The sequence below is a fragment of the Ziziphus jujuba genome, chromosome 7 (assembly GCF_031755915.1).
Source record: "Ziziphus jujuba cultivar Dongzao chromosome 7, ASM3175591v1".
Taxonomy (NCBI): Eukaryota; Viridiplantae; Streptophyta; class Magnoliopsida; order Rosales; family Rhamnaceae; genus Ziziphus; species Ziziphus jujuba.
In genome coordinates this window covers 1401958-1863258 of record NC_083385.1, presented here as the reverse complement: position 1 = coordinate 1863258, position 461301 = coordinate 1401958, and the positions used below count along the sequence as shown (strand labels likewise).

The 461301-nt window shown below is 34.4% G+C and overlaps 76 protein-coding genes, 3 long non-coding RNA genes, 1 other non-coding gene and 4 pseudogenes across 120 annotated transcripts; 41 read left to right on the top strand and 43 right to left on the bottom strand.

The window, feature by feature from the left end:
* Window positions 1-9042: 9042 nt before the first annotated feature.
* Window positions 9043-10011, top strand: LOC107407301 (pectinesterase inhibitor 3). Its single transcript, XM_016014562.4, has one exon. The coding sequence runs from the start codon at window positions 9156-9158 to the stop codon at window positions 9786-9788; it is 633 nt and encodes a 210-aa protein (XP_015870048.1). The 5' UTR covers window positions 9043-9155; the 3' UTR covers window positions 9789-10011.
* A 1253-nt stretch (window positions 10012-11264) lies between these two features.
* Window positions 11265-18935, top strand: LOC125423790 (uncharacterized). Its single transcript, XM_048478957.2, has 18 exons — window positions 11265-11862; window positions 12005-12521; window positions 12610-12870; window positions 13012-13103; window positions 13233-13442; window positions 13523-13936; window positions 14382-14560; window positions 14739-14832; window positions 14947-15003; window positions 15348-15482; window positions 15625-15696; window positions 16152-16265; window positions 16391-16552; window positions 16702-16830; window positions 16968-17069; window positions 17145-17224; window positions 17689-17838; window positions 18180-18935. The coding sequence occupies exons 1-18, from the start codon at window positions 11353-11355 to the stop codon at window positions 18742-18744; spliced, it is 3843 nt and encodes a 1280-aa protein (XP_048334914.2). The 5' UTR covers window positions 11265-11352; the 3' UTR covers window positions 18745-18935.
* A 524-nt stretch (window positions 18936-19459) lies between these two features.
* On the bottom strand, window positions 19460-25605 carry LOC125423791 (3-oxoacyl-[acyl-carrier-protein] synthase II, chloroplastic). Its single transcript, XM_048478959.2, has 14 exons — window positions 24787-25605; window positions 23289-23494; window positions 23007-23210; window positions 22472-22582; window positions 22276-22371; window positions 22075-22120; window positions 21885-21964; window positions 21452-21520; window positions 21168-21252; window positions 20638-20792; window positions 20483-20563; window positions 20306-20365; window positions 20011-20173; window positions 19460-19880 (listed from the first exon to the last, which is right to left on the bottom strand). Exons 1-13 carry the CDS (start codon window positions 25166-25168, stop codon window positions 20057-20059), a joined length of 1692 nt encoding a protein of 563 aa, XP_048334916.1. The 5' UTR covers window positions 25169-25605; the 3' UTR covers window positions 19460-19880; window positions 20011-20056.
* Window positions 25606-29606: 4001 nt separating this feature from the next.
* LOC107404984 (uncharacterized) lies at window positions 29607-33067 on the bottom strand. 4 transcript variants are annotated; one of them, XM_048478961.2, is made up of 8 exons: window positions 32805-33067; window positions 32133-32452; window positions 31713-31806; window positions 31211-31347; window positions 31044-31127; window positions 30859-30960; window positions 30678-30757; window positions 29607-30041 (listed from the first exon to the last, which is right to left on the bottom strand). In XM_048478961.2, the coding sequence occupies exons 2-7, from the start codon at window positions 32436-32438 to the stop codon at window positions 30701-30703; spliced, it is 780 nt and encodes a 259-aa protein (XP_048334918.2). In that variant the 5' UTR covers window positions 32439-32452; window positions 32805-33067; the 3' UTR covers window positions 29607-30041; window positions 30678-30700. The 4 variants fall into 4 exon arrangements, with proteins under 4 accessions (XP_048334918.2, XP_048334919.2, XP_048334917.2 ...); XM_048478962.2 differs by having other exon boundaries at window positions 32133-32447; window positions 32854-33066; XM_048478960.2 differs by having other exon boundaries at window positions 32854-33063.
* Window positions 33068-33350: 283 nt separating this feature from the next.
* Window positions 33351-38240, top strand: LOC107404982 (DEAD-box ATP-dependent RNA helicase 17). Its single transcript, XM_016011995.4, has 10 exons — window positions 33351-33559; window positions 33804-33876; window positions 34015-34124; window positions 34623-34766; window positions 34975-35083; window positions 35195-35550; window positions 35631-35704; window positions 35898-36193; window positions 36614-36860; window positions 37634-38240. Exons 1-10 carry the CDS (start codon window positions 33424-33426, stop codon window positions 37880-37882), a joined length of 1794 nt encoding a protein of 597 aa, XP_015867481.3. The 5' UTR covers window positions 33351-33423; the 3' UTR covers window positions 37883-38240.
* Window positions 38241-47615: 9375 nt separating this feature from the next.
* LOC107404980 (auxin response factor 19) lies at window positions 47616-56872 on the top strand. Of its 5 annotated transcripts, none has more exons than XM_048479894.2 (14): window positions 47816-48997; window positions 50501-50613; window positions 50702-50797; window positions 50939-50995; window positions 51107-51262; window positions 51364-51448; window positions 51737-51827; window positions 51913-52077; window positions 52178-52373; window positions 52756-52894; window positions 53045-54550; window positions 54698-54966; window positions 55066-55256; window positions 55343-56872. In XM_048479894.2, exons 1-14 carry the CDS (start codon window positions 48955-48957, stop codon window positions 55521-55523), a joined length of 3288 nt encoding a protein of 1095 aa, XP_048335851.2. In that variant the 5' UTR covers window positions 47816-48954; the 3' UTR covers window positions 55524-56872. The 5 variants fall into 5 exon arrangements, with proteins under 5 accessions (XP_015867479.3, XP_048335851.2, XP_015867478.3 ...); XM_025068896.3 differs by adding an exon at window positions 49733-49861 and having other exon boundaries at window positions 47817-48997; window positions 53045-54966; XM_016011993.4 differs by lacking the exon at window positions 47816-48997 and adding an exon at window positions 47616-47738 and having other exon boundaries at window positions 53045-54966.
* LOC107404974 (20 kDa chaperonin, chloroplastic) lies at window positions 56646-59030 on the bottom strand. The gene is made up of 6 exons (XM_016011984.4): window positions 58872-59030; window positions 58436-58621; window positions 57609-57788; window positions 57367-57522; window positions 57146-57223; window positions 56646-57057 (listed from the first exon to the last, which is right to left on the bottom strand). Exons 2-6 carry the CDS (start codon window positions 58610-58612, stop codon window positions 56887-56889), a joined length of 762 nt encoding a protein of 253 aa, XP_015867470.1. The 5' UTR covers window positions 58613-58621; window positions 58872-59030; the 3' UTR covers window positions 56646-56886.
* A 5862-nt stretch (window positions 59031-64892) lies between these two features.
* On the top strand, window positions 64893-66041 carry LOC107404975 (ethylene-responsive transcription factor ERF017). The gene has a single exon (XM_016011986.4). It carries the CDS (start codon window positions 65017-65019, stop codon window positions 65629-65631), a length of 615 nt encoding a protein of 204 aa, XP_015867472.3. The 5' UTR covers window positions 64893-65016; the 3' UTR covers window positions 65632-66041.
* Window positions 66042-67735: 1694 nt separating this feature from the next.
* Window positions 67736-68397, top strand: LOC107404986 (ethylene-responsive transcription factor ERF018-like). The gene has a single exon (XM_016012000.4). It carries the CDS (start codon window positions 67840-67842, stop codon window positions 68239-68241), a length of 402 nt encoding a protein of 133 aa, XP_015867486.1. The 5' UTR covers window positions 67736-67839; the 3' UTR covers window positions 68242-68397.
* A 495-nt stretch (window positions 68398-68892) lies between these two features.
* Window positions 68893-73417, bottom strand: LOC107404985 (beta-galactosidase 15). Of its 2 annotated transcripts, XM_048478587.2 has the most exons (17): window positions 73267-73417; window positions 73049-73173; window positions 72722-72930; window positions 72557-72623; window positions 72332-72424; window positions 72098-72241; window positions 71898-71986; window positions 71698-71803; window positions 71504-71591; window positions 71303-71421; window positions 71048-71209; window positions 70744-70937; window positions 70536-70639; window positions 70337-70446; window positions 69777-70216; window positions 69359-69635; window positions 68893-69250 (listed from the first exon to the last, which is right to left on the bottom strand). In XM_048478587.2, exons 1-17 carry the CDS (start codon window positions 73274-73276, stop codon window positions 69140-69142), a joined length of 2448 nt encoding a protein of 815 aa, XP_048334544.2. In that variant the 5' UTR covers window positions 73277-73417; the 3' UTR covers window positions 68893-69139. The 2 variants fall into 2 exon arrangements, with proteins under 2 accessions (XP_048334544.2, XP_048334543.2); XM_048478586.2 differs by lacking the exon at window positions 73267-73417 and having other exon boundaries at window positions 73049-73235.
* A 3987-nt stretch (window positions 73418-77404) lies between these two features.
* Window positions 77405-78636, top strand: LOC107404979 (FCS-Like Zinc finger 13). The gene is made up of 2 exons (XM_016011991.4): window positions 77405-78129; window positions 78249-78636. Exons 1-2 carry the CDS (start codon window positions 77507-77509, stop codon window positions 78406-78408), a joined length of 783 nt encoding a protein of 260 aa, XP_015867477.3. The 5' UTR covers window positions 77405-77506; the 3' UTR covers window positions 78409-78636.
* Window positions 78637-79253: 617 nt separating this feature from the next.
* Window positions 79254-84677, bottom strand: LOC107404978 (oligouridylate-binding protein 1). Of its 2 annotated transcripts, none has more exons than XM_025068898.3 (12): window positions 84264-84677; window positions 83300-83361; window positions 82820-82922; window positions 82504-82580; window positions 82325-82386; window positions 82059-82146; window positions 81814-81889; window positions 81685-81715; window positions 81095-81214; window positions 80498-80619; window positions 80026-80199; window positions 79254-79711 (listed from the first exon to the last, which is right to left on the bottom strand). In XM_025068898.3, the coding sequence occupies exons 1-12, from the start codon at window positions 84342-84344 to the stop codon at window positions 79439-79441; spliced, it is 1269 nt and encodes a 422-aa protein (XP_024924666.1). In that variant the 5' UTR covers window positions 84345-84677; the 3' UTR covers window positions 79254-79438. The 2 variants fall into 2 exon arrangements, with proteins under 2 accessions (XP_024924666.1, XP_015867476.1); XM_016011990.4 differs by having other exon boundaries at window positions 80498-80583; window positions 84264-84676.
* Window positions 84678-87561: 2884 nt separating this feature from the next.
* LOC107423911 (protein TIFY 10A) lies at window positions 87562-90623 on the bottom strand. Its single transcript, XM_016033562.3, has 5 exons — window positions 90106-90623; window positions 88944-89118; window positions 88450-88772; window positions 88283-88340; window positions 87562-87905 (listed from the first exon to the last, which is right to left on the bottom strand). Exons 1-5 carry the CDS (start codon window positions 90272-90274, stop codon window positions 87800-87802), a joined length of 831 nt encoding a protein of 276 aa, XP_015889048.2. The 5' UTR covers window positions 90275-90623; the 3' UTR covers window positions 87562-87799.
* Window positions 90624-97053: 6430 nt separating this feature from the next.
* On the bottom strand, window positions 97054-101153 carry LOC107404971 (probable polygalacturonase). Its single transcript, XM_016011983.4, has 5 exons — window positions 100209-101153; window positions 99559-99679; window positions 98582-98830; window positions 97991-98144; window positions 97054-97821 (listed from the first exon to the last, which is right to left on the bottom strand). Exons 1-5 carry the CDS (start codon window positions 100635-100637, stop codon window positions 97296-97298), a joined length of 1479 nt encoding a protein of 492 aa, XP_015867469.2. The 5' UTR covers window positions 100638-101153; the 3' UTR covers window positions 97054-97295.
* A 1346-nt stretch (window positions 101154-102499) lies between these two features.
* LOC107404976 (photosystem I chlorophyll a/b-binding protein 6, chloroplastic) lies at window positions 102500-104005 on the top strand. Its single transcript, XM_016011987.4, has 5 exons — window positions 102500-102659; window positions 102778-102945; window positions 103036-103073; window positions 103164-103678; window positions 103841-104005. The coding sequence occupies exons 1-5, from the start codon at window positions 102613-102615 to the stop codon at window positions 103859-103861; spliced, it is 789 nt and encodes a 262-aa protein (XP_015867473.1). The 5' UTR covers window positions 102500-102612; the 3' UTR covers window positions 103862-104005.
* Window positions 104006-104141: 136 nt separating this feature from the next.
* Window positions 104142-107258, top strand: LOC107404977 (pollen receptor-like kinase 3). Its single transcript, XM_016011989.4, has 2 exons — window positions 104142-106058; window positions 106448-107258. The coding sequence occupies exons 1-2, from the start codon at window positions 104717-104719 to the stop codon at window positions 107023-107025; spliced, it is 1920 nt and encodes a 639-aa protein (XP_015867475.2). The 5' UTR covers window positions 104142-104716; the 3' UTR covers window positions 107026-107258.
* An 8390-nt stretch (window positions 107259-115648) lies between these two features.
* On the top strand, window positions 115649-117860 carry LOC107423926 (uncharacterized). The gene is made up of 6 exons (XM_016033580.4): window positions 115649-116022; window positions 116177-116284; window positions 116816-116977; window positions 117070-117241; window positions 117332-117405; window positions 117528-117860. Exons 1-6 carry the CDS (start codon window positions 115726-115728, stop codon window positions 117606-117608), a joined length of 894 nt encoding a protein of 297 aa, XP_015889066.3. The 5' UTR covers window positions 115649-115725; the 3' UTR covers window positions 117609-117860.
* Window positions 117861-118536: 676 nt separating this feature from the next.
* Window positions 118537-120451, top strand: LOC107423927 (uncharacterized). Its single transcript, XM_016033581.4, has 3 exons — window positions 118537-118774; window positions 119573-119694; window positions 119975-120451. Exons 1-3 carry the CDS (start codon window positions 118651-118653, stop codon window positions 120293-120295), a joined length of 567 nt encoding a protein of 188 aa, XP_015889067.1. The 5' UTR covers window positions 118537-118650; the 3' UTR covers window positions 120296-120451.
* A 127-nt stretch (window positions 120452-120578) lies between these two features.
* Window positions 120579-123762, bottom strand: LOC107423893 (sm-like protein LSM1B). Its single transcript, XM_048479064.2, has 5 exons — window positions 123187-123762; window positions 122137-122205; window positions 121900-122015; window positions 121740-121802; window positions 120579-121120 (listed from the first exon to the last, which is right to left on the bottom strand). The coding sequence occupies exons 1-5, from the start codon at window positions 123245-123247 to the stop codon at window positions 121043-121045; spliced, it is 387 nt and encodes a 128-aa protein (XP_048335021.1). The 5' UTR covers window positions 123248-123762; the 3' UTR covers window positions 120579-121042.
* Window positions 123763-124668: 906 nt separating this feature from the next.
* On the bottom strand, window positions 124669-126558 carry LOC125423673 (protein NEGATIVE GRAVITROPIC RESPONSE OF ROOTS). Its single transcript, XM_048478494.2, has 6 exons — window positions 126553-126558; window positions 126368-126440; window positions 125654-126219; window positions 125350-125515; window positions 125152-125217; window positions 124669-125021 (listed from the first exon to the last, which is right to left on the bottom strand). Exons 1-5 carry the CDS (start codon window positions 126556-126558, stop codon window positions 125198-125200), a joined length of 831 nt encoding a protein of 276 aa, XP_048334451.2. The 3' UTR covers window positions 124669-125021; window positions 125152-125197.
* Window positions 126559-129650: 3092 nt separating this feature from the next.
* On the top strand, window positions 129651-132368 carry LOC107423880 (protein LAZ1 homolog 2). Of its 3 annotated transcripts, none has more exons than XM_048479682.1 (8): window positions 129651-129936; window positions 130215-130271; window positions 130416-130524; window positions 130643-130836; window positions 130935-131023; window positions 131266-131515; window positions 131710-131929; window positions 132016-132368. In XM_048479682.1, the coding sequence occupies exons 1-8, from the start codon at window positions 129784-129786 to the stop codon at window positions 132102-132104; spliced, it is 1161 nt and encodes a 386-aa protein (XP_048335639.1). In that variant the 5' UTR covers window positions 129651-129783; the 3' UTR covers window positions 132105-132368. The 3 variants fall into 3 exon arrangements, with proteins under 3 accessions (XP_048335639.1, XP_048335637.1, XP_015889013.1); XM_048479680.2 differs by having other exon boundaries at window positions 129654-129936; window positions 130466-130524; window positions 131710-131940; XM_016033527.4 differs by having other exon boundaries at window positions 129654-129936; window positions 131710-131940.
* A 162-nt stretch (window positions 132369-132530) lies between these two features.
* On the bottom strand, window positions 132531-138276 carry LOC107423928 (uncharacterized). Of its 3 annotated transcripts, none has more exons than XM_016033582.4 (13): window positions 137605-138276; window positions 136590-136736; window positions 136271-136483; window positions 136081-136170; window positions 135838-135954; window positions 135467-135736; window positions 135154-135310; window positions 134823-134900; window positions 134492-134592; window positions 133760-133930; window positions 133519-133593; window positions 133195-133272; window positions 132531-133057 (listed from the first exon to the last, which is right to left on the bottom strand). In XM_016033582.4, exons 1-13 carry the CDS (start codon window positions 137995-137997, stop codon window positions 132710-132712), a joined length of 2238 nt encoding a protein of 745 aa, XP_015889068.2. In that variant the 5' UTR covers window positions 137998-138276; the 3' UTR covers window positions 132531-132709. The 3 variants fall into 3 exon arrangements, with proteins under 3 accessions (XP_015889068.2, XP_060674930.1, XP_060674931.1); XM_060818947.1 differs by lacking the exon at window positions 137605-138276 and adding an exon at window positions 136822-136894 and having other exon boundaries at window positions 136590-136723; XM_060818948.1 differs by lacking the exon at window positions 137605-138276 and adding an exon at window positions 136822-136869.
* Window positions 138277-139725: 1449 nt separating this feature from the next.
* LOC107423882 (protein trichome birefringence-like 16) lies at window positions 139726-144066 on the bottom strand. 2 transcript variants are annotated; one of them, XM_016033530.4, is made up of 6 exons: window positions 143762-144066; window positions 142937-143088; window positions 142424-142630; window positions 142248-142346; window positions 141672-141867; window positions 139726-141205 (listed from the first exon to the last, which is right to left on the bottom strand). In XM_016033530.4, the coding sequence occupies exons 2-6, from the start codon at window positions 143085-143087 to the stop codon at window positions 140377-140379; spliced, it is 1482 nt and encodes a 493-aa protein (XP_015889016.2). In that variant the 5' UTR covers window position 143088; window positions 143762-144066; the 3' UTR covers window positions 139726-140376. The 2 variants fall into 2 exon arrangements, with proteins under 2 accessions (XP_015889016.2, XP_015889015.2); XM_016033529.4 differs by having other exon boundaries at window positions 142248-142352; window positions 143762-144064.
* A 1641-nt stretch (window positions 144067-145707) lies between these two features.
* On the top strand, window positions 145708-149236 carry LOC107423916 (methylthioribose-1-phosphate isomerase). 2 transcript variants are annotated; one of them, XM_016033568.4, is made up of 10 exons: window positions 145708-145856; window positions 145979-146093; window positions 146394-146449; window positions 146679-146837; window positions 147069-147168; window positions 147334-147476; window positions 147696-147801; window positions 148341-148479; window positions 148578-148846; window positions 148940-149236. In XM_016033568.4, exons 2-10 carry the CDS (start codon window positions 146022-146024, stop codon window positions 149009-149011), a joined length of 1116 nt encoding a protein of 371 aa, XP_015889054.1. In that variant the 5' UTR covers window positions 145708-145856; window positions 145979-146021; the 3' UTR covers window positions 149012-149236. The 2 variants fall into 2 exon arrangements, with proteins under 2 accessions (XP_015889054.1, XP_015889055.1); XM_016033569.4 differs by having other exon boundaries at window positions 145720-145856; window positions 146012-146093.
* Window positions 149237-149475: 239 nt separating this feature from the next.
* LOC107423917 (small ribosomal subunit protein uS14z/uS14y/uS14x) lies at window positions 149476-150855 on the bottom strand. The gene is made up of 3 exons (XM_016033570.4): window positions 150671-150855; window positions 150010-150109; window positions 149476-149656 (listed from the first exon to the last, which is right to left on the bottom strand). Exons 1-3 carry the CDS (start codon window positions 150838-150840, stop codon window positions 149648-149650), a joined length of 279 nt encoding a protein of 92 aa, XP_015889056.1. The 5' UTR covers window positions 150841-150855; the 3' UTR covers window positions 149476-149647.
* A 150-nt stretch (window positions 150856-151005) lies between these two features.
* LOC107423914 (ATP-dependent DNA helicase Q-like 3) lies at window positions 151006-156530 on the top strand. Its single transcript, XM_060818832.1, has 18 exons — window positions 151006-151323; window positions 151650-151760; window positions 151875-151882; window positions 151976-152059; window positions 152186-152326; window positions 152419-152453; window positions 152810-152893; window positions 153018-153106; window positions 153353-153505; window positions 153575-153675; window positions 153928-154077; window positions 154170-154262; window positions 154349-154414; window positions 154506-154639; window positions 154841-154935; window positions 155089-155216; window positions 155482-155588; window positions 155891-156530. The coding sequence occupies exons 1-18, from the start codon at window positions 151170-151172 to the stop codon at window positions 156351-156353; spliced, it is 2196 nt and encodes a 731-aa protein (XP_060674815.1). The 5' UTR covers window positions 151006-151169; the 3' UTR covers window positions 156354-156530.
* Window positions 156531-157176: 646 nt separating this feature from the next.
* Window positions 157177-159840, bottom strand: LOC107423907 (protein STRICTOSIDINE SYNTHASE-LIKE 4). Its single transcript, XM_016033557.4, has 6 exons — window positions 159515-159840; window positions 159215-159427; window positions 159022-159089; window positions 157921-158157; window positions 157687-157819; window positions 157177-157567 (listed from the first exon to the last, which is right to left on the bottom strand). The coding sequence occupies exons 1-6, from the start codon at window positions 159689-159691 to the stop codon at window positions 157298-157300; spliced, it is 1098 nt and encodes a 365-aa protein (XP_015889043.2). The 5' UTR covers window positions 159692-159840; the 3' UTR covers window positions 157177-157297.
* Window positions 159841-160651: 811 nt separating this feature from the next.
* LOC107423879 (uncharacterized) lies at window positions 160652-161535 on the top strand. Its single transcript, XM_025076344.3, has one exon. The coding sequence runs from the start codon at window positions 160815-160817 to the stop codon at window positions 161262-161264; it is 450 nt and encodes a 149-aa protein (XP_024932112.1). The 5' UTR covers window positions 160652-160814; the 3' UTR covers window positions 161265-161535.
* Window positions 161536-163161: 1626 nt separating this feature from the next.
* On the bottom strand, window positions 163162-168005 carry LOC107423905 (aldehyde dehydrogenase family 7 member A1). Its single transcript, XM_016033556.4, has 15 exons — window positions 167847-168005; window positions 167557-167693; window positions 167135-167221; window positions 166898-167029; window positions 166736-166808; window positions 166444-166466; window positions 166266-166329; window positions 165616-165661; window positions 165307-165487; window positions 164598-164774; window positions 164327-164491; window positions 164045-164185; window positions 163851-163948; window positions 163570-163719; window positions 163162-163451 (listed from the first exon to the last, which is right to left on the bottom strand). The coding sequence occupies exons 2-15, from the start codon at window positions 167689-167691 to the stop codon at window positions 163397-163399; spliced, it is 1527 nt and encodes a 508-aa protein (XP_015889042.2). The 5' UTR covers window positions 167692-167693; window positions 167847-168005; the 3' UTR covers window positions 163162-163396.
* Window positions 168006-169751: 1746 nt separating this feature from the next.
* LOC107423908 (cation/calcium exchanger 4) lies at window positions 169752-172662 on the top strand. The gene is made up of 2 exons (XM_016033558.4): window positions 169752-170087; window positions 170382-172662. The coding sequence occupies exon 2, from the start codon at window positions 170417-170419 to the stop codon at window positions 172391-172393; it is 1977 nt and encodes a 658-aa protein (XP_015889044.3). The 5' UTR covers window positions 169752-170087; window positions 170382-170416; the 3' UTR covers window positions 172394-172662.
* A 697-nt stretch (window positions 172663-173359) lies between these two features.
* On the top strand, window positions 173360-173806 carry LOC125423672 (copper transporter 5.1). Its single transcript, XM_048478493.2, has one exon. The coding sequence runs from the start codon at window positions 173360-173362 to the stop codon at window positions 173804-173806; it is 447 nt and encodes a 148-aa protein (XP_048334450.2).
* Window positions 173807-174894: 1088 nt separating this feature from the next.
* LOC107423910 (protein LURP-one-related 6) lies at window positions 174895-176175 on the bottom strand. The gene is made up of 3 exons (XM_016033561.4): window positions 175781-176175; window positions 175423-175671; window positions 174895-175274 (listed from the first exon to the last, which is right to left on the bottom strand). The coding sequence occupies exons 1-3, from the start codon at window positions 176015-176017 to the stop codon at window positions 175131-175133; spliced, it is 630 nt and encodes a 209-aa protein (XP_015889047.1). The 5' UTR covers window positions 176018-176175; the 3' UTR covers window positions 174895-175130.
* A 2514-nt stretch (window positions 176176-178689) lies between these two features.
* On the top strand, window positions 178690-182132 carry LOC107423909 (guanine nucleotide-binding protein subunit gamma 3). Its single transcript, XM_016033559.4, has 5 exons — window positions 178690-179928; window positions 180700-180752; window positions 180883-180927; window positions 181005-181049; window positions 181614-182132. The coding sequence occupies exons 1-5, from the start codon at window positions 179782-179784 to the stop codon at window positions 182053-182055; spliced, it is 732 nt and encodes a 243-aa protein (XP_015889045.2). The 5' UTR covers window positions 178690-179781; the 3' UTR covers window positions 182056-182132.
* A 603-nt stretch (window positions 182133-182735) lies between these two features.
* Window positions 182736-185696, bottom strand: LOC107423922 (subtilisin-like protease SBT1.8). Its single transcript, XM_016033576.4, has 2 exons — window positions 183905-185696; window positions 182736-183682 (listed from the first exon to the last, which is right to left on the bottom strand). Exons 1-2 carry the CDS (start codon window positions 185538-185540, stop codon window positions 183027-183029), a joined length of 2292 nt encoding a protein of 763 aa, XP_015889062.2. The 5' UTR covers window positions 185541-185696; the 3' UTR covers window positions 182736-183026.
* Window positions 185697-185858: 162 nt separating this feature from the next.
* Window positions 185859-188877, top strand: LOC132799241 (uncharacterized). 4 transcript variants are annotated; one of them, XM_060818929.1, is made up of 6 exons: window positions 185859-186161; window positions 186270-186399; window positions 186863-186948; window positions 187047-187174; window positions 187708-188067; window positions 188169-188322. In XM_060818929.1, the coding sequence occupies exons 1-6, from the start codon at window positions 185933-185935 to the stop codon at window positions 188181-188183; spliced, it is 948 nt and encodes a 315-aa protein (XP_060674912.1). In that variant the 5' UTR covers window positions 185859-185932; the 3' UTR covers window positions 188184-188322. The 4 variants fall into 4 exon arrangements, with proteins under 4 accessions (XP_060674912.1, XP_060674911.1, XP_060674910.1 ...); XM_060818928.1 differs by having other exon boundaries at window positions 185859-186110; window positions 186289-186341; window positions 186870-186948; window positions 187708-188877; XM_060818927.1 differs by having other exon boundaries at window positions 185859-186110; window positions 187708-188877.
* A 6331-nt stretch (window positions 188878-195208) lies between these two features.
* TRNAS-GCU (transfer RNA serine (anticodon GCU)) lies at window positions 195209-195290 on the top strand. Its single transcript has one exon. It is a non-coding gene; the product is annotated as a tRNA-Ser (tRNA).
* A 1259-nt stretch (window positions 195291-196549) lies between these two features.
* Window positions 196550-198303, bottom strand: LOC107423885 (RING-box protein 1a). The gene is made up of 5 exons (XM_016033533.4): window positions 198089-198303; window positions 197894-197944; window positions 197729-197788; window positions 196899-196970; window positions 196550-196768 (listed from the first exon to the last, which is right to left on the bottom strand). Exons 1-5 carry the CDS (start codon window positions 198219-198221, stop codon window positions 196731-196733), a joined length of 354 nt encoding a protein of 117 aa, XP_015889019.1. The 5' UTR covers window positions 198222-198303; the 3' UTR covers window positions 196550-196730.
* An 8525-nt stretch (window positions 198304-206828) lies between these two features.
* Window positions 206829-209239, top strand: LOC107423892 (trimethyltridecatetraene synthase). The gene is made up of 2 exons (XM_016033543.4): window positions 206829-208014; window positions 208381-209239. Exons 1-2 carry the CDS (start codon window positions 206992-206994, stop codon window positions 209008-209010), a joined length of 1653 nt encoding a protein of 550 aa, XP_015889029.3. The 5' UTR covers window positions 206829-206991; the 3' UTR covers window positions 209011-209239.
* A 5741-nt stretch (window positions 209240-214980) lies between these two features.
* Window positions 214981-222331, top strand: LOC107423884 (flavonoid 3'-monooxygenase-like). Its single transcript, XM_060819146.1, has 3 exons — window positions 214981-215426; window positions 220750-221367; window positions 221528-222331. The coding sequence occupies exons 1-3, from the start codon at window positions 215037-215039 to the stop codon at window positions 222161-222163; spliced, it is 1644 nt and encodes a 547-aa protein (XP_060675129.1). The 5' UTR covers window positions 214981-215036; the 3' UTR covers window positions 222164-222331.
* Window positions 222332-235152: 12821 nt separating this feature from the next.
* On the top strand, window positions 235153-236067 carry LOC132804562 (uncharacterized). Its single transcript, XM_060819224.1, has one exon. It carries the CDS (start codon window positions 235153-235155, stop codon window positions 236065-236067), a length of 915 nt encoding a protein of 304 aa, XP_060675207.1.
* Window positions 236068-237122: 1055 nt separating this feature from the next.
* On the top strand, window positions 237123-238347 carry LOC125423670 (flavonoid 3'-monooxygenase-like; annotated as a pseudogene).
* Window positions 238348-240174: 1827 nt separating this feature from the next.
* On the top strand, window positions 240175-242969 carry LOC107423891 (trimethyltridecatetraene synthase). Its single transcript, XM_016033542.4, has 2 exons — window positions 240175-241225; window positions 242271-242969. The coding sequence occupies exons 1-2, from the start codon at window positions 240320-240322 to the stop codon at window positions 242898-242900; spliced, it is 1536 nt and encodes a 511-aa protein (XP_015889028.2). The 5' UTR covers window positions 240175-240319; the 3' UTR covers window positions 242901-242969.
* Window positions 242970-244686: 1717 nt separating this feature from the next.
* Window positions 244687-247383, bottom strand: LOC107423923 (serine/threonine-protein kinase RIPK). 2 transcript variants are annotated; one of them, XR_009639747.1, is made up of 6 exons: window positions 246646-247383; window positions 246360-246495; window positions 246092-246228; window positions 245874-245997; window positions 245120-245765; window positions 244687-244889 (listed from the first exon to the last, which is right to left on the bottom strand). XR_009639747.1 is itself a non-coding variant. In XM_016033577.4 (5 exons), exons 1-5 carry the CDS (start codon window positions 247027-247029, stop codon window positions 245230-245232), a joined length of 1317 nt encoding a protein of 438 aa, XP_015889063.2. In that variant the 5' UTR covers window positions 247030-247382; the 3' UTR covers window positions 245074-245229. The 2 variants fall into 2 exon arrangements, 1 of the variants encoding a protein (XP_015889063.2); XM_016033577.4 differs by lacking the exon at window positions 244687-244889 and having other exon boundaries at window positions 245074-245765; window positions 246646-247382.
* An 8330-nt stretch (window positions 247384-255713) lies between these two features.
* Window positions 255714-258798, top strand: LOC107423924 (pro-cathepsin H). Its single transcript, XM_016033578.4, has 8 exons — window positions 255714-256001; window positions 256154-256275; window positions 256733-256848; window positions 257120-257193; window positions 257298-257562; window positions 257754-257885; window positions 258169-258304; window positions 258438-258798. Exons 1-8 carry the CDS (start codon window positions 255808-255810, stop codon window positions 258473-258475), a joined length of 1077 nt encoding a protein of 358 aa, XP_015889064.3. The 5' UTR covers window positions 255714-255807; the 3' UTR covers window positions 258476-258798.
* Window positions 258799-259350: 552 nt separating this feature from the next.
* Window positions 259351-262206, bottom strand: LOC107423883 (pentatricopeptide repeat-containing protein At2g06000). Its single transcript, XM_016033531.4, has 2 exons — window positions 260018-262206; window positions 259351-259782 (listed from the first exon to the last, which is right to left on the bottom strand). Exon 1 carries the CDS (start codon window positions 261928-261930, stop codon window positions 260143-260145), a length of 1788 nt encoding a protein of 595 aa, XP_015889017.3. The 5' UTR covers window positions 261931-262206; the 3' UTR covers window positions 259351-259782; window positions 260018-260142.
* A 332-nt stretch (window positions 262207-262538) lies between these two features.
* On the top strand, window positions 262539-266330 carry LOC107423919 (protein FIP1). Its single transcript, XM_060818802.1, has 14 exons — window positions 262539-262719; window positions 263000-263091; window positions 263251-263355; window positions 263798-263847; window positions 264033-264099; window positions 264258-264330; window positions 264498-264553; window positions 264662-264758; window positions 264967-265051; window positions 265196-265258; window positions 265474-265533; window positions 265719-265811; window positions 265905-265967; window positions 266098-266330. Exons 1-14 carry the CDS (start codon window positions 262664-262666, stop codon window positions 266212-266214), a joined length of 1077 nt encoding a protein of 358 aa, XP_060674785.1. The 5' UTR covers window positions 262539-262663; the 3' UTR covers window positions 266215-266330.
* Window positions 266331-266542: 212 nt separating this feature from the next.
* On the bottom strand, window positions 266543-271635 carry LOC107423918 (uncharacterized). The gene is made up of 15 exons (XM_016033571.4): window positions 271244-271635; window positions 270886-271140; window positions 270672-270796; window positions 270352-270577; window positions 270027-270152; window positions 269605-269861; window positions 269222-269329; window positions 268914-269055; window positions 268660-268822; window positions 268315-268472; window positions 267704-268027; window positions 267466-267540; window positions 267261-267330; window positions 266980-267137; window positions 266543-266856 (listed from the first exon to the last, which is right to left on the bottom strand). The coding sequence occupies exons 1-15, from the start codon at window positions 271523-271525 to the stop codon at window positions 266707-266709; spliced, it is 2619 nt and encodes an 872-aa protein (XP_015889057.3). The 5' UTR covers window positions 271526-271635; the 3' UTR covers window positions 266543-266706.
* Window positions 271636-274226: 2591 nt separating this feature from the next.
* Window positions 274227-276842, top strand: LOC107407182 (protein OXIDATIVE STRESS 3 LIKE 1). Of its 4 annotated transcripts, none has more exons than XM_060819113.1 (3): window positions 274799-274933; window positions 275865-275949; window positions 276064-276842. In XM_060819113.1, exons 1-3 carry the CDS (start codon window positions 274861-274863, stop codon window positions 276557-276559), a joined length of 654 nt encoding a protein of 217 aa, XP_060675096.1. In that variant the 5' UTR covers window positions 274799-274860; the 3' UTR covers window positions 276560-276842. The 4 variants fall into 4 exon arrangements, with proteins under 4 accessions (XP_015869908.3, XP_015869910.3, XP_060675096.1 ...); XM_060819112.1 differs by having other exon boundaries at window positions 275865-275973; XM_016014422.4 differs by lacking the exon at window positions 275865-275949 and having other exon boundaries at window positions 274227-274945.
* A 1688-nt stretch (window positions 276843-278530) lies between these two features.
* LOC107423877 (uncharacterized) lies at window positions 278531-279700 on the top strand. The gene is made up of 2 exons (XM_016033523.3): window positions 278531-278553; window positions 278650-279700. The coding sequence occupies exons 1-2, from the start codon at window positions 278531-278533 to the stop codon at window positions 279698-279700; spliced, it is 1074 nt and encodes a 357-aa protein (XP_015889009.3).
* A 793-nt stretch (window positions 279701-280493) lies between these two features.
* On the top strand, window positions 280494-283466 carry LOC107423889 (uncharacterized). The gene is made up of 6 exons (XM_016033540.4): window positions 280494-280669; window positions 280867-281014; window positions 281823-281975; window positions 282192-282367; window positions 282541-282661; window positions 282931-283466. The coding sequence occupies exons 2-5, from the start codon at window positions 280883-280885 to the stop codon at window positions 282644-282646; spliced, it is 567 nt and encodes a 188-aa protein (XP_015889026.1). The 5' UTR covers window positions 280494-280669; window positions 280867-280882; the 3' UTR covers window positions 282647-282661; window positions 282931-283466.
* Window positions 283467-283623: 157 nt separating this feature from the next.
* On the top strand, window positions 283624-284801 carry LOC107407437 (uncharacterized). The gene has a single exon (XM_016014720.4). The coding sequence runs from the start codon at window positions 283924-283926 to the stop codon at window positions 284554-284556; it is 633 nt and encodes a 210-aa protein (XP_015870206.3). The 5' UTR covers window positions 283624-283923; the 3' UTR covers window positions 284557-284801.
* Window positions 284802-285017: 216 nt separating this feature from the next.
* On the top strand, window positions 285018-288590 carry LOC107423887 (GCN5-related N-acetyltransferase 6, chloroplastic). 5 transcript variants are annotated; one of them, XM_025076588.3, is made up of 10 exons: window positions 285022-285356; window positions 285535-285749; window positions 286134-286350; window positions 286479-286689; window positions 286805-286857; window positions 287251-287287; window positions 287380-287445; window positions 287668-287772; window positions 287880-288033; window positions 288157-288590. In XM_025076588.3, exons 3-10 carry the CDS (start codon window positions 286247-286249, stop codon window positions 288303-288305), a joined length of 879 nt encoding a protein of 292 aa, XP_024932356.3. In that variant the 5' UTR covers window positions 285022-285356; window positions 285535-285749; window positions 286134-286246; the 3' UTR covers window positions 288306-288590. The 5 variants fall into 5 exon arrangements, with proteins under 5 accessions (XP_048335769.2, XP_024932356.3, XP_024932355.3 ...); XM_025076587.3 differs by having other exon boundaries at window positions 285535-285755; XM_016033536.4 differs by lacking the exon at window positions 285535-285749 and having other exon boundaries at window positions 285026-285356; window positions 288157-288233; window positions 288333-288590.
* Window positions 288591-290016: 1426 nt separating this feature from the next.
* Window positions 290017-295163, bottom strand: LOC107423875 (uncharacterized). 2 transcript variants are annotated; one of them, XM_016033522.4, is made up of 6 exons: window positions 292973-295162; window positions 292183-292616; window positions 291861-292022; window positions 291108-291183; window positions 290653-290808; window positions 290017-290496 (listed from the first exon to the last, which is right to left on the bottom strand). In XM_016033522.4, exons 1-6 carry the CDS (start codon window positions 294947-294949, stop codon window positions 290356-290358), a joined length of 2946 nt encoding a protein of 981 aa, XP_015889008.1. In that variant the 5' UTR covers window positions 294950-295162; the 3' UTR covers window positions 290017-290355. The 2 variants fall into 2 exon arrangements, with proteins under 2 accessions (XP_015889008.1, XP_048335768.1); XM_048479811.2 differs by lacking the exons at window positions 290017-290496; window positions 290653-290808 and having other exon boundaries at window positions 291121-291238; window positions 292973-295163.
* Window positions 295164-298404: 3241 nt separating this feature from the next.
* On the top strand, window positions 298405-302852 carry LOC107423920 (O-fucosyltransferase 35). The gene is made up of 9 exons (XM_016033574.4): window positions 298405-299180; window positions 299720-299863; window positions 299946-300018; window positions 300139-300209; window positions 300301-300389; window positions 300627-300759; window positions 301104-301336; window positions 301542-302018; window positions 302151-302852. The coding sequence occupies exons 1-9, from the start codon at window positions 298653-298655 to the stop codon at window positions 302350-302352; spliced, it is 1950 nt and encodes a 649-aa protein (XP_015889060.3). The 5' UTR covers window positions 298405-298652; the 3' UTR covers window positions 302353-302852.
* Window positions 302853-303281: 429 nt separating this feature from the next.
* Window positions 303282-305944, bottom strand: LOC107423921 (MOB kinase activator-like 1A). Its single transcript, XM_016033575.4, has 7 exons — window positions 305650-305944; window positions 305245-305293; window positions 305038-305146; window positions 304760-304853; window positions 304247-304380; window positions 303990-304153; window positions 303282-303612 (listed from the first exon to the last, which is right to left on the bottom strand). The coding sequence occupies exons 1-7, from the start codon at window positions 305673-305675 to the stop codon at window positions 303541-303543; spliced, it is 648 nt and encodes a 215-aa protein (XP_015889061.1). The 5' UTR covers window positions 305676-305944; the 3' UTR covers window positions 303282-303540.
* Window positions 305945-307240: 1296 nt separating this feature from the next.
* LOC107423874 (pentatricopeptide repeat-containing protein At5g66520) lies at window positions 307241-309133 on the top strand. Its single transcript, XM_025076500.3, has one exon. It carries the CDS (start codon window positions 307241-307243, stop codon window positions 309131-309133), a length of 1893 nt encoding a protein of 630 aa, XP_024932268.3.
* A 791-nt stretch (window positions 309134-309924) lies between these two features.
* Window positions 309925-310939, bottom strand: LOC107423925 (auxin-binding protein ABP19a-like). Its single transcript, XM_016033579.4, has one exon. It carries the CDS (start codon window positions 310863-310865, stop codon window positions 310209-310211), a length of 657 nt encoding a protein of 218 aa, XP_015889065.3. The 5' UTR covers window positions 310866-310939; the 3' UTR covers window positions 309925-310208.
* Window positions 310940-312663: 1724 nt separating this feature from the next.
* On the bottom strand, window positions 312664-313653 carry LOC107423888 (germin-like protein). The gene has a single exon (XM_016033539.3). It carries the CDS (start codon window positions 313575-313577, stop codon window positions 312933-312935), a length of 645 nt encoding a protein of 214 aa, XP_015889025.1. The 5' UTR covers window positions 313578-313653; the 3' UTR covers window positions 312664-312932.
* Window positions 313654-315622: 1969 nt separating this feature from the next.
* LOC107423898 (auxin-binding protein ABP19a) lies at window positions 315623-316618 on the bottom strand. Its single transcript, XM_016033548.4, has one exon. It carries the CDS (start codon window positions 316568-316570, stop codon window positions 315917-315919), a length of 654 nt encoding a protein of 217 aa, XP_015889034.3. The 5' UTR covers window positions 316571-316618; the 3' UTR covers window positions 315623-315916.
* A 411-nt stretch (window positions 316619-317029) lies between these two features.
* Window positions 317030-318882, bottom strand: LOC107423896 (auxin-binding protein ABP19a). The gene is made up of 2 exons (XM_025076130.3): window positions 318656-318882; window positions 317030-318153 (listed from the first exon to the last, which is right to left on the bottom strand). The coding sequence occupies exon 2, from the start codon at window positions 317956-317958 to the stop codon at window positions 317254-317256; it is 705 nt and encodes a 234-aa protein (XP_024931898.1). The 5' UTR covers window positions 317959-318153; window positions 318656-318882; the 3' UTR covers window positions 317030-317253.
* Window positions 318883-320668: 1786 nt separating this feature from the next.
* On the bottom strand, window positions 320669-321626 carry LOC107423900 (auxin-binding protein ABP19a). The gene has a single exon (XM_016033552.4). The coding sequence runs from the start codon at window positions 321592-321594 to the stop codon at window positions 320962-320964; it is 633 nt and encodes a 210-aa protein (XP_015889038.3). The 5' UTR covers window positions 321595-321626; the 3' UTR covers window positions 320669-320961.
* Window positions 321627-327068: 5442 nt separating this feature from the next.
* On the bottom strand, window positions 327069-328090 carry LOC132804553 (auxin-binding protein ABP19a-like; annotated as a pseudogene).
* A 1987-nt stretch (window positions 328091-330077) lies between these two features.
* Window positions 330078-331192, bottom strand: LOC107423901 (germin-like protein). The gene has a single exon (XM_016033553.4). The coding sequence runs from the start codon at window positions 331108-331110 to the stop codon at window positions 330463-330465; it is 648 nt and encodes a 215-aa protein (XP_015889039.3). The 5' UTR covers window positions 331111-331192; the 3' UTR covers window positions 330078-330462.
* A 945-nt stretch (window positions 331193-332137) lies between these two features.
* Window positions 332138-333112, bottom strand: LOC107423902 (germin-like protein). Its single transcript, XM_016033554.4, has one exon. The coding sequence runs from the start codon at window positions 333067-333069 to the stop codon at window positions 332410-332412; it is 660 nt and encodes a 219-aa protein (XP_015889040.1). The 5' UTR covers window positions 333070-333112; the 3' UTR covers window positions 332138-332409.
* A 2634-nt stretch (window positions 333113-335746) lies between these two features.
* Window positions 335747-336916, top strand: LOC132804538 (uncharacterized). The gene is made up of 2 exons (XR_009639731.1): window positions 335747-336008; window positions 336579-336916. It is a non-coding gene; the product is annotated as an uncharacterized LOC132804538 (long non-coding RNA).
* A 4389-nt stretch (window positions 336917-341305) lies between these two features.
* Window positions 341306-342242, bottom strand: LOC107423890 (germin-like protein). Its single transcript, XM_016033541.4, has one exon. The coding sequence runs from the start codon at window positions 342181-342183 to the stop codon at window positions 341509-341511; it is 675 nt and encodes a 224-aa protein (XP_015889027.3). The 5' UTR covers window positions 342184-342242; the 3' UTR covers window positions 341306-341508.
* Window positions 342243-343588: 1346 nt separating this feature from the next.
* LOC107423903 (auxin-binding protein ABP19a-like) lies at window positions 343589-344522 on the bottom strand. The gene has a single exon (XM_060819203.1). The coding sequence runs from the start codon at window positions 344493-344495 to the stop codon at window positions 343845-343847; it is 651 nt and encodes a 216-aa protein (XP_060675186.1). The 5' UTR covers window positions 344496-344522; the 3' UTR covers window positions 343589-343844.
* Window positions 344523-347706: 3184 nt separating this feature from the next.
* LOC107423873 (probable glucan endo-1,3-beta-glucosidase BG4) lies at window positions 347707-349229 on the top strand. The gene has a single exon (XM_016033520.4). The coding sequence runs from the start codon at window positions 347817-347819 to the stop codon at window positions 348831-348833; it is 1017 nt and encodes a 338-aa protein (XP_015889006.1). The 5' UTR covers window positions 347707-347816; the 3' UTR covers window positions 348834-349229.
* A 137-nt stretch (window positions 349230-349366) lies between these two features.
* On the bottom strand, window positions 349367-351260 carry LOC107423912 (12-oxophytodienoate reductase 3). The gene is made up of 4 exons (XM_016033564.4): window positions 351083-351260; window positions 350690-350961; window positions 350357-350545; window positions 349367-350254 (listed from the first exon to the last, which is right to left on the bottom strand). The coding sequence occupies exons 1-4, from the start codon at window positions 351163-351165 to the stop codon at window positions 349611-349613; spliced, it is 1188 nt and encodes a 395-aa protein (XP_015889050.3). The 5' UTR covers window positions 351166-351260; the 3' UTR covers window positions 349367-349610.
* Window positions 351261-357335: 6075 nt separating this feature from the next.
* On the bottom strand, window positions 357336-359843 carry LOC112492468 (protein IQ-DOMAIN 11-like; annotated as a pseudogene).
* Window positions 359844-361574: 1731 nt separating this feature from the next.
* On the bottom strand, window positions 361575-364274 carry LOC107423913 (12-oxophytodienoate reductase 3). The gene is made up of 5 exons (XM_048478475.2): window positions 363908-364274; window positions 363664-363804; window positions 363297-363427; window positions 362989-363171; window positions 361575-362379 (listed from the first exon to the last, which is right to left on the bottom strand). Exons 1-5 carry the CDS (start codon window positions 363988-363990, stop codon window positions 361739-361741), a joined length of 1179 nt encoding a protein of 392 aa, XP_048334432.2. The 5' UTR covers window positions 363991-364274; the 3' UTR covers window positions 361575-361738.
* A 1533-nt stretch (window positions 364275-365807) lies between these two features.
* LOC107424087 (12-oxophytodienoate reductase 3) lies at window positions 365808-367739 on the bottom strand. Of its 2 annotated transcripts, none has more exons than XM_025076266.3 (4): window positions 367512-367739; window positions 367113-367381; window positions 366776-366958; window positions 365808-366676 (listed from the first exon to the last, which is right to left on the bottom strand). In XM_025076266.3, exons 1-4 carry the CDS (start codon window positions 367592-367594, stop codon window positions 366036-366038), a joined length of 1176 nt encoding a protein of 391 aa, XP_024932034.3. In that variant the 5' UTR covers window positions 367595-367739; the 3' UTR covers window positions 365808-366035. The 2 variants fall into 2 exon arrangements, with proteins under 2 accessions (XP_024932034.3, XP_015889272.3); XM_016033786.4 differs by having other exon boundaries at window positions 367113-367384; window positions 367512-367738.
* A 1154-nt stretch (window positions 367740-368893) lies between these two features.
* Window positions 368894-384993, bottom strand: LOC132804541 (12-oxophytodienoate reductase 3-like; annotated as a pseudogene).
* A 464-nt stretch (window positions 384994-385457) lies between these two features.
* LOC112491625 (uncharacterized) lies at window positions 385458-388197 on the top strand. Its single transcript, XR_009639711.1, has 4 exons — window positions 385458-385886; window positions 386412-386542; window positions 386965-387116; window positions 387584-388197. It is a non-coding gene; the product is annotated as an uncharacterized LOC112491625 (long non-coding RNA).
* Window positions 388198-390440: 2243 nt separating this feature from the next.
* Window positions 390441-392100, bottom strand: LOC125422458 (uncharacterized). Its single transcript, XR_009639752.1, has 2 exons — window positions 391299-392100; window positions 390441-390770 (listed from the first exon to the last, which is right to left on the bottom strand). It is a non-coding gene; the product is annotated as an uncharacterized LOC125422458 (long non-coding RNA).
* Window positions 392101-398695: 6595 nt separating this feature from the next.
* LOC107424121 (12-oxophytodienoate reductase 3) lies at window positions 398696-402628 on the bottom strand. Its single transcript, XM_016033843.4, has 5 exons — window positions 402333-402628; window positions 401985-402125; window positions 401297-401427; window positions 400748-400930; window positions 398696-399595 (listed from the first exon to the last, which is right to left on the bottom strand). The coding sequence occupies exons 1-5, from the start codon at window positions 402404-402406 to the stop codon at window positions 398940-398942; spliced, it is 1185 nt and encodes a 394-aa protein (XP_015889329.1). The 5' UTR covers window positions 402407-402628; the 3' UTR covers window positions 398696-398939.
* Window positions 402629-405016: 2388 nt separating this feature from the next.
* LOC107424124 (uncharacterized) lies at window positions 405017-412916 on the top strand. 2 transcript variants are annotated; one of them, XM_048478802.2, is made up of 20 exons: window positions 405017-405467; window positions 405807-405956; window positions 406415-406737; window positions 406975-407157; window positions 407257-407340; window positions 407438-407497; window positions 407866-407910; window positions 408206-408405; window positions 408610-409089; window positions 409164-409290; window positions 409416-409613; window positions 409768-409857; window positions 410331-410393; window positions 410927-411001; window positions 411093-411143; window positions 411282-411359; window positions 411613-411747; window positions 411927-412034; window positions 412107-412172; window positions 412633-412916. In XM_048478802.2, exons 3-20 carry the CDS (start codon window positions 406429-406431, stop codon window positions 412699-412701), a joined length of 2421 nt encoding a protein of 806 aa, XP_048334759.2. In that variant the 5' UTR covers window positions 405017-405467; window positions 405807-405956; window positions 406415-406428; the 3' UTR covers window positions 412702-412916. The 2 variants fall into 2 exon arrangements, with proteins under 2 accessions (XP_048334759.2, XP_048334758.2); XM_048478801.2 differs by lacking the exon at window positions 405807-405956 and having other exon boundaries at window positions 405018-405467.
* Window positions 412917-413753: 837 nt separating this feature from the next.
* On the top strand, window positions 413754-417124 carry LOC107424086 (growth-regulating factor 5). 8 transcript variants are annotated; one of them, XM_025076419.3, is made up of 6 exons: window positions 413754-415102; window positions 415250-415416; window positions 415540-416065; window positions 416204-416282; window positions 416382-416706; window positions 416807-417124. In XM_025076419.3, the coding sequence occupies exons 1-6, from the start codon at window positions 414960-414962 to the stop codon at window positions 416812-416814; spliced, it is 1248 nt and encodes a 415-aa protein (XP_024932187.3). In that variant the 5' UTR covers window positions 413754-414959; the 3' UTR covers window positions 416815-417124. The 8 variants fall into 8 exon arrangements, with proteins under 8 accessions (XP_024932187.3, XP_048334760.2, XP_024932188.3 ...); XM_048478803.2 differs by having other exon boundaries at window positions 413755-415102; window positions 416213-416282; XM_025076420.3 differs by having other exon boundaries at window positions 413759-415102; window positions 416207-416282.
* A 2735-nt stretch (window positions 417125-419859) lies between these two features.
* LOC107424131 (protein CTR9 homolog) lies at window positions 419860-430029 on the bottom strand. Its single transcript, XM_016033866.4, has 24 exons — window positions 429724-430029; window positions 429026-429092; window positions 428627-428821; window positions 428072-428172; window positions 427491-427544; window positions 426955-427071; window positions 426800-426863; window positions 426414-426628; window positions 426025-426109; window positions 425513-425613; window positions 425335-425427; window positions 424695-424763; window positions 424437-424529; window positions 423957-424223; window positions 423687-423767; window positions 423438-423596; window positions 423120-423215; window positions 422372-422473; window positions 422157-422264; window positions 421836-422060; window positions 421443-421709; window positions 421275-421346; window positions 420431-420736; window positions 419860-420122 (listed from the first exon to the last, which is right to left on the bottom strand). The coding sequence occupies exons 1-24, from the start codon at window positions 429862-429864 to the stop codon at window positions 419928-419930; spliced, it is 3273 nt and encodes a 1090-aa protein (XP_015889352.2). The 5' UTR covers window positions 429865-430029; the 3' UTR covers window positions 419860-419927.
* A 185-nt stretch (window positions 430030-430214) lies between these two features.
* On the top strand, window positions 430215-432629 carry LOC107424081 (mediator of RNA polymerase II transcription subunit 20a). 2 transcript variants are annotated; one of them, XM_016033775.4, is made up of 5 exons: window positions 430215-430373; window positions 430482-430624; window positions 430811-430984; window positions 431124-431213; window positions 432278-432629. In XM_016033775.4, the coding sequence occupies exons 2-5, from the start codon at window positions 430565-430567 to the stop codon at window positions 432518-432520; spliced, it is 567 nt and encodes a 188-aa protein (XP_015889261.2). In that variant the 5' UTR covers window positions 430215-430373; window positions 430482-430564; the 3' UTR covers window positions 432521-432629. The 2 variants fall into 2 exon arrangements, with proteins under 2 accessions (XP_015889261.2, XP_015889260.2); XM_016033774.4 differs by having other exon boundaries at window positions 430806-430984.
* Window positions 432630-433315: 686 nt separating this feature from the next.
* LOC107424091 (DNA-directed RNA polymerase III subunit rpc4) lies at window positions 433316-436077 on the top strand. Of its 4 annotated transcripts, XM_060818778.1 has the most exons (11): window positions 433346-433526; window positions 434019-434107; window positions 434193-434248; window positions 434343-434403; window positions 434517-434556; window positions 434661-434777; window positions 434862-434914; window positions 435017-435077; window positions 435270-435361; window positions 435437-435673; window positions 435906-436077. In XM_060818778.1, exons 2-11 carry the CDS (start codon window positions 434063-434065, stop codon window positions 436053-436055), a joined length of 912 nt encoding a protein of 303 aa, XP_060674761.1. In that variant the 5' UTR covers window positions 433346-433526; window positions 434019-434062; the 3' UTR covers window positions 436056-436077. The 4 variants fall into 4 exon arrangements, with proteins under 4 accessions (XP_060674760.1, XP_048335744.1, XP_060674761.1 ...); XM_060818777.1 differs by having other exon boundaries at window positions 433316-433526; window positions 434036-434107; window positions 435270-435673; XM_048479787.2 differs by having other exon boundaries at window positions 433329-433526; window positions 435270-435673.
* Window positions 436078-436320: 243 nt separating this feature from the next.
* LOC107424090 (cytochrome P450 CYP72A616) lies at window positions 436321-438490 on the bottom strand. The gene is made up of 5 exons (XM_025076781.3): window positions 438084-438490; window positions 437750-437970; window positions 437365-437609; window positions 436869-437262; window positions 436321-436755 (listed from the first exon to the last, which is right to left on the bottom strand). The coding sequence occupies exons 1-5, from the start codon at window positions 438358-438360 to the stop codon at window positions 436330-436332; spliced, it is 1563 nt and encodes a 520-aa protein (XP_024932549.3). The 5' UTR covers window positions 438361-438490; the 3' UTR covers window positions 436321-436329.
* A 6621-nt stretch (window positions 438491-445111) lies between these two features.
* On the bottom strand, window positions 445112-447138 carry LOC112492469 (transcription factor MYB1). The gene is made up of 3 exons (XM_048478684.2): window positions 446710-447138; window positions 446419-446548; window positions 445112-446066 (listed from the first exon to the last, which is right to left on the bottom strand). Exons 1-3 carry the CDS (start codon window positions 446843-446845, stop codon window positions 445394-445396), a joined length of 939 nt encoding a protein of 312 aa, XP_048334641.2. The 5' UTR covers window positions 446846-447138; the 3' UTR covers window positions 445112-445393.
* A 10301-nt stretch (window positions 447139-457439) lies between these two features.
* On the bottom strand, window positions 457440-460095 carry LOC112492470 (transcription factor MYB1-like). The gene is made up of 3 exons (XM_048478738.2): window positions 459801-460095; window positions 458905-459034; window positions 457440-458249 (listed from the first exon to the last, which is right to left on the bottom strand). The coding sequence occupies exons 1-3, from the start codon at window positions 459931-459933 to the stop codon at window positions 457577-457579; spliced, it is 936 nt and encodes a 311-aa protein (XP_048334695.2). The 5' UTR covers window positions 459934-460095; the 3' UTR covers window positions 457440-457576.
* Between the last annotated feature and the right edge of the window lie 1206 nt (window positions 460096-461301).

Here is a 461301-nt window from a genome sequence, read left to right as displayed (position 1 = left end):
GTATTTTGTTTATGAAAGATACATTCCAATGGCTAATCTTTTAACTTCTATGCCTAAGAAGTAGTGCAAGTCCCTAAGATCTTTCAGAGAGAAATCCTTATTCAAACTACAAACAAGCTCAGTTATATATTTTGCACTTGATCCTGTGATAATTATATCATCAACATAAACCAGCAACATAATATGTACACTTGAATTCTTTAAAATGAAAAGGGATGAGTCAGCAACTGAAACAGTGAAACCTCTCTGTAGTAAGGCAGTTTTTAGTTTATCAAACCAAGCTCTAGGAGCCTGTTTCAATCCATAAAGGGCTTTGTTCAACTTGCACACATGTGTAGGAAGCGGAGGATTAATATAACCTTCAAATTGACTCATATATACATTTTCAAGAAAATCTCCATTTAAAAATGCATTGTTGAAGTCAATTTGCTTAACTGGCCAGTGATAAGCCAAAGCTAAAGTGAGAATTACCCGAATAGTTATAGGTTTTACCACGAAACTAAATGTCTCAAAGAAATCGAAACCAGGTTGTTGGTGAAAACCTTTTGCAACAAGTCTGGTCTTGTGCCTTTGTATAGACCCATCTGCATTATACTTTACTCTAAAAACCCATTTGTTTCCAACAATGTTCATTTCAGGTGTTGCATGTACCAGACTCCAAGTATTATTCTTTTGCAGTGCTTCATACTCACTATCCATAGTTGCTTTCCATTTAAGAATTCTTAAAGCTTGTTTAACTGACTGTGGTAATTCCTGTGTAGAACAATTCTATGTATCTGACCTTTTTGAAACATCATGACATTAAGTGAAAAAAATTTTGGTTTTACCAATACCACTCTTGGATCGTGTCTACATAGGATGTGTATTTTGTGCAGCAACAGACAAGTTTGAATGTAGTGTAGGTGCAGATATAGTAATATATGAGTTTTGTAAGTTGTTCATTGCAGAAGTAGGTATTGCTGTGTAACATCCCACATCGGTTGGAGAGGGGCACGAAGCGGTCTTTATAAGGCTGTGGATACCTCTCCCTTCAGGACGCGTTTTGACAAAACCTTGAGGCCAGGGGGGAGAGAGGGTGTGAACCCTGGGCCAAAGAGGACAATATCCTGATGCGGGTGGTCTGGGCTGTTACAGTGGTATCAGAGCCAGTATCCGGATCGGTGTGCCAGCGAGGACGCTGGGCCCCAAAGGGGGAGGATTGTAACATCCCACATCGGTTGGAGAGGGGCACGAAGCGGTCTTTATAAGGCTGTGGATAACTCTCCCTTCAGGACGCGTTTTGACAAAACCTTGAGGCCAGGGGGGAGAGAGGGTGTGAACCCTGGGTCAAAGAGGACAATATCCTGATGCGGGTGGTCTGGGCTGTTACAGCTGACCTGTTATCATTTAGATCAGCCAAGGCTGCTGTATCTGTTTTATGAGAGATGATATCAGGATCTGTAGATAGTTCTACTACAGTGTCCATACAGGGAGTGTGTGAGACAGGTTCTGTAGAAACTTCTTCAGTAGATTCTTGAGCAGATTGAGTATTATCAACTGCAATACCATTGTTTTCATTTTGTGCTGGTTTATCAAGAACAACATAAAAAAGTGCAGTAGACCACTTTGGATTTTGAGCAGTAGTAATTGTAGACGAAACACCATTCTAAGTCAATGAAGAAAAACCATGAGCAAAAGGAAACTCTTTTTCATTGAATTCAACACTTTTGGCAATATACACTCTTCTTTTTGAATATAAACATTTATACCCTTTATGTTATAGACTATATCCAATAAACACACATTTGGTTGTGTGAAATTAGAATTTTTGAGAGAAGTATGGTCTAAGATAAGGGTAACAAGCACAACCAAACACCTTGAGAAAAGTGTAATCTGGAACTTTACCATATAATCTTTGGAAAGGACTATTGAAGTTGAGTACTGCTGTTGGCAAATGGTTGATGAGAAATACTACTATCTTAAAGGCTTCCCACCAAAATTGTACTGACATGTGTGCTTGAGCAATCAAACATAGCCCAACTTCAACAATGTGACGATGCTTCCTTTCTGCTCTTCCATTTTGAGCATGCATAAAAGGACAAGAGTGCCTTATACTAATTCCATGTTGCTTCAAGTAAGGAAGAAACTTCTGTATTCATCTCCCTAGTCTGTTTACAGACATTTAAGTAGAGAACCTGTACTCCTTTAAATCATTTTATGAAAATTGATAAAAACAGTAAAAGCTTCACTTTTAGTCTTCAATGGATAAATCCAAGTGAATTAAGTGAAATCATCAACAAAATGAATATAGTAACAATACCCTTCCTTTGACAGAGTTGGAGTTGGTCCCCAAAGACCTGAATGAATCAATTCAAGAGGCTATCTTGTTTTGTTGACTGAAACAGGAAAACTTTGTAAATGTTGTTTGCCAAATTTGCAGGCTTCACAAAACAAGAGACTATCTTTATTAACGTTTTGAGACTGTTTACATAATTGCAAGACCTTATGTAAAATAGGAAAATATACATGTCCGAGTCTTTGATGTAACAAGTTTACATAAGTTCCTATGTTCTACTTAGAAGAAGAAAACTTTGTGATACTAACAACAAGATCATCTTCAGTATTCACACTATCTGAAATATTAGAAGTTTCAGTATTGACAGATGCTAAACCAGTCGAGACTGCAGGATTTACATCAGAGACAACACCAGATAGTACAAAAGCATTATAAAATTGCTGTGGTACATTATTAACAAAAGCAGGCTTGTGAGAAGATTCCAATGAACTAGCTTCACTTGTTATAGCTCCACTTTCAGCAATGGTTGATATATTTGGGTGAAATTGTGAGATGTCACCTTCAACTATTGTAATTCCTTGCATCTGCTGTAGTATATCCAGCTTGTAAAGTCCATCTTCAAGTGTTCCTCTCAGTAAAACTACTCCCAGCTGTTTATCCTTAATGAGGCAGTAGTTAGAATAAAACTCAATGACAACTGAATTATCCTGAGTTAATCTTGAAACACTAACCAATTTCTTAGAAATATGAGGAACTACCAAAACATCCTTTAGTATCAATTAAGAAGAAGTATAGCAAGATATTGCAGTATATCCAATACCAACAATCATTAACCCTTGACCATTTCCAACAAGTAACTGACTCTTACCATTATAGTCTATGTATTGCATCAAGCTGTAGCCATCATTGACCACATGGTTTGTAGCTCCACTGTCGAGATACCAGTTTGGATCTCCAATAATTATAGGAGCAGTCACATTTGCAGCAATAGAATTATGAGGTAAGGATGGCATACCAGCAACTGGAGCTTGATGTTCAGGGAACTGATTCACTGGTAGAGTAGAATTAGCATTTAAGCTTTGTCCAGGTTGATAAAATTGTTGAAAATGAGGTGAGGCTATGAGATTATTAGTAGATGCACTTCCAGGAGCAAAGGCAGATACACCAGGAGATGAGTTATACAAAAACTGACTTGAAGCAAAATGTGGGATTCCAAATAATGAAGCTGAGGTGTTAACTTATGGAAAACCAAGGGTTGCTGGAAAGTAAGTCACATTTGCAACAGATGACTGAGTTTGATGTTGATGACCAAAAAATGGAGTCACTAGTCTTCCAAAGGAATTTCCTGTGTTATAGTAGCAAGTTGTTGCTATATGACCCAACATTCCACAAATTTGATACTGAGATCTATTTCTTCCTCCTTGTCCTCTTCCTCAAAAGATCTGAGGTCTAAAATTGTGTGTATAACCAGTGTTTCTGTTAAAAACAGGCTTGCCTTGATCAACCATGTTGGCATTTCTGAAGTTTCTGCCTCTTCCAGAGTTGCTATATCCTTCATTTCTAAAATTTCCACCTCTTCCATAACCTTTGTACCCTTCATAATTCTTATCACCAGTTAAATTTCTCCCAATTTCAACTTTCTCAAGTTTTTCACCAATTGAGGACACATTTGCAGCAATATTATTATAAGAAAATGGCATTAAATTTCCACCATAAGAAGCCAATGCCTCATTTTCAAAACCAACATTATTATGCATCACAGTATCAACAGTATGACCAATATTAACATAAAGTTTAGCATGTATGTAATTTACAGACATATCACCTAGATTAAATGAGGCTGTTGAGTGTATTTGTTCAAGTTTGGATTCAAAAGCAAGTAGATGACTCTGTACCTCTTCAACTGTGTATTGCTCTGGCCTAATTCCAAGTATTGTCTATATAGGTTCATAATCAGTGCCTAAAGCTCCAAGAATATATGTTACTAGATCAGTTTTAGAGGCATTATCTCCAGCAGCAATCAGGTTGTTCATTAGATCTTTCATTTTCAACACCAAAGCATCAATTGACAGATTTCCTTTCTTGGTATTCTGCAGTAATTTTCTATAATGTAGAATACGACTCTGTGATTTAGCTGCATACCTGTTCTCAATTGCATTCCAAAGCTTATAGGCAGAATCTTTATCAATAAAATGACCAGAAATCTCAGGAGAAATTGTTCCTTTAAGCCATCCGACTAGGAATTGATCTTGAATATACCAATTCTCTCTAGCTTGCATGAAATCCCTAAGATTTGAGTTTGAATTTTCAACATTTGCTTCTGATTTAATACCTCGTCTTTCTTTCCTAATTGAGTCTTCAAAGGAAGAAAATTCCAGGAACTTGATGAATTTATGTCCTTTGATAACTGGCAAGACTTGCAATTTCCATACGAAGTAATTGCTGTCATCCAGTTTGATCTGATTACTGGGAAAAGGAGACACCATGAGAACTGAATTGTGCTCTGCCATAGATCGTAGCTCTGATACCAAGATAGAAATCTAAGAAATGTATTTTATGTGATAACAGTACTAAATTGTGTAACTCTAAGAGTTTGCTTGGTTAGCAAGAAAGTTTAAGAAACTGTTTGATTAACAAGAAAAATCAAAAAGAAAAACAAAGGCTCGAGAGTATTTCATTTCGTAAGAAGTGAAGATTACAAGAAGGATATCTAATACAATAGTATTTTTATATATATGTAATCTAACTAATATAAAAAACAAGTTACTGTAATATCATTGGCTGGAAATTGAGATACACGGATTGATGAGCTGGCAAAACTATTAGCTGACAACTTCTAACAGCAAGATTATGAGCTGTCATTACCGTTTGCAGGATTTAGTTAAATCACTTGCACCACTTGTAAAAGATACTGCCAACCCATCCTCCTGCAACCGACAGTCCAATGGGTCCAATGGCCACCGTATGACTTCGATTGAGCGCGCTTAGCCTCAGACCCAACTCGCCCACGCACATATTATTAATTGTATCCCGGAAACTCATATTTTCTTGGAAAGATGGTGAGACCCACATCTTCTCACTTCAAATTCTCAGTTTCCACTTTCCAGTGCTGCTTCACATGCATATATATATATATATATATATATGTATATAGATATATATGGTTCATTCCGTGTCGCAGCAGCTAAAAACTACAGTGTTTGAGAGAAGATTTCAAAACCTTTCATTTGTGGAAAATAGAAACCCATTTGGAATCCTATCAATATATTACAAATTTATCATTGAGATAGTAATAGGACGCCTTTCTTAATCATGTTTTATTCAAAGGTTACAGATGGGATTGCTGTCTCTGCTATCCATTGCAAACTGATCAATAACAGTATCCTCTTTTTTACCTGGCCCAATATTAATTAATTTTGGGATTTCCCTGAGAGATTACTTTAAGTTGGAGGAATCTATAATCACAAAAAGTGGGTGCAAAAGTACTTTATTTAACTGTAGCCACGTATGGTATGGTCGTGTATTATTGTCAGGACCTACTATTTATAATTTATGCAATCTATAAATATTAAATCATATATGTCCCTCGTTTTTAGATTGCAATTGCTATGGTGGGGGTTGGGCTATGGGAGTGGAGCCCATGCTAGGGTGTATTTCACATGCATTGCTACAAAAGTTTTCTGAGAACTGCATACTATTTTCGTGGAGAAGCCTATCTAAGCACGTAAAGTGCTTTTGGCTACTATGTTTTAAGAATAACCCATGGAAAAGGGCCCCCTTGGTTAAAAGGTAACTATTCTCTTTATATCTATTACCAAAAAAGATAATAATAAAAAATATTTTATTTATTTCATATATATTGACCTTTTTTTTTCTTTTTTTTTTTTTTTTTGTGGAGACCAAATTAAATAATTTACTACTAATAATAAATAATAGAAATATATTAATTGGTGTGCATGCAATCAACCCTCTCTGTCCATCGGTCTGTGAAGTACTATAAACTTCTGACACGAGTATTAATACTGCATATGTCTGGTAATTGCATTAAATATCTTTCAAATGATTAATATAAAATCTTTTTTATGCATTTGGAAATTAACCTGAAAATAATAAAGGGTTGCGGATCTTCTCCTTAGGTATATATATATATATATATATATATATGATCAAATCTATTTTTTGGTGCCAATATTCAAACCCAGTTTAAAGGAACCTTTTATAAAACTTGACCACAAGGCTACAAGAAGTTGGCATATATGATCAATCTATGAGAAGCCTAGCTATATATCTATATATATGCTCCATAAAATAAGTTGACCGCTTCATCAAAAAAATAAAATAAGTTGACCACACATTGCTCTTTAGCCATTCCAATCCAACCAACTAGAGTATAACTCTGTTTGATATGTTTTATGGAAAGCTATTCTTTGTTCTTAAGGTCCAAAAGCTAGTTTGAAAATATTTTATCGTTTTTTGGAAATATTCTTTTATTTTTAAAAGAGTTTTAATTGAAATTAATAAGTATTAATTTTTTAATAAGCTTTTATGAAGAATCAGAGTTAAAAGTTATCTTGAAAAAAATTTACAAGTTTTATAAATTAGTATGCAAATTTAAATAAAGGTGTTGTGGACTTTATACTCAAACATAAGAGAAGTCACTTTTGCAATGGTTGATACTCGTATCATTTATTACACGATACACATGGAACCATGGAACGCGTGAAAATGAAACTGGTAGAAATTAATATTGGAATTAATGGGATGTAAGTGAATTTCATTATTTATTTTCTAGTTAAGGTATAGCTAGATGGTGAGGACCCAATTTTGATCGTGATCCTTTGGGGAAATTGATCATCAAAATATGTGTTAAGAACCATATACAGTGCAAAGTAGTTTATCTTTTAAGGAAAATCAGATGGTGGACAGTATACCTGGCAATTCGTCGTGTTCGTATCAATCCGTTTAATAATTATATAAAAAATGTCTAATCTGAACATTACCTATTTATTAATCGTGTTAGATACCTAAAACTAGAGGTGACAATCTAGATCATGACACGACGATACGACTCGAAAATAATACGGAATAAATGGGTTTGGTTTAATCATAAATGGATTTGGGTTTATCATAAATGGATTTGGGTCATAATCGAGTCAACCCGTTTAACAAGATTATTAATCGTGTCATTTTCGGGTTGACCCATTTAACTCGAAATTGACCCGTTATGACCCATTATTAAACATGTCAATTTCAACCGACACGATTATATACCTATTACAACCCATTTAAATTATAAATTTATCCATAATATAAATTAAAAACTTTATAAAAATAATTTTCTATTATTAATTTTTTAAAGAAAAAAATAAATTTTTAATAAAACAAAAATAAATAGGTTAATTTTTAGGTTAATAGGTTAATTTTTGGGTTAACGGGTCAATTTCAGATCAATAGGTTAATAGGTCTACACGACCCATTAAAATAATCGTATTAAATGGGTCGTGTCGTGTTGACCTATTTATAAACAGGTCGGCTTAGTGTTTTAGGTACCTGACACGATTAATAAATGGGTCATGTTCGGGTTAGACATTTTTGACACAATTATTAAACGGATTGACACAAACACGACCCATGAACACGAATTGCCAGGTCTACCTAAAACACTAATCCAACCTATTTCTAAATAGGTCAACACGACATGACCCGTTTAACACTATTACTTTAACGAATCATGTTGACCTATTAACCTGAAATTGATCTGTTAACCCGAAAACTAACATATTAACCAGAAAATTAACCTATTAACCCGAAAATTAATCTATTTTTTTATGTTTTTATTTTTGTTTTGTTAAAGATTTATTTTTTTGTCTTTAAAAAATTAATAATAGAAAATTATTTTTATAAAGTTTTTAATTTATAATATTTTTTAGTTATTAAATATTATATTATGAATAAAATTATAATTTAAAATTAAAATTTAAATGGGTTGTAATAGGTATATAATCGTGTCGGATTGAAATTGACAAGTTTAATAAATATGTCATAATGGATCAATTTCGAGTTAAATTGGTTAATATGAAAATGACACGATTAATAATCATGTTAAACAGATTGATCCAATTATGATTCGAATCCATTTATCATAAATTCAAATTCCATTTATTTTGTATTGTTTTCAAATCGTATTATCATATTATGATCCAAATTATCATATCTAGTTGACCGTGCATGTATGATGGGCTCTTCAGAGGATGAGTAGGACCTTTGGTTGGGAGTTTTTGATAATTGGTAAATAATAATTGTAACAAGTTACGGTACCGCCCCATTATTGTTGGCATTTGGTAACTTGCGGTGCATTTGTAGCCATATGTTATCGTCCTCACCTTCCAAAATATTATAACTCCCGGGTACATGCAGAATGACAAAAGTGACATTTCAAAATCATATCATCAAAAATAATAATAATAATAATAATAATAAAACAAAAAAAATGAGAAAAACGAGACAAATTTTCATTTTTGGCAGGCAATAAATTTAACACATCGTCACTTTAAAAAGCAAACACCTACTTTTCCAATTAAAGATATATAAAAAAAAAATCTTTGATAATTATTTTGGGGTACTTAGAAATAAAATGTCGTTAATATTTTCAATGTGCTCTATCCATTGTCGACAAGGCAATCTAGTAAATAAGACCAAGTTATAGGACGATTTTGAGATTATAGTTGGCCGTGTGAAAAACACATAGCCCTATAAAACCAGCTCAATCACTGCTCTTTGCACACCTTTCAACTAACCCAACTACTCTCCACACTCCACTCCTTCACTTTGTCTCAGATCTTTGAGCCACTCCCAGCGTTACAAACATACTAAAAAAATAATGCCACTCTTCCATACTTCCACATTCTCTCTGATATTTCCACTCCTCTTCCTCTTCTTTGTACTCTTCACTAGTTCACCCTACTCCGCCGCCGCACGAAGCCACCGTGCAGACGCCTCCACACCCTCAGATCTCGTCCGGTCATCATGTGTCCACGCCAGTTACCCAAGCATCTGCATCAGAACGCTGTCGTCTTACTCTGGCCCAGCCGTGACCCCTCGCGACCTAGCCCAAGCCTCCGTCAAGGTTAGCCTGGCTCGCGCCAGCAGAGTGTCCAAGTACCTGAACCGACTCTCCACCTCCCAACAAGGAGGATCGAAACGGCAGCGAGCGGCGCTGAGAGACTGCGTGGAGCAGATATCTGACTCGGTGGATGAGTTGAGCAGGACTCTGTCCGAGTTGAAACACCTCCGCGGCGAAACGTTTAGGTGGCAGATGAGTAACGCTGAGACTTGGGTGAGTGCGGCCATGACCAATGAAGACACTTGCCTTGATGGATTTCAGGACGTTGATGGGAAACGCAAGTCTGATGTGAGGCGTAAGATCACTAATGTGGCTCGAGTCACTAGTAACGCTCTGTACATGATCAATCGCCTTGATGAAAGTCGTGGTAGGTCCGGATCCATTCCTTGATCATGGATTGGACGGTCCGGATTCTCTGTTGCCACATCCTCATCCTACTCCACTTCGCGCTGCTACTGTCCTCTCCATCGTGTTCGTGTGTTTCTACTCTTTTTGTAGTTTTCTTTTTTTCTTTTTTAATTGTCTTTCCAATTTTCCTTCAAGCTGTATGTTTGTATGTATTATATATAACATTAATATATATATATATATATATCGTAAATTCTATGCAATATATATCCAGATTCTCGAATTGATATAGGTAGTTATTTATAAAAAAAAAAGGTTGAAATTAACAAAGATAAATGAAATTTCATCGACATGTCACATTATTATTATTTTTTAAGAGAAGAACATGACTTTTCGGGAAGAAACTGAAAAACCAGATTTTCATCTTTTTATTTCCCTTTTTTTTCTTTTTTTCATTGACATGTCACACATAATTGGTAACAACAAATAATATTATATGTGATAAGTCTTTAAATTCTCTATGTGGTTTTAATTGGCGTTTTAAATTAATTTAAAAAAGAATACAAATCTCAGATAAATATTGAAAATGAAAAATTTGTAGGTCTACCAGAAGGTTCATAATACACCTAACATGCCGCCAAAATTACTCAAAGGGGCCGACAAACTTCGTTCGTTGTCGGTTACTTGGCGATTTGATATACATATACTAAATGGTACAATTTCAAACATAACTGTTTGCCGTGGCCAAAATATCTATAGCCTATTATTAAGAAGTGGCTACCGACGGAGAAGAAATTTAAGAAAGAAAATAAAATAAGAAAAGTACGAAAACTTGGAGTATTTTTTTTATTTTTATTATTATTATTTTTCTCTTCTAGGACCTGTAAGGAACACGTGTTTAGTAATTTTTAAAAAAATATATATATATTTAAAAATGAGAGGCTTTCGAAACTATTTAAATTGTTTTAGGTTTTTTCTACCCAAATAAAAGATTTTTTCAGTTTTTGATATATATATATTTTTTTTGAAAAGGTTTTTAATTTAGTAGGAGTTCAATAAAGTTTGAATGGGATCCCAATTGCAGCTCAAGTGGCAGAGCAAGCCACAACTATGCTGTGGTACGGTTCGACTATGGGGAAGGAGGGGTGCCAGGGGCAGCCACACTAGAAAAAAATAAATAAATAAATAGAGTTTGAATAAATGATCATTTTTAAATCTCACAATTTGTATGGTAAGAATATAGATCTTGTTATTTTATAAAGCAAAAAGGGTTACAAAATACAGTTATTATTATTATTTTAATATTTTATATAAAAAATTAAAATTAGGTAAAAGAAAAATAAAAAGTTACGACGGAAGATTCAAACTTTTCGAGCCAATTATTACTGATGGGCTGGCCTAACAGGTCTTACAGTCCAACAGCAACTACATCAAGAGGCCCAATTTCACCGACCCAAAGCCGGTTTAGTCCAGACCCAAAATAAAACGAAAAATGGCAAAAGACCCGCTAGATCAACTGTGTTTCTAATGTTGCATAAACCCTAGTGCCAAAGCGAGTATAGGGGGTGGGGTTTCTCTGCAACTAGGGAACTCGCTCACAGTCACCATGGAAGGCATTGGAATGGAGGAAGGGCTTGCAGAGCCCATATATAACCCCACCGATGACGGAGATTTATGCAATTCAATCTTCACGCGTTTTAGCAACTCTACGAGCGAGGACCACCAGCACCTTTGTGCCGTCATCGGAGCCATGTCCCAGGAACTCAAGGACCAGAACCTCCCAACTACCCCTATCACCTACTTCGGCGCCACTTGCTCGTCTCTCGACCGCCTTTCCTCGGAGTCTGGACCGCCATACCACGTCATCGAGGCCCTACTCACCATCCTGTCAATGCTTCTTCCTAGAATGTCAGTCGCAATTCTCAGCAAAAAGCGAGAATTTGTATCGGGTCTCGTCGTCCGTGTTCTCCGATTGAAATCGTTGACGATTGGTGCCGCCACGTCGGGATTGAAGTGTATCTCTCATTTGTTGGTCATCAAAGACAACGTGAACTGGTCGGAAATTTCTCAGCTGTACTCGCTTTTGTTAGGTTTCGTCACCGATTTGCGCCCTAAGGTAATTCCTTTTTCCTTGACATAAAATTTCTTAAATTTATATACCCATATATATATATATATATATTGTTTTTGTTTTTTTGGTTTCTCTTATTATGTTATGTTTTTTAAATTAAATTTATGCCGAAGTGGTGTCTGAACAGGTTAGGAGGCAGTCAATTATATGTCTTCGTTACGTTTTAGAAAATTTTCAAGGCAAATCTTTAGTGGCACCTGCAAGCGAAGGGATTACGAATATATTCGAAAGGTTTCTTCTTCTTGCTGGTGGATCAAATCCAGATAGCGATGAAGGACCAAAAGGCGCCCAGGAGGTCCTATATATTCTTGATGCTATGAAAGACTGTCTTCCACTTATGTCAACGAAGTACACAACCATTGTAATAAAATACTTCAAAACACTCTTGGAACTCCACCAACCCCTTGTCACAAGGCGTATAACTGATAGTTTGTCTTTGTTCTGCCTCAACCCGAACTCTGGGGTTTCTGTTGAAGTACTACTCGATCTCTTATGCTCCTTCGCTCTCTCTGTAGCAAGTGAAACTTCCGTTGACAGCATGGCAATCACTGCTCGCTTGCTTGATGTTGGGACGTCCAAAATTTTTTCAGAGAATAGACAAATATGTGTTGTTAAACTCCCTGTTGTGTTCAATGCTCTCAGAGGTCTGTTATTTGTTCATATCATAGTTTGCTTCCAATTTGATATGGTTCTGTTGGTAAGCGATTCTGAAGAAAGCAGTGTAATTTGCAGATATATTGGCATCTGAACATGAAGAGGCCATTCGTGCAGCTGTGAACACACTGAAGAGTCTGATACATACTTGCATTGATGAAAATTTGATGAAACAGGGAGTGGATCAAATAACCAAGAGTATAAACATGGATGCTAGGAAGTCTGGTCCAACTATTATTGAAAAACTGTGCGCTACTACAGAAAGCTTACTTGGCTATCATTACATTGCTGTTTGGGACCTTGCATTTGAAGTCGTTTCATCAATGTTTGATAAACTAGGTGTTAATTATTATTGGTTTATAGAATAATTTTGTCGGTTTTGATTTCTTTATACTTGCATTATGTACTTCAGGTTAATGTTTCCTCCATTTGTTATTTTTATGCATAAAGAAACATTTTCTGATATATTCTTTCATGCAGGGATTTATTCTTCTTATTTCATGAGAGGAACAATGAAGAGCTTGGCAGATATGCAGAATTTGCCAGATGAAAGTTTCCCTTTCAGGAAACAGGTATTTTTTTTTTTTTTTAATTTTTGTGTTATCTTCCATAAAGAATAATTTTGGTTCAGTGTCCCATTTATTTTTTTGGTTCTTTAACTTTGCAATTGTTGGTAACACAAAGACTTTGTCAAAATGCAGTTGCATGAGTGCCTTGGATCAGCTGTTCGTGCAATGGGACCTGAAACTTTCTTAGGCTTTCTACCTCTAAATTTGGAGGCTGAAGACCTAAGCGAGGTAAATGTTTGGGTCTTTCCTATTCTGAAGCAGTACATTATTGGTGCTCGTTTGAGCTTCTTTGTGGAGGCTATTTTGGGTTCAGTTGGACAGATGAAGCAGAAATCTCAGCAGGTATGTACTTTAATCCAGAGAGAAGCCTGGTTTATTTTCTTTTAAATGGAATTTGCTATATGCTTCATATTTATTTCCAGCTTGAGCTGCAAGGACGGACTTATGCATCAAGGAGTCTGGATGCACTGGTATACTCTTTATGGTCCTTGCTGCCTTCATTTTGCAACTATCCTTTGGACACTGCTGAAAGTATCAAGGATCTGGAGAAAGCTCTATGTAGTGCCCTCCATGAAGAGCCCGATGCTCGTGGAACAATATGCTCCAGTTTGCAGATCTTAATAAGACAGAATAAGAAAATTCTGGAAAATAAGAATGATCCATATGATCTGTCGGATTCTGAGTTCAATCCTGTGAGGGACCGACTTGTAGCTTACTATACGGCACAGGTTGCTGCAGATAACTTAAGTGCACTTAGGTCATCCGCTCATGCATTACTGTCTGTTTTGTCTTCGGTCTTCCTCAAATCAAAAAAAGATGATGGAGGTTGCTTGCAGGTACTTAATCTATGTCAAGGAAGAACTTGATTATATTACATTCCCGAGTATATGTAGTATATACTTGTTCTCATTGTTCTGTTTAGATTTGTGTGATGCCGTTTTCTTATCATAAGCAACTGTTTAGGTTGCTTTTGGGATATTCTGGTGTATCTGAATCACTCAGAACATGTATCTGTTTTTAGTATACTCTTTACTTATATGTTCTTTGGTAGTACACCTGACAGAAGCTCCAAATGAATGGTGATTTGTTTTCTCAATTGATTATGATATTGTTTTATCCTTATTCATGAATGGTAAGATTTTTCCTTTTGATCATGTTTATTGGATTGCTTAAGATTGAATCAACAATCATTTTTTACAAAGTGAATCTTGTAGTTGCATTGCATTTCATTAACTTGTATTTAGAGGTTTATAGAAAGTTAAAGTAATTACGGTTTTACAGGCGACAATTAGTGAGTTTGCTTCAATAGCAGATAAAGAAGTTGTGTCAAAAATTTTCAAAAGAACGATGAAGAGACTTTTAAATGTCACTCTAGTTGCGGGTAAAGCAGAACATTCAAGGAATTCTAGTTCTATGCAGGTTGATGATTCATCAGATCAGAATTCAGCATCGTTCATGAGGTTGTTTTTTATTCTCTTTATATTGCTGATGTGGTTCACTTAATGGTAGCCCTTTGGTGTGCTTTGCATGCTTTCATTGATGATTTTTACAGGTTCCTGTTTCAAATGCATTCATTATCAAATTGGGTTGAACTTTTGCACTATGTAACGGTCTAGTCACTCCTTTTTTTATTGGCAGAGCACAACTTTTTGACTTAGCTGTTTCACTTTCGCCTGGTTTGAACACTGAAGAGATTGAAGTTTTATTTGTCCCAATAAAGGCTGCATTACAGGTTTGAATCTATGTCTATCTGGTGATTGATTTGATTTTGATGTCTATGGAGGGAACTTCTGATTGGTTTCTGAAAGCGGAAAGTGAGTACTAATTAAAGGATTTCTAAGTGCAGGATGGTGAAGGTCTGATCCAAAAGAAGGCATACAAAGTCCTCTCAGTTATGCTCAGGGTAAGTGAACCTGTTTTAAGTTTTATGCTATGCATGTTTTTGACAATTTGTACCCATGCTTTCATATGATAATGTCATTTAAATTATGGGACAATCAAGTGGAGGAAAACTGTTTACTGGTCTGAGTGGTTATGCCTTGGCCAAATTCTTAAAAGTGATGAATTCATGACCAACTCGCATTGGCAAAATTTTTATTACCAGTTATAACTCTTTAACAAAGAGGCATACTGTCAAAATGCAGACATTTGTTATGTGGCCATTTTGAGCTATGTAGAGAAATATTTTACTTTGATGCCATTTTGTCTTATAATCAATTGAAACCTTTGTTTTATTTTGGCTGTCAGAACTGTCATGGGTTCCTTTCATCAAAGCTTGAGGAATTGCTTCAACTTATGATTGATGTGCTGCCTTCATGTCATTTTTCGGCCAAGCGGCACAGACTGGATTGTCTGTACTTCCTAATAGTCCAGGTTTCCAAGGTAATTATAGATTGGATGGTTCTCTCTTATCAACTTAAGATGGACCAGCTTCACTGTGAATTTATTGCGTAGCACGCTTGTATTTTAGTTCATGTTTAATAAGCATGCATGTTAATTTCTGAATGTATTTTTCTGTCTGCAGGATAACATCGAGCAGAGATGGCATGACATCATAAGTTCTTTCCTAACTGAAATTATACTTGCCCTGAAGGAGGTAATATGTCATATCAGCTGGAACTGTGTACTGTCCAGTTATTGATGCTATTGGTGATTGCTTTTTCCTGGACCCTTTATCTTGATTAACTCGTAACCTTGTTGTCTTTAGCTTTTTTCATTATTTTTTTTCTTAATGGTCATTTTCCTATGATAATTTTGCATAATAGATGTGCATCTGATGTGCAAAGTCTTGTAAATGAAAGTAGCAATGTTATTCTGTAAAACAGGTTTCTATCTTCTCTCTAGTTGACTGAATGTGTTTGTGGTCTGGTGGCTGATATAGTCTATAGCCCATCCCTATCATGGTCATCTGTTTTAGGATCAAAATAGACTATTTCTTGGAAATATTTAGAGCAGTGACGATAAGCACTTGGAATTTAGATAATTCCTTGAGCTTCTAGCTTTGTATAATTGCTGATTTGTTGTAAAAATTTTGATTTTTTGTTCTTTCAGGCTAACAAAAAAACAAGAAACAGAGCCTATGATATTCTTGTTGAAATTGGCCATGCTTGTGGGGATGAAGAGAAAGGCGGGAAAAGAGAAAACTTGTATCAATTTTTCAACATGGTATTGCATTTCATCTTGTTCCAGAAATTCAATTATAAACTATTCAAGTCATTGACTTTGACACTTGTGTATACTCTTGACCTTGTAATCCTTGTAGCAAGTTTTCATCGACGTCATGATTTCAGGTAGCTGGACGCTTGGCTGGTGGAACTCCTCATATGATCAGTGCTGCAGTGAAAGGCTTAGCTCGCTTGGTTTATGAGTTCTCTGACCTTGTTTCAACTACTTCAAATTTGCTTCCTGCAACATTTTTACTTCTTCAAAGAAAGAACAGAGAAATAAACAAAGTTTGTTTGCTCTCCCTTTATGAGAACATTTTAGAGTTAATATTTAGTTTTGATAAAATTATAAATGAATTTATGCTCACACTCCTTACACTTTGTTAATTCTTTACGATGGCTTATATGAATTTTTCCTTCATGGCTTTTTAATGCAGGCTAATTTAGGTCTATTAAAGGTTCTAGTGGCCAAATCAAAGGCCGAGGGTCTGCAATCACACTTGAAAAGTATGGTGGAGGGTTTGCTGAAGTGGCAAGATGACACCAAGACGCACTTCAAAGCTAAGGTTTAGTTTAATAAGCATGTTGTTTCTATTATTTTTGCTTTCTTTTTCTTGGTTGACAATGGCAGTGATTTCATACACTTACCAATTGCCCATATCCTAAATCGTAATCATGCCGATTGATTTGGAATTGTTATCAGGTTAAACAACTATTGGAAATGCTTGTCAAGAAATGTGGGCTGGACGCTGTCAAGGCTGTGATGCCTGAGGAACACATGAAACTCCTTACCAACATACGGAAGGTCTGTTTAAATGCATGATGCTAGGATGTAAATCTGTTAGGGCGTTAATTCTGATGTTATTCTTGCTGAACATAGATCAAGGAACGAAAAGAGAGGAAACAAACTTCTAAATCCGAGGAAGTTCGATCGCATGTCTCGAAAGCAACTACATCCAGGTGTTATTCATAGTTCAATATTGATGCATGTATACGGATTCCATATGTATTATATGTGCATAACTATGTAGTAACCTTTGTTTTCTCACCAGAAAGATAAAATGAATTTATGCTCATTAAAAATGTATGAAACATTCTGGTTTCTTCTTTGTTCATAAAATCTCTATAGCCAAATCAGATTTTGGTGCACAATAGGAGGTTTTAACACACATAGAGGAAGGTTTTTGAGGGGAAGAATTGCCCCTTAACGTTACTTTCCAATTCTAGATCAGGGAGCTATTCAAGAGAGGTTTTTTTTTTTTTGTTTTTACCCTTTTGGCAAGATTTTCCATGTGAAATTATACTTTGGCCAATACAATCTAGTGTCATTTGGAAATTATTTACTTCCACAAAGTCTATTTATTTCTGTAGCTTTTTTCTTGATGTTATTTATTTATCTTCTTTGGGGTAAATTCTCTTTTCAGGCTAAGCAGATGGAACCATACGAAAATATTTTCCGATTTTAGTGATGAAGAAACAGAGAACAGTGATGCAGAGTATACAGGTTCCAAAACAGTTTCTGGTAGACGGGGCAAGGCTTCTTCACAACTGAAGTCCAAAGCATCTTTATCCCGGTCAGTTGTAATTTTCAATTTTTCATATTCATTACTCATTAGGGTGTGTGTTCAATGATTTGTAGGGCATACTTCTTATATAGTCTTGGTGGCTAGAAGTTCCATCTCTAGTAGATGTAACTGAGATGTCAGTGATCTCTCATCTCAAATTTATTAATGCTGATGAGAAATTTAAGAAGTCTCTTGATTTTACCGAGACAATGACGTGGTCCTATTTTTCCAATTTGCTGTTTCCTGTTACTAAATATGGCAGGGGATGACTTCATCATCGATTATTTAGGACCTGTGATTGCAATTGGTTTTCCTTTTGACCTAATGCAAATTATTAACTTATTGTCCAGGTCGAGGAGTAGAGTAGATAAAAACTTGCCAGAACACTTTGTTGACCAAATAGAAGAAGAGCCACTAGACTTGCTTGATCGACAGAGAACTAGGTCAGCTCTTCAAACAATGGAAAACTTAAAACGGAAAAAAGCTGATGATGAGCCAGAGATAGATTCTGATGGGCGCTTGATAATTCATGAACTGAAGCCAAAGATGGAGAAGGCATTCCAGCCTGAGTCAGATGGTTGGAGTGAAGCAGGTAGTTACATGTCTGTAAACTCAAAGCGAAATCAGAAGCGCCAGAAAACATCCGACTCTGGATGGGCCTATACGGGGAATGAGTATGTGAGCAAGAAGGCAGCTGGAGATGTGAGTAGGAAGGACAAGCTTGAACCATATGCATATTGGCCGCTAGATCGCAAGATGATGAGCCGTAGACCACAACATCGGGCAGCTGCAAGGAGAGGGATGGCCAGTGTGGTAAAGATGACAAAGAAGCTTGAAGGCAAGAGTGCCTCTAGTATACTGGGAGTTAAAAAGGGCCATAAGAAAAACAGCAAGAAAAAAAGATCAGCTAAATAAGCAATAAAATTGGTTTGTATTGTTTATTTACCCTATAAGCTATTATTAATAGAAGCATCCCTGTGTTGAGAAATTTCTCTAGGCAGTACTGGGTAGACAGGGTCGCCCTCATTTTTGGGACAGTCATACATGTGTATGTAATTACAATCTAAAATTTTGATTTCACAAAATGAAAATTCTTTTGTTTTTTAGCTTTTATGTTTTTTGTTAAAACTTTTGTTTTTTAGGTCGGTCTTTTAACAGAGTTTATGTGAGAATGGGTCGGATGGTGAAATTTATATTCGAGCAAAAGAATGGAAAACAAAGATGAGGAACTTAATGGGAGCAGCCCCTTCACAGCATGTTATTCAACACCTCGGTGCTATTCGACAGAAAAATTCGATTTCCTTTGTCCGTGCAGAATTGTTGGGGTTGGTTTCAAAATTTTCCTTATGAAACAAATCGTACATCTGAGCATCGTACGGTGGATATAGTGCATCGTCTGAAAGAGGTCAGACAGAACAACACACAGAACAAAGACAGCAAACTAAAACAAAATCAAAAACAAAATTAAATGAAATTTTTATCTTTTGGGTTTTTATTTTTATTATTATTATTTTTTTAATGATTCGGACTTCATATTTGATAGTATAATAGGTTAATACAGGTAATCTTACCCCGGTTTCCTTTTGTAAAAGACAGACAAGGAATGGGGTGTTAGAAAGTGAACAAGAGATTAGACAAACGTAGCACCACAGCCCGCAGCTGTCAAAAGTTATAACCTATGCAACCGCCTGATCAAAATTCATTACAACTTGGATATCAAATCAATCTGATCAACCATCTACTTGTACATGAAAATAAAAATACCAAACAAGGCCAGTATTGATTAAAAGGGGTTAAGTGGCTAATATAGTAAATAAAGCCCTTGTATGGCAATTTATGCAAAGAGGAAAATTTCTAACATTAGGAAGCAAAAGTAATTCCATGATAAACATTGGCTGAATTCTGAATGTTGTTCCCCATCCCAAGGGCCATTTCAATTGTCTCTTCCCTAGTGATCAGCTGTCCAACCAATTTGATCTGCATGCCCATGTGCATTCCCCAAATCAAAAAGACATGCAGAAACAAAGGAAATTTCTCGCTTCTCTCAGTAGCTGCAAGACATAGCAAGCCTCGTCAGTACAACCACTTTTAATATAGGAAAATAACTAGAACATGACCATTGAGTTCTCTCATATTTCAAATCCCTCGCCAAAGGAAAGGACCTCGTTAATAGATATATACCTTCACCATCATCATAACAAGGTTGAAGTAGCCCACTGAATCTGTTCTACTCATAAGGGGCAAGTATGATTGATGAGTTGTGGCCACCAAACCCAAATGAATTAGATAATGCCACTTTAACATTAAGTCTCTCTTTCTTTGGCCCCACAAGAAATTTTCTGTCCTGTTATATTGTGCTAGAAAAGTTAGATCACCCAATGCCACAGATTGCAAAAACGTCGACTCTTCTATCAACATGGAAATGAAAACATCATCAGACAAAAACTATTTTCAAAATAGGCATACGTTTACATACCACGCCTTTATCCGGGTTTTCCAGGTTGACGTTTGGATGAACCCACCCTGTTCGTATTGCCTGTGCAAATATACATGATAACTAGAGTTATGGAAGGCAATGATAACATATGTGCTATGTAATTGACCTAAATTAGAATTCTTCCAGTTGAAACCACCATAGTAAAATATAATTTACTTGTACTGTTGCTACAGCTTCTACACCACCAGCTGCTCCTAGGAGATGACCAATCATGGATTTCGTAGAGTTTAACCTTAACTGCAAAAAGTAGAGTTCTTAGCATGGTTGTATATAAAAGATGGACAAGTCGCTTATATCACTAATTAAGTTACCTCAGGATTCTGGCCAAAGCAATGCATGAGAGCTTGATACTCTTTAAGGTCTCCAGCTGGTGTGGATGTAGCATGTGCATTGATGTAATTTACATCTTCCCTGGATACCCCAGAGTGAGCTAATGCCTTCTCTATGCAGAGAATAACACCAGCACCTGATGCAGACAGGGAAATAGAAAACATTACTAGAAGATCTCATGAGATTATCAACACCCAAAAAAGTGGATATCCAAAATGCAAAAGCATGAACAATATTGTTCTTGAAAGCACCTTCCAAATTCTCAAATGAGAAATATATATATATATATATATATTTTAAAGAACCATTTTAGCAACAAATTTTCGCTTAATTTCAATAGTAAAAATGTAGTATCTCCAGTGGACTATTCCTATTGCCCAACCATGAAAGTAGAGTAACAACAATAGCGATAGAGGAAAATATGGAAGATGGCTTAGGGTCTTTCTGCTTGAGAACATAATACTGAATTTCAGCTTGCAGAGTCGTAATTGTTGAAGGAAATGCAAATTACCATCAGGATGAGGCTCAGTCATGTGATAAGCATCACATGTGAAGCTTCCACCTAGAAATTCTGCATAGATATTTGCGCCTCTTCTCTGCAAAATCAGAAAAAAGTGATTAAATGCATTATTGACTAGAACATCTCTGCAAGAATGGTTATGACAACACAGAGCATAGCAATCAATGCAATATGAAATTAGAGAAAACAATTTCAAGAGACAAGATGAAACAGAGAAAGAGAAATAAATGCAGATACCAAGTATATTATATACTATTGAGTAGATTTAAAAGTACCTTGGCATGCTCTAATTCTTCTAAAAGCAAAACTCCAGCTCCTTCTCCCATAACAAATCCATCACGGTTCTGTTCAGTAACAAACACAGAAGAGCAGTCAATTACCTCCAATATCAAGCTTAATAATTATCAGTTTATATCCCGCAAATGAAGACATAATGAGACATCATGATTTGTTGTCTTATTTCCTTGTAATGAAAAACAAAAAATAAAATAAAATAACATGAGGTAGAATGCTGGCTTGATCACTCTTCATGAAATTACTGGAATTAACTGAGTAAAAAAACTTCATAATATAGATTTTTGTGAATTTCATTTATCAATAATCTCACTGCTTCATGTGCTGATCAGAATTTTACAACATTTATCAGTCACAACCAACGGAAAAAGGAAAAAGAAAGCATGAAAGAAAAAGGGTTAGTGACAATATTACAATGTCCCAAGGACGTGAAGCTTTCGCCGGGTCATTATTATGTTGTGAAAGAGCTCTGCATGCCACAAATCCACCCAAGCCTGCACCAATGACCGAAAATTAGAAGTCGAACAATAATAACATTAACAAGTTCATGGTTATACAATAATGCCAAGAGGAGCTAGTCCAAATGACATGTTGGAAAACATACCAATGGGTATAATTGCTGCATCTGAGCCACCAGAAAGCATCACATCCTGCATAAGCAGTAGTTGAAAAAATTATAATAAAATTTTAGCACCATCTTTTCATAATATTTTATTCTCTCATGTGAACTAGTTCAGCAAATTTCTTCAGAGTTGAAAGACAACCATGCTGACTGCTGAGATAGCAGCTAAAGCCAAACACTTACCGCTTCACCTCTAATGATGTGGTTTGCCGCATTCAAAATACAAAAGTTGCTAGTTGCACAAGCAGTAGAAATTGAATAATTTGGGCCCATCCATCCCTGCGATCCATTGTCCAAACAACTATTAGGACAAGTACATTATTCAAACAGCTGTCAGAAGACATCCTAGTAATACAGTAATATCAACATTTGAACAAACCAGATCCATCGCAAGCATGGCAGAGCCCATATTTGTAGTTGCAAAGGGTACACAGAAAGGATTCATCTTCTTATATGAAACCCGTAAAGCTTCAATAGCATCATTAAAAACCTGTTCAGCACATAAAACAACAAAAAGTAGTCAGTTAATACATTATTTTGACAAGATGACACTGACAAAACTGCTTCATTGTCCCATCTGCAGGTCATGTTGCTCTACATGGTTCTCTATAGCTTGAAATTTTACTTTCTGCATATAATTTTACTAGATGATACCATTTGATTAAGGTCAGTAAAGTTGTAACAGTCAAGACAAGTAGAATACTGAAGCAAATAATTTTGGGCTTGGGAAGGCAAATCTTCCTACGCTTGGAAACCACAGGCAGCAGATGTGATATAATTTTGCAGATTTCATAATGAATTTGTTATGTATCATGAGATTGACTACTAGTTAGTACAAGCTTTTCATTAAGTCAAATTTTCATCCTCTTTCATTTGCCTTGTGTACTTTGGTAAACTACAGAGCACTTAGTTACCTTCATGCCACCCATTGCTGAGCCAATCAAAACTCCACATTTAGCTTTATCAAACTCATCCATTATTTCTTCTGTAATTCCTCCATCAGCCAAGGCCTTTTTGCCAGCAATAAGCATGTAAAGCATAAATTTATCCATCCTCTTGGCTAGTTTTGGTGCAACCCATCCATCAGTCGAGAATGACTTGATCTCTCCTGCAATTCTCTGAGAAATAAAAAAAAAGCACTAAGAACAACATGCAGAGGGAGTAACACTTGAAAACAGATCTAGAAGACAACTTACAGTTGGAAATTGGGCACAATCAAAAGTCTCTATCTGACTTATGCCACTAACACCCTCGAGCAAATTATCATAAAAGATATCTGGATCATGACCTAAAGGGGTCACCACACCCATCCCAGTCACAACAACTCGCCTCTGCTTTGTCATAGGTTTCTTCTTCGTACTCACCCCCTCAGCAGGTCGCACAGCTATTGCCATGGTTTCCCCTAAATTTTGAAGAGCAATAAAGTAGAAAGAAAAAAAGGAAATAGACAGACATGTCAGCATGGACAATATAGTTATTTAGTTATGTAATTGTATTAATGGGCAAGCTTCCTTCTACACCATTGCCACAGAGCAAAGCCAACAAACCACATCCATATTCTTTCATGCATAAGATGAGTATCAAAATTGTGAAAGCCTAATAACTGAGTGGGTAAAGTTCAACTATACCATAAAAGAAAAAATGTAATTATAAAGTAACAGAATACTAACTAGTTCTCTCGATTATTTTGCTTCTTCATAACACAAATCCTGGCTTAGTACAATATGTTTTCGCTCTCCAAGACATCTTTCAATGGTTAGCACAGAGGGAAAACAAGAAAATTGACTTGGATTAGGTGACAAGGTTGATAAAAGGCAGACGTAGAACAAGGTGTTTGCTTTTCAATATTTTTTTACCGTAAAATGGTCATATATTTTTAACTTTTGTCCTCTTTAACATTGCGTGAAACTTTATTATTAGCAAAATCATTGCGTGAAAGTTAACTTCCCCATCACCACCAGTTAAAAAAGCAAAAACAAACAGCATGATTTCCCATGAGACATCATCCTCAAAGAAGATCAGACCTGTATGGCTGATCAATTTCAGGACAATCTTAGTAATGGAAAAAAAACATATCCACGATGCAAAACTTGCAGAAAGTAAAGCCTGTGACTTCCACTAGTATCTAGTATTTACCATACGCTATTGCAAGCAAGCCACAGTAACCATTAATGGGTTTCCAGACATTTTTTTCGTTTCTATTAGCAGAATAGAAAACAAACAGAACACAGAAATTTATTTTTCATTCCAATTACCTCGGTATCCAAATATATGGGAAAACAGGGTGTTAATGTGTCAAACAGTTCAATTTACATAACTGGATCTCAGGTCCCCAACAATAATGAATGTAACACTCAATTAAAGTTACAATAAAATCGTGTTTCAGAATACATAAAAAAGAGAATAAAAGTAATAAAATAAAATGAAATAAAACTAGTAACCAATTGCGCTCCAATAGAAATGAGTCCAAAGAAAGTTGGCCAAATAAGAATGTCGATAAAACCGAGGATAAATAATAAATAAACAGCCTAAAATATGTACTAAATTTTCTGAAAAACAAAAACCAGATACCCAAGTTATTAAGGGGAATAAAAAAGAGTATAATATGCATCTAAAAAGTAGAATCACAAACAAACTTGGGTTTAAGAGCTCAAATTAAGTATAACAGTATTAATATCTGAAAAACACAAATACCCGAAAGAGAGGCTCGATTGATACGCCTTTGCCTGCGGTTGGTAGAAGCACTTTTGGATCCGAACAGAGAGGGGAAGCCATTGTAGCCCGAAGAAGAAAGCCCCTTGGAGCTATGGTACTCATTGCAGGGCTCGAAAGCGAGGCACGAGCTCATCAGACCCTGAATGCTGGATCCGCAGAAGGACGAAATTAAGCCCCTATTGAATTCGGCACTCTCACTACTACATTTCGCCCAGACCTTCCTCCTCCGAGCCCACCTGCTCAATCTCTTGGACGACTGAAGCAAGGACGAGCTCGAGGAATAGTCTCTGTCGCACGTGACCGACATGCAGGCTGCCACGAGCCACGTGCAGAGAGGAGATGCAAGTGAGGAGGCCGCCATGGAAGGACCCAGATGGCAAAATCGAAAACCCAGATAAAAAAAAACCGATTTTGAAGCAAATCCCACCAATGAAAATGGCAACCTAAGCGAACAGGGAGAAGAAGAAGAAGAAAAAATAGAAGAGGAACGAAAGGTGGAGGGAAGTGGAGGTCGGGTTTGAGAGACGGCGAATATAGTGGTGGTAATGGTGGAGCAGAAGAAGAAGGGGAAGGCTAAGGAAGGAAATGGAAGGTCGCATTCGATCTCTTCCTCTTTGGAAGTTTTTATTTGAAACCGTTCAAGATGCCAAGTTTTGGGCAATCTGAGTCGTCCTCAGAAGAGAACGCCAAGTGCTCTCTCTCTCTCTCACTCACTCATTCACTGTATTTTTTTTTTTTTTTTTTTTTTGGGAGACTAAAATACAAGATGTGTAACAAATTTACAAAACATCGATTTCCAGAATAATTAATTAATTCTTTTTTAATAATATTTATGTGTATAATTTATTTCACATTGAAAATTCTGAAAACTTGGATGTAATGCATTGCTGGCTATAACCTATATTGCAATGGAGAAAATTAGTCCTAGGCACTTCTATCACCTGAAAAGACTACAATACCCATCTTTTTCTTTTTCTTTATATATATATATATATATAAATACTTTTTTGGTAACTAATGGAAATGATTGATTGGTTCAAATTTTAGAATCGATGAACTTTATCAACATTGTGCTTTCAATTTAAACCACATACAGTTCATATTATGCATTATAATTGATTTATATAGTCGAATTTTTCAATTATATAGTTACCAAAATGAAAATTGGAGGTCCTATATTTATTTATATAGGTTTAGCCTTTGAAGAAAGTCAACGAGTGGAATTTATAACCAAATCAAAATCTGAATTTCCTCGAGAAATTAACGATGAATGAATGTAGAGACAGTATTTTTGTTGTTGGTTGTTGAAACCTGAAAGGTTTAATGAGGTCTACATATAAATATATATATATATATATATAAGTTTAATTAATTATTATATTTTTTTGCAAAAATTAATAAATAAAAAAACAGTGCATATGATATTGAGACGCAAGAGGAAGTTGTCTGAGTCTCAACGAACTTCACATTGCAGGTTACAGAAGCAGCACGTAATGTATAAAAAAATGCATGGCGGTAGTTGTGGTAGGATGTAATTGCATGCAATCCAACATTTGTAATTAGAAATCAGAATGTTTTTGTCACGCAATCTGTGACTGGTAACTCAATTGGGTCCGATCCAAATTCAACCTCTTCACCGTCACGCTGCTTCAATGACACCCATTTTATTGCGTCTACGCACGTACTTTGTTGATTTCTACAACTAACACAAAGTCCAAAATCTTATCTTCTGTTCCTTTAACCATTTTCTCTTCTTCTTTCTTTTTCACACTTTTTAACACGGCAGAGCTTTCCACCGGATTTCGCTGAAAATAAATACCATAATCTCCAAATATACCCAACTAAATATGATGAATCAACCGGGATATTTTTATTTTCACCAAAAATAAAAATAAAAAATAACTGGGATTTTTTATTTTTTTTATGAGGATTTATTAATAATTTACCCACCACGCGATTGTGCACCATAGGGCTGGATTTTTATCACTGAAACATCAATTGTGATGGAGTAGAGACTGCAGTATTTAAATTTATTTTTTTAATTAATATGGAAATCTGGACTTTAAATCAAAACACCAGATTCAATCGTGAGGGATGACATAAACAAAAGAAGCTTAAAGAGATTTTAAAAGAATGATATATATATATATATATATAATATGTGCGTTTTATTTCAGCAAAAAAAAAAAATATATATATATATATATATATATATGTGTGTGTGTGTGTGTTTTAAAACCATAAAATATATTAAATAGCATAATGATCTACACGTCTCATTGATAAGCTTTGCCAACCATATTAAATAGGAAAATTTTCATTTATATTTTTTTAAATTTTTATCAGTATTTCACATTGATCACATATAATTGAAAAATAATTGTTTACTTCCATTTAGTTTTCTTAGAATTATTTAAAACATTATTTTGTTAGCTTTTATAAGTTTTTACCTATTAATTTTAGTAATTAAAGATTAAAATTATATTTTCATAATGTTATTTAATTGTAAAATAAAAAAATTAAAATTTTTTTAATTGGTAAAAATTAATTAATAGATATGTTTTGATGTGTAAAAAACCAAAAAGAGATTTAATTATGAGTTTTTAACATAAAATTAAATGAAATAATGGCAAAATTAAAATGATGTAAATGAAAATTTACGTTATTTAATATCAAGTTATCAACTATATTTCTGCCTAATGTATACATAAACTGTATTTAATTTTAAGAGTCCAAAAAGGTTCATGGGAAACTGAGCGGACTAATAATTCATTTAATCACAACCATACAAAATTTAACCAGAACATTCAAAAATATGAAAAAGGACCTAAAAAGACGATCAGATATTATTTTTAGACGACAAAACCAACACTGAGAAAATCATCTTACTTACATCATGGTATATACCAATTTCCCATCATAAATAAGTAAGCAAAAAGTGGTTTGTTTTCAATAAATTTGAAAACAATACTCGAAGCGCACAGCCAAATTTCCGATGTGCAGACACAAAACAATGCCTCTACTTAATGTGAGCCAACCATCTAACTTATTTAGCAATCAATTCTTTATGATAAAATTCAATATTATATAAACATGTTTATTTTTCGGGCGATAAAAGAATTTAATAAAATAAAAACATGTTTATTCAGAAAAACCATTTTCAATGACGAAAAATCAATGTTTCGAAATAAAAAGAAAGAAAAATCAAATGGAATAGCATAATTACGATGGTTCTGCATTCTCTACCGTACGTTGACTCAGGCGGTGGTTGAGAAGGTGGTGAATGGGAGGTTATCAGAACGGATATATACGATACCATGGCCTATATCATATATGCATTATTTTTTAATAAAATTTTTCACACTAATTTGATTATAACTTTAAATAAAATTAATTTTAATATCTCGACATATATATATTTATTTATATATAGTATATAGTTTTTTTTGTTTAGAAAAACAGAATTTAATGAGAAGTCAAAATTGGTAAGCTAAAATCCATCTTCCCAACCAAATTCCTAAATTTGCTTTCTTCGTACTAACAACATTTGCTCATGTAAATATAAAAAATAATCCACCAAAAAATATTTATCATAAAATATTATTTACATACTTAAACAAAGAGAAAGGACAGCCAACTACCTCTCTTATTCACACAACTTTATTCTAACTATTGTTTAGAATTTTACGCTCAATTACAGTTCTTGCAATTAAACTTCCCAACAGAACTGTACGACAATGAATAAACATCCCATAAAATTGAACTAATATTATACAAGAAAAAAATGTCACCTATAGTTCCTGTATGCGTATATATGCAAATATATTACCATCTTCATTCACCAAAAAAATGCAAATATATTTAAGAAAAAAAAATGTATATATATATATATATATATAGAAATATAAAAAATGTATATATATAGAAATCTATACACACTTGAATGAAGCACTTTATCATAGAGACTCGTTACTTATTTCACGTGGTTGACAAACAAATTCAACTTTGTCCTCACCAATGGGCCTGCTACGTGACACGTGATACTCATTGGATGGTTATGCTGGTGACTAGGAAAAATTAGGCCCCTTGGGACCATTTCATTCCTTTCGTCACAATATTTAGGGACCAACATTTATTTATTTTTTTTCTTTCTTTCTGGTCCAGAAATATGTTACTAGTTTTCCTTCTACACCATGAAAAGGATACATATCCCACAAACTGCTTCGAGTACATGCCTCGTGGATTGTTTCATTCCTAAAAAGTGTGCCGCCACGTTTTATTGTTCATCGTTTAACTAAGAGGAATGGAATTATGATTTTTATTTTCTTTTTCAATTTTTTTTTTTTTTTTTTTTTTTTGAAAAAAAGAAAACAAAGAAGAAGAAGAAGCACGAGGGACGGACTTAAATGCGACCGAAATTCACATGCTATGTTTTGTACATCGATTCAATTCACTAATACTTAAAAAAGTCTTCACGTTCAACAGCATCAATTAAATTTAGAAACCATATAGAGAACGTTGAAAATATTATTACAGGAAGAGAGGAGATTTACAAGAAAGTAAGCAAGGCAAACGGAAAAGACCTTAACGAAGACAATAAAAAAATTGGATTTTTGGCACCAATACCCCCATATAATTTATGATTTTTCCATTTTACCTTATATGGTATCAAATTAGCATCAACACCCTAACGTTTGCAATTGGTACTACTGTATCCAAAACATCCACATTGTGACTTTTTAACACAATTAAAGTGCATATGCACTGCGCATGAGGAGAATCCCCTTCCCAGATAAGGGGAATGAAAATTCTTTTTCTAGTATATAATTTAGCAGTTAAAAAGTCACAGATTTTGGACGATGTCGCACCGTTTACAAGCTCCAAATGGTGTTAGTGCTGCATGGGCCATTGGTGCCAAAAGCCACAAAACAAAAAATAAAAATAAAAAAATAAAAAAAAGAGAAGAAATTTACACGGATTACTCTTTTCTATACTTGTAAATGGTCAAATTCAATCGAGTAAATCAAAATGACCACCAATTGGAATTGGGGGAATCAGTCTTGGCACCACCCAGCAGCCAAAAAGCGGGAACAAATTTCACTCATTAGGACCCAACAATGAATCGTTTTTGGGATTGTCAACTCCTGAATTGCTCATAATGTGCAGATATAGTGTATCGATTTGAGAGTGCTACATCAATAAGTATGAAAGAACACTATGCCATATCTTGTATCCTGTATCACATACCAAAATCAGGGTAACTCAAATCAGCAGCATCTCTTGTTTGTGAAAAACTTGAACAGTATTAAACAGAAATCACACAGAAGCACAAAACAAATGAACTATGAGGTTATATTTGAGAAAAGCTGATTTATATTTTCCAATGCACATTATGACTTGCTTGCATGTTTAACCAAGTCTAACCCAGTACAAACCTGTCGAAGCAGCTTGTCTTGGATTTATTTTACCATATAAACAAACGAAACCAGATCCTTAAACCTGAAAACTTTCTCAATGTTCATCTGAGTATCTTATGCTGTGTATCATCTATATACTACCAGAAGTGTGAATATGTGATAATATATCTAAAATATTTGAGTCTGTTGCTAAATCTGTTACCAAGTTCTAGACTGTTTAGTAGAAGAAAATTCCTCTTTCAAGACGCCAGGATACATAGCAGGCAGACAGCTAATACATGCACAGACTTGTTAAAAATCCAAATAAGCATGAATAGAAAAATTTATGACTTTCAACAAACCAATGGATTACAGCATTTAGAAATCTGTGACCAATTTCCTTAAACTAGTAAGAAAATCATGTTACCAAGTTCTTAAAAGCACACACAATAGGCCAAGAAAGTTGAAACTTACTGTGCATTTTTCAATTTACGTGCTCATTCTATCAGCTCTGATGTTTGAGGTCGTTGCTTCTCAATTAAGGTCTGAACTCTCTGTAGTAAACATCAAAGACATGTCTATGGTTAAAAACAAAAGCATACATACCTAAGAAATTAAATAACAAACAAATAAAGAAATTTATAGTTAACTTTACCTTGACAGAATTGCCAACCTCCTCTAGCTTTTGCAGTAAAAATAGCTCTCCTGAACGAGATAAAGGATCCTGCCTCAAAGATTTTGATGGTGACATATGCAGCTGGGAAAAGTAAGACAATTTGAGTGAGAGAGAGAAGCAGAAGTTCCAAAGACACAAATCCTAGTTGAACAACATAAACCTACCGCCAAACTTGGGACATCTTCAGTTGTGGAAACTTGTCTGGAGAAAGCCTCATTCCTCAGAGTTGACAGGCGCATCAAAACAGCCTGAAGGGGCATGAAGGAAGATGAAGTAAAGTATATCTTTTAGTTAAAAGTCACTAAACGGTTATGATTTGACTCAATAGTACCTTTCTGAAAGCACTTGGATTTGCAATTCCCTGGATTTGAACATCATCACTCGGTGGCCTTCTTATACCAACATTCTCTATTCTAAGTGAGTAGACGCCAAAAAGAGACTGTAGGTATCCTGAGATCACATTCAAGGCTACTAATATATTAGCAGTAGGATTAATTAACATCAGAGTCAAAATGATACTTCATAAAGATAAAGGACAAGCAAATTTCCAAAGACTGGAAGATCTTTATAATGTGTCTAACTGCAGTTGGATTATATTTGAATTGCAGTTGGATTATATTTGAATTGCAGTTAAGCCACAACTTTCAAATTTGAATTTAATTTGGACTCTTGAATTCTCAAGCGGCTTGTTTATAGCAGCAATATGTAACAGCCGCAAGCTAGCAACTGCATAATACCACCACGCCAATTGTTTTAATTTCAAGTTAACACGAAGATTTTACACTACATTGCAAATTCGGCACACTATTAAAGAGAATATACAAACATTTTACCTTGTTCAATAACAATATCAGCTACTGAAGGTAACAGAATATGCTTCTCTTTCTTCAATACCCCAAAACATGGAAATGGGACGGGCCTTGTAACCTGAACTAAAGAGACAACACATCAGCGAATTGATGAAAATGTTAACCAACGAATAACTACCATAAGAAAATATGTTCAAAACTATAATTAAAAATACGATAACCCATCAAGAGAGCTTAATTTAAAACCAGAAAACCCATAACTCAACAAAATAAAGTTGAAAGTTGAGAACTACAACTACTTCATAAAAGAACCGTTAGTCCCTGCTGATCCTGAATTTGGGAAAGAAAACCAGCAAACTTGACAAAATCAACTAATGAACCCAGAAAAGTTTTTCATTTAAAGAAAAAATAAGAAAGAAACTTGAATGGGAATTGAAAATTTACCTTGTACACAATGGAGTCTGGCGTAAGATAAAGCTTTCGTGATTTAATATCCTTGCGCAGTATGTATCTCCTAACTGGTAAATAAAGCAACATAAACAAGCCCAATCCCCAAGCCAATATCAAAAGCAAAGAGTAAAGAACCCATTGAGCTGTTTGGTACTTGACAAATTTCTCTTCCATCGCATCAAACGATGCCGTATAGAGCACTGATTCATCTTCAGCTCCATTGTCCTGACGAGAACCAGTATCTGACAACAGACCTTTCTCCAAGCTATCAATTTCAGCAGCCTCATCTTCGTGACCCATCTCAAATTGCTACACTAACACAGAATCCAAATTTTCGCAAACAAATCAAACTCAAAATTTCACCAAATTTTTACATAAATGCTGCTGCTTCAAGCAAATTGGTAAATAGAAGCACCTAGAATACATATAATCCAATTTCATTAACCTAATTGTTCTTGGGTTAAAAAAAAAAAAAAAAAAAATTGCAAATTTCGGGAAAACGAAGATGGTAAAATCAACCAAGCTGTAAAATTCATGATATCGAATTTATCTATAACATCTAATTTTCCCAACAAAATGAGGCGCTGGATCAGTTGCTCACAAATCCAAATCCAAATGCAAAAGCCCTACCACAACCCCCAAAAAAATACAAAACAAGGAAAATACCTGTAAAATAAGAGAGCTGAAAGAAGCGAAGTGGGGTAGCAAAGCTTACAAATTGATTAATAAGATCTGCTTCAGAGGAAATTCGCAGACGTCGTTCCACGGCCAACGAAGGGAAGCGGAAGCAGCTCAGGCAAGCCGGAAGCGCTTCTCGATAATAATGATTATCTGGGAACGAGGACACACTTGATATCTGCTCTTGGAAATCAAGACCGTTGGTGCTATCGTATAATATTGCCGCTTGTTTTTATGGTGGACTTTAAGCTGGGTCAACTTTACAGTGGATGCAAGGTGGTCCAGATGACTATGCCAATTGTGGGAAATCTCAATCATGATGGGATTACAACCGTTGGATCAATTTTTACCTTTATTATTATTATTTTTGTCGTCGATAAAATTCAATCTGCTTTGAATCTTTGTGAAATTGGCCACTGAGACAAGCCCAAATCGAAACAAATAAAGCCCACGAGAATAACCACCCAAAAACAAAAAAAATTTCATAGATATGAAAACGACATCGTTTTTATTTGGAGAACCCTGACCTGACCTTGTGTTGTCTGAGAATTAAGAAGCAGCAGCAGTAGGTTGAAAGAAGTAGTGGAAGAGCAAATATTTGAAGGGCATGGCGGTGAAGACGCGCGAGAATCCCATGGACACAGGCAAAGATATTATTACCAACAAAAGTAAAAACGAGATCTTTGCTTCTTGTTCTTTCTCCAGTATTGGCCTTCACCCTACCTTATGCGAACAGCTCCGAGGTCTTCTCTCTCTCTCTCTCTCTGCCTTTGAACTCAGTTTGGGCATTATGGTTTATATAAATTTAATCTTTAGTTGAACGAGAATAACAAAAAGTTTCCACTTTTCTCATAAAAGAGCTTTTTTTGTTCTTGTTTTTGTTTTTGTTTTTGTTTGGAGCTTAAATAAGTTAAAAGCTTAATTAATTAGCTTTCAATTCACAGACTTTGTGGTTTGTAACTTCTGTAAACTTTGTTTTTAAAACAGAAAGGCTGGGTTTTGAAGTCCCTACACAAGTGCAGGCTCAAGCAATTCCGACCATTCTATCCGGCCGTCATGTGTATCCTTCTCTTTCATTATTCTTCATTTTTTATTTATTTCAAAAAACAAAACAAAAGAAAAGAAAAAAAATCTGAGTCTTGTATTTGTTTGGAGCTTATTATTTTATTGTCTGTGTTCTTTAATGGGAAAATTTCAGACTTGTTAATGCCGCAACAGGCACTGGCAAAACGGTTGCTTATTTGGCTCCAGTTATTCACCACTTGCAGAACTACAATCCTCGAATTCAGCGGTCTGATGGAACTTTTGGTACTAGTTTTGTTTTTCTGTACGAATGTGTCAATTCTTTTTTCATGCATTTATTATCTGGAATTCCAGTCAATGCCTGTTTGAACTGTATACTTTGCTTTATTAAAGAACGATTTATTTTTTTAAGCAAATGCAATAAATTGCTGAAATAGTAAAGACAATTATAAATCTATGGGTGGTTTTGATTCGTGAAAGTGATACCGTGATTTGTATTCACAAAATGCGTAGACGTATTTTTTTATGTCGTAAATTACCTCGAGGAGATTCTTGAAACAAGTATTTAACTTGGGAGTGTCAATTTCTTTTCTTATTTTATTTTATGGATAACTATTTTGGTTTAGAGCAAGGAAGCTGTGACTCCCATAATATAGGGAAATAATTGTTGAAGGACCTAAGAAAACATGATTTCTTTGTTTATGGTGCTGGAAATTGTGACTGTTTTGTGTGGTTTTTCCTTCCTTTTTAATCACAAAATATTGAAAGCTGTGTTGGTTATAGCGTTGGTTCTTGTACCAACGCGTGAGTTATGCATGCAGGTGTATGAAATTCTGCAGAAGATATTGCACCGATTTCATTGGATTGTTCCAGGTTACATAATGGGTGGTGAAAACAGATCAAAAGAGAAAGCCAGGTTGCGCAAAGGTAGGATACTTGTATAGTTATTTAGAATCTTTTTTTTTTTTTTTTTTTTTAGATTTTCAAATACGTCTCTCTAAATATGTTGAGACTTTAATGGGTGGTCTCTAGTTATATAGAAAATTTGTATGTTATTAGGTTTTTTAGCAAATATTTTCTCTTCATTAAGTTCCTTATCAAATGTATGTTTTCTCTCACACTTTATCATCTTCAGGCATATCTATTCTTGTTGCAACTCCTGGACGACTCTTGGATCACCTAAAGAACACAACATCATTCTTGCACACAAATTTGCGATGGATAATTTTTGATGAAGCAGATATGTACGATATACAATCAACTATAATTTCTAACTTTACCCAGAACATGTACAATAATGTATCCTGACCATTTTTTGCACTTTGCCTTCCTTTGCACTGTGTACTCCTTGACAGGATTCTGGAATTAGGATTTGGCAAAGAAATAGAAGAAATTCTAGATATTTTGGGTTCTAGGCAACATGACTCCACTAGCATGAATAATTCAGCCTCAAGTGTGTCTGAATTTCCGAGGCAGAATTTGCTTTTATCAGCTACACTAAATGAAAAAGTAAATCATCTTGCTAAAATTAGTTTAGAGAATCCTGTTATGGTTGGTCTTGAAGACAAAAGGATGCAGCCTATATCATCACCAGAGGATTTAGGATCTGCAGGATCTGATATGCATGACATGGGACAGCCATTAAAAATAACAAGCCCTTCTGCTGGAGATTATATACTTCCAGCGCAATTAATTCAGAGATATGTAAAAGGTTTGTGCTAACTAGGTTTTTGTTTAATTATAATTTCAATGATATCTTGATGTAAGCATTCGAAGCAAACTTCATTGCAGTACCATGTAATTTACGGCTCGCTGTACTTCTTTCCATTCTAAAGCATCTTTTGGAGAGAGAAGCATCCTCAAAGGTATGTATCATCTGATTTCCTTCTTTCTTATTTAAAAATAGAAACATTTCATATAATGAATGGATTATACAAGGTGCAAATCTAAACGATTAATTGGAGAGCACCCCCTTTCCCAAAGTTACAGGAACATTTTTCTGAGTTCTATCTTATTGTTATTCAACTTTCTAAGTTCACTCACATACTCATTCTACAGATTGTGGTATTCTTTTCAACATGTGATGCAGTGGATTTTCACTACTCATTGTTGAGTAAATTCCAATATTCACAACCAGAGGCAGAAGTAAAACAGATGTTTCTTAAATGCAAAACTTTCCGGTTACATGGTAATATGAAGCAGGAGGATCGAAGAATCACGTTTCAGGCTTTCAAGGCGGAGAAGTTTGCTCTTCTTTTTTCCACAGATGTTGCTGCTAGAGGGTTAGATTTTCCAAAAGTTAAATGTATCATACAGTACGATTCTCCAGGCGAGGCTACTGAATATGTGCACAGGTAGTGCTTCACTTTACTCATTTACTGGTCCTATTTCTTAATACATGTTTTTTTGTGTGCGTCTGGCAACAAACTGGCAGCAGTTCTGACTTCCAATTTTTCCACTTTAGTACCGTCTGTATTATTATTTTGCATGTATAACATCACATATTTTAATGCCGACTCTATATATTCTTATTTTTCCCGAGACTTAATAAGCTGCTTAGATTCAATGGTTTCTGAAATTTTCATATCTCATAACCTTTGTTTTGTCAACGGAATGAATTCTTTTCTGGATTGCTTAATATTTTATCTAATTTATTGATGTGAACCCTAGTTTCTGAGCATGGAAAACTGCCCTAGGTTGGGCCTAGCAAGTAAGTTATCTTGCCTTTGCAGAGTTTTTTAGGAGCTTGATGGTTGCATTCGATCACAATGCAGGGTTGGTAGAACTGCTCGGTTGGGCCAAAAAGGAGTCGCATTGTTATTTTTACAGCCTGTTGAAATGGATTATTTACAGCACTTGGAGAAGCATGGTGTGCCGCTAACAGACTACCCTCTCCTCAAAGTGTTGGATGGTTTCTCATCCTATGTTCAGAAGCACCATAGAAAGAAATTTATTTTCATAGAGTCGCATCCTTGGGTTCTATCTTTGCAGAAGGCACTTGAAGCATTTATCTTAGCTGAGGTATACCATGTGCATTTTGATCTTGTGTATTCTTTGAATATTGTTCGAAGCTTGCAGTTTATGCATGATTGTATGACTTTTTCTTATCTAATAGACTGTAAATGATCTAACCTTAGTGATTATTGATAATGTTGTAACCTTTATACAATTCATAATGTTTTACTGTTTTGAAAGAGCACCTTTTAAATTTTGACATTAATTGATGATACAAAAATATAATGTATTAGATATCATAACTTTGGCACAAATCTGGGCATGCACCCACAGAAATTGATAAGATTATGGAACTGTTTAAAAAGATTTGGTTCTAGCAACGTGGTGCGCATCTTGAATACTGAAACTCTGATTTCAAATGTCTTGTGTGGGTCTTGCAATCCTGACCATCTTCTTATTCAGTTATAGAACAAATAAGCAGATTCTGCAAAACCATTTGAAAAACTTTTTAGTGAGATTAAGAGGTTTTTTTTTTTTTTTTTTTTTTGGGGTAAATTAGTGAGATGAAGAGTTAATTATGCATATGGTTAGTAATTGAGAACATTGGCATTTTCTTCACTGACTTTTATATAGTTGGAACTGAGCTTGTTATTTTGAGCCTATCTAGGACTGGTCCTAGCTTCTGCATAATGTGTCATTCTAATTTAGAAGAATATTCCCTGTCTTTTTAACTCACTTGTTTTACTTATGCTAGATTCTCAATCAATAAAGACTGCAACTTGCTTATACAAGTAAGTTTGATGAAAGAAAGTTTAAACTATTTTCTTGTATTTTTGCAGTCAAATATGAAGGAGCTGGCAAAGAATGCATTTTGCTCTTGGGTTCGAGCATATACTGCCCATCGTGGTGAGCTAAAAACAATCTTTATGGTAAAGAAGCTTCACTTAGGGCATGTTGCAAAAAGCTTTGCACTCAAAGAACAACCCTCCTTGGTTGGAAAATCATTCCAGAAGGAAACAAAAAAGAGGAAGAGAAACGAAAAGCAAAAGGGGTTATCAAAAAAGAGGAAGGTAATTAGTAAAACTTGATTCCAGAGCCCACACGAAGGGTTTATTGAGGTGAGAGAAGCACAATTGGAGAAGCTTTATTCTGGTGGGTCATTGTCTTGTAAGCTATAGTAAAAGTTCACAAAGATGCTTTCTTTACTTTTGTTTTTTTTTGGTGTAATCTGGTGGTAATGAGCTAACTTTAACTAGATGGAAGCTGAGTGTGAAGCACAACATATGTGGATTACGATGTTGTGGCTGTCTATTGTTGCATTTGCTTAGATTAGAAATGGTACGAGGTTAATTACCCTAGTCCTTTGAGAGTTGGTATTCAGATTCGGCTGTAAAAAATTTGACTTTAAGCAATAGTTTTGAAATGAAACAGTACTTTGCAAGCGAATCTAACCCAAAATCACATGGATTTATTTATATATTTTTAGTGAGGGTCGGCCGCAAGTTTTGTCTCTTGTAAAACTTGCTGTTTTACCTAATCAAAGTTGAAGGATGTGATTCTCTGACAATTATAACACATCCACAGGATTTCGGGAAGCTGAAATCCATGACCCATATTAAAGCAACGAACTTGATTGACATTTAGGGTTCGAGGTTTTTTTCCATTATTACCTAACGAACAAATTCACATCACATGTTTTCTGGACGATGGAAACAACTAAATGTCCCATACCAGACACCAAAAACTTTGTTGTCTCCGCTCAATTGCTTTTGGGTATGAATATGGTATATTTACTACATAAGGGATTAAAAAATGAAAATTATTAAAGTGTCATTGTGTAGCATAGATGCTGTTTTTTATTTTTATTTTTTTTGTCAAATGTTATTAATGATAATTATAGTTTGTTACAATATCTTAAACAAATATAAACATGAAAAAAAAAAAAAAACAATTTGAACTTGTATTCAACTTGATGTTTATGTTTTTTTTTTTTCTTTTTCCTTTTTTTTTTCTTTTTTTCTCCCCTTACTTACATGCCTAACCAAATTTAATTATTGTTAATTAATATTTGTCATAAACAAATTATGGAAAACATAAAAAATAAAAAAAATAAAACCAAAACTAAAAACCATGTTACTAAATAGCATCTAAAAACACGAACAAGAAGGGCTTATGAGGTAAAATATAAATTTTTTAAGCAGAAATTTGGAAGAAGATTATTATTATTATTATTAATTGAGTGAGAGAGAAATATTAGAGTCAAAAGTAGAAGAAGAAAACGAAGCACATGGTTGGGAATGGGAGGGGGACCCAGAAGAAGAGAAGAACTCGAAGAGCACCGCATTGCATCATCCGCGTTGACGAGTGGACGACCATACACCACTTCAGAGTTTAGACACCATGATGCTGAGGTGTCCATCCCCCCACGTCAGGTGAATTTAGCATCCTTTGGTTGGGTTTTCTTTCGGGCCCACTTGCACCACCATATTCAATTACAAACTTGGCCCTATCTGTCTTAATTCACCTCCTGGCCCACCACTCGTCCCTTGGCCCACTTCTTGTCCCTGTTGTCGGGGATTCCCTCGTTCCCTGCACTTCCTTCGCTTCGTTCTTTGATTGTGACTCACTTTTGTAAACTTCAGGAATCAGGATATGAAATTTAATCCAACTCCAAAGCCATTAGTAATGCGTACAGGCTTTCGAATTAACCCAAAATTACACAAGCTTTTCTTTTAATTGACATTATTGAAGATTTAAAATAGCCTTAGCTCAATCGGTGGTGCTCAATAAAAACCATTAATTTATGTTGTCCAAGTCAATTGAGTGCATGCATTAACAGAATAAGAAATTATAGTTTTGTATCAAGTATATGTTGTTTTCAGGAACTACCAAACTTTTTGGTCACAGAATTCTTGGCGGAAAATCCTCCTGAAAGTTGTGATACATGGATCTTTGCTTATCATGGCCAATGATTTAAAGTTATGGCACTGTAAACCACTCATACATACAAGGTTTGGTATGACGTTATTATGCCCATGACCACCTTCGGTTCAACCATTATTATTACCACATATACATATACTTCCAAGTCCACCATATATTTATAATAACCCACTTTTATATCACCATTTCATATGTATATATATGGCCACTGTTCTTTTAGAAGTCAAATTGCTTAGCATTCTTTTCAGAGCAATAATATGCATGTTATATATGCTACTATTAGCACATATAGATTTATCCATTTTTTTTAAAATGTACGACATGCAATCCTAAGTGATGAAATTAGGTTTAGTAGGCTAATTATATATAATTATATTGCTTAATTACTTATGTTTCTAAAATTAATGATATGTAGGAGCAGTGATCTCATTGGAAACTTTGATTAATTATGAGAAACTTTGTGTTAATTAGCTAGGTTGCAGATGCTCCAACCAAGAGAAGAAGATTATATGATTTATATCTATCTCCATAATTAAGTATCCTCATTGTTTTCACCAATATATAGTACTATATGTGAAACCCACCAACGAGAGATGCAGAAATCTTATTGTTCGCATAGGTCGATGGATATTATTAATTCCATATTTATATATGTGACAATATTCTTAGATGTTGATATAATCCATTAAATGCAGTGGTTTGTTTTTGATTTTTCAACCTACCCTTTTAATGGTTAGAAAGAAACTTAACAACGAAACGAGATTGAGATTGACTTTGAGAAGCAATCAAAAGTATACGGCTGCAAAAGTTGATATTAATAATGCATGTAGCAGAATTATTGAAAATCAAAATGCCACCACCGATACTTGTCCATCATATATAAACATATATTGATCGATATGTTATAATAAACACGACGAAACTTGTACAATTCTATCACTTAAGATAAGACATTTGATATGACAGCACCTTAAAAGGGAAAACATCTTGGTTTTTATCAAAATTTAGATCGAGTACGAAATATATTCACTTTCAATTCATCCAAGTATATAATTAAGGAGGAAACAGAAAATTCTCTGCTAAAAATATACTTATCAATAATTGTTGATTAACTTAGCCTGACCTTGATACATTACAGGAGGCAACTGCAAGATCAAAGTGATAGCATTATTCAGCAACAAAAACACAAATAATATTAATAGTAATAGGTGATAACTATTTCTCTTTTGCCAGTTTAAAATCAAATTTTCATTGATTAATTGGTCAGCTAATTAATGTAATGATGTCCTAGGCCTGCTATGTGTCAGAGGAATACGAACAATAATTCAATAAAGTATTCTGAGGGTGGGAAAACAGAAAAAAAGAAAAAAAGAGAAAGAAGCTAAATATTAAAACCCTGTAATAATCACCCCCCACGTGACTGACAATAATAGGCTTTTATAGTACATGTAATATATATAGTGCTGCAGAGAGTAGAGGAAATTGAGAAACATTTCTTAAATAATTTTGTATAGAGGCAGATAGATATAGATAATGGAGTAGTAGTGCATTATTTATATGGGGTTGTCGGCGTTATTGTAATAAAAATATAAGCCTACCTGTTTTTATTTGTATTTATTATTTGTTGCTTATTGAATAGCTAAGTGAATGAAAATGGAAATAGTTTGAAATGTTGGGTGTTTGAGAATAAATATGAAAGGGCCTAATGAAGCGTGGAGGTGTGGCAACAATTAGCAGACAATTGCAATGATCATATATTATTTACGGCCCTTCCCTTTTATATTTACAACCTTTTTCCGACACTTTGAACGGAAGCTTCACCTTCAAACAGTCATTTTCATGCCGTGAATATCGCTCCTTGCTTGCCTTTTAGGGTTTTCTCTATCGGTTTCCACTCAATATATATATATATATATATTCACTATTCCTAATATATTAATATATGTGTAATTATTTTGCTTTCTCAAGCTGTGGTGTTCGTATATATATTGTACTATGAGGGAAAAAAAAAAAAAAAATCACATGGTTCAGGACTAAGGACCTATATATGATGTGATCGGATTTGTGAGATGAGAGATTAGTTAGTTGTGGGATCATCGAATTTTTACTCGTAAATTGAGGCCAACTAATTAAACTCAAACTCTTCAAAACAAAAGTAGATTATTTTTTATGCAACAAATTAACTGATCTGGGATTTTCTCAAGATAGCTTGCTTTCTGCTGTCCCTTTTCTTTTTCCATGGGGAAGAATATAAAATTGGTAACATTGTTAATGATTTTGGATTAATTGCTTAATTAGTTGTAAAGGAAAATGGATCTGTATTAAAAAAAAAAAAAAAAAACGATTTTCTTTCGTTTTGAGAGTCGAGTTGGATATAATTTTAAGTATTTTACTAAGAGATATGGCTGGTAAATATACTAGCAGTATTATTTACCCCAACACTTGGATTAAATATGCTGTAAGTTTGTGCCATCCAAAAGTGGTAGTCTTTTTTTTTTTTTTTGGGGGGGGCTTAAATCCAGAAGTCGTAGTCATGCATTCTTTTACTTGTTCTTTTTAACAAATTGGATAACGAATATATTAATGCAAAAGAATGATTTGGTATTGAGAATTGGATTGCTTGTGATGGCAATGTAGCCAGTTTAGAATGAATAGCTCCAAAAAAGGAACTGTTTGGAGTGAAAGTGGAATCAAATTAAGAAGATATACCAGATTAAATGGTGATCTATGGGACGTTGCACATATATAATAATATCAGTCCCAATCTTTATTTTAATTTTTTTATTTGTATCGTCAAGTTGGAAAGGAAGGAATGGAAGTTGATTGATTCAACCCCACCTTTTAATAGTATTAGTACAGCAATTAATATGCCTCGTTGAAATTGGTCCCACCGAGGAGAGAAAATTTTGTGGCTACTCTTTTCTGAGTGGATAGTCCAAACAACTTTCAGACCCCTTCTTTTGGGATATTGTTGAATCACCTGGATGGTGACCTTAGTGGCTCAATTATCAACATCAACAATTCCTCTTTCTCTCTCCTCTCTCTCTCTCTCTATCCCATCTTTCTGATAAGTTCTTAATTTCTTCCTTGGCTGCCTTTTCTTCAATTCCTTGATTCACAAAGCAAAAAGACAAATGTTGCGTGAAGTAGCTACCACCACCATTCGTAGTACTGTACTGGGTTGTGAATAAAATACCAAAACCACCATTTCTGTAGTTATGGAGGAAGCTGAATTAATTTACCAACCAATTAAGAAAAAAAAAAAAAAGTACTAAAAGTTTAAAAAAAAAATGAAAGAAAAAAAAAAAACCATAAAAGCCAGAGCTATGCAGCGATACATCCCCACCATTTGCAAAGTTTTACTATACCCTCCCTTTTGATATGGATGCCAAATATAGCAGAGTAGGGACCATGACTCGTGTTTAACGGTGGGTGGATCCATCAAAGAGATATGTATGTCTTGTCATTGTCTTTAGATATACTGACATCTCATGCCTAAAAATTCCATTGGGACTCTTAAAATAAAGAAATAAATAAATAAAATCAAGGGAATAATCCTTATGATTAGCTTAATCAAAGTTGCTTTTTATTATTAAATTCAATATTAATTAAAAAAACAGATTAGTTTGTTAACTTCTTTCATCACCAACTTGTATGTCTCTCTTTTCTTTTGCCGGATCATCATTATCTTTAGCCATGTGCGTAGAACTAATGATATATAAAGATATCATTCTTTTGGCATGTAAATAAAGCTAGCTTTAGCTTAGCTAGCTCCACGGCCAAACCAAATATTAAGAAATGGGAATCATTCTGTTTGCCTCCGCATATATGTACTTAAATTGATAAACCTATATTCCATTACTAGATTTACTTGAACAACAAGGACTCCATATTCCAGATCATCGCATTATGCAAAATATATGTATAAGTTGATCATGATCCGGGAGTGGATAGCTGCAGGGCAATTGGGATTCTTCTTTAGTAATGGCAGACACTTTTTTTTTTTTCTTTTTTTTTCCATACGTTTTAGCGTTGAGAAGCAAAAGTTGTATCTGTTTGTTTGAAATGAGAAAATTTGCTGACGATAAGAAATATTGGGGTTTTTAAAGATATAGATCATATATAGAATTTCATGAGCGTTAGTTATGTCTTGTCTTCTTTTCTTGTCTCTCTGCAATTATACTTTTCATAGACTTCGCTTGGTATATATTTTTCTTTGAGATTCTCAAATCAACTTCTATTTGTCATCTTATTGATTTATATAGATAGCCAATCAAAAATCTGTTCATGAACTTTGCATTAAACCACCGAAACCCCAATTGGGAATACTAACAAAGGGCCTATACAATATAGACACGTAAATATAACACAAATTGACTTTTGTGTGTGTCTGTGTGTATGTGTGTATATATATATATATCTATATAGATGAAGGCCTACAATTATTATCGTCCATATTCATTAACTGAATTTGTACACACATACGGGTGAGGATTTCTTTCTTTCAGTCCCATGTTCCAAAGAATCCGCAAGTCCTTCACACCCACATGCCAATTTTGGTGTATTCTCATTCCAAATCCTATCTAACTTCAACAGCATATCAGAACCATCCATGTGATCCTAATAATTATGAATTTTTCCCCATTAGATTCTTACACTCATATATATTGAGATAAATAAAAGCCTTCCACAAAAGGAGATATATAGATTTAATTGAATCTGGTCTTCATTTACATCAAAAATAACTCTCTAAAAGAACTCAGATATACATATATATATATATATATATATATATATATATATATATATATATATATATTATTTTTTGCCCTTTTCAACATAAATATGATGAGTTAATGATCATTTATTTAGGGCAGCATCTAAATTCCAATACACTGGGTCAATGCAGCTGAAACAGTGGTTCTAGGAGGGACCAGCATAATTATTATAATATCTTGGCTTTTGCAATCAGAAGTTGTTGTGGCAGTCAACTTGTGACGGTCATAGTAATAAAAATTTAAAAAAAAAATGAATTTTTTTTTAAAAAAATAAAAAAATGAAAAAAAAGGGTCCGTAGACCGTACAAAAGGGTGGGGCAGAGCTGCTAAGCAGGGAATCCATGAAAACCACAAAAGTAGATTAAGGCCTTACATATATATATATATATATTCTGGTCGGACATGGAGGTCGTTGCCCCGACAAAAGCTGCACCGTTTCACATGCCTGGCTGGGGTTAATTTATTTTCAACACCTTTCTCTGCCTCATTGGCTGCTACTTAGCCTCCCTCCCTTCAGTTTCAGACCACTGCCAATTATTAATGGATATAACTTGTTTAATAATTATTTGTGCTTATGAAATATAGAAAATAATAATAATTATTATAATAATAAAAGAATGGTAGTCACAAAAATTATATCATTCAACTTTTTATACGTTCTAATTTTATTCAAGTTTTATTGGAAATATTTTCTTTTCATTTGTTATTGGCCTTAATTTGAAAAGTCTATTACTTGAGGGATCTTTGTTCTCCTTCTTGGTTTTTTTTTCCCATAAATTACACCCTTGCAGATATGTTTCATATGGAAAACGTACCCCACTATTTTTTTCTCCTGCTTTAGGAAAACAACAAAGCTGCATGAAGATGATCAATAATTACTAGTATGTACTTTGCACGGTGATGCTTTGAAATATGGATAACAAAATTCTTAGCAATATGTTTCAGTTTTTCTTTCCTTCTTTCTTTCTTTTCCTTTTTAACTTTGGAACTTTTTAGAAACTACATAGAGCGAATTTTCCAAAAGTGGTGGAATGAAAATATGCATCTTGTTTTCACACCCTCTTTCACACCATAATACTATGTTATCTAGCATAAGAGTAGCAGAAAAATTAGCATCCATATATGTATGTATATTCAGTAATTTAATGCTTATAATTAGATAGTTACCAAACTTTGCACTAATATTGTTGTTTGTCTGAGTAAAAGGAGATATCTTTACATGAACACAGAAAGTAAAATCGTTTTGGCAATATTACTTGATTTGGCCTATACAAAAAAAGGATGGTACGAACTGCTGCATGTGTAAATTATAAACTATCTTTCATTTACCACGTGATGCAGGATAGTAAAAAGCACCTATTTCCGCTTCTCTAGGTTGTCCATTTTGCTAATTATAATTAAAAACCAAATATGAAATAGAATTAAGTATAACATGCAAAGGTTGGCTATGGCCATGACTGTTTAACATGCAAAGGTTGGCTATGGCCATGACTGTTTCTTTCTTTCTACTAATTAAGCATATAGCTCTTTCTTTTTCTTTCTTTTTAAAAAAGGGATAAACTTGTTGAGCATTTGCAACTTGTAAATGGGGGTGGGGGAAAAAAGGGATTGCTGTTTGTTTGGAGAAAAAAGGAATATAAGGTAAAGCTAAGAGGTCCTACAATCTTTTTAGACGCTATCAAATTCAGGATCTTCATATTTGTCCAGATTAATTGTTCCACACCACCCCTAAGATAAGCTGTATAAAATATATATATATATTTATATATAAATACTATTAAAAAAGTGGGTATCACTGATTATTTCAAAATTTTGTGCCAAAAATTAGTAAAATATATTTTGGTATAAAGGCTTTTTGTTGAAGCATAATGATGTCCCAAGTTGGAATCATCCCAATTGATGACATGTGAAGGTCTCCTCCTTTTGCGGCTTCACTCTGTTTATTTTATTCTATTTTTTTAAAACTTTTTTTAAGGTCAATAATCAAATATTATTATTTAGCCAAAAGAAAATTTAGCCATCATAAAAAGGCAGGTATTGATAATTGCTTGGATTTGAGTAGGTGCTTCTCTTTTTATTCAAAAATAAAACTGCTTTTTTTTAAAAAAAAAAAAGAAAAAAGAAAAAAGACAAACAACAAATAACAGCATGCTTTCATCAAAAACTTTAAGGTTAGTGCATTGATTGCTTCACTCCCAATTTTTCATCTTAGTTTTCCTCGCACTGATGCCAAATTTGTGAAATAATTTATTTATTTGTTTGAACTCTTAGAGTATACATTAATCTTGTTAAAATTAATGTTGTTTTCATAATGATTACTAAATAAATACGATGTCACCTGAAGACTAACATAATGTAAAAATATGTCGTTATTTTAATTAACAGTCTGTCTTGGATAGTCTTGTTTGCAAAATACAAAATATATTGATTTTTATAATTGAAAATATGATTTATATATTTTTTTTATATAGAAATTATGGAAAAATAGACATGATCTCTATCTGTAGTTTATCTTATAAAATTGAGTTCTAAGATTGAAAATAGTATGTTCAACTCAAATTTAAAATAAATATAATTACAAGAGGATTAAAATAGGGAGGGATTTCCTCAACCTAGCTAATACCTAACACTACTATATTTAATATTACAAATGTAAAAGTTATAAGAGAATCATTTATGATAATTATTTAGTTATTTTAATCATGTTTGCATGGTAGGGTCCAAAAACCTCACTCATAAAAAGAATAAAATAAAAAATAAAATACAAAATTTCAACTGAGAATACCAATTTATCAGAAAGAAAGAAAAAAAAAAAGGGGGGAAAAAGTCCCAACAGTGAAAAATCAAGTGGGTTGCCACGTAAGCAAGCATTAAAAAACAAATTATTCTTATTATTAAATAATAATATTATTTTATTTAATAATATTATTAAAAAAGTCTCAAATTGAGATGATTGATCATTATTCATATGGCTTGTTTTTACCCGCAAAAAATTTACCAGAAAAAGGAAGTTGATTTCACACGTCCAACGGTTACTTTCGTTGTATTTTCCGGGAGACAAAACACACACACACACACACACACACATATATGTATATAATAATATGGGAAAAAAAAAAAAAAAAAAAGACAACGTAGGCGTAGCTCATACACCACCACTGCCGGGACTGCCTACCAAACATTATTTGGCGCTTGGAAAATGTGAATTTCAGAGGAATCTGAGGTGAATTTAGGCAGCATTTAATTCATTTCAATTATTTTCTTAAAAAATAAATAAATAAAATTGAGAGGTGGGAATATTGTCTGCGTATAACATAACACAAGCATTATATATCAATAATCACCGTATTGGATTAAGATAATCTTCTTCTTCGTATTTAAAAAAAAAAAAATACAAAATAAATTTAAGCTAAAGAGTGATTTGCTTTGCTTGAGACTATTGCATGTCGGCTTTGTACATTTCGCATATAATAGAAAAACCTATCTGTCTTGAGTTTTGCAAGTCGGACTCTGATTCCTCGGCGACAAGTTAGTTTCTTCCACCTTGATCCCGTCGACAATACCCTGTTCATATACTCACCCGGTCTCTAACAACTCGAAACAATCAATTATTTTTATAATTTTTTTTTGGGTCCTCGTTCCACGATTTTCCATTTTTGGGTTTCATTGGTATTTCTGGGTTTCTCCTATTTTTGATCATCTCCCTCGCTGACACTGCTTTCTGGTGGTTCCTTTTTTTTTTTTTTTTTTTTTTGGGTTCTGACAGCGAGTGGCTTGCTTTTTGTTTTTATTTTTTTATTTTTTTGTCAAAGTGGGTTTTTGATGTGGTGAATTTCCGGAAGTTGGATTCCGGCGTCGAAATGGAATCTGTGGTGCGAGAGATTCTAATTCACTTTGCTGATTCGAATGTTTTGAACACAAAGTTGTAAATTTTGTTCCTTTCCTTTCCTTCCCATCCCTTTATGTTTTCTGGGTCGACGGAAAGAGGTTTCATTGCATCAATTTGTTATAGTTGAGATCGTAACTAAGTATTCAGCTTTGGTTGTGAATTCTCAAAATCATTGAGCTGTCATACCAGTAAAATAGCTGGAATGGAAAGCTAAAGTTGGGATTTTTAGCAATTTGTAAAGCTTGGAGAAAAGTAATGTTTAGAGAAAACGTCACTGATTTTTTGAAGCTTGGGAAGCAGGCCGAGGTTTATCACCCGGGTTCAATGTGAATTCAGAGATCTTGTTTATAGGCATTGAAGGGTGGCTCATAAAAACCCGTGCTGATTACTTGAACAAGTGGTACTGCAGTTTTTGGTTGTTGGGTCGCAGCTGCTAATTTTAAAAAAAAGAAAAAAAGAAGAAGGAAAAACTGTCTTTATGATAAGACTTTGGTGGTGTACAAAGCAGGTGATTGAGTTTCTTTGAGAGTTATTATCCATATCTATAAGCATGAAGGCTCCCTCTAATGGGTTTTTGGCTACTTCTGGAGAAGGTGAGGATTTCTTAGTTTACTGTTTCATTTCTTTGCCCATTTCGTCACCTTGTTGCTTGCTTTTCATCCCCTTAGTGGTGGTTCTTGTGAAGATTAGCTATGTATATGCTCTAATTGCCCTTTAGAGTTTAATTTATTTTTGCAACTTCGTGAGTTATGCGTTTGTTTCTGTTTCCTGTTTTTCTCTCCAACTCTTTTTTTTTCCCCCCTGTACTCAGTCCTTAAAATTAATACGTACGCTCAGGAAGTTTACATTTGAATCTAAACTTGTTGGGTAGTTTGATTGTGTCTCACGGAGTTTTGATGAATGATATCATGTTGTAGATTGTTCACTTCCAAAATGAATTTATTAGGTCGATGGAATTTGTAGAAATCATGTCTAGAAACCATTCCGTTGTTCAGATTCGAAATATTGTATCATAAAGGCAAGAAAAAAATCCTTCTTCTTTTTTTGTGTTGATTTGTTTTCTGGTCGGCGTTAGAGCTGGATTCAGATTTTCTAATATTGTGGAAATCAGGAGATATTAAATGTCGTAACTTTTTCATTATCTTAGTTTTTTCTGTCTTTGTAAGTGAAACATCAACTTGGTGTTCTGCTAGCTTATTTACAATTTGATATGGGCACTCTGTTCTAAATTCCCTTTTCACCAAATTAGTGAATGTATACTAAATTTTTATTTATGGGCATGGACTGCCAACGAATGAATAATGGCAAAGTGTTCCCTTTCTTTGCAGCACTGGTTTTGATTGTTTGACGTTGCTCAAACCAATGACAGATTTTGATTGGCGTAATAAAAGCAATATTTTAGTAATCTACTGTAGGTTCACCTTCACATCAGTAGTAAAGATAAAAACAAAAGAAAGGTACTACTAAGCTATATGAATTCACTGACATCTATCTGCAGAAAGTTTATTTTTCAGTACACTACACGTCAGCTGCTATTTGAGGCCTGAGGTCTGCCTAAAGAAATATTAGCAATTTAGCACTATGAAATTTGTCGATTCCTACATTTGAGCACCATAATACATCTGATGGTAGACCAGTTACTCTACGAAATTTTCAGCCACTTGGACTGTCTGCCATTAGCCTAAATTATAGTTTAACATAGTGGCTGCATTTTTCTTCTTCACTTTAAGTTCTTTAGCTTTGTAAGTGCCACAAAGCAAAAATCCTTTTCTTTGTAGCTTAACATTGATTTAGCTTCCCTGTATAACTTTATTGCAAAGTTTGAAAGATGATAGACTGTTATTACACTACTTGTTTAACTTTGATGAAAAATTATGAGGTAATGAACTTTGTATTTTGACAGCCTTGTACTCCTGAAAGTTTCATAACTTAAAGGATGTGCAATAATGCATCTGCAGCCGATTTGCTAATTCGTTAAGTTTAAAATACGGATTGCCAAATTACCATGAGAAGTTAGGATTTAAATTTGTTATCCGGTCATGAGTTTCTGAGGTTTTGGTTGAATGTGATAGCATTCTGTTTGGTTTTCTGAGCAGGAGAGAGGAAGAGTATTAATTCAGAGTTATGGCATGCATGTGCTGGGCCACTGGTTTCTTTGCCTCCAGTTGGAAGTCTCGTGGTTTACTTCCCTCAAGGTCACAGTGAACAAGTATGTCTGTTTTTCATCTCAGACCTAAAAGGCAAAATATCTTGATAATGATTTCTAAATGAATTTCTTCAACCATTAAACCTTGCAGGTTGCAGCTTCAATGCAGAAGGAGACCGATTTCATACCTAACTACCCCAACCTTCCATCAAAGTTGATTTGCATGCTTCATAATGTCACATTGCATGTATGGGAGCAGTGCATAGCCTTTTCTAAATGAAATCTTAAAAGAGATGTGTTTTATTTTTTAAAAACATGATTGTATATTTATATTTATATATATATATATATATCACTGCAAAATGTTTATAATTTTTTTGTTAATTAGGCTGATCTAGAGACAGATGAGGTCTATGCACAGATGACACTCCAGCCGGTAAACAAAGTAGGTCAGCTATTCATTTTAAGAATTAAGCGACTCGAAATCCTGCACAGCTTGTTTTTCCTTTGTAGTAATGTACTATATGTAAAATGGTTTGGAAAATCTGTCTTACAGTATGACAAAGAAGCATTACTGGCATCAGACATTGGCCTCAAGCATAGTAGGCAACCTGCTGAGTTCTTCTGTAAAACTCTTACAGCTAGCGATACAAGTACTCATGGTGGATTTTCTGTACCTCGTCGGGCAGCTGAGAAGATCTTCCCAGCTTTAGTGTGTACCATATCATAAAATTTTGTGCTCTAATTTCAAAATTAGATGTTACATTATATTTAGTATAAATTGGAGCTAATTAAAATAAAAATGTTTATTAGGACTATTCAATGCAACCCCCGGCTCAGGAACTAGTTGCTCGAGATTTGCATGATAATGCATGGACATTCAGACATATTTATCGCGGTATAGTTCCATAGTAAATGTTCTCCTCTATCTCCTCTTTCATTTATCCCTGTCGAATATCCCATTTGTCTCTTTGACATATTCTAATGATTTATTACTGATATTCAATGTTTACACCAAAAATTAACTGGTTAGTCTTTCTAGACCAAATGCTGATTAACTTACTGTGTTAATGAGAGTACTTTATTGAAATATTTCATACTATTTCTCGTAAATTTTTGCATCCATACCATTTTTAAGGTTAAAACATAGTGTAATATGTTAAATTTGTATAGTAATCTATTTCAGGCCAACCGAAGAGGCACCTGCTGACTACAGGTTGGAGTGTCTTTGTTAGCACAAAAAGACTCTTTGCTGGAGATTCTGTTCTTTTTATAAGGTATGAAGTACTGTTATGAAATGGAAATTCCATGCTAAATTTTGTTCGTTCTGCTGTTTTGCTTAATCAATCTTCTTTTTGTCAGAGATGAAAAATCACAGCTTCTATTGGGTATTAGGCGTGCTAACAGACAGCAGCCAGCTCTCTCTTCATCAGTCATATCCAGTGACAGTATGCATATTGGAATTCTTGCTGCTGCCGCACATGCAGCTGCAAATAACAGCCCGTTTACAATATTTTACAACCCAAGGTACTACCAAAGGATGTTTTAATTGTTATTACTGTTGGTTGGATGATGCCATCTGGTTATTATTTTGATAGTCCTGATGCAGTTTGTTCAATTCTCATAGGGCAAGTCCTTCTGAGTTTGTGATTCCCTTAGCCAAGTATAATAAAGCAATGTATACACAAGTCTCACTTGGCATGCGATTCAGAATGATGTTTGAGACTGAGGAGTCAGGAGTACGCAGATACATGGGCACAATTACTGGTATAAGTGATTTAGACCCAGTAAGATGGAAAAATTCGCAGTGGCGCAATCTTCAGGTATGTTAGCCATTTGCAGGGTTCATACAAATAATTTTGGATTTGTAACCTCAATTGACAATTTGATTGCTTACAGTTTCCACTGTCAGTGACACTTTTACTGGTCTAAAATACAGAATCTATAACGTGCAAGTTAGAAGTTAATATCCTATGATATTTTTGGAGTGTATTTATGCAATGGTTTTTACTTAGTGTGGTATTAGTAGTCGTTATACCTAGTTCGTTTTGGTCTTAATATCGTAAGGGCCCTTTAAGTGCATACCTGTTGGGATTCAACATGGCTCTTACTTGATATGAGTTTATGTTTAAATTCTATGAACACTATTAGACATTGTTAAGTTATATTTTATCATATTGGTTTTTGACAATTGGCTTTTGATAGGTTGGATGGGATGAATCAACTGCTGGTGAACGGCCAAGTCGAGTTTCAATTTGGGAAGTTGAACCTGTTGTAACTCCTTTCTACATATGTCCGCCTCCATTTTTCAGACCCAAGTTTCTCAAACAACCAGGGATGCCAGGTAAACCAGGTCTAAGACTTAGGTAGATGTCTCAATTCTAGCGTCTCCAAAGAATAACAAATACTAAGGCCAACTTTTTTTAATGATTGAGCGTCAAGGATACCATTTTTGCTTAGTCTAAGTTGTTGATATATGGGATTGGTTTTGCAGATGATGAATCTGACATAGAGAATGCTTTCAAGAGAGCCATGCCTTGGCTTGGAGATGATTTGGGCATGAAGGATGCTTCGAACTCAATTTTCCCAGGTTTGAGTTTAATGCAGTGGATGAGCATGCAGCAAAATAATCAATTTTCAGCTGCTCAGTCGGGATTTTTCCCATCTATGGTTTCTCCAACTACACTGCAAAGTAATGTTAGTACTGATGACCCATCCAAATTATTGAGCTTTTCAAACCCAGTCCCATCGGGGCCAAGTGTCCAGTTCAATAAAGCTACTCCACAAAACCAAGTCAATCAAGTGCAACAGCCACCTGTGACATGGCCTCAACAACAGCAGCTGCATCAGCTATTACAGAATCCTGCAAACCAACAACAGCATAATTACTCCCAGCATCAACTGCAGCAATTGTTACAGAGTCAGCCAAATCAACCCCCGCAGAATCACTCACAACAGCAACAGCAACAGCAACAGCGGCAGCAACATCAGCATCAGCAGCAACTACAGCATCAGCAGCAACAGCAGACACAACAGCAACCACAGCAGCAACAGCAGCAGATATGCCAACCTCCGCTTGTAAATAATGCTGTGGTTGCTCCTAACCAGATCCCAAACCAAAGTTTGAAACAGCCAGCTGTATACTCTCAGCTTCAACAACAGCAATTACTTACAGGCAGTACTCAATCCCAGCAAAATGTGCAGCCTAGTAAGAATTCAGTTCAGCTGACATCATTGCCACAAGACTCCCACTTTCAGCAACAGATGGAACTGCAAACAAGCCTTTCGGCAAAACAGCAGCCGACACAAATGCAGCAGAATCCACTACAGTTTCTGCAGCAAAGCCTGTCTCAGAGAGCACAACAGCAGCCACAAGTACAACAATTATCACAACAGGGCCTCTCAGAACAACAGCTTCAATTGTTACAGAAATTACAGCAGCAACAACAGCAACAACAGCAACAACAGCAACAACAGCAACAACAGCAACAGCAGCAACAGCAGCAGCAGTTACTCTCCCCACAAAGCTCACTTTTGCAGCCCCAAATGCTACAGCAACATCAGGCACATCAACAACACCCACTACAATCATTGCCATTGTCTCAACATCACCAGCAACACCAGCAACAGCTTAGCAGCAATAGCTTCTCAGCAGAAAAGCTTCTCAACGTTCACTTCTCAAATTCAACATTAACACCATCTCAACAGATTCCAGTCAGCCAACCACAGAGCCACCACAAGTCACCTACAGCAATGAGAGCCAATTCTGGGCTTACAGATGGAGATGCTCCATCATGTTCAACCTCCCCTTCTACAAATAATTGCCAGGTTTCTCCATCAAACCTTCTGAACAGAAACCAACAAGGACAACCCATACTAATGTCGGACTCGGTGGTGGAACCTGCAGTTAATTTGGTTCAAGAGCTTCAAAGCAAGTCTGATATTCGAATCAAACATGAAATGCCCTGTTCAAAGGGACCAGACCAGCTTAAATATAAAGGTACTATCACTGATCAGTTGGAAGCTTCCTCTTCTGGAACATCATATTGTCTGGATGCTGGCGCAATCCAACAGAGCTTCCCACTCCCAACCTTCTGTTTGGATGGTGATGTCCAATCACATCCTCGAAATAATATTCCTTTTTCAGCTAACATTGATGGATTGCCACCAGACACTTTGTTGTCTAGAGAATACGACTCTCAGAAAGATCTTCAAAACTTACTTTCAAATTATGGGGGTACTCCGAGAGATATTGAGACAGAGTTGTCCACTGCTGCGATCAGCTCTCAGTCATTTGGCGTTCCTAACTTGCCTTTCAAGCCTGGGTGCTCAAATGAGGTTGCAATCAACGAAGCTGGGGTCTTGAGCAATGGATTGTGGGCTAATCAGACTCAACGAATGAGAACATATACAAAGGTTAGTGATTTTACAAAAGTTCTTTGACTGCAGGAGGAAGATATTTGTCATTCATCCTTATGACAATTCTTACTTCTAATACCACTTCAAATACAATAGGTGCAAAAGCGTGGCTCCGTTGGGAGGTGTATTGATGTGACCCGTTATAAAGGGTATGATGAACTCAGGCACGATTTGGCCCGCATGTTTGGGATTGAAGGGCAACTAGAAGATCCGCAGAGGACTGACTGGAAGCTTGTGTATGTAGACCATGAAAACGACATACTTCTTGTTGGTGATGATCCATGGGAGTAAGTGAAGAACCCCTACATTCGCTGTAGTAACTACGTTTCACCTTTCGAATATGGTTGTTCTTAACTTTCTTTATTTTTCTCAGGGAGTTTGTAAACTGCGTTCAGAGCATAAAAATACTTTCATCTGCTGAAGTGCAGCAGATGAGTTTGGATGGAGATCTGGGTAACATCCCAGTTCCCAATCAAGCTTGTAGTGGAACTGACAGTGGAAATGCATGGAGGGGACAGTATGATGATAACTCAGCAGCTTCCTTTAACCGGTAAAAATTTTCTAAGATGAAAATAAAAACACGACTAGTTTAAAGCCTTTAATATGTGTTTCCCATTGAGGATGAAAAAGAAGTCTTACGGCATGTGGGACAAAGTTTTTCTACAAGGATGTGTTGAAGGAATGAGGGACAGTTTTTCTACAAGGATGTGTTGAAGGAATTGTGTTGAAGGAATGAGCTCCTGTTTTTCCAAAATGTGTAGGTAATCCTTTTTCAGTTTGATATAGTTGGCAGAAAATACAGATTCCAGCTTCTACTCTTTGGTTGCCAAGCCAGGCCTTAAAAACAGTTGGAAGTTTTTGCAGAGGTACGGCAGCAAAAATGGCAAATGATGTACAACAAGATCTTTTTTATTATTATTATTATTATTATTATTTTGGTTTAATATATATATATATATATATATATATTTGAGACTGATTTAACAATCCCGTTATTAGTTTGTAAATTCTGTGATAGAGAACAAATCATTGTGAGGAAATATTTTACTAGCTGTAGCAACGAACTGTTTGGACAATATACAATGGCATTCTAACTGTTCCACGATGATTATTATTGAAAATCATTGTGCCACAGGCGGGCATTAATTTCCAGTGTATTTCTTTGTAGACTCTCTAGTTGTATATATATGTATTTGAGGTTGGCTACAAAAATTTCAAGTGCCTTGCTTGCTACTCAGCATCACATTTCTTCCTCACTCTGCAAAATCTTCTGAAGCAGTTTATAATTTATTACTAAAAGAACATAAGGAAGCAAATAGAGAGATGGTGAAATTATTAATATTAAGAAATCCATTGAGTGACCTAAAAGAGATGACCATTAGACTTAGGATAAAATTAGTATAGAACAAAAAAATACTTGGAATAAAATTCATAAATGGATGCTTAAAAACTATCACATTTTTTTTTTTTCTTTTTTCGGGTGAATGATTAAAAACTATCAGCTAGTTCCGTCAACTAAATGCCTAAACACGGCTCTTTTTTTAAGAAAAAAAAAATTTTCTAATAACAAATCGATTTTCCTGTTTTGTTAACAAATGCGCAATGCTTTACCGCGACGAAGCACGTATGTTTTGGGACTAAAATTTATTATTTGAAACCCCAAAGAAAATTAAAAATACTTGCAACATTCAAATCATATTATTTGTCAGTTAATTTGAAACAAATGTTACGTTCATTTAGATTTCTTTTTCGCTGACTCACAAACTTTCACTTCTCTTTTTTTTTTTTTTTTCAACTTAGTTAAACCCAATTTTTACGAAAGAACCTTTGTATTATCCAAAACGCAAATATAGATTCATCTCATCACAACCGAAGGTCCAGATTTAGATCCGGAAAAATTCAACACTAATCAGACGACTACGAGAGTACAGCTATAACATCCGAAACCCTTAGAGCAATGTAGTCACCATCTTTGCCCTTGAAGTCATTCCCAGCGTACTTGGAGTACAAAACTGTATTTCCTGGGGCGATGGACAAAGGTTTCCTGTTTCCTTCCTCATCAACAGGACCAGGACCCACCGCAATTACCTGTTTCATAAGGAGGAAAGTCAGAAATTACCATCATTTAAATGAACCGGTGCATGCTTGTTGGTATAATAAAACATCTAATTCTCACCGTCCCGATGGAGGGCTTCTCCTTGGTTGCCTCAGTCAGCAACAGACCTCCTGCTGTCTTTTCCTCAGCCTCAGCAACCTGCAAAAAAAGGTTTAAACTTACAATACAATCAGGAATCCCATTTCAAATCCATCAAAGGATCAGAAGCTTTATGACAATCTGGTCAAGCACTCATTACATGAATAAGTGCTTAAACAGTAAAATTAGGCAAGGTAAGAAACCTTAATTAAGACTCGGTCGTTCAGGGGCTTGAGATCCTTGACATCATCTGTTTCAAGAATACCAACTATGTCATCATCCTTTAGTATGAGATGCTTTGCACCATTGTACTCCAGTTCAGTCCCTGCGTACTTGGAATACACAATTTGGGTGCCAGTCTATGTATAGAGAGACATCCAGTAAGCAAGACATTTATATAATAGAACACCATGACAAAACATAAAACCATGAGCAAACTCATCACCTTCACACTAATATCCACTTTTGCCTTCCCAATTGTCTTGCCCTCTCCAACAGCAACCACCTCACCACCTTGAGGCTTTGTTTGAGCTGTGGTTGGAAGTAATATCCCACCATCAGTTTTATCTTCAGCAGTTTTGATCTTCACAAGCACTCTGTCACCCAAAGGCTTAATTGAAGTATACTGTAGATTGGAATAAAAAATATTAGTGTCAGAAAAGCTGAAAACAACATTTAACGAGTGTTATGCAGACGAAATTTACAAACTTCATGGATCCAAGCAATTAATTTCAGCAGAAGAGAAGCTAATCTTAGAACGCTTAGTACAGCCAGAAAACAAAATTCAACAAACACAATCAATGTTTAGTTAGATAGCAGACAGCCAATTCAGATACTAATACCACCAGCATAAATAAATATTAGTGACAGAAAAAACTCAAAGATTAAGACCAGGTTTTAAGTTCGCGCGACAGATGGAACATACGTTGACTAGATGTATAAATTATACATACAGCCAAAGAAAATTCAAGCCCAAATTAACTACAAAGCAATGGGATAATGATTTTTTAAAAAAATAAATAAATAAATAAAAACACCGAGCTTTAACAATAACCATAATTACAGAAGATTCCCAATGCGGATACTAATCACAATTCTGGATTAAGTGTAAAAAGCCAACCATATTATCGAATTGAATGTATACTACAAAACGACATATTTATAGTAATTAATACAAGAAATGGACAATCAGAATTAGTCTTCGTTAGGAAATCCAAACGCGGGATTAACAACAAACAGTAATGGAAGGCGCAATTCGGAAGGAAAAGTTACCTTTGGCGCGACCACAGTGGCAGCTTTCACTACCAGACCCCTGAAAGACCTCTGATTGACACCCGGTAACGTCACATGTCCTGCCGGACCAAACTTAACCGACGCAGGTCTAAGCCCTTCGAATGCTGGCAAGCTCCTTCCCGAAATTGAGGATGCGGTAAGCTGAGCTGTTGCCATTTCTACAATCTAAAAAAAAAAGAAAAAAGAAAAATCTATGAATCAAAAACTCAAACTCTACTATGAGTCCGTTTTGGTGGACGAGAAAACAACAAACAAGCAAACCAAACCAAAAAAAAAAAAAGAAAGGAAAAATTGAGAAAACCAGAGCAAGAGAAAAAGACTCAACTGGATTGTTAACGTATTAAAAGTAACATAGCAAATCAAACAAAAAGCTCAGCTTCACTAGGTAGAAATGAAAACGAAGAAGATAAAATACCTGCTCAATGGACGAGACTAACAAAGATAACAGAAAGATGAGCTTCTGAAATACGGTGGGGCTGTCAAGTCTCTAGAGCAAAGCGGATAAAACCCTAGAACACTTAGCCGAACGAAAGCAAAAGGTTTTATCAAGACGGTAAAAAGACCTTTCTAGAATCTAAGCCCAATTGCAAATCACCCTCCCCATCCTCACCCACGCGCTCCGTGCCCCCAACTAACCGGGTGGGTAACTCATACCCGTTTGCGACTTTTTCGGTTATTCCTTCTTTTTTTTTTTTTTTTTTTCAACTATTCTATTTTATTTCCCATAATTAGCAGAATATAGAAGCGCATCTATTACAAAAATTATCCATATGTTCTTCATTTTAATTATTAAACGAAGTGAAGAAAAATTACCAAATTTTGGGTTATATTTACCAATACTTAATAATTATTTATTCTCATAAGATTTGCGTGTAATAAAAATATATTAAAAAAATTTCAAATCTATAATTATGTTTTACAAAGAACAGTAAAATTGTAGCACACTAGACTGCAACAACCATGCGGGAGCCGGAGCACCCAGTGAAGTGAGACCGTTGTAACCCGCCCCATCACAAGGTCCAGTCATTCACTTGAAAAAAATAATAATAATAAAAAAAGGAAAAAAAAAAAAAAAAAAAAAAAGAAGAAGAAGAAAACTACGAAAAATGAACCACGCGCTTCTTCTTTAAGTAACAACCGTAGTATAGCATGGATGATTCTGGAAACTAAGACCTTGCCTAAGCCTCAAACTAGACTGGGCTTTGTTGATGGACTGGAAAGTTGGAATGGGGCCCAATTTTGGGCTAATCTCTCGTTTTTTTTATGTCCTGCGATTCTGATTTTACAATTTTTATTTTTTGGTTCAATTTTTCAATTACATTAACATTTTTAATCAATCTTATAATAGCCAAATTTTATCCCAAATGATTATGAAATGTTTTCAAAATTTGTAATCAAAAAGGGAAAAAAAAAATACTAGATTAGTTGAATGCTATTGCATACAATATATACGAATTTGAATATTAAATTATAATTGTATAAGTACTATTTTACACCTAATTAATCATTCCAACAAAATGTTAGAAGTAATCCATCCACTTCTTGTTTTTTAAGCAAAAAGAAGATCCAGTAGACCTTTAGTAATGGACAGGGAAACTTAAATCATTCAGTAAGCAAGCTGTATTTCAATTTTCAAACAAGGCAGCTTGCATATGCATTGGGACAGAATACATACATGTAGACACACAACACACACACACCCCGATCAGTAATAATAATAATAATAATGAAAAATTAAATTTATATTAGTTTTCATTTTTGAATGGAAATTATAAAATGTTCTTTCACAGTTTAAAAGTTGTATTTTTTCACATAAACTACCAACTTTAGAAGATATTTAATTATAATGAATGTTATCATGTAAAAAGATATAAGTTTATTATTTGAAGATATTTTTATACAAAAGGTACAATTATGAATGGATATATCTTTCGTTTACATAGCCTTACAAACTCTATACATATTTATTTCTGTTTAGTTTGTATTCAATAATTTTGATTTTATTCAACTCAATTCATATATCCACAACATTAGAAAGTGGTGCAAAATTGTGGGAAGTCAAGTTTGGTGTGATAATCTTGTTGATTTTGAATGTTATTATTATTATAAGAGAGATCACTGTATCATGAAAAACAATTGACATAAAACTATAAATAACTGAGTGGTGCAAAATTTATCTTTAACGACATAGAATCTAACTATAGTCTTGATCTATTTTCTGATTTTTTTTTTTTATGTATATAAGGGGAGGGTTTCCTATACAAAGGTTTTTAATAAAAGTATATAACAAATAATTTAATCCTTTCAATTTATATAATCTAAGAGTTTATATTTGTAATTTAAAAATCCTTAAATATCTTAAATTCATGTCCAAACAACATTTTTTTTTACCTAAATTATTTATTATTTCAAAAATAATATTTTTCTTTCCTCAATCTCAAACATCTTTCTCTCTCCTTAATCCTTGTCCCTTTTTTCCCCTTTTTTCTCTCTATTATTATTATTATTATTATTATTTTTGAAATAGATCATTGTGTTCCTGAAACGTTTCTACAATGTATTACTTAAATAATTAAATAATAAAGTTGAAGAATCCTTTATTAGATCAAGAAAAAAACATTATAATATTTTTTCTATATATATATATATTAGACTCTCTTTTTTTTAGAACAGAAAAACAGATTTCATGCCAAAAATCATAAACTCTTCCTCGTGTATATATATATATATATATATAGATATAAATAATATTAGAGATACCAAATAAATGTATCAAGCTGTATCACAAATGTTATATATCAATATTTGATTAAAAATCTAATAAAAGGGAGAATGTGATTTTAAACTTAATTAGGGGTGAGAAAATTTGATTTTGAAGAGAAACTTTTACAGTAACAAATAATTTAAGTAAATAATAAATAATATTTAAAGATTTTAAAAAGATAAATATTAACTTTTAAAATAAAATAATTAAAAAAATAGATTATTTATCAAAAAAACTTTATACAGAGAATCATTCCTTTTATATAATACTTAATTTTAATACACACTAATTTTTCTAATAAGTAATAATAATAACAACCTTGAAGAGGATGCAAATGCTGACGAAGTGGGCCACATGCGGAAACCCCTTAGTCGAAGTGGGCGAGGCATGAGAGTGAGGAGAGCTTAACTCAGATTGGTCATTTATAATAAATAATTATCAACCAAAAAGTTCCGCCAAAAGTACCATATGTACATGGGAAGAAATTTCTCGTACTCCCGTTGCACGTAACTGTGAGTACTCCTTCACATGATTTTATTATATGTGGACAGTTTTTCCACATCAGAACAACTATGAAACGGCAAAAATAAACTCTTTTCTCTTCTTCTTCAAGCCCTTATAACCCAAAAAAACAGAGCTCAATATTAATCTTTGTTGCCGACTAAATTATTTTTGTCAAAAATTAAGTTTAAGATGAAAATGAACTTTCAATTAAACATATAAAGTAAAGGGTGTGCGGAGGAGTAGCTGTAGATTGGAAGTGAAAAGAAGAAAAAAAAATATATATTGAAGAAGACGAAGAGAAAAATAGGTTACTGGATTTCTAACATGATGATAAATAAGCTTTAAGATTCAAGTTAATGGCCTCCCAGTACTCAAATTTGATGGTAGCTCTTCCTTCAGTTCTCTCTTCAAAGAAACCAATACTCTAAATCTTCTCCAATTGAAATAAAATAAAAATAATAAAACCCAATAAAATAATTCAAATTTCAAAACCCATATGCATTAGTCGATTTTGTTCTTGCTCTCTACTTAAATAGCTAGCAATGAAGATTTGGTAAAGAATGAAAAGGCGCATAAACTCTAATGTAGAACCAGAAGGCATATAATGCCGTTAAACAAAAGTTGTTAAAGACCTTTGTTTTTTGATACATCCCACATGTATAGAAATCATGTGGAGGAGTGCTCATCGCACCTTGCGAAGGGGGCATCAGGAATTTTTTTATCTGCATAGCTACTAGCTAGTGTACCCGGACCTTGTTAATCGCTTTAAATTATGCCCAAAAATTTCTTTCACATTAAATATATAATTAATTATTTTTATATTATACCGTAGAATCTTTTAGTACATAATTTTTTATATGACTGGGAATATATATATATATATATATTCAACTAAATGACGCATGCTTGTTTGAGATTATATATATATATATAAATATAATTAAATGTTTGTACCAACAAAAGATATGTAAAATTAAATCCTATGCGGAAACATGTTTTTGTACTGTTTATTAATTTAATAATTTCCTCCTAAATCTCTATCTTATAATATATATTTTAAAAGGAACATAACATGCATGGCTACATAAGATTGAGAGATCAAACAAGAATAATACTATAGAACCCATTCAACTTGCCCTTCTTGGAACTTGCGTAGTAGCAAACTGAGACAAGAATGAAAATGAAGTATATAATATGAATCCAAGCGATGAAGACAGCTATTAGACAAATTTATATTATATTTATTGTCTATCAGTAGTATTACACAAAGTTTATATATACATCAGTTATGTTTCAATCGGACTTCAGAATACACATCCTAAGAGTCAGAGAAGTCAGCCTCTTTGTTTTGTTTTTAGTGGAAGTTTCTTTGAAAATGCCTAAATATATAACGATTACCAAAAAAAAAAAAAAAAAAAAAAAAAAAAAGCCTATATAATATATATACATACATATATAGCATATCAATTGAATACTACGCAAATTCTACATATCAATTGAATAGTATGCAAAGTCTAAGACCTAAATATATATTTTTCTTGACTGCTTTTATTGAAAAGTAATTAATACTGATGGAAATTAGATACGTACACATTAATCTCGTTTTCTCAATCTTCTATAAACTGATTTCAGCACGACCAAATCTTTATGTCATGAGTACTGTTGATTGCCTCGCCCTTCAAATAGATGTGCTTCTTGGTAAATGTATCTGAAGTATAAAAAAATGATAGCTGTTTCTGAAATACCACTTGTTGCAGGTAGTCACACCCTCATTTTTGGACCGGTAAGTAAATATAAAAGTCAAAGAAAAATTAAATCAAGGTGCCAATTAGAATTTAGTCACAGACACAACAAAAATAATAATAATAATAAATAAATGAATAAATGTAAACTAAAAGTGAAGAGTCCAGTCAAAAACACGGAAAAAAGGGCAAAAAATGGCAAAAGTTGAATTCATAGAACAATCTAAATTAAGGGGGAAAAAAACAAAAAAATCATCACCTGGAAAATCTTCAGTACAAATTATGAAGTCCAACAAATCAATCGATCCGAATCAAAATTGTGCACCAGACAGATGGCAAAAGCAAACTTATGCGTCAACTATTTGTGCTACTCCATTAATCTTGGATCATGAGAAAACACGATAAAATTAAAAGAAAAAAAATTATTTTTACTATTTGATGAATGATAAAATTAAAAACTCTATGGTTCAGGCCCGTATATGAAAAAAAAAAAGAAAGAAAAAAGAAAAGAAAAACTGAGTAAATTACTTGATAAAAATTTCATCATCCTGCATACGTAGCCATGCATTCGTCAGTAATTTTGTGTGTCTGCGTACGTGTGGTGGATTTGAGTTAAAAAATTGCAAAAGGAATTTCATTCCGCAGGGGGTTCTTCACCGCGTCGTTTGAATTCTTGTTTGAAATTGGTTGGTGGTGTCAAGCACTCCTACTTAACTTTGCTGAGCTAACCGTGCTTTGAAAAGCCCTTGACGCTTGCCTTTGATGCTCACGTGTATGATGACGTTGCATGCCAGTGACTGTGCAAAATTCCTATGGGAACACCACGTATGAACCTTCCCTCCTGATGACCGTATTTCGTTGGGTCCACTTTCCTCTACGACTTTTCCTCACTTTTTTCTTTTTTTTTACTTCCTTTTTGGTCTACACTTGCACAGTTGGAATTTCCACAAAAATATTTTTGTTCTTAAGAATATATAATATATAGAATCTGCGATTAACTAAAAACATATACTATTAATCAATGGAAGAAATTAGCATTTTATATCATTAATAAGCATATTAAATAGTAGTTAAGCTTAAAAATATAATCTAGTAGTATAAAATTAAATAAAAAGCCGAGAAAGATCAAGGTAACCGTGTTTAGCCCGTGAGATATCAAATTTGAGCACGAGATAGTAGAGGCGCATGTGCTTCAAAAGAATCCGCCACGTGTCCGCCCTAGGAAGAAAGATAAAAAAATTTTATAAATAAAAAGTTTATTTTAATTTGGCCTTTTGCGGCATTCGGAGTGATGACATTAAATTAAACGCGCCTATTATTCAGTGTTGACCCCACCGTCAAATGCAAAAGCAACGTTCAGTCTACCCACAGCGTACACGCCCCACACCAGACACTCACATATATAATGCAACCGAGCCGCAAATTCCTTCACATATCCAACAAACGCAAAAACAAAGGCTAAAAGAAACATAAAATCAGAATCTCAAAAAAACAAACAAAAAAAATTCCTTTATCATCCTCTTCAGTTTTTTCGAAGGTCAATCCTATTAATGAAGCGGACTGAGACTGTGAAGCCCGCCGAGCGTAGCGATAGTCGATACAAGGGAGTGCGTAAGCGCAAGTGGGGCAAATACGTTTCCGAAATCCGATTACCGAATAGCCGCGAGAGGATATGGTTGGGTTCCTACGATACTGCCGAGAAGGCGGCGCGTGCATTCGACGCGGCCCTTTACTGTTTGCGTGGTCGTACCGCCAAGTTTAACTTCCCCGACAATCCTCCCGAGATTGACGGTGGCCGCTCGCTGACTCCGGCTGAGATCCAAGTGGCTGCGTCCAGGTTTGCGAATTCGGATCCCCAGAAGAGCAATTCGGATGTTTGCATATCCGAATCGCAGTCGCAGATGGAATCCGCATCATCACCTTCTCCGTCGGTTTCTGAAGGGAGTGGAACAGTCCAGTTGGATAGTGACACGACAACCGACGGGTCGTTTTTGGATTTGTTTAGGACAATGGGTTCGGGTAATTACGCATCGGATTACGGGTTATTTCCGGGTTTTGATGATTTTTCGAGCGATTTTTTCAATCCTCCACCTCCACCCGTCGATTATGGAGAAGACAACGTTGATGACGTTATACCCCAGGATTCATTCCTTTGGAATTTCTGAAGCAAAGGCATTACTAGAGTTTCTTTCAAAAACTGGTTTTTTTTTTTTACGGTTTTTGAAATTGAGGACTCTGTTTTTGCGAAACATTTCACAAAAAAACAATTTGGCTGTTTTCATTATTATTATTATTATTATTTTTTTTTTAAGTATGAAAACAGTTAAAACCCAAATTCTTTAAATTTAGATTTAAGAATTAGAAAAATTGTTTATCAATGCAAATCAGACGAATATTTTAATCCGTGTAATGGATGGACCAATTTTTGAACGGGCCATCTTTCGATCTGATTCTTGTTTACTACAGTTTGTCTTCAGCCGTCGATCAAAGTGTAAAGCAGTATACATATTGTACCTATTTCATTGTATTTGTTGATGGAACTGATCAATGAAAATACTGTTATTGAAATTTTCAATCCTTTTTTTTTTTTTTGCTTTACAATTAGAATAACTCTTTCATATACATTTGGCTTACCAACTAATTAATCTTATCTGATAACCTTCAATCAGTCGCATCAACTCACTTAACAATTTTCAATCAATTGCATCAGAAAAAAAAAATATATATATTATATGTATGCAAATACATGCATAAGCTGACTGAAAAAAATGGGTTCCTAGCTGATAAATACTTGGATCAAATGCATTGCATTTGGACAATGACATTTCAAACATTTACTTCACGTGGAGTTTTTAAATACATTAAAAAGATAAAATAATTATACATATGCATTTTTTATTTTTTTTATCTTCATATTTATATATGTTTTATTCTACTTTCGGAATTTTTTATTATCTTTAATGGATTAGTAGAGATTTTTTATAATCCTCAAATTTATGAAAGCATATATATATGAAATAGATATTTAAGTATTAATTAGGACATCATACAGAACCATTTTAAGTGATTCTTTTGTACATAAATAAATATATATATATATATATATATATTTTATCTCATGGGTACAAATTTTATAAAAAAACAAAAACGGTACTGGTATGATAATTTATTTGTTTCAATATTGTATTAATTTTATTATTATTTTTTCAAACTTTATATTTATGATTTTTTTTTTCCGTGAATATATATATATAAATATGATCAATTATATATTATCACAAACAATCATGTTTATTGTATTTTACCATGCACAGCAAGGAAATATAATATTTTTATCTTAATATGGTCTATTTATAAATACATACATCTTTTAATTTTACGGTTACAAATATTGATATATATACCATACATTTTTCTTGAAACATAATATTTTACCAAAAGAATATTTGGTTATATATGCTAATTAATTACATATATTTGAGCGTGGAATGATATTTATATCACCAGGTAAGATAAATAATACTATTTTCAATATCTTTCATTTCTCCTCGGACTTCTATGTAATCAATTATTTTCATGTAAACATTTATAACCACAGGTACAAACAACTAATATAAACTTTTGACAGAACAATTACAAACAAACTTCCCACATATACTTTTTCTAAGTTATAAATATGTTTTAAAATGAATGTATAATATTTTATGTAATTATATGTATTTTATCATCAAAAGATGACAAATATAAGTTTTTTTTTTTTTTTTGGTTAGATATAATTTTGATTTATTGTCGCTATTTGAACTCCTTTATATTTGTTGCTTTAGAAAAGGAATGTAATATGTAAATTGCATATACAGAAGCAGTAATTTTTGTGTCCAAATGGAATGGAAATTATTCAAATACAAACGGAATTAAAGAAATGCAGAGAACAATCTGCGTCGTTGGGGAAGCAAACGCGTGAACTTCGGGTGACCATTTTAAGAAAGTGGTCAAATATTAATTTTCAACTATTTTAGTTGAGTTTTTGGCTTTGGGTCATCGCGCACGTGTTCACCATTCCACAACAAAGTCAACCACGCGTAACTCCCTAAAGGGATCGCGTTTTCCCAAATCCAACGGTTCACAAACCATCACATATTTCTCCTGTTAATCCAAATAAACAGTGCACGATTTTAATATGTATTGTCGCTCACTACGTGGCGCGGTTTAGACGACTCCACGCACCCAAATGTTTCGTTTTTTAAGTAGGTCGGTTTCTACTTTCTTTTATAAAGGCTGGACCAAAGAGGTTGGTGCAAAGCAAACCACCGAAAATTAGAAGGAAAGTAGTTGGAGCTCTGCGCTTTAGCACACGAAGTGAAAGCCTGAAGAAAATGGTGAAATCGACATCGACGACGAGAAGAGGAAGAAGGAACGGGATTTACAAGGGCGTGAGGATGAGGAAGTGGGGAAGATGGGTTGCAGAGGTTCGGCAACCAAAGAGCCGACACAGAATATGGTTGGGTTCTTACAGCACGGCGGAAGAAGCGGCTAGAGCCTACGACGCTGCCGTGTTTTGCTTGCGTGGACCGTCGGCGCTGCTGAATTTCCCTGAAAGCCCGCCGGAGATATCGTCAGCTGGGGAACTGTCGCCGTCTCAGATTCAAGAGGCTGCTGTGAGACATGCTCACAAGGTGGGAGTGGCCCAGAAGTCTGGGATTGAGGGTGGGGGTTCGATTGCTGGGTTTACAGTGGAGGAGGATAGAAATTTGTTGTATGGCGCATATTATCAGTAACACCAACTGACTAGTGTGGGGACCTTCTAGGCTCTTTTCATTTTATTTACCTATTTATTTATTTATTTTTATTTATTGGGGTCAATTTAGTAGTGGTTGGTCTGCATTCTTTTGTTTGGTTTCTGGATCCATAATAAATAAATAATCTTACTTCAACTGTTGGTCAACTTAATTTCTTTACCGTCTTAAATGGTTTACTTTTGGGTCAATATTGTTTCTGTGCTCGAGACAGTTGTACCTTCTGGATGATTGTTTTGTTTGTAAGCTGTCAAACTGAGCGATATATTATGTTCTCACTAGTCAGTATCAAGTTATATATCGCACTTGGAGCAAACATTAGAATACCCTGAATGAAGGAACTATTTATTTACCTTTGTCCAAGCCTAAAGGCAATGGGGGACAAACTAGCTATTCTATTTTCGGTACGTGAAGAAAAGAATACGAAACTCCTCATGATTAGCGGAATAAACTAATCCTCTTGGAATTATCACTAAGTTTAGAATTGCAAAAATAATTAAGTAAAAACATTCAACTGCTTTCTTTGGAGGGAGGCAGAGCATGGATAATGGTTAACAGAGCATCATTTATTTAGACAATATCATCAAATTGAGATAGTAATATAAAAATGGGGGTAATAAACAGAGATTAATGTCCAAAAAGTTAACAGAACTCATCCTTTATTACCAAACTACTACTCCAATTCATTCATCAAAAAAAAAAAAAACACTAATCCGATTCCAATGCTATTCCCAACGTCATAATTAACAAAACTGATCTCCTAAGAAAAAATTAATAATAATAAACATTGCTTAACTAACATTAGTACTTAAATTTAAATGAATAGTATTATAAGCTTAAATCATAAAAGTTAATGTGAAGAAACTGAGATAATCCGAAACTAGCAAACGGCCTCCACGGCAACCCTCTTGGTGACATTATCGCCACAGCTAGCGGCGCCAAATTTGTCCTCTGAAACATCAAGGATACACGATTCTTTGCCAACACATTCCTACAAAATTAGAGGCATATATATAATTTTAACATTAAATTCCTCACACCACAATAAATAAACAAATATAATAAGTACGAGATCATTCAATAACAACGAAAGCCTTACAGTGTGGAGGATAGAAAGAACGTCCTTTGAACTCTCACAGCTGCCTTTCTGGAAAGATCCACATGCGCCGTCTGGGGTACCAAAACTAGCAAAATTGATGGCTGAAATTGGGTGGCCTTGGCATGACAGTTCCACTGTCTTGTTCTCATAAGCATTTGCGCATACTATTCCTGGTCTCACTGTTTGGAAATTCACAAGCGATGGATTCCCACCAAGCTCTTCAAACAAAACCAATGTATTTACACCTTCCTGAAGGAATGACCGTGGAACATGGTACCTAATTAACCAAATTTCAATTACAGTCATGGGTCAGAATTATTTTTTCATTCACAAATTAATTAAAATAGAAAAATGCAAGCAATTAAAAAAAAAAAAAAAAAAAAAAGAGTGTCCAAATTAGTATCTATATAATATATACCATCTCTGAGTAGGCTGACCACAGTTTGAAACACACTTTGAGTCAGTGTAAGGACCACGATAATCACAAGCATCAGTGCTGCAGCCATCCTCAGCAAGATAACTAGGCCAATATCGACCAATATTATGGCCATTGACCCAAGCAAAACCCTTGCCCAAACCTTGAAGATCAACCACCACTGGATCAGTACCCAGAGGAGCTTTGAAAGTGGTCTTGTACCATGTCATCATTCTGTTCGTGGGCAAGTCATTTGCAACCCATTTTGTAGCAAACTTGGAATCCAAGCTGTAGAATTTATGTTCAATACCCCTCAACCCAACCTTGTACGTCCATTTGTGTGCAGACAAATCTTTGATGATTTGCTCATCACCTTTCGTTCCAACAATTGCTACCTGGTCGGCTATTCCATTTTGTACCATATCAAAATGGGGACCATAGTTCTGATTATTCCAAAACAAACATATATATACCATATTAATAACAATAAATTATTGTATTAAAATTTTCTTTAACAGAGTATCATCATTATTATGTAATTACAATTTGGGTATGTAACATACCTGGAATCCAACAGTAGCACTGAGCAATGAAATCAGATTGTTGCCAGGGTTAAGCTTCACACTTTGTTCATACACATAGTTGGCAACGCCATATTTAGCCCATTGAGAACCTATATATAGGATTTGGACCAGATTAGAAGAGATTAATTACACGCGAAGAGGAATTCAATATGATCTATTAGGAATTAATATTACGTACCAAGATATTTTCCATTAACATAGGCATGGAGAACTTGACCAGTGGCATTAACCCGGATAGTCATATTATCACTCCAAATTGGATCATCCTCCTTGAGTTCTAGACTGCAAACACAAAGATTAAACAAATCAAAATTCCATAAAACTAACTGCACGATGCACATCTCAATGGAATAATCAATAAATATATTTAGGTCTTGGTAGTTTACCTTGTCATGTACCAGAGGTAATCACTGGCATCATTCACTACTTTTTGATCAATAATTTTATTTACAGACACATGTCCTTTCCCATGAACAGCGGTGGCATCAATATTCTCAGGCTTCCATACCCAGCTAAGAGCAACAGGTTCATTTTCGGCCTTATTTGGTTTCTTTTCCATAACAGATGTTTGAGTGTTCACCTAATTAATAGTCACCGTATACACGATTAAAAGAATAAGCATTCCATATTTCTGATTAAATTTCAGATAATTAAGCATAAATATAACATACAGAATTAATTTTATACTACCTTCGCAGAGTTATATACTTCGGTTTTGCAGTCAGGAAGAAGGCTGACAGACCAAGCAGGCACTGTGTATTGATTCCCTTGGAATTTGATTGTAGCATCTGTTGTTTGGTTTGTGTTGCTCAAAAAGCAGCTCGATGATTGATTTGTTGCATAAACAGTGGCCTATAAAAACATGTGTTTAAAGTTGCATCAGTACATTATAATTTGTTTGTAATTATTTAGATTAATTAAAGAAATTAATTAGTAGTTGCTTACCGTAACAGAGTTGCCAAAGTCTGTGTTGTTAACATCTCCATGTGTAAGAGTAAACTCAATGGATTTCAACACCTCGTGAAGTTGTTTCAAATGCCCCCATTTTGGTTGATTCAAATTACCTTTCAAAAAATGCCAAAAAATTAAGAGATTTATGAAGAGATTGAAAAGGTTAAAGTATATATGAATAGATATTTTGTTTACCATATTCATCAAGAGGAGCATCATAATCATAGGTGGTGGTAATATATGGACCACCCGCTGTTCGACCGAAATTAGTCCCACCATGATACTGTATCAAATTAATATAAAAAAAGAAGAAGAAGGATAAATTAGCAATAGATTATTTGAAGTCCATTTTTATATAAAACAAAAACTTTAATTTTTAAGAGTATAACCATGTAGTAATTCTGAAAAGTGCCTCCAGTCTGGAAAAACCGTGCAACTGCATAAGCAACATCTTCAGCAGTCCTGTGAGGGTCTTTGCTACCCCAGCTCTTAAACCTATATCAAGAAAATATATATATATATACACATATTTATAATTAAACAAATATACTGTCAGATAACATAAACCAATTACTGAAATAATACGCACCAGCCGGTCCAGTTCTCGGTCCACATCTTAGGACTGTTGGGATTGTTCGGGGTGAATTGGTCACAGTACCAACCATTGCATGTGTTAATCTAATCAAAAAATTAGTTTGGATTATAATTAATTTAAAATATGATTTGTTATTATAAAAATAAAAATAAAAATGATAAAAGAATTGGTGAGTAGCTAGTAGTAGCAAGTACCATTGGTTGTGGGGCATCGGTTTCTTGACACATAATCCATGGGACACCAACGTTAAGGGATTCAGCCATATTTGCACACCAGTCAATATATGCTTTTCCAGCGTCTCCATAAGAGGATATGACATTCCCAAATTCATTCTCAATCTGTTCAATTCGTTTTTAACGTTTATTCAATTACCAAAAATATAACATTGATTTTGTAACTTTATATAACACATTATAATTGTAATATACCTGAGTAATAATGATAGGACCTCCTTGGCTTGCAAAAAGCTTCTCATTCTTCATCATATTCACAATCAAGGTTGTAAAATTTTGCATCTCGTTCTGGAAAAATAAAAGTGTAAAAATAATGTTAAAATATACCCCAAAACAAAAGTATTTAATATTAATTAACCCCAAAAAAAAAAGAAAAAAAAAAGAAAAAAAGAAAAAAAGAAAAAAAGGCCTTGCAATTACCATAAACACAGAGTTGGCAGTCCTCAGCTCAATTCCAGGCAGGTTGTGCAACCAAACAGGAAATCCTCTATCATAAATTGAATATAAAAGTAATAATTAATTAATAATAAATCTTAAAAGTAATTAATAAGTAATAATAATATATAATAAAAAGAAAAAAGTTACCCATAGTTCCACTCAGCACAAACATAAGGACCAATTCGAAGAACTGCATAAAGTCCTGCATCTTGGACGGTCTTGATGAACCTGACCAGATCGTTATTACCAGTAAAATCATACTGGCGTCTGACAGGTTCATGCAAATTCCAAAACACATAAGTTTCAATTGAATTCAATCCTCCTTCCTTTGCTTTTTTTATCAAATCCGGCCACATCTGTTTTAATCATTAATTCAACATATGAGTTACAATCATATTATACTGGTTAAATAAAATATAATGTACATATATATATATATATATATATCGAAAATAAATAAATAAAACATTATACCTCGGCAGTGCTACGAGGATAGTGAATAGAACCAGAAAGCAAAACTCGACGTTGGCCATCAATGGTGATAGCTCTTCCATCATACGAAACAGTTGTTGCAGAGACGCAGAAAATCAAAGCAGACACTATAAGGCAGAAAGCAAATATCCGATTACCCATTGTTCCTACCATTGCAACTAATCGATCAAATTAATTCCGGGAGATTAAATAAAACTCACACATGAACATGCATATATATAGCTTTTAGAATATGTGAAAATCCTAACAGATTAGATCGAGTGAATCAGCAGTTAAAAGTCTGCTATAATTAGGATTGTATGAATCATTAGAAAGTTAAAACTGAGTACAATTCAAATACTCATTTTTCATAGTTATCTGGAATTAATTATGTATTATAATTATAGTCATACTATATTAATATCGATTATGTGTTGTTTTGATAGAGATTTTATTGGTTAATACTATACTTTTTCTGCATTATTAGGCAAATTATTAATATTCTTTCTAATTAATTAGAAAACTGATTGACCGATTTAGCTATTTTCTAGTGAGAATCAATTTATTACTTGTGCGGTAGAATTTCGTCCGTCTTATTCAATTTACTAGTCAACATAGACAGTGAGTCTGTTCTGGTTTGGACTTTGGATAATGTCAATTACTAATAAATAAATCCGAATATAAAATATAATAATGCTTTTCTATTTGTATTTGGAAACAAATACTATTTATCCTCCTAAGGAAGAAATTCTTAACATGTTTGTTGTCATATTTCATAAGGTAATTTTATTTTATTTTTTTTGAAGAAAAGAAGATTATTGTTAAAAAAAAAAAAAAACAAAAAAAAAAAAGAGGAATTGTAAGAACAAGATATTTATTAGTCATGAGCGTAAAAAAAAAAAAATTATATATATATAACAAGACGGGGAAATCAGATAAATAAAGTAGTAGCGAGACCACAACTTGCCGTGTTGATGGTAAGTTGGCATACCCCTTTTTTCTTTTCTTTTTTTGGTTGTTAGCAGCAATTAAGTAATACAATTTTACTAATTTAGTCATTATTACAACACTTGGTCTACAATTGATGTATCCATACCGTAACCTTGTTTGGACCAAATTAATAAATTACGAACCTTGCACGAAGAAATTTTTAATTTTGTTACTTTTGTTGTCATTGCACTTCCTCAATTTGTTCCACGACCCTATGGAAAACTTTGGAAGTGTTGGGCGTGTGGGGATGGACAAGTATGGAGGATATTATCCAAATCAGATCGATATTACTTCAGCTCAATGGGTCATTAATTTGGAATGCCAGGTCCATTGCTGATCTGGTGGCTACGAAAACTCTGTTTTTTAATTATGAATTCTGTTGTCGTTCTGATAATTCTGGTTCAATTCCCTCTTATATCAGCTTAGCCATTATGGCTGAGGCTTTTAAGGTAGTTTTGTAATCCTTCTTTTGGGGCTTTTTTGGGTGCTTAATAGCAATTTTCATTCAAAAAAAAAAAGCATTGGGCCTGATTTACCCAAAAAAATAAAATAAAATAAAAGAGAGAGAGAAGTGTTAGGACTGCATTATTGTAATAGAATAATATGTATATCTTATAATAAAACAGCAGATGGCTCCCAGTTTCTGAAGAAAACTTCACCAGGCTCATTTTCTAGGAATATATTGGTCCTTAAAAAAATTTATCTTTCCTCCAGCAAATATGAAATCATTACCATGGATTTCTGATTCGATATGTAATCATGAAACTTCATTTTTTTATTCTTTATTTTTTATCTTTCCAAAATCCAATTTATAATTGTTAATATATATTTGTGAAATGTAATTAATTTGGATGAGAAAACGCCACAGTTGCATGTAGAATATTTGCAATGATGTTGCTAGATTGTATATATGCTAGGCACTTTAGGATGTTAAAAGTGATTCTACAAACTTGACACTCAATTTTTTATTCTAATAAATACTCATGCGTACAACTACGCATGTTGCAAAAGTGCTTCTTCTTTCTGTTACGATTTCAGTTTATTTGTTTCATGCAATTGTTTTAATTAAATCTGGCACCCTAACATAATTTTTTATGATGCTTTTTTTAGTGGGGGTTTTATCTTATGGATGTTATCGTTGCCGCTAAATAACAGGCTTTGTAATTATATTTACACCCATGTCAGTACCCCTCGTAACCTAACAATAATAATAATAATAATATAATGATGATAAGGATAACGAAAAAAAGAAACAAAGGCTAAACAGGAGCATTAGACTTCATTCAATGGCCAACATTGGTCTCATCAAAGTGATGATTCTTAGTTCAAGTTAGAATTGGTCCCTTCAAATCTTTCATGGATAATAATTATAAATAATTCTCATTAATCACATAAAAATAAGCGAATTTTTTTTTCCTCTGAACAGCTAGAGTGAAAAATTAATAGCAATAAAGCCATAAAAATACTACTTATTGTGCTTTTTATTTTAAGGGAGCATAATGGAGATCCCAAGAAATAAACTATATGTGTTACTTTCACTGTGGATTTCACTGGATTTGTTTGCTTAAAATATTAGATAAAGAAGATGTCAATTGCGTATTGAAAACAACACTTGCTTCGAGATAGTAGTTGAACTCGGACCAAACAAAAAGCTACTTCATAAAGTATTAGTATTAACTAATATATACACAAATTTTATATATTTCAATTATTTTTATAAAAATAATTTAAAAAACTAATTTCAGAACAAAGTAGGTCTGCTTATTACATTATTATTATTATTATTATTATATTTGTTCCGTTGATAGATACTTATTGCATTTGTTATGTCTGTTGTTTGTTGACTCATAACTCATAAGATTTTATAAATTATGTATTCGGCAATTAAGAAAAATTAAATAATCATTTTTATGACTTATATAAAAAATAGCAATCATGCAAATATTTCTTTCTTAAAAAAGATATAGAACAAATAATTAAAATTGAATATACCAAATTAACCTTGTTGGTTTAGGAGTGGTTTTACAAGGTAAACCTTAACTTTGTGAAAAATGAACAATACTTGTACAGCATGCATTACCCCTACTTAATTTGTTTTCCATTTTATACCTCTATAAATAAATACAATCTTTCATGGATTTTTTTTTTTTTTTTTTTGGGGTAATATACAATCTGTCATGGATTAGAACCATATAGTAAAGAGAATATGATGGTTAATATTGCCATTTTGATTTCATGAATGCCCAACTCGAATAATTCGTAAGAAACAAAGGCCCACAAAATTTTACTATTTTAATTAAGAGAAAAATCTTCTTGTATTAATAGGGAATAATTTGCTTATTGGGGGATGGGTGGGACCTACAATGCATTATTATAGAATAAAGGGCCAAAAAAAAAAAAAAAGAGAGAGAGAGAATTTCTCACTAAGCATTGCAATCTACACCTCATTCTCCCCAAAGACAAACTTGGAATCACTTTCAAACACGAAAAGTAAAAGGAAATTTGAGAGCTTGTCAACATCTTGCCACCTCAAAATTGTGATAAAAACTTGGTGGTCATTTTCACCGAGTAGACTCGCCCTACGGGCTCAACTCAGTTCGTATGGCACTAATGGGCCTTTACGAATGAGAGTTTCAAACATGTCTTTCACACGTGAATTGGGTCCCGCATTTTCTCGTCTTTATTTCGTAACTTGGGCACCCGGTATCGAAGCTAACTTTTTAATAAGTGAAAATAATACCATGGGCCACCAGTTGTTTGGACATCCAAATGACAGAAATACCCCCCAACAGTTCTATCTTAGTACCGTCCCAAAAATCTCTCTAAATCAGCCATCTCACAGAAAAGCCAGAGAAAATAAAAGAAAAAGAGACAGAGAGAGAGAAAAAAAAAAAAAAAAAAAGAGGATCGCAAAAAAAATCAAAAGGGCATATAAGGCGAGGGGTAATTTGGTCATTTAAGCTCAGGACCGTCCAGCGACCCACACTTGGCGCAGGACACGTCGCTTTCGAAGACGAGAGTGGGGCCCCCCCAATTCCAGTGGGCTCGGCTAGCTCCACGATTGGTTTAGTAATAATTGCAAAACCACTTCACTTAGATGTTCGACACGTGCCCCTTCGTCCAACGGTGGTAAAGGTATTGCCCAAGGAATCTTTTATTGTGTATACCATTGTGGGCCATATCACCCAAGACTGGGTCCCAATCATAAGAAATGGACATTTTCTTTGAGGTTGGCCCAGTGAAAAGTGACGTTTTTATAAAATCTCCTTGGAATCCGAATTAATAGTTAAGAAATAAAAAATAAAAGCAAATCAATAATTTTGATTGGACTTTTTTCGAGCACCATATAAATCGAAACCAAACCATGGGCTAAGTCCACCCACTCCATCATTCATACTTTGGAGACCTTACATTAGCTTTTGTATAAAAAGTGTCACACATTTTCCCATTCCTCCATTATTTTCTAAATAAATGTATATATTTTTTGGTGGTAATATGTTGGGCAAGAGACCCAGACCGATGATCGGAAAACTATCAGAATTGTTGGTTTCCGGCAACCGTGCCGGGTTGTTCGACATGGCTGCTATGACAAGCCCAAGAAGTCCATTGGACCTCAAGATGCAATCCCCTAGAGGTTTAAAGAATTATGATGTTGGAGGTGTTGGTTTGGGTATAGTTGCTGCTTTGGAGAAATCCGGGCATGGTGGACGTGAAATTCTGGCAAAGTATGCGATTTGCAGCCCGAATTTGAATCGATCGGAACCAATTCCGGTGAATTCAGCTAAGAAAAGCGAGAGATTGACGAATGGTAATAATGAAGAAGCAGAGGAAGAGAGTTTGGAGAATTATACTTACGTGACTTGTAGACATGGACCCAACAAGACGTCCTTCACTAGAGTTTACTATGATGGAGTTGAACGTAGCATAGATAACAATCCAAGAAACGATCTTGGAAGAAGTAACAATTTGGGTATTTTCCATACGTCGCCGTCGAGCTGTTCAGAAGAGTTTTCAGTGTTTCCCACTTCGGATTTTCTCAGCTCTTGCCATTTGTGCCGGAAAAAGCTCCATGGCAAAGATATATACATGTACAGGTACAAAATTTTTGCCTTTTTTAGCATATTATCAATATGTTAATTTGTTATATGAAATATTGGATAACTTGATATGGATTTTATGGGATTAAAGATTAATGTATGATTTTGTTTTACAGAGGAGATAAGGCATTCTGTAGCACAGAGTGTCGATCGAGGCAGATTATGATGGATGAGCGAAAAGAACGGTGCAGATCAGAAGCATCAAGATCTGTGGATGTTTCGAGTTCATCTTATAGTAGAGACCAAATTTTCTCCACTGGTATTGTTGCAAGTTAACCATGTCAACGACAGTTCTTGCACAACAATACTATACATATTATCTTAACCAACCAGAAAACCAAAAGAAGAAAAAAAAAATATATATATATATATATATATAGGGAAAAAAAAAAATGAAACACAATAAAAGAAGTGGAAATTTTTGCTCGGATTTGATGGCTGACCTTCAATAATGTAATGAGAATTACCATCGTTTTTGCATAATGAGAAATTTTTCGTTCTAAATTTTACTTTGCAATGACGGTAAAAAAATGAGCAACCTTTTAGTCTTCACTTTCCAGCTACTCCAAAGAAAGAAACTTTATAATTTCTTTCACTTTCCCCCAGTATTCTTTACCATTTCTTATAATCATCCAATTGACATTGTGATAACAATAGAAACTCAATATTCAAAAAGAAGATGAAATTTTTTTTCAAAAAAAACAAAAGAAAGCAAGATTTTGTTATGTGCCCATATTATGTTTTATTTGTATTTACCTAAAACCTATCATATTTTGTTGTATTTATAGCAGGTTCAGATCTCAATGGTTAGCACCAAATTCACAGCTCCTATGACTTAAAATGGAAAATAATAATAAATAAAAACCGTTCACTAGGATTACACTTTCGTACGAGCTCGCTCTACGCAACGAATAGCCGTCGCATATTGACCGAAAAAAAAGAGCACAGGCTTGCAATTGTAAAGCTTAATTGCGAGCGTGGGCTGAGGAGGTATTCGAAACAGTAAGCTTAATTGCAAAAGAGGTACACAGGGACATCCTTTTGAAATCTTCTTGTTCGCAAAAGACGAGCTGTAATTAGCATCAAACCCTACTTAAATCAGATCATAAAAAACCCCACAATTGACACAGAAAAAACACACTAACCGTACACACAGTTAAGTATATGTTATTAAGATACATGTGAAAAATATAAAAAGGGGGGGAAAAAAAAAAAGGGGAAAAGTGAAAACGAAAAACAATCCTAAAGTTCTTCAATTAAACTTATTCCTCCAAGCCTTAGTATAACAGGGTTTTCCAACTTATAATTACTGATAGTACATAAGCTGCTGGGTGGTTGCAATATTCTGATAGCCGCCGTCATATAAAGCCTGACTAGCTCCAGCAGCACCCATTCCCATGGCTGCCTTCAAAGCATGGTGTCCATGTGGATGCATCAGGGCTTGTGCTCCCCCCATTTTGCTCAATGCCATCTGTCGTTCATAGGTGGCAGCCGCAAAACCTGGCATATGTACAACACTTGGTGGGGGAAGAGGGTTGGAGTTTGTCCCAGGTGGTGTAGGTTTGCTACCCCATGAACACTACAACATAAAAAGATTTCAATCCAACATAAGAATATTAGTATTTGCTACATCTATACACGTTCTATAGATGCTTCACAAATTTAATTAAGAAAATTAATCAGAGAAACAAAATATATTTTTAAGGTGCTCGACACCTTCCAGACACGAGCAATATCATGTAATAACTATCATTTAGCAATATCATGTGATTGCTAACACTTAAAATTCAACTTCCATCATAAAACTAAGATTTAAAAATAAATATAAAATAAACATAAACATAAACATAAACAGTCAATTTTATAAAATATAGAGAATCTCCAAGAGCATACCTTGATCGCTTTACCACAAAGAAGTCGAGCATTTCCCATCTGGATGGCAAGAGCTGCTTCTGCATGCGTACTGTATCTCACAAACCCAAAACCCTTATCTCGTTGCACCCGAACATCTTCAATAGTGCCGGCACCAAGGGCATGGAAATGACGATGGAGGTCAACTGAGGTAACCTGCATGTTTGTAGTGACAATGATGAAAAGAATGAAATTTGCATTGCGACAAGAAACACAAGTGTCAAAAAGAAAGGATATTGTCTTTTCAACGTGGGAAACCAAAGTGGCATCAACTTGGATCATCAGACAAATCTTGAAACATTGTAATATTTGACCTTTCATGTTTATTTATTCAATATATAATGACCATTTCATCTGACCTTTCATGTTTATTTATTCAATATCACAAGGGAATTTAATAAAAGGTCCATGCCGAGGGAAGACCAAAATGGTAGTAACAAATATCAATCCTGACCTCAGGAGCAAGATTGCCAACATAAACGGTGGTATACTGAGCATTGTTCTCAGGAGCATCTTCATTATTTTTCTCCTGACCATCTTCTGCATATGAGGAAAAAGATAATGGATAAAATCTCCCTGAGGAAGATAATAAAATGGAGAACATTAACAATTCAATTCTCAAGTTTCCATATCACATGACATCAACATCATTGAACAATGAAACTAAAGCTGCAAGGCTCTATGATGACAAGAAAATAGAATGTACATATAATATCAACCACAATACTGATCAAGCACAAACAAATTCCACAGAAATAGTAGACTTTTAAAAAAATAAAAAATAAAACAAAAACACTAAAAATTCATGATGAGCCATATGCTGATATAAGATCAAGGGCTGTGAAACTTTGCTTTAAACTATAGTTTTAACATAATTCACCAACAGGACTAGAAGTAAATCTTTGATTGCCACATCAAACCATCAAGGATCATACTCTAGAAAGTATCAATACAACCCAACCAGGAGAAAATTACTTGGCAACCTTAAGTAAACAAATCCAAATAGGATTCTACAGCCATGATAACGTGAAGTTCTAGATGATAAGCTCACCAGATGTCCCATTTGTTAGCTCCACAACACTTTTAGAATCTGAGCCCTGCTTGTCATCATTGTTAACAGAACCTTTTGCAGCCCAGTTACATCGAATCTGTCTGCTTCCAAGCCACTTGCCTGAGGTATGAACAAATCAATTACCACAATTTCTACATGTAAACATGGAAATATCACAATGATCCATACTGAATGAATATATCACTCTATAATACATCCAATCTAAAATAAGCGAGGACTAATATGTGTACATTTCCATAGAAGTGGAAAAACTCATCATGAGAATGCAGTACCAGAATTTCCTAATAATTTTTTTTTCCCCCCATAGTTCAACATCTAATTCATACAATATTCATCCAGATTTTTTTGCATTTTGTACCATCTATCCAACGTCAATTCTCAGTTCAGTTTCTAACCCACAGTTTATAGAAATCCGATAATTCCAACGATGGCAATCAAAATTCAAAAAGATGTCATACAACATCCAAGTTTTATTAGATTACAACTTTTAGACATGCTTAAATGTTAGAGATTACATGTACAACAACATTATTGAAGCAAAACAAATGAAAGAGAGCATATTGTCTTACCATTTAAGTCATTTATTGCAGTTTGGGCCTCCTGATAAAATAGACAAAAGCACAATATTAACACCCAACAAGCAGAGCTAAATCTGGAAGGGGCAAAAAAGGAAATGCTTAATATATCAACTTCAATACCTGCTGACTTCGGAAAGAAACAAAACCAAAACCCCTTGAGCGCCCAGTTTTCTGATCCCACATAACCCTTGCATCTCTGTAACCAGGGCACAAGATGTAACACTCGTGTTAACAAGTTTGAGTATCTCTTTAAACCTTATATACAAACTGAAACACTAGAATTTCCGAATCTACATTGCTAGTGCTAACTATTGGTAAAAGAATGAAAATTATAGAATAACAACAGAAATGAAAGTGGAACTTACGAACAACTAGTATAAACGGAAAAGCACGCATACAACGTAGCATCAGTAACCTCGGGACTCAGATCGCCAACAAAAATATTATGGTGACCTGTATTGCACAAGCAAAATAGCACAAGCTTTAAAAAATTGGGTTTTGGGGTGGGAGTATTTGGGAGAGGGAGAGAGGAGGAAAGAGGGGGAGAAGACGGGCGGGCCCCGCGGGGGGGGGGGGGGGGGGGGGAGAAGGAATGAATCACAAAAAAGTTGAAACCTGTCAGCACACAAACCTGATGTATCCTCTCTTTGACTGCTTGTATATGCCCAATTAACTTTAATAGGCTGCCCAAATCTGTTAAAGCAAAGCATATGGAGCATTTGGGAGATTATGACCAAGAAAACAGAGCAAAAAAATTTGAGTGATAGAACAGAGAAAGGATCAACCCATTCATTTAAGATTTGTACTTACAAATGCCTGCCATTAAGAGTCACAATAGCAAGAGCAGCTGATCTTCGATCAAAGTAGTCCACAAAACCATAAGAGGACTGTATGGAGTCAGAAATAGCAACACTGTGAATTAAAAATTTAAAGCAGCAAGAAAACCTACTGAAGCTTCTCATTTAGTCTAATTAAAGATGTTGGTAAAAACAAAAGCTGAAACTAGTGAAGCCCAAATCCAGAATAAAACAAACTTCAGGATCCCCATGGAACTCACAACAATGCCCTGTTGTTATTCAACCCAAGCAAAAAATTAAAATTGAATATTGGCATAAGGAAGCCCCACCTTTTCTTTCCTAATGAGCTTACATCCTTCAAGGGGACCAGTACTAGAAAAAACCTCCTGAAGAAGGGGTTCAGTGACCTGTGGGTGAATGTTCCCAACATACCTGCATTTATCACAAATTTATAACATAAGATACATGCACAAACCAAGCATGACTGTAAATAGAGTCAATATACATGAGGTTAAAGAAAATCAAACATACAAACAGTTACAGATTGTATGCTAACTACCGAAGTATTAAGCAAAAGATAGAAAAGGAAGAGAAGAAAAATGTTTCCAAGTGCCTAGGAGTAGAAAGCTATCACATACACACCATTTCCAACTTTTGAACCTAGAGAGAAACTAAAAATAGAAGGAAAGAGGCAGGCAAGTGCAAGACCCAGTTTCAAAACATCCTAGATGATAGAATTTATATAATAAAATATTAAAGAAAACAAAATACAAAAAGAATAAATTAAAAAATTTCTATACAACACTCACACACTGCGGCATGTACTTGAATCAAACCCAGGAGGCAGATTTCCACTCAAGATGGGCTCTATCTGCAAAATAAAAAAGTAAAAACAAAGAAAAAAAAAAAAAGGAAAAAGAAGAATTCCCTAAATAAAAATATCAACACTCCTCACAAGTACTTCTAGGGATACACGAAACAAAAATGATAAAAGACTAAAACTTGATATTCTTTCAGAGCACCCAGCCCAAACCCTCACACTCAAAAGAAAAGTAGACAGCCATATATCTTCAAGCCCAAACAAGTCCATCCTATATCAAATATCATCTCTTACAAAATTAGGATAACTACAATATATTTGTAAAAAAGAAACCAATCCACAATTTTAAATGAACACATCAATCGGTAGGGGCAGTAGTAAAGAAGGTTTATGCTTGAAGGTGAATTATTGGCAACCCATTTTCCTTATTTTCCATAAATTAGTTCTCCCTAGTTGAAACAATAGAACACGTAAAATACAAATTTAACTACTCATTCTTTAAGATGACAATACTGGCTACAAAACAGTATAAAGTTCATCACAACAGCCACGCACAAAAGGCCAAACCATTTAACTTCCAAATGTAATTATGTATATAACCTTATCATAACAAAATGTACCAAAACCAAATATGCACAGTTGGACACTCAGATAGCAGCAACAAAAAATTAGCAGCAGAAAAAATTTTCCCAATAAAAGTTTCGACCTTTGAGAAAACCCAACATACAACAGAGCCTAAGAATTCTGTAAAAAAAATTATTTTTTTCCCCTGAAAAAAGAAGCTGAGCCTTACTAAACATTTTTATCCTAAATTCCGATCGAAAACTAAGGGGAAGGGGAGAAAAAAAAAAAACATTTACCAACCCGAAAGACCCTAGGAGATGATTAAAAACAAATCAAAACATTTAAACACCACCAAAAAAGGAAAAAAGTGGGAGAAAATAGAGTGGAACCTGAGGGGCAGCCAAGAGACCAGGATGGTGGTACAGCGATTGCTGCATGATCGCCTGCTGTTTTAACCTCTGTTGCTGCATATTCTTCCAAAAACAAGCGAGCAAGGAGATACAGAAAAATTCAATCTTAAGGTACAAGATATATAAATTATCGTCCAATAGAAACGAAATCTAGGGTTAGGGTTTCAGACGAAAGAAGATTGGAGAAACAAACTTAAAAGAAAAAAAAAAAAAAAAAGAAATTTAACAAGGAAGAATACAAAAATGGAAAGCAAAAATAAACTAAAAGAAAAAAAATAAAAGAAAATAAAAAAAAAATAAAAAAAGAAGAAAAAGAAAACCCTCTGAAGGGGAGGGCGAGATAAGAACGACAAGCAAAAGAAAGAAACGAGAGATTAACCGGGTAAATGGTCGGACTGTGTCTACTTAACAGATTTTATAGTGATGGGCCAGTCCCTTTTTTTTTTTTTTTTTTTAATAAATATTTTCTGTACACGCGCGTTGTGTGTATGTGCCATGTGGAAAAGAAAATAGTTTGGCAATTAATGTGTAACAAAATGTCATGAGTAAATTTACTATTAAGGAGGAAGTTTTCCCTTTTTCTTTTCGTTTTTTTTTTTTGTTTTTTTTTTTGAATCAAAAGGACAAAGATATTCTCATAATTATTATATATATATATATATATGATCTTTTATGTATTAAATATCTCAGTATAAACATATGAAATTACTAACTAAAGAATAACCTTTAATAAATGTTAGAATTTTTTTTGAAATATAATTTTTTTTTTTGGTTAAAATACAATAAAAAGAGAAGCATTCATAAATACAAATATTAGTGTATGTAAAGAATTTTTACCCGATCAATTGGTGAAGAGCTTCGCAAAAAAAATTTTAAAAAACATGGTGAAGTTGGCCGAAAGCTAGTTATAATGACCCAATTGACTAGGCGAATTAAGGCAGAATAGGCTTAAAAACAAATCTTTTCTTTATGGGCTAAGACCCAAATCTCATTTTTGGGCCAACCCAAATCTTACACTGTTTTTCTTGTTGCAAATTTTACTGGACTTGGGATGCAAAACAGGCCGAAACAGTGTGTTACAGAGCATTTGATGTAGCCCAAATGATATCAGAACGAGTCTTTTACCGTCAAATTGATTTTTTAAACATTAGATAGCCAATTAGATTAGGTCCTTCAAATCGTAGGATAATATTGAAGTAATAGAACCGCACAACTAAAATGTTCTTTTTTTTTTTTTTTTTGGATAAAACACACAACTAAAGTGTTATAATATATAGCTTTCTTCAATTTCAATTCGTACTATCAAACCCTGCATAATATTGTCCTCCATTTTCACTATATGCGTAAAAAGGAGCTCCAACTACTAAATCTAAAAGCATGCTGTAATATCATGGAACAAAATAAGTTATGTATAACTTCGAGGAAGGTTTTTGATCATGCAGTTCTTGTTTGGTGGCAAAAAATGGGGTTTTTGGTTTTGGGGACCGCGAGAGGGACGCAGAGGGAGCTGTTGAGAAGCTGGAGAAAGACCCAGTGGTGGGTTTGAGAGCTGGCCCAGAAGAGACGAAAACCCCAAAAAAAACACTATTTGGGAAAATTTAGAATTTTGCATAAATAATATTAAGGCTAAAATGCATTTTAGTATCTTTATTTTCGTTTAAGGGCTGTAACCAAATTTTTGACAATCGTTACCCGTTATTGCCAATTCTGTCAAAACTATACCGACTCACATGATCAATTATTTGATTTTAACTTTTTTTCAATTTTTTTCTTATAATGTTTGTTTACAATATATTTTGTTTTAATTTTATTTTTCTGTTTTTGCTTTTCTTTGTAAGTGAGGATGTTTGATTTCAATAGAATAGGGCATCTTCATTGCTTTTACAATTTTTTTTTTTTTTTAAAGAATGGATAATAATCATTTTAAATGATGATATTTTTCTTTAAATACCAATATACATTAATTTTTTTATTTTATTAACAATCTACATTTTTATAAGATTGGTTGGCATAGAAGTTTTTCTTTACTGGTAAATGTATAAAAGAATGGGTCAAACCTAAAAAATGGCCAACCTCCTCAGACCCTACCACTTTTAACACCGCATGTGATGCTCAACAATTTAAAAATCCCTAAAAACTTATCTACCACTAAACTCTTTTTGTGCCTTTTATTTATTTAATAATGCAAAAGCACTTTTAGTTGTGAAAATTAAATTGCAAAAGCTCTAGATGTGAACAACGTACAACGTGACAAAAAAATCGAACTTTTTTCTTTTTTTTATTTCTCTATTTTTAAAATTAGGGTCAAAGTTTTACAATGCTCTCACCGATACATTACACCTAATGCTTCCTACTTATTGACTTATTGTGCATGTGGACCATGTAAAGGAAAAGGAGATGTATTGTCCACCATTCCTATATCTTTATTGTGTTAAACGTACATGGCTTTTTCTTTTTTTTATATTTCTTTTGGGTCTGCCTCCAGTGAATGTCCCAATCACTTGTTTCTGGCCAATTTCTTTATTAAATAGAGACCCAACCAATTCCGTGTTCTATAAAAATTCAATCCGCGTGCAGTCACCATTTAAATAGTACTTATATTATCTTATACCCAAAAAAGTAAAACTAAATAAAAACAAATTAGACTATCTAACACGATAGGAGATAGTCAAATTGTACAGTTTCTCACGTTCAAAAGAAATTCCCGACAAACTTTGCGAACAAATCATGTGAGAAAGTTACTTATCAGGAGCTCAGGACTGACTTTAGACCATTTTCGGAGGCAGATTAATCTTTGTTCTGTGGCACACAATTGGAACTGTTAGTTTTTCCTTATTTTTGGCACTCAAATTGAAGAAGAAAAATAAATTTAGTTTACAGCTGTCCTTACTAATTTTGCCTTTTTTTTTCTTTTTTTTTTTTTTCCTTTGCAAAGTTTTGTGTCAAATCAACATGTGGGTCAAAAAGTTGGTGTAAATTTAAATCCACAAGAGAAGCCTGAATAGTGTGTTTGATAATGCTATCAATGATAGCAGGCCGATGAGAAAGACGGATTTGGTTGTAGCCTGTGGTCTAAGATCTTCAGCAACTAAATCTTCTTCTTCTTTTTCCAGGCTAATTGAAGTTAATAGACAGTGCATTTTATACTCCGAAGAGCAGTAATTGTGTCCATATCACGCATATCAATGAGAAATTTAGACCATGAAGAACACAAGAAGATCAATGTCTGCTCAAAAATAGAACTTTTCAATACTCAGAATAAATACCCATTCAAAAATATTAGTAATTGAATTATTTCGATTAAAATTAATTACAGAATCTAAGATTGATCAACAGTTAGATCTAAGGCAGACTCTGTCAAGCCAACCCGGAAAACAGATTTTTTTTCTTTTTTAAGGGGAAAAAAAAAAAAAGACATTCGGAAAATTTTAGCAGGTTAAAACCCACCAAAATCAAAAAGGGGTACCAGGCTAAACAATGAAAGACTAATAATTTCATATAATTGATGCACAAATCTACTGTGTTGATTGCGCAGCCAAGCCTAGCCATGACTTGCTTTCAGCTTGCTTTGCTGGGGCAGCTGCTGGGCTGCTGATTTGGTACGGTGCCTTGGCTCCAATTCTGCAAAATTGCCATCGTAGTTAATAAAATTATTCTATGGAATTAAAAACAAAACACAGCCACCGATAACAAAAATGAACTTTGATCCAAAAATGTTTTTTTTCTTTTTTTGGGGGGCAGAAATACAATTGGTAGGCAACTGCTATACTAAGGGGGCAAAAAAAAACAAAAAGAATTTCACCTAAAGTAACAAGATTCTATGGAAATAGACCCCAAGAACAACAAATCAACTCTCATTTATTCTTTTTGAAAAAAAAATAAAAATAGAAAAACAATTATTTTAATCAAATAGTTTTCCCAATAATCACTTGGTACATCTGAACCTAAATAGTGAAGTGAAAAACAATGAAGTCCTATTTTTTGTTTCCAATGCCTACCTATCCTTCCTCTTCTCCAAGAATCTATGAAGTGAAGCCTTCCTAGCAATAGGTAGATCTGCCAATAGAAAAGAAACAATGGACTCAGTCAGGAACATGTTATTTAACATAAAAAAAAAAAAAAAAAAAAAACATCGACATCAGAGCAATCAATCACAAGAACTTACCACAAACGATTGGTCCAGAGTTTGGTTGGGAGGCAGAGTCTTTAACAGTTTGATTACCAAAATTAGGAACAACATTTGGGTTTGGAGGGATTGAACTGCCCGAATCAACTGAATTCCTGGACAATTGGGACGGAAAGGCACCGCCGTTGCTGCTAACTGGATTACAAGGATAAGTGGCGTGGCTCTGGGGGCTTTCCTTGCTTGCCAAGAGCATGACTTCCTTGGCCTTCTCAGCCGGAAAATCGTTAAAGACAATTACTTGTCCACCATAAAAGATAGTCATTTGTGCTTTCTCTGGCTGTGCTGGGGCAGACTTGTTCACGCTGGGACATTATGAAAAAGACACGTTGATCAGTCAAACAATAACAAACATCCCATCTTAATATTGTAAGCTATAAGCTATAAATAATAGGCCACTGAACCAACTACCAAAACATTGTTAATAACTTTTTTTACAAACTTTATGGAGCGTAGAAGCAATAAATTGAACTTACCAAGAATCAGACATCCCGTGCGGAACTTCTTTGGGATGAGAAGGACCAAATCCAGATTGTTGAGGGAACAAATTCATGGATTTAACGTCTCTGGGCGTTGCCGTGTTTCTTGATTTTTCCACGATTGGGAAAAAATTCATTGTTGATGCAGTCTGACGGAAAATCTCAGGGGTCTCTGTAAGAAGCATATAAACCAGACCCATTGTTAGTTGGACAGGAAATGAAATTCCAAGAAGCCTTCAAATTGAATGAAGAAGAGAAAGCACAGATGATTGATCGAGAAATAGGGTGGTTACTTTATAATGCATTTCAACGTGGTTTTCTTGTAAATTTTCTAAAACAGGATCTCTAACAGAAAACGAGAAATAATCTCAACAGACAAAGACTAATTTTCAAAACCCAAAAAACATTCCAAGTAAGGAACTAGGATAGAGCACAGAAACATACGAAACCAAACTTGGAGCGTTTCAAGGAGGGAACAAAGGGCACGTTTCTGAGACTGTTGAACCATTAAACTGGAATATGTCAATTTCAATTGAGATTTTTATGGATCTTTGATTTAGAACAAGCTGTTTAACAGATTGAAAAATACAAAATAAAAATTAAAAAATAACATAAGAAGCAGACGGTTTTGCCCAACTGATTTAGCTTATATGCAGAACTGTGTTATATTTCACTTCTTTTTTTCCACTTAATTGACAAGTTCCTCATGATATATATCTGAAGTCCAGAATATAAAATCAAAATTAGAATTTAGACTTTAGAAAGCAAAAAGTCATGCAAAAGCCCCAATTAATTTACTCTGATAACCAGAAATCCCAAACTTTCTACTGCATGAACCAGTGGAAAACGAACCTAAACACAAAACCGAGCCTATAAGGGGCTATTTCTATAATCTGTTTCATTAACACTTCTGTACAAAGCTTCATAAACTTTTTTTAATCATTTACATTAAAAAAGCAAAACCCATAAGAATTTCAAACCCAAAATTCCATTTCATTTTCCCCCAACTTTTCTGCGAAACCAAACAGAGATTCATAGGGATTCAAAGTTCCAGAAGAAGTAAAAAAATAAAATAAAAAAGGAAAGTAAAATTGAATTTCTTAAAAAAAAAAAAAAGAATAAAAAAACCGAACCAATAAATAAATAAACTAATACTTACCATTCTGTTGTTCCATGTTGCATGTCATCCCAAGGCAGAGATCTCCAAAGCTACCGTTCTCCTTCAGGTACTGACTCAACATGCTACACTTCTGAGAGAAGCTGGGCTTCTCCTGCATCTTCAAAGGTTTTTGACCGGAAAGTTCAGCAATTTCCGACGAGGTCGACATAGTCACCGTTGTTGCCAACAACAAACAGAAATTAACTATAACTAAATCCAGGGCCTTGAAAACCAAAAAGGGGAAACAAAAACAAAAAAAAAAAAGTCGGACCAAAGATTGAATTTTCCCAGGGTACTCAGCTTGAGGAAGCTCTGAATCTATTCCTCTTTCTCTCTCTCTCTCTCTATATATATATATATATATATATGGTTTGATGTTCTTCCTTCTTCCCTCGGCGTCTCTATTATCTATACATCTCTCTCCACAAGGCTTATCTTTTTTTCATTATTTTAAATTGCTTTAATTAACATTTAATACTAGAGGGTGCTTGAGTTGAAGCACGAGGAATATATGGGACTTTTCTAAGCTTTGGTTCCTTGCAGCTTCCAAGGTCCAAAAAAATAATATTTTTATTCTGTACCCTCTGTTTGGTATTTCAAACACGTGTTCTTTGCATTACTTAACGGCGAGGTTTTTTGTCGTTTGTACCGCTCCCGCTTTTTTCTGTTTATTTACGGTTATGTCCCGGATCATTGGGTTCGTGTTTTTTTGTCGGCTGTCGTTGTGCTGTTTGCTTTCACCTCCGGCTAATCAGTAGTAACCTTTAAGTAATTTAGATTAGCTTAAAATGACTTTTTTGCACACAATATCGTTTTAATTCAAATCCTCGTTTCACAATCACGTGCATCACGTTTTGAAGAGGACATTAATTAATAAAAATAGAGACGTTTTATCAATATTTCCACCCAAAAAAAAAAAATGTTAAGTCTTTTGATGATTTTATATTTATTTGTCATTTATGAATCTACAATAATTTTTTTTTTTTTTTCTTTACAAGGCTATCGATGTAGGAAGTTTTTCTCTTGATATAGATACCTTACCTATAACAAGATAATAAGGAAGTGAATGAAATTTGGAAAACATTATATTTAATGAAATTTAAGAAAAAAAATTTTAACTTTTTAAATGAATAATGTGTGACTCACATTTGAAGTTGTTGTTATATGTAATCTAATAATTTTAAATAAATAAATTTATTTATTTATAACTTTTTATGTTAAAAATATTTTTATTTAAACCAAGTTTATATTATATGAGTTTGACAACGTCTGTAACTATAAATGCATATTATCAATAACTTTATTAATAATTCATTTAAGATAAATACTATTCACTTTTTTGAAAAAATTAAGTAAAGTAAAAAATAATAAATATTCCTATCAATTAATCTGAATCAAACCCATCAATCAAAATCGAGTAATAAAATAAATATCTTATGTCCTAATTAATCTACAAAAACTGAAATTGAAATATCAAAAAATGTTCCAACCATTTAAAGTCCATGATATAATCTAGAATAGTGCTAATCTCATTCTTATCCTGATCAAAATGTTGCTTGAGCTGATGAAAGCTACTCACAATGGTTTCACATTTTTTCTGCTGCAACTTGTAAACAAAACAGTGGATGGATAAAAATAAAAAACATTGACAACTTGGTGCAACAAAGTTTGGGCTTCGAGAGATTCAATCATACATGTCCTTTACGGATGGAACGCATATCCCCTCCCAAATTTCCACTCGGCAAATTCACCCAAAAAACCTAAAAAAAAAAAAAAAAAAAAAAAAATCCAATTGCCAAAAGCAATGATGAAGCAGAGATGGGGGTAGTTTGGTCAATACAATTAAATTTAGGTGTTTCTGGGTCCTTCCAGCTTGCCAGTGGCTTAGACGGCGTTAGGCGTCCGTTTAGTTCGTTTACGTGCCGACCTGCAGGTAAACAATACGACCGAAGTGGGTTCCACTTCCACACAAACCCTTCACAATTCACATCTGCTTTTTTATTTTATATATATATATATATATATTTTTATTTTTTTTTTATGTTTTTATTCTTCTTTTTTTTTACTAAAAAGGCAAACGGCAAATGCACGTTCTCTTACCAATTGAACAACGACACGTCACGTTGCTCGCCAATGGCAATGCCGCGTGGGGAATTAAACGTTTCTATTCCCTACAGGAGAGGCAAGTTGGAAAATACTCCAAATCTGTATTTTTATATCACATTAATATTTCTATATTTAATCTAAATCTATTCATACAGTAACACGTAATATATTTAATTATATTATTATATTCCTTATAATCAGTGTTCTCGGTGTTTTACATGTAAAAGTAAGTATGGTTGAAGCAAAAAAAGAGAAGAAAAAAAAAACGTATGGAGGGAATAAAAATTTGGAAAAAAAAAAAGTGTTTTTAATGGGAAAAAAAGAAGGAAAACAAAAAAAAAAGAAAAGGGAGCGAGAGACATTAAATCCGTGTGGGAAACGCGGAGAGAGGGAGGAAAGGAGTTGGTGTAGTGCTAGTGCACATGCACCGCAAATGTGAGACAGGTGGCGGAATCCGATGGGATGGAGGAGAGAGAACATTTTCCTCGTGATAGTGACGTGGGGACCCTTGTTTATCCCAGAAATGGTTGGTTGTGCTTGTGTGTGTGTGTGTGTGGCGCTTTGAATTTTGAAACCCAAATTTGTGTTGCGTGTGGTGGGATTGCAAATGCGGACATTTGGAGGTCACGGGTGAGTAGTGAATTGTTTCCTTCTTTTTCTTATTTTTTTATTATTTATTATTAAAACTTTGTTTCCACACGTGATCGGCGTGTCTTGCTCTTGCTCTGATCCTTCTTAATGGAATTAGCCTTCGCTTTTCCCAATATCTACAATCTTGCCCCTATACCTATCCAGAGGATCCTACCCTACCCCACCTACCTTGCTGTCCTTTTTGCGGCCGCTCTGAGTCCTCAGTTTTTGTTCAATTTGCTGTTGACCTTTTTTCATTCAATTTGATTTTATCATTTTTAGTTGTTATGAAAACAATTCCATTTATCTAATACGATTGCCAAGATATAATTCACTGTTTTAAAATTCGAAACTAATTTATTTATTGAATAATTTTTACACACCAATCATTTAAGGGAGTCAAGAAAGATCTCATCATTTAAAAATAATATTATTCTTATATGCGATTAATTGTAATTGCTATCAAATTATTTGTTCAGCCATTCTACGAATCTCAAACATGAAGCAAGTTGAGATTGTATTCAAAAGCTTTACTGAAAACGTAAAGGCCGAGCCAGTTGACAGCACTTTTATTCATCAGTCGGCTTTAGGCAGTTTCAATGTTTCAATCTTTTTTTAGCTCACTTGTATAATCTTCAAAATTTCTTGAGGACCACTTGCAATTTGTTTGGACAGCAAAGGCAGGCAGTTCAATAGGATCTCCAAAATGAAAAAAAAAAAAAAAACAAAAAAACAAAAAAAGGTTGTCCAATTGCTCAGACATGTAATTTTATTAAAAAAAGAAAGAAAAAAATAAGGGATTGGTATTTGGTACCTTCAAATGGCTCATGGCTGTCCAAAAATTATATGAAGTAGGCATATAGCGTCACATGCAATGCTTTTATTGGCCAGTTTAGGGTCTATACTCTGTATCATTAGAACTAAAGAATGTAAGGACAAAACCTATGTGAAAGAGGTCAAATTATACAGTAGAGATGTTGTTTTAAGAAAGATGTGGTCTGTTTGGACAATGATTATGATTTTTTTTATTGTGAAACAGTTTGCTTGTGTGTGTCTCTGTGGGTAGTACCATATGGGAAAACCACTCTTTTGCTTGTATATATATGGTCCAAGCAAAGTTAGCCTTTTAACGGTTTAAACAAACTTTTTTGAATGGGTCGCTCGGTACCAGCGCCGCTATCTGCTAAACACTACACAGCAATGGCCTAAAGAATTTATTCCATTGTCATTGCATAGCAGATCACAGGACGAAATCAACAAAGCAATCGCAAAGAAGATATTTTGAAAAGAAAACTGACCTTGGACAAAGCTTAAATAATAGCCAATGGCAAATAATTTTCTCAGTACGATTTTATTAGGATTTGAAATGGTCCCTCCCCTCCCTCCCTCCCTCCTTAGCCAATGGCATGAAATATATATTAATCCAGCTGCCCAAACCAACCATTACCATTTACCAGAGCAAGCAATGGAGAGGATCATATAGTCTAGATTTGATCATAAATGTGTTGGTTATTTGGGCGATCATTACATGGCAACTAATTCACCAAAAAAAAAAAGTACATGACAACTTCAATGCAAAATGTCTGTGTGTGAGAAAGAACCGAGATAACGGAATCCAATTCTTCACTTTTTTCATTATTTTTGCTGTTTTTGATTAATACAATTTAACTAATCACAAAAGGGTTTATGGTTAACAATTGAAGTTTATATTTTAATTAAGATATTTAATTTATGAAATGGACAGGAATAGTGGTAATAATGGAGGCATTTTTTCAAACAGTAAATCGAATAGTAAATCGCTATAATTACTAAAACAAGGCTTAAGAAAGAAAACAAATGATTTGTTACATTGACAATTTGAAACATTTCACCACTAAATTTCAATTGAAACGTGATTTAAAGCCCGGCTGGGTTTTGAAAATTGAAATGATACCCTATCTACTCTCCCCTTTGTAATTCCAATTGAAAGGACGCCTTGAATGATTACTCCTATTTAATTAACCTTGTGGGTTATCGAAAGAGATTTTGTTTTTCGTCACCATAATTATGCACCTCTCATGCCTAAAAATCTCCTTATAATTTTTTTCTCCTCCCTTTATTTTCTTCTATTTCAAGTCATGTCTAAATTATCATGTTAAATAATATATTAATATATGATAACAGTAATTTATTATAAAAATCATATAATAGAAAAAAACCTTCAAACAATGAGAGCAGCCCCTCATCCAAGGCGACTTTGAAAGGCCTGAAAGCGAGAGCACATGGCCACAGCATTGGGTCCGAGCCTATCATGTAGGCTTTTATTTTTGGGATAATTTGAGGATTTTTTTTTTTTTCCATATCAATTTAATTTTTCAGAAGGTTGCTATTATTCTTATGAATAAAAATAATATTATTATATAAAAAGGTAATAATATTACTATTTTTATTATTTGTGGTGAGGAAATTTTCATCCGGATCAAAAATTTAAATTCTGCCCTTGAATTATATTCTCAAGCCTATAAATACAGAGGGCGTACTACTTAACTAGAAAAATTTTATAATTTTTCTGTAGGATAATAAATATATTAAGTAAAGCATCACATTATTTTCCAAAAAAAAAAAAAAAAATGTAAAGCAGCACATTTTGACTGACCAAATTCCGCCTATGTCTCTCTTATTGTTTATTTTGCAATGTCAAATTCTGGAACCTTGGAATTTTGGTCAGTCAAACATGTACACTGCAATTTTATTTGTTGTTGGCATTATGTAATTTGTCCAGTTTTGAACATGCCATGATTTTGTGTTTTCAAAGGAGAAATTGAACAAAAGATATAATTAAATCAACCCAAGTTACCTGCGACTGAAGTACATTTTTGTGAAAATAGTAAAGTGTAAATTGTAGAATATAATATATATTTTATTTTTTATAATGAATGAGAGCATATGTAAATTTTTATTTAAAAATATTCATATAATATATTGTTTGATATATATCCGTTAGTTTTAGAATACTAGCCTTGTAAAATGACCAATATAATATAACATGATTTCATAGTTTTAGCATTAGTTTTTTGTTTATTAATATTTATATTATTTTAAAGATTGAGATCTATGAATCAACTTATAAATTTAATAATATAGTAAAGCTTTTTTTAAGGAAAAAATCATAATTAAAATTTTCAATTTGAGTCATTAAAGCCATCTAATAACTAATAATTAAAATCTCAAAGCTAAAACTATCAAGTCCTATATAATATACTATTCTATATGGTCCAAAGTCATGAATGAAAATAATATATAACATATTGTCCATTTTATCAAATGTAATCTTAAAATTAGGTTGTATTTTATCCACCCAATTATCAACCAATATGGTTAAATGAAGTTAATTTAGTTGGTACGCTATTTATCCTATATTTGAGTAATCATGGATCCAAAACACAGAAATAGAAACAAATATTGTAAATTATAAAAAAAATTATTGACTAATATATACTGTAATGTTATAAATATCAAAATATTTATCAAATGCTATATGTTAAATTATTATTAATTGATATATTCATATAATTTAAATATAAAAAAATAAATTCACAAATAGATAAATAAATTTTAAAAAAAATCTATTAAATACTATCATATTATCTAACACATCTTTTAGGAACATCTTAATAAATCTACTATTATTAATATTATATTGTAGGTTGAGTCCGAACTCAAATTATTATTTTAAAAAACAGTTCATTTTACCATTAGCTCTCTCGCTGGGTCAAGTAATAATAATATTTGTATTTAGTATGGTTGCAAAATCATTACCAGATATTCTTGCTGACCAACTATCTTGCCCAATCCAATAAATATCAGATATAATTATACGGTGACGTTAAAGTTATAAGTAGGATCATAATAGCAATGAAAAATTAAATATGCGCAAAGATGGAACGTCTAATTAAATATTATTTGCCCGAAAAACACCTCTAATCAATATTTCTCCGAACAAGAGCATAATGAGATTCTCATTTTTTGTTTCCACGGCCCAAAACTTAAAAGAGTTAGAGTGGTTCATGGTCTACCAGAGAGCATTGCTGACTAATTATCAACCACCACAATTTCATTTGATTCCTTTTGGTTATTTGTTAAGAATTTAATAACCTTTTCATTTATTATCATTTTTTTTTTTGGGGAAGAATGATATACTTTTCATTGTAAGCAAAAGTTGGAAATCGTACAAAAAGAAATTTGTGGGTTTTTATGAATGTATAAACTAAAAAATTTCGTATATACAGCTCCATAAAAATTCCCAAAATAAAGGAAAAAATATAAAATGGAGTGAGAACAGTACCCAAAAAACGAACATAAAGATTAACTGCCTGCAACTACATCCCACCAGGAAGACCCATACAGATACATTTGTTGTGTTGACTTCCATATTCCATATCGATCAGTCCATGAAATGAGAACCATTCATCCTCTCAAAAATCATAATCTATGTCTGTCATGTTCTGTGAGGCAGAGCGTTTAACCAGACGTCCTTGCTCATCATACCTATCAAGATTCTCACAAGGGGCTGGGAATATGGTCCCTATTACACGACCTTGAACAAAGGCACATTGGAAAATATGTTTTTTCTTGTATGTTAATCCCACTGACATGTCCTGGAATGTCACATTTTTCACAGGAATTTCTTCACTTCCATGGATACGGACAGGTACACGAACTCCCTGTCCATGGATGCTTGTAAAGCTAATGTTCTCAATAACTGGAAGGGCTTTTGGATCGTAGCCCTCATCAGGGTGCTCGTTGTAATCTGTCTTCAAGACAACTCCTACTCGCACATTGTCAAACGTCAGATTTCGGTAGGTTATCTGACGCACATAACCACCTCTTCCAGGAGCAGTCTTGATCCGAACAGCACGTCTTGAATTCCACACAAGGACGTTCTCAATGGTGACATTTGAAACTCCACCAGACATCTCACTGCCTATTGATATGCCAGCGCTGTTTCATTGCAGTCAAGATGGATCTGAGTTGTTAAATTAATACACATGACACTAATATATGTTGAGAAACCTGTAATAAAGTAACAGTACCTACATTCTTCTGTTACTATAGTTATGATTTATCAATTATAAGATTAATAAAAACTTGGTTTGGTGGCAATGTTTACCTGACCATAGAGCGAACAACAAGATTTCGAATGAGGATGTTCATTGAAGGTTGTCCATAAGCAATTCCATACTGATCCCAGCCACTCTTTATGGCTATTGCATCATCCCCAACACTTATGTAACAATCCTCAATCACCATATCCTCACATGAATCTGCCATGCAAGATTGTAGCTGGTTAATTTTCATTGGAGAAACTTTTGAAACTCAAATCACAATAGCAAAACAACAAGCTGTGGCACAATTGGCAGATGGAGAGCACCGCAGAATGTCTTTTCTTGCAAGACTTTTAAGGGATTGAGATAGACTGGATATGATTCATGTATAATAGTAATCTAAAGATAACTTATAAGCATGTCAATATTCTTGCCCAGGGGTACGGGTGAAGGACCTGAATGACCTGAATGTAGGCAACAACACATTTTGATTTCTCTTCCACACATACAATTGCAAACGATTTTGCAATCAGTATGAGTAAAACATTTTATCTCCTTTTACCTGATATTTTCTCTGAATGTCAAATGGTTCGCATTTTATGCATTTAGCCCACCCCAAATCAAGAAAGAAGCCGAGAAACGCATAAGCCACTTACCAGGATCGATTCCATCAGTATTTGGAGCTTCAAATATGGGAGCCAAAATTGTAAGGTTTCTGATGGTTACATTCTTGCAATCATATGGATGAAGAGTCCAAAATGGAGAATCACGCAATGTTATATTAGTGATCACAATGTCACTTGACCTCATGATTTGGACAAGTGGGCCCCTTGTATTGTTGAGAAGCTTTTGGCGATACTTCTTCCACCACGATTGACCCTGCCCATTTATCGTACCATTATGCCCTGTTGACCAGTGAATACATGAACACATCAGGAGTCAGAAATTAAACATTTGCAGAGAAAACAGGTAGGCAGCTTAGAGTCAGAGCAATATTATCAATACCACTGACTAAACTCATATACAATCCTAACTGATTCATAAAACAATAAAATATTATAGCATCACTGGTATATGTTGTGGAAAAGTATCAACATGTAGTTCAGTTGTCTGATAATAAGCATGATTTTCAGCTTTGAAGAATATGCCATGAAAAATTTATAATGGTTATAAGATAAGTTACCGTCAAATGTATCAAGAGAAACGAATGATTAGAAAGTTGAGCATATCAAGTGGAAGCAATCATTTACTCAAAACACTTCACTTAGATTATGTTAGGCCATAACAGATTTTGAAATCCCAGCTCTGATACTTAAGCAAACTCACAGATTAATACTCTTATTTTCCATCTTGAGATTCCTTTTTTGTCATTGCCAAATACACTTTCTACGATTACAACAACTCAAAAGATTCTATGAAGCAGTTCTCTCACCAGTCTGGAAAACAGGTAAAAGGCTATTGCTAATAAATGGCCTATAGACTACCATAGGGCACTTGGTGTTGATAACATATTGATCATTGGTGATGTGAACTTCCAAATAATGCTAATGTATTCAGATTCCAAGTTAATACATTTGCTAGGAACTCAAAGAAATAAAGACAAAATTCCGTCAGAAAGGGTAAAACATATGACCTGTTATAACAACATCTTTAAGATTCTGACCATGAATCAAACTCCCAAACCGCGGCCCAGGATGCTCTCTCCCATACCCATATGAAGGCAATGGAGGCATCAATGGCCAATACTTCTCATCCTGTCACAGATCAAATAAGAGAACAGTTGTAACGTCAGTAATATCCAGTGCAATGAAAGAAAGAGAGAAGGAGGGCTACTTCAAATCATTAGTTTAAGAAATAAGCTCCCATGCTTATGAACCATAATCCCCTCTAACAAGCGAACTAACAAAGGTACTATGCGTGTTCTTGCTCCAACTCCTATACTCTGCCAAGATGCCTTTTTGTTCTCTTAGTCTTAGCCCTCCAATTTACAATGTTTAAGGGAAGTGCATTATTAATATTATACTGTAAATCAACAAGACTGACGAAGCCCTCCTCATGTTCCATTTCAGATTAAAATCTAATTCTAGAAGTTCTTATGCTAATTTTGGAAAACTTACCCAATTTTAACTATCACTGTGGTTACTCTTCTACTAGTCGATGAATCATATTGGTTTAAACTGTTTTTAAGCTATGCGAAAATAGACGCTACAGAAAAACAACGGAGATCATACAATAAAAAAATAATAATAATAATAAAAACCAAAAAGCCGCAAAGAGACCAACCTGAATTCCAAGTATTTCAGAATCTTCGGCAAGAAAAAGAGTCATATGACTTGTAAGATTAAACGGCGCCGTAAGCCAACGACCAGGAGGCACATTGAGCTGCCCACCACCTCTCTTGCCCAATTTGGAAATAGCCAAAATAGCCTTCTCAAACGCCTCAGTATTTAAAGTAACCCCGTCGCCCACCGCCCCAAAATCCGTCAAATTGAAAGCCACAGGTCGTAGTCTGGGCATGGGTTTAGCCACAGCTCTCCCGAATATCAAGAACCCACCCACTATATTCCTCTGCCAAATAAAAACCGATATAAACGCAGCGATCCAAAGCACTGTGAAGAGGGTCTTGTGCGACGACAAGAAAGCCGGAACCCATCGCTTAAAGTCAAGCCTCTGGTGGTGGAACCGTCCAACCTGTGAGGTTTCCACCATCATAGTTATAGCACCGATCCCCTTTCTCCAGAAACTAGTGGCGCTTCAGCCAATTTTGATTCAATCAATGAAACAGAGCACGAAAATGGAGACCAAGTGAGTGAGAGAGAGTATGCTTGAGTTTGATAGCATGGATTTGTTTGAGTCTTGGTTCTTTCGCTTCAGAGAATGAAATGGGTGAGATCTACAGATTGAATAGCGGGTTTTGGAAGAAGAGGGTGTGAAGGAGAAGGAACATGGTGATCAAAATTGGGTGAAATGTTGGTGATCAAAGTTGGGTAGATTTGGGTTTCGAAAAATTTGTGGAGTAAATTTGAAGGTAAGGCTCGTCGAGGTTTGGATTTGGCGGCATATTAAGGTTGAGACGTGGACGCAAAGAGAGAGAATGGTTCGGACTTGGGAACTTTGGAACTGGACACTGATGGAGTACCCGCATCACAGTAACAGCCGGTCTTCCATAGATTTCGTGCTACCTGCCTCTCAGGTTCTGCCATGTGTGAATATAAAAACTTGCCTTTTACCGAGATGATTCTCTTATTTTTGGCATCAGAGTACCATCAATTTTTTTTTTTTCAGACAACACCATCAATTAGTTCTTGAATATTCTGTAAGATTATAACAAATTTTAGGTGAACTTGAAAAAAAATTTATCATTTTGATTAGTTAATTATATTTTTCAAAATTCCAAATTCATAAATATAATATGGACTTCTTTATGATGATTTTTGTATTATCATTTTTTTTTTTTTTGCAGTAGATTTTATAGCAAGGTTTACCTAAAAACTTGCATGATCAGGATTATATTAATATATATGTTAAAGTTTATTTTACATGGAATATATAAGCTGAAGTTAATATTCTTGTAATATACAAATAAACAACATAAAAAAATTAGCAAAATATGTAGTAATGCAAGCACAATATTATCAATCCAAAGAATATTATAAAAGGAAAATAGATAGGTAATTTAGAACTATTGCTTTTTCAGTTTTGGTCAACAATCAATTTAGCACTCTGTTGCCTTTTGGTCTCCGTTTGATTATTTTAGGATACAAAGTAGAATATAAATTATGTCTCTATTGCGGCAAAATGAAGCAAACATGGCAAAGAATACATACATATGGGCCAGTGGTAAGGGGTTGCATTCTGTCCATTTAACGTTCCTTCTTGAAAGCCTTAGTATCTACAACCACTATCTAACTAATCACGTACATTTATGTATAAATTAATCAATCATTAGTTAGATTGATTAACTGCACTACCACCCACTTAATTAAATTGATTGATGAAGATTTATTATTTAGAAAAAAAAAAAAAAAAAACTGCACCACCACCCACTTAATTAGTTAACATTTTTGGTTCTTTTGTAAAAGACTAAATACCAGATATAGGACTCTCAAATGTAAATGTTGTTTTCAACCATTGTTATTGCTGATTGAAACTAAAGTTATATTTTTTGGGTAAAGCTAATTGGAACTAGGTTGATGAGCGAAAATGGAAGAGTTTATCTGAAAGAGAAACTTTACCATACATTTTTGTGTTTCCGAGTCAAGTAAAAATTGCGGACCTGATCGAGTAATTCCATTCTTGGTCAAAACCCCATGATGAGAGGAAAAAGTCTTACAATGGCATAATCATCTAATTTTGTATAAGACAGAAACTGAGAGAATTACTGGTTATCTTTTTGTTTTTTTTTTTTTTTTCCAGAAAAAAAGTATAAAAAAAAACTTCTGGATCTAAGCTCAACTAATAGGCCCAGTTAGTTGAAAATGATCCAGGCCCAAACCAGAAGGGCAAGATGCAAAATAGTTGCCAATTCCTTCCGTTCCTTAGTTGTGCCACGTTATATTACACCCTATCATCAACTATATCCATCTCCACACAAGTAGATAAACCGTGGAAACTTATGTGAAGAAAGCCTAGGAAATATTTAAGCCGCTGCAAAGTTTCACTTTCGCAGAAGCATTGTCCGTCAGTTATGGCCCTGGCAATGGCCTCCACTGCACTCTCAACCGTCTCAATCAGGTGATAAAATTTTCTTTAATTCTAGACCACATTCTTTCAATGTTTCAGTCTGTCTTCTACTTCTCATCTTCACAATAACTTTGAACTCCCAACAGCTAATATTTCTGTTTGGAAACAGGGAAGTTCCTTGGAAGTTTCCATCTGGAAAAAGCAGAACAATGTGCTTGGTGGGTAGAACAACCCGTGTGAATGCAGCAAAAGAGGTCTCCAGTGTTTGTGAACCTCTGCCTCCGGATAGACCATTGTGGTTCCCTGGTAGTTCACCCCCTGAGTGGCTGGATGGCAGGTTATCATTTTTCTCTTTTGTATTCTTATTTTTCTCCATGAAATTGTTTACTGTTTATCAAATTCTTTATTTTTTCCTCATTGGTTGCAGTCTTCCTGGTGATTTCGGTTTCGACCCACTTGGATTAGGTATGCATATAATTATGTAAAATGACCACTCCTTTTTCAGTAAAATTAATGCATTTATAAATAATCCTAAATCTATGTGCATGCGCGTAGGGTCTGATCCAGAGTTACTGAAATGGTTTGCACAAGCTGAATTGATACATGGGAGATGGGCAATGCTGGCAGTGGCAGGAATTCTCATACCAGAGTGGCTCGAAAGATTAGGCTTCATCGACAACTTCTCATGGTACGATGCCGGAGCTCGTGAATACTTCGCAGACCCCACAACCTTGTTCGTGGTCCAATTAGTGTTGATGGGTTGGGTTGAGGGAAGAAGATGGGCTGATATAATCAACCCAGGGAGCGTTGACATTGAGCCCACATTGCCACATAAAAAGAAGCCAACGCCGGATGTTGGTTACCCAGGTGGTCTGTGGTTCGACCCTTTAATGTGGGGCCGAGGTTCACCAGAGCCGGTGATGGTGCTGAGGACGAAGGAGATCAAGAATGGGAGGCTTGCGATGCTAGCTTTCGTGGGTTTCTGTTTCCAAGCCGTATATACTGGGGAAGGTCCCATTGAGAATTTGATGGCTCACCTTGCAGATCCCGGTCACTGCAACATATTTTCGGTAATTCTATTTATATTATACAATTCAATTTCATACATATACTCATCATTCAAATTCTAAGCCTCCCTTGGTTAGTATTGATTTCTATCCATGCCCGGCCTCTTCTGGTAAAAGATGAACAGAGCATTGAAAGTAACAATACTGTATATTTGCTTTGTGCAGGCTTTCACTTCACAGTACTAGTAACCTGAGATCAGAATATGGGGTTGCAGAAGACGGTAAAATTGTTTCACTATGTTTGCACTCTGTTTTGTTATCAAAGCAAGAGAGCAAAGAAAATTGTAAATACCAAAGAAGGCAAAAGAAAACTGAGGAATTCTTTATTGATTTGGGGTTTTAATTTTAATATGTTTCCATATATGGTTGAAACGAAATCATGAACAAAATTAAAAATGAATACCGTCCAGAATTTGCCAGTAAAAAGTTTTATCAATGATATATGAATGACTGAAGCAGAGTGGGTTGCTTTGTCTTAGTTAAATTTGGGAGTAGAGTAGAAACATAACATTGATGAGGCTTAGAAATAAATGATGACCACGCATGTATGCGACAGAGAGAGCTTTCGTCTAAGTTGTGATTTTACGCACTACGTACAAGATTCTAATAATCAAGCTAACCCATGAAATTAAAATTGGCGGTATTAAATTTACTCTTTTTTTTTTTTATGATAATTAATGAAACGACAGTCCGAAAATAAAGTAGAGGGTGCCAGCAGAAGGGAAAGAGGGAGGGACAAGGACCAAGTCAATAGAGGAGGAAAATGAATTTCCAAAATAATATGGAAAAAAAAAAAAAAAGCTTCTAGGTAATAACTATTCTTAGGAACATAGGCACGTTAATCTGGCAGCAAAAATTGTGACCCCCATTGTGTCCCCAAAGCAACACAAACATTTTCGCACCACACCATGACACACGCTCCTCCGAGGACCAAATTTGACAAAAGTGAAAAAGCCAAACAAACTCAGCCTCAGAGAACCACACAATCTCTCCGAACAGCGGTTCGTTTCTATCCGGATCTCTCCCATTTCCGGCTCAGCAATGGCCGCTGTTCGTCCTCTCTTTCTCCTCCTTTTCTCTTTTCTCTTCTCCTTCTTCCTCTTCCCTTCTCTTTCTCTCTCCGCCTCGGAAGCCCAAGCTCTTATCCAATTGAAAAACTCCTTCACCCAAGCTAACGACGCCTTGAGCTCTTGGGTTCCCAACTCCTCTCCTTGCAAATCTAAATGGGCTGGCGTTATGTGTTTCGATGGCATCATCACAGGTCTCCATCTCACCGGCATGGGTCTTTCTGGAAAGATCGATATCGTCGCATTGCTTGAGATTCGTGGCCTCAGAACCATCAGTTTCATGAACAACAACTTCACCGGTCCAATGCCGGAGTTCAACAAAATAGGCGCTTTGAAGTCTTTGTTATTGAGTGGGAATGATTTTTCCGGCGAAATCCCTAAAGATTTCTTCTCCCATTTGAACTCGCTGAAGAAAGTGTGGCTTAACGAGAATAAATTCACCGGCAATATACCAGATTCATTGGCCAAATTGACCCATCTCATAGAACTTCACCTGGAGAACAACCAATTTACAGGACCCATCCCGGATTTCAAAAAGCCCATTAATTCTTTGGACCTCTCCAATAACAAATTAAAAGGTCAAATCCCAGCGGGCCTGTCCAACTACAATGCTTCCGCATTCTCAGGAAATGATGGACTGTGTGGCAAACCATTGGGCAAGGTCTGCACAGCCGCCGAACAAGCTGATGATTCAGCAGCGTCGACCGATGATTCAGCAGGTTCTGACGAGGACAACGCCGGATCAAGCACCAACAGTAGCCAGATAGTTGTCGGAGTGGTGATTGGATTACTGGTTCTGTTCATCATGGTCGTGTTCTTGAAAACGAAGAGGGGCAGAGACGACGACTTCAGTCAACTGGAAAAGGAATACGTGGAGGAGGTGGTTGAAGTCCACGTGCCCGCTGCAACCACCCGCAACAGGGCCATAGAATCCAGCCGCGGTAAGAACAGCGAGGCTGGTTCCAGGAAGGGGTCTCATCACGGCAAGAACGCCATGACTGACCTCATCATGGTCAACGACGAAAAGGGCACCTTTGGTCTGCCCGATTTGATGAAGGCTGCGGCCGAAGTTCTAGGGAATGGTGGGCTAGGCTCCGCCTATAAGGCTGTCATGGCCAATGGCTTGTCTGTGGTGGTGAAGAGGATGAGGGAGATGAATAGGTTGGCAAGAGATGGTTTCGATGCCGAAATGAAGCGGCTAGGAAGACTCCGGCACTTGAACATCTTGACCCCGCTGGCTTACCATTATCGGAGAGAAGAGAAGCTGCTCGTTTCCGAGTACAAACCTAAAGGCAGCTTGTTGTACGTGTTGCATGGTACGACATTATCATTGTACGTTTTCACAAACGCATGCATGTATACATATAAGATTTTTAAATGCAAGCAATCTTTTTCACGTTCGAATATCCACCAAAGAGACTGCACGTAATTAATTAGTGTTTTCCAAGATTTTATTAAAATTAGGATTTCTACAAATACGATTACAGTCCTGTTACACTCGGTGTGGACAATCTTTTGATTGTGAAAGATTGCTAATTAGATGTAATACATGTGAAAAAAACTAGTCCTTTGGCATCAAAAAATTACCCACACCCATTAAACGGTAGGTGTACGTGCCCTCCCACTATAACAAATTTATTTATAAATATATATGTCAAAGTTAGATCAATTGAGTTTAATTTTAACATATAAATGATATGTTCAGGTGATCGTGGAGCTTATCATGCGGACCTGAGATGGCCGATCCGTCTGAAGATCATCCAAGGAATAGCACGTGGGTTGGGATTCCTCTATACTGAGTTTGAATCCTACGACCTCCCACACGGAAACCTAAAGTCCAGCAACGTTATTTTGGACGATAACTACGAACCCTTACTCAGTGACTATGCATTTAATCCTCTGATGCATCCCAGCAATGCACAGCAAGCCATGTTTGCTTATAAAACTCCGGACTTTACAGGGTACCAGCAAGTATCGACCAAGACCGATGTTTATTGCCTGGGGTTAATCATCCTGGAGGTGCTGACGGGCAAGTTCCCTTCTCAATATCTGAGTAATGGAAAAGGTGGGATTGATGTGGTTGAATGGGTTCAAGCGGCAATTCAGGAGAGGAAAGAAAGTGAACTGCTGGATCCGGAGATTATAGCGACTGCAACGTCAGAAAATTCAGTGGATCAGATGTTGAAGCTTCTGGAGATCGGAGGTTGCTGTACCGAGGGTGATCCGCAAAGACGGTTGGAGATGAAGGAAGCGATTAGGAGGATAGGAGAAATACAGGTTTGAAGATATATATGATGAAGACAATGTGGTATTATATTACATAGTTCCAAATGAAAAAATGGCTTTGTAGATATAAGGTGTATAAGAAAAAAGGGTAGGAAAGAGAAAGAGAGAGAGAGGTTGTCAGCAGCATCTGCTTCTTCAGCATTTATATATGGTGATCAGGGATCCCAATCGATCGGGAAAATTGGAAAACATGGATGATCATGGATTTTTTTTTTTTTTTTGGGTGGGGGGGGGGGAGCTTTATTTACCACCCAAATGAAAACAATTTTTTTTTGCATGGCATTTTCCAAACGGAACTACAGTCTCTCTTTCTTTCATGAAGGACGAATCAAAAAAGAGGGAAAGGGAAAAAAGAAAAAAAAGAAAGAAAAAAAAAAAGTAGTGCTCACCTCCTGCAAATCATGGCCTTCTTTGTTTTCTTTCCACATAGCCAAATCCAACTGCGTAATGCTGCTTGCGTATTTATCGAGTTGGATTTTTGTGCTTGTTATATGTTGTTTTTGTTATTTATTTATTTATTTTTTTCAAAATGCAATTGTACAAAGGTTGGATATCATGAATGTTAGAAATTTTATGAATCTAAATATACATAATAAATTTCATAAATCATAAATTACTAACCTCCAAACGCAGCCATTAATAAATTAGATTTTTAATCCTATAAAATAGAAACAACGTAAATTAGTGCCTATGGACACACTACTCTCAAACCACTTTCAGATTTCTGAAAACCCTAATCTCCAAATATTGTATGGTATTCTTAATGTCTGCTTGCCCTAGACCCTTTAAATAGTCTCTGCAAGTCAGACTTATCCATTAATTTTGACACACATAAAATAATAATAATTTGATAATATAATTATATTAGAAAAAATATGGATAAGTCAATGGGCTTATAAAGAGAGTTGGTTCTCCAATCCAATGGGCCAACTGGAGTCTTATAGAGAGTGTGTGACCAAGGGCCCTACTACAAAATAATAAAATAAGTCAGTCCCATTAATGGTATAAATAAGCCCTGTAAGTGAGTAATTGATTATGCTAAGTCCACAAATATTAATTTATTCAACATTCTCCCACTTGGACTGCATAATCATCATCATATAAAATCCAAACTCACTTACTATAGAATCTCCCGAACCATAATGTCATTTCATCCAAATATATAGTATACCGATAGGGCACAACAATATACTAGACTAGGCAGTAGAGATTCTCTCAGTAATCTCCCAAAACATTATACCATTTCAACTGAGTACTTTGCATGCCATAAACTCAGTCTAAGTAGTAGAGATTTACCTAATCATGTGCAATCCCTCAACGCACAAAACCATTTCATTCAAGCACATTGCGTATCGACAGGATACAACAATATACCTAAACTAGGTAGTAGGGATTCACCATGGCACCTGTGGATTAACATACACATATACATAGACTAATAGTCTCAACCGGCCTGTAAATACAAGGAGTAATAATATGTGTAATAAATCATCTCATAAATAAATAATGATCCACATACATCAATGTATTAAAATATTCAAAGAAATAAATAATACTCAACATGGACATTACTACAGAAAACATAACAAAGTCCCATTGACACACATCAGTCTCAACTGCCTAACAATCCCATACGGAACACATGCTCCTCAAATATGCCTACCGGTAAAGCCTTGGTCAGTGGATCTGCCACCATGCTATAAATTGGCGTGTGAACAACAGTAATGAGGCCCTCTTCAACTTTCTCCTTTACCACAAAATATTTCACATCAATGTACTTCGCACCAGGAGTACCTTTTAAATTATTGGAGAAAGACACCGCTGCAGTATTATCACAATACATCATAATACGCCTCTCAATGGAGTCAACTACTCCTAAATCACGGATAAAATTTCGTAGCCAAACTGCATGACAGGTAGCTTCATAACACGCCACATATTCTGCCTTCATAGTCGAGGATGCTGTCACTGACTGCTTGGCACTCCGCCAAGACACAGCACCTCCTGCCATGATAAATATATAACCAGTGGTAGATTTTTTATCATCCACACAACCTTTATAGTGTGCATCACTATAACCCACTACTTCAAGAGAGTTGGTGCGACGATATGTCAACATATGATCTTTAGTACTCTGAAGATACCTAAAGACCTTTTTAACTACTTAGTAATGAATAGGACCGGGATTGCTCATAAATCTACCAAGCACACCCACAGCAAAAGCTATATCATGCCGTGTACAAACTTGAGCATACATCAAACTACCCACTGCTGAAGAATAACGAACATTCTTCATTGCCATCCTTTCTCTATCATTCTAGGGACACTGATCCTTAGAAAACTTTTCACCTTTCGTAACCGGTACACTTCCAGGAGAACAATTATGCATATCAAATCTCTCAAGGATTCTATCAATATAAGCTCTCTGAGACAATTGCAATACATAATTAGTCCTATCTCTAACAATCTTGATGCCCAAAACAAAAGAAGCATCACCAAGATCTTTCATATCAAAATGGTTGCACAACATCTGCTTTGTCTCAGCTAATAGGTCAGTGTCATTAGTAACCAAAAGAATGTCATCAACATACAACATCAAAAATATAAAACTGCTCCCACTGACCTTCATATATATGCATCTATCAACAACATTCTCCTTAAAGCCATTTTTGGTGACAACCTCATCAAACTTAAGATACTATTGTTTTGAAGCTTGCTTAAAACCATAAATAGATTTCTTAAGCTTACAAACCAAATTACCATTCCATGTTTGTTGGAAACCAACTAGTTGAACCATATATACATCCTCATATAAATCACCATTCAGAAAAACAGTCTTGACATCCATCTGATGCAACTCCAGATCATAATGCGCCACAATCGCCATAATGATTCTAAAAGAATCCTTTGTGGATACAGGAGAGAAAGTCTTTGTATAATCAATTTATTCCTTCTGGCTAAACCCTTTAGCTACAAGTCTAGCTTTATACCTCTCCACTTGACCATTGGAGTCCTTTTTAGTCTTAAAGACCCATTTGCACCTAATAGGCTTGCTACCCTCTGGTAACTCAACCAAATCCCAAACTCCATTTGATGCCATGGATTTCATTTCATCTTCCATTGCATCCAACCAAAAATTTGAGTTTGAACTACTTATGGCCTCCTCATAAGTGACTGGATCTGAATCATCACTTATGTCAAACTTATGCTCCTGCAAGTAAATCTCATAGTCATCAGGAATAGCTGATCTCCTAGTCCTTTGTGACCTCCTCAAAGGTACATCAGCATCTGCAATAGCTGGAATATCCTGCTCTTCAACAATGAGTTCATTCTGACCAACTACTGGTTCATCAACTACTGGATCAACAATATCTCTATCAGGAACAACTATACTGGGAATAAAAACACTTTCTTCTCTAAATTGAGGCACCCTTGTTCCATTATTATTATCAAATCCAAAATCATCTTCAAAATAAATGGCCCTGTCTGATTCCACGATCCTGGTGGTGTGAGAAGGACAAAAGAATCTTGAACCCCTAGATCCTATACAATAGCCAACAAAATATCCACTAATGGTTTTAGGATCCAACTTCTTAATTTGGGAATTATAAGTCCTTACTTCAGCTTTGCAACCCCATATTCGAAAATGGTGCAAATTAGGCTTTCTTCCTGACCACAACTCAAAAGGTGTCTTAAGAACGGATTTACTTGGAACTTGATTCAAAATATAAGCCGCCGTCCTTAAAGCCTCTCCCCACAAATAATCTGGCAACCTAGAATTTGCCAACATAGACTGCACCATATCCAACAAAGTCCTATTCCTTCTCTCAGCTATGCCATTTTGCTGAGGTGTACCAGGTATCGTATATTGCGCATCAATGCCACACTCACTCAAATAAATAGTAAAAGGCCCTGGGTTCCTTCCAGTCTCATCATATCTACCATAAAACTCACCACCTCTATCAGACCTTACAGCTTTTATTTTCTTATTCTTTTGAAGTTCCATCTTTACCTTAAACTCTTTAAAAGCAACTAAAGAATTTGACTTCTCACGAATAAGCTCAACATGTCCATAACGAGAGTAATCATCAAAATATGTATAACCACCTAAAGCAGTTGGTGTAAAAGGTCCACATATGTCAGTGTGGATTAACTCCAAAACATCTCCACACCTAGCTAACTTATCCTTTCTTACTTTGGCAGTTAACTTCCTTTTCACACATTCAACACAAGTCAACAGATCAGAGAAATCAAGATTAGGAAGTATCCCATCCTTCACTAATATTTCCATTCTGTGCCTAGAAATATGTTCCAAACGTTTATGCCATAACATTGAGGAATTGTCATTAACTCTTGGGCGTTTGGAAACAAAAATAAGAGCAACAATAGAATTAACAGAGAAATTGAGACCATTATTAAATAAATCAAGCTTATATAAATTGCCACATAAAGTTCCAAAACCAACAACTTTACCATCCTTAAATAATTCAACTTTGTTATTTCCAAACAAAAAACTATAACCTTGACTATCCAAAACAGAAATAGACAACAAGTTTCTTCTTATTGAAGGTACATAAGAAACTTCTTGCAACTCCAAAGCATATCCAGTGGCAAGCTTCAACTTGATTGTTCCCACAATGTTCACCTTCACTCTTGAGCTATCTTCCATATAAACATGCTGCTCAAGATTGGTTGGGTCTCTTCGGCTTATCATCCCCTGCAACGAATTAGTAACATGAATTGTTGCTCCAGTATCTAACCAGCAAAAATTCATAGGCACATCAATAATATTGGTCTCAATCATTAAAATATTACCTTTCTTCTCTTGCTTTCCCTTTAAGGTCCACCAGTCTATCTTCTTGTGTCCAACTTTATTGCAGTATCCACACCTTCCATTGAAGTACTCTTTCCTTTCTCTAATCTGAAAAACACCATCCCTCGGCCCTTTAGGCTTCATACCAGAAAACTTCTTCCTATTGGGGTTAAAACCCTGCCCAGGCTTGAAACCTTGTCCTGGCTTGAATCCTTGTCCCTTCTTTTGGAAAAACCTCTTGGACTTATCTACCTGATGTGAAACCATAGCAACAGACCTAGACTTACTTAATTTAATATCATCCTCTTCCTTGACAAGGATATCAATCAATTCCTCCAAGCTACAACCTTCTTTCTTAGTATTCAAACTTGACCTTATATTATCAAACTGTGATGGAAGACTCCTCATTATAGAATAGGTCAAGAACTCCTCTCCAATGTCCATCTTAAGGTCCTTTAGCTTATTATAATAGGAGGAAAGTAGCATAATATGGTCCCTTACTCCTTTAATACCATCATACTTGGTATTATTCAATAGGTCCAAATAATGATGCTTCTCATTCATATCAAACTTGATAAACTTCTTTCCTATCTCCTCAAGAAATCCCTTTGCAGTATCCACTTTAGGAATACTAGCATATATGGCCTCATCCATGTAATTCTCCATCATCATCATACAGCACTTATTAGAGTGCTTCCAATCCTCATAAAGTTTCTTAGCTGCTGCAGTACTCTCAGCAATCAGTATCTCTGGTGGATCTATCTCCAAAGCCAAATCCAATTTCATGAAGGTCAAATTCATAACTAAGGTTTTCTTCCATTTCTGATAATTTGTCCCATCCAATTTCATCATGGCAGTCATGGGTAGAAGGTTTGGGGTGCTACTAGTTGTAAAAATAGTAAACAACAAGACATTCAAAAATTTAAGACAATTCAATTACTATTTTCCAGCCCTTCAACACAAAACACAAACATAAATATCGCTTAGGGTCTTTATAGCACTAAAGATACCCTTACGCGGGCTAGAGACAGTCAACCAAATAACCACAATCAAATGCATTGAACTGAATCACCGATACGGCAACTCAGAACCTGCAATATATGGCATTTAATTAACTTCCACTGCCATTCCAGGCGACATACAAAGCAACCAAAACTACCGACAGGGTAGCCTAGTTACCCGTATAAACTCTAATTAATAAGTGGGAGAAAAATAACATATTGGCAATTTCATGATATAGGTAAATAAAAGATAACTCATCCATTATGCCAACACACATTACATTGGTACACATAATGCAGACAAAATAAGTCTCATAACAGGTGAGTACCTAAAATCCCACACTACTATACCAACTAGGCACAAAGCCTCTTTGGGTAAGCTCACACAATCCAATTTTCCAATTATAAATATTTAATTTAATTTAATAAAATTGGAATGTGATAATTAAACAAATAAATAAACAATAAATAAATAAATTGAACAATTGAATCATTAAATTAATTAATAAATAAACAACAAATAAATCAATAATAAAAAAAAATAAAAATAAAAGAGAATAAAAATAAATAAGGTTTTTTTTTTTTGTTTTTTTTTTGCCTGCTGACGTCATCTGCTGACGTCAGCCCCAAAACGGCATGTCGTGAGCGCCTTCTTCCTCAGCTAGCCGGGTCGGGTCTGACCCGATTCCAACCTGTACGGGTCCCGCGACATGATTTCTTACCCGGCTCTATCTCGCCGTTCCGGACTCCGTTTCCGGAAATACGGGCGGCGATAGTTTCGTCTTCCCTTGGGCAACGTTTCCCACAAATCAATTTGATTCAAAATCAACCCAAAATAAACACCCAAGCAAGGTTTATATTCGGCCATGGAAGGTTCAAAATCAACAGATTTTTACAAGGTTTTGAACCAAATTGATTAGTCTAAACTACTACGTGCAATCCATAAACTCCAATAAAATATAGCCCAGTTTTCAAATAGCATCAATAACCATTATTCGGATTTTAAGGGTTTTTTTTTTTTTTTTTAATGAAGAAATAGAAATCGGGTTATATATAGATATGCATACATAATCGAAAGTATTATCACACAGATTCCAGCAAATATATAAACATCACAAACACAATCGGGCATGAATCTTATATATTCACAAGATATGTAATTTTGATTCTCTTAATCTACACATGTATTCGAATCGGAGAAGAAGGAAAAAATAAACAAAAAACATGTATAGATTATTCAATGGCCGAACATACAGTAATAATCTGAATAATCACATGAAATTTATTATACATATTAACCATGCTCTGATACCAATTGCTAGAAATTTTATGGATCTAAATATACATAATAAATTCCATAAATCATAAATTACTAACCTCCAAACGCAGCCATTGATAAATTAGATCTTTAATCCTGCAAAATAGAAACAACGTAAAGTAGTGCCTATGGACACACTACTCTCAAACCACTCTCAGATTTCTGAAAACCTTAATCTCCAAATACTGTATGGTATTCTTAATGTCTGCTTGCCCTAAACCTTTTAAATAGTCTCTGTAAGTCAGATTTATCCATTAATTTTGACACACATAAAATAATAATAATTTGATAATATAATTATATTAGAAAAAATATGGATAAGTCAATGGGCTTATAAAGAGAGTTGGTCCTCCAATCCAATGGGCTAACTAGAGTCTTATAGAGAGTGTGTGACCAAGGGCCCTACTACAAAATAATAAAATAAATCAATCCCATTAATGGCATAAATAGGCCTTGTAAGTGAGTAATTGATTATACCAAATTCACAAATATTAATTTATTCAACAATGAATTCAGAAAGCATTAATTCTTGCCAGGTTTGTAAAGGTACAGATTCTTAGGTGACGCTTTATAGATATAGTGGGTTGGGAAGCATGACTTCGTATATGAAATATGGATGGTCCAAGAAGACAAGTTAGTTTTCTAATTAATTATTTCTTCCTTTTGTTATCAATTTTCCTTGTAGGTTGATTTATATCCATATTAAATTAAATCTAGTTAGTAGCTAGGAGTACCCCATTTTTAGATACCATTTTTTGTAAAGTGCATGTTAAATTGTATGTTTCATAGTTATGAAAGTGTATTTAATTAAGATTTTAAAATTTTTTTATGAATTTAAAAAGTTTGGGTTTATCCAATATAAACCTTTAAAGATTCATTCTTCTTCTTCTTCTTCCTTTTTTTTAATTATTTTTTTTTTATTTTTTTTTTTAACTAAATCTGATCTTTACAAAATCTATACTAAAATCTAACATTTAAAAAATGTATGAAAGTCTTGAGATATTTAATTAAAATTTTTATAAAGGATGATATATTCAATTAAATTTTTCATAAAGTCTATCTTCTAAATCCTCTCTACTTGTGAGATTCGAACCTATCCATTCATGGATACAGAAATAATTTAAACTCAAATTGTTATTCGAGAAAACTATGAATTTTTTTTACTATATTATCTCTACATGAATTATCATATATATATATATATATTCATCAAATTTTATGTTTAGTACAAGATGAGACTTTAACGATGACAAATTTAGTGGAAACGAATTATATAATATCAAAGTAACAAAATCGAAAATGTGGCTTCCAGAAAAAGCATGGTATATTACCCAAAAAACCCAAAAAAACAAATGGTATTGCAACCCAAAAAATCAAAATAAAAATAAAAATTTGAGCGGAAGCAGATGACACGTGGAGGCACAAAATGGAGGTACGTGGAACAGCAAAAATTGCACAGATCTTGTTCAAAAAAGGCAACACAGGCTATACAGTGAGCCCTTGGCAATTAGCTGACGGCTGATTCTTTCTCCCTTCTCTAGTTTTCCAAGTAACGACTTTACGCAATGTATCGCACAGCGGCGAAGCGACTGTTCCTCGGAGTTTCGTCCGGTAGCTGTAGCAAAGCTCCTGTGCGATTCCCTAATCTCCGATGCCTTACCAAGTCCGTAAACTCTGAGTCATTCGCCAACCAGAGCTCCAATCAACACCAAAACCCACTTGCCCCTGATTATTCAGATTCCACATCGTCGTCGACTTCATCAAATTCATCAACGGCCGAAGAAGCCCGGCACCATCAGAGGCCCAGAGTGGAATACCAAGAAGAGCAAGCTCGAGTGCTTGGGGCCTCAGTGCCTCACGTGGTCCGTTCTTTAAACCCCCTCCCTGCTTTTACCCCATTTTTTCTAATTTTATGCTGTATTGCGATTCGGTCTTTAACAGTAGGAGTTCTCGCTGTGCAAAGATTCTAATTTTATTTATTTATTTATTATTTTTGGCGTTTTGAATTGATTGCAGCTAAAGTTGGGTTGGACCGAAGCTGCAATGATTGCAGGTGCGAGGGATGCTGGTGTGTCTCCGGCTATAATTGGATCATTTCCCAGGAGAGAAGCCGCATTGGTTGAGGTTTTTTACCATCTCTTTATCCAATCGTTCTTCCATTTTAACCACCCATTTTCAATATAACTTGCTAAAGTTTGGTATTTGTGCACTGATTTGGTAACTTACAAGATTATAGCTTTTGTTTTTTTTGTTCTCAAATTTCTGATTGGATCATGATTTATGTAACAATTATATATAAGAAGCTAGACTTTACAACGGGCTCTTTCTTGATTTTACATTTCTTATCCCTTTGTGTAAATTGGGTAGAAGGGAAGTGGCTTCAGTGTGATCGACAGTGTACGGGGGTTACTAAAAACACAATCATTTACATAATAAACAGTATCAGCTCTCTGCCTGAAGTTATAAAGCGTTAGATAGTTTCCAAAGAAGTATTTTCCGTATGAATTGTCTCTAACTCTTCAATTATGCCCTATTTGTTTTATTTTTATGCTTGGTCACTTTTGAGTAATTCTTTCAGTGGGTAGGACCTAACTTTCTTTCTATGTTCTTATCAATTTTGATACGCACTTATTTTTTATTCTCATTTCCCTTCAGTTTTTCATGGACGAGTGCTTACAGAGGCTTATTGATAGAATTGATTCTGGAGAAGACCTGAAAAGTTTGATTCCTAGTGAGCGTATCTCCAAGCTTATCAGATTTCGCTTAGAAACGCAAGCTCCCTTTATATCCAAATGGCCTCAAGCTCTTAGTATTCAGGTACGAGGTATCATCCTTTGTCTTTCATAGCTTGGGTGTGCAGTCAGTGAATATGAAACAGGCATAATATTTTGTATGAATTTTCCTTATAGGCACAACCGGCGAACGTTCCTACTAGTTTTAAGCAGCGGGCAGTGCTTATTGATGAGATCTGTCATGCTGCTGGTGATGAGGCCTCTGACATCGATTGGTATGTGAAGCGAACTGTTATAGGAGGAATATACTCCACAACTGAGATTTACATGCTTACTGATAATTCTCCAGGTTTGTAGTTTTTGCTTTACCCGCTAATGGAGTTTGGGATTGTAAATATTTCTGCTAATGTAACACTTGGAAATTTGTCTTTCTTGACAGATTTCCGTGATACTTGGGCATTCTTGGGTGGACGTGTGAAAGATGCTTTTGATTTGAAGAAATCAGTTCAAGAGGTAGCTCTTGAATGTGGAATTAGTTCATTTAGTTTACTGTTTCGGATTCTCGACTTCTTGAATGTTGTCCTCTTGAGGTTTTGAAAATTTAAAAGTTCCCTGGTTGTGGTGAAATTTTGTAGGCAAAATACTTGGCAGAAGCTGTTGGAGCGGGAATAGGGAGTTCTGTGCAAGGATTTGTGAAGAGAGCTTTTCAAGGATGAACTCTAAAACGAGTACCAAACGTGGGTTCTCTAGTCATTTGATGCCAGTTTCATTGTTACCACTTGCAAGAGTTGCACATCTAATTGAATATCGAGGTGATGCTGTTTATGCTGGTGATTCTTTTTGATTTTGATGATCCTTCAAATTGTAGTAAACTTTTCCGTTGTTAGTATTCTTTGTCAACTGGGACTTATAATCTAAATCTTTCGGAGCGTAGGGTTAAGACCTTGGTATTTCTTCTTACATCTTTATACTCCGTGTAAATAATGACCAGATTATTAGACTTAAAGCTGATGTTTCGAATAATGTTTTATGCAACCATCTTACAAATGGATGATGGTTGTTTTAAAATGATGCTATTGTTCTTGTAAAAAGGTATTATTTCCAATGACAAGATATGCAATGTTATTTAACATAAGTTTTGCCCCAAGAATCGGTGGTGCAACATTTCAATGAGCGCGACATATTTGGTTGTTTTTTGTCCGTTAGATCAGAGATGTCATTGATAATTTGATATCACCTCTTTTAAGTGACGAGCTTCAATAGCAGCCAGAATGAAGCGATTGATTGAAACTGCAACTCATTTTCATATGAAAGTAACTTTGAAAACGCTAGAAAATCCACCATAAGCAACCGAAAGTAATTCATGTCAAAAGCCAAAGCGACATATGGAAAAGGGAAATATTTTTTATTTTGGGGAAACGGTATTATTCTCAAGTTCCTCAACCTCACCATTCATTCATCTAGACAGCAAGATGGGCCATGATTCGCCCAGAGCATCCCATGAACCTAAAAGCCCTTGGAATGTGTGAAATAGAGGCCCAAACCTTCTAGGATTGGCTCCAAAAAACAAAGAAATCCTATTGAAAAAGTCAGAGAAAGACTGCATTATTGCTGTTAATTGTCCATTTTTTTTAATTAATTTGCTACCAATTAAAGAACAGACCAACCACCAACCAGCCGTACCAGTGGTTGAAAGAAAGAAAAGGTTGAGAGGAAGAGAAAAACGTTGGCTTGAGATTATCTGAGAGACTGCTAAAAATGGCTACTGCGTCAGAGATTGCAGCGAAATTGAATCTGAATCCGCACCCAGAAGGTGGGTTCTACTCCGAAACTTTCAGGGATACTTCCGTCTTGCTGTCCAAGTCTCAGCTTCCTCCCGAGTGTAAGCCCCTCCCATCCCACTAAACTCTTAATTCCTTCCCAAATTAAGGGTGTTTGTTTTGCTTCTTTTGCCTCCTATCTTATTCGCCGATCCCGATTTGGATATTTCTTTATCTGTGCTTTGTGTTTTATTCCGTTGTTGGACCTTTCTTTTCCTTCTTTTTGATCTCAAATGTTGACTTTTTGGACTATAATATCAAAATATGCAAGGTTCACATGGTTTTGGTTTGCAATGACTTTAGCTAGTTACATCCTAGATACGGTGTGAGATTGGAAGGGAAAGGATCAAATTCCATTTCCATATCTATGGTTTTAGATGATATGTTTACAGTTGGATACAAAACTTAGTTCTAAATTGTAGCTACAAATTGCAGGGGGCTCTAACAGCCCAGTAATAGAATTTTTTCCTGAACGAGAAAACAGAAAAATGCTTACTTTTCAATTTTTGTTAATGGAAATCGTATTATTTTATATATTTTTCTGTTATAATGGATTATGCAGTTTTAGATGAATGAATTTTACTCGTTTCAAAAATTTGATTTGGCGATTTAAGCAGGAAAATATGCTGTTTTTGCTATGTTGTTTGTTATATAGTCATCCAGTATTATATCTCCCATAAGCAATGTGATACATATAAGGATAAAAACAATGCGGCAGAGTTTTATACTGCTGCTTTTGTACGTGTAGGTTTTTTCTTTTTATCAACTAAAGTACAGATTTTATTGGAGAGAATCAAGGAATAAACTTCTATATAAGAATATCCAGTTTATGTACTAATGCAATTGAAGCTTATACGCAGACAAAGTTGATCGCCCTGTTAGTTCATGCATTTACTTTTTGCTACCATCTGGGAGTGTGTCACGTCTTCACCGTATACCATGTGCAGAAACCTGGCATTTTTACTTGGGGGAACCTATTACGGTAGGTTTTAGCAGTATTGGTTTGCGCTAATTAGATTGGAATTTTCTACATTCACAAGCCATTTCTAGTCACCATTGCAAAATATGTCATTTAATGGATAACCATCATATATCTCCTTTGTGGATATCTCCTTCGTTGATAGCTTGGATTTTGCCATCAGATTGTTATTTATACTTTACTTTCCCATGTTCAATACATGTGATTGAGCATTTGACAAGACGTGTTCATCTTTCCTGCCATGTTAGCATGTCCAAGCAATTCACGCCATGTTTACTTTCAGGTATTGGAGTTAGACGAAGATGGGAAAGTCAATTTAACCTGCCTTGGTCCAAATTTGATTGGAGAAAATCAGCAACCGCAGTACACGGTGAAACCGAATGTATGGTTCGGGGCATTTCCAACTAAGGACCTAAACATTTCTCCAGACGGAACAGTGCTGAAAGCTGCTCCAAGGGATGCCGAGACCCACTACTCTCTTGTAGGATGCACCTGTGCACCTGCATTTCACTTCCAGGACTTCGAGCTGGCAAAACGTTCTGAACTTATTTCACGTTTTCCTAAAAGCGAACCTCTCATATCTTTGCTTACTTTTCCTGATTGAACAATAGAAGCTTCGGTTTTTCCCAGTTTCTCTGGGTAATGTTGTTTCTGCTACGTTATGTATGTTAAATTTGTAAGAAATAAATGATTCTGTTCGACAAGACAAAGCGACGTTAACTCTTGTTAGTATACATAACAGTTCTATTGTCGTTGGAAATCTTTTGCTTGTTTGATATTTTTTATTTATTTCTCTTTGGAAATGTTTTTCTTCATTGGTAAGTAATGGTATGCATATTTTAAGCAAATCAAAGACCATATTGCAAGTCATGGTTAGCAGAAGTAAATGGTTACCGAAATAACATGATCTTTGTAAATTTTAATACACATCAAAACAAATGGTCATCTTACAGAACAAATTAAACCTGACTGCGCCATCAAAAAATGCGGCTCCACAGCAGTAACCCCAAACAAAGTATGTCCAGAAGAGATTAGACAGGAGGAACAAAACATCGTCCCAACCCATAGGACCCAACCAAATCAATTGCATGTAGAAAGTAAAATACACATGCACCAGCAAAACAAGGAAATTATAATAATTGCCTAGAGACCCAACACTTTTAACTTCCCTTTCCCAAGTTCAGTAAATCCAAATCCTCAAAATTGTTAAAACTTTTTACCCTTTTTCTTTTTGGCTCCTGCTCCTCTAGAGGCAAAAATCTGGTCCGGAATCATACCCTCTTTCCACCTTGGCTAACCACTGGACTAACATACGCACAGCATAAATCCATCTTGACATTGTGAGGATAACTTAATCAAAATCAAGGAACTCCATTCTTTTTCTCATAGTTCCCTTCAGATCTGTAGCATCCTTTTCTGCTTTCTGAGCCTGGAGAAAAGAGTAACGCACTTAAGTTAGAAATTTGGTCTATACTATAATATTTTAAAAGCATAAGACACTTATAAACAAGGCACTCAAATGACAATATTAAAAGGTCTCTACCACCATGTACGATTGACAATCTCAAAACAAAAGATCGAACTCCAATTTCATTTCATCAATTTGAGTCGATTTATCATTGTTCAACATATCTTCTTGAATGGAAGGATGTTCTAACATGATCGATATCAAATATAGTGTTTTTATATTACTACATTCTTTTTATGTCAGAGTGAATAGATTAATTTCCAAATAAAAGAAATTCCAAATTGGTTGTTCCACAAAGAAAAAAATCAGACATATTTTATATGCTTTTTAAAAAGAATAAGGCCAGGTCACAGGGTCCAATTCAAATATAAAATAAATCTGCATAGGGCATGAAAAGGCTCCTCATAGTTCCTGGTGGGACAAACTTACAAAGTAATGCCACACATTCGCTGATGCTACATACCCGTTTATGAAATAGAATACACTTTATAACAAACTCACAACATGACTAGATGACGAACACATGAGCATTGCAGATGTACAGTTTAAGCAAAAATAGCTTTGCAAAAGAGGCAGTTACCTTTCTTATATCCGCTTCTGACACCTGAGTCATATGTGGGGGAAGCTCCTCCTTATCCGAGTCCTATGGAAAAAGGGTATTACAATTTCAAAATAATATGGCATAGTTTGACAGAGATTAACACAGTCAATTCATATAGAACAAGAGATAATGCATATACCAGCTCGCCGATTAAGACAACATTCTCCCCACGGATCACATACAGACCTAATTGGATATCACAGTAAAGATCACCAACAATAACTCGTTCACACGCACCTTCAAGAACAACATTAGCTGAGGACAGGGGGGAAAAAAAGAAGAAGCAAAAGCTGGTATCAGTCAACAAGGTATCAAGAGAAAACGAAGAGAGGAAATGAATTAGAACTCAGCACAGTACGCAAGTTGGACATATTACCAAATTGATCAAAAGATCGTAGTAACCCCAAGAGCTTTCGACCATCTCGTAACAAGACAAGAAGTTTCTCTGAAAAAGTAAAATACAAGTTAATGACCGAATCAAATTAGAGCAATTGTAACATGTCAGTTTATAAGCATGTCCAACTAAATTGTAATCCTAGATTAGCAAAAAGGAGCCTTGAGTAATTTTAAATGTAGCTTTAGGGAGGGAGCACTAACTTATGGCCTAAATGGAGTATCTTCCATCTCCACTGCCATATGGAATACCTTCTAATTCTAATCATATAATTTGATTAAAGAAGGGTGAGTTTGAGTCTCCATAATATAGAAGTCTAAACACCAAAAATCAACGTGAAAAATATTAGTTCGGCCATTTTAACCTCTGATTATTTGGTTTTAAGCCTGTTTAATAGCTGAGTTTCAGCATTGCCTTCTTCCAGAAAAGTTTTCCCCTTTTTCCGCCTTTATTCAATTCTAAATACATTCCCTTCTAAGAAATTGAAGAAAGAATAATATCAAGACTATTTTCAATTTCCAGAACTGATACACACACTTTTGAAGTTGCTATAGTAACTAGTAGAGACTCCAAATTGAAGCTTTCCTTCACCATACATGATTAAGGTTAACAAATTGAGGCTAGGGATTCATTCCAAAGGGGGGAATATATATATATATATATATATATAATATTTTAATCAACAAAGTATATATATATATATATATATATATAATATATTTTAATCAACAAAGTAAAACTCATTACATCTCAAACATAGTTTGTGAGAAAATTAACCGAAGAACGAGAACATAGTTACTGAAGGGAACCTGTAAATCCAACAAAGATAAATGCAATTCCATTTTATATAGTAATTTTACCAGAAAAGAAATATATATTACCACGCAATTAAACATATAAAATTATAAAACTTTTCATTTAAAAGAAAACCCATTAGCATTGATATATAACAAAAGCCAAACTTGCCGCATAAAAACACATAGATGAAAAAGATGGGCAAAGAAATAGAGAATGAAAGGAAAAAGAGAGTACTGTCAAGATAGCTTGCAAGCGAAGTGGAAAGAAAAACGTCCTCTGCACCAGTCCAAGACATGGTTACTATTGGGAACTTGGAAAACCAACCAAGAGTCCTTCCAATTCTTCTGCAATGGCATTGGCTTCACCCAACTACCACCTCCAACACCACCCCTAAACGCCAAAAAGTAATAACACTCGGATTTCCTACAAACCCACACTCTTTCCCCACACCAACCCTAATTCCAAAACAAAACCCCTCTCCACCAAAAAAAATATAGAACGAAAAAAAAAAAATGAAGATTTTTTGGTAACAAAACGTAATAATAATAATAATAATAATAATAATAATAATAATAATAATAAGATTGAAGTAAGTTAGGTTTCAGACCATTTTTGGATCACCGGTTTTGCGAGGAAAAAAGATTACATCTTTATTGAAAAAGATTGCATCTTTATTTCTTCATTCATTAGTCCCATGTGTCAGCGTGTAACTGACAAACAAATTGTCAAATTTGACAAAATAAACCCCTCTCTATCGCTCTAGGCCCTTCTCTTTGGCCTTTGACCTTAACCGGGAAAAAAAAAAAAAAAAAAAAAAAACATACACACACACACACACCAAAACGTACTTTGATTTAGGATTTTAACAATTAAATGCTGTTAAACTAATTCAAATCTGTATTAGATCTGATCCAGCATATAATTATGAGTTAGGCACCGTGACTTTCAATCATTTGTTAACACGTGTCGGGTAATGTATTTTAAGACTTGAGTTCTTTTTGGTTGTAAGTAAACTAATAATATTGATTAATTGCTGGTGGTCCACCATTGGGAGCTTTTTTATACAACTTTTCCCCCTTCAAAATTCTCAATAATTTTCTTTTCAATAAAAAAAGACAAAAATTTGTCAATAATTTTTTACCAAAAAAATCTCAATAACCTGACTTTCTATGAAAAATAAATAATAATTTTAATTCCAGATAACAATTATTTAGATTTTGTTTGGAAAGTATTAAAATTAGTGGGAGTATAAAATTTTTTGGAAAAAAAAAAAATATATATATATATATATATATTGTGTGTGTTAGGATGGCTTTTGGAAGGAGGAAATTATGGATGTGAGAAGAAACTAAATATCATAATGTGTAAAAATACAATGAAAAATGAACTTTCAAAGAATAGTTATTTTAAAATCTTTCGAAAGTTTATTATATATTTTATTAAAAAATCATTTTATTCTTAAATTTTAAAATATAAATTAATTAATTATTTATAAGTTTTAAATATCCTTATATAAATCAAACATTCAGAAAAATAATTCATATAAAATTGAGTTCTCACAAACTAATCTTCAGAAATTAATTTTTTTTTTTTTAAATTTCAACACTTTTCGAACAATGCCTTAGGAGAAAATTTTTCCTCAAAACACTCATTTTATTTAAATTTTCATAAAAAAAGAAGAAGAAAGTTACAATTCTTACATAAAATCTACACATATATGCAGTAACCAAAGAAACAATAATATTGGATTATTAAATATTTAGCAACATTAATTGTTCCAACCCTTTGGCAAATTTCATGAATTCCCCGTACAAAAATAGATTCAGTGTCCGTACATAGATAGGAACATGGTATCAGTATGGTTGTTTGTTTTCTTCCAATATACTACTAACAAACTGCTGGTTCCCTCGGAGGCTGTAATTTCTGTGCTACATGAAACATTGTCATTTTGAAGCAAGAAACACACCTTTAATTGTTTCATGTCGTATCACTTCCGTGGCATTGTTTCTAAAAGGTATGACACCTCCTATAAGTAGCTCCATAATCCTCTACTGATTGACTCCAAGTACCTGGATTTGCAGCACAAACATTTTAACCACATTGTATGTTTTCCACATAAATGAATATTTATACTTGTTATATAAATTAGACTTCTTAGGTTTTCTTTTTGCTCCAAATACTAGAAATTGCAAAACTTACCTTGTGTTAATCTTCAGAAGTGGCAGAAGGGGAACCGATTGATCAATTATATCTCCAGAACTATATCTGCAATAAGCAGAAGTTCCATGATTAAATTCTGTGGTTATTTTTCTTCCAATGAAAAAAAAAAAAAAGAAAAAGGAAAATGTAATCAGTTCCTGCATGAACCAACCCAATGCATGAAAAAAGATTGCTTACATTCAGAATCTGTCTTGACCCATTTACTTCCATCGTCTGTCTTCTCAAAGATTTCATCCTCATTGGTGGACTTGGGTATATTTCTGTTGTCCAAATACTTCTTTGTAGCCAATGATGGGCTTGTACTTTGTGGGTATACCTTTTTCTTCAATATTGCCCTCAGTATCTGAAAACATTAATTATTAACAGAGAAGAAAAACTACATATATATATATATATATATATTAAAATATATGGTTTTATGAATTAATTTGTCTCATGGTTTATTTGCATTTTCATGGATATGTATGGATTTACTTATTACCTTCTCCATTCTTGATTCTGGTATTGGATCCCTTAAGCTAGAAGTAGGGGGAAACCCACTCCCACAAACAAACATCTTCTTCAGAAGAAAAGACAGTGACTTTTTCCCAATTGAATTCTTTGTGTTGTCCAAGCAAATGTTTTTCCCTTTACTAGGTACTACAATGTTGCTATGTTTGTGACCACCATTTCTACCGGTAGACTTGTCAGAATTGTCATTGTTTGTTGTTGCCTCATGAGCTTCCAAGCTTGATTGTATATTGGCAAACTCTTCCAGTGGAACAAGATTATTTTTTGTGTCCTTTTGTTCTAATTCTGGAGCTGAAGCTGCTTGTTCATTGATTTGTTCATGCAGTAAAATTAGTGAATTCAACTCCTGAAGTTCTCCTAGTACTTCCTCAGATGTAAGACTTTCTAGATGCTCTTCCGAGGAAGATTCTGTTTTTCCCCGGAAATTACTTCTTTGTAGATCTCCGTTCACATTATTAATTCCGAATGTCCCAATTGCCAGCAATCCATGAGGCCAGTCATTGAATTCTTCAATGCCAGGTCCTACCACCTTGTTTTCTATAAGAAGAACAACAAAGAAATAGTGCAAAAAGAAAATTAATTATTACACGGAGGAGCTTTATTTTATATAATATATATATATATATATATGTATGTACTTTTGAGCCAATTAAAGTTATGAAATAAGAAAATAAAGAGCACTAACTGTGAATGGACTTTGAGTCTGGTTTCTTGCTCCCATGTGCCCCATCAAGCTTGCTTTGCATCCAATTAAATATCTGCCAATCAAACAGTTCATCATCTTTTTTGTCAAAAAAGAACTAGAAGGAACCTTTTACAAAAGAAGAAGATTTGTATAAATGACCAGTTACTCTCTCCTTCTTTACGCACCTTCATTTGGTCGGATCGTGTTGGCAACTCTTCTGAGTTTAAAAGCTGTAAACTATTCAGAAGCAGCAAGACAGAAGGATATTACAAAGGTGGGCTTTTTTAGAAATCAAGTTGTGCAGTACTCTAAAGTCTACACATATCGATCTCACCAGCCAACGAGAGCTTAGCAGCATAATACTTAAATAGATAGAGCAGTAGGTTTATGAGAGTAGAAACTCTATGGTACAGCCAAAATGATGGTTGCCAAATGGTTCAAGTTCCCAAACACTGACTTTTGCCGCGCCTTTCTTCTCTTTCCCTCATCTCTTTGTCACCTTATTATTTTATTTAACTAGCTTGTCCTTTTTCGCAATAATTAATTAGCATACCACCTCACCAGTCATATATTTTACATATTGCTTTAGATCCCAAGCATTATTGATACTGTTCCTACAATGCCCTTGAACCTATCTTTGATTGTGTTTGTAAACCAAGTTCTCATGCAGAAATCACTGTCTATCAAAACAATCAGATAGCTACTAACTAAAACACCAGAGGTCAGGAATACTTGGCTTGGGACCAAGTTTCTAATGCATGACGTGTATGCAATGCAATGGAATGGAAAAGTCTACACAAATAGGTGACCTTGAATTTGAAGGGGCCACGTGTACTGTACCTGTTTGTACTACTATGTCATAGTCCAAAGGTTTTGACATGACAAGACAACATAGGACCACATCTACCACGATGCTCTTAAGTTTGCTTCTTTTATTAATGTAATAAAATAATGTAACATGGGCATTTGACAGTAACAGAGTTGGCTGCAAATAGAAAACGATAGAAGCATTTAGCAGACCGGCATTGAGCTATATATAAATATACCAAAGGGAACCTAAATATAGAAACCTTTACAAACTGTATGGGGTCAGTGGGCAAAGTAGGTAGGAGGATTATAATAGCCCATCTTCTCGTGGGCATGTTTCTCACTCACCGAACCCTCTAGGCATCTGCTCAATCTTCCAAAACTACGAACCACAAAACCACAAAATATTTGATTGACCCCCACTTTAATTTGGACCTCTACAATCTTCCCCGAGAACTCTCTCAAATGCTCTTCATCATTTACCAAGTTCTAATTATTACGTTCACATCAATGATAAAATTAAAGAACAATTTGTAGAAAGTTTAATAATCAAATTAAGGCTATTTTTTATGATTGATTTAGCAGTTCGTGACCTTGAGGATTTTCAGGGAAAACTACAGTTTAATTAATTGATATTCAAAACTAGGTATAGGATATGTAGTACACCGAGTTAATAGATATGCTACTAGTTTTCAAGACACAATCTTCAGCTTTGGAAATGTGTATATAAAATCTTATGGCAAATATTATATAGTTATACCATGCAAATCCCTCAATTGGGGGTAATGGAAACTGATACAAATTCACTAGTTATATGTACCTAAAGTCAAGGTCATCTAAAATTAATTAGCTAAATCATTGGAAATGGTACCAAGACCAGCCAAGTTGGGAGCCTGGTTGCAGCAGCCTAGCTACAACCTACAACTCACAAAATTTTCTGAATTTTTCACTTTTCACCACCAGTTTTCGTCCCACTGTCTAAAATGCTGAGAATGCTGGACAAACAATTTAAAATAGGTCTCTGACAAAGCGACAACTCGGTCATAAAAACTTTTGTAAAATAGCTCAAATCCATTTATGGATTGGCCTACACATTCTCTCTCTCTTCATGGGATTCCATACCACCCCATGCACGTGAACCTGTCCTGTCACATGAATCCAAGCCACGATTAACACAAAATTGGATTTGTACTCAATGGTCCGGCAGGGATTCACCACGTGTCAAACATCCAGTTTTGATGACTGTTCATCGGATAATATCCGACCAACATGTGTCTCTAAGAGATCGTTCAGTCTAAGACTCTAAGCCTGACATTTTTCCTTTGCCCTTTAATCTATGAGCTACAGCAACTTTCCAACCGTGAAAAATGAGATCATTGGAAAAAACAGCAATTATTTTTAATCCCACTTTTAATTAAAATAGTCAAGTTACTTTTGTTTCCTCCATGCAATTGTCGTCTTTCCCATTTTCTCATCCCACTATTTCACTCCAAAACTCTAGTCAAAATACCTCAAAGTGTGTAAGTACAAATAGCCCTAGTACTATTTTTAGCAAACCATGAAAACATAAATCACGAAACAAAAATCACGAACTTTGCCTCCATATATATATATATATATATTATATAATCACACAGAATATATGTTTCATATATACTTGATATCCTGCGGCACATATAATATGGTAGTTGGAACAGTTTGTGGTCCATAGACGCACAATGTGAAGGAAACTATTTAAGGGGTCGGTCATAATCTCCGTGCATATATATATATATATATATATGTATAAAACCTGGAATGGTATTATGATAATTTATTTGTACGGTCAAAAAAATTAGATTATAGTCAAAAACAGAACAGGGGTCGAAATTGATAGCATTTCTAAAAAATTAGATATATAAGATAGATCACGTGGCATGTTAGCGTTTCCCAGAATCAAAAATGTATAAATTAAAATGGGAGAGTCTTGGAGTTTGCCAAGCGATGGAATTAAGTCCTCGAGATGTAAAGAGTCGAAGAAAGGCAATGGGAGAGGGTCTCCACACACAACAACACCCTCCAAACCAGGAAAACCTTGTTATCACACGACAAACCATGTGACACTCATCTCTGTTTAGTCCGAAACTTCTCTTTCTGTAAATATTATTTGACTTTCCCAAAATGGAAAGTATTCCATACACGGTAACTTTCCAAAAATAAACAAAATATCGATTTGTTTTGGTTGGCCAGATAGTAGGCCCATTCACCATGATGCATTGGACCATAGGCCCAAAAAATTCATTTGCCTCCTCTGGGCTCGGGCCCTCGAAATACGCATTAGAGGATCTTTCGACGACGTTTGACCAGCTGTTTCCATTAGGCCGACACGAGCTACGTGTCATTCGGTTGACAGATGGAGTTGCAACATCTGGATACGTGTCAACCAACTAAAATTAAGGGAGTTTTATCAGAAAATTTATATTGGGAGATTCACCAATAAAACAATAAGACCAAAAAAAAAACAAAATGAAGAAGAAAATTTATGTTGGAAGATGGAAAAATTAATATTGTTGATGATGGAGGAGCTGTTTTGAATTTTGGAGTGGAGTATGAAAGGAAATCAGTGATTAATGGCAGTGAATGAAGATTCCTCCTCCTATGGAAGCTTATACCATGATCTCTACCAGCCAGCACTTGTCATTGCAGGATGCTTCGTTCTTGTGGCACTGGTCCTCTCCATATTTCTTATCCTCCAGCATCTCAAATCATACACCAATCCTCCTGTAATTACTTCCTATATATATATATATATATAATGCGATTTTCTTATATGCAACACTGTAATTTACATTTTCAGAAATACTGCCTTCATTGATAAATATGGACTACTTTGTTCGCATGGTGGTTTTTCCCTTCATGCTTTTACTACAGAATACTGTTTGCATCCAATAAGAAAAGTGCATAATTTCCTGTTCTAGGATGATAAAAATGGTAGAGTTATTATGTGATTTGGAATAGATCTGTACGTACCACAGTCCTGAATTGGCTTTTTTTTCTTCAGGAACAAAAATGGGTTGTTGCTGTTCTTTTCATGGTACCTGTCTATGCCAGTGAGTCAGTAAGGTTCTATCTCTCTGACAAGCCTTTGCCTATATAGATTCTTGCATTTTTTTCCCGTCAATAAAATTTTGGTTGGTTTACTCTCTAGTTTTGGTTAATTCTCTCTATGGCATTAATGCATTGCGTTTTGTCTGCTCCCCAGATCTTATCCTTGACTTTTCCAAAATTATCTCTTGCATGTGACATTTTAAGGAACTGCTATGAAGCTTTCGCTCTGTATTCTTTTGGAAGGTATTTGATTGCCTGCTTGGGTAAGTCACTCCCCTTTTTGTCTTCTTGTTGGTTAATGGAAACTGCATTTTCTTCTGGTTACTGTTTTCATAATTGTTGTTCTGAATTCTACTATTAAAACGATATTAACTATGCCAGGAGGCGAACAGTGTGTAATAGAACTACTTGAAGATGAATCAAGAAAAATGCTAAACAAACCTTTACTAGAAGAAGGGGAAGGTAAGAAAAAACACAGTGAAGAAGAACATGGGACACTTTGGAACTTCTTCTTTCGGCCATGTATTCTTGGGAAGGATTTGCTCACTATAGAAAAATTTGGTCTTGTACAATATGTAAGTTACTTATTTCCTCTCCGTGTTATATATATATTTTTTTTCTTTTTTGTTTTCTTTTGGGGATTTAGTGAGTAATTATCTGCTGGGTAGCCCAGATGATTCTGAAGACATTTTGTGCCTTCTTAGCATTTTTGTTGGAGATCTTTGGTGTTTATGGTGATGGGGAATTCAAGTGGCATTATGGGTAAGTACGATCCTGTTCCTGACTTATCATATAATTAGATAGTATTAGAATATTAAATAAACAAGCTCAAACTAATTAACCTCAGTATATTTCAGACAACTTTCTAATATCGCATACCATAACACCTAGTCCTGAAGAAAACCAAGTTTTCCCTCTTAATGTTGCCAATAAATTTCCTTGCAAACTGAGTTCTTTCAGATTGCAATAAATCCATGCTCATATAACCAGTTTTTTTTTTCCAGGTATCCGTACATTGCATTGGTACTGAACTTCAGCCAGATGTGGGCACTATATTGCCTGGTGCAGTTCTATAATATGACTCATGAAAGACTTCAAGCAATAAGACCACTCGCAAAATTTATAAGCTTCAAGGCAATCGTGTTTGCTACTTGGTGGCAAGGTGTAGGCATTGCCTTGTTGCGTGCATTCAGAGTTCTACCTAAAGAGGGGAAACTACAAACTGGATTGCAGGATTTCTTGATCTGTATAGAAGTAAGTTGATTGCTCCTTTATGTTGTCGTGAATTATATTGAATCCCTTTCTTAAGTAGTTAGTTATTTTCTGCTTTCATTTGGATTAGTCTTTGGCCTAGTTGCTCTCAACATCATAAGGGATTGATTGGAGAACGAGGAAGATAATTGGTTTATTCCTATAGCTATATTCACGATACAGGTTTATGTCTACAGATGGCTATTGCAGCTGTGGCGCATGTGTATGTCTTCTCAACCGAGCCATACCATTATCTCCCAGCTTTTGAGTATGGAAAAGTCACCACTGAAAGAACTAAAACAGAACTGAAGTTAGATGACGGAGAAACTACCCCAGCCGTGGTTGAAAGAAAAGAAACACAGATCGAAGCTCCCGGAACAAGTGTCACAGAGAGTGTTCAGGACATTGTTCTTGAAGGTGGTCAGCGGGTAAAGTCATTTTCGCTGTGTATTTGTTCAGATTTTATATTGGATTCAATGTTTATTTTTACGCCTTGAAAGCAGGTCGTGAAGGATGTCGTACTGACCATAAACCAAGCAATTGGGCCTGTGGAGAAGGGCATGATAAAGATCCAGGAGACCTTCCACCATAAATCAGACACAGAGGGCCATGAAGATGATGAGTCAGAATTAAAAGTTGAACCCGCTGGGCAAGATCAGAAAAGTGAGGCTGATGTCTAAGCTTATAAGGTGGTCAATTTATATGGCAATGAAATTAGAGAAAAAATGCAATACGATTTTTTACTTTTATCCAATACGAAATATAATTTGCACGTGGTAGGCAATCTTAAGCATCAATAGATAATGAGGCAATGCAATTAAACCTACATAAATACATTTTTCAGTCTTATTCTTCCTTTTTTATTTTGGACAACCCAATTCTTTTTCAACAAAAAAATTACACAGAGCAAAAAAGGACAAGGACTCTGGATCCAGGCATGGCTTGCAGTTACAGAGAAGTATGTTCCAAAACATCAAATTGTGGGGAAGCGAATAGACTAAGTTTTAATAACGACAACTTCTTGTTGAAATGTATATGTATAAAAACTTTGATAATGGAGACTGTACCAGCATCATTTCCGCACACGAAAAAAGAAAAAAATGATGTATAACTAAGCCTATATCTGTACCCGTAATCATCTTTTTTACACTATAGCAAGTAGATACAAGAGTGTTGGAAGATTTTATGACCCAGTTTCTATGATGAATCGTCACCACAGCACAACTCTGCACAACTGAAGCAGCCCAAACATGCCAGAGCGCCGCAGAACTGGGCTAATGCTATTGCACACCGATCGTTCAACTGGGAACAGCACCTGATGCAACACATGCAACAGCAGTAACCACACATACTGTTGCAACAACTAGAAGCTGCCTTCACGAAGATTTCAGCAGCTTCAGGCAACCTCAGCTCCTCGGATCCTGGAGGAATGTTGTCAGCTGTCGCTTTCAAGTTCCCAAAGCCGACGCCCAGGCTTACTAGCAATGTCACTTTTGGTTTTCCCAGATCATCTTTCGTCTTCTCGGGTTTACTTTTCTTTGATACCTGTTTTTCACTTAGCTTGTTTAATAATCCATCAAATAAATAATTCAGTTTTAAAGTTTCCGATATTTTTGTTAGTTAATTTTAACAGTAGATAAATAGAGTGCAGCAGATACAAATGGTTCTTGGCATATTAATACCTCTATATCCTCATTCTGAATAACACCCATACGGCTATACTCGCAGAGGACACCAGTCTCAACGCTAATTTTCACAACCTTCCATACAAAAAGAATACAGAATCAGTGAAGCTTTTTGTTAATATTAAAAATTGGGTCATAATACAGAACAGCAGCCCTTTAATTTGTACAGCTTTCTGGAATAGCATGATATAGTAATAGAAAAGGACCAGTTTGGAAAAAGCCGAATAATCTCCTGATGAAGTTACAAAATAAAGGTAGTATGTTCAAAATAATCTACATATCTATTCAAGCCATCGTCCGTTTTAACATAATGCTACATACCTTATCCTCCAGCTGTTTATTTTCTGACAACCATGCCTGAGCCGTAAGCAGCTCAATCTGTTCTTTTGCAAATATCTGTAACAGGAAAGACGTGTAAGTATATCTTGCAGATCTAACATAAAACAATATAAATAAGTGATACCAAAGCTACCCGTATCAACCATGCTCCACTGAATGAGAATATTAAATAGAATGACAAGCAGAAACCGAACGAAATCAATCTCAAAAGTTGACATCTCACTCTGTCAAGAGGTATGTCCTTTGCATGATGTATCTTCAAGTCTATTTCAAAATTATTCAAATCTGCCAAGACACCTCTAGCTTTTAAAGCCTCAGGAAATTTCCCTCGGTATCTCCCAAACACAGATAAAGGACCCTCAGATGAAAGGTCTGGAACCCAGGAAGGATACACCTATCATAGAAATTGCAGGTATGTCAGATATTTCAGATCGGTTTAGCATCAAGTATATATGGAAAAGTAAGCATAAACATTTTGGTAGAAATTGCTTATTCAGATGTAGGTAAGGCAAGATCGGTTTAGCATCAAGTATGTATGGAAAAGTAAGCATAAACATTTTGGTAGAAATTGCTTATTCAGATATAGATAAGGCATACAAAAGAATTCACTAACGTCATAGCACAATAGAAGACCCAAAATGTGCAAAATCTGGTGAAGAAGTAGGGAACTCTTCCACACATGATGGTATATCTTCCTATAAGGCTAGAGTTGGATATAAACCAGAAGTTATTATAAGATGCCAGAAGGCCCTAGGAGAATAATGTATAAAATACAATTAACACTAAAGACAAGCACATATATAGAGACATCACAATTATTAGCAAGTGATAAACCTAGCTATATGGTGACAAATATGAGGAAACATCTGTAGAAAGAACATAACTAATTGAAGAAAAAAAATAAAGCTAATAGTGATAAGCAGATCGTAAATGAAGGAAAATAGACCAAGCATACCTCAATTTCATCCAGATTATCCAATGTGTCAAAGGTTATATTGGAAAGAATCAAAGAAGAAGCTTTGTCAAATAATTTTTGCATCCGAACTTCCACTGAATCTGATCGATAACAAATTATAAGATGAAGTATACTACGTACAGATACCTTGTTATTAAATTAAATTAAGGAAAAAAAAGAAAGAAAAGAACTTCCTCTGAATCTGATGATTAACAAATAATAAGATGAAGTATAATAGGTACAGGAGGAAGGGAAAACTTTCCAGCATACCTTGTTATTAAATTAAAATAAAGAGAGAGAGAGAGAGAGAGAGAGAGAATACAGAACTGACCTACATCATAAGCTGCATCATACTGGCCCCGACCAATCATTGCAAGCATCCGCAAGAAATAATGGTTGCAGAATGTGCCTAGAATAATATAAGGTTACAAAGCCAACCAGAAGGCACAATATTAAATTAAAGACAGCACACCTCCTGTAAGTATTAATTGATTAGGAAGCAAAAACACATTACATTACGAAATGAGACTAAAAACATGAAAGAGGTAGCATATTGTCAAGATGCTTTTAAGATATTATAATTTAACTTTTTATGCAGTCTTCAGTATATAGTCAAAAGCCACTAGCCTAGGCTTTTATTACAAAAGTCACCATCAACTTACCTATTCCAAATGTGAATATACGTGGACTCTTTGTTCTACTATCTGTAAGATGATTTTTCATTACATCACATATGTGTCTCTCATCTTCAACGGTCCCATCAGTAACAAGGAAAATGGTAGGAACTGAACCCCGGGCATTAGATAGTATCTCAATGGCCTAAAAGAAAGATCAAGAAATAAAATAAGTGAATCCAAAATGAAGTTATAGTACATGAGGGCGAACAACACAAATAACTCAAAACTATAAGTTACACAGAAAAACAGTCTATACATTTGAAGATTTCAGATAAAGTTAGTTGGAATGAGGAAATACCTGATTCAGGGGAAGCAAAATATTTGTTCCACCACCAGCAATGAAATTTATGCTAATCCACTGAATAGCATTTTCAACTGTCTCCTTGGTAGCTAATTCCATTGATTTTGAGAACATATAAGTCTCTCCATTAAAAGCTATAATGCTAAATGAATCTTCAGAATCAAGCTTAGAGAGAGCTTTGGACAGTGCATTCTTAGTGTCATCAAGTGGCTTCCCTCGCATGCTTTCACTTATATCAACAACAAATACTATATCCTTTCTGAACACCTATAAAATCAATAAGATGGAGGATAGGTACAATTACAATAGCAAGTACATATAAGAAACTATTCAAATCATCTATAAATTCAGATTAAAGTGAGACCAACCTTCCTACTTTGCTGATTTCCTGGAGAAAGATAGATATAGAACATCTCTCGTTGATCAAAGTCATGCACAGATGGAGATTGCAAGAAAACAGCACCATATGTATCACTTGAAGGGACCTAAGATGCATAAAAATGCTAGAATTACAAGGTTCTGTTGAGTCCTTGATTAGTCATGACTCATCTACAATTAAGTGTTATTTCAATTTCAAAAGTAGTCTAGCCAGAAACAGATACGGGTCTTACAATATATGAGAAACTAAAATCCGTACTTGACCAAGAGAGAACTTCTGATTCATATAAGAATCCCAATTTTCCAACCTGGCGCCTTAGTTCCTGGAAAGTAAGGAAAGAAAATTACAGCAAGTACCGAAGGACGTAAAAACAAGTATTGTGAAACAAAAGCCATTTCGAGCTTTTTTAAACAAAGATGCACCTTCAAAGGATGACTGACTGTCTTGCATAACACTTCGGATCCAGTGCCAACATTCACGTTCAATTGGATCTTCTCCGTTTTTGTCATTTTTTTACCAGCAGGTGTGACATACTCAGGAAAAGTAAATGGTATATTTAAAATGAACTGATTGTCTCTATGTATTAATTTCTGAGACCAATTAATTTTAATAGCGAGAAGAGAACCCCCGTCCACCTTGGAAAATAACACAGAGACAAAATTTTAGAAAAAAAGTATTTAAGAAACATAACAATCCAACCAAAGAAAGGAATTTTAAGGCATATAAGACAGAAGTAGTTACCTGTGGTACTGTCAAGGTAAATATATGGGGTTTGAGAAAGCCTCCGTGTGCTGAGCCTGCTTTGTCTACATCATTGTTTTCCATGTGTATCAGTTGAGTATGATAGGATTTTCTAGAGACTTCAACCTCAACACCTAGAATTGAACCCTGTTAGCCAAATAATATAATGCTTGAGAACAGATTAAAAAAATAATAATAATAATAATAATAATTAAATTTTCTGATGCATTACATTCAAAAGAAAAACCAGTAAAGATGAACACATCGCAACAAGAACCTAAAGGCGTCATCCTAACAGGTTCAGTTGATCTTCATCAACATTCTAGGTTCTGTCTGGATATTGGGAGTAATGCTTGTCGTACATGAAAATTTTCTTACTGCGGATGGTTCAAATTTCATGTCTCAGTTAAAAGGTTTAAATTTCCAGAATAATAAAAATTGATTCTTTTTTTTCTTCGTACATTTAAATTTGCAAATATAACGTTAAAGTCTCTTGCTTTTCAATGACCCAAAAGCATATATTCCTCACTTCTGATTCTGAAAATTCAAATCGTGGGTTGGTCAGTCATTCAAAGCTATCCACTTCAACAGCGACTCTCAATTAAATCAACCAGCTGCCCTCTTGGGGCCGCTACCACAAGCGATAGTCATAAGCAAAGAATGAAACACAGTGTCGGTCCCACAGTCCAGTGGAATGGGGTCCGGAGATGAGAAATCCTGAAGGGGATACGCCTTTCTGGTCCCACCGAAAACGGTTTCTCTCTTATAGATATGATTCTAAAGTGGGAACACTCAAACACCGTCATCGGAGATACTCCGAGAGCTTTTGAGTTTTGACCCATAAAAATATAATAGCCAGGAGGAAATCAACCAGAGGCACCCGAAAAAAAAAAATTAAAAAAAAAAAAAAAAAACCCACAAATTCACCCATTGACCCCACAAAATTTAAACTTTTTTTTTTCATTCCGAGTAAACAAAATTATATTTAAAAAAAAAAAAAAAAAATAAAATTCACCTGCTCCCCCAAAGGAATGGCCACGCGGCAGCTACAGCTCCTACTGCCCATAACGCAATGAACCCTCCAGGATCCAGAAACCCGAACAAAGGCCGTGTCCAAATAGCAATCAGCTTGCAGTTCAATCCCGTTCATTTGCAAGGGAATGAGGGCAGGTGGATCGCACCTGCCGTGCACGTGGGGCTGGTAGCTAGGGATATCGGGATTGTCCACGATCGCCGGGTCACTGATCACGGCATACACCATAGGCGCCGTTGGAAGGTACAAGTGCGCCGTCGACTTATCCATAGGCGGTGGCGGCTTCGGCGGAGCCACGGCTCTGTCTTTCCCGAAGTATATCCGCTTGGATAGCTTGAGACCGTCGTCCACGGCCTTGGCAAAGTCTTCGGCCATTTTTGGACGGCCAGAGATTCGGTAAAAGAGTTTTGCCGGAGGAGGAGGAGGAGGAGGAGGAGGATGAATATATATATATATATATCGAATTTTATGAAAATTATTTAGGAGGAGAAGAAAAACTACTAGAGTTTATTAATAGAAAGACGAGAGAGAGAAAGACTTCCGACCATCCAAACGCTGCCAAATAGAATAGTCGTATTCACAATAGAAATGAGAAGAATTATGAAAAACAAAATAAAATAAAGAGAGAAAAATAAAAACATATATATATATATATATGTGTGTGTGTATATCTATATATATATATATATATTTATATATATGAAGATTGTAACGTTGGGGGGGACGTACGGGTTAAAAACTGGTATTATTTAAACTAATAAAGCTCAAAAACCCAGGCGGGGCGGTGGGGGTTCCTTCGTTGGGTTGGTTTTGTCACCCTCTTTTCTTTTCGATAGCCACGTCGACTGGTCGACATCTCCTCCTCCTCCTTCAGGCCTGGCAGATAATCATGAGCTGGCAAAAGGCCTCTCACCATTGGCCCACCACATCAACTGTCATTCCACATATGGCATATGGCCTTTTTCTACGGATCGTGATCAGCTGCAGGCCACGTGAGGATTCATGGGTTTGTCTTACACCTGATTCCTGCTTTTATCAGACGACGCCTATTTTAACGTCTTTCTTTATGCCACCAAAAATAAAAATAAACAAATAAAAAAAGGTCAAACTATTCATGGAAATTGCTTTTGCTTACGTAGATAAGGAGTTTACCGTTATGAATTCCACTGGTTGGAGACAAACTCTGCAGTTTTGTATGCGTGTATGTCTCCCTGTACATGTCAACAATTTTTTTGTTTTTTTCGGCTAAACTATTAAATAGATATTTGACGTGGAACGACCTTATCAAACGGCTATTAATTCTACCGATTTTAATAAATAATAATTTATCTTTCTCACAATAAATAAATAAATAATAATTTATTAAAATATGTATATTTTAGTTCTATTATTGGGTTATGTGATACAATCTTCTGTTCATGACGTAATCATATTATATTTATAATCAAACTTGCTTGTCCCGCCTAAAAGGAGGATCAACTTTGCCACATAAAAATTAAGTGTGCTCCACATCTTGTCCTTCGCCAACTTCAACCACATAATATATGAATTTCTTTCTTTTATAAACTGAATTACTGACTAATCAATCCACTAATCAAAAAGCAAGTCACAATTATTTCATATTTGATTGATGCTTTGAGATACTTTGAATGATTCTTCGTCATGTCTATATATATATATACATACATATATAAAATATATTATATCTTTCTTTAATAGTCATTAAATCACATCATCCCTTAGAAACTTAAAATTATAAAAAAATCAAATTTTGATCTAGTGATATATTAAAGTTTTATTTAAAAAATTAATATATAATTTTAAATCTTAAATTTTGATATTCAAAAGCTGAAAAAAAAAAAATTTTGAAGAATCTAATTTGAACCGGACCTCATATATATATATATAGATATATATGTCAAATCTCTTGGCGAAATATTTATTTAATTACCACGCGTATCCATAAATATGATACACCGAAGCCAGTTCATAAATCTATCCTGTAATGTTATCCATTTGGTCCTCCTCGATACGCCGCAACCAATCTAATATCTCATATAGTCACGTTTGCAACAATGGAATAGATTGGATATTGCTATAAAATTGTTCAAACCATAAAGCACATATAACAGACATATATAGAATACACATCATAAGTACATTATAGTTTATTTTGGATTTCATTTATGTGTTTAATCATCCACAGACAGAGCCCCAAACCGACTCCAGAACCCCCAAAACTTAAAACCTGTATTTCTGATCCTAATTCCTTCTCCTTAACAAAAATTAATAAATTAAAAAAGTTCATACCGTGGTCTCTCTTCGCTTCCCCCATTAGCACTTTTACAGTCATTTGCAGAGAAGCTCAACTTCACTTTCAATGGCCTCCTCAAGCAATTCATATCGGTGCTTCCCTCTATAACACTAAATCGATGAACCACACCACCAAAAAAGCAATAATGTGTAAGGCTAACCTACTACCATTCAAGAGACTGAATCTAGTTACGTGGTCACCATAAGAGCTCATATGGTCCATACTACATAAAAGAATCACTCTAGAACCATTTGATTGCCAATTCCTTTCACTATGGAATTCTTAGTGAGTGATTTCTATCCTGCGTATAGTCATAATGTCCTACAGCATGAACATTGCATTTAATCAGTGTGCCCTTTTTACCTGTTTGAGGCATCGTGGAAGACAATCTCATCCAGCATCGTGGAAGCCAATCTCATCCAGCATCAATTACAAGGGAACTAGATTTGTGCGAAAAGGATTTCGTTCCACGTATCTGGAACACCTGGTAAACACCAATGCAGACAATCTTGCATTCCTGGTTTTGCGGTAATGCTAAACCTAGATATGTGAGCTTCATCTCTAAGCTGCGAGAGTGCTGTTATGTCCAAGAGCTTCACCCCTGTTCCCTTCACTGCAGATGCGGCAGCCTCATCACTAGATTCATCTTGTGATACTTCCTTTCCTACCGACATTGGAATGGTATTGTCACAGCTACCCCCAGTGTTCCACTCCCCACCAACAAAATGCCTAGGTGAGATGGTTCGGTAGAAGACTTTTAAGCCAGGATACTTTGGCAGCTGCGAGTTCACCCAACTCACAATACTATGAACTGTTATATTCTTGGCCTTCCAAATCATTTGTGTTTTCTTATCCGTGTTTGGTGCACCGTGAACATACATTATCCAGCGGTTAGCCTTAAATTTGCCACGATTCCAATGATGCCCTGTGTTGAGAACCAGGACATTAAATTTGTGAATAAATTGGCGTAAGAATGTAGCCGGCCGATCAAGATGCAAGGCATAATCTGTTGCTGGGTTCGTCTTATCAAGAGGCTCTATCTCGCAGAGGCTTGCTGACCAGTAGTATAGGATGGTAGTATTGGTGATTGGGAACCGATGTGCCCATCCACTAGGACGGCTATCACCAAGAGCTGGAGCTATTCCATACTCCTTTCCCACATTGACAATTTCAAAGCTCTCATTACCACTTGTGATCATGCACATTAGAGATTGGAATTGCTGTCTGCCCAATGAATCTCCAACAAAAGCTAAAGTTTTGTCCTGCATCCTGAGTGCAAAGTAACAGTCATCACATTCAAACATCTAATTGGCTTTACTAGGTGAAGGTAGATTCCATGGGATGCACAAGTCCATATAAATTTCGCAAGTCCGTTTTCCATATCTAATGTACTACCTTTGCCCTCTCACCTCTAGTCAGAATTTTAAACTGTGACTATAGATACAGTTATTATAAATAATAATTTTGTTTTTTAAGCTTTATTTTGCATTGAATATTTTTCAAATTTCTAATACATAGGAAGAATTAGTTGACATTAAAAGTTATTGGTTTTTTGATGAGTTTGGAATTAAAATAAAATAAAAAATATCTGAGTTATCATTGCCGCTAAAGAGAAATTAATTAGTTAAAACAAAATCATGACAAAATCAACATGTGACCTTCCTAAGCAGAATATCTAGATCCGCCACTGCTAAAGCATATATGAAATAAATATTTTATTAAAATGTTGTAGTACCTTCTCAAGAACTTTAACCCTTCAAATTCTTCCATTTGACAATCTTTCGGCTGCCACCTGATACTCTCATATGCAAAATCTGTGCGCTGTGTCAACCGGCAAGCCCACATCCCTGAAAGGTGCTGCTTACAACCAAATCCGGAATATAAAGGCTGCTTATGGTCTATAACCCATTTTCCTTTTGCATAATTGCAATCTAGATGACCAGAAACAAACAATTAGAACCAATAATCAGTAATACAATCAACTAACAAAGTAAAACTTCAAGTGCAGAATGCATCATGGAAATAAGTTTGGTGCAAAAAGAATAAGCAATATAATTTTGGATACTGATCAGTTAGTTTCCAAAATTCAACAATAACAAAGTCCATATGTGCCTCATAAGGCACTATACCAGTCATTCAAGAATGCAATGTCCTTATATGGACGGTTCATAAGCGTGCAAATTCCATGAAAGGTTTAAAAACAACTAAAACAAACTAGAGTAGGTCGAGTCTCCCGGCCAAGTTTTTTGTATGTTAGATGCTGGAAAGTGAATTCATGAACATAACTTACAGGTATAAAGAAATAATCTACCTTGCTTTTCCCCATGAACGGTCAAATTTCCATCATCCTTTTCAACTAATGAACTTGTATATGACGAGGCTACTGGTTCTACTAAATTTGCACTTCGTGCTTCATCTACCAGAAACATGGATCAGCACTCTTCATCAAGTGTTAAATTGCAAGAAAACAGAAGAACAATATATTACCATTATTTTCAGTAGGTATTGATTGCATATTTCCACCAGTCTCACTGCTCTTTGGAGATGTTTTTGTATATCCTACTGGAGCAGCTACATCAAACAGTTTTTCTTCTTTTTCAGGTAGCTTTCCTGCAAATTTAGTTTCGACTTTGCCCTCGTATACCTCTGTCTCTGAAGATACCAATTCAGCTATAGGAGCAGCACGGGGAATTTCTGCATTATGTATGATAAGATTAATGACTTTACTATGAACAACAAAGAAGCAGTGATAATGAATACCCCTTCCTGAGTGTATAAGTTCCGCAGAAAGCCAATAATTTTAATGTAAAAAATAGCTATAAAGAAGTCATTTAATTAACAAGGATAAGCCATCCCTTCTGGGTATTCATCAAATAAATGTCCACTCTTTCTTAACAACTTCATGGATGGTTGGATATATTTACATTATATTAAGAACTAGCCTGAAAGAAAACTAATAATAGTAACTCCAACAGTAAAGATATATCAAGGGAGACAAACCTGTAGATAATTGCAAGCGGGTTTGGGGAGGGACAAATGAACCAAGACTTGGGGTTTTCTCCCATGTCCATATAACGATGGTCACACACATAAGAATAATAGTAATAAGAGAGAGTTCTTTCACCCTCAATCCATAGAAGCTTCCTTTCATCCTACATACACAGCAAAATAAACAAACAGATAAACATATAGGATAAATGAATTAAAACTAAAATTCTCCAAATGGTATTAAAAAAAAAAAAAAAAAAAAAAAAAAAAAAAAAAAAAAACCCAAGGCTTTTTTTTTCCTTTTTTTTTTTTTTTTAATTCTCCAAATCACGCCATATGCAACAACAGATGCATAAAAATGGATTGACAAAATAGAGAAGAAAGTGTCCAGTAGCGCAAGCAATGATAACCTCATCCAACACGCAAAATGAGTGATTGGCAAGAGAAAGCACCAAAAACACGGAAATGTTTCATACATTGTGGAAGTTGATTTTCTATTAAAGATCATAAATTAGCTTCAGAATAAAGTGGTCCTCCCACTTGATGATTGCAAAAAATAACACAAACCCAATTCACAAAAAATAATAATAATAATAATAATAATAATAAGAATAGAAAAGGAAATTGAATCAATTAGCATTCTCGGTGATACAATTTAAACCCAATTATCATATTCTGCAAAGCATGCAAAGGCAGATCGAATGCATTATCCTAAACAAACAAAAAATGCAATCGGACCCATGAAAGCCACAGTTCAGCTGATTAATTAGACACACAGAAAGAGTGAAATTGAAAGCAGATCTAATGGTTTTGGACTACATCTGGAGCGAGAAATACCTGAAGGAAAAAGAGCCCGAAATTCAAGACTCTGTAAACAGAATAGTTGCACCAGGAAAAATAAATTAGAATAATACTATCTGAAAATGAATTATTCCCCAAACAATATTCAAGAATATATGAGCCAGACGCTTTGGGAGAAATTGGCAATTCATATGTGAAGAATAGGAACGAGTTTAGAAAGGAATCAGATAATTTGTAATAAAGAAATGAAAAACTGGCATACGGCGTCGCACCGCCTCTCTACGTTGACGTAAAGTAAGAGAGACTGTACGGAGAAGAAAAACAGGCAGTGAATATTACGGTAGTAGAACCTTTCTATTTACAAATTATTAATATCTTAATTAGTAGATTAGCAGTATAACATAAATAATAAATTATATTACTTATTATATTTTTTTTTTAAATGAATGAAATTTAATTAATAATTAGGGGGACATAAAAAATAAAAAAAAATGGTTGGCGGGTAAAACATTGAAAAGGAAGTTGGTGATAAAGCCACTTCCTTGTCGAATTTATTAGGACGTTAAAATAGAAATCAAAAGTTCAAAACCACGTTTGGCGTCCAAGAATTAGATCTATATCCCATTTTTCAAATTTTGGATGCAACTTTCAATATTAAGTAATCAATAATTCATGTCAATTTCCTGAATTAATGAATAAACAAGACTGCATTTTCTTTTCTTTTCTTTTCTTTTTTGTTTTTTGAAGAACATAACAACAACTTTGAAATATTAACCATATTGTAATTTCCCTGTTGTTTTCATAATTATGTAATCTTTCTTCTTAATGAAGTTTTTGAGATATTTCTTGCAAAAATAATAATAATTAGGTCGAAGTAGCTTTTCATAATTTAATTTATTTTCGCAAAAGAAAATTGTTAAAGATTTTATCATGTTGAAGTGGTATTATTTATATCGGATATTTCAAATTCAAAAATTAAAATTTACAAATTTTCTTATAGAGGTAAGGAAAAAATTTTCTTAGTTTTTGTTTTTTTATGTAGGTTTTTGGGCTTAATTGAAGTTATGTTTAAATTTATTATTTTATTGATATTTGGCTGGATTAAATTTGTTAAAATAGTTTTTTGATTTCTAAAATTGAATTATATAATAGACACAAATAACCATGAATATTGGGATACAGATATATTATATATATGAGGAAGCAAGTACAAAATATTAATCCCATGTAAGAAAAATATCAGAATGCGTGTAGGTATAATCGAGGAAGTGAGTCGAAAATATTAACACCGTAGAGGAAAAAAGTGGTATATAAAAAACAACACAATGATATAGATTGTCACAGTGAAACATAAAAGTAACAATAAAATAAACAAAAACATTGATATCGAGTGGATAGAGTATGATATGAAGTACATACAATAAATATAAACATAATTTTCAGCAAAAATAAAAATATTAAATTTAAATGATACATTAAACATGTGTAAACAAAAAATACCAAAAATATGTCCAAGAAAAATAAAATAATAAATAAACATGTTAAAACCTCTGATATATATATATATATATATTTAAAAAAAAAAGGTTAAAACCTCTGATAATAAAGTCTTCACTTCTTTTTTTAATACAAACGTAGCGTGATGCATTTAAAAGCGCCTCTGAATACACAACGAAAGCGTGTATGAAAAAACAAAAGGTGAAACTTTTAATTATCAATGAAATGAAAGATGCTTCTTAAAAAAAAAAAAAAATAAATAAATAAATGAAATATTATATGAATTCAAAAAGTTTAGCCGTTACTATCCTAATTTAAATTCCAAAATAATATTCTATAAATTCAAAAAGTTTAGCCATTACTATCCTAATTTAAATTCCAAAATGATATGAATTATTATTATTTTTCTCTCAGGGCTTTCAACTTCGAAGTACCAATTGTTTGGGGTTTGGGCTTGACATATTTCAGAACCAAATGGGCTTACTGTGGACCGAAACCACAGTGGCATGGTAGGCATCATCATCGACATCGTTCATTGGGTTTGAGCGGTAGATATAAGACGGTGAGAGGGAAAGAAACGGAAGAAGATGGAGGAGCTCTACTAAGTAAGCAGCTCGCCTTACCTCACCTCCAGGTAATTCCTTATTCTTCTTCTTATTCTCTGCATCTTCTTCTTCTTCTTCTTTTCTTCAGCTTTTTCATTTTTTTTTATTTTTTATTTTTTTAAATATTGAGAATGATTGTCTTCGCGTTTAGAAACGTTATCCTTGAAGGTTGAGCTTGTTCCAGGTTCATACTCATGGCAACTGAAGCGAACAACACCCTCCAGTCTATATGCTACAAGCGGGGTTCTCTTCAGCTACTCGATCAGGTTTCCCTCTCTCTCTCTCTCTCTCTTAATCTTTCTTCCTTACTCAATGAAGTAGGTAGACCATTTTACAATTAATACATTTAGAAGTTCAGAACCCAATTTGCAGCCAAAATGCTCTTTTTCTTTTTCTGGTTCATTTTCGATTTCTATGTGAAATAAGGGAAAGACCATTTCAAAGAAGACATTTTTCTACAAGTGTTTTTTTCAAGTCTCAGAATGGATTTTATTTATTTATTTATCCATCAATAAAGATGTAATTGAGAACTGTAAGTGAATTTTCATCTTCTCATTGTTGAACAGAGAAAGCTGCCTCTGGAAACTAGTTACTTGGACATCCGGGATGCGACAGATGCATGGTAACACTTTTAGTTAAATATTAAAGATGGAGTCTACTCTGTTTTAATAAGCATCCATAGTTCTTGTTTTAGTTTTAAATATTTAATTGAAATTGGTTATATGCTAAGAAGCTTTCCTTTGTGGAACTGACATTGTCCCCCAGTTGGTATAATTGGTTTTCATTGAAAGAATTTCAAGCATATTTGTAAGATGATCCTAATTTTGTAGATGATCTTGAATTGCTGTCAGGCATGCAATAAAGGATATGGTGGTTCGTGGTGCACCTGCTATTGCTATTGCAGCAGCACTTTCTCTGGCAGTTGAAGTGTTTAACTTGGAGGGTTTTGATGGGACATCCAACGACGCGGTTTCTTACCTAATAATGAAACTGGAGTATCTTGTATCCAGGTATTTTGTGTTTCTGGATTACGCACTCTGCCTATGCATAGTAACTAACTTTTTGAATCTTTAGTTGATTTCAAATTTATAGTATTTCAATCATGTTTGATGTCCTCTTTAGTTGTTTAGAATGTGGGTATAGTCTCTCTCTCTCTCTCTCTATATATATAAATATATATATATATATATATATAGCATTTCCTAGCTGATTCTTAATCAATCTTTTGAATGCTACTTCAGCCGGCCAACTGCTGTCAATCTTGCAGATGCCGCAACAAAACTTAAAGAAGTTGTATCAAAGGCTGCCTCCAAGGCTTCAGAAGCTACGAGTGTTTTCCAGGTGGGATATTTGCATGGTTACTTATTACATCTGAATTATTAACTTGCTTGTAACTTGGCCCAAGAATCCACAATATGTTTATCGAAATTTGCAGCTTGTTTTAGCATAGGATTATTAGAAGCTCACTTTATTTATTTATTTATTTTTTGGATTTAACCTCCATAGGCATTTATTGACGCTGCTGAAATAATGCTTGAAGATGATGTTGCTTCCAATAAAGCTATTGGGTCTTACGGAGCTAGTTTTCTCCGCCTTCAGCTCAACAACTTTAAAAAGATTTCTGTATTAACGCATTGCAATACTGGCAGGTATATTCTTCTACCACTTTCTCTCTCTTTCCCTCTGGTATCTGTCATGGTTTTCTCATAAATTTTTTTTTTTTGTGTGCGCGCGCGCGGGGGTATGTTTTTATTTATTTATTTATTTTTTTTCTTCTTAATATATTTCTCCTGCTTGAAAGCAGAAAATGAAATTTGCATATGATTTTTTTTTTCCCTGACTTTGATCTGTCTGTTATGTACTGCCAGTCTAGCAACAGCTGGATATGGTACTGCCCTTGGTGTAATCCGCACACTCCATACCGAAAAAATGTTGGAAAGGGCCTTTTGCACAGAAACACGTCCATTCAACCAAGTGAGTATCTACTTTTTGCTGTATAGTTGTCATGACTAATGATCGAGAGATTTGACTACCAATATAGTGGTTCTGACCTCACATTAGTGTTCATGTCAACAATTTACTAATTGCAAAAGTCCACTGGACTGGACATTTGAAATTGTAAAACAAGATCAGCTGAAATTATTAGTTATGGAATATGATAAAGTTTGGTGTAAACAGGTCATTCCAATAAGCTGTTTCGAAAAGCATAAATTTTCTACCAAGATCACTGGAAATTTTTAACACAATTTTGTTGGTAACCACAATATTGATTAAAATATACGATGATAGAACTGCTATGTAATTCGACACAAAAGTTTAACTTGAAGGTGGAAATCTTTTCTAAGGTAGGTGTTAAAACTGCATGAATGCAGTAGCTTATTTGATTACTAAAATCTTTTCTTGGTCATTGTGCTGTGTTTTAAGATTAGAGGATAGAGCTTTAGGATGGTAACTAGTATTCGGATTCACCTGTGCTGCCAGTTGCTTTAATTTATTTATTTAACCAATTGCAGGGGTCTAGACTCACAGCATTTGAGTTGGTACATGATAACATACCTGCCACTCTCATAGCAGATTCTGGTGCAGCTGCATTGATGAAGGATGGGCGTGTGAATGCTGTAGTTGTTGGAGCAGATCGAGTGGCTGCAAATGGTAACAGGATAATTCTCAAATAATTGATATGCATCCGAAATTCTCTAGTGAATTGGTTTGGTGGTTGCTCATTAGAGATGAATTTAACCTTAATACAGGGGATACGGCCAACAAGATTGGAACCTATAGTCTTGCCATACTTGCAAATTATCATAACATTCCATTTGTTGTGGCTGCTCCTTTGACTTCCATCGACTTGTCCATTTCGTCTGGACAAGAAATCATAATAGAGGAAAGATCCCCAAAAGAACTATTGAACACCCGCGGAGGGCTTGGGGAACAAGTTGCTGCATCTGGAATATCTGTTTGGAACCCAGCTTTTGATGTGACCCCTGCTAATTTGATTGCCGGCATTATCACAGAGAAGGTCCTCTCTCATTCTCCTTCAGAAATCTGTAAAACATAAATTCACCGAATTGATCGATCTAGCTAGACTGACAAGTTTGTTTTCTCTAAACAGGGTGTCATAACAAAGACGGACAGTGATGCTTTTGACATTAAGGATTTTGTACACAAGGCATCAAAGAAATGATATGGAAAGCCATGATGCAGAAGGCGTTCGTCCTTGTCGCGTGTTTAATCTTTAAAAACTACTTTCCGTTTGTGGTTAGCCTTGCCCAACTCCTTGATTACAAATTTTCTATATATGTATTGGTAATATGATCAATGAAAAAGTTAAACTATATAAGAATAATTCTGCGCTAGTCGCTTTGATGACTTTGAATTCAATGATGAGAAACGAATAAATTTTCTTTCAGATTTGAGAGGCAGGTAATCAAGTTCAACAAAGCATTTTACCAGAAAAAGCATAAAACAGTGGAATCCATTATTTATATGTAACCCAAACTGATGGCAGCAAGAGGCAACTATTACTAATTCTTTCATAATATATATCCGTTTTTGATAAGGCAAATGATTTCTAGTTAGATACTGATTGTGTTCAGCCGGCCGAGCACACAAACCAACCAAGCCATCAAATAGTAGTCAAGAGAAAAATTACCAAAACAAACATCTGATATAAGTCATGTTGTTGTCCAAAGATAACACAATGTTTTACAACTAGTCAAGATCGTAAAAACAACAAAAATAAAGTCGAAAAATTAGGAAAAGTTCTCCAATTTAGCTCCATGCGGGTTGGCAGCTACTTGGCTTCAAGACCCCATCCTCTCTAACGGTACTGAGAATCATTAACAAAACATGGAAAAGAAAAAGGGGGAAAAAAAAGAAGCATCAGTTACTCGTATTCAAAAAAATAAAAGCAACAGTTACTCGTATTCACTGAAATTTCAAGAAATTCGTTGTATAGAAATAGAGCAGCTTACAAACAGAAGAATTAGCAAATCAAAAGCTCTCCAATTTGAGTTTCAAAATCATTTGGAAACAATAAACATCATAAACTGAGCGGTGGAATAAAAGCAATTTAAAATGACGCAAATAAAATTGATAAAAAGCAAGACAGCAATTCATTTTTCCACTAGTACTAATCCCAATAAAAGCAAAGATAGTTGATCTAGTGGATAAAAAACTGACCTTGATGAAACCGATTTCCTTAGCATTGCTGCGGAAACACTGTCTGCAGCACATGATACCGTACTTTCTGATCAAACCGTGCGGGTTTCCACAAACACGGCTGGCAACATTACAAGAAACAAGAATCAATACAACACATTCAACCTTAAATCGATAACAACACGGTGAAAGAACCATTTTTTACAGTTCCATGAATCACCTGTCTATATCTATAATAAACATTTTCCTCTGTAAAAAGGGAAAAACGAAAAAACTAAGAGAAAAAAAAGAATGATCTGCAACTTTATAGAAACATAACGCATTAAACAAGAGATGGGTTTGGATTGACGACACCATAAGGGTTCCTAGATTCCACCCAAACAACGCGTATGGTTTTTGTAAATATATATATATATATATAAAAATGCAAAGTCTTGTTTTACTGGTTTCATAAAGAGAGCGAAATTTATTGAATAAGTGTTGAAAAATGAAAATTTTGTAAAAGATTAAAGTTTGTAAAAGATTAAAGAAACTAACCACATATATATATATATATATATTTTTTTTTTCTACATATGCAATATCTAAGCAAAGTCTCGTTTTACTGGCTTCATAAAGAAAGCGAAATTTATTGAATAAGTGTAGAAAGATGAAAATTTTGGAAAACATTGAAGAAACTAACCAAGTGCGCGATCCAGGGCCATAGTTCTTTGGGTGCGAGTTCCAGACATTAGAGTGGCCCATCTTCCTCTGTTGCGCCTCAGATACAGAATGACAAAGCTTAAAGACTAGAGAAGTTTTATAATAAGGAAGCCAACAAAACCCTAACACCAAGAATGGAGTCAAGGCCATCAATGACGGTTTAAACGATGTCGTGCAATAGGCTCAACTGTACCACAGGCCCATACGACTAGTCTTTGACCCGAGTTATCGCCCATACAACATGTTCTGCACGTAAGGTAGTTTGGGCCCAAGCGATAACTAGTTACATCATCTGACACGTGACCCGGCCCAGAAAAATACTGAAGTGGAAATTGGAGTTGGACGTCCTGCCGAAAGCAAAAAGCAAACCGTATTCCCTTTGAACAGCTTCTGCGACACACAATTTCAGAGACCGGTTGAGACGATCGGAAAGGTCGCAAAGCTCATCGGCGGCGACCTGATCAAAGTGAGAGGAGAAGATGAAAAAATCGCTGTTGCCGTTGCAAGAGACAGGGGGAAGAACCGAGAAGAAAATATGCGGGAAGGAAGCTCTGGTGAAGCTCTTGAGGTGGCATTTCGGGCATGCCGATTTTAGAGGCAAGCAATTGGAGGCCATTGAAGCTGTCTTGTCAGGTCCATTATCTTTTCATTTCATATTTACGTCTTAAAATTAACTAATTCCTTTAGGGACGATGTCATTCTTTTGTTTGCTGAAAAAAAAAAAAAAAAAGGCGGGAAATTGTAAAACTGGTTTTTTTCTTTTTCTTTTTTTAGTATTGAAAACAAGTTCAAGGTAAATTTTCTCGTTTAAGAAGTTGTACATGCTTAATTTTATCTCTGCTTCTTAAATTTCTTTGAAAGTTATCACGTTGTTCCTGTTAAACGTGGTGATGAATTTGTTATTTTTATTATTATTATTATTACGTTTTTATTTTTTTGTTTTTGGCATTGGAGTGCAGGAAGAGATTGCTTTTGTCTCATGCCAACAGGAGGTGGAAAATCAATATGCTATCAAATCCCAGCACTGACAAAGAAAACTGGGATTGTGCTAGTTATTTGTCCTCTAATAGGTGAATGCAATTTTTTCATCTTGTCTACGTAAAAAGTTTGTTCTTTTGGCTTTTGGATTTGACAAAGGGTTAGGAGATGTCTCTAATTTCTTCCGTATTGGAATTTTCTTGCAGCATTGATGGTAGGCATACCATAACTATGAATTACTTACTGTGATTCCTGTATTATGAGGATTGAGGTTTGGGGTTATGCCCAATTTTTTTTTATAAAATAGGAAAATCAAGTGGGTGCGTTGAAGGAGAAAGGAATTGCTGCTGAGTATCTTTCGTCAACCCAGACTTCAAATGTCAAAAATAAGGTTTAAATGTAATATCAGCATTATGATATATTCTTTTCTTTAGTCTACCTTGTAAGTGTAAAAGCTTGGCATAAAGATTTTGTTATATGTTGTTATAAATAATGAACTTTCTTCCTTTTTATTTAGATCCATGAAGACCTAGGTTCTGGAAAACCATCGTTAAGGCTGCTTTATGTTACCCCAGAACTAATTGCAACATCAGGATTTATGTCAAAGCTAACAAAGATCTATGACAGAGGGCTGTTGAATCTCGTTGCCATAGATGAGGTATGAATATACTAGTGTAAACGAGCTTAGAGTGGTTCAGCTGGCACTTTCACGTCTTGTGAGTAATGTTGCCTCTTTTGGGAGAATTTCAGGCACATTGCATCTCTACATGGGGCCATGATTTCAGGTTTGTAAATTGTAATAGTTCCAAATTCTACCTACAAGCAACCATTTGATGGTTTTTCAGAGTTGAAGAACAATGCAGTAAAGGAGTGTATTGCATGTCCATCTTCCCTTCTTTTACTGTCTTCATGAGATTGAAAAATGAACCATCCCTTGTCTCAATAAACTCATTTAGCAATCAAGCCCTGACCCCTTCCCCCTCCTCTATCCCCTCCAGAAAAGAAAAAAGGGAAAAGATAAAAAAGAAAAAGAAAAAGAGAATTCTAGGCTTGATGTATGTTACTGACAAACCGTGGATAACCTTATTTCCTTTGTTTTTTTGTCATGTTTTTTTGTCTACTGATAATTTATTATTTACAGGCCTAGCTACCGTAAGCTTTCATCTTTGAGGAGCCTTCTTCCAGCTGTACCGATACTGGCTCTGACAGCTACAGCTGTTCCTAAGTAAGTCTTCTGATGTCTTCTCCAGGCAAACTATTTCTTCAATGTTTATTTGCAAAGTACAAAGCGATTCTTTTCCTTCAAGTAAGAAGTGCTGAGTGGAACTAATCATCCTTTCGTGTTTCAGAGTTCAGAAGGATGTGATAGAATCCTTATGCTTGCAAAACCCACTAGTCCTAAAGTCTTCTTTCAATCGCCCTAATATATATTATGAAGGTGTGTCCTGCTTCCTTGACATGATGCATCAGTTTATCCAAATAGACAAGTAATTCTCATTCATTACTTGTACTTGGGAGTTGGAAATTTTTAGCATGGTCTGGAGTGGAAATAAGGTTCACCACTACCCTGAACCAATTGATAGTTGGCAATGCAGATGTGTCTTTTTGTTTCATTGAAAGTTGACTTTGTATGAGGTACCATCTTATACCTGTGGAAATCTGATGAAGTTGCTCTATGGTACAGTTCGATACAAAGATCTTTTAGATGATGCCTACAATGATCTCTCTAATCTACTAAAATCCAGTGGGGATGTCTGTGCAATTGTTTATTGCCTTGAACGTACAACATGTGATGACTTGTCTGGACATCTTTCGAAAAATGGAATTTCTTGTGCTGGTAAGCTGATGCTTAGTTTTTTCAAAGGTCTCTATTTACTTACATGTTCTAATTTTTTTGCCATTTCAGCTTATCATGCAGGATTGAATGATAAATTGCGGAGCTCTGTCTTAGAAAATTGGATTTCATCTAAGATACAAGTTGTTGTGGCAACGGTAGCTTTTGGGTATGTCATTATATGATTTAACACTTAAGAACCCTTTTATTGATTTTCACTTTCTGTGTGCATGTTATCAACACTGTACTTGTTTTTGGAGCTGCCTTGATGCATAAACAGTTACTGAGTTACTGGTGTTCCTCCTTTCAGGATGGTAAGCCATTCAATTTCTTATTTATTTTATTCCTTTTTGGTTTTAAAGTGTTTGAATGATAACGTTAAGCAGATATTAAATGCCACTAATGGCTTCTGGTCAATTTTTAAGGGTATCGATAGGAAGGATGTCAGAATTGTTTGCCATTTTAATATTCCAAAGTCTATGGAGGCCTTCTATCAAGAATCAGGTAGAGCTGGCCGTGATCAATTACTCTCCAGAAGTCTGTTGTACTATGGAATTGATGATCGCAAAAGAATGGTTTGTTATGTGACATTAATGTTGCTGTTTATGTCCTTCCAATTTGCATGCTTTTCATTAGGATTTCTGTTTTCATTATTTATATGTTGCAGGAATTTATTCTAAGAAATGCTGGGAGTAAGAAGTCACAGACCTCAAACATACAGGGAGGATTGTCAAAAAAATCCCTGACTGACTTCCATCAGGTGAAATTTGATTAACTTCCACAAGATCTGAACGAACAAATCTCTGTATGGTTGCTTTTTGTGAAACTTGAGTATAATTTGCACAGATGGTTGAGTATTGTGAAGGTTCTGGATGCCGCAGGAAAAAGATTCTCGAGAGTTTTGGAGAACAGGTATCACAATCTTATATTGCTTTTGATCTATATCTGCTTTAGGGCCTGTGTTTTTGATGCTCAAGTAAAGTACTAATATTGTCTCGAAAAGGTTTCTGCATCACTGTGTAGAAAATCATGTGATGCCTGCAAACATCCAAGTCAAGTTGCAAAGTACTTGGAGGAGCTCACAGCCACTTGTGTTGTTCAGCAGAAAGCTAATTCCTCTCGAATTTTTATAAGCAGGTGGAAAATATTCAAATTATGCAGTAAATTTAGTAATTGGAGATCTTATTTGGTACTGTGCATCTATTTATATTTTCATTTTTTAAATTTTCTCTCTAGCCATCAATTCTAGGTCTGGATGATATATTTGAATTTCATTTTCTTGGAGCTTATCCCCTACTTATCATATGAAACATTTTATTAATATCTTTTCACTTTCAGCACTTTTGATACGATTGATGAAAAAACCTCATCTGAATACTGGAATCGTGAAGATGAAGAAAGTGGTTCTGAGGAAGATATATCTGATTCTGATGGTATATTGTTTTTAGAATAATTTTATTAAATATATGGATATATCAAGCACATTACTGCACACACACATAGAAATATATAGTTGGTGGGGAAGGGGGATATATATTGCTGAACGGAATGTTTATGTTCTCTTTGTTATGTTCCTCCACTGGTAGATGGTGCTGAGGCTGTTAAGAGCCTAGCCATGTCAAAGTTGCCGAAAAAATCAGGATTAAATGAAAAGATGGAGTTCTTGCAACGTGCAGAAGAAAATTATTACAAGAATAAATCTTCTGATAAACAGGTTCAATTTGACACAGTCCAACTTGTGCAACAAGCTTATATTTTTTAATGGCATCAGTACTCCTCTGTCCACTTGCCTTGTGAAAAATCATTTCATAAAATAAAAATACTACAGGTTAACTTGATACGATTTTCCATGCCACATGATTATTGACATGTTAGCTAACTGGTTAAAACTGCACTGCCATTCTCTGTGTGTTTAAATGTTTTAGCACAATTTTCATGTGTTTTCCCAGCAAAACTATTTATTTTCTAATTGCATGAAGGTCAATAAATCGGACAAGCATGCTCTATCTAATGCACTGAGAGAAGCTAGCAAGCAGAGACTACAAAATGCTTTAAAGCAGGCTCAGCAGCGTCTTGGAGAGACCAAGTATGCTCATAACATTAAATGCATATGAGATTTTTCCCTTCTTAAACCCAAGGATCTCGATGCAAGATCTTTCACCGATATTCAATGCAATATTTTATTGTCATGACTGTGAGATTTATTAATTTTTACTTTGCCAATTGATTATTTGCCCATAGATTGTTGGAACACAATAATTGAAATTCGTACAGACCTATACCGTTGATTCTTTTAAGTGGATTGTTCTCTGAGTTTTCAATTTATTCAAGTGGCTGATTTTTGGGAATAAACCCTGATAAGTAATCGGTGGTTAGGTTTTTCTGCAGGCTTGAAGTGGAAACATCAGCCATTTTTCTTGAGAACGAGTGTTACAACAAATATGGGAAAAGTGGAAAATCATTCTATTATTCACAAGTGGCGAGCGCAGTGAGGTGGCTATCAACCACAACCTCAACAGAGTTAGCTAATCGGCTGAGCACGAATGCCAGCATCTCATCAGAGAATGTTTCACTGGAAGCTGAACATCTCACTACTGCTTCATCTATGGCAGAACAGGAATCAACTGGAAACACTCCCGAAGATCTTCAGTGTAGTATTGGATCAGAAACTACTACATCTGCTTCACCAATGGAAAATGCTTCTTCACCAAGTTCAAGATTGCCTTCAATTCCATCCTTTTCAGAATTTATTAACAGCAAGAAAGTTAAAGACAATGAATCAAAGACATTACAGAAGAAATCACCTAATAGGGTTGAGAAGAATGTTGAGAAGAAGATGAGGTTGCTATAAGTTGGGTTTTCTGCCTAGCGTGCTTAAAAAAATGTGTACTAGATAATCCTATTCCATGCCCCTAAAGCATATATTTTCTAGCTTCGATGGTGGAAAAGCAAAAGATTGTGGTCGAAACATAGAAAAATGATTTGGTTGTGGATTTTTGCTTTTGTACTATTTTAAATTTGTTTAGTACTTCGCCTTTTCCTTTTTTTTTTTTTTTGGTCAACAGACACATCAAAACGAAATTAAAATACAATAAATCAACATTATATATTTTTTTAAAATAAATATATAAAAATACGATTATAATATAAGCTTCTAGCCATACGGTCCCTTTATGTGACAACAATGTTTAATACGTTTGAAACCTCCTTTACGTACCTTACCTATAAAAAAAAACAACCTCCTTTACGTTGTTTATTGTTTACTAGGTCGCCTAAATGTTTAAGGTTGTTTGTGAGATTAAAAAATTTAAAAAAAAAATGAAAAAGAAATAGTAACAAGAAAACGAAGTAAAATCTTGAGAGTTTCTCTGTTAGGCAAACACGGGTAGCTTCGATAACAAGCTTTCCTTCGTTAGATGCATTTTATATATCAATTAAATAGAACAGGTATTTAAAAGTAACAAGCAAACAGAAAGCTAAACAACGTGAACTAATGCAACTTATTATTGACCAGTCAACCAACTCATCAACAGAAGTCACAGAACTAAGTTACACGTGTCCTACCAGCTCTCTGTTTTCTAGATCTCGTTCAATGCTTTTGTAATGTTGGGTTTGTCGTTGAACATAATGAATGTTATACTTATCGAACGACAACTCAGTCGAACGCCAAATAGTAAAAGCAAATAAATACTATTATCTTGAACGTCAACTTTATTGATTCCATGCTCAGGAAAACACCATTATTTTGTACTTCGTTCGTGCTCCTATTTATTCTAAATAAATCAGCATCCAGTGCTAAGAACTTTTCAAAGGTAACTTCCCAATGAAATTGGAGTTGAGGCTTCCCAAGTAAAGATGATCCTCAAACTCTATTGCTGATGTAACGAAGGATAACACCTTTCCATTAGAATCGTCAAATTTCTTGGTTATTTTTCCATCAGCTGCCACATTCACTACCATTGCTTTTGTATATACACCATTAACTCGCTCAATCAATTTTGGAAATGCTGCTAAGAATATCTTGGAAGCCTTGGAGGTATGTATAAACTCCAATCCATTAGTTAGCTGTGGCATTTGGCATGCAAATCATCAATCTTGTTAGCTTTCATAATTCATAAGATCTATATTTCCTTTTTCCAAGTGTTTCTTTATCATACTGAACAGCTACAGAGTTTCATTTTTACCTCAAGTAGAGCGATCCAGAAAGACCCATCTGGAGCAAGATTGATATTATCAGGTCCACCGGGAAGGTTGTCGACAAAGATCTCTGTTTTCCCTTTGTTCTCTCCCTCAAGCCAATACTTCAAACACCTGAATCTGATCAACAAAAACAAAATATGATTCACTTGCTGAAAGACCAAGCATGCAATGAAAGAATCAAAATAAAATAGTGAGCTTAATTCTTGCTTTTTGCTTACTTCCACGTTTCACAGACCACCAGATATTGTTGGTCCTGAGAGAGAGCAACACCATTAGCAAAGCATAGATCATCAAGTATAATTGAAGTCTCGCCGGATGACGGATCGTACTTCAGCAACTGTCCATGAGGTTTTGCCTCAAGCACGTCTAGATACCAATTATGGAGTTCATATTTGGTGCTTGCAACACTGAAATAAAGACTACCGTCTGATGCTTCGATCACATCATCTGCAAATCTGAATCAACTCAGTAAGTTACAAATTGTTCCAAGAGAAGGATAATGTGGGCCAGTCTTGCTTTGGCACTGCGTTAGCCTTCTTGCTTTAGTCAATAACATTGCTTATTCATAAAAAGAACAAGTTTTCAGTAATTGGTATTTTTATTTGGGAAAAGAGTCATGACGAAAAGTTGCATCCTTAATAAGAAGCAACAGTTTGTCTTAAATGATAGGTGGGGCATGAGTCATTTCCTAATTATATTTGGTCCAGATTGGTTGGTCCATGAAAAACATTGTTGGAGGAATAACCATGAGGCCAATCCACTTGGACCAGTAGCAGTTTTGCATATCTCAGGTACAACCAATTGAAAGATGAAACTGAAAATAAATAAATCAATAAAAAATCTGAGATTCAATATCCAAACCGGCTAAAAAATGTAGTACACTTTGATGGGAATAGTCATGTTTGCTCCTCATATGCTACCAAATGTTGATGTACGAGGGCAGTGAATTGGTCCCCAGCTAAAGAGATTCCATTACTGTAACAAAAAGCTACAGGTCTCAATCTGGTGTGGAAAAAGCCACACCTCGAAAATGGAATGAGCCCAATTGTTGTATGTCGCATCGTAAAGAATTGGCATGGCTTGCACATGGTTCATCCTAAGGGTTCACGCGGTTTTCCTTATGTCCTTTTCTATATTGTTGTATTGCAATGCAAGGCAGCGATTGTTATTATGAAAGGATAAAATCCATACTTACCTAAGGTAAATATTATAGCAATTGGAAATGCTCTTTTTGGCACATTTTAGAAATGGAAATTTATTTGACTACGATGCATTTTTGGGAGGATAGCAATCCCAATCCTTTAAAGATATTTTCTTACCTTATTCTGGTCCCATTGACATGTGAAGTTACAACCGAGACCATATTTTCACCAACCTTAAGCAAACCCTGCAAAAGCCAATGAAAAGAGATGTAGAAACAACAATGCAGCAAGTGGGATAGGTCGTTTTCTTTAAATCTTGAAGAATATTCTTTATTTTATTTTATTTTTTTAGTTTGAGAGTTATTCTAACCTCATCTGCGTCACAGACAACAAGATCACCTTCCTTTGTCATTGTGATTCCAAGTAAATTATGAGCATTTAACTTCTTCCAGTTCTCCCACGAGCCATTTCGGTGCAACCTTTTGATCCAACTATCTCTGGTAGCTGTGTAGAGTATACCTTCTGTATCCACACAAACATCTTCAGGATTATTCAGAAATCCTTCTCCAAGTTTAATCACTTCCTGCACAGATTTTCTCATACAATTAACCCCAATCAACACCAACATAACAAGCCTTGCATGAAGTTGAAATCTAGGATCTCAAATTACCTGTAATTTGTTGTTTGGTGGAAAGAAAGCAGAAGACAGTAAAGGCAGTTCAAGTGAGTCTGGCGAGAATGGGGAGAAGAAGAAGATTTGAAGTGAAAAGGCAAGCAAACATGCTAACAGAAAGCTTGAAAAAGCTGGCACGCAATGTTTTGAAGTTAGGTAGTGCTTCAGAGCCATGGGATTGGTTGGGGACAGAGCTTCTATGAGTTTTGTGGTGGTGGAAATTATTAACTAAAAGGATAAATGAGTTTCTAAATGATAATATCCAAAATCCAATATTTTTAACAAGTGAAAAATTCTACATTTGTGGTTGCGTTTCAATTTAAATCGACAAAAGTTTATTGATTTATAGCCACACTTGGAACCCCATAAGAAAAACAAAATTGCAGATGTCATGTCAATGATTGAAACAAAAACAGAAAAAACAAATTAAGAGCAAGAAGAAACGTACCTTGTTTGGCTACCACTCTCCTATAGTTCTCAAAATAAAAATCCTTCTATTTCAACAAAATCATGACAGCTAATTTTCTGATTTGCCATGCAGGGTTTTATTTATTTATTTTTATTAGCTCGATCAAACGTGTCTAATAGCATTCTTTTTCGTTCTCTCTGCCATCAAGGATAAGGCTTGCCCCATTCAATGTTGTACACACTTGGTTCTCGGTTCAAACTGTCAAATTCAGCCTCATCGGTCATCATCTATTAGTGTATGATAAACGTACGAGCGTGTTTTACCATCCAACAGTAAATTTTTTTTTATTTTTTATTTTTAAATGCTCTCTCAAGTTATAAATTATTTTTACTGTCATTGATAGATACATGCCGAATTCTCATATCTACTATATAATGTAATCTAAACCCATAACGTTCATGGTTGAAGCTTTTAGGTGGATTACAAAAATGAGAAGGAGCTTGACATTATCACCTTGGATGTTACAAAAGTTTACAAAAAAATCCAAAGCCCATTTTCTTTTAAAAAATAACACTCTCTAAAAAGTTCCCATAATAAGGCCGTTGTCAAATAGTAAATTAGTAATAAAATCCACGACACAAATCCTTATATTTGGTAATACCAGTAAATTAGTAATAAAATCCACGACGCAAATCCTTATAAATGGTAATACCTTTATTACAAATACCACACACAAACGCGTTCCCCACATACATAAAATCTTTCTCATCGTCTATTCCCTCTCATAATAAGGAACAAAGCCAGAGAGCTTCAGAGAGATAGAGACAGAGATAAATAGAGAGAGAGAGAGAGAGAGAGAGAGATTTCAATGTTGTTCTGCTACAAGCAATGGCTATTACAGGTTCAGAATCTCAGCCCCCAACAAGCAAAGCTGTTAACCCTCCGGTGGAGGTGGAGTGCGTAAAGTGCGATTGTTGCGGGTTCACAGAGGATTGCACCCCCGCATACATTCTACGGGTTCGTGAACGATACCATGGACGATGGATTTGCGGGCTGTGCGTCGAGGCAGTGAAAGACGAGGTTTTGAGATCGGAGAGGATCATCTCCACTGAAGAAGCGCTTAACCGCCACACCAGTTTTTGCAAGAAATTCAGATCGTCGAGTGTTTCGAATGAAGAAGCAGAGCACCCCATCTCTGCCTTTGGACGGATTCTCCGGCGCAGTTTGGATTCTCCGAGAGCGGTTCGCTCAAATTCTAGTGTTTCTCTTAGAGATGTTGACAGGGTTCATGGTTCTCTGGTTAGGTCGGGTAGCTGCTTCTCTTCGCTGTCTAGCTGAGTGTGATATTGCCAAGTTTGAAGATACATATGAAACAGGGGAACTCTGTTTTGACTCTGTTTTGCTGAGACATTTGACATATGAGGTTGGCTCTTTTGTAGCGCTCTATTTTGCTTTTAGATCAAACTGGGATTTTTAGGGAGTGAAATGCTTTTATTATAAAACTGCAAAAAATTTATTGCTTTGGACTTCCAATGTATATACTAGGTTTATATGATAATTTGCTTTTCATATAATTTAGAAAAACTAAATCTAATGCTGTTTTCCTTCACTGCAATGAGTCTCTGAAACACCGTTTGAGAGTAAATTATCGTCCTTCTGTGCTTGTCTCCTTATGTTCAATGATTGAATAGTTCTAAGGAATTGTATGGAATCATTTTAATTTGGAAATGCAGAAATCTGTGGCATAGAATTGGATCTATGGTCTATGGAAAATAATGCTTTTTTTTTTTTTTAATAGAAAAAAAAAATTTAAGTATTTATTATTTTTTGCGATTGCTCGGATTAATGAAATTTCAGTGTCAATTTGCATGTCAAGTTGTACAGAAGGAAATTCAAACTATACAACTAAGCAATTTAATGATTATGGCTAAATTAGAGAATATATGGAAAGAAAGAAGGAATAAAGGAATCAAAAAACCAATTTGCGATTATGATTATCTGGTTCTGACTCAGCTTTCAGCTAGTCGCAATTATGAAAAATGGCTTTATTTGGAAATAAATAAAGAATATACCGCACTGTGCGATTAGACAGAGGAAGGTGACGGAGAATGAAGTTTCAAGGAAAATTCTCAGAAAGAAAGAAGGCGGGTCTCGTTTTTTTTTTTTCCCCTCTGTGAGTGAGTGAGGCAATTCATTAATTAGAATAGCACATTTTCAAGGTGAATTGAGTCCTTTGAAGCCAATTTAATGGGCTCAGGTTCTTCACATAACCAGCCATAAAGTTTCTGCCAAAGTCGGTGAAGTTTTGGCTCATATTAAATACGACAAAAGAAAAAGTTTTGCTTGTATTTATGTGGGACAGACAAGTTGACACCCAATCAATACATTAATGTCAGGTCCAAGGTTCCTGTTCCTGATTTAACTTTTTTTAGAGCCATCTAACCAGCTGGCCTTTTGTAACTACTTACTCAACTGGGATACTCAGTCCCCAAATTCTTTCGGTTTCTTTTTTCTTCACAAAAATATACATTATTTTCACAATCCGAATCGCCTGTGCTGCCACTGTTTTCTAACAAAGCGTTTCAATGCATTTGGACATAAATCGCTTAATCAATAAGACATATTTTAAAGTTCATTTTGTTAGAGAAATAAAAGGAAAAAAGAAAAAAAAAAAAGTGGGAAAAATATAAGAGCAGACCAAGGTGGCATCAAAATTTTCAGTAATTCCACGGGAATTAAATTTGAATATTAAATCAATATTCTACGAGTTTTATCTTTTTGGAAACATACAATTGGTCAAAGATAAGAACATATAAAATATTACTTTTTACTTTTGGTGTAATTTATATAAGCTGTTTTGACTTTAAAAACAATGGAATCCATAACGAAAAAAGCAAGTCGTATCATATTTTGCTTCACTAATGAGGTCCAGTGGTCCACGCAACATAAGATTGAATAAAAATCTTTTCCTTTTATGTTCTTTTTAATTTTTAATTTTAATTTTTTGAGTGAATACTGAATACGTCTTTCCTTTTGTTTGACCAACACACGAAGCGAGAACTCACTTTTCGCAATATCACTTTTGACAAATAGAAAAAGTGAACATGTTTCATAATTATTCATTAGCAATTTATATTCTTCTGTGTGTGGTAAATGACTGTCGTTTCTGGGTCGTTACCGCATAAAGTTTGGGAACCAGATAAGTTGACACAAACAAAACAATTTCACCCCCCAAAAAAAAAAAGTCAAAAGTGTTTTTGACTGCTTTTATTCAAAAGATTAACCATTCAACAAACATCAGAAATATCTATTTAGGAATTCCTTTTCAAGACATCCAAGGCAGTAGTAGATAGCAGGGTACGTAAAATCTCCATAGCAGATTCTTAACTGCGTTACCTTCATACCTTGACACATGTTGCCAAGAGAGATCATTACCATGCTTAATTTACCATGACTCCTTGTGACTTTCTCTAGCCGAAGTTTATGCCCTGAGCAAGTGGTAGTTCGCTCCCATAGTTGATTGTACTATTAAAAAGACAACACAGTCAGTTTTTACTCACTCATAGCATATCCAAATTATTCATTAGCAAAATCAACGAAATAAAAATATATATATATATTAAAAAAAAAAAAAAAAAAAAACCATGTTGAGCGTCGCATGTATTGCTTCCATGAGTCACTTCCTGCTTCACGGCCACCACCAGTTGCCTTTTCTCCTCCAAAGGCACCTCCTATCTCCGCTCCATTAGTTGGTATGTTTACATTCACTATGCCACAGTCACTGCCATTTGGCCTGCACGCATAAATATTCAATTGCATTAATATTCTATCAGAAAAATACATAGATGAAACCATACATATTCAAGGCTTTGCTTAGATGTATTTTCAAGAAATTTCGAAGAAAACAAATATTTAGAAACTAACCCAATCCATGTGAAAATATTCCCGGGCTTTTCTGTGAAAATTGAACTGCTCAATCCTTGTGGTACAGAGTTGTTCAATTCAATTGCTTCTTCTAGAGTCTGTGTATCAACAAACACAAAATTCTTTTAAGTTTGATCCAGGAAGTTACAAAAAATATCACAAATACAGGAAGGTAAAAGTCCAGATAGGCTAACCTGAAATTTCATAACATACAGAACCGGACCAAACAGTTCTTCTTTCACTACAGGGGCACTAGGAGAAATCTCAACAATTGTTGGTTGCACAAAGTTTCCATCTGACTCGATTGTTGATCCACCTACCAGGATCTTCCCTCCCTGATTATACAAAGTGTAAAATATATGCACAGGATAAGACTTCTATACATCATATTTGACCCACATTCTGTAAGACGATAAGAATCAAATAAACAAAAAAATGTTCCAACTTTAACTAGCTACAAAAGACACTTTACATACCTGAGATTTTATTAATGAAATCCCTTTTGCAAACTTTTCCTTTGAAACGCGACTATGTAATGGCCCAACAAGGGTTCCTTTCTCCAGGGGATCTCCAACTTTGACTTGTTTGTAAACTCCAGTTAGTTGATCTAATACGGTTTGATATATGCTTTCATGAAGAAACTGCAATTCAGATAAAAAAAAGATAAAAGAAAAAAGAGTTATCAGGACTTGTGACTTTCATTGACACATGGAAGCTACAACAGGATAGTGAAATGCATATTTTTACCAATCTGCGACAGGTTGTGCAGCGCTGACCAGCTGTACCAACAGCTGCAAACAAAATAGAACGCACAGCCAATCCAATGTCGGCATCATCCATAACAATTATGGCATTGTTCCCGCTCAGTTCCAGCAAGCATTTACCAAACCTTTCACTAACAGTTTTTTGCACCGACATGCCTACCTATAATTGGGAATATAGAAACTGAACTCAGAATTATAGTGATGGGGGAGAAGAGCAAAATTGTTCTTTTGTTGTTCTCTCTCTTTCCTTTTTTATTTTTTTAATTCCTTTGGCATACATATAAAGTTATATGTCCATTATCTGTAATTCTGTACAGCCAATTCTATTGAGAAAAGGATACAAATACAAATTCATAGTGTGTGTGTGTGTGTGTGTGTGTGTGCGTGTGTGTGTGTGCACGTGTGCATGTGTGTGTTTCACCTGGGCCATTAAGTTTCAGAAGCGAGAACTCTTTACACAAAAATCACCATGCAACTGGCATTAGTAAGAAACAAAAGCCACTAACCAATAAACAAATTCTTTCATAAAGACCAAAAGGAAGGAATAAGAATTAAGAAGAAGAAAGCTGATCTCGGCCTCACCACACATATATATGGTAGGTCTAACATACAGTGAGTGAATTTAAATATATATATATATATATATTGGTTAATATTCCTTATGAAAAGGCACATGCTTGTGACCAACTTACCTTTGAACTTCCAGTGAATGAAACCAGATGTATTCTCGAATCTTTTGCTATTGCTTGACCAATTTCTGCTCCTCCACAGAGAGAAGTGAAAATTGCACCAGGCAAATTGTTTTTCTCAAGAACCTCAGCAATTAGCTTTGTCACAGCAATAGTCACCAATGGGGTTGTAGGTGCACCCTTCCTACAAATAAATAATATTTTAAGTAGCTATTCTAGCCTAAATTTAAATCATCATTTCCAAACCAACAGAAGTACGGTTAAAAGATAGCAAAAATGTTCTAAGAAATAATGTTAGATATCAATGATTACCACACAACACAATTTCCGCAGACTAACGCAATGCACGCATTCCATCCTAAGTCACAAAAAACAGAGAACATTGTGATTAGACTAAACTTGCAGTAAACGTCTGTAAGGAATTCACTACGCTACTTCTCAATCAAGAAAGAAATTGACAAAAAATAGCAGAAAGAACAAGAAATTATCAACTGACTGTGCTTCCTAAGCAAGGAAGCAAGGTTATAAGACACCATTCTACCCAACAAAGGCTATGACACATCCATTTACCATGAAGCAAAAAATGCACATATAAAAATTTCAGGCACGCATATATTTTTCACCTGAGTCAAGTAGATATGAAACAACTAACTGCACTCAAGAACAAATCTCTAAGAAGAAAAGAACTATTACAGCATAAATTGCTAGCTCATACTACTTGCTAGCGCATGCTACAGCTATAAATCATTGTTAACACAGAGTTTCTTGTTCATGCTGCAACTGATGGTATAGAAGCTTCTATGGCTTATATAAGAATAAACAGAGAAGACAACTTTAATACTAATTCCTCCGGCATTCTCAATCTATAAATATGCCAGGCATTTAGCATGATGAAAACATTGCAAAATAAGTAAATGGTTTTATATCGCAAGCCTCTAGCCCACAAAAAATGAGGAACACACCAAGAACAGCACATGGGAAATTGAAAGCAGTGATCACACCAACTATTCCGAGCGGGTTCCACACCTGTGTTTTAAGGATTCACAACATGGTTAGGCATATAAAAAGTCTGGTTTTAATCGAAAAAGAGTCAAGTAGTAGTGGTATTTTGATGAATTTCCTGTCTAAACTATTACGCACCTCCAACATCATATGATTTGGACCTGCAAACAAGACAGCAGAAAGACAGGTTAAAGTTGGTGTCTTTGAGTTCAAGCTACAAAGAGAGAGATAATTACATGACAATCAGTTTAAAACCAACTTAAACAAACAGATGACGACAATATTAGTTAACAGTCTAGGCTTGGAACAGCAACTAAAGACTTAATATTTCGTCAACATGGAGCTTCTGAAATTCCATGAAGCTATTCACATTAGCAATCAAAAGGATAACAAACTAAAAATTGGCAAGTAGTATAAAATCCAAGCTTACGTTCTGAAGGTATTATAGATCCATTCAGTTGTCGGCTCAATCCAACAGCATAATCACACATATCAATAATTTCCTGCAAAGAGGAAGCGTTCCAGTTGCTTAAAAGCTTTGCAAAAGTCAAGTTTTAGTCGCCTAACCAGTCTCAACAATTCTGACCATTACCTGAACCTCCCCTATTCCTTCGGGTAGTATTTTTCCCATCTCAAGAGAAACAATGCTGCCAAGATCATCCAATTTGGCTCTCAGTGCATCTCCTATTTGTCTTACAATTTCACCTCTCTTTGGTGCAGGGACCTGTCCGAAATTTATTGTGAACTATGTTAAACACTTAAAAATTAAAATAAAACAAAATTCGTTTAAAGCACCAAAATTTATGCCAGACGAAAATGATGAACTGACACTCTTCCATATTTTGGCCGCTTCACTGCAGGCACTTAGTCCCTCTTCATAATCTTCCAGAGAAACTTCCGTGACTTTAGCAATTGTCTAAATCAAAATACACAAGAATCAGAAACATGGTATTAAACAACAACTAAAATAATATCCCAATGACCGACAAAACAGATGTTCACAGCCCAAACAGATGTTCACAGCCCAAAGGAGATTGAAAAATCAAATTTTTATTTTATTTTATAATTTTTTAAAACAAAAGTCTTACTGTTAATAAAACAAAATATAATTATGATTATATCTTTATCAATCATTAAAACACATCAAGAACATAACAACAAAAGTCATTGGAAATTAATTAAGTGGCGAAACAGAAAAATAAGAAAAAGAAGAAGAAGCTGCATATCCAGTGAGAGCGAAGGAGGGTCAACCTGGTTGTTAGAAGGATTGACAGTAGAGATAACTGGGCCACTCGCCTTCCACTTGCCATTTATATAACCACCAAGATTTTCAGAACCCAGACCGATCTCCTTCAGAAACCCGTACTCTATCTTGTTCGAACCCATCTCTGCTATACATTCACAAAGAAAATATACATAAATTTTGTGTTTTTTCTTCTACATATAAATTTTGTTTACATAAAAGAACGAACTGGTCGAAGGGGAACAAAGCTTAAAGATCGACTACGACAAAAACTAAATAGGAGCTGAATTCGAATTACCTTAAAACCAATTTGATTGCAGTTTTGGAATGTTTGCCACTTATTTTATCCGAAAATGGCAACAATATATTAAATGCTAACAGTGGATGCTTGGCTTGCTGGCATTGAGATGAAAAACGAAAACAGAAAAGAAGGGGTTTATATACACCAATAATTAATTGCTATTTACCATAAAAACCAGCGAGCCGGATATACACAAACGTGGATGACCAACTGCTCCTAATGATAGTTTAACACGTGTTTTAGCTTTAAGCGTATTTTTTTGGTAATCGTACTATTCATGCAGCCGTGGCAATGATCTGGGCCACACTCTTTCATTATTGGCCCACAAAAAGACAAAACCGAACCAATCGGCTAAGGTTAGCACTCTCAGGCCTAAAAGCCCATAACGTCGTGCTTTGAGTCATGACGGACAGCAACGCCAACCCCACAAAAAAACTAGGTAGCCAAATTCAGGTTGAATAAAATATTGGATGATGTATAATGTGATAATTTTACTTTTATTTTGTCATAGTTTCACTTTTTTTTCTTTTTGTTTTTTGGGGTAATAATGTCATATTTTAACATTTGACTCTTAGATAGAATGTAATTACACGTAACACCTACCCTTGCAATAGGTAATTGACATCAATTGTCCATTAGGATGCAAATAAAAGAAGTAATAAAACGAATGTATATTCAGATAATAATTTTGGATTTAGATTCTCATCCTTAAGATCTCTAAGAAAAAAAAAATTGTAATAGATTTGGTGTTACCATATATTGAATTTTAAGACATGTCTTAAAAAAAAAAAAAGAGTTAATTAACATTGTTGAATAATATTATAAAGTAACTCACCCAAAACAAAAAAAAAAAAAAAAAAAAAAAAAAAAAAGGAAGAAGAAGAAGAAGAAGAATATTATAGAGGTAATACTTTGCGGGGGGAAAAAAGATTGTCGAGTGATACTATGAATTGGTATAACTAAGTATACAACCAATCCATTTCATACATGTTACTTGAGCTCGTCATATTCCTTGACATCAAATCTTTCATTTACTTTATCAAAATAATTTAGATGATTCTTATATAGAGATTCTATTTATAGAACTAAATAGTGTGTATATATATATATATATTTTTTTCTTTTGGTGAATAGAACTATATAGCAAATCGAATATAAGTAAACTTGAATGTACACAAAAATATTATATTTTTATTAGTTTTCTGTTGATTAAAAGTAAATCATATTTTACCTATAGGGCTAATTAATATAAAAGAATCCATATTTAATATAAAAGAATCCATATTTCAAGTATTTGTTTGCTAGTTTGATAAGAAAACTCGATACTTGGAAAATGATAACAAAAATAGTGTGCTCATGTTTCTTAGAGCATCTGGAATAGGGTGTTATTGTGGCATTCCATGGCCAAATAACATAGAAGCACTTTTTTCCTATTTCAATGACAAGCAGCAAATTTTTTCAATGATATTTGTGGTATTAAATTTGTAACTTTCAAATTTTGTTAATGGAATTCATATAATAAAATTTATAGATATACCCTATTTACATGAATTACTTTTAATTTTTGAGTATTTTTTTATCTGTAAAAACAAAAATGAGTAAAATTTATTATTATTTAATATTTAAATTATTATAGTTTTATTTTTTTTTAATTAATAAAAATAAATTTCATCACCGTTTAATAATATTTACAATTTAATAATCTTATCTGTTAACATGTATCATTAAAAAAAATAAAACTTTAAAATTAATATTTACCATTGAAAATCTCGTAAGAATGCCAAAATCGCATTTACATGCTCTCATGGGGTATAGTATTTAGTAAGCTTAGTTTAAAATTAATTTGAATCTTCAAACCAACAAACAGTCTTGTTTTTCTTTTTTTTTTTTTTTTTTTTTTTTTTTTTTTTTTTTTTTTTTTTTAAACCAAACACATTGGGAAAGGTAGAAAAGCGCAGAGTTTTTGGAGCCAAATCGAAAGCTTGACAAAGTCGAGGGATCACGAAGGGCGATTGGAAGAGTACGTATCACCGTAACACAGAGGGTAGGAAGAAGCATAACCCATTTCACGGAGCTGCTTCGGCTTTTCTCTTCTGTGCCCCACGCACTCTGCGAATCATCTTCCTTGGCAGCCCAATGGAAGTAAAAACAAAATTCTAAGAAACTACCAGGAAGCTGCTCAGATAAACTAAATCTTTTTGTTTCTTCTCCCCACGCCTCTTTCTTTCTCTCTTCCAGGTACCTCCTAAAAAAACCCATATAGAATAGAATATAGATACCTTGCATAAATTTATTTGGCTGTAAATTTTAGAATCTTACATCCCCTGTTGTATTTAACCCATTTGTCTGCTTTCGTTCTTCAATTATTGGTTTGAGGAATTATGGCCTTTTGATTTGTTCCATTAATTAAGGATTAGGGCCTTAATTTTGTTACTATTTGAAACCCTAGATTCCTGGGTTAAATCCGTATTCAAAAAAGTTCCCGATTGTCGAGTGTTTTGAGTGTGTAATCATTCTCCTATTAAAACTCAGGGTTGCAGAGAGTGGCGGAGGGGAGAGAGAGTGAGATGGAACCTAAGTGGATATTCGGGGCGAGAAATCCCCAGTATCGTGGGGTTTTCAATGGTTTATGTGCTATGGCTTTGTTTTTCTTATTCTACAATCAGGATAGTTTCGTGAGAAATCCGTTGTTGGGGAATTCGCATTCGGTGCTTCCTCCTCAATGGGTTTCAAAAGCTGGTTCTTTTCACCATCAGGGTGATCGCACTGAGGTTATTCGTAGGAGAATTGCCCAAGTTAGTGCTGCTTCGTCGAATTATACTGTGGCTGGTAATGCGTCAGATACAAATGATTTGGCTCTGAGTGATCCCAAATTATGCGCTGGCTTGTTCACACACGATGGTTATCGCAGCCACTGCGAGTATTTGATTGCTCATCCGGAGTGTAACTCAGGAGGGTTTTTCAATTACATTTCATTTATGTACTGTGATTGTGAGAAATCCAGCATTTTGGGGTATGTAGTGTTGGCAATTTGGTTGGCTGCCTTGTTCTATCTGCTGGGTAATACTGCAGCAGACTACTTTTGTTGTTCGTTGGAGAAGCTTTCGAGCCTCTTGAAGTTGCCAGCAACTGTGGCGGGAGTTTCTCTGCTTCCTCTTGGTAATGGAGCTCCTGATGTGTTTGCAAGCATTGCTGCTTTCGTGGGAAAGGATGCGGGTGAAGTAGGTCTTAATAGTGTGTTGGGAGGAGCCGTCTTCGTCACTTGTATTGTCGTGGGTACTATATCTCTTTGTGTTGCAGAGAAGAGAATTCAGATTGATAAGAAGTGTTTCATCAGAGACATTTGTTTCTTCCTCTTTACTCTTATGTCACTTGTCTTAATATTGACTATTGGTAAGGTTAGTGTTGGAGGTGCAATAGCGTTTGTTTCAATTTATGTGGTTTATGCATTTGCAGTTGCTGCAAATGAGATTGTGAGGAAACATGTTCGGAAATTAAGGTTGGATTCTGTAACACCACTGCTTCCAGTCAAAGGAAGTATATTTTCTCATGGTACTGAAGAGGATGACACCATATATGCTTCACTACTTGAGTCTGACTCGAACAGTGATGTACCCCATCTCCAAAGTAAGTTGCCACAGTGGATGTGGGCTTCAAATGTGGCAATTTATTCGAATCAGAATTTGAAGGCCAGTTCAGAGAGCCCGAGGTCTTTGTGGGGTTGGAATGAGGATCAAACGGTCAATAGAAATTCCTTCTCTTTGTCTAAATTGTTATTGCTGCTGGAGGTGCCATTGATGATTCCTAGGCGGCTGACCATTCCTGTAGTTGAGGAGGAGCGATGGTCGAAAGGATATGCAGTTGCAAGTGCTGCATTAGCACCAATTCTTCTTGCTTTTTTATGGAACACCCAAGATGATCTAGGAAAATTGAGTGGAGAAATTGCATATTTTGTTGGTGTTATCACGGGTGGCATACTCAGTACTCTTGCATATCTATACACCAGAGCTGACCAGCCACCACGCAAGTTTTTATTATTATGGGTTTTGGGAGGCTTTTGTATGAGTATTGTCTGGTTCTACATAATTGCTAATGAGCTTGTTTCTTTGCTTGTAGCATTAGGTGTAATTTTTGGAATTAATCCATCAATTCTTGGATTGACTGTATTGGCATGGGGCAATTCGATGGGTGATTTAATGTCAAATACTGCACTGGCAATGAATGGAGGAGATGGTGTACAGATAGCAATGTCAGGATGCTATGCTGGGCCTATGTTCAACACCCTTGCTGGTTTGGGGATCTCAATGCTGCTTGGAGCATGGACTAAGAGACCTTCATCGTATGCAATCCCAGAAGATAGTAGCTTGTTTTATACTATGGGATTTCTAATGTTAGGGCTTGTTTGGTCGCTTATTGTGCTACCCAGGAGTGATATGCGCCCCAACAAATTGTTAGGATTTGGCCTTATTGTGATCTACTTGATATTTCTTTCCTTTAGGTTGAGCACAACAATGGGTGTTGTTTTGCTGGCAGGTCCACAGTGATTAAATGTTGATTTGATCACTTTTGTGGAAATGATAGTAGATGATTTGCGGAACTGTAAGAGCAATTGATATTGAAGATAAAATCTTCCCAATCTTTGTACAGCATTGAGTTTGAATAGAATGATGACATCATAAGGTATGTCTGTACATGCATGTATAACTAACTATTCGATTATGTTTGCCTATTATAGTTTTAATTGTCACTTAAAATGGCTCTATCTTTTATGTAAAATAGTTTGGTATAAAAATTTCATGTTATTGAGTTTGAACTGTCAATTTAAAGCGGTTCCGTCTTTTTTTATAAGACGGAGAGCTGCTTGATTGATACCAAGTTATGGAATGATAACTGGTATTTTCTATTTTTGCTGACCTTTTTCCCGTGCATACAAACGGGATATTCACTTTTTTGATAAATAAACGGGTTATTGAATTGGTACCTATGTAAATGGTTTTAAAACATAAATCAAAGTACCTTTCAGTTTTTCTGCACACATAAATGTAAATGTATATATAATTTTGCATGGGGTTAAAGTTAATATTCCAGGAGATAAAAATACCATTCGGGCACTCATATCCCATCCCGTCGTCCCAAATGTTTCAATTATGGGGGGGGCACGTGTTTTGTGGGCGAGAGAAGACTGTTCACTGTATAATCTGAACTGTGCGTTTTAGGGTGACGGCGTCCAAACAATCGATTGTGTCTGGCATAACGTCGTAAATAGAATGACTTCCCGAGGTTCATTTCTAAACAAGACTTGGAATTCTGAAAACGTTGTTGGGTAGGGTCTGAAACAGGGGATACGAAAGAAGCTTCGTTGGCTCCAAATCAAATAATTAGGAGCTATTTTACTTTCTCCAAAACCAAAAACAAAAAAGAAGCTTTTATTTATTTAATTATTTTTATTTCCCTGATCTGAGAGCGAGCGTGTGACTCTATTAAACATTGAGAAGGAAAACATAACGCACATGACGTTTAACTGGGGAAAGAAGGTGATCCTTTTGATATCCTCATGGAAGACACATTCCTGGACTGGTTATCTTCTCACATTGCTCGCCTGTTTTCTCTTCTCTGCCTTCTACCAATACATGGAAGATCGACGCCTCCGATTCAAAACCCTCTCCTCCTCCTCCTCCTCCTCCTCATCCTCTGTCAATTCCTCCTCTTTGTCCGTTGGTGCACCTCTCCTATTCAAACTGAATCGTGGACGACGAGGGCTGAGACACGCTCGAGTCGCCACCGCCGTGCTATTTGGTGTGAACTCGGCCATCGGCTACCTCCTGATGCTGGCTATCATGTCCTTCAACGGCGGCGTTTTCATTGCCATTGTTTTGGGACTTTCCGTCGGCTATTTCCTTTTTAGGACCCAGGATGAGGATGTCGTGGTTGTTGATAATCCATGTGCTTGTGCCTGATCCGCGCATTTCCTTTTCACATCCTATAATTAGAGTCTTCTTCTTTTCTTTTTTTCATTTTAATTTCCGTGATCTTTTACATCTCTCTCTATCAATTTCTCATCTATCGTTTCTACAAATTAATGCATAACGTCTTTTAAATCAATTTTGTTATTTATAATTATGTGCTTGTGCTTGGTCCACGCATTTCCTTTTCACATCCTATAATTAGAGTTTTTTTCTTCTCATTCCGTGATCTTTTACATCCCTCTGTTTCAGTTACTCTTTTTTTCTTTTTCTTTTTTTTTTTTTTTTTTGCTGGAACTGTTTCAATTACTCATCCATCCTTTCCACAATTAGTGCATAACGTCTGCAAACTTCTTCTAAATCAATATACAGACTACAGATTCCGGTATTTATTTATTTATTTTGGTTGTCGTATAAGTTTGATGGACGTAGAAATAAAAAAATAAAAAAACAAATACACGAACAAAGATGTGGACGTGGCACTTGGTTATTAGCAGCACGTTTGCCAAAATAGGAAAAAGAAAGACCCCAACAAAAAAAAAAAAAAATCATACATGGTTGGTTGTTTGTATTGGTTGGTAAGCGGCAAGCTTATCTATTAGTTTTTATTTTTTTATTTTTTTGGTTTTTGGTTTTTAGACATATCTTGGACCGGGTAGTTGAGTACGTTAGATCCCCGTCACCTGAACTTGTCTGCTCTTTTTGTTCAAGTTGGCGACAATCTCTCATATGCTATGTTCATAACATCATATAAAGATAGATACAAAAGCAATGTGATAATTACACGTTATGATTACTTGTCCACGTAGATATACTAGTTAACTTCTTCCATGCCAAAAGAAAAATAATAAAATCTGACGTGTCTATGGTCAGAATATTAATACACACTTTATCAAGTTCAAAAGGTTGATATTCAAGAAGAGAGAAGTTAAAAAAGTTCGATTAACTTTTGATGCTAAAATGATTAGTGTCTCAATATTCAAAGAGAACGAAATTAATCATATTATACGGTACTTTTTTTTCCACTGAAGGCAACAATCGCATATTTATATATATAGAGACAGTGAATTAACATAAGCAAATTACACATAATGATCATTTCATATTAGTCATTAGGTGGCACTCCCTAATTACAAATCAACAACCACAAGCAAAAAACTCTAATCATCTTAATCAGCAATTAATTTGATTCCAACCAGCTGATAGTGACAGCACAAAGTTATGATCAAAATCCAAAAAACCACGCGGCATGAATTATTCGGTATCATCTTCAACAATAAGATTAACAATGGACGCTTGAAGTTCTAGTCCCGATGGATTAGCACCTGGTGGATTCATCGTACATGTAGTCAAGAATGGCGATAACTCCAATTACAAAAGCTTGGTCTATCCCGGCTTTTACCGTTACCTGGTAAACATCCTTGCTTTCCATCATCTGCTCCACCTCCTTCTTCATCCCAACCTGTACGCATGCATGCACTTCTCCATTGTTACTATATATATATATATATATATATAACTACATTTTTTCTTTAAATCAACATAAATATAAAAATTTATTAACTATGATTGAAGGCTGAAAATTAGCCATAGCATAAAATATGAATTACCTGTGCTACGATATTGCCTCTAGAGTCGACAATGCTGCAAGACCTGTCAGGAAAATCGCCATTGACCTCAAAGTCCCAAGTTTTGGTGCTTTCTTTGGGCTTGGGCTCTGTGGAGATTCTGAGTGTATTGTTCCTTGCCAAACATGAGTTTGGCTCTTTCAACGTGAAAACCAGCTTCTGTGATCCTTTGTAGTCAAAACTGTAACCTATCCATTTCCTGTAAATGCTTAGGGCCTCTACCATCCCTCCCTGGATGCGACCATAACATAAATATATTAAAATTCCATATATATATATATATATATGTATGTATGATGCACTTATATCTTAATGATCTGAAAATGGATAACACATGTACCTTTCGACGAATAAGAAGAATGGCCTCTCCATCACGATCCCTGAGAATCAGCTCTTCTTTAGTGCCAAGAATTCCACAGCCATCAACCCTGAATGCAACCTTCTGGCTACAATTTGTGACGACAAAACCTCCTCCATTTACTACATGCGGCCTCCTCCTCACCACCAAAACTACCTGAGATGACGAACAATATAACTTGCTTATTATAGGCGTCATATCGGTTTTTCCACTTGCCATCTTATGATCAATGATAACTTCCTCTGACTCTCTCACTTAATTATATATAAAACTTGAAATCAGCAAAACCAAAATCTAAGTCCCTCAAATTCATGTACAACAGTCTCTTTATATAAAAAATAAAATACAGAAGAAAATTAAAATAAGAGAAAACTATTTATAAAAAAAAAATAAAAAAAAATAAAAAATACTTGGCTCAATATTAAGTGAAACGACACACGATTCAAAAAGCGTTTGGCAAGCTTTGACTATTAATGAAATGGTATAAGCTAGAAGCTGGAAGAATATGTGGTACTAATCCATCTCAAGCAAAGGGTTGCTTGTTCAATTAGAGGATTCCATGTTCACGCGCCCTTTTTAGCCAATGAACACAGAGCGTGGTCGCGTGAATCAATTATAGTTTCCCGATTCAGGGCATGAGTCTTTGTGTTGGTCCTAAAGTGCAAAGGTGAAGTTTCCATGAGGGCACTACACAAATTCAAAAAGCATTTGTGAACCTTTTTGAAATTTGGCAGCTCAATTGAGTTGAAACTTGAAAAAGGGAATATATATCTTTAAACTTATCAACGTTTGCTCTGATGAAATGCACCAAGTGTTTGTTTGTTTTTATATATATATTGATCATATGGGCATCTTCTGGGAGTCGTTTGGACTAACGTTTTGGTAACTTTCAAGTCTTCCATGGATATTATGCCTATGGATTGCCAACTTCATGAATTTAGAAATGCTCATTCATCACATGCCAAACAACTTAATAATTGGGTTAATGGTTTATTTTTTTCCACTGAGTGGATTCTGCATTTTTTTAATTACCCTTTATGATATAAATTCATTGATTTTTTCCTTTTCCTAAAAATATAGCCTAGTGCCTCACTAATAGGGGCTAATTCCTAATTAAGTTTTTAGCGAAAGTTTAGGGCAGTGGGAGAACATTTTGGGGAAGAGCCAACTTCTGGACAATATCCTCTACTTTTTTCATGGTTGTTCACCCATATATATATATATGTATATGAGATAAATTCCACTGTGTCGGTTGCGAATAAAGTAAAGCAAATTGGAGGCAGGCGCGGCCCAGATTGATTCATTGGGACTTTTGGTCCAAAAAAGTTTATAATGGTAACGAAATCAACTCATTTTTTGCCCTTTTTTGACCAAGCACGCGACCCAGTTCACTCTGCAACTCACTGATGATTCTAATTTAATATTCAATTTCTCTTCGGTCTTTAGTTTATAGAATGGAATGACCACCACCTAAACATTAGTAAACTATGATAATGAATGACGAAAAATATATTTGCATTAATGAAAAAGAAAACAGAAAATTGGTGTAAAGAAAAATAATTGAATAATATCTAAATGAGATAGATAAACTAGTGAAAAAGAGAGCAATTAAATTTTGAAGAGGAAACTAACTATTAAGTATTTTTCTTTTTTTTTTTTTTTTTTTTTTGGGTTAAGAAAACTAACTGTAAGTAGAAAATAGAAAGAAACCCAGTGGGATATTATATTATGGGAAATAGGTGAGTAGAGCAGTACCGCAAAATTCACAAAAACAATGATTACTGGCCTCTGATATCACCACTTGCGCACCGGCTCACATTAGCAAAAAAAAAGGCTTGAAATTGCCTCGGGCTGCTAACCCACTGGCCCAGCCCACTCGGACACGTTACCAGGCACCGCTCCTTTAGCCGTGGTACTTTGGAAAAGAGCGGCCATATATCGACTGAAACGATGTGTCGCCTCAGAGCGGGACCCATTTTAGGTACCCACACGGGTCCCACATAAACCTCGAGATCCACACTCACGCCGCTCGACTGCGCGTGGATTTCAACCTAACATTATGGACTTAAGACTGACTTGTACGGAAATCTAAGCGAGGTTGAACGAAATTGGATTTTTTTGCTTTGTGATGAAGTTTTCTCTTGTATTTTCTTATATTATTATTATTATATATATATATTTTTTGGTGAATGTATTTTCTTATATTGGTGTTTGGTACAAAGTGAGTGCATTCGTATAGAATGTCTAACTTGGGATGCCTCCCATTTGGCAATATATAGAAAATCACGAATAGCGTAGCCCTTTGTGTCTCAAAACGTTTCCAACTCATTATGCCTTTGTTTTTTTCCCCTTTATTATTGTTATTTTTATTATTAAGATCGGCTTCTTCAAGGGCCCAATAAAATTAAAAATTACTCTATAATGTTCAAAGCTCAAACCCGATCCATGCTTTTGAATTTTGTTCTGAAAATGCCAAATATGTGATTTGGTTTTAATTAATAAGGTTTTTTTTTTTTTTTTTTAAATTTTAAACTTTGTCCCCACCAAAGTTCCGAGCCTCTGGCTTCGTGTCAGTACATGCAGAAAAGACCATGCTTTTGGCTATACAAATTTGAAAAAAAAAATTATAAAGTTTGAAAAAGGTGGAGGAATGATAATTCTATTATTGCCCACTTCTCTAAAACTTTTTTTTTTAAGTTTTTACCAATTTTTCTGATAGAAAAAATATATATATATATTTTTTTAAAATTATAAAAAAGAAAACCCACAAATGAAAAATGTCGAAATTTTCGTGACTGCTATTAAGAAGGTTGTACGGAGAGTGTGTGTATATATAAACATTGAAAATGGGGGTGTGGCTGTACAAGGTAATTTCACATGGAAATTACGCAGCTCTGAGGGACGACTGAGGGTGCTGCTGGGTAGGTGTTTCTCAAAGTCAGGGCTTATTCGTCCCACACACAGCCATTGCGACCCCAACCACACGTCCATCTTTCTTTCTTTCCTTTTTCTTTTATTTTATTTCTTTTTAAAAAAAATAATAAATAAAATAAATTTAATATAATATTTTATTTTTAATAATTTGGATGGTTTTAATTTCTCTTTCCTACGCAGCTGTCACGTGCGGTCTGAGGTACTTGCCATCGTGCTTTTCGCTTCTTCTCTGCAACCTGCAACACCACCTCCAGCCAACAGTCACTCAGAAAGAAAAACAAAAATGAAAATGAAAAACAAACCAAAACTCCCACACATACCCACATTTACAGAGACACAGTTTTTCTTACTTCTTTTACTTTATAAACTTAACTCCAAAAATCTCACTCAAATTCCGATCAAATCCCTTCAATTTTGCCAGATGGGTTCGTACAGACACTCCCAGTTGCAGGCTTTTTCACAGCCGTCTTTACTATTACCATTAATTGTTTTTTTTATTATTATTAATCTCTTTCTCTGCTATAACCATGCACAAAAGATGTGCCTCTCAGAACTCTCTCAGACCAACCCCCATTTCTTCCATTCATAGCCTCTGTGACTAATAATGGCTCTCTTTTTAAGCCTCATAATTACTCTTTCGCTTAATCTTTAAACCTCCCCATTAATCCCTGCAACCTCTATATCATACATCACATTTATGCAGCCGCTGTTTTGTCCAGAAAGTTTCCATTTTTCTTTTTTTCCTTTTTATTTTTCTTGGTGGTTCTGGGGCGCAATTATCCTTGTCAGAGCGCCTAATTACTGCCTCTGCCACGGGGCCTTTCGTATAGCATTCACACCTAACATCATTTGCCGCTTCTTGTTTGTCACTTATTGCTGTACTCCTGCCTTGCTACTACTGGTAGTACTGTTACCATTACTAATACTAGTGCTGCTATTTCTTTGTTGTTTGTCCATTTAGCTACATTTCTAGTGTAAGTTTTAGAGATTCAAAACAATAAAATAAATTTGGGGTGTCGGTTGCCGCTGGCCGGAAAATATTCCGATCAATGGCTGGTCAAGTGGGTTGTTCTTCTTCCGTGCCATCATTGCCGCCGCCATGCCCCAAGTCACCTCCAGAGTATCCAGATTTGTACGGGAAGCGCCGAGAGACGGCCAAGGTCCAGATGCTCGAGAGGGAGATTGGTTTTCTTGAGGTGGGTTCAGCACTTGATTTGGTTGTCTGAATGTAATTTTCATTTCTAAATGAACCAGATTTATTAGTTAATGGATTGTTAATGCCCTATTTTAATAGTCTTTTTAAATCTGCTGGAGTTTAAAATGACGACCGTGAATTGTCTTTGATTTGGCACGGTATGGCATTTTTTATGTTTTGAAATTTCCTTCATATTTTGTAGGTTTTAAGGTAGCCAAATAGAGATATAAGAGAGTCGAAAGACTGAGATAAAAACTGCAAATATTCTGTTGTCTTCAAGTTCCTGCATTTGATACCCTTTCTTTTCTTCTTTTCTTTTATTATATAATCTGAGTGTGATATTTCACTGGCTTAAAAAAAATAACCCAATCGGTCTGAAAAGTTTCGACCTTTCATTTTTGTAAAACTTTCATCTTTAAGTATGAAGGAAACCCCACAACAGTGTTTAATAATTGAACTAAAAAGTATGTTCGTTTCAATCAGTTTAGAAAGCCCACAGCGAAGCAGTAGCAACATGGAGGATGAACTCTGTGTATTCTTGTTGCTTCTTTTGTGCAATTTGTGAATTGTAGATAGCTGTAAATCAAATTGAATTTGTTAAAGTAAGATTTATACTTACGCAACTATCAGATCTAACATGCCTAGACAACTAATTTATTTTTTGCCAACCTGTTTAGACTGACATTTTGCTTTTTATCATTCATGGAATAAAGTTTTACTTCTTTTACTGAAAAACAATAACAAACTGATTTGACAATTTGTCTGTGAGCAGGAGGAATTAAGATCTGTTGAACGCATTCAACCTTCTTCCACATGCTGCAAAGAGTATGTTGGTTTGTTAAATTGCCTTTTATAGCATTTAGTATAGCAAGCAAATTTTTTTTTTTACCCTGTGTAAGTTCCATTGATGTTGTTAGCCAACAGTTGGTACACTGAATTGTATAATTTTGTGCAGGGTTGCTGATTTTGTGGTGGCAAATCCAGATCCCTTGATACCTACGTAAGAACATTGTTAACAGAATCTTTCAAAATTCTAGATAATGATCACGGTTTCTTACATTTTTCTCTTTTAAGCAGAAATAGGAAGAACCGCCGGTCATGTCGCTTCTGGAAATGGCTCTGGTACAATAATCTTGTCTTGCTATTTTATGCACGGTGTTTGAATTTCCCATGCTCAGAATTTTGCTGCATTAAATCGTCAAGTAAATTAAACAATTTGAAATGTATAGTTATGATTAGCATAATGCCAAGCCCTTCATCTGTTGTATAAGTCTTCATATGCTGTCATTTCTGTCAATGCTTTTACTCCAAAAAAAGGTGGATTCAGAATTCTTTGATACTGGACCACTTCTACAAAAATTATGTCTTTGCATTTGTGTTCTTTTTACTCAGAAAGGAGGAACGTAAAACATGTCAGAGTAAACAACTGGTTTTCAAATTCCTTTATTCCAAATGCTTCCTTTAGCTAATTAATCCCGTGTTTCAAGAGTTTGTAAGAAGAACAGGAACCTCAATAGCTGTAGTAAAACGGTATATTTGATTAGAATCTACGAACCAAACGAAATCAGCTATTTTCTCGTTAGTTTATGTGTTTTTATCATTATCTGGAAACAAAATGCCAAAGTTAGTTTGTTCTGTCATAATGAAGAACCTTTTATTCATAGTGCAAGTGTGTTTACCGTGCAGTGAAATCCCCTGCTTCAACTTCTCATGGATTTGCTGCTGCTGTTATGGTGGGTGCTCCATTCGCCTAGAAATGCCGCGCTGCTGGGATTGCTGTTCATGCAATTGCAGTCCATGTGCTTGCCTCACCTGTCCAAATTGTCCAAGTTGTCCCACTTGTTCATGTCTAAGAATTCCAAAGTGGCAATGTTGGCAATGTTCCTCGTGTTTACCATCCCGGTGCTGTAAAAGGATATCATGCAGCAGAAATTGTTGCATATTTCCAATTTGTTCATGGCCTGAATGCTGTTGCTGCAGATGCAAATGCAAATGCAATTGCAAATGCACCCGTCCTAAATGCCCAAAGGTACACCCTTGTAATTGCTGTAGCTGTAGCTGTAGCTGTTGTAGCTGTTGCTGTTGTTGTACAAAAACCTGTTGTAACCCTTTCCAACTATGTTTCTAGTATTCATCCAATCTTTTTTGGAGGCTCGGTTTTACAGCATGGCTTTTCATTCTTAACCATAATATAAATTTTGCAAATATTGGGTATCAAACTTTCTATTTCTGAGTTATATATAAAAAGAAATATTAGAGTGTTTGCACCCTGGATTATTGCTTGTCTGTCGAGGAAGTGTCCATGAGATATATGGTGGGGATTATTATCTGCCGCCGTTTACCATTCAACTGGTTTGTGACAAATTATAAACTTTAGTATATTATCTGCCGCCATTTACCATTCAACTGGTTTGTGATAAATTATAAAACTAAAAAAAATATAGATATATTACACGAATATATTTCTATTATTTTGAGGAGTTTCAATGCTTGGTTTGGATGGTTTTAAGTTTGTTTGTCTTGCTTGATAATTTATATAAGATTTGTGGTCAAATGACCGTTACCGTAGGCTCCATAATTCAGATATAAGGTGGTCCTACAACACATAAAATTATTGATTCAAATTATTGAGTTTGGCAGGCACACTTTTTTGTTTTTTTTATTCGAGTCTCCATGTGAAACTGAATCAAACTTGGGACTCGTTTACAGCTTCTTTTTAACACAAAAGGAAACAGTGCAATAATTTAATAACTTGGGAGTTTAGGTTGATACAGGTTTATTCATAAGTCTCCATTTTGCAAGTGTTGCTGGAAATGTATTGCCATAACTTGCATAGAACACTAGTAAGTCCATTATGTTACATTAGTTTCTTTCCCTTTCGCATTAGCTTTGCTACTAAAAAGAAATGCAATTTCGTTTTTTTCCCCCTCGACCCTTGCAATTAAAACCAAACTTCGGTTTGAGTGATCAGAGATTTGGGCCACCGTATTTAAGGTGTGGATCATCCCTTTCCCTGACCAAGGCCCAATCCTCACACTTAAAAAGAAAAAACCCGAAATCAAAACAGTTAACCAAACCCATCAATGCAATATCTCACGGCTACATCCATGAAAAAGCCACTGGGCTCTTGACTTGGTGTTGGGCGTTGCTCCACTCAATCGACCCGAACCACCCAGTCAATCGATTGGCGTTCTGAATAGCCGAAAAGGTCACTGTATACCTCTGTTTGTCCCCTACATTCTTAAACAAAAGTCTTGTGGGCTTCACCAACACCTTCACCGTTGATGGTGCACTCACAGCTACTTGATAAACTGATCCCGCGGCACCTACATTGGTCAACTCCCGAGTGTAACGTACGACCCTCTTCCTCCCAAAAACGACAGAGAAGGATGGGTAGTTGAGTGCTCCAGGATCCGAATACCTCCTGGAGCATGTAACGTTGGGGCGCTTCACAATGCTTTTGACACGCTCAATGGAGTAGTCCAAGGAGCACAAGAACGCAATGTACTCTTCGGTGGAGGTGTCGTACACAAGGCCCGGAGATAGGGCCTTCTGGGGATCCACATGACCCGATCCGTGTGCCCATGGGTTGGAAAACCCACCTCCGGCTGCGTCGCGGAGAGGCGATTTGGTGTTGTCTTGTGTATAGGCAGTGGTCATGAGCGCGGATTTGATAGCACTTGGACTCCAGTCTGGGTGGGCTGATTTCAGCAATGCAGCTAGGCCGCTGATATGTGGGCAAGACATTGATGTACCTACATTATTACAAATAAAAAATCAGACTAACGGAAAAAGAAAATTAAACAAATTAATTTTTTTTTAATACACCGATTTACCATAAAAACAACAATCAGTCTAAAGACTATATAAGACAAACTTGTGAGCAAGCCAATTTCTTTGAAGAAGTTGGTCAGAAAATTGTGAAACTGACATGTCTTAATGAACCGTTGAAAATTTAGCCGTTGGAATTATATTACCTGACATGATGTTGAATTGGGTCTGCCGAGTGTCCTTCTCCAATCCAGTGGGTCCGATAGCCTCTGACCACGCGGCCAAAATGTTAACACCGGGCCCAATCACATCCGGCTTCAAGATCTGGGGAGTCACCAGATTGGGTCCCCTCGAACTGAACGCCGCCACAACAGGAGACGGCCGTACATTCAACACCGTCCCACCGAAGCTCAGTATAGCAGACGGATTTGGATCGGACAGCGCGTATTGCCTTATCAAGTCACCGAACCTCCTCCCCACGGCCACCGCCGGCAACAAATGACTGTCAGCCACCAATTCCTCACCGCTGGCGGCGGTGTTGGCTAGTATCATCCCGATCCCACCGGCGTCGCGTACCACAGCACCTTTCTCGACACGTGCATTGATCCCTCTGTCGCATATCACCACCTTCCCACGTACCTCGCCCGGTTCAAGCGACCCGGGCAGGCACATGTTGCTCGAGCTGCTATTGCGGTTCTTATAAATTAACCCGACCGGTTTGTCGCCCATTCCCGGTCCACTGTACAGTGAGACACCATTGAACCGCTTTTTATTTCCAAGCAGAGTATAGGCCGGGAAATCACGGTCCAAAGTCCCGGCTCCAACCGTCATGATCCACGGCGCCACATTGGCGAGTGAGGCCTTACTGGGTCCACTATTCCCGGCCGAGCAAGAGACGAAAATGCCCCTCTGGATGGCCGAGAAAGCTCCAATGGCGATGGTGTCACGGTAATACGGTGCGGACCCACCTCCAAGAGACAGCGAGAGGACATTGACTCCATCCAATATGGCCCTATCCAAAGCGGCCAAAATGTCGGCCCCGAAACACCCGGTGCTCCAGCAAACCTTGTAAACGGCAACCCGCGCGTGGGTGGCCATACCGCGGGCCGTGCCGCTGGCGTAGCCGAGTAGACTAGCGTTGGCCACGCTGGAACCAGCGGCCGTACTGGCGGTGTGAGTGCCGTGGCCGTCTTGGTCCCTGGGTGACACAACCTCCTTGGGCTTCCTCAGAAAGCTGCCACCGGAGGCCATGTGGAATCCCTTGGAGAAGCTTCGAGCCCCAATGAGCTTCTTGTTACAGAGAGATGGGCTAAAATCTGTGCCCTTCTCGCACTCGCCACGCCATCTAGCAGGGATTTCAGGCATTCCATAGTCATTGAAGCTCTTAGATTCGGGCCAAACCCCGGTGTCAAGAACACCAATGACAACGTCATGAGTGGCTAGGCTAAGATCCACATTATTGTGGCCTTCCCAGAGGCCAGTGTCTCTGTCCAGGCCAAGGAACTCCGGGGTGCGAGTGGTGTGGAGGGTATAGACTCTCTCTTCGTATACATCCAGAACAGAATCGGACTGACGGAGCGACTCGGCTTCCTCGGGATCCAAAGAGGCAGCGAAGCCATGGAAGGCGGTGGTGTAGGAGTAGAGGATGGAATCTGAAGTGGAGGAGGAGAGCGATTGGAGTTGGGCAGAGTACCAGTCATGGTGGGTGGCGTAGGATAAGGGCTTATCATTGTGTTTCATATGGACTATATAGGTTTGTTTGGCGATAACGGTGGGACATGGTAGAAGAAGGAGAAGAAGAGCCGCGAGGCAGAACCAAAGGCGGGCCATAGAAGAGCCCATTTACACAGAAGGAGGAGGAGATCTCAGCTCTGAGGTCTGAGGTCGAAGGATGAAAATACAAAGACGAAAGATGAAAGAAGAGTGGCTTTAATGCAAGTTGCCACTGTCAGAGGGGATAGAAGGTTGTGCGTAAGACCATTGTCGGCTTTATAAGCAAGTTGGAGTTCTTTAAACCCGCCGTTCACTGTGCTCATATTACTATCAATGCCATACTTCACTTTTTTTTTTTTTTTTGTCCTTTCCTGTAAATTTTTAATTAATAACATAAAATTGGTTCCATATAATAAAAATTGGCTTGCAACACGCATGACAACCTTTAGGGCGTGTTTGTTACGCCGGACTGGGCAGGTCAGGACAGGACCCAGTCCCAGTCCGGTGTTTGGAAAGTGAAAATGGGAGGGGGACAGGTTTGTCCCGTAGATCATTTTATCCCAAATGAGGGGGATAAATCTGACCCATCTGGAGACTGGGTCACTTTTGTCCCACCGAGCTCTCTTCGAAGCATCTCTGGCCGCCCCCTTCGAAGCATTGTCGATCTCGCATCACCATCCCCTTCGAAGCATCTGGCCGGTGAGCATGTCTTCTTCTTCTGTTTCGGCAATCTTCCATCATCATCATCTTGTATTTTTCTTTGTTTTTTACCTTAATTTTTAGCTAAAAAATTATGAAATATTTTTGGGAAATGTCATTTATTGATCTGCGAAATAAGCTTTGATCTATTTATGTTAGGGCTTGATTTGATATTCAGGAGGAAGAAGCTTGATTTTGGAGGCAAACTACCCTTCGAAGCATTTCTGGCCGGTGAGTTTATCTTCTGCTGCATCCTTCCTCTGTTTCATCGATCTGCCATCATCACCTGGTAAATATGGTGTCTCGTTTACAGTCCAAAAACCTCCATAAATCTAGATATGAGAAATAAGTTTTTTGCTTTGTCATAGGCATTTTGTTCAATTTACATCGATATTGCTGGTCTTAGTCTCTTGTTAATCTGCTGCAAAAGTTCAAAAAGAAAACTTAAAAATGATTATAAAAGATTTTAACTTAGTCTTCGAACAAATTTGTATAAAGATTGCAACTTATTCATACTAAAAATACTAAAATGACATATGAACAAATTATGAATTTTCATAATAAAGAAAAGGACAAAAGACTGTAAAAAAGCTGAGAGCATGTGGCAGCTATAATCAAGCTATATGAGGGGACATAACGATAACTATATAATTGTGTAATTTTATATATTATTATTTCTCTACAGGTTATTTAAAGCTTGCATGTGCACTGTACTTTTCATAATTAAATTATACTCCCATTTTGATTAAAAGGAAGCAGCAGTATAGCTCAAAGGATTACGCAGAGGTTGGTGTGTTGACAATTTTAAGCAGCAGTATAGTACCTTATCTGATGCCAGGTAACTGTTCAGCTGCTAACTTCTAAAACTGGTTTCAGGTACAGCATTAAAACATCTAAAGTTTATGGGTTATCTAATTTTAACATGCTCATTTGTAGTTGTAATCCCTTTCAGAGAGTTTGAGCAGCAAAGGGAGCTCAGAGAGAGAGGTCTGCAGACTACATGTGATGAATCTGCTGGTAGAAAATTATTTTCTGACGATACCATCAATGCTCAGATGGACAAGGTCTATAACTATTTTTGTTTAATTTTCCAACTTTATGATATTGCTTATGAATTGATATTGGTTTTTTTATGAACTTTGTTTGCTAACATAAATTCTAACAAAAAAATAATGAACAACCTTTTTTTTTATAATTAATGCATGAACTGTTATTGAATTAATAATTTACAGCTGTATTCTTTTTGATTGAGAATAGATATATCAAAGTCTTTTTTCTAGGCTGCACTTTTTTTTTTGTATTGAAAGATTTATGTGTATTCTGATGCAAACAATGGTTGATCCTTTGTGGTACATATGCGAATTCTGATTGGAAGTATTTGAGTAAGTTCCCCTGAAAAATTTATTGGTTTCCTTTCTCTATAGAAAAATGATGCATCACTTTCTCTTATGCCTGACATGTCTCACATGTGACCTGACTTGTCTGGACCGTATATGAAGTATAAACTATTATATTACTGTTGTTGAGCTTAAATTGGAGGTGAGCTCGTTACAGAATCATGCTGATGAAATAGCATGATTTGGATTCTCTCAACAAGGATCTTGAAAGAAGGGCCGCTACTGCAGAAGCAGCACTGAAAAGGGCACGCTTGAATTACTCCATTGCTGTAGACCAGTTGCAGAAGGACCTCGAATTACTTTCTTCCCAGGTTCTGTCCATGTATGAAACTAATGAGAACCTTATTAAGCAAGCTTTTTCAGAATGTTCCCTGCCAAGCTTTCCGGAGTATGAAGAAATGGCTCAGAATCAGAAACTGGATTCAAAGGAAAGTCATGCTGCGAGACTGTTGCAGTGTCAGAATCAATTTCATGAGGAAAAGAAACAAAATTTAGATGCGGATATATTTTTGGAGGATTTGAAAAGATCTCTCTTCTTGCAGAAGGGACTTTACCAAAAGGTTGAAGAAGAAGTCTATGAAGTGCATTTATTAAATGTATATTTGGATGTTTTCTCAAAAACTCTACAGGAAACTTTGCTTGATGCAAGTGCTGACTTCAGGTTGATGAAAGATAAAATTAATAAGCTTACACAGCAGCTGGAGCTTTCAACTGAGTCCAAGGAATTACTGATGCTGAAGCTGCAGGATGCTACAATGAGGTTCACAATCTCAAGGAATACAAAAATGCCTGTGATACAAAATGCAACAGCCTGGCTCTGCATAATCAAGCTTTAGAAGCAAATTTACAAAATGTCACTCATGAAAATTGTCTTCTGGAAACAGCAGCATTGTCACAGGAAAAGGAAGCTCAAATCATGACCATAAAGGATAAAACTGAGGAATCTGCCAAGCTATCACTGGAGCTTAATGGTTTGAAATCAAGTTTGCAATCATTGCATGATGACTTACAAGCTGAAAGAAGTGTAAGAGATATGGCTCAAGTGTCCTTAAATGCAGCACAATCAGATAATCTTGTAATTAAACAGAAATTTGAAAATGATGTACAAAACATTATGGGTAAAATAGATATGTCTAGTGTCCTCGTGCAAAAGCTTCAGTCAGAAGTTAAGACTATTGCTAACAAACTCAAGATTAGCTTTGAAGCTGAAGAACATTATGCACAGCAGCACAGAGAACTTCTATCTGATTGGACAAAATCCAATATATATATACTGATGTCATATTTGTTAAAAGTGCAACTACATGTGACATTTATTTATATATCTATATATCTATATGTATGAATTGAAGATGGATATTTTTATGCTATTAACAAGTTCTTAATTAAATATTATGTCAATTTTTTTTATTTGTATTTAATTGTTATTCATGATTAGTAATTTTATTTTAATTGGTTTTGAAAACAATATTTTAAGTAGTTTATGGATGTTAAAAAAAAAATTACAAATGTGTCATAAATATCATTAAATTATTTTTATTATTAATTAATTGAACATATAAATATCTATACAAAACATATTAAATATAAGTAATAATAAAACTTTAATTAAATATAATATTTAATTTTTTTGTAAATATAAATATAATTTTAAATATTTTCATATATAACAAAAGAAATACTATAATTATAAAATAATCTAATCCAGTCCGATCCTGCACCAAACATGGGACAACTAGTCCAACATTCAGTCCAGAACTATACCAAACACAGTACTGCACTATTCGATCCCGTCCGATCCTGTCCGATCCGAACCTATCCTGTCCGATCCCGTCCGATCCGGATCTATCCTGCGTACCAAACGCCCCCTTAGCTGAGAAATTTGTCCAACGAAGCCATAATAAAGAAATAGATAGTGAATAATGTTGATCATCGTTATAATTTGGTCCATTAAGTTGCATAATTTGCTCGATTGCATATTTGCTTTCCCGAAAGAAATATTTATTTTTAAATCAACTAATAATTATCTTTTTGTAAAAATATTTTATGGGTGGTTATTTCTTATTGATATGTGTGATTATTTTATTGGATTAGATTTAAAGTTTCATTTGTAATTTTTTTTTTAATTTCTAAAAAAATATCAAATTAGACTATAAAAAAATATATATATTTTTTTTTGGTTGTCAATTATTGTTTATTGACACATCCAGTGATTTTTTTTTTTTTATAATATTCATATTATCATATATATATATATATATATTATTGTAATCATATGTAATGCATAAAGGGCATTTCAAAAATAAAATAAAATAAAAAATGGATAAACTGTAAAAAGAAACAAAACTGTGGCAGTAGGCATATTAAATATTAGGATATGCAGTTGAATTGTAGGTGATAGTAGGCATGTTACATACTTGATGTGCAAAACACAAAGTTAATTAAGTAGTGTAATTAACTGAAGATGAAGTGTATTAGCCCAGTACATTTATTATGTACCGGATATTTGGTTGAATCAAAGTCTTAAGCCAATATCATTTATTTTTCGATAAAATGTAAATTTGACATTTAAACTAGACGGATTCGAGAAAAAATGAGATGGCAAACGGTTATTTGTTAGAGATTCGGCGAGGATTGACGATCGTAGTAGTGTGAAAGTAGCCGGAAAGGAGTAAGCATGCGTTTTAGTAACCATGTGAATCGTGATGTGAATGTGACTCAAATTTCTTTTATTTTGTTGTCTTTAGTTCACAAACAAAGCAGTCACAGCTGGATACACGCCGTATAAAAAGGCCCACCAATGTAACACGCCTTCTAATTTATGTTTGGTGATTGAATCTTCCTGAATCACTAATAAATTTTTCACTTTTTTTCTAATTCATTCCCTGTCTTCCACCCAAAATGAGTTTGTTTTCATTTCATTGGTTTTTTTCCTTGAAAAAAAAAAATTATATTAGTGCGCCAATAGACAAATCCACCGCTACTTGTGAAGGAAGAAAAAAAACGAAAACAAGAAAAAGATAAATGCCTTTGCGAGGAATTTCAGAAGGACTAAACGCGTGGCAAAGAGGTTAAAGACATTTTCTATAGCAATTGATAAACAAATGTAAAAGAATTTATTTTAGAAAGAACGGTTATTTGATGAGAGTGAAAGAAATACTAATTAGATGATTTTTTAAAAGTGTTATTTTTCTATATAAAAATTCTTTAGAAATTACTTTCAAAAAGGTGATTTTACATGACCATTTTTTTTATGGGTCCAAAACTTTGTGGTGGAAAAAATGAGATTAGAGATTAGGAGACAAAAAGAAATGCGGCACGAGAAGCGAGAAGAGAAGGGTCATGCAAATTATGAGATATAATTTTGTCTTTTATGTTAATTTAATTACATAGAGTTTATTAAAATGGGGTTGTTGCGAGTGGAAGGATATGGGATAAGACTGGTGCTCAGTTCACGCTGTTTAAGAAGGGTCATAACGGCTACTTGCAATTTTTGCGTTTTTTGCCGTTCTTTTGGAGTTTGACTGCCGTTATATAAAATTTGTTAACGACTTGACTGTCCACCCAAAAGTGGCCGGAAATACCTGCCCTTGCCGCACGTGTCAGATAAGCGTGCTTGTCTACCTCAACGGAAGGTTGTCGTTTTTCATCTTTTTTCTTATGCGACGCGCGGTCTGGAAACGGAATTGAGAAGCGAATGCAAGTTTCGATAGACATAGATGATAGATAGATGATATAACAAGGAGGAACAATTTTTTTTTCTGGTCGAAAAGTGAAGCGCGTGACGTGCAAGTGAGCATATGTGGAAGTATAAGAAAGAAAATATTGGTGAAAACTAGGTACAAGTGGGGGTGGAGATGGGTGTGGCCCACTTAAACAACCGTAGACGGTGGCGTCAATCCAGCCAATACTTTCTCTTTTCACACACACCCACTCTCAACCGTTGATCTGAAAAAATCTGAAAGCAATAAGCATCAGAGCAGAAATTGGGCACGCTCACCATACTTTTCGCACTTTTATATTTTCTTTCTCTTTTCTCCATACGAGAATGCCCCACGCGGCAATCCTAAAACCAAGAAAGGATTATTAATGTATAATTACTATTCTCTTTGTTTTCGAGGAACAGATTCAAGCACCTCATAAAAAAATCAATAAAAGAGATATTATAATAAAGAAGATCCAACAATATATATGAATAACATGATAACTTTTGGTTTAACTTTGATGTTCTACATTCATAATCAAATTTAAATATAAAGATTTTTTCAAAGATTGTTAATTATATAAAAATATAAATTAACTTCCGCGAGCATTCATTACTATTTGTTTAGAATTTCATTTGTTGAGCCATGAGCATAATCCAAAACCAAAAACGTAAAATATTACTTCCTTAGCGCATACTCTTGTCGTTGACTCATCCCTAATACTCCGCAGTGTTTGGAGTCGTTCGTTTGATTCTTAGGGTAGTCTTTGTTACGTACTTCGTGTGTTTTTTGTTTTGTACTTGGTAGCAAAGGATTATAATTGATTCAAGTAATTAAGCTTGAACTTATTTTACTTTTAATCCTCTCTGTTCTCGCATTCACACAGAGCAATAACATTTTCTCCAACAAGCCAACTACCTAGAGAGTACATGACTTTGGTGGACAACAAAACTTATTAACCACGGCTTCCCTGTCTATTAGAAGATGAAAACGACACTATTCTTACGAAGATTTTGAGTCAGTGAATATCCTTCCTTCATCCATGAACGGCCAAAAGCCAGAACGCTATTGCCTTTTTCCATAAAACGAACTAACTTTTACAGAGTTAGTAAAAGCAACTAATTTATCTTCAAGAAAAGGAATATTGGTTCAAATAATCTCATTTTCACAAAAAAGTGCTACCTACTCTACACAATTAGCAAAATTCAAATGCATCTGCTAATAATATACAAAGTCTTATGTATCAGATCCTATATCAGAAGCATTACAGAACATTGAAAAAACAAAATGATTGACAGTAGCCTTGCATAATCTCTTTACCAAACTGAACGTATATATGCTGGATGTTAAAAATAATTATTAAAAAAAATAACGAAAATCGGGGAGTATTATTCACAGATCCTGATTGAGATTTTATTTATTTATTTTTTTGGAGAATCCTGGATGAGATTGTTATTGCGTCTGTTTGTCACTCACAATCACTGACCGTTAATTCAGTACGAATTATATTATATAAAAAATCAGCCCAAAAGGGTAAGAATTCATATATTTAATTTCAATTGACTTGTGTATATGCCACCTGAGATAAATTTTTATGCATTAAACAAGCGTGTAATCTGTTAATATCTCTGATAATTATTTCTTTCCCTTGATCGAATCATTTCGTGTATTGCATACCAAAGTTGAGATCATCAATGGTTGTTAAAGTAACAGATATATATAGCTAATGGCCTACGATTTTGTTAGCAATACTGCAAAGATTTTGTATAAACCTTGGCTACCCATAACAGCTACTATGGTAATGGCAGTTCAAAGGAATAGACCTAAAATGAGGTGGTCCCATTGTTCATCATCTCGCTACCCAAGATGATATGATCCTTTTCCCACTGATTTCGTCAAATAATATATTATATATACTGAAAATTAAATAGTTTTTAGCTACAGTAAATGATGTTTTTCATAGTTTTTTTATAAATTGTTTGTCATATTATTTTTATATATAATTGACAAAGTAAAAGAGAAGATTTAATTTTATGTCTCCAAAAGCTAGAGAGCAATATATTGTATGGGGAGGTCAGGCCAGTCCCAATGTATTTGTGCAAACAGCTCTAAATCACCTTTCACCGACCACCATATGGCAAAGCTTTTTCCAGTGACTTCTTTTAATCATGGCCTTTTTGGTGTGCTTTTTTGTGATGTGAATGATGCCACAGACACTAAATTTAAAAATAAAAAAGTTTTTTCATTTTTCTCAAGCCGTACTCTTTGTGGATGGAGATGTATGTGTATATATATAAATATATACACATATGTGTTATCATCAAATCAATGATGGCCAAAAATGTTCTCAAAATTTTAAGTGCAACTTTACCAACCACTTGCGTCCACAAACAGTGGAAACCATTATTTTATAAATGGAAGAATGTAACATAATTAAATAAGGTTTTCCACACACACTTCGAGCTTCGAAAGTGGCATGCGTGTAGAAGCACCTTTGGGAGATTAAAAGATCCATTTCCATTTCCATTCCACCTCTACATGTCACAATTATTTAGTTTTTCCTTTTTTTTTTTTTTTTTTGGTTACTTCTTTTCTATTTTAGAGAATCATAATCCTATCACCAAAATCGCTATGATTGTGTTGGAATTTTGGACCCACCAATGGGTTTTTCAACCAGAGAAAGTGAGGGAAGATTTTCTATCTGGAGGATGATAAAGAAAAATCCAATTTCAGTTTTATCCAAGAACCTTAGGCTTTGATATTCATAGATTTTAACATCATATATACGCCATTGGTTTTAATGTTATTGCATATTTAATTTTCTTATCAATTTCCACCCTACTACAATTCACTTGTACGAAAAGGCAAAAAAGAAAAAGCGGTCTAAAATTTGAAAATCAAAAGTAATCTGATTCAGTAGTACCGGGATCTGTTGTATGTTGACTGGTGAGGAAAAATTTAATGATGGTTTTGCGTAACAAGAAAGCAAAACACTGGATTTATATTATGAAAGTGATATATATTAAGTAACAAAAACAAAACCTTATCATACATGCCTTACCATGAGGAGGAGAAAGTAAAAGGTGTTTAAAAGAGGATTAATTGGACAAAACAGAAAGTTCCCTCATTGTTTCCACTTTGGCTGCTAGCGAGGTGCACATGGTGAGATGCTAAAAAGCATTGGTAGTTGAATCTGTCATCAAAAATGTCTCTTTTTGAACATCTGTCTTGCATCTGATCTACATAAACTTACACAGCCTTTTTGTTATACTTAATTTATTCAAAACCCAGTAGACATTCAAGGGAGCTAGGGACAATAGAATTATCTTAAGTGCAAAGTAATAGAGGCAAACAGAACTTTAAGAAATAGGAAAAAGGATTTGCAGCTAATAAAATAAAACCTTGTTAAGACAAAGGAAAATTTTTAGTGAAAAGTTACTGGCAAAATCTGCGTTTAAAGTAATTATGCAAGAGATAAGAGATTCAAGAATGTTTTTTTGTATGGTTGATTGTCAATGGATTCATAATTAAAAGTTACTTCCCTTTATGCTTTGTTTAAAATAGCGGCAAATAATGATAGTGAAGAGGAAAACATAGTTAGAAAAAAACAGATTTTGAAGTTTACATACAATAAAATACAAGATTGCCCAAAGAGTTGTTGGAAAATTCCATCTAAATAGATAAATATTCGACAGTATAATCTAGATATTAAATGTTGTCTCTTCTATGAAAAAGAAAGTTTTCCAGCCCTGGTTAGACATACACAGTGGAAATCAAAATAAATACCCGAAAGTAGAGCTCTTGGTACTCGTACTGATTTACCGCCCAGTGGCCCAAGTGACAAAGGGCTTTGAAAGTTCAGTGGATAGACTGCTTAAGTATTTAAAATATGTTATTTCAAATTAGGTTCATAGATACTCAAAACTATGCCCAGAAAAAAAAAATTAAAAAGGTTTGGTTGTTATTAAACTTATACAAGGACCATTTAAATCCAAATGTCGCTTTGGCCGAGTGGTTAAGGCGTGTGCCTGCTAAGTACATGGGGTTTCCCCGCGAGAGTTCGAATCTCTCAGGCGACGAAATTTTTTTATTTTTTTATTTTCTAAAATCCTTGCATTTAGAATTTTTTTATTATTGCTGTTGCTAGTAGTATGGGGAATGCTTGTTCTAATCAATGAAATGGCATGAAGCTGGGAATCTCTTTGTTAAGGCAGGGTCTTTCTTAGAGAGTATTGGCAATGGTCACCATTCGCTTTTTGGGAAGATGCTTCGTTACAATGGTGACAGTTTAATAAACAAAAATCTCGAAAATCTCAATATGAATTGGAACTTGCATGTTTCGGATGTTCTTCAAAAGGGTCAGCTGCAGATTCACACTTTGAGATACCTGGTTCCTGGTTTCTACTAATCTAATCTCTGAAATCATTAGCATCCCTGTTTCTCCTTCTACTAATATTCCTGATAAGCTGATTTGGAATCACACTTCTAAGGGTGGTTCCTTTACTGTTAAAGTCTGCTTATGAGCAAGTTGAGAATCTTCAAGATAACAGGCACTATTTGGCCTTGGAAATGCAATAGGAAGCTGGAAGTCATTCCTCGGGTCAAGTGGTTTTGCTGGTTGATGGTCTACGATAGGCTGCTCACCAATGTCAATAGACGAAAAGGAGGTATGTGTAATGCCAGTGTCAGTTCGACTTGTAAAGCTTGTGATGAAATTCTTTGCATGTTCTTAGGAACTGCATAGGAGGTATGCTCACCAATGGCACTGCAAAACCATTTTTATTGAACAATTCTTTTGGCTTTGTTAATGCTTGCAAATATCATTCAACGATACAGTTGGGAGATGACCTCTGCCTTCCATAAAACTGAGGCTGGAAGATTGGTTTGCTTGAAAATGCCATGAGGATGGTTATGTCAAGTTGAACACTGATGGAAGTTGCAAGAGGAACACGAGTTGGGGTGGAGCTGGTGGTGTTTTTCGTGATGGCAGGGAAGCTTGGTTAGTTGGCTTCCCTGCAAACCTGGGAAAAACTAACAGCGTTTTGGCACAAAAGTTCAGGTTGAGCCTCAGTGCTTGACTGTAGGTTTGTTTGATGCTGAATGTAGTGGAATTTTTCCATCACCTAATCTAGTTTCCGGACTTTTGGTCCCGACCAAAAGAATAAAAAATAAAATGGGTGCAGCATATTTCGCAAAATCCCTTCTTTTTCGAACTTTTTGATCTTCCCATTCATCACCTGTGGACACAAGATGTATTTTATTTGAGGAGTTTCCTTCTTCTCAGGATGAATTTTATCTTTATATTTTTACTAATTTCATACCATACCACAAACGACAATTGAGAAAGAAAAGAGGGTTTGGCTTGATGCTTAAAACAGAACAGGGTTGAAAAGGTCAATTACAGCCAAATGCTTCTTAAAAATATAACGAATCCAGTGAAATTAACAAAGTAAACAAGATCATCCTTTAAACCAGCATACTTGAAAGCCCAACTACTACAGCTCAACTGCGTGAAGGTTCTAGTGACCATACTTCTGAAATTCCCACTCACTGTTATCTGTGGTAACAAAACAATCACAAAGCAAACAAGAGAAAAGAGATTAGTATTTTACTATGAAAGACAAGCATTAGAGAGACAGAGCATTTGAGATCTGTGCGGGGAGGCAAAGCAACATAAAACATCATACCCAAAGGACACACTTGACGGGTCTTGAGCCATCGGCTAATACAGTGGAAGTGAAATGCATGGTTGCAAACCCCTGCAAAGATAAGAGAGAGCAGGTTTGGACGAAATGATCAGAACACATATGCATCCAGGAAACAAGAGCAATAGATAACACCAGCAGACACTCAAAAGCACACATGAGGTTAATTTTCATTACCAACACCAACTTCAGCCATTAATCCATTTCAAAAAAAAAAAAAACACTCCACGAATGTAGCCAATTTCAAGAAAAAGGAGTTAAAAAGAGGTAAACTACCAAGGAATTAAATGCAGCTAAAGGGGTAACACCCAATCAACTGATATGTAGAATTTCCTATAAGCACCTTAAAATTAAAAATTAAGTGTGTTTCTCAACATATATGGCAATGAATGGAGGGTTAAAGGAAATATAAAAATGCCCAACCTAGAAGAAGTAATTTTATCTATATATATATATATATATATATAAACAATGCTGCAGCACAATGAATATAAATTCTATCAAACAAAAGTATAAACAGTTGAATGCAGTTCTCTCTCTGTACTTTACGTATATTTTGGCAGAAAAAGAAAGACGGCAATTCTAGTTTTTCTAGAATCTCTAATACAAGAATGCTATAAAAACTAAACCAGATGAACAAAAAATATGGGATACTTCATCTTCCGTTAAAATGCCTCACACTCCAGAACATGCTTTGCGATAATTCTCAACTACTCCAATATCACTAATACAAGATTAACCATTTTTCCTATCCAAGAACACAACATATAGAGAGTCTAAAACACAAGTTTATAAAAGAGTTATAAGCATACCCCAAGCGACCGTACACTCCTCGCTAGTAGCGCTAGCCTGGTTAGCTTGGCATTCAATACCTACAAATCAAATCAAACCGGCAAACATCAAATACTTAAAAAAGAACCGGATAAAGAGAACGATTTCACAAAAGAAATACAGAAAGCCGAAAACTCAAAACTCACAGAGATCCATAATATGGTTCCTGCAGATAGCGCAGTTATCAACAACAATATCTGCATCCACAAAATTCAACAGCACAAGCCAACAAATATGAATCAAAATCACCAGAATTCGAAACCCTAAATCCATACAACAGGCAGTAGAAATTTGGGGGGGAATGGATTTGGAGAAACTAAGGTTAGGGTTTAAAGAATTACCCCAGGCCCAGAGTGCGACGGCGTTCCACTTTTTGATCTCGAACCGCTTAGGCTTCTTGGTAGAGGAAGGACCTGCGCTACTGGAAGCCTCGCCAACCGGAACCATAGGCACGTCGGAATCCAAGGTAGCCATCTCTTGGTTTGGTTTAGAGGGATTTGGGTAAGTCGTCGTGAGGAAAGGCCAATATAGATTCTTGCTTTACTACGAAGTTAGAAATTAAGCCTTATATATATATACATTGAAAATATGTATAATTATACTCATTTTTCCTTTTTGGTTAATGTGCCTTTTTTTTTTGGTAATGGGCCTGTTTGTATATGGACCAACGGGCATATATGTTTCGAATCCTAACAATTTGGGCCTCTAGGATTTGTTTCGGATATTTATGTTGATACGCAGTCGTTTTAGAATGGCCGCATGTACTTAAGCTGCTTTCTCTGTCATTTTTTTCTGGACCTGTTGTCTTATATCGAACCATTTTGTATAAAAAAGCTATTTGTTTGAAGTGGGAAAAAAAAAGTTAGGATTGTCATATTGTTTTCTATAAAAAGGAAAAAATTAAAGAATATAAAAAAATAAATACTTTCTTTCTTCTAAAATTATAGTAGTTTTAAATGACATTTAACGTTTCACTTCCTTGTTATGTTTCATGTTTTACTGAAACCGATAAAAGAAATAGAAAAATTCAAAATTTTTAAGATCTGATTGACCATTTAATTTTAAAACAATTTTTTGTTCTGTAAAATAAAAAATTATTTTTAAAATAAAATATTATCTGTTTGATGATCAATTTTTTGGAATATCTTAAAGAAAAAAAAATAAAATATTATATCTTGATAAATATATTCATTTAAATTTTTTTATTCTCTTATTTTATCTTCCTATTTTTAATAGAATAACTTAAAAAATAACTATTTTTTTTAAATCCTTTATAAATTACATTAATTTTTATTATTATTATTTTTTCTTTTCTTTTCTTTCATTCTATGCCTACTAGTTTTTTATTTTTTTGGTCTTATTTCTTCTATCAGTTTTTTTTTTTTTACAGATATTTCTTATATCAATTATTTATTTTGCTATTTTGTTTTTTTTTTCCTTATTTTCTGTTTTTTCTATATCAAATATTCTATCTCTCTATATCTCTCTCTCTCTCTCTTCTATTTTGTTCTTTTTCCTAATTTTTTCATTTTTCCTTTATTCCATTTTTTTTTCTTATTTTCCATTTCCATCAAATATTTTTTTTAATTTTTTAATTTTTTACTTTTTCTTTTTCATTGTTTTTCTATTTTTCTATAAGTTATTTATTTTTTTTCCTTATCTCCAATTTTTTTTATATCCCTTTATCTCCCATTGTATTTATTTATTTATTTTATTGTTTATTTATGTTTTTTCCTTTCCAAACATGTTTAACCAAATATATTTTCTATTTTTTAGTTTTGAAAATTATTTTCAAATATTAATGACAAAATATTTTTTATTTTCATTAACCAGTAAAAAATAATTTTTTATTTTTTATTTTAAAAATAATATTTCAAAAACAGAAAATAAAAAGTGTAGCCAAACATATCCCTAGTTTCTGCCGCCTGATATTAAATGATGGATAAGAATCTAATTCATTCTAGGACTTGAAAGTATATTGTTGACTGTAATGTGCTTAACATGGGCTTTGTTTTCGCACTATAAATGGGCCTTTGCCCGTTGTTGGTCCATCCAATTTCATTCCATCAAATAGATCAGTTCAGAGTTAATTGTACTAGGGAAACTTCTAATTTTAGAACATCGTAATATAGATTTTTAATTTTAAAATTCACCATGTCGAGTCTTCTATTTTTCATTTTGGCTTATGATATGTGATCTAGTTATTATCAAATTCTTCAATATCAATAAATGAAGAATTATATTCAGAATATTCCATATAACTCAGTTGTAAAATATCTAATTTAATTTGTAGATATTTATTTATTTGGTAAAAAAAGGTCCATATAACTCAATTGTAAGACATCTAATTTAGTTTATAGATGTTTATGTCTTGGTAAAAAAGGTTAGAGGCTAAAGATTGATGTAGTTTTATAATCCTAAACGATAAATTCTTCTGTGTTAACACAACTAATTTGTGTCCATTTTAAGCTAGTTCTAAACCGCCTTAAATTTAGAGGATGGTGAGACTAGTATTTTTGTTTTTTTTTGATCAAATTTAAAATTTCTTACCGACCTATATATTCACCTGAATAATTTAGGCTGTAAATATGATAGCTTATACCTCATGATTGTATAAGGTTAAAAACCATAACTATTAATTTTATAAAAGTTTCAATGTGCATCAGATAAAAAACAAATGGCTCAATAAGTTGAATTTCAAAACTAAGGACCTTTCAATATTTTAAAAATAAAATCAAAAGGTATTAAAATGCATCTGTCCCATCAATTAATTGGTAAGTTGGTATATTAATTAGAATACGTGTAATATTTGCATCCTTTTTTTCAAATTAATTATAATACATATTAATATCGATTATATAAGATATTATTTTTATTTATAAAAAAAATACACAGAATATCTTGCGTATCTTCACAAATCTCAGTCAGTTAAATCCCACTCAAAAATGAAAAATTGATGTGGACACTGAGCATACAGCAGCCGTATATATAAAGACAGACGCGGACGTAGTGCTATGCGTTGCATGAAATAGACTGGTAAATGGATGGACCGAAGCCAAACACAGACAAAGCAGGTGTGGTTGCAATACACGAATACGTAACTAATAGTTTATCTTTTTCGAAGAGCCTCTATGGCTAAATATTTTCTTATATACAAAAAAAAAAGAAAAAAGAAAAAAAGAAAACAAAATAGAGTTAGTAAAACTTATTTAGGATTCTGATGACTTTCTAATTTTATCTCTACATAATAAACAATAACACAATACATTATTTAAATGACATCTTTTTAGGTGCATCTGTTAATTATGTAAGCTTACGTCACCTAAAATAATAATAATGATGATGTAAGCTTTATCATTTATCGGCAACTTTACTTGCGGATTATAGATGTAATCGATCTTGGCAATCGTAATCAACCGGTTGGGTTGAGTCATTAGCTAGCCGGCCCATATGAAAGAAGAACATTTGAATAATGTAATCCTTGTTCCCCATATTCTGTGTGGAAATTAGGGAGAAAGAGACATAGTACTGATCCTATAATAACTGATCTAAAAACTTTCCGCCCCACCAGATTACGCCAGTCTCACCTTCTTTTTTCAGTTCGGCCTGTAAAAGATTAATTTATCGGGTGGGCTACATTTTTTTTTGTTTTTTCAATACAGATTTATGAATTTCCTTCTAATTTCAAGTTTTTTCATGTACACCCTTCATTTTTTTTTTTTTAAAACAAATCACACATGTAGTTTCAATTTTTTATTTATTTTTTAATATACTTTCATTCCTTTTGTCAAATTTTGCGATATATAGAGTGGTCAACATTTTTACTTTTTTTTTTTTTTATAATAACCAAATTATCCACAATGTAAAGTATGAAAAGTAAAAAAATAATTATTCCATCTCTCTAAAAATTATTCTATAAATAAAATTATTTGTCAAAAAAATTGAAAAATAAAAAATAAAATGTCGCCTTTTTGCAAACAATTATATTTATTTATTTTATTTGTATATGCTAATTTAAGGCATTATTACGAACCCATTGAATATTTTACTTTTATATTTTATATTGGCAATATTTTTGCCGTTACAAAAAAATTTAAAGCTTGTTGACTACCAAATTATAAAATTTGACTAAGAGAAGGCGAGTATGTAGAAGAAAATTGAAACTATACAAAAAGTATGTGCAATTTTTAAAAAATAAGAATATATATAAAAAAAATTTGAAACCGAAAATGGGGTCTGTTATATTATTGGATGCATGATTAAGTATGGCGTGAATGGTTTTAAACATTTATAGTGAAAATGAAAATAAATTCAAATTTTAGCGGCTAGCAGAGAGTAATATTCTAGGAAAGATTACATTGATAAAAGATAAAGCTCATAAGTCAGCCAAAAAAACAAAAAAAAAGTTAAAGCTTATTATTCATTATAATTATTTTTCAATAAAAATGGACCCATGGTAATGTGTTCCCCATGCATTGCGGTTAGCATCATTGGATTTATTGGATTTTTAAAATTTTTTATTTTTAATTTTAACTTTTTTCTTTGTAAAATATTATTGAATTGTGTGAAGTGGAGGGATGAAAATATATCCTTATTCCGCATGAGATTGCTTTTCATAGGAATTAACTATAATTTTTACGATTCACATATAAAAATATATATATACATATATATATTTATATAATTTTTAAGAGTCCCATTCAAAAAATTAAGGAGAGTTTAAGCACTAAAATGCGGTGAAAATTTTTTAATTTAATAATTAAGATAACTGCATTCTAGTAATTTTAATTTTCTCGATTTTGTAATTTAAATCCTTAACTTTTAAAATCTATGATTTAAACTATCAATTTACAATTTATTTAATTTGGATCATGTTTGATTTTTGAACAATAAAAATGTATAAGTATAAAATTTTAAAACTAAAAGTTACTAAAATACATTGTTAGTGCCCTCTAAGTAGTTTGAAATTTAATATATTTTAAAATATATCATATGATCTACAGATAAAATTTGCATTAAATTCTATTAGATAGAAGATCAATAAAGTCTAAATTACAACAAATTGTAAATTAAAAGCATAAATCATAACTTTTGAAGTTAATGCCATGAATAGAAAAAATATGGAAATCAAAGGTATAATAATAACCTTTAATAATTGGAAAAAAAAAAAACCTTTAATAATTGAAAAATGAAATTTATAGTTCTACCCAGTATCCGACACATATGTAGGAATTTTTTTTTAAGTGGTACTTGCAAGAAAATGTTTATAGAAAGCAGTACATAAACATAAAATATATATGCTTTTATATAAAGAGTAAATTCTCAATGCTCTTGGAAACATGGTTCTCTCTTTTTAAGGTGGAATGCATGTGGTCTCACCTGTTTATCAAAAGGGGAACAACGCTTTAAAACTTGAAAATTTTTCCTATATCTAGCAACTGTGATGGATATCATTTGGCTTTGTTTAAACAGCTCTACTATATTATGACTCTCATATAGGACATCATTACGTGAAAGCAAAAACGTTGAGTGGTACTGCAAGAAGCCTCTTTTTTTTTTTAATCTTTTCTACAAGAAAATGTTTTTAGAAAGCAGCACATATAATATATATGTCATCTAATAACCGTGATGGATATCATTCGGTTCTGTTTGAACAACTCTACTATTATCATCAAGGTTTTACAAGTCATAAAGCATTCCAAGCTAGTGAAGTCAAGCCTAAAATCTTATGAGTTTGAGTACTAAGCGTAAAAAAACATTTTACTATTATATTATTTTTTTAGTTATCATAAAATTATCAAAAATTTTAAAAACATAAAGCATGGTAAAATGATGAAGTTAAATCTCAAACCTTACAAATTAAGACGTGCTTAAACGATCTTGAGAAGCAATAAAATGTTTCATTATTTTTATTATTATTTTAATTCTATAAAAAATAGATAAGTCTATAACATTAAAAAAAATACGCAATTGACATAAATTAATAAATATTTATTCATAATAAATTTATGAAAATTTCATACATTTTAAGTTTTCAAAAAAAAATCAGCAAACGTCTATTTCTAATATAATCATAGAAAAACTTTATATTTTTAAATTTTCAACAAAAAAAATTAGTCACATATATAAAATTAATCTACAATTACTTATAAATTTCTACAATATGAAATTTAGATATAATTATAGTCCAACTAGTTATTATCTAATTCTTTCTCAGACTCAAATTTGTTCCATTTTGTAAATGTGTAATTTAATGTTTATAATTTAACAAACTGATCTTAAAAGAAAAGTAAACATATATTAGGCAGTCAGCATAGTATTAAAGGTTTTTTTTTTCTAAATTTTATCTAAACACGTCAGGCCTAAGCGTTTAGCCTTGGCGGCATCTTCTGAAGCATTGTAGAACATTAATTAGTGGTCATCGTATATTGACTAATTTTATCAATTATTGTCATTCTATTTGACTTTCCATTGAACATAATCACATACCACTTTTAGAAACATGCGATTCTTGTTTGGATGTACTTGATTTCTGTAATAACTTTTTTTTTTCTTTTTCTTTTGATATTAACTTAAAAATAAATTTACCCGAAATCCACCCAATCTCAACACAACAGCTACTCCTCTTGGTCGCTTTCTGTAATAATTTGGTTGTGAAATTCAAAGACCTTCGATTATTTTGAAGATTTTTTTTCTTTTCTAGGTTATATATATATATTGACTGATTGATTAAATTTTGAGAAGATGGGAAGTATCTAAATTCTAAAGTTCTTAGGATATTCAAAATTTATTTTAAAAGAAACACTTATTTAATGTGTACCATTCTAATTTTCGAGTATTACAAAATTGTTGAAGGGAAATAATTTTAAGCAAACGTTATAGGGGTCAAAAATCTTCATAATTTGGGTAGTCAGAGTTCTAATATGATACATAGGTATTATCATTTCAAGGAAACCTTACTAAGATATAAGCCATTTATATACTCCCAAAATCCAACTAAAAACATTTTATCAAAAAAAAAAAAAAAGAAAAAGAAAACCTAAAAAACAAATGTTTAATTTGCTAATATATATAAGTTAGAAACCAAGAGATGAAATCGATTGTAGTTATTAATAATATATATAGAAAAATTTTATGGGACATATAATTTATATACGGATTTTAAAATATTGATAATGAATTTTTAAAAAAATTATTGTTAATATTAAATATCTACATGCGGATCATCGACATTCTATATATATACACATTTTTTCAGTTGTAATTATTGATAATATATATATATATATATATATATATATATTGTTGTTACTCAGCTTGTTCATATGCGTGGGTTTGGGACAACCAGTTCACCGAAATTATCGCCCTCCAGACCCGTGAGTATGGCAGGTTGGTATGCCCCTTCTTTTTTTTTTTTTTTTTTTTTTTTTTTTTGGCTGAGACATATATATACCTAATATACCTAATTTGTTATAAAAAGAAGCAGAAAAACTCAATATCTAGACTTGGGCTTGCTGGTCTATCTTTCTCTCTTGTCTGCATTTTATCTCTCTTCTCACCCTCTTCTCTGTCAATTATATTCTCAGATACGCATGCAATTGATTGTATTTTAGTGCATATCACCGGTTTGTGATAAGCTGATATTTATTTTAGTAACAATTGTATATCTTTTTCATGTTGATTGTTGACAGTGAATTTTACGCTGAAGAAAAAAAAGAAAAAATTAACATCATGGTATACCTAAAAAAAGGTCAGTTGTTAGATGGGTTCCTTTATTTGATGCTCTAATATTTGTCTACATCTCTTTGGAAATGTGTTTTCTTTTTTGCTCATTTCTTTGATGAATTACTGGGTATTTTCGTCACGATGTTGCTCATCAGCTATTGTTTCTTTGTTTTTTGGAAGGCTTCTCTTCCTCTTCCATTATATGATTCCATCTGATGATTCCCTCTTTTGAAAATTAATTAATAAAGTATAATATACATATACAGGGCGGAGCCAAATACAGGCTTGCAGTGGCCATGGAACCCCACCCTCTCTCAAATTAATATCCTACCAAGTTGCTTCAAAAAACTTTAAAATTAATTTAAAAAAATTAAGTATTTGGCCCCCCATAATTAAGATACCATATTGATTTTCATATACTTAATAATTATTATATTTAAAAATATAAAATAAAAAAACGGTACCACAAAAGCTTCTAATTAAAATATCAACTGTTTTTACTATAAATATAATTAATTTCCTTTATATTTTAAATATATAAAAAAACTCAACTAATAATTTGTGCTTTAAAAAAAAAAAAAACTTATGAAATTATAAACCAAGATGAATAAGTATAATTTTATTTATCATTATAGTTTCTTAAAGTTTCATTTATTTGTTTCATCATTTACATTTAAAATTTTGATTTTGATGTAATCTCACATACAATATATTTATTTAAAACTTTTATTATCTTCCTTCTACACTATGCCCCCCCTCCCAAATTAAACTTCCTGGTTGCCTCTGTATATATATATACATATATATATATATATATATACATATATATATATATATATATATGTATATTTTCTATGTTAATGTATATATACAATACACTTTCTGAGGTATAAACTAGCAAATGCCATTTTTTTATTTTTTTATTTTTTATTTTTTTGTGTTGGTAAATATCCCCTTTACTAGCTAATAAGGAAGTGTAATCCTTAAATTTTAAATGAAGTTTCTCTCTTCCCCCCCCAAAAAAAAAAGGTATATAAATATCATCCACACTATTTTTTTTTTTTTTCCTTCATTGTTTTTCCTTCCGTTTCTTGCAATAATAGCTTCATCTCTCTGTCGTCTTTTAATTTGGATTTTGTTTGCTCTCGCTGGTTATATATGTTAGCAGGGAATCATTTGATCTGTTTTCTGTAGGAAAGCAGCTTTTCATTAATCATGAAAAAGTACAAGAAACCCCAAAAAAAAAAGAACAAAAAAACTTTGACAGATTGTCCGAATCCCAAATAAGAAAAAGAAATTAAAGAAAACCGTCGGCACATATGTTGGAATAAGATTCTAATTCCAAACTTCACATGCAAACAATGTGTTAGTTACTATTTATAAAGAGAATACATCATTTTCTAGCATATGCAGTGGGTTCTCATTAATTCCAAATAAAGAATATAGACATTTAAAAAAATCATATCCGATACATTGTAGATTCTAAATAATTAAATCCCAAAGAAAAAAAAAAAATTCAATGCCAATAGGAAGTAACAAGCTACTAAATTCAATTATAAATACGTGGCCAAACTCTCACATTAATATCCCACAGAGCGCAAAAAAAATGGAAGCATTAATTCCATCTTGGGCAGTTGTAACCTTGATATGTGTAGCCACTCTTGCCTTTGTTTCCAAAACATTTTTTCAAAAAAGCCAGAATAGTTTATATCTCCCTCCAGGTCCTAAACCATGGCCAATCATTGGCAACCTAAACCTCATTGGTCCTCTTCCTCATCAATCCCTTCACAAACTCTCCCAAATATATGGACCAATTATGCAACTCAAGTTCGGTTCCTTCCCGGTTGTGATTGCTTCGTCGGCGGAAATGGCGAAGCAGTTTCTTAAAACTCACGACCACGTATTTGCCTCTAGGCCCCAAATGGCAGCTGGAAAGTACACAACCTATAACTACTCCAACATCACTTGGGCACCGTATGGGCCTTATTGGAGGCAAGGTCGGAAAATCTATCTATCCGAGCTTTTTAGCTCCAAAAGATTGGAATCCTACGAGTATATTCGCGTTGAGGAGAGGCTTGCTTTTCTCAAGCGACTTTACTTGTTGTCGGGGAAACCCATCTTGCTGAAAGACCAACTCTCTCGAGTGACTCTCAGTATTATAAGCAGAATTGTGTTGGGGAAGAAGTACTTCAGCGAGTCTAGTAAATCGGAAAAGTCCATAGTTACGCTTGAAGAATTTCAGGAGATGTTGGACGAGTTGTTCTTGCTTAATGGGGTTTTGAACATCGGGGATTGGATTCCTTGGCTCAAGTTCTTGGACTTGCAAGGATACGAGAAGCGAATGAAGGCTTTGAAGAAGAAGTTCGATCGGTTTCATGATTATGTGTTTGACGAACACAAGGCAAGGAATCTGGAAAGAGGAGAGAACAGTAATATTAAGGATTTGAAAACAAAGGACATGGTGGATTTACTGTTGCAATTGGCCGATGATCCAGATCTTGAAGTCAAGCTTACTTACAACAGCGTCAAGGGCTTCACTCAGGTACGTATGTGTTTATACATATATATATATATATATATAACATATATATATATATATATGATTTAAATTTTGTCATTAATTAATTCTCAAAACCTTTTCATGAACTATCGTCAATGTCCAATGTGCTAAAAGATAAGGCAATCATTCATTTTAGTTATGTCATTTTTCAAAAAAATAATAGTAACTAGTCACCAACTCACCCTAAAGTGAGGAAAGGTACATGCAATTACATCTCTCGCCCGTGAATTAGAAATAATATAATAATCAATTATTTATTTATAATTTGGAGAAGGAAATTTTGATATAAATATGTAATAAGTGGTCAATTTCTTAGTTTTGTTTTTTCTTTGTTATTAATTAAATCAGGACTTGGTAGCCGGGGGCACAGATACTTCTGCGACCACCGTGGAATGGGCAATGTCCGAACTCTTAAAGCAACCGAATCTCATAAAAAAGGCAAACGAAGAGCTTGATAGAGTGATCGGAAGAGAGAGATGGGTGGAAGAGAAAGACATCCCAAGACTTCCATTCATAGAAGCAATCATGAAAGAGACAATGAGGATACACCCAGTTGCAGTTATGCTGGCACCTCATCTGGCTCTCGACCACTGCAATGTTGGCGGTTATGATATTCGCAAAGGAACTAGGGTGTTTGTAAACACATGGAGTATTGGGAGAGACCCATCAGTGTGGGATTCGCCGGAAGAATTTCGGCCCGAAAGGTTCTTAGGGAAGGCTATTGACGTTAAGGGACAGAACTTTGAGCTTCTGCCATTTGGCTCTGGGAGGAGGATGTGCCCTGGTTATAGCCTTGGACTGAAGATGATTCAGTCTAGCTTGGCTAATATGTTGCATGGATTCAAATGGAAACTACCTGATGATATGAAAGAAGAGGATTTGAGTATGGACGAAGTTTATGGGTTGGCAACAATACGTAAATTTCCCCTTGTTGCAGTCACTGAGCCTCGACTCCCAGATCATCTTTATCACATGTAATTGAATGTGACTTATATATATGTTTGTGTATGATCAACTAGTGAGCTAGGCTTGTTTGCAAAAGAAAATAAAGTTTTAGTTCTATATATATACATATTATATGCATGGATGCTTGGTGGTATAGAACATTATTGGATGAAACCCTGTCGTTTTATTATGTTATGTAAAGAAGTGAAATCTAATGTTGGACAAGCCAATCAAATATTAATTAATTATTACATCATTTCCTGCTTGGGTTAATCGATAAAATTAATGTCTAGCAATATATATATCTATATATGTTTTTTAATCGTTCTATAACAATATTGCTAATAATATATACATTTTGTTAAAAGGATTTAAGATAAGGTAATACGCTTAGGAGTGGAAAGGATATATAAAACTATAAAAGCAGTTATTAATTTAATTAGGAAGTACTGTTCCATCTATATGTATATATATTTATCAAGTTATTTGACAAAATGTTTTTGATATCTTTTGAACTATTGTTATAGTGGCGAAGATTATGATGACTAATATAGCATAGAATGCAACTGTGTCAATGACCTTTCATAAATACCTTGTTACATGAACACCCATTCAATTATGGCTCAGCTTGGGTAAAATAAATAAATAAATGAAAATATAAATAGAACAGACAGTTTTTGTGGTAACGGATTGTGATTGTGTTCGTATCAACCAGTTATTTAAAATTATTAATTATATTGAAATTTTTCAATCCTAATATTCACTTATCTAATATTTGTGTTAAACATATTGAATTATATAATCTATTTTAATAAATTATTATTATTATTATTATTTCATTAATTCAAACATTATAATATATTAAATTGTATTTATTTATCATTATTTTAAATTTGTATGCATTAATTTAATTTATTAGTATCAGTTTATATCAATTTTAAATTAAACAAGTTAATCCCATTTATTATCGTACTGATATTAACAAGTTAATTAGTGAATCCTTTTCTTGTGTTGGAAGAGTTTTTCAAGCTTAATGGAATTTTCAATATAGGAAGTTGGATACTGTGGCTTGATTTTTTGGATTTGCAGGGTTAGGCAAATGAAGGCTTTAGAAAAGAAATTTGATCAGTTTTTTGATTTTGTGTATGAAGAACACAAACCAAATACGGAAGGAGAGAAGGAGATTGTCGAGCAAAAGGACAGGGGGGATTATTGTTGGAGATGATGAAAGATCCTAATCTCGATGTTGAGCTAACTTATGACAGTGTCAAGGGGTTAATTCAGATACTGTTGCCGTTATTATTATTTTTGTTTTTCCTTTCAATATTTTTCCTTCTAGTGGTCTTCGAAATTCTGAATATTAATTGCCTAACAACCATTTGGAGCATATATTAACTTGTGATGATGATGATGATCAGGATCTAATAGTTGAGGCACAGAGACCACTTCGTCTACATTGGAGTGGGCAATGTCAGAGCTGATCAAACATCCATATGTCATAGGAAAAGCCACTGAAGAACTGGATAAAGTGATAGGGAGAGAAAGATGGCCAACTTCATTTTATAGATGCTATCATGGAAGAGGCAATGATAAAACACCCTCTTGCCACCACGCTAGCACTGCACGAGGCAATTGAAGATTGCAAGGTGACGCTGAGAATATTAAAATAAATTAAAATAAAAATCAAGGAGATTTACACCGACTTTTTGACGCAATATATGATTAACCAATCAAAATTTCAGCGACAACAGATGACGCTGAGAAGAGTTCATTTTGGAAATGATGAATTATTTTTCTTATTAAAGTGACAAGAAATTTGATGACGCTGAGAAGAGTTCATTTTGGAAATGATGAATTATTTTTCTTATTAAAGTGACAAGAAATTTGTTTATCCAAATTAAAGGAGGAAAAAAATTTAAAAATTGAAGGTACTTTCCGGAATGGTTTCTCGACGTGACATTCTGGTAGGCTTGATCCAGGAGCAATAATTTTGGCCATAAATAATTTTTGATTACAAAGCAGGGCTGATTTTTTTAGCCCGATCAAGGTTCTGATAGAAGTGCTCTCTACAAGTACTAGCCAAAACTTTTATATTCAAAATGAATGCCTATTTAATGTGTACTTGAGTCTTGAATTTGATTATATATTGATTATATATAAATAGTGTCTTCGATGGTTCTATGCCATAATATCGTATGGTGTAAGATTATAGTTTCATATCTATAATACTTTCATGAGGCATATTTTTTTTCAAAGGAAAAAAAAAAAAAAAAAAAAAAAAAGGAGGCAGGCCCAGCATATTGGCCATCAAATTACCTCCAAAGCCACTTTCAATTCAATGGAAATTTCTCGTTGGGATGTTTTGGCGCCCTCATGCTTCGCTGCTTTAGCTTTTCTTTTCGCACTTATCACTCACCTGCCGTCTGGAGGCTCAAACAAGTTCCCACCAGGTCAAAAACCATGGCCAATCATTGGAAAGTTGAACCTTATAGATCCCCTGCCTGATCATCATTCCACAAATTGTTCCAAAAATACGACCGTTTCAATCACAAATATTATAAATGTTTAGCTTTTAATCTTATATTATTTAATTTAACTACTTAGTAGTGAATAGTTTAATTGTTTTATTTTTTGAATCACTCAAACTATTTGTTAAGCTACCAAAACTACTTACTTGATAACGATTATATCTAGTTTTTAGAAATAAATTTGTATATATATATTTTTTAATTTAAAGGAGCTAAATGAATGTAAAATATAGATATTATTCTGATTATGAATCATTAATTTAATCTTTAAAGGTCAGATTTTTTTTTTTTGAAAAAGTTAATAAAAAATTGGATTCCAAGAATCTAATTTTAACTTTTATCTTCTTTTTATATTTTGAGTTTGTATTTGAAGGTCTATTTTTTTTTTATTAAAAAAATACGACCCGTGATTGGCAAGATTAATTTAAGAGGCCCCCTCCCTTTGTTATGTCCTTCACAACTAGCCCATAAAATGAGGGCCCATTACGCAATCAACTTTGTTGTCCCGTTCCAGTTGATTGCCTCACTGTTTTCGTATATATCGCTATGATCCTACTCAAATTGTAATATTTTAAAAATCATAGATAAAATTTTTTTATCAACTCAATTTGGGGGGAAAAAAAAAAAAAAAAAGAACTATTGAAGAACAGGGGTATGTGCTCTTCAAGGGCAACATAATGATTCTTATCCATTCGTGAGCGCACCATTATATTAGAAAGAACAACACGTAAAGTATTTATCAGAATTTAATAAGCCTTTTTGGAACAGCATGCCATCAAGCATCACCGTATTTGTCATTGTCTCTCTTTATTGAACACATTGATTGGGAAGCCACTAGTCAATCATTCAGGAGCAATAATTTTGTTTTTGGTAAAATGATGCAGTCAGCAATAATTTTGGACCTCCTCCAGCAAAATAAGAAATAAAAATTGTACACGTCAAGATGGGAAAAAATATGAGTTTGACATACTTTTTGAAAGATGTGACATGAAAGCACCTATCAATCAGAAACAAATCTTGATAGTGGATACGCTGGACATCTCTGAATTTTCTTTGTCTGATGTAGGGGTGGGCTCGGTTCGGTTCGGTTCGGTTTTGTGATCTTTTTTAAACCGAACCGACCGGTTCGGTTTGGGTTGGGTACAAAACCGAACCGAACCGACAGTTACATTCAACCCAAACCGAACCGAACCGAATGAATATTTTTCGGTTTGGGTTGGGTTCACGGGTTGGGCTGGGTTGGGCTTTCTGATAGGCTTCGGCCCAAATTTTTTTATTTTTGGTTTAGGCCGGTTTGGGCCTTATGATGAGCTTCACTTTCAACCCAATTTTTTGTATTTTTGGTTTGGGCCAGTTTGGACCTCATGCATATTTCATGACTAAACCTTCACCTTTGGATTATTATGGGTCGGTTCGGTTTGGGTTGGGTAAATTTTCTATCCACCCGTAACCCGAACCGAAAACCACGGGTTCAATACATATGTAACCGAACCGACCCGTTTAACAGTTAAAAACCAACCCAAACCAACCCAAATAGTTCGGTTCGGGCGGGTTGGTCGGTTTGGGTCGGGTTTTGCCCAGCCCTAGTCTGATGGTACCCAATTTCCTTCTGCCCATTGTAGTGGACGAAGATATTTATATTTCACTTATATAAAATAAGGAAAATTTTCTCCTGCGACGGAGCTCACTTGAGCTCCTCAATGTCCCACGGTATTTTATGGGGTGTTAAGAATAATGTGAGGTTTTCAACGTTCCATAGCATTTGTGTTTCGTAACATGGTGTGAAGTGTCCCGAGCTCCATTTTTAAATAAAATAACTATATACAGATTGACAACAGCTTCCTCGGTCTAATTTGGCTCTTTCAATACTCCTAGTTGATCTTGCTTTTCTTACAATAGTTTTTAGTCCACACTGGGGAGGCAGAGACCCACACTGATTTCTACCCGGTCCCAACTTCATTATATAGATGCTATCATGAAAGTGGCAATGAGAAAACATCGTGTACGCTGCAATTGAAAATTGCAATGTGAATGGTTACCAAATCAAAAGGAAGTGTAGTGGTGTTTATAAACGTATGGAGCATAACTGGGAGACATGCATCCAGCTTTATGGGATGGTCCAGAAGGATATTTGATTTGAAGGGGAATAGCTTTAAGCTTCTTCCATTTGGTTCAGGGAGGAGGATTTGCCCTTGGGTATAACCTTGCAGTTAAAATGTTGATGTGTAGGTTGGCAAACTTGCAGCATAGATTCAACTGGTGATTGCCCGAGAATATGAAAATGGAAGAAGATTGTGGAATGTGGATTATCAACGCCTCGAAAAGTCCCATTTGTTGCAGTCTTGGATCGTCCACTACCAAGTCATCTTTATGGGTGGCTCAGACTGAAGTGTATAAATTGACAGGAAAAGTCCACAATTGATTAATAACCTGTCTCGGGTTTAATTATTAATCTATTTGTTAGAATTAGTGATCCGAATCCTTATTGATCCGATTCGAAAAGTTTGCGGTGCGATACATTTGGTGAAATTAATTTTGGAAAAAAATTTGGGATCTGTGGTGGAAGCGGAGGTCTCAGGCCGAAGGTGTCTTCCGTACAATATATATATTTTGATGCTTTTGGAGTTTTTCGATGGTAATTGGGGTTTTAGGATATCGCGCAATTTTACTCACCTTTATACCAATTTTTCGATATTGAATTTGCTTCTCCCTGTCCGTGATTTTTCCCGTCAAAGATTTCCACGTAAATTGTGTGTTTATTCTTTGCTTTCTTTGTTTCTGTTGCTATTTGTTTTTCTCCCAATTCCGTAACACCATTGATGAAAAAGCATCGATTCATATAATTTTTATACATCTCATTTCTCTTTTTTTTCTTTTTTTTTGGGAATAATTAATATATATAGCAATTCCATATGTATAAAGGGAGCTGGAGCTGGAGCTGAAGCCAGCCACGGTTATGAGTGAAGGATTTGAAACCAAAATATTTGTATAAGGACATAAAAAAAAGGGAAGATATATAATCATTAAGCATCTTGAATATTAAAATAAATTAAAACAAAAATCAAGGACATATAACCAACTTTTGGACGGAAATTTATGATTAAACCAATCATATTTTTTCAGCAGGAAAATCTCCATTTATGGTGATAATAGATGGCATTGAGAATAGTTTATTTTCAAAAAATGATAAATTATTGTTCTTTGTAAAACGATAAAAAAATGTGTTTATCCAAACTTAAAAAAAGGAAAAAAAAAATGAAGTCACGTCAATCTCAAAAATTGACATTTTAATATGCACGAAAAAAATAAAAGAAGTGGCTCAGCTTCCTCTACATTCTGGATAAAGGAAAAAAAGAATTTTACAGACTAATGCCAGTGATCGTTATTGGAGATCACAAATTTTTTTTCCTGAATTTTGGACTTGTAGGTATACTAAATGGTACAATTATTGGGACAAATGAATTACCTAGAGGGGGGGGGGGGGTGCCTAGGGGACAGCCTAAAACAGAAAAAATAACGTGTAGTTGAGTCATGGATTTCATATATACCGACTTTACATTTAAATACGCACCTTGGCCTGCATATTGCCTATTCAATATTACCACCAAAGCCACTTTCAATTCAATGGAAATTTCTTGTTGGGATGTTTTGGCTCTCTCGTGCTTTGCTGCTCTTGCTTTTCTTTTCAAACTTGTCACTCTCCTTCGATCTGGAGGCTCAAACAAATTCCCACCAGGACCAAAGCCATGGCCAATCATTGGGAACATGAACCTTATACGTCCCCCGCCGCATCGATCATTCCATAAACTGTCCCAAAAATATGGACCCCTTATGCAACTTAAGCTTGGTTCAGTTCCAGTTGTAATTGTAGCTTCAGCGGAAATGGCAAAGCAATTCCTAAAAGACCATGATCATATCTTTGCCACCACTACGCGAAAATTGATATCTAGCGACACTTATTTAGCGACGCTACGAAACAAACACGTCTGAAAAAACAAAACCGCGACTCTGAGGTTAATGCGTCAGTAAAAATTCAATAAATATACGACGTACTATATAGATTGTGCGTCGCCTGTTCTCTCCTCCACTTTTTTTTTTTAGTTCTTTTAATTAATCATAATTTAACAACAAATAACCCATAAAGATATTAGAGCAACATAACTGAGGTTGATTTTTTTTTCTTTTCTTTTTTGTTATACGTTTAACAGGCGACCCACAGGCGACGCACCAATAAGATTGTGCGTCGCCTGTTCTTTTTTTTTTTTTCAATTTTTTTGTTTAAACATTTAAAAAAAAATCAAAATAGGACTATAACAAGAATTGAACCCAGGACCTCTTACACTCTCAAAAAATCACCACACCACTAGGCCAAATCACTTATATGTACTAATACAGCAAAAATTGGCTAATATAGTGTTAGGCGACGCATTATTCAAACAATGCGTCGCCAAATACAAGAACAGGCGACGCATTCCTCAACAAATGCGTCGCCTGTTCTTTTTTTTTTTCAATTTTTTTGTTTAAACATTTAAAAAAAATAAAATCAAAATAAGACCAATTGAACCCAGGACCTCATTCACTCTCAGAAAATCACCACACCACTAGGCCAAATCACTTATATGTACACAACAAAAATTGGCTAATAGAGTGTTAGGCGACGCATTATTGAAACAATGCGTCGCCAAATACAAGAACAGGCGACGCATTCCTCAACAAATGCGTCGCCTGTTCTTTTTTTTTTTTTTCAATTTTTTTGTTTAAACATTTAAAAAAAATAAAATCAAAATAGAACCATAACAAGAATTGAACCAAGGACCTCATACACTCTCAGGAAATCACCACACCACTAGGCCAAATTACTTATATCTACTAATATAGCAAATATTGGCTAATATAGTGTTAGGCGACGCATTATTGAATCAATGCGTCGCCAAATACAAGAACAGGCGACGTTGTTCATTTTTTTTTTTCAATTTTTTTGTTTAAACATTTAAAAAAAAAATCAAAATAGGACCATAACAAGAATTGAACCCAGGACCTCTTACACTCTCAAGAAATCACCACACCACTAGCTCAAATCACTTATATGTACTAATACAGCAAAAATTGGCTAATATAGTATTAGGCGACACATTATTCAAACAATGCGTCGCCAAATACAAGAACAGGCGACGCATTCCTCAACAAATGCGTCGCCTGTTCTTTTTTTTTTTCAATTTTTTTGTTTAAACATTTAAAAAAAATAAAATCAAAATAAGACCATAACAAGAATTGAACCCAGGACCTCATACACTCTCAGAAAATCACCACACCACTAGGCCAAATCACTTATATGTACTAATATAGCAAATATTGGCTAATATAGTGTTAGGCGACGCATTATTGAATCAATGCGTCGCCAAATACAAGATCACGCGACGCATTCCTCAACAAATGCGTCGCCTGTTCATTTTTTTTTTTCAATTTTTTTGTTTAAACATTTAAAAAAAAAATTAAAATAGGACCATAACAAGAATTGAACCCAGGACCTCTTACACTCTCAAGAAATCACCACACCACTAGGCCAAATCACTTATATGTACTAATACAGCAAAAATTGGCTAATATAGTGTTAGGCGACGCATTATTCAAACAATGCGTCGCCTGTTCTTTTTTTTTTTTTCAATTTTTTTGTTTAAACATTTAAAAAAAATAAAATCAAAATAAGACCATAACAAGAATTGAACCCAAGAACTCATACACTCTCAGGAAATCACCACACCACTAGGCCAAATCACTTATATGTACTAATATAGCAAATATTGGCTAACATAGTGTTAGGCGACGCATTATTGAATCAATGCGTCGCCAAATACAAGAACAGGCGACGCATTCCTCAACAAATGCGTCGCCTGTTCATTTTTTTTTTTCAATTTTTTTGTTTAAACATTTAAAAAAAAAATCAAAATAGGACCATAACAAGAATTGAACCCAGGACCTCATACACTCTCAGGAAATCACCACACCACTAGGCCAAATCACTTATATGTACTAATCCAGCAAAAATTGGCTAATATAGTATTAGGCGACGCATTATTCAAACAATGCGTCGCCAAATACAAGAACAGGCGACGCATTCCTCAACAAATGCGTCGCCTGTTCATTTTTTTTTTCAATTTTTTTGTTTAAACATTTAAAAAAAAAAAAATCAAAATAGGACCATAACAAGAATTGAACCCAAAACCTCATACACTCTTAGGAAATAACCACACCACTAGGCCAAATCACTTATATGTACTAATGCAGCAAAAATTGGCTAATATAGTGTTAGGCGACGCATTATTCAAACAAATGCGTCGCCTGTTCTTTTTTTTTTTTTCAATTTTTTTGTTTAAACATTTAAAAAAAATAAAATCAAAATAAGACCATAACAAGAATTGAACCCAGAACCTCATACACTCTCAGGAAATCACCACACCACTAGGCCAAATCACTTATATGTACTAATATAGCAAATATTGGCTAATATAGTGTTAGGCGACGTATTATTGAATCAATGCGTCGCCAAATACAAGAACAGGCGACGCATTCCTCAACAAATGCGTCGCCTGTTCATTTTTTTTTTTCAATTTTTTTGTTTAAACATTTAAAAAAAAATCAAAATAGGACCATAACAAGAATTGAACCCAGGACCTCATACACTCTCAGGAAATCACCACACCACTAGGCCAAATCACTTATATGTACTAATACAGCAAAAATTGCCTAATATATTATTAGGCGACGCATTATTCAAACAATGCGTCGCCAAATACATGAACAGGCGACGCATTCCTCAACAAATGCGTCGCCTGTTCATTTTTTTTTTTCAATTTTTTTGTTTAAACATTTAAAAAAAATAAAATTAAAATAGGACCATAACAAGAATTGAACCCAAGACCTCATACACTCTCAGGAAATAACCACACCACTAGGCCAAATCACTTATATGTACTAATACAGCAAAAATTGGCTAATATAGTGTTAGGCGACGCATTATTCAAACAATGCGTCGCCAAATACAAGAACAGGCGACGCATTCCTCAACAAATGTGTTGCCTGTTCGCCTGTTCTTTTTTTTTTTTCAATTTTTTTGTTTAAACATTTAAAAAAAATAAAATCAAAATAAGACCATAACAAGAATTGAACCCAGGACCTCATACACTCTCATGGAATCACCACACCTTTAGGCCAAATCACTTATATGTACTAATATAGCAAATATTGGCTAATATAGTGTTTGGCGACGCATTATTGAATCAATGCGTCGCCAAATACAAGAACAGGCGACGCATTCCTCAACAAATGCGTCGCCTATTCCTTTTTTTTTTAAAAATTTTTTTGTTTAAACATTTAAAAAAAATAAAATCAAAATAGGACCATAACAAGAATTGAACCCAAGACCTCCTACACTCTCAAGAAATCACCACACCACAGGCAATCCTTCTTGAAGAGAATACGTTGCCTATTCTCTCAATTAACAAAAACAAAAATTTTGAAAGACATGCAAATTTTATAAAGAATAAAGGTGTACTTGAAAAACAGAAAAATAAACAGCAATCTTCGATATTTTGCTTCGCATTTTTAAGAAATATTTTCAGTTTTTATTTGTAGTTGAAAAATAAAAATATTAATCAAAGAAAAAAAATGCAATTGGGAGAAAAGGCGCGTTCTTGCCATTTTTTGAAAATTTTTGGCGCGTTTTTAAATTTTTACGGGCTCCTTTAAATCCATTTTTTCTTTTTTAAAACTACATCAAGTACACCACCTAATCGATATTAGATTTGGAAGCAATCTAAGAGAGACTTGAAGAGTGAGATATTCCAGGTTTCATTTTTCATTTGCCTACGTTGTCGTCGGCTGAGAAGCTAGATTTCTCTTTGTCGCCCTCGTGATTTTTTGGTTTTCTTCTTTCTTTATCTCCATCGTTTAGGTGAGTTTCTTTTTTCTTAACATGAGGTGGGTTGTTTTTTTTTTTTTTTTTTTCATTTTAACTGCAGCTTAGGTTCATTGGGTTTTATTAATCTTGCTTTTTTAGAAATTATGTTTGTGATATTGCTTGACATTATTTTGCTAAGTTCAACAAGTATTTTGTGTTGAAGATTAACTTGAATCAAGATGGTCTATTGTTTTAACTTCACCACAACATCGTACGGTTGTTGAAGAAGATGTTCTTGGAGATACAAAGATGGCTCACAATCCATTTGTCATATAGTTGCCAAGTGTCGATGAAAATGATAATGAGGATGAATGTGAGAGTGACTATGTTTGTAATGACTATGAGGGGAGAAATGTGATTTGTCAAATCTTAAGAACAATGGTAATATTTTTTAAATTTTCATTTATACTAAATTACAAATTTAATAATGATTAATATTTTATTTATTTTGCATAAGTGCATGCTAATAACTTTTTTAATGTTTCCATATGCAGTATGAGGATGTAATATCGTCAACAAGAGGTCAACTTGCATCTCAATGAATATGCATTCATGGAAGTTTAATTAATATTAAATTTGTTATGAAAAATACAATAGCTTACAAATTATGTAAAAATATATCAATGAGATGATATTTAATTTATTTGATAATTAATTTGTTATGACAAAATATTTATTTAAAATTTTTGTATTCTATTTATTTTGGATGAAGCTAGTTTTCATTTTTTTGTATTTTAATTATTTTTATATTTTTACTATTTTAATCACTTTTCACAAAATTTAAAAAAATTTTAAAAAAAAAAAGAAGGGGCGACGCATTAAGAAATAATGCGTCGCTAAAAGTGTCGATCCGTCGTTAAATAGGCGACTCTATTAATGCGTCTCTAAATAGGCAATTCTACTAATGCGTCGCTAAATAGTCAACTCTATTAATGCGTCACTAAATAGGCGACTCTATTAATGCGTCGCTAAATAGTCACTTTATTAATGCGTCGCTAAATAGACGACTCTACTAATGCGTCGCTAAATAGTAAAATGCGTCGCTAAATAGGCGACACTAATAATGCGTCTCTAAATAGTCAATGCGTCGCTAAATAGGCGACTCTATTAATGCGTCGCTAAAAGTAAATATGAGTCGCTAAAAAGTCAAAGATAGGCGACTCTTATAATGCGTCGCTTGTTGTCTTATAAATTTAGCGACAAGACATTAGGCGACATCGTGCGATACGTCGTTATTTATTTTGTGCGACGCATTTATTGCGTCAGTTATCAATACGATTCTAGTAGTGCACCAGACCTCAAACCGCTGCTGGCAAGTACACCGGAAGAAACTATTCCAGCTTTCTATGGGCACCCTATGGTCCACATTGGCGACTATGGCGCAAAATTTGTCAATCTGAACTATTTAGTTCGAAAAGACTCGATTCCTATGAGTACATTCGTATGGAAGAGATGAAAGCTTTGATGTCAAGTCTCTATGCTTCACTGGGGAAGCCAATTGTTCTTGAAAAAAAACTGTCCTGTTTCACTTTCAGCCTAATGAGCAGAATTGTGTTGGGTAAGAGGTACTTTAACGACTCCAGATATAATAAATCCACACTTCATGTTGAAGAGTTCAAAAAGATGGCACAAGAGTTTATGAAGCTTCATGGGGCATTCAATATTGGAGATTGGATACCATGGCTAGAATTCTTCGACTTGCAGGGCTATGTTAGGCGAATGAAGACTTTGGTGAAAAATTTTGATCAGTTTTTTGATTTTGTGTATGACGAACATAAGGTAAACAGGGAAAGAGAGAAGGATATTTTTGAGCCAAGGAACATGGCGGGGTTGTTGTTGGAGCTGATGGACGATCCCAATCTTGATGTGAAGCTAACTTATGACAGTGTCAAGGCGCTTACACAGGCAAGTAACACTACTACTTTCTACCTTAATTAATTATGACCATAAAAAAGCTGTAATTAATTAATTAATTTCCTAGCTAGTATATGTAAATGCAAATAAAGCAAATCGATTATGGTATTAATTTTGAGCTATAGCATTAATCTGGGGAAACATGAATCAGGATCTAATGGTTGGAGGCATAGAGACAACTTCATCTACTCTGGAGTGGGCAGTGTCAGAGCTCATCAAACACCCACATCTCATAGAAAAGGCTACCGAAGAACTAGATAAAGTGGTTGGGAGAGAAAGATGGGTGGAAGAAAAAGACATTCCACAACTTCCTTACATAGATGCTATAATGAAAGAGACGATGAGAAAACATCCAGCAAGCGCCATGCTTCCACCGCATGCAGCTCTTGAAGATTGTGAAATAGGTGGTTTCCATATTCAACAAGGAAGCGTAGTACTTGTAAACACATGGAGTTTAGGGAGAGATTCAAGGTTTTGGGATTGTCCAGAGGAGTTTCGTCCAGAGAGGTTTTTGGGGAAGGAAATCGATGTGAAGGGGAATAGTTTTGAGCTGATTCCATTTGGTTCTGGTAGGAGGATTTGCCCTGGCTACAATCTTGCCTTGAAAATGGTGTCGTGTGGTTTGGCAAACTTGTTGCATGGATTCAAATGGAGATTGCCTGAAAATATGAAAACTGAGGATCTAAGCATGGAAGAAGGTTGTGGAGCATCGGCACCTCGGAAGGTCCCACTTGTTGCTGTCTTGGACCGTAGACTTCCAATCAATCTTTATCAAAATGTCTGTTAGCCCAGCAAGGTACTACAATAAATCTGTGCCACAGGTAGTCGCACAACAACATAACACTTGTGGAGTAACCAAACATCGGAAGGTTCACTTGCTGCAGTCTTGGGGCCAGACTTCCTATTCATCTTTATCAGTATTAATAGTTATTTTATTTATTTTTAATTATTTTCATATTCGAAGTACTAACAACTTTGTGATGGAGACGTTTGATTTGAATATTCAACATCTAAGAAAAATAAATCAGACTAAAAATTAAGCAACTAAAAAATTTTTAAAAATAAAACAAGGTGAAATAAAAAAAGAGAGCCTACTTTTTTGGTCGCAATTTTCTCCATCCATAGGGAAAATGGTGTAGAACCTCTCGGTTAGAGAATAGGAGCTCTAACTCTCAAATTTACTAGATAAGAAGGAATAAACTAAGAGAAAATTTCACAGAAGATACTCGCCAGCTACAATCGCGTGAGCAAGCCTTCAAAATCGAAAATTCAAGAAACCGTTGCTGCAGTCACATCCTTGAGATGTAACTATACTCTCAAAACGCCACTGTTCTAAGCATTACAAAGAAAGAAAATAAATACAATTTATTTATTAACAAAATTCTAAATAAACTGAAGTTGTTTGGAGACTTTGGACCATGAAGAATGCATGATGGATTTAGACTCCAATCCAGACGTAGGCATGGCCCAAGGCCTACATCAGAAAATTAATGAAGCGGAGAAAAAGATGAATAATTTTTGGATAAGAAATTTGTGGATCAAAACTAAATGTTCGTCCTACTTCCTATTCAAAAATTGACAAATAAATTACAAACCACGTGAAAAAAAAAAAATTTAATTTAACATTAAACTATTTTTTTTATTTCGCAAATCATGTGGCAAGGAGTTTTTAACCACGATCGTGTCGTCTATATATATATATATATATATAGAGCACATGTTCCAACAAAAAGTGGCTCAAACTACTGAGTAAATATTATATGTAAAACTATTTATCATCACATGTAACATTACAAATCCGAAGTCTCCATCCTGAAATGGCAGAGCTGGCTGTTACCTTGATGGCCATACAGATTGCGCATACGTTTGGATGGAATACTGTGTATTTGAAATTGATGGCCTTCCAGTGATTCAGTCTCTAATTAATCGAGATATGAGGTCTCTCCTTTGCGCTGCAGATCACATTTTTCATTGCATCTTGTCATTTCTTTATAAATTAATATTTATAGATTTAGCATAATCAATTATTCACTTACAGGGTCTATTTATGCCATTAATGAAACTGATTTATTTTATTATTTTGTAGTAAGGCTCTTGGTCACATACTCTCTATAAGACTCCAGTTGGTCCATTGGACTGGAGGACCAACTCTCTTTATAAGCCCATTGACTTATCCATATTTTTCCTAATATAATTATATTATCAAATTATTATTATTTTATGTGTGTCAAAATTAATGGATAAGTCTGATTTGCAAAGACTATTTAAAGGGTCTAGGGCAAGCAGATAATAATAATATACTATACAGTATTTGGAAATTAGGGTTTTCAGAAATCTGAGAGTGGTTTAAGAGTAGTGTGTCCATAGGCACTACTTTACGTTGTTTCTATTTTGCAGGATTAAAGATCTAATTTATCAATGGCTGCGTTTGGAGGTTAGTAATTTATGATCTATGGAATTTATTATGTATATTTAGATTCATAAAATTTCTAACAATTAGTATCAGAGTACATGGTTAATATGCATAGTAAAGTTCTTTGTAGTTTATCGCAGTTAGCATGTAAATATTGATCTGTGTTTTGGCCATTATTATCAGTGTTCTAGATATATATATATATACGTTGCTTTACATTAATTCTTCTTTTCTTTTCTTTTCTTGAATTGTGTACATATGTAAATTTTGAGATTCAAGATTATATATTCTATTAAACATATTTACGTGTATATATATATATACTCATGGTCGATTTTTGTTTGTTCTAAAAAAAAATAAAAAATAATAATAATAATATAAATATAAATATAAATATTAAAAAAAAAAAAAAACTGGGTTTTCGGCCATTGAATTTCACATGCTAATTTTCTGGGTTTTGGACCAAATTGATTTGGGGAAAAAGTTTCCCAAGAATACACGAAACAAACGGCACCAATTTTGCCTAAAATTTGCTGGAATATCTTGTGTTTCATGGGTGTTTGTTTGTGTTTTGGCCGAATATAAACCTTGCTTGGATGTTTATTTTCGGTTGATTTTGAATCAAATTTATTTGTGGGAAACGTTGCCCAAGGGAAGACGAAACTAACGCCGCCGGTATCGTCGGAAACGGTGGCCAGAACGGTGAGATATGGCCGGGTAAGAATAGCGGGTCGTGTGACCCGTTTGGACTGGAACCGGGTCACCCGTGACCCGGTTGGGTGAAGAAGAAGAGAGAAACGACGTGTCGTTTTGGGTGACTGCTGACGTCATCTGCTGACGTCAGCAGATGACGTCAGCAGCCCAAAAAAAAAAAAAACTTATTTTTTTTATTGATTTATTTGTTGTTTATTTATTAATTAATTTTTCAATTGTTCAATTTATTATTTATTGTTTATTTATTTGTTTAATTATCACATTCCAATTTTATTAAATTAAATTAAATATTTGTGGTTGAAAAATTGGATTGTGTGAGCTTATCCAAAGAGGCTTTGTGCCTAGTTGGTATAGTAGTGTGAGATTTTAGGTATTCACCTGTCGTGAGACTTATTTTATCTGCATTATATGTACCAATGTAATGTATATTGGCATAGTGGATGGGATGTTTTATATTTGCCTATTTCATGAAATTGCCAATATGTTATTTTTCTCCCACTTATTAACCAGGGTCTATACGGGTAATTAAGGTACCCTGTCGGTAGTTCTAGTTGCTTTGTATGACGCCTGGAATGGCAGTGAAAGTTAATTAAATGCCATGTATTGCAGGTTCTGAGTTGCCCTATTGGTGATTCAGTTCAATGCATTTGATTATGGTTATTTGGTTGACTGTCCCTGGCCCGCGTAAGGGTATCTTTAGTGCTACAAAGACCCTAAGCGATATTTATGTTTGTGTTTTTGTGTTGAGGGGCTGAAAAATAGTAATTGAATCGTCTTAAATTTTTTGAATGTCTTGTTATTTACAATTTTTACAGCTAGTAGCACCCCAAACCTTCTGCCCATGACTGCCATGATGAAATTGGATGGGATAAATTATCAGAAATGGAAGAAAACCTTAGTTATGAATTTGACTTTCATGAAATTGGATTTGGCTTTGAAGATAGATCCACCAGAGATACCGACTGATGAGAGTACTGTAGCAGCTAAGAAACTTTATGAGGATTGGAAGCACTCTAATAAGTGCTGTATGATGATGATGGAGAATTACATGGATGAGGCCATATATGCTAGTATTCCTAAAGTGGATACTGCAAAGGGACTTCTTGAGGACATAGGAAAGAAGTTTATCAAGTTTGATATGAATGAGAAGCATCATTATTTGGACCTATTGAACAATACCAAGTATGATGGTATTAAAGGAGTAAGGGACCATATTATGCTACTTTCTTCCTATTATAATAAGCTGAAGGATCTTAAGATGGACATTGGAGAAGAGTTCTTGACCTATTCTATAATGAGGAGTCTTCCATCACAGTTTGATAATATAAGGTCGAGTTTGAATACTAAGAAAGAAGGTTGTAGTTTGGAGGAATTGACTAATATCCTTGTCAAGGAAGAGGATGATATTAAATTAAGTAAGTCTAGGTCTGTTGCTATGGTTTCACATAAGGTAGATAAGTCCAAGAAGTTTTTTCAAAAGAAGGGACAAGGATTCAAGCCAGGACAAGGTTTCAAGTCTGGGTAGGGTTTTAACCCCAATAGGAAGAAGTTTTCTGGTATGAAGCCTAAAGGAGGGATGGTGGTTTTCAGATTAGAGAAAGGAAAGAGTACTTCAATGGAAGGTGTGAATACTGCAATAAAGTTGGGCACAAGAAGATAGACTGTTGGACCTTAAAGGGAAAGCAAGAGAAGAAAGGGGATGATAAGCCGAAGGGGCCCAACCAATCTTGAGCAGCATGTTTATATGGGAGATAGCTCAAGAGTGAAGGTGGACATTGTGGGAACAATCAAGTTGAAGCTTGCCACTTGATATGCTTTGGAGTTGCAAGAAATTTCTTATGTACCTTCAATAAGAAGAAACTTGTTATCTATTTCTGTTTTGGATATTCAAGGTTATAGTTTTTTGTTTGGAAATAACAAAGTTGAATTATTTAAGGATGGTAAAGTTATTGGTTTTGGAACTTTATGTGGCAATTTATATAAGCTTGATTTATTTAATAATGGTCTCAATTTCTCTGTTAATTCTATTGTTGCTTCCAAACGCCCAAGAGTTAATGACAATTCCTCAATGTTATGGCATAAACGTTTGGGATATATTTCTAGGCACAGAATGGAAAGTTTAGTGAAGGATGGGATACTTCCTAATCTTGATTTCTCTGATCTTTTGACTTGTGTTGAATGTGTGAAAGGGAAGTTAACTGCCAAGGTAAGAAAGGATAAGTTAGCTAGATGTGGAGATGTTTTGGAGTTAATCCACACTGACATATGTGGACCTTTTACACCAACTGCTTTGGGTGGTTATAGATATTTTATTACCTTCATTGACGATTACTCTCGTTATGGACATGTTGAGCTTATTCGTGAGAAGTCAGATTCTTTAGTTGCCTTTAAAGAGTTTAAGGTAAAGATGGAGCTTCAAAAGAATAAGAAAATAAAAACTGTAAGGTCTGATAGAGGTGGTGAGTTTTATGGTAGATATGATGAGACTGGAAGGAATCTAGGACCTTTTGCTATTTATTTGCGTGAGTGTGGCATTGATGCGCAATATACGATGCTTGGTACACCTCAGCAAAATGGCATAGCTGAGAGAAGGAATATAACTTTGTTGGATATGGTACGGTCTATGTTGGCAAATTCTAGGTTGCCAGATTATTTGTGTGGAGAGACTTTAAGGACGGCGGCTTATATTTTGAATCAAGTTCCAAGTAAGTCCGTTCCTAAGACACCTTTTGAGTTGTGGTCAGAAAGAAAGCCTAATTTGCACCATTTTCGAATATGGGGTTGCAAAGCTGAAGTAAGGATTTATAATCCCCAAATTAAGAAGTTGGATCCTAAAACCATTAGTGAATATTTTGTTGGCTATTGTATAGGATCTAGGGGTTCAAGATTCTTTTGTCCTTCTCACACCACCAGGATTGTGGAATCAGACAGGGCCATTTATTTTGAAGATGATTTTGGGTTTGGTGATAGTAATGGTCCAAGGGAATCTCAATTTAGAGAAGAAAGTGTTTTCATTCCCAGTATAGTTGTTCCTGATAGAGATATTGTTGATCCAGTAGTTGATGAACTAGTAGTTGGTCAGAATGTACTCATTGTTGAAGAGCAGGATATTCCAGCTATTGCAGATGCTGATGTACCCTTGAGGAGGTCACAAAGGACTAGGAGATCAGCTATTCCTGATGACTATGAGGTTTACTTGCAGGAGCATGAGTTTGACATAAGTGATGATTCAGATCCAGTCACTTATAAGGAAGCCATAAGCAGTTCAAACTCAAATTTTTGGTTGGATGCAATGGAAGATGAAATGAAATCCATGGCATCAAATGGAGTTTGGGATTTGGTTGAGTTACCAGAGGGTAGCAAGCCTATTGGGTGCAAATGGGTCTTTAAGACTAAAAAGGACTCCAATGGTCAAGTGGAGAGGTATAAGGCTAGACTTGTAGCTAAAGGGTTTAGCCAGAAGGAAGGAATTGATTATACAGAGACTTTCTCTCCTGTATCCACAAAGGATTCTTTTAGAATTATTATGGCGATTGTGGTGCATTATAATCTAGAGTTGCATCAGATGGATGTCAGAACTGCCTTTCTGAATGGTGATTTATATGAGGATGTATTTATAGTTCAACCAGTTGGTTTCCAACAAACTGGGAATGATAATTTAGTTTGTAAGCTTAAGAAATCTATTTATGGTCTTAAGCAAGCTTCAAGATAATGGTATCTTAAGTTTGATGAGGTTGTCACCGAAAATGGCTTTAAGGAGAATGTTATTGATAGATGCATATATATGAAGGTCAGTGGGAGCAGTTTTATATTTCTGGTGTTGTATGTTGATGACATACTTTTGGCTACTAATGACACTGTCCTATTAGTTGAGACAAAGCAGATGTTGTGCAACCATTTTGTATGAAAGATCTTGGTGAGGCTTCTTTTGTTTTGGGCATCAACATTGTTCGAGATAGGACTAATTATGTAGTGCAATTGTCTCAGGGAGCTTATATTGATAGAATTCGTAAGAGATTTGATATGCATAATTGTTCTCCTGGAAGTGTACCGGTTACGAAAGGTGAAAAGTTTTCTAAGGATCAATGTCCCAATAATGATAGAGAAAGGATGGCAATGAAGAATATTTGCTATTCTTCAGCAGTGGGTAGTTTGATGTATGCTCAAGTTTGTACACGGCCTGATATAGCCTTTGCTGTGGGTGTGCTTGGTAGATTTATGAGCAATCCCGGTCCTATTCATTACCAAGCAGTTAAGAAGGTCTTTAGGTATCTTCGGGGTACTAAAGATCATATGTTGACATATCGTCGCACCAACTCTCTTGAAGTAGTGGGTTATAGTGATGCAGACTATAAAGATTGTGTGGATGATAAGAAATCTACCACTGGTTATATATTTATCATGGCAGGAGGTGCTGTGTCTTGGCGGAGTGCCAAGCAGTCAGTGACAGCATCCTCGACTATGGAGGCAGAACATGTGGCGTGTTATGAGGCTACCCGTCATGCAGTTTGGCTACGGAATTTTATCCGTGATTTAGGAGTAGTTGACTCCATTGAAAGGCCTATTATGATGTATTGTGATAATACTGCAGCGGTGTCTTTCTCCAATAATTTAAAAGGTACTCCTGGTGCGAAGTACATTGATGTGAAATATTTTGTGGTAAAGGAGAAAGTTGAAGAGGGCCTCATTACTGTTGTTCACACACCGGCTTATAGCATGGTGGCAGATTCACTGACCAAGGCTTTACCAGTAGGCATATTTGAGGAGCATGTGTCCCGTATGGGATTGTTAGGCAATTGAGACTGCTGTGGGTCAGTGGGAGTTTGTTATGTTTTCTGTAGTAATATCCATGTTGAATATTATTTATTTCTTTGAATATTTTAATATATTGATGTATGTGGATCATTATTTATTTATGAGATGATTTATTACACATTATTGCTCCTTGTATTTACAAGCCTGTTGAGACTATTAGTCTATGTATATGTGTATGTTGATCCACAGGGCCATGGTGAATCCCTACTACCTAGTTTGGATATATTGTTGTATCCTGTCGATACGCAATGTGCTTGAATGAAATGGTTTTGTGTGTTGGGGGATTGCACATGGTTAGGTAAATCTCTACTACCTAGACTGAGTTTATGGCATGCAAAGTACTCGGTTGAAATGGTATAATGTTTTGGGAGATTTACTGAGAGAATCTTTACTGCCTAGTCTAGTATATTGTTGTGCCCTGTCGGTATACTATATATTTGGATGAAATGGCATTATGGTTCGGGAGATTCTATAGTAAGTGAGTTTGGATTTTATATGATGATGATTATGCAGTCCAAGTGGGAGAATGTTGAATTAAATTAATATTTGTGGATTTGGCATAATCAATTACTCACTTACAGGGCCTATTTATGCCATTAATGGGACTGACTTATTTTATTATTTTGTAGTAGGGCCCTTGGTCACACACTCTCTATAAGACTCCAGTTGGCCCATTGGACTGGAGGACCAACTCTCTTTATAAGCCCATTGACTTATCCATATTTTTTCTAATATAATTATATTATCAAATTATTATTATTTTATGTGTGTCAAAATTAATGGATAAGTCTGACTTGCAGAGACTATTTAAAGGGTCTAGGGCAAGCAGATAATAATAATATACCATACAGTATTTGGAAATTAGGGTTTTCAGAAATCTGAGAGTGGTTTGAGAGTAGTGTGTCCATAGGCACTACTTTATGTTGTTTCTATTTTGCAGGATTAAAGATCTAATTTATCAATGGCTGCGTTTAGAGGTTAGTAATTTATGATCTATGGAATTTATTATATATATTTAGATCCATAAAATTTCTAACACTCCTTTCTTTTTAATTTTGTAAATGTTTGTTTTGTTTGGCCCTGTCTTTTCTTTCTAATCCTCTCCGTTCTTTTTAATTTTGTAAATGTTTGTTTTGTTTGGCCCCTAGAAAGACTAGAAAACTTGCACACATAGTGGCTAATCATTGTTACACTGATCTTATTGATCCCACAAAATAATGTTTTTTCCCCTGAGTCTCCGTTGACAAGCAAGGTTTGAATAACCTAGACCACACCTTCATGGTGTTTTACCCTGAGATTTTACCTTCTAGATTTGCAAATCGTTATGGGGACAGGCCCTCCTTTACATCATCGCCTGCACAACCTCTCTTAGAGCTTGTAGCCAATGAAGAGTATGGTCAGTGTATGTCTCAACTCAACTTAGTTGGAAAAGTTATGTCAGAAAAAGTTATTTCAAAAACCATTGTTCAGGCTATTATCCACTGAGTGTGGTTTACAAATGAGTCAGTGAAAGTAGATCAGTTGTACACCAACATTTTCCTGTTTTGCTTTAAGTCAGCAACCGGTAGGAATCGGATCTGGAGGAAGCGGCCATGGTTTATCGATGGCACTCATTTGGTGCTTTGGGAATGAAAGCCAGAACTCGCTTTTGAATAAATCAATTTCAATAAATCAATTTCAATATATCTACATTTTGGGTACAAATACACGGTTTTCCGTTGCAAGTCATGACACAGGCTAAAACCACGCGAATTGGTAGGCTATTCCATGAAGTTGTGCAGAGTGAGAACACGTCCAGAACTAATGTAATAGGCCTGAAGTATATGCATATTCAAGTGGAGGTGGATATTTCCAAACCTCTGTTAATAGGCTTCTATCACAAACTTGACAGTGGAGGATCGTGGATTCAGTTTACATATGAGCACCTAGCGAATTTTTGTTACATATGCGGGAAAATTAGCCACGGTGTCCTAATCCTCAACTGGAGGATCCACACAATGAAGGCGATTTCTTTAGGCCCTGGCTTTGAGCAGAGGCTGGCGCCTATATTGTTGTCATAGAAGGTTCCTTTCTAAGAAGAGTTGAATTACCTCAGGGGAAATATTCGACACTTTCACTTGTGAGGTCAACACTGATACTCAAACTACAAACCATTCTGGAATGGCTGATGGATCTGACCAAGGCATTGAAAATCAACACCTAGAGCAATCTGGTAGGGAAGACATGGGGGAGTTTGAGTTAACTCAGTAGAACTCGGAGAAGAGTGGGTATCACGGGAGCTACAGATCTCGAGGAACGAAGGCAGTACACAACCAACCAATGACGGACGCATGGCTGCTAATATCGCCCTCTCAAGTGAGCCTACCATTGGAAACATTCCATCACAAAAGGCTACACAGTCAGGAACAGAAAATTTCAATTTCAATTTCAATTTTGGCTCTACAAAGGATGCATTCCTAGGTATTCCACCAGTTACATGTCCAGAGCAGCAAGATCGGCGCGAGGTGGGTGACCACAGTACAAAGCCTATTCCCCCCTCTTCCTTACCCAACAATGATAATGGGCCTTTTTCCCTAGGCCCATTGGAAAAGTGCACAGGCTTAACTGGTAAAAGGAAAAGAGCAACTAGGAATTCTTTGTATACAACCCAGTTACCAAAATGAAAACCTGGTATTTCAAAGGCAACATCGAACACCCAGAAGATTGCAAGCTCCTCATATGTTTCAACTCCACCAAGTAAGGGTGTGGCTTATGAAGCAACAGGTTCTCTGCGTCCAATATGTTCCAGTATTCCAGTAGAGTCAGAATGTAACCCAAACTCTCCAAAATCAAATTAAAGAACCTAGTGCGAGGAACGAAAATCCAAGGCGTTATTTCGAAGGATTCAGACAATGCAGGTAACATCTCTTCTTCAGATACCTCTACGGCCGAGGAAGCAGTCCTTATCATGCCCCCTCCTTCGCCATGAACATAATATCTTGGAACTGTCAAGGACTGGGGAGATCCTCTACAGTGAGAGGCCTAAAGAGCCTTATATGAAACAACTCCCCTGTGGGGCTGTTCCTCATAGAAATAAAAGCAGCCGAGGGAAGGATATCTAAAATTGCAAAGCATCTACCTTTTGAAAACTTAGAGGTGGTTGAGGCGTAGAACACGGCAGGAGATTTAGCTCTTTATGGAAGTCAAATTTAGGGTGGAAAGTAATCTATAAGTCCAAATGGATTATTGGGGTGGTTACTATCTTACCACATGGGAAGACTTGCAATGGGTGGTTCTGTTATTGTCCTGTGGAGAGAAGCCTGAGGAAGGCATTCTGGTTGGAATTAGTGGAGGTGGTGAATTCCGCCAGTGAAATTTGGATGTGTATGGGCGACTACAATGACATCTTAAGCCAAGATGAGAAATTTGGTCGGAAGGTCAGAGACAAATCTCATTTCCATTTACAAAATTTCCTTGATGAGGTGGGAGCTGTGGATATTGGATTCTATGGTACTCCTTACACCTGGTGTAACCGTCGGAGGGGTCAGGCCAACATTAGAGAGCAGCTTGATCGGGTGATTGTGAGTCCGGATTGGCGGATCATTTTCAACCAAGCTGGGATTCTCCATCTACAACCTACAGGATCTGATCACATTCCTATTCTGTTATCCTTGAAGCAAGACCACCCCTACACCCCTCAGCCTTTTCGGTTGTTGGAGGCATGGACGAGGGACTCGATGTGTGAGGCAATTATATCTCAGGCTTGGAATATCATAAATGGGAATAGAACTAGAATTCCTTTGTGTGCCCGAATTGATCAGACAACTAGAGCGTTGAGAAAATGGAACAAAGAATCTTTCGGCTTCTGCCAATCCACTATAAAGTCTTTAGAAGTAGATCTAGCTTAGGTGTTTAACAGCACACCTTCACAGGAAAACATCTGACTTCAACATTCCATACAATCAACCTTAGATGAATGGAGATTGCGGCTCGAGATGGTGTGGTGGCAAAAATCTCGCGAACTATGGCTCACCACAAGAGACTGTAATTCAAATTTTTTCATGCCTCCACCATTGACAAAAGAAAACGGAATTCCATAGTTGCAATAAAAGATGATGCGGGGAAATGCTTAGAGTCCAGATCGGATATTGGGAGATATCTCACTTTAAAGTTCACCGAACTTTTCAAGGGTGATTGCCTTGACGACTTCATTCACGGCGGCAGTACGGAGTTGGATAATGCCAAGCTTGACGCCATACCTACAGCAGAGGAAATTTTTCATGTTGTCAAGAGCATGCATCCCATCAAAGCCCCGGGACCTAATGGGATACTTGCTCTTTTCTATCAATGGTTTTGGAGCACGGTAGGCGACAACATCATCACAATGGTCCAGAATGCCTTTCGCTCAGTCTTCATCCCATGACACATCAACCGGTCCTTTATTGTTCTTATACCAAAGAACAAACAAGTGTCAACCTTCAACCAGTTGCGGCCAATCAGTCTCTACAATACCACCTACAAGATAATGAAAAAAAATTATGGCAGACAGAATTAGGCCCATACTAGACAATATTATTTCTTTGTTCCAAGCTGCATTCATACCTGGACAGTGGATTGGCGAGAATTCAGTTTTCATGAATGAAATTGTACACACCATGAAGCAAAAGAAAAAAGGAGTAGGTCTAGTGGGTTTCAAAATTGATTGGATGAAGGCCTATGACAGAGTTGATTGGGGAATGCTCACACGAATACTAGCAAACTTTGGTGTCTCCAGTAAGGTCAATGCCCTTATCCTTAAGTGTATATCTATGGAATCAGTGCAACTACTGCTCAAGGGGAGTATATTTAGTAAAATTGATATGCAATGAGGTCTCAGGCAGGAAGATCCCCTATCCCCCTTTTTATTCATTATATACACCGAGCTGCTGTCACGGATGCTGTCACACCTCAAACGAGAAAGGAAAATTCACGGGATTAAGATTGGCATAACAAGCCCAGCAATCACTTATCTTCTTTTTTGCAGATGATATTCTACTGTTTTACAGGGCCAACTTAGAAGAAGTTAGAGAACTAGTGAATTGCATTAGCCTTTCCTGTAGCTAGACTGGTCAGAAAACCAATCACGCCAAATTTGGCTGTTTTTTCTCAAAAAATACTCAGGGGAAAGTGAAATCAAGAATTAAGAAGCTTTTTGGTCTCAACGAGCTCCCGAAGGACACTAAATACTTGGGTAACCATTTGTTTATGAGCAGACAACATTCAACAGATTATTCAGATCTAAGAAACAAGATGGAAGGCAAACTCCAAGGCTGGAAGGCTCATTTGATTTCACAGGCAGGTCGTTGCACCTTAGTTAAATCCATGGTTAGTGCTATGCCCCTATACACTATGTTGGCTGTGAGACTTCCTGCTACATAGTATAAAAATATTGAGAGAACAACCAGTAGGTTTCTATGGAACAAAGGGTCAGACCGAAATAGTTTCATTCCAATCTCATAGGATAACTATGTAGACCCAAGTACATTGGAGGTCTTGGCATTCGGAAGCTTCAGAACATGAATTTAGTGCTTTTGAGTATACTTGGGTGGCATTTAGCTGTAGAATTGGATAAAGTTTGGGTCAAGGCGTTAAAAGTCAAGTACTTCTCGGGAAGCTCCTTTATGAATTGCAGGTTGAAGCAAAATGGTTCTTGGTCATGGAGAGGAATTATGGATTCTTGGAAACTTTTAACCCAAGGGTTATGCTACAGAGTGGGTACTGGGACGAACATAGACTTTTAGGAAGATCATTGCATTCCCAATAATCCAAACTTCAAACCTACCCCTTTGTCCGAGGAAGCAACACTATGTTGCAGAATGGTGGATTCACTGTTCAATTCAGATGGCTCATCGAGGCTGGATAAATTACAACAACTGTTTGATAGGGACACAATCAACTACATTTGTAAAATTTCTCTTACTAATCGCAGACTGGAGGATAGACTTATTTGGAAAGGCAACACAACTGGCTGTCATAGTGTGAAATCGGCCTACATTTTAGAATACTGGAACAATTATATTAGTTCTGCATGGTGGAAGCATTTATGGAAGTCCAAAATTCATGAAAGGCTTAAGATCTTTATGTGGAAGCTAGCCAATCATGGTCTCTCAACCACTTCAAACCTCCTTTCACGCAACATGAACCTTGATAGGATTGCATATGTTCATGGTTGTGCAAGCGTGGAATCAGAGTGCCATGTTTTCTTCCACTGCCAGGTGGCACAAGTAATCTGGTTTACTATGCCATGGAGCATTAAATGGGAAGCAATGACTAATAAAACCTTTGAAGAGAAGTTAAGCTTAATCGCAAGTCCTTCAGTGTTGCTGCCGGTCCACTCATCTGATCAAGACAACTTCTTTCTTTATGCCACCATCCTTATGGAGCATCTATGGAAAATTAGAAATTCCACACTCCATGACAAAATTAGTTTCTCTCTTGACAGTACTATGGCTTGGTTTACTCATAGATTTCACGAGGCAAAAAAGGCAATTACCAATTGCAACCCAAGACATGTTATGCCCACAGTTACTAAGTCTTCTCAAGTGATCCAAAACTTCCATAAGTGTATCTGGATTCATTCAGACGCTGCAGTTAAAGAAGGCCAAAGCACGGTTGGTGTCATCACGAGAAACCACCTTAGTGAAGTGCAAAAGATCAGAACCGTGCATTTTGAATCAGACACATTCCAGAAGTGGCAGAAACTTATGGCATTTTACAATCCTTACAACTAGCTATAGAGGAGAATTGGCCCAATGTGTGGTGTATTTCGAATGCATGGAACGTAACATTCAATATCAACAACCCTCAATCTCCAAGTAGTCACTGGGCTGCCGGAGGACATCGAGGACTTAGCAAAGCAAATTCAATCAGTTCAGTTTGCTTGGACTCCACGGGAAAATAATTTTCTAGCAGATTTTGTGTGTAAGTGGAGCCAAAGGAATGTTATTACAGGGGACTTATCTTGTAATATGCTACCGTTTATCTTCTCAGTTTTTGTAACCTAGGAGAGTGGCTTGATAGCCAACTCCTACTGAAAGTGTATCTTTCGGGTTTTTTGGTTTTTATAAAACCGTTTCTTTTTCGTAGCCAAAAAAAAAAAAAAAATGTGTCTTTCTTTCTTGTAGATTGTATATTTAAAAAAGTGTGTCTAAGAAAACTCTCTAAATCAGTACATCTTGTATTGCCTTTCTTTTCTATTTTAATAGAATCCCAATTTTAACCCAAAAAAAAAAGAAGAAAAAAAGGTAACATCACACAATGATCAAGTATAATATATGAATATTACATATATATTCTTACTATCATACCATTTATATAATGATTACATATAAAAATTCTTTCAAATTAAAACCTTGTAGGGAATTGAAAAATGCAAGATTTAGGAAGAAGCTAGCTAGCATTATTTCTCTCCCAGCTGCCCTGCAGTAATGGCCACCACTAGATCTAGAGCTCTACATGGCGAGACAAATTAAGCACCTGATCAAGATTCTCAATAATTATTACAGTCTTGGAAATTTAAATGAATTCCATACCACATATTTATAGTGTAACAATCACGTAAATTTAATTAAATTCCATATTATATATTTATAATATATATATACACACACAGTTAATTTCAAATAACATCTACTTATTTATCAAACTAAAATTATTTTTTATGATTATTAAATCACATTAATGTTAGAATTTAATATACATACATATATATATATATATACACCCATTCGTAGCTATGCTAATTTTTACACTTTGCTAGAAACTCGAGAATGGCCCAAGTATAAGGATGGGTTATTTGATGGCCAGCAGCAGTAGGCAAATTGACCATCAACTCACCACCATGGCCTCCACTTCCAATGCAATAAAGAGTCCTCGTCGGGATGTATTTTTTGCTCTCTCAATTTCATTATTCGCTACTCTGGCAGCTTTTCTCTTCAAAATTCTCGCCGATGGCTCGCATAAAATAAAAAATAAAAAATAAAATAAAAAAAGTCCCAAGAGGTCAGAAACCATTGCCCATCGTTTGAAGCATGCACCTTACAGGTCCCCTCCGTCATCAATCCCTCCACAAATTGTCCCAAAAATACGGACCCATTATGCAAGTTCCAATGATGATTGCGGCCTCAGCAGATATTGCAAAGTAGCTCCTAAAGACTCACGACCATGTCTTTGCCTCGAGACCTATAAATATTGCTGCTGCCAAGTACACCGGCAGAAACGGTTCGGGCCTCCCATGGGCCTCTTACTGCCCATATCCGCGGCAGTTGCGGAAAGTTTGTCAATATGAAATATTCGGTTTGAAAAGGCTGGATTCTTATGAGCATATCCGAGTGGAAGAGATGAGTGATTTCATCCGGAGTCTGAATGCTTCACTGGGTAAGCCTGTTGTTCTTGCAGACAAACTCGCTTCTCTCACTCTCGGCCTTACGTGTAGAATTATGTTGGGTAGCAAGAAATACGTTAGATCCACTGTTCAGTTGAAGAATTCCAAGGAATGGTGGATGAGTTTTTCAAGCTTAATGGGGTTTTCAACATAGGAGATTGGATAACTGGCTAAAATTCTTGGACTTGCAGGGTTATGTTAGGCAAATGAAGTCTTTCGAGTAAAAAAATTAACCAGTCTTCACATCAAGAGAGGAAGTCTGGTGTTTGTAAACACATGGAGTATAGGAAGAGACCCCAAGTTTTGGGATGCTCCAGAAAATTTCTGCCAGGGAGGTTTTTGGTGAAGGAAATACATGTCGGAATAGCTTTCAGCTGATTCCTTTTGGTTCTGGGAGAAGGATGTGCCCTGCCTATAGCCTTGCACTCAAAACGATGTCGTGCTGTTTGGCCAACATGATTCATGGATTCAAATGGAGTTACCTAATGGTATGAAATTAGATGACCTCAGCGTTGCAGAAGATTGTGGAATATCCACACCTCGGAAGGTCCCGCTTGTTGCTGTCTTGGAACGCAGACTTCCAATTAATCTTTTATCAAAATGTACTAGTCCAGCAAGACTACGACAAATCTACGCCAAAAAGTAGAGGTGCTTTCTTCTACTTGACTTAATATTTGTTTAAAATCTACTTTTTTTTTTTTTGTTAAAAAAATAAAAATGTTTACAAAAGTTAATAAGTATTTGTTAATCCAAAAAAAAATAAAATTTAAACTATTTTAAAGAAGTTTAAATTTTATGTTTATGTAAATTTTTTTTTTAATTTATATGAAAATTTATTAAGTATTTAATGCAACTTTTTTATTTACAACTAAATACTTATTAATTTTTTAATAAATTTTTTTTTTAAAAAATATCTATTATATAAAATTTTACAGACTAAAGTTCTACTTTTATTAATTATACTAAACGGATTCTTATTTTATATATATATATATATACACGTTATTTAAGTTGGTCTTTATTTTTTTTATACATTTTGTGTTTAAAATGCAAATCAACCATCATAATCATATATACTTATATATGTAATAATGATTAATTAATAAAAAAAATGATTTACATCAAAAAAAAAAAAAAAGCTACATGATGATGTAAGGTAGAATTTGCAATACATTCGAACTCAAGGATGGGTTATAGTAATGATAAAGGGTAAATTTCATTTATACCTCTTTTCATGTTATTGATTCACTTAAACTTTATATTTCTAAAAATTCATCCTTATTTATTTTTAGTTTTCTATATATATTAAAATAAATCTATTTGTTATTTTTGTTAGTTAATTCTAATAGTTTAATGCTAACACCAAGTGTAAATATAACTTTTTCTAATAATTAATTAATAAAAAAATAATTTACATCACCAAAGCGCAAGAATGGTAATCAAATATTGTACTGCTCTAAATAAAGAATGGTAAGCAAATAATGAAATGCTCTGAAGTACGGGCCAACATTTCCTTCACCAGAAGCAAAGAATGGTAAGCAAATATCGCACTGCTCTTAAGTATGGGCTAACATTTCCTTCCCCACTAGCTGAAAGGACGGGTCCAATACCAATAATAATAATAATAATAAAATGAATTATTATATTTTATACATAAAACAATATTATATTATGTTCTATGTTTGATTTGCCTTTCAATTTAATACGGGATTTAGAATATTCCAAAACATATATTGTGTACAGCCGTGTACTTATATCGTGTACCAAACCTACAGGCAATTAGACAAGGCTACTGATATTAATCGAGGACCCAATCAGAAGCAAACCTACAGGCAAGGCAAGGCTACTGATATATATTAATGTAGGACCTAATCGGTTCAGTCAGTGGTTTTTTTCTTTATCTTTTTCTTTTTTAAATTTTTTTTTTTAAAAATTTAAAAAAATAGTCAAAAAATAAAAAATAAAAAATCCTGCATTTTGTGCCGTAACTTTCCAATTCTATGATTTTTTTTTTTTTGGGTAATAATACGATTTGAATTATTGTGATGAGACATGTGAAAGACAGCATATTAATTAATGAAGCAATACAACTACAATGTTATTCGCTTCACAGACTATCTAGTTTTGAAATGAACCTGCTCATGCATTTCACTGCCCCAACTACTTGCTTTATTTATTTATTTTTTTTCCTTTCATTTTTATTAATCTTTAATTTACAATTTTTTTTAAACACAAAAAAAAATTTTTTTTGCAAAAGAAAAGTTAACAAATAAAACCATAAAAATGAGGGTGATAAATAATCATACAATATACTTATATGTATTTTATATCAAATCCCATTTATGATAGGGAACAGATCAAATCGAATCAGCAATTAATTTTCTTGAAAGCTTGCAAGGGACAGGTGACTGACATATATTACCGCTCTCAATAAAATCTTAAGTGCACCACAAAATCAAATGCAAGAAATGAACAAAGAGGCCAGATATGGCTCAGCTCAATTTTATGATCACCTTCTATGTATGTCCAATTATAAATACACAACCAAGACAGCCTCATCAAGCATTCAACCAACAAATCCACAAATACTCCCCTAAGTAATGGAGGTTCCTCCTTGGGCAATTTTCTCTCTGGCATGCCTAGCAGCTCTACCTTTCCTCTTCAAAATCTTCTCTCGACACAGAAATCATCCCCCAGGTCCTAAACCATGGCCAGTCATCGGAAACTTCCACCTTTTAGGTCCCCTCCCTCATCATTCCCTTCACAAATTGTCCCAAAAATACGGACCCATTATGCAGCTCAGCTTTGGCTCGGTCCCTGTTGTTGTTGCTTCCTCATCCGAAGCCGCAAAGCTATTCCTAAAGACTTATGACCATGTCTTTGCCAATAGACCTCAAACTGCTGCAGGAAGATTGACCGGTAACAACCATGCAAGTGTCATTTGGGCACCTTATGGACCATCCTTGCGCCAATGGCGTAAAATTCTTCAATCTGAGTTATTTAGCTTAAAAAGAATCGAGGCTTATGAGTATATTCGGATGGAGGAGGTTCGTGCTCTTATGTTGAGAATCTATGCATCGTTTGGGAAGCCGGTTCCGCTGAGAAGGCAACTCTCTTGTTTCACTCTAAGCATTATGAGTAGGGTTGTACTGGGCAAGAAATATTTCAGCGATTCAAAAGATGTAAAATCCATTATTCAACTTGAAGAATTTCAGGAAATGATAGAAGAGTTCATCCTTCTCAATGGGGTTTTCTATATCGGGGATTGGATACCTTGGCTTGGTAATTTCTTGGACTTTCAAGGTTATGTTAAGCGAATGAAGGTTGTAAACGAAAAATTTAATAGGTATTTTGATTATGTGTTTGAGGATCACATGTCAAAGAAGGAAGCAGAGAAAGAGAGGGATTTTGAGGGAAGGAACATCGTAGATTTCTTGCTGGAATTGCTTGATGATCCTAGTCTTGAAGTCAAGCTAACTTATGACAAGCTCAAGACATTTGCTCAGGTAATTAATTTGTTATGTACTTTCCATATATATATATATATGTATATATATATATATGTATATATGTATATATATATTCTCTGAATCTTTTTACACAATTAATTTAAGCATTTTGTTTACACACACACACACTCATGTACAATCAATTATTAATTATGGAATTTAATAATTTTTTTAATGAAAACCTCTTTTGTTAATTTTTTAATTTTTTTAATTATGATGATTTTAAAATATATTTGATATTTATATATCATTTTTAAAATACTAAAATTTTCTGGTGAAATGAACCAGCTAGAACCATATTACTAGTAGGGACATGTAAAAAAAAAAAGAAAATAAAATTTAATTAATTGATCAAAACGACTAATTCAATTCAATCTAACTTATTTAGATTAGTTATTTATATTTATCTTGATTGAATCGTTTATTTCATAATAATTGGATTAGATCAATTTCAAAAATACGAAATTGATGATCATATTGGTTTGAATTGATTTCAAAAGATAAAAACTAATAAAATTGATCTAAACCAAACCAATTAGAATATAAATAATAAAAAATATATATTAAAAAATAATTGATAAATTATTACTTTTTTTGGTTTTATTTAACATTTATGGTGTTTTAGTTGAAAAAAAGAAGAAGTTATAATTGATATACTATTTCAACCAATTTTATTTTATTTATCTTATTTTAAAAATAAATATTTTCATTTTTTTTAATTTTAAGGTATTTTAATAAAAAAAAATTAGTTATTTTTATGCAAGTAAAAAATTAAAAAGAAAAAAGAAAAAAAGAGGCAAAATCCAAAATTTCAATTATTTAATATCTAAAATTATAAAACCAAAGTTTATAAATCCAATCCAATTCAAATCCACGGTTATAAAATTGTTGGGCAGGTTCTGAACCGATTAACATCTCTCATAAACAGGTATTATTGGAAAATCTATCAAGTATTCTAATAAAAACCTAGCTATGTATATATAATTTTTTTCCTATAAAAATTTATCCAAGATTTCGAGAATTATTCATTTATATGGATCAGGACCTACTGATTGGAGGCACAGAAACCACAGCATCAACTGTAGAGTGGGCAATGTCGGAGCTCCTAAAGAACCCACATGTGATGGAAAAAGCTAGTGAAGAGCTGGACAGAGTCATCGGAAGAGAGAGATGGGTGGAAGAGAAAGATATCCCAAGACTTGCTTACATAGATGCTATCATGAAAGAGGCCATGAGGAAACGCCCAGTGGCATCGACGCTTGGGATGCATGAAGCTCTTGAAGACTGCAAAGTGGAGGGTTACGACATTAAAAGAGGAACTATACTGCTGGTGAACTTATGGAGCTTAGGGAGAGACGATAGAGTTTGGGAAAATCCCGAAGAGTTTCGTCCGGAGAGGTTTTTGGGGAAGGCCATCGATGTGAGAGGGCAGACCTTCGAGCTGCTTCCATTTGGTTCGGGGAGGAGGATGTGCCCAAGCTACAACTTTGCATTGAGAATGATTATGTGCTGTTTGGCTAACCTTTTGCATGGATTCAAATGGGAATTACCAGCCGAACATAATGTTGAAGATATGAGCCTTGAAGAAACTTATGGAATTTCAACTACTCGGAAGTTCCCACTTGTTGGGGTCCCGAAGCCTCGACTGCCATTCCATCTTTATCAGCAGTAATTAATTTGTCCATGTAGTTATTAATCCTGTTGCTGGAAATCCGTGGTTTTCTATATTTGATAAGAAGGTTGCTATGTTTTGTAACAAAATAATAATAATAAAAATAAATTCTAATTTAATAAAACAATGTAGATTTTATTTGAGACTCACATACATATCTATATATATATATATATATGTATATATTAAATTAATGACCTGCACTTTTGAGGAAAAACTGATTAATTCAATTCCAAAGATGTAATTTGAAGAAAAAAAGAATCGAGAGACAGCAACAGAGAAAGGGGTCTCACATAAAGGGAGTCAACAGTCTTCTTTTTCCTCTTCGGATTTGTAACCTTTTACAACCTTATGAACAAAGTATTTGACACATCCTTTCATAACCTTTCACAATCTCAAAACTACAAAATTTCATTATCTCTTTTCCTAAGTGATTGTATTTTATTTTATTTTTCAAACTTGATGGTTTTATCAAGATATTTTCATTTTAATCTACAAAATCCTTAATTTTTTTTTCATTTTAATATAATTTTCAAAATTACCTTATCTAAACTTTATACTTCTTGATAGTAAGTTATAGACAATAATATATTTAGGAGTGCAAGAATATTAATAAAAACGATTAACTTACTTTTGGTCATCAAAAAATATCTTTTAAAAAAATTATTTAAATTTTAGAATTATAAAGTGGAAAAAAGAAAAACAAAGAAACTTAGATTACCAGATTCTTGAAAATAATCAGCAATGATGACTAATTATTTAAAATAAAATAAAAAAATAAAAAAATAAAAAAAAATAAAAAAAAATAAAAAAACACTCCTAACTTTCAGCATGAAACCCCATAGTTCCTGCAAAACAACATCTTGCCCTCAACCATTCTGCTTAAATGAAAACAAAATTCATATCCAATTCTAACTATTCTGCATGAAAAAAAAAAAAAAAAGTAAAAAAGAGATCAACTAATATTCTTGACTTTCTTCTAAGCTATAAACAAGAAAACTAGGATACTATTTGACCCTTAATTATTCATATTGTAATCAGGTTCCTTGCTGGGTGAAGCAAAACATGGAAAATATATAAAATAATCAACATTGACATTGGGTTAAAGTACTATTATTTTGTACACATATCGGTAGGTGAAAGATACTAATTAATTCCCTAGGTACTAATTAATTCCCTGGGTACTGTGAACACGTTTAAGAGTAAAAAGACAAATGTGGCATAGAAAAGAAATTTGAAGCGATAAAAAGTATTTATTTCAAGAAGATGATTTATACCTAAAAGGTAACACATATCTTGCAAGATAAGATATCGAGAAGGAGAAAAGGTCAATCTAAATAGACAGAATACTACCACTCTGTTTGGCTAGAATAATTATTTATTAAATCCAGATGTTTCTTAAGTTTTCCTCTTCTCTTATATTTTCCCCTGTTAAAATACCATTTGAAAATTCCTGCAAAATAATCATGCAGAATTTGCATCTTTTACCTCACTTAAATTTAATAAGTTTCACATGCATTTTTTTTCTTTTTTTTCTTTTTTTTCCTTTTCATAGTCACGTTCTATTAGGCAACCCATTTTAAGCTAAACATGAAAAACAGCAGCACAAAACAGGGGATTTGGTAGTGGCCCTGGAAACAATATTGTCTTTGTAATATTTTAATGCTTGGGAGTATTGAACATGCCAGATTTGTTATAAACTCAATCAAGAAAATGGGGTTAGTGGCTGTTAATTAGTATTATAGGTATTTTTTTTCCGCGTTGTATTTCAAACTGCTAGCTGTAGTTGACAAAATCTAAGAAAAATATGCTAGTATACAACATGTACAAGTTGGGCATTTCCCACTTTTGAACAAATCTCAATTTGCTCAAGAAGTGGACTGAATTCCATATACGATCACTTTAGAATAATAATAATAATAAAAAAATGTAAACAAATAATAATTCAAGCAATGAACAAATTCCTCATTCTTGCAAGACTTAGTTACACTTAGCCTAAGAAGTGCCAGGATTTGCCACCAAAGGAAACTTGATAAATCTCTAGTATACAACATGTACAAGTTGGGCATTTCCCACTTTTGAACAAATCTCAATTTGCTCAAGAAGTGGACTGAATTCCATATACGATCACTTTAGAATAATAATAATAAAAAAAAATGTAAATAAATAATAATTCAAGCAATGAACAAATTCCTCATTCTTGCAAGACTTAGTTACACTTTAGCCTAAGAAGTGCCAGGATTTGCCACCAAAGGAAACTTGATAAATCTCTATTTACAGTGTCAAATATTGTACGTGGTGTGATTTACACTTGCAGCTAGCTACTAATCTAAGCTCCTCTGGCTCTGTGGTGCAATGGGGAATTCAAACCGTTTCTTTCCGAGTAAGAATTTGGAGACTTAGGCGATTTGTGGTGATGCTTATGCCCATTATGATAATGATGATGACCATTTTCTTTCTTTGACTGTTTCAATGCTTCTCCACCTTCCCTTAATTCTTCTTTACAAAATTGGGTTTCATTTGGAAATGTGAATACAAAAGGTCCAATTGGGAGGTCATCAAAATCCTTAAGGGGTTCCAAGGTCTTGACCACGGTACTCATGGTTGGTCGTTGCTTTGGGCGGTGGCTGAGGCATTGATAAGCCAATGCAGCTGCTTTTTTAGCCCCTGTTTCAGAGTATTGGCCTTCCAGTCTCGGGTCCATTAACCTGCCCAATTTCCTGGAATCATTCAACATTGGCCTTGCCCATTCCACTAGGTTCTGCTCTCTGTGAGGACGGTTCTTGTCCACAGATCTCCTTCCGGTTAGTAGTTCTAAAAGCACCACTCCGAAGCTATAAACATCGCTCATTGCCGTCAAGTGACCTGACAACCAATCAAACCCATAAAAATGTTAATTAATTTCCCCACAAAATTTAATTGAAGTTATATAAAAGGAACAAAATTGAAAAAGACCCAAGTATACAAAATTACCCGTCATTATGTATTCCGGCGCAGCATAGCCCTGCGTGCCCATAACTCGTGTAGAAACGTGTGTGTCATCTCCCTCTGGACCATCTTTTGCTAGCCCAAAATCTGAAAGTTTGGGAGTATAATCCTGGAAAAAGATTTATCATTACAAAAAGTTTAGTACTGATCAATAAAGCGTCAGTTTCCAATTTGGACAAAAGGGATTACGATAGAAATCTTACCGAGTCTAGCAATATGTTTGATGCCTTGAAGTCCCTATATATCACTGGCTTTTCTGCTTCGTGGAGGAAAGAGAGCCCCTTTGCAGCTCCGAGTGCGATTTTCATTCTCGTTGACCATGGTAATGAGACCGAGTACCCTGTAAATCCAACATTAACACTTTAATTAATTAGTCCTCATTTTTTTGGAAACTCCAATGGAGAACTGGCAATTAACTTTTCTAACAACCCAAATTGTATAGTTTTCACAAGAGAGAAAACAAAAACGTACTTCTAAATAGCTGATTCTCTAAGCTGCCTCTTGGCATATATTCATAGACGAGCAGTCTATGTTCATCTTCACAACAATAACCTATCAGCTTCACGAGGTGTGGATGCCTCAATTGTCCCAGGAATATCACTTCGGTCTGTCAAAAATGAAAAGAGTATTATTAATTATTATTGACCGAAACCCATAATTTGAAAATCCCAATAACTCGTTTATGGGAAGGAAAAAACTTAATTAAGGATGCAAATATATGTAGTTGATTCATAAGTAGAAAGGAAAAGTAACCCACCAACCACTCCCTATGGCCTTGAGTGCCATCCAAGTCCAAGAGCTTGACAGCTACAGGTTGAGCCTTCAAACCAGGTCTAAGCTTGTCATCAATGAAACCTTTGTGAACCGGTCCAAATCCACCTTCTCCAAGAAAGTTACTGGAAGAGAAATTCTGGGTGATCACCTTTAGCTCCGCAAGGGTAAAAACATGGATATTTGAACCAGCAAGAGAGATGGAGAGGTCCTCTGAAAGTGTTGAGCTTGGATTACTCAAATCTGTTATAGAAATCCTTTGAAATGAACTCTGTTTGGCAACCAATTTCTTGGGCTTTCGTGAAGGTTGGACCTCAGACTTGTAGCAACTCGTAACGATAGATATCCATGTGTGTTTCTTGATTGCCATTGAATTCTTGCTTTTGGAAATTAAAATTCTCTCAAACTTTGTAAATAATCGGTTTTCTCGAAGACCAAAAAAGGCTAAGCGTTCATCGTTGTTGAGGAAAACTAAAGAATGAAAGAATCAGGTTAGAACAAAGATTGGGTGGTGGAGAATGGTTTTTAAAGGCCTCTTAAACAATGAGAAAAGACGAGCTAATATTCAAATTCACCCAACTACCCTCCAAACCAGACAGATAGAAAGGGGTTTCCAACTCCTTTCTTTGTTTTCAACCCAATTGAATTATTCTATGTTTCTAAAATCATTCTTTGCATCATTTTATAAACATGGATTTTGTTCTGCCCCTAATATTGTTTATTATTATTCATGTAGGCATTATTTTTGCCATTTGTTTAATGTGTAACGAGTCCTAAGTCTTTGTAGTTGGTTTGAAAGACAAAATTACTTGGTTACCCTCCTTGACTTTTTGCATTGAGGTGAAATATAATGGTAACCCAAAATCAAAGATAGTAGCCAGACTTTTGTCTCTGGAACTTTTTGTCTGAAAGCCCCAGCAAGTTTTTCGTTTTTCATTTTTTCTTTTTGGCTGTGATAAAGCTAGATGCCGAACATTGAATATTCTTCCAAGTATTGCTTTAACTTCTTAGTTTCAAGGGAAAAAAAAAAAAAAAAAAAAAAGGGTTAATTAGATGTGCAGCTAACCAAATGAAGTTTCTGAAAGAGAAGTAAGAAAGTGCAAGTTATTTTCAGAGTTGGTAGGAAAAGGGATTCTTCTAGTGGGGTCTAGTCATAGGGCAAGTTCGTCAAATTACGGATGTCTAATTTGCTTAATTGAACTTCATTAGGTAAAATGTTTGGCCTGCTTGCAAAATTGATTTTAACTTCTAGAACATAATTGGCTCAAAGCCCAAATCCCACAATAAACCTTTAGATACGTATATCATGTATTACCCTAAAACAGAAAAATTGATCAGAACCGTCTTGTCTTAATGACTATTTTGTTTTAGGTCGGTAGATCAGATGGTCATAATTTTGAATTATGGCATGCAGTTGACCTTATCGATATCAAAATGTCGGGTCACTGCGGGGTGGTTAAGGTGTCATGGCAATATATAGTTTATATCTTGTTTATTCCTGTTCTTAGCAAAAATGATTTAAGTGTGATAAAGATTAAAATAATTATAGCTTTAGCAAATGAACTTGGACGAGGACGTCTTGATATTTTTGTACATGGAAGAAACTTCCTGCCTTCCTGGTCCCCTATATAATACAACCATAAAAGTTGAGGGCAATTTTGTCAATGAGGGAGTAGGTACGTGGGGCCAATATGATGCGTCGTCACCTAATGAAAGTCAATGGGCATTGTTGTCATTTGGTTAAAAAAATGATGCGAAGGACCATGTCAGCATAAAAGTCTTTGGAAACATTTTGGATGCTTTTCCTTGGAACAAAAGGTCGATAACAATAATGATAATAAAGTGCAGAAGGAAAATTCAAATTTAAAGCAGAGAAGTGTGGATGTGAATTGAACATTTGTAGTACGTTTTTTGGTTATCAAAAAAACAATCATATCGATTAACATGGTTTGCATAAAAATAATAAATTGTCATAATAACATAGTCAGTTCATTGAAAAATTGGATTTCATGGGAACTGAGATATGGAGAGTGTATATATAATAGATCGAACTTTTTCTTCTTCTTTTTTGTGGGGTAAAATATATAATAGATCCAACTTTGACAACAACATAAAGAAGATTCCTCTTCATTTTCTCTTTTCAGTTTTTTTGGTTCAAATTAATTAAACACCGGCCTTAACCAAAATCTGAGTCTACCTAACGATTCTATTTGATATGTGCATGCATGAATCATATCATCATTGTGTTCTTATGCGAGTTTAGTATTAAACAAAAAAGAAAGAAATTAAATAAGCTTCCATTTTAAGAATTTTGCTCACAGCAAACACCCAAAGGACAAACCGAACATCTCATCTCATATATATATATATATATATATATAAAAAGAAGGACAAACGGAATAGCGGGTGGACAAAATCAAAACAAAAACAATCAAAATGCCTTCTAAAACATTTCCACTTCCGTTTTAACCCCCACCTAATTAATAAATAAATAAAATAAATGGAAGACGAAGAAGAAGAAGAAAAAAAAAAAAAAAAAAAGAATGTACAATGAAAAATGAACAAAAGACATCCTATTCAATTTGTAAAGGTCGAAGCTCATACACTACAATTGAACTAGGAGATAAAAACCATAATTATTAAGTTTATATAAGGTTCATTGTATACCAAATAAAAAATAAAAAGCTTAATAGGATGAATTTTAAAATTAAAGGCCTGGAAACTTTCTTAAACTACAATAATTGCAATGTTAACTTTGTAGACTCCTACTAAGCTAGTTAAAAGCATATATATAATCCAATTTCATTGCAAAAATGCGATAACAAATAGTCCTGACCATATTTGTAGCCTAATAGGGGAAAATTAAAGGGCTTCTTTTGAAGTTGTTTATTAGGCTGAGACAGTGATGCCTGCAAGTTTCACAGCATGTATAATATGATGCCCACTTGACTGTGTCTGGCTTTTGGTCATTCTCCAAATTTATTATCCTATTTATACTCTCTTTTTTCCCCCCCTTACCTGTATAGCATTTACAGTTGAATTCAACCTCTCATTTTTGCATAATACCTTATTAATGCTATTTATAATAATGTAAATACAATATTATTATTTTTCTAATTCCAAAGGTCAAGAATTAGGATGAACAAATCAATCAAACTACAACTACCCTACCATCTCTATGGAATTTCACCAAATTACAACCAAACAAGAAATTCATGGAAAAATCTATTGTGTTTAATTGACTAAATTAAAATCCTATTCCTCTAAAATCGTAGTTCCAAAATTGGATAAGAATGGTCTCAAATTTTCAGAGAAACCTTTTCCAGACCAAGAAAAACAGAGCTATTGGATAGTCCATGGGGAATTTAACTCATTAATGATCAGATACAAAATTAGAATAATAACAATATTAAACATATGTATAAATACCCAAGTGGCCGCAAATTAAGAACGATAACACTAGTATATCATACATGTAAACTTGGTTAGGCAAATTAAGAAATAGAAGTGTGTTAAAGGAGGAAGACGGATTGAAGAGCGTGTTATCTTAAAAGAACGAAGAAAGACACGCGCGCGGTGAATAACAGTGTTTAGAGGCGGACGGTCAAAGGTCAACCATATTTACAGGTGGGCTTGATGGGCAAAGTTTAGAAAGCTTATAAATATATAATAGGACTTGATTTGGTCAGCATACACACTCAATTTATGCATGCACTCTAGCTAGGACTTGTACCCTAATCCGCGTCAGCTGCCAACACCGTGAGCGCGTATGAAAACGAGTCCCCGCCTAGTTCCTTTTACGCCAAGAATAAATATATATATATATATATATATTGATGGTTTCAACTTGTTTTTTGTTCATATTTCATTTTACTTTTTAGGAAATTATACTTTTCGTTGGTTGAAATCGTTGAAAGATTTGGCTAGCATCGAAATTATTAGAGAAATGTGACATAAATCCAGTGCCTGCTATATGTTTTAGGTCATATATATGTCACTAGGTGACGTACAAACTACGTTGAGAGAGGGGCTAAAATAATTGATCAAGTTAGTACAATAATTCTAGCAATAGTTAAACAAGAAATTTCGTGAGAGGTGGTGGAAATTCGCTTAATTTTGTCTTCATATATTTGTAAGGTTTTTTTTTTTTTTATTATAATAATTTTGTGAATGTAGCAGAAAGTCTCTTCATATATCAACTTGTATGTATTGATAATATCACAAAACATAAATCATTAAGTATATTGCCAAATTAAAAAAGAAAATAATCATCAAGTATATCAATTGTTCAAGTTTATAATCAAATATTCTAGAATATCAACAGCTTATAAAGTGATATATATTTATAAAATTTCTAAATTAGATGTAGTGTCGATAAATATTATGTTTAAACTTAAATTATAACAACTTGATAAAAGAGGATAACGTGGAAAAGTAATCAAAATATAATGAAACGAAGAATAAAATATTTGAAATGTTAATAAAATACAGTAAAATTACAATGGCATATGATAAGATAGTGAGAAGCAGTAATAAACTATAGCTTAGCTGGTCTAACTGTTAACTGTAAGATAAGTTACTCTGTTAGTTGTGTTTTGCTAAACTACGTTTCTGGCTAATCTTACCGGCAAGCCTACGTGCTTATAGCCCTTATCAGTTTGTTATTTATGGCCTTATCACCAACACTAGTCTCTTGTATAAATTCAGCAATTATAATTCAGTGAAGTAAGGAACTTCTATCCTATTTTTTCTGGTTTATTATTTCAAGCAGGACACATACACTTATACATAAAATTCTTTTTTATTTTATTTTTTACGTAAGGATATAATAAGTCAGTTACGTACAAATAGTAATTTTATATAATATAATGATGATTATTATACTCGGCACAATATGAAAAGGGTGGAGTATAATATTTTATAATAAGTAAAAGTTATTCACACTCCCCCACAACGAAATACGGTGATGTGAGAGATCACGCTATGATATTGTGCATTCGTATGTACATTATGAAGGGATAAAATTTATCACACTGTGATATTAAGGTCATATCTGGTATTCAGAGTTTGCCTCAATTTGGTATCGCTCCAGTGATCCACATCGAAACAGTACTTTACCCCTAGATGTTCAGTCAACTACTGTACCTTAATACATTTTGGAGAGAACCAGCTAGCTCTGGTTCAAGTGGCATTTCACCCCTAACCACAATTCATCCGCTGATTCTTCAACATCAGTCGGTTTGGACCTCCACTTAGTTTCTTATATGGTAAAATAAAGTAATATTCGGGTCCCAATTAGTCAGCATATAATGAGATGGAATACGATAAATAATCAAAATCACAGCCAAACTGTTAAAGTCCATACTTTTTTACTTTTTTTCTATTCAGATTCAATCTATAACAAAACTACAATGTCGATAACTAAAAAAAACAAATGGAATACAGTGATATTGAATAATTTATGATACATGAGATAAAGGTGAAAACGATATCTTAATTATTCATTGCCCTATTTATATCTTCACGATAGGTCTTTCTTTGTGTGCTGTCTACCTGAGTCACTCAAGACTAGACTATCATGAGAAGGAAGAAATAAATGACAGAAGAACATCGAACCACAACTAAGCAACTCTTTTTAGGGAATCCAATAATTAGATTTGGAAATAAATCATTTGGATCTATGTCCCTCGCTCAAATTCCCTAATCAATGAAGAAAATTTGATCCGCCTTAAGCGGAACAGTATTCGGCCACTGTTCTACAACTTTACCAAATTAAATTATTAGTTTGGCCCGCCTTATGTAAGGAATTTACCTTAGTAAAATTCCCTTCTCTCATACCAATTAAATTAACAATATATATATATATATATATATGTATCTCATTGGTAGAATGAGAAAGAATTGAAAACAATAATATAGATTGACGAGAAAGAATTAAAAATAATAAAATAGACTTTGAGAAACAGAAACAATGAAAATTTAAAAGAAAAAAGGAAAATTGTATTCATCATGTCGTTGTTTGCTGGAGAACAAAAGTTTATTTTCCAATCTATCCTTACTGTTTTTTATTTTTTTATTTTTATTTTATTTTTTCTCCTTCTCCACTTCCATAAACAACATTATATTTCCTTACAAGATGGACGACCAAATCACATTGTCAACCGTTGACATCAGTAATTTAATTTAAACAATATTCTGATTGTTTTTTGAATTGTAATTACGTATATTTACTTACTTGTAGGACTTAATATTCAATGTAACCCAATTATAGGATGTTTTTATAATCAGTCATTTAATTTTGATTCTCTGATTTTTCCCTCTTTGAGTTCTTTTATATACAATTTGGGGCTTTTTTTTTTCACCAAAAAATATATGGCATTAGAGGAGCTCCAAATCTCCCCTAAAATATTGGCTGATAAAATTGTTGTTCTAAAATTAAAACACTTGCCCACCAACAATTCTTCAACTTTTTTCCATCGTCCACTTTTTTACATAAATTCAGTCCTTGAGATTAACTCCATTAAACTGTCCTTGTTGGCAAGCACAGTGCAGTTCACTTTACCAAGGCTATAATCTCATGGGTTACTGACATCATATCAGCGGTTCTTTTCCATGTCCACAGGAAACAATAACTGATGAAAACGGGGTCGTTGTGCCTAACCCAGGCCATGCTCGCAATTGGGCTTAAAAGGATCTAACTTTGTTTATCATGCCATTCTCACTGTCTATCTTTGTCCACATTGTCGCTCATGTCTTGTATTGCATCGCTTCCTCTAAAACTTTTCGTGAGACGTGAGGCATAGGAAACGCTTTCAGAAGAACTCTATGAGAAACGCTGTCGTTTTTTAGTTGTTCGTCTTGAAAACAAACTCTGTCGCAGAGCACGTCGCTGCAGGACTGCTTACAAACTTGTTCGAACCTTAGAAAAAGGTTGCTGATCAACTTGTTGGAGTCGTACTCAAAGAAGAGGATTGATTTTTTCTTTTTTTCTTTTTTTTTTTTTTTTTTTTTGAATTCATAGTTGCTCACTAATCTCTCATTTCTGCTCCAAATTACCTTTTTATTTATTTATTTATTTTCTTTTTTCCTCTTTTTGTTTTTCAATTCATGCTCTGTATAATCTAATTAGCATTGTCCCTTTGAAGCCCAGTTCTAATCGGTCTCAACTTGGGTAAATGCCCAAAGGATCTGAACGAAAGGCTTTATACTGGGCTTTGTCTAAGGTTTGGGCCTTTTCTTTCATTCTTGTTTCTTTGTTTCCATAGACTACAATAAGAGGCTCTATCTGAGGGTTTTTTTTTTGTTTTTTTTTTTTTTTATGTTAAAAGCTATAGATTCAAAAGGGATGTGGTAATTGTTTAAAATGCATCAAATTGGAGTCTTAAATTATTATAGGCTCGTTAACTTTAGGCCTTTTTTTTTAATTAAATTTTGCTATCATGATAATTATCTTTGATAAATATTAATTAGTTATATTTAAATTATTTTATTTTTAAAATTAAATTTTAATTTAGAAAAATGAAATTTAAATATTGGCACTTATAGGATTTATTGGTGACGATGAATCAACAATGGCCACATACACTATTTTATCTTTTTGCGCAAAACTTCATACGGTCTCTCTCTTTTTTGTTTTTTTTTTGCTGAATAGGGGTCTGCCTTTTTTTTTCCTCCTTGGTGGTGACTGATTGATTGAAACTTATATCTGCAAATTCTTATTTTTATTTTTATTTTTTATATTCGTTTGTGGATTAATTTTGAAGAAAATGACTTAAAAGGATTAGGTCCTTTTTTTTTTTGTATTTTTAATATCAGGTTTATTAATTGCTTCAATGCTTGAAATTCATTAGATTGGTTTAAAAGATACTTAAACCCACAGCCATCATAATTGATACGTTAGGGTGGGATTTTAATGAATGCCAACAATGTAATGTCTCTTTCGAAGTAAAACAACCGGAACACCGTCTATATACATTATTGTAGTTGTTGGACCTTGGAAATTTCACATAATTGTCTTCTTTTTTCTTTTCTTTTCTTTATTATTATTATTTTTTTTTTTTTGCTAAATAAATGGTCTGGTGAGCTCCCTATTAGACGTTGATATTTTTAGTGGGGCATGGAGTATGGACGTGGAGAGAAAAGGTTAGAGCGGCGAGAAGAGAAATCAAAGGGGAATCTCAACCTTATTATTAACTCACCCATGTGGGTTTGTATCATACGCTAACGTCGCTATCATATGCTTGCCCCACATCCTGATTATCAGGTTCTTTTATAATTTCTCAATTAATTATGGCATTTATTCCATGATTTCTTTTTTTTGACCTTTTGGAATTTTCTTTTTTTAACTTTTTCTAATGTAACATGTTTAATTTTCCATTAATGTTTAAGGAAAATTCAAAAGCTTTTTTTTAGTCAGCAATTACGTAAAGAAAATGACCCAAAATAAAAAAAGAAAAAAGTTAAGAGAGAGAATTAAATTATCGGGAAGAGGAGTCACAAAAAGAGACTAATTTAAGAAAGAAATCTGGCATAATCTTCTAATTTATGAATACACGCACAAATTGGTAAATTTTCACGGGTATAAATTCAGAAATAAATACTTTTATTGGAGGACATCTTTATGTGTTCATTTGCAAAGTATTTTTATGGGCATTCAGCAAAGTTTAAAAAAAAAAAAAAATTATGGACAACACATCTAAAACATTGAATAAACAAGAGTGAACAAATCGCGTGGAATACATGACTAATAGAAAATATTATCCATCCATCATTCAACAAAAATAAATATATATATATATATATATCTAACAGTTTTTTGAAGCCAACAGGAAGAAAAGTTGAACAAATTGGTGAGCCGTCATAACGGCGAGTTGTTATCGTTAAGAATAGTGGAATACACGAGGTCATCAGTTACGTAGAACATGGAAAGAGAAAGATATCCAATCGAAGCAAAGCAAGCAAGCACAGAAGATACTGACGTGGCTTACCTCGATTTGGTATCGACCAGTAAAACCCAACCAATGAAACTGAACCAACCTACAGCTTATTATTATTATTATTTTAATTTATCAGTCTCTGCCTCTGCTTCGCTTCCTCATCTGTGTTCCCAGCCAGCTCTTTCGCTCCCTCAAAGTTCTCAGAGACAAACATGGCACGGCTGTCTTTGGTTTCATGCTTACTGTTTTTGCTGATCAGCTGGGCCGCCGCCACCGGAGGATCTAGCTTTGAAGATTCCAACCCCATCAGATTGGTATCCGACGGCCTTCGTGAATTCGAGTCTCAAGTCCTCCAAGTCATCGGCAACACTCGCCATGCCCTCTCCTTTGCTCGCTTTGCTCACAGGTACCTTCTCCAACTCCATCCCTATCACTATTCACTCCCTGGATCATTTTTTTTTTTTTCCACTTGATTAGTTTTTCTTTTTTTCATTGAAAATTTAATCTCTGATTAAATTGACCTGAACTTTTTTTTCTTCGTTAAATCTGGATTTGAAGGTATGGGAAGAGGTACGAGACGGTGGGGGAGATGAAGCTCCGATTTGAGATATTCTCAGAGAATCTGAAGCTGATTAAATCCACCAACAAGAAGGGCTTGCCTTACACTCTTGCTGTGAATCGTAAGTATACATACATATATATATATATATATATATATAGAGTGGTTTTGATTTGCAGACTTGCAGTATAATTTCATCAGATCTTATCAACCATATATCTGGTTTCAACTTTCATGTCTGGTGGATTAATGAGATGAAAAAACAAAAAAAAAAAAAAAAAAAAAGCCCTGTTTAGCCCAAAAAGAGAGGGGGGGGAAAAAAAAAAAAGGGAAAAGGAAAAAAGATGGACATGTAAGCAATCCTATGTCCGCACCAAAGGAAACAGAGGCCTTGTTAAACGTCCGATTTCATGGCTTTGACTTTTCCGTGTGATCGGACTGCTACTAGGCCTTTTTTACTGTTAAACCTATTCCATATCTGAAACCCAAACCAAGTGTTTTATATTTATTGATTACTTGGTCATTGATTAACATACGGATTGATTTGATTGTTTACTGTCATTATGTTTTCATGACAGACTTTGCTGATTGGTCATGGGAAGAGTTTAGGAGACACAGATTGGGAGCCGCTCAAAACTGCTCTGCCACCACAAAGGGCAATCACAAGCTTACTGATGTTCTTCTTCCTGAAAAGGTATCTAATTAGCTCCACTCTGCTTTTATTAGCTACTCATAGCATTGCAGCTCAGTTTGGTCAAACTGTAATCGGAAAACTAAAAGCCATGCCTCACTAACTCATTACGCACCTATGATATTGGTTCGGTGATTCGATGAACTTACTGTTTTATACTTTTTTTTTTTTTTTTTTTTTTATGAAAAACATTGTGTCCTTCTAAACTGTACAATAGAAAGTGCGAGTCCTGAACAGTTGAAGGTAATCTAAATGATGCTCTGCTATATTTCAGAAAGACTGGAGAGAAGAGGGCATAGTAAGCCCAGTTAAAGATCAAGGCAAATGTGGATCTTGCTGGACATTCAGGTTAGTTTGCTTGATTTAGCTCAGAAAAAGTAATATATATTAAGCCAACTCATTAAACCCGTGATCATTCTTTTAATTAACCTAAAACAAATCTCTCCTTGCAGCACCACTGGAGCACTTGAGGCAGCTTATAAACAAGCATTTGGAAAGGAAATCTCTCTCTCTGAGCAGCAGCTTGTGGATTGCGCCAGAGCTTTCAACAACTTTGGCTGCAATGGTGGGTTGCCATCCCAAGCCTTTGAATATATTAAGTACAACGGAGGCATTGAGACCGAAGAAGCATATCCTTACACTGCAAAAAATGGCGTGTGCAAGTTCACATCAGAAAATGTTGCTGTCCAAGTCCTCGATTCTGTCAATATTACTCTGGTAAATCTTTTTTGACAACTTTCACTCTCTCTGATGAAGTTTATTATTATTATTATTATTGGTATTATTATTGATAGTCAAGGGTTCTTTCGCAGATAGGTTACTACCTTGTGCTTGATTTTGTTGCTTACACAATCGCTGACAGGATCAGATATAAGATTTTTGATCTTTTGTTCTCTTACCTTTTTCAGGGTGCTGAAGATGAATTAAAGCATGCAGTTGGAGTTGTTCGGCCAGTGAGTGTGGCCTTCGAGGCGGTGAGTGGTTTTCGGTTTTACAAGGAAGGAGTCTACACCAGCGATACATGTGGCCGTGATCCCTTGGTAGGTCTCGCACCAGTGGAATTATAAAGAGCATCAAGATCTATTAAAAACTGCTTTCTTTTGGGATATCTATTTGATTTCAACAAGTAGGACTGGGATCAATACTTTGAAATATACCTCTTCAATTTCTCGTTTTTCTTAGATCCAGTTTACTTTTAATTGCATAATGCGCTTACAGAGTAATCTCTGTAAACCACTCACAACTCAATATATAGGATGGTTTTTCTTGACATAATCTGTGAATATTGTTTGAGTGACTTCTGTCTCTGATTTTATTGGGCAGGATGTGAACCATGCTGTCCTGGCAGTTGGGTATGGAGTCGAAAACGGTGTCCCATACTGGCTCATCAAGAACTCATGGGGAGAAAGCTGGGGTGACAATGGCTACTTTAAAATGGAGCTGGGAAAGAACATGTGTGGTAAGTTGACTCTTTACTTGAAATTCTTCTTTCAGCCAAGTCTAGCGGATGAACAGAAATTTTGTGGCGTATCCTAGACCCACCTCTCTTTTTGGGAAATTCTTATCATTTAAATTTTATCGTTTGGTTGCAGGTGTTGCAACTTGTGCATCATACCCTATTGTCGCTTAAGTATGATTTGGAAGAAACAGTTGAAATTTGGTGGCTTTCACCGCTTTCAGTCTGAGTGTAATAAACCAGCTTCTGAGGTGATGGGTCATGGTTGATGGAGCTATATGATTTAGGCTTGATGTTAAAAATAAGATACTAAATATTTATCTCCGCTGTACTTTGAGATGTAGTAGTCCATCGTACGGTGGAGGGTCAGAATTTAGGTTTTATATAAAAAATAAGATCCAGCATTGTGTGCTTATTTATTATTGTAATTTGTAATTGAAATATATGGGCGATAGACCATGTGTAGATAAATGATAATAGTAGGAACATTACAGACACTATCCTTGATACCATTTTGCGTTTTGCATATTTCTTACTTGGAGCATATTTATATATAAACTTTACGCAATGATTAATCCAACAGTAAACATATTGCAGCTCTTGAAATGTCAAAATGTAATTTATGTTGTCAATTACAACAAATATGCTATCCTTTCATGATTCCTACCAATGAAAATAATTTTTTTTTCTATTTGAATAATTTTTTAAAAAAAAAAATTATAGATTCCAATTAAAAATAAATTTCGTAATGTGAAAAACTAACAGTAAAAATAATTCCTATTAAAAAAATATCATTCTAAAATTTTCTAAAAAATTGATATTACATATTTTTTTAAATACAATTTTATCTTTTAATTTTAATATATAAATTTATTTAATTATTTATAAATACTATTTTTCTCTATAATTAATCAAATCAAATATTGTAAAAATAATTCTAAAAAAACTTATCCTTAAAAAACTGAATTTCAAAAAATTAATTTCTAAAAATCAGTTTTCTTCAATATTTTTCCTTTTATCAAATACCCTACCCTATAAGGTGAGAGCCGATCAAATACCCTATATAAGGTGAGAGCCGAAAGGAACCTTGTCGGCTAAAATGTTGACAGAACAAATGTATAGTTTATCACAAATCCTTCCCAATGGTGAAATAAAACTAGAAATTTCTCTTTGTTCCATCGGAACCTCATCATTGTACATGATTTGGGATCCAACCCGAGGTCGATATAAAGAACGCAAATTTACAACTCTCACGGATGGTAAAAAATAGAATTGAACATCGATCAGTCAAAAGGAGGTTGAGCCGCATATCATCTACAAATTTCAGCAAGTAATTTAACATATGTTGATATATAATTTATCTTTAATACTGAACTTTTCTCCCTTCTCTTCCAGGGGCCAGCCAGGTATATCCAATTCACCCATGAAATTTCTCTACCAAACCACATTTGTTTTCAAACCTGTGCGCTTCCATACCAGGCCTGAACATAAAAAAATAAAAAATAAATAAATAACTAATTATTCCTAAGGATATACACTATCCATAAGTCTTGGGTGCTACAATTTGAATGTTATATGAATCGAAGATATATTGTAGTACTGTTATGTGATTCAAAAATATCATATTCATATATAAAGTTGTTCTGGTAAGTTCCCTTTAATAGTGATACACTAATTTATGCGAAATTATTTGTTCTATGCAAAGCAAGTGCTTACCGGTTTTCGACTCGATTGGGCCACAAGTTGGACATGTTTCACCTAATAGACGTATAATTTGGAAGGACCTTGTCCAATTGATGAACCAACGTTACAGATCAACTTTCATCCTAACTTTTCATAAATTAAACAGCCACTGGTATCTCTGCATTAGCTCTTGAATGAACAGTTCGAAGAGATGAAGAACCCAAGTTCAGGTCCTCACTTGCAGTTTTCTTAATGTGATAGGCTTCATTAGGCATTCCAGCTTTCAAGAGACAAGATATCAAACAGCTCACAGTTATATAATCTGGGGCACAACCAACTGCCAACATCTTTTTAAAAAGATCAATTGCCTCAAACATTCTACCTTTCATACAATTCCCAAGTATGAGAATGGTAAATGTACATTTATCAGGCCTGCATCCCTTCTCTTCCATCTCTGCGACAATTATGTTTGCCTCATCAACATTACCAGCCTTGCAAAATCCATCAATCACAGGGTTGTACATAAAAGGTTTTGGAACAATGTTGCTCCATTTTAATTGCCTCAGAAAATCACGAGCCTCATCCAGTCTATTATCCTTGCACAGGGCATGAATAAGAACATTAAAAGTATACCCATTTGGGAAAATTTTTTTGGCATTCATTTCATGCCAAAGATTTAAACCATGGCTCAGCTGCCCAGCTCGACAATAGCCATTGATTAGGGAAGTGAATGTAACAACATCTGGTTGATAACCATGACTGAGCATCTTTTCATACATGGCAAGTGCAGAGGCCAATTCACCAGCCTTACCAAATCCGTCAATAAGAGCATTGAAAGTAACATCATTTGGTTTCACCCCAGAGCTACACATCTCATCAAATAGAATAGAAGCCTCATCCATCCTACCCAACTTGCAATAACCAGATATGACGGATGTAAAAGTAATAACATTGGGAGAAAGTTCCCTTCTCAACTGAACTTCCTTAAGTAACCTGCATCCTTTATCTACCTCATTAGTCCTACACAACCCATTTATTAGTGTATTATATGTAACAACATCAGGAGAACATCCAAAACTCCCCATATCATTAAAAAACTCAAAAGCCTTATCAACTTCTCCTACTCCACACAATCCTTTAACTAGGGTATTGCAGGTCCAATTATCGGGACGAAAATGCGATGCTACAAATTTCCTGAATAAGCTAACAGCCTCATCAACTTGATTCCGTCTGACCAACACGCTCAACAAGCTATTATAAACAACCACAGCCACTTTAACCGCATCACAATGAACCTCTTCGAGCATTTTCACGGCTATATCCAACTTATCAATTTGTGCATAGGATACCACCAAAAATTCAATTATCGAGTCATCGGGCGAATGCCCATCACTCCTCATGCAATCAAATACCAATTTAGCTGAATCATGAAGACCCATTTGACATAGTGACCTCATTAGAAAATTGTAAGTCCTAAACTTATGATTGATGCTTAAATTCATCCTAGTGAACTCAAAGAACTTCAAACCCAAACTCGGATTGTTTAACCGTTTAATGACTTCGAAAGCAATTGAGGGGGTCAAATTCTTATGAAGATAACCCAAGCAAGTATCCAACGAGTGCGACCGAATAAAGAGAGTATAAACGACTTTCAAAAACCAAGTCTCAGAATTTGAAATTACCTCTCTGTCGTGGAAGGCTCGACGAGGGCGAGATCCTCCATGGGCAAGACCATGAAAATTGGCAATGGCAATCTTGGAGGCTCGAACCCACAAAGGCCGGGCTGTGAAGAACAAGAGGGTCATCTGCACCGCCACGCCATCATTAGGCTCGGTTCTACTCTCATATATATTCTCGATCACAATTCTTCTTTGGGAATGACCAGATTTCCTAATCGGCCGGCCAGATACCGAACAAGAATTTGACTTGGACTCTTTAATCTTCATGGAGATGACAAGGAACCAAGTAAAGGTAGCATAGCAAACCAAGCCCTTTTAGGCTCTTCACTCCATTTAACAGTGAAAACCATCAGTGCCGCTCATGGATGAAGAAATTTAAGGAAACCCACCGATCAAATGGAGCAGAAAGTTGACGCATTTAGAACTGCAGATATTAATTTTATGATGATCCCCAAAAGAAAGCTTTTTTCCAGAAGAGAAAGGAGAGCTGGGAAGGTCTACTCCATTAGGGTTTATTTCCGCGGCTTGCAGCTTTTCTCACCGTCCCTTGTCATGACGGATTAGCGCCATTTCAAAACTTGGGCTCCGTATCAGACACAACAATCAATAAGCCCAACATGCTTAGCCCATTTTTGATCAAGTCCAAAAGCCTACAGTAACTGGGCCAGTTGGTGTATGTTGAGCCAGGCATTAAACCTAATGGGTTTAGCCCATCTTAAAAGTGAGCCCAATAAGCTCTTTTATTGTGTTTGGGCTAACTCTTGTAGGTCAGGCCCAACCACTTCAAGCCGAGCTGAGAGACAAGTAAGCCAGTTTGGAAAGCAAAGCTTGGGTCCGTCAGGTGGTATGGCGAAAGAAGCGCCGTTGATGAAAAGCTTGGAAGACGAAACAAACAATTAGAAAAAAAAAAAAAAAAAAAAAAAAAAAAAAGTTGGAAGCATAAATCTTTTTCTCTTCTAAAAGCAGTCCTTCTCGAAAAGAAAATCTAAACCTCCGGAAAATGGCGACGGAGAGAAACGCTCCGCTGGCTTCGACATCCGCAGAAGACAACGCCATGTAAGTCTCCATAAATCATATCGTCTAACGAAGGCATTTCCTAAATTTTCTCTGCTGCCAAACATGCTTTCTGTTTTGAATTTGCAGTGATTGGTTTGATATAGTGCATAATAGTGCTTCTTGTTCCGAAGTAGAATGAAATTTAACATTGTTGCTGACATTTGGTGAAGGCGGCTAAGCTGAAATGGAACTATATATGTATATATATATATATATATATTTCTTTCTGTATTCTAACTGATTTGTGAATTTTGATGGTTGAGAATTTGTGATGCTTTAGGTTTCTGGATATACTTCATGAGGCTCCTTTATTCGGTCACCGGAAGTCTAGAAGCCTCTTTGGGAGTGTTGTTTACTTGATATTATTGGCAAGTGGAAGTCTGTCTATTGTGAATTTTGGTTTTCTGCATATATGATTCAGCTTTCCATAATACCTTCTGCATCTGACAGCCAAAATTTTAGTTGGTTTGGTCTTTCATTTTTCCAACATCATGAATTGGGGAAATTTTGATTGTCTTCCACTATAGGCAGGTTATGCTTCTTTGGGGATTGGAGCTTCATGGATATTTCATCCTATACAGAGATTTATTCCACAATTGCTTTGCAGTTGCAATGTCATCCTTTTAGTTGTTACAGGTATTGAATCAAAACTGTATATCTAAATAGTTTTTTGGAAAATAAAGCTATATATCGAAGTATGATTGTATATAATGCTGCTAAGTGCATCCTTGAAGTAGTCAATCTATGCTTTTGTATTTGAATTGTATTACATCTATCTAGTGATTTGCTTAAAAAAAAAAAAATAATAATGGACACCAAATGCTCATAAAAAAGAAAGAAGCTGTGTTTGAAGCATTGCGCTTTCGGTTCTAGTGTAGCTATTATTTAATTTGTGATAGTTTTCTCTTGTCCAGCCTCGTAGAGACTGTATAAACAGGACATAATTATGGTTGGCGAACTATATATCAGTTTACCGTTTGGTCTTCAGTGTATCTGAACCTTATCATGGTTGACAGTAGAATGCTGCTACAACTAGCTTAGGGAGTCAATATATTAAGTTGGACATTTGCTGTTTCAGGTATTTTTCAACAGTATCTAGTATCCCAGGTTCAGAAGATACGTTTACAGGTAATTATTAATTGCATAGTCTAGTTTATCATTTCCAGAATTTTTCTTTCCCTTTCTTTCATATTGGGAAGAATTCTCTCTGTCACACACATACAAACACTGACATCCTATGATTTCTTGGAATCCTCTTTGAGTTACTCTCAGGAAGTTTCTTCTATGATATATGTCCCATGAATATTTTACAGGGTTATTATAGTTTTAGCCAGAAGTTGAAGCATATTGTTCGCCTTCCTTTCTCCACTATTGCATATGGTATTTACCAGTTTAAATATTTCCTTTTTTATTTTTCCTATAACTTAAATGGGTTATTCTGGCGGCTTGAAATGGGATGATTTAATATTTCTATATGGTTATTATGTCCTAAAAACTATTATTACGAAGGTGATTTTCCTATTTTGGTCCAATGCTAGGAACTGCTGCAATGCTACTTGTCATGGTTTGGAAACCCCATGTCAGTTTTCTTTCTATCACTGCAATATTAAGGTGAGGCCTCCACACTTTGACAACCGAATCAAAGTATTACTTTGTCAAAATATTTTTCTTGATGTCATGAAACCTGTTCAAAATGATGAGCTTCAAGATTATATTGCAGTTTAATTTTGTCTATGAGCTCCACAATTGCAATTACAGTGTACATGTAAAATTTGCAGGATTATCATGGTAGTTGAAGCAATATGTGCTGGATCATTTATGAGTCTCTATATTGGTGAGTTTATGTGCATATTTAGGAGCTTTGTGGGAGTTCAAGTGCCATTCTTTATGTCGCTTTGCTGTTATTTCATTACATTTTCCCCACATATATCAATGGTTCCAGGTTATGTGCACCAATACAACTCATTAAATTCTCAGCCTGATGTCTTGAAGTCATTGTATTCCCCACTTCAACCAGCGAGTTCTTTAGAAGGTTTGAGGTAATTGTTTGGCCGTTGTAACATGTAATCTTGTTTTCAACCTTTATAGGAATTTGTGAGAGGTTGAACTTATAAATTCATAAAGAAGAATGCATCTCCTCATTGATATTGGTGGAGAATCTAACTGAAGCACCTGCAATCTAATGATACACACACAATAGGCATATTTTTATTTTCGTTTAAGTATAATATAACATGTGACGAACAGGTATCATGATGCTGGTCGCCTCTCGGATCAGCAGATGGCTTTGTTGCAATATCAGCGTGAAAACCTCCATTTTTTGAGTGAAGAGGTATATTGTGATTTAAATCATAATAGCAATAGTTGTATTTTGGTAATTACGTTTTATGGCCTGCAGTTTGACAGTTTTTTCATTAATACTTGTTAGTTTGCTCACTGAAATTGTAACATCAGTCTAAATATTGGTCCCTTGCAGATTCTTAGAATGCAAGAGAGCTTAAGTAAATATGAACGTTCTAATGATGGAAGCACACCTCAGGTACTAATTATACAGGCTTAACTATTTGTTAATATACTTTTTTGATATAACTATTTTTTTATATCAATTGTTGGGATTTAATCCAGTAATTCTGGAAGTTAATATCTTGTTTCAATGATATAGTTTGTTCGGATGACCATGTTATTCTCCAATTTGGGCAAAGCCTAAAATTGGAGTCAGATTTGTTTACTATTTTATTTTTTTCTGCTGTACAGGTTGATCTTGCTCATTTGTTGGCTGCTCGAGATCAGGAATTACGGACACTTTCTGCTGAGGTACTACTTGGTACTGGATGTTATGAGCTAGAAAACATAGTTTGCTTCATGCAATGACCTTATCTTTTTGTGACCTGAAATTTTCTTGTTCTTGCCCTCGGATACTTCAACATTATCTAGCCACCATTCCGCTTGATGTTATCATGTCTTAAAATGGTAAAAAAGAGATACCTTTTACTCTGCAGATGAATCAACTTCATTCTGAGCTGACACTTGCTCGGTCTTTGATAGCTGAAAGGGACTCCGAGATCCAGCATGTACGGACCACCAACAACCAGGTCTCTACATTTTGCCTTCGAGTCTTAAATATGTCAAAATGGTTTGTTGTACTTGCAAGCTCCTCTCTCTCTCTAACTTAGTTACTGGAACAGTATGTAGAAGAGAACGAGAGACTAAGAGCTATTCTAGGAGAATGGAGCACCCGAGCAGCAAAGGTATTATCCTTTGATATTATTTTGATGATTTGAAAGATCATTATATCGTAAATGTATTTTCCTCCCTTGGCTTAATATCTTCTTGCGGAACATTTTGCTCATACAACCTTGTATTATTCGATGTGTGAAGCTGGAGCGAGCATTGGAGGCAGAGCGGATATCCAATATTGAATTACAGAAGAAGATTACGACACTCAGAACCCCATCAAATGCATCAGCTGAGCCCTCTGAGCAACGAGGAGCCTAAACCTTAACTTTTTGTGCCATGTTATTTCCCGTCGACCACAGGCCACTAAGTTGAATGTACATATCAATTTTAATCAAATATTCTAAATGGTAAAGTTAGTTCCTTTTTCCTCAAAATTATGCTGATTTGATTTCTAATTATATGTTGAAAAAATAGGAAGGGGCTAGATTATATTCCTCCGTTAAAGCGATGTTCCTTCTTAAGCAACCATTAGTGTATTTTCAGAAATCTTCACTCAATCATACGAAAGCTAAAAGGGTAGAGGAGTTTGCAATTAGTAAACATTTTAATAATCGAAGTAAAAGTTACTAGCATTACTCAGTCGGGGGAAAAAAAAAAACCCAAAAATATTTCACTAATAAAAAGTACCCCAATTATATGAATCATCTGTCTCCCAAAACTCCTCATAAAATAAGATGACCACATAGAAAACGACTCAAAATTGCAGATGGCGGCTCTAGTATTACCAAAAAATTATCCATTACAGCTCAGCTAAATAGGAGTAACATATGCGGTCTCATTCAAGAAAAGACAACCAAAGACATGATTGAAGAAATCGCGACCTTTTATTACTCGTCTTTCTCCAAATATAGACTCTGAATCATACTTGCATGCTCTTGTACAGTCGGGACAATAGGTCACCTAGAAAAAACATGATTTTAAGTTTTAACAATAAAAGTTCATTTAAGTTCTTATAAGATAAAAGGTTGAACTTTTCAGTCTTCTGATTCATAAATAAGTTATAATTAGACATGGTAAACAAACCTCCAATAGCTTTGGCTGGAAAGAACTATCAAGCATAACATCCACGCCATAAATGGCCCTTGATGTTGGACTATGCATCTCAGGATGTACTATGACAGCCGCTTCGAACACTGACCTGATCATACATTTTACTCTTGAATGGATATCTGACCATTTAACTGCAAATCACACTCGAGGGTCAACACTAGAACATACTCAAGCATGCTAATAACGTGCTAAAGAAATCTACATAAAGCATTAAGGGGAAAGCTAGAAGAACACATATTAGAAGGTTCTGATACCTTGATGCTCCTGTTCAAATTCCCTCACGAAATCTGGCGTGTTCTTGTGATTCAACCTTCCTCTATAGTTCTGAAATATAGGTTATGTACGAAAGTTTTAAGTACGGATTAGTTCTTTCAGGTAAACCTTATATTGGGTACCAATAACATCATAGCCACTAGAAAGTCTTAATCTTGATCATGAAACATAGGAGGTATACCATACCATAACAGTGAAGTGGGTCTCGTACTCAAAAAAACTATGCTTGTCCAAAGAATAAGAGTTGTTTGCCAATCTAACCTGGAAAGAATATCCAAATAACTACCTGAAACAATGGCATCTTACAGATACATCTTTTTTTAAAAAGAGAGAGAGAGAGAGAAGAAAAAGATAAAAGAAGTAGATGAAGCTCCAAATAAGTTTGGTAAAGCCAACAGATTCGAATTAGAAAAAATGCACATACCCAGAAAACATCAGAAAGGAATATCTCCAGAGGGTTCATACTGCAAACTAATACTATGTAACGGAGATCAAACTTCTTCCCATCAAACAAGGCAGGATGCTCAATATACTTCTGACATATCTTTGGACCAGTCTCCATTAGCCGGATAATAGCAGATAAATTATCAGTAACAGTTGTATCTATAGTTCGTGCCATATTCCAGGGTTTTAATATCCATAGATTGTCACAGCCATCTCTTTTACGTACATAATAGTCACCAATAAGTTGTGATAGATGTGTTTCGAGATTATAAGTAGGCTGCAGCCATTCAGGAGAACCATGTGCCTGCTTAAGGAGAATATTCAAATGTTAGTTAGGATCCTGTAGGAGAAAAGATGTCTTGAAGTTTACTCATGGTTCCAAACTTTGCTAATTCTTGATGAAGGAATACAAGTTTAACTGAAACTTCAATCAAGCTTGCTTGGAACCATTTAATCTAACATATTTGGAGAGTGTAATGTTAGATTGCCTAGCAACAGGATTTCATCAAAGGAATAAGTCCTAAAGACAATTTTTGAATAAGTTGAGAATAAGTAGTAAGTTTTTTTTTTTTTTTTTTTTTTTTTAATAACCTTCTGAACTGTCTCTGCTAGATGATGTTTCATCACAAGACAAGCCTCAAAAGGAAATTGGTTTACATATTGATTGTCCTTTATTCCAGTAGCCTTCTTCATATCCTCATCCACCTGTACACTTGTCCATATAATATCTGCATCCTTTGGATCAGTTGCTGTAAGCATCCAAAAAGAAACAACATCAAAATAGGAGATCAATCAGAGCAGGAAAGAATATCAAATTGGGACATTAAAAAGAACCGTCAAGAACTTCCTTTTTTTTTTCTTTCTGAAATTGGAAAGAAAGAAACAAGTTGATCAGAGTCAAGCCTAACTGAGTTATGCATGACCCACATTACATACTGATTATAAACTCAGGGCGTGTCAAAAATTCTTCTACATGAGGTATGTCAGTGTAAACACGATAAGTACATCCAACATTCTGTTGCCAAGTTCCAGACGGAGATGACTTTATAGGTGGAGTTAAACTTTTTGTCTGTAACATTTGCTTGTGCCTCTCATACATCTGTAGAAATTAATGAATTTAACACAGTGCCCAGCATCTTCTATAGGTGATGAATCTGAACTGCACATAAATTTGGTAACAAAAGAAGTACTTGAATAAAATAATTCTGTGGTGTATGGAACCAAGCTGTAAGCCTTGCAGAACGTTGCTTGTCCTCCCCAATACCAAACAGAAAATCGCGAGTGCACTCATCACCCTTTTCAACATTCTGGATTGGCCACAAAATAGAAAAACTGAAAATGACAAGAAATCATTCATGTTAATAAAGAAATTCATGTTAATAAAGTTGCTCTTTTGGATTCTTTCACAACAAAGGCAAAGATGTGAGATTACCAATTTTAGTCAAAGTGGATGTCTTTCAAGAGGATGGCAAAAGAAAAAATAAGAAGATAACCTCACCTCACAGCCGATGTCAGTGTCCCCTCTGGCATGAAGAGGAAAGGAGCCACTCTGAAATTTGGCTCATCACTATGCCGCAAAGCCGAACCTAGTTCATCCATTACATACCTACAACAAAATCCAAATAGTAACAACATTTTTGCTTTTTTTTTTTTTTTTTTTTTGGGGGGCATATATATGACTTCTAATTTCATGATCAAGCTAATATTTCATATTCTTTCATTCATGTGATAAAATCTTAAAAGGCTGAATGGTATCTCCCAAATCATATTTTTGAAATTGTTTGCATGCAAAAAGTTCAGAAATGTTACTTCAAAGCTAAGTAGCTTATATTGCTTATAGAAAATCAATAATTAGCAGGACAAAAATGCTCTAACGCATACCATACAGAGGTCTCATCAATCTTTTCCTCATCCGCTAGTCTATATGTCATTAAATATAGCCACATTGCATTTAGAACACGGTCAACAAGAGGATCATCTGCTGTCCATTCAGGTAGGCGTGGCTCAAGCTTTGAATCAATCACATGCTTTTCAGCTTCTAATATTTTCGATGCACTAATACCATTCAGAACTGAAACATTAGGAAGAGATTGAAGAATTTCAACAGCACTTTCTCCAAGAGGGCCAGGAATATCTACCTACAAAACATGTTTCAATTTCTAAGGACCTAGAATCTTCCATGCCAAAATGCTCCCTTCGAAAAAAGAGTCTTTTTGGCTTAATAAAGATGGGAGTTAGTTATTATTATAAACTACAAGCTTAGTCCCAAAAACAAATTATATAAATATTTCAAACAGAATAACCTCCAGAGATTTTAAGCAGGGAAATTCTCCAAGGACATTCAGCAAGTCAACAAATGAGTTCTGCTCCAAAGGGTTCCCTCGCAGATTCAAGTGTGTTAGGGACGGCAACTGAATAGGTGAAAATTCCTGGAAAAAAGAGAAGGAAAGAAAAAAGGTATGAGATACCAAAATTAGCACAGAACTCCATTGGCTTACCCAAGCACGTGCATTTGAAATGTAGAAAAAGCTAAACAAAAGACAAGACATGTTTTTTTTTTTTTAAATAAATAAAAAGAAAAGGAAAGAAACGTAAAGAAGATGACATTGATGAGAAAATGTTAAGAACCTTATTGATTAAATTGTGAATACTTCTATTGGAAAGGTCAAGAGAGGTGATCCTGCGTAATGAAGACTCAGCCTCATGAAAGTTGCTGCTGCTGCCTGGATTTTCTTTATCATATACCTCTCCACAAAATCCCAATGCCCATTCTCCAAACTTAGTGGTGAAGACTGAGTTGTATATTTCCAAATTCGGTAATTCCTCCATAACTCTATCTGCCAATTGACCACCGCTGCAACAATATTTGTAAATAAAATGAAAACAAAAAAATACTAATAAAAGTAACGTACTATAAGACAATCAATCAGCGAATCAAAAACCCACACCAATTTCGAACAACTGGATTATTGTTCAGCCAGAGAGCTCTCAGTTCTTTGAATTTGGTAACTTCCTGAACCACTACGTCTATGTTCTCGAGCTTGTTCTCACACAGGCTCAGAGCAAGTAGACCCTGATCGATGCATACACAGATTCAGAAACTTATGCATTTTCTATTACTATAATGATTAATCAACCAGTTTCGTTTTCACAAGCACTCACTGGAAATTTACTGCCTAAATCGAGCGACAGCAGCGTATCATCGTCGATGCCGAGCTCATCAAGCTCCAACCACTTCACATTGCCATCCCCTTTCTCTTTTGCAGCACAAAGTTCGCTTTCTACTACCTCAAAAACGCTCCGTTTTGCATTATTATAATCCAAAGCTTCATTTTTCTCTTCGGAATCGGAATTCAAATCGTCGACCACGCACATTATCGAAGCCATTCTCTCCGCCAAACCCGGAACTTCCTGCAACTGCAAAACAGAAACAACACCATAAAAAAAGTTCTCATTTTTCTTCTGCACTTTCTCAGGAAAGCCATAAGGAAGAGAAAAAAAGAAAGGGAAAAAAAAAAACCTGTTTGAAAGCGTCGGAGAGACGGAAAGTCCAGGCGTGGTCGATAAGGAAAACATTGGAGTCCTTAGACATGAACTCCGAGGTCAGAACTAGCCTCCTCTGGCGGCCGTCCTCGGTCGGCTCGATTTGGAAGTAGGAACCGCCATCGAAGGTCTCCGACGAGAGCTTCTGGAACAGTTGACGGTGCAGCGTCTGCGGCAATCCCGAAGCTGTAAGGAGCAGACCATGAACTTTGAAGAACTCCTCGTAGGTTTCGATTCTGGTGGTGCTGGTAGCGGACATTGCGGCGCTCGACCACTGTCCGAGGTTTCCCGGTCCCTTTGCTGTTTCCTGAAGCTTCAAGTTTGTTTTGTAGTGTCACCAGTGACTACCGTGACTGAGTGGACGCTGGAATAAAGGCCATTCTTTTCTGCGGATTGTGGTTGAACTGGATTGGGCCTCCTTGGGTCCAGTAGTATTGGGCTCCGGAACTAGGCTTGGTCTCTTTTGTATATTGAATGGGTCATTAAAATTATTCGCAATTCCGTAATATTATGTGATAGAAGTCCTCTTCTCTTTTATCTCCTCGTTCATATGCGATGAATTTTGTAATACTTCAGATTTTCTCTAATAGAAAACACTCCTAATGTTGGATAAAAATTACATCCTTTTTCTGTCTCTTAAAAAATATATTTATGGAAAAGATACTCTTTTTGCACCAAATAAAGTCAGTTAATTTGTATTGAAAAATGGAAGTATTAATAACCATTGTTGACCCTAGATTCTGGATTCAATCAGGTTCTCTAGGATATATATATATATATATATATATATTATATGTTCATAAAGAGAGAGAGAGAGAGAATGAAAGTGGGAACATTAACTATATGGTTTTAGGGTGTTCATTCGAGGGTGCATTATGATAAGCAGTTGACCAATGTTAGTAGGGGTTGAAGGAGGCCTATCTCAAGTGGATGAAATGCAGATTTTGTAATCTACAATCCTGTTTTAGCATGGACGCTCTTTATTTCCCTCCATACTCGAAATAAGTGGCCGAAAAATGATGGTTCAAAAAAATCTAAAATACACATTGATGGAATGATGTAATAATTGTTTGCTGCCACATGATTTTCGAAGTAGATATAGGATTGTAACTTGTAAGTAGAGAAAGAGTTGTAGATGCGACATTTAAAAGTTATGACGCTGATACGAATGAAGTGATGGTTTTCAAGGTTGTGTTCTACCTAGGAAGCCAAAATTGCACAGGTGGGCTACTTTGGATTTTGGAAAATCCTAATGGGGACAGGATTAAATTCAGTATAAAACATAGTTATTTTTTAGCTATAATTCTAGAATATTGGAAAAGGGCTAATTGTGTTGTTGTTAAAAATTTGTAGGTTACTGCTTTATGGATTAATTATTGTTGCTGACTTGGAGGTTTGGTTTTAAAATTCATTCTGTTTGTAACTCATAAACATCTTTTTGGAACTATCTCAATTAGAGAGATTATATGGTTGTTAGTTTGCATTTTGAACCAACCAAAAAAAAAAAAAAAAAAAAACACAAAAATAAAAAAGGAAAATAGACATGTACCATATTCTCTTCATAGCGCACAACTTTAATTGGTGGATCCAAATTTCATTTATTTATTTTTAGTGGATCCAAGATTTCATGATGGTATACTGAAATCTCAGGTAAAATGTTTCACCATTTTTCAAAAGAAAATTAAGAAAGAGAGAGAGAGAGAGAGAGAGTTATTATTCCGTGTGAAGATATGCATTGCTTAGTACGTGGTTGAAGAGAAACAATGTGACAACGACTGATTGGGCTGTTGATATGTTGAACCGAAGAAGTATGCACATATGCAATTTTATTCTTTAAAAAAAAAAAAAAAATAAGAGAAAAAGATGAAGAAGTAATTTGAACGTGGCCTCAGGCAGGAGATCCAAAGGAGGTGAACGAAGCAATAGTGGTGGGCAACCATATCGGAATCGTTTTCAGCCCCAAAAAAAAAATAAAAAAATAAAAAAATAAAAAAAAAACCATATCGGAATCGTATCTTTTGGGACACTTTCTCATTATAAACCTTCCTCCTCCCTTATCCTCTTTGGGAGTTGGTAACGGAAAAGTTCCATTTTTATGTTGCCACGTGTTTATCCAGCTGATTGACACACCACCCTGATCAGGACATGTGTAATCATCTCTTACGTCCTCAAAACTCAAAAAACGTCCCTTCTTCAAGAAACGCAATGCACCCTGCCATTTCCCACATGCTAGCTTTGCTCTCACACTCTGTCTCCTCCTCTAATTCATTATTTATTTTTCTCATAAAACAAATATATACATATATATATATATATAATATTAAAAATAAAGATTTATCTTTTAGTCATCCACCAAATTTTAGTACACAAAATTCTCTTATCTCGATTATATAACACTCTTTTGAAAATTTATAATAAATCCAAGTCTAGATCATCACTTTTACCAGTTTCCAAGATTTTTTTTTTCTCTATTCAAATAGGGATCAATAATATTTATTTATATTCAAACCATGATTATAGAAAGAGTAATTACACAAAAATATTGTTTAGATAAAGATATTTGTCAAATAGATATTAGAATTATTAAAAAAAAAAAAAAGATATTAGAATTTTTTATAATAAAAAAGGATTTTAATCTGTGGGCTAAGAAAAATCCAGCGAAAATCACGGCTGAATAAAACATGTTATAAAAAGAAATGTCGTCTGTAATGCTGAGTTGTAGAGTTGCACTTGCAGGGGGTCATAAGTCAAAAGCAGAAGTGTGGTGTGGGACCCTCTAATCCTTTTTAATATTAAAATATACGAAACAAATTTACGATCAAAGCCATCCATGCCACGGCTTTACCAAAGTCAAGAGTCAACCAAATCCTTGTACAGACTCGAAACGTCGTAAGGCATAAAAGAAACCGTGGTTTGCAACACCCAAACATAGCCTCCCACTATTTATTATCATTCAGCTTTATTTTTACATATTAATGAAAAAAAGAAATTAAAAAAAAAAAAAAAAAGGAGAACAGATAATTTTGTTTACTTGTTCCGATGGAGCATAGTCTGGTTGTTCAATCAGGATAAGGCTACCTCTTCCTCATTTATTCTCTTTTTTATTGTGTTTTTTTTTTTTTTTTTTTTACTTATCCTTTTAATTATTTTATTCAATTCAATATCAATAAAAAAAGCTATTTCTCTGTTTCTGAGAAAGAATAACATCGATGGGGAAAATATCACCACCTCCCCATGTGCTCTTCACCAGCTACTACTAATATCAGCCTCCTCCAATTTCTTTCTTATTCTCTCTCTTTGTTTTTCTCATTTCAATCGCAAGCTCTTTTTCTTTATTACTCTGCTATTTAACTATTTTTTAATTTTTATAAAACATGTCTATTGCTCTGGAGAGCAATGGTGGCGATGCGATCCGACGATCCAGGTTGGGCCACCGCATGCCTTTTAATTCGATCTATGACTCGCAAGAACCCAACGCTCCTGCCGAAGGAGATCATCGGCGTTTGGAGCATGACTCCGACTCTTGCAGCTCATCGTCGATTGGGAGGAACAGCGACTTGTCAGGTGGGTCGTCGGACGGGGAAGAATCCGCTAATGATGAGGTGCAGAGCTCGTATAAAGGACCCTTGGGCACCATGGATGCTCTGGAGGAAGTTTTGCCCCTCAAGTATGATAATGGGTACCTTTTACTTTTTTTTTTTTTTTTTTTTTTTGCCTTTTCTTTTCTCTTTAGGTCTTGCTATGTTATGAACAGGATCATCGAGTTGGGTTTTGCTAAGTCAGCTTTTAACTTTTTGATCCCTTCTGAGGAAGTACGTGGTTTCCTTGGATAAAGATTTGATTTTGAGATTTTTTTTTTTTTTTTTAAGTTTTAGTAATTCACATAAAGCCAATAAAATTATTTGATGTAGTTGTACTGTATTTAAGTAGAAGGGTAGCCTCTGATAAATTTGACTTTGTAGTTTGCTTTTATGAAACTAGAGGAACTAGAAGCAATTCATGTTTCCTCCTAGTGTCTACTGTTACTTTTTTTTTTTCCTCTTTTTTTTTTTTTTTTCTCCTGAAAATTGAAAGAAGCAAATCGAACAATGATGGAGAGCTTTCAGTTTAATTTGCTACCTCGTTTTACTCTGTATTATACTCTTCTCAGCAAACAATAAGAGGAAGGTAGAAATGGTCAAAATACAACCAGGATATTATTTTCATAATTCTTTGGTATCCTTGAAAAGTTTTGTGGCATGTTTAGGATTTTCTTGAAATAGACAAATACAGCAGCTGTCAGAGTCCTACATTCATTATTCGACCAAAATAGAAAAAAAGAGTCCTACATTGATTAAGTGGTATTCTTTACCTTAAAAATTGAAAATCTCAATCGGTTCTTCAGCTTTTTACTGGAATCAATAGCTTGCCCTGAATAATATTTTGGATCATTTTTTATTGGACGATCAACTTGAATGGCTTGAATTGCAGTTCTACTGTAGTCGTGAGTAATTGAGGCAAGAAACTTGGGAGCATATTGTACTCATTAGAAACGGAGGAGATATTCGAATAAAATAAAAGTAAAAAGAGATAGTTATTTTCTTAAGTCTGCTTCACAGCATCACTGGAAAGCTTACTTCAAGAGAAGAGGACTACTCGCTCTCTTGTGGATGAAGAGAATTCTAGAGTTAGAATATGCAGCCAGTTAAGCATGCTACTCATTTACAAGTGCGATTGGATAAGAGATTAATATGCTATCACTAACATATTTTTAGTTTATTAAAAATTCATGAAATGATCAGTTCTTTCTCATTTCAGGAGAGGCATATCCAAGTTTTATGGTGGCAAATCAAAGTCATTCACAAGTCTAGCAGACGCCTCATCTGTCTCTTCTATTAAAGACCTTGCAAAGCCAGAAAATCCCTACAACAAGAAGCGGAAGAATCTGTTAGCTCGTACGAATCCATTGGAGAAGAGTCGTAATTGTCCTTTGAAAAATAATGGTGGTGGGATATTGAAGAAACTGGCCAACTCCAATAGAAACTCTAATCTTCTTGGTGATACTCTGAGCAGCTCTGGCTGCAATAATAATCATGATGACTCCAACTTGTTTTCGACATCACCATCTTCCTGCCTTCCACCCTTGCATCCGCACATTAAAAGGTCACCTGGCAACGGATCGTCATCACCTCCTCAACGACAATCTCCTTGGCGATCCTTTTCTCTGTCTGATCTACAGTGTGTTGCTGCATCTACGCCTAACATAACTGGACTGGCCATTTATAGTGGAGACGAGGACAACAAATCACATTGAGACATTTTAGCCTGTGTTTCAATTTCTCTTACACTTGTCAAAAAAAAAAAAAGAATGTTTTCGATGTTGAAGTTCTTCAGGGGTCAATTCCTGGTTCAATCCAGGGTTATTCCGTTTTACTTCATTGTAAGCTTTAGTATACTGTTCGTCCGCGTTTTGAGAGTCTAGTAGCAGTTATAGACTTCTTAGCGTTTCCAGTTGTTGGCTTTAGATCTTGAGTCTTAACAACTATACTTCGACATTGTACAAGAACTCTTAAGATTTACCGAATTTCTTCCTCCCATTCTGGATTTGTTTGTTCTTTCACGTGCTTTCCATTAATCCCCTAGCAGATGAAGAGTGCTTTGTCAATTTTTCCCAGTTTAAAAGCAGCTTTCTTTCTGAGATACAAGTAGAGGCTACAAGAATTTAATTAAAAAAACTGACTTATTTAATCCTATGAAACAAAGTTTCACAGTGGTTCTCTGTGCTGCCTTCGGTTTTTACATTGATAATGGGACCAAGTAATATTTTCCATGTGATATTGATGGATGGCGAGCAACGAACTTGAAATCTAGCTACTTCCAAAGGGTCCAAGAACGTTAAAGTGTCTAAAAAATTATGTCTTTCCCTAAATTCACTTTGACCAATTTAGTCAATCAATAATGACTTCATGACTTTGAAAGTTGCATGTATAATTGACTCTTGATTCAATAGCAGAGTGTATTAATTTGGAGAATAAGCTGTTTATATGAAGATTAATGAACAAATACACCATAAATAATCAAAAATAACTACACACACACATTTAATATATTATATATCATATGAAAAATACAACATAAATAATCAACAATAACTATATACACACATTTAGTATTTATTATATATCATATTTTTGTTTTTCATGCGCCGCAAAAAAGTTCAAAATGAAAAAGTGATACGATATCATGCACGTTTAATAGTATTTTTTTTTGTTTGTTTGGTAGTGTTTTTTTTTTTTTCATTAACGCAGAATTTGTGGTAAGATTCGCATTTTTATATTTTTTTTGTTCATTCCTTAACAAATATACAATCACATGAAATATGAAGTGAAAAACCTTTTGGAATATTTTATTTTTTATTTGTAAATTATCCGCATATAGATTCTAGAAAATATTAAGTGGTTAGATCATATACTTTGATGCTCTAATGAGAGAATATATCTTTGTGCTTTTAGCTTAGTTTAATTTTTCTTTCTTTGTTGTTTTTTTCTTGTAATCATACATATCAGAGAAAAGAACAATAAGCATTTTAGTTTCAATTAATTGGTATAATGAAAATTACAAAGAGAAAATATATAATTTAAAAAAAAAATTAAAGCTTTGGTGAGAAAAATAAAAAATAAAAAAATCTAGCTAACTAAGAATATTGAAGCCACTAGTGGATAAGCTTTGTCAAAAAATAAAAAAAATAAAAAAAATTCCAAAACGTTAAAAAGAAAAATTGTTAAAACCACTCCATTGGGGTCGAGTTTTCACATTTGACAAAAAAAATAGATTCCCAGAAAAGGGAAAAGCTTTAATGACACCAACCATAGTTGCTAGAGTAAGATTTTAAACACATTAATTATGTGTTGCCATAAATGATATAATTTCTCAAAGTGATATGAAAGCCAACAAAGTCCTTGTAAAACAGATAACACATTGATAAGAGCAACATTATGGCACTAACTCATTATAAGCTTGCATTCTGCTCCTCTGACGTTGCCTTCCAAACTAAGTTTCTAATACTAAACTCTCCTCCCTTGTTGTTTTGGTGCTGCTCTCCATCTCCAAAAAAACAGTTAGTTGCTCAGGCACAGAAGCCTTCCTCAGAAACACACACTCACTTTCAGGTTTTCTTTCTGACGTTTCTTTGAATTAATAACCCCTTTAATTTCCAGGTCGATGCCCTCGTTGAGAATCACTGTATTCGATCAATTTCCCGCAAAATCTAGGCAGAAATGTTAACATGGATCATACATCTTGGAATCGGTGAGTGTGTGTGTGTGTGTGTGTGTGTACAAACACTGCACACATAATCCCATCATATGGATGGTTCATTTTTGTTTAATTGTATGAATTTGGCAGGGTTTTGATGCAGTTTGGTGGAGGCAGCAGAAGCTTATTATACACGCATACGCTGCAGAGGGACAAGGACAGGGACAGGGTGATGGATCCCAATCAATCGCCAGCTTCGGTTTCACAAGAAGAATTCAAGCTTTTCCATGCCATAGACCGCGAGCTTTACAGCCTCTTGGTAATCAAACTGTGGAGGGACCCAGCGGAGTCTATGCAGATTATCGCCCTCTTGATGTGGTTGGAGAGGACTGGATTTCCCAATGTCATCAAGAAGATGATATCTCTGCCATACATCTTGATCAACGAACTCGCCGACGAAGCCGTCTCTTGCCTCAACTGCATTAATAATAACACCACCACCACAACCCATACTGATAACATATTCATCAACAACACCACCACCATTGATATCCCTCTCATACAATGCTTGATGGAGAAAGAAGTATCCCTCCAATTTTTCCATCAAAACCGTCTACATGCAAATCAAGAAATCAAAAGAATTTTGAAAGAAGTTTGCATTAGAGCTTTAAAGGATATCATGCAGCAATCCATTAATGAAAGAAATAAAGCAAGCACATCCCAAACCCAATCCCCTCACATGGATAATATTTTGTCGTGCGTTAGTGCTAATTCGTTTCATCAATTGCACCCATCCAGCTTGCAGGTGGTTCAGGCTGCATCGGGATTCGGGCGTGTGGGACCAGTTGTTGGCATTGGTGGTGGTGGTGGTGATCATGTGGTACCGGCGGAGGAGAGGACCATGTTTGTCACCTTTTCTAAAGGATATCCGGTATATGAATGGGAAGTGAGAGAGTTCTTTACCAGAGGCTATGGGGATTGCATTGAGTCTTTGCAAATGCAAGAAGTGCAGCCAAACGAGCAGTCGCTGTTTGCTCGTATAGTTTTCCACTCGGCGTCCACCATTGAAATGGTTCTTGATGGTTTGAGTAAAGCCAAATTCACCATCAATGGAAAGCACGTTTGGGTTAGAAAATTCGTGCCCAAACGCCCCAAAACCGCGCTTATTTCTCCGACGCCGCCACCACCCTGCTGCGATTAATTATTAGACTAGTTTTCCTCGATTTGGATCCCAATCATAATCTTGTTTTAATTATAAAACATGATTTTTATTTTTTATTTTTTATTTTTATCATCAGTGAATTAAGCAAAATTAATTAGCTCCGTTTTTATTATATGAAGCAGTAATGGAAAATTCAACACCGATCAAAATTTAAATTAAAACCGAGCCATTTTCACTCAATTAATACATTGTTAAATGCTTTAAACTAACTCACATTAAATTGAAAGAGACAACAATGAAAATGGATCAAACGGACTCCTTTTTTTTTTTTTTTTTTGGGGGGGGGGTATTTTTGGGTCCATTACATCCTATAAATCAGATTATCATTTAAGTAATGTTATTATGGACGCCATCTGGACTTCTAATTGGCTTTTTGTTGACGCATAGACACCAAGTGGTAAACAGAAAAAGAAAATGTGACATCTTGCTGGTTCGATTTGGCAAATATATAGGACCCATTGTCCTACTCATCTTGGTCATGCCCAATTTGTTAGAGCCAGAAAATGAATGGCAGTTACATGTATTTATTTTTCATTTGGAACTATTTGTTTTTTTTTTTTTTTTTTGTAAATTTAAATTTTCTTTTTAATATTCTATTTGGGTCAAAAGCAGAGGAATTTTCGCACAAGTCATATTTCAGTTCTAAACAAAGTCCAAAGGAACATGGGGGAGTGGGCTCCACCATCCCTGACAACGATCATCCAGGGCCCACACATACTCAACCCCTAATACAAAATGACGAGAAAATAAAAAATGAGGATATCAGCGTTATTTTTGAAAAATTGTTAGGGTATGACGGTAAATTCATTGCGTTCCAATCGAATCCACTCCGAAGTTGTTCGTTCTCTCTCTTCGGAGGGCGGCAGTAGCAGGGCGTTGCCTTTCCAAAAGCCTCGGGTGTAGAGTGTGTATATACGGCTCCAAATACAATTAACGGTAACGTAAGAGGTAAGTTGGAATTCACCATCCCTTAACGTACTAGCATTTGATTTATTTTTTTATTTTTTTGGTTTTTTAAATCGCCTGTTATGCATTCGAGGCGCTTAACCTTTCATATCATTTCGGGGTTTTCGGTTGACTTGATAAATAATGGCTGAATTCTGATGGGTTTGACAAATTTATTTTTTTTCTTTTAATTTTTGCAGTTGTAGTATATAAACGATGGACTCGGGTACTAATGGTGAAGAACCCACTTCTTGGGATGAACTTTACACTATTAATTTGATGCCGTCGGAGTTGTTTCTCAAGTTTCGGAAAGAAATACAGGGTCTACGGATTGGTGTCAATTTTGAGGTATTTTTTAATTTTAATTTTTAAAATTTTTTGAACTGGTATACTTTGTTCCCAATTCAACTGTTTTTTTTTTTTTTTTTTCACAAATTAATGTCCAAATGTTCGCTTTGATATCCAAATATGTAGGGGACACTATGAGGTATGTATGAACTATAGGTTTTTTTTTTTTCCGTCCTAGCTTTAGGCCAAAGTTTTTCCAATACAAGTTTCGATGTCCCAAGGGCACATCAGTGAAAAACGTGCTTGATTTAAAATGCTAATAGATTCTGGTAGTGTTTTCCCCTGTCACCAATTTGTTGAAAGCAGTCATAATTAAGAAGGAAGATAGTATATATGAGATCAGGTTTTTGCAAAAAAAGGCCCAGTTAAATGGAAGAAGAACTTACATTTATTTGGTGTCTGGTAGTTATGGTGTAGAGAAACAGTGTGTAGTTTGTGGTGTCTCTGATATATCCTAAATTCTTACAAGTTTGAGTATGAGCATAAATACCGAAGAGCCTCACTTCCAAATGGTTCTATTATGACTTTTGTTCTTGTTGATGGCTGTGGGATTTTCATCTTAGACACAAGCATACTGCTAGTATATCGGTTGATATTCAAAGAGACGTCGAATTATTTTGATAATTGCTTATAATAATATAGGGCACACATTATATAGTTGGTGGTTTTTTCCCCCTGGTACTGGATTTTTATGCGTGTGAAACTGCAAAATGATTGACACTAGCTTAAATTTCTATTACGGAAGAATAAAAGATATTAAAATATACCATTGCTTTTTTTTTTTTTTATACACGTTATTTTGGTTCAGTTCTACAATGCTCCATTCAATGAGTATCAAGCAAAAATTGTATTGAAGCCCTTGGCCCATGATAAAAGGTGGAAGTTCATCTATGAGCCTTTCCAACAGGATGTTCGCGTGCTTTCAAAAAAGATTCCTGTAACCAAATTTTTAAATCTCCAGGTATGATGCCTCTGACATAATCCTTTTATAGACTATCCCCTTTCATTAAAAGATTTTGAGATCTTTCTTGATATCTCATGCAAACGTGACTTAGCATACCTATATTTTTACTATGACTTGATAACCGTCATAAACTACATGAATATGCAATCACAGTGGACTTACATATGTATAAAATCAGTAGCAGTTACAATCAAATTTGTTGAAAAATTACAGGTTGGGATAGGCCATAATTTTCAGATGCATGCAACTGGTTGGAAATGGAAGCTTAGTACATGTTTTGGTGGAGATGGTATATCTCGATTCCGGAATAAGACATCAGTTGGCTTGTTCCCAGGTGTGGATTTCCGTTTTGGGTGGAGGGCTGATTATGTCCTTCCAGAAATCACCGGGCAAGTGTCTTAATCTTATGTTTGCATTAAGCAATGATTAACAAGGAAAAAAAAAAGCCTAGAAAACCCAAACTTAGAAGTTTTACATTATCTAATGTTGTAACGTTCAATTAAGTTTTGTTCTTCTAGTATCACTGTTTTTTCATTCTCCCTTTTTTTGTCATATTGATTAGGGCCCTGGGCACTGGTGAACCATTATTCAACATGAGATCAGGACAGTTGCATGCATCACTGGATAGAGTTGAGGCCATTCTAACCCATAGTGAACCAGACACATAGAGCTCAGAAGACCAGGTATGCCTATATTTACAATCATTCCGTCTCCATTTTCTTTTGTTGACATGTTAATAATATGCATATCTTACTGTCTTTCTTGTTCTGACTTTACCTGGCTAGCATATATCATCTGATTCTGTGAGTATTGATGTTGATAATTAACTTTTATTGATTTCTAATCATACCTCTGCTACTATTTATTGTTGAAGTACTTGAAAAGCTACTAAAACAGAATTTAATATGTTATTAGAAGTAATCTTCACAGTTTTTGATGTCTTTTTCTGCAGGGACTTATCAAGCATGTAACTAATTGAAATGCTTTGCATTCCTCAAAATGGAGGTATATTTGATAGCATCAAGTTAAGCTGTTTCTGTGTTGTGTCATGGTCAAATATGGAACCGAACATCCACTGATGAAGATGCTGGAAATGCAAAATAGCAGTAAATTAGTGTCCTATAATTCCCTTTTGCTGCTGAGTGCAAATCTTGTAAATTGTGACAAGATCTCGCGTGCAATTGGCTTCATTCTAATGAGGGTTTATATTCCAATTTGGTACACCAATTATGAGTGACAGATAGTTGCCATGGATTTCGATTGAGCTTTTGTATTTGTTTTTTCTTCTTGTCCCCTTGTGATTTATCCAGTTTGAATGATCTAATTTATAAGCCGGAGCAACATTGCGTGTTAACTGTACATTTGAGCATGAAAAAATGAACTACTCCGTACTCTCCCATCAAAGAGGTTGAATGTATATTTTGTGCCTTTTGGTTGCGTTGCTCATATATTATGTAATTGATAATAAAGAATTAGTCTTTGGGTAAATTAGCTTGGATTTTATTTTAGTGTTTTACTATGAAATTCTCGTTCGAATATGCAATGCCAATTCAAATATTGCCCGTGCTCGCTAGTCATTAACATAATATGCCCTTTTAAAAAAACCTGATGCTAAAAGTCGTTTTTCTCATCTTAGAAATTTAAAAATTAGACAATTTGCTCGCATCATTACACATTATAATATTGCTCAACAATTTAATCTGTGCAGCCAAACAGCATGTTAATAATTTTCGTGTAAAAGGCTAAGAGCCTGAAAAATTCAAAAACCTTGAGGAGGGAATATCATGGGAATCGATGATAAAGTGGACCCTGTCCAACGTAGCCGTTGTAGCCCCCAACGGCCATCTTCTCACCTTGCTGAATAAATTCAAAATCTCTCCCCCTTCCTTGCCTGCATAGCAAGCAAATCGAAGCAAACCAAACGACGAAGACTCACTCTCAAAAAATGGCTTCCTCCAAATCTAATCTTAGAAACTCATGTTCTTTTCCAAATCTAGTCCTTTCCTGCTTGAACTTCACTCTCTTCATCCTCTCCTCAGCCTCGGTACCGCCTGTTGTTCTCCTCCGAATGCCTCCAACTTCAATGGGCATGGCATTTCTCATGGTCTCTTGCATCTCTCTTCTCTCCTCCTTTATTGGTTTCTACTCTCAGCTTACCCACATCTGCTTCATAACCCATGTTTCACTCCTCCTCGCATCGTTGATCGGACAGTTGCTCAGCATATTAGCCCTGTTCACCAAAGAGAGCTCGACCTTATCGTTGATCAAGTCGACCCGGAACCCCAAAGAAGCGAAGCTCTTGGTGAGGTTGGAATGTGGGATTTTGATGGCGCTGTTTCTACTGCAGGTGGTGGTATTGGTGTTGAGCTGCGCCGTACAGCACTGTTGGGTGAAAGAGTATGAAGGTTTGGAAGTGGAGAGAGAGGCAACGTTGAAGAAGAGGAGCAGGAGGATTTCGAGGGTTCAGGAAGAGTCCATGGCGAATGCCGCGAAAATTGCAGAGATTAAGGCGAAGGAGTTGGATGAGAAAATGAAGGGCAAGTATGGGCAGTGGGTGAAAACAGATTTTGAAGGTTGAGAGTTTGTGAGCTGTGTGTGTCATATATAATAGCTGGCTAGCTATAGAAAATATGTGCGCTTTGTTTGTTATTTGTTCTTTGTTCTTTGTTGGGTTGGGGTCACTGTGGGTGTGGCCAAATTCCCCATTAGCTTTATAACGTGATGTGTTTTGTAATATAAAAGGAGAGTGATTATCCGTTTACTGCTACATGTATTGTATTTTATATGCCTCTGCCTAATCAAGAGTTGGATTCATTCACCCAATTTCATTCTATTTGCCACTTGCAATTGAGTGGTTTTTTAATTTTGAATTATTTTTGAAAACGTCACGTTCTACATACATTACATCGGGAATTTAATTTTTTGACTAAGAAACAGCTATAAATGTGTTGATATTTCCTTTGACTTTCAAGTATAGTTTGCCACGTCATAACTAATGGTATACCATCACCTACACAATCACCAACCAACCCACCGGATTATAGTCAAAAAGGCAAAAGAGAAAAAGGTAAAAAGGCAAAGCAAAACCAATGGGTTTATCGGTGGAGTCCCCCAATACCCAAAACCAAAGCGTCGACACCCCAACCGCACCCTCTTAGCCTAAATCGAAAGGCCGGAAAAAATGAATGACCTCAAGCTGTGGAAATCGCTTAGCCTATGTTAAGCTATCGAGCCTCTAGGCCGAATTGGAACTGCCAAAGCCTTCTTCAGCGCGCCATATAGCAGAGTTTACGCCCCCCCCGAATCAAATATCCGGGAAGCATGCACGCTCACTTTACAAGCGCACCGGCGAGCTTGGTTTTGTCAACAAATTATTGGGTAAATTTAATTTCTCTTTATTATTATTATTATTATTATTATTATTATGTTTTTTTCTTTTATTTGGTATTTACTATTTTTGAACTGGCTGTCATACGGTGGGAGTTACGGGTCGGGCTTTAACTCGGCCGAGTTAACTGTTGTTAGTTAGGTTATATTTTTATTTATTAAATCGCAGTTTTAATTACGAGTCGCGCTAGCTTTTCTACCAAAAATCTTGGCTGGGAGGTGAGTTGGGCGCTGGGGATCCACACGCTCATTTTGATTTCATAGCCATTGCGACACGAAACCATCCGTTTGTTTGTTCATTTTCCCACCCGCTCTCATATGATTTGGATTTGGGACACATCACATGTTTGAGTAAATGGGTCCCAGCTGATGTGGCAAAACCAGGTACAGGTATATACTATAGATCTAAGAATAATGCAGTTGTTCCTTCCAGCCAGTTCTAACTTAACAGTGTGAGGCCGTGTGGTGGTCCTGTGGTAAGAGGCAGCAACAGCCACTGTGGTAAGAGGCACCAACAGTCCAGTTTATGAGTTGGGTTCGAATCTCACCAGCCAAAAAAAAAAAAAAATCTTGTAACAATGTATATATATATATATTTTTAATTATTGAAACAATGTGGTCATTTTTTGTCTTATCCACTGTCCGTGGACCACCACTTTCGCGCGATATGAGGCCGTTATAACTGCTGTTATATAATCCAACAACTGTCTTCCTCGCCTTTTATTTGTTTGCTATTGTTGTTCTAATCGCCACCTACTTCGTCAACAGGCTTCAAACCAGATTTCAGAAGCTGCGAATCATCGTCTCCAAAAGAAATAGCTTTTTAGACTGAAATTCTTCCTCTCTCTCTAACCACAAAATCTGGAGGAAGAATTGCTCCAATGTCGACTGTTTCCATTCACAGAGTTCAATTCTTGATTTTCTCCCATGGAAGAATCAAACCTCGCAAAAGATTTCGCACCACCTATGCTCCCTCTTGGACCATGTCAGTGTTTTTTTTTTTTTTTTTTTTTTTTTGAAAATTTTATTATTCTTATGTTCGCCTTGTATATGTTTCTTGAATCTTCTTTTTCTACCTCTGGTCAAATTCTCATCCTGATTTTGAATCTTCAGGACAATGGATTCCAAATCTTCCAATACAAGAAAAATGGAAGAGCTCTCGCTTCGGATTCCAGCATCCTCTGTTCCTGAGAATGAACCGTTAAGGCCGCTTGATCTGCGGTTTGACCGGCTTCAGCCATCAGATCAACATCTTGTTGAACACAAAAAATTTGAATTCGGACAATTCGTTGCGCGAGAGGCCATGCTTGATGAAGAATACTGGGTAGGCAGTGAGTTCTACTTGCGAATATAAAATCTTGATCATGAAATTTGGTTAAGTTATTTGCGTTCCTTATATAAATTTTGTGGTGGTTGCTGTGCTTTTGAATTTGTGGTAGACAGCAGCATGGTTACGTGCAGAAAGTCACTGGGAGAATCAAATAAACGATCGGTATGTCTATGTATCATTTCTAAGTTTCATATTTATATTCCAAATCTATTTCCCTCTATCTTTGTGTCTGTGGTCTTAGAAAATCTAACTACAATAACAAAACAAGGAACATTAGGTCCCTAGCAATGGTAGGCCCACTAGATGTTGTGTCTTTTTCTCTACCATAGTCCTTCTAGGTTGACAAATACTGACAAATTGAGCTGATAAAGAAAACAAAAAGGGTGAGGAATTGTATCAAAGTTTGTAGCTCAAAAACAATAAGCTTTCTATAGAAGAAACCTGTGGCTGCTCCTCCTTTGTTTGAGTGCAGCCTCTAGTGGGCTTGAGTAGGTATGTTTATGAAATTGAGTGGAAGTGAGCAATGCTGATTTTAGTTATGCTTGATTAACACAGATATGCTGATAACCACAAAAGGAAATTTGCAGAGCAGGTAGGAATGACTTCATTTACTTTAATTATTTATTATGTTTATCTCAAGTGTTGTTTATATAAATGTTATTGATAATACTTCTTGTTGTGTAGGAGTTCAATGCCATAAAAAGGCGAAACAGAGAACAAATTGGTCAGAAATGTACCTGCGTTGTCACGGTAGTACATTTTTATAGTCATACGTTTGGTTTTGATGTATAATTATCACTTGTTAGTGTGAATTTGACAAAAGATCTCCATTGATCAAAAGGTTTCAATAAAGCACCTCTTGTTTCTCTTCATTACTATTGTACATTCAAGAACAAACTTTTTAACAAACTCTTTGTTGCGTAGCCATGTCATGTTAAGGTCCTTACTATTCTGATTTCAAATTCTTACCAGGTAAAGAAAGAAACAAAAAATGTGAAACGCACTGTGCTGAAGAGTATTGTTGGAACTCTTGATTTGAGCCTCCAGTACTTGCTGCATGGAGAGACATTTCCAGGAGTAAATGCTTTTTGTTTATGTTTGAATTTGTAATACATGCTTTACCATCTGGCAGCCTATCTTTTTGGTTTCTCTAATATGGTTGATGCTATAAATTCTTCTCACAGGAACGGGTGAAAGCTCGTCTTTTCCGCAGCATAAACAGGACACCTCCTAATAGATATGGTTATATTGCAAACTTATGTGTTGCCAAATCAGCGCGCCGCCAGGGTATTGCAAGTAATATGTTGCACTTTGCTCTTGAATCAGCCATATCGGATGGTAAGATGAAAGTTGAAGCAGGCAATTTTATTTTTGTTCTTTTATTATTTAATTGGACTATGGAAGCTTCTATGTATCGAAGAGCAGAAAAGTATTTCTTCTGATCCTAATTTTCATGAATAGGTATTGAACGGGTATATGTGCATGTGCATAGAGACAATGCACCTGCTCAGGAGCTATATCGAAAAATGGGTTTTGAGGTAATACTCTATAGTGGTTACTCGATTTGCACTTCTGCCTTTCGGTTTGCTGTCTTGTTATTTGTGGAATGAGCTGATGCAGCTTTTTCACACTCTCAGATTGTTGAATTTGCAAGCTCTCAATTATCAGAAGAGAAAACTTACTTGCTTTGCTTCAGAACGTAAGAGTTTTTTCAATAGCACAAATTCATTTATCTTGGAATACTTAAATGTTTACAGACAACCCTAAGATGGGAGGGTAAAAACCCAAAAAAATAGTTGCTGTACAGAATCCATTAGTACCTGTCACGTATGACTTTTTTGTTCTCAGACAGTTATAAGAATATTGAGATATAATCAATTTTCTGTTTCTTCCTACTTCAAGAAGGATGATCCTTTTGGTTTGGTTCTTAGTTTTTGTATATCAATTATGAAGGCAAATATTAGCAGCTCTTGATTGGGGAAAATAAATGAGGGGAAACTTATTAATCCGAGAAATGAGATGTTCAAATTGCTAACATGAGTGAATGCGTCTTTCGCAAAATCCAAGCGTAGAACTGTTCAAGAAGTGCAAAGGCTGGGCTGATAATCCATGGAAAAGGAAGCACTTTGCAGTAGCTAAGTTTAGGATAGCGACAGAGTAGATACAAAGTAATACCCGTGCATTTACATACAATTCAGGAAACATATTAATTATAAATTAATATAGATTATGAATATAATTAATTAATTAATAAAAAGTACTATTATGCAAGCATCCAGAAAACTTCTGGCACTAAGGGCACTCACGAGGTGATGGGTGGCAGGGGCGGTGAAGGGGTAAGAAGGTTGGTCATCAATGGTGTTAAAAGCGAAGTACCAGACCACCTCCTTTAGATTTAGAACCATCCAGGACAGCATAAACCAGTGGGATGAATCCTCTGATATCTTGTGTTTGTGTCAAACTAAGATTTTTACTAACCAAAAACATATTAGTTTTAAGGTCTCTAGAAATGGCAGCAAAACGAAGGGCACAACAGCCTGTGCCCTTTTGTCTAAGCTGAAAGTGAATCTGCAGGCATCAAACCCACAAGCTTCTCTACAAAGTCCAAATGGCCTTCACAAACCGCAGTGCAGTGATGCATAAATGATTGATCTTTGCTATCAACGCGTTGGGAATCTTTCTCCATGAACCATTTAGCTTCTTCCCAATCACCTTTCAGTGCAGCACGATACAAGGACAGATAGTAATCCACACCACCTTTCCATAAAAAAATATTATATATATATATATATATATATATATATATTAGTATTGTTTTGACTTGTGAGATAGGTAGTTTTGGTGATTAATGAACTAAGATACCATAAAAATCTGATGATAGGCTTCCAACAAAATGATGAACGGTTTCTAAATCAGCAAATGGATCAAGGCAGAAAGTAGTATGCTTCCAAAAGATCATCGTCAACTTCTAAAGCTTCACCTTCTGCATGCTCAGTGGTTTGTGCCATGATCAATTTATGGGGTTCCTTTCTTTGATGTTTTGGGCAAAACACAAAGCTACTGTGTTATTTGCTGCTTGCTCGCATATGATTTTAAATATTAGTGAAGAGATGATTTAATCATGTGCCTCGCTCCTAGTTTTAAAGTAAAATCAAAGTCACGGTATAGGTCCAGAATGAATTGATTCCTTGTGGCTCGTATCTTTTTTTTTTTTTTTTTTTTTTTTTTTTCTCTCTCTCTCTGTATCCATATGCTCTTCGTTTTGTTAGCAGCTATTAATGCAATTATGTTTATATGTATGGAATAGGGGTAACTTCAAGAGATTGATGATCTATCTTCAGTCAAAGCAACTTTCCATCTTTTCTCTGTCGGAAATTACACATATTCTTCGAACTTTTTGATCAATGGACGCTCAAAGAATATCGCCCGCATCTTCTTGTTTTCTAAAAAAATTGATTGTAAAAAATAATGACCATATATAGGCCTCACATCTCGCTACTTAGCCATTATATTCCCACAACTACAATTACACTGGCCAAAAACGCAAAGGGTAAAAAATTATATGTAAAGATGACACGAATTAGTTAAATGATCAAGATCGTCAGGTTTCATCTTCTGGTGATGTGTCCAATAACATTTTCCTGCCCGACAGGATCGATATCAAGTTGAAGAAGGCACTGAGAAATAATGCAATTCACCTAGTGGATCTGGCACCATTATATCTTCTAGTACTTTTGACATAGGCAGTCCCACAATTTTTACATGCGGATTCGAATGGCCATCTAAGAAAACATTTGTAATCTACAAAAAAGAAAAAAAAACACATTGAAAATCAGAACTTTATCTTATTTTCTATCAAATTACTATTTGTTACTTCGTCCCAAGTATTATCCAATTACAGGGTGAAGAAACAGTCAGCAGTCGATATATTGGACGTTTCTCTTTTGAAAGTTTTACCTGAGTACATCCAAAAAGTTTAAGCAGTCTCATTGATAGGCAGTTGTCCACAATCAAACCCAAGGCCTCATCTGTCAGATTCCGGCACCATGAAAGATCCAGAGTGTGCAACCTAGTTGAACGCCTCGCAAGTGATAAGGCTGTGTTGTAGCCAACCTAAATGAGTCACCAAGCAACAATCAGAAAACCAATTAACCTATGGTTTAGGATGAGAAAATATAGAAATAAATTCATTAACTCCAGATTTCCCAAAAATTTTGCAACCAATACAGAAATTTCAACCAGCCACAGGACTTATGGGATGAGCAGCAGAGGTTTTGGTTCATCCAATTTACATCCAGATCAGAGGCCTCATATGTGTGTGATTGTTCATGTGTATGAGAGAGAATATGTGTGTGTGTGTGTGTGTGTGTGTGTGAGAGAGAGAGAGAGAGAGAGAGGGGTAAAATACCCACCTTCTTAACATTATTTAGCCAAAGTTCTTTTAGATGCTCGCCAGAGGATTGAATGAATGCAGCAACACCTTCATCACTGCCATGCGTAAAAGATTGTTCCATTATTACTTCAGATAAATATGTAAAAACTTCTGCAATAAGGACTTAAAATTAGGTCAGGTCAACGTAATAAAAAGAGATACAAGTGCATCAGAAAAGCTGCCCCAGACACTGTAACAACCAAAAACTTCATTGAACATGAGTCTATAAATACCTTACACCCATCAGTTTGCACCAACTCTTTTACGGGCATTGTACTTGTTAAATCAAAACAACAGGGACTGTTCCTCAGTCTTTTCAGAGATTTCATTAAGGTAGCTATCTCGGCTAGATGTTTCAAAGCAAAAAGCCTTTCCCAATATATATATATATATATATATTTTTTTTTCAGTATTACATACATTGAACTGCATCTTTGCACAAACAGGCATGCAGGAGAACATTCATGAAGATTGATAAGGTAAGTTCTTAAATATTTATAAGTAGATGTGATTACCACGATAAACCCTAATGGAAAAGAAAAGCAATTGATTGTGTTTCACAGGCAAGGAGGCACTATACAAATTTGGTTTCACTAATTAAACTTGGTTAACAAAACTAACTCGGTTAGCATCTCAGTTATTAGCAAAGCAAGTGCACATCATAGCAATGGTGCATATTTTACTGTATAAAATGACAAACATAATGACCCAATTTCTATGCTAAGTTATAAACCTGAATTGATTGCAGCAGAGTTTCAAGGTCTGCATTTTTTGACAACCATTTGCTAGATATCCTAAAGTAGAATCTGTCAACTTGCACAGTTTGATGAGATCAATTGCCGATAACTGAGAACAGGTTTCAGCAATGGCCTTCAAGGAAGAATCTGTCAAATTTCTGCACAAACCAAAAACATAAACAAAATTTACATTGTAATCGAGATATTAAAAAAAATTTCAATGGAAGTAAATCACCACATGACACACACATGCACCCTACACACCCTCTCACACATATCACACCGCATTACACCAGAAAATGTGTTGAAGTAACTTACACACAACCAGTCAAAACAAGCTTCTTCATGTTAGTACCATGGTCCCTGATAAAGTGTGTGATGAAATCATCACAAACACTCTCAATGCCTGCTAGAGACAAAACCTCCAATTGTTTAAGCCTCTTCAAAGCTGGCAGAGTAAGCATAGGAACAATGCTCTGGCAATCATCAAGATACAATTCCCTCAGCTTTGATCCCAATGAGTTTGCCAATGAGTTAATACTAGAGGAAGTGAGAAAAGAGCACTGGCTGAGATTAATGGATCTTAGATGAGGGGCAGAAGAAACAAGTGCATCTAGTCCAACATCAGAAAGGCGGCATGCACCAGTAAGTGATAAAGTAGTTAGTTTAGGCATGCTATTCGAGGACCGAGCTAAGGCAGCAAGTACTACATAATCTGGCAAACACCGCCCACACAGGTCTAGCTGTAGCACCTGGTTTCACAAAAAAATTAAATCCAGATTATCCACAAAAACATACTAACAGGGTACAAAAAGCTGCAAGAGAATATAACATGCACCCTACTGGAAAGCTAATGCTCAATAACAAAGTTTACAAAATAGACCATGAGGTGAAACCACATGCTCAATCAAATATGCAACCAACCAACTTTTACTTTTTGTAACAACAGTATCCTTCTAAATGCTGAGAAGACACTACTTTAGCCAATGCCAGAGATTAACAGAACATATAATTCGTGAAAGTAGCCTACTAAAAGAACATATGATTCATAGAGATTAACAGGAAAATTGATTAATAGTGAAGCTCTAAAATATATGAGAAACCATACTGTTAAGTTGCTGGGGTCAAATCCCTGCAAAGAATTTTCCAACTGTTCTTCCGTTAGCCAAGAGCAATTCTTTACACGAATCTCTGTAGGTGATCCGTTAAGTAGAAGTTGGAAAAAATGGGTGCTCATTGATCGAGAGCCACATAAAATGCTACAGAGCCAGTGCCTCAAAGCATCCGGGACAAATTCAAGTGAAACAATTGCATCAGCATTCTTGGCAAGACCCATCACACATAGTTCTAGAAGGGAGGGGGCCAAACGCTTCACTGGGTCTTGATCCTGTCTCTTTTTAGGAGTCCATATCACTGGTCTAGGTTTTCTCTTTCCCTTGTCCCCCAAAGAAGAATCGTCCACTGGCACAAATTTTTTTGCCCGATCTCTAATTATCTTCATGGCGGTACGAAAGGGACCAGGCCAATCTTCAACATCTTGTTTAGCTCCAACCTCAGCAGGAGCAGCAGCAGCAGCAGCAGCAACCAAATGGTTTTCCACTCTCTCCTCCGCTTTCTTCTTCTCCACTACCTTTTCCTTAACAAAAGCATCGGCAATTTCTCTGTATCTTTCAGTGCCCAAGCCTTCTCGGGGTCTTTCCATGCGTGCTGCATACGAACTTGAACTAGTTTGACCAACCTGATGTTCATCTGGTGCTACATTATCTGCTGCTACATTGACAGCGCTGTTAGCCATAAAATTCACCGGATTTTCAATTTCAGATTCGAATCCCAATCCCAAACTCAATCCCAATTCCAAGTCCAACTCATCATCATCACTAATGGTTATGAAATTAGTTTCTACCAATTTTTCTTTCCCCTTTTCTTTTCTCTTCTGGGCCTCGATGGTATCGATAAGATTCAGATATGCAGCTGCGGCTTCCTCCGGATCGATAAGATTCTGAATGCCAAATGGAACTTCCTGCGGAGTTTCACTGTCAATGATGTCTTGTTCATTTTCACCATTCATCTTTCTCTTGCCCTTCCTCCTACCACCCGCTTCAGCTTCTTGAATTGAAAAGGAATTGGTTTTCGGTTCCAGTTCCAAATCCAATTCCTTTCCTTTATCTTGAACATCGTCTTTTTTTCCTTTTCCAACAACTCTGCCCATTCTTTTCTTCGAAACTCTCTTCCCCAAACGCAGATTCGAAACCGCTTCATCATCCTCCTCGTCTTCTTCAAGTGAAACTGAAGCAGCCCATGGATCCTCGACCAACTTCTTTTGCCCTATCTCTCCTTGATCTTCAAGAACATCCTCTTCTTTCTCAAGACTTCTGCCTGTTCTTCTCTTTGCAACTCTCTTCCCCGAACGCAGATTTAAAACCCCTTTGTCATCGTCTTCACATGACTCTGAAGCAGCCGCCGGTAAATTGATATCAATATTCAACTTCCTCTTCCCCTTGGAATCCCTTAAACCCTCCTCCTCTTCAACATCGATAACTACCTTCTCTTCCCCACCCAAACCCGACTCTTTTTCACTCAACTCAGTGACTGGGTCCGCAGAGGAAGAATCCATTTCCAACTTCTGAATCCCTACTTCGTCGACACCCACACTAACCTTCTTTCCCATCGGATAGCAACTCGCTTCTCCATCCATGGTTTCACCTCCATTAGCGCTCCTGCCCTTCTCTTTCTCTGCGGTCGAGACGGCGCGCGTACCGCTCTTCCTTCGACGACGACCGCCCTCCATTGAAGTCGGAGCCGCACGCTCACCGGGTTCAACTCTAGAAGCGAGACGAGTACTCCGTCTCCTAGTTACACCGGAAACCGAAACCGAATCGGACCCTAACCCGACATGAATAGAGGTCGGGTTGGAAAGTGGGTCAGGGTTTATGGAGGGAGAGGAAAGGGTATAAAGAGTGGGTGAAGTGGGGGGTTCGTGTTTCTGGGCCGGAGTGGAGGGTTCGATGCTGCGAAGCCTTTTTCTAGTTGGAGTTTTCGGCGTCGTTTTGATTGGAAGGATTTCCCGAGACCTTAAAACCGTCATTTCCAGGAATATTAGGCAAGAGAAACCGCGGAGAGTAGAATGCGTTGGAAAACGGCTTACGACACGGTGCGCAAGGCGACGACGGCGTTTTGTTCCGTGAGTGGTTTTACGAGAGACTGAACTGATGAGGGAGAGAAACCAGAAGCTTCCTCTGCAAGCCCAATGCCTGATGACTCCCTTGTACTTTCCCGCCACTCCTCTTTGTCACTATCCATCAAAGCGCGCATATTTTACGAACATTAAAAAATACTACCCTCTATTCTTGCCCTCCATTCCTTCTGCAAATTACGTCTTTACCATTATATATTTATTTATTTTATTCTGTTTTTATTGAACTATGCTTCTTTTTCTTTTCTTTATTTCTTTTCGTTTAAATATATTATTTTTTTCTTTGAGATAAATTGTTAATCTTATATATATTTTTTCAAAGGAAGTCTTGAAAAAATAAAATGAAAAAATTATACCAGGTGAATATTAAAAGACAAAATATCAAGGACTTTCAACTTTTCGTTGTAAAACCATAATATAAAATAAGCACCCGTTAATTACAATTCTTTTAGAATTTTTTTTTTTTCTTTTTCTCTTTGCCCAAACCAAATTTATTTTCTCTTTGGTTAAGTTGTTGCTCGCACTATATATACTGGTTGCTTAAGAAAAACATCTTTTTATTGCTAAAATATGAACAAAGTCAACAAACAGGTATTAATTATGGTTTCTCAATGCCAGTGAAATACTAATTGTAATAGGATGGACATGGTCTATTGTTGGCGTCCGTTGACACCTCAAAGCCTAAAAAGCCCAATTAAAATGGTTTCCGCTTTTGATTTTTATAAAAAAGAGAGGCATTTTGGTTATTTCAAGTATACATGGCAATTCATGTTGGTGGGTCATGTTTTTGTCAACCCGTTTAATAATCGTATCAAAAATACCTAACCTAAACACGACCCATTTATTAATCGTGTCAGGTACCTAAAATACTAACCCGACCTGTTTATAAATAGTTCAACACGATACGACCCGTTTAACACGATTATTTTAACGGATCGTATTGACCTATTAACCCATTAACCTTAAATTGACCTATTAACCCGAAAACTAACCTATTAACTAGTTAACCCGAAAATTAACCTATTAACCCGAATTTTTTTTTTTATTTTTATGTTTTTGTTTTATTAAAGATGTATTTTTTGTTTTTAAAAAATTAGTAATAGAAAATTATTTTTATAAAATTTTTAATTTATAATATTTTTTAGTTATTAAATATTATATTAGTGATAAAATATTAATTTAAAATTAAATTTAAATGGGTTGTAATAGGTGTATAATCGTGTCGGGTTGAAATTGACACGTTTAATAAATGGGTCGTAACGGGTAAATTTCGAGTTAAACAGGTCAATCCGAAAATGACACGATTAATAATCGTGTTGACCCGATTATGACTCGAACCTATTTATAATAAATCCAAACCCATTTATTCCGTATCGCGTGTCATGATCCAAATTGCCAGATCTAATTTCAAGGCGTCCAATCATTTAAAAATAACGTGTAGGAGATTAGATTTACCAAAAAAAAACGTGCAGGAGATTAGTTTCACCTCAAAAAAAAAAAAAAAAAGTGGAGGAGATTAGAATGGCATTACATTTACATACAAGATTCACATCATCAACTCACATTTTCCATCAAGTATAGTGCTCTTATCATTGCTGTTTTTAACGAACTAATACTAAAAATTAATTTCATTTTTATATCTCTAATTTTAAAAATTTTACAATTTGTTATAAATTAATTTAATTTTCTATTTAACAAATATATGGATAATTTCTATCCATATAAATGTGTTTTTATTGGTGAGCATATAAACTGGTCGAGGGATAAAAGATAAAATTAAAGTGAAATCTATATCAATGAAATCTATATCGAGGAAACCTTACTTATATATTTGTTAAATTAGAAATTAAATTAATTTGTAATAAATTAAAAAAATAAATATTTAAATCGTAAAATTCTAAAGTTAAGATATCAAATCCAATTGACCTTGATAATAATATATTAGAAATAGTATAAAATAGAATACTAATAATGTTTTTTTGTGTTTTTTTTTTTTTTTTTTTTTTTAAAATATCTATATGAAACTGCCAAACTAGGAATCTGAATTTTCTAAAGCTAAAAGAAGAAATGTTTCCTTTGGCCTTGTAACCGTACGTTCAGCATTCTGTTAAACAACTCGGTCAAAAACTGTGAAATGGCTCTTTAGCCCCTCGCCTACAACTTTGTAAACTGCGGGTAAAAAACAGAGGCGGACACACTAATTGCGTCTTTCTAAGTCAAAATTGGTGGGCTTCAAATAATTTGCACTTTTGAACTCCAGAGTCCAGACGGTTTAGCAACTTTTATTCCACTTTTTTCTTTTTTTATCTAAAACAACTTTTTATTCATTAAAAAAAAAAAAAAACAACTTTTATACCACTTTAATTTCGTTAATATAAGTATACCAATAGATCAAATCCACACTATTTTTCTTTTTTTGCTTTTATCATTTATCCCTTGTTTCTTTCACACACGTATATATTTGAATATTGTTCTAAATTTTCATTAGTAGAAGATAATGGAGGAATAACAAGAAAAAACAAAATATTAATATAAAAAAATTATTAATCTTTCATTTTCAATATTTGATACCTTTATACCCACTGAATTACAATATAGTGCATTTAATGACACAAATAAAAAAGAAAAAAAAGAAACTCCAAGATCTGAAAAGAAAATGACAATATATATATATATATATATATTTTATGACAATAGAGCTCCTGACATGAAACAATTGTCCCATTGGTAAATGTTTATGAAGTCCTCCATATAAAAACGTTATAATTTTGTTTCCTATTACAAAACTTACATGATAAAGTCATTTTCACTTGGTGCATGACCTGACTAGTAAATGTACAAATAAATTGATCATAACTCTGCTGACGACCTAAGTTCTTGTTTGTTTTTCAGATTGTATACTTGTTTTTTTTTAATATATATATATATATATATGTATTTTGTTGTCACTGTGACCATTCTATTAATACGTTTCTTATAAATATCTAAAACTAAGATTTCTTTTTCTTTTTTTTTTTAAAGAAACTAAGATCATGTGCAGGCAGAAAAAAGATTTTTTAATTATTTTTAAATAATAATACAATGTTAGCTAATTGGTTTGATGAAAATTGACTAATTAGTGATTCTTATATTCAACAACCAGTAGACATATGGACTCAACCAAAAAGGGTAATCCATTCAAAATAATAATAAATAAATAAAAATAAAAAGGGTAACCAAGTATTATCTTTTTACAAAAACATAAAAAAATAATTAAAAAAATATTATGGGACATATTCCATTATTTGATCCACGTTAACTCGGTGGCGAGGATCCAACATTTTAGGGGAACTTTTCTATTTTTGAGGGAAAAAAAAAAAAAAAAAAAGGAACTTTTTAGTGTCAAAATTGTCAATACCCAAATAACAATGGGCAAGAAGCAGAGCACCCAAAATTCACAGCGCACCCAATAAGTGCATACAATTCATCATTCATGATATAGCAGAAAGTTCGGATTTCGGAGAGAAAAGAGGAGTTTGGGATATACCATCTTTCCTCTCTGTGTTCCGTGAATGGCCATTTTATCCCAAGCCAATCACCATTAATCATAGAGGATATGGGTCACCATCATCACAACCACCACCACAACACCAGCGATGGTGTTTCTCAGCGTGTCAACAGTCCGAGATTCTCGGGTCCAATGACTCGCCGAGCACCTTCATTCAAGCGCAACGCTAATAACTTACACAACAACAGTGGCGGCAATCACAACAACCACAACAGCAACAGCAGTAGTAGTAATAGCGGCGGTGGGCTCAGCGCCCACCATGAGATTGAGCTCCAGCTCAACTCACCCAGATCTGAAATTGGCAATAACTCAGTTTCCGTTGACGGGTTTGACTCGGTTTTGGATAGGAGACAAACCCATCATCTGAGTCAGAGAGTTCATGCCGGTGTTGTTCGTAGCTTGTTGAGGAAGCCCATTATTGGATCTATGGTTGTGGATTTCGGATTGAGGGAAAGGAAGAAGCTTGGACATTGGATGTTCTTGGTCTTCTGTGGGTTGTGCGTGTTTTTGGGTGTCTTGAAGATTTGTGCCACTGGCTGGTTTGGATCTGCCCTTGAAAAAGCTGGGTCCAATCAGGTTGGTTGAATTAATATGCATGATTACTATCGTATTTGTGGCCTGTTTTCGAGTTTTAGATTTAATATGCTGTTTCTGATTCATACTTAAGCTATAAATTTAGAACGGTTGGTAAAAAGCTTAAATTTCTAAAACTGGTATATTTTAAATTTTGTTTGTTGAGTTTTAGATGGATCAACGTGACAATGCAATTTTACAAAGACAAACGCTTTTTTTTATTCGGTGATTGTCCCTTTTAGATTTTAAAAGTATTTTAATTTTATTTTTTCTATGGGCCAGACAATTCACCCATAAATTATAGTTTTTCTTCGATGATATTTTGTTTGGTACTTTACTGATTCTTCTAGTCTTTTTCCCTTTTTTGGATGGAAAAATATGCTAATTATCTTTCAGTAATTCGTGAGACCTTTTGTGTTTATGTGTGAGTAAAGTATTAAACAACATATTATTTTATTACATTATTGAATTTGGTCTGTTTATCTGTTTGTTTCTGCACTATATTTTGTTCTTATATCTGGATTATTCTGCTTTGTAAACAGAACTCATTGGACTACATCAATCGTCTAAATCTGATAGACCACGATTCTCATGGTTACAGATACAGCGAGGGAGTAGTTGATGTTGAAAGAACTCTAATGATGGTAGAATCAGATATAGTCGTTGGCCAGAACAGCGAGGCCAAAGTAAGTTTTGCTTAACTTGAGAATGAAGGACCCTTAACAAGCTTTCCTTTTGTTTCATTTGCTAAATTTTTCCCTGTTTCAGCACTCTGATATCTGGTCCAAACCTGACAGCGAGAATTTCACTAGATGCATTGACCAGCCAAAAAACCACAAAGGTATATGGGTTATGCAGTGCCTCTCTTTCTTTCTCTCTCTCTGTCCTCTGGTTGAGTGTGAATTGTGCTTTATTTTGATTTTTTTAACTTGTTTCTCTTTCTTGATTGCTCTTTTGCCAGTGCTAGACATGAAGACTAATGGATACATTCTTATAAATGCTAATGGCGGTTTGAATCAGATGAGATTTGGGGTCTGGCTATTGTGTGTTTTGATTATTTGCGCAGACTCATATTGTGATTAGATGAACAATAGTCTGATTTATGAAAAATTTTAGAGTGCAGATTTGTGATATGGTTGCTGTTGCTAAGATTATGAAGGCGACACTTGTACTACCTTCACTTGATCATACGTCCTACTGGGCTGATGAGAGGTTTGTCAGCTTGTGTATTTATGTAGCTGGATTAGTTAATTGGCTGTAAAATGTTATGACCCTGTTAAAATTTGGTCTTTTGATATTGTTGTATGAGTTAAAAGAGTGCAAACTTTTCTTTGCACATGTACTTTTCACCTCTTAATTTAATGTTTTATGTTTCTTATTTCTCCATATTCTGTGCATTTAATTTTTAGTATATTATCCGAGCTAACTGTGTTGTCTATATGTTACCAGTGGCTTTAAAGATCTTTTTGATTGGCGGCACTTCATTGAGACACTGAAGGATGATGTCCACATAGTTGAGACTTTACCACTTGCTTATGCTGGAATTGAGCCTTTCAACAAAACACCAATATCTTGGTCTAAGGTCTTAATAAGCTTGTCTTATATATATATATATATATATGTATGTATATATTTTAACTCTTATTTCTTGTAATAAGATGATCTGGTCGTGAAGGATTGAGTGTTAGACCTTTTTCATACAGCACATATGGCTATACGGCACATTTGAAGTCTTTTGAGCGGCCAATATATGTGTTACAAAATGATTCAGTTATTGTTTACCATGATACATGCATATGCACTGTCTTTGCATATGAGTGGTGATGCTTCACTATAACCCTAATGTACCATGCTATGCATTTCTCATCCATTTGTAACTTTCTCTTTAGTTGATTACTGCCAGCTGATATCTGTTCTTGTGGTCAGGTTAGTTATTACAAACACGAAATCCTCCCACTGTTGAAGCAACACAAAGTAATCTATTTTACTCATACTGATTCTCGGCTTGCCAACAATGGGATTCCAAATTCTATACAAAAGCTGAGGTGCCGTGTCAATTACAGGGCATTGAAATATTCAGCTCCTACAGAACAACTTGGAACCACCTTGGTTTCTAGAATGCGACAGAATGGAAAACCTTATCTTGCTTTACATTTGAGGTAAGTATCCATAACTTGTATTTCAAGGTGAATTTAGGATTATCAATTCAATCTTCCTTTTTTCTTCACATTTGAAATGTGATACTGAGCTATTTTATTATTATTATTATTATTATTAATATAAATTTGCTACTGAGAAATTCCAGTTTTTATTAACTTTTATACCTCCTATTTTGTGAGTGTAATTTCTTTTCTCTCACTTTAGGTATGAGAAGGATATGCTTGCATTTACAGGCTGCAGTCACAGTTTGACTGCAGAAGAAGACGATGAACTACGTACGATGAGGTATGAAGTCAGCCACTGGAAGGAGAAGGAGATTAATGGGACTGAGAGAAGGTTGCTTGGTGGCTGCCCGTTGACCCCTAGGGAGACTTCACTTTTACTCAAAGGGTTGGGTTTTCCATCCAGCACCAGGATTTACTTGGTTGCTGGTGAAGCTTATGGAAATGGAAGTATGCAATATCTTAAGGATGACTTCCCACACATCTTTTCTCACGCAACTCTCACTACAGAAGAAGAGCTTGGTCCTTTCAAAAATCATCAGAATATGTTGGCTGGTCTAGACTATGTCGTTGCTTTACAGAGTGATGTTTTTGTTTATACTTATGATGGAAATATGGCCAAGGCAGTTCAAGGTCATAGGCGCTTCGAGAACTTTAAAAAGACTATTAATCCTGACAAGTAACTCACCTACCTATATCCTTCCATGCATCCACTTACTCTAATTTAGTGGAGCATTTTTATTTATCTTTGATGATTTTTCATTTTTTACATTTGCAGCACTAAATAATTGTCGCTTTATTGTTTTTGCAGGATGAATTTTGTGAAACTTGTTGATCAGTTTGATGAAGGAAAAATTTCATGGAAGAAATTCAGTTCCAAAGTGAAAAAGCTTCATATAGACAAAGTTGGAGCTCCGTATATGAGGGAGCCTGGAGAGTGTCCGAAGCTGGAGGAAAGTTTTTATGCAAATCCCCTTCCTGGATGTATCTGTGAAACGGGATGGGAAAAATAGGAGGCTAGATTGAAGTGCTGACATTGCGGTTCATGCTCTAATTTCAGCTGCATCCAAAAGACATGGATGGGGTTTGTTGCTGTAGTTCAAACATATTTCCCGAGGAAGTCAGGATTCGAAACTTCCTAATTCAGGAAACTCTTGGATGGGAATCGGCATTGCTCAACTATGGTAAAAGTTTTTGGAACATAAGGAATTAATACAAATACAAGAAGGTTGGAGTCATTATCTAATTCTTGGTTCCATCAAGGTCTAACTCATTCTTACTATATGCAACCGAAATGTAAAAACATTCAGAACAAGGAACCAAAAAAAAAAAAAAGAAAAAAAAAAAGAAAGAATTTCCTCTCTACTGTACCTCTTTTTAATTTTTAATTTTTTTTGGTTATAATGGATTACACTATGGAAATTAAGTATCAGAGAATCTTGTGTTACATGTCTAAAAGGTTGAACCAAAATTAATGTGCATTTTCATGAGAGAACGCATCTTATTTGAGGAATTTGTTTTTCTCCTCTGCGTTAAAGTTATTTGGAATTTCACTAACCGTTGCGGATAAGTTTTGAATGGTATAATTAATTATATCATAATTTGTATATTCTAATGAAATTGAATTTACTGTTTTTAACCTCAGTTATAAATCTAAATCTAATCGTAAAGATAATATGTTGAGAGGATTACTAAGTTTTGTGAAACAATGGGTGGCAATTTAAATTTAACGGCTAGGGCACCCGAACGAATTGCAACAACATTGAGCACCACCACTCGAAGGAATTGCAATATTGATCACAAATATTGTTTTAAAAATAATAATTATGGAACTTATAACCAATTTTAAAAGAGTTAAAAAAAAGAAAAAAAAAGAAAAAAAAAGAAAATCGATTTACCATAACCGTGTGCTACTACCATGGCTTATAGATGACAATAATAAAAAAGAAAACCAACACTATATTCTGATTCAAAGTAGTTATAAACATTGTGACAAGGAAGAAGAGAGAGAAATATAATAGGCTAGACCAAAATTGTGCTTTTTCACGAAAGAAGGCGTTTCATTCGAACAAATTTACATTGCAAAACAGTTCAGAAAAATATTTATCGTGATGTTCCCAGGCCTCACCACAAATCCCTAACTAAAAGTGAAAAAAGAAAAAGAAAAAAGAAAAATAGAAAAACAATCATTAGTGAGAGCACTATAGTTGTAGAATAGACTCAACGAGGTCGTAAAGAGGTGCAAGCTCTGCTTCATCAATCAATCGAAATTCCTGCATTATAATGCAGCATATTAGCTTATATGCCTACTAAGAATTGCTATAATCTCCAAAGTTTTACAAATTAAAATTGTTTGTAATACGCTAGAGAAATTTAAAAAAAAGAAAAGAAAATGTTCTCAGAATACTGATGCCTAGACTAGCACTAAGCACCAATCATTCCATACAGCATTGCTCAACACTAACATTTTGTCATGCCACTTTTGAACCTAATATGAATTGGCTTGAAGACAACTACATGATGAGGATAAAAAAGGGAGAGCCACAATGAGCTCTGTGAAACTAACATAGGCTAGTTCTCAAAATATTATAAAAGTTTTAAGAAATGATTTGCCAATTACAAACAAAACAAAACAACACATATAACTCACCCATGTGAAGAGGACGAAATGCTTAAAGCAAGTATTAAGATGAGCTTCTTCCTTCAAACTCACTATCTTCTGAAAATGCGAATGGTAGATATGTGCATATACACGGAACAATCTCTTAAAAATTGTCTTCACTACATCTTGGAAATTGGGAGGAAAAGGTGCACCTATACCACATTATTGTCCAATTAAGTTGTGCCAAGTGGCTTGTAGATATAGCAAAAACAAAGTGCTTCAATCAAATGAGCGGTTTTATTTACCCAATTTTTGAGGAAATATTGATTCATCGTCTAGCTGAACTTCAATCCAGTCCATTAAATAGTCTACATATTTCGGAGCAGAGACCTCTATTGGTCTTTTAACTGTTACTCCGTCAGCCCATAAATATTTGTACCTGTAGAAAGTGTAGATAAACCGTGTACTCGATCAACGAATATATGCACTAATTTATAAAGGGTAGAGCATAAATGTTAATTATTTGCTTATCAAAATGAAGGAACATAAGGATCTAGCAAAAGATTGACCAGGCTGACAAGAAAATTGAAGTGCCTAGCATTGAAAGAATCTGCTTTTTGAGCAACAGATGAATTTTCTAATCCAATCTCAGTAATTTTTATCACACAAATGATATCCATTTTATTTTCTAAAAGCAGTGTTTTCCTTGATAAAGCATTAAAATGAATCAAAATCTCTATATATATATATAGATAATTAAAAAAAAAAAAAAAAGAAGAAGGAAAAAGTGAAGTTGGTTGGAAGGATCAGGAACTAACTTTGATCCTGCAGTCATTTTAGGGCAACTGGATTGTGTGCAGAATTCAGTAAGAGTACCATAGAGTATGTTAACTTGGTTGAAAAAGTCAACCGCTGTAATAGAAAGATCAAAGAACAAAAATTAGAAGAAGTTAAATATATTACAAAAGGCAATATATATTCAAATAGTGTAACAATGCAGAGGAATTTGTGAAACACATAGCTAAAACTCTACTAAATTAATCAAAATCCATAGTAGCCGATGAAGGAAAACGATATGGAGAGTGATGAATCTTACTGTTTACTGCCAGCCATTCATAAATATCTTCTCCAGGAGGCAATCTTACAGCTTCTCTCAGGTTTCCACTGCCCAAAGAAGCATTAATATGGTTCTGAAGCTGAGCGCCCTGCAATTTGACAAGAAATACTTGGCATTGGCTAAACAATAAGCCCCACTTCAACATCACCGACAATAATTTATAAACCGTATAAGCATGACTTATACCTTACTTCCTGATGGAGCACTCTTCTGTGGACGAAACGTTTTCTGGTTTCTGTAGCAAACATTGTTCATGATTCAGAAAAAAATTATTTGACCCAGAAAAAAAAAAAAAAAAAGAGAGAGAAAAACGGGTGTTTTAGCCGTATATTATGAAAACGATAACAACGAGCATTCAGGTTCAAGCATTAAACAAGCAAACAAAGTATACCACACCCCCACAAGATATTTTCAGGAAAAATAAAGATTCTTTTTTTTTTTTTGGTTTGAATATGAGTTAGCTTCCTGTTTTTGCACAATCACAAATTTTTTATTCTAAACTTACATCTATAAGTTGCAACATAAAGAGAATTTTAAAAATTGATCGCTCTAAAGAAACTGAATTTTGTGAAAAGCACAGTGAAAACATACCTGCTTCCTAGGCCAAAGAGACTCATGGTGTCCCTTTCTTTCTATCTGTGTATCAGAAACCCGGGACAAACTATGAAAAAATAAAGAAAATGCTTACGCAGAGATTAACTAGCTATATATACGGGGAGAGAGAGAGAGAGTCTGTCTCTGTGCTTGACTTGGCAATTGCCAGTCTGTCATTTCTGTCCATCTCTCTTTCAGAGCCAGCCAAGAACCTTTTGCTTCCTTTCTTTTCCATATGCCAACTTGCTGATCTGGCTTGCCCTCCTTTTTCTTTTCTTTTTTATTTTTAAACAAAAAAAAAAAAAAAAAAGAACAGAGAATTTTTTCTTTCATTATTTGTTTTCTTTAATAGATAATGAAAAAGAGGCTTCCATGTGACATATATATCTCAAGCATGAAGCACCTTCAGAAATATGGCTAACTGATAATTCAGTGTTCGGTATTGGACCCACAAAGATTTGAGGGTCAGATGTTGATATTCTAAGATATTATCATGGATTTGTTGCTTGTATTTGGAATTTTGGGTAAATATATATATAATATTAATGATTAATAATTTTTAGTACTATATATATTTTTAGAGTCGAAAAATGATGTTTGTCAAATTGACAAATTGAAAAAAAAAAAAAAAAAGAAGAAAGAGGATAGAGGGCGCTTGATGATTCAGCATCTGATTGGTTAATTATTAGAATTTAATGTATGTAAATGTGGGGCCAACAAAATGATATGCACCTTAGCTGTATTATCTTAGCTAGAAAGAAAAGAAAGTATGTATATTTTTCAAACAAGCATCTTAGCTGTGTTAGAAAAGCGGCAGAATACCAAAACAATTTAAAATAAATAAAAAATAATTACGCAGAGGAGCAAATGATGGTTGGGAATTTATCTTGATCCAACAATCAAGTTGTTGGAATAGGGTCTCTTTTCTTTTATTTTTTGAGGAGAGAAAAATGAGCAATAATGTATTTTTTTGGGTCAAATATTAAATTATTGCATTATTATTCTAACTACCATATTCGATTAATTATTAAAAAAAAAAATATTCGACTAAATTTCATATTCTTATCCTATTATATATATATATATATATATTCCTTATTCAACTTTACATTTCCTTTAATTTTGTAAAAAGAATTTTAAAATTCATTGAGTCAGTCACAGGAACAAAAGTACCAAATTATTGATCTTTTCATTTTTATTTTAATTCATGAGATAATTTTCTGTAAAATATTATTTATTTATTTTTTACATTACTATTTTGCCACTATTGTTAGTTTCATTTCGAGCGGGGAAAAAAGAATAATCATAAAATATCTTGAATTCTATTTAACTCGTTCTTTTTTTAGTTTTAATAAAATAATAAAAACAGAAACACATGAAGAAATAAAGAAAAAGAATAATGTGGGGGACTACTTCCCGCCCGCCAAATGTCTAAGCTGCTCACATAGCCGTTAGAATTACAGGAAAAACAGATTTTTAAATCTCTCATATTTGATTCTTCAAACCTTTACGAAACATCCTCTGTCTGCAGATGTTTGTGAAGCTTCACAGCCTTTCTTTCAATTCAATCTTCCATAAATGCAAAACGATGAAACAATTCAAAGAAGCTCACACCCAGCTCGTCGTCAATGGCCTAACCCACCCATCGCCCTCTCTCAGACCCATCATCTCATTCGCCGCTCTGGACCCTTCCGGTGACATTGATTATGCTCTCCTTCTCCTCTTGCACCAGCCCTCCATTCCTCCATTACTTTTCCTATTCAACACTGTGATCCGAGGCCTTGCACGTGCCGCCGGGGACCGTCCCGCTTTCTTAACAACCTCGTTGCTTGTTTTCAACCGCATGGCTGAGCTTAATCTTGCACCTAATAACTTCACTTTCAATTTTCTCTTACATGGTTGCTCGAACTGTGGTGCATTTGATCTGGGTAGGCAGTTTCATGCCATGTTAGTCAAGAAATTTTTTTATATGGACGTGTTTGTTCGCAATTCGGTTATTCAATTTTACTCGGTGTGCGGCAAACTGGATGATGCGAGATGCGTATTTGACGAAAGTGATGAACTTGATGTTGTTTCGTGGAATTCTATCATTAACGGGTACGTTAGGAATGGTGATATATCGGAGGCTTTGAACCTGTTCGGTAAAATGCCCAAGAGAAGTGACGTTTCTTGGAATAGCGTACTTGGTGGTTTGGTCAAGTTTGGATTTCTAGACAATGCTTATAGGCTTTTTATGGAGATGCCACGTAGAACTTTAGTTTCTTGGGTTATCATGGTTTCTGGGCATGCTCAGAATGGACACCCAAAAGAGGCTTTGGCTTTATTTCGAGAGATGCTATCATTGGATCAGAAACCAAACTCAGCGGTTTTAGTTAGTGTCCTCTCTGCATGTTCACAGCTGGGAGCTTTGGATCATGGTAATTGGGTTTACTCTTATATCCAAAAGGAACATCTGATGATTGATTCAATACTTTCTGCAGCTTTGATCGACATGTATGCCAAATGTGGAAGCATTGGTCTTGCAATGCAAGTGTTCAAATCCTCCAAGGTGAAGGGTGTATCTACTTATACGGCTGCAATATCTGGGTTAGCAATGAATGGACATGGCAAGGAAGCACTTCAGCTTTTCGAAAGAATGAAGGACCAAGGCATTTCGCCAGATAGCGTTTCTTACCTTGCAGTTTTATGTGCTTGTAGTCATGAAGGATGGGTTGACAAGGGATTTCACTATTTTAATTCAATGTTTGATGTATATGGAATTAGACCAGAGTTGGATCACTGTGCCTGCATGGTTGATCTTCTTGGCCGTGCTGGTTTGCTTCAGGAGGCAGAAAGTTTTATTACTTCAATGCCAATTAAACCAGATAGTGCTATATGGGGGGCTCTTCTTGGTGCTTGTAGGCTTCATGGCAATGCAGAAATGGGTCAGAGAGTTGGGCATATGTTGATAAAATATGATAAATACCATGATGGACGCTATGTCCTACTGTCTAATATCTATGCTGAGTCCATGAAAGGTGAAGATGCTGAAGAAGTCAGGAAAACTATGAGAAAGAGAAAAATAATGCGGGTTCCAGGCTATAGTTTGATTGAAGTGGATGGTGCTGTTCATGAGTTTTTGGCTGGAGATAGATCCCATGAAAAAACAGAGGACATCTACTTGGTGTGGGATGCAATTGTTAAAGAGATAAAGAAGTTTGGCTACAATGCAGAGACTAGATCGGTCATGTTTGATGTAGAAGAGGAGGATAAAGAAGCTCTGATTGGATACCACAGTGAGAAACTGGCCTTGGCTTTTGGGTTCATCTGCACAAAGCCTGGATCATTAATACGGATTGTCAAGAATATTCGAATCTGCAACGATTGCCATTCTGCTATTAAGCTTGTATCAAAAGCTTTTAAAAGAAAAATTTCTGTACGAGATCGGAAACGCTATCATCATTTTGAAGAAGGTCGTTGTTCCTGCATGGATTACTGGTGATAAAGCGAAAAGGAAGTCTTAAGGAAAGAACTTGTTTTACAATACAATCTCTCTCTGATGAGGAAAAATAGAAAACTTTCAATTTTATCGAAGAACGATCTCAAACTTTTAAAACGCAGGTATCAATGCTCAAGTGAAAAGGATGTAATAAACCAGTAAAAGTTGGAGACAAATGTCCAATCTATTTTCTGGAGATAATAAGGATCCACGAGGGAAAGCCCTCTGAAGTATCAGTGACTCTGAATGGTGCCAAGGCACAAATCCATATTGGTGGAAAGTCCTTTTCAACTCAAGATTGCATATGCATGGAGTACCCTCCTTTTTAATTTGATGGGGGTAATTGTTCATTCTCCGTGTAACTACAAAATGATCTCTTTCAGATGATATTATGATGGATTTTGTGTAGAGTTATGAATTTTTTAGAATGATCATCACATATGTACAGGCTAGTACAAAATGCCTTTGGTAATCCGAAATGGGCTTGATATAATGATTAGTGTCAGGATTGTTAGTTTGATCAAGGTATAGTCCCTGGAACTTGGGCCTTTAATTGAAATAGAACTTTTCTTTTGAAAAATGTCCGCAAAAGAATAATTTTTGGACATAAATTTTCTATTTTGGAGGTTGGGCAACTGTATTTTTTTTTTTTTTTTTTTCCCAACTTACTAGTTATTTAGAGGTTGTACTTCAGGTTGCATTTAAAAGGAAGAAAAATAAAGTAACCATTTTGTTGAACAGTCCACCATTATTTCATTATTGACTTTCAACTTTCCCCGTAAAAAATGTAAACATAATAAACAACATGCAAACTTTCATATTTAATTGCAAACTGAGAAGGCATCTGCCTTGTTGTTGTTTATTATTCAGAATCCAGACTAAACTCGTTAAACACAACTACTAAAAGCAAAGCAAACAAAAGAAAATAGCTAAATTCTCTTAATACCAATCCCTAATTAGAAGAACCACATGCTTACAGGTCTTCTCAATTACGACAAAGAAACACAGTAGATGCTGATACCAGAGGACAGAAAAGAAACAATCACTGGAATCCTTATGGTAAACTCTGCTGGAGAGCTTAATTAGTGCCACCAAGAACACCCTTAAGCTTTTTAATCACAGCAGGGTCAAGGAAAGTAGTCTCTGCTATTATTTCAGTAGGCAAATTGTTTTTAAACAAAGCATAGTCCAGAATCTGAAGACCCGGGATTGCGCTACTAAAGCTAGCGTAAAAAAGGGCTTTAGTCTTACCTGTATTTATTTGGAAATGCAATAGCCCTTGAGGGAAAACCATAATGTCACCTTTCTGAAGAGTTTTAAAGTAGACATTGTTGGCTGAGGACACAAATCCAGCACAGATTGTCCCGTCCACAACAAGTGCAAGTTCTGAAGCTCCAGGGTGTGTGTGGAATGGGATAACACCACCAGGGGCCAAATCTGCCCGAAGAAGTGAAACTCCAAGGCCATTCAAGCCCGGAAAAACAGATGCAGTTGCAGGGGTCACAGCAGCCTTGATAATATTTGAGGTATTACCAGCAACGCCTAGGCCCGAGAATACGAAATCATTTACTGTAACCTTTGCTTCCTTCTTACAAGAATAGCCAGCAGGGCCTTCAGGAGCTGAATAGTCAGCAACACAGAAGTCCTGCACGGCAGCATTAGAGAAGGAAAAGAGAAAGGAAAAGATTAAGAAGAGAGCTGGGAAACTCATCTTCACCTCGTTCAATAGGTGCATTGCCTTTTTCTTTTTCTTTTTCCAGTGTTTGTGGAAAGAAAAATGGTAGCATTTATAAAGAAACAAGATGGTGTGAATATCTTGGTTCACTGAATATGCTCGTGGATGAGTAATATGTGTGGCAACGTTAGAGGCATCTAGTAATGCTATCCATGGAATACGACAGATTTCAAAATTTGTGTTGCATGTGAATATATGATATTTTCACCATATAACAACAAGAATACTCTTTTGATGTGAAATTCTGTACCAGCAGGATAAGAAATATCTATCATTCATATGCAGTTACTGTTTATGAATCCATGATAATGATCACAGCTTTAGCCACTCACTGAGAAAATTATGTTACCTGCACTACAGGCTTTTTTATAACACAGTGAAATATAATTAATTAGATTTTGATACTAGTATTTATTCTGTGTGTCTAAGTGAAGCATCCAACGCCGTGATTTAGAGATAACAGCAAGTCCATGAGGAACGTCCAAAACTGCTAAAAATCAAAAGTGGACCATGAGCACATGGAGAAGAGATGCATTATAAAGGAGCCGAGCATAAGAAGACATTTTGAGACAGCTAAAGGAGCCTCTGCAAGTCGTCTTGCTCTCACTGCTTTTTTAAATTATGGCCAAGAAACGTGTGGACGTCACAAATACCCAATCTTATGGGGAATCTCCAGATTTCGTTGGGCAAGATTAAAAGGCATTCTTTTGTCCTGAATGGTCGTCGTACCAAACCGAGAAACAGAGAAGGTCTGTCTGGATACTAGCTAGCTAGAATTTACCTTATTGCTGGAAGATATAACTAAAATTATCAGTTTCACTGTTTTACTCAAATTTGGACTGTTCTATGCATTAGCTCTTCAGAATTCGAAAGGATAAAGAATAATTGACCTTGTTATAGAATAAAAGTAAAATTTGCCTTCCGCACACGTCACCAAAGAATGCTATATTTGTGTTTGTTGTTTTCTTTTTTTTTTAATAATAAAATTAAAAATTAAAAAAATTTCCTACTTTTTGAAGCTGATTATTGTATATTTGATGAAGTCCTGTAAAATAGCGGCAAAGGATAAGATTGTGACTGAATAAGGGGGTGATAGCCATATATATTTTGTCGTGGCCGTAGCATGCACGCTTTGGCCCCACAGCCACACTTACGCTGCGAAAGTAAGAAACAAAAAGAAAAACAACCCCTTCTTGAATCTTGATCGTGGACTGCATGCATGCCTCCAAAAATGACCATTGAATTATTAATTATCTACCCTTTCTTCATAAAAATTAACAAATATCTCCGGAGAGAATCTGGATAATCCTCAATTTCTTTGGCCACCTCGATTGTTTATCAACTTTATAACCCAATAAAACTGAAAAGTCTTGACATGACATGAACGAAGCTTCCTAATCAGAAACTCTTGAAATTATAAAATTCAAAATTTGAATAATTTATAGTCATCCAAGAATAATTAATTGCATAAAAGATTTACTCAAATCCTTGTTTTGTAGGGTTTTGACCAAACCAAATGGTAGAAAAACTAGTTGTACAAGTAACATGACTAATTAGTCAATGTCCCTTTTTTTTAGGTTACCAACACGATTGATTGTTTAATTTGAAGTTGAAAATATGATGTTTTTAGATTAATTAGTAATTAATTTATTAATTAACATGAAGAACTTTGAAAGCATTTTGACCGGCTAGAAAAAGAGCGAGAAGGGTTGATGGGCTCATGATATCAGTACTATTTGGACATTTCTGCATCAAACAATATTAATGTGCACTAGATCATTGGTACATGTGACCAGCCTGAACCAAATGTATAATCTATATCTCATTTTACCGTACAATAAAACTACAAGCAAAAGAGGAATGATTACAAAAGAAATACTATGTATTCAATAATGGAAATTTATTTGTGATTTTACCAATATGGTCAATATAATCTATATATGAAAAAACAAACAAACAAAAAAGTGTAGACATGGTACACATTATTTGGAAGAACAAGAAAGAAATTATTTTTGGAGGCTGTCCTTATTGTGATTTTTTCACATAGCATTATAGCTGGATAGCTGCTTAGCCAGAGCCACCGAACAGAGCCTTGAGCCTTCTAATCTCAACAGGGTCAAGGAAAGCAGTGGTAGCAATGTATTCAGTAGGCAAATCGCTTGCAAACAAAGTGTTGGCCAGAATCTCAACACCCGGGTTTTCACTGTTAAAGCTAACAAAGACAAGTGCTTGAGTTGGAGCAATATTCACAGTGAAGTGGAATAGCCCTTGAGGGAAGACAATAATGTCACCCTTTGTGAGATTTTTCAGATACACATCGTTGTTAGAGCTGATAAGCCCGGCAGTTACGTTACCTTCCGAAACAAGCAAGATCTCTGAAGCCCTCGGGTGGCTGTGGAATGGGACAACACCACCAGGTGCCAAATCAGCACGAGCCATTGAAAGTCCAAGCCCATTCACTCCAGGAAACTGAGGTGAGAATCCATTGGTGATAGAAGCCTTGAAGATGTTCGATGTGTTCCCAACAAAGCCTATTCCAGAGTAGACGAAATCGTCGGCAGTAACGTTTTGAGGATCCTTACAGGCATAACCTGAAGGGCTTTGGGGAGCAGAATAGTCTGCTATGCAGAAGTCTTGCACGGCGGCATTAGAGATGGAGACGATCAGGAGGAAAGTACAGATGATGGCAACAGGGGAGATTATCTTCTTCATATTGCTTTTTGTTTAGTACTTGGTTGCTTTTGGTTTTTAAGCTGGTTGGTTTGTGCTTATGGGTGGAATATGATGGGGTTTATATAGGAATTGGAGGTACGTACCTAGCTTAGAAAACCCCTCTCTTTGACCGTTACACGTGTTCTTAGGTCATGCATGATGGGAATTTGATTTTGATAAGTGATTGGAGCTGTTCGGCGTTGATCGGAATGATATATCTATGCATATTTTATGTATATGTGGTTGATATATGTATATTGTTTGTACATATGGTAGATATTATCCATATGGTATATAAGTAGCCGCCGCCGGCGCTGACCAGATGTGTTGTATGTGTTAAATGAGACTTTTCTTCTTATATTTATAATTGACATGCAGCCAAGGAAAATAAATTCATATATTTCAGTCATCTGCTATTACGTACAATGATTTATGTTTATGTTATTTTGAGTTGAGTTAATTCCCTTGATCTTTTTTTTTTTTTTAAAATTTTTTTTTTTATCTGTTTTTACTTTAACGGTACGTGCAAATAAATCGTTTGACCCTTTGACCAAAAATAAAAAATAAAAATCATTTGACCCCAGTGTGAAGGTTATGTGTTCTTGATCAGCTTTGTAACAAAGTTTAATATATATTAGTTCTTTAATTAATTTTGTATTCCTTCCTTTCAAATAAGATGGGATTATTTGATATTTTATATATAAAAGAAAAAAATATATGTAATTGACTTTGGACTCCTCTAAAAAATTATCCAAAAGTCGATTAAAATTATAACTTCTAGGTGTATTATGAAATAAAATCTAAAGAGCCGGACAATACACGCCGTAGAAATACGTGTTTCAGAATTTTATGCAAACGGGTAGAAGAATTCCACGTTTCATTGTCTTCTCAACCACGACAAAGAAACCTTGCCGACATTAATTAACCATTAATAAGTTCCAAACAAAAAAAAAGAAAAAAAAGGGAGTTTGAAATGTGTGGAAGTGTTGGACGCAGATTAGATTCCAATTTTTTGTGTTGCATTGCATGTAAGTTAATTAAATGATAATTTTTTTCACCTTACAATAAGGAAGACATTTTGTTTTTAGTTAGAAATTAGATATTTTTCGTCAACTTGAATTGAGTTCCCTAATTTGGTTTGTTTCCACTTCAACATCGATATCTAAAATATGAATATAATAATTAGGAAAAGTTAGCATATTGTGATCAAATAGCAAATTATATATATATATATATATATAATTTTGCCAAGTCTTGATTTTGCCAAGTCTTGAAGGCACTGCCATTAATGTAATTGAAGTCATAAACTGCATATAGATTAGATTTAGAGGTGTCTCGACCAACACTTGAGAAAGTGACACCCTCACCTTTCACTCGATCCATCGGTTCATTCAAACGAGAAATTTCTCCAACTGCTACGCCAAAAATGACACTTTTCCTAATACTTTTCCTGTTCAAGAACCCACAAGTCCTATTCACCACCGCCACTGCCTCTCTGATCATCACTCAATTAATTAGGAATTAATTAAGCTCTCTTTTTTAATCCCAGTGTACATGGAGCAATATTATTGAATCATGAATTAATTTAAAGCTCTCCTGTAAAATATTTGACTCCTTGTTGGTGTACAAATGAATATGGGTATTAAATTTTCCAGCATTATTGTTTATCATGATCTCTGCTGGCCTATACACTTAATAAAGTAGCTGGACATCAAATGCTGTTCCAAAAATAGTTTATATGTCTCAATTAAGTATATAAGGTTATGGACATCATCTAATTCATATATTTTTAATTCCCTCTAAAGTGATATTCATATATATATATATATATGATGAACCAAATATGTATTATCATAATTCAACTAAAATAGACGAATAATATATATGATTATATAATTAAGGAATAGAATCCAGTACTGCCAAATTATTTTCAATTCTTAGTTTGGGATTAGAACTTATACCAAGTTTTGGTTGATTCGTTTTTTCATTAAAACTACCTCTTCTATCTAGTTTTGATTAGCCTGTACATATATGATAACCAACAATGATCATCAAAATATGTTTATTGATATTTGTCATAACATTTATACATGATTGATTACATATCTTCCCCATTTAAGCAAGAATAAAAAAAATAAAAAAGTACGTAGCCAACCGCATATCAGAGAGTACAATAACGTTTAGTGGCTTTTATTCATGTTTTCAATCACTGACAAGAAATCCGATGCTTACTAGGTAAGCTCAACTACGTATGACAAAATAAGAAACCTATGTTATAAGAGGGCAAGAAAGAAACAGTCTCTCCTTATTGAAAATATTTTTCTGGACATGGTTATCAATTAGCCAGAGCCACCGAAAACACCCTTAAGCCTTTTAACCTCAGCAACATCAAGTAGAGTAGAGGCAGCTATTAACTCACTAGGAAAATTCTTTGCAAACAAAGCATTGTCCAGAATCTGAGCACCCGGGTTGTCGCTACTAAAACTAGCAAATATCAAGGCGTTGGAGGGAGCTGAATTCACAATGAAATGCAATAGCCCTTTAGGGAAAACCATAATGTCGCCCTTTTTAAGAGTTTTTATATAGGGATCATTGGCTGTGGAGATGAACCCAGCAACTACTGTTCCTTCCACAAGAAGTATGATTTCTGTAGCCCTTGGATGGGCATGCAATGGGATAACACCACCTGGGGCTATATCTGCACGAACCAGAGAAACTCCAAGCCCATTCACTCCTGGGAATTGCTGTACAAATGCAGGGGTCACAGCAGCCTTGAAAACATTGGAGGTATTACCAGCAACGCCTAGGCCAGAGAATACAAAATCATCTACTGTAATATTTCCAGACTTCTTAGAAGAATAACCTGCAGGGCCTTGAGGAGCCGAATAGTCTGATGGCCAGAAGTCTTGCGCCGCAGCATGGGATGAGAAGAAAATGATCAGGAGGAAAGACAAGATGAAGGAAACAGGGGAGATCATCATCTTCTTCATCATCTTGTTTAGTAGTAGCAGGTGAATTGGTTGGTTTTTTATGTGAGGGAAATGGTAGCATTTATATTAAAAAAAAAAAAAAAACCAATGTACAGGATTGTGCACGAGGGAAGCCAAATTGTGTCTATCTCACCAACAAAATAATTGACACCTCACCTGTATCTGCCTTTCCACTTTTGAGTAAAAACAAAAATAACACATTTTCCTCGCCAATTGTAAATCAGGATGTGTACCAACATTTCGATGTTACATGAAATCCAAAAAATCGAATTATAAATCATATAATTTTGACAAGAACGATTTATAAAAGACCTCCAAATTTTACTTATTTCCCATACCAATCACATGACCAAATGGAAGGGCTTTGGCTTATCATCCACTGCATATACAATTTTCAATTTTGGCGTGGGATGGGAATATATATATATATATATACATATATATATATATATATATAGAGAGAGAGAGAGAGAGAGAGAGTTACATACAACAACATTTTTTGGCTTATACATGTTTCCAAGTGCATTGACTGGAAAAATCCCATATGCTTAGTACTAAAACAGGTTTTCTAAACCACGACAAAGAAACCAAAGGCAACGTTAACATAAATAAAGGAAGTAAAACAATTAGAAACAATCGAAATAGTACGCAGTCCTTATTATAATAATCTAAAGCTGGAGGCGACCTTAGCCGGAGCCTCCAAAAGCTCCCTTAAGCTTTTTAATCACAGCAGGGTCAAGGAAAGTAGTCTTAGCTATTGATCCGGTAGGCACATTGCTTCCAAACAAAGCGGTGTCCAGAATCTGGACGCCTGGGCTTTCACTACCAAAGCTAACAAATACAAGGGCGTTAGAGTGACCCGCATTCACAGCGAAATGCAACAGTCCTTGAGGGAAGACCATAGCATCTCCCTTCTTAAGAGTTTTTAGATACACATTGTTGGCTGAGGAGACAAAACCAGCAGTGACTGTTCCTTCCACAAGAACCAAGATTTCCGAAGCCTTAGGGTGGGAGTGTAACGGGACAACACCACCGGGCGCCAAATCTGCACGGGCAATTGAAACTCCAAGGCCGTTCAAGCCTGGAAAGTCTGACACAAATGCAGTTCTAATACCAGACTTGAAAGCGTTGGAGGTATTTCCAGCAACACCTAGGCCCGAGAATACGAAATCATCTACTGTGACCCTTTCAGGATTCTTACAGGAATAGCCTGCAGGGCTTTCGGAACCCGGATAGTCTGCCACGCAGAAGTCTTGTACGGCAGCATGAGAGAAAGCTGATAGGATCAGGAAACAAAAGATGATCGAAGCAGGGGAATTCATGATCTTGATCACCTTGTTTAGTATTTGGTGCTTTGATTGGTGGGTGTTTGTGTGAGGAATATGGCCCATAGGTGCTATATTGGATTTGAATCAGATTTCGGATCAATCTATATTGATTGGTAGCAATTGTATAGGAATTAAAGTCCGATCATTTCAATTGGTTGGTCGATCATGCACGAGAGTGATATGTGCGGAAAATGTATTTAGATGCATCCAATAATATTATCCATCGGATACGCCATATTGATTCTGGTACCTACAAACCTGTCTTGCACGTGAGTAGCATAATGTTTCTCAACCAAAAAAGCAGACTTTAAATTTTGGTTAGAAATCCAGAAAACTAAAAAGAAGGCACTTATTACTTAGAGGTACTATATACTTACGACAATGAACACAGCATCTAGCTACTCAATTCAGAAATTATACAGGTAACTAGTAATGCAGAAGATATTGGAACCTTGAATTTACAGTTATAGTATTTTGTCCATTAGGATTAACAGAGCGACCAAAAATGGTAAATGAGGATCTAGACCATGACCAAACAATAAAAAGAGAGATACAACAATTAGCAACACTTTTTGACATGTAATTAAGACTTAAGGGGAGACTCGGCTGTCCAGTCGTCTCTTTGATTTTTGGCCATGAATTATTCTGAGGATATTACAATTACAACTAGCCGTTATTCTGGATGGACTAGGAAATGAAGGGTAGCTTTCGCTTATAAATACTTATCTGACGTTTTATCCGTTTCAGCATATCAACTAACCTCATCATCTTTTATCCTGGTTCTTTTACTTAACTATTCCTCTTCTCTCCTCGTTTCGCCCCCTTTTGTTCTTGTATATCATCGGCGTGAAATCCTCCTTTCCCAATTTTTCCATTTTTTTAAAAAAAGAAAAAATTCTTATATCTAAGAATTAAAAGAAAAAGAAAAAAAAGAAAAAAAAGAAATTGGTAAATGAGAATCTAGACCATAACCAAAGTAGAAGAAGAGAGATACAACAGTTAACAAGACTTTTGACATATTAACTAAGACTCAAGAGGAGACTCTGCTGCAAGTCGTCTCTTTAATTTTTGGCCATGAATTACTATATTACAGTACAAGTACCCCTCCTCTCTTCTGGACAGACATTGGTGGTAGGCCAGTCTAATTATATAAGGTCTTTTAATATATATATTATTTATGTTATTTTTGAAATTTATTATAATTAAATTCTAAATTGGTAAGTTATTTGTTAACAAATTAAATTCCTATATTAGTATACTTAATTTTTTTATAAAGCAGTAGATTATTTCTTATTAATTTATCTTAAAGCTAGCATACAAAAGCATACCAAAACTTAAAAATAAAACCATTATATATGTTGTTGCTCTATTTTTATAAGCTTTTTGGGGATATGGGTACAAATATATGTATACATATAACATTATTCTCTCATCCAAGGACCCTGGATGATTTTTTGTTGGAATACATAAAAACAACGTTTTTCACATAAATAGTTGTCAACGTATCTATAAAAGAGAGACTAACTTAAATGTATCTACAAAAGAGAGACTAATTTATATATATACATTATTTTTCTTTATAAAATAGTAGCAACCCGAAGTGAAGCTTAAAAAATATTTTTTTCATTTAAAAAATTAAAAAGATATTTCTCTCAATTCATTATATGCTCAAAACTATGCATATATATATATATATATATATATATTGGATGAAATATGAAATGCTTAATAAAGTTTTTCAATTTTTTTTTTCGATGAAATTTTTTTAATTTTATTTGTTTATTTTCAATTTGCTATTTTTGGTAACATGAATATAATAAATGACATAATTATTTTTAAAAGGAAACTAAATGTATTAATAAATGGATTAAATAAGGAAATTCATTTATTGATAAATAACTTAGCAATTTAAAATTTAATTATATATTAAATTTTAAAAATAACGTGAATAACCTATATTATATTTGATAAAATGATATTATATAATTGGACATATCAACAGCTAGCTGACGTGGTAAGCCCATCCTATAAAATAACCTCATCATTTGTATTTCACCCATCACCAGATTTTCACAAGTGTAGCCAACAATTCAAAGAATTGATTGGATTCCCTTATTTTAGCCCAAAAGAAAACAAAAAGAAACTCCCTTCTCTTCTAGTTGAACCGTTCGACTAGCTGTCTCCAGAAGAGAGACCGTAGTTTGATTATTTCTTAGGCGTTCTTATTTTATATTTTACCGTTCGAATTGATCTTTTCTTTGGTCACTTCGTTATTTGCGACTTTATACAACAGCAATGCTTTGGCCTGCTAGTGCTAGCTAGGCCGCTATGAATCATACTTCCTAGTTGCTCTCTTTTATAGATCTCCTCATACATTGATTAAAAGCTACAACTACTAGTTTACTTTAACTTGATCAGTCATAAATTTATTAGTATTGGTCCTCGTATGTATATGCAATAGAAGTTGAAGACTTAATAAGTACATAATCCTATTTTTAGTAAAAAGGATAATATAATAAGACAGAGAAAGTTATCTTTAACGGTAGGAAGGAGATTATGTTTCATCTTTTTCTAGCCTCAAAGAACAAAATTAGAAATTCAAAGAGTTTTGGACACATGACAGAGAATTCGCCATTAACAATGCAAGTGACTAAGGGAACAAAACTATCTACCTTTTATTCAACTAATTAAAAGAGGTTGACCAAAAAAGACAGAAAACTAATGAAATGAGGAAAGGAAAATGTATCCACTGACCACCTGCATGCAACTAAATTTTTAGTTTTAATTATTTGGGTTGTGATAAACATATATATACACCAGTTTTGGCTTCTTTTTACTTTTTAGAGAAAGAGAGACTGAGCTACATACGACAATGTTTTCTGGTTCATACATGTTTCCAAGAGCATTGACTAGAAAAGTCCCACATGCTTGACTACAACAGGTTTTCTCAACCACGACAAAGAAACCAAAAGGCCAACATTAACATATATAAAAGAAGTACAAGAATTAGAAATAACCAAAATAGTAGTCAGTCATTATTATAATAATCTGTAGCTGGAGAAGACCTTAGCCGGAGCCTCCAAAAACTCCCTTAAGCTTTTTAACCACAGCAGGATCAAGGAAAGTAGTCTTAGCTATTAATTCGGTAGGCAAATTGCTTCCAAACAAAGCAGTGTCCAGAATTTGAAGGCCTGGGCTTTCACTACTAAAGGTAATAAATATAAGGGCGTTAGAGTGACCCGCATTCACAGCGAAATGCAATAGTCCTTGAGGGAAGACAATAATGTCTCCCTTCTTAAGAGTTTTCAGATACACACTGTTGGCTGAGGAGACAAAACCAGTTGTGACTGTTCCTTCCACAACAAGCAAGATTTCTGAAGCCCCAGGGTGGCTGTGTAACGGGACAACACCACCGGGTGCCAAATCTGCACGAGCGATTGAAACTCCAAGACCATTCAAGCCAGGAAAGTCTGACACAAATGCAGTGGTAATACCAGCCTTGAAAGTGGAGGTATTTCCAGCAACACCTAGGCCCGAGTATACAAAATCATCTACTGTAACTTTTCCAGGATTCTTACAGGAATAGCCTGCAGGGCTTTGGGGACCCGAATAGTCTGCCACGCAGAAGTCTTGCACGGCAGCATGAGAGAAAGCTGAGAGGAGCAGGAAACAAAAGATGATCAAAGCAGGGGAATTCATGATCTTGATCACCTTGTTTAGTACTTGGTGCATTGATTGGTGGGTGATTTGTGTAGGGAATATGGTAGCAATTATATAGGAATTAGAGTCCGACCATTTCAATAGGTAATTGGTTGGAAATATGGTCGATATGCATGAGCGTGATATGCGTGGAAATGTATTTAGATGCATCCAATAATGTTATCCATCGAATACGGAAGATTGATTCTATTGCCTACAAACCTGTGTTGCATGTGAGTACTATAATGTTTCTCAACCCAAAAAAAAATAAAATAAAAAAGTCTTCAAATTTTGGTTAGAAATCCAACAAATTAAACAAGAATGTGCTTTTTACTTAGAGGTACTATGTATTTACGAGAATGAACACAACATCTTGCTGCTCATTTCAGAAATTATAAAGGTTAATTAGTAATGCAGAAGATATTGTAACCTTGAATTTATGGTAGTATACGAAAATAACAGAGCTAGCATTCAAGCCCATGAGCATTGCAGAGTGTCCAAAAATGGTAAATGAGAATATAGACCATGACCAAACGATAGGAAGAGAGATACAACAATTAACGAGACTTTTTGACAAGTAAGACTTAAGAGGAGACTCTGCTATCTAGTCGTCTCTTTGATTTTTGGCCATGTATTATTTTGTGGATATTAAATGTATACTTTATTCTGGGGTTTCACCAGATTTTCACAAGTTTAGCCAATAATTCAGGCAATTGATTGGATTCCCTTATTTTAGCCCAAAAGAAAAGCAAAAGCCCTTTTGTCTGCCGACGTGGCATGCGTGTATATATATATATATATTTGGTGTCAGGATTGCATATATTTATTTAGATAGATTAATCATCTCTCATTATCCAAAAAAAATAAAATAAATAATCATCTCTCAATCTCACGTTAATTTTCAGTTACTATAATATTCTCACCATTGAAATGTAATAATATCAAAAAATAAATTAAAAAATCAAATTTGAGGGTTATATACGCTGCAAAGATAAAATTTGTAAAAATTTTGAAAATAAGGAATACCAAGGTGATAAAATTGATTTTAAAGACCTAATTTTTTAGAAGGAAAATAAAAGAAGAAAGATAAAAAATAAAAAATAAAAAAATTGAGAACAAAGATAGGACCAAAATGGCAAACCAGACAACAGAGAAACGGTACTGAGAGCATTTCTAAAGAGGTTCTTTAAAATAAATAATTTCCCCTCATGATCTTTAAATATAAAAAAATAAAATTTTAAAATTAACTCCATACGAATTGAACTTTAAAATTTGAAATTATGTAAATTTTTAAATATTAAAATTTTAAATTTATTGCAAATCAGTCCAATTGATTAATGAGATTAATTTTGTCATGAGATGACATCGACATACTAACATCATTAAAAAAAAAATAATTTTAACAAAAATTAAAAAAAATTTAAAAAATAATTTTTTTATTTTTCTATTTTATATTTTTAATTTTTAATTTGGAAAATTGTATCCATTTATTTATTTTATTTAAATTAAAAGTTGAAAGAAATTAAATATTTCTGGACCAAAAATTAGACCAAAAAGGAACATAAAAATAAAATTGACATTTTTGGTCTAATAAAAATATATTTATTAGACCAAAAATTAAATAACATAATTTTATTTGACCAAAAATTAATAATATTTATGCCAAGCTATAAAAAAAATTAGACCAAAATTAAAAAAATAAAAATTTGATAAAAATTAAAAATAAAAATAACATTGGAATTTTGGGTTTAATAAAAACTTTTTTATTAGACCAAAAATTTGTAATAATTTTTATGCCTAAATCATACAAAAATTAGACCAAAATTACACAAATAAAAATTACGCCAAAATAAAAATAAAAATAAAATATTATTTTTGCTCTAGTAAAAATATTTTTATTAGACCAAAATGAACTAAAATAATGTTATTAGACAAAAAAATTATAATAATATTTTAGGACCAAATTATCAAAGAAAGAAATTAGACAAAAAAATAAAAATAAATTTAATTTTTATTCTTTTTTTTTTATTTTGGTCTAATAAAATCATAAAATAAATTTATTGTTATTGATTTTATTTTTATTTGGTCAAATAACTTATTTTTAGTATTTTTAGATTTTTATCTTTTTAAGCAAAAATGATTCATTTTATTTCTAATCTGTCTATGGTTGTACATTCCATGTAGAATTGAGTTATTTGCAGGTGAATGTAGATAGATTTATCATCCTTTTCTCTTTAGACAAAAAAAAAAAAGACCATAAAAATTTAAATTTTTTTTTTGTCTAATTTTTTTTTTTTTGGGACTAAATTTTTTGTGGTTTGAGAATAAAAAATTAATACTAATTTTTGGTCTAATAAAGATATTTTTATTAGATCAAAATTCCAATTTTATTATAATTTTTTTTAATCTAGTTTTAGATCCAAAAATATTTCATTTTAATAAAATAGGAAATGCTTCAACTTTCCAAATAAAAATCATAAATATAGAATGGAAAAATAAAAATATTATTTTTTTATTTTTTATTGAAATGTATTATGATGTCAAGATGTTGATATGATCTAACAGTAAAGTCAACCCAGTTAGCCAATTTAACTAATTTGTAACAAATTTTAAATTTTAAATTTTGTTTTAAGCAATTCTAAATTTCAAGATTCAATTTCACAATCCTAAAATTTAAAAATACTAATATGCAATTAATCTAAAATTTTACAATATATTCCAACAATGCTCTCTATATTATGTTGTTTTTATAAACATATATTGCTATGTTAATTCCCCTTTTTTTAACTTAAATTCCTCTCTATTATTAATAATTAAAAGATGTTTCAATATATAAAAGCAATAAAATTAATAATTTAAATGTGATAGTGGTGAAAATTTATTCAACATTAAATTAAAATAATATTTAACATAAAATGGTAGATTTGACTTTTTATATTTGGTAGTCAAATTCATTTTTTATTTTAAAATTTTAATATAAAAAATGATTAAAGCATACTTTTAAAAACGTACTATTTTAAAATAAAAATCATAAAATGGATAAAGAATTCTTTAGAAAGATTTTGAAAAGACAAAGAAAATGACAAACCCAATAACAAAGAAACTCTCATATTATTGGTATCATATACATTGTAAATGTTATAAATAGAGAAAATTTGCATTACAATGTTCGGAATTCGTATGGATAATATTTTATTGTTTCCAACAAAGATTATCTTAAAAATTAAAGATAAGCAAATAAACAACTGTAAACGAAAATTAAATCTCATTATCATCCTTAACTTCATATTGATTTGCACTTTTTTGCACTTGGTCTTCCTTTAACAAAGAGCACCAAACTTTTCAATCCACCCGCCAAACTCAACAGCCCATCCCCAGTTATGACGAATCCATCTTCAAATACCTCCAAAAGCCTAACCAATTTTAAGGGGAGTAGTGGCTGCAATCACCACTTGCAAAGAACCCATTAATTTCAAATCCAGAAAAAAAAAAAAATAATAAAATAAAAAATAAAAAGCTAAAATTTAAACACTTATCAAATTGGGTTTTGGGTTTCAATTTCCTTTTGTGTTCATTGGATATTCAGTCATTTTTCACTTTGTATAACCAAATTTGAGCCGAATGAGAGTCTACGTGAGAGCACGAGTGATGGCGTCAGTTGTACTGCATACCGCCTTTCATTTTTCACTCGTATCTAAGCATGTTCCTGTTCCTCAGATACAATTCGATCCTTCTACACCCAAATCTCAATTTGTGAAAAAGCCTTCCAGTGTTATCACTTCTTTTTTTTTTTTTTTTTAATTAAGTAAATATATATTTATATATATATATATATATATATATTAAGCTAAAAAAGGGTTTGGGAGAGGCCCAATACAACTTGGGTTGGATTGGACTGGTTGGCCCACTAACTTTTCTTTGCAATTAAGACGGAATTTTCCACTTGGATTCGACAGATTTGCATCTATTAATTCCATATTGTTTTTTTTTCTTAAATAAAAAAAACTATTAATTCCATAAGTTTTTTTTTATCAAGCGTAGAACCAAAATAAAAAATAAATGCGAAACTATATTTAGTGGGTGGATCAAATATACATCAGTATTTGATCAATTTTAACTGTATTCTTGGGGGACGTCTGAGAAACAAAAGGGGAAGGGAAGATTCCAGTTTGATGTTATTGTCTGATTATTAAAAATAAAATAAAATAAATTCAAGCAAATCAATTATTATTCATTGCCCCCCCCCCCCCCCCCCCCCCAAAAGAAAAAAAAAACTTAAAAAAATATATTTAAGTTATGTAAGTTATGTTAATTAGAAATGTAGAAGATATTGGAACCTTGAATTTATGGTACTGTACATAAACAACACAGCTAGTATATAGTCCATGAGAATTGTGGACGAGTATATATAGTCCATGAGAATCGAGGAGCGTCCAAAATGCTAAATGACAATTTAGACCATGACCAAATGATAAGAAGAGAGATAAAATAATTAACAAGACTTGTTAAAACTCTCCTGTCAAGTCGTCTCTTTGATTTTTAGCCATGAATTATTGTGCGGATAATAATTATTTTCAAAAGTTTAGCCAATAATTGAGGCAATTGATTGGATTCCCTGTTCAAAAGAAAACGAAAAGAAAAGTCCTTCCCTTCTAGTTCTACTTGACTAGCTGTCTCCAAAAGGGATCGTAGTTTGATTGTTTCTTGGACTTGTTTATATGTTTTTGTTCCATTGGAATCCGTGGATCTTTTCTTTGGTCATTTCTTGATCTACAACATTTTAAAATTGCAATGCTTCGTCCTGCTAGTGCTAGGTTGCTATGAATCAAACTTCCTAGTAGCTCTCTTTCATTGAGCTCCTCATACATTGTTTAAAAGGCTATATACAACTATTAACAGGGGCGGATCCAGGCTTTTAATAGTGGAGGTCGATAGTTAAAAAAAAAAGTAAAAAGAAAAAAAAGTCACACCCTAAGTTAATTTTTGGGATCTCGTGTATACAAACGGCACTATATGAAGTGAGAAGTTAAAAACTTAATAATTTTTAGTAAAAAGGATAATATGATAAGAAAGAGAAATCTATATTTGACGGTAATAAGAGATTCTAATTCTCCACAGGATGGAGAATTCGTCATTACTAACCAATGACAAATATAACCAACTTACCTTTATTCAACTGATTAGAAGAGGAGATTTACCCCAGAAAAAGAAAAAAAAAGAAGACAAAAACTAAATAAATGAAGAAAAGGAGAAGTATCCACTGGCCGATGCAATGCAACTTAGATTTTCAATTTTAATTTTTTGGGTTGTGATTCTTTTTCACCAAAAGTCGTCACGTCACTCCTTTTAGCCTCCACATGATAAGTGAACGCGTGAGGAAAATAACAAAGGAATTGCTTCTGAATTTTGCCCACTTAGGAAGCAATTAGAACAAGATAAACAAGAAAAGACAATTAACATATGGAGATTGAGGCAAAAGAAAAAAAAAGTCCATTTGCATGATTTATTGCAGTTGCCACAGTAGCCTAGAAATTTATGCCAGTGGACTGGCTTACGCAATTGTACTTGGAAAAATCCAATATTTGTGACGTTAATCCAATAATACTAAAAGATGAATAGAAAGAAAAGAAATTATAACAATAATCCCTATATCTGGAGTCGGTCCTTATTGCAGAGTCGGTCCTTCTTGCAATCTCTCTAAATGTAGTGGAGGAGCTTAATCAGCCAGAGCCACCAAAAACACCTTTTAGCTTTTTGATCACATCAGGATCAAGAAAAGTAGTCTTAGAAATTAAATCAGTGGGGAAATTGTTTCCGAACAAAGCGTAATCCAAAATCTGGGTACCTGGGTTTTCATCACTAAAGCAGCAAACACAAGGGCTTCTTTAGAGGAACCAGTGTTAACACCGAAATGAAGTAAGCCTTGAGGGAAAGCAATGATATCACCTTCCTTGAGGGTTTTGATGTACACATTGTTGGCTGTGGTGATGAAGCCTGCAGTGAGTGTTCCTTGTGCAACAATTACGAGTTCTGTAACCCCAGGGTGGCTGTGCAAGCCTATAACACCGCCAGGGGCCAGATATCCGCAAGCGAGAGCAATCCCAGCCCATTTACACCCGGAAATTTATTTGAAAATGCACCGATGAATGAAACGTTGAAGACATTTTCGGAGGTATTGCCTGCAGTGGCCAGGCCTGAGAACACAAACTCATCTGCTGTAACATCTTGAGGGTTTTTACATGAATACCCTCCTGCAAGTTGAGGAGCTTTGTAGTCTGCCACGCAGAAGTCTTTCAGTACAGAAGCATGGCACAGGGAGATTAGCAAAGAAAGAGTACTGAACAAGGTTATACAGAAAATCATGGTGTTCATCACCTTTGTTCTGTCTACTACAGTGGGATTGTTGTTTTTGCATTTGCAACAAACGCAGCTTTATATATACTTCTCCATTTTTTTGTAGAAATGGAAAAAATCACAATTTGATTAAATTAGACGCTAACAAATCTGCATTATTAAATTGGAAAATATTATATTACTACTTAGTCATTTTTAACTTCCATTTATGCTTTGGAAATAAAAAAGTGAAATTGCAAAAAAGTTTAAATGCTATTAAAATAGTTTCCAATTCCAACATGATATGTGATCCACACACATTACATCCAATTAACACATCTTGAATAATCAATCTAAAATTGGTAAAATCGATTTGCTTTTTATTAACTTATTGACATATTGAATTTCACCCAAACAAATTTTTGTTAGAAAGAATACTTTTATTTTGACTTAAACATGTTGTTGTCCAAAAGCAAACTTAAACATTCAATAAAGAAACAAAAAAAAAAATAAATAAATAAAAGAAAAAGCATATAAAATTATATATTGCGTGTGCAAAATATTTATATATATACATATATATTTTTAGTGATTCTTGAACCTTTTGTATGACATATACTACCTATATCTATATAATATGATTTTGCATAAGCGAGTATTATATAAAATACATACGCATACTAGATTCTGTTATGCAATATAAATTCTCTAATATATATTTATATGTTTTTTTTTTAAACATTTTTTTGACATCTTTTTGTTTTTAATGTAATTGTCTTTAAAAAATGTTTAAACTAAAACAAGAGTATTTCTTATAAGGAAATTGATTTTTTTTTTTTTATAATTAGGAAATTGAATATGTACAATGCTAGAAATAAGCAAATTGATTTGTTGGCAAAAAATTACCAATTTGAATTGATTGTATATAGATGTACATAGATGATGTGTTAAATGTTTAATAAAATGACAATTTTTAATTGGACAAGCCTATAGCTACCAAATAATTTCTCAAGGTTTTATGTTTGGAAAAAAGAAAATGATAAAATAAAAAATTACTGTTTACATTGGTATCTAATGACATTTTTGGTCTTTTTGTATGGTTAAAATAATTATTGTTATGATTTTGCCACATTGTAGAACAACTTTTTAATTTGTGTCTCTGCACAACACATTCAAGAACTTCTTGAAAGAGACAATGTCTACACTTCATATGTGAGATCACGAGTTCAGATAATTAATCTTAATGATAAAGAGGAATGTGACGTCGAAAAAAGAAAAAAACGAACAATAGTATCCAATGCAAAATTATTTTCAATTTTGGGCCGGGATTAGCATATTAATAGTATTTAGGGCTTCTTTTACGTATTTTCCCATAAAAGTATTAGATATTATATGCTTGAAATCTTAGACTTCTATCAACATAATTAGAGAAAGATATGGAATGGACAAAATTTTATTTTAGTTTTTAAGGCAATTATACTTACAAAATCCAATATGAATATTGCAGAAATTATTAGATAATATATGCTTGAAATCGTAGACTTCATAACGTAATTAGAGAAAGATATACATGGAAAGGACAAAATTTTATTTAAGGAGTTTCTAAGGCAATTACTTACCAAATCCAATATGACTATTTAATTACAAATCTCGTTGAGACAGCCAAAAAGCAAAATGGCATGTCTGGTTCTAAAATCCCAATTTTCAATTTATAATAATAATAATTAAATACAAATTGAACATTTTAACAGATTAATTAGTATTGATTTTTATTTCTTTTTGTGCTGTAGTTTATTAACGAGTACAACAGTACCTTTAGGTGCTTCATCCTTTTTCCCACTAAAAATACCCACTAGTTTTTAGCCGCCAGCCACGTTAAAAAGCATAATGCGGTATTGTCGGTACAGCCACTTGGCATATATGTGAGTGGACGAAGGACAACGTTGATCACTAGCTAGACGAATCCCCCATATGCTCAAGGGTTTTAAGTTTTCTCAACCACGAAAAAGACAAAGAAACAAGGCGGTCCATTTTCTAATAGCTTTGTGGAGGAGCTTAACTAGGCGGAGCCACCAAAAGGACCAATTAGCCTTTTAATCATGGCAGGGTCAAGAAAACTAGTGGCAGAAATTAACTCAGTAGGATGGAAATTATTTCCAAACAAAGTGGCTGAGATTTATTGATACTAGAGCACATAACTTGCCGAACTAAGAGACAAATTAGAGCCAAAAAAATGGAAAAACATTTATCAAAGTAATTAAGGAGATTATGAGCCGACAAAAACCACACTGCTATTTATTAAAATAATATGCGTAACATATTGCAGTTGCCAAGGCCCTTTTACATTTGTACCAGAGGATCCATAAGCTTATACATGTTTCCGAGAGCACTGACTAGAAAAATCCAATAAGCTTGATCAACATTCTTTTTATATATAATAATTAATGAAAAGGAACAAAAATAAAAGAAAGAAAACAACACTAATCTCTAAATCTTATTGTAAAATCTGTATGTGGAGGAGAGAGCATAATATAATTAGCCAGAGCCACCGAAAACAGCCTTGAGTTTTTTAATGACGGCAGGGTCAAGAAAAGTAGTCTTAGAAACTAAATCAGTAGGGAAATTGTTTCCGAACAAAGCGAGATCCGTAACCTGGACACCTGGATTTTCATCACTGAAGCTAGCAAACACAAGGGCTTGAGAGGGACCAGTATTCACGCCGAAATGAATAAGGCCTTGAGGGACAGCAAAAATATCACCTTCCTCGAGAGTTTTAATATACACATTGTTGGCTGTGGATACAAACCCTGCAGTGATTGATCCTTTTACAACAAGTATGATTTCTGTGACACCAGGGTGGCTGTGCACTGGGATTATACCTCCAGGGGCCAAATCTCCACGAGAAAGTGTTACTCCAAGCCCATTCACCCCCGGAAATTGATACGAGAATGCGTTCGGAAATGAAGCCTTGATGAGATTGGAAGTATTGCCTGGGGTGGCTAGGCCTGAGTACACGAAATCATCTACTGTAACCTTTTCTGGGCTTTTACATGAATAACCTCCTGCGTGCTGTGGAGCTGTGTAATCTGCCACGCAGAAGTCTTTCAGTACCTTAGCATCACAAAAGGAGATGAGCAAACAAATGGTGAACAACGTTACAGAGGAAATAGTCATGATCTTCATCGATCACCTTTTGTTTGGTTTTACAATGGTTTTTTTTTTCTTTTTTCACTTTTTCTTCGTTTTGTATGTGTAAGAAAAAAGAATGTGAAGTGATTATATAGGAAGGTGATGGACAAGGATCCTCAACCTCTACTTTCCTAGAAATGGATAAAAAATCAAAATTTGGTTAAATTAGATGCGTGACAAATCAGGATTATAAATTTGAAGAAATGTTAAATTAGTCATTAATTAGCTAGTATTAAGGTCCTTTAATGTTTTAGAGAAAAAAACGTAAAATATTAAAATTTAATTACCTTAAATAGAATAGAATGGCTAATTGATTATATTTAAGGAAAAAGTATCCATAATTTTTATATTTTCCATAGTTTTTCTTTTTGTGAAAGATTACAATATTTCTATTTGAAGGAGAGAGAGGATTTCACGTAATCCTGATTAAACCCAAAACTTAAAGGTGTTTTATCACTAGAGCGCACGATTACAATATTTTATATTTTTATTAGTTATTTCTAAATAACATTAAAAGAAAAAAAGAAAAAGTATGTGAATGAGGAATTCCAGATCCTGGATTCAAGAGCTGATGCTCTAATTTCCCTCCTCAAATTTAAATGCTAAATTCCCTTAAGGGAAAAAAGATTAAATGCTAATAAAATAGTTTCTACTTAATTTAAAAAATGTTGATTTGGCACACATCGAACCATTGGCTTGCATTTGCTGGGTAGGCGTATAAATACAAGTTTTGGGCCTTTTGGCTTCTTTTTCATATATTTTTTTCCCTTAATTGCATACTAGTTTTAGCCTAGTCATAATTTGTACGCCAGAGGGAGCGATTATACTTCCAACCTCAAAGAACAAAATTAGAAATTCAAAGAATTGGACAGGACAGAGATTCGCCATTTCCAGTTAAGTGCCAAACGACAACAACTACCACTGCGACTTGATTTTCAATTATTCTTTTTTGAGTGCTAACCAACTTGTACACCAAGTTTGGCTTCTTTTCATTCTTTGTCGCCCTGAAACTTTTAGCCGCCACATTTTTCAAACATAAGAAAAATAACCAAGGTAGAGAGAACTAAAATTGGATTTGCCCAATAAGGAAACAATTAGAGCTGGTGAAACACAATTAACGTCAAGAGCTTGCTTTTATATTGCATACATAATATATTGCAGTAGCCACTCTGACATTTATATCAGCGGACCGGTTTATACATGTTTCGTAGAGCAAGATAAGAAAAATCCAATTTTATGCTAATATGCTTGACATTATAATAATTATTGCAATCTCTATGTGAAGGAGCTTAATCAGCCAGAGCCACCAAAAACACCCTTGAGCTTTTTAATGACTTCAGGGTCAAGAAAAGTAGTATCAGAAATTAAATCGGTAGCCAAATTGTTTCCGAACAAAGCGAGATCCAGAACCTGGATGGCTGGATTTTCATCACTAAATGCAGCATAGACAAGGGCATCAGAGGAACCGGTATTGACACCGAAATGAAGAAGGCCTTGAGGGATAGCGATAACATCACCCTCCTTCAGAGTTTTGACATAAACCTTGTTGGCTGAGGTGACTGAGGTGATGAAGCCTGCAGTGAGTGTTCCTTTTGCAACAAGTATGAGTTCTGTAACCCCAGGGTGGCTGTGCATTGCGATAACGCCGCCTGGGGCAAAATCACCACGCGACAGCGAAACCCCAAGCCCATTCACCCCAGGAAATTCATTTGAGAATGCACTGGTGAATGCACCTTTGAAAAGATTAGAGGTATTGCCTGCAGTGGCTAGGCCTGAGAATACAAAATCATCAGCTTTTACGTTCTCAGGGTCCTTACATGAATACCCTCCTGCATGTTGAGGAGCTTTGTAGTCTGCCACACAGAAGTCTTTCAGTACCGTAGCATGGCACAAGCAGATTAACAAAGAAAGAGTACCTAACAAGGTTATTATAGAGGAAATCATGGTCTTCATCACCTTTGTTTTGTTCTACAATGTTCTACATGGTGAGGTTGCTGTTTTTTTCGTATGTGTAGGATTAAAGAAAACGCAACATTTATATAGGAAGGAGATGGATAAGTATCCTACACCTCCATTTTTCCTTTTCTTTTGTGAAAGTGATCTCCATTTTTCTAGAAACGAAAAAAAAAAAAAAAAAACAACAACAACAACTTAATTAGGTTAGAAGTGTGACAAATCATCAGTATAAAATTATAAATTGTTATATTAGTAAGTAATTGGTGTTAACGTCCTTTTATGATTTAGAAATATAAGTAAAATGACAAAATAGTTTAAATACAATTAAAAGTAGTTTCCAATTCAAAAATAATGATTTGGCACCGATCTGACCATTGGTTGGCATTGGGATCCAAGGACATGTGGTCCTTCCGTATGCTTAGGATTTTTTTTCTTTCATATTCATTTTAAAAACTTCTAAATAAAATTATTTTGTAATAAATATAAATAATATATATATATATATATATAAATAGAAAAATACTATATATATAAATAGAAAATTATTATTTATCATCATGAATGAAAGATCACTAATGAATTTATATATCGAATAGTAATTTAAACAGTGATAATTAAAAAATTTATTTTTAAAATTTTAAAATAAAAAATAAAAAATTTAAATATTTCAAATAAAAATTGCCACATAAAACGTTGACTGTCACATTGATGACAAAAAGCTTTCTCTTCCCCCCCCCCCCCCCCCCCCCTTCTCTTAAATAATAGCACTTAACGCTGATTTTAGTATTTTACAATATAAATTATTAGTTTTGGCTTCATTTTCCTAAATATACCTAGTAGTTTTAGCCTTCACATTTTATATAATTTTTTACTTAAAAAAAGCTCATTTGATATAAAATCAATACATAATTAAATATTATAAATTAGTAATTATCATATCAACTAGAATACCACTGATGATTATCATTATTGATGACAAATATACTAAAATTTTATCATTTAAAAGTAACACAATTAAATAATTCTGTATTTTACCTAGCTAGTTAGAAAACATTAATTAGAAAAAAAAATTATATATATATATATATATATATATAAAATGTAGACACAAATAATGATAGTACTGTTTGCATGGGTAACTTCAAAAAAAAAAAAAAAAACAAAAATTTAATTTAATTTTTTTAATATGTAAAACGAAAATGAAGTGTTACTGTGGCTCAAAAACCTATTTGACGTTTTGTCCATTTCAACGTATCAACCAACCATGTCTCTTTAGCACAGCTCACTTTGGTAATTATTATTGATAATAACTTGTTTTAAAATTTTAAAACAACTTAATTAGGTTAGAAGTGTGACAAATCATCAGTCTTAAATTATAAATTGTTATATTAGTAAGTAATTAGTGTTAACGTCCTTTTATGTTTTAGAAATGTAAGTAGAATGACAAAATAGTTTAAATACAATTAAAAGTAGTTTCCAATTCAAAAATAATGATTTGGCACCGATCTGACCATTGGTTGGCATTGGGATCTAATGACATGTGGTCTTTTTGTATGCTTAAGATTTTTTTTCTTTCATATTCATTTAAAAATTTTCTAAACAAAGTTATTTTGTAATAAATATAAATAATATATACATATAAATAGAAAAATATTAGTTATCATCATGAACGAAAAATCACTAATAAATCTATATATCAAATTGTTTAAATATCAAATAGTAATTTTTAAAAAAATTCATTTTTAAAATCTTAAAATAAAAAATAAAAAATTAAATATTTCAAATAAAAATTGCCACATTAAACGTTGACTGTCACATTGATGACAAATAGCTTTCTTTTTTTTTTTTCTTTTTTTTCTAAATAATTGCACTTAACGTCTGATTTTAGTATTTTACAATATAATTTATTAGTTTTGGCTTCATTTTCCAAAATTTACCTAGTAGTTTTAGCCTTCACATTTTATATAATTTTTTATTTAAAAAAAAAAGATCATTTGATATTTTGAATAGTTATTTAAATAGATATTTTTTTAAATTAAAATTTTAAAAAATAAAATCAATACATAATTAAATATTGTTAAATATTGTAAATTAGTAATTATCATATCAACTAGAATAACACTGATGATTATCATTATTGATAACAAATATACCAAAATTTTATTTTTTAAAAGTAACACAATTAAATAATTCTGTATTTTACCTAGCTAGTTAGAAAACATTAATTAGAGAAATATATATATATATATATATATATATATAAAATGTAGACACAAATAATGATAGTACTGTTTGCATGGGTAACTTCAAAAAAACATTTTCATTTAATTTTTTTAATATGTAAAATGAAAATGAAGTGTTACTTTGGCTCATAAAACCTATTTGACGTTTTGTCGATTTCAACGTAACCATGTCTCTTTGGCACAGCTCACTTTGGTAATTATTATTGATAATAACTTGTTTTAAAATTTTAAATTCAAAACCTTCATCATATTTAACTTCCTCTTTCTGCCTTCATTTCGTCTCGCTTCGTTCTCGTAAATATATATGTATCTTCCCAGACACTATTTGAAATCCTGTCTGGTGAATCGGGGTCTTAACCACCTTGTCGATCGCAACATGAGACTTCTTATAGATTTCTCATATATGGGCCTTATCGGGCATTTACTTGTGGGTTTTTTTGATAACTAGCCATTTTACAATTGCATTTTAGAAAAATAGCAAATTTTTTTATTTTTTTAAAAACTAACCAATATTTTACCCGTTTGGACTAAAGTACCCTTATCTACAAAAGCTTTCCTTTCTTCTACACAGCCGTTCGTTCGTGGGGGTGGGGTTTATACAAAACTGTTCGTGGGGTTTCTCTAAACTCTTTGCATCTCATCGCCTCTCACTCTCATTTTTTTGTATTTTCTCAGATCTCAAACTAAAATCAGGTAAAAATTTTATCTTTTTTCTTATTAGATGAAAGTAAGGAAATATGTATTTTTTTTGTTTTTTCTCTTTCTATTTTTTCTTGTAAGTTTTATTAGTTTATGGTTTTTTAAGCTTTTTATTTGATATGGGTATGCAAGAAATTGATTTATGAGATGTTCTATGTGATTTTAAAGATACTTTAGGTGGCATATGGTTTGAAAATGGGAGAAATTTTGTGTAAAACTGAAAAATCACGAAAAACAGTAAAAACGGAGGAAATTTGGCGAAAAAGATGAATTTCCGCCAATTTCCTCCAGTTTGTCAGTTTTCGCAAATTTCCGCCAATTTTCCGCCAGTTTTCCGCCAATTTTCCGCCAATTTTCCGCCAGTTTTCCGCCATTTTTCCGCCAGTTTTCCATCAGTTTTCCGCCAGTTTTCCGCCAATTTTCCGCCAGTAGGAAAAAGCTATATTTGGCCCGAAAAAAAAAACAGAATCAACTTTTTTAATACAGTTAATATGTTTGTTTAATATTATTCAAAATTTTATATATTTATTGATTTAGTTTAACGTTATTCATTTAATTTTGTAGTCAAATGGAAGATGATGACATTGTAATTGCGGTTTTATACAATGGAACATTGGTACAAAATGATAGTGGTGATTGGGAATATCGAAATGGTAAAAATGTAATGGTTTCCGTCGGCAAGAGATGCACAAAATCAGAGTTAGAGGACTGTGGCATATTTACACTCAAGACCATCGAATTCTTACATGCTAGATTACCATTGACATTCACACAAGATAACATGGAGTTCTTTAGGAAGAAGTATGCATATGAGGTTTACAACAAAGAACTTAGCATATGAGCTGCGTGGTGATGCTTTTTTCTTTCCTTTTTTCATGTTTATAGATGCATATTATTTATTATATTTGACTTTTAATTGTAAATATAATGGTGGCTTATAATGTTTATTTAACAAAGATAACAATGTGGTATTGATGTAATGATAAGTAATTGACCTTATAGGAAATGTGCCATGTTTATTTATTAGAATTCCGTTATGCACAAACGCCTTAAGAGCTCAATTGCAAATTTTAAAAAATTTTCCGCTTGTCGGAAATATTTCCTATAGGCCGAAAAATTTTCCTACTGGAGGAAAAATGGAGGAAAAACATTCCTCCAGTCGGAAATCCCATATAAAGAAAAATTGAAGCCTCTTGATAAATTTCCGCCAGGTGGAAAAATTTTCCTCCAAGCGGAAATAGTTTTCCTCCTGTTGGAAAACATTTCCTCCAAGCGGAAATTGTTGAATAATTTTTACTCCTATTAGAAACTAATTTCCTCCACTTGGAAAATCAATTTCTAATAGATTATATAAGTTAATAGTAGGATAAAAAAAATTGGGAGTGGAGACAAATATTATATAAGATGAAGATGGAATTAACAAAAAATGTAGTGACATTTAAAATCAATAACCATTTTAAATAAAAATAAAATTGATATATGTTTGTTTTTATTTTCAAAATCATTTGGACATTTCATAAAATGATATGTAAACTAAAGATTGAAAATCAATTCCAGAAAGCATCTTTTCATTTAGGATTAAATTCAAAAAAAAAAAAGATATGAAATAATTATCAAAACATATTAAACCATAACACTAAATTAAAACTTTCTAATTCGAAGCATAAGACAATAGATTCGTACATCTCTGCCTATAATGTCCAACACCACCGCATCGGCTACATCTACGTCCAATAACATCTTCACCTTCGGATGGTATGCGTTGCATCCTTGGTCTACCGGCTCGCCTACGTGTCCATCTTGGTGGAAGAACAATGCGACTTGCCACGTCATCCGGGACATGCCACTGTTTTTCATCTAACAAAGGATAAATGGACTCAGCATAAGCTGCACGATATGCATCCGCGATGTAGTAATGAGAACACATGCCATAAGGAGCAATTTTTCGATCTCTGCAAGCGGCAATACAATGATCACAAGGATATTGATCAAGATCGAAGACTTTGCATGAGCATGTTTTTGATTGGAGATTAACTGTACCCCTCAAACTCTCACCTTCCACAAGAAATTCATGCATATTAATGGCTTTCACACGTAGTCCGATGGACTCCAAATTTCGTAGTTTAAGTTGCTCTTCCATATGGTCAGTCACAGGCTTTGTCAATTTTGCACCTGCAGTATGTCGCTCATAAAACCACCTTTGCAGTAAATCCCGTATGTGCTCTATTAATGCTACTATTGGCATCTCTCTAGCATCTAGCAGAATGCCATTCAAGCTTTCTGCAATATTGGTGGTCATGATAGTGTACCTTCTACATGGACAAAGAGAACGTGCCCACCTTGTAGGGTCACATGATCGAATGTACTGGGCAGCCCTAATGTTTTTTGCCTCAATTTGCCCCATATAAAACTCAAAATCTTCAACCAAATATGCACTAGCTGCGAGCATGAAACATTGTATTATTGATTCATCTTTCGCATGTCCATTTGCTTTAATATTTCTGCTTATATGGTACGTGCACAACGCATGGTATGCATTGGGAAAAACTTTGCGTAATGCCCTTTCAATAGCGGGGTGTCTATCACTCACAAACACCAAATCTGGAAAATCTCCGATGGCATCCTTCAGGTTTTGGAAAAACCATGTATATGCTTGCTCGTTCTCTCCATCTCCAATGCCGAAAGCCAAAGGATATATTTGCTTATTGCCATCCATGCCCGATGCAATATACATGTACCTTTTGTATTTCCCTTTCAATGTAGTTGCATCAACAGCCAATACGAATCTTATGTGGGATTTAAATCCCCTAATGCTTGCTCCAATCGCCATAAAGAAATATACAAAATTGTTATTATCGTCTGTTTTGATACGTGTAACAGTCCCAGGGTTCTTCGACACTAACTCAAAACAGTAGGCAGGTAACTTAGCAAAATTCTCCTCTGGAGATCCCCTAACACTGTTAAGTGCATACTCTTTACCTCTCCATGCTTTGTTGTAGCTTATATTCACCCCATATTTCTGCAAAAAATCATGTTGAATTTCTTTGGGTTTGTAAACACGTGCAATACCTTCATATTTAGATTTGATACATTGCCCGATAACCCGGCTACTGGGTTGCTTGTGTTCTCGATGCACGATATCTAACGAGCAACTGTGTACATTATCAAAAATTCTCACAACAAATATTTCTCCATTTTTAAATGTGGTTGCACGTAGTCGCCATTTACAAGTATTTTCCAAGCATACAACCTCATACCGTTGTGTAGTTGATCGTGTCACCTTGAACTCTTTATTTTCTCGCATGCAATAGATACTCAGTTTATTCTGTAGGTCACGTTTGTTGCGAAATAATTGTCCAACTACTATGCTCTCACAGCCAGTGAACTTTGACGAAAATATGGCCATAGAACCACTTCTGTTGCTCGATGATATGTGGTCACTTGTAGCACGATGAACCCTAACATCATCAACTCCTTCATTGTTCATTTCAGGATGCATATCATTATCATTATCCGGCAACTCATGATCAAAATCTACATCATTATGACCAACATCATCCCCTGCTGCATTGTAATTCTCATCATGATCAATATGATGCAACTGCTCATACTCCTCGTCGTTAGGAAACCGTTCAGCATAGTCACCTCCAACATCAACTCCTTCGTGAATGTTAAATGATGTCCAGGCCCCCCCACGAACATCAACTTGATCTCTAAACTGAGTTTCTTGAACCATAATTTCCTGAGATGTAGCCTGAATTGGTTCAGTACCGGAAGCTTGTGGTAGACGACCGCCAATTGGAGGACAAGAAAAAGAATGAAGATTACTCCCACTATCCGAAGCAAATGCTGTTTGATGAACATTTCTACATACATGTTCAACTTTTGAAATCACCTCAACATACAATGGAGGCCGCATCATTGTCATCCCTCCATTCCTCACTTCTTGAAGAAAGCATTTCACATCCCTATCACATCGTATTTCTGTAGGATCCAACTTTTCTGCACATCGTCCATATATCCATTTTAGCTTTAGCAAATATTCATTTGGATCTATCTTAATAGAATTGAAAATCTCATCCTCTAACTCTGATTTTGTGCATCTCTTGCCGACGGAAACCATTACATTTTTACCATTTCGATATTCCCAATCACCACTATCATTTTGTACTAATGTTCCATTGTATAAAACTGCAATTACAATGTCATCATCTTCCATTTGACTATAAAATTAAATGAATAACGTTAAACTAAATCAATAAATATATAAAATTTTGAATAATATTAAACAAACATATTAACTGTATTAAAAAAGTTGATTCTGTTTTTTTTTTCGGGCCAAATATAGCTTTTTCCTACTGGCGGAAAACTGGCGGAAAATTGGCGGAAATTTGGCGGAAATTTGCGAAAACTGACAAACTGGAGGAAATTGGCGGAAATTCATTTTTTTCGCCAAATTTCCTCCGTTTTTACTGTTTTTCGCGATTTTTCAGTTTTACACAAAATTTCTCCCATTTTCAAACCATATGCCACCTAAAGTATCTTTAAAATCACATAGAACATCTCATAAATCAATTTCTTGCATACCCATATCAAATAAAAAGCTTAAAAAACCCTAAACTAATAAAACTTACAAGAAAAAATAGAAAGAGAAAAAACAAAAAAAATACATATTTCCTTATTTTCATCTAATAAGAAAAAAGATAAAATTTTTATCTAATTTTAGTTTGAGATCTGAGAAAATACAAAAAATTGAGAGTGAGAGGCGATGAGATGCAAAGAGTTTAGAGAAACCCCACGAACAGTTTTGTATAAACCCCACCCCCACGAACGGCTGTGTAAAAGAAAGGAAAGTTTTTGTGTAATTTTCAATTTTATCAAGGGTATTTTTGTCCCAAGGTGGCTAGTTTTAAAAAAAAAAAAAAATTTTGCTATTTTTCTAAAATGGAGTTGTAAGGTGGTTATTTATGAGAAAAACCCTTTACTTGTCTGTACCACATCACCGAGCCAGTGTTATGAAGGGCAATTGAATCTCCAACGGGCCATTTCATGGGCCTTAAAGTCCATTCGGTTCTTTTGTTGAGAACAATATATCCCTTATCCCGACACTTTTTCATTCTTTGAACGCAAATATTTATCCTGATACATATCACTAAGACTTAATTCAATATGAATACATGAGAAACAAATTCTAGATTTACCCAATAATGGCAACAATTTGAGACAAGAAAATCCATTCTAAACATAAATATTAAATACAAAAAAAAAAAAAGGAAAAAAGAAGAAAAAAAGAAAAGAAAGCATAATGGAGCAGTTGCTACAACCCCTTGGCATATATATATCAGTGGATGAACGACAAGTTTTCCTTACTATATAGTTACACATCATTCAAAGATCACTAGGTAGACCACGACAACGAAAGAAAATCAACGACCTTCACATCTGGAGACGAAGCAGTCCTTATTGTAATAATCTGAATGTGGAGGAACTTTGATCATCCAGAGCCACCAAAAACAACCTTAAGCTTTTTAATCACATCAGGATCAAGTGAAGTAGTGGCCGCAATAAATTGAGTAGGCCAATTGTTCCCGAACAAAGCCCTGTCCAGAACCTGAACACCTGGGTTTTCACTACTAAAGCTAGCAAACAAAAGGGCTTGAGATTTACCTGAATTCACACTGAAATGCAAAAGCCCTTGAGGGATAATAATGATATCGCCCTTTTTTTGCGTTTTTATATACACATCGTTGGCCGTGGAGATGAACCCAGAAGTAATTGTTCCTTCCACAACAAGTACAATTTCGGAAGCCCTAGGATGGCTGTGCAATGAGATAACGCCGCCAGGTCCCAAATCTGTACGGACCATGGAAACCCCAAGCCCATTCAAGGCCGGAAAGTCCGATACAAACGCAGTGGACACACCAAACTTGAGAGGATTGGAGGTATTTCCTTCAACGCCTAGTCCTGAGTATACGAAATCATCTGCTGTAACCTTGTTGGGATTCTTACAAGGATAGCCTGCTAGGCTTTGAGGAGCCATATAGTCTGCCACGCAGAAGTCTTGCGCGATCGCATCACACAACGGGGTGAGCAAAGAAAGGAAGATCCAGAAGCTCACAGGTGGGGAAATCATGATGTACTCCGTCACTTTGTTTGGTTCTAGCTTCATTATTGATGGTGGGTGTTCACTTTATGTTTTTATTTATTTGCAATTTGCTCAAGTCGGTGTGTAATTATTGTGTAAAATTATATTATAGTAATCATCATTTATAGGAAGTAAAAAAGATGCGGTCTGATCATTAAGGGCACTTGCTTTTCTTTTCTTTTTTTTCCCGTACTTCAAATGGTATATATATATATATATATATTTTTTTTTTTTAATGGTACCATTCTAATACATGGAAGTTATGACACTTAAGTATAGCAAGCTTTTAAAACTTGGCATCAAATCATTTGAAAGGTACACCCATTACATAGGATTTTCTTAACATGCTTTTTGTTAAAGTGTCGGGAACATGCTTGATTGTACATGAGAGTGATACAAGGAAATGTACTCAAGTGACATTTGGCTTGTTTTCACCAAGAAAAAATAAAAAGACACATCTAGTCGGTAAATAATTTTATTATTATTTATGAAATCCATGGCGAATTTTTTTAATTAATTAATTTTTTCTCACCTAATTAATAGCAAGAAATTAGGCTATTAATTTTGCAAAGTCTAGAATGAATATATGTATATATATATGGATAATCAATTCTGATATATATGTATATTTATTATATCCTTCATCCTTTTTTGTTTTTTTGTTTTTTGGGTGAAAATTTTATGGACTCAACATTTGAAGAAACGTGATAATCAACATAGATGTAGCTTGTACTCTTTCAGAAATTATTTTACAAGTTATCCAGAAAAGTAGTTTTGGAACCTTAATTTAATTGAAGTTTTTTTTATTTTATTTTATAGCACAGGCGCCAAAAAAAAAAACATATATATATATATATGTGTGTGTGTATGCGTTTGAGCTGTTATCCATATTAATTTAACAAGTAGTTAATTTATTTTAAATAAGTTTAGTTGACCGGAATACAAAAGAAGAGAAAAAGGAAAATAAAAGTTTATTTGACATGTAAATTAAAAATTTTAAAATTACACTAGATGTCCTAAAACCAAAAAGAAAATAATAATAATAATAATAAATAATAAATAAAATGACTGGAAACCAAGGCTTTAATTTGGCACATAAATTCTGTTTGCCCATTTATGAAGTGACAGAAAATATTTCTGGTGCAACAGGCGGCGTGAGTTTGTGCTCCGTGTTGTAGATTTCGAGGGGGATTCCAAATATATATTACTTTTATTATTATTATTATTATTATTATTATTATTGGGGTAGAAGGGCTTTCCTTTTTTTGATTAGTATTTTTTTTTTTTGGGGCAATAAATGGGGGGATAACCCTTTTTTTTCCCAAATAATGGGGGAATTACCATAAGTAATTGAAAGATGGATGATGATGTATACAAAGGAATAGTGTAACCACCATCCACTACATTATAATCCACACCGATAGAGAAAATACAAGAAATGCATAATATTATACGTAGTTACAACTTAAACTAAAACAGGCCACTTGACTTCCATATCAGAGGAAAAACGACAACGTTTCTGGCTTACACATTAATGTTGCAAGAGCGTTGACCGGAAGAATCCCAAATGTTTAAAAGGAACTAAGACAACAATAATTAATTGTGCAAATGGACAAGAAATAGAAACAATTTTTTAGATCTGGAGGCAAACCTTATTGTTGTGATTTGTATGAGGAGGGGCCTAATCAACCAGAACCACCAAAAAGACCCTTGAGTTTTTTAATCTCGGCAGGGTCAAGAAAAGTAGTGGCAGAAATTAATTCAGTAGGGAAATTGTTTCCAAACAAAGAGTTGTCCAGAATCTGAACACCTGGGTTTTCACTGCTAAAGCTAGCAAACACAAGGGCTTTAGAGTGACCCGAATTCACACTGAAATGCAATAGCCCTTGAGGGAGAACAATAAAATCTCCCTTGTTAAGAGTTGTTATGTAAATATTATTATTTGAGGAAACGAACCCAGCAGTGACTGTTCCTTCAGCAACAAGTAAGACCTCCGAAGCCCCTCGGTGGGAATGCAAAGGGACAACACCACCAGGGGCCAAATCTGCACGAGCTAGTGAAATTCCAAGCCCATTGAGCCCTGGAACTTGAGACGAAAATGCAGGGGTAATACCCACCTTGAAGGGATTGGAGATATTGGCTGCAACGCCTAGACCTGAAAACACAAAATCATCTACTGTAACCTTTCCAAGCTCCTTGCAAGAATAGCCTGCTGGGCTTTCAGGAGCCTTGTAGTCTGCCACGCAGAAGTCTTGCACATTAGCATTAGACAAGGTGATGAAGAGCAAATAAAAGATCAACAAGGTCACTGAAGGTTGGGAAATCATGATCTTCATCCTTACCTCGTTTTGTACAAGACTTAAGTTTTTTGGTTTGTGTTTATGTTGAGGAACATGGTAGCAATTATATATGCATAGAAATCATATATGTAGTCTCCGACTCAGTCTGTCTGACCAATTCAAATTTGTAATTGGGAAATGGGAACATGCTCGATCGTGCATTGTATATTTAATTAATTAACAACATGCGCACTTACTCTCATGTAAGTGTAAGTGAGTCAACTAACTAATGACATTGTTTATTTAATATGGCAGATTAATTATTATTATTATTATTTTTTTCTAGCCGAACGATGAACGATAAGAAGACTTTGAATACATTAAGCAAGAAGCCAGATTATTATATATATAATGTTTTGCATAGTCTAATCAATCTGAATATCGATGAATTGACCGACTGCATGCATTTAGAAATTATACATACGTTAAAAGTTATATCCACAAAATTAGTTTTCGAACCCTCCAATTAATATATGCTTTTGAGTTGGATCAGCATTCCAATTGTTCAGAAATAAACAGTAAATGGTAAGTTTCACCAAAACAAATAAAAAATAAAAAACAGTAAATGGTAAAGCAGGATTCAGGATATATGGTAAAAAAAAATTTTAATTCACAGTTAATTTAAAGGACACTATTTGACTGCAAGTCTTCTCTGATCCGGCGGCACCTTTGGCTTTCACCAATAATTATTTTGTGTACTGTGCTTTCGAAGATATTTTCATCTTTCCCGGAATCTTGGCCAAAAATTCGGGCGATCGAACCCCCTATTATTGCCCAAAATCAAAATGAAAAAGAAAAAAAATCCTTCTAACGCTTTTTTCTTCTTTTTTTTTTTTTGGATAGAAGCTTTCTACTGGTCGAGTGCCTGCAAAATTACCAATATTGAAAATTTCAAATTAGAAGTTGTTCGTGAAAATAATTAATTAATATATCCAGATAGCTACTCAGAATCGACTTTATTTTTAATTTATTTAGTCGGCAAGTTTGTTTTCACTTAATTTATCCTTTACATACCCGTGACAAAAGGGCCTGTTATGTATTAAATTAAGGCCGTCCAAACATTGTTTTAAGTACAAGGACTAGTCAATGCAGGCGGAAAAGTTATAAGGAGGGGGCCAAAAAAAAAATCGCAAATTGCTTTTTTTTTTTTTTTTTTTTTTTGGGGGGGGGGGTTTAAAACTGATTGTTAGTAATTTATGTTTTCAGAAAACCATGCAAATTATAATCATGTCAAAATCCTAACAATCAATTTATGGATAATATATATGTATATATATGCTTCCAAGAATGGTAAGAGATTTTTCTTTTTCTTTTTTATTATAAGAATGGTAAGAAATTAACTTATTGAATCTGACCGCAAAAATAAATAAATGATAACTTATTGGATCTACTTATAAATTTAAAAGCCACACATCAAATAAGATTAATTTTGACCCTACCAAATCGCATGTAGAACCGCTTTTCCTTTCTCCATTGTGAATGAGGTAGTAACCGATTAGATAATGTGAGATTAATTATGTTGACATTGCATTTAAGAGGATCTACAATAGTCACGTAGATTATGATCTATGTGACATAAATGGGAATGTATGATAGTGTTTATATTTTTATTTTTTCTTACCACATCATAATTTGACGGTCTTTGGATATATCCAATTGAAAAATGCGTATTAATTAGAACATTAATGTAGAATAGAATCCTTATTGAAAATAGTTTTTAGATAATACATGGGTTCAAAAATATAATCAATTTATTTACGGGCTAATTTCATTTAGTTTGAAATTTAATTTAAATAAAATTTAACCCCTATAGTTTCAAAAATATTATCTATCTTTTTTTAAATTTTAAATAGTTTTTGTTTTTCTTTTTGCTATTTCATTCAAAAATTTTAAATAATTTAATTTATATCCAGTTAATTATAAGTTTTAAAATTTAAAATATTAAATTGAAATTAATATAAAACTCTGAAGATGATGATGTAGTTGAAATTTTTTCTTTAATTAATCAATGCGCTCATCATTCCCATGTCAAGTGACCAACATAACCATACACATTACTAATTAATTATAACTTATTAATTAAAAAAAGAATGATATTTATAATAATAATAATAATTATTATTATTTGTTAATAAATTGGGAAAAAGATTTTCAGCCCTAGACATGATGGAATTCAGAATCTGGCCTTCCCCACGCACACCGCACCCTAAAAAACGTCCCATCATTGCCCTATGCCCCGATTTTTTTGAAGTCAAGGTGAGGAAATGGTGCAGAAGCCTTAAAAATAATAATAATAATAATAATAACAATAATAAAAATAATAATTTAATTTTTTTTTTTAATATTATAAAGTTTGTTTTTAAAAAATATATTAAGTTTCGTAAAATATAATCATATTTAAGAATATAATTTTTTTAAGTATAAAGAAAATATATAAATTACAAATATTAATATATACATTTTGATTTTATTAATAAAATATATGTATATGTGATGGGTATGGAGCAGGGTCACAATCTCCACCGGGCCTCAATCTCAATTCAAGAGTCGAGACAGGATTTTTACGTCCCGTCCCACCCAACTATATCCCCGCACCATTAGAAGTGGGCCCCTCTAAGTTTAGTAGATGGTTGCTAAAATTTCCATCCATAGAAGGGATGATGCTATATGAAGAATAGTATCCTCTGCAAATTTGTACGTTTCGATTTTGGACCACAATTAGCATGTAAATACTAGTTTTGGCTTGTTTTTGCTATTTGCCACTTCAATTGCCTATAATCTTTTAGCCTCCACATAATATATATGCTATGTTAGGAAAAATAAGCGACTACTTCTGTATTTTTTTCCCATTAGGAAACGACAATCGGGGAAATATAAACGTATGTGTTAGGAACTTAATTAGCATTTATAATTCCATGATTGTGTTTTTTTTGTCTTGCCAAACAAAAAAGGGGGAAAAAAAAAAAGAGACCACATTAAGAGTTTTGAAGGCAACAAAATCCAGTCTGTGGATAAGTACAAAAATATGGATGATATGTAGTGTCTGAAGGGTCCAAGCCATTCTTATATAAAAAGATTGTTTAACTTTGGAGTTATAACCAATAATCTCGCCTGCAGCCGCATATACGTTAAGGTTGTTACTTGTCCTACTAAGTTGTTTTATAGTCCTTTTTTTTTTTTTTTTTTGGGGTTCAAATGCTGTAGTCTCTATTGTCTTGTCAAATTATAACATATTGGCTTTGTTCTAAATTTTCTGACAATAAATTGCCCAATTATAACTTTACAGGGGAATATATATATATATATATATATATATTAATGGCGCTGCTTGGGATTGCACTGGTTCTGTCAGCAGTATCAATCATTCACAACCAAATAGCCCATGTGGCAGCAACCGAGATAGGCATTAACTATGGATTGCTAGGAAACGACCTCCCTCCTCCACCCGAAGTGGTCCAACTCTACAAAAGCGTCAACATTAACAAAGTCAGGCTCTTCGATCCCAACGCACCAGCACTCAACGCCCTCAGAGGTAGCAACATCAGTGTCATTGTTGGTATCCGGAACGAAGACTTAGCCGGCTTAGCAGCGAGCCAGGACGCTGTCAACGCCTGGGTCGCAACCAACATAGAGCCTTACCTCGTCGACACCCTTATCACATACATCACAGTAGGCAATGAGGTTATCCCTGGTGCTATCGGACCCAATGTTCTGCCTGTCATGCAGTTATTAAGAACCACTCTCCAAACTAAGAACTTGCTTGGAATCAAGGTTTCCACTGTGCTACCTGCCAATGTTTTGGGTGTTTCTTTTCCTCCTTCAGCTGGAGCTTTCACCCCCGAGACAGCACCTATCTTGAGAGGCATTCTCGAATTCTTAACGGCTCAAGGATGGCCTCTCATGATCAATGTCTATCCCTACTTTGCCTATGCTGCTGACCCTGTTAATGTCCGCTTGGACTATGCCCAATTCACTGCCACCGGTGTTGTGGTTCAGGACGGTCCTTTTGGCTACACGAACCTGTTTGATGCCATTGTTGATGCTTTCATTTCGGCAATGGAGAAAGAAAATGGTGGCAATGTAAGTGTTGTGGTGTCAGAAACCGGCTGGCCTTCTGCTGGGAATGGCGAATTTACGACACCGGCGCTTGCAGGAACTTATAATGGGAATTTGATCAAACACATTGAGGCCAAAGTTGGGACACCAAAAAGACCAGGGGCTTTTATAGATTCGTATATCTTCGCAACTTTCAATGAGAATCAGAAACCCCCTGGCGTGGAGCAGAATTTTGGCCTCTTCTTTCCTTCCAAGGCCCCTGTATATCCTATTTTCTAAGTTAAAAATAGGGGCAGAGAGGAAAAATACTGCCAGTATTTCTGTTACAAATTAAGATTAGATAATCTATCAATTTATGTAATAAATTAAAGCAAACTAAAAGATTGCTAAGCTAAACACATTAGAGGCAGTGGCCTGGCGCTTTTTTTTTGTTGTCATTAATAAAGCAGTGGGCTGGTTGGGTGTGGGATTTTGTAACTCCAAATATATTATTAATTGCTAATATCAAAAACAGAGATATACGAATTTCGGGTTGCTACATGCAGAGATTGTTTCTTTCTTATATGTTTCAGGCTCTAAAATAACAGGGCCTAAATACTCCAGTGTTTGACTAATTGACTAGTCCGATTAAATTAGGGGAAGACCTACACGGTTACGAGACAAACATATACATAGAAAAATATATAAATTTTTTTAATAAAAACACACCATATAATAATGAATACAATGTATCCTATTCACCAAAAACTAATAATAATAATAATGAATACAATGTACTATAACATACTCTATATAACATATACAACTATATATAAGGAAGACAAACACATCATATATAACGGAGTATATATAATGAATACAATCACTTTCATATAATACCGGAGTATGGAAACAAATAACTACGGACGTACAATAACAAATTACAATATTTGCTACTAAAACATAAAAAAATAAACAATTTTTCTGAACCAATTTATAAACCTATAAAACATTACAATCTTTTGAACAGAAGAAGCAATTCTTTAATAACAAATCTCAGATCAAAAGCGTTAAATGCTATTCCTCTTTGTTATCAACAACTCCTTGGTTAAGAAAAGGGTAGTCTGTGAAGCCAACAACAGGATCTTTGGTGTAGAAAGTCTTTCTATCGTAGTTATTCAGTGGAGCATTGAGCTTGAATCGCAGCACCAAGTCTGGGTTTGAGATAAACAGACGACCGTAAGATATCAAATCGGCCTCACCGTTTGCTAATGATTTCTGTCCGAGCTCCAGAGTATACCCACCACTAGCAATGAACGTTCCATCGTACGCGTCCCTCAAAGTCTTTATAAACTTAGCTTCTACAACTTCATCGTAATTTCCTTTGGTCACAAAAGCTGCGAACCTTGGCCGTGTCACATGGAGATAAGCCAGCTTTGAGCCAAACTTAAGTTGGAGCTTGTTAAGCCTCTCGATCACTGCCAAGCCCAGGCCCAGTGGATCGGAATCAGTAGCATCCATGAGATCAATTGCTGGTGAAATTCTGACACTCACTCTTTCAGCACCGATAGCAGAAACTACTGCTTCCACCACTTCGATTAAGAATCTGCACCGGTTTTCTAGTGATCCTCCGTACTTGTCTGTCCGATCGTTGATGCCGTCTTTCAAGAACTGGTCGATGAGGTAGCCATGTGCCCCATGGATTTCAACTCCATCAAAACCTACGCATCATTATCATCATCAATTTTGTATACTATTATATCAAAGTGTTGAACCTGACTAGGAAATCAAGAAATAAATCATAGATGTGAATTAGTAATAACCAGCTCGAATGGAATTCAGGGCAGCCTGGCGATAATGTTCAACTACTTGTGGTATTTCATAGGTTTCAAGAGCACGAGGCTTTGAGAATTTGCCATTGGATCCATCTGGTAGTGCAAGTAAAGGATCCCACTTATCTGAAATACGCTTTTTGGTGGAGGATATAGGTGAATCCCCATTGGGTTGGTAAACTGTCCATTAAGTAATCAAAATTCAAATTTAAAACTTTTGAATCTTCAAAGATAGCAAAAACAAAATACCTGAAACGTTAACAAGCTAAGGGCTGAAAATAAGAGCTTGGACAGAAGATATTAGTCGAATAATTAATTACGTACCATGGTGAGATGCACGGCCAACGTGCCAAAGCTGACAAAAGAAGATGCTGCCTTTGGCGTGAACAGCATCTACAACCTTCTTCCAAGCCTCCACCTGTTCTTCCGTGTATATCCCTGGAACATGTGGATACCCGGCAGCAGTGTTTGATGGAGAAGTGCCTTCGCTGATTAGTAATCCACCTGGGGTAGCCCTCTGGGAGTAGTACAATGCGTGAGCTTCAAAAGGAATCTCATTCACCGCTCTGCATCTCGTCAACGGAGCAAGCACCACCCTGATGAAGAACCCCAATTAACCACGTTTATAATTAACTCCCACATTGAAAAATTAACCAAAAAAAAAAAAAAAAGTGGGTAATTTGAATGCACATAAAGTGAAAGTGAGTAATTATTAACCTGTGGGAGAGATTAAATTTTCCCATCTTGTAAGGAGTAAACAGGTCTGGTGTCCCTGCTTGTACCAGAGCTTCCGGCGCCATTGGTATCAGTTTTCTGAACTGAGAATGTAAAGCGAAAATGTATAATATTTAACGTAATGAATTTGAAAATGCAGATAAATCGAATCGATGAAGGAAGGATGAGAAGATGGGACAAGCAATAAATAGGCAGAGAGGGAATGTGGAAAAGTATGATGTTCTATTAATTAATGTAATGAATTTGGTCCTGAAAATTGGCAAAATACGCGATTTTGACTTTTTGACTCCCCTTTTTTTGACTGTTAAAACTCCTCCCCTTCTGCCACTTTTTTTTTTTTTTTTGGGTCGGTAAAAACGAGGGGCTAAACACTCCAAACAACAGCCTCATGCGATTTTGTTTTACGTAAGCTCTGATGATTGAACTTCTGGAGTAGTCCCGAACTTTCCCAGCGGAGGGATGGTGAGTCGTGGTGACGTCCGCGCTGATGGTCAAAAAAAGTAAGCCACTCCGAAGTGGTCAAAATATTGTTATGTCTTACTGCAGCCAGCATGATAATTGCACACACTCTTCTATTTCAATATCAAATTATCTTTCTATCTATTCAACTAACCAAATTAAATCACGCAGTTCTAAAATCAACAAATAATAGCAAGTATTATATATTAGATTCTAATACTATTTAAAAACGTTAACAAAAGAATAAAATAAACTAATTTATTTTAAAATATTAGCAAATTAATGGCACATCATTTTAAACATTTTAAAATGAAAAGAAGTCTTATATCCTTTAATTTTTCTTTCTTTTTTTTTTTTCCCATTAATCGTTTGTTTGCTCTAACATTTTAAAATGCAGTAGTTTTCCATTTGAGTTGAGCATGACCATTACAATTGAAACCATAACATTTTTTTATTATTTTTCATTTAACGCCCTTTACAGAGTAAAAATCTAACGACATAGTTCTTCTATTATCCTTCTAGTTAGAATGATGTCACACTTAGATAGAATACCGCAAAGTTTTTAATCTTTCTAAGCGTCCTATGAAGGGCACATTTCTCCTTTGTTGGATCATATCAGTAATAGCTTGAAAGCTAGTTTTCTTCCAACAGAAATTGTCTCAATATAACTCCTATAACTTTTCTCTTAGGTTACATATGAAAAATGTTTAATTTTCAGACAAAAATAATTTTTAAAATATTTGATTTGTATCATAATATTTAAAATTTATAAATAATTAATTAATTTATGTTTTAAAAATAAAAGATAACATTATATTTTAATAAAATATATAAAACTAGTTTTTTATGAAGTTTTAAAATGGAATAATTTCCTTTTTCTAGATATATCCAAACACAGAAATTTTTTTTTTTTTTGAGAAAATTACAAAATCCCACTAATTTCTATCCTTTTCAAACGGGATTTTTGTTTTCTTATTGAGTTTGTCATGATTAGACTCCCTACATACCTAGATTTTTAGTTTATTTTCTTTGTATACTTATTTATTTATGTTTTTTTAACAATTAACATATAAATTGAATACATGTTTAAATTGAATTTATTTATCTTTTTAAATATCTTTATTTATAAAATGATTTAATCTCACCTATTATATTAACAATCCATAGTAAAAAATCAAAGTCAAACATAAACAAGGATCTAAACCTTGTGTGGTATTCACTTCTATTTTTCTTATAAGTATTAATTTCTATCGCCATTATATAGCCTTTGACCTTTCATCAGCTTCGTGCAAAAATCCGACAAACTACTCTAGGGAATCATTATATATTTCTCCTTTTAATGCTCGTATTTGCATTTGAAAAGTCATCAAGGTCAAGAATTATGGAGCTCTTGTTGGATGGTTCCTCCACATAAGCTCCGAGCTTGCTCTGACCCATCAATGATTAAACATTTTTCTTTGATATTTCCATAAATCGAAACCCAAATTGAAAATCCCATTGAAGATAATTTGTAACTCAGGTCCCATATACTGCATAATAACAGAATAATAAGAAAATAAATCATTATCGAAGAAAAAAAAAATTTTGCTAATTCAAAAACGAAAGAGACAAGGGCAAAGTGGAGGATGGCTTAAGTTTTTTTAAGAGGAATTTGGGTGAATGCCCCTACCGGAAGGCCATTGAGGATATACATCCACTCATTTATGAAACTTTTTATTTTAACCTTTCATTTTTTAATAATCCTAAAATATCCTTCCAAATATCAAAAACAAATTAATTTTTTTTTTCTTTCTTTTACTTCTCACCAGCTCATCTCTTCTTCTTCCTCACCCTTTCCCCTAAAAACCCCATATTTGAGTTTTCGAGTTTCCCTCTCATCGGAGCAGAAGCTTTGCTTTCTGCTTGTAGTTTCAAATTTTGCAGATAGACAGAACAAAAAAAAAAGGCCAAGTGGTGGTGCTTCGGTGCCAACCGAATATATCTGGAAAGCCCTGGTTTACAATCATGGGTTTGGCCACCACAGCTATTGTTGTAATAGCCCAGACCATCCGCATGCGATATTGGCTTCTTTGGGCCTAGAGAATCCTTTTACAACCTAGCCCTCAAGGTTTTAAAAGGCCTCTCAATGGTTAAGGGGAATCCTCTTCCAACCTTTACCTACCAGTCCCACTGGCATGGGCTTCCAAGCCCAAAGAGGACAATATCGCATGCGGGTAGTCTGGACTGTTACAATTATCCTCGAGCCACTTTGTACAGCAAGATCCAAGCCATCCCGAAGCAGAGTATCGGTAAAAGATAGAGCCCAGGGGAGAATCCCTGCTGTAGTGTTCAGCCAAAGCCTCCTGAACAAAAAACCTAACAACCGATCAAAGGGTGTGAAAGTGGTGATAATGGGAAAAGTAAGAGAAATCTTTCTAATTCGGTATCAGAATAATTTAGCAAGTCTTTTTCCTTTTTAATATCTTAATAGATGCATTTAGTACTTTTTAGTGATCTGTCTAGTTGTAATTTTCTTATGGTTTGTTATTTCTGATATTACTTTTTATATCAGTTTTATGTTTCTATGAGCTTGATAAATTCTCTGATCCTGGTTCTTGATTGATTTCAAAATAGACTCGTCCAGCTGTTTTAAGTGCTTTCAAATTGGTAGATTTAATTGGAAATGGTGGCATTGTTTTTGAAGTTTCTCCTGGGGTTTTCCTACAGGTTTATCTATTTTATTTGAATTTTTCAACTTTCAATTTGTTTCTTATTATCTTGAGGTTTAATGTTTAAAAAATTGATCCTATTCTCTTAACAAATACTATTGCATGTGCTGTTCAGGCCTTTTATCTTTTTTATTTTTATTTTTTAAAATCGGGGATTACTATAAGTTCTACTTTAAGGGGGAGAAGGAGGTGACTCAAATCCACCACATTAAAGGTGTGGGTGTGAGGCATACTATGTGGCATATTTGTAAGATGTAGATAACTTCCTCACCTTGTCTTTACTTGAAAATATTTTCTACCAAATTTTATATGTAACATTTGTCCCTTGTAAGATGTGTTAGGCAGATAGAAGAGGATTATGAAATCCACTTTCATCCCATATATTCTTTTATACTTTGCATAGTGAAATACTATAGTTTCTATAGAGTGAATTATAGACTGTGTTCTTAAATTGAAGTATGTCAATCCTAGTTTTAAAAGAAATTTTCACTACTTATTATCTGTTCTCTACTTAATTTCAAGGCTTGCTTGTTAATGGTAGACAAGGTCAGGAAATTAACAAAACGAATTTGGATCTAAATATCTGCAGAGAGGTAACACTCATCATATTTTATTATTCACCTGTTCTCATTGATTCATTTAACGACATGAGATTCTTGTGACTAAAGTATAGGCAATGACCTGAATTTGTTGGAGTCTGTATTTAAGCAACTTCCTTGTAATAGGAGCATTCACCCAAATTCCCCTTTTGTTAAGTTTTTATAGCTTTATTATGAGACCACACTACTATAAATCTAGATTGGCATAATAGTTTATAGGTTATAGAGAGAGAGAGAGAGAAAGAGAGAGAGAGAGAGAGAGAGAGCTTAATGATATTTGCCCCTTCATTTGCTATCGTTTTTTTTTCTACCCTTCCAATTTTTGTTAATCCCAAAATACCCTTATATTCAAATTAAATATTTTTACTTTTTTTATTTTCTGTTATTTCTTTCTTTTCTTCACTCGTTCTCTCATCCTTCATCATCCTTGTTCAAGAAGACTCCATTGTTGATTAGCTCAGAACCCATCTCCTCCATTGAATCGAAACATTGTCAGATTGTTCGTCTTCTTCTTCTTTGTCGGGGTTGTGTTTGATAAGCTTTGGACTTCCAGGACGAAGAAGAACAAATCAGGGGTTGATGAAAATCATAGTGAAGCTTGGCCACAGGTGCCCACGATCTTTTCATTGTTTTTGGAGAAGGATTTGCAGAGGAAAGAGTAGGTGGAATGGGTGAATATGGTGTTGGGGAAGTTGTGGAAAGTGTATAGAGGTGGGATTGAGAATTGGATAATTGGGTTGAGCCCGTCATTGAAAATTTGAAGAAGCCTGATTATGTTGAGAGGGTGAAAATTAAGCAATTCTCTTTAGGGGATGAGCCATTGTTTGTTAGAAATGTTGAGAGACGGACTTTTCATCATGCAAATGACTTGCAGTAAGTTTTAAGTTTTTGCAGCTTGAATTCAAATCCAGTAGCAATTTCTATTTTCATTTTTTAGCTATTACTTGTTTTCCATTGCCGCTATTATGTTTTCTTTTTTAGAAATTGCTGATTATTAGACCCTGACTATGTATTTTTCTCTTTTGTGTCTATGTTGGGGAAGTGTGGGACCTGAGAGTTAAGTAATATGCATAGTTTGGAGATAGTAGTATTTTGTGATATACGAGTGAAACCTGGAGCTTTTTCTTTATTTGTATGTCAAACTATGGTTTTCATTAGATGTTATCAGTAATTTAACATTGGCTGTGAAGGGAGAATGAATAAATTTATATTTTTCTGCCAATCTGAATTAATATTTGTTGAAGGTTGGCCATCTACTCAATGTAGTGATTGAAATTGGGGTTTTTTTTGTTGTTTTGGGGATTTGGGCGTCCTTTAGCAAATTAGTCTATAAGATTGGATTTTGGTTCTATACAATTCATAGAAAGCAATGGATATTACTGTGTATGAGCTATTGCCTCAATTGTTAGATTTGAACCTTTATACTTCTTCATCGATACTTTAGGTATTTAATTATTTTCTTTAAAACTTGTATGCTAAATATTGTAACTAACTGTAGATATTTCGTTTGATTTCATCTAGGTATCAGATCGATCTCCGTTATAGTGGAGGTGCTCCGTATGCTTTTAATGCTGTCACTAATGTTTGGCATTATACCAATTGTGGTACTAGTTGGTGTTAGAGATTTTGACATTGATGGGGAACTTTGGGTCAAATTGGGATTGATACCAACAGAACCTTTTGTAAGAGCTATAATATTCTCTAGTTTTTTCTCCGTTATAGTGGAGGTGCTCCGTATGCTTTTAATGCTGTCACTAATGTTTGGCATTATACCATTCATAGAAAGCAATGGATATTACTGTGTATGAGCTATTGCCTCAATTGTTAGATTTGAACCTTTATACTTCTTCATCGATACTTTAGGTATTTAATTATTTTCTTTAAAACTTGTATGCTAAATATTGTAACTAACTGTAGATATTTCGTTTGATTTCATCTAGGTATCAGATCGATCTCCGTTATAGTGGAGGTGCTCCGTATGCTTTTAATGCTGTCACTAATGTTTGGCATTATACCAATTGTGGTGCTAGTTGGTGTTAGAGATTTTGACATTGATGGAGAACTTTGGGTCAAATTGGGATTGATACCAACAGAGCCTATTTTAAGAGTTGTAATATTCTCTAGTTTTTATTCATAAAACACTTGTACATTTTTCTCTTGCTAATTCAGATTTAGTTTTTAGTTTTTCTACATGATTCTCATGTCAAGATGAAGTGTAAGGATCCACTTTCATTATTAAAGTCTTCATATTGTTTGAGATGTGGAAAAGCAAGAAATAAGAAGGATGAGAATTTAAATGGATGGTAATTGAGTTTTCAGATATTGGTTCTCTAGTTTGGGACCATTTGAACTTGTTTGAATGGTATGCATTGAAATTTAGTTAGTTTTAGATTGGGGACTATTCCCAGCTTGAAAACTTCTTCCAATCTCTTTTAAAATGCGGCTCCATGGCAATATGTCCAAAAGAGAGTAGTCAGGAAGGAATTAATTGTGTAGTTGTGGAAAATATTTAAATAAATGGATATGAAAGTGTCGAATAAATGGAACCATCTCCCATTTCTCATCTACCCTCATTTCTCATTAACTATCGAATAAAGTGGAAAATATTTGTCCACCGTCGTAAAAGAACCACCACAATTCCATCCAACAACTTCAATCGTGTATGTTTCCACCAAGAACATGCTAAATCTAGCTTTATTAATAATAACTGTTGACAAAGTAAGATAACAAATGACATTAATAAGTGAAAACATTGAATTTGTAGTTGCTAGAAAAATTACCATAGGTTTCATCGGTAATTACCGAAACCTTTATGGTAATCACATTTTACCAATTTTTTGGCCCCCACAAGTCACCTAATGTGTGTTAAATGCAACAACATGCAAAATATACATTCTTCAATGATCCTAAGGAGAAAAAACCCCAAAAGTTCTGAAAAAGTTCTCAAATTGGTATAAAAATTTGATTATTGTAGGGTCTTCGGTAATTATCGATGAAACCTACGATAATCAATTTGTCCTTGCTTGAAAAATTACCATAGGTTTCATCGGTAATTACCGAAACCCCTATAGTAATCATATTTTACCAATTTTTTGGACCTCACAAGACTCCTAATGTGTGTTAAATGTAACAACATGCAAAATATACATTCTTCAATGATCCTAAAAAGAAAAAATCCTAAAAGTTCTGAAAAAGTTCTCAAGTTAGCATAAAAATTTGATTACCGTAGGGCCTTCGGTAATTACTGATGAAACCTATGGTAATCAATTTGTAGTTGCTGGAAAAATTACCGTAGGTTTCATCGGTAATTACCGAAACCCCTATGGTTATCACATTTTACCAATTTTTTGGCTCTCACAAGTCTCCTAATGTGTGTTAAATGTAACAACATGCAAAATATATATTTTTCAATGATCCTAAGGAGAAAAAATCCCAAAAATTCTGAAAAAGTTCTCAAATTGGCACAAAAATTTGATTACCGTAGGGCCTTCGGTAATTACTGATGAAACCTATGGTAATCAATTTGTAGTTGCTGGAAAAATTACCATAGGTCTCATCGGTAATTACCGAAAGCCCTATGGTTATCACATTTTACCAATTTTTTGGCCCTCACAAGTCCCCTAATATGTGTTAAATGCAACAACATATAAAATATACATTTTTCAATGATCCTAAGGAGAAAAAACCCCAAAAGTTCATAAAAAGTTCTCAAATTGTCCAAAAAAATTTATTACCGTCGGACCTTCAGTAACTACCGATGCAACCAACGGTAATCCATTTGTCCATGTTTGAAAAATTACCGTAAATTGCATCGGTAATTACCGAAATCCCTGTGGTAATCACATTTTACCGATTTAATTACCGTAGGGTTTTCGGTAATTACTGATACAATCTACTGTAATGTTATGTGATTTTCTTGGAACAAATATTGGAGAATCCATTATGTGATCATGGTTTTGATAGTGGCTATGAATCTTTCTTAGCCTAAGCTATTTTCCTCCAAATCTTCAAGTTCTTTGCTTTTATTGAGTTGGGTATCTACCCATTGCTCCAACCAATACCTCCATCTTCCATTTACTTTGGTTCTTTCTGTTTCTGCTGATTTCTTGAAAAAAAAAAAAAAAAATCCATGAAGCTATTTTTATAGAGGAAATTATGTAAAGACTATAGAAGAACTCGAACTTACCCGGTGGCTATACCAGTATTCTTTGATCCTTTCTCTCTTGATCAAAGCCTCTTTCTTGCTTAGAAATGAAGCATCTGCTTCTTCCTTCGATAGAAGGCTGTCATCCCATCTTCTTTGACTGTTCGTGTCCACCTAGAAAATTTTGATCAAATTTGGCAACTTCAATTAATGTGTCTACGTCTCTAATAAAAACAATTGTTTACACTAACAAGGGACCAAGTGTTGTATTGGCCAACCTACCCTTAATGTCTGGTCTCTCAAATTTTGCAAGTGTACTGTTTTCGTCACAGTGATAAGTACCATCATTGGTTTGGAATCTGTTTGCACAGACCTGGGACTGAATATTTATTATGGACTGCAGGCATATGAGGGTAGTAATTGCTTGTCGTCTCACGGCTCGGCCACGAATAATAGCTTGAAGCCTCACTATTCCCTTCAATGCCCTCAAAGCCTTTTTAGCCTACAGTACACATTCACATCATATATATATATATATATATATTTATTTTATCAAAAGCTTGTATTGAATAAGGAATTTTGAAGTAAAAATGAGAGAGATAATAATCTTTCTGTGATTAATAATTAACTTATTAACCTGTAATTCTTTACTTCTTATTTGTAAGCATCATGATATTGTGTTAATAATTAAGCATGGTCACAGACCTGGGACTGAATATTTATTATGGACTGCAGGCATTTGAGGGTAGTAATTGCTTGTCGTCTCACGGCTCGGCCACGAATAATAGCTTGAAGCCTCACTATTCCCTTCAATGCCCTCATCAAAGCCTTTTTAGCCTACAGCACACATTCACATTATATATATATATATATATATATATATATTTGTTTATTTTATCAAAAGCTTGTATTGAATAAGGAATTTTGAAGTAAAAATGAGAGAGATAATAATCTGTCTGTGATTAATAATTAACTTATTAATCTATAATTCTTTACTTCTTATTTGTAAGCATCATGATATTGTGTTAATAATTAAGCATGATCATGCTAACACTCATTGCATTATGCCAAACAAGATTGACTCTTTAGATTTTCCAAAATCATTCATGCAATCCCAGTTGAAATAAGTTCATCACTAATTGATAAAAAAAAGCAAATAATAATAATAAATAAATAAAGAGGAACAGCTTGAACAAACTTACCAGGTAACCCCTGAAGGCAGTTTGGATTTTGATAGCAGCAGATTCTTGGATTTGCTTATCATATTGGCATGTTAAAGGAGCAACCTTGGTCGGAGTTGTTTCGGTGTCTAATTCTTGTTTTGTGTGTTCCTTAGCGTTATGGGTGGAGTGAGGAGTGGCTATGAGTCAGACAACCTTAGCAGCAGCAACGTGTGCTGCTGCCACAGCAGCCTCAGCAGCAGCAGCAGTGGCAATGGCGACATTCGAAGCATGGTTGCTCTGTTCTTCCCCTGCCTCACTTGCTGTCTTCTCTTTCAATGGTGATGGTAGCAGTCAGAGAAGCTAATCTTTTTATCTTAATCCTGCCGAATACCCATTTCCTTCTCTTCTCCTTATGAGAAACCAGTTGTATAATTCATAAAACAAAAAAAATAATAATAAAAAATATAGTTTCAATTTATGAACAATGGAACCTAAAGATGATAGTGAGGAAAATAGTACAACTAGTGGAATGCTTACCTTTTCTTGTCTTGATTGTGCATCCCAAATGAAGAACCTCTTTATCAAAATATTAAAATAATTATCTCGGATGCTGAGATGAGATGAAGTTTTATTTTTTTTGTTTTTTCTTTGTATTTTTGTTTAAAAGTGTTGAGATGAAGCTTCCTTTGTTTTTTCCATGATAAATTTTATTTTTTTGTATTTTTGGGTATTCTTGTAAAAACGATTACCTATGTACTTTGTTTCTTTTTTTTTTTTTTTGTTTTTTCCCTAAAAAATGGATTTTTGTTCTTTTTTTGTTTAAACAAACATAAAAGGACTTAAATTTTTTTTTTTTTCAAAATCAACTTGGAGTGGAATGGATGGATATCCAAGTTATTTTTTATTATTTTAAGATTAAAATGGACATTGAAGAATAGAAAAAAATGATAGCAAATGAAAAGACAGATATCATTAAACTCATCCGAAAAGGATATTTGGCCAAATTTTCCTCTTTTTTTTAAATGGTGAGTTGGATTTTAATTGGGGAGACAAGAACGGTGACACCAAAAAAAACATGCCAACCCATTATCGCTAAGACCGAATCTAACTTTTTCATTATTTTATTTAGTTATTTATTACTATTATTATTTGCTTAAAGTGCATATGTAAGTCGATATATTATTCAAGTGTTTGACTAGTTGACTCTACAACGCTCGCCTGACTATTGTGACGGCTGAGACAAACATATGTACATATAAAAATCTTTTCTTAGTTAAGCAGTATATAATATACGGTATAAAATGAATACAATCACATCATTCAACTGTGTAGTATAGAAATTCTTTCCAAAGAAAAGAAAAAGAGAGTGAAGAAAAGAAAAACTGTGGAGCGTGGAAATGATTGACGTACAATAACAAATTAAATAACTTTTTTTTCACTTCCATAACAAAGATAACATATATATTTTACTGAACCAATTTGTAAGCATCTCACATTTTTCTTGACATTTGAACCAAAGAAGAAATAATTTCATAACTAATCCCAATCAGAGACACACGTGAAGGCTATTCCTCTTTCTCATCACTCGCTTGGTTAAGAAAAGGGTAGTCGGTGTAGCCAACAACAGGATCTTTGGTGTAGAACGTCTGTCTGTTATACTTGTTCAATGGAGCATTGAGTTTAAATCGCAACACCAAATCTGGGTTTGAGATGAACAGACGACCATAAGATATCAAATCCGCTTCATCGTCTGCTAATGATTTTAGTCCAAGCTCCCGAGTATACCCACCACTAGCCATGAATGTTCCATCATATGCATTCCTCAAAGTCTTTATAAACTTTGCTTCTTCCTCTTCATTGCCATTTTCTTTGGTACCCGCAGCTGTGAACCTTGGCTGTGTCACATGCAGATAAGCGAGCTTTGAGCCAAACTTCTGTTGGAGCTTGTTAAGCCTCTCAATCACTGCCAAACCCAGGCCCAGTGGATCTGAGTCAGTAGCATCATTGTGATCAATTGCTGGTGAAATTCTGACACTAACTCTTTCAGGACCGATTGCAGAGACTACGGCTTCCACCACTTGGATCAAGAATCTACACCGGTTCTCAATTGATCCTCCATACTCATCTACCCGATCATTGATTCCGTCTTTCAAGAACTGGTCGATGAGGTAGCCATGTGCGGCATGGATTTCAACTCCATCAAAACCTACACATTATATCATCATCATTCATCCACTATACCTTTATCATTTCTGTTCCAAAGAAATAAACGGACGAATTGGGGTACAAGAACTAGTATTAAAAAAATATAAAACTGCTGCCATATTAATCACAGGCCATAAAGTGTCACAAGTTGACCGGGCCTCAGAAAAGGAAAAAAATTTATTTTCAATTTATCACAAACTGTCACATCTGTATCTGTTGTGAGTTTTTCACATGCAACTCGTGGTGAAAATAAAACAATGTGTTTTCTCCCACATGGGGCACAACTTTGACTGCATGTATCTAGGAGCCTGACCACAACAACTTTGACTACATATATAATAGGAGCCGACCACATGCTTACGGCTATTGTCTTGTGGATTTGACCAAAAAAGAATAAAAAGCAATGGGGGCTAATGAAAGGTAATATAATATTATATTTGACTGATTCATCATACATCTATATATTTTTTTACCAAGGGCAATCGATATTTTATGATTTTGAGTACAAACACACACACATAGAAAATTATAAATATGTATATGTTAATTTACTAGAGCTGAATTTGAAGAATTTTTTTAAAAAAAATAGTTGATGGGAGTAATGAATTACCAGCTTGGATGGAATTTATGGCAGCCTTGCGATAATGATCAACTACTTGTGGTATTTCATTAGTTTGCAGTGCTCGAGGCTTTGAGAATTTAGCAATGGATCCATCTGGTAGGAAGGCATCCCACTTGTCCGAAAGGGGTTTGTTTGTGGACGATATAGGAGAATCCCCATTCGGTTGGAAAACTGTCCACCGATAGTCAAATTAAAAAATGATAACAACTTTGAAATTTCAAAGAAAGCCAAAGTTGAAAAAAAAAAAAAAAAAAAAAGAATGTAAAACTAACTAGTATATCTGGCAAATTAGGTACCATTATGAGATGCACGGCCAACGTGCCAAAGCTGACAAAAAAAGATGCTGCCTTTGGCATGAACAGCATCTACCACCTTCTTCCATGCCTCTACCTGTTCATCCGTGTAGATCCCAGGAACGTTTGGAAACCTGCTTCAATCAATTAGAGATTTGCACTTCATATTATTTTCCATTAATTATATATATATATATATATATATATATATAATATAATCACCTTCATCATAAGGAAATTAAATATTAATATTGCTTTGTTTGATTGATAGCCCACTAAAACCAATCAATTGGAAAAAATGGATTAATGATCAGCTAAAGCATATTAATTAAAAAAAAGAAAAAAAAAAAGAGTTAATTTGTGAAAATACCCGGCAGCGGTGTTTGAAGGAGAAGTGCCTTCGGTGATTAGAAATCCGCCATGGGTAGCCCTCTGGGAGTAGTACAAAGCATGAGCATCAAAAGGAATCTCATTCACTGCTCTGCATCTTGTCATTGGAGCAAGCACCACCCTGATGAGATCCCAAATTAACTTATTAAGTACTCCGCTCTCACATCGGGAGAGGAAAAAAACATTAAAAAAAAAAAAAATTGAGATGAGAGTGAGTGACTAGCCTGTGGGAGAGATTAAATTTGCCCATCTGGTAAGGAGTAAACAGAGTAGGGGTCCCTGCTTGTACGAGTGCTTCCGGCGCCATTGATATCAGTTTTTGTGATCTTAGAATGTTTGTAACGAGAAAAAAATGTTAAAATATTATTGTATATAGGGTTATAAGATTTGAAAATAAAAACGAATCGATGAAGGACAATGGGGAAATGGGAGGACCAATAAATAAGCAAAAGGCAGAGATCAGCAGAGGGAATGAGGAATACGAACGGGTCGGGGTGGGGGGTGGTGTTGGTGTCTATTTAACGTAATGAATTTGGTCTTAGAAAATTTACAAAAATGGAATTGTGACTTTTTCTCTTCTTCTATGACTTTTTTTTGGTCATCCAATACGTTTTCTGACCGCCAAGTTGCAAACCTCCTTCTTTCTTATTTAATTGAGATCTTCTGACGTAAGCTCTGATGTTGAACAACTGCTGTGGTCCAGAAGTTTCCCAACGGAGGACAAAGAGGGGATGGCGTGGTGATCACTCGGTGACGTCCTCGCTGATGGTCGGCAGATGGAGCCCATTCCAAAATGTTTTCCGGGTGGGTTTCACATTTCAATTTAACACCCCCCCCCCCCCCCCCCCCCAAAACAAAAAAAAAAAAAGTAAATTTTTTCTCTTTTTTGTTTTTCTTTTGATTGGGTTGCTTTTTGGGCTAAGACTTTTGATTGGATCATTCATTATTTGCCACGTCCAGAAATTTAAATTTTTTATTTTTATTTGTTTTTTTAGGCTTGGTAGCAGCCCAATTTTTTTTTAAAAAAAAGAGAAAAAATGATTTTTTTTAATCAAATAGAAAATGAGTTTCAGAAATTAATTATGATGAACATGTTCATGTAACTAGAAACTAGTGTATAATGTGTTTGAATTTTTAGATCAAACTTATTTATAATAAATAAATAAGAAAATCAATTTCCTTTTGATGTACTAATGTATGCATGCATGTATTAATGTAAGGAAAAATATTTTTCACAACCATTGAATGATTTGTTCTCTTTAACATGATTTAAAGGCTAATAATAAAGTATCTAATGTTAAAAACATTAGTATAAAAACATTAATACATATATGCATAAAATAATTTTTTAAAATTTTTTAATGAAGACAAAGCAGGTAACTTCAATGCTAGAGCATTCCTATTTATATTTATGAGAGCACAAATTGTCATAGGAAAAGGCGATTTTGAGTACTTTATAAATTAGATGAATTATTCAAAAAAAAATCTTTTAATGAAAATTTACCCAAAAAAAAGTCTTTTAATGAAAAATTAGCATTATTAAGAGAAGCTTAAAAAGATATTCCTCTTACTTCAACATAATACGCTAAAAAATATCCATATCAGTTTTTTTTTTTCTGTTTTTGGCGTGGTATAAACAATTTTTTTAGTTTCTTTTTTGGGATGAATTTTTTTATTTGGTTTTTTCAGTTTGATTTTTTTAAAAAGATGTTTAAATAAAGTAAATGACATAAATATTTTTTAGAAAGAAACTAGATATATTGATAAACGGATCAAATAAAGAAATTGATTTTTTTTTTTTCACAAAAGTAAAGAAATTGATGTGCTAATAAATAACCAACCAAATTTAGAATTTAAATATATTAAATTTTAAAAATGATATAAATGAAAAATCAGGATGAAATGCTGCAACATTATTGGTTGACTTTGACGTGTGGTAGGGCGGTCCCACCCATGAATTTCTCTTTTTTATGGGTCTGTTTGGGCTGTTAAATTATTCATGTGTCTGACTAATTGACTTTATGACCATGCTAATCAAACCATTATGTCAGGTGAGGGGAAACCCAACCGGCGAGGAGACAAAATATATACATAAAACATGGACATAAAAAACAAAAACAAAAATGGACAAAAAACAGACTATGTATAACGAATACATTCACATAATATAATTGTGATAAGGAAATAAATTGGCGTAATAACAAATTACATAAAACCTTTTAAAAACAAAACATAATATATATATATATATATATGTATATATTTTTCTGAGTCAGTTTATTAACCTCTATCACATTACACTTTTTACCACAGCATCATAACTAATGCCAAATGAGAGATATACGTGAAACGCTACTCTTCTATCCCATCAGTTGCTTGGTTAAGAAAAGGGTAGTCTGTGTAGCCAACAACAGGATCTTTGGTGTAGAAAGTCTGTCTATCATACTTATTCAATGAAGCATTCTGCTTAAATCGCAAAACCAAGTCTGGGTTTGAGATAAACAGACGACCATAAGAAATCAAATCCGCCTCACCGTTTGCTATTGATTTCTGTCCAGTTTCCCCAGTAAACCCACCACTAGCAATTAATGTTCCATCATATGCGTTCTTCAAAGTCTTGATCAACTTAGCTTCTTCCTCTTCATTGACATTTTGTTTGGCACCTTCAGCTGTTAACCTTGGCCGTGTCACATGGAGATAAGCCAGCTTTGAGCCAAACTTGAGTTGGAGCTTGTTAAGCCTCTCAATCACTGCCAAGCCCAAGCCCAGTGGATCTGAGTCAGTAGCATCGTTGATATCATGTACTGGTGAGATTCTGACACTCACTCTTTCAGCACCGATTGCAGAAACTACGGCTTCCAGCACTTGGATTAAGAATCTGCACCGGTTCTCAAGTGATCCTCCATACTCATCTACCCGATCATTGACTCCGTCTTTCAAGAACTGGTCGATGAGGTAGCCATGTGCCCCATGGATTTCAACTCCATCAAAACCTACGCATCATTATCATCATCATCAATTTTATATACTATATTATGAAGTGTTGAACCTGAGGAAATCAAGAAATACATTGTAGGATGTAAAGTAATTACCAGCTCGGATGGAATTCAAGGCAGCCTGACGATAATGTTGAACCACTTGTGGTATTTCATAGGTTTGGAGAGCACGGGGCTTTGAGAATTTGTCAATGGATCCATCAGGTAACCAAGCACCAACCTCATCGGAAAGAGGCTTATTCGTGGAGGATATAGGTGAACGGCCATTGGGTTGGTAAACTGTTCATTAATTACAAAATTCAAAGATGATAACATCTTAATTTCAATCTTCAAATATCTACATATATATAAGGCCAAACAAAAATATGTGAAACTAACCAAAACTATACTAAGCCACCTAAAAAATAGGTAGAGCCTTTCAGAAATTACGTACCATGGTGAGATGCACGGCCAACGTGCCAAAGCTGACAAAAGAAGATGCTGCCTTTGGCGTGAACGGCATCTACAACCTTCTTCCATGCCTCCACCTGTTCTTCCGTGTATATCCCTGGAACACGTGGATACCCGGAAGCAGTGTTTGATGGAGAAGTGCCTTCGCTGATTAGTAATCCACCTGGGGTAGCCCTCTGGGAGTAGTACAATGCGTGAGCTTCAAAAGGAATCTCATTCACCGCTCTGGATCTCGTCATCGGAGCAAGCACCACCCTGATGAAGAACCCAAATTAACCACGTTTATAATTAACTCCCACATTGGAAAAATAACAAATTAAAAAAACAAAACAAAAAGGGGGTGATTTGAATGCAAATAAAGTGAAAGTGATTAATGATTAACCTGTGGGAGAGATTAAATTTTCCCATCTTGTAAGGAGTAAACAGGTTTGGTCTCCCTGCTTGTACTAGATCTTCCGGCGCCATTGATATCAGTTTTCTGAACTGAGAATGTAATGGGAAAATCAATGTATAAATATAATAGGTTTAAGAAGTGAAAAAACAGACAAAAGAAATTGATGAAGGGGAAAATGAGAAGACGGGAGGAGACCAATAAATAGGCAGGGAGAGAATGGGTAAAAACGTAAAAATATGAATATATATATAGGCAGGGAGGGAATGGGTAAAAACGTAAAAATATGAATATATATATATATATATATATGGTGGCTTATTAATCAACGCAATGAATTTGGTCTCGAAAATGAGCAACATGGGATTTTGACTCTCAACCTCCTCCTCCTTCAGAGCTTTTTTTACGTATGCTCTGACGATTGAATTATAACCACTGGAATAGTCCAGAAATTTCCTTGCTGAGAGATGGTGAGTTGCTGACGTCGTTGCTGGTGGTTATAAGATGGAGCCCACACCCAAAATATTTTTCCAACGTGGACATTGTCATCATTTTAAATTTCTCTTTTTCTTTTCTTTTTGTATGGATTATCGTTCATCATTGGCTACGTTGCGTGCTCTCTTTCTTCTGTGAGAAAATCAATCCTGTTGTTAGCCGATCAAGAAAGAGTTCTGTTTCTAGTTGTAAATCTTTTTGCGAGTTCAGAAATTAACAAATTACTATAGATTTTTCCTTTTTATAAATTTTTTCTATAGTTTAACTGTTTTTGAATATCAAATTATTATATTATATTTTAACAGCCCAAAAGAAAATTTGAAAAAAGAAAGGGAGAAAATGAGTTTCATAATTAAGCATGCACGTTACAAGTTATAACCTTATTTATATTCATTGGCTACAAGTTACAAATAGTGAACGATATTCTTTTGTGTTTCAGTAGGCCAGACACATAGATAACCAAACCGTGAAGATCGAAGGGAAAAAATCAGACAAAAACAAAAATATGATTTTGATTTCTTGTTATATGTCTGCTAGTGCAAACTAGCTTAAAAATTGCCGACATTCCTCCGTTTCAAGATCAAATAATCATTTTTGACCATTAAAAAAAAAAAAAGTCAAATAATCTTTCTATTATTTGAAAAATATAGGAATGCTAGAATTAACAGATTAGAGGAAGGGGATTGGACATTTATTAGTTGCCGCCAGCAAAATTTATAACTTGTATTGGAAACCAAATAGCAACTATTTTATTTTATTTTGTTGTACAACACACTATATAATGAATACAATCACACTGTATGATTTAGAACTAAGGAAAATAATTACGTACAACAATAAATTAATTAAACAACTCTTTTTCCTATCAAAACGTATGTTTTTAGTTTTGTATTCCAATTTATTATAGTCTCTAACTAGAAAGAATGTATCAGCGGCATAAATGCTATTCCTCTAATTCTCATCACTTGCCTGGGGTGAGAAAAGGGAAATCTGTGTAAATCCGCCTCGCCTTCTTCTACAGATTTAATTCCAAGCTCCCGAGTAAATCCGCCACTAGCAATGAACGTTCCCTTGTACGCATTTCTCAATGTCCTCATAAACTTTGCTTCTTCCTCTTCGTTGCCAACAGAAAATATGAATCTTGGCTGCGTCACATGGAGATTGGCAAGTTTTGAGCCAAGCTTTAGTTGGAGCTTGTTAAGCCTCTCAATCACTGCCAAACCCAGGCCCAGTGGATCAGAGTCAGTAGCATCGTTGTATTCAGTTGCTGGTGAAATTCTGACACTAACTCTTTCAGCACCAATGACCGCAACTACGGCTTCGACCACTTTCATTAACAGTCTGCAACGGTTTTCGAGTGATCCTCCATATTCATCTACTCGGTCATTAACACCGTCTTTTAAGAATTGGTAGATGAGGAAACCATGGGCCCCATGGATTTCAACTCCATCAAAACCTGCACGGATGGCATTTATGGCAGATTGACAAAAGTGTTCCACAACTTGTGGAATTTCATAGGTTTCCATTGTAACGTTTGGAAGGAATTTGAATGATTTGGGTTAATGGGGTTAGTGGAGAGTTAATGGGCTTTAAGTGGTTTTTAAGTTTTGGAAAAAGTGAAAAAGAAAACAAAGGGTTTTTAATTTTTTTAATTAATTTTGGAAAAACCTCTCACGCTCCTTCATATTTTCTGAGGGTAAAAAAAAAAAAAAGAAATGGGTGTTTTTCTTACATATGGTTTTTTTTGGGTGCATATTTTACAAAAATTGAAGAGTGGAAAAGATCTGGTATACTAAAAGATTCGAAGAGAAAGCTTCGAAGGTGCTAAATCCGAGAATTTTTCGATTCCGTTGTATCTTGGGAGACAACCGTCGGGAAAACATCTGCACCGATGGGACGGAAATTGTCTTAAGGACACTGTGGTACCACACAGATTTCGGATCAATTTATTCTTCATACACAGATCAAAGCTAAAGGACTTTCAGGTTGTATTTGTATTTATTTTATTAATTTTTCTTGCTTTATTTGTGTTTTATTCCACACATATATTCATATATTATGCATATTCTAATATTTTTGTACTACATTCTTAAGACAATTTCCCGTTTAATATATATGATTATATATGTGGAATTGTGAATAATTGAATATTTTTGTTTTGATGATGCTTGTTTATGGAAATATATATATATATATATATATATACATGTTTTTATTCTTTTTGCCTTCAAACCCGTATACTTTTTTTAGCACCCGTAGGATGTTATATCTATATAATTGTTTCATATTCTGATTTTTAATTCTTAAACCTTTATACCGTAGATTTCTTCTGAGTCTTGTCTGCCTTCTGGATTTGTTATAACTCTCTTTTGTTTTTTCTTGCTTGACAATTGTTCTATCCATAACTATCTTTGACCCTAGGCTGAACAATAAGACCGTGGGACTGAACAGTAAGACCCGTTGAGTGAAGGGCATGAGACGAGCGGCATGAGAGGTCTAGTTTTAAGAGAAAAGACGTGGTAGAATAAGAAGCTAGTTAAGAAAAGATAAAAGAAAAGACGTGGTAGATTTTGAAGGTTAGATTAAGGTAAAGAATAGATTTATTTTATAAAGATTTAAATTTAAAAATTTGAAAATGGATAGATTATTTAGGTCTAATTCTTCTTCGAGTTCTAGATTAAGTACTAGCTCTAGGTTGTCTTCACTTAGTGGTAACGATATATTAGAAGTAGATAATGAAGAACATAATTATCCTTCTTGTAGTCATTATAAGTCTAGTAATTCTATTAGTAATAACATATCTTTAGGTTCATCTAGTAATCAAACCTTTAGATCTACATCAAAATTAACTAATCAAGATGAAAGCTGCCAACAAATCAACATTAATCAATTTAAGCCACATTGGAAACAATTAAATCAAGAAATGATGTCTGATAAAAATCAAGATAAATTAATCAAATATAGACAATCACACACTAGAGAAGAAAAAGAGAAAATTTGGGAAAAATGGTAACAAACAATGATAGAATTAAAATTTGATATTAATTTCTTCGATTTTCTTGAAAAATTTTATTATCCTTTAAACAATTTAAAAACTTTAACAAAAGAAAAATGGAAAAAATCAGATAAATCAACAGTAGTGTCAAGTCACCCTCCTGTAGATCAAATAATCATTCCCCATTTAAATAATTAAGTCATAGCTACACCTTTTAAAACAATTAATCAAGAAAGTCAAGACATAATCAATGAGTCTAGGAAAATCATTGAACAAAATAATTACACAAATCAAAGTTTAATCACGATAGGAAAACAACTAGATAAAATAGAAACCAAAATTGATAATTCCCCTAAAGAAGAAATCAAACCACAACCACTAATCAAATTTCCGGATATTACAAAAGTACCAACCCTTCCAAATAAAACTAATCAACTAAGTCAACTCTTAAAAGAATTACAATTAAAAACTTCCAATTCTAATCAAGACGTCTCTTCTTCAAACATTTTTACTATTAAAAATCACCATTCATCTGATACAGAGTCAAATCAATCCACTTTAGATAATCAAATCACTAGGTTACAAACCAATCAACCTAAACCAAAATTCACCACTCTTAGTAAACCTCTACCACCAGAGTTTCAAGAGTCAAACCCTAAAAATCAATTCTCTGTTAGTTCTGATAAACTATACGAATGGAATATCGATGGTTTAAAAGAACAAGAAATATTAAACAAATTGCACCATATGTCCATGGTTGCAAATAGTTATTTCACTAATCAAAACATTAATCAATCCGAAATAGTTGAATTACTAGTAACAGGTTTTACTGGTACTTTACACTATTGGTGGGAAAAACATTTAACAGATCAATCTAAATCAGAAATTATTCATGCTGTTAAAAGAGATGAGGAAGGACTCCCCATCTTTGATGAATCAATAGGTCAAGGTGTCCCTGACGGAGTCAACACCTTATTAGCCACCATAATCAAACATTTCATAGGAACCCCTACAGCCGTAACAGAAAGAATTCATAATCAATTAACCAATTTACATTGTCCAACTCTTAGTGATTTCGAATGGTATGTGCAAACATTTACCACAGGAATCATGATGAGGGATGATAGTAATCAACCCTTTTGGAAAGAAAAATTCATCAATGGCTTACCTCAGTTGTTTGCCAGAAAGATCAGAAATGTCTTAAGTAATGATAGTGGTCACATAGACTACGATTCATTAACTTATGGAGACATAGTTTCAATAATAAAAAAAGAAGGATTAAAAATGTGTACTAACATGAAATTAGCTAATCAATTTAACAAAGATAAACAAAAAACCAAATACGAATTAGGGAACTTTTGCCAACAGTATGGCATATCTACCCTAACACCTTCTAGGAGAAACAAAATCAAAGAAAAATTAGAAAAACCCCATCGGTACACTCCTAGAAATAATAATCAATATTATTCTAAACCCAATAGGATTACTAAACCTAATCCTGAAAAATTTCACAAATCAAAAAAAGATTCAACAGATAAATCAAAAATTCAATGCTACAAATGTAACAAGTTCGGTCACTTTGCTACTGATTGCAAAGTTAAACAAACCATTAATCAATTAAAAATATCAGAAAATCAAAAACAAAATTTAATCAATGTGTTAGGATTGCACAACACAGATAGTGAACATAGTGAAAACAACATTTACACTGAATCAAGTTCTGATGAATCGAGTCATCACCCTAAATCATCTAGTGACACAGATAACCCCAAAATCACTCTAGGATGTCTAGATGCCTGTTGTCTAGATACTTGTTGTAATCAATCACTTAGTGTCTTAACCACTTCTACAGATGATGAAGATGTCATCTTAGAAATAATCAACAAATTAGAAGACCCTGAGGAACGAATCAACTACATAAGAAAATATAAATCAATCATAATTAATAAACATAAAGAACCCATTCCTTTAGATAAAATTAATCAAAAAATAGGTTTGACAGAAGCCCTACAAACCTTTAGTAAATCAAAATTCAAACAAATCACCATACAGGATCTACATTTAGAAATCAAATCAGTTAAGACTGAAGTAGATCAATTAAAATTGGAAAATCATTTAATCAAACAAAGATTACAATTCATTCAAGATAATCCTCCTAATCAACCTGATGAACAGGAAGAAGGATCTTCCCGTGGTAACTGTATAGCTTCAATTCAAAAAATCAAACTTAGAAAATGGCATATCAAAATCACCATAATCATTAAAGATTTTCAATTAACAACAATTGCACTTTTAGATTCAGGTGCAGATTTAAATTGTATTCATGAAAGTCTTATCCCTAATCAATATTATACTAAAACCAAAGAAAGATTAAGTTCTGCCAATGGCAGTAAAATGGATCTAAAATATGAAGTTAATCAAGTCCAAATCAGTCATAATCAAATTTGTTATACAACCTCTTTTGTCTTAATCAAAAATATGACAGACCAAGTCATATTAGGAATCCCTTTTCTTTCTTTGCTATATCCATTTCTTGTCAATCATGATGGAATCACCAGTCACCCTTTAGGTGAAAAAATCAAATTCGATTTCCCACTTCAATCAAACAATATTCAATCTCTTCAAGATCAATCTATTTCCAAACAGATTAATCAAATTCAAATCAATCATTCTCCTTTGTATTCCTTTTCTGTTCCTTTGTTTCAATCTTTCAATCAATCTTGCATATGCATCTTACAGATATTTAAAAATTTATTTTGCAAAATATATATATATCTTTTTGCAACTTTTTCAAATATCTGCATATTTTCAAAATATCATTTTTCTAATCATTTCATTTACAGCATGTCTCGCCCCAGCGGCTACATGATAATCAACTGCAATTCAGTTCCTATTTGGAGTGGAGAACATTCTGAAAAGAATTTCCCAACCCAATTTGAACTAGATACTCCCCAAAGAGCCTTAATCAATTCCATCTGGAATAAAACCCATTTTGAATCACCAGAAGAAAAATCAGATTTTATTCAAACCCTAAATAACCTTTGTTTTTATTTACAATCAATCAAACAAAAGCCGGATAGTAAATACTATTCCCATTATATCCTATTCACAGGCCCAAACCCTGGCCTTTATAAAACATGGTCCCAAATAGCCCATGAAATAGCTGGCCAAATCAATACCCAATACCGAGGCTATTACAGTCTCCATGAAGCCCTTGAAATCACCCATAGAGAATTAGGTCCAAAAGCCTTTATTCACCCTTGGGTCAGAATGGATCCAGAGTTTTCCAAAACTCTCCGTTCCGTCCAACAAATCATTTCTAATCAAGCTTCTAGTTCCCAATCAGCCCAGAAAATGCAACATAATCATTCTAGACCAATCACTGGCTTTGTCCATCCCCAATACCCTATTAATCAATTTCTTCAAAATCAAGACCCACTTGATATCCTTAATATAGAACACCCTTTAGAATTCCGAGTTCATGAACTCAAACACAAAAATCAATGCCTTGAACACCAAGTTCAAACCCTCCTTCACAATAATGCCATTCACCAGCTTCATATCAATCACCTTCAATCAGATCTTGACCATTGGACCAAGAATCCAAATCACCATTTTAATCAAGCTTCAACCAGCCAATCTATCCTTTTTAATCAACCTTCAAATTATCCCTTAATCAAAAATTCCACTTTACCATGGAATCCTGTCCGTATCTTTTTTTATCCTAATCAATGGTTACAACAAGCTGGCTTACCCAGCGATATTATTTCTCGTATTTGGAAAATCAAAAGAAAACAATTTTATGATCAATTTAATTTTCTTCAAAAAATGTTAAAATCATTTATCCAATCACCCAATACCTGTCCTAATGGTATATATGTATATTCGGAAGCTGCTTTGCATCCTTCCAATGTCAAATGTACCACATGTGATCCAGAAAATATCCCCCTTAATCATGTTGGTTGTCCACACCAAATCAGTTATTGTGTTTACCGTGTTGGTCTCTATGCTCCAACCTTCCACAATTTTATTTACCAAAATCAAACAATCACTTGGGCCACCCTATTTGACTGGGGATTAGTTGGTACCATTGTATTCACCCATACAGATCAAGCCCAAAACTGTACCGAACTAATCAAAATGGCTATCCACTGCCTCTTTTTGCCTCACCAATCAGCACCATTAAAACAACAAGGCTATATTGTTGTTCATATCACATCCACTCCACCCGAATGGATCCATGGATGGGAACCAGCACGCCACCTAATCACTTTTGAAAAATCAAAATATGCTACTAATCATTTCCGCCAAGACGAACAGGTACGAAGATGTTCCAGGCCAATCACTCAACAGCTACGCCATTGGAGAGCTGCTGTATATGGAGACAATTTTAATCTCCAACACATTAATCAAAAATATTTTTTAGCAAAAGAAAATCAATATACAAAATTATATTTACACCAAGGATTCCGTTATGTATGGAATGATGTTTTTACATCTTTTTATTACAAGACAATAAGAAGATGTAGATATTGATCCAGATGAAGACGATACCTACCAGTATGGAGACGAAGAAGACCACAACATCAACAATATGTTGGAGGCCTGAAGTCAAAAAATCAACAAAAGGAATCTCTGACAGCACAGAATTGCTTTTCAGAAATTCAAAATCAAGACAAATCAGATAAAATCACGAGACTTTACTGTTCAATCACTATTCATGAACAGTAAAAGGAACCGAAAACATATCACTGTTCAATCAACTATTCACCGACAGAGCACTGTTCAATCAACTATTCACAAGACCTCCTTTGCCTATTTAAAGGAGCTTCATTTTCATTTGTAAAGCAAGTTAATTTTTTGGAAAAGCTTGGAATAACGAAGTATTGAATTAGAGAGAGTTTAGAGAGTTTCTGGCAAAGTTTCTCCTCTTTTCTTAATCTTCTTCTTTCTTCTCCAAGTGTAATCAATTTATTTAATTATTTATTCTGAGTGTGAGTGCTTGTAACACTTTGGTTCTTCGAATCAAGTAAGCATTCATTCATATCTTACATTTCTGCATTGTATTTTACTTTAATATATTATTAATATATATTTTACTTTAATATATTATTAATATATATTGCTTGGCTGGTTATACCACCTTCAATATTATTTTAATTATTTTATTTTATTTACTTATTTTCGTTTCATTATCCTTGGCTGGCTTTGCCGCCTCTATCTTCATATCTTTTGTCTTGTCATTTTCATTTCCTTCCGCATCCATATTCATACTCTGTCTCTTCTATCTTCTGTTCTTCATAACTTGGTGCTAACCCCCCCTTTTGGTTATATAGATATATATATATATATATTTGTTTGGTCCCATGGGTTTGAGAATTCTTGGGTAATTCTTTATTATTTTTTAAACTATTTTTTTTTAAATCGAATTATCCATGAATTTTTAAATTTTTTTGATATTTTTCTGGTATTTTTTGGGTACTGGAACAGTACAAAAAGTAAGAAAAATGGTGAACTGGGTCAAAAAACCCGTTTACCAGTGAAACGGGCTGAAAAAATCCGGTTGGAGGTTGAAGACGGGTCAGAAAACGAGCTACTGGGTCGGAAAAATGGGTTTGGATAGGTTTCTGGGTCAGTGGGCCTGAATTTTAAATTATAATGGATCTGGCCCAGCTATACAGCCCAGCCCGCGGTTAGAACAGATTACTGTTCAGCCATGGCCCAAGCCCAAACAAAACACGGTCCAAGAGAATTCAGCCCGTTTTGCTCGCCACGTGTCTCATCCAAAGACAGCCACGTGTCATAGGCAAGTGAGGCCACATGTCTATCTGATTCAGGTGACACGTGTCAGACTCAGATGCCGCCGTGTGTCACAAAAAAGAAAGAGCCACATGTCGACCTGTTACAGGTGATACGTGGCAAACAGATATAACGACACGTGGCAGTGAACAGTAAATATACGGATGAACAATCTCATGAATAGTAACCATGAACAGTACATTTGTGGTGTATACGGAAATCACATTTTTTGTGTATTTTCCTTTTGGAAATTGGTTATAATTAGTTTGTTAAAGATTGAATATAACAGCTAATTGAATTTCTGGGTTACTTTCAGATTCAGAAATGGCTAGTAGAAATGTGCCTGCTGCACAAGTGCCTTCACGGACTCCTGTTTTTCAGGTGCTTCCTCCGGCAGGTCATGCAGAGAGACCGGAGAAGTTTGATGGAGCAAACTTTAAGAGGTGGCAGCAGAAAATGCTGTTCTACTTGACTACGCTGGGCCTTGCGAGGTTCTTGACTAAGGACGCACCACCAAGCAATGACAAGAATGATAAGGAGACTCTAATGGCGGTTGATGCGTGGAACAATTCCGATTATTTATGTCAGAATTACGTCCTGAATGGCTTATCCGATGCGTTGTACGGAGTGTACTACGGCACGAATTCAGCAAAAGAGCTGTGGAAAACTTTGGACCGAACGTACAAGACTGAGAATGCAGGGTCTGGAAAGTTTGTGGTAGGCCGATTTTTGGACTACATGATGGTAGATACCAAGCCATTGATGAGTCAAGTACATGAGCTGCAAGTGCTCATCCAAGAACTTCTTGCAGAAGGGATGTTCATTAATGAAGCCTTTCAAATTGCTGCAATGATTGAGAAGTTACCTCCTAGTTGGGGAGATTTCAGGAACTATCTCAAGCACAAGAGAAAGGAAATGGATATGGAGGCTCTTATCAGAAAGCTTCAAATTGAAGATGACAATAGGAGGTCTGACAGAAGAGCCATGAAGGCTGGGATGAAGGCTAATATCGTGGAGCATGGAACTAGCTCCAAGAACAAGAAGAAACCTAGAAAAAATTCCAAGGTGGGGCCTAAAGGAAACATCTCCACGAAGGCTAAGTTCCAAGGGAAATGTTTCAATTGTGAAGATGGGTCACAGAGCGGCAGATTGTAGACTGCCGAAGAAAAAGAGGAACATGGAGGCAACGATGATGGAGCACATCACAAGAGAGGTTGATGAGATTGACCTAAGCGCTGTGGTCTCTGAGGTGAACTTAGTGGGTTCTAACCTAAGAGAATGGTGGATAAATACAGGTGCAACCCGCCACGTGTGTGCAGATAGAAGCATGTTCACCTCCTTCGAACCAAAGGTAAATGGGGAGAAGCTGTTCATGGGTAACTCTGCCACATCCGAAATCCAAAGGGAGGGCAAGATTGTACTGAAGATGACATCTGGAAAAGATTTGACTCTTAATAATGTATTGTATGTTCCAGATATTCACAAGAATTTGGTATCTGGATCATTACTAAGCAAACATGGTTTTCGCTTAGTGTTTGAGTCAGACAAAGTAATCTTGTCCAAATGTGGAATGTTTTTGGGAAAGGGCTATGTAGTCAATGGAATGTTCAAATTAAATGTAATGACTGTAAAGCCAAAGGACATGAATAATAAAGCTAGTACTTCTTCTGTTTACTTGCTTGAGTCTTCCATTTTATGGCATGGTAGACTAGGTCATGTTAATTTTAATTCTCTGTGGAGATTAATTAACTTGAATCATATTCCCACTTTTGATATCGATAACAAACATAAGTGTGAAACTTGTGTAGAAGTAAAATTAACGAGATTATCATATCAAACAATTGAAAGAAATAATGACCATTTGGATTTAATACATAGTGATGTATGTGATTTAAAGTTTGCACCGACTAGAGGTGGTAATAAGTATTTTATCACCTTTATAGATGATAGCACGAAATATTGCTATGTGTACTTGCTTAAGTGCAAGGATGATGCTACAGAGAAATTTATTATCTATAAAACGGAAGTTGAGAATCAACTCACTTGTAAAATTAAAGTGATCAGAAATGATTGTGATGGAGAGTATGTAACTCCATTTGGAGAGTATTGTGCTCAACATGGCATAATACATGAAGTTACTCCACCATATTCGCCGCAATCGAATGGTATGGCTGAACAGAAAAATAGAACTTTGAAAGAAATGATAAATGCAATGCTGTTAAGTTCTGGAGTACCTCAGAACTTGTGGGGGGAAGCCGTTTTGTCAGCAAACGACCTTTTAAATAAGATGCCCCGTAAAGATCAGGTGAAAACACCGTATGAACTTTGGAAAGGAAGACAACCTACCTATAAATATTTACAAGTGTGGGGGTGTCTTGCCAAAGTTGTGGTACCTACTCCTAAAAAGGTAAAGATAGGTCCCAAGACAGTAGATTGCATCTTCATAGGATATGCACAAAATAGTAGTGCATATCGGTTTCTCATGTATAAGTCAAAGATTCCTGATATACACAAGAATACAATAATGGAATCGAGAAATGCATCATTTTTCGAACATATTTTTCCGTATAAAATTGAAGCAGGACCGAGTACGTCTAAACGAACTTATGATGCTATCAGTGATGATGATCATGATAGTGATCAAGATCAGGAGACTGAAGTTGAGACTAAGGTTGAATTAAAACGAAGCAAAAGAGTAAGAACAGAAAAATCCTACGGTCCGAATTTTCTTACTTATATGCTAGAAAGTGAACCTCAAAGCTTCCAAGAAGCTGTTAGTTCTCCTGAAGAAAATTTATGGAAAGAAGCCATAAAAAGTGAAATTGATTCCATCTTGCAAAATCATACTTGGGAACTAGTAGATCTTCCTCCAGGTTGTAAACCGTTACAAATGGATATTTAAGAGGAAGATGAAAGCAGATAGAACAATAGATAAGTACAAGGCAAGACTTGTAATTAAAGGATACAAGTAACAAGAAGACCTTGATTATTTTGATATTTATTCTCCAGTGACGAGAATAAATTCCATAAGGATGGTATTGGTGATTGCTGCATTGCGAAATCTTAAAGTACATCAAATGGATGTGAAAACAGCCTTTCTTAATGGAGATCTCGATGAAGAGATCTATATGGAGCAACCCAAGGGTTTCTCCGCTCTAGGACAAGAAAAGAAAGTCTGTAGATTGGTAAAGTCTTTATATGGACTCAAACAAGCCCCAAAGCAATGGCATCAAAAATTTGATAGTGCCATGCTTAGTGATGGATTTAAGATAAATGAGTGTGATAAGTGTATCTATGTAAAAGATACAGAGAATGGATATGTCATTCTTTGTCTGTATGTAGATGACATACTCATAGTAGGTAGTGATGACAATATGGTCCAAACTACAAAAGCGATATTGAAATCCAAATTTGATATGAAAGATATGGGGCTTGCAGATGTGATTTTAGGGATGAAAATCACGAGGACTTCGAATGGTATCATTCTTAGTCAAACACATTATGTAGATAAAATACTGGCTAATTTTAGTAAAGATAATACTAGTATAGCCAGAACACCCATAGATGTGAGTTTACACTTATCTAAGAATAAAGGAGAGAGCATATCTCAAGTAGAATATGCAAGGGTGATTGGAAGTCTAATGTACTTAATGAATTGTACAAGACCAGACTTAGCCTACGCTATAAGTAAACTAAGTAGATACATGAGTAATCCAAATAATGATCATCGAAAAGGAATCGTTAGAGTATTAAGATACCTACGATATACTCGTGAATACGGACTGCACTATACGAGATATCCTGCTGTATTAGAAGGATACAGTGATGCCAACTGGATATCAGATATAAAGGATTCAAAATCCACTAGTGGCAATGTATTTACATTAGCGGGTGCAGCTGTAACGTGGAAGTGCTCAAAACAAACAGTGATAGATCGATCCACGATGGAATCAGAGTTCATCGCATTAGATAAATGTGGAGAAGAGGCAGAATGGCTACGCCAATTCTTAGAGGACATTCCAAGGTGGCTTAAACCTGTGCCAGATAGTCAATCTGCGATTGGCAGGGCACAGAATATTATGTATAATGGAAAGTCTAGACATATTCGTCGTAGACACAATTCTATTAGACAGTTAATCTCAACTGGAGTTATCTCGATGGACTATGTAAAGTCAAAGGATAACATTGCGGATCCGCTAGCTAAAGGGTTAAATAGAGAACTAGTTGAGAAGTCTTCGAGGGGAATGGGATTGAAGCCAGTGAGTAAAGTCGATACGATGGAAACCCAACCTAGTTGACTGGAGATCCCAAGATCTAGGTTCAATGGGACAACGCAATTGTAAAGACTGGTATGAATCACTATGGGGGTTAATCCTCTGCCCATTCCTATAATGAAACAGTGATAGATAGAGGTTAAGCATGAAGTATGCTTTTAATGATTCCTAAAAGTGTGTGTTTAGTAATCTATGCATAGTTATGCTGATTACATTGGAAATAGGAATCACCTATGTGAGAGAGAAGAGTGGCCGCTTCAAAGGAGAATTGTTAAGGGCGCAATTCTTTAGAAACTCTCACAGAACCAGGCAGGTGGTCAAGGCCAAAATGAACATAACAGTGAGAACTGAAGTGTACCAGGAAGGAATCTGTGTGAACTATGTTGTCATTTACACAAACGATGAAATGGTTCAAAGATATCGCATCTACCATTGGTCAGTAAAGAAGATATAGTTTCACAAGGGAAGGTTTAAAGAGTAACATCTACCTATCCTATGCAGGTTCCAACTGCAGAGCTTTACCACCAGAGTCTTGCATAGTCCTTAGAAGTCAAATCATTCATGTGGGGGATTGTAACATTTGGAAGGAATTTGAATGATTTGGGTTAGTGGGGTTAGTGGGGAGTTAATGGGCTTTAAGTGGTTTTTACGTTTTGGAAAAAGTGAAAAAGAAAAAGAAAACAAAGGGTTTTTAATTTTTTTAATTAATTTTGGAAAAACCTGTCACGCTCCCTCATGTTTTTTGAGGAAAAAAAATAAGAAATAGGTGTTTTTCTTACATATGGTTTTTTTCCCGGGCATATTTGACAAAAACTGAAGAGTCGAAAAGATCTAATACACTAAAAGGTTCGAAAAGAAAGCTTTGGAGGTGCTAAATCCGAGAGTTTTTCGATTTCGTTGTATCCTGGGAGACAACCGTCGAGAAAACATCTACACCAGTGGGATGGAAATTGTCTTAAGGACACTGTGATACCACACAGGCCTCGGATCAATTTATTCTTCATACACAGATCAAAGCTAAAGGACTTTCAGGTTGTATTTGTATTTATTTTGTTAATTTTTCTTACTTTATTTGTGTTTTATTTCACACATATATTCATATATTATGCATATTCTAATATTTTTGTACTACATCCAAAGCCCGAGGCTTTGAGTGGTATGCATCATGGGTTCCATCAGGTAGAAGGATATAGGCAAACCCCCATCGGGTTGATAAACTGAGGGCATTAATCAAATTCAAAATCATGTTCAGTGTCCTTGCTATAACAATCTTCAACAACATGTCAGATTAAGAAAATATTTATATAAGTTGATATGTAGTACCTTGATGAGATGCACAGCCTACATGCCCAAGTTGACAAAAGAAGACACTGCCTTTTGCATGAACGGCATCCACAACTTTCTTCCATGCCACCACCTGTGCTTCAGTGTAAATCCCTGGAACATTTGGACACCTGCTTCAACGACCATATTTATTAATATATGTATCATGCTTAATCATTACTCTTGTATATAATATCATGTATGACTACTACTCAATTGAAGAAACTTGGGTAATTTAATTTTGAAATTAATTAGTTACCCATTTGCTGTTTCAGAGATATTAGTTGCTTCACTGATGAGAAATCCACCGTGAGTTGCTCTCTGGTAATAGTACAAGGCGTGCGCCTCCACAGGATTCCCATTCACTGCTCTGCATCTCGTCAATGGAGCAAGTACCACCCTGCCACCAAATCAACCCCGAGTTTTTATATCCCACATCCACATTTTATATATTCGAAACTTCAAACAAATTTAACTAATAATGAATGAGTATTTTACGTACATTTGAACCATAAAAGAGGTAATGCAAACAAATCAATTAACAGATATGTATATATCTATACTATAAGTCTATACTATAAAGGAGAAGAGAAGTGGTTTTTGGTCCTTTTTTATTGTTCATTTTGGTTCAAAAACGGCACTCTTCCCATGCGTTTTGCCAACCTGTTTTTGGTCCTTTTTTACTGTTCATTTTTTCCTCATATTGTTATTTATTTTAGTTACCTTTTTTTTTTTTTTTTTTGGGAGGGGGAATAACTTGTATGGCCTTAGCTTGATTTCAATGTTTACTTTTACTATTAAATTTGTTTAATTCAAGTCAATAACGCCTATGTCATTTATTGTATTTACAATATTAAACATAATTACAAGTAAGATGATAGTATTGTCTATTTCAAATTTTGTCAAAATAAAAAGGAAGTGTGTAATTTTCACTTTATGATATATGGAAAGGAATTTGAACTTTAATAACTTAGCAAGTTTTTGAGTTGCACTCAATTCAACACTAATTCATCAAAAGATGTTTAAATCATTATTTTAATATAATAGTGGTGCTAAAATGATAAAAAGCAGATAGTTATAGTAAAATACAGTGGATATGCACATAATATGATAATAGTCATACATAAGAGTTAGACATTATTTCAACATTAATACAAAATCAGGTTCAAATATCCATTTTATGGTTTGGGTGAAAAGAGTAATATATAATAGGAGTGTTATTAGTAATGCAAAAAAATAGAAATAAATAAAAAGAGTAAAAACAAAGGGAGTACTGTCAGTAAGAGTTGGATAATAAAGCCATAGATTTATATTTCCATATTTTATTATTATATCTCATTTTATTCTAAATAAATTTTAAGGATTTTTATTAAAAAAAATCAATAATAAAATTATTGTTTTTTAAACATTAATTCTTAATTCAGTAAAGTATTACCTCAAATAACACTTATAACCATACAAATTAGAAAATATCACTGAAGTATTACGTTTTGACTACATTTTGGATTTTATATTTACCATATTTGAGTATTGAAGTGTAACAATGCTATCTATGAGGACAATCAAATAGCTCTCCTCACACATTGTTTTTTCAAGATCAAATTCCCCAACTCCAATAAGAAATTAAAAAAATCAAAATTTTTATTTAGTAAGTTACTTGAAAATAAAAAAAAGTATAATATAACGAATAAAATATAAAAGGAAGAGAAATCAATGGTTTAGTTAAGTTAATAGAAATATAACAATATTAATATTTTTATCTTTTTTACTATATGATGAAAACATAATTCATAATATATGCAAACATCTCTCTTACAGTATGATGAGAGTAGCGAGAAAAAGTTTGCTCAGCATAAAGACAAACAAAGAATGCTTAATTGGCTATCATGAAATATTCTTTACGTCAATATTGGAATGATAGACAATTGTAACTTTTTGTATACTATTACAAAATACTTTATTTTTAATATTCTACAATAATAGCACTAACATTAATATTTTGTAAAATGCAAGATGTAATAGAAAATAGTTTAAATATTACATATTTGTCTATTAAATCTTGCAATTATCTTATAAAAGTATTAATTGTGCTAAAATATCCTCATTTATAATGCAAATACTTTGTGTTTTTACTGTTCATTTAATTTTTTGCTTAGTAAAAGAATGTTCTATTTTCTACAAAAATAAATCACTCTTTATGAAATGCTTTATATGATTATTTTATTGAAACAAATTTTTTCCTTTCTATTAATATAAAATTAAAAAAAATAATTAGTAAATAGACGATTTCAAATTATTGTATCATAACAATCATAAAATTATTTTAATTAGAAATATTTTATATAAACTATTAGATATCCAAATTTTATATTAAACCACGTGCATCGCATGTGGCCAGACCTAGTGTATATATATATATACGTATATTTATAGCTGGGGAACTAACCTGTGAGAGAGATCGAATTTTCCCATCTTGTAAAGAGAAAACAGAGCAGGGCTCCCTGCATGTACTTTAGTTTCCGCCATTAAATTGTTGTTGTTAGACTTTGAGAAGGAAATAATAAGAGAATTATGTTTCAATTTTTTATTTTTTATTTTTTATTTTTTTCCGTGTAGATGTGCAATTGTGAATTAGAAGGTGGATGAAGGAGCTTTATATAGAATTAGAAGTGGATGGTATAGTTAATTATTGTGGCAGCCAGCGCAAATGAATTTGGACTCTGACATGATCATTGTGAGGCGTGCGGGTCTGACCATAAATTTAACGTTGGCGCCTTGTGCTTTTGAATTTTGACGTAGGCCCTGATGATGGATAACCTTTATATTATTATTTGACAAGTCAGATTTGAGGTTGGTAATGGCCTTCGTAATTCAGTTTGTTTTTGGTAATGTATATTTTACACACTATTATGATTCTTATTTATGTTTTTTTGGTCTTTTTCGGAGAGCCTGTTATAAATTATCAGTTGGGTCGAGATCCACTGCATTAGGACTTGGGTGGCCGGTGGGCCAAGTTTCTTTATGTTTTATTTATGGGGAATTTGGCCCAATACCCTTGTTTTAAAGGCTTTAATGAAAACTACCCATCTGTTTCCAACTTTTTTTCTTTTACCCTTCTATTTTCAAATATCCCCACATTACCCTTTGCAAATGTGAAAAGGAAGAATGAAGATGTAAGGTTATGCCATTTTTCCCCTAAACGGAGCACGAAGAAGAAGAGGAAGAGAAAGTGAGAGAGAATGGCGAAGCGTTTTGGGACAATCGGAGTTCTTCAGGAGGAGGAGCGAGTGGAGGAAGCATCCAAGGCTCAGCAATCAACTCTGCCATGCCCTTCTCGGTCTTAGCCTTAGAGTCGATGAGCAAGTCTACAGCAAACTCCTCCTTCCTCTTCTTCTTCTGCTTCTTCTTCTTCTCACCACTCTTCCCATTCCTCTGCTTCTCACTAACTCACTGAGACAACTAAAACAATAACCTCATCAAGTGACGATGATCATTCAGGCCCCTTAAATCTTCTTTTACTTTTTGTTCCGTTCAGTTTTTTGGGTTTGCTTTTATTTTTGTTTTTATTAGCTGTTCTGGAAATTTTGTTGATTATTACAATTAAAAATATTAAGTTAATGGATCTTATACATGGGATATAGTAATTATTAATTACTGAACTTGTTTTTAGAATGCTATTGTTTTTGGGTTTTATTATTTGGGGCCAAAATCATATGCATTTTAACTGTTTGTTGATATGTTTTATTGGGTTGCGTGTGTGTGGTAGAAATTATATAATGCTTTTGCTCATACAAATGAAGAGAAAATTTTAGTAGTGAAGCTATTCCATAACCTATTCTGTTAAAGTCTTGGATGTGTCTATATGCTCCGATCTTCCTAAGATCTTATTATTGGCTATTTACTATACGTCAATTACGAATTTTGATCTCCAGTTTCTCTAATCTAAGAAAATTTTATCATATATAAATACATGATATGTTGATATACTTTTAATTGGTATTTTAGGATGATGGATCTGTTATATGTATATTTTCTCTTTCTGGAAGTAATGCCCAAGATGGACATTTAGCTACTGGTCGTAATGGTGTAAAGCGCCTCAGAACTATAAGTTCTCATCTGTTTTACTCTTTGATGTGGTTAGTATTTTTCTTGAGAAAGTTCTTATTCTCTTTGGTTTCTTGGATTGGTTTAAATATTCTTCTATTTGCAATTTTCAATATTTTGGTTGCTACTTTTTTGAATTTAGATATTAGCGGATTGATGCATTATGGATTTTCTTGTCACATACACCTATCAAAATCAAAGAGGGAATTGATATGAAAGATTCTCACATCCATGAAATTTGAAATCCAATAATCTGATAAAATTTAAGTGTAATATTTTTGTAACAAAATGCTTAAATTTTTGATTTTATCAAGCATTAACTCAACATGGTTGTGTTTTCAGAGTCCATAGATTTTGTTTGATAGTATACTTTATCCTTCTGTTACTAGCCTTCTGTAAAGGAATTTTTCTGCGATACCTACTAGTATAAAAAGGTCAAGTTTGTTCTTTTCAGGTCAAACAACCAAATATTTTATCATTCCTTTATAGTATGGAGACTAAAACTTTTCGTGGTAATACGACAAAGGTTACTATCTATATTGTCATGGAGCCTGTTGTTCCACTATTAGAAAAGATCAAGGAACTAAATTTGGAAGGTACATAAAGGTATAAACAATCTGGTCTTCCTGGTTGATATTGGTTGTTTGATTGGATTAATCTGATTGCATGATACATGTAATTCTTCTTATGCTAAAAAATGTTTATGGTACTTGCATTAATGGTGATAGCATATGAAGAATCTCGGAGAATTTAAAACTACTCTTTGACTTTTTCTTTTGAAAATGGGAAATCTAACGCAATATTAGCCACCCGTTTAGCAGGTTATTGGAAACTCTTCCTGGCCAACTTGGTTTCTTTGATTCATTTAGAGAATATGTTCTATCAGTGTGATGTTAACTTTTGTCTTAGTGCTTCTCTTTATTTAAAAATTGAAATTTCCATCTAAATGCAAACAGTAACACGTAATATCTTTTGGTTTCTTTGTATGATTGTGCATACATAGGACGTGTGCCAATCCTGTTTGTCACCGTCTTGAACAATTTTGTAATGATCCTATTCAGAATGGTTTTTAGTGGTTTGGCTAGGAATATAGATTGAAGAAAATGGAGAGGAAAGTGAAGAAAATGAAAAGATTTGTCGTTGCTACAACACAACTACTACAAGAGCAAGAAGTGTTGATGAAGCTTGAGCAAACTTTGAGGAGAATGCAAGTCAATGCTCAGTTAGATCGTGTGAACTTGCTTGAGTTCCAGCAGATGGTGATGTGCCAACATCAAGAAATGAGAAAATTAAAAGATTTGTGTCCATGGAATAGAACTTTCATGCGGATGAGTTATGTTGCACCTTTTAAAGGATGCATGGTGGGTGGAATTGATTCTTCCGTTGAAGAGATATGCAAGCCAACCATTGGTGGTTCAATGCAGTTGAGAAATGTTAGTATTGAATTGGTTGTGAGTCAAGTCTTCCACAAGGCTATTTATTGTTCACAAAAGAGAATTAAAGCCATAAATTTCCACTTCATTCCATGAAAGCTGTTTTGAGCATCTAGTTTGACATTTTTTTTTCTTTTTTTCAAAGGCAAAACTTCCAATGGTAGTGAGTTACTTTCACGGCTTTTGAAAAATTCTTTTATTTGTTGATATGGTGGATGAATTCAGGTCCAATAGTCGTTTTCTTATGAAGCATATACTTTGTCTTGTACTATGCAATTATTTTGACTACGGATGGTGAAAACATTTTATAAAAAAATGAATATGGATGGTGCATCGGTAATTACCGATGCCAACGGTTTCATCGGTGATTATCGAAGGCCCTTTGGTAATTACAGTTGACAAATTTTTTGACTCCCACAAGTCTCCTAATGTGTGTTTCATGCAACAACATGCAAAATATACATTCATCAATGATCTAAAAAAGCAAAATCCCCATAAAGTTCGGATAAAGTTCTAAAATTGCCAAAAAAATTTGATTATCGTAGGGCTTTCTGTAATTACCAATGAAACCATCGGTAATCAAATTGTCCTTACTTGAAAAATTACCGAAGGTTTCATCGGTAATTATCGAATGGTCTTCAGTAATTACAGTTGACAAATTTTTTGACTTCCACAAGTCCCCTAATATGTGTTTCGTGCAATAAGATGCAAAATATGCATTCATCAACAATCCTAAACAGTAAAATCCCCATAAAGTTCAAAAAAAGTTCTAAAATTGCCAAAAAAATTTGATTACCGTAGGATCTTCGGTAATTACCAATGAAATCATCGGTAATCAAATTGCCATTACTAGAAAAATTACCGAAGATTTCATCGGTAATTATCGAAGGCCCTCTGGTAATTACAATTGACAAATTTTTTGACTCCCACAAGTCCCCTAATATGTGTTTTGTGCAACAACATGCAAAATATACATTCATCAATGATCCTAAACAGTAAAATCCTCATAAACTTCAGAAAAAGTTCTAAACTTGCCAAAAAAATTTGATTACTGTAAGGCTTTCGGTAATTACCGATAAAACCATCGATAATCAAATTGCCCTTGCGGGAAAAATTATCAAATGTTTCATCGGTAATTACTGAAAGTCCTTCGGTAATTATAGTTAACAAATATTTTGACTCCCACAAGTCCCCTAATGTGTGTTTTGTGCAACAATATGCAAAATATACATTCATAAGAGATCTTAAACAGTAAAATCCCCATAAAGTTCGGAAAAAATTCTAAAATTACCAAAAAAATTTGATTACCGTTGGGCCTTCGGTAATTACTAATGGTTTCATCGGTAATTAATGAAGGCCCGACGGTAATAAATTTTTGTTTGGCAATTTTAGAACTTTTTTCGAACTTTATAGGGATTTTGCTGTTTAGGATCATTGATGAATGTTTATTTTGCATGTTGCACGAAACACACATTAGGAGACTTGTGGGAGCCAAAAAATTTATCAACTGTATTTATCTTCATTTTTATAATGAAACAAAGTTCTACTTAGCATGTTCTTGGTGTAAATACACATTCTCAAAGGTTGTATTGAATTGTGGTGAGTTCAATTGAAAAAATTAACAACTGACAATTACCGTTGATCCATCGGTAAATTTTCCATCAAGTAGTAAAAGAATTAATTGGATTCCGACTTTTTTCATCGGTAATACCGATTGCCCATTGGTAATGAAGTTAATTTGTCATTTTTTCACTTCTTCCAATGCTTTTTTTTTTTTACTTTGTTATTTGAATTAATGTATATTAATCCAATCCACGTACAAAAATAATTAATTTCGTTGCTACTACATGTAATTCTGTATAATATCAAATGTTTAATGAATCTAAAGCCTACAAACAGACACCTGCTGAAGATGTTTTAAAGTTTTAGCAACTCTATTTTGTCATCTTTAAAGGGCAAACAATGAAATATAATCTAGAGGTTCCATGTACATATAGAGTTGTTAAACATAAATTAAAAATAACATAAAAAGCTATGACACCTGCTGCAACATTACAAAGTCACTAATATTTTACAGCGAATAGAAAAATATAAGTGACAGATATCTCAAAATAGGTAATAGCAACATATCAAATGTTCAATTTTTAAAACAATAAGTTTTTGGTTCATCAACTCAAGGCTAATATTAGTAGTACTTCTCAAAATTAAGAAAAGCTACAACCATGCAAAAAGAAAAATAGATGCGAGGAATTTATAGACACATCTGTCTAATGACTTCGCCCCAAAACTTACTATGCTAGTTCCTATAATCTTACAGTTAGAAGCATAAATTAAGAAGGACACCATCGGATATGGTGAGCTCAGTAATATGTTGAAAGTGTTCGGTGGTGTTGCAAAGATGGAACCAAAAGACCAAAGCCAAAGGTCTAACTCCACACTAAGCACCTAAATACAAAAGATAAATAAATAAAAATAATGGGAAAACACTGAGAAAACAGAGAGAAAGATTATATATACTATTGGGAAAAAAAAAAGGAAGAGAAAAATAATAAAAGGACATACATTGATCTAAACAAAAAGAGTGAAAATCATTGAAATACCAAAAGGAAATATACAAGTACAAAATTGCTAGAAATGTCAAAGGAATTCAGCAACACCTACTTCCCTGATTTTTTACTGATCAACTCCTTCATCCTCTCCACAGCATATATGGAGTAAGTCCATAGCTTAACTTCCTCCTCACTGCCTGAATCTATTTCATTATTAGCCACAATCAATTTGGCAAGCTTTGAACTGTATTTCAGCACGCCAAGTTGCTGAAGAACCGCTGGAACAATATAATCGACCATAATAGTAAGCATATCCTTGGCCTTGGAATGCATCCCACAAATCTGTAGCACATATTTGTTCTCTTTTGTACAAGAATATTTGGTGTCCTTTGTACACTAAGTGAACCTAGAAGCCTAGAACATTTAAAGGAAGTCAATATACAGAACTAGTTTCATTTACATATAGCCCATAGAAACTTTTTATGCAGCCATCTAAATGTATTTTTCTATGTAACAACTTGGTACATATTACATAAAACCTTAAAACAATGAGTTTTCAAACAAAACCTTACATGAATGCATTACAAAGCAAGTATTGTGTGCTAAGTGACAATAGATATATCTTTCTACACTCATGTAACCTTTTATAAAGGGGGTAACCCAATCAAGCCCAAGCATGTGAAATTTCAGACAACATTCCTATAGTATCAGACTTACAAACCTATATTAATCATAACGAGAAACAAGATCATATGCAATTGAATAAGAAATTAACTTATTTCTTAAATAAAATAAATGTTGTTTACCTTAACTTTGTAGTCAGGATAGTCATTGAGAGCCTTAAGCAAGGATGGAGTGTTGACCTTAGCAATCCAACGAGCAGCAACAACTATCCCAGAATATGCAAAAGCCAGAACCAAATTGCTTATCCCACCATCATGCAAAATAAAAGAGAGGAAAGGTACCACTACACCACTAGCTGCTGTTAGTGTATCTGTGATGCTATGGGTTCCACGAATCAATAAAAGGAAGTATTTTGAATCTTTATCAAAGGAAGCATTTTGAATCTTTATCACATATAATTGTGAAAGTAGGCTTCAGGAGCTGCAAGTATTATATTACTCAGTAACTGATATTAACCCACATCCAAATCTAGATCAGAAAGCCTGATTCAAGGGTAATTTAGGCATTCTGATTAAGAATGATTTGAAGCTATACATACCCCAGCTTTGGGCTTCTGAAGGAGCACATCTTCTTGAGAGTAGCCAATGGATTCTAAAAACACCAGGAACGGCTTCTTTGAGAAAAGAATATACACTTGCAACTTGCAGATACAATGCCTTAAGAAATAATTCAATTGAGCAATTATTTCAGGCCTTTGAGCTCTACACTGTTGGTATCAGCATATAAATTTGCAAGTTGCAAATTACCCTACAATGCACCAATTACATATCAAGGCCACCGATATAGCAATATTAGCTAAGAATTCACACAGAAAAAATTAAAAAGACGTAAATTTGATTTTTAACGGAGGGATGCTTTTTTACGGAGGAAAGGAAAAAAGAGGTCGAGTAGGATTTTTAATGGGATTATTTGTGGGTTTTCTCAGGGAAGAAGAAAGGAAGGAAAGCAGAGGTGCAGGAAATCAGAATTATTGGCTTTGAGAATGAGAAAAGGAAAGTAAAATAAATTTTTGTCTTTATTAGGGGTAGATAAAAAAAACTTGACAAAGAAAGGGTAAATATCATTAACCCTTTATTTTTGTGGGTATTGGGCTAAATTCTCCTTTATTTGTTTATGGAGAATTCGGTCCAATACCCCTATTTTAAACGGCACGATGAAAATTACCCACTCCATTTACATATTTTTTTATTTTATCCATCTATTTTTTAATATTTCCAAATTATCTTTTTTAATAAAAAAAATAAAAAAAAGAAAAGGTCAAGATGCAAAACTATTCTTCTTCTCACCACTTTTCGTGCCGAGCAAATATACAACAAACTCCTTGCTCCTTCCTGTAACAGCCCAGTCCAGACCACCCGCATGCAGATATTGTCCTTTTTGGGTCTGGAGAATCCTTTTACAACCCAGCCCTCAAGGTTTTGCCGAAACGCGTCTGCAAGGGAAAGGTATCCACACCCACTTATATGGAGTGCTTCGTTCCCTTTTCCAACCGATGTGGGATCTCACAATCCTCCCCCCTTGGGGCCCAGAGTTCTCGCTGACACACCGATCCGGGTACTGGCTCTGATACCATTGTCTTGAAGCTTGCTTAAGACCATAAATAGATTTCTTAAGCTTACAAACCAAATTACCATTTCCTGTTTGTTGGAAACCAACTAGTTGAACCATATATACATCCTCATATAAATCACCATTCAGAAAAGCAGTCTTGACATCCATCTGATGCAACTCCAGGTCATAATGCGCCACAATCGCCATAATGATTCTAAAAGAATCCTTTGTGGATACAAGAGAGAAAGTTTCTGTATAATTAATTCCTTCCTTCTGGCTAAACCCTTTAGCTACAAGTCTAACCTTATACCTCTCCACTTGACCATTGGAGTCCTTTTTAGTCTTAAAGACCCATTTGCACCCTATAGGCTTGCTACCCAATGGTAACTCAACCAAATCCCAAACACCATTTGATGCCATGGATTTCATTTCATCTTCCATTGCATCCAACCAAAAGTTTGAGTGCGAACTGCTTATGGCTTCCTCATAAGTGACTGGATCTGAATCATCACTTATGTCAAACTCATGCTCCTGCAAGTAAACCTCATAGTCATCAGGAATAACTGATCTCCTAGTCCTTTGTGACCTCCTCAAAGGTACATCAGCATCTGCAATAGCTAGAATATCCTGCTCTTCAACAATGAGTTCATTCTGACCAACTACTGGTTCATCAACTATTGGATCAACAATATCTCTATCAGGAACAACTATACTGGGAATGAAAACACTTTCTTCTCTAAATTGAGATTCCCTTGGACCATTACTATCATCAAACCCAAAATCATCTTCAAAATAAATGGCCCTGTCTGATTCCACGATCCTGGTGGTGTGAGAAGGACAAAAGAATCTTGAACCCCTAGATCCTATACAATAGCCAACAAAATATCCACCAACGGTTTTAGGATCCAACTTTTTAATTTGGGATTATAAATCCTTACTTCAGCTTTGCAACCCCATATTAAAAAATGATGCAAATTAGGCTTTCTCCCTGACCACAACTTAAAAGGAGTCTTAGGAACAGATTTACTTGGAACTTGATTCAAAATATAAGCAGCGGTCCTTAAAGCCTCTCCCCATAAATAATCTGGCAACCTAGAATTTGCCAACATAGACCACACCATATCCAACAAAGTTCCATTCCTTCTCTCAGCTATGCCATTTTGATGAGGTGTACCAGGCATCGTATATTGCGCATCAATGCCACACTCACGCAAATAAATAGCAAAAGGTCCTGGGTTCCTTCCAGTCTCATCATATCTACCATAAAACTCACCACCTCTATCAGACCTTACAGCTTTTATTTTCTTATTCTTTTGAAGCTCCATCTTTACCTTAAACTCTTTAAAGGAAACTAAAGAATCTGACTTCTCACAAATAAGCTCAACATGTCCATAACGAGAGTAATCGTCAATGAAGGTAATAAAATATCTATAACCACCCAAAGCAGTTGGTGTAAAAGGTCCACATATGTCAGTGTGGATTAACTCCAAAACATCTCCACACCTAGCTAACTTATCCTTTCTTACCTTGGCAGTTAACTTCCCTTTTACACATTCAACACAAGTCAACAGATCAGAGAAATCAAGATTAGGAAGTATCCCATCCTTCACTAACCTTTCCATTCTGTGCCTAAAAATATGTTCCAAACGTTTATGCCATAACATTGAGGAATTGTCATTAACTCTTGGGCGTTTGGAAGCAACAATAGAATTAACAGAGAAATTGAAACCATTATTAAATAAATCAAGCTTATATAAATTGCCACATAAAATTCCAAAACCAATAACTTTACCATCCTTAAATAATTCAACTTTGTTATTTCCAAACAAAAAACTATAACCTTGACTATCCAAAACAGAAATAGATAACAAGTTTCTTCTTATTGAAGGTACATAAGAAACTTCTTGTAACTCCAAAGCATATCCAGTGGCAAGCTTCAACTTGATTGTTCCCACAATGTCCACCTTCACTCTTGAGCTATCTCCCATATAAACTTACTGCTCAAGATTGATTGGGCCCCTTCGGCTTATCATCCCCTGCAATGAATTAGTAACATGAATTGTTGCTCCAGTATCTAACTACCAAGAATTCATAGGCACATCGATAATATTGGTCTCAATCATTAAAATATTACCTTTCTTCTCTTGCTTTCCCTTTAAAGTCCAACAGTCTATCTTCTTGTGCCCAACTTTATTGCAGTATCCACTTTAGGAATACTAGCATATATGGCCTCATCCATATAATTCTCCATCATCATCATACAGCACTTATTAGAGTGCTTCCAATCCTCATAAAATTTCTTAACTGCTACAGTACTCTCATCAGTCGGTATCTCTGGTGGATCTATCTCCAAAGCCAAATCCAATTTCATGAAGGTCAATTTCATAACTAAGGTTTTCTTCCATTTCTGATAATTTGTCCCATCCAATTTCATCATGGCAGTCATGGGCGGAAGGTTTGGGGTGCTACTAGTTGTAAAAATAGTAAACAACAAGACATTCAAAAAATTTAAGACAATTCAATTACTATTTTCCAGCCTCTCAACACAAAAACACAAACATAAATATCGCTTAGGGTCTTTATAGCACTAAAGATACCCTTACGCGGGCCAGGGACAGTCAACTAAATGACCACAATCAAATGCATTGAACTGAATCACTAACTGGACAACTCAGAACCCGCAATACATGGCATTTAATTAACTTCCACTGCCATTCCAGACGCCATACAAAGCAACTAAAATTACCGACAGAGTAGCCTAGTTACCCGTATAGACCCTGGTTAATAAGTGGGAGATAATTAACAAATTGGCAATTTCATGATATAGGTAAATAAAGATAACCCATCCACTATGCCAACACACATTACATTGGTACACATAATGCAGACAAAATAAGTCTCACGACAGGTGAGTACCTAAAATCCCATACTACTATACCAACTAGGCACAAAGCCTCTTTGGGTAAGCTCACACAATCCAATTTTCCAATCACAAATATTTAATTTAATTTAATAAAATTAGAATGTGATAATTAAACAAATAAATAAACAATAAATAAATAAATTGAACAATTGAATCACTAAATTAATTAATAAATAACCAACAAATAAATCAATAAAAAAAATAGGTTTTTTTTTTTTTGGCCTGCTGACGTCATCTGCTGACGTCAGCAAACGACGTGTCGTGCTGACGTCAGCAGTCAGCCCAAACGGCACGTCGTTCGCGCCTTCTTCCTCAGCTAGCCGGGTCGGGTCTGACCCGATTCCAAACTGTACGGGTCCCGCAACCTGACTTCTTACCCGGCTCTATCTCGCCGTTCCGGACTCCGTTTCCGGCGATACTGGCGGCGATAGTTTCGTCTTCCCTTGGGCAACGTTTCCCACAAATCAATTTGATTCAAAAACAGCCCAAAATAAACATCCAAGCAAGGTTTATATTCGGCCATGGAAGGTCCATAAATAATCGATTTTACAAGGTTTTGCACCAAATTAATTAGTCTAATTCATTCCATTCAAACTGAAAAACAATTTCCAAGTTAACCCAGATCATGAATTCATACAAAACAATTTTTCCTAAAATTTTGGAAAACAAATACACGCCCGATATTTACAATTTTTTTTTTTAAGGATTTTCAGATCCAATTAGAAATAATAAACAATATAAAACACAATAAAGAAGAATTTTTCACCATACCCAGGTCTTAATTCGAACTAAAACAAAAATTCACATAATTTGCACAAACTCAATATAAACCCGTTATTGCACAAGAGAAGAGAAATTAATCAATAAAATTCCATCCTTAAAATTTGGATCTCCAAATAAGCCGCAAACACAGATGAATATCACATATTGGATTTCAGGAAACAAGCATGTAATAGCATAATCACAAGGACGAGAGAATAATTATAAAATAAATATCATGTCATCAATATACACGATAAAAGTTCAATGGCCGCATATCAATATAACAACAAATTTCAAAATAATTTATTATGCATATTAACCATGTGCTCTGATACCAATTGTTAGAAATTTTATGGATCTAAATATACATAATAAATTCTATAAATCATAAATTACTAACCTCCAAACGCAGCCATTGATAAATAATCACACACTCTCTATAAGACTCCAGTTGGCCCATTGGACTGGAGGACCAACTCTCTTTATAAGCCCATTGACTTATCCATATTTTTCCTAGTATAATTATATTATCAAATTATTATTATTTTATGTGTGTCAAAATTAATGGATAAGTATGACTTGCAGAGACTATTTAAAGAGTCTAGGGCAAGCAGACAGATATACCATACAGTATTTGGAGATTAGGATTTTCAGAAATCTGAAAGTGATTTGAGAATAGTGTATCCATAGGCACTATTTTACGTTGTTTCTATTTTACAGGATTAAAGATCTAATTTATCAATAGCTACATTTGGAAATTAGTAATTTATAATTTATAGAATTTATTATGTATATTTAAATCCATAAAATTTATAATACTTCCTTCTCTTCTTTTTCTTCTCACCACCCTTCCCATTCCTCTTGCTTCTCACTAACTCTCTTTACCTTTTCAGCTATGCCTCCCCATTTATTCAGTCAATTGTTTTGAAGATCTATGGCACATGAGAATGAGACATGCTATGCGTCGGTAGCTTGATTAATTGCGTTCAAGTTTATTGTAGCCTCCACCTCAGATTGCCGACCAGACAGAGAAACTGCTCAAACCAAAATATATTTATAAAAATCCAAAGTCGTTCTTTTCAGTTTTTTTTTAAGCTCTCCAATCTTTGCTTTTGTTTTTTTTTTTTTTTTAATTATTTGGAAAGCAATTTATAATTCTTGTTTTCATTTTGCTTCCTCTTTCCTCCTCTGCCCTCACTGTTTCAGTAACTTCCCCAAGCTCATGGACTCCTCCTTATCCCCTCTTTCTCCTCCTCCTCATTCCTCCTCCGACATCCCCTTTCCCCTCTCCGCTGCCGTCGACGACAATTCCCTCCTCGACACCCCCTATCTCCACCGATTTGTCCAGTAGCAACCACAAGCTCTGCATACTCAAAGTTGGGTAAATTAAAAAAATCTGAAGAGGGAGGGATAAATATCCTCACCTACCCATTCATTTGGGGGACATTGGGTCAAATTCCCCTTTATTTATTTTGTTTTTATGGGTGGGCTTGTCCAAATTTATTAATTCCAGTTCAAATGGCTATGTGGATTCAGCTTATGGTCGAACAAATCAAGAGATCAATATCACTTAAATATGTATCTATCAATTATTTATCTCAGTGAAATCATTTTCTTTTTTTTTCTTTTTTTTCTTTTTTTTGGAAAATTGCAACTCATTAGAAATAGAGAGATTTCATTTCTATCAAAGTAAAACCATAATTTTTACATACAAATGCCTATCAAATCAAACTCAGATCTATGTAATTAAACATTAAAATAAATAATAATGGGTAAATAATGGAGCGGAATTTATTATTCTATCTACACTTCCAGACATAATTTGATATACAAACATAAAGTAACGTTTAGATTTTTTTGTAGTAAAGAAATAATAAAGGGCTAACTTTCTCTGCATCAAGTTACAAAAACTTTACTTAGATTTTAGGAATTCATCTGCATTCCTGCTTTATACAGATGTTTTGGGGAAGATGAAGTTTTAAATCTGTTGAATACGCGGCTGAGTTGGGCGTGCCAAGTTTCTTTCATTTTTATTTATTTATTTTAGTTCTAGTTCAGGTGGATATATAAATGGATTCAGAACATGGTCGGACAGAGAAGAGAATCACTTTTTCTTCTTTTTTTTTTCTTCTTTTTTTTTTTTTTGGGGTAATTATCAATTATCTACCCCACTGAAATGAATCAAACTTTAATGGGGATTTTTATATAATAGTCGATGTAATATATTCTCTTTTGTTTTTTAGTATATAGTTTAGTCCATGTAATTATATATATAAAAGATAATTAATAAATGTTGGGCAGAATTTATTATTCTATCTGTTCCAGGTTCCACTCTAGCCATACTACATTCGGTACAAACACTTTTTTTTTTTTTTTTTTTCGGTGAATACATACGATACAAACATAAGTTGACGATTACCAAAATACATACACACATAATATATATCCAATCAAAAGCGTGATAATGATTCTCAACGTCCTTAATTTAAGGATTACCAAAATATATATACATATAATATATATCCAATCAAAGGCGTGACAATGATTCTCCACTTCCTTTGCTAAGGAAAGGATAATCTGTGTACCCAATAACAGGGTCCTGGGTGTAGAAAGTCTTCCTAATATACCTGTTCAATGGTGCATTCAGCTTAAATCTCAATACCAAATCTGGGTTTGAGATAAAAAGACGACCATAGGATACCAAATCAGCATCACCATCTGCTAAAGCTTGCATTCCGAGCTCCCTAGTGAACCCACCACTGCACATAAATGTTCCCTCATAAGCTTTTCTCATGCTTCTGATCAAGTGAGTTTCCTCATCTTCAGTGCCGGGTCTGCCTGATTCTGTCTGCCCATAGGCTGTGTACCGCGGCTGAGTTACGTGGAGATAAGCAAGTTGTGCTGCATTGTTTTGTTGGAGCTTGTTAAGCCTCTCTATCACTGCCAAACCAAGGCCAAGTGGATTGGAATCGAGAGCATCAAGATGATCAATTGCTGGTGAAATTCTGACACCAACTCTATCAGCACCAATGGCTGCAACTACTGATTGAACCACTTGCATTAAAAATTTGCACCGATTTGTGACTGATCCACCATATTCATCTACTCGGTCATTAATCCCATCCTTCAAGAATTGGTCTATAAGGTAGCCATGTGCCCCATGAATTTCAATTCCATCAAAACCTGTGTATATTTAAGATCATTAAATACTCTTACTTGTAATGCTATCTTAAAAGTTTATGTTTAGCAGAAATTTGTTTATTATATGTAGCGGCTGAAAAAGCAATGTAACATTCATGGTAAACCATTGTATGGGCTTGTTCAGATTAATCTACCTCATCCAATTTTGGCAAATGGTGGCTAAAATAACCTCAACCATAACTTAATGAATTCTGAATTATCTTACCATTAGTTAAATAAGTGCTAATATTTACAAATATTCCAGTCAAAGAGAAATACTGTGCCATTGTAAACTTTCCATGCTGTGATCGACAAACAGGTTCTTTTGAGCAAAAAAAAGGTAAGAATGATGCATCATTGCACTAAGTATATTTACTGCCCAAGAGAGGTCCACAAATACAAGAACAGGAGTCAAAAGGTATCACAGTGATGTATAATATCATACTTCTGCCTAATTTACTTGGCTTTTTCACGGTCAAAGAGAAATACTGTGCCATTGTAAACTTTCCATGCTGTGATCAACAAACAAGTTCTTTTGAGCCAAAAAAAGGTAAGAATGATGCATCATTGCACTGAGTATATTTACTGCCCAAGGGAGGTCCACAAATACAAGAACAGGAGTCAAAAGGTTTGTATGAGCAAAGGTATCACAGTGATGTATAATATCATAATTCTGCCTAATTTACTTGGCTTTTTCCTGGGTAATAAATTACCACATAGGAGAGAGAGAGAGAGAGGGAAAAAAAAAAAAGAAAAAAAAGAAAAAAAGGAGAAAACAGATTTGACTCACACCGTAAAACATGTTACTGTAAAGCAAAGGAACAATGCTCATCATTGTATGAAATCATTGTTGAACACCCTTTGGTCATATGCATCAAACTCAGCAAGGATAAATTTTACTTTAAGTTTGTGAAGCATTTATGTGGTGTAAAAAAGGATAATACAAGAACGAGAAAACAGATTTGACTCATAGCCACACTGTAAAACATGTTACTATAAAGCACAGGAACAAAGCTCATCATTGCATGAAATCATTGTTGAACACCCTTTGGTCATATGCAGCAAACTCAACAAGGATAAATTTTACTTTTAAGTTTGTGAAGCTTTTATGTGGTGTAACAAAGGATAATACAAGAACTGTTGATGATGACTAACCTGCTCTAATAGCATTAATGGCAGCCCGGCAATACTGCTCCACCACCAGTGGTATTTCATAGGTTTCCAGGGCCCGAGGCTTTGGATATGTACCATAGGATCCATCAGGCAAGAGAATTCTCCACCTTCCTGTAATGGGCGTGCTTGTAGATGATATAGGAGAACCCCCAGCAGGTTGATAAACTGTACCATTGATGAAAACAAATTTCAATTTAAGATGGTTAATGCTTTAACGATGTCATATTAAAAAGCTAATGATTAACTACCCTGTGAAAATAGCAGTATACCAATTGAGTAGCTAATAATAGGGACCTTAATCAAAAGAGAAATTTGAATACAGTGGAAGTAGAGAAATTAAAGACACAAAAAGCTCAACTTTTTTGGCTTAGATGTATGTTGAAAACAAATAAATACTACTGGTATAAGCTCTAAATATTAAGAAAGAAAATGTCAAATTCGAGTGTTTTAATGAGAGGCATTATGTGGTGTCCAAAACGAAAGAAAGAATAGTGGACATGTAGCTCCATGGTGGTGAAATGGGAGCATTACCTTGATGAGAAGCACGGCCTACGTGCCACAGTTGGCAGAAAATGATACTCCCTTTAGCATGAACCGCATCCACAATCTTCTTCCATGACTCCACCTGTTCGTCTGTGAAAATCCCGGGGACATGTGGAAAACTGCTTCCACCACCCCAATTTGTATAACAAAATCCTTTTAGTTCATGAAAAATGCTCAGGCTTCAAATATCTGTATAGAAATCCTCTCCTCTATTAAAACATAAACAACCTTTGAATCGACCATACTACATCAGTTTGCCAAACGAATCGCTAGAACTTTATTCCACTATGATTATATAAAATTATTAGCAGTAACTACTAACTCCTTTTTTCTTTTGCATACTATAATATTTCTGTTTTTTCCACGAGATGGCTCTTTTAGAATTTACAGCAGTAAAAAGTATCTGCAACTAGAAGTCTAAAGCCTCCGAACTAAAATTAAAGTCAAAATTCAGATGTTGAAGACGACCCACTAAATGCATAATCCAAAATCCAAAGACTCCAAACTGACTTCGACAGCCAATCATATTTAGACGCAAGAGCACATTACTCATTAGAATTTAGCCCCAAACCACTGAACCCACTTGGAGAAATCAAGATGGACGACCAGGTCACCCACTAAACCATAAAGGAAGTAACTTTGCAAACAAACAAAAAAATCAAAATCCCGATATTACCCAGCAGCCGTGTTGGAGATCAAAGTTCCTTCGGTGATGAGAAATCCACCTTTGGTTGACCTCTGGGAGTAGTACTCAGCGAGAGCCGGCTGCGGAATCCCATTCAAGGCTCTACACCTTGTCATGGGCGCTAGCACCACCCTGCAACCACACCAATAAGCTGTAATCAATCAAAATGCTCAAGGACAAATCCGTTACAGGATCATCTTTAGACCGTACGAGGAAATCAAAAAGTCAACCCATTTTCCATACCCGATGATATCAGACTCAGACGATCAATAATAGAGAAAAAAACAAAAAAAATAAAATAAAAGAAAGAATTGGACAGTGATGAGTGAGTGAATGAACCTGTGAGAGAGACTGAACTTGCCCATCTTGTAAGGAGAAAAAAGGGTCGTCCCTTCTGCTGAACCTTCCACCATTTTTGCTTTGATCTGAGAGATCTCACCAAGTTTATACACTGAAAAAGTTAGGCTGAGTGTGCGTTTTTCACTTTGTATGAGTGGCTGTGTTGGTCGGTATGAGAAATTGAGAGGGTGCTTGTGCTGCTATATTGGACACGGCAATTCAACCAGTGGACGGTCGATAAAGAAAGCCGAAGTGGGTCCCGTTTGGCCTACTGAACAATAATTATTAATACCAATACCCACGACACGATGAACACGTGAGATTCGTGCATTTTCATGGAACGATTTTCACCATTGTTATCAAGTCGTGCTTGACTCTTTGCCTGGTCGGAAGCCCTGTTAAATGTTGACTGGGCTTCATCAGAAATTGGGCATAAACTGGGCTTGGTTTGATCATTAATGTTTGGGCTTAATCGTGGCCCAGTTTTTTAGATCTTGTGATCATCAATCATAGCGGATCCTCCGTCTTCAATCTTTACCATTTATCGCCCCATCGGATCTCTAAGTTTCTTGTAAGTGATGAAAAAACATGTTGTAAGCATTAATTTAGATATTTATTTATATTTTTCGTATGGATTTGTGCATAATTGAACAACATTCTTTTACCAATAATAATAAAAAAAGAAGCCAAAAAAAAAACATTCTTTTGGCTTAAGTTTAGGCTTTCTGAGGGTTGTTGGAAAAATAAATTATTTCCTTCTCTGTACAAAAACTGTGCTACTTATTATTGATGTACTATATGGTAATAAAATCTGAGTAAAATTTGCAATCTCATAAACAAAATATCATGATCAAAATCCTGAATTTGATTTTATAATGTGGTGACTTTGGGCATAATACAATTCAATTATCAAATTATAGCAACAAAGAAAATATATATATTCTTAGCATGAAAGTAGGAAATAAGAAAGATTGGAAGCAATATACAAGAAACACAATCATTCAAAACTTGCCATGAAAAGGAAGGCTCGAAATTTAGTCTGAATAAGCAATATCCTTCTTTTTAACGCAAAAAATAAATAAATCAAAGAAAACAAAGAGTCCTCCAAAATGGAATAGAAAACCAATATCGTTTTCCCATGACTTGCTGAAATCTAATCAACGGTCCACTCTAACTTGGAATTTTATGGTGGTTTGACATTCCTGCCCATCAGCCGCCTAACTTCCACTTCTTTAGAACAACGGGGTGTATGGGGGGTCTGAATGTTCACCAAAACGTGGAGTGTACAAGCAACAGGTAAAGTTGGGATTTTCTTTTTAAATTGTATTTATTCAATATAAATAAATATTATTTAGTCATGAGATTCCGGTAATATCCTTATCGTCATCATCATCATACAAAGCCAAGGGATTGGATTTGATTTATTTACCCAAGTACCCCCCCCCCCCCCCCACCACCACCCACATTCCACATCCAACAGTTGAAGACTGGTCATGTGACAGCAAAGTCAACAGCTTTGAAGAGCTCTAGATGTTACTGTTTTTATCTCAGAAGTATAACTTGGTCAAATTCATCACTTTTTTTTTTGCTTTTTTTTATTAAATAGATACTGCAACTAGATCCATCAGGATGGGATTAAAAATTTAATATTTTGTATAAACTTCTAGTTATATTACAAACTTAACTGCTTTTTGGAGATGGCATTCATATTGAAGGGACAAAAGGGTATGATGGGTATAAAACTACGCTGGTTATCAAGTTTTATTATTATTATTATTATTAAACGACGTCAAACTCATAGATTTTAATTATTAATAAATACATATAAATAAAATAACGAATTAAGAAATTAAATTGACAACATTTATATTTACTGTTCCAAGTCACGATAATAATAATGATGGTAATCTAACTTTGCCTAATCCGCCCACCATGCCCCGTCACACCCAAAGAAAATGGCAGATTTTTGGTCACAATACAAGGCTGAAAAACAAAATTGTTTCATGGGATTGGAATAACATGAGGTAATAATAGAGAGAGCTAATTATTATTTATGCAAATAGGAAAAAGAAAGAACAAAACATCATTATTTTAATTTTAATAATAATAAGAATGGGTCTGCAAAGGGGAAAAGCTATCCCTACAAGGGTCCTTGTGTACAACAATGATGGTGTCATGTTGGTCATGGGATGGGATGGGATAGACCTTACCTATTTTATTAAAGTTACATGTGGTCCCTTTTTATTACAAACAACACTCCTTGAAAGGGGATGCTTTTTGTCACCCCCATCATGCTTCATATCCTAACGCTCATTTTTTTTATTTTTTTCAGAAAAAAAACAAGAAAGAAAGAAAAATGGATTTGACCAATGACTCTTCCCCTTCATTAACGCATCCTGTTTCTCCACGTGGCAAAATAGGAGTCATTGATATGTTTGCTGTGGCCAGGTTTCTGTATACACCCAATATATGGTGCAGATTTTCCTATTCTAAAATCTCTCCTGAACGGCGCTTAGCGCGCCGTGTATATCAGAAACAAAACGCCGCGAACTAACAAATTACACTGAGAAAAGTACAAAATAAATCTGAAAACGTAGATTAAATTACAAATCTATATAAGTATGTATATTAAAAGGGAAAAAAAAAAAAAGAATGAGGAGCATTGGATGCCTTGTTACCAAACACGATCTCTCACACGCGCGAAAACGGACGCACGTGATAATAATACAGGGAGAGAGAGACCTGAACTGGAAGGAAGGGAAGCTCAACTGACCGTCCCTTTCTGTTTGCAATTTTGCAGCTCTTTCCTTATATTTTCTTGTTTCGACACGCACGAGGCTTCCTATTTTCTTATTTATTTATTTTTTAATAAAAAAATTATTAAAAATATAAAACTATCTATTAGAATTAAATTAATTAAAAAGCTAATTAATTTAATTTAATTTAATTTAATAGTAAACTTCCTCTCTTTCCTTCACTTCCGTTGCGTTTCTTTTTACCTTTGAGAAACTCGTCCAGCAGAAGAAGAAAAAAAGCTTTGTTATGGCCGCCTGAGCTCTCTCTTTCTCTGTTTAGCTTTGTCTCTCTAAAATTCTCTTTCTCTCTCTGTCTCTTCAAGTTTAAGGTTGTTCAGAGGTGAGTTCATTTCGTTAGTTCTATATGGGTGTAGCTGTTATTTTTGTGTTGCATCCAATTTCTTCGTCTTTCAGCTGCTTTTTTTAACCCGACTATGGAAATTTTTTTCTCTTTTTCTTTATCCCTTTGAATTATAATCTTCCCCTTTACTTAATATTATATATATATATATATATATATTTGTGATCTTATTTTTTTTAATACCATAGATTTTAATTTTTTTTTTTCTTGTTGATTGGTGTGCTAAAAATCTTTCTAGAGATTCAGTTGTAAAATTCGTGCTTAGTAGATGACATAGAAATTTGTTGTTTTTATTTTTTCAATTTTTTTATTTTTAAGGAGGTGGGGCGGCGTTGAGGGGTTGCTGAGCTTATGTAACTGAAAATAGCTGTACAGAACAAAGTTAAACGGATCGATTTTAAGAACCAAAAATAATATCGAATCTTATTTGCTTTTCGAGCAAAATTTCATCTTGGGTTTGATTAATAGGTAAGATCAAAACCACCATAGGAAGAATGTCTTTGATACTGTGTATATACACGCAAGCTTAAAGCTTATGTCATGTCTGTGTCGCTGTATGCAGAGGAAGTAGGGAAACTCTGTACGAGGTTAGATATGAAAGAAATGCTTGGGAAGCGGTTGGGATGAGATAATTAGAGATTAAAGTTTGCTATTTTATTAAATTTTTTATTTGTAGCTTGACAAATGATTGTTTGAAAGTTTCCGTCTTGAAGAATGTTTGAGCTGAACACAATCGATTACTGAGTTTTTATTTTTGGGTATAATCGGGAGATTTTCTGGGTGATAAGGAATTAATAGTTATTGGGGTTTGCAGATACTGATGTCTTAGTTACTTCTTAAAAATTAAAATCTAACGGGGACGATTATTAGATTGTTCAGAACAAAATTTTTCTGTTTTTCATTTTTTATTTTTTATTTTTTGACAGGAGCAAGACTTAGAATGACTAAGAGCGAAGAATCAGGTAGTCCTAGTTGGGGTGCTTCATTTTTTATGCAAACAACAGAAGATGTGGCCAAAGCTGTCGCTGCTGCAGCTGCTGCTGCCACTGCGGCTCATTCTCCTAGGCCATCTGTGGTATTTTCATCAAAAGATGAAAATGGTGGAAGCCAACTCCAAAAGATACAGCGCCAAGTTGCCAGAATCCTGAAAGGCTTCTCACAGCCTCCTCAAGTAAAGTCAGGAACTTACAACCCAGAAGTTCTGACTAGCCAGAAGCGTCAATGGGCTAACTTTCAGTTGCAGTACTTGGTATGCTTTTTTGTTTAAAGTCGACTACTTTATTCTTGAGTTATTCATCTGAGAATGAAAAAAACTGTGCATTGTTTTTGGATCATGGCTTGAAAGTGGTTTTTGTGAATGCTTAGGCAGTTCCTTTTTTCATTTTTTCATTTGTTCATTTTTCAGATCTCATAGTACGGTGCCTTATAAAATTAGAGTTGGCAAAGTTCTAGTTATAGTGTTTATTTTTATTATATAAATGTGCAGGATCATAGGTCTTTAAAGGAGCCAACAAGACTTTTTGAGAGCATGGTAGTTGTTGGGCTTCACCCTAATTGTGACATTCAGGCACTGGAAAGGCAATATATTGCAAGAAAATCTGAAGGTTCTGGAAAATTGAGAAGTGCCATTAGTTACCAAACACGTGTAGAAGCCAATATTGAACCTCAGGTTGGGATATTTGATGCTAAAATGCGCTCTTTGTTTGCATTTTGGTTTGAGAAAGTGTTTCGAGTAATTGGATATGAGTATATTTGTTTTTACTTCCAGGTGTTATTTGTTTACCCTCCGGAAAAGCAGCTGCCTCTTAAATACAAGGATCTTCTTTCATTTTGCTTCCCTGGAGGTCTAGAGGTTGGGTCTTTACTTGACGGGTCTTTTTCCTTATATCTTTTTCTATTATTGGTTTGTTTCTTATGACATGTCCTATGATTTGTGAATTTAATTTCAGGTTCATGCTGTTGAGAGATCTCCTTCCATGAGTGAGTTAAATGAGATACTTCTCGGGCAGGTATTATGCTACAGAGACCTCCTATTATCAGTTTGAAAATTCTTTTCAAGTTCCCTCCCCACATGTTCATACCCATTGTAATTATTTATGTTTTCCAAGTTTTTGTCTTCATACGGTTATAAGGTCCTGGTACAAATGACCATGTTTGGTTTGTTTTGTCCTGATGACCAGATAGATTACCTTTTATTAACTTGATGACCTTAGACTACTTGGGATTGCTGACATTTACCATTTTGAGCAAACCAGTCATCTTATACAGATCTACCAACCAGCCACCATGTTTACTTTGTGTATAACATAGCTATGAATTTACTGGGTTGAGGTATTACTTGTCAGATACTTATTTCATTGGTGATAAAATAATGCAGGAGCACCTTAAACAAAGCGATCTGTCCTTTGTGTTCCGGTTGCAGGTAATATACAAAATGCTGTCTCATATTCTTTCTATACTCTTGCATATGTATTTACATCCTCCTGTTTTATAGTAAGACTTTTTTCGAAAGTGTTATCTGCTGTTTGAGCTGCAGACCCCATGTCCTTTAAAGGTTTTTGCTTTGTTTGCATGACTGCATGGATACAATCTTTTAGCTTGATCTTTAGGATTCTCTGTTTTCTTTCCTGTATGGATACAATCTTTTAGCTTGATCTTTAGGATTCTCTGTTTTCTTTCCTGTGAGGACCCATTCTAATGCAATATTGGCTTTGTAGGTTGCTGATGATTCAACGTTATATGGATGCTGTGTGTTAGTCGAAGAACTAGTACAAAAACCTTCCGGATTGCTTTCCATAATTTCAGATAAACAACCTTCCTATCCATCTCTGAGCCGCCATATACTAACCACTCGCAGATGTTATTGTATTCTCTCAAGGCTACCTTTCTTTGAGTTGCATTTTGGTGTATTGAACAGGTTTGTCTCTATATTTTGTTCAATACTTTTGAAGAAGCATTATATAAAGGCTGGCTAGGGATAGAAATGCTTGCTTTGATTTAGAAGATTCAGCTTCATTTAGTGTTTGGCCAAACATATTCTTTATTATATTCAAACAATACGATTTATGTTTCTCTTTTTGATGTATTTTTTTTATTTGACATTTTTGCTACTTTTCTTCAGCATATTCACAGAAGAAAGGCTAGAAAGATTAACAAAAGGTATCAATCTTTTAGATTTAGAATCCCCAGAGGATTATATGAAAGAAGAAAGTTCGGAAGAAAATACAGAAGAAACTTCAGATAGTGATGATAGAGCTGCGGAGGACATGGTTAATGGTACAGAGGAGTTTTCCCAACTGGGAGATTCTACACATGGAAGAGTTACAGATGATGGAAGTCACTTAGAGCATCAATTGCTTGACGGGGATACACACTTAGTGAAGAAAGGCATAAATAGTGATGATATTCTTCCAGCTGACCATAAAAATGAAACTCAGATTGTAACGGCCAGAAGAGAATCTGGTACTGCAAATGCTGAAAACTGTGATGTCTATGTGGATGAGTTTGTAACGAACAAGCAAGCACTGGAAAGACGATTTCCAAATGCTGTTCTTCCACTCCTTCGCCATTATCAGTACGAAAGCTCTGAATCTTCTTCCAGGTAAATCCTTCTAGGTAAAACCTGGGTGACTCTATGTTGTTGTAACCAAGAATCTAAAATGATGTTTTATACAGTTTTCAGGGTTCTCCTAGTGAGGACAGGAATTTTCGGAGTGACGTTGATGATACTGAAACGGAAGAGGCATCTTTCTCTGGCCAAGATGAATCCAGTGACCTTATTGATATTCTTGAATGGGCCAAGGTTAAGAATGGTTTTTTGTTTTCGACTGTGGATTTTTTTTTGTTTTTTTGAAGCTCTTTGAAACGGTAGTTTGTGACTTATATTGTCTCTTGACAGTTGATATTCCTTTTCTCCTGATTTTACAGGCAAATAACCATGGGTCATTACAGATTATATGCGAGTATTACCGGTTATGTTGCCCTACAAGGGGGTCAACACTCAGATTTCATCCTCTGGAGCACCTGCATCCCTTGGAATATCATAGACCAGAAAAAACTTTTATTCATGTTGCTGGTTCAACTATTGATTTGAGGTCATGCAATTCAAGTTTGGAATATGCTGAGGTAGATTATGGTTATACCTTACTCCAATTTTATGTTTGTGGTGCATTTGGCCCAATTTTTTCCTTTGTTATCTGATACTTTTTTGCACTTTTTATTGCTCATTTTAGAGTTTGTTGCTCATTCAAAATCTCATAAAGTTTGTTGGTTTTGTCAGGCACACAGTGCACTTTTGGCAGAAGAGGAAGCAAGTGCATTATCAATATGGGCTATTGCATGCATATGTGGCTCCTTGCGACTTGAATATGTAAGTTACTGGCCCAACTTTGAAATCAGCTCTTTGCTGTTTTGATTAATTATATGAATCTTTATATTGTGCATTTATCTACGTTCCACTTTGCCAATATATTTTTCCTTTTCATAGGCCAGTGTTACCCAATTGAGTTGTTGTTAAGGATCAGGATGACTCTATGAGATTTGATTATTTTCAGTGTGTATGCTTGTATATGTAGCATCTGTGAATGTGAACCGGCGGGAATATTCATCCTGCACATTGTATGTCTACTAAATTATATGTCTACTAAGTGTGAAGGGGGAGTTGGATATTTAAAGGATGAAAGACTCCTCTTTAGTCTTCAGTCATCTACTGTACTGTGGCAATAGCAAAACAAATGTTTAATCAGGCTACTTCTGTTTTTAGTTCCGAGAATAAATAGTTTTGTTGTCTGAGAGGCCTACTTGGTGACTGAACTGGATTATTGATTCTCTCTCACTTTGCAGGTATTGACATTGTTTGCAGGAGCCCTGTTGGAGAAGCAGATTGTGGTGATCTGTTCCAATTTGGTATGAGTCATTTTTCATATCGAGTTTATAATGGTTATTGGTCTCCTTGGATTTTCTTTTGCTCTCACATATTTCAGAAGAATGTGTTCAATTGTTTAAACGTTGCTTAGTGTGTATTTGAAGTGAAGCTATTCTTCCACCACCCTTGGAGTTGAGTGTTTTGCTATCTTGATGTGAGTTTTGAGTACTTAAAAAATGTTAAGCTAGCTTTGGATGGCTCCAATCAAAATCATGGTGCCTCTTGATATATTCTGGCACATAAGTCCTTGGGCTCATGCAATAGGCAAGAGTGACATGCTGCTAGTCTTGGAGTTATTAGTAGATCATATTATGTTTAGTAATAACTAGATCATGTTGCTAATTTTTCAAAATTTAAAGCTAGATTTGGGAGTTACTTGCACTTAATAGCAAAAAAATTTCAATAATTTTATGCGAATCATTTTTATTTATTTATTTATTCATTTTAATTTATTTGTTTCCCTTCATGAAGAAGTACTAACTACTTTTATCATTAAAATTACTTTGATATGCAGGGTACTTTATCTGCTCTAGTATTGTCAGTTATCCCTCTAATCCGTCCATATCAGTGGCAAAGTCTACTTATGCCGGTATGGTTTTCTCTAGCAAGAAGTTTCTATGTAAAATAAATGAGTACATTACTCTTGCTCTTTAACTGTTGTTTCTCATTCATCTTTTCAGGTTTTACCAAATGACATGCTGGACTTTTTGGATGCACCTGTTCCCTACATTGTTAGTTTTTTAATACGTTTTCTATTATTTATGCTCTAGTATAGTTTGTTATGCTACTCGTCATATTCATTCTTTCTTTGGGTTTGGATTTTTATTCGGATGTCTGATTAGGTACTGACAATCAATTCTTCTCAATAGGTTGGCGTAAAGAACAAAACCAATGAAGTACAGTCAAAGTTATCCAATGTAATTCTAGTTGATGCCAACAAGAACCAGGTAAGTACTATGTTTCAGTTGTTATCTAATGCTACAATATTCAGATCTAATGGACTATCTGTTTACTGAATGTGCTCATAGGTTTATTTAAGCTTTCAATATATGGTTAATAACATTAATCACCTGTTAAGAAATGGTTTCAATTAAATCTATTACATTTCCTTGATGAACGACATTCATTAAGACTTGTGTAAAACCCTTCTAGCCTCCTTATATCTGACCCTTTTTTTTTCCCAATTGGATGATATAATAGGTGAAGGCACCTACTATACCTCAACTGCCACAACAGAAGGAATTATTTTCATCCTTAAGTCCATATCATGCAAAACTTGTGGGAGAAAGTTATTTGGGGAAGAAAAGGCCTGTATATGAATGCACTGATGTACAGGTGCGCTTGTCTCCTTTGTGTATATACAATGTTGCTTTTCTTGTTCGATTATTCTGTAAAAGTCATTTTCTAGAGTTTTGTTAGGAACAACGTATGCATTTCTCTCCTCTGTTTTTCTCTCTTTATTTCTCTTAAAAGAACTCCAGTGTTGTATTCACAAACTTCGTTGTTCCATCTAGATTGAAGCTGCCAAGGGTTTCCTAACAGTGTTAAGAAGTTACTTGGATTCTCTTTGCTCTAACCTCCGTTCACATACAATTACAAATGTACAGTCCAATGATGATAAGGTTAGTATGTCTCCCATTGGTGGCTCCTGAGGCTTCTGTAGAGTCCAAGCTTACTTTTTCTCGAATGTACAGGTATCCTTGCTTTTAAAGGAGAGTTTCATTGATTCATTCCCTAGTCGCGATCGACCATTTATGAAGGTGTGTTTTGCCCACATAATTTTGTATTTCTCTAATTTAAATTTGACACACTTCTCGTATTGGTGATATATTGTTAAGAAAATAGAATGAACCTAGGCACTGGGAGAGACATCCCAGTGCCATATTCTTAACTTAGGACCATTGTCATTCAAAGACCCAGGTGTTTGTTTCTGTATTCTTGTTGGCATGTGTTTAGGATGTTTTGATCAAAGACCTATGAGGTTCCTTTAAATTGTTGAGACAATAAGCTTGCTATTTACCCCCGTTTTGACCTTTTGTTTTTGGTGAATCCCTTTTTTTTTAAACCTTGTTATTCTGTGCAAGTGACTATTTTGATAGATTTTCTCGATTCATATCTGTTTTCTTGTTGTTACTGTTTAAGTTGTGGAAATATTACCTGGAAGACATACTGATAATTAGTTTTTTCTTTTGGCTTAATGTTTGTCCAATTGTAATGCAGCTTTTTCTGGACACACAACTCTTTTCCGTACATACAGATCTTGTTCTATCTTTCTTTCAGAAGGAATGAGTATAGAGCCAATTAAAGATTTTAGCATATAGTCTGTGCCCTCATATTGTAACTTGAACGTAAGTTCAGTGATGCATAATGTATTAAATTATATGACTTTGTATGTTGAAATTTTCCCTTGCTCGTAATGTTGCTGCCCTTTGTATTATCACTCTTAACTTGTACATACGGTTTGTTTTCATTATATATTGAAGAGGCTAGCCATTTTTGTAACATTCTACATCTCAAAATCCATATTCCAAAACATGCGGACAGGATTAGCACTTTGGGAAAAGATAAAAAAAAAAAAAGGTGAAAACTTTATTCCATTTGAACTGAGACTAATTTTTCAGTCGCAAATTTCTATTCTTCTTTTAGCATAGAGAATCTGAGATTTGTAAAAAGCCAATCATTTGTTAGTCTAAAATCTGGTTGATTCAACTCTGAAACTTTAGGTTTCGGCATCAAACCCTTCTAGTGAAGCTATAACTATAAGAATTTCTTAAGAAAGTGTACTGCTATGGGCTTGGATTCCTTGGTTTAAAAGAGGGAAAAAAAAATAAAAGTGGATTTGGGTTTAAAAGTGGGGTAACTCTTTAGAATCACCTCTAAACCTTGTTACTTGCATAACTCTGCTCTCTGGACCATCCGTTATCTTGAAAATGTTTTGCGTTTTTGTAAAGATAGGACGTGAGAGTCAGTGAATTGACTTTGCTTTTAAGTTCTCTGAAATGTTGAAAATGGACTTAGAAAATAAAAGAAAGAAAAAGGAAAGAAAACTTTACTCCTTCGAGTTCTACCATGCTGAGTCATGGTTTGGCGAATTTTGCCTTCTGGTTAGGAAAAATAATAATAAAGATTAAAGCAAGGGAAGTGGGATTATAAAATGAGCGAAAGAAGAAGTATTAATTGTTAGAAGTGAAGTGTAAGTGAAATAATAATGTAGGGACAGTGAGGCCACCAAGGCTTAAGAGGAAATTTGAAAAGGGAATTTATACAGTAAAATGCACCTGGGGAGAGAGGTTTTGGGGAGGAGTGGGGTCTTAGTACCAAAAAAAGGTGGTTTGCTGCGTTTGGGGACCTGCCAGGGAATAGGAACAGTGCCACAGAGTGCACTACTCTGTAGTCTCTACATCAGCCAAGTTTACAATACAAGAATAGTCTCCGGGAATTTAATGCAACCAAACAACTCTCCTTTTCATTTTGACTCAAATGCCCTTTTTTTTTTTTTACCTGTTGTCTGTCTGAACTCAAAGCCCATCTCAAAGCCACTCATCATCCTCTATGAGCTTTGACCACACATGCAGAAAAAAGGCTACTGCTTTTTTGTTTTTTCGAAAGAAGATTGTTTCTCTAAGATTTCTTGCTTTTATTCAAATCCAGTTGAAGGGATTTGTGGCTTGATGTTGATTTTCATAATCTGATTCTAAACTAAAGTTTTTCTTTTTCTTTTTTCTGAAAACCCAGAAGATGGAATCTTTTATGTGGGTTAATTCTATGATCTATCAAAAATACAGCACGACCAGTTACACGGAAACAAAAGAGTTGAATGGGTCAGTCTTTCAGATTTTTTTATATGCTTAATCCTCTGGTTGAGTGATGACCATAATCATAAAAGGTTAAATCAAAGGGTTCAGTCACTCTTTAAAAATGGTTTACATGCAAAGTAGTTTGTTCAGAAAAAAGGCAAGCAAAACCAACAAACCAACAAATAACCCTTCTGTAAATCTGAGCATTTGAAAACAAAAACAAAAACAAAAGGATGTTTGATAATAAATGAAAGAGAGTAAAAAAATTAAAAAAGTTAGAAGGGTTACAGTTTTATCAGAACCTAAAAGAGCTCCAACTCTGAATCACTCATTTTCTAAATTTCCCAAATTGAAAAAGGTCAAAATATAAGTGGGGGTACTGGGTTCTGAGGTAAAGGAACAGAAAAAGTAAAAGAGTTAGTAGCAGTAAAAGCCCAAACCGTACAATCTCATCAGACCAGCATTGGCTTCAGACACCAACTCTTGTAGACAGTCTCATATATAATATTATTATATATACGATTTTCTCTTCCTTCTTTTCAATTATTATTTCCTTTAAAGTTAAGTCTCTCCTTTAGTTTATGGGTTTCCGTAGAGATGTCAGAGACAAGAGCTGCCACAGAGGCAGCTTAGCTGCAGAAGCAGAAGCAACAGAGAGGTGCAGTCATAATATGAGCAGAGAGACAGAGAGAGAGAGAGAGAGCGAGGAGGTGGCATGCAGCACTATAATCAGAACCATTAGTTTTATCCATGTACAGAAGATTCTGCAGCTCAATGGTCCCTGAAATAAATATACCTACTCTACTCCAAAGTCCCTCTCTAGTAATTAATCACACAACACCCTTGCTTCTCTATTTTCCTCTGAACCTGTCTCTCTTTCAGTACTACACAGTGTAAGCTCTGAAACTAGTTTTGGTTTCATCTTTCTTTACTTCTCTTTTCAAGCTTTCTTCTTCTTTTCTTTTTTTTTTTTTTTTTCCTCCTCTTCTTCTTTTTTTCTTTTTTTTTTTTTTCTATTCAATGATGAGTGGAAGGAACAGGTTTCCATTCACTGCATCTCAGTGGCAAGAACTTGAACACCAAGCTCTAATCTTCAAATACATGGTCTCTGGCATCCCAATCCCACCTGATCTTCTCTTCAGCATCAAAAGAAGCTACTTGGACTCTGCAATGCCTTCAAAGCTCTTTCCTCACCACCCTCAACATAGTAAGCTAACTAGACCCTCTTTTGTCTTACCCTATTCTATATGTATATGTATGATTTTGTTTTGCAAAAACTTGGAGTTGATTTAGGCATTAGTTTTAAGGTCTGATGAAAAAGAGATTATAGGGGTTGTTCCTGTGGGTGCAGTTGGGTGGAACTGTTTCCAGATGGGTATGGGAAGGAAGATAGACCCAGAGCCTGGAAGGTGCAGAAGAACAGATGGGAAAAAATGGAGATGCTCAAAAGAGGCATTTCCAGATTCGAAATACTGTGAGAGGCACATGCACAGAGGCAAAAACCGTTCAAGAAAGCCTGTGGAAGTTCTGAAAACAACAACATCAACATCATCAACCAACTCAATGATATCAAATCCATCATTAACACCCACCAACATCTCATCAATCACCAAAAACCTCTCTGCAGCATTAACGCCCACCTCTCGTTCTTCCATTTCTTCATTCTCTTCGCTTCCCTCTTACAACTCTCATCATATTGATCACCCTTTTCTTTATAATCATTCGTCGTCATCATCTTCTTCTTCTTCAAGGCATCCTGGGTTTGGTTTGTCACCTCAGCATCATGACACCAGTACAACTTCCCTTCTTTTGGATTCTGGATCTTATTCCCAGACTCATAATGCAGATTACAGCAGGTTTTTGTTTTTAATCTTAAAAATTAAGCTCTCTTAAAAGTTATACATACATATATATATGTACCACTCATTTTTTGTTCTCCTTTTCTTTGAATATCAATTTGTCCTTTATTTATTTTTGTTTTGTTTATTGGGAAGAAGAAACAGGTACGCTTATGGGATGAAAGAGGAGGTGGATCATGAGCATGTATTCTTTTCAGAAGAACCATCGGGAAATGTGAGACGCTTCTCTGGTGGTTCTTCTTCTTCATCTTTAGATGATCAATCGTCGTGGAAACTAACACCACTGACAATGAGTTGTTCTTCTTCGAAACAGAGAAACTGCTCTGGTTTACAGAATGAGCAATATTCTAATTACTTGCAGCTTCAAAGCCGCCACAAACAAGATCATCATTATCAGCAGCAGCAGAATTACTCGTCCTATGTATTCAACGGCAACGACACAGAAATGGAGAGAAAAGAAGAAACCCAAAATAGAACCATGCACCGCTTCTTCGATGAATGGCCAGTAAAAGACAAAGATTCATGGCTTGACTTGGATGATAAATCATCAAACAGTGGGTCTATTTCCACAACCAGGCTCTCAATCTCTATGCCAACTTCGTCTTCACATGAATTCCCCATCTTCACTTCCAGAACCGGTAATCATGGTTTTTGAACTTTATCAATGTTCATCGATTTTCTTCTTCTTCATGACCCATTTGTGACATTAAATGTCCATATTTTGTTTATCTTTTGCAGGTGATTGAGCTAATTAATTACTAGGTACTGGGTTTCGGAATCAAAGTCCAAAAATTTGTACTTACCTGGTGTGACTTTTTTTTTTTTTTTTGTGTGTGTGTGTGTGTGTGTGAGTTAAGGTGTTCTTGTTGGTCTCATTTCGTTTTTAGTTTGAATATTCAGTTTGAAAGTGGATCATTTTGTGTTTCAAGGAAAGGATCCAAGCTATGCCTTCTTAGGCTTTCTTGGTTGATGATCTTCTCTATTGCATAAATAGTCCTGAGAATGACTTCAGCCAAAAACCAATTCATTTAAAACGAATTTATTTTCTAAAGCTAACACTTTGTTTATGAATCTTCTGGGTTCTGTCCAATCTTTTTTGTTTGTAATCATAACTGAGGGACCCAAAGCCCCAGGCTTTGCTGGTTAGTTTGTCACTTCTGAGTTCACCTAAAACAAGTTGGTAAAAAAGAGCACACCTCTTATTGTAGTCTTCATAACTAAAGGTAAAAATGGTTTTTGTTATTACTTAACGCGATTTTTTTTTTTTTTTTTTTTAACTACCCATTATAATGGGTAAAATGACACCCAATAAAAAGTACCACTTTCTCTTGCTCTCTCTTCTTCGTTGGAGTAGGCTGGAATTAATTTTTTTTATTCCTTTTTAATTTTATTTTATGTTTATGTGAAAATCATATATCCCTATTTGGTAGGCCTTGCAAATGTAAAAAAGACAAAACAAATAATCGGCAAAAGCTATGCCCAAATTTGGTTTATGGGTGTTTTTTTTTTAAAAAATAATTAAAAAAAATGATTATATATGCTAGTGAGTAGAAGGTAAATGCCTTGGGAAGTTGCCAAGAGCTCCGTCGTTTTAAGTCCCTCACGAGTTGTCTCTATCCATCTGGAGCTTAAAGCCAAGTATTGCATGTTATAAAGACTATATACGTGTGAGCTTACCCAAAATTTAATAGCACAAGAACTAAAAATCTAAAAAATTTTGTTGTTTACTCAAACGACAATATGTACTGCTTTTTCAACGTTTTTGTACCGTGAGAGAAGAATAAAATGATCTAGCAATTCTGAATGTAAGTTCTACCAAAGACAACCATTTTAATAAGCGGAAGAATTCCTGAACTAGGGCACCCATATACTGTTCCACACAACTTTATTTTATCTTTTTTGCTTTACCAGAGATCAGCACTGTGAAAATTGTTCTAGTGGAAAAGTACATGAAACATTGCTTTAGGTGGCTAATCATATTTTGGTTTTCACTTTTTACAGGATAGGGTTACTTACTGGTCAAAAATAACCTGAAAAAGAGGAAAGAGAGATGGAATAAGCAAATAATTAATGTTAGTTGCGGTAACTAGTGCTTGCTTGGAAATAAACTAGTATGTAATAACAGTACCGTCCCACTGTCACTAAAGTAAATCTGTGGTGATGTGGCAGTGGAACAACAGGGGAAAAAACTTTTGGCAAAAAAATAAAATAAGAAGCAGTATAAATTTTTACTGAAGCATCTGATGGGCTAGTGGGTCTGCTGGGTGCATTGGTCCACAAAGGTGTGAGTGGTTTACAGAGACTTCAGTCTTTACAGGTTTAAAAAGATTTTCACGCTAATCAGTTGGCAGAGACTAAAACGTACACTTTTAATTCACACCTATCTGACTCTTCTATTCATCAGCCACCCACCAAAAATCCTCGCCAACCAAACCCAAATAAGCCCCTACTTTTTTTAAAAAAAAGGAAGAATAGCTCACCTCAATTTTTTCAGGACCGACATTCTCCCTCTGTTTAGTTTAACTTTAGGCCCCGTTTGGATCGTGTCATTAAATTTAAAATTCTTTAAAAAAAACTTTTTTTTTTTTTTTTAATGTTTGGATAGTATATTTTGATAAGAAAATGTGGGGTTCAGTAGAAAGTAGTTTCTAATATGAGAGAAAATCAATTGGAAAATAAATTCTATAAAATAGGTGGTATTTTCAATTTTTTTTTTTTGGAAAATGAATAAATGTGTTTATTTATTCTCATCTTATTCTTACATTTGAAAAATATAAAATTTTTATAACATCTTAAACCTTATTTCCAATATACATTCTCAATATTTATCCAACATTAATAATGGAAACTGATTTTTAAAAAATTAATTTCTAAGAAATTAAATTTTATGGAAACTGACACTTTTCAAATGGGATCTTAGATGTAGAAATTTTCTAAAACTAATCAATTGACATATTAAATCCCATACAATCCAATTCTGTTGAATTGATTAATGCAATTCAATTGGATTTGAAATCTTAAAATCCAAGTGGATAGGTTCAGCAATTGATTATTGACTTAAAATTGAATTGATCCAATAATATCCACTTTTAATTAACAAATTGTTAATTTTTTTTTTTTTGAAGAGTAAGTTGTTTACTAATCATCAGTCTTATGTAAATCATAATTTTAAATAAATTGCTCAAATCTTTTAAATATAATAAAAAATTTAATTTTAAGTTTAATAGTGATTGCGTATTTTAAATTTAATTGGTATACAGTCAAATCTACGAATAATTTTAGTTTTAATTCCCCATTATTAATTACATTGTGATGAAGTAATTCATGTCTACCTTCTCCACACTACACGTATAATGGCAGATGTCTTTTGGAGTTGGCATTGTAATTGGCTTTTTTATTTTTCTGGAATTTGTATCGTAATGGTAAATTCTTATTCTTTTTACTAAAAAGGATCGTGAGGTTTAGTTTTTGCTCGTAAACCTCTATTTTTCTAAATTTTTTAAAGAAAAACGTCAGATTACTTGTAAAATTCATGCATTTACAAAAATTTAAGGGGGTCAAAAAAAAAATTAAAAAAAGAGAGAAAAAATGTTGATGCGGGTCGCAGCCTCACACCTCCCATTGTACACCCCCACCCGATACCCACGCATTCCTAGGTTGGATTTGCATCGAAAACTTCTTTTTTTTTTTTTAATTTTTTTTTACATTTTATAATTTGCAATATGGTTATTAACTTATTTTACATGAAAAAGTGTTACAAAAAACCAAAAAAAAAAAAAAAAGAAAAGAAAAAAAGAAAATTAAAGACGAATAAATTTACTAGGTTACATTCAAAGAGGTAATTTTATAGCCGTTCTGTTCAATCCTCATCGTTAACAGCATCATCCAGCTTGTCAACAATATCTCTAACATCACCGTCACTCTCCCTCATCTCTACAGAATTTTCTCTTATTGGACTGGACTCCGGCTGCTTCTCTACTTGCTCATCATCATCATCATCATCAGATTCTGACCATGCCTGCCTCCGTCGACTTATGGTTGCTCCAGGTACAACCTTCACAAAAAATGGAAGAAAAAAATAAGTGCAACCAGAAAGCAAGGGATAAATAATAGCATTTTGATGAATTAATGGTTTCGGAGGGAGTTTTTTAATCAATTAGTTTTAAGAAAAATACTCTCGGAGCAATGCATTAACACTGAAGCACATCCAGTTGCAATATTCCCAGACGCAATCTTGTCCCCGTGTAGTGGGAAGTATAAGATGTCAGTAAGGTTTTCCTTAGGTTCTCAGCTGAGATATCTGTAGCTCTATTCTCACTATCAAAATGTGATGCAAAATATGGAAACAAAAAATTGTATTACCTCATCTTCAGCGTCTGAATCTTCGAGCCCAGCTGCTGCAAGAGGATCCTTAGCATTTTCTTCTCCATCATCATCTTGACCATTCACCTCATCTCTGGGCTCCTCGTAATTCTCTTCCATTTCTTCCCGATCATCCATCATCTCTGCTTCATCTTCCTCTGTTTCATAACGTGCCTTGGAATTCCTGTCCTTCTTTCTCCTCTTTCCACCTTTTTTCCTTCTCTTCTCGCTATTTCTACCCTCTTCATCATCAATATCCGATCTTTCTCTTCGCTTAGAACCAGGTGTGCTGCTCTTCCATTGCTCCTAAAGTCACAAAAGCGAAAAAATAGATGAGAAATCTTGAAATTCCACAAGCAAGTTTAAATGTCAAAATATTAGCTAATTGTAACATTGTTCTGTTTCCTCCATCTTTACCCCCTGATCTGTAAGGTTAAAGCTCTATGTTTCTTCAGGCCAAAAGGTTATTCCATGGAAATACCTTTTTCTGCATCTAGACCATTTTTATCAAGTTCAATGCAAAAGCATCATAGCTTCTTTTGCCTGCTCCAACATTGAATTTGACTTTACAAGCCAATTCAAATTTAACATTTCTGAAACCAAGCACAAATAACCACTTGCAAGACCCTACTTACTTGAACACATCAATACCCAATTACATTTATTTGCAATACCTCTCTTCATCCCCCACAAACAGAAGGGACATCGACCAACAATTTTCCATGCTTTCAACTTTTGGTATTGAAAACATCTAAGATGTTCAAATTATACGTATCGGTGTACATGAATTAGCAGCTACAGCAAGCAATCATAGAAGCATACAATACAGCTGGCAGCCTATTACCTTTATGCGTTCAAAATGTTCCTCCTGTTGCCTCACTCTCTTTTGCTCATCCTCTCGCATTCTCCTTTCCAACTGTTTTCAACAAAAGTATCCGTGAAGATACAATTATATGACACTAAATTTCTTCATCTAGAAGTGCAGCAGATGTACAAATTATGAAAATGAGACCTGAAATTTCCTTTGTTCGTCAGCCTTACGACGGGCTTCCTCAGCCAGTGCCATCTGACGAAGAGCTTCTTGTTTGTGCCTGGTTTGCTGCTCATCATGCTCAGCTTGTTTGAGGTGGACTCTTGCAGCGTCAAGCAAGTGCTTACAGTACTCAACATGGGTGTCAATTTTCTTTTCATCAAACCCATGAAAATGAAGGTTGGAAGCAGCAGACAATTGTTTAAACACACGCACTGCATTCCCCAGCTCTGCCACTGTTAAACGTACCTAAATTTTCATGAATGGCAAAAGAAAAAAGATAAAGATCAGATAAAGTGAGAGTGAGTAATTGAAGCTTAAAACTAAATACGTAAGATGCAAGTAAAAACCAATTATAAGATTTCATCAAATTACCTCATCTGCAGCCTTCTTTGTCTTTTGTAGGGTTGATGCTGAGAACTTCTGCATCACAACCCCTGCATCAAATCTCAGTGTGTAGTTTGAAGGTGCCAAATGTATGGCCCTCAATAGTGTCTTTTTGCAGTCTTGCCACTGTTCAGCTTCATAATGAGTACGAGCTAAATAAAGAAGGATTTGAGAGTCTGTATTATAGAAAAATTTCCTTAAGCAATTCTGATACTGCAGGACAAGAAGTTTCGTCAACAGATAAATGTTAATTAGAGAACATAACTCACAGTACAGAATAAAAATGCATAAAATAAAGATGAGACTAACCATTTTCACTGCCAACGAAAAATTGCCTTGTGCAAAATAAACATGTGCCAAATTAATCCAGACATCTGGCATCTGGACAAAAATGCTTCCACTTGCAGCTTCTTGAACCTGTAATAATTAATAAGTAATTATATAAAAGATCTGAAATTTCACAATCATACATTCCCAGTGAGAAACTTGAAATGGCTTTTGAGATGAAAAGGTGTACGTCTCACCTGAGTAAAAATATCTTTTGAAACATCAAAGTGACCCTTTTCCGCAAAAACCACTCCAGCACCATTGGCAGCATACAAATTGGCAGAATGCTGAGCCAGAACCTGCAAGTGTGTTTTTTTTTTTTTTTGAGAGGGGGGGTGGGTTTGGAAGAGGATCAAATATCATGTTTTGCAGTTACAACATGTACACATAAATTGTAAAACCTTAAGATGGAACTTCAATGAGCGCATGGAAGTTAGAAAATAAACTTCAAATCAAAAAATCCAACAGATATGCTCAATACAGCAATCTCATCAAATCCAAACCAATGCAAGTGGACTAACAAAAGCCATTTCAAGCTGTCTAATAGAACATTAATGTTCTTCACTTTCTCCTTTTAATGTTTTTTCTTTTGTCTTCTCACCTCTTGTATGTTAAGTCATTTTCTCCCTCAAATGAAGAACATCTCATAATAAGTTTCTTTTCTGCCTCATTTATAAATTTCTATTCCTTCACTTATAACTTTAGCCTATACTCACATTGACTCTAACAGGTAAATTCTAGGGCATCCATTAGAAGTAACTTATCAAAAGAACTTTAACAAGTATATGCTGAAAATGTTGTTGCATGAAATATACATGGATTGTTAGCCATATCCACATCCCATGCACATCAACATGCAAGCTGTATGGGGGAAAGAAAAAAAAGCACCTATTGATAAGAGACACCACAAAGAATATAATTAAAATGAGAGAAAAGAAGTCATACCTTTGTGTATAGTTCCTTAGCTTTTTCCAAATGAGTAGCTTCCAACTTAGGGGCTCTTTTCTCATTGCGAACAGCTGCAAAGTAGTTCCAGTTCCCCTTACCAATGCAACACGTATGTAATGAGATAGAGTTGAAGTAAGAAAAAGTACAATACCACATGCATTTTCCATGAAGACTACAGGAATTCTAAATGGCAAAATGCCTCTGAAAATGGAAGTTTTACTGGGATGTGCAGAAGACCAAGAAGTACCAATTATAAAACAGTACCAAGACATTCATTAAAACTCAAAAATGCATGTAAACTGAAAATATACCAACCAGAGAAAGAGTAGCATACGAATCCTTTCCCTCAGTTGCTTCATTAGCAGCACGGAAGGTTTCTTTTGCCTTGACCCAATCATCATTTTTCAATTCCAAGTCACCAAGCATAGATAATGCATTTGGGCACTTCTCATTTACCTTTAGAGCATTATTAACCTATACAAAGAGAAAGAATTATCTGAACATTGTGCATGTGCATATGCATTTTTCTAAGACAGACAGAGAGAGAGACTATTGAGGGCAAACCAATTCAATGCTCAATTGAATATTATTTCGAGATTTTGCAATGGCAGCAAGCCTTAGATAAGCATCCACATAGTCTGGATACTGCAAAATATGAACAAAAGAGTTCAGTCCAACAGAGGTGGAAACAAACTGTTAACTAACACATCTACAGCACACGGCCTGAGTTCCCACAAGAACAAGGCTTTTATCTTCTTCTTTTTTCTTCCGTTACACAGATGAAATGCATGCATGCACAATACACATGCATAGACAACAAAGCACATGATATACCTTAAACAAGATCAGGCGATACAACAAATTTGCAGTTTCGTTGTTATGTAACTGCTCGAGTAATCTGGCCATGTTGAACAGTGTTGTAACTTTAGTCCAAGGCAGTTCAATAAGGTGGCCTTCTTTCTCAAGCTGCTGAAATAAATGTATTTCCTTGTTCTGAAGAATAGATGAGCTAGCTTCAACAGGCGAGTAATTTTCTTTACCATCAATGAAGGTAAGCCATATTCCATCACCTAGTGCCTCCCTGAATGTTTTTTGAGCAAGCTGAAAGAAAAGAAAATATATACATGTAAGTTACTTTACTGGGTAAATAATTAAGTAAATTCCTTGGGGGGTGGAGAAGAAGAAAAGAGAGAAATAAATCGATCAAAACCACGTCATGATAGAGATAATATAAACTTTGAGTAGTCACATAAAGATTTCTTCTTAAAAAAATTATTTAATTCCAGAGATAGTTTCTTAGAGAACTGCACAAACCTCAAATTCTCCCCTTTCAAAATGAAGAACTCCAAGATTGTTGAGTACATCAATTGGTACTTCTTGACCTCCCTTTTTCAAAAGAGTACGAGCCTGGATCAATTTCAGAAAACTTGGTTATCCCAAAAAGAAAATATAATTTAAATTCAGGATTTTGAAAATGGGGATCCCCATTCCATTATAGGACAATGTTTTCTTAATCAAAAGCGAAAAAACAAAAAAAAAAAAAAAAAAAAAAAAAGGAACTATGAATTTTACAGTTTTTAAAGCATCAAGAGCTGCTGCAGGGTCAGATGAAATCAACAATTCCCCCAGATCAAGAAATGCCTACATCAAGGAAGAAGAGTCAAATAGATCTGAAACTAAAAGCTCAACATAGACATGGCACACTTTATGAGGGTTGACTATTGATACTTGAGTCAATGTAATTGGTGAATATTTAAGAAGGGTCCCCATAATATTTAAAATTAAAAACATCTTATAACAACTACAAACGCTAGCCACAAAAGAAAAAAAATCTTGGCTCAGATATGGATATGAGGCAAAACCTATTCCCCAATTAAAAGTTAAGGCCAAAGCCACTGTTACTCCATCAAACATACATTAGAGTTGTTGTGAATGTATCATGCATAGGGAAGGACATTGAAAAGCCAGGCAAAAGTAGGATAGTGACTCTTTAGAGAAACTCCTAACCAAAAACACCATATTGCTCATGGGTTATAATACAAGCACAAATAAAGTTGGACACTTCTATAATGGTCCTTTTACAAACATTAATAGAAGTGGCAGGCACAAGTGTGGAGAAGTGTTGTACTAACAAGTTCCAATTCATCAAAATTTAGAACTGGGCATTTGTCCCATAACTTATCGTAGATAATAACATAACAGGAAGAATTACCTGAGGATCACGTGGATCAATTTTTGTAGCCTTTCTCATAAATTCCTGTGCCTTCTCAGTCTGCCCTAGCTGCACATATATGTGACCAAGAACCTAAAGGAAAAAAACTGAATTACATTAAAATCAAAGTGACAAAGTAGGAATGTAAAAAAGATTTATAACTTTGACAATAACTCACTTTCAATGTGTCACAATTATCAGGGTACACCTCTAAAACCTTCTCAAAGTTTGATAGTGCACTTCTGAAATCTCCCAACTTCAGTTGGACTTGTCCCAAACCTATTAGCAAAAGCCCATAATTAAGTAAAAAGTTGGGTGGATAAGAGATAATGAATCACAAAAGTAAAATTATAAATCAATATTCACATTTTAGTATGATAATGATCACTAAACTACACATGCAAATCAGGGGTCCCATAATCTCAAATGGATTGTCATATCCACCTACGTACAAATCACAACTATGCATACTTAATGCATAAACAAGCAACATAATTCACACAGATAATTTAGAAAAAAAAAATACAAATAAATAAAGAAGAGAACCACATGGCATATAAGCAAGCCAACACAGTAACAAAGAAAATCCACTACAGAAGAGAGTAAATATTTAAATTAAATACTATAGTAAAATTTTCACATAATACACAGCATAAAATCATTGAAAATTGAGGTCTAATGTTCACTAACCATAATAAGGAAATACAAATTCATTGGGTTTACTGATTTCCTTGACAGATGCCATGTAATACAACCCAGCCTTTTCATAGTCCCCCTGCAAACCAAGGAGAAATAAATATTGAAATTTATCATAAAATTCATAAAAGCAAAAAGCAATAGTTAAAAAAATGCATGACTGAGATATCAAAAGCTATTGCTATCTAACCAAAACTGCAACCAGAAGACATGCTAGTCACTTTATTGGTGCTTGATTGCAAATGTTGCATTGCTAGTGGTAACTAACATAAAGAACCTTTGCAACTACATTTTCATTACTTGATCAAAATAAAAATAATTATTAAAAAAAAAAAAAAAAAAACTTTGATTTATGTCGAAGAAAAAGTATATTATTATCTAACCTTGCTATGGTAAGATCGAGCCAAGTTGTAGTAAGAGTGTGACTTTGTTGGTCCATGATTGGTAACAGCAAGTGCAGTTTCAGTCAGTTGCTCAACTAAAAAGTGTTGACCCGTGAAGAAAAAGTGATTAGCTAAATAATTCAATGCCATTGCACAGTAAGGATATATCTCAAAAGCTTTCTGCATTTTTTCCATTCCTTTCCTAATTCCAGCCGCTGCAAATATACAGTGCACCATTAGAATTACATGCTCAACCAGATAGAGCTAAGATCAAATATATTATATAATGACCAAACCACATAAACAGCATTCAGCATAAATATATATGTATATATATGTATAAATAAATATATACATATACACACACACACACTTTCATAACCTACCCTCATTTGTATGCAAATCCATAATTGCCAGTGCAACAAGAGCCTCAACATTTTCTGGATCCAACTGCAAAAAATAAAACATGAATCAACAGCATCAGTGAAAGAGGTGAAAGGTGTATTTAGCAGTTTAATAACAATTGGTTACTACCACATGCCTGCAAAACCCGTTGAAATGCCTGCCGTGCTTTGTCAATTTGACCCATTCTGTAACGACAGAGACCTATGCCAAGTCTTACAGCAGCTGGACAATTAGGATACACTTGCAAGGCCCTCTTCCAAAGATTTAAACGATAAAAGTAAGAATTAAGTCGAATTGTATCCATAGAGAGAATATACCAATAGAAGCTACCAATCTTCTATCCGATGGTGCTCAAGTGAGGATATCCTCAACTTTTTAAGTTCAAGATAAGTGGGTTGAATCATTTGGAACCATTGGATTAAATGTATTTAATGTGACAGGTTTGATGTGACATGCAATCCAATGATTCTAAATAATCAAGTCAACTTATCCTTTTTTAAGCTGGGGATACCCTCACCTGAGCTGGATTGATCTTCAATCAGGTACAGGTAAAGCCACATCAACTAGACCCTACCGATGCAAAAATATAACAATAACCACTTCCAAAGGTTGTGAAAAATGTGTGTTCTTGTGTTGTTCCCTATGGAAAATGGTAGAACAATAAATACACACCTTGTATAACTCCAATGAATCCAAGTAACGTCCACGGTTGAACTGAACACATGCCTGCAGAAGTCCATAACAAATCACTGAAAAGGGAGAAATAAATAAACCACACTGAAGCAAGTTTTAAAATCAGTATATCTTGCATTGTCCAGGCTAAAATGGTCAGATATTTTCAAGAATTTTCTTCAAGCCTCAATCTGATGTATTTCATATTGAAATAATCAAAAAAATTACAATAAATGAGGAAATAAAAGCTTTCTCAGTTAATCAACCTTTATTAACATATTGGTGCAAAATATAATCAACACAAAAGCTACATCAACACTTAAGAAGGTATGACTCAATGTTAGTCCAACTGTCAAGGGGCTATTCATAGGGGAGATGTGGATTAATGGATTTAGTCCTTACCAACAGTTCTGCAAAGTGACACTTGAAAGCCACATAACTTTTCAATTAAGAGCTAAGAATAAACCAAAAATACTAACAAATTCATCTATTTCATGTGTCAAACACCAAGGAAATCTTCTTGTAAATGGTCATGAACTAATAAAGATTAACATGACTGCTTTGTCAAGCACAACATGTACCTGACCCAAAAGTGCTGGAACGTTATCATGGTCCCCATCTAATACAATCTTGAATGCAGCAAATGCCTGCTCTATTTCACCCTTAGCCAGTAAAAGCTGACCTGTATGCATAAGATGTATTGATTCTTAGGCAGTGCATAGACAGGAGCAAGCAACTTTCAGCATTCAAAGCAACTTATGTGATTATACAGATGAAGGATGTCCATTACAAAATGTTTATTTCATGGTCCACAGTGGAACAGCAAGAACAACATGTTCTTGTTAGGGCCCTTAGATGCCACATCACATAGCTGCTGGGATATCCTAATAGAAAGTATAATTTAACCATAAAGCAAGTTCTGAGATATCATCCAGAATCACTGTTCAAGTTCAAAACCAAGCTGAAAATTTTTCAATGGATATCTTACCCTAAATTGTTAACATACAACGGGTCTACCTAGCACATTTTGATTGTTGGTTAAAGATAAAGCTCATGCAAGTAATTCTCGTGTATTTTACCCCATCATTGAATCTTTAGTTAGATACAAGATAGCATAAGTCTGTGATAATATCCACCTTTCCCAACCCACGTAGAAGGCTCATGCATGTCAATTCTCGATGCTTTGTTGTAGTATTGTGTGGCCAAAATAAAATGTTCCTCCTTTTCTCTGTGTTTTGTCTCAATTTTTCCAAGGTAACTGTAGTAGGCCCCTAAAGCATTTAAGATCGCAATCCTCTCATATCTAATATCAGCATAGTAATCATCAATGTCTGCAAAAATTAAGCCATAAAACCACATTTTAGAAAGAACTATGTTAATAACTAATTCCAACAATAAAAAAAAAATGACTGGCTAGAATAGCAATCGATAAAACCACATCATCAAATAAAAAGATGGCTGAATCACATGCTTATAAATGATACACAAGTAATGAAAGTTCATTAAAAATGACATATGATAATCCAACCACATACCAGGACTGGACCCTTCCTCCAAAATTTGGCGGAACTGTTCAAGTTTTCCTTGTTTGAAGTACTCTCTCTGCAGCACATAACGAAAAATAACGTATGACAAGTTGGACATATGGCAAAGACAAATAACTTTAAAGATAATCCCATAACAAAAAACTACCAAACAGATATGCAAATGCAAAAAATTCCTGGTGGTCTAGCCATTAAAGTTGTGAGTTTTCTTAACCTATGTTTTATAATTTTAATTCAGACTCCAATTTGTAAAACTTTTTTTACGAAAGTTATAAACCAAATTATGAAAGTTATGAACCACCGGAATCAATGTTCCATACAATGGGGAAAAAAACAAACGAAAAAGAAAAAAGAGTCGACTCTGAAGTTTAATTTCCAGTTAGTTTATGAAATTTGTTTATCGCCTTTCAGTTGCGAAAGTAGAACAAATTTCATTGCAACCATTACCTATCACTTTGTGAAAAACTAATGAAAATTAACAAATAAAGGTCTCCACCTCATTCACAATCTTTTTTTTTTTTTTTTTTTTTCCATGGACAACTTCTACTATAGAAAATAAACCCTAATAATTAAATTGCTCATCATTCTAAATTAATTCAGCTGCTAATTAAACCAATCGTGAAACAAAATAAAAGCTCAACAAGGGTGAAAAAGAAAAAAAAAAAAAAAGAAAAAAGAAAAAAAGGAACCGCGATGATAAGCCAGATATCAAGAGGAGCTTGCTCGGCCTTGAGGATGTCGACGATATCAGAAGCATCTCTAGGGAGCTGATCCAGAGCCACCCTCACCTCCTCCTCCGAGTTCTGCACAGGTATGTACACTGAAGCCATTGCTTCCCGCTACTATCGAACCCTACCCTTGGATTTCTATTTCAACCTCGTCACCAATTCCTACCGTTGCTCTGATCAATACGTTTCAGTATTTTAGCCAAAATATATATTTAGACGTTGAGCATTATTGCAAAGGTTTTTATTTTTTAATCTGCTCAACTCGGTTATTTTTTTATTTATTTATTTTTTTTCCCAACGTAGTCAGTTTGAAAATATAATAACAGAATATTTCGTAGTTTTTATTTTTTATTTTTTGGGTAGTGTTATAAATTAATAATTTATCGCTCAAAAAAATAAAAATAAAAAGTTTTTAGAAGGGTACTTAAAAGAATAAAAAATAAATAAATAAAGTGAAAATCCGGCAAACGGTTTAAAAAAATAAAAACCTATTAACGGTGTCGTCTGAGACGCGCCTGGATAAGTCTCACGGTCGCTCGACTTTGGAAACAAGCTGTGCTGAAACTTTAGCTTCACTGTTCGCATCCGATCGAGACCATGCCTCTCAAATGGTAAAGATTTTATTTTTGGAAAAAGAAAGAAAACTAGTTTGCTATAATTTCAAAAAACATTTTCTATTTTTTTATCAATTTGATTAATTTGACGGGTGGTATTTCTAGGGTTATGCACTGGCAACCTAATGCAGGAACCACAGTCAGCGGCCAAATCGTAACTGAAATTACGCAATGCGTTGAGAGCATCAATGGTGTCAAAGAAGGCAGGTGGAAAGCTACTCTCACTTACTACAAGCCCATGCTACGAGGTAAAATTTGTATATCCTTTTTTATTTACTTCTTCTTCTTCTTTTTCTTTTTTTCTTTTTTTGTTTTTGTTTTTGTTTATATCTATATATATGTATATATGAACATATTTTCAATTTACTTATTAATTTTCTTTTCTTTTTTTTTTCATTATTTTGCGTGTTACGCACTTCCATTAATTAGAGCAGGCTTTAGCAGCTGAGTTTCCTCGTGATTTTCTGGGAATTTCGCTGCCTGAGCAACCCAACAAGTACTACTTCATAATTCGAGGGCAGCGCTTAGTTCTTGAGGCAGACTCGTCGATTCAGACTATAATGGAGAAATTGCAGTCGTACAAATCGAAGGTGTCCCTGAATTTCGAGGTTTGTGTGTGTTAATCTCACTATAATTTTTTTTTTTTTTTTTCTGATCAGATGACCAAGTATGGCACAAGTTGTTAGCAAAAGTTGTTTATGGATCTATGAAAATCAGTATTGAATTGGTCTTTTTTTATTTTAACAGGGGTTTCAATATCAACTCGGGGACTTCCAATTGAGGGTAGGGAAAGTTGTTCCTAGCCATTCAGAAAATTTGAGAGGAATAGTCATGGAGGTACTGAACTTACATAACATCAACGTTGTTTTGGTTGATTGCTTTTATATCTGTATTTCTGTTTATGTTGTGGCGCGCTCGACTTTTGCATTCATTTTGAGATATCTGATATACTTCAACGATTTCAGTGAATGTTTCCTTGCAAGATATTGAACGGATTCAACTGACTTAATTTTAATGACTATCAAATTTATTGCAATGCATTTGAATGCTTTGCATCTTTCAATCTTTATTCTATCCGCCAAAAGAAAGATGAGCAAACTTTGATATTTTGTCATTTCATAATTAACTGTTGAGAGGTTTATATCATCATCATCATCTTGTTTAATTTGATGTTGATGTACAAATGTAAATACAAGCTGAAGTTGATTTCATACTTTACATAAAATTGATTTCTGGATGAATACGTTAGGCATACCCATTTCTGATTGCCGACATATGAGTTTTATTGTATCTAAAATGTTGTTTGGTGTGAGAGTCACAACTTTTGCAAATAATTCAACTGACTTCTTGTGGCATTGAGCAAGTGTCTGTTTGGCAAAGTCTTTTTTTCGGTCCAAAAGCTTTATTTGAAGGTTAAAAGCTTTTTTGTTAAAAAAATTGAGGATGTTTGGCAAGAATTAAAAGCTCAAATTTTGAGCTTCTCTAAAAAAAGCTTATTTTTTAAACTTGAAATCCAATGAGCATTTAATGCAATTTTGTATTTACAACCAAACACTTGGTAGCTTTTTAATAAAAGTTCTTTTTCAAAAAGATCTATTATACGAAGTTCTATGGGTTAAAGATCTATTGTCATCAGCTATACTGAACATAAGTTTGGTAATTGTCTCCCTGTTCTGTCTGAAACTTCAGCATTCATAAAAAAGAAAACCTTTTATTTTTATTGTTCTTCAATTAAACTTGGTTATTATTTTCCAATTCTTACATTCATGACGATCTAGGGATCATCATTCATTTCTTCAAGGAATGTTAATATTTCTTCTAAATGCAGTTTGAATGAACTTATGAAAAGATATGTGATTGGACTATTATTCTTCTCAATTGAAAATACACGTTTCTTGTAGGTGGAGTACCTTCCCATCTCTTCGATAGAAAAATCGAGGCAGATCATGGGAGAGTTCTTTGAGCTATGGCAAGAGGTTGTGTCAAAAAGATCATTACCGGGACAATTCATGCATATGGAGCCAAATTTTGCAGAGTATGGCCTTGGAGACCTCTATACCTCGCAACATACTGCTGTCCAATATGCTACCGTTATGGCTCAACTAATAGCCACAGTGCAAGCTGTGCAAGCAGTGAGAAATTAGAGCATGATCGAAACAATGTCATTGTAATTTTCCTGTATTATGAGCTCTTTTCTCATCCGGAGTTAAAGAAAATATTTGCTATATGTCTATGCATGCCTTATTTGATGAATTTTTTTTCGTTGCTCTGAATTTAGGAGGGATGGGGAAGAATGAATACATCCCCCTATATATTTGTTGTCTATGCCTTCAGAAGTGAGAGCTATAGAGATGACTATAAACCAACATCTATGTCTATGTTACTACATAGCCATAAATGTGACGCGTACTTCGTGTGTAACATACCACAAATGAAAAATTAAAGCTGTAGGTTATAAATAAATACTGCAAAACCGATAAAAGCACTGGGATCATGCTTGGTGGAGCCAAAAACCATAATAAATTGATTAAAAAGAAAAAGGTAAAGTAATGTGGTACTACCCCTTTTGTTTTTTTGGCAATAGGAATTAATTACTTGTAGAAATTAAGAAATGAAAATACAGTTGTTAAAAATAAAAGTATCATTCTACACCAAATTTATTAATTAAAATTTTGGTGTTGGCATTGTTTCATTACTTTATAGGGCATAATTATTTTACATCCAATGATAAAATATTTTGTGTATCAGGTTACATCATATGATATGGTTAATTTAACAGAAATTAGAGCCAAAAAAAATTAATTTAATACCGTAACATAGGACACGCAAGAAAAAAGAAAAAAGAGGCCACATGGGGAGGAGTGAAGCGGCATACGTGGAACGTTTAGGTCGTGTTTGATAGGGAGGTAGATACTACAATAACACTACAAAAGAAAAGAGGTTGTCTTGTAAACAACATAATACACTACTTTGTAGTAGCGCCTCTCTTTCAGCTCTATACATAGTTTAGTTTATATAACTAGTAAGTAAAGCCTCCTTCTCCTCAGCTCTTTCTTATTTTTAAGCGTCACCGTCTTCTTCACAGTACAAGTTTCTTTCTTTCCGGTCATTGGTGGAATCGGATTGATTGAAGCGTTTGGATTGTCAGTGGTATTATTCTCTTTGCATTCTTATTCGTTTCCCTTATAATCCATTACAGATTCTGCGTTTTCCATTGCTGAGTTTCTGTTTATTGGATACACGTCTAATACTTGTCTGCTATTTTCAGTGATGTCAATCTGTTAGAGCGAAAATATATATATATATATATATATATATATAGATTAGTTGTTTGGGGCTCATTCCAAATAGCAATAACAAGTTAGATTTTGATTTTAGACTTGGTTCTCAGCTGTTGTAAAATGAAGGAACTTTCTTTGACTTTTCTTGCCTAGGTATTAATACATTGAGGCTTATTCTGTTCATCATCATGCTTAAAGGAATCCTGAAGAACAAACTTAAAATTAACATGCCCTGAGTAATTTATCTGTCTGATTTATTAGTTTTGCAGTGTCCAGTCTATCAACTTCCAATCTATTGCTTTCAATCCTAGACTTATGGATTAACTAATTCTTCATTTTTATTTTTATTTTTTTTAAAAAGAAAAAAAGAAAAAAAAGAAAAAAAAAAGAGGTCATTCATTTCTTATGGATCCAGTATCTTTCAACAGCGACAGCGATGCTCCCAAAAAGGTTTGATTTTTAGCCTTCGTTTATGTAGTGATCGATGAAGGGATTCTGCTTATGTTTTCTGACAATTTACTTTGATTTACTGCAGAGGAAATTCAAACCAAAACCTCCTCCGCGCCGGGTACCAAAGCCTGAAGTTAAAGCGTAACCATCTCATTAGCTTAAAATGTCCAAACATACAAAATCTGATAACTTAAGTTCCATATTATATGCTGTCATTCTTAATCTCTTTTTGCAGTGAAGTGGTCGAGGATGTTGATGATGCTAAACAGGCTAGAGATTTGTTGAAACGCTTTAATGTATGATCGGTTGCTTTTATTATTTTGGAAGGGAACAAAAAAATTGTTCTTTTGCTTCCTGATTCTCCTGTTTGATTGATGTATGTATCTATTGTTTTTCGCATCGTTCATAGGAAGGTTTAATGAGGACTAAGCCTAAAGTTGAAAAGAAAGGTAACAACTTTTCTTACTTACCATGATCTTTGAAAAGTATAAATCATAATTATTTAATTATTTTATTTTATTTATTTTTTATTTTTAAAAAAAAAAATTTACAGTGGCAGCTACACAGATTGCATTTGGTTATGGAGGTGCATCAGCTACCCTAAAATCATATGGTGTTCCTCGGGGTGCTAATGATAACAGATTGCAAGGTTCAGCTTCAGCCTCTAATGGTATGCTATCACTGAAGCAGTTTTCCTGAAAAGCTGATAATCAGATTTTTCCAGTGCATCTCACTTGAAATGGACTTTTTACAGGTAGTACGTTTCCCTTGGGCACGAGAGAGGAGAAAGAATATCGAGAGCCATGGGTAAGTTAAATTTCACTCCGCATATGGTTTTTGGTCCCCTGTTCTGAATCTTCTCCATTATTTGTGTATTCATTTAGTTGGCTCTTTTGGATGCTACTGCAGGATTATTACAGTTATTATCCTGTAACCCTTCCTCACAGAAAGCCATATTCTGGAAATCCAGGTATGTCTAAGGTAGAAATTGAGGGTGTATGTAGAATAAAACCACAATTCATACTTTAGGAGACCTGCATTCATTTCAAAAGAATAACAGATGCACCCTTGAGAATAAGTATTCATATTTTACATTTTCCAGAAAAGTGACAAGATTTTATTATGAGAACATATTGTATGTAACTTTTTGCAACACTTGTAGAACTTCTTAATGCGGAAGAATTTTGGGCTGACTCAGAAATCATAACTTACAATGAAAGTTCAACAAAAGTGGCAGAAGAACTTGATCTAATGGTTTGTATCTTGACAATTATAGATCAAATATTAAATGTTTATTCCTCTAATATACTTTTAAGTGTTTGTTGGCAGGAGGAGATTCCAGAAACAAGCATGTTCTTTGTTCAGTTACCACCAACCATACCTTCAATAAAACAATCCAATATTGCAGATAGCAAAGAGGCAACAGAAAGCTCACAGCCACCTGGGAGTGCGAGTAACAAACAAAAGTCACGGGCTTTGGGCGAGTTACCAGAAGGTTTCATGGGTAAAATGCTTGTATATAGGAGTGGGGCTATCAAGCTGAAGCTTGGAGATACCCTTTACGACGTGAGTACATTAAGTTGCCAATATGAAGTTCTTTCTACTGACATTCATTTTTCATAGTATATTGGATATTATTGTCAATATCACTTCGCTAGAACTGGAAGCTTATTTTTCAGAATCAGTTGCTGTAAACTACCATATTTCTCATTATAAAATCTGTCGATTTTTACTATAAAGTAAAATATGAATTCTTGTTCTCAAAAGATGTATCTTTATTCTTTTGAAATGGATGCAGGTCTCCTCAGGTATGGATTGTGGTTTTGCCCAGGATGTTGTTGCTATTAACAATGCAGAGAAGCATTGTTGCATTATCGGAGAGCTCAACAAGCGTATAATTTTGACACCAGATGTAGACTCCATTTTAAGTAGAATGGCTGATTTATGATAGTCAATCCAATTTTGATTTATAGATGGTTCAAACATATATATTTTCTCTGCGGATCTATAGGGACATTAAATTACGTTAAACCACATCCATGAAAATCAGAGATGAAAGTTTAGAAGTTTCAGTGGAAAGACAAATAATAACATTCTTTCATATTGCAAAATTGTGAAATTTTTAATTTAACATGACACAAGCAGAAGTTCGATGTGGGCTTTGAGTTCCCCTTTATTTCATGTACAGAATTATATATTGATCATGAACATTAGCTTGCAGCTTATGGTTTGCATAGTATGATTTGCGCTCCATGCTGTGGTTGAAGAGTCATGACAGTGTAAGGAGCATGAGTGTACGAAGGTGAGAGCTTGAATGAGAAACGTTGTAGTATCATAGCCATCGCAACTTTGGCTTCTATGATGGAAAAGTTTTGGCCAATACAGGTCCTTGGGCCCCACCCAAATGGGAAAAATGCTAGTTGGTCCTTACATGCCTTTGAAACCCCTTGAGAGAATCTCTCTGGTTTGAACACTTCTGCATCATCACCCCAGAGCTCAGAATCATGATGAATGAGCAGTGTAGGCAAAGTAAGATCAACTCCAGCAGGAACATTGATATTCCCTACTTTGCTGTCCTTGTAAGCATGTAGATATTGAGCAATCACTGGTGGATAAAGCCTTAGGACTTCATTAAGTATCATTGTTACCTGCAGGAACATTTTACATCATGTATTAGGTGAAAGCAGTTTTAGGATTTGTCAGCAAAATTCCGATTTGTAGCTCTTTGAACCTATGACAGTATGTTAAGAAGAATACTCACAATCTTTAGGTGACTAATAGATTCAAAATTAGGCTCCCTATTTCCACAAATTTGTAGGACTTCTTCCCTTGCCTTTTCTTGCCAACTTGGATGCATAGCTAAGACAATGATGATCCATGTTAACCAGCTTGCGGTTGTTTCTTGGCCAGCAAGGTAGAACTGCTTGCATTCCTCTATCACCTCTTCAAGTGTCATCTCATTGCTTTTTTTGTTACACTCATTTTCTGGTAAACTCTCTTGGTTATTAGATTGTAGCAGAAGGCCTAGCAAGTCATCCGCCTTCGATTGTTCAGTTCTCATCGCGTTCCATTTATTCTGGGTTATGTTTCTTAGCATAGATGTGATCTCCTTGTCCAACTTCTTTCTCCTCCGATTCTTTTTGGTTGGAAGGAACCTATATAAGAAAGTTGGTCAGAAACCACTGCTAGATTGATTCTACTTTTTGTTAAAATGATATAATTCTGTGAAGGGCTGAAGATTGTTAGTCCAAATGTACCTGAAACCAGGAATGTATATGGTCTTCATGGCTTCGACTACTAGCAATATCAGTTCTTTCTGAAGCTCAAAGATCTTCTTCCCTTCTTCATAGTCGCTTCCAAATGCTGCCCTTGAAATAACGTCTGCAGTAAGTTTTTGGAATTCCGGCCACATATCCACCTCACAAGTTCCTTGAAGGCTAACCATTCTCTCCCATTTTTCCATCATTTTACCACAACTGATCGTAAACACTGGTACCATTTCCTAGAAGAGAGATCCAAAATTCAGAAACAAAACATATTAGTAGAACATTTTATGTACTTTTATCGGGAGTACTTTTCTGACGAATGAGTTGGTCCAGTTGATATTTGCCTAAAAGCATGAGAAGATATCAGAATCCGAACCTTGAGTCTCTCTAGGTGGAATGCAGGATTTATGATCCTTCTATGTCTCGCCCAGTTGTCACCTTGTAGAGTCGTTAGCCCTCTGGTCAGGATGGTAATGAGAGGGCTTAGAGGTGGCTTGTGAAAGTGACTTTGCTTGTTGGACAGAACTTCTTTGATCATCTCCGGCTCCATGATGATCAACTTTGGAGTTGTCCCAAACCAGCAAATTGAAAGCTTTCCTGTTAAAAAGAAACTGCATAATGTACGTTTACATACATAATATATAAATTCATCGAGCATATATGTAACAAGAAATTGCAGTGACCATTTGGGGGTAGTGTATAGTTGGTACCATATTTCTGGAAATTATTCATGGTAAATGGGTCAACACGTGGAATAATTTGGTGGGCTAGACTCAGAGGTTTGGACCATGCTTCACTTATCAGCCTTATATACTCTTTCATGTCACCGACCAGTGGCTTGTAAGGAGTGCCTCTAATTCCTTGTCGTTTTAAGTTCCTCTCTAGCCATTTGGGTTTCCACCAAATGGAGTAGGAAACTTTAGCAACTCCACAGATTAGCAGAACCAGTAGAGATATTGGAAGGATATTTAGTACATAGACTTCCATACTTGGAGCAAATTTTTCGTGTTTCTTCTTTTGTTTGGTTGCTCAGAAAATTTGAACCATGGGTAATTATAGGGAGCTCAGATACTTTATCTGCGATAGAAATTTGACTTTTGAGTTTCTAGTCAACTGTTCTGATCATTGAATGGAATAATATGTATAAATAATAGTTTCTTAATGTCGTATGACTTTTGACCAATTTACTTGGAGAAAAAGTTATATGGTGTTGTGTGCGTCGTTTCATCTGGTAGGGTCCGGAGGACACCTGGGAGGTGCTGATACGTCATCTGTTTCGTTCAGAGTTGCTTCCATCTGCTGATTGATATTGTTTGCTTCATTGTAAAATACATTATTGGTTTTATTTTATTTTATTTTTAATACAGAATTTGCGTAAGGATCAAGGTTTGTTTTAAGCCTTTTAAAAAACGAAAAAGTTGTAAAAAGAAGATGAAGCTGGCTACTCCACCACGGAATTGTTACATACAATATTTTATTAAACATTTAGCCCAATAAATAAATAAGCTTGGGGTGGAGGGCACGCCATTCTTCGAATCAAAAGTTTGAATGTGGAATTTTTGGATGCATCTCATAAAAAAATAATAATAATAATAATAATAATAATAAATAGATAAATAGAAAAGGGTATATACCAACTTTATATTATATATATATATATATATATTATTTTAATTCCCAGAAATGTTGTCGTAATGATATACTACACCTATTAACAATTTTAGCTCATGAATTAATTATAAAAAAGAGAAGGATGTCTCTGAAATGCATTGCTTCCATATTTATTTATCTCTGATATGCATTGCTTCCATATTTATTTAAACTTTTGAGGATGAAAATATAGTTTTATTGAGCACTCAAATAATCCTATAAATTAAAAGAAATGGCCCACTTTTCTTTAAAAATCAAGGTATTAAGGTTGGATAGAAGCACGGCCCAGGATACCACTAAAACTTATTGGCCACCTCTTACCAGATTCTGGGCCTTAGCCCATAAAATATTGTCAAACCCTGTTCAAAGTGTCTATTTCCTGGACGCCAAGGCCGAAGCAAGGCCGAATAACCCAGCATCAAGAAAGCACAAAATCGATGAAGGAGGGAAATAATTATAAAATTGAATAGCACAGAAATATCAATATCAATAGAATAATAAAATGGAAAAACCAATATGAGTTCAGGAAATTATAATGAGATGGAGTAAAATTCCCATCGAGGGACTGGTTGTCAAAAATATGTAATTTGCTCGGTGGTTTAATTTAATTCATTTTTCTTTCTAGGTCCCAAATCTGTGTAGTTTTACTCAAAACTACAAAAAAAGGCTTCTAATTTTACTCTCTTTTCGAGTTATATAGACAGGTGGATTCCAAGGGGGTATTCCTTAATTTGGTTTTGGCATTATTTGTCCGTGAGGAACATTATTCCAAGGGGGTATTCCAAGGTGGCATCAAGATTTGGCATTATTCCAAGGGCATATTCCAAGGCGGCATTAATGTTTGGTTTTTGTTGGTAACGAGAAAATATCAATTTTACTGTATAAATATATATTAAAATTAATATTTTCATTCAAAAAGTATTAATTTTGAATGTAATCTCCATATATATATATATATATTTTTTTTTTTTTTTTTTTTTTGGGGTAAAATACGGTTAGTGATTAACGGTGGATAGAGGAGTGGCTATTCACAAAACATGTTTTCACATCCTGACAAGTAAGAGCCACCTGGTGAGCAGAAGATTAAGACATCAATTTTAATTGAAAAAATAGCGGTTCCAAAGGTATGACCACATGGGGCGTTTTTGTGCTCTCCTAGTCTCCAGCAAACATTAAATTTAAATTGGCAGAAAAAGTATTTTTTTTTAATTTTTAATTTTTGTTTTTTTACCTTGAAATAAATTAGCAGAAAGGTTGTGATAATATAATAATTCCAGTGAAAAATGTAGAGTGGCGAAATGAAAAGATAGCTAGAGGCCCTTGTCACCGGCATTTTTGCTGTTACCTACTACACTAGCTCCATTATTTAGTTATCCTTTTAATTAATTAATGAGATTTTATTTTATTTTTTCAGTTTGTCATTGTTTTTATTTATCCATTTCCAATGGAATATGAAAAATTCATTGGTTTTACAATTTTTGAAGATAGATATATTATTCTGACTAATGTAAGTATGTGTATATATATATATATATATATATTGTTTTTACATCCATATGAAAGTTTTTAAATTCAAGTTCAAATGGATTAAAAAAAAATTAAAAAAAAAAAACTGAAGCTCATTTGAATTTTGACAAATTATTAATTAGGATTGACGATTTCATTTCGCAGATAAATTGAGAACCTTTCACCGAGAAGAAGCTATCTGTGCAAAATTAGAATATGCATTATACAGGGGCACATGGGGCGGTGAAAGATAGATACGTTAATTGCCAATAATTTTGTTCTAGATTTGGAATGGTAGTATTGTTCCCTGGGATTACTTTATTATTTCAAATGGCAAATAATGTGGGAAACGACCACTGAAGCGTGAATTATGACCTAAGTTAATAAATCTCTAAAACCAACAAGGGTCGAAATCATTGATTGCCGTAAGGTTCAACAGCGATGACTTTAATTGTCAATGTCAATCGGAATTGATATATACTAATCAACCCTTTTCAATTTAATCATATTAATTTAATATTATACTAATATTTAACCTCTTTCAATTAATATTATACTCTATACAAAAATTAATATTATACTTAATTACAAAAACTGATGGATCTATGCCCCATTGTTTTGTGTTATCTCTCTGACTTGCGGTCATATCTTCCACCGCTTAATTTCCCATAATTACTAGATGCAATTAGAAAATAAATATACCAATGATTATTGTCATTTCTATATCTTTCTTTTACTATTATATATATATATATGTATATTTTGTTTTTATTTTATATTCCATGTAAATATAAAGATTCTAGGTTTCTTCTATTTAATTTATTTGTTCTTCTTTTCTTTCATTTCTTTTCGTTAGATAGCGGTTTCTTAATTGTTGTATATATATGTATATTTTTTTCCATCCCTTTTCAAACGCGAAAGGTTTTCTGATTAAGAAAGAAAAGAAAAGAAAAGAAAGGCCATGTGATTTTTTTACCTCTTATTATAAAAGCAATTTTTTAAAAAGGTGATGTGGTATGTTAAACCTCGCATAGGGTTGAAAGGGTGGGTTACAATATATATTAATCAAACAGAATAGACAAATTTTTCTGACCAAAAAGATTAGACAATTCCTTCGTCCTACTATATATGCTTTAGTCTGATACTTAATATAAAATATATTAATCAAAAAGTCTAGAGCACATGATATAAGAAGTCAAAAGTACATACGTGTTTGGTTATTTTTTTTTTTTTAATTTTTTTATCATTTTGAAACAACTCTTCTAGATGTTTTCAATCAACGACATGATAAATATAGAAAAGCAACATATTAATTAAAGCAATTGCATTTAAAAAGTATTTAATAACTTTAAATGAAAATTTATTGCCATAAAATTTGACCATTACAAAAATAAATATAATTATATAAAATTATATATTTTTTTAAAAGTTATGTTACGATTTAGAATGTAGCACAAGGATAAATATAAATATAATTTTGATGATAAATGAATGTTGTTTTGAAAATTTTCAAATTATTTAAATTGAATAAATTCTTAAAAAACAAAATAAAATAATAAATTACATTCAAGAAAATAATGATTATTTTTCTACCACATGAATCACGTGTGATCCTTCAACTGGAACAAAATTTAAGTGGTTTGACACACAATTGGATGAAAATTTTTTACCTAGAGTGGGGCCTACACATAGTACCTACATATGGACCCTACCTTTTTGTGAGAGGACGGCTCCAAAAAATAAAAAATTGCTACGGTTGGACCCCGCATGTATATGTATGGGTTTGCAATTCTATCGGAAGCGGTGCCCCATTTTATATGGGGAAGATAAGATAGCGGTGCTGAGCAGCGCTGAAAATTTGCTCAACTGCCCCTAACCCTCAGATCTCGGTACCCAATGTCACTGGCGTTGTGTGGGCCCAGAAGAAATAAAGCAGGCGTTGTACATAACCTTTTTGTTTTTTTTTTTTAAAATTTTATAATTAAATAAAATAAAATATGCCCACTTGATCTCAGATGGCAAAAGAATTCTTGATGATTCTACCAACCAATCATTCATGCGGGAGTAAATCGATAGTATGACGATAGATGCATCCGATTTCGAATCTACACCTTTGACGTTCTTGTGGAGGGACGTCACGTGGATGGGGCCCAATAGCTATTACTGTCTGAAGATACGTGGCCATCTCATTATTAAGCATCAGATCATGTTTTTTATTTTTCTTTTGGTAAAAAAACATTTTTCTTCTATTTGTTTATTTATTATTATTATTATTATTATTTTTCGCTGAAGCATCATGTTTCGTTGATTTAGCATTTAATTTGTCACATCCTTCTGTCCAAAAATGTTCTGAATAAAATATATTAATATATACTGTTCGAATAGCTAGAGAAAAAATCTCTTTAGTAGTTCAAATAAAGCAAATATTTAAAAAAATATCATTATAATAGATATTCAGAATCGCCCCCCAAAAAAAAAAAGGAGGATTCTAGACACTCATGTATAGATTTGGTTCATTTCCCGAATTTAAAATTATAAATGTCAATATATATACGGTTCGACTAGCTAGAGACAATCTCTTTAAAAGTTCAGAGAAATTAAATATTTAACAATATTATTGTAATAGTTATTCTAAATGGCTAAAAAAAATATTTCTTGATACGGAGAGATTTGGTTCTTTTGCTGAAATTTAATATTATAAATGTCAATATATCAACCCTCGTGGCCTCCATTTATTTATTTATTTTCTAATTGAAACCCTAATGGTGGTGGTTGTAATTTGTCTTAGCTGCGAGTCTGTTGGAAACTTGGAACAAAATTTATAATATAGCTGGGGTGGATGAAAAGAAAATCTTATATATAAAATACTTGTTCTTTATTGACTAGATGTCCATAATTACTCTGCCGAACAATATTTTTCTTTGAAATATAATTAATTAAGAAGATTAATTTATATGAAAATGATACACACCTTCTTGTTTTAGAAGTAAACGAAAATTGACAAGTGATGGTTTCACCGGAATTATTTAGTTTTCATATTTGATATTGTTCCGGCAAATTAAAACAAAATTTGTATATAATGCATGCACTATAAGTACCGATTTCCTAAAACAGAATTCTTACATAATGAATATTTGAATGGTATATAAGAGATCACTTGCGAATAGGAAGCGGATTTAATTTGATAGAATGTTAAATCGCTCTTTGCAATTTATTGGAAAGAAAAATGCTATTTGTCCCGATACATTATCACTGGGCTTTGCATACTGATAGTGATAGGGCAATTTAGTAAGTTACTGCTGGAAAATTCACTTTCCCAAGTTAAATTCTTAATTAAAAAAAAATACAACCAATTAATAATTACTAAATCAATATGAATTTTATCAGTGAGAAATCAAAACTCTATTAAAAAAATCTAAAAATTAAAGAAAAGAAAAGAAAGTAAGGTAATTTAGTTTTATTATTTGTGTATTTCAAAACAAAATACGAAGAGATGATATGATATAATATTGAAAACTAATAATATATATTTATAATATTTCATATTTTCATGAAAACATGCAGGAATTTTTAATTCATATTTTTCTTTGGGTCCAAAATCTTAGAACACATATAATCTATTTATCTACGCACATATATAAAAATTAATACCACCTGAAGTGCTAATTAACGAAATTGCATGTGCATACTCACGAACTAGTTAATTTAAATTAAAAGATATTTGATAATGTGAAGTCAATTTGAAAGTATAAATAAAGTAAAAGTTGATATATAATGCCAAAATGAATGAAGCAGGGCAGTCCACCTCCCCGGCTTAGCGAAGTCAATGTATACGTTTACGACGATGTCCATATATGTATGAATATGGAAATTTCTGACAAGTAAACCTATTTTGTCAGATTTTCCATCTTAGTATAATGAGAATTGCGTTAGACTGGCTTTTCAATAAGTGAAAAGGTCCACAGTCGCACATCAACACAGAAATCCTCCCCTTTTTTTTTTTTTTTTTCTTTTTTGGGCTGAAAACATGATCAACACTAAAGCCATTAATTTCAATCGTTCTCGTACGAAGTATCCTATCAAACTGCAATTAATTAAGATGTCTCCTTTGTCTCCTTACTAGCGGAAGAGAGAATCCAATATTATAATTCTACCTAAGATTAATCTTTATTTCTAGGCTTGGAGAATTTTAATTTTTATTAATTGTTTGACATATTAAAAATTGTTAAAATATGTTTTAAAAAAGAAGGATTTAATTCAGTGGGTATGCTAAGGCTAATAGGTGAACACCCGTAAAGCAATTTTCTCATTCTTTGCTCTCTACCACGTTGCTAAACGTGAAAGGGTGTTTAGCACTCAGCAGCAAAATGAGGGTCTCATTGCAGACACTCACTCTTTATAGATCTAAAAGAATAATTTAATTATTTCTTTTTTGACCAGTTGACCTTGTATTTAAAAAATTGTTTCCGATTAAAAAAATAAAACTGAATGAAACTAAAGTACTATACATATAGACATTCTTAATCCTTATTAAAATTATTCCAAATGCATGCATATATAATCCATATTCTTATGAAATTAATTGTACGAAGAAAATAAATATATATATATATATATATAGGGGTTAATGCTTATTGGGTTTTACACTGTTAACTGCTGAAACATTTATTGCTATCGATCACAACCATAGTTTTTTTACCGCACACTGGCTACAATTATATATATATATATATATATGGGGTAACTTTAATCAGTAGTCTCTGCAGCAAGCCATTCTCCTTCAGCATCCCAGAAGCGAAGTAAAGGAAATGAAACTATTACCCCCGCTATAGATCGACCTTGAACACTATCTTTTTTAACACTACTAGTAATACTCCCAACTCGGCGTCAGAAAATCCTCAGAAAACATTAAAGCTTGGTCGTCTCCCAAGGAAGTAGACAAAACTCTATTATTGCGATATTTGTCATTATAATCAAATAAATCCGAGTTTAAAAGGTTGGAAAGGAAAAGTTCCTCAGTGGAATTGAAATTCATGATGAAATCCGTGGACGAAGAAAAGGCCTCTTGACTGGTAGTAGTAGTAGTAGTGGAAAATGAGGATGGTGATAAGCCATTCAATGTATTAGCCTCCAATAGTACTGGATAGCATTCAGACAGATGATGAGCGTCCAGTGAGGAGGGTGAAGTGTGTTTGTCTGGATCGAAATGATCAACATTGTGGGCCAGACAAGGTGAAGGGTCATTGCTGACAACAACTTTGGTGCATTTGATTGCTTTGGTCCGAACCACGTGCGTGGCCATTCCGGATGGTGCTGATGGCAACGAAGAAGAATGGTTGTTGCTGTTGTTGTTGTTATTGGTGATGTTTGACGTTGACATTTCCGAAATAGAGTTCGTTTCCACACTTGTGCTCTTGCGCATGTAACCACCAGGGCTAATTTGGCGGTCCTGAATTTTTTTGCCTAAATTGGTGTTCCAGTAGTTTTTTATTTCATTGTCTGTTCGCCCTGGAAGCCTCCCGGCTATTAGAGACCACCTGAACAATAATATTATTATTTTAAAATTTAATTATACCAAAAATAATGTGTACTACATACAAGGAATTAAACAAACACACAACATCAACAACAATAATAATAAATAATAAATAGAAGAAACATAGGTATATGTAATTACCAATAATGTTAAGCTTGTCAAAAAATATTTATTAAATTTATTTATCAAATATTATAATTGATGATATATAAACATTTAATTAATTAATTTAATTATTTAAAAATTTAAATTATATAAAATATATTAATTAATAATATTTTAATATATATTATTTGATAAATAAAATTCATCAACATATTTAATAGCCGTAGTGTAATTATATATGTACATGCCTGTTCCCCAAAAGCTTGTGAAGCCTGATGATAAGTTCTTCTTCGTCCGGTGAAATGTTACCTCTCTTAATGTCAGGTCTCAGATAGTTCAACCAGCGTAGTCTACAGCTTTTCCCACATCTATTCAAACCTGCATATGTTTTGAATTAAAACCATTTATATATATGTGGTTTTTCATGGATTGATAATAAAACACACATATATATAAATATATATATATATATATATATATATATATAAGTTTTTCCACTATATATATATATATAAAATAAATATATATGCTAGATATACCTGCTTTTTTGGGAAGGTTTCTCCAGTGGCCTTCACCGTGAATTTTTACGTATTCAGAGAGGATTTTGTCTTCATGAGCAGTCCAAGCTCCTTTGTTAAAGGCACCCTCCTTTGAGGAACAAGGGTTTCTACCCATTTCGCAGTGCTACTGGCGCTAGTGATATGATTGCCCAAACTTAATTTCCTCTAGTGCGTTTCTCTATTGTCTCTGGGTCTGTGGAATTGCAGTACTGATTTGTTGATTGCTTTATTCTGATTTAGCTATTTCTCGTAAGGTGTGAGAGCGCAACTGCGAGCTCTAATTAACACTGTAGGTCGGCTAGTTTGTGAGTCGAATTGCTTGCTAGTTTTGATTTGGTTAATTTCCTCCGTGCTCGGTGTACTCGTACTTATAGCTGCATTTACAAACTTACATGTTTTATGCCTTCGGCAAAATGAAAATAAATTTGTTTTTACCCATTATACGTGTATTGGTCCAGGTGTCCACTCTTTTGTCCTCTCATTATTTTTATACATGTATATTTTTTTATTATATTAATTAAGGGTTGAGGGATTAATCAACCATAATTTTGCCCCTACTCAGTTTTTTTTTTTTTTTCCCCGTACAAAATTATTAAGCAAAAGTTATTGGTGTTTTTAGTTTCACAAACAAATCATTCTTGAAGTGGGAAACTTTCAACTTTATTTGATTCTAATGTCCTGTATTGCTTTAATTTCTTCAAATTATCGGATATATATATATATATATATAAACTATAATGATAAAGTAAAAGTGACTTATTAAGAATTATAAATTGGTTTAATAACTCTATCCTCAACATTTTCCATCCTTTTCCTTTCTTTTCTTTTTTTTTTTTTCCCTTCTATTTGATAAATTGGAAAAAAGAATTTCATCACCATATCTTAAACTTAAATTTTCTGTCCAAATTAAAATAAAAAGTGTGGTAACAATTAGTCATATATTCGAGTGAGACATGCATTAAATAATATATTATTTAAGAAATATCTTCTTTCATATCAACTTACCATTTCTAATTTGATTATAGGTGCATCACTAGAAGGAATTAATTTACTCAAACAAATTCCCATCCTTTCGTGTCGTCTTGGGGTTTGACTTAGAATCTTTTTGTTTCTATTATAATTGTAAAAATAAAATGAAAAGGCAATGTTAAACCCATCGATAGTAATCATGAATCTATCTTTTAACTTAATTTAGTTCTATCTTCGTCTCTTTTTTATTTATTTAACTATTTTGGGACGTCATTATGTTCGTTTCTGGTAGCGACTTTAATTTGATATGTGAAGTTTCATAATCAGCCAACATTAATTGTTAAAGAAAAAAAAAAATGATAACTCATCTTACACTGCTTTAACTTTTGTAAAAAATAATTATCCAATTTGATATCAGAATTATAGATAGATTTTAATCAGATCAATATTTGAATCTGAATTTAAAAATATAATTTTAATTATTTTAGCATCTAAGAGTACACACGTAAACAAAGTGTGAAACAAAAATATTAAAAAAATTATGACTTACCTCTCTAATTCAACTCTAATTAATAATTGCTACTTTTTATTCCGGGAATGACTCGAACTAACTTTCTCAATCTTGAAAGTTTGTTGCAGGCAGCTGCCCCCCACCCTCCAATCTCTCTCTCTCCGTGTCTTCTTTTTTGTTTTTTGGGTAAATCTCTGTGTCTCTTCATATATATAATTACACGAACACAGAAATAATATATATATATATATATATAAAGAAACGAAAAGAAAAGTGGAAATCATAACTTTGCGACAGAGACAAGTGGTACCATTACCACATAAAGAATATGTTTGGTTTCATGTCACTGACTTAACTTTCCAACACTTTCCAACTAAGCACTCATTTGGACGGCCAATATTAATCGCATACTAATTATTAAGTTTAATCCCCCTCCCTAATTTACCCAAAAAAAAAAAATATATATATATATATATACTTTTTTTGACAGTACGTAATTACCATGTATACTTCAGTGTTTAATTTATTGGCCTTCCAAATTAGCAAAAATTTTCACAGACAAATTAAATCAAATTTAAATTATCATACATCTAAAAGTAAAAGTAAGAAAGAAACTAGAGAGTGATTTAATAAGCAAATAGATAATTGAACACGGTTCATTTTTTTCCTTAAAAAAAAAAAAAAAAAGGTAAAACTTGAGGACAGGCTTTATATTTATATTTCTTTTTACTATTACTAGTTTCTACAACTTTTTGAAGGTTATTTTCTTGCGTTTGAAAAAGAAAAAGAAAAAAGGATAAAATATGAGGCTCAGTAGATATATAGATTCGCAGCAAGTACAGATAAAACTATACATGCATGTATCCCATTGTTTGGTAATTTCAAAGTGATCAAAGGAAGGCATGATGTTTTTCTTTTCGGGCTGCATTGAATCTGAATCTCTCACCATTGGAGAGGTGGCCACTGCTACTATAAGCTGTCCCCTCGCGGACAAAGAAGACAGTAAATAGAATTTAGAATCAACATATAGGGAAGCACACCAATTCCAAGCCACAATGTTAACGTTTAATTTTGGTCACCTGATTTCTAATTATATATATATATATATATGTATGTATATTTATATAATTGTGGGCTGAAACTTTTTTTTTTTTTTAACTTTTTTATAACGCAGTGCTTTTTTTTTTTTTTTTTTTTGGATAAAAAAGTTAGTGCTTGTTGTGTTGACACCTTGTTACCCCCATTAATTTTTCATTTAATATTTATCATATATACAATTTTGTACAGAAACATCCAATATTAAGACCAAAATATAAATTAAGAAAAGTAAAAATAATAATGAAATAAAATTTAACTTGTTATATTACGTGCAAATCGATTATTACAGTATAGGGAAATTAATATTTGGTTGATTGAAGTGGGTTTGTCACGACTTCCACAAGAAATGTACTAGATGGATCAAACGATGTTTTTCCTTTTACAAAAATGGCATTCCCTTCCTTGCATGTACTTGCTAACAAGCTACATACATATATAGACAAAAAGAATATATTGATAATTAATACATTAATTGCTTGTAACTGGAATTTTCTTTTACTTTGATCAATTCATTGAAAAATAATCTTGGTATATTTACACCCAGAAGGTTGTGGGTTTGAAAACAGTATAAGGTCGTAATAATAAAGAAAATGTGATTGAAAATATTCAAAGTAGGATAGTCACAAGGACACCTCTGATTATATTTCCTTTCAATATCTTTATCAAAAGCTTGAATATTTCTTCACCTAAGATTTCTTCTTGGAGGAAAACTATACCTAAATATACATGGTCCTATATATATGATAGCTGTTGTTTAGTCAAAGCGCGTGCCAGCTACGTCCATTATCTTATTTTAATGAGTGAATTTTGATATAAATTTCTTCAAAAAAAAAAATAATAATAATAAATAAAATGACATAAATGCCACTAATTGCACACTGTAGACTATATACAACCCATGAGGGGGTCTACGATATATTAATTACTCACCAGCCAAATGGATGTATATGTTGCGTGCAATTTATAAAAATGGATATATTGTCAGAATCCTTTTCAGAATTCTCGATTGGAATGCCAAAATGATTCTAAATAGGAAAATTTTCCATTAGAAATTCCATTAGAAACACATTCCTAAATGTATCCATCTTATTCATTTCCCTTATTACAAACTTTTCACAAAATTACAGCACTTTAAAATATATAACGACAATGCAATTAAATAAATGAATAAATAAATAAATAAAATAGTATCCTACGTTCATAATTAACATCAAAGCATATTAAGATTGTTCGAATTATAAATATTACAGATACTTGAGAAAGATAATAATAATAGAAAATAACAATGAGATGAAGAAAATGAGAACTGCATAGTACAGAAATGTCAACGGACAAGTTACCTAGCACGTAGAGTTGATCTGCCACCTACCTGAATTGAGGGCGACAGATTTATAAAAAAATAAAATAAAATAATGAGATTCTAATCTTCTAATAAGTAATATCTAATATTAATAATATATATAATAATAATTAAATAAAAAAATTAATAATAGAATAATATTGATAATAATAATAATAATTAAGAAAATAAAATAAATATTTAGAAAGCGATTTTTTTTTCAAAATCCTCACTCATTCACTTAATTTAAAAAATTTCATAGTTTAAAATTATTTTCACAAAACCATTTTATCCACAAATATTTAAATATTATTGTAGAAAATAAAATAAAATGAAGCAAAATATTATTTGAATAAATATCCAAAAATATTCCTTTCAATAATTAAGTAAAAATAAAATGAAAATAATATAATAAATATTATACTTGAAACAAACTAAATAAATTAATAAATGATTAATTAAACAATTAAACCCATAAATTAAATAAATCCATTAAAAACATTTAAAAGCATGTAAAATATTAGATGTATATATGATGCACTACACTGTATAGTGAATAATGCTAGTTGATATTTAATGCCCAAACATCACCTGAAAATAGAAAAGAAGAAAATAACTAGTAATCAATCAGTCACCTTAATGTTTTATAGATGCTAGTTCTAATAACCTACTATCCTACAGCTAAGGAGATGATGATGAATACTTACATTGTAAAACATCTTATCACCCTTCCAATCTTAGTTTCCATAGGATGGCTAAATATACCTGCACATTGAAATCATTTTACCTCGATTGTTGGTCATTTTAGCTTGATTCTTGCTCGAGAACAACGTATTGTGAGTATAGTATTTTATTTCGGCTTGTGGGTGTTTTATTTGATTGTTGAAATTATAGTTTGACATTTGGTGCTTTAATGGTTGTTTTCTTATCAAAATGTTTCATTTTTTCATTTACTTTAGTAATTTAGTTCCTTTTTACTTATTTCTAGTGGGTTAGTTTCAAATATTTGGTGTGGGTGGTGTAGTACTTAACAGTGTGGGTTGACAGGCTTTTGAATCTGCTGTGGGTAGCAACTGTTTTTAAGGCGATGGTGGTTAAAATCTTGTGTACGTCACGGCAGTGAGGATCTAAATCCGGTGTAGGTCGTGGCTTGGTTTTAGCTTCAACTTGTGAGTGGCAGTTTGATTCAAAATTTGGGCAGTAGGTGGTGGCTTTTACTGGGTTTTTTGAAAATTTAAGTTTAATTACTTGTAAGTATTAAATACTTTTAGTTTTCTAATTTTTAGTTTTTTAATTTACTGTTTTGTGAAATTTGTTTCTTAATTTGAATATGAATATGTGATGCATGAGTTTGTATATATAGTAGATGAATGTGATATAGTTTTTATTTATATATATAAATGATAATAATTAGCATTAATATTTTTTTATTTGTCCTGCAGAAATTTTAAATATATGTAAGATAATTGGTTGGAGCAATTTCTAGCCCACCTAAAAAATTATTGGAAGAACAAAATTAATATGTTATTAATAATTTCTCATATTAGTTTCTAGTTTCATATGTTAAACATATACTTACACATTTTAATTAGTCGTCATGTTATAATTAGTTAGAATATTATTAATTTAATAGAATTACTTATTTGCAGATATTACTTATAATTTCATTAATTATTGTTGATTTTAATTATAAACTTATTAATTAGTAATAATAATTGTCATATATGAATCATTGTCATATACAAAATTAGAATATTTAAACCACCTACGTTGGATCTTTTGTATATATGCCAACCAATGAGATCAAATTGTTTACTGTATAAAATGGAAATTTGGGGATATTTCCTAGCTAGCCAGCTAACCCAATTATTAAAAGAATGTGAAATTGATTCGATGGCCATCACTTCTCTGTTCATTTTGCGGTAGGTAATTAATGTGAAATTGAAAAAGACAATGTCTACCTCTCCCCATAAAAGCATCCACACCATTATCAACTTCTTAAAATTGGCGTTCATATCTTGCGCAAGAAAAAACAAAAAAAGAAAAAAAGAAAAAGTGGTGTTCAAAAACTCAATTTCGTTAAAACAGTTCACAAACAGACCAAAATTCAACATGAAATAATGAATTAACTAAGTGTATACCAAATGATGAGTTAAATATACTTGCATGAGACCTGAGCAGGTGCTTAAAGGTTTCTTGTATTTCGATATTTTATTATCATGTCAAAAAAACTGTATTGAATGATATTCCTAAAACTCCTTTTGATCTCTCATCATCCGAAACAACTCAAATCTCCTCTGTATGCCCTCGTTGGGCCTTCTGGTGCTTTTTGAATGCAGTGTTTCTTACCCAAAAAAATAAAAATAAAAAATAAAAAATGTAACTATAGGGTTTGGGCCAGGAAGCCATTAGGTCCCCATTCTTCTATCTCTGTTTTCTCTGAAAAAGTGGTCAATCTCACAATATTTTAAAAATAATATTTTTTTGCTTGATTTTATTTTATTTATTTGTTAATGCTTTTAAATGAGTTCGTTTTGCATCATATCTGAATCCTCTATTTGTTATTTTTCTATCTTTGTCCATATTTATTTTCTCAACGCTAGAAATAAATATTCACAAGTGTTTTAATTAAATTTAATTATCTTTTAGGAAAATTGTGTTGAGAAAACAGTTACATATTATTTATTGAATTGGCAAATCATTGATAAATAAAATAAGAAAAAAAAAAAAAACATAGACAATCTTAATTTATATCATTAATAGATAGGGATGAAGAGAGTAAAAAGGAGACAGAATTTCGTGATTAGTAGGGGCATAATAAAAAGAAAGTTGGTTGCCCTTTTAAAAGTCAAAACAATCTGTAAAAATAATCCTTCACGTGCTTTTTGTTCTCTTGGTATTGGACCCATCACGTGCTTTTATATTTTAAAGCTGAAAGTCACTTCTTTGGGCCTACAGTTTATGGTTTTAGCAATGGAGTCGAGCCTCTTTGCTTTGCTTTAATTTCTTAGTTCTCGTCATGGGACCCAGATGTAACTCAATGGGAATTCTCCAAATTAATTAAAAGACAAATAAAAACTATACAAAAATTTTTTGAATTGACAAACAACTGTTCCACATCCTCAAGGTGACGTATCCGCCACTAATCCCACAAAATTAAATTTGCGCAAAATTAGGTGAAAAAAAGAAAATGATAAAGAAAGAATGAAGGATTTGAATGTGTCAATAAATATTCAATTACAGATGCTGAGGAACAACATGAAGAAATCCCCTTAACCGATACTTTATTTCAGCGTATAATTAAAAGCACAAATATTCGTTTTACTTTTTCCTTACAAACCATCCCATATCTATGACCAGCAGGGACAAATTTGTCACTCGTTATATATGATCATTGTACATTCATATATGTTCCTTACATAGTTATTATATATTCGTCCGAGAATAAAAGGGCAATCATGTTTGCCAGTAGTATAGGTATATAAGTAAGAAAGCATATTAATTTCTCCGCAAAATTTCAGACTCAGGATTCAGAATTAATAAATAAATAAATAAAACAGAATTGGAAACTTTGATGTTTTTATAATTTATATAAAAACATACTCACATCTCAAATGCTAAATTGCCATCTCAATTAATAATTTAATTTTAAAAATCCTAATTAAAAAATTGACAACTTAGACACTTATTATTTAGTAAGCTTCCAACCAATTAAAATTCTATATATGCTATTATATGCGAGAATATTTATTGATTATACAGGGGCAAGTAGTCCAAGTAGTCCAAGTTGTCCAGTGAAATAGCTATCAATTGGTATCTCGCTGACACTCGCACCAAATTAATATACGCTTTTGCAAAGAAAATATATATATATTTAGGGTACTGATGATGATCAACTTTTGATATATTGTTTTGGAGTTTGCTAGGGTTTGGGAAAAGAACGACCAGACATAAAAGTGACGGGGGAATAATGGTCCCAAAAATAATTTGCAGAGAATCAGAGACACATATCATTGTTTGCGGACAGAGAGCTAGGATAAGTACTTGGGAAAATGGGGTCCAAATTAGAAGTAGCTATTAGAGTATTCATACTTCAATGGTCCTTAACGTGGAGACAGATAGCAGCGTTCTCTAGAACGTTTCATTTTTTGAATTTTCAATTCTCAACTTCCATTCTTTTGCCGTTGAAAGTTGGATATGGCATTCGGACCTGCAGGTGCTATCATCCTTAATTTATTTATTTTTTATGCATGCATGTCATGAACTTTCAATTGGTCACCAAAAATTTTCATGTACTTTCATATTTATAGGACTTAGTAGGTATTTTGTTTTCAATAATTGTATTAATAATTAAAGCACAACAAATATATCTAGTTTTCATATATTTTATACATGCTTTGTTATTGAGTTATGTCAATAAAGTGATGCAATTGAATACCCAAATTTTTGATACCAAAATCGCGATTGAATAAATTACGTGTTAACAAATTAATGAGGTCTACATGTAAAAGAGAGACGACAATTTCAAACTTTAGTAAACAAAATAATTTAAGTCGTTCTAGTATTTTTTTTTTTTTTTTTACTTAAACAAGTCGTTCTAGTATTAGCGACAATATTATATAAAAAAATATATGTATTAGTATAATTTCTCTAGAATAGAATATATCGAGTCGTGAGCTGAATTCCGACCACTTTATATGACAATTGAATATTCACCGTTTAATTTGATTGGAACTTTAGAATTCCATACAATTTTTTACTAACTCTGCGAATTATTATTACATTGTTTCATTGCCTGCTGTATGGTTCCAAATCCAATTAATATTTTATGGAAGCTTTTCTGAGGTCCTGATTGATACTCGTTTTGGGAAGTGAAAAGCAACGTTCCATTTTTTAAAGTGTTTAAATAATTCTTATAAAGTGATTCAGGACTTTATGAATACTTCTAATTAAAACCGGTGAAGAATAATACTTCAGTAAATGCTTTTTAAAAGCAAAAGAAAAAGTAGCAAAATTAAAAGCCCTGTTTGATATATATGTATATCTTTTTTACTCTGCCATTCTTGGCTTCTTAGACTAGTCCATTTAGCAAATTAAATTAAGCGAAGCTTCTATTCTTACTTAGGATCCCTTTCTTTTGATTGTCTCTTGTCTTATTTTATGGTATACTCGCGCCCTACGCTATCGGCAATTTCCTTGGCCTAACAGTACTTGTATAATATGATGTATTATGGGGTAAAAATTTTTGTACATGGTATTCTAGGAGTAAAATTGGCAAAGTCATAGGTGGGCGATTGAAAATATGGAATAATGGTAAACTTCTTGTATGTATTTTTTTTTTTATAATCTATTTTTAACATTGAGCTAAATAGTTTGTAGCCTAACTTGAGCAGTGTAGCCGAATAGAAAAATATATAAACATACATATTGAGTTATGCATTTGTTGGTATATAGTTGGGATTATTATCCAAAACAAATGGAATATGATTGGGATTTTTGTCCAAATTTTGCCATAATCATTCTTGCCGGATTAATGATAAAATCCAAAAAAGCAATTATTCTTTTTATTTATTCTACTTATGCGTTAATATTTTTAAATAAAGTAGCATAATATCATTGGAAATTTTACCTAAACTTTTGAATATTTGATGACTTATGTTAATTTAACAACTGATGTTAAAATTGAACCCTTCTTTATTTTGGTTTTCATTGAGTTCCAAAAAACGGGTTCGTTTGCAATAAATGGTTGTAATTATACATAGAATTATGACTTCAATTTAATATTTCTACAATAAATCAAAACATTTTTTTGTTTTTAATCTCTCTTCTTCTTCATTTGGGTTTCACATAATCACTAAAAAAGAAATTGGCAACACGGGTAGTTACAATTAGCAGTTCATATTTTTAGTCATTTTATATATTAATAGATATTTTTAGCCCAAAAAAAAAAAAGAAAGAAAGAAAAAAAAAAAAGCAAATCCAAGAATAAAAATCTAATTGATTGATGGAACAACTTGGTTTCTTTCTGTTTTTTTCAGACCTACGAACCTTGATACGATAAAATACATGTTGGAGTTTGTACCATAGTATTGATGTGAAAGTTTAGTTGACCAAGTGAAAATACAAATCTCTGTTTTACCCAAAAAAAAAAAAAAAATTCACATAACTAGTTTCCTAATATATTAAATTTATCTATAGACCCTATTAACCAATTTTTATTTTTTAAAACAAATTTGACAAAATTAGACCATAAACACTTGTTAAAATAAAATAAAAAATAATAAAATTATTTTCAATAAAAATTTTTGGGACCATTTTTTAATTGAGTTATATTAATTGTGTATAAATAATTTCATAAAATTTATCTATTAAAAATATATAATAAGACTAAAATAACAAAAAATAAATGGTATTGTGTTACTTTTAAAAATTTAAATGGTAAAGTGAAAAAGATGCAACAATTCAAGTGAACAAAGTGTATTTAACTTATTTTAAATTGTTAACGGCATACTTGAGAAAAATTTTAAAAATTTACATGAAAAAAAAAAAAACTGGTAACATTTTGTCAATTTAAAATGGAATACAATTAATTAAAGATTAATCAATTATTCTGCCGATACCACGTAACAGACGACAAATATTCTAATATATACCAAAGCGTGAAAGAAATCTAACGAAGGACTTTTTTGTCGTGTTCTTGTAATGCTGTCGGAGATGGCTCCCATTGGATTTCGTCAATAAAAATAAATAAATAAATAAAAAGGAAAAAAAAAAAAAAAAACAAAAACAAAAAACAACAACAACAACCACATACAGTGCAATCATCAAAGCCAGCTAGTACATTGCAAATTAATTCGCAGCGAACACAGATTATTGAATGAAACGCTGGTTTAAATTTAATAATTAAAATTAATTTTCAACTAATTAAATTAATCCAGTAAATTGAGAAACGGTGAAAACGCATTGCTGTCCGACGTCCCAATTTCATTTGCTTCAAAAGTGTCGCCCCAAATTTCAGACCTTATAAGTGTTTCGTCCATCAAGCAGTGATCTGAATCAAACATTGTTTCGTCAACTGAAAAATCAAAACAACCGTCCACAAAGTCATTATTACGATATTTAACATCATCATAATTATTCTTGCTCTCCTTGGCTTCACACAACTCCGACTTCAGCTCTAAATCCGAAAACAGAAGGTCGTTAATGTCGAAATCATTTAGGAAGTCTGATGAATTGGAATTGTCAACTCCCAAAGAAGATGGAGTTCCACTGGCCGAACCCAGGACTATATTTTTATCAACCATCTGATCATCATCAGCATCAGCCAGTAACCTTGGCATGACAACCTTTTTGCACCGAAATGCTTTTGTATGAATCACGTGGTGCTGCTGAGATTCTGTTAACTTTTCGGGATTCAACTCCTCAGGACCATTAGATTTCGAGGAGTTCTTCATGGTTGCTATCTTTTTCAAATTACCATGTTGTTTAGAGGAATCTTGAACCTTTTTTGCCTGAAATAATTTCCTGCTTAAATTTGTGTTCCAATAGTTCTTGATTTCGTTGTCCGTACGTCCCGGTAATCTCCCAGCGATCAACGACCATCTACATCCACCAAATTTTAGTGCGTCAATAATACATATATGTACGAATTCTCTAGTCAACGGACTTTATATTTGAATTGGATTAGTAACTACCACATTATTTAATGGTTAAGAATTTGCAAAATAAACATTTCTAATTTAACTAAATTATTAATTCCCTGATAAAACCTTATTCTATATTTATATATAAAAATTACATCAGAATTTTCATAATAGAAAACAATGAAAATCTCCAAACAATAAAGGTTGTTGGTCTTTATAAAAGAATGACTGATCTATGTATAGTAGTAATAGTATTTATGTGGCACACTGCAAAATTTCGAAGGTTGAAGCTTCAAAGTGCTCATCAAAAAGAGACTAAATGAGAATCTGTATATTACAGTACGGATGGTTTTGACGTTTTGTTTTTGTTTTCAGTCTTGTCAACTTGCTGCACCAACAATCATAATACCGAAACTGGATGGGTGTTTCCTATCTCCTACCTCGGTATGACATAAAAAAAAAAAAAAAAAAAGTGATCGACTTTTAATCAATATAACTTTTTAGACAATAGAAAAGCAAATGCTTTTACAACCCATGACTTACTTGTATATATACAGATGATAAAGAAATTTAATATATAAATTAAGATATGAAAAAAGTATATATAATTTTACCTGTTACCAAGTAGCTTATGCAGTCTGACAATGAGGTCTTCTTCTTCAGCGGAAATATTACCTCTTTTAATATCGGGCCGAAGATAATTCAACCATCGTAGTCTGCAACTCTTCCCGCACCGTTTCAATCCTGCAATATTGGAATGCAATGCAAGTAAATAAATAAGTTTTTAATTTTTTTTATGGGAATTAAGATTATATAAAATTTTTTAAAAAAAGAAAAGCTATAATCAACACCACATTAATTATATATTATATTTTTATTTGCAGAAGTTCAATGCAAGAATGAGTTGGCTCGGAATATGCAGGTTTGGCGTCTATGGTTGACGCCGGGTTCGGGACAAGTTAAAATTAATGTTGTTGGAGCACTATCTGACGCTAGTGAAGTAGTAGGAATTGGAGTTGCAATTCGTGATGATAAAGGTAATTTAATAGCTGGAAGCCTCCACGCAGTCCTTTAACGATGGAGTTAATGGCAATTCAAGAAGCTTTTGCTTTTTGTTGGCAAGTTGGCGTCAATGGAGGAGAGATAGTGAGCGATTCTCAAACGGCAGTATCTGTCATTAATAGTTCTGATTTATTTTTAGGTTTCAATTACTTTTTACAATTAGTTAAGAATATTAAGTTGTTGTTTAATTCTTCAACTAGCTAGTTTTTGGTGTTCCTTTGCTCCTAGAGAAGCTAGTGTGGTTGCCATGCTCTTTCTTTAAATTCGTTTCAATCTTGCCTGGATAAAACGAAAGTTAGAGCTACTGATATTTTAGCTAGTTTCTTCTTAACAAATTTTCTTTTATCTCAAAAAAAGATTGTGTATATATATATATATATATACACACACATATATATATATGGTTGACAAATAATATAATTTATATATATATATAAAAGATACGAACCGGCTTTTTGAGGAAGATCTCTCCATTTGCCTTCGCCGTGGGTTTGAATGTAGTTAACAAGGATATCATCTTCATTGGCAGACCAAGCTCCCCTGTTCAAGCCTTGTTTGGCACAGCATGGTCTTCTTCCCATATCTCTCACTGACTCTGATATTAAAAATTTCGAGCTATTTCGGTCGTCTTCTTCTTCTCCCACTTGATTGGGTTTGCTGTTTTAAAAACTCGGTACATCCAAGGTACAATAGTATATATTATGGTATCTACGGTGGAATCATGGAACAAACAAATATGGTTCCAATCGATTAATTAATTGATGGTCCATCCTTATATTTTAATCTATGCCTTTCGTCGTTTTGATAAAAGGCTGTCAAGGGACCCATATGTGCAACTTACATAACTTCAATTATATAAGGTGGAGCATTAATGTCCTTGCACTGCAATATCCGTATAATTTTTAGCCCTCGTTTAAGTAAAGTTTATTTTTTTGGTTTTCTATTATTATTATTTTTAAGCGCAAACCAAATTTATATTACTAAAGTATGATATTTAATAAATAAATAAATAAATAAAAACCAAACATAAAAGTTACCCATAAGAAAAAATTATGTTGGGTAATGCCGGCATGAGAAATTTTTTTTCAGAAATAATAATAATAATAATAAATTTTCATATATTATACATGTGAAAATCCAAGTAAATTAACCAAAAAAGAATTCTATGTTGCATAAATTAATATTTGTGGACTTGGCATAATCAATTACTCACTTACAGGGTCTATTTATGCCATTAATGGGACTGACTTATTTTATTATTTTGTAGTAGGGCCCTTGGTCACACACTCTCTATAAGACTCCAGTTGGTCCATTGGACTGGAGGACCAACTCTCTTTATAAGCCTATTGACTTATCCATATTTTTTCTAGTATAATTATATTATCAAATTATTATTATTTTATGTGTGTCAAAATTAATGGATAAGTCTGACTTGCAGAGACTATTTAAAGGGTCTAGGGCAAGCAGACATTAAGAATACCATACAGTAATTTTTGACATTAGAGTTTTCAGAAATCTGAGAATGGTTTGAGAGTAATGTGTCCATAGGCACTACTTTACGTTGTTTCTATTTTGCAGAATTAAAGATCTAATATATCAATGGCTGCATTTGGAGGTTAATAATTTATGATTTATGAAATTTATTATGTATATTTAGATCTATAAAATTTCTAATAATTGGTATCAGAGCTGATGGTTAATATGCATAATAAAATTCTTTGTCATTAGCCTTCGTTGTATTCATGATGATTGAATTAACCTGTAAGTGGCCATTGAATGATCTGTGCCATTGAATATATGTTCTTTATTTTGTTTTCTTTCGTGCATATACTTGTGGGATTCAACATTACATATTCAGTTAATATATATACATGCCAATTGCTATTTCAAAAAAAAAAAAAATTTATATTTTGTATGCATTTTGATTTGGTTATTGTCGATTCTTGTTC

Bases quoted from the DNA above. Each gene is read 5' to 3' on its own strand.
- LOC107407301 (XM_016014562.4), top strand. From the start codon at position 9,156: ATGCCACTCTTCCATACTTCCACATTCTCTCTGATATTTCCACTCCTC.
- LOC125423790 (XM_048478957.2), top strand. From the start codon at position 11,353: ATGGAAGGCATTGGAATGGAGGAAGGGCTTGCAGAGCCCATATATAAC. The intron at 15,004-15,347 runs GTAAGTGAACCT...TTTGGCTGTCAG, and splicing joins TCCTCTCAGTTATGCTCAGG to AACTGTCATGGGTTCCTTTC. The intron at 16,266-16,390 runs GTATTGCATTTC...TCATGATTTCAG, and splicing joins TGTATCAATTTTTCAACATG to GTAGCTGGACGCTTGGCTGG.
- LOC125423791 (XM_048478959.2), bottom strand. From the start codon at position 25,168: ATGGCGGCCTCCTCACTTGCATCTCCTCTCTGCACGTGGCTCGTGGCA. The intron at 23,211-23,288 runs GTAAGTTGTCTT...TTTATTTCTCAG, and splicing joins ATTGTGCCCAATTTCCAACT to AGAATTGCAGGAGAGATCAA. The intron at 22,121-22,275 runs GTAAGTGTTTGG...CTGCTTATGCAG, and splicing joins ACATCATTAGAGGTGAAGCG to GATGTGATGCTTTCTGGTGG.
- LOC107404984 (XM_048478961.2), bottom strand. From the start codon at position 32,438: ATGGGTCACGAAGATGAGGCTGCTGAAATTGATAGCTTGGAGAAAGGT. The intron at 31,348-31,712 runs GTAAAATGTTTG...ATATATTAGTAG, and splicing joins TGATATTGTTATTGAACAAG to CCTTGAATGTGATCTCAGGA. The intron at 30,758-30,858 runs GTAAAGTTAACT...TGTTTACTACAG, and splicing joins AGGTTGGCAATTCTGTCAAG to AGAGTTCAGACCTTAATTGA.
- LOC107404982 (XM_016011995.4), top strand. From the start codon at position 33,424: ATGGCGGTGAAGACGCGCGAGAATCCCATGGACACAGGCAAAGATATT. The intron at 33,560-33,803 runs GTCTTCTCTCTC...TTTTTAAAACAG, and splicing joins CTTATGCGAACAGCTCCGAG to AAAGGCTGGGTTTTGAAGTC. The intron at 36,861-37,633 runs GTATACCATGTG...GTATTTTTGCAG, and splicing joins AAGCATTTATCTTAGCTGAG to TCAAATATGAAGGAGCTGGC.
- LOC107404980 (XM_016011992.4), top strand. From the start codon at position 48,955: ATGAAGGCTCCCTCTAATGGGTTTTTGGCTACTTCTGGAGAAG. The intron at 51,263-51,363 runs GTGTGTACCATA...AATGTTTATTAG, and splicing joins AGAAGATCTTCCCAGCTTTA to GACTATTCAATGCAACCCCC. The intron at 51,828-51,912 runs GTATGAAGTACT...TCTTTTTGTCAG, and splicing joins GATTCTGTTCTTTTTATAAG to AGATGAAAAATCACAGCTTC.
- LOC107404974 (XM_016011984.4), bottom strand. From the start codon at position 58,612: ATGGCAACAGCTCAGCTTACCGCATCCTCAATTTCGGGAAGGAGCTTG. The intron at 57,789-58,435 runs GTAACTTTTCCT...TCCAATCTACAG, and splicing joins CCACTGTGGTCGCGCCAAAG to TATACTTCAATTAAGCCTTT. The intron at 57,224-57,366 runs GTTTCTTACCTT...CTTTTTTTGCAG, and splicing joins ACGACCGAGTCTTAATTAAG to GTTGCTGAGGCTGAGGAAAA.
- LOC107404975 (XM_016011986.4), top strand. From the start codon at position 65,017: ATGAAGCGGACTGAGACTGTGAAGCCCGCCGAGCGTAGCGATAGTCGA.
- LOC107404986 (XM_016012000.4), top strand. From the start codon at position 67,840: ATGGTGAAATCGACATCGACGACGAGAAGAGGAAGAAGGAACGGGATT.
- LOC107404985 (XM_048478586.2), bottom strand. From the start codon at position 73,219: ATGGTAGGAACAATGGGTAATCGGATATTTGCTTTCTGCCTTATAGTG. The intron at 72,624-72,721 runs GTAACTTTTTTC...AATTTATGATAG, and splicing joins TGTGCTGAGTGGAACTATGG to AGGATTTCCTGTTTGGTTGC. The intron at 71,592-71,697 runs GTTATACTCTTA...AATTTGATACAG, and splicing joins CTTTTCAGAATTACTACATG to TATCATGGTGGGACTAATTT.
- LOC107404979 (XM_016011991.4), top strand. From the start codon at position 77,507: ATGTATATATTTTTTGGTGGTAATATGTTGGGCAAGAGACCCAGACCG. The intron at 78,130-78,248 runs GTACAAAATTTT...TTTGTTTTACAG, and splicing joins AAAGATATATACATGTACAG to AGGAGATAAGGCATTCTGTA.
- LOC107404978 (XM_025068898.3), bottom strand. From the start codon at position 84,344: ATGCAGCAACAGAGGTTAAAACAGCAGGCGATCATGCAGCAATCGCTG. The intron at 80,620-81,094 runs GTGAGCTTATCA...TATCTTCCTCAG, and splicing joins GCTAACAAATGGGACATCTG to GGAGATTTTATCCATTATCT. The intron at 79,712-80,025 runs GTATGCTCTTGG...TTTATGTTGTAG, and splicing joins TTTGTGGTAAAGCGATCAAG to TGTTCATGGGGTAGCAAACC.
- LOC107423911 (XM_016033562.3), bottom strand. From the start codon at position 90,274: ATGTCGACCTCGTCGGAAATTGCTGAACTTTCCGGTCAAAAACCTTTG. The intron at 89,119-90,105 runs GTAAGTATTAGT...TGCTTCTTACAG, and splicing joins CAACATGGAACAACAGAATG to AGACCCCTGAGATTTTCCGT. The intron at 88,773-88,943 runs GTAAGTTCAATT...ATAATGTCCCAG, and splicing joins CACGGGATGTCTGATTCTTG to CGTGAACAAGTCTGCCCCAG.
- LOC107404971 (XM_016011983.4), bottom strand. From the start codon at position 100,637: ATGATGGTGGAAACCTCACAGGTTGGACGGTTCCACCACCAGAGGCTT. The intron at 99,680-100,208 runs GTTGGTCTCTTT...GATCTGTGACAG, and splicing joins CTGAAATACTTGGAATTCAG to GATGAGAAGTATTGGCCATT. The intron at 98,831-99,558 runs GTCATATGTTTT...ACTGGTCAACAG, and splicing joins TAAAGATGTTGTTATAACAG to GGCATAATGGTACGATAAAT.
- LOC107404976 (XM_016011987.4), top strand. From the start codon at position 102,613: ATGGCCCTGGCAATGGCCTCCACTGCACTCTCAACCGTCTCAATCAG. The intron at 102,946-103,035 runs GTTATCATTTTT...CATTGGTTGCAG, and splicing joins CCTGAGTGGCTGGATGGCAG to TCTTCCTGGTGATTTCGGTT. The intron at 103,074-103,163 runs GTATGCATATAA...GCATGCGCGTAG, and splicing joins TTTCGACCCACTTGGATTAG to GGTCTGATCCAGAGTTACTG.
- LOC107404977 (XM_016011989.4), top strand. From the start codon at position 104,717: ATGGCCGCTGTTCGTCCTCTCTTTCTCCTCCTTTTCTCTTTTCTCTTC. The intron at 106,059-106,447 runs GTACGACATTAT...TGATATGTTCAG, and splicing joins CTTGTTGTACGTGTTGCATG to GTGATCGTGGAGCTTATCAT.
- LOC107423926 (XM_016033580.4), top strand. From the start codon at position 115,726: ATGTATCGCACAGCGGCGAAGCGACTGTTCCTCGGAGTTTCGTCCGGT. The intron at 116,023-116,176 runs GTCCGTTCTTTA...AATTGATTGCAG, and splicing joins GGGCCTCAGTGCCTCACGTG to CTAAAGTTGGGTTGGACCGA. The intron at 117,242-117,331 runs GTTTGTAGTTTT...CTTTCTTGACAG, and splicing joins GCTTACTGATAATTCTCCAG to ATTTCCGTGATACTTGGGCA.
- LOC107423927 (XM_016033581.4), top strand. From the start codon at position 118,651: ATGGCTACTGCGTCAGAGATTGCAGCGAAATTGAATCTGAATCCGCAC. The intron at 118,775-119,572 runs GTAAGCCCCTCC...GCTTATACGCAG, and splicing joins GTCTCAGCTTCCTCCCGAGT to ACAAAGTTGATCGCCCTGTT. The intron at 119,695-119,974 runs GTAGGTTTTAGC...GTTTACTTTCAG, and splicing joins ACTTGGGGGAACCTATTACG to GTATTGGAGTTAGACGAAGA.
- LOC107423893 (XM_048479064.2), bottom strand. From the start codon at position 123,247: ATGTCTTGGACTGGTGCAGAGGACGTTTTTCTTTCCACTTCGCTTGCA. The intron at 122,206-123,186 runs GTACTCTCTTTT...TTACTTTTTCAG, and splicing joins GCTTGCAAGCTATCTTGACA to AGAAACTTCTTGTCTTGTTA. The intron at 122,016-122,136 runs GTAATATGTCCA...CCCTGTCCTCAG, and splicing joins ACGATCTTTTGATCAATTTG to CTAATGTTGTTCTTGAAGGT.
- LOC125423673 (XM_048478494.2), bottom strand. The intron at 125,516-125,653 runs GTAATAAGTAAA...TAATGTTTTCAG, and splicing joins CAGAATCAAGAATGGAGAAG to ATACTGAGGGCAATATTGAA. The intron at 125,218-125,349 runs GTAAGCAATCTT...TGCTTATTGCAG, and splicing joins GGTCAAGACAGATTCTGAAT to ATATAGTTCTGGAGATATAA.
- LOC107423880 (XM_016033527.4), top strand. From the start codon at position 129,784: ATGGCAGTGAATGAAGATTCCTCCTCCTATGGAAGCTTATACCATGAT. The intron at 131,516-131,709 runs GTAAGTTGATTG...TTATGTCTACAG, and splicing joins ATTTCTTGATCTGTATAGAA to ATGGCTATTGCAGCTGTGGC. The intron at 131,941-132,015 runs GTAAAGTCATTT...CCTTGAAAGCAG, and splicing joins TTCTTGAAGGTGGTCAGCGG to GTCGTGAAGGATGTCGTACT.
- LOC107423928 (XM_016033582.4), bottom strand. From the start codon at position 137,997: ATGGCCGAAGACTTTGCCAAGGCCGTGGACGACGGTCTCAAGCTATCC. The intron at 134,901-135,153 runs GTAAGTTGATGG...ATATTATTCTAG, and splicing joins TATATTCACATTTGGAATAG to GCACATTCTGCAACCATTAT. The intron at 134,593-134,822 runs GTCAGTTCTGTA...GTTATCGATCAG, and splicing joins TGATGCAGCTTATGATGTAG to ATTCAGTGGAAGTTCGGATG.
- LOC107423882 (XM_016033529.4), bottom strand. From the start codon at position 143,087: ATGAAAGGAAGCTTCTATGGATTGAGGGTGAAAGAACTCTCTCTTATT. The intron at 142,353-142,423 runs GTAATATATTGT...TGTTTCTGGTAG, and splicing joins AATACCTACTGAAAATAATG to ATGAAGCACGAAGTGCAAAT. The intron at 141,868-142,247 runs GTAGATTATTTC...CTGGTCATCTAG, and splicing joins CGTTCATGGGGAAAAGCAAG to ATTGCAATTATGCAAAAGGA.
- LOC107423916 (XM_016033568.4), top strand. From the start codon at position 146,022: ATGGCAACTGAAGCGAACAACACCCTCCAGTCTATATGCTACAAGCGG. The intron at 146,838-147,068 runs GTATTTTGTGTT...ATGCTACTTCAG, and splicing joins CTGGAGTATCTTGTATCCAG to CCGGCCAACTGCTGTCAATC. The intron at 147,477-147,695 runs GTATATTCTTCT...ATGTACTGCCAG, and splicing joins ACGCATTGCAATACTGGCAG to TCTAGCAACAGCTGGATATG.
- LOC107423917 (XM_016033570.4), bottom strand. From the start codon at position 150,840: ATGGCCTTGACTCCATTCTTGGTGTTAGGGTTTTGTTGGCTTCCTTAT. The intron at 150,110-150,670 runs GTTAGTTTCTTC...TAATGTTGCCAG, and splicing joins GGCCCTGGATCGCGCACTTG to CCGTGTTTGTGGAAACCCGC.
- LOC107423914 (XM_060818832.1), top strand. From the start codon at position 151,170: ATGAAAAAATCGCTGTTGCCGTTGCAAGAGACAGGGGGAAGAACCGAG. The intron at 152,327-152,418 runs GTATGAATATAC...GGAGAATTTCAG, and splicing joins ATCTCGTTGCCATAGATGAG to GCACATTGCATCTCTACATG. The intron at 155,589-155,890 runs GTATGCTCATAA...GTTTTTCTGCAG, and splicing joins CAGCGTCTTGGAGAGACCAA to GCTTGAAGTGGAAACATCAG.
- LOC107423907 (XM_016033557.4), bottom strand. From the start codon at position 159,691: ATGGCTCTGAAGCACTACCTAACTTCAAAACATTGCGTGCCAGCTTTT. The intron at 159,428-159,514 runs GTAATTTGAGAT...AAATCTGTGCAG, and splicing joins CACCAAACAACAAATTACAG to GAAGTGATTAAACTTGGAGA. The intron at 159,090-159,214 runs GTTAGAATAACT...TGGCTTTTGCAG, and splicing joins TTGTCTGTGACGCAGATGAG to GGTTTGCTTAAGGTTGGTGA.
- LOC107423879 (XM_025076344.3), top strand. From the start codon at position 160,815: ATGGCTATTACAGGTTCAGAATCTCAGCCCCCAACAAGCAAAGCTGTT.
- LOC107423905 (XM_016033556.4), bottom strand. From the start codon at position 167,691: ATGGGTTCGAACAAGATAGAGTACGGGTTTCTGAAGGAGATCGGTCTG. The intron at 166,467-166,735 runs GTAAGCTTGGAT...TCTTGTTTGCAG, and splicing joins ATCTATAATACCTTCAGAAC to GTCCAAATCATATGATGTTG. The intron at 163,949-164,044 runs GTTAGCCTATCT...GTTGATACACAG, and splicing joins TGTATGTTATGAAATTTCAG to ACTCTAGAAGAAGCAATTGA.
- LOC107423908 (XM_016033558.4), top strand. From the start codon at position 170,417: ATGGAACCTAAGTGGATATTCGGGGCGAGAAATCCCCAGTATCGTGGG.
- LOC125423672 (XM_048478493.2), top strand. From the start codon at position 173,360: ATGACGTTTAACTGGGGAAAGAAGGTGATCCTTTTGATATCCTCATGG.
- LOC107423910 (XM_016033561.4), bottom strand. From the start codon at position 176,017: ATGGCAAGTGGAAAAACCGATATGACGCCTATAATAAGCAAGTTATAT. The intron at 175,672-175,780 runs GTACATGTGTTA...GGTCGCATCCAG, and splicing joins TTCTTCTTATTCGTCGAAAG to GGAGGGATGGTAGAGGCCCT. The intron at 175,275-175,422 runs GTAATTCATATT...GCATGCGTACAG, and splicing joins GAGGCAATATCGTAGCACAG to GTTGGGATGAAGAAGGAGGT.
- LOC107423909 (XM_016033559.4), top strand. From the start codon at position 179,782: ATGGCTGGTCAAGTGGGTTGTTCTTCTTCCGTGCCATCATTGCCGCCG. The intron at 179,929-180,699 runs GTGGGTTCAGCA...GTCTGTGAGCAG, and splicing joins GGGAGATTGGTTTTCTTGAG to GAGGAATTAAGATCTGTTGA. The intron at 180,928-181,004 runs GTAAGAACATTG...TCTTTTAAGCAG, and splicing joins CCAGATCCCTTGATACCTAC to AAATAGGAAGAACCGCCGGT.
- LOC107423922 (XM_016033576.4), bottom strand. From the start codon at position 185,540: ATGGGCTCTTCTATGGCCCGCCTTTGGTTCTGCCTCGCGGCTCTTCTT. The intron at 183,683-183,904 runs GTAATATAATTC...GTAATAATGTAG, and splicing joins CCAATTCAACATCATGTCAG to GTACATCAATGTCTTGCCCA.
- LOC132799241 (XM_060818926.1), top strand. From the start codon at position 185,933: ATGGGAGGGGGACAGGTTTGTCCCGTAGATCATTTTATCCCAAATGAG. The intron at 186,400-186,862 runs GTAAATATGGTG...TTTGATTAAAAG, and splicing joins CGATCTGCCATCATCACCTG to GAAGCAGCAGTATAGCTCAA. The intron at 186,949-187,046 runs GTAACTGTTCAG...GCTCATTTGTAG, and splicing joins AGTACCTTATCTGATGCCAG to TTGTAATCCCTTTCAGAGAG.
- LOC107423885 (XM_016033533.4), bottom strand. From the start codon at position 198,221: ATGGCTACCTTGGATTCCGACGTGCCTATGGTTCCGGTTGGCGAGGCT. The intron at 196,971-197,728 runs GTATGCTTATAA...TTATCTTTGCAG, and splicing joins GGAGTGTACGGTCGCTTGGG to GGGTTTGCAACCATGCATTT. The intron at 196,769-196,898 runs GTATGATGTTTT...TTGTTACCACAG, and splicing joins CCGTCAAGTGTGTCCTTTGG to ATAACAGTGAGTGGGAATTT.
- LOC107423892 (XM_016033543.4), top strand. From the start codon at position 206,992: ATGCCAATAGGAAGTAACAAGCTACTAAATTCAATTATAAATACGTGG. The intron at 208,015-208,380 runs GTACGTATGTGT...TAATTAAATCAG, and splicing joins GCGTCAAGGGCTTCACTCAG to GACTTGGTAGCCGGGGGCAC.
- LOC107423884 (XM_060819146.1), top strand. From the start codon at position 215,037: ATGGATTTCATATATACCGACTTTACATTTAAATACGCACCTTGGCCT. The intron at 215,427-220,749 runs GCCACCACTACG...CGATTCTAGTAG, and splicing joins AAGACCATGATCATATCTTT to TGCACCAGACCTCAAACCGC. The intron at 221,368-221,527 runs GCAAGTAACACT...AACATGAATCAG, and splicing joins GTGTCAAGGCGCTTACACAG to GATCTAATGGTTGGAGGCAT.
- LOC132804562 (XM_060819224.1), top strand. From the start codon at position 235,153: ATGGTGGATTCACTGTTCAATTCAGATGGCTCATCGAGGCTGGATAAA.
- LOC107423891 (XM_016033542.4), top strand. From the start codon at position 240,320: ATGGAGGTTCCTCCTTGGGCAATTTTCTCTCTGGCATGCCTAGCAGCT. The intron at 241,226-242,270 runs GTAATTAATTTG...TATATGGATCAG, and splicing joins AGCTCAAGACATTTGCTCAG to GACCTACTGATTGGAGGCAC.
- LOC107423923 (XM_016033577.4), bottom strand. From the start codon at position 247,029: ATGGCAATCAAGAAACACACATGGATATCTATCGTTACGAGTTGCTAC. The intron at 246,496-246,645 runs GTGGGTTACTTT...CATTTTTGACAG, and splicing joins AAGGCCATAGGGAGTGGTTG to ACCGAAGTGATATTCCTGGG. The intron at 245,766-245,873 runs GTAATTTTGTAT...ATTGGTTGTCAG, and splicing joins GCCGGAATACATAATGACGG to GTCACTTGACGGCAATGAGC.
- LOC107423924 (XM_016033578.4), top strand. From the start codon at position 255,808: ATGGCACGGCTGTCTTTGGTTTCATGCTTACTGTTTTTGCTGATCAGC. The intron at 257,194-257,297 runs GTTAGTTTGCTT...CTCTCCTTGCAG, and splicing joins GGATCTTGCTGGACATTCAG to CACCACTGGAGCACTTGAGG. The intron at 257,886-258,168 runs GTAGGTCTCGCA...TTTATTGGGCAG, and splicing joins CATGTGGCCGTGATCCCTTG to GATGTGAACCATGCTGTCCT.
- LOC107423883 (XM_016033531.4), bottom strand. From the start codon at position 261,930: ATGAAGATTAAAGAGTCCAAGTCAAATTCTTGTTCGGTATCTGGCCGG.
- LOC107423919 (XM_060818802.1), top strand. From the start codon at position 262,664: ATGGCGACGGAGAGAAACGCTCCGCTGGCTTCGACATCCGCAGAAGAC. The intron at 265,052-265,195 runs GTATATTGTGAT...GGTCCCTTGCAG, and splicing joins TCCATTTTTTGAGTGAAGAG to ATTCTTAGAATGCAAGAGAG. The intron at 265,534-265,718 runs GTACTACTTGGT...TTTACTCTGCAG, and splicing joins TACGGACACTTTCTGCTGAG to ATGAATCAACTTCATTCTGA.
- LOC107423918 (XM_016033571.4), bottom strand. From the start codon at position 271,525: ATGTCCGCTACCAGCACCACCAGAATCGAAACCTACGAGGAGTTCTTC. The intron at 269,862-270,026 runs GTTATTCTGTTT...CATGTTTTGTAG, and splicing joins CCTGCTTAAAATCTCTGGAG to GTAGATATTCCTGGCCCTCT. The intron at 268,028-268,314 runs GTTATTAAAAAA...CTCCTTAAGCAG, and splicing joins TAGCAGAGACAGTTCAGAAG to GCACATGGTTCTCCTGAATG.
- LOC107407182 (XM_016014422.4), top strand. From the start codon at position 274,641: ATGTCTATTGCTCTGGAGAGCAATGGTGGCGATGCGATCCGACGATCC. The intron at 274,946-276,063 runs GTACCTTTTACT...TTCTCATTTCAG, and splicing joins CCCCTCAAGTATGATAATGG to GAGAGGCATATCCAAGTTTT.
- LOC107423877 (XM_016033523.3), top strand. From the start codon at position 278,531: ATGGATCATACATCTTGGAATCG. The intron at 278,554-278,649 runs GTGAGTGTGTGT...TGAATTTGGCAG, and splicing joins GATCATACATCTTGGAATCG to GGTTTTGATGCAGTTTGGTG.
- LOC107423889 (XM_016033540.4), top strand. From the start codon at position 280,883: ATGGACTCGGGTACTAATGGTGAAGAACCCACTTCTTGGGATGAACTT. The intron at 281,015-281,822 runs GTATTTTTTAAT...ATTTTGGTTCAG, and splicing joins GGATTGGTGTCAATTTTGAG to TTCTACAATGCTCCATTCAA. The intron at 281,976-282,191 runs GTATGATGCCTC...GAAAAATTACAG, and splicing joins CCAAATTTTTAAATCTCCAG to GTTGGGATAGGCCATAATTT.
- LOC107407437 (XM_016014720.4), top strand. From the start codon at position 283,924: ATGGCTTCCTCCAAATCTAATCTTAGAAACTCATGTTCTTTTCCAAAT.
- LOC107423887 (XM_025076586.3), top strand. From the start codon at position 286,247: ATGTCGACTGTTTCCATTCACAGAGTTCAATTCTTGATTTTCTCCCAT. The intron at 287,446-287,667 runs GTAGTACATTTT...AATTCTTACCAG, and splicing joins AATGTACCTGCGTTGTCACG to GTAAAGAAAGAAACAAAAAA. The intron at 288,034-288,156 runs GTAAGATGAAAG...TTTCATGAATAG, and splicing joins TGAATCAGCCATATCGGATG to GTATTGAACGGGTATATGTG.
- LOC107423875 (XM_016033522.4), bottom strand. From the start codon at position 294,949: ATGACGGTTTTAAGGTCTCGGGAAATCCTTCCAATCAAAACGACGCCG. The intron at 292,617-292,972 runs GTATGGTTTCTC...TTGTGAAACCAG, and splicing joins TTGACCCCAGCAACTTAACA to GTGCTACAGCTAGACCTGTG. The intron at 290,809-291,107 runs GTGGGTATTTTA...TGACTCATTTAG, and splicing joins GGCTAAATAATGTTAAGAAG to GTTGGCTACAACACAGCCTT.
- LOC107423920 (XM_016033574.4), top strand. From the start codon at position 298,653: ATGGGTCACCATCATCACAACCACCACCACAACACCAGCGATGGTGTT. The intron at 300,210-300,300 runs GTCTGGCTATTG...TTTAGAGTGCAG, and splicing joins TGAATCAGATGAGATTTGGG to ATTTGTGATATGGTTGCTGT. The intron at 301,337-301,541 runs GTAAGTATCCAT...CTCTCACTTTAG, and splicing joins TATCTTGCTTTACATTTGAG to GTATGAGAAGGATATGCTTG.
- LOC107423921 (XM_016033575.4), bottom strand. From the start codon at position 305,675: ATGAGTCTCTTTGGCCTAGGAAGCAG. The intron at 304,381-304,759 runs GTTAGTTCCTGA...CACTTTCTACAG, and splicing joins AAAATGACTGCAGGATCAAA to GTACAAATATTTATGGGCTG. The intron at 303,613-303,989 runs GTGAGTTATATG...ATTATAATGCAG, and splicing joins ATTTCGTCCTCTTCACATGG to GAATTTCGATTGATTGATGA.
- LOC107423874 (XM_025076500.3), top strand. From the start codon at position 307,241: ATGAAACAATTCAAAGAAGCTCACACCCAGCTCGTCGTCAATGGCCTA.
- LOC107423925 (XM_016033579.4), bottom strand. From the start codon at position 310,865: ATGCACCTATTGAACGAGGTGAAGATGAGTTTCCCAGCTCTCTTCTTA.
- LOC107423888 (XM_016033539.3), bottom strand. From the start codon at position 313,577: ATGAAGAAGATAATCTCCCCTGTTGCCATCATCTGTACTTTCCTCCTG.
- LOC107423898 (XM_016033548.4), bottom strand. From the start codon at position 316,570: ATGATGAAGAAGATGATGATCTCCCCTGTTTCCTTCATCTTGTCTTTC.
- LOC107423896 (XM_025076130.3), bottom strand. From the start codon at position 317,958: ATGGGCCATATTCCTCACACAAACACCCACCAATCAAAGCACCAAATA.
- LOC107423900 (XM_016033552.4), bottom strand. From the start codon at position 321,594: ATGAATTCCCCTGCTTTGATCATCTTTTGTTTCCTGCTCCTCTCAGCT.
- LOC107423901 (XM_016033553.4), bottom strand. From the start codon at position 331,110: ATGAAGATCATGACTATTTCCTCTGTAACGTTGTTCACCATTTGTTTG.
- LOC107423902 (XM_016033554.4), bottom strand. From the start codon at position 333,069: ATGAAGACCATGATTTCCTCTATAATAACCTTGTTAGGTACTCTTTCT.
- LOC107423890 (XM_016033541.4), bottom strand. From the start codon at position 342,183: ATGAAGCTAGAACCAAACAAAGTGACGGAGTACATCATGATTTCCCCA.
- LOC107423903 (XM_060819203.1), bottom strand. From the start codon at position 344,495: ATGAAGATCATGATTTCCCAACCTTCAGTGACCTTGTTGATCTTTTAT.
- LOC107423873 (XM_016033520.4), top strand. From the start codon at position 347,817: ATGGCGCTGCTTGGGATTGCACTGGTTCTGTCAGCAGTATCAATCATT.
- LOC107423912 (XM_016033564.4), bottom strand. From the start codon at position 351,165: ATGGCGCCGGAAGCTCTGGTACAAGCAGGGACACCAGACCTGTTTACT. The intron at 350,546-350,689 runs GTACGTAATTAA...CTTAATGGACAG, and splicing joins TGGCCGTGCATCTCACCATG to TTTACCAACCCAATGGGGAT. The intron at 350,255-350,356 runs GTTATTACTAAT...AATGATGCGTAG, and splicing joins CCTGAATTCCATTCGAGCTG to GTTTTGATGGAGTTGAAATC.
- LOC107423913 (XM_048478475.2), bottom strand. From the start codon at position 363,990: ATGGCGCCGGAAGCACTCGTACAAGCAGGGACCCCTACTCTGTTTACT. The intron at 363,805-363,907 runs GCTAGTCACTCA...GGATCTCATCAG, and splicing joins AAATTTAATCTCTCCCACAG to GGTGGTGCTTGCTCCAATGA. The intron at 363,172-363,296 runs GTACCTAATTTG...ATCGGTGGACAG, and splicing joins TGGCCGTGCATCTCATAATG to TTTTCCAACCGAATGGGGAT.
- LOC107424087 (XM_016033786.4), bottom strand. From the start codon at position 367,594: ATGGCGCCGGAAGATCTAGTACAAGCAGGGAGACCAAACCTGTTTACT. The intron at 367,385-367,511 runs GTTAATCATTAA...GTTCTTCATCAG, and splicing joins AAATTTAATCTCTCCCACAG to GGTGGTGCTTGCTCCGATGA. The intron at 366,959-367,112 runs GTACGTAATTTC...ATTAATGAACAG, and splicing joins TGGCCGTGCATCTCACCATG to TTTACCAACCCAATGGCCGT.
- LOC107424121 (XM_016033843.4), bottom strand. From the start codon at position 402,406: ATGGTGGAAGGTTCAGCAGAAGGGACGACCCTTTTTTCTCCTTACAAG. The intron at 401,428-401,984 runs GTAATATCGGGA...TGGTGGAAGCAG, and splicing joins ATCTCCAACACGGCTGCTGG to TTTTCCACATGTCCCCGGGA. The intron at 399,596-400,747 runs GTTAGTCATCAT...AAATATACACAG, and splicing joins CATTAATGCTATTAGAGCAG to GTTTTGATGGAATTGAAATT.
- LOC107424124 (XM_048478802.2), top strand. From the start codon at position 406,429: ATGACTAAGAGCGAAGAATCAGGTAGTCCTAGTTGGGGTGCTTCATTT. The intron at 407,911-408,205 runs GTAATATACAAA...TTGGCTTTGTAG, and splicing joins CCTTTGTGTTCCGGTTGCAG to GTTGCTGATGATTCAACGTT. The intron at 412,173-412,632 runs GTGTGTTTTGCC...ATTGTAATGCAG, and splicing joins GCGATCGACCATTTATGAAG to CTTTTTCTGGACACACAACT.
- LOC107424086 (XM_025076418.3), top strand. From the start codon at position 414,960: ATGTACAGAAGATTCTGCAGCTCAATGGTCCCTGAAATAAATATACCT. The intron at 415,103-415,249 runs GTAAGCTCTGAA...TGGAAGGAACAG, and splicing joins CTCTTTCAGTACTACACAGT to GTTTCCATTCACTGCATCTC. The intron at 415,417-415,539 runs GTAAGCTAACTA...AAGAGATTATAG, and splicing joins TCCTCACCACCCTCAACATA to GGGTTGTTCCTGTGGGTGCA.
- LOC107424131 (XM_016033866.4), bottom strand. From the start codon at position 429,864: ATGGCTTCAGTGTACATACCTGTGCAGAACTCGGAGGAGGAGGTGAGG. The intron at 425,428-425,512 runs GTGAGTTATTGT...TTTTTCCTTTAG, and splicing joins ATAATTGTGACACATTGAAA to GTTCTTGGTCACATATATGT. The intron at 420,737-421,274 runs GTAATAGGCTGC...TTGTGACTTTAG, and splicing joins AACATTTTGAACGCATAAAG to GAGCAATGGAAGAGCAGCAC.
- LOC107424081 (XM_016033774.4), top strand. The intron at 430,625-430,805 runs GTAAAATTTGTA...TCCATTAATTAG, and splicing joins CTACAAGCCCATGCTACGAG to AGCAGGCTTTAGCAGCTGAG. The intron at 430,985-431,123 runs GTTTGTGTGTGT...TTATTTTAACAG, and splicing joins AGGTGTCCCTGAATTTCGAG to GGGTTTCAATATCAACTCGG.
- LOC107424091 (XM_060818777.1), top strand. From the start codon at position 434,063: ATGGATCCAGTATCTTTCAACAGCGACAGCGATGCTCCCAAAAAG. The intron at 434,778-434,861 runs GTATGCTATCAC...GACTTTTTACAG, and splicing joins TTCAGCTTCAGCCTCTAATG to GTAGTACGTTTCCCTTGGGC. The intron at 435,674-435,905 runs GTGAGTACATTA...AAATGGATGCAG, and splicing joins TTGGAGATACCCTTTACGAC to GTCTCCTCAGGTATGGATTG.
- LOC107424090 (XM_025076781.3), bottom strand. From the start codon at position 438,360: ATGGAAGTCTATGTACTAAATATCCTTCCAATATCTCTACTGGTTCTG. The intron at 437,610-437,749 runs GTTCGGATTCTG...TCTCTCTTCTAG, and splicing joins TCCACCTAGAGAGACTCAAG to GAAATGGTACCAGTGTTTAC. The intron at 437,263-437,364 runs GTACATTTGGAC...TTTCTTATATAG, and splicing joins ATATACATTCCTGGTTTCAG to GTTCCTTCCAACCAAAAAGA.
- LOC112492469 (XM_048478684.2), bottom strand. From the start codon at position 446,845: ATGGGTAGAAACCCTTGTTCCTCAAAGGAGGGTGCCTTTAACAAAGGA. The intron at 446,549-446,709 runs GTATATCTAGCA...AAACATATGCAG, and splicing joins AAACCTTCCCAAAAAAGCAG to GTTTGAATAGATGTGGGAAA. The intron at 446,067-446,418 runs GCATGTACATAT...ATTATTGTTCAG, and splicing joins CACAAGCTTTTGGGGAACAG to GTGGTCTCTAATAGCCGGGA.
- LOC112492470 (XM_048478738.2), bottom strand. From the start codon at position 459,933: ATGGGAAGAAGACCATGCTGTGCCAAACAAGGCTTGAACAGGGGAGCT. The intron at 459,035-459,800 runs GTTCGTATCTTT...CCAATATTGCAG, and splicing joins AGATCTTCCTCAAAAAGCCG to GATTGAAACGGTGCGGGAAG. The intron at 458,250-458,904 runs GTAAAATTATAT...TGGTGGATGTAG, and splicing joins CATAAGCTACTTGGTAACAG to ATGGTCGTTGATCGCTGGGA.